The 576716-nt window shown below is 39.4% G+C and overlaps 6 protein-coding genes, 1 long non-coding RNA gene and 4 pseudogenes across 26 annotated transcripts; 4 read left to right on the forward strand and 7 right to left on the reverse strand.

The window, feature by feature from the left end:
• The first annotated feature begins 36672 nt into the window (after window positions 1–36672).
• On the forward strand, window positions 36673–37577 carry LOC101271080 (tetratricopeptide repeat protein 19, mitochondrial-like). The gene has a single exon (XM_033413395.2). It carries the CDS (start codon window positions 36688–36690, stop codon window positions 37453–37455), a length of 768 nt encoding a protein of 255 aa, XP_033269286.1. The 5' UTR covers window positions 36673–36687; the 3' UTR covers window positions 37456–37577.
• A 7424-nt stretch (window positions 37578–45001) lies between these two features.
• CPE (carboxypeptidase E) lies at window positions 45002–153392 on the reverse strand. The gene is made up of 9 exons (XM_049709112.1): window positions 152904–153392; window positions 74585–74781; window positions 72770–72937; window positions 63525–63646; window positions 61907–62085; window positions 55331–55470; window positions 50121–50220; window positions 47463–47581; window positions 45002–45861 (listed from the first exon to the last, which is right to left on the reverse strand). The coding sequence occupies exons 1-9, from the start codon at window positions 153205–153207 to the stop codon at window positions 45763–45765; spliced, it is 1428 nt and encodes a 475-aa protein (XP_049565069.1). The 5' UTR covers window positions 153208–153392; the 3' UTR covers window positions 45002–45762.
• Window positions 76172–76947, reverse strand: LOC101289122 (ubiquitin-conjugating enzyme E2 K-like; annotated as a pseudogene).
• An 18359-nt stretch (window positions 153393–171751) lies between the features above and the next one.
• LOC125964228 (uncharacterized) lies at window positions 171752–444752 on the reverse strand. The gene is made up of 3 exons (XR_007477007.1): window positions 444529–444752; window positions 443982–444240; window positions 171752–172273 (listed from the first exon to the last, which is right to left on the reverse strand). It is a non-coding gene; the product is annotated as an uncharacterized LOC125964228 (long non-coding RNA).
• Window positions 183505–206260, reverse strand: MSMO1 (methylsterol monooxygenase 1). Of its 2 annotated transcripts, none has more exons than XM_004283986.3 (6): window positions 206134–206260; window positions 200335–200620; window positions 194654–194802; window positions 193586–193712; window positions 191793–191947; window positions 183505–184454 (listed from the first exon to the last, which is right to left on the reverse strand). In XM_004283986.3, exons 2-6 carry the CDS (start codon window positions 200587–200589, stop codon window positions 184259–184261), a joined length of 882 nt encoding a protein of 293 aa, XP_004284034.1. In that variant the 5' UTR covers window positions 200590–200620; window positions 206134–206260; the 3' UTR covers window positions 183505–184258. The 2 variants fall into 2 exon arrangements, with proteins under 2 accessions (XP_004284034.1, XP_033269240.1); XM_033413349.2 differs by lacking the exon at window positions 206134–206260 and adding an exon at window positions 205752–206002.
• Window positions 210499–339877, reverse strand: KLHL2 (kelch like family member 2). 9 transcript variants are annotated; one of them, XM_033413377.2, is made up of 16 exons: window positions 339633–339872; window positions 338255–338327; window positions 327981–328106; window positions 313399–313505; window positions 296977–297098; window positions 268785–268947; window positions 236672–236781; window positions 232226–232342; window positions 230896–231045; window positions 225776–225893; window positions 218193–218390; window positions 217719–217820; window positions 216424–216552; window positions 215649–215789; window positions 213012–213155; window positions 210499–211611 (listed from the first exon to the last, which is right to left on the reverse strand). In XM_033413377.2, the coding sequence occupies exons 3-16, from the start codon at window positions 328016–328018 to the stop codon at window positions 211583–211585; spliced, it is 1668 nt and encodes a 555-aa protein (XP_033269268.1). In that variant the 5' UTR covers window positions 328019–328106; window positions 338255–338327; window positions 339633–339872; the 3' UTR covers window positions 210499–211582. The 9 variants fall into 9 exon arrangements, with proteins under 9 accessions (XP_033269268.1, XP_004284035.1, XP_033269270.1 ...); XM_004283987.4 differs by lacking the exon at window positions 338255–338327; XM_033413379.2 differs by lacking the exons at window positions 338255–338327; window positions 339633–339872 and adding an exon at window positions 339292–339545.
• Window positions 419963–449726, forward strand: TMEM192 (transmembrane protein 192). 11 transcript variants are annotated; one of them, XM_033413367.2, is made up of 7 exons: window positions 421207–421917; window positions 423123–423192; window positions 426872–427018; window positions 431743–432007; window positions 435093–435227; window positions 448213–448315; window positions 448638–449726. In XM_033413367.2, the coding sequence occupies exons 1-7, from the start codon at window positions 421679–421681 to the stop codon at window positions 448774–448776; spliced, it is 1098 nt and encodes a 365-aa protein (XP_033269258.1). In that variant the 5' UTR covers window positions 421207–421678; the 3' UTR covers window positions 448777–449726. The 11 variants fall into 11 exon arrangements, 10 of the variants coding, with proteins under 10 accessions (XP_012393758.1, XP_033269261.1, XP_033269258.1 ...); XM_012538304.3 differs by lacking the exons at window positions 421207–421917; window positions 423123–423192 and adding an exon at window positions 419963–420143; XM_033413370.2 differs by lacking the exons at window positions 421207–421917; window positions 423123–423192 and adding an exon at window positions 420202–420616.
• A 12137-nt stretch (window positions 449727–461863) lies between these two features.
• LOC101290179 (serine/threonine-protein kinase pim-1-like) lies at window positions 461864–462950 on the reverse strand (annotated as a pseudogene).
• A 29975-nt stretch (window positions 462951–492925) lies between these two features.
• TRIM75 (tripartite motif containing 75) lies at window positions 492926–494331 on the reverse strand. Its single transcript, XM_049709427.1, is given in 3 exon segments — window positions 492926–493217; window positions 493284–493495; window positions 493498–494331. Coding segments are annotated over 3 exon segments (1338 nt in total).
• A 1243-nt stretch (window positions 494332–495574) lies between these two features.
• LOC101272063 (tripartite motif-containing protein 60-like) lies at window positions 495575–506705 on the forward strand (annotated as a pseudogene).
• A 53795-nt stretch (window positions 506706–560500) lies between these two features.
• On the forward strand, window positions 560501–576577 carry LOC101272314 (tripartite motif-containing protein 60-like; annotated as a pseudogene).
• The last annotated feature ends 139 nt before the right edge of the window (window positions 576578–576716 follow it).

Here is a 576716-nt window from a genome sequence, read left to right on the forward strand (position 1 = left end):
CAATAAACACGGTGGTACATGTCTCTTTTAGAATTATGGTTTTCTCAGCATATATGCCCAGTAGTGGGATTGCTGGGTCATATGGTAGTTCTATTTGTAGTTTTTTAAGGAACCTCCATACTGTTCTCCATAGTGGTTGTATCAATTTACATTCCCACCAACAGTGCAGGAGGGTTCCCTTTTCATCACACCCTTTCCAGCATTTATTGCTTCTAGATTTTTTGATAATGGCCATTCTGACCTGTGTGCAGTGTGACAGTGCAGGAATAAAGATGTAGACATAGAGAGTGGACTTTAGGACACGGGAGGGGGAGGAGGAACCTGGGGCAAAGTGAAAGTAGTAGTGACATATATACACTACCAAATGTAAGATAGTTAGCTAGTGGGAAACAGCAGCATAACACAGAGAGATCATCTCGGTGCTTTGCGATGGCTTGAGGGGTGGGAGGGAGGCTCAAGAGGGAGGGGATATGGTGATATATGTATACATATGGCTGATTCACTTTGTTGTACAACAGAAACTAACACAGTATTGTGAAGCAATTATACTCCAATAAAGATCTATAAAAAAAATACACTGGGAAGAATCAAAAGTAGATTAGATGATAAGATAATCTCTATATTCAATGCAATCCCTATCAAAATTCCAAAGGCATTTATCACAGAGCTAGGACAAATAATGCTAAAATTTGTATGGAAACACAAAGACCCTGAATAACTAAAATAATATTGAGAAAGAAGAACAAAGGTAGTAGTATCATGTTCTCTGATTTCAAACTACAGTTTGAAATGTGCAAATCTATAGTAATCAAAACAGAATGGTACTAGAACAGAGACAGGTATATAGATCAATAGAACAGAATAGACAGCCCAGAAAGAAACATATATAGTCAATTAATCTGCAACAGTGGAGGAAAGAATATACAATGGGGAAAAGACAGCTTCTTCAATAAATGCTGTTGGGAAAACTAGACAGCTATGTGCAGTAGAATCCAACTGGACTACTTTCTCACACCATACAAAAAAAAACTCAAAATTGATTAAAGACTTAAATGTCAGATCTTAAAACCATAAAACTCCTAAATGGAAACATAGGTAGTACACTTTTGACATCTGTCTTAGCAATGTTTTTTTCAAACTGTCTCCTCATGCAAGTGCAACAAAAGCAAAAATAAACAAATGGGGCTACATCAAACTAAAAACTTTCCTCAGGATTGCCTTGGCAATTCTGGATGTTTTGTGGTTCTGTATAAATTTTAGAATTATTTGTTCTAGTTCTATGAAAAATGTCATGGGTATTTTGATAGATATTGCATTAAATCTGTAGATTGCTTTGGGTAGTATGGCCATTTTAACAATATTTATTCTTCCTAATCCAAGAGCATGGGATATCTTTCCATTTTTTGAATCATCTTCAGTTTCCTTTATCAATGTTTTATAGTTTTCAGCATATAGGTCTTTCACCTCCATGGTTAAGTTTATTCCTAGGTATTATTTGATATGATTTTAAATGGGACTTTTTTTTTACTTTCTATTTCTGATATTTCATTGTTAGTGTAAAGAAATGCAACAGATTTCTGTATGTTAATCTTGTATTCTGATAACTTGCTGAATTTATTTATTAGTTCTAATAGTTTTTATGTGGAGTCTTTAGGGTTCTCTATATAGAATATCATGTCATCTTCAAATAATGACAATTTTACCTATTCCTTTCCAATCTGTTTACATTTTATTTCTTTTCCTTGTCTAATTGCTGTGGCTAGGACTTCCAATACTATGTTGAATAAAAGTGGTGAGTGTGGGCATCCTTTTCTTCTTCCTGAATTTAGCCGAAAGGTTTTCATCTTTTCATTGTTGAGTATTATGTTGGCTGTGGGTTTGTCATAAATAGCTTTTATTATGTTGAGATCTGTTCCCTCTATACCCACTTTGGTGAGAGCTTTTATCATGAACAGGTGTTGATTTTTATCAAATGCTTTTTCTGTATCTATCAAGACGATCATATAGTTTTTGTCTTTTGTCAATGTGGTCGATCACATTGATTGATTTGCATATGTTGAACCATCTTTATGACAAATGAGGCAAGAATAGACAATGGAGAAAAAACAGTTTCTTCAGTAAGTTGCACTGGGAAAACTGAACACCTACATGTAATTCATGTTCTGAAAACAGAACACTCTCTCACACCTTATACAAAACAAATTCAAAAATTTTTAAAGACCTAAATATAAGACATGACACCTTAAAACTCCTAGAAGAGGACATAGGGAAAACATTCTCAGACATAAATCATAACAATATTTTCTTAGATCAGTCTCCCAAGGCAATTGAAATAAAAGCGAAAATAAACAAATGGGACCAAATCAAACTTAAAAGCTTTTGCACAGCAAAAAAAAAACATCAGCAAAATGAAATGACACTCTGTGGAATGGGAGAAAATATTTGCAAATATGCAAACAGCTCATACAACTCAATATCAAAAAAACAAACAACCCAATCAAAATATGAGCAGAAGACCTAAATAGACATTTCTTCAAAGAAAACATACAGATGACCAACAGGCACATGAAAAAAAAATGCTCAACATTGCTAATTATTAGAGAAATGCAAATCAAAACCACAATGAGGTATCAGCTCACACCAGTCAGAATGGCTATCATCAAAAAGTCTATGAATAATAAATTCTGGAGAGTGTGTGGAGAAAAAGGAACCCTCAGATACTGTTGGTGGGCATGTAAATTGGTGCAGCCACTATGGAAAACAATATGGAGGTGCCTTAAAAAACTAAAAGTAGAGCTACCATATGGTCCAGCCATTCCACTTCTGGGCATATATCCAGAAAAGATGAAACTCTAATTTGAAAAGATACATGCACCCCAGTGTTCATAGCATCACTATTTACAATAGCCAAGACATGGAAACAACCTAAGTGCCCATCGACAGACAATTGATTTAAGAAGACATTATATATATATATATATATATGTGTATATATATATACACACACATATATATATATATATACACACACACACATATATATATAATGGAATATTACTCAACCATAAAAAAGAATGAAATATTGCCATTTGCAGTAACATGGATGGACCTAGAGAATAAGTGAAGTAAGTCAGACAGGGAAAGACAAACATTATACGTTATCACTTATATGTGGAATCTAAAAAATAATACAAATGAATCTATATACAAAACAGAAACAGACTCACAGACATAGAGAAACTTGTGGTTACCAGCGAGGAAAGGGAGTGGGGGGAGAAATAAATTAGGAGTATGGGATAAACAGATACAAACTACTATACATAAAATAATAAGCCACAAGGATTAACTGTATAACACAGGGAACTATATTCAATATCTCGTAATAACCTACAACAGAAAATAATCTGAAATATATATATGTATATATATATGTATATATATATATATATAAATCACTTTGCTGTACACCTGAAACTAACACAATATTGTAAATTAACTGTACTTCAATTTTTTTTAAAAAAAAAAAGAACATTTTCTGTTTCTCCTTTGAATACTACAAAATAAATGAAGACAGGAACTCTGTAAATAAACTGAACACTTTTATTTCACTTTAGTAATGGCAATAGGCAAGGTGCAGAAATCAGAACTTACTAGGAGAAAGTAAATATTATTTGGGCAGAAGTTCAGGCCCTAGTTGGCATGAATTCCAGTGGGAAGTGGTAATTTGATATGTTCAGATTCTGATCATCTGGAACTATATGAAGCTTCTAAGTTTGATTTGTGTTGGAGCAATTTTGGTCAAAAAAGGAACATGTGCATGGTGATTTGGATATAGTCCAAAATGTGGCCTTTTTGGACCCCAAATCATGTAATTCTAGGAGAAAAATGTGAGCAATGTTCCCCTTTGCCCTAGAGCTGTTTCTTGGAAACCTGTCTGGATAATTCATAGAGTTAACCAATAAGTATCTACCTAGAATTTCTAATCTCACAGGCAATAAGCAATTTGATATTTTACATTAGAACCTTTACATTAGAAATGAGATTAGTGCTGTAAGTTCTGTAAGCTTTAAGCACTGGGAGTGCTTCCAAAACAAAGGAAAACAGCTAAATAGTATACAGACAACATTTCACTCCCATGCAGTAGTGATATCAGCAGAGCCTACTTTAAGCCAGGCCTAGGAGGGCTTAGAGATGTGGATTTTGGCTAGTTTCAGAAGGGAGTTAAAGGCATCTGTAGAAAATAATAACATACAAGTTCAATGGACCTATATAGACTGGATTACAAGCCAATATATCTGGAAACATAAAGACAGTGAAGGGGGTCAAATCGCTGCTGTTCAATGCTATTATGGTATTCAAACAACTGGACTGACTGTAAATGAAGAAGAAAAGGAAGAATCTGGCTCTTCAGCTCTTCCAGACATCGTTGGGCTAACCACGTCTTAGAGGTTTGGCTGTGTTTAGAAATGTTAGGTGGATATGAAAGAATTGCCCAGGTTTCAAAATCTTCACAGAAGCAAATTTTAAAACATAATTACCCTGCTTCCTGCCACAAAAGGGGAAAAAGTGCATTTGTCTATATTATCATTTGAAATAACGGGTATGTTCTCATGTGGTTTTCTGCTTCCTACTCCTCAAAGGTGAATTGCTATGTTAAAGCCTTCAGTTGTGAGCAGTATACTTCAAACATGATCTGATGAACAAAATCGTTTCTGTAGAAGGAAAAAGCTGGAATAGTGGTTTGAAGAACTTGAAAGATGACAACTTCTTTCAAATCATGGACCTGCCACTCACTAGGTTTGTACAATACCTTTAGTTAAGACTCCAAGTCTCAGTTTCCTGATCTATAAAATAGGATAAATTCTACCTACCATACAGGATTGTAAAGATAAAATAAGATAATGCATGTATAGTACTTGACTTGTAGTAAGTGCTCAACAAATGTCTGCCATTATTTTTCAGTCTTGCTATTTGAGTCTAAGTAAGACTCCATGATAGATGGTAAATAGGTATTTTATTATCCCATATAGTCTATTTTTCTCAACCAGAAATATGTCTGACTACTTCTGTATACTTCATCTTAAAAATGAATTCCATGGTGATTCACAGCAATAAAAAGTGTAATTACTTTACTACTACTGAATCCTTACTATCATCCAAGCACTTTGAGTAATTTATCAGATTCTTATCTGATCCTCATGGCAAAACCAGCTTTAGGTCTATTTTGCTAAGGAAGACACTAAAGCACAAAAAGCTTAAACAAGATGCTTAAAGTTACACAACATATAAGTGGCAGCCCTGGAACTCAGCCCCACGCAGTCTGACTTAAGGGCCCATTGTCTCAGAAACTATTGCTTCCCTGATTAGCTATGTTGATGAGCACACACGAAGTTCCCAGAATGCTTTTTTTCCCAGTGAGAGAGACAATGTGTGCTTCCACCACTTGGTAACAACTGCCCTCAGACCTCTACTGCTACCACATGTACATGTACAAAGTCATTTTCAGCGATAAAGATCACACCTCATTTTTATATGAGATTCTTTAGGAACTATCAGGAAATGTTCTAGGATTCCACCTACTTTCGTATTACATTGAAAGTACATAAATCTATTAAAGGAAAACTGCCTTCTCGCTCCAAGAATCTTGTCTGGTATCTAATAAAGAATGTCCATCATTAGACTGTTCCTCCATTTTTCATTGTGTCAGTGGATAAGTAGATTAGTGATGCAATTGAGGGGAGAGATTTCTTCCTACTATTCTCCACCCAGCTAACTTCTTCATCTTCCAGATCCCTCCTGGAATGTCACTTTTTCAGAGAAGACTTCCATTCCCCCTCATAGACCCTTAAGCCACTTGTTCATCCAGCTTGCCGCTTTTGATAACATGAAATGGTAATGATGTCAGTTCCTAAATTTATACCTCCAACACAGACCAAGTAAAATAAGGTATTGACCTCTGGATGACCAACAGACACTTCAATCTTGACGTGTTCTAAACTGAACTCCCGTTCCTTGCCCCAAAAACCTACTCCACCCTCAGTCTTGTTCATCTCAATTAGTGGCTCCTCTGCCCTGCAGCTGGTAAGACCAAATGTCTGTCAGTCATTCGTCTCCTCTCTTTACCTCCTCCTCTCTTTAAAAAAGTCCCATCCAATCCATCAGGAAATTCTGTTGGCTCTACCTTCAAAATCCAGCCTGAATTTTACTTCTCAATACTGCCAAGTCCACAATATTCCCCGGAATTTTTGGTCTCCTAGCTTCTCTCTCTGATCCTCTAAAACTTTTATCACAACAGACAGAGCGATGTCTCTACTCAGAATGCTCATGGCGTCCTGGCTCAAACCAAGTTGACATTTCAAGGGCCTACAAGCCCTACGTGGTCTGACATTCACTACCTCTGTAATGAGTCCCCTGAATTTCTCTATTCCCTCCAGCCACGCTGGCCTCCATGCAACTCCTGGAGCTCACCACACGTGTTCCTGCTCCAAGGCTTTGTACTTACTCCTCTCTGCCCACAGCTCTTTCCCTCATTTCTTTCAAGTTTTCAGGCACGTGTTGCCCTCTCAATAAGGCCCTCTGTGCTGCACCATTAAAAATCGCAAATTCCTCCTCAGTGCTGCTTCTCTCCCTTCATGACTTTATATTTCTTCATTACATTTACCTTCCAATATACTACCAAATTAGCTTATTTTGTTTGTCCCTAAACAAACACACTAAAAGAATTCCATATGAACATACTTCTTCAAAGGCTTTGCTTGCATCTGGGGGGTATCAAAAATTCTTCAGAGAATAAGAAAGGAGAATGTTACAGGATTATTTCAGTGTATTCCAAACAGAAAAACCAAGTTACAAGCCTGAATTGTCTGAAGGCTGAAAGAAGAGTGGTTAGACAATTTTTCACTCTTGAGAGTAAGCTGGGTTTGCACTTTTATTTTTTTTTAATTAGGTGTACTTTTGATTTTTTTTTTTTTTTTTTTTTTTTTACTTCCAGTACACAATTACCCCACTCAAGACAGTTTTCTTTAAACTGTCATAGCATACATTATAGTTGCTTTGGAGTTGGGAAAATGAATGCTCCTAGCTTTTTCGTTGGTGTTACATTGCCATCTAGTGACCACAAAAATGACTCACGCACAACTAAAAGGTGAGTAACAGCAGCCAGAGGCAAAATCTCCACACAGCTTTTTAAAAAAAATTTTATTGGAGTCTAGTTAATTTACAATGTTGTGTTAGTTTCACGTGTACAGCAAAGTGAATCAGTTATACATATACATATATCCACTCTTTATTTAGATTCTATTCCCATATAGGCCATTACAGAGAGTAAAGTTCCCTGTGCTATACAGTAGGTTCTTAGTTATCTATTAGTTATCTATTTTATATAAGGTAATGTGTATATGTCAATCCCAATCTCCCAATTTATCCCTCCCCCACCTTATCCCCTGGTAACCATACGTTTGTTTTCTACATCTGTGACTACTTCTAAGTTCATTTGTTCCCTTTTTTTTAGATTCCACATAGCTTTTTAAGGAACCTCCATACTGTTCTCCATAGTGGCTATACCAATTTACATTCCCACTAACACTGTAGGAGAGTTCCCTTTTCTTCACACTCTCTCCAACACTTATTGTTTGTAGACTTTTTGATGATGGCCATTCTGACCAGTGTGAGGTAATACCCCATTGTAGTTGTGACTTGCATTACTCTAATAATTAGTGATGTTGAGCATCTTTTCATGTGCTTTTTGGCCATCGGTATGTCTTCTTTGGAGAAATAGCTATTTAGATATTCCACCCATTTTTTAATTGGGTTGTATGTTTTTTTGATATTGAGCTGCATGAGCTGTTTGTATATTTTGGTGATTGATCCCTTAACAGTCTCTTCATTTGCAAATATTTTCTTCCATTCTGTGGGTTGTCTTTTCATTTTGTTTACAGTTTCCTTTGTTGTGCAAAAGCTTTTAAGTTTAATTAGGTCCCATTTGTTTATTTTTGTTTTAGAGCTACCATGTGATCCAGCAATCCCACTCTTGGGCATATATCTGGAGAAAACCGTAATTCAAAAAGGTACATGCACCCCAATGTTCATTGCAGCACTATTTACAATAGCCAGGACATAAAAGCAAGCTAAATGTCCATCAACAGAGGAATGGATAAAGAAGATGTGGTACATACATACAGTGGAATATTTCTCAGCCATAAAAAAAAAAGTACAAAATAATGCCATTTGCAGTGACATGGGTGGACCTAGAGATTGTCATACTGAGTGAAGGAAGTCAAACAGAGAAAGACAAATATATGACATCACTTACATGTGGAATCTGAAAAAATGGTACAAATGAACTTATTTACAAAACAGAAATAGAGTCACAGATGTAGAAAACAAACCTATGGTTACCAAGGGGGAATCGGGGGGGATAAATTGGGACTTTGGGGTTGACATATACACACTACTCTATATAAGATAGATAACTAATAAGAACCTACTGTATGGCACAGGGAACTCTACTCAATACTCTGTACTGACCTATATGGGAAAGGAACCTAAAAAAGAGTGGATAGATGTATATATATAACTGATTCATTTTGCTGTACAGAAGAAACTAATACAATATTGTAAATCAACTGTACTCCAATAAAAATTAATTTTTAAAAACTCCACATAGCTGATCCAGCTTGTCAGGCTTTGCCTTGGACATCCCTTCCAGACAATCTGCTGTGTTAGAGCCCCCTCCTGACTAATAGTTGCCCCTGACATATCCCAACATGAAAAATGATTTCTATATTTGATACCTTCCCTGTACCAAATAGGTAACTTTTACAAATTTTATAAATCACTTCCATTGCACTCATGAAGGAAACACCCTATTTGGAGGATGTAATTCATTAATGTCTCTTCTGGCTTCATGGCAATCAGGGGATGCTTCAGTCAGGGACTTGATACACTTTTCCATCTACTTCAAAACAGAGAAACTGTTGAGACCAGTGTAGTACAAGACAGGCAAATGGAAGCCTCTTTCCATTTAGATGTATGTGAACACAAACATTTCTGCATATTTTTTGGCATCAGCTATAATCACAAAATACTCATGTTATATAAATTTATTTATTTTCTAATAAATTTATACTATTGCACTCAACTGACAAGTCCCTGGAAATTACTAGCTTTTGTGAATAATTTAAAAAAAAAGTCTTCAAGATTACGGTATACTGTAGCATATCCAACAAGACCATAAAATTTATAGAGAGCTATTTTTCTGCCTAATAAGCCCAAGCTGCTAGCTTATTTGCCTTTCATCTCTCACCACACTTACTTTATATAATAAATACGAGCAATAATAATTTCTATAATAAATACTTTAATTGTCTTTATCTCTTTCTCAATAACTTCCACATTTCTAAAGATAACATATAAAGAAAAAATGTGATGCAGAAATTAGAATACATTCACTTATTTGCTCTCATATGAACAAAAAGGGACTGGTGTACACTTGTAAGTTCATCTTGTCTGGTTAACATCTGGTGTGGATATATCTAGGGAATAAGGAGGTCTCCAGGGAACTTCTCCAGAGGGATGGAAGCATGTTTACAAAATGAAGCAGAGATGGTGCTACAGGCCTTGTAATCTAGCAATCCATTGCCACTGGAAAAGCAAGGACATCCCTTATTTTTATTCAAGGGAATTAAATGTTCCTCATGGGAAAGATCATTACAGTTATGGATACTGTATGCTGTCTCAGTCCACTCAGGCTGCTATAACAAAATACCATAAACTGCGTGCTATATAAACAACAGATATTTATTTCTTACAGTTCTGGAGGCTGGAAGTCAAAGAGCAAGACACCAGCAGTTTCAGTGTCTGGACCCTCGCCCACTTTCTGGTTCATAGATAGCTATTTTCTTACTATGTCCTCACATGGCAGAAGGGGCAAAGGAGCTCTCTGTGGTCTCTTTTATAAGGGCACCAATCCATTCATGAGGGCTCCATCCTCACAACCTCATCACTCCCCAAAGGCCCCACCTCCAAATACCACTACGTTAGGCATTAGGATTTAACATATGAATTTGGAGGGGGGACACAAACATTCAATCTATAGGTCATGTGACCAATATATTTTTATAAGAAGGGACAGTGAGTAAGGTAAGGTGTTCATAGAAACTCCAAAAGCAGAGACTGAGTCTCCTCTACTTAAAGAAATAGCTCATTTGTGAATAATAAGTAATTAACTTATTTTATTTTGCCTTGTCTTGATAGCAAAAATTTTAAATAAAGCTTAGAAAAGTGTCTGATATACTGTAAGCATTTAATAAATAATAGTTGACTCACTAATCGAAGTTGAATTATATACTTGAGCTGTTGGAGACAAAGTTACAACCAGCAGCTATTGTATATAATAGAACAGACTTACAGGTAGGTACATACAGTGTAAAGAACCACTGGTCGTTTCAGCCCACACCTGGTACCACCAAACTACTGCTGCTCCTTCTACTACCTGTACTATACTATTACTAATTATTACCAATAATAACAATAGTGAAACTTTTAAGTACTTAATATATGCCAGGTATTATGCTAGGTACTTGACAAGTGTTAAATCATTTAATCCTCACAAGAACTCCATGAGGTAGTGAGCTAAGCTAAGTTGGTATTATTGAATCAGTTTCGCAGCCTCACAGAACTTACCCAAGGTCAAGCTTTACTAATAATTTCAAAGATACAAGCAATCAAGGGGCACAAGCAAAGCAGGGAGCAATCTGGATGTCCCAGATGTCCAGGTCTTTCCTTTTCATAGTGGCACACACTCTGTGGCCCAGAGTAATGGGTGAGCTCTCTAAGGAGATTTGTAGTTTACCTCACACACAGCAAGGAGCAGTTAAGCTATGAAACATGTGCATTTTAATCTGAAGTTTTGTGCAGCTTGTATGACATTCTTCAGGGAGCCATGCCTCATAAATACATAGATTGTAGGTCTTACAAGCAGCCTTAAACCAGAGACATCCTGCTGAAAACATACCAGAGATAAGGATTCTTCCTTTTAGTGAGCATCACTAATCTGTTGGCCTGGAGGCCTAGATGCCTTGTTTATAAAGAGACTGGACTCGTGGCCTGCCTTCTCTTGTTTCCCCTGGGTATTAATCAGGAGTATCAGGAGTAGAAATGGATCATATGCCAGTTGCTCTAACTCTGTCTCCACAGATAGCGAATTTGTATTTTATGTATCAGGTTTAGAAAAGTAAGAGCAGCTAGTGAATAAAGATCCAGAACTGATATTGGAGTCCCCAAGACCTGTGATTTCTAAATACTGCACTATTGCCTCCAATAAATAATACACTCCATGCACCTCAGTTAATCAAATATTTCTTGAGAAACTATTACGCTAGATTTTGTCAATAAAAAAATAGGGCATGTTCTCTGCCATCAAGCTTACACTGGGAATAAGAATATAAACAAAAATTCAATGATGTGTGATACATTCAATGAGAGAGTTACAAGGTTCTGAGAGCACAAAAATGTTGAGTAATTCAGGAAAAAGGAGGAGAGTAGGGCTGGCTGGCATCACAGAATGGCATGGCTGTGGACACTAACACATGTTAGCACACAGGGAGAACACATGTCCTCAGAAACACAAGTGTTTAAGAGAGAGAAAGAACAGCTAAATGCAAATGTGTTGTCTGCCTTTCAGAGACCTCTTGGTACCAACTTGCAAGGCCAGTTTGGACTGCAATTCTTTTAGAAGCCAAGGGGGCACCAGAGCAAAGCCCAAGGCAGTAAGACAAGTAACCATAACTTCATTGAAAGTGAACCTCAAAAGTTCTTAGAACACATTCATTTTACTTTTAAAAAGCATGCTCTCTCTTTTCTTTATCATTTATAGGACATTCTGTTAAGTGAAATAAGAAAAAGGTAAATACAGTGTAAAATATGGTGAAGATAATTACTTTGAAAATTTTGCCTATGAACTTACACCTTGTGCAGGACAAGGGACTCCCTTAAACAAAGTAGGCATGACACTTACAGAAGCCAGGATGATGAATTATGAAGATATCTCCACTTTATAAACAGGTGCAAGGGACTCACTATTATTTCTTCAGAATGAAATATCCTTATTTCTCACAGAAAAAAATAGTGTTATTTTTCTTATTACAAAATTTGTACATAATGAGATGTACTTGAAAAGATACACAAAGTTATTTAATTCTTTCAGAAGTCTATGACCTAAGAGTGTGATCCAAGTTGTAGAAACAGTACCTAAAAGGAAAGACAGAGCACATACCTGAACATCATTAATGCAAAAAAAAAAGTATATCCCACAGGAGAAAAAGGGCAGACCAGAAGTCAATCTTCTAAGAGATCAGTTCAAAAATCTTAAGTGATCTTAAAATCTTAACCTTGGATGCCCCAGAAACATGCAGTTGTGAATTTTTCTGCATCAAATGCAATTGACCATATGGTAAAAGCAGTTTCCGTATATCATCCTAGTCATGAAGAACTGCCACTGCCCTTCTAAGATGCACAGAAGAATTTTTTATCCTCATGCACCTTACTTCCTCAGAATAACTGAGCACTGTACTTAGAAAAACTCCCTTCTTCCCGACTTCATCCTAGCCCACAAATCTAACTTAAAAACAGAAAAACATGAAATCAATTATTTTTTTTATTTTAAAGTAACTTGAATGTTCACAATATATAACTTTCAGATATCTACAATGAAGAATAATGCAGTTAACTCTTTTAACCTTGAGTAATTTTCACCCTTTTAAATTGAAAAGTTGCTTAAGATTCCTTTTCTCATCTACAAAGCAGCAGGGGGTGAAATGAGGAACTACCTGCACTGTGAGAACTAAAGACAAATAAACTATAAGTAATCTACAAGGAGAATCTAGTGGTCAAGAAGAACGATGGGGATGATTTAGAAGAATTTGCTTTTCCAAAAGTTCAAAGTCAGCCCCCAAATCTTGGTATTTACTTTGGGGAACTCTTGAGGTAGTCCACACAAATTTCTGGAAAAAGGAACAATTTGAAACTACAAAGTACCCTTAATATGACCAGTAAAAGCTGTCAGCCAATGAAGGAAGAGCAGGAACTTACCTTCTGTTCCCAGATCCTTCACTGTCATTTTCTGCTGTTGAGGAAGGAATATAGGTAAGAAATCCACCATCCAAGACACTCCACTGGCATAAGGCAGTGCTCCCCTGCCTCTGTGGAGACACAGAAAACTTGCCTGTACTCCAGACTTTATACCAAGTCAGAGGAAGAGGGCATTTCCTGTTGGGGAGGATCAGGAATTTCTAAAAAATCCTATCCCTGAGATTCAAGCACATAGGCCTCCCTGAGACTGAGGCTGGAGCAGGAAAACCAAGAAACATTTTCTCCCCATGATAAGTCTTACAGCAAATACCAAAGAACAGTCATCTACCATCAGTAGATGGCACGGAAATACACCCCTCCATGGCACAGTCATGCAAAAGCAGCTGAAATCTGAGAGTGGAACAAAGATGCTGAGAGAAAGGTTCATGCTCCACATCTCATCCTAAGCACAGGGCAGTAACCCACTAAGGAATGTAAAGACTTTGATTCACTAAAGCACCAATAAAGCCCACACCCAGCTCCACTACAATCTAGACTGACTTGCCTTCTTCCCCCTACATCCAAGCTAATGGCTTTCTAGGAGAAAAGGCATAAAACTTTCTTTCCTAAAGCCCTCTGTCACAGTGCTCCCTTCACTCTGCATTCGGGATCTGCAGTGTGATTCCCACCGCTACAGCCCCAAAACAAATGGTCCTCACAGTGCACAGGACTTGCAACAGACTCCCAGCGAGTCTGCCTGTTGTGGGATCTCCCCACCTGCTCCCCTTTCTCAGCTTCTCTCACACCACCCTCGGTGCAAGAATCCTCAATAGCTCCCCGGGTCCTACATTCTGATATTCACAGCACTGCTGAAGACAGGCTGATCTATGAGCAGTGCTGTAGGCCTAGTAAGACAACTAGGAAGATGGGAAGTCATGCTCAAGGCCTCTAGAGTTTTAAGAAACAGGAAGGGATTATAAATTGAAGTATTGAATAAGAGAACTATATACATTAAGGTCCAGTCAGAAGGCAGAAACTACACTGGATGTTTGAATAGAGATAATTTAATATAAATAATAATTAGATATAAAGCTGTTAAATAGGTAACTAAAAGGATAAAAAGAGCAGAAACACTGAGGTTCCCGCCTGGAAAGAAGCACAGGGTCCCCAGGAGGAGGAAGAGGAGACTCGTTTGGGGGGACCCGAGAATGCACTGTCCTGCAGCCATTTCAGACACAGCTACAGCAGCGGGGGCATTCTTGAAAAGCTGACCAACCACGACCTGTGGAAACATCCAGGATTCCACGAGAGGCCTGAAAGTGACTTTGGGGACAGGCCTCTTCCGCTGCCTGCATCTTCCCATCCACGACCTCCGTGCAGTCGATCCCAGTCTGCAGCTTCCTAGAGCGCGGGTCCAGGGTACCCAGGCTGGGAGTGGGCTGAAGCCTTAGGGTCCTCTGGGTGCAGGAAAGACCTAGTCAACTGTGGACAGGCTTTAGTTCAGCCTGGTAGGCAGGCACCTCTCTCTCCTGCAAGAGGGCAGACTGGGACTTTTGCGTCTTTGGGTCACATTGGGGAGGGGTGCCGAGAAGCTTCCTCCACTCACATCTCAGGGTTGCCAAATGTACCTGCTGTGTCCTGCTCACAGTGATCTGGCAGAATTTTGTGGACTAAGGGAGAGGAAAACTGGTCTTTATTTAAACTGTCTGATCCTTAAGGGAAATGAGGGCCCAGGGTGAAATGGGTGAAGAGTACTGGTGCTAGAATCCTTTAAACCTAGGTTCAAAGTCCTGCTCTGAGGAGGAGGAGTGAAGGTGGCAGAATAGGAGGACAAGGAATTTGTCACTCCTCATAAGTACATCAAGAATCATCTACAAATGGAACAGTTCTCTCAGAGCACCTGCTGAACATTAGCAGAAGATTTCAGATGCCTAAAAGGACAAGAAAAATCCCCTTACAACCACGTAGGATAAAAGAAAGAAAAAAGGAAAGGAGGAATCAAAAAAGAGACCAGCAAATTTGGTGGGAAGCTGAAGGTGAGGGGAGGTCCCCACACTCAGAAAAACCCCCTCACAGTGAGGAAATCAGCTGGGACAGAAAGGGACCTTCGGGAGATCAAAGGTGAATGCAGCAGATGGTCTGTGGAAGGCAGGACAAAGTAAAAACTGCATGCATGGTCTGCACCGCAGCTCTGCGCACCCCAGCCTGAGGCATGAGTCTCCTGTTGCAGAGAGGGGGTTTGCTGCTGGAAAGTGGGGTTTGGAGCATGGACCCAGGCAGGAGACAGCTGTTGGCTGTGAAAAGACAACCTGAAGGGACAGGAGTAAGGTGCTCCACCATAGAAGCAAGGTATCATTGCTGAGTAGTGTGCAAGGGGTAGGGCTGCCATTACTACCCCTTTCCCCACCCACTGGCTCCTTCAGCCTCTGCAGGCACTGGGAGGGGCAACCATCTGAGCAGGCTTACCAACCCCTCAAGCCAAGGCCTCCACATGCATAGGCCCTGGGGGTCCTGAGCGCTGCCCATCCCAAAGTCCCCTCAGGAATCAGCCCTGGGCACCCCAGCCTGAGACAGGAATCCGGCAATGCTGGTGGGGACTGAGTGCTAAAGAGTGGGGTTAAAAGAGTGCATTGGGGGAGAGGACCACTGTTGGCTGCCCGGATACAACAGAGGGGATGGGAGTAAGAGGCTCTGTGGCCAGGAACTCCCCTAGAGGAAGTGTGGTCTGCCTAGGAAATGAGGCACCATTGTTGAGTGGTGTGCAAGGGGTGGGGCCACCACCACCCCCACATGCCAACCTCTGCCTCTGTGGACACTGGGAGGGACTCCCACCAGAGCGAGCGCACCCCAGTCTGTTGCAATTGCCTGCCGGTCCCCATCGCCATGGCAATTTGCGCACATCCCAATTGTGGCTGCCGTACCTCTCGCTGGCCTGAGGGAGTAAGTGTGCTCCAATCAGCTGCTGCTTTCACTCCCTCTCACCTGGGCAGAGAACAGATGCCTGTGGGTGGCGCATATGCAGAGGTGGGGCAAAACCAAAAGTTAGCCCCAGGGACGGTGTGACTAAGGAAGAGGAATGGAAATCTTTTATGCACCTGCATAAGCCACAGATTAAATCCCCATAATTGGTTTGGTAAATCCTGTGTCTGTGGAATATCTGAATAGACAATGAGTGTTCCCACAATGGAGACGGGTCTAGTCTTAGCAGCAGTGGCCTCTGGGGGCAAGTACACACAGGATGTGGGCCAGGTCAGAGTCTGAGCTGGCCCCACAGTGCCCACAGCAGGTCCAGAGACTGACCTAGAGGTATTGGAGGGCCTCCAGTGGAGGTGGGGATTGGCTCTGGCTCACTGAGGGAGCAAGGACACTGACAGAGGAGGCCCCAGGAAAATATACTTATTACTATTATTCTTTTTTTTTCTTTGTTTCATTTTGTTCAGTTGATGGTGGTGTTGTTTTTATTATTTCTTATCCTTTATTTTTATTTTTTATTTTTTTAATATATATTTTTCTATTTTACTTTACTTTTTTGTCTTTTTGTGCCTTTTTATTTTTGTTCTTTGTTTTTAACTTTATTTTATTTTATTTTATGTCTTTTTGCAGTATGCGGGCCTCTCACCGCCATGGCCTGTCCCGCTGCGGAGCACAGGCTCCAGATGCACAGGCCCAGCAGCCATGGCCCACAGGCCCAGCTGCTCCACAGCACGTGGGACCCTCCCGGACCAGGGCACGAACCCGCGTCCCCTGCATTGGCAGGCGGACTCTCAACCACTGCACCACAAGGGAAGCCCTTAATTTTATTTTAGTTTTTCTTTTTTTTGATTGTTTCTATATGTTTATTTTATATTCTCTTTGCTTTTTTTGTTTGCTTTCTGTTTTTATTTTATTTTTCATTTTTTGTTTTTATTACTTAACTCCTTATTGATTGTTCTCATTTTTTAAATTCTTTTTGATTGTTTATTCTCTTAGTTTTTTGCTTTTTGTCTTTTTCTTTTTCTTTTCTGTCTGCCTCTTTTATTCTGTTAGTTTGGTTTTGTTGTTATCATTTGTCTTGGATTTGGTGTTTCTGTTTGTGTGCATGTGTTGTGTTGTTGTTGCTGTTTGTTTGTTTTTGTTATTTGTCTTGAGTTTTGTTTGTTTTCTTTTCCTTTTATTTTTTTCTTTTCTTTCTTTTTCCTGTGGCAGCATGGCATGAAGGCTCTTAGTTTCCCAGCAAGGGGTCGGGCCTGGGCCTCCAGGGTGGAAGTGCCAAATCCCGTATGCTGGACCACCAGAAAATTCCCAGGCCCAGGTAATATTAATCAGCATGAGCTCTCCCAGAGGTATCCATCTCAACACCAAACCCAGCCCCACCGAACTGACTGCAGGCTCCAGTGCTAGACACCTCATGCCCAAAAAGCAGCAAGACAGGAACACAGCCCCACCCACCAGCAGACAGGCTGCCTAAAGTCGTACTAAGATCACAGACACCCCAAAACACACCACCTGATGAGGCCCTACCCATCAGAGGCAAAGACTCAGCTCTATCCACCAGAGTGTAGGTACCAGTCCCTCCCAACAAGAAGCCTACACAAGCCCCTGGACCAACCTCACCCACCAGGGGGCAGACAACAGAAGCAAGAGGAACTATGACCCTGCAGCCTGTGGAAAAGAGACCATAAACACAGTAAGTTAGACAAAATGAGGCAACAGAGAAATATGTTGCAGATGAAGAAGCAAGGTAAAAACCCACAAGACCAAAAAAATGAAGAGGAAATAGACAACCTACCTGAAAAACAGTTCAGAGTAATGATAGTTAAGATGATCCAAGATCTTAGAAACAGAATGGAGGCACACATCGAGAAGATACAAGAAATATTTAACAAGGACCTAGAAGAACTAAAGAACAAACAATCAGTGATGATCAACACAAAACTGAAATAAAAACACACTAGAAGGAATCAATAGCAGAATAACTGAGGCAAAGGATAAGTGAGCTGGAAGATAGAATGGTGGAAATGACTGCTGTGGAGCAGAATAAAGAAAACAGAATGAAAAGAAATGATGAGGACAGCCTCAGAGATCTATAGGAAAATATTAAATGCACCAACATTCAAATTATAGGGGTTCCAGAGGAAGAAGAGAAGGGGAAGGGGCCTGAGAAAATACTTGAACAAATTATGGTCAAAAACGTCCCTAACATGGTAAAGGAAATAGTCATTCAAGTCCAGGAAGTGCAGAGAGCCTCATACGGGATAAATTCAAGGAAAAACATGCCTAGACACATATTAATCAAACTAACAGAAATTAAATACAAAGGGAAAATATTAAAAGCTGCAAAGGAAAATCAACAAATAATATACAAGGAAATCCCCATAAGGTTATCAGCTGACTTTTCAGCAGAAAGCCTAAAGGCCAGAAAGGAGTAGTAGGACATATTTAAAGTGATGAAAGGGAAAAACCTACAACCAAGATTACTCTACCCACCAAGGATGAAGAAATCAAAAGCTTTACAGACAACCAAAAGCTAAGAGAGTTAAGCACCACCAAACCAGCTTTAAAACAAATGCTAAAAGAACTTCTCTAGGTGGGAAACACAAGAGGAGAAAAAGGCCTACAAAAACAAAAACAAAAACAATTAAGAAAATGGTAATAGGAACATACATATTGATAATTACCTTAAATGTAAATGGATTAAATGCTCCAACCAAAAGACATAGACTGGTTGAATGGATACAAAAACAAGACCCATATATATGCTGTCTACAGGAGACCCACTTCAGACCTAGGGACACATACAGACTGAAAGTGAGGGGATGGAAAAAGATATTCCATGCAAATGGAAATCAAAAGAAAGCTGGAGTAGCATTACGCATATCAGAGAAAATAGACTTTAAAATAAATACTGTTATAAGAGACAAGGAAAGACACTATATAATGATCAAGGGATCAATCCAAGAAGAAGATATAACAATTGTAAATATCTATGCACCCAACATAGGAGCAACTCAATACACAAGGCAAATGCTAACACCTATAAAAAGTGAAATCAACAGTAACGCAATATAGTGGGGGACTTCAACGCTCCACTTACACCAATGGATAGATCATCCAGAGAGAAAATCAACAAGGAAACACGAGCCTTAAATGACACAATAGACCAGATAGAATTAATTGATACTTATAGGACATTCCATCCGAAAACAGCAGAATACACTTTCTTCTCAAGTGCACACAGCACATTCTCCAGGATAGATCACATCTTGGGTCACAAATCAAGCCTCAGTAAATTTAAGAAAATTGAAATTGTACCAAGCTTCTTTTCTGAAAACAAAGCTATGAGATTAGAAATCAATTACTGGAAAAATAAAACTGTAAAAACTACAAACACATGGAGGCTAAACAGTATGTTACTAAATAACCAAGATATCACTGAAGAAATAAAAGAGAAAACCAAAATATACCTAGAAACAAATGACAATGAAAGCATGATGACCCAAAACCTATGGGATGCAGCAAAAACCATTCTAAGAGGGAAGTTTATAGCAATAAAATCCTACCTCAAGAAACAAGAAAACTCTCAAATAAACAACCTAACCTTAAACCTAAAGCAACTAGAGAAAGAAGAGCAAAAGAAAAAAAAAAGTTAGCAGAAGGAAAGAAATCATAAAGAACAGAGCAGAAATAAATGAATAGAAACAGAGAAAACAACAGCAAAGATCAATAAAACTAAAAGCTGGTTCTTTAAGAAGATAAACAAAATTGATAAACCACTAGCCAGACTCATCAAGAAAAAAAGTGAGAGGACTCAACTCAATAAAATTAGAAATGAAAAGGAAAAGTTACAATTGACACTGCAGAAATACAAAGAATCATAAAAGACTGCTACAAGCAACTACATGCCAATAAAATGGACAACCTGGAAGAAATGGACAAATTCTTAGAAACATACAACCTTCCAAAACTAAACCAGGAAGCAATAGAAAATACGAACAGACAAATCACAAGTAATGAAATTGAAACTGTGATTTAAAATCTTCCAACAAAAAAAAGCCCAGGACCAGATGGCTTCACAGGTGAATTCTATCAAACATTTAGAGAAGAGCTAACACATATTCTTCTCAAACTCTTCCAAAAAATTGCAGAGGGAGGATCACTCCCAAACTCATTCTACAAGGCCACCATCAGCCTGATATCAAAACCAAACAAAGATATAACACAAAAAAGAAAATTACAGACCAATATCACTGATGAACACAGATGCAAAAATCCTCAACAAAATACTAGCCAACCGAATCCAACAATACACTAAAGGATCATACACCATGATCAAATGGGATTTGTCTCAGGGATGCAAGGAATTTTCAGTATCCACAAATGAGTCAGTGTCATACACCACATTAACAAATTGAATAATAAAAACCATATGATCATCTCAATAGATACCAAAAAAAAAAAAGCTTTTGATAAAGTTCAGTATCCATTTATGGTAAAAACTCTCCAGAAAGTGGACATAGAGTGAATGAACATACCCCAACATAATAAAGGCCAAGTATGACAAACCCACAGCTAACATCATACTCAATGGTGAAAAGCTGAAAGCATTCGCTCTAAGATCAGGAACAAGACAAGGGTGTCCACTGTCACCACTCTTATTCAACATAGTTTTGGAAGTTGTAGCCACACAATCAGAGAAGAAAAAGAAATAAAAGGAATCCAAATTGGAAAAGAAGTAAAACTGTCACTGTTTGGAGATGACATGATATTACACATAGAAAATCCTAAAGATGTTGCCAGAAAACTACTAGAGCTAATCAGTGAACTTAGTAAAGTCGTGGGATACAAAATTAATACACCAAAACCTCTCGCACTCCTATACACTAACAACGAAAGATCAGAAAGAGAATTAAGGAGAAAATCTCATTTACCACTGCAACAAAAAGCATAAAATACCTAGGAATAAATCTACCTAAGGAGGCAAAGACCTGTACTCAGAAAACTATAAGATACCGATGAAAGAAATCAAAGACAACACGAACAGGTGGAGAGATATTCCATGTTCTTGGATTGGAAGAATCAATATTGTGAAAATGTCTATACTGCCCAAAGCAATCTATAGATTTAATACAATTCATATCAATTACCAATGGCATTTTTCACAGAACTAGAAAAAAACATTTTACAATTTGTATGGAAACACAAAAATCCCGAATAGCCAAAGCAATCTTGTGAAAAAATCGGAGCTGGAGGAATCAGGCTCCCTGACTTCAGACAATACTACAAAGCTACAGCAATCAAGAGAGTACAGTACTGGCACAAAAACAGAAATATAGATCAATGGAACAGGATAGGAAGCCCAGAGATAAACCCACACACCTATGGTCAATTAATCTACAACAAAGGAGGCAAGAATATGCAATGGAGAAAAGACAGCCTCTTCAGTAAGTGGTGCTGGGAAAACTGGACAGCTACATGTAAAAGTATGAAATTAGAGCACTCCCCAACACCATACACAAAAATAAATTCAAAATGGATTAAAGACCTAAATGTAAGGCTAGACACTCTTAGAAGAAAACATAGGCTGAACACTCTTTGTCATAAATCACAGCAAGATCTTTTTTGACTCACCTCCTAAAGTCATGAAAATAAAACCAAAAATAAACAAATGGGACCTAATGAAACTTAAAAGCTTTTGCACAGCAAAGGAAACCATAAACAAGGTGAAAAGTCAACCCTCAGAATGGGAGAAAATACTTGCAAATGAAGAAACTGACAAAAGATTAATCTCCAAAATATACAAACAGCTTGTGCAACTCAATATCAAAAAACCAAACAACTCAATCAAAAAATGGGTGGAAGACCTAAATAGATATTTCTCCAAAGAACACATACAGATGGCCAACAAACACATAAAAAGATTCTCAACATCACTAATTATTAGAGAAATGCAAATCAAAACTACAATGAAATGCAAATCAAAACTACACCTCACGCCAGTCAGAATAGCCATCATCAAAAAATCTACAGACAATAAATGCTGGAGAGGGTGTGGAGAAAAGGGAACCCTCTCTCACTGTTGGTAGAAATGTTAATTGATAGCGCCACTCTGGAAAACAGTATGGAGGTTCCTTAAAAAACTAAAAATAGAACTACCATATGACTCAACAATCCCACTGCTAGGTATATACTCTGAGAAAACCATAATTCAAAAACAGTCATGTACCACAATGTTCATTGCAGCGCTATTTACAGTAGCCAGGTCATGGAAGCAACCTAAATGTCCATCATGCAGAGGAATGGATAAAAGTTGTGGTACCTATATATAATGGAATATTACTCAGCCATAAAAAAGTGAAATTGGGTCATTTGTAGAGATGTGGTTGGACCTAAAGACTGTCATACAGAGTGAAGTAAATGAGAAAGAGAAAATCAAATTCATATATTAACGCATATATGTGGAATCTAGAAAAACTGTATACATGATTTTTTTTTTTTTTTTTTTTTGTGGTACGCGGGCCTCTCACTCTTGTGGCCTCTCCCATTGTGGAGCACGGGCTCCAGACGCACAGGCTCAGTGACCATGGCTCACGGGCCCAGCCGCTCCGCGGCATGTGGGATCTTCCTGGACCAGGCCACGAACCCGTGTCCCCTGCATCGGCAGGCGGACTCTCAACCACTGCACCACCAGGGAAGCACTACAGGATATTTTTTACACATCTTTATTGGAGTATAATTGCTTCACAATGCTGTGTTAGTTTCTGTTGTACAACAAAGTGAATCAGCCATATGCATATATATATCCCCATATAGATGATCTTACTTGCAAAGGAGAAATAGAGGCACAGACGTGGAGGACAAATGTATGAATACCAAGGGGGAAAGGGGGGGATGGGATGAATTGGGAGATTGGGATTGACATATATATACTATTGGTACTATGTATAAAATAGATAACTAATAAGAACCTACTGTATAGCACAGGGAACTCTACTCAATGCTCTGTGGTGACCTAAACAGGAAGGAAATCCAAAAAGAAGGGACGTATGGACATGTATAGCTGATTCACTTTGCTGTACAGTAGAAACTAACACAACATTGTAGCAACTATACTCCAGTAAAAAAAAACTTCTTTTAAAGGATAAAAAGAAGTATCATAAGTGTAGTCACTGCAGGAAGCAGAACTGAGGGAATAAAGGGAATAGGTTGAAATTATTAAAACTTAGAAACCTGGGAGGTTTGGGAGCCCTGTGGTTGATGTTTACAATTTCCTTCTTCCATTTCTAATTCCAAGATTTTACACCCTCAACTAGGACCTCAGTTAGTCAGGGTTCTTAACCAACGGGATGACCAAATCTTCATGCCAGAAGAGTCTGAATCCTCAGTCTCTGGCTTTTGTTGCTGTCATTTTCCACTAACTTTTACGAATGGATATGGAAATGCTAAGAGGTTCCCCAGAGGATCCTCTGAGTTCCAAAGAGCATCCTCACTGTCCATGTTGTATAACATCAACCAATTTCCCCTGCCTTTCCAGGTAAAATCCAGAATATCTCTCTTTTTGTGTTTTTTTTTTTGATGATGATGAACATTATGATGAACATAATGATGCTAAAACCTACATATATTAGACCAAATAGGAAATACGAAACTAATTATTAGTACAGTAAATTTTTTAAAAATAAGTAGAAAAAGTAGAAATGGAATTTGTCTCAGTAAATGAACACACATTTTATCATTTATGGAAACTGTTTACTAGTTGTGCTTAATTATTACACAGCTTAGTTATAATATATCATAAACATATTTTTATTACGAGTTATATTTGACTAGAATATAAAACCGAACAAGTATGTTCACACCTCATAGTCTGGGTTTATCCAATAAAACTATTCTCTTATAATGCTAGCAAAAAGCAGAGAAGCGTGTTGTCAACAGTAATGTAGTTTACAAATTCCAGGCTACACTTGAAATTCTGGTTTGTTTCACCCATGGCCATTTGATAGTCATGCCAAATTCCCCTTTTCCGAACACCTGTGTGGGTAATTCCCACCTGAGAAAAGTGGGTTATGTTGCTCAATTTCTTTTCCAATTTCTAATTTTTTTGGCAAGTCAAAACAGAGTGTTTCTTCAATTAAAACATTTACAAATAGATTTTATGATAAAGTTGATAACAATCTGCTAACAACATCCAAACTCAATAAAAGGATAATGAGATGTTCTAATACCATTTCAATAGCAGATACCTATTCTCTATTCTCAGATCTGTTCTTTTGATAACTTTAAAATTTTCCAAAAGCAGTGTTAAAGAGATTGTTTTATTTCTTCGTAAGATTATAAGAGAGCAGATACATAAAAAACAAATTGATAGTAATTTCTTAAATTGTTCTTTGAAATCTTACAGCTATGCAAAGATTTGTATTTGGCATCATAGGATCTGCATGTCAAACTACCTCTGGATATGTAATTCAGTAAAAAGTTAAAGCAGCAGAAATTGTTTTCATGCCAAATGCTATCATAACAAGAAAAGAGTTGTCTCCAAAGCAAACTGTATTCTAAGCAGCAGTGTCAGGCCTATCTGAACTGCTCTTTGACTTGAGAACAGCTGATATATAGCTAACAAGTAGAAAGGGTCTTAATGTGACCCACAAGAGATATATTTTTATACCCGTAAAAGGTTGTCTCCATTTTAGACTTACAGTGACATTGAAATCTATCTTTTGTATTTTCCTTGTTTGCCACTGCAAATTTCAAAACAAGATAGCACTAAGTTTCAGGGTTTTATATCAATAGTAATCACTGTGTTAAAACTATGTGTAGCAATGTAGAAAGTCAGCCAGAGTTTAGAGAATTTAACACTGGTCTTATAATGAAATTAGTTTGGGTTTGAGGTTTTACTCTCTCACTTGCTGGCTGTGTGAACTTGAGAAAGTATCTTTATCCCAGTGGTATCCACATGAAACATATAACGTACATATACAAAGGGAAAATTTTTTTAATTCTTGAGAATAGCCTTTAATTTTAGAGTTTACAATGTGATAGTTTAATTTTAAATATCCCTGTAAAACAGTTTTTTCTATAATTCATTATTTATGAGTTAAAAAATCCATCTCACAGGAGGGGAAAGGAGGAAAGAGTGGCTATATATCTCTTACCTGTCTTCCATCAATCAGAAGGATATTTAAATTAATACTTGTTTTTTTAAGCAAAGACTCCCTGTAAGTCCCTCACATCCTACTTTGACACATTATAATCTGCTAATCAAATTGCCACACACCCAGCTTAGACACTCAACAGTAGGAGTTTTGGTGGAGGTGTCCCACGAGAACAGAAGCTCCCCAAGGGCAGGATTCAGGTCTGTTAGGTTCAGTGTTTTTATCCTCAATGCCTGGCTCAGCTCCTGGGACACATAATAAATATTTGTGTGACTGAAGCCTCAATCACTAAAGGTAAGGACATCCTTTTATAGTCAAAGGATTGAATGAGGTACATTAAGAAATTATTAGGTGAATGAAAAGGTTCAAAAATAGAGCCTGAAGGGGGCACTCTATGTAAGGTGTAGCTGGTAGAATTACTCAGCGCCAAATCTACCATGCCTCCACAGGCTGCCTATTATTAATACATAACACAGACATCATAAGGCAGAAATCATTTCAAAGTGAAACACTGAGCATATTATAGTATGTATATATTCAAGAGATAGTGTCAACACAATTCTGGGTATAAACTATATAAGAAAGACAACATAAGTGAACTAACCTTTCATTGCTGTTCATAAATTGAAACCAATCTTTCCTATGAAAAGGAGAAAAAGTGGTTGGACAAATTAATGTTTAGTGAGTATGTGTTGAACTCATTTGAATTCTACACATTTGGACAATGACTGTTTGACTTGAGGGGGCAGGGAGATACACAGACACACAGACGCACACACACACACACACACACACACACACACACACATATCCTATGAATCAGAAAGAAAGTTTAGTTCATACCTCAGAATTCCTTACTTAGTCCCCTGGGATGAACCATAGTTATAACATTATGTGTGATGCTTTCAAATCATAACTCATTCCACTGGCTTAGCGTAGCCCACAAGCCTGTAGAAATGGGACTTAGAAAGCTGGAGTCTCTGATGACTGTATTTTGGCCCATCAGCTAGCTCTTGGATGAAATGCTAGAGAGGCTTAGCCACCTCTGCTTTTGATGGATGGAAGCACAGCTAAGTGCAGCTAAGAGTTTTCCTGAAGATCTACGAAGCGTAGGATATGTGAGTCATCACTGTACCTGCTGCCACATGCCAACTGAACCAATTCCAAGACCTCCCAACTACTCCCTTTCAAAGCCTCTGCTTCATGCCCTGGTGGACTGACTTCTCCATATTCCTCCCACATTCTAGATGCTCTGATTGCCATTGTTTTTACTGCAAGATGCTTTTGCAATTTCTGCACTATTTGGGATATTCCTGGTAGGGTACATTGTAGTAAAGGATTAGCAGCATTTTGGATTACATATGCAGCTTTATGTATTTGTGTTATAAGTGAGATCCACTTCTGGCTCTGGTGACTCTGGATAGGTCACTTACCTGGAGTCAGTCAAACTGCAAAGTTCAAGGGCATAGTCCTGCAGGCTGCCAAGTCTGCTCAAAACCTCTGACACCATCTGCAAAGTTAGAGGGGAAAGTCCACACAAGGCCACCCTTACTTTTGACACCAACTGCAAGTTTGGGGGATTCCCAAAACCACCCTCGAGTATGACAGTCATGAGAAGGACTCACAGAACCGAAAGCTGTTATATTTATGGTTATGGTTTATTAAAAGGCAAGGGTGCATATTAAAATCAGAAAGTGAATTGAGGCAAAGGGCAGAGTCTGGAAGGATTCCAAATGTGAAGTTTCTATGGTCCTCAGGACATTGCTACCCTCTCAGCATCCATGTGTGATCATGTACATAGAGTATTGCCAATCAGGGAGGCTCCTGCAAGTTTCCAGTTTAAGAGTTTTTATTGAGGCTCCATTACTTAGACAGGATTGAATGATTACCCTCATGGTTGAACTCAGCAACGAGGTCAAATAATACTTTGCCCCCACCCTAAATCACATGGTTGGTCTCTTTGGTATGGCCAGCTCCCACCTTAAGACTCTCAGGTGTGTTCAGCCCCCACCACAAACAAACGCATTCTACCGGGTGTGATATAGATTACCTCCCAGAAGTCAAGGGCAAAGGCCAGCACTCTCTTTGGACAAGTCCAAAATCTTTACTACACATTACTTAACAACTCTGAGACTCAGTTTTCTCATCCATAAAATGAGAATAATCATGTCAACCTTATGAATTTTAGGCCTTAATTCATAAAAGGTGAAACAATTTTCTAGATTTAAAAAATCCCACTTTAGAGCATCCTTTGAGATTTCTGCTAAACTAGAGTAGTTTCTGTGTCTGGCTCAAATATTGTAAATAACTCTTGCCTCCAAACCCCACATTCCAAAGAGTTCTTCGATAATTCTCATTGCACAATATCCTCAAGAGCAGACACTCTCTATTATCAGGAGAACTAGCCCATCACAGTGGAGAGTCCACTGGGTCAAGCACTGGTAGAAAAGTTGGTTCCAGCCCTCATCAGATCTCTGATCTAGGGCAAGCCATTTAACTTCTCTAAGCCTCAAGTCCCTCATCTAAACATGGAGATATCACACCTGCCAGGTCTGCCTCACAGGGTTGTAAAATAAAATGGATTTCATATATATGTGAAAATGCTTGTTAAGCAAAGTTTACCAAAGGTAATGGTGAAGTCAAGCCGTCAGGTGTTGGAACTTCTATCCCCAGGAGACTGGAGCCCTGGAAAGTGCTGAAGAAAGTGATCGATGTGCCACAGGAAGTGTCCTTTAGGTCACATCCAAATCAACAGAACAATTTGTACGTGGATCACTGAATTTCCTCCTCCAACTCCCCTCAGTACTTTTATGTGTTCTCCATTTCTTGATTAAGTAGCATTTGGGATATTTTACTCCTATACTCTCTCCTTAGCACTTATTCAATCATAAATACTTAATTGGAAGATAAGAGCTTCAAAAATTTGTTTAGAATATACAGTACTTTGACAGATAAGGGTGATATACTGTCCCATGTAAGTTTTTGTCCTTTCAGAAACTCTGAGACCTCTTTGTTTATGAAACCTGATGCTGGGCTGGGTCACCCTCTCTCACTCCCTGGAGTTCTGGGAGAAACGCCCCGCTCCAGTCAGTGGGCAGAGCCCTAAGCCCTCTTCTTTTCCTGCCCCAGTGAGCTGGCTGGATAACTAGGAAGGAAGGATTTCCCTTAAGTCTTAAAAGGCAGTTCCTGCTTCTTTTCCACCAGGCCCAGTTCAGTTCAGCACCTCATACCTCCACAGAGCCAAGTAGACATAAGAAGACAGGGACGGTGCACTCAAACCAAACACTCCGTAAGCCACCAGAGCTGCAAAAACTCCACAACCCCATCACTCTACCTTCTATTCTCCAGGACCTAGTCTTCTCTCTTCCTTCCAAAGTTCCCCTCCCCCATTCCTGCCCCAGACCCCCTCCCCGCTTCCTTTGAACTTAGGGAGAATGAAGAGAGAAGGAAGAAAGAAGGTGACTAGTTATCATGCACTGCCTTTTCCATCAGCAGGATTGGCGTCCTTTCATGATCACTAGTACTTCTCTTGCAAAGCTCAGTGAGTAGGGTCAGATGTAGCCCAGACCTGGTACCTGGGAGGTCTGTTCATTCACAGAGGGAGGGGGGAGGGAAGCAGGAAGGAAGGAGGGAGCCACAGAGCTCCAGCCTTGACACTCATTACCCCCCAAGGAGAGCTGCTTAATGGCACCTAACTTGGCTCTAGATGCTGTGGGCCAGCCCAGAAATGCAATTTCTTCCCATTTTGATGAATGATTGATAAGCTCTGAATGGTTCAGTGCTGAAGAGACCAATTTTCCTCACCTGTGCTCTGCTGCTGCTGAGGGCAGATGAGATTTCAGAAGCCAAAAAGCAACATGCATTGTTCCTGAAATGGAAGCCTGTTTCCTGCGAAGGCCGGTGCGACTTTACCACAATCCGTCCCAAAGACCAAACAGAAGGAGACTGCGTGTCTTCATCTGACGTGGTGCAGACCCAACCTGTCAGAAACTTTGTCTGCTCATGTAAGAGGTAGAAGAAATAGGAATTTCAAATGAGGTTTGGGACTGTAATTTAAAGAGGCAGGCACAGCCATCATTTCTAGAAAAACTATTGCTGTGTTCAGTGTTGCAGTGTCAGGGTCTGGCAGAGCTCGGAGGGCACACTCCTGCTGGCCCAGGGAGATAGGCTTGAGGGAAACAAACAGGGATGGTGCCTCACTAGGGCCAATGGCCAAGCGACTCACTACCACGCTGGGACCAGGGCGAGGCGAGAGGCCCTAAAGACAGCAGATGTTCCGAGAGGGCCTTCTGACAGTAGCTGTGGGCTTTGACAGAGCAGCACAGCCAGCCCACAGTGTCAGGGCAGGGAGGTAGCCCAGGGAATTAACGCATTCCTCCTGACCACCCATCGTTTGCTGAGGCCTTCCCCTGGCGTCACCCAGTCACAAGTCTGAAGACCAAGGAGCTGGCGGATGCAGCCCAGAACAGAGCATGAAAAATTGCAAGTGGGTCTGGAAGGAGAAACACAACTAGTCAATACGTGCTCTATACTATGTGGGAATACACCATGTGCTGTGGGTGGAATTTTGTCCCCAAAAAAGATCCATGCAAGCTCTAACTCCTGGTACCCATAAATGTGACCTTATTTGGAAATAGGGTCTTTGCAGATTGAGGTCATACTGGATAGGGTGGCCCTAATCCAATGACTGGTGTTCTTAGAAGGAAAAATTGGAACCAGACCAGGGATTATGCTATGTGGCTACAGAACAGACTGGAGAGATGCACCTACAAACCAAAACATGCCAAGGATGGCCAGCCGCCACCAGAAGGTGGAAGAGGCAAGACAAGGTCCTCCCCTAGAGGCTTTGAAGAGTCCAAGGCCCTGCTTCTCCCTTGATTTTGGACTTCCAGTCCCCAGAACTGTGAAACAATAAATTTATTTAAGCCACCCAAATTTGAGGTAATTTATCACAGCAGCCACAGAAAACTAATAGACCTCGTATACAATAGATGATATATAGATCCTGTATTAGTACCAAATGTTCCTGTGTTTCAGACAAAATATGACACATGAAAGATTATTCCAGCAGCAATGCTCCTGCAAAGGAAGACGAGTTGTGGTTTTAAAAGAAAAGGGCAGTGGGCTTACTAGTGTTCATGAATTCTGTAGTGCTGACCATTCTAGATAACCAGTTCCTGGGCAAGGCAACTTTTCCTATAACTAACCTATATATGACATTTGTGGGATTATGTTAGAAGCGTTTCTATATACTCTAAAGCAGTGGTCCTCAGCCAAGGGCTATTATCACCCGCCTCCCAACCACACACACACACACACACACACACACACACACACACACACACACGTTGAGCCATTTAGCAATGTCTGGGGACATTTTTGGTGGTCACAATTAGAGGCGTTGCTCATATCTAGTGCACAGAGGTGGTTAAGCGCCCCACAGCTGCCAGGCCAGCCCCCATCACAGAGAATTATCTGTTGCAAAGCGTCAACAGTGTTGAGGCTGTGAAGCCCTGAGCCACAGGAATATTGCCGGAATGTGAGGTGGGAAAATAATTTGTCAGTGCATTAACAGTGAACAAATCTGTTTTAACCCTATGAAGTTTATCAGAAGCCGTAATCTCAGAGATGCCAGATGACGCTTCTCACCAGGAGCTGCAAATGCAGGCTCCCCAGTCCCCCTCTCACTTGTTCACTGACAGCATTTCTAACCGTGCTTTGATTCTCCCATCTGTGAAATGGGGATCAAAAATAGTACCGAGTGTTGTTAGGGTGAGTAAAGGAGCAAAGGCAGGAAATGTGTTTGACCTGTTCCCTGTTGCACAGTAACTTCCCCTATAATGCCAACTACAACTATTATTATCATCATTATTATTATCAACATGAGTATTATTACAACTGCTATTACCTGAGTCTTGGGGACCATACACCCCACCAATATTTTGGTCCCGAATAACCCTCTCATCTCACTTCTGTGTTTTCACTGTTTTGACATTACCTGACTCCATGCGATCTCTGGAAAAATGAATTGCTGATTTCAGACAAAAATTCTAAAACTAACCCCAAATCCTCTCACCAAAACATATTAACCTGCAGCTAAATGCTAATGGAAGTCTTGCTTTCCTTGAACGATCGTTGCTAAGACAGCCTCAGTCTTCCTTTGCAATTTCCTTATTTCATACATAAAATGAAAAACATCCCTAGACTCTATTTGTTTTTTTCTTAATTTGGCCAGAATAATCTTGCATTTTTCACTGCTCAGTAGTGTGTCTAAGAAACATTTCTATTGTTTCTATGCAAATTAAGCTGGTTACATGGTTTGGTAACCTTATTTAAGTTTGTTTTAACTTATCATAGGTCTTTTAAAAAGGTGGAAGGCTGCTTTCTCTAAATCATGGAAAAAGATATGGCTCAGTCTCTATAAGCAGAGGTTTTGTATACTTTATCTCAAGTAATCCTCATAAAAACCAGGCAAAGGAGGTATTTTTATTTGGTTTTGGATTATGAAACTAAGTCCCTGAGAGATTAAATAACTTGCCAAACATCACACAGTTTCTAAGTGGCTGAGCCTGGACTGGAACCCAGAGCTGTCCTTCCCCAGAGCCAGTGCCCTTGCCCGGACTCACCGTGCTCTGGGCCTTCGCAGGGGTGGACACCTGAGGAGGTGATTGCAGTGAGTGTCCCCACTGGGCTGCAGAGTTTCTACCTAATTCATCTGCAGCAAAAACCTGATGAAGAGCAGTCACTTCTCTTACCAAAGACTCTCTCCAACAGCTTTTAAAACACCTGTGAAACATCACAGGTCTCATCCTGGTACCAAGTCCACCACTTTGCTGCCCCTTATTTCACATGTGATTTGCATCATCCACCCACCCTGCCATCCAGGCCCTGATGGTCTTTGAGCTCAGAGGGCAGGAATGCCTGGGGTTATCTCAAAGGGGATTCCAAAGAAACCCAACAGGATGGGGCAAGAGGACAGGGATGTTTGTCCTTTGCCCTCATTCCCTCATGCAACCTGAGTTCGTTCTCTCCCATCTTAATTTATTCTAGATCTTGGGCACCCAGCGGGGCTTGTTTTCCTGACAGACTGTGATGCTCTCTCTCTCTCTCACATCCTGTAATTCACCGTTCAAAGGGTGCAGAATAAACCAGAAGCAGACTTAACACGTAGCATTTGTTGAGCACTTACCCAGGCCCTGTGCCAAGAACTTTTCTCCAACCGTCAGCAGTATGGAATTGTATTGAGAAAAACGAAAAGAATGAGTGTGAGGAACCTCCTCTGACATTTGACTTCCAGCAAACACGAGGCACCGAATGCCGCAGAATAGCAGTGGGGGCTACTGTTGTTTAGGGTTATATCGCATCCTGCAACATTAGTCACTGGCTGACCCTCATCCTCTAGCCTCCTTCTTGTCTCCAAAATGATGGTCTTTAAAGGAAAGGGGAAAAAAAGAGTTGCAAGACCATGACAAAGTCTGACATTCAAAAAACATCACAAGTTCACATAAATGGCAATATTTTAAAACTAAAAATTTGCATGATCTGTCTGAACTCTACTAAGAGCATTTATACCATGAAGAATATTTGTGGCTGCAGATTACCAAAAGCAGCTGGAGCCAGAGTGTCTTTTTTATCACTTGGCTGCTGTTACGTACTTGCTTTTCTTTTAGCAAAACAACCTACTGCAAGAAAAAAATCAATAATATCCCTTTTAAAATTCAGAAATACTTTTTTCCCAAACAGTTATGCACAATTTCCACCCACAGCATCTTAACTGTTTCGCTCTTACTTGGCACACATGCATATGTGGAAATATACGTCATCAGGATCTCACATGTATCAATATAATAGCACAGTAGCTATAATCTCATTAATCTCATAATCTCATTTGTTCTTCAACACTATTCTGATAAGTAACAGGAAAACTATTTTAAAATGCACTCTAAGCTATGGTGAGAAGTTTAAAGACAGCTCATTTCAGCTCTGTCTAAGAATTGGGCATTCTTAATGCAAGATCCTAAATAATGAAAAACAGGTCTATTTAATAATAGAGAGTAGACAAAGATAGAAATGGCACCACCATCTGCCTACCTGTCCTCTTCTCTCACATCTCTGGTTCCAGGACAGGATCCTCTCAGGGCTCTGTGCTAACAGCTCCTGGGCATAGCTGACACAGTGATGGAGATGGAGATGGAGAGAGAGATACTTCCTGTGTCAGGAGCACGGAGCTGTACCCAGAGCACCATCTCCCAGTTTGACACCAGCTGCAGTACGCAGTCTGCCACCTCCCCGCCTTGCCCTTTGCCTTCATTATAGCACCAGTTTTCACCAATTCCTCTCCCCCTAAAGCTGCTACACCAGACTCTGGGCTTCTTTACATTCCTGAGATCCCCTCTGTGAGGGGTGTGTGGTGGAGGGAGTGTGTCTAAGGACTTGAGTGCTTGTCTTGCTCAGGAAGTCATGTTACTGACACTTAGGAGCCATAACTTTTTTATGGCCAGATTTTATTGGCCCTTACAAAGCTATGTCTGAGCCGTGGTACATTTTAACCAAAACATAATACCACAACCTAAAGATTTTAGTGTGCCTTCCATTTTTACCTTCCCTTACATTCTATAGAGAATTTCCTATTTGTAGGCTTATGGGATTATCAGGAAAAGAACTTTAATAAATATCTTAATAACAACTATACTGTCTTCTAGTTAATATGAGGAGACTGAGCTTCCGGAAGGTGTCAAGCCCACCCCACCTATCATTCAGTGAGGTCTCCTGAGCAGAGCCCAGGGCTTTCTCTTTCGAGCTCATTTTTCCCAGTGTTAAGTTAGTCAGGTTGCAGTCTCTCATTTGTCAATAGCGAAGGAAGCAACTTAATTCTCTACTAAATTTCTGTTTCACTCAGGGACCTGACTGCAGATAAGCCAGACACATTCCAGAATTAGGATCTGGGCTCCCAGGGTCAGGGCTGGGGTTACTGGGGTTAGAGGTTGTGAGAAGATCCATGGGGTCCTCTAGAGGGCGAGCTGCCAGATAAAGGCTGAGACTGAGGATGGCCCCTCCCAGAGGGAGGGCCTGTGGGAAGGAGGAGGAAGGAGACACCTAGGCTGCTTGACCTCAGCCCTATCTTGGCTAAATGCAGTCGTGACCCAGAGAGGACCAGAGGGGCAGAGGGGGAGAGTGCCGGGGGGTAAGGATAGAGGCGGCAGAAGAGACAGAAAGACACGGGCGAAGGGAAGTTATGGAGACTCATGACAGATAAAATGTGCCTGAGACACACGTGATCAGGAAAACAGAAAAGAAGAAATGCGAAAGAAATGGGTGCATGTTTTATGTTGCAAAAACTCAAAAATAATGATACCAGGTTTGAAAGTGACTTCTAAGTGGGGAAAAAATAACTTTCTGCTTTTCCATTTCTTTGTTTACGTATAATCCCAAAGAATCTGTCCAGGTAGGCCACATACAGTCTATGGAGGCTCACAGCTGCCCCAGATACGAAGCTAGAGTTTATGTTATCTCGTGCTGTGGTTGCCAGGGGGTCGCATTCTCATTTCTGTGTGGGTGAATAAAAGGAAGAAGAGATACCATGACCAGGTTTGTGCGGGCAGGAGCCTGCAGGACCATTCACTTGGCGAAGGACTCGGCCAAAACTCCAGCACCTAATCCCTTTTCCACATCTGCCTGTCAGCTCTGCCTGTCTGTCGGTGCCTCCTGCAGACTGAAAGAGCACATGTGGCCGGACCTTGAGGTGGACACACATAGTTGGCGCTTTCTTCCGTTAATCACACACACACTTGGCTTTGAAATACCTCTGTGTATTTAGTGCACAGGGAAGTATATTGAGGTTTAAAGTGAAGAATGCTGCGCCACCGCCGCTTTAATCTTCTCTGACCAGACTCCAAATCCCACAGCCATGTTTCACGTGACCAGACGAGCCAGGACTACAACAACTGCACAGAGCCCTGGTCAGGCTCAATATGTTTTCCTCACCATCTTGCTCTTCAAATTTAAGGTTTAAAATAAACACAAAGGAAAATCTGCAGGGAAGTTTCTGGAGGGTAGCAGTGGGCAAATGACTGTGGCCAGCTGCTTGTAGACTGTTTCATTGCAAGGGCAGGGATGGAAGTGGGCGTGGTGGTGTCAGGGCTGATTTTTCAGGAATTTCTAGAATAAATATTAGTGTAAAATGTGAGAAGAAACAGCAGTTTTAGCCAGAATGTTTGTTCACTGGAAAATCATAAGTCATCTAATCAAGACAAGGAGAATGCATTATTAGGATGTTCAAACTCATGAAATTTGACTAACTCATCCACTGATTAAGCTATTCAAAAAGTCATTGTATCATTGTTTACATATTTTGTACATGTGTTATGCTTTGTTTTATTGTAATCAATTAGTGATTTCTTAGAAATTCATTATTCACTAGTCAGTTTTTTTACATCCATGAATAGGTTTTCAGCCAGATCAACTTTAAGACACAGAGCCAGTTACAGTTTAATTCTGAAAAATCATATAGGAAAGAAATATGAGAAAAAGACTATTTCTTCCAGTTTTATAGCAATTGCAGTAGGTACATTTTAAGTGTTTATATAGTAAAAAGGGCAGGTTTATTTGTGTCTTTTTTTTTTTTTTTTTTTTTTGCGGTACGCAGGCCTCTCACTGTTGTGGTCTCTCCCACTGCGGAGCACAGGCTCCGGACGTGCAGGCTCAGTGGCCATGGCTCACAGGCCTCGCCGCTCCGTGGCATGTGGGATCTTCCCGGACCGGAGCACGAACCTGTGTCCCCTGCATCAGCAGGCAGACTCTCAACCACTGCGCCACCAGGGAAGCCCTGTGTCTATTATTTCATCAGTGTTTTCTTCCCCGTAAGTTTTCTAAATGTGTCAGATGGATTGCTTGCTGTTGATCAGGCTCTGATTGTATTTGTGGGTCGATGTTGGGACACCTTTGTTCAAGGGGAGGCTGCTCACCTGACACCATGCACCTTCCTCTCTCACATCATCATCCTTCCAACAGATACCTGAGGACAGACACCCATGCCCGGTAACCCCGTGTCCCACCATCTTCCACCACTGTACTCGCCACATGGATGTTTAGCTGATGACATTTCAGAAACACCAAGTTTTCACAGTGGAGGTTGGACACTAACCTCACAAATCTTGAAGTATAAATTCATTATGGTTTTATTGCTCTTTTTCATTGTATCATTCTGGCCTTAATGTTAAATCGTTGCTGATTAAACACAGAAATGAGTAGAAAAAATACGAATAATTATTTTAGATCATTTTAAGTTATTCAAATACTGCTATAGTTGACACTAAAAATATTACTAAAGAAGACCCTTTTGTTACCGGCTGCGGCGGGGCGGCAGGGCCGGGGCCAGCAGGAGGGCCGGGGCCAGCAGGAGGCCCGGCGCCCACGGTGTACGTGCTGCCATGCCGAGGGGCGCCGCGCGGCCGGGGTCCGGGCCTGCTGCCACTGCTGACAGTTGTGCATCATGAAAGATGAGCCAGCAGAGGCAGAGCTAATTTTGCGTGATGCTCTTCATCTTGCCTATAAGAGTGATAACAAGAAGGCCATCACTTACACTTACGATTGGGTGGGAAAACTTTTTAAACCAACAATGAGTTACCTGCTTGGAAGGGCCATGGAACAGGAAGACAATGCAATAATAGAAATCTCTCTAAAGCTGGCCACTATTTATGCTGCTCAGAATAGACAGGAATTGGCTCTTGTTGGTTATGAATTCTGCATTTCAACTCTAGAGGAACAAATTGAAAGAGAAAAGGAATTATCAAAAGACACTTTGTCAGTGGAAGAGAAAGCCAACACCCACCTCCTCTTGGGCACGTGCCTAGACACCCATGTCCACTACCTTCTGTTCTCCAAGCAGCCATCACAGGCACAAAGGATGAATGAAAAAGCTTTGCAGATTTCTGAAGAAATACTAGGAGAAAGACACCCACCAACCATCGTGCTGCAGAGTGACCTAGCCACCACCCTGGATGCACAGGGCCGCTCCGATGAGGCCTGTGTTCACGTGCAGAGGGCATCAGACCTGGCGAGACAGGTGGGGCACCCTGAGCTCCACGTGCTGCTCAGGAATCTAACTGCGATCCTGATGCACAGAGAACGATATGCACAAGCAGAAGAGATCTACCAGGAAGCACTGAAGCGAGCAAAGCTGAAAAGAGATGAGGTTTCCCTGCAGCACATCAGGGAAGAACTGGCTGAGATGTCAAGAAAAAGGAGACCTTTGTCGTAACCTTATCAAGCTCTAGACCTCTTTTTGTTGTAGGGAATTTATAGTAAAACCTCTTTTTCTAGTCCCAGTGGCACCCTGATCAATGGCTTAAATTCCTTATCCTTGATACTCAAGTCCCCTCAACTTAGCCTTGCTGGAGGATAAGCTGTATACACGGCCATGTTTGTTTTGCAAAGAAAACTTTCACCCCCACCTGATTTTGCTTCTAGGGATGGGTGTCAGTTAATGCTTTTCATTGTAGCAGATGGTTGGTTAGGTGCTGTCCATGCTGGTCCGAGAATAACTCTAGATTAAGAGGGGCCAGTTTCCCTCTGGGGTGGGGTCTGGCATTTCAGCCAGCCAGGCATCTCTCCCACAAGAGTTTTGTACACCAATTTGCTGTCTTCTCTTATCAATACCTGGCAGAACAGAGCTACCGGTCTCATGGCAAAGGGGGATGACGGTGAATTATTTTCTCTTATAGTCTACCTCCTGAAGCCCAGTGTGGGATTTAATGCATAAAAAAGTAGTATCTTGGCTTGCCACCAGCATCAAGCATGAAGTTTTTTTTTTTTTAGACTTTTATTTTATTTTTATTTTTTATTGAAATATAGTTGATTTTATTTACTTTTTTAACATCTTTATTGGGGTATAATTGCTTTACAATGGTGTGTTAGTTTCTGCTTTATAACAAAGTGAATCAGTTATACATATACATATGTTCCCATATCTCTTCCCTCTTGCGTCTCCCTCCCTCCCACCCTCCCTATCCCACCCCTCCAGGCGGTCACAAAGCACTGAGCCAATATCCCTGTGCCACAGCATGAAGTTTTAAAGTGGGAATTAGGCACTTGAAAGCATAGTGCCCATTTGATTATAAATAAAAGTGAACTGTATGTTTTTGTATGTATCTGGTTATATACAACTGTGAAAAAAGGAGGGCAAGGAATGATGACGCCCTGCATCCCTGCTCTCTGAGCATTCACTCCTCTGCACCTGGTCACAGTGTCTCCAAACCCTCTGACTCCGAGGGGCCCTGTAGGTGAAGTGTTGAAAGCTTCCCAGTCATTCTGATGTGTCTCGCTGGTGCTGTAGAAGAACCAGTGCCCTGGACCCTAGCTCTGGCTTTTGGAGTTTGGGTCTCAGTATCCTCGTGTGTAGTGAGAGTCTCTCTTAGCCCTGGAAGAAGGCATCTGGTGGATGACCTTACCTGGATAGGCCGCTGTGTTGAGAGCCTTATCACACTGCCTCAGAGTGTGTAAAGTACACAACACAGGGTACTTTAAAAACACTTTAAACATTTCATCTGTTTCACAGGTACTTTAAAACATCGATGATGTTTTCACCCCAGCAGTTCTGCGGTTCTTCTAGGTACCACGAAGGAACCCTGTTGCTGCTGGTATGCCGGTGGGGGTGGGGTGGGCAGGATAAACTTATAGTTGGGTTCCTGTGTACATACTGGGAGAACCCTTTCATAATAAACTAGACACTCTACAATAAAATAAAACAAAAGGAAGAAGACCCTTTTGCATGAGGCCCCCATCTTTTTCCCTTTTCTGCCCACTGGTACCACCGTCAGACTCAAGTCAACTTCAGCTGCCTGGACTGATCCTGATCTAACAGAGGGATATTTAAACAGCTCCAAGTGTCTTATCTCCATCTCGATATTACACCATTGCAGTTCTGATAACTAGGTTTTCACCTCATTTCCAAGCACTGGTCCCACCTGTGGGTCTTTTACCCGGGTTTCTTCCATGGTCCCAGTTTTTCAGCACCAAATCTCATAACCTACCTTGCAATAACAGCAGTAGTAATACAAATAACAACACATCTTTGAGTAATAATAACACATCGTTGAATAATAATAGCAATAATTACATTCTTGAGCAATTGCTACATGCCAGGCAGTTTTCAAAATGCATTACACACATTAATTCATTTAATATGTACATCGGAGGTGCCCCCTTTGCCAGCTTTCCTCCTAGAATTGTAAACCGACTGGGAACTTTGTCCACGAGCAGAAGCCTTTCTCTGCATGGAGAGCAGCCTTAACACTAAGGGTCTTGATCCCTTCATCCCATTATTGAAGTGTTGTCTACATCAATTTCTACTGGATTTTAGGGCCCTTAGCATTTCATTTTATACCCTCCCATCCACTCCTGCTGTAGCTTGTCCTGACTACAACCTCAAGACAGACAATTCTGCAACCAGAGCCTGCAGTTGGTCAGCTGCCCAGGAATCCCTGCCTCCTCAGAGGAAGGGGGCAATAGGGGGCAGTAGTGGTGCCAAGCTCTCCTTTCCTCACCGGCCCTGCTTTGCTGTCAGTTACTGACATGTCCTAGTAAATCCTGAAATGCATCTCTCTACGGCATTCATGTCAGGGCCAAACATCACCATGTCCACAGGGTACTTGATGGAACGAACTGATTCATACTAATTCCATGTAGCAAGAAACTATAAAACAGGACCTTATTGTATTTATTTGCAAAATGTTTTAAGATTATCTTTAAAGGGTTTCTTTCAGAGTAGGTAATAAATACTCCCCAGAAACCCTAAGCATAGCAATCAGCATATGTGAAGTAATCAAAAGAATAAAACAATATGTTTAATCAAGAATACAACTCTTTCTGGGTCATGCTAGAGAAATGAGGTAACAGGACAGGCTCAGCGTCAAGCAATTAGGAGTTTTAATGTTGGTCTGCCATTTACCAGCTGCATGAGGTAAGGAATTTAAGTTCTGCATCTGTTTCTTCATCTGTTAAATAGAAATGCTGTGACACTTCTATCTTTCAGTGCTGCAGTGGGGTTTCAAAAATGGCATTTCAAAGTGCCTGGCACAGAGTGTGGCACAAATACATGCTCAGTAGTGGTGAGGACGCTAGTGATGTAATGATGATGACCATGGCCATGGCCATGGACCATGGAGATATGCTATTTGGCTCTCTGGGAGAGACCACAGGATGAGCATTTGGTAACTGATGAATGAAACATCAAAAGAGAAGAATGGAAAAAGGAAAAGGAAGGGAAAGGGGAAAAAGAGCTAAGATAGTTTAAAAACTAGAAGAGGCAGAAAAAAGTAGAGCAATACAAAACCAGCCTTGTGGCCCCTGGCATCATAAACATTTCCTAGAAGCTTCATAAGTTGATTTTTCTTTTCTCAGCCATTGCAGAATATTTCAATATCTGCCTGGGTTGCACTGAGGACCCTTAACCCAACTAAGTTTTGCTTGTTTTTAAAAACACTGATTCTCAGGGAATTTGCAATGATTTAAATTAATCACATGAAACTAAAGGTATGTACTACACTATGCTACAAACTCAAGTTATAACTGAGTTGGTTGTCTAGTAGAAAGAAATAAAGAATCAGAACATTCATAAGTACCTAGAATGATATTTACCTAAGAACAGCAAAAGCAGGAAGTAGTGCAGACATAAAGTGAGACCTGAAAGTCAGCATTATTCTGTCAGACTTTCCTGAGGCAGATACCCCAAATGCCATCCAATCCCGCCACAGAAGACAATCCTCATGAGAATTTTGAAAAGACAAGTTGAGTCGTATGTTGGAACAAATGATGGGTTTTTACTCTCCCACAACACCAAATTGTTGAAAGATTTCAGAGGTTGTATAAATAAAATATGAATATCGAAGTTCATAGTTCCCCTTCCACAAGTTTATCTTTGTTTATGTGAAGAATTGAAAATCAAAATGTGAGTTGACATTAGCTATTCCTTCCATAGTAATGTCTGATTTTGTCAATGAGGGACAAAAAAGTTCAAATATGTTCATTATCTCATTAAAATCAACTGCCCAGTCTTCTCCCTTTCTGATTTTCGTTACCTAAAAAAATTTGGTCTTGTTCACAGTCCGATCTGCTTAACACTCAGCTCTCATATCCCCCATGTTCTTGTCTGCTCTAACCTGCAGTTTCAAACCAAATCAAAACCCTTAGTTCAGAGTTTACATTTATGCCAAATTTACGTGAGGCAACAATGCAACATAACCTCCAAAAAAGGTAAGTATCATCCTAAAGATAAGAGAAGTACAATATTCAGAATGCAAGAGGTGCTGGTCCCATTTCACTTTTGAAAAAAAAAAAAAAAAAAAAAGCACTACACCTAACATATTATTTATATCTCTTAAAGGTTTTAGGGATTCTTCCATTCCTGAGTTCAGAACCAGCCAAAAAATAAGACACAGGAGACCAACAGGTTAAACTGTCAGCTTTATTACTGATAAACTGATTGGAGAAAGTGACCTTAGATCTGTGGACAAAAGAGCGTATTAATACTGTACCCTACAAGCCCTTCCTGCATCCCAGCACCGCCCACACACACAAAGCCTCCCTCAGTGACTGGGGGAGAGTCTGGAGCTGCCTCTGCCTGGGGCAGGGAAGGCAGGGTAAGGGAAGATTACTGTCCTTTTATATTAATAGATTTGTTCCACCCAATTAGCTCACCAGTCATCACCTAACAAGTGAGTGGCTGGCTTCTCTGTAGGAAAGAGTGAATGAGGGATGGACTAGAGGCCAAGAGTCTCATTCCAGTAGGGGTCCTTCAACATAGAAACATTAACCAAATGAAAGGAGAGTCCTTCTCAACAACACTCAATTCTAGACTCCTCATCAGATAAAATCTGAGCATGTTGACACCATGACCAGGATAGTTCGGACCTTTGAAACCCTGTATCATAATCACAAATTGCTTAAGGGTAGAACTATGTGAAATTAACACCTTCCTTCCAACTGCTAAATGAGTGGTGGATTTGTCTGCATGGCCCTGTGGCAGAGGCCAAAATTCTACTTGCCCCCCAGTATTTCCTGCATCCTGTTCAGTTAGGCAAGGCCATGTGTCTAGTCCTGCCCAGTGAATTGTGAGCAGGGCTGACATGTCACCTGCAGCCTAAGGCAAGTCTGTTCTTGGTTCTTGGGTCTCTCTTACCCACTGCTGCAGTGACCTGGGGCCTCTGTCAACCTAGGTCTTGAGTGAATGAGAGAGACGTTCAAGAAGGCAAGGCCATGGCCACGGGGAACAATGAGGAAGGAAGTGCTTCCCAGAGCGTAGAATCAATTCTGAATCCAGGAACATTCTTCATCCCCTGAAGAGGAGGCCTATAAAATATCTGTTCAGCAAGATTTCAGAATTGCTGCAGATCAGTGAATGCTGGGCACCTCTTACTCCTTACCATTCTGAATGGAGTGTTGACTCTGTTCTGTCACTGTATGTTGGGTGTGAGGGATGCAAAGAACCTCTCTTTTTAGTTCACAAGTTTCTGGAGCAAGAGTGACCATATGCAGACCTCATACAGAGGCTATCATGGGACTCCTCAAAAATCCCAAACCTGAAGCTCAAAGCCTTGATTTGCTGTGACTTTAAGCTGCCTCCCCTGTGGAGGAGCTAGGTGAAATCTATATTTGGAGAAAGAAGAGCAAAGTTATGTTGGTGGCCAGAAGGAAAAACTAAGGTGGTGACAGTGTTGCTCACCAAATGCTCTGGTTCAACGAGGCTAAGCGCCGAGGTCTTGTCAATAAGCTGTGGATGGAAGTGACTCCAGGTATCTGTCCCTGCATCTAAGACAAGAGACTAAGGAAACTTTATGTTGAGACAGCAGAGCCACAGCAGAGCCTGAAACATTCCTGGTGCGTCACTACACGCTGCAGGATAACTTTCCTGGAAAGTTACAGGGACCTATAGGCATTTCATGAAATTACTAAGTTAAACCACTAAGATTTAGGGTTTTGCTTCTTACTGCAGCATAGCCTAGCTTATCCTGTCTGAGATGAAACACAGGGAGCAGAATTCTGAAGTTCCTCAGAGATCAGTCCGGATCCTATTTTCCTTCTAACTCTATGGGCTCTTCCTAGAGGATCTTATACATTCTCATGACTTTAAATACCATCTATAGGTAGGTAAGCCTACTCCCAAGTTGCCCCTGGCAGCTCTGAATTGTACTTGCCATCCTGGCAAAATTAGTTGTGCCCCTTTCATTCTCAAATATGCCCTAGTTCGGATAATTAAATAATATAGCACCTTATTTATATGTCAACTACTGTCAAATCTCTATTTCCAATCCCAGGCCTCTTTTAGAGCTTCACACATAGACTATGCAGCCATACAAGCAACACCTCCATTTGTATATATCACAAGCATAGGCATCTCAAGCTTAACATTTCCTATACTGAAATTTTTTCTTCTCACCTTTGCAATCTGCTGCTTCTCCAATATGCCACATGCCATGTACCCATTTGGTCAAGTTAGAAACATGATGTCATCTGTGACACCTGCCTCCTCATCGCCCACATCCAATGTCTCACCAAGGCCTGTCAATTCCACCTCTGAAATACATCACAAACCACGCACATCTTCTCATCTCTACTGCCACAACTTGATCCAAGTCGCCACTATTCTGGGTCCTGCAATAGCTTCCTGACTAGTCTCTACTCTTGCTTCTACTCTGGACACAGCAGCAAGAATGACCTTTAAAACTTAAATTAGATCATGTCCTTTCCTAGCTTCAGACCATTCAGTGATTCTAAAAACAGAATCCTCAATTCTGGTCCATAAGGTCCTGCATGATTTTGTACCTGTCAACTTTCCTGGCCTTTACTTCCCACCTCCCACATCTCTGCTCCAGTCATTCTGTCCTTTTTCTAGTCCTCCAGCAAGCCATGTTCTTTCCTACCCTAATGCATCTTCACCTACTCTTCCTTCTATCTGGCAGAGGCTGTTACATGCTCACCAAAGATCATATTCTCTTCACCTACCTAGGTGTGCTGCTAGACTATATTTCCCAGACTCCTTTGCAGTCATTATAGCCAGAGGATACAATTCTAGACAATATGATGTGATCATAAGTCACGTATACCTCTTCCAGGCCTGGCCCATACAGACATCCCCTACATGCTCCTCCGTGCTCTTTCCCCTTTCCCATTGGCTGCAATGGAGATGACCACCAGGCAACTCTCGCAGCCACATGTGGAAGATGGAAGATCATCTGTCAGAAAGAGACTCAGAATGACTGCGTGGAGAAAAGCTATCTCATCTTTCTGTCTTCTGCCCAGTACAGGTACCTGAGTAAGAAATACACTTCTATTGTGTTTAAGCCAGTCTATATTTGGGGGTCTATTATTACAATGGTTAGCACTATTTAATCAAAAACCTGTACCTGGAGCATTGCTCAACCATACCACCACCACTATGCACACACACACGCACCCCTACACTCAGTAACTCTGCATTGCTCACACCTACTCATAGCCTAGGTCTGGGCTTACACGCATTGGGAGGCCATCCCTGAATCCCCTCATCCACTCTAAATTAAGTTGTGCTGACATTCTCTTTCTCCACACACTAGTCCTTCCTGTCACTTTACTCATCACAATGCTTAATTACATATTCATTTGTGTGTATATTTATTTAAAGTCTATGTCCACAACTGGTCCATAAGATCCATGGAATCAGAACCTTCTGTCCACCAAAATAATATACACAGAGCTTGCACTGTGCTTGGCATACAACAGTCACTTAATAAATTTAAAAATATACAGGATGAACCAATGAGAGGCCACTCTCAAGGGAATACATATGTTTTTTATCACAAGACCACAACTCTAGACCAAAAATCATAGAGAATTAAAATATATATCATAGGGATTTTTTAATATTTAATCATTCAGAATGCAATTCTGGGACAATCGACAACCAAGAGAAACCCTACACTGTGAAGCAGTGTTAGCCAGCTGAATAATATAACAGTATTGCCCCGATATGTACAACCAAGAAGTCAATTTCCATTCCTTTCATAAAACCTCTTGCTAAACGTTTACATTTTCTTCCCATCGAGAATGCATTAACGAGATCATGCTTATATAGCTAGTCAGCACAAGAGACAATGACAATTTACACAGGTCTGGTTTAAGTCTTGCAGTAGAGTGCTCACAACTCAAGCTATAGCTGTTGACCTTTCCGATGGCATTCATTATGTGACATTGTCACCAATTACATTAAAAGGACTCACTAACTTTTAAAATCTAGAATTACTCAAAAAGTTCTGTATTGCAAATAATACATGGACTATTGCATCTACACCTAAAATGGCAAAATCACTTAAATCTCTTCTATGGTCCTCTGTGTCTTATATGTAGGAAAATGAACATTATAGACCAAGTTCTTATATTTTTACTTGAGTCTATTTTAAGTAATGCCTATTAATATTTAAATGATTAAAAAATAAATCAATGTTAAATATTAACTGCACAAAATCTAAAAGAAAATGGCCATATTACATCATACTACATTATATAGATTAAAAGCAGTTAATTAGAAGGCTTTTTAAAAATTTAAAGTTTCTGACATCATCTTCCACCATTCCATTAATTCTTCCTTCTCTTCTTCTTTCCTTTCAGAAAATGACTCCAGTTCAAAATCAACCTAAAGGAGAAAATAAGGGTATATTGTTATCAAACTGATTACGTACTTTTAAAAACTGAGAAAAGAACAGCAGGTTTAGAGTTTATTAAAATAAGCTCAATCCAGCCACCTGAATTAAAGTATATCCTAAAAAACCTCTCATGATAAGCAACAAGACACTTTTAGGGAAAAAAAATATCAAAAGCCATTATGTTTCAAATGTGCTTTGATCTAATAGCTTTCTAGAATTATTGGAAAGCAGATTATTTAGAGGCAGATTGTTTAAAGGCAGTTTTTCCCCCATAAAAAGTTGTAACTTATAATTAGTTTTCTGCCTTTGACTATTCAGTGAGCTTCTCCTGCCAACCTTGAATTTTCTCCTAAAAGCTGGGGAAATATGGAAGAATGCAGTTCAGTGTCCTGGTGTTCCAAACCACAAGGTTCTGCTTTCTAGAACCTTGAATCTGCTAAAAAAAAACTGATGGAAATACACACATCTCCAAACCACTACGAAGGCCAGTAGTCCAGGAACTCAACTCTCCTATGAACTGGGCATCCTCATCAGGTCTATGGAGAATTCATACACTTCTGCACAAAGGACTATTCAAAATACGCAGCTCCAAACCCCAGTCCTCCCCGGGCCCAGGAGATAGTCATGCCCCATTCCACATGGATCTAAGAGTTCTTTGATCTGGCCACTTGAGCCTGTGGTTATTTAAGAAAGTGACTACTCAATACCTCCTTGAACTCACACGGGCTAGAAAGGCTAAGGGTCAAAATAGTTGAACCTTTTACAACCTGGCTCTGGAGCTACTTTTGTCCAGGTTTTATTTGCCCAAATTTACCTCCTGATTTTAATACATATCCAGCCTAATATATACATACACACAATCGAAACCAAAGCAACAGTTAAAAACTCAGGATATTTAGTTTGCAAAACCAAGCATTTATACTCCAAACTTTGGGGACATAAACAAAAACACAATAAATTCTTTTCAAGATTTTTAATTGGAAACTCTGTAGGCCATTCCATAGTAAATGTAATACAAGGACAATAGTAAAATCCTCTAAAGGAGTTTTGGTCTTATCACCACCACCTTCCTAGTAAAATAAATGGTATTTACTTAAATAGGTATCATTCTTGATAGTTCTTAGCATAGAGGGCCTTGCTCATAGTGTGTGCTTAATAAATGTTTAGTTAATGCCTAAATTTACCTTGCAGGCCTAATTTATTTTTCCAAATACTTATTGAGTAAGGTATTATACTAGGTGCTAGGGATAAAAAGATAAATTGAACAGAATATTATTGAGATTGAAATCAAGGTCAGCAAATAAAAGCTTCATTTTTTTAAGGTTTTATTTGATTTTCTGGTGGATCTCTTCAAAAACTGAGAAATGGTAATAGAGCTTCACACTGAGTGGTGTTAAATCAATCACTGAGCCCTTGGGCAAGTCACTTAACTTTGCTAGGCCTCAGTTTTCTCATCTTTTAACAGATGGATAACAGGATAATAATGGCTTCTATCTCACAGAATTATTATGAGAGCTAAATATAATCACTTAAACATGCCTGACCCATGGTAAGTGCTTGATACATTTTAGCTATTATCACGATCACTTACCCTGACAGCGGGGCTATAAGGAACTGCCACTTTCTTTGTTATCGCCAGATAGCCTGGTGCCGAGGCTGTAACTTTATAGTTTCCAGGAACAAGCAATCTCCAGTAATCACCATCCTTTGCTGCAAGGCAACAAAATTTCAAGTCACAGGCACATATATGAAATGCATAGTTATGCCATCTAAGTTCAATTTTGATTCCCTGTTTTAAAAGTAGATGTTTACTGAATTTAATGAAATTCCATTGAAGAGAGCATGACACTCTCTAGAGGGCATCGTTACTTACAGCAATTTTACAGACATTAATGTTAAGTTATCTAATAAATCTTCTAATATGATGAATCATCATAATCATGTCAGGAGTAACACAGGTTAACATATATCAAGTCCCCAGGCAGTGGGATCCCACCATCTGGCACCATGTTTTGATTCTTGCCGAGTCTAGGTCAGTCTCAGAAAGTGTGGCTGAAGGCACCTCGTCAGAAATCCTCAGGGACTTGTTAGAAATTTAAATTTCTAAAGACTCAGAATAGTTGGTCTGGCTGCCTTCTAGGAACTGCATTTACAATCAGCCCTCCAGAGGACTTCTGTTCCCATTCCTCCCCTCACACCCCCCTCTTCTCCTTGAGCAGCTTAGGTTCCTGGGCACCCCAGTCAACGATACACATATCCTTCAACCTATGTGCTGTTCCCCACCTGCTTATAGGCCTGGCAAACCACCAGCGCTGAGTAACACCCACCTCCTCTACTGTCTGCCTGCCCCTGTGGCTGTGAGGGGCTGGGGAAAACACATACCCAAGCTGGGCTGTCTCCTGTCCACAAACACCAGCCTTCCACAGGCCCTGGTCCTGCCCTGTCTTCCTCCCAAGCCCTTTCACTCTCCCATTTCCTAGATTAGTGTGCATCAATCACCTGGGAAACAGTAAAGTACAAATTCTAATTCACTAGCTCTGGGATGAGACCTGAGCTTCTGCATTTCTGACCAGCTCCAGGTGATGCTGAATTCAGCTGCTGGTAGGGGTCATACTCTGAATACCAAGGATCTAGTGGACAGTCTCCCTTTTCCTAACACCTGTAAAGCATCCTCTTCATCCTCACTCTCTGTTGATGCTTCACATTGTATTTCATTGTGAATATGGAAACCATCAGAAAAAAATAAACCCCCATCACCATCTCTTCCATTCTACCTCTGGACTCTACATCTCCTTTCAGCTAGTGCCTCATTTATCTTCTTTGCTTTACAGCAAAATCTCTGGAAAGACTTGTCTACTCTTCATTTCAAATGTGTCTCCTCCTCTCTCCTTAGACCCTTCCCAATCGGGCTCCGCTGGTCCATTGAAATAGACTCATCAAGACTCTCCACTCTGCCTTATCCACAAGATTCTCCACTCTGCCTCATTCCTGACACTTTTCACACTCTCTCCCTCCTGAAACATTCCAGCCTTCCTGAACAAGGCACTGGGTTTTCTCTCCACCTTAGACCCCGTTGTTCATCCCTCCCTACTACCTCACCCTCCCCTAGAAAAGCTGCAGTGTCCCAGAGCCCACTCCTCAGATTTCATTCCTTTCTACCTATAATTATTCCCAACGTCCAGATTTTTCTAAATTTTTCACAGCTGAAATACAGAGAAAATAATGTTTGTATGTTACGCTAGAGTTAACAGAAGCAGTTACTTGTGGCCACAGGGGACATGGCCTGGGTCCTTCAGGAGCCCCTCCCTGGGGGCGAAGGGAGCAATAACTTGGCACAGGTTCTGGCATATTGGTCTGGAAGCTGGGCTGGCACTTCATGGGGTGTTGATAAGTATTGTTTAATGAATAAATAAATGGAGTTTTAGAGAACAAATATTCAGAATTTAAAAAATACACATTATAAATGTGGAGGTTAAGAAATAGGTAATGGTATAGGATGTTTGGGCACTAAAGGTTAATTAATGCTAAGGTCTACAAACATGTAGAGTTTATAGCTAAAAAGATATTGTTGTTGTTGAAAAGATCCCAACAAATGAGAGTTACACTAAAACGAGCTGGATAGATATTTATTAACAGGAGTAGGTAGGTTTGCCAGGAAAATACATCATTTTCCCCAAAGTAGGAAAATGGAAATGAGGCTTTAAACTTAGAAATAACTAACATCAACCTCAATCCTGTAACATCCTGTTTAGCCTTGAATACATCTGGATTTATGATACAGATTAAATGAAGAAATGGATGGGAAATCCTAGACACACAATACACTGGCAGTTACCGTCCTTCCTACTCTTCTGCTCCCTCCTGAGGTTTACCAATTAACAGCTCATTAGTACTTCTTCTTAGAAGAGATCAGTATTTTAATTCCAGCTGGTTCATCTTCCTTTGCCTCGACAACTGCAGAGACTCCCGCAGATGGCCCCACCTCACAGCTCTGGGGTGAGACAGCTGAGGAAAGGGCGCCACCTGCTGCACCCCAATTTCTAAGCACAGCAGCCATCCTAAGTAATTGCTTGACCTGCTCCCCAGAAAAAATTTAACTAGATCAAAGCTGGGGGGAGAGAGGGGGTAAAGAGACATGACGCATTTAATTGCTTTGCTTAGAACAGTGTAAGAAGTATAACTATGCTAAGAAGTAACCACGCTCTCGTGTGCAATACTAGAGCCTCCGATCACGGCAGAGAACACCCACCAGATGTGACATCATGGTCTATTCCTTCCACGGAGATGGTTGCATTGGCAATTGGGTTACCCTGAAGGTCTCGGACAAATCCTTTAACCCCTCGGTGTATCTGTGATGGTCAAGAACAACCAAAAAATCTGTATTAGAAACGACATAAAAACATGCTTCAATCAAACATCTTATTTTCTAGCAAAATACTGCAGATCCCCACTGTTTAAGAATCAAAACAAGCTAAAAAAAGCCACTGAATTTTCTGTGTACTCTTTACTCTGCTTTTCTGCAAGCAGACAAATGAGAAGTAATCCCCTGAAAACTGATATCTTGTTCTGAGTCAAAGAAGACTTTGAAGTACCTTCCAAACCACCAAAACAAAATCAAAACAAAAAGGTCTGTCAATGTGTAAAACAGTTCTGGTCTTAGCACATTTCATTGTTTTCTCTCTATTTTAAATTTGGTCACTTGCATATACTTTATATGGCAGCTGTCAGTTAAAAAGATAACCACATTACAGCCCTTCAATACTTTTTACTTCTAGATAAAAGGATATACACTGTGAATACTTTTGCATTAAACCAATTAATAATATCATTTTGGTTGATAATCAGTGCATGAAAGGTCAGTGAACTTACTAACTGAAAACTGGGTTTAGAAATAAAATGGAAGAGTTTTTATTGAGACAAGCCCGTGAATTAAGTTGCTGTCATCAACTAACTACTGCAATGCAAACTACAGAAACAGCTTTATTTTCTTTTTCTTTTTATTATTTTTTTTTGCGGTACGCGGGCCTCTCACTGCTGTGGCCTCTCCCATTGCGGAGCACAGGCTCCGGACACGCAGGCTCAGCAGCCATGGCTCACGGGCGCAGCTGCTCCGCAGCATGTGGGATCTTCCCGGACTGGGGCACGAACCCATGTCCCCTACATCAGCAGGTGGACTCCCAACCACTGCGCCACCAGGGAAGCCCCAGAAACAGCTTTATTTTTAAATGATAATTCAACTAAGTCAATATGTATTTGAAGTGACGGAGAGCCACTTAAGATCTCTGAGAGGGTACTGCTTCTGAAATATCAAATGATAATCTATTAAGCTTGATTACCTAACAAAACATCCCCCTCCCCCATGCTCCAGTTGCTCCTCACTCATCTGGCCCCAGAAAATGAATTTTCTTTTGCTACTGATAATATTTGAATATTTCCCTACAGAAAGTAGAATAAGTCTCATGTATCTCTTTGTCACTGGAGAAATTTGGCAGCGGTACAATGTTTTATCAAAGAGATAGCCCTGGATATCAGCAAATTCTTTTTTCATTTGCTTTTTTTTTTTTTTTTTTTGTGGTACGCGGGCCTCTCACTGTTGTGGCCTCTCCCGTTGCAGAGCACAGGCTCATGTGCAGGCTCAGCAGCCATGGCTCACGGGCCTAGCCGCTCTGCAGCATGTGGGATCTTCCCGGACCGGGGCACGAACCCGTGTCCCCTGCATCGGCAGGCGGACTCTCAACCACTGCACCACCAGGGAAGCCCCCATTTGCTATTTTTTAAAAAAGTAAAACCTCTGAAACTCTATAAAAGTAACACACAATTCTTTTCTCTAAAGGCAATTTACCAATGGTAAAAAGCTATACACGTTGTCAGTAATAATAAACAATATTTTAATGGCAACCAGTACAGTGAGAAGAGAGTAAACACTTTTTTAAAACAAAAAGACATTCTTAGACTTTTCCCCAAGACTTACCTATGGATTAGCTAACCAAAATTGTAAGAGGCTGAAATTTAGCCACTGGAAACAAGAAAAGTTAGCTTTCTGAATGAAATTCACATGGTAAAAGTCACTGGGATCAGAAAAATTGTGGAGATGAATTTATTCATCTTGAGGCACTATAATCCTGATATATTATAAACCTTAAAGAAATGAAAGTTTTAAACTTCCTCATCTTTGGAAAATAAATCAATCATTTCAAAAACATATAATGCACCTACATTAGGCACAAATATACCCAGTTAATATTCATAACTTTACTTTTTTCTGCCTCTGCAACCCAAGACTTAAATTACAGTATGTGATTAACAAATAGTTAAATAAGTAAATGTCTATCTCTGATATGCCAATTGTGAAGCACAATATTTCTGTTTGAAATTTTCCACTGTAGGAATAAATCTCAACTGAAGTGTTATAGGCTGTCACGACTCCACAGGAATGCAGACTAGAAAATACTGTCACTTTATGACTTTTGCAAAAGAAATCCCAGAAGTTCAAATTTCACTCATACCTGGGGAAGCTATTTTACTACACTTGTCCTTCCTATAATTCTCTCTCCCCAGATTACAGGACATTTCAATCAACCAAGGCTTTAAAAAAAAATCCAGAATATTCTTCATTGTTACTAGAACTGTTTATGTCAATAGCCCTTAAATCCTCGAATACTTAAATGCCCCCCAGAGAGCTTGCTGAAATGGAGACTCTGGGGTCCTGCCCTGCTAGGAGTGTGATTCAGTGTTGGGACAGGAAACTCGTTTTTAACAAGAATCTAGATGATTCTGATGCAGGTGCTCATGAACCATTCTTGAAAAATTCTTTGGAAATTTTGAGAACTAGGTGGTTCCAAAGCTATTGTGTGGGAGCTCTTCTTAGCAAACTATTTACCCTAATTAACTTTACAGTTCCAGTTCCTGCAAACATTCCTTTAAAACTCTGCAAGAGATTTCCTCTCAACCAATTACTGAATTGGATCCCCTAATCACCTACTTTCCACGAGTTGTAAAATTTGTCCACACTTAGATTTTAGGCCCAGGTGTTCAATCATTAATCACCACCATATTGTTCCATTGTCAAGAAAATTTCAACACAGAACTTCTGGCAGTCTTCACTGATCTTCCGCCAGCCTTTGATTCCCTAAACTAGAGTGTCCTCCGAGGCAAGCTGTGTGAGCTCACTGCAAATACCACTCTTACTGCTTCTATATAGTCTGCACCATAACACTGATGTCATGCCAGGGTGGGTCACAGGTATCTGTGGACAGATCAAATTCTCATTCCAAGTGGCATAAAACAGGACTGTATGACCTGGTCCCTCTTCTTTTCAGCTTATTCTTACATAAATTGTAACAGCTTTTAGATGAATTAATGCACCTGCCACCATAAATACGACAAGGATTCTCCTCTTTCCAATGGCACACATTTGGGTTTTGTTTTATATTGCATTTTTTTCTCAAGAACTAAGAGAGAACTTAAGTAGCAGCTGAATTAGTTTTTTAATTGTTGACAGGGTAATAATCTTATTGACATGGACTATAGGGAATCCTATAGCATAGCTCCAATAAGCCTTTTCTGAACTGGCAGAAAAGGCTTATTGTGTACTGTGTACTGCCACTGCTCTTTATTTTAGCATTTATCATCCTCTCTTGTAATTAGGTATTGATATCTGAACCTCACTAATACAAAGCCTTCTTGAGGGCACTCTCCCCAGTACCTCACAGGGTACCTAGGACATGAAAATAGCTTAATTTTTGTTGAAAAAATATGTACATAAAATGAAAAGCATTGTATTAAGGAGGCATTCTTTGATACCTAGGCAAAGAACACACCAAATTGGCCCATCTTACTTCCTCTGCCTAAAACTATATGTTTAAATTTTGCTCTTAAAAGGTCCATCCAGGGCTTCCCTGGTGGCGCAGTGTCCACCAGGAGAGGCCACAACAGTGAGAGGCCCGCATACTGCAAAATAAATAAATAAATAAAGGTCCATCCAAATATAGCTCTCCTCAAAGGACATTCTACAGGGGTACCCACTACGTTTGTTCCAGGGTCAACATGGCTAATTATCCTTAGTTTTGTTGTTGAAAAATGCCTTTTTATGTTAACATGCAGCAGGATCCCACTGATTAAAAAAATCCTGTGTAATGGGTGTTTTTTAATCACTGTGTGTCATCATTGGATCTATTCCATGATAATCCCTTTTGGTAAGGTATTATATGTATACGTGACATGTGTAAAAGAATTCTTAAGCTAATTTTACTTTCTTCTTTTTTTTTTTGCCGTACGTGGGTCTCTCACTGTTGTGGCCTCTCCTGTTGCAGAGCACAGGCTCCGGACGCGCAGGCTCAGCGGACATGGCTCACGGGCCCAGGCGCTCCGTGGCATGTGGTTTCTTCCCAGACTGGGGCACGAACCCGTGTCCCCTGCATCGGCAGGCGGACTCTCAACCACTGCGCCACCAGGGAAGCCCTGATTTTACATTTTTTAATGCACTGGGTTCATGTGTATATGCTTATATGTACCTATATATGCAAACAGCATTTGTTTATGTTAAATTAGCTTAAACATTAGTCTGGACTACCTGCCAGCATGTGAAACTAACATCACTCTCCCTGACTTTGGGTGTAAATGGCCGCATACAGAATGGAATGTGAAATTGTCAAGGCACTGCAGGCAAAGAAAAGAGTCCTTAGGTCTTTCCCACCAGCACTGCCCCTGGTGCCAGTGTCTACCTGGTACAGAGGGCTAGGGCTATCAGGGCACTGGCCTGGGTTAAGTCTGAGTAGGTAGGTATTTTATTCTGACACATTGTGAGATTCCCCCAAATTCTGTACAGTGACTCTCTGGTAAAGATCTAAGCTTATGTCATGAGAGGCAACATGGCATGGTGATTCTGGAACTAGACATTCTGGCTGTTTAACTTCTCTGTGCCTCTGATTCCTCATTTTTAATTCGGGGATGATGATGATGAGGGAGTAGAAGATGATAATGGATCCAGCTGAGTCTAGGGTGAGACAAGTTAGGCATGTGGGGCACAGAATTTAAGGAGATACTCACATCCTATACCTGCATGACCCTGAGAGTGAAAGGCTCCTTAAATTTGCATGCCAGGTGCCTCACTTACCTCATTCTAGTTCTGGTCCTGCCTCAGATGCCTGAGAGACAAGGTGATAAGGGTGGAGGAGGATCCTAGGATTGCCCTTGCTTAGTGCAATATGAAAGAAAGTAGGGTGTCACCTCACTTCTCCACAACTCTCCAGTTTAGTCAGTTCTCAGTGAATATTCATGAACCACAAAACCTATGACAAATGAAAGCCTATTTGAATCACTACTGACACATTTTCCAAACGCAGCATCCTCATTCTGGGTCAGATGGAGTCCTGTAGGCTGGGATCCTCTTAGGAAACTATTGTACTCCAGGTTTAAATGTTCTTAAATCTCCCATTTTATGCTAGAGACTGTGTTTACCTGCTGAATGTAGCTAATGAGGGAGTTTTTGTTATCTTCCCAGTAGCTCTTCAAAGTCTCTTCAGGTGGAAACTTTTCACAGCTAAGCTCCACGGTAATCTCAAAACAGTTGCTGCTGAGGTAATTGAAATCTTGCATTCCTGCCAAAAAAAAGAAATGAAAAGTCAAAATATGCATGTGGCGACTAAAACCCTACACAGACTGCTCTGCCGAGGGCCAAGTAAAATATGTACCAACCAGTGCATCTTGGGGAGACTGTGGGAAATTGCAAGTGAAATCACCTTCCATAAGCGATGGAACAACGTACTTGGGAAATAGTTACCACCTCACAAGCACAAACTCTCTCAGGTTCTTAAGCAGTCATTTAGTGTAACACATTGCTGTTTTACAGTGCTAAAGCAAGTATCAGCCACATTCCACAATGCTGGAATCAGCTTTGAAGACTGAGAGTGACGTCATTAAAATGGTGAAATAAGAGTTTTCTACTGTCTTCCCTCCCCAAAGAACACCAATTTTGACAATTACCCATGAATAGAGTGCCTTTGTGGAAGTTCAGGAATCTAATGGAAAAGTTAAAGCACAGCTTTAAAATCCAAGCTTGGACACATTGAAGGGAGTGTGCATCACCCCCTTCTCTAAGGTGGCACAGCTCAGTGCCAAAGAGACCTAATTTAGTGATACGCAAACATATAAAAATATACAACACACTGGTAAAGGTAAGTATATAGTCAGATTCAGAATATTCTGTTACTTTAATATGGTAGTGTATTAATCACTTAACTCTAGTATAAAGGTTTAAAAATATTAAAAATAACAATAGCTACAATAATTTGTTCATGGATACACAAAATGGTAGGATGTAAATTGGGACATCAAAACATAAAATGTGGGGGGAAGGAGGTAAAAGGGTAAAGTTTTTGTTTGCAATCAAAGTTAGGTTGTTGACAGCTTAAAATGGACTGTTATGCTATAAGATGTTTTATGTAAGCCTCATGGTAACCATAAAGCAAAATCCTATGGTAGATGCAAAAAGAACTAAACAGAAAGGAATCAAAGCCTACCATTGCAGAAAATCATCAGTTCACAAAGAAAGACAGCAAGAGGGGAAGAAAGGAACAAGGGAACTGCAAAACAGAAAACAATAAAATGGGAAGTCCTTATCAATATTTTAAATGTAAATAGATTAAATTCTCCAATCAAAAGGCATAGAGTGGGGCTTCCCTGGTGGCGCAGTGGTTGAGAGTCCGCCTGCCGATGCAGGGGACATGGGTTCGTGCCCCAGTCCTGGAAGATCCCACATGCCGTGGAGTGGCTGGGCCCGTGAGCCATGGCCGCTGAGCCTGCGTGTCCGGAGCCTGTGCTCCACAACAGGAGAGGCCACAGCAGTGAGAGGCCCAAGTACCACAAAAAAAAAAAAAAAAAAAAAAGGCATAGAGTAGCTGAATAAATAAAAAAATAAGACCCAACTATATGGCACCTACAAGAAACTCACTTCAGCTTTAAGAACACATGTAGGCTCAAACTGAAGGGATGACAAAAAATACTCCATGCTTATGGAAACCAAAAGAGAGGAGAGGTAGTGATACTTATCTCAGACAAAATACAGTTTAAGCCAAAAACTGAAACAAGAGACAAAGAAGGTCATTATATTTTGATAAAGTGGTCAATTCGTCAAAGGATATAACTATCAAAAATATATAAACACTCAACATTGGAGCATCTAAATATATTAGGCAAATACTAACAGGTCTGAAGGGAGAAATGACAATAGTACAATAATAGTAGGGGACTTCAGTACCCCACTTCCAATAATGGATAAATAGATCATCCAGACAGAGTATCAGTAAGGAAACACTGGCCTTGAACTATAGTTTATACCATATGAACCTAACAGACATACAGAACATACCATCCAACAGCTGCAGAATAAACATTCTTCTCAAGCATACATGAAACATTCTCCAGGGTAGATCATATGATAGGTCACAAAACAAATCTCAGCAGACTTAAGTAGACTGAAATCATACCAAGTATCTTTTCCAACCACAGTAGTACAAAACTAGAAATCATAACAAGAGTAAAACTGAAAAATTCACAAACATGTAGAAAAGTAAACAACACACTCTTGAACAAGCAGTGGGTCAAAGGGAAGCCAAAATATCTTGAACAAATGAAAACAGAAACACAACCTGCCAAAACTTATGAGATGCAGCAAAAGCAGTCCTAAGAAAGAAGTTTATTATGATAAATACCTACATTTAAAAGAAAAAAGAAATATGTAAAATAAACAATTTATTCCTACACTTCAAAAAACTAGAAAATGAACAAACCAAGGGCAAAATTGGCAGAAGGAAGGAAATAATAAGGATCAAAGCAGAAATAAATTAAATAGAGGCCAGGAAAACAATAGAAAAGATAAACAAATCTAAGCGCTGGTTTTTGAAAAGATAACCAAAATAGACAAACCTTTAGTTAGACTTAACAAGAAAAAAAAGAGAGGGGACTCAAAAAAATCCAAAAATAAAGAGGAGACATTTCAACTAATACCATAGAAATACAAAGGATCATAAAAGACTACTGTGAACAATTACAAGCCAACAACTGGATAACCTAGAAGAAATGGATAAATTCACAGAAACATACAACCTACCCAGACTGAACCATGAAGAAATAGAAAATCAAAACAGACCAATTATTGGTAAGGAGATTGGATCAGTAATCAAAAACTTCCTAAAAAGAAAAACCCAGGGTCAGACGGTTTCACTGGTGAATTCTACCAAACACTTAAAGAAGAATTAACACCAATCCTTATCAAACTCTTCCAAAAAACTGAGGAGGAGGGAACACTCCCAAACTCTTTTTTACAAGTCCAGCATTATGCTGATTCCAAAGCCAGATAAGGACACTATGGGAAAAGAAATTACAGGCTAATTATCATGATGAATACAGATGCAAAATTTCTCAACAAGACACTAGAAAACTGAATTCAACAGTACATAAAAAAAAAGTCATATACCATGATCAAATGAAATTTATCCCTAGGATGCAAGGATGGTTCAACATACACAAATCAACAAATGTAATATACTGCATTAATAGAATGAAAGATAAAAATGATATCATCTCAAAATATGCAGAAAAAGCATTTGAAAACATTCAGCATTTTTTCATGATAAAAACCCTCAACAGATTGGGTATAAAAAGAACATATCTTAACATAATAAAGTCCATATATGACAACACCACAGCTAACATCATACTCAATGGTGAAAGATTTAAAGCTTTTTCTCTAAGATCAAGAACAAGACAAGGATGCCTACTCTCACCATTCCTATTCAACATAGTGCTAGAAGTTCTAGCCAGAGAAATGAGGCAAGAAAAGTAAATAAAAGACATCCAAGTTGGAAAGGAAGAAGCAAAATTATCTCTGTCTGTAACGATATGACCTTATGTATAGAAAACCCTAGAGACTCCACAAACACACATACACAAAGAAAAAAAAAACTGTTGGGACTAATAAAATATTTCATAAAAGTTGCAGGATACCAAATCATCATACAAAGATAAGTTGCATTTCTATATGTTAATAACAAACTATCCAAAAAACATATAAAGAAATCAATCTCATTTACAATAGCATCAAAAACAATAAAATACTTAGGAATAAATTTAACCAAGGAGATGAAAGAGCTGTACACTGAAAACTATAAGACATTGATAAAAGAAATTGAAGAAGATACAAAGATAATGGAAAGACATCCAATGTTCATAAATTTAATATTGTTAAAACGTCCATACCACTCAAAGCTATCTATAGATTCAATACAATCCCTATCAAAATTCCAATGGAATTTTTCACAGAGATGGGGGAAAAAAACAATCCTAAGATTCATATAGAGCTACAAAAGACAATGACTAGCCAAAGCAATCTTGAAAAAGAAGAACAAAGCTGGAGGCATCACACTTCCTGATTTCAAACTATACTACAAAGCTAAAATAATGAAAACAGTAATGGTACTGGTATAAAAACAGATGCACAGACCACTGTAATAGAATCAAGAGCCCAGAAATAAACCCTGATATATACACTGAACTAATACTTGACAATAGAGCCAAGAATACTAAATGGGAATAAGACACAGTCTCTTTAAAAAAAAGTTTTGGGAAAACTGGATACACATGTGCAAAAGAATGAAATTGGACTTTTATCTTATGCTATACACCAATATTAATTCCAAATGGATTAAAGGCTTAAATGCAAGACCTGAACTGTAAAGCTCCTAGGAGAAAACAGAGACAAGGCTCCCAATACTGGTCTTAGTAAAGTTTTTTGGGTATGACACCAAAAGCACAAGCAACAAAAACAAAAATTAATAAGTGGGACTGCATCAAACTGAAAGCTTCTGCACAGCAAAGGATATGGTCAACAAAATTAAAAGGCAACTTAAGGAATGGGAGAAAGTATTTTTAAATCATATATTGCATAAGGAGTTAATATCCAAAATACATAAGGAACTTATACAACTCAACATCAAAAGAAACCAAACAACCTGATTAAATAATGGGCAGAAGACCTGAATAGACATTTTTCCAAAGAAGACACACAGGTGGCCTAAAGGCATGTGAAAAGATGCTCAACATCGTTAGTCATCAGAGAATTGCAAATCAAAACCAAACTGAGGGCTTCCCTGGTGGCACAGTGGTTGAGAGTCCGCCTGATGATGTGGGGGACATGGATTCGTGTCCCGGTCCGGGAAAATCCCACATGCTGCGGAGCGGCTGGGCCCGTGAGCCATGTCCGCTGGGCCTGCACGTCCGGAGCCTGTGCTCCGCAACGGGAGAGGCTACGGCAGTGACAGGGCCGCGTACCGCAAAAAAAAAAAAAAAAAAAAAAAAAACTGAGATATTACCTCACACCTGTCAGAATGGCTATCATCAAAAATAACACAAATAACAAATGTTGACAACGATGCAGAGAAAAAGGAACCCTCCAACACTGTTGTTGGGAATTTAAATTGGTGCAGCCAGTGTGAAAAACATTTTGAAGGTTTCTGAAAAAACCAAAAATAGAACTACCATACAGCCCAGCAATTCCACTCCTGAGTATATATTCGAAAAAAACAAAAACACTAATTCAAAAAGTTACATGCACCTCAATGTTCATAGCAGCATTATTTACAATTGACAAGATATGGAAGCAACCTAAGTGTTCATCAACAGATCAATGGATGAAGATGTGGTATATTTACACAATGGAATGCTACTTAGCCATAAAACAGAATGAAATTTTGCCATTGACAGCAACATGGATGGAGTTGGAGGGTATTATGCCCAGTGAAATAAGTCACACAGAGAAAGGTAAATACTGTATGATATCACTTATATGTGGAATCTAAAAAATAAAGCTGTGACTATAACAACAACAAAACAGACTCACAGACATAGAGAACAAACTAGTTGTTACCAGTGGGGAGAGGGAAGTGGGGGGCAAGATAGGGGTAGGTGATTAAGAGGTACAATTACTATATATAAAATAAGCTACAAGGATATATTGTATAGCACAGGGAATACAGCCAATACTTTATAATAACTATAAATAGAGTACAACCTTTAAAAATTGTGAATCACTATGTTGTACACCTGTAACTTATATAATATTGTACATCAGCTATACCTCAATTTTTTAAAAAAACAGAATAAACATATATCAGAAAGAAAAAATCTGGAAGAATATTTTTCTCTGGGAATAATTCAACCAAAAAAAAAACATATTAAACAAACCAAAATCCTATAATTAGCCACTGCTGCTACTGTCCTAAATTCTGTTTTCACTTCCAGGTAGGCCACAGAAAATTGTTCTTAGGCAGAGGAAAAAAAAAAACAGTATCTTTACATTTCACTCTTCATCCCTGGTAGAGGCAATATTACACAACTATGAGTGATCCAGCCCAAAAAATGAGAGCTCTTCAAAAAATGAGAGCTCTTCAAAGTCCATGCTAGATTGCCACATGAGCTGCCTTGGTGTCTAGAGATGCTTCCTCCAGCTGTGCTGAGGTGGGCTTTTCCCTTTTCAGTCCCAATAAAAGGTGAAGTGCTTCCTGATCTAATAATAGTGTTTACTGCAGCAGTGAATACAAAATAAACATTCCACATGAAGTGAAATTTTTTAAATAAAAACAAATGGTATGTGGACCAAGATATACTAAAGGCCAAAGCCAGCCCTCTAAAATATACATTTACCTACAATCGAAGCATGACTAACATATAACCGGGATGGTATCTTATTCCCTAAGGCCAGAATTTGAAAAGTAGGGTAATTAACAATATTCAATCTATATTTTCCCAGCGGATGTCTTCAGTTCGTTTACTACAGCTCTTCAATTAGCATCTTGATTCTTAAAAATCAACAAAAAACTATAATAAGCAATCATCCATGCATAAAGTAGACTAATTTTAATGGATGAACTATAGGTTCAGTCTATTTCTTAATGATTGAAGATTGAAGTTTCCCTAAATGTAAACGGTAATTATTTTTTAAAAGCCACTAATCACATAAAGAGCAAAAGGGAAACTCGCCTCCAGGCACGCTGTACCACGCTGCGCCGTTGGTCGTTCCTTCTACGAAGCTGCTGTCGTCATCATTCTTGCGACACGGGGGCCGATCCGGGTCCGACATGGGGGGGTTGAAGGACGAGTACGCCCGAGCCAAACTTTGGAAGATGTCATCATCTGGGCAGGAGCTGTATTCATGAGCACTACCTGGAAAATAAACGCACAAGACTAAAGAAACTGACACAGGCTGAGGAGCACTGCGTGTTTTCTGAAGAGTGATTTGGTGTTGATCTCTTGCTGACGTATTTTTTAGCTACATCACTATGGGAAAGGAGTGAAGGTTTACGTACTCAACAATTACACCTTAGTTTTTAGGTTGTATAACGTCCACTCCTAATACCACAAAGCAGAAACTGGGTAGAATGTACATTCTGCTTATGAATTGAAAGCTTCACAAGAAAAGGTGACAAGTTCATAGTAAATTGGACTTAGGAAGACAGCAAGGAGATTTCCATTGTTAACTCCACAGGCACTATGAACCACTCTCACACATATTTTTCAGTATCTACATTTACAGTTTTAAAAAAGTTCCTATGTGTATTACTGAAATAAATAAATATTTTAGTACACGGTATTCTTATTCTGTATTATCAACTATGCCAGTCCTTTAAATTTCCAGCTATTGACAAACCACAAAATCTCCAAATTTTAAGGATGTTTTACCAAAGACTCTTCAAAACTCAGTTTCCAATACCTACAGTTATCCTGTGTTTACAAAGACCTAACTTTTCAAAGGCTCCTAAGAATCCATTCAAAGCAGGAAATTTCCTGGAACAACAAAAATTAAGCTGATAATATCTATCTGGCTAAAGTTTGCTGTGCTTAACTAAAACTAGTTAAAGCTTAACTAAAACTAGTTAAAGGAAACCAAAGCATCACTTTCCCTCCCTGACACCACCAAGAAACAGTTCCAAATGCAGAAGTGGGGGCTTCCCTGGTGGTGCAGTGGTTGAGAGTCCGCCTGCCGATGCAGGGGACACGGGTTTGTGCCCCGGTCTGGGAAGATCCCACATGCCGTGGAGCGGCTGGGCCCGTGAGCCATGGCCGCTGAGCCTGCGCGACCAGAGCCTGTGCTCCGCAACGGGAGAGGCCACAACAGCGAGATGACCACGTACCGCAAAAAAAAAAAAAAAAAAAAAAAACAACAAATACATAAGTGTGAGTGCACAAAAAGACACATGCAGAGATGTATATGGGCCCTGATGGAGCAGCAAAAGGCTGCCTCCATTTTTAAGCTATCTTGTACATAAACCTACATAAATTCCATTACTCCTCCATTTTACCAGAGTCCAAGAGTGACCCAAGTTCATGACGTCTGTTTTCTCCCTCTCCCTTCTCTAAGTATTCAGTCAAGATCATGTTCCTCTTCACCTAAACTTTTTTTTTTAATTTATAGTCTTTTTCTGCCAGATATATATGCCAATACCACATGAAATAGGGGATATTCCAGTTCAGTAGATGTATTTCTACAGGCAAAATCACTGAACGACCAGTCCCTTAAAAGAATATTACAGAAATCATCCAATAAAGTCTTGTAAACGAATTGTAAACCTTGAACCAATTAGAGAAGCAGGAAGGACACCTACCGCTCCGTGTCTCGTCATATGGGTAATTAGCCACAAGGTCTCCTCCATGAAGATTGGCCGAAAGCACAAAAGGAATATCCATAATCCAATGAATGACAGCCTTGGTCTCAGGAGCAAGCTGTATTAAAGATTAGAGATTAAAAGGATTCTAAATGTGGCAGTCATTGGTGGGATCACTTGACAGAAAAGACATAGAAAAGGTAAAAACAACAACAAAAACCAAAAACAACAACTGAAAGCTGGTCATATTCCAAGAACTCTGTGATTGTTTTCGTAGAAAGAAAGGAGCAGCATTCCCCATCTCTATCTTTCTCAGACTTATAAAAAATATTTCGATTTCCTTGAAAGTTCTACTTAAAAGCTGCCAGCTTTTCTTTCTTTGTAACATGAAAAACAGCATACAAATCACTTACAAATTTGGGCACAACTCCATCTGATCTTTGTTAATAATAATTAAGGATAAGACAAGGAGAAAAGAAAATAGCTGAGCCGCAGAACAGGGTTCTTTCTCTGTGGTGGTGCAACTGAAGAAACATGGTTGATTTGCCTTCCAATTTTTGCTTACTATTTTTCCAATTCCCTTCAACTACTTTAAACATTTTTCCTAAGAAAAAAATTAAATTGGGTCTCTTCCAGATTTCACCATCAAATAGTTTACTTTGGGATGATCATCTTAAATTTTAAAACAAAGGCAAAAGTTTCAGGAATTCATGTTGTCTTTTGAATGATTCACAGCCCCTCATACCTTGGAAGCAAAACAAAGGAGGAACGAAATGTATACCAAAGAATTAAACTGAGCCAAAAGCTTGATACTTTATGTGATGAGTTTTTAATAGCACCTAGGAAGACTCTCAAACTACCAAGTACCTCTCTGATTTAAAAAAAAGAAAGCTTTTTACTGGAGATGTGATTCATATTGTTCTTTGGGACAGAATAACTAAAAGCATCAGTAGGTTTTGATGGTTATAATTAGATCTTGTATTTGTATGTCTCTGTTCAGTTTATGAATAGCTCTCACATACACTATTTTATTGAGCTTCACAACATCCCCATTTGATAGATATACATCCCCATTTTGCAGGGGAGAATCTGAGAGTTGGGAGTGTTAATGACGTGTCCAAGTTCAGACATTTAAGATTCAAATCCAGTATATAAACTATAAATCCCACATTATTTTCAGTATGTCAGCTTTAATGTATCAAAACTATCCTATTTTTCATGTAGGCTACTTCTAATTGTGGAAAAGTGTGATTGTGATTTAGAATAGGACATTGTCTTTATTATTTGTTTGGTTTATCTTATTCTCACTATAAAAAATATGCTCATTGTAAAAACTGTAGAGGAGATAAACACAAAGGAAATTAATATCATTTATATACCATTTTGTATGCCACCTATTTTGCTCAACAGATAACACTTTTTCATGTCACTGAATTATTATTTCAATGGCTGAGTAGTATCCAATGTATGGACATATTCTTAAACATGGAAAAAATAACAGCTAATACTTATTAAACACTTTCTGTGTGACACACTGAATTTTCACATCCACCCTATGAGATAGGGACTGCACATACCCCCATTTTACTGATGCGTAAAGTGAGACACAGAGAAGTCGGGGAATAGCGTGAGGCCACCTCATTGGGAGTAGTAGGACTGGACTCAAACCCAGCAGTATGGCTCAGAGCTACTACACGAGCACTAGGGACCTCCACTTGGTGGAAGAGGAGGAGAAAATAGGAAGATGTTGGTCAAAGGGTACAAACTTTCAGTTACAGAACGAATTAGCTCTGGGAATCTAATGTATCCCCAGATGACTTAATAATACTGTATTGTGTACCTGAAATTTTCTAAGAGAGTAGGTCACAAGCGTTCTCAACACAAAAGAAAAAAAAAGATAACTATGGGAGGTGATGGATGTGTTAATTAGCTTGATTGTGGTGACCATTTCACAGCATATACGTATATCAAATCATCACACTGTACATCTTAAATCTATACAATTTTTATGTGTCAATTATACTTCAATAAAGCTGTGGGGAGTGGATCGCCAATTGCTGGGTATTGACTTGTTTACTATGAAAAAAAAATGCTGTGAACACACACTGCACTCTTTGTGCAGATCCACATTTTTTTAAGGGAAATTTCCCTAGAAATGGAAAGAATTGACCAAAAACTAAGCACATTTAGAAAAAAATTTTTTAATGTATTCCAGACTGCACCCCTGAAAGATACAACAATATACCCAGCAACACTATAATAAACCTGTCATTTGTAATTACTCTTACCAACATGGGATATGTGTTTTTTAAGTCTGTCACTTTGATACATGACAAATAGAATTTTTTTAATTTTCATTCTTTGATTAATAAAACTAGAGCAGTTTTTTATACGTTTAGTGACCATTTAGGTTTATTCTTTGGTGACATGTTTATACATGGTTTAACTGATTTTTCTATTGAAATGCATATTTTCTTATTAATTTGTAAGAGTTGTTTATTTATTAAAAACATTAACCCTCTATCTACTACATATTATAGATATTTTCCAAGTTTCTTATTTGCCTTTCAAATTTAAGAATAATAATAATTAAAATATAAAACATTAAGATATTTATGTTGTCAAATCTACTGATCTTTTTTTATGGTCTTGTCCTTTGCTTTTATATTTCATTCCTTTATTCAAAAACTATTAAGCGGCCACCATATGCCAGTTTTCTATACTGGGATTTAGAAAGTTCTATCCCACTCCAAAAATGACAAATTTACCAAAGTTTTCTTTTACTAGGTTCATACTTTTTATATTTAAGTCATAATACATCTAGATTTTATTTTGATCTATGCTAATATTTGTGACATGGATTTGTCTCAATTCCATTTATTGAATAATCTATTCTTTCCATAATAATCTGAAACACTCCCTTTTCATAACCTAAATTCTTATATACACTTAAATTTGTTTCTAAAGTTTAAATTAATTTAAATCAAATCCAGTTTAAATTTTAATTTAAATCAACTTTAAAATAACTAATATAGGACAATTTAATCAAAAAATCTATAACGTTTATGCTTTTTTGCAACGAATTTATGGTTTATTAGGCTCGATTGCTCAAGAATGGCATTAATATTATATGATATGGGTTTGTCACACATCCTTCTATAATATTCTGTTCAGAAGTTTTTCTTTTACTGCTGAATTCCTTGTCAGTCCTCTTGTTTGTACATCTGCCCCATCTTTCCTATTTATTCAAAACCCAGTGATTGGCTCTGACAAATATTTCACTGAGTTCAGACGAGACAGAAATCTCTGTGGTTTGGAAAATCACTAAGGATTTCAGGAAGGAGGTAGAACTTCACAATGTCTCGGGGGAAAAATAAGGTAGATTTGGACAGAGAAGCAAGCAAATACTCCCTGGAACGAAGGATAGGTTTGAATGGGAGCTCAGACTGTACCATTCTGCGGCAGACTGTACTCTTGTATTTATTATTCACCTGAAAAGGTTCAAAATGGCATGTTTCCATATATTTATATGTTGATTCATGTGTAAGAAATAATTTTGAAGGACACATACCAAAATGTGAATGGTGGTCATTTAAGAATGCTGGGTAATGGGTTATTTTTCTGCTTATTTATATTTGCTTTATCTTTTTGTTTATAATAAAATATTAATTTTTTAATAAAAAAGTTTTTAAAGAAAATGGTTTTTGAAGCAAATTTAAAGATACAGTCCTGAAATATCACACGCCACAACATAAATGATCCTTGAAAACGTGCTCAGTGAAACAAGCCAGGCACAAAAGACCACATATTACATGATTCCACTCATATGAAGTGGCCAGAACAAGGAAGTCCACAGAAACAGAAAGCAGATTAGTGGTTTAAGGCTGGAGTGGGGGTGGAGGGATAGTGGGGTGATAGCTAAAGGGTATGGGGTTTCTTTCTGAGATGATAAAAATATTCCGAAACTGTGTGGTATTGGTTGCTCATTACCTGTGAATGTACTAAAAACCACTGAATTGTACACTTCACATGGGTGAGTTCTATGGTATGTAAATCATATCTCAACAAAGCTGTTTTTTTAAAAGAGAAAAAGAAAAAAAAAGATACAGTCCTGAATACACAAAGTCGTATGTGGCTATTAGGTTTAGCCTATTGTTAGTTCCTATACATACACTATTGCTAATATTCATGTTACTAGATGTTCAAAAGCAAGCAAGCAAACTCCACAATTTGATAAGTTGAACTCATTTCTCTTTGACTATTAATAGAGTCTTTTAGGCTGACTAAATGCTGAAATCTCCTGGGTATTGTAATCACATATTTAACTAATTCATAGAGAAGGCTTTGGAGCACCTCTTAGATGGAGCCCTTAACAGAATCCAGAGCCAATTATGACCTATCTTTAAAACTTCCATTTAAAGACTGTAAATATGGGCTTCCCTGGTGGCGCAGTGGTTGAGAGTCTGCCTGCCGATGCAGCGGACACGGGTTTGTGCCCCGGTCCAAGAAGATCCCACATGCCGTGGAGCGGCTGGGCCCGTGAACCATGGCCGCTGAGCCTGCGCGTCCGGAGCCTGTGCTCCGCAACGTGAGAAGCCACAACAGTGAGAGGCCCGCGTACAGCAAAAAAAAAAACTACATAAAGACTGTAAATATAACTCAAATGTTATGCTCTATAAGTAGATGGCTTTGGCTCTTAAAATATATCAAAGCTATATTTATTCCATTTTCTTCACCACTCTAGCCATTAAAGACAAGTATTTAATATAATTATTTGATTTAATCACTCTGTTTCCATGCAGTCCAAGCCAAGGCTCATGTACCGAGCCCAGATAATAGTGGAAGTGACCAGGCTGAAGAGCTTGAGAGCAGATGAGAAATGACTTAGCAGGAAGAACTCCGGGGAGCAGGAGAGACCTTGTATTCAGAGAGGTTCGGAAGAGCAAGGAGAGCCTCTGGAGGACTTGGTAAAATGTAAGTTCCTCTCTATCACTCATTCCCATAGCATATACACCCCAGGCTTCTTGATTCAGCAATCACAGGAATCTACAGTTTTTAAAATTGACGTATAGTTGATGTGCAATATTATATAAGTTTCAGTGTACAACATAGTGATTCACAATTTTTAAAGGTTATACTCCATTTGTAGCTATTATAAAATATTGGCTATATTGCCTGTGCTGTACAATATATCCTTGTAGTTTACTTATTTATACATAGTAGTTTACCTCTTAATCCACGACCCTTACCTTGCCCCTCCCCCTTCCCTGTAACCACCAGTTTGTTCTCTATATCTGTGAGTCTGCTTCTTTTTTGTTACATTCACTAGCCTGTTCTTTTTTTAGATTTCACCTATAAGTGATATCATACAGTATTTATCTTTCTCTTGTCTGACTTATTTCACTTAGCCTAATGCCCTCCAAGTCTATCCATGTTGTTGCAAATGGCAAAATTTCATTCTCTTTTATGGCTGAGTAATATTCCATTGTATATATGTACCACATCTTCTTTATTCATTCCTCCGTTGATGGACACTTAGGTTGCTTCCATATCTTGGCTGTTGTAAATAAGGAATCTGTATATTTAACCCCTGATTCCTACAACCATAGAGATGTTAAAACCACTCTAAGGAAACAGGGAACAGATTGGTGGGTGCCAGAGGCAGGAGGCTGGGGGTGGATGAAATACGTGAAGGGAGTCAAAAGTACAGACTTCCAGTTAAACAATAAATAAGTCCTAGGCATGCCATGTACAGCATAGAGTAGATAGTTAATAATACTGTACTGTATATTTGAAAGTTGCTAAGAGAGAAGATCTTACAAGTTCTCCCCGCAAGAAAAAAAAATGTGTAACTGTGTATGGTGATGGATGTTAACTAGACTTATTCTGGTGATCATTTCACAATATATAAAATATCAAATCATTATGTTGTACACCTCAAATTACATAATGCTATAAATTATATCTCAGTAAATACATAAACACACACACACACACACACACACACACACACACACACACACCCCTACAAACACACACACCACTACAAGGCCAAGAAGGCGAAGTGAGAAAGGGGTGATGTGTAATAACATTAATGAAATATCTACTGTGTATCTTGTACTGGGCTGGGTCCAAACACTATCTGTGTCTAATTGACAAAGATGGAAAAAGGGGATGAGCCAGACATGGGCAATATCATCCCGTGATTTAAGCAGGTTTACTGAAGATTTAGTAAAATGTAAACAAATCTTACTTCTGTTCCAGAAAAGAGACTAAAATTTAATTTTTATGCATTTTTTTAATTTTACCTTTACCCAGAAAAAGTATTGACATTGAGACTATTTAAAATAAAAGGTCTAATTTTTTTAAAGTGCCTTGAACAAACATCATTTTTAAAAAGTATTGCTTAAACTAGAAATATGAAAACATCTAATATAAATATTATACAAGTCCCATTGAGGAAGAGGAAGGCAGTGCTGGCTGAAAATGAAGGCACTTACATGAAGGCTGCTAATCTCATATCCTGTCAACGTGAGTTTATTTCACAATTCTTCTATGATAGGTGACAGGAATTCTTTCTCTCATTTCTTAGTTTTAACAGACAGCATGGGCAAGGGGGAAAGTTTGGGCTGATACCCACACTGGGCTTCCAGAACAGTTTTTCATTTCAGTCTTAGGCCTCACAGGTCATCACACAAGACTACCCTCTTTTCCCCTCTAATTACCCCTGCCCTTTGCTTTTCCAGCTCTCCCTTCTCCAGGGAAAGATGGTTTAGGGGCTGAGAAACTGCAAATCTGTGACTCAGAAACAGGAGTGTTGGGGCTTCCCTGATGGCACAGTGGTTGAGAATCTGCCTGCCAACGCAGGGGACACAGATTCGAGCCCTGGTCTGGGAAGATCCCACATGCCGTGGAGCAACTAGGCCCGTTAGCCACAACTACTGAGCCTGCGCGTCTGGAGCCTGTGCTCTGCAACAAGAGAGGCCATGACAGTGAGAGGCCCGCGCACTGTGATGAAGAGTGGCCCCCGCTCACCGCAACTAGAGAAAGCCCTCGCACAGAAACGAAGACCCAACACAGCCAAAAATAAATTAATTAATTAATTAATTTTAAAAAAAATAAGAAACAGGAGTGTTTAAGTGAGTCACTTATCAAGTTCTGCCAAAATCCTCAACCCCTGGCAGCCCTTTTCACAGACCAGTCCCCACTTATAGGCTCAGTCCAGGTTTCTGGGATGAACTTTAAATACAGGCAGAAGAATTTGAAGAATTTTAGACCAATAAGCTGAGACTCCCTCTCTCCTGGATCCTCTACACAGTGTCCCAGCCACGTGCTGAGTGCGTGTCTGGAACTCCAGCAGCTGGTGTTGCGATCTGCTTGCCAGGCTGGACTGCACTCATTCATAATAGGCTTCAAGCCTACTATGAGTCAGACTCAAATAGGAATTCTAATTCCTGTAATCAAGGGACTGAAATCTAGAATCACAAAGAAAAACAGCTGTGTAAACAAATAATAATATAACATCTATAAAGTTCTATACAACTATAAGCACCAGACTGGAAATATATATAAAGAACATAAAGGCAGGCTCAACAGGATCTGTCTGGAGGAGGAGAGGAAGGCTTCACAGAGGAGGTGACATGGAAGGAAAGGGAAGAGCACTGTGAACATAAAGTTAGTAGAAGACAGTATGCTTATGGAGTACATGGCATATCAAAGCCAGATTAAAGAGTGGCTGAGCTGGCAGCTGCCAGCAGCCAAGGGAAACTTGGATGGCCCTGGAACTGTAATAAAATGGAGACACCGTCTTTTCCAAGCTCTCACTTAGGAAAAATACTAGAAGAAGCTGATAAGCCAGAGTTGAATTGCCTGGAAAGACACAAGACGCAGTGGGGGCTGCCCCCAGCAGTCCTTGCCGTTCCTCTGTGATGGGCTCGCCTCCCCTCTGTGGAACTGAAAATAGTGTTCAAACCCAGTGTTTAGTGGGTGTGTGCATCCATCTGACCTTGTGGTCCGTAACAGAGCACTGAGCAATGACGCTGACACAGCAGTAACAATTCCAGGTCCTGGCCTCCAGCACTTCACATGTACTGGCTCATCCAATCCTCATAACCTCACTATGGGCTGGATGCTATTGTCACGTCCACACTTCGGATGAAGGAGAGGAAGCACACAGTGGTTACAGAACTTTGCAAAACTCACACAGCAAGGACAGAACCAGAATTTGAAGCAAAGTGGCTGCCTCCAGAGCCTCCACACTAAACCATCAAACTATTCTGACATTTTGAGTCTTTTCCTTTATCCTCTGGGCGGTGGAGACCCAGCAAGGTTAGGGTTTTTCAGCAATAGAGCAATAATTTGTGTATGAAGATCACTCTGGAGGAATTTGAGAAGACTGAATGGAGCTGGGAGAGGCTGAACCCCAAACAGGAATGGGGGCTCCCTTCCTCGTCAGAGCAAACCACAGGGCCTGAGTTGGCAGAGGAAGGAGAGGCTGAAAGGTGTCAGGAGGCCAAATCGCCAAGATCTGGTTACATGTGTGGTGAGTGGTGACAGAGACGGAAAAATCAAGGCTTTGACGATCAAGTAAATGAGAGAATAGTGTTTCCTTAGGGAATGATTTATTTCTGGTCATGCTGAGCTTGAGGCCCCAGGTGCCACCAGATAAAGGGACTCCGTGAGCAGGCAAAAGAGATCTGGGAGAATTTGTATAATGGACAACACTGAAGGTCCAGGAGAGGATGGAAACCCAAGGAGAGACAGGAGGGTAGCAGATGAGACCCTGAAGGCCAGCATTTAGGCCAAGGCAGAAGGAGCAGGGAAAGAAACTGAGGAGTGGTTTGAAAGGTACTAGAAGAGGTAGGAGGAAGTGCAGTTGTGCAAGGCAGAAGAGGAGAAAGTTCTGGAAAATAAGAAAAAGTTCAACAAGGTGGAATGCTGTAGGAGTTGCTAATCAGATGTGCTGATAAAGGGCCTCTAAAGAGGCCAAAAAGACTTTCTAGACAAGTGGGTTCTCCCTCCTACCCCTGTCCCTGCTTCCCACTCCCTAAACCCCTGACCACTTCTAGGGGCAGGACTAGTTTCCAGGCCCCAGGCATCCCAGCCTTGACTTTCACAGCCATAGTGAACTATCCCATACAAGCTTTCACAACACTCCTGTGTCCTTCATTGTGATGAAGATAATAGACATCTTTCCTTAGGCTGGAGGACAGAACCCAGGAAAACCATACATGTTCTTTACCTTTGTGTTTTGATCCACAATTTTCTTCAGATTTTTCAACAGATGATTATTTGGACCACCTTCTTTCTCATTAACATAAACTATTCTGTCCAGGTCAGGAAAGTTCCGGTTCAGATCTATTCCCTGGGCATTGCTTCGACCCACGAACCAGTCCTTCAGCTCACCAGGCTGAAAAAAAAAAATCAGAGGAAAATCATCAGTTATTTATTATTATTGTTACCATCTATTTAAAGTCTTCATTAATGGTTTTTAAAATAATTTATTAAGATTATTCATTTCAACAATATCCTCCTACAATGGCATTTTCACTATCTTACTGATATACACATGAAAGTATCAGGTTTAAAGTATATATTATGGATATTTTGAAAATATTCTCAACGAACAATATTTTACATGTCAATAATAATTTTATTTAAAAGATATTCAACATCAAACTGCAAAAAAAGTCCATGTGTGTTAGTAGTAGATGGCATGCCATCTCACAGCATGCCACTCTGTACTTGGTTTAAGTAAAATACTCACTGCCTCTGAAAACCACAGCAACTACTTCTAAATATTCAAAAGAATAAATTACTAAAGAAGGTTAGATGCTTAAAATGAGTTTAACATGAATTGTTTACATATTAATAATATACCTCTCTCTTACCGTCTTCATGAAAATATATGAGCTCTAGAACTTTTGTTTCAACTTTGTAAGTTGAAAATTTTTTGTTCAATTTGAAACCTTTCATTTCACTAATGATATAATCTGGAAATTTAATAAATTTCCAGAATATTCAGTTATATTCCATAATGTAGATTTTCTTGTTTTACTGTTAAATTTTACTAGATCTCTAATATAGAGATAATGCCCATATTCTTAAAGTCATGTAAACTCAGATACCTTAGACTGTGAGGAATCAAAACCTATAAGACAGAAAATAGCAATGACAGTTTTTTGTCTATCCTGTCTTACAGTTCTGAATATCACCTTAATAGTCAATAATTTAATTCTCTATGTTACTAGAATTTTTCTCTCATAACTTTAGAAATTATATCAATATTATACTTACAGAAATTCACTGTCTGGTCACTTGATCTTTTATTTTTAAGGTACAAAACAACTTCTTAACTATAGATTAACATATTAAATATATGCTTTAATATGTTCCCGTAAAATAAGAAAATTATTTCAAACTATAGAAAATAAAATATCCTCCATCCCTGTCTAAACAAAAAGGGAGCACACTTAACTGTGAAAACATAATTACTTCCCAGCTTCTCTAACAGTTAAAATGTATTAAATTTTGATTTGTAGATAGGAGGGTTTTGTTTTGATTTGTTTGTTTGTTTTTACTTTACACATCACATATAGATAAGGATTAAACATCAGTGAAACATTGGCCAAAAATCCTCATTCCTTGATTTCAGTAGAGGGCGCTATGATATCGCCTCATTCAGAGACAGCAATGGCCTCACTCTTCAATACATGCCAGTAGATAGTTTTCAAACTTCTAGATTTTTAGGAAGAAATTTACCTAGTCACACACATGAATGAATAAATATGATTCATTTAACAACGAAAACAAAACATTAATTTAATATTGACTAACAAAATCTCTCATTCACAATCTCTGCTGAAGAAACCCTCGCCCACCATCCCTTACCTTCTGCACTTTTTCCTTACCAGCAAATTAAACACCATATCACTTATACCCGCCCCTGCACTATCTGTAAGCTTTATGTGAGCGTATATTCCTTATATGTGAGCATATATGTACAAACCATAAAAAAAAAGCAAGCATGCCCTGTTGTGAGCTGGCCCACACCCACCTGAGATGCTGCCTTCTCAAAGCCATCAGGGTTGAGGGAGGGCATGATGTGGATCCGGGTGTTGTGGATCAGCTGGACGATTGTCTCATTCCCCTTTTGGTATTCGTTGCACAGGTACTGGGCCAGGAAAACCAGCAGTTCCCGCCCAACAGCCTCATTGCCATGCATATTCCCAATGTATTTAAATTCAGGCTCACCTAAAAGCGCAAAAATAGATAGTATGGAGACTTTTTCTATCGCACCAAAGAGAAGGCAAATGACATATAGTGTAAAAAGTATTGTATAGTTACCAATTTATTACACACAGCTGATAACTTCTTTGCCCTCCACAGCTGATGCCTAAGAAATCTGCGCCAAAAATAAAATACTCCAAATGCCCCTCTGTCCTTCTAGTTCTCTCTCCCCAGCTTCCCACTTGTTATGCAGTGAATTATGCCCCCCAAAATCATAGGTTGAAGCCCTAAGTACCAATGTGACTGTATTTGGAGATAAGACCTTTAAGGAGGTAATTAAGGTTAAATGAGGTCATAATCCAGAAGGATTGTTGTCCTTATAAGAAGAGGAAGAGACACCAAAGATTCTGTCTCTCTCTCCACATGCATGAATAAAAGGCCATATGAGGACGCCTCAGGCAGGCAGCTGCCTGCAAGTCAGGAAGAGAGGCCTCATCAGAAACTAACACTGCAGGTGCCTTGACCTTGGACTTCCATCTTCCAGAACTGTGAGAAAATAAGTGTCTGTTGTGGTATTTTGTTATGGCAGCCCGAGCAGACAAATATACACCCCCCCCAATAACTAATAATAGTACATCGTGTGCATCCTACCATTAAACAGTGAACTTTCATGTTTTCTTATTTAGTCCCCACCAAATAGCTAAAAATAGGTATTATTACCCATCTGTATTTTAAGGTGAGCAAACTAAAGTTCAGACTGCTTGAGAGGCTTGACTTCAGTTACACAGCCAATGAACCCAGGATTCAAATGCTGGTCTTCTCATTTAGTTAAAAATCTACTTTTTTTTCATTCTTTTTTAAACCATAGTGACTAAAAGCATTAACTTCTAGAGCCAGTCTGGGTAGTTTCAAATCCTGGCACCAATTCTTACTGGCTGGCCTCAAGTAGTTACTTCAGTTTTCTGTGGCTCTGTTTCCCCATTTATAAATGAGATCCTAGATTCTACCTCATAAGGTTATTATAAAGTTAAATAATGAGTGTCAGTGCTTAGAACAGTGCCTGGCAAAAAACAGTGCTATGTGTTTGCTATTTTTTTTAATATTATTATTATTACATCACATTGTCTTGTCATTGTAAGGTGCTTTACCATACATAATCTAGTTTTCTCTTTATAACAGCCCACTAAAATACAGGAGACAGATAGTTTTATTATCATTATTGTAGAAATGCAGCCAAAGAGGATAAATTTTGCTGAAGGCCCCAGAATTCAAACATAAATCATGCTGCCTATCCCAATGCATTTTAGGAGGAGTAATAAAATTGCAGAGCATGGCAGCAAAATAATAATTTTTTTTAATTTACAGAGATGTTTAATTAGCTTTATTTACAGAGCAGAGATTATTTTGTCTCCAATGGTGCCTAGATAACATCATTAGGCAAGAATGCCAGTTTAAAAGAAATCTATGCAGAATCCTAAAAATAGTAGACGTTGATGCTCCTCAAGAAGGGTCAAGCTTGACTATATCAGCAGCTCTATGTCTCAGTTACTCAGAAGCAATTCTGTTGCAGTCTCTACATCCCAAGATTTTGAAGACAAGGCCACTATTACTGCATTCCTATCAAAGCCCATAGCACATAGGTTTTCTATTTTTTTGGTGTATTCTGGACTAGAAACTGGTGCTCCAGCATACACATGTGCCCCAAGTCGAGCTGTCTGAACATTTCGGGATTTTGTTTGTACTGATTTGCTACTACTGCATCTTGTGGATCTTCAGGTTCTGCAGCTGCCAGTAGTGCTTCTAATGACAATAATACCGTGCGGAGAGTCATTGCTGCTGCCCATTGATCTTTCAGGATATCCAAACAAATAGCCCCTGTGATGGAACTAATATTAGGATGCCATATTTTAGTGATAAACCGGACCTTAGGGGGATTAAATAGATATGTTTCTGGTATTTTAATCTCTAGTTGATATCTTCCTCCTTCATATGGTGTGTCTGGAGGTCCTGCTATTTCTCCTCTTAATTCTGTAAAATTCTCATCTACAAGATCTACTTTAGTTTGATTTTTGCTCGTCTCCTCGCTCTTCAGCACCTCCTTGAACTCCGGCTTGATTCGCTGCACCGCGATGTTGGCCATGTCTCCGCCCGCAGCTGATTCGTGCCCGCCTCCTCCGCCACCACTACGACCGCCGCCACCTCTTCCTCCACCGCCTCCTCCCTCGGCGATTCACACCCGAGCACACAAACGCTGCCAACACCACCCCTGCCGCCGCGCTCTCCTGAGTGTGCAATCACCTCCGCACCCGGCCCCCAAAATCCAAAATAATCTTAATTAATCCTATTGTTCTGCTCCTTTCTGCTTCATCCATCCAAAAGACCCAATTTCTGCAGTGAACAAGATCCTCCCATTTACAAAATCACTAGGACTGCCCACCCCTGGTTAAAAAAAAGAAGTTGGAATTATCCTTCTCTTAGAAATATGTTACCTAAATATTCTTTGCATGAGATTTCTGGGTGTGTGATTTGAGTGACCGCCAGCTGCAGAAACCATGTCCTGTGTGACCTCTCAGCCTGAGCTGAAGCTAATCTTAATCTAAGGATCAGGTGGGAGCAGGGTCAGGGCTGTATTTATATGTCCCTCATTTTTCACTTAGAGGGAAAGAAAGCCTCACTTAAATCACCTCCAGAGACACGCGCCAAAGGTATGCATGTGGGAAGAGATGTTTTCTTTGCTTCTGATTTCAAGTCATAATAATCTTCCTCCTTTCTGTCAAACTCACCCCTTCAGTGTGTGTGTTAGTGGGATTGAGGCACAGGGGACACTGCACCAGTCCACTATGGAAGAAAGCAAGAGACCAGGAAGCCAGTGGGGTCTCAGAAGCCTGCCTCCCAAAGTTATTAGAGAAGATTGCAGTGGTGGAGGCTTTCTGGTCCTGCTGCTTTACCCCAACACAATTTTGGAGCTTTCGTCACTCAAAAGAGCTTGGCCCACAACTCATAATGAGTACGTGAGCACATTGAAATTTCCTATTATTCCTCTGGATTGAAAAACTAAAATTCTTTAATCACTTGAAGGAGGAATAGCAAACTCATAGTCACGCAGCTAAACTTAGCATCCCAGTGTTTTGTTTGGCTATCAGAGACTATCTTGTGTTTGAATTTGAATGCTTGGGATAGAGCGTGCTTTTTCCAGTCTGCCACAGGCCGTACCACTCCATATCACTGCTTTATTTATTTATGTTTCCAGAGTCAGAAAACTTCCAATGTGGTTTTGCTTCCTGCTCTGTAGGAAGTCTCAGGAACCAATCTCCCCAATATGTCTATTATATTTGTAAGGAGGTAGTAATGACACTAGCAATGCTTTAGGTTGACATAAAGATAGACTCTAAAGGTCATTTTATAGAAGATATTAACGTGTGGAAATAAAGTACAAGGCATATATGAGTTAGCAAAAGAAAAGGAAAGTGTATTTTTATATACTTCCTCTGTCTTAAGGAACAAATTAGATCGCTAGATAATACTGTCACCAGAATACAGAAGGGCTGTGATCTTTTAAGGTGACTGACACGTCTTGTGAGTTGGGGAAGAGCCACAGTTTAAATACAGCCTTTGTTGAATGTATGCAAAGCCCAGTGTCAGACACTACAGGGACCCCGAAAGCAAGTAAAGCAGCATTCCTGAACTCAGGGAACACAGGGTCTGGAGGAGGGTGCTGACATGCGAACAGTGTTTATGAGGGAGGCAACCATGCAGGAACTTTGGATCCACAACCAACCAGCTTCAAGGCTCCAAAATGAAATGTTACCACCACCTCTCTGGCCTCTCTCTGGCCCTTTATCCTCCCAAAGCCAGAGTTATCTTTTCAAAAGATAGTTCCCTCTACCTGAAAATCCATCAGCTAACTTCCCACTGGCCTTCACCATAAACACCAAAGTTCTCCATAGTGTTAGAGCAGGCAGGTAACTAGGTGTGAGCAGAGAAAGGGGGGCAGGGGCCAGGTGGCAGGAAACCACGCCTCTTGCAAACAGTGCGGGTTCACGGGCAGATAAAGAAAAGCAGGAACTTCCAGACTGAAAGGAAACCACACATTTTGGGGTTGTAAGTGTCCTGGAAACAGACAAAGAAAGGTGGGAAAAGGCAGGAATCTCCAGTGTCTGAATGTAACCTGTTGCTCATTATGCTCTCATTACAATAAAATTAGCCTTGCAGATAAGAAATTCCCATCACACACCAAAGCTATGACACTTCCAATCAAAGCTAAATAAGGACAGAAATCCCTCCTCCCCTTGGGAAGGTGGAGCTGGGATGAAAATCAGGGAAGACAACCCCCAAACCTCTCCTTCCCCAGTGAAATTCCACCCCTTCATTTGTATGGTCCTCATAACTGGCTTGCCAAAGAAACCCAGGGCAGCTCCTTACCTGTCTGCCCACTCTCCCTCTGAGAGCGTATTCTTGCTTATATAAATTCTCACTTTACTTTCCTAACCTCCCTGTCTCCTTTCTGAATTCTTTCTGTGAGGAGACAAGAACCTTACTTTCACAAGAACAATAGGATCTCTAACCCCCAAGGGGCCTGGCCTGAGGACCTCTCATCTCCTGAGGCACCATCTCCTCTCCAGTCTTCCAGCCACACCTCCTTCAGCACAGGGCTCTTCTGTGATGCTGTCTACTCCTCACATATATTTTGCCCTCTCATCCCTCTGATCACGGATAACTATGGTTTCCTTAGAGTATCTTTCATCCAAGTCCAGTTCCTCTGTTATTTTTAATACCTCAGTTGGAAAATGTACATTAATCAGTGTGATTATGTGCTTAATCCCCATCCCACACTGTATGTAGTGGGATGGTGTCTATGTCAACTCATGTGTGTATCACCTGTGCCTGGCATCTATGCAGTGAGAGCACAGATACATCAGTTAAATAAATTCATGACTAAATGAATAGAGGAATGGTCTTTTCCTAAATCCCATGCTCCCAGCAGCATAGCTGAGAGTAGAGCTTCCCCTTGAGATGTTCCTTTCTGGAACAGTGAAGGGAATAACTGAATAACTGAAGGGGGCCTGAGGCAGTGTCAGGGAGGCTGCGCACCCCGAGTCCTCAGTGCTTGTTGCCCCATCCCGCATTCTCAGACAGGAATGGAAATTCTTTGGGGAGGAAGGCAGCAGTGTTGTGGATAGCTGATTTCCCAAAAAGATTAATCTCCATGGTCACAGAGAACCATAAAGCTCTCCAGGCATGCACTTCCCTAAGGCTATTTTTGTTGTAAGGTCTAAACAAAGGGTTCTGAAAAGACTTTGCCTTCATAATGTTTAATCCAGAAATAGAGATAAAATGGAAGGTTTTGGAATAAGCCTCTCACTGTCAATTTACTTTCGATTTGGTTAACAAAGGGGTGACAGCTTTTCCTCAGCACTTAATTTTCTTTTCTGTGGCTATAAAGATGGAGTTTACAACAGGATGACATATGCATTCCTGTTTATAGTGTCTGCGTGGACCAGATGCCAGGTTTAACCAAGACATCATTCCTTGTGTTTATAACTGGTGACGCACATGTACCCAGGCACTGGCTCATCTCTCTCCTGGCAACGGGAGGAAAAGGCAGCAGGCACTCTTCATAGTACACTGGGGGACAGTTGTTTTTACCTTCATCTTACTTTCCTCACTATCTTTTTTACGAAGTAGTTACCCTGTTCCTGAGGAATCACACTTGCACAGCCTGCATCACATTGGCTCAGGAAGTACAGTTTCCCTGTTGCACCAATTTTTCCACAGTTTTGTGTAACTATCAGTTTTCCAGTCACTTCACATGGCACACAGTCATCAGTCAAGCTAGCATTAAAAGACAATCAACTCACAAACCACATTCAGCCTGGCTGGGCTGCGTTTCTATCTTCCTCATCTGTGCCGTACAACAATCAATGTACCTGAGTGGATCTGTATTTTCTTCATCAGAACAAGATAAGAATAACTTATAAGACTTTTTAAACATAAGATCCAAACTTTTATTGAAGTCAGAAATAATAAATCCCCACCTGGAGCAAGCAAATAATTTTAAATTCCATACTTGTTGTAACTCTTAATTTGCCCGTTGTGTATTGATGTAATTTGAAATAACTAAATCAGTAAGGAGGGAGATGGGGAGGGGAAGAAGGGAGGGAGGGAGGGAGGGAGGGAGGAAGGAAGGAAGGAAGGAAAGAAGGAAGGGAGGGAGGGAGGGAGGGAGGGAGGAATTAATTTCTATTGCTTTAAAAATAAAACATAAGTATTTTACACCCCAGAACCCCACACCCTTAGGCTCAGCATTTGAGGCAAGTCTGCAGCTGACAGCAGACTGGCAAAGCCCCCAAGTGGGAGAATTAATGGTCTCAAAGTGACCAGAGACGCTGAAGCAGAATCCATACTCAATAGGCTGATCCTGAAAAAAATGATCAAATAAAGGGGCAAAAGTAAAAAAATAATACTGTCTGCCTTTCCCACAAAAAGCAAAATTTACTTTCACCTCCTTATTTGACCCAATTAGTCTCTCTAATATTTTCTCCTCCTCGAAATAGCTAACAGACAGGCTGACTATTGGGTAGAGTAATTGATCAGATAAATTTAAGGTCCCTTTCACATCTCAGAGTCAATTATTCAATGACCTTATATGGGAAGAAAACTGCAGAGGGAAAATATCTAATGGAAAATGAGATAAATGTGAAAGTGGGTGGTAAACTGTGAAGTTCTATCTAAGAGGTATAGCATCATTATTTAGAAAATATAAATAGATTAAGGGTATTTTAAGAAAGAACTTGATCATAGTAACAGAACCCTTCATCTTTCATCCTGTAAATAGAGATGAAACTCACACTGAGATGAATCCTCCAACATCAAATTATTGCCAAAATGTAAGTTCACTAACTCATTCGAAGTGTATATACTTAACTCACTGATTACATAATTCTTAGAGCTAGGGACAATTTCAAAATATATGTTCCTGGCACATGTAATATACTAAACACATTGCTGAACAACTATAGCATCTAAAAACAAAACCCCATTTCTCAAAGATATCATGGTAAAATGCTCTCATAACCAATGATTTTGAGAAACTGATAAGCAGTTACGCAAGCAGCACAGTCACTGAACTGACTTGATTCACAAAACACTGGGCAAGCAAGTCAAACACACCTTTGGAACAGATGGACCTTTTAATCGATGACGTTCCTCCCTCAGTTGTGAAACTGGGGTCAAGACATTAGTGCTGGTAATGGTTTCCACTTGTTTGACATTCTAACATATTATAGCCTGTAAATCATTCTTGCAGAATGAACCCTGCAAGTTTCCTAGAACTCATGGACAAATACGTCATAAATTGGTTCCTGTTTTAGCACATCTTAGCAACCTAAAATGCTGAGCAAATTCCTAAAAGAAATGGAAATCTTCAGGGTCCAAAGAAACAATGGAAGAAATGGGTATGCTTATAAAAAATGATTCCTCTTCTACAGAAGAGATGAGGAGCAAATAAAGAAGGAAGGGAGAAAGAGAAACCAAGGAAAGGCAAAAGTATAAAAAACAGCTGCAGAAGAAATTACAGAATTAGAAGATTATATTATCTCCCCTCACTCCCTCCTTCAGAGTAATATTTTTAAATAATTAAATTAAATGACATCTTGAAAGGGAAAACTGATTTTTAATGGGCAGTCAATATAGAATACATTACAGAATTATTCTGTAGAGATGCATTACAGGATTGTTTTTGAAAATATTATGTATTAGCCATTACACATAATTTTAAAGTTTTCTTACATATGACATCCAGAATGTTTCTAGTAATATTCTACTTGAAGAGGGTAAACAAAAGACCAGAAGATATTTCTAGCCATACAAGTCCATAAAACAATACAAGAGTTCTAATATTAATGAATACGTTCAATTTTTTTTAATTAAAATGTTTGTTTTCACATGAGTATGTCAGATACAGTGAGAAGCTGGTAAATGTTTAACAACCAGCTCTGATCTGTAGCATATGCCAATTTCCATGGTGTAAATACTCCTACCATGGCCAATTTGAAGCTATCTATATGAGGTCAATTAGCTCACAAATTTACTGAATAGTAAAAATAGGTCTCCTAAGCCAGTACAAGCCTACTCTAGCACACCACTGGACAGCAATTATTTGGGATGTATGGCTCCCAGTTTCCTCATAAGTTCTCCAGAAGGGAAATCTGAAGTCTAGGATATTTGAAGACTTTTCAAACACATGATAAGAAATATAATCAGATTAGTCTCTACTCTACTGTCTTTCTTTATGTTTAATTTTATACAGGAAGAATTAAAAGAGGTTTGTTTGGGTTTTTTCTTGTATTGATACAGAGCTGTTTTCCTAAGCACTGCACCATCATCCATTCATTCTAGGAGGAAGGGAAGATAGAGAGAAGTGGGGAATTTTTTTGGTTGAGTTAATTATCCCAGAAGGGACTAATGCACTGGATTATATCACCCTTTGCTCTAAATCTGCCCATAATAAATCAATGAAAAAAATTTAACCTAGTCAATAGTTTTTCTAAAATATTTATCAGCAGTTTCACATTTTCAAAGTTCCTCTGTTCTTCCTACAGTCTTGACCTATAAGGCTATCTTTACAGTGGAAAAGGCAATATAATTTCTGTGCCCACTCACAGAAATCAGTTATTTAAAATTAGTAACATGGGGCTTCCCTCGTGGCACAGTTGTGGCAAATTCAGGGGACATGGGTTTGAGCCCTGGTCGGGGAAGATCCCACATGCCGCAGAGCAGCTAAGCTCATGTACCACAAACTACTGAGCCCACGAGCCACAACTGCTGAGCCCATGTGCCACAACTACTGCAGCCCACGCGCCTAGAGCCCATGCTCCACAACAAGACAAGCCACTGCAGTGAGAAGCCCGCGCACCACAACAAAGAGTAGCCCCCGCTCGCCGCAACTAGAGAAAGCCCGCGCACAGCAACGAAGACCCAATGCAGCCAAAAATAATAAATAAAATAAATTTAAAAAAAATTTTTTAATTAAAATTAGTAACATGAAACACTTTATAATTACTGAGGAGAGACTGCCTACAAAAGCCTTTAGATTCAGAAAAATCTTTAAGAGCATCTTGAAGTGAACACAGAGAACTTTTAATACAGAAATGAGATATGGCAGAGATTATTTTAATGATGTAGTTTCATGATAGATTATCTTTCTGTAATACTAATCACAGAATTACTTTAAAGCACTGCAACAGTTATGGATCTCCCCAAATGCTTGGCAGGATGCCTTTGTACACTCATTTACTAAAGGTGGCTTTTGGACCTTAAAGCATCCTTCAAAAATATTAATTTCTAGTTATTTTAGATAACTCTCTTAAAAGATTCTGCTGTCTTTCACCAGTATTCTTATCAAATAAAATAAAATGTAAAGTTAAATTTATCTAAGAGGCCAGGAACAGAATTAAATGAACTGGCACTAGAAGAGAGGAAACAGGAAAGGACCCAGTTTCAGACAAGTGATTATGATTCAGGTCTTTGCCAACTCTCTCACTAACGTATTTGGTTGTGACTGGTATGTTTATTCTGGAAAACAATGCTTATGAGGAACTCTTTTTGTAGCTTGAGAAATTTAGATGCAGCGTCAAGTTTCTGAAGGTTGAAGTTTAAGTTTCCTAAGGTTGTTATGTGGGGAAGGATTTGACTCTGTAAAAGTCCAAGGACAAAACTAGAATCGAAACTAGAAGGTTCAGAGAGAGAGCATTTTATACAGCTGAAGAACAAACCTTCTTTCGGCTAGAGCTCTCGGAAGACAGAATGGTTGCAATGAAGTCATTAATTCCCCTGGAAGGCACAAAGCTATCTCAGATACGGTATAGAGGTTGGACTGGATGGTCTCTTAAAACATCCTATGATTCCACTGAAACAGGACCTTTGACAAACTATTGGTACTCAAGCTTCTAAACTTGTCCTATACAAATCATAGCCCTCGATACATGATAGTTGACAATTATGATAGTTCTCTGAAACAGAGAAAATGGTGGATCATCATAGTGAACTAAGACATGATTATGAAATGTAATGGAAAAGCACGAGTCCATTTCTACCAATCATTTCTCTTTATGCCCATGAATAAAGAGCTCATCTTACTTCAAAGATGAATATTTGAGAGGATGAGTAAAGTGAAGTCATCAGAACCTGTACGGGTGGAATATGACAAGCATTTCTAGCAGACAAGGATGAATGAAGAAGAAAAACTTCAATTTGCTAATAAGCAGATAAAGTAGTAGCACAAGTAACTACCTAAAGCAAAATCAACAATGTAAAAGCTTAGCTGAACAATCTCTCCCCAGAAACTCCTTGGAACTTTCTTTTTAACTCTCTCAGGAATAACTGAAAAGTCAAATTTATTTGTCAAAACATCTTCAAGATGTTATTTTTTGCAATATCATAACTAAAGACTTGCAGTGCTAAATATATACCAGTCTCAGCAGAAGTGGGCAACATAGTAGAATCTTCAAAGATGAGTAAAGGGCCAAATGGAGTCTGGTCTGTGTGCTGCCTCAATACCTAGCTGGTGATGACTCACCTGTGGGAGGACTGAGTCTACTCCAGGTCTCCCTCCAGGAGATTACTCCATACCAGGGCATGCATGAAGTATCCTCTTTTTTCAAAGATTTTAAAGAAAAGTGTGCTGACTTAACAGCTCTGTAGGTCAGAATCACTTGTGGACTTCCTATACATACAGATTTCTGAGCTCCGTTACCAAAGATCATACTTCAAAAGGTCTGAGAAGGGGCCTGAACACATGTATTTTTTAAAGGATCTAGAGGTGATTCTGATGCCCTTCCAGGATTGAGAAGGAGTGGTTAAGGAGGTAGGTGCAGGGAAAGTCTAAAGGTAGAGAGGAGGTCGATAATGCCAGCAGACAGGTGGGAATTCCAACATCCAATTCCGTCAGGATACAGCCTGAGTAGGGTGATCGTTCTTAACAATTTGCGGGTCGTGGACTTTTTTTGAGAAGTTGATTTAAACAAAACTATGAATTCTCTTCCCTCACATTTGCAAGGAAAAAAAATCCACAAAATTATGCGAAGATCTTACAAACTTAAGGAATATTATACTAAACAGTTATGTGTCAAGAAAGAGGGGAAATCATAGCCACCATAAATATCAATCTCTTAACACAGGTTTCTTTTCTGTTCCAGACAAATAGGAGACTATTGCATGCACTTCCTTCCTGCACGTGGAACATGGCAGCACAGCAGCAACTTGGCACTGTTTTAAAACGTTGGGGAGGTGCAGAGCATGGACTTTGGTGAGACCAACTTGGGTTTGAATTTCAGCACTAACATATCTAAACTTCTGCAAGCAACCCCTTCCCTGAGCCCTAGTATTCTTTTCTATAAATTGGCTTACTAAAACCTCTTTTGTCGAGTTGTTGAGGATTAAATGAGAAAATATAGACAAGACATTCTGCACCATGCCCAACAAATAGTAGGTAACCAATAAATGGAAATAATATTGCCCATGACCCACGCTGTTATAATATGAACAATCTTCTCTACTCAAGGCATATAGAAGCTAGAAGCTTCCAACAGGAATATGAGGTGCGTTGGGATCTTTCAAAGAGCTATGGAATGTAAATGGGTTTGGAAAACTAACCAGTCATTCCAGGAGTATAGATAATAATTTCAGCCTAGTGTCAACCTATCCCATATGGCAGGCTCCTCGAGCTTGGACGTGCATGTGAATCACATGGAGATCCTGTTAAAATGCAGATTCCGATTCAGTAGGTCTGCAGTGGGACCTGAGAGGCTGAAGCTCTAATAATCTCCTGAGAGATACTGCTGCTGGTCTATGGACCACTCTTTCAGTGTAGAAAGACTATTTGAAACCTCTAAAATCAAGAGTAGTGGAGAGAAAGAGCAAGAGAGACTGACTTTTAAATAACAAAAAAACCCTTTAGAAACTTGAGTGCTTCTTCTTATTGTTGGGTTACTCCAACCAACCTGAGTCCCTACCTCCCCAAAGGGACACAGCATAATTCTGGAGGCCATGACATGGCCTTAGGTCTAAGATTCACAATAAATGCTAAACTGCATGACCAAAAAAGTATCTGCTGGTGTACACTGAACCCAATGTTAGATGTGGGAAGATGGTAGACTATTACAGGGCTTACTGAAATAACCCTATAATGCTCCGGAACTATTCAGATCATAGGAAAGTACACTGCTCTTCTTGATTTTAATATCAATGTTTACACTTTAAATATACATTAAATAATTATACACAGGGTTAAATTTTTATTATAGTTATGAATAAATTGAGTAATTAGAGTCATATAGGATTATGCACTATCATATTTTTATTTTGTTTATAGTTCTCTCACTAAAGTACTTTCAAGATTTTCACTGATTGAAACTATTCTAATTTTACCTCCCACTCCATCTCACCCATTTTCTGCTACCCTTTTTATTTCTTCGGAGACTAAGATAAACCCTATAGAGAATTTGTGGGGGTTTTTTTGCAATGAAGAGAAGAGGTAAAATAAGGGACAAAATCTCATACGAGGTCAAGTAGACAACTAAACAGATACACGTGGCCCCCAAAAGACTAGAGATTTCTGATCTTATAATATTTTATATTAGTTTGTATCGATATTAGTATTTTAACTTTTCCTTCCCTTAGGGATTCTTTTATGTTAATTTAAATAAATGTTCTACAAGCATTCAAAAGTAAAAATAATATTGAAATGTTCTGCTAAATAAAATATAAGCCACATGGCTTCAATGAAGAAATAAAGACAATGAAGAAATAATGTCCTAAATATTAACTAATCATCTTTAATTTCATGTGATCACAAATAAACCATATCTAGAATCCCAAAATGTCAACAAAAAGTTTTATATTGAACCTTATTATTGTTTTTGCTATCATTGTTTTTATTCACAATTCTTTTAAAGCTATTTAAGATTTTGTATTTGGATGGTTTGAGATATCTTGTCAAAAACAGTCTTACTGAAACATTTCTTGGTGAACAAAATAAAGTTATCTGCTTTCAAGTTTAATGATACAAATCATCATGTGTATCAAAATTTTCCATTTAAAAAGATTTTCTAATTGCTTAACAGCTCAGAAAAAGAAAAATAACTGTATCCCAAGCCCAACAAGAGAAAGAATTTCTTTTCTGGGAACATAATTAAATAACAACAACAAAAAAAAAAACAGAAAAATTGCACATTGAATTGCATGAAATCAAAACAAACAAAAATGTATACAGTTCTATCTACACAGATAGATAAGTATATTTCAATAGCTTCTCCCAAAAAGGTTATAGCAATTCACACGCCCATAAGCAATGTAAGACAGTATCTGTTTACCCATACCATGGCCAGCAATGGAGCTTATTGTCTGTTTTTAATTTTAATAATAATTTCAATTTCATTTTAACTTGTATTTCTTTTATTAAAGAAGTTGAACCTTTTTCCTATATTTCATTCATTTGTATTGGCCATCTGCATTCCATCATATGTATCTTGCTTAATTGCAAGCTTTGCCTATTTTCTATCACGTTTCTGTTTCTCTTATTTTTTATAGAAGCTCATAGTACATTAAGTACAAGTTTCTAGTTTATCATGCAGTCTTGTAAATATTTTCAGTCTATAATTTTAATTTTTTACTTTTTGTCATATATTTTCCCACATAAAAATTCCTAATTTTGCTAGTCAAAAACTATCCAACTCTTTTCTTAAATGGCATCTAGATTTTTCTTCTCTTTTAAGAAAAATTAAACAAATGTAATCCTAAATTTTCTTCTATTACTGTATCATTTTAATTTTTGCATTTAGATCTTTATTCCACTTCCATATATGAATATGATGTGAGGTAGTGTTTATCTTATTCCAGATGGAGGCCAATTACACCAACATCATTTTCCCCCTGAATTTAAATTATACATTTATCACAAATTAGATTTCCATATATACTTTAGTCTATTTCTGGATGTCTTTCTATACTACTAGTTATTTCTTTCTGGACTTTACACCATGCTGTTTTGATTAGATAATCTTAAAAGTATATTTTAACAGTTGGTAAGACAATATAATTTTCCTTTTCCAAGATTTTCTCTAGAATTCTGATACATTCATTCTTTTACGTAAAAGTGGAAATAATTTCCTTCATAAGGAACATAAGACTCTGGCTGGAATTTCATTAAAAATGCACATTCATTTTGGAAGAATTACTATATTCATGATTACTAGTTTCAGAATTACTATTTCATGATTTTAAGTATTTCTGTGAATTCAGTTTCCATTTATTCAACTCCTCTCAATAAAACTGTACATCCTTCTTCACATAGAAGTTGCGCCTTTCTTGTTAAATCTATTCATGGATATATAACTGTGAAAGGAATATTTTTCCAATACGATATGTAACTTATTATTGCTACTATTTTTAAAAAACTGTTAACTTTTTTGTTGTTTCTTTTATTTTTTCAAATGCAAAGAAAATGTCAAAATCAACAAAAGAAGGTAGGGAATTTTCAAAGCTACAAGCAAAAATTAACCACTAAGATAGGAAATATTAATAAAATATAAATTCTGTTGAGTCTGAAATGAAAAAAAAGATAAAAGAAATTTACATACTATTAGACAAAAGGAAAAAGAACTATAAATGTAGACAAAGTTAAAATAACTTTTATTAGTAGTAAAAAACCAAAGCAACAAAAGATAAATAAACAAGTGGGACTATATCTAACCTGTGACCTGTTTTCCCCACTTGGTCATCATCACCCCCAAAGCTCCACCTCAATCAACAGTTATTTCTCTTTCTAATACATTTCAAATCCAAATGGGTTGCCAGCTTAAGAAAATGCAGTACCTCTCCAAGGGGTTAAAAATGCAAGCTCTGGAGGCATACAGGCTAGATTTTTATCTGCATTCCATCATTTACCAGCTGGGAGACTTTGGGCAAGGTATTTATCCTCTGTACCTCAGTTTCCTCAACTCGGATGCAGGAATAACAATACTACTACTTCATAGGGCTACTGGGAGGATTAAATTAGAAAATCTATTAAAAGCACTTAGCATAATGGCTCGCATGTAATAAATGCCCAAAAGGTTAACTATTTGATAATGATGATGATGATGACGAAGAGGAGGGAGGATAGACGGGAGAAGAAGGAAGAGAGGAAAAAGGAGGAAGCACTCAGAAAACTGTCTGCTAAATTCTTTGTTCTGACTTCTACATGGAAGACACTTCCAATGACTCTTACCTGCTCCTTCTCATAATTCCTAGAGAACCTTCAAAATGATCCAAACCCCAAGAGATGCTCACATCTTTGTACTTAAGGACCCTTTAATTGGTCTTTGCTGAGTTCTTTCATTTATTCACTCACAGAAGTGTTTATTGAGTGTCTGCTATGAGCCAGGCCCTGGAATTACAATGGAAAACAAAGCAGACGTAGACCTTACGTTCATGAAATTTCAAGTCTCCTGGACCTTGGGTTCTGAGTTCTGGGACCACTTTTAGGTTTCATTGCTCTTCCTCAAACTAACACAAGGGCGTCTCCTAGAGCTCTGACTCACTGGCACAGACTCGGAACTGAAGACACACTGCAGGTTGATCAACTATATTTTCACCAGAGAATAAAAGGACTGTTTATACAAGCTCTGCCTATTCCTCTTTGTCATCGCCATCCAGGAGAACTTTCTGTACTGGTGGCAATCTTCTACATCTGTGCTGTCCAGTATAGTAACACGAGGGCACCCAAAATGTGGCTAGTGCAACTGAGAACTGGATTTTTAATTATACTTAATTTTTTTTTTTTTTTTTTTTTAGCGTGTGATTTTCAAGGAAAGTGGCATCATCAGCCACTTTTTGTTTTTTTGTTTGTTTGTTTTGCGGTACGCGGGCCTCTCACTGTTGTGGCCTCTCCCGTTGCGGAGCACAGGCTCCAGACGCGCTGGCTCAGCGGCCATGGCTCACGAGCCCAGCCGCTCCGCGGCACGTGGGATCCTCCCGGACCGGGGCACGAACCCGTGTCCCCTGCATCGGCAGGCGGCCTCTCAACCACTGCGCCACCAGGGAAGCCCCAATTATACTTAATTTTAATTTAAATAGATGTGGCTACCATACTGAAGAACACAAGACTAAACTCCTTACAGCTTTTTTGTTTGTTTGTTAAAATCTGGAAACCGAATTTGGCACTTTTGTATGAATTCCCTGTATGCTGAGTTTATTTACATTACAAAAAGAAAGGTTTGAGGAGTACTGGAAGGAAACTCAGAAGCACTACTGTGGACAAACAAGCAAAAGCTGCAGTTATATTTTGGAATAAAAAACTCATTGTTTTGCTGTAGAAAGAAACTGTCCTTAGTGGGGAAATTTTAAAAGGTTCTGCCAAACCAGAAATTCTATCTGAATAATAAGAATTTACTCCCTTTTTTTAGCAGCAGAGATGACCAATGATTAGAACCATTTACAAAAGTCACCTTGAACACATCTGCATCCACAACCTAGGGCAGCAGCAAGAGAATGGAAGCAATAGATGTCATTTTGGTGTGGTCAAAACATCCATAGGTCCTCAACCATAACCCACACCCTCCAGCTCGTGATGAAAGTCAAACCCAAGATTCTGAGTGAAGCCAAAGGAAAATAAAAAGGATCTGTAAAGAAAGCCCAAATATGATGTGTTAAATAATTGAGAGTAATTGAAACCAGGACCTTATGGAAAATGCCCACCCTGAAAGTTACTATTATTGGTTCTAGACTGCTACCTGGAAAACAGAGTTAGTGCGTGTGTGGAGCTGGCTTGCAAGTGAGTGCCCTGAAGACTCAAAGGACCACAGTGGCCTACTCCAGAGGCAGGCCTTGACAGGACATTCAAATGATGGCATCATTCTTTAGCAAAATGGAGCTGAGTTACTGTGATGTCCTCTGTCACAGGAAAGCTGAGATCCACCAAGTGCTGATCAGCCTTCTCTATGAGTTCAGGATATACACGAGCCACCTCTTCTCCAAGTTGCTTCAGTTCTCTGGATAAACAATACTTATGCATTTGAGCAATTAAAAACACTTCAACATTCAGCAGACAACCAACCAAACTGGGACTCCTGAGAGTACAAGAGTTCTCAATGACTAATTACTCCAGGGAAACAGTCATAAACCAGCCCATCCTGAGCAAACCAGGATAGGTGGTTATGCTAGCAATGCTGGGCATCTGGTGCAAAGGCCTCAGTTTGCGGTCAGGAGATGTTTCAGCACCTGTATCTCCCTCACTTTGTCGCCTTTGTACTGATGAAATTTTCCATCCAGTGACATCCTGCAGTTCCTTTAAGGTAACAGCATTTTACATTCTTCTTTTACTGATGAGATTAGATTGTAGGGGCTGGACTTCTAAGATTTACCTTATACTGACATTTGCTAATGCTGTCCATGCGATAAGGAGCATGGGAGTCTCACTGGGAACCAAGAAGCCCCTACCTCAGAGAGGGATGTCAGACATTCAGTAGCCAGTGCTTATCAAAAATTCACAGGTCCCTGAGGCAAGCCCCTCAAGGCAAGCATTTCCCCATTGGAAATACAGAGACACAGGTGGCCATACTTTCTTGCACACTCCTTGGAATTCCCCCAGCATTGATGCTTATATTTACTAAGGAATATAGGTCATAGTGACACTATAAAGGAGCTCAATTGGGAGGGTATGAAGAGGATATCCTGTAAAGTGGATAAGGCTTAAAGTATATAAATTATTATAAAAATTTACTCTTGTTCATTTGCATGGTATTTACATGAATCATAAAATCAGTGACATTTCCCAAAACCCTGAAAGTCATGCCACTGCTCCAGAAGCCACAGCTTGGGAAGGGGTATGGCAGTAGCTGGGGGAATTCTGAAACTTATGTTTTGTTCATTTCTGCTGCAAATGAATACCTTGGTAATACTTCCATTTGCCAACATGTATGTTATAAGAGGGGCTTAGCTGATCTGACTTCTGAATAATTAAAGAGACAAAGTTCTTTTCTGTGATGGTGAAGATTAACTCTAAAACCACCAATATTCCTGCTGCCCAGTGATTCAGCACTGACAAAAAAACTAGGAGCCTTTCTGGTTAAAGACATCACAGCATGAGAAGCATGTTGAAAACTTGGAGAGGATACACAGAAAATAAAAACAGAAAACACACATATACACACAGTGTTTTTAGTAGGAAAAACTAAACAAAGCAAGAAAGGCTGATGTGGAAGTCTTATGTGAAGCTACATAACAGCCTAATTATATTATGCAAATGATAGTCTTTGAGCTAAGGTATCTAAAAATTTCTAGAAAAAATATCTTAAAAAAATCTAAAAAATCTAAAAAAAATCTAAAAATTTCTAGAAAGCAGAGAAGTAAATCTTCAAACAAGCAAATTGCATTTTGTTCATTCATCGGGTTAATGAGCTGATCTTGGGAATGGTTTAGCTCACTCATAACTCCATCAGTTCCCCATCACCTCAACATTCTTTTACCTATTACACTGACATTCTCTCAATTTAAGAAATCTGCTCCCCTTTTCTAACCAGATGGCTGCCCCAATCTTCTGGAAAGTTCTAGCAGCAACTGCAGATTTATATTATTAGTAATAGTATCCTTTTATTGTTAGTCTCTCTGAATTTTTTATGAGTAGGAAATGCAGCATGAATTTTCTGTTACATGAGAAATAAGTTTAAAACTGAAGTAAATCTTCAAAGTCACATAAAAAATTGCTTCAGCAGACTTCTGTCACAATACTTTGTTTTTCCTATGTGGTAAATTAGCAATAGAGAACACAGATGAATAATTTACTTCTAACAATTTAACTACAAAATGAATTCCTCTTGCCTTATTTTTTCTGAATGCTTCACATATATGCTTTATTTAATCTCCATAACAACCCTTTGAAGTAGACATAGAGAGGTTAAGTGACTTGCTCAAGGAAACACAGCTAGTCAGAGCTGCACCAATGTTCAAACCTAAGCAATCTGGCTCCAAACTCTGCTCTTAACCACTCCTCTGGAGTGAGGGTTTCCAGCACAGGCTTTTTTTTTTTTCTAATTGAAGTATAATTGCTTTACAATGCTGTGTTACTTTCTGCTGTACAGTGAAGCAAATCAGCCATATGTATACATATATCCCCTCCCTCTTGGACTTCCCCCCACCCCATCCCATCCATCTAGGTCATCACAGAGCACTGAGCTGAACGCCCTGTGCTAAACAGCAGGTTCCCACTAGCTATCTATTTTACACATGGTAGTGTATTTATGTCAAACCTAATCTCCCAATTCATCCCACCCTCCCCTTCTCCCCGTGTCCACACATCCGTTCCCTACACCTGCCTTTCTATTCCTGCCCTGCAAATAGGTTCATGTGTATCATTTTTCTAGATTCCACATATATGCGTTAATACACGATATTTGTTTTTCTCTTTATGACTTACTTCACTCTGTATGACAGACTCTAGGTCCATCCACATCATTACAAATGACCCAATTTCATTTCTTTTTATGGCTGAGTAATATCCCATTATATATATGTACCACATCTTCTTTATCCATTCGTCTGTCGATGGACACTTAGGTTGTTTCCATGCAGTGCTGCAATAAATACTGGGGTACATGTATCTTTTTGAATTATGGTTTTCTCAGGGTATATGCAGTAGTGGAACTGCTGGGTCATATGGTAGTTCTATTTTTACTTTTTTAAGGAACCACCATACTATTCTCCGCAGTGGCTGTATCAACTTACATTCCCACCAACAGTGCAAGAAGGTTCCCTTTTCTCTGTACCCTCTCCAGCATTTATTGTTTGTAGATTTTTTGATGATGGCCATTCTGACTGGTGTGAGGTGAGAGCTCATTGTAGTTTTGATTTGCATTTATCTAATGATTAGTGATGTTGAGCATCTTTTCACGTACCTCTTGGCCAGCTGTATGTCTTCTTTGGAGAAACATCTATTTAGGTCTTCCACCACTTTTTGATTGGGTTGTTTGTTTTTTTGATATTGAGCTGCATGAGCTGTTTGTATATTTTTGAGATTAATCCTTTGTCCATTGCTTCATTTGCAAATATTTTCTCCCATTCTGGGGGTGCTCTTTTCATCTTGTTTATGGTTTCCTTTGCTGTGCAAAAGCTTTTAAGTTTAATTGGGTCCCATTCGCTTATTTTTGTTTTTATTTTCATTACTCTAGGAGGTGGGTCAGGATAGAAAGCCCCAGAGATAAACCCACGCATCTATGGTTACCTAATCTATGACAAGGGAGGCAAGAAGATACAATGGAGACAAGACAGCCTCTTCAATAAATGGTGCTGGGAAAACTGGACAACTACATGTAAAAGAATGAAATTAGAACACTACCTAACACCATACACAAAAATAAACTCAAAATGGATTAAAGACCTAAATGTAAGACCAGACACTATAAAACTCTTAAGAGGAAAACATAGGAAAAACACTCTTTGACATAAATCACAGCAAGATCCTTTATGACCCACCTCTTGACTTATAAATCAAAATGATAAACAGGGCTTCCCTGGTGGTGCAGTGGTTAAGAATCAGCCTACCAATGCAGGGGACACAGGTTCGAGCCCTGGTCTGGGAAGATCCCACATGCCGCAGAGCAACTAAGCCCATGCACCACAACTACTGAGCCTGTGCTCCAGAGCCTGTGAGCCACAACTACTGAGCCTGCGTGCCACAACTAATGAATCCCGCATGCCTTGAGTCTGTGCTCCGCAACAATGGAAGCCACCGCAATGAGAAGCCCGCGCACCGCAACGAAAAGTAGCCCCTGCTCGCCGCAACTAGAGAAAGCCCACGCGCAGCAACAAAGACCCAATGCAGCCAAAAACAAATAAATAAATTTTTAAAAAATAAATAAAATAAACAACAAAGTCACGGTCTACTGTCCTCCCTAACCCTAACCCTCCCCAGTTAATTCTATGTTTTTCCCCCTCTTCTACCTTATCTATTTCCCTTTTCAGATGATCTTTTTGTTGCCTTGCCAAATTTTAAAGTTGGCTTAACCCAAGGCCACTTTTGGCAATTACCAGACAACTGGTTTTTATGTTTTTGCTATTTGGGGGTGGGGTTGTTTGGTGGTGGTTGTTAACTGAGTTGGTTGGGTTGCTTTTTCTCAAACATGAAGCTGGACTATTTATCCAAAAACATCTTAAGTAAACCAGGCAAATGAAGGGTTTCTCATTATTCCTTTTTTTCTGTGTCAACTATACGAGCCAGATTCTCTGAAGGTTTAAGTCTCTTCCTGACTGCAAATCAGTCACCTCTGAAAAATACACTTACTCTTTAAAACACCAGGACACATATTAGACAGGAGTGTCTTATGCCAGATTGCTCAGTGTGAAAGGGGTCAGTCTTAGCACTGGAGTCAGTCCAAGCATCTCTGCCTCTTCCCAGTTTTCATGCTAAAATAGCAAGCTTACTATTTTTTCATTTCCCTATATAATTCAGGAGTAAGAGTTTTTAATGTTTTAACAAAAAAGTTTTAAAGATTGTAAGTTTTCCCATTGATCATGAAGACTGCTCTGCATGACCAGTCATTTTTATGATCCTATACTGCCACACAAAGTGAAAACTGCCTATATATTTACATATCATCAGCACAAAAGTGGCATCTAAAGCTATGAGACTGTGTGAGACCTACTCAGAAAAATGTTCTTTCCACTGCTAGTTGTGACTCATAAGTGGGTAGTGCAATCAATTTAGTGGATGTGAAGAGAATTTTTAATGAAATAGAAAAAAGAATAAATCAAAGTGCATTGTTTTGTGAGGACTTTGACTCAGTGTGTATGTGTGTGTGTGTGTGTGTACTCAGGAATGTCATAAAATGTATTTTTTTTAACTACCTAGGAATCAAAATAAGTTATAAAGTCACTGAACTAGGAAATGTATACAGACAGAGAAAAGGCTCAAGAACAAAGTCCCAGATACCCTACGTATTTGAGTCTGGGGAGTTGAAGGGAACTATAAAGCAGATAGAGAAGAATCAGCCAATGAGGAAAGAGGAGAACTAAGAAACCAAGTCCTGGAAGCCAAGTCAAAAAGTGTTTGTTTGGGCTTCCTGGTGACACAGTGGTTAAGAATCCGCCTGCCAGTGCAGGGGACATGGGTTCGAGCCCTGGCCCGGGAAGATCCCACATGCCACGGAACAACTAAGCCCGTGTGCCACAACTACTGAGCCTGTGCTCTAGAGCCCACGAGCCACAACTACTGAGCCCACATGCCACAACTACTGAAGCCCGCGAGCCTAGAGCCCATGCTCTTCAGCAACAGAAGTCACCGCAATGAGAAGCCCATGCACAATGAAGAGTAGCTCCTGCTCGCTGCAACCAGAGAAAGCCCGCATGTAGCAACGAAGACCCAATGCAGCCAAAAATTAATTAATTTTTTTAAAAAAGTGTTTGTTTGAAGAAGTAAGAAATGACCAGCAAGGTCAACTGCTAATTCAATTACTACCGTATCAGCAACGTGGGCAATGACAGTCTTGACAGTGATGGAGATGGTAACTTTCACTGGGGTTGAGGGAGCAAAAGCTTAACTGGAAGTTATTCAACAGGAAGGAAAGCCAAGATTCCAACACAAAGGTTTTGCAGTAAAATGGCACAGATTGATATTTAAAATGTGTGAGGGACATGACACCAATGAAGTGAGTAAATGTCAGTACACATGGTATCAATCATGGTATATAAAATATGTTCAAATGTATATGTCATATTATTTTTTGCTCCCTTTCTATACCTTTTATGAATCATAAAGCTAAGAGGGCACACAAGAGGTCATAGTCCTCATATTTCCAAAACTTTCAGGAATTGTTAATATTTCACATCATAGTTATAATTATTTCCTATAATTAAACAACCCATAACATATTCCACTAATGAGTTAACTATATATCTACTCTTTATAAAAACACAAACTCATCTCTGAATTATTTTTCAAGGTATGTTTTCTCCTATAGCCCAAAAAGCATTAGCATTTCAATTCTCCCAGAAAGTCATGACGTGCAAAATCATGGTCTCTTTTCATTTCATGGAGGCTGTATACAGTATTTGAGGCTATAACTTTTCCATCTTTTTTCGTATAGGTTTGACCAACTAGCTCCAAGGATCTTTTGTTATCACACATCAATCACCAGGTGTTGCTACAGCTCTTGTACCTGCTCACAGGCAGTTTCCCTCACTCTTACTTCCAGGATTTCATCTCCATCAATAGCTCATTAAACCCAGTGTTCAAGGCAATATGGTCCAGGTGGGCACTGTGATCCCTATGTTGGTGTTTGTTGGTTCCAATGAGTCCTTTAGGTGCTGGAAGTAAGAAGCTATAAGAAAGAGGGCACACAATATTTAGTATTAGATTGAGGCACATGAAATTGCCTTTTTTGTAGGTCAAGGATAGTCAAATGTAAGCAGTTTCATATGGTTCAGCCTCTGCAGAAAAAGTTTTTCTTGCAAAATCTGTATGAACTCCATAGCTGCTAGCCAAACACTACAAGAATCTCCATTTCACCTTGATAATAGAAACTAGAAACAGTTTCTCTAATATCAATTTTCACATTACAGATAGCAATTATAGATTTATTTACTTAGCAAATATTTGCTAAGTGCCTACTATAAAGGCACAGGATTTGATGTTGAGAATTCATAGGTGAAACTCCAGACATGTTTCCTGACCCTCAGGCTTTACTGTCTAGTAAGGGGCTAAATGTTAGACAAACAATGACACAATTGGGACTTCCTTGCAGTCCGATGGTTAAGACTCTGCTCTTCCCATGCAGGGGGTGCTGGTTCGATCCCTGGTCATGGAACTAAGATCCCACATACCACACAGTGCAACCAAAAAATAAAAACAATGACACAAGTATTTATTTAATTAAATTGAGTTTAAAACTATGAAAAAAAGGTATGGATATAGCAGAAAGAAACTAAATTAGTCTGGAAGGGGGTAGGGATGATTTCCCTGGGAAAGTGACATGTAAGCTGAGAGTTGAGTGAGAGTTAGGAAAGCGAAGGTTTCCAGGGAAAGGAAAACAACTTGTATAAAGACCCCAAGTCAGGAAGGAACTTGGAGCTTTCAAGGACCTCAGTGAAATAAGGCCAAAAGGACTGGCTCAAAATGATCTGAAGGAAGGGGGTCATAAGCAGAACAAAGACGCGGGCATTTCCAATTTACTCCCATGAGCTGCGAGAAGCAATTAAACATTAAACAGCGTTAAGCAGGGGCCTGACACCATTCACTCTGCATTTAAGAAGCATCACTAGCCACAGTGTAAAGCAGGATCCTCAGCAAACCATGGCTAGGACACCAAACCCTGTGGATGTGTTTTGTTCTGTGTTTCTATCTACCACATTCTTCTCTCTTGCCTTTGTTACCTATGTTCTCTATTAGCCTCTGCCATGGATGGGAATATCTACTTTATTCTGTGAAGCCCTAAATATATGCCCTTCCCTTCAGATCTTTTCTCATATATTTAACTGTTCTTATGACTCTGGGATCTTTATCATCCTTTACCATATTTTAATGCCTTCATGTTCAAACAGAAGCCTAATCAGCTTTCACAAGTCTCTACCCCAAATTCCAAGTTCTTCAAGTACTTAATTTCAGTTATCACCATTGTATGTTATACAGAAAAAGCAGAAACTTTCCATTTCAAATGTTCCAAACTTGTAAGGCAGCAGCATGTTGTGGTGGAAAAAGAATGATTTTTGTCAGAAAAATTCCTCCTATTATTAACTGTGTGTCCTGACGTAATGGGGCTATGAACACCGGCTTCATAGAGAGCTGAGGGAATTAAATACAGAGATTACATATGAAAAGTGCCCCCAAGTTATCTTCTTCCCCTTCTTCCCTTCCCCTCCTCTCTCTTATACAGAAAGACAATCAGTTCTGCTAGCCCTTTACCCTTTGTGTAAGGGTGATTTTGTAGCCTTAACATGCCTAAAGCACAGCCAGACAGGTAGGGAGCAGATGCAAAAACAATCGCTGATGCTAACCTGGGTGGCGTAATGTAGGCATGGACAGTGGGCAACAGAGGTGTCCCTTCAGGACGAGGGAGTCGTACCAGAGCAGGATCTGACAGGTATGGATGTCACTCAACACTACAGCTCCTGAGCTCAGAGGAAATATGGCTCATAGATCAATATAAGGAGATCTAAGGGAAAAAAGCCAGGAGGCTGGGAAAAGGCAGGGGACATGTGGGAAACTCACTAGGAAATGGGGCTGGGGCTCCATCTTTCCAGAGTGAGCAGGTGCAGCAGGGGGCTGAGGCCACGTGCTGAAGGGCTACCTTTGGAGGCAAGTTTACTGGAAAAGGCCAGAGCGCAGGGCTGGTCAGGAGCAACCACCAAAGCCAGAATTTCCTCTAGTAGGGAAGGTGCTGCATCAGTAACAGGATGCAGGTGCTGCATTGGACTTGCCCAGAGTCCCATTCAGTCCTTAGTTTCCTCTGGACTGTGTCAGCATCCTTCAACCTAAATCCAAATATTTAACTGAAATCATTTTCTGATTGTTCCTTTTGCTTTTTCTGAAATACAACTTCCTCACTCTAAATTTCATTCTCCCTTAGTAAGCCTGAAAAGTATATATCCTTAAATAACTTTCTGTTTACATTTCTTTTGTAAGGCATATATAGTAGATATAAATAAAAATCACTTTCGTACAGATCTATATTTTTTTCAAACTCCAACATGGAATGAAAACTATACATTTTACCAGCACACAGTTTCAACCATCAATCATACTGTGAATTTCAGACAGCTCTTATCATCTTCCTTTTGTGCTAGAAATGATGAAGCTTAATATTAATTGACAACAGTTCTAGTCTGTTCAAAATGTCACTGAAATGGGATCTTGCAGAATATATGTATAAACATCATTCAAAATGTCACTGAAATGGGATCTTGCAGAATATATCTATAAACATCATTCTGAAATCCCACACAAGCACTTAGGTTTGGAATCAGGCCCCCCAAAAATATTTTTGTTAATTTGTCACACGTTGTTTTGCACTGCTTTAAAAAAAAATTGTGCAAACTTCCCAAAGTGACATTTTCTTCAGGAACAAGAAGTCTTGTAGCAAGTATGACTAAGATTACTTCTTCCCAAAGTTGAGTCAGCACATGCAATCAACGTGGCCACATATGGTTACTTATATTAAATAAGTTAAATTTTTTAAATGAAAACTACCTCTAGGCTACGTGATTTCTATATCTATTAAAAACTGATACAAAGATAAAAAGACTAAAATCAATCCATTGTAAAGAGTACGGTAGCAATAATAACATTATTTCTATTTTTCTTTGATATTTACACTCAGCTTTATAATGAGTCCCAACACAATCCTGGCTGGACTCATGCCAGTCGAGGTTATGACTTCCCCAGGGATTAGAAGTTAAGCATAAAACCTTTTTAACCTAACCATTAGTCATATATACAGCATGAAAAATAATCCAGAACCACAAGCACAGCATAAACAAGAATTTGTAATCCCTTATGGTTTGTCGTGGTGGTTTATTGTTTTTACATTATATGTACGTATATTTAATCTTTCTTATAAATTTAAAGTGTTGGTAACATGACAGAAGCTTAATAATTTTTAAAGTGTGTGTAAAAGAACAAAGAATCTTCTGAATATACTTACTCTGGTAATGCTTTTGTACAAACTTGGATTTCCAAAAGTATTAAATATGGGAGATGCAGGGAATTGTTAGAAACTGTTAAATTAATGGCTCTCAAAGAATCACAACTGCCTGAGTCCACATCCTGTGCCATCCCCTCTGGCCTGCTGGTAACCCACAGCCTGCGCAGGCAGATATAAGTGCAGCCATGAACCCACCAGCTTCTATGCGAACTCAGGCAAACCCAGAAGAACTGCCCAGCTGAGCCCAGCCCAAACTGCTGACCTACAGATTTATGAAAAAAATCAAATGATTGTTTTTAAGTCACTGAGTTTTGAGGGTGGTTTGTTATGCAGCAATAGATAACGAACTAATACAGGAGAGAAGAATGACAACACCGGTTAAGAGAAACAGTAAAGACTGATGTTGTTAAAAGATAAACTGAAGCATATTAAAATTTTTTGGAGTTTATTTGAGCAAAAATCGATTCAAGTCAGGCAGCATCCAATCTAGCAGATAGAAAGGAGCTCCAAGAAGCTGTACAAAATGGAAAATTTTTACAGGCAGAAGGGAGCACAAATGAGGAAGTTATAATAGGCAAAAGAAGCAGGTTGCTTATTGCAAGGTTACTTTCCTTCAGTGGATGGCAGGGGTCTATCAGGCAGGTTACTAGTGCTACTAGTGCTGATCAGGTGATTCCTAATTCACTGGGTTAAGATTCCACTTCTGGGAGAGCTGAAACTGTAATTAAGTCTTGGTTTGGTGATGTGGGGCTCAGCAAAAGTGACTCCATATGTTATGAGGAGATTTCACATACAGAAGAGGAGAAAGCAGTGTGACTACAAAGGCAGAGACTGGAGTGAGGTGGCCACAAGCCAAGGAATGCTGGCAGCAACCACAACCTGGAACAGGAAAGGAAGGGGTTCTCCCCTAGAGCCCCTGGAGGGAGCAATGCCCCTGCCAACACCTTTACTTCAGCCCAGTGATGCTAATTTTGAAATTCTGGACTCCAAAACTGTAGAGAATAAATTTCTGTTGTTTTAAACCACCAAGTAATTTGTTACAGAACCCACAGGAAACTAATACAATGGGTAATGCATGTATATGGGAGACAGGCTGTCTTTATGTATGACGTCAAAGGAAAAATTATCTCCCATTACAGATAAATCTTTTTTCTTTGAGCAGCAGGTCATTCTTTGAGTGTTTTCACTTTGGAATTCTTAAAACTTGCCAAGGAGTAAGAAAGTACAGCATAAAGTACATAATCTTAAGGAAAGAGTCCACTTCACTAATAAGTAATAAAAACATTATTTTGGGGGCTTCCCTGGTGGTGCAGCAGTTAAGAATCCGCCTGCCAATGCAGGGGACATGGGCTCGAGCCCTGGTCCGGGAAGATCCCACATGCCACGGAGCAACTAAGCCCGTGCGCCACAACTACTGAGCCCGCGTGCCACAACTACTGAAGCCCGTGCGCCTAGAGCCCGTGCTCCGCAACAAGGGAAGCCACCTCAATGAGAAGCCCGCGCACCACAATGAAGAGTAGCCCTCGCTCGCCGCAACTAGAGAAAGGCCACGCACAGCAACAAAGACCCAACACTGCCAAAAATAAAAATAAACAAATTTTTTAAAACACATTATTTTTATGTTATAGAATGCAATACAAATTCATATGATATTTTTCAGGAAGAAAATTACACCTAAAATAAATATCAAATGTACAAGGTATGGGTGCTTAGGAATACACTCTGAGACCGTTGGAGATTCTAAATCACTATCCCCTATTGCTAGAGGAAATTCGATGAAAACTACTGAGATGAGTTATATCCACTTGTATTCATGTAACAAGGATAATGGATACTGCTGACAGAGTCTTAGAGATGTAAAGCATCAGCAGCAGGGAGTTCTGTCCATTCTGTAGAAGACAGGGTCTCCTTTAGAGGATCTAATATTCAGAAAGAATCAAAAAATTTTGTAGGTTCTTACCCAATGTCCATATAATTTTTTCTTTTTAATTCAGAAAGTATTCTCCACAAAACAAGTAAACTATGCTACATCCATAAAATGGAGTATTATGCAACCATTAATATGTCTTCCAAATCCCTGTAGGAAATTGTTGAGGAGATGTTTCTGATAAAATGCTTTAAAAAGGCAAGACAAAACTATAACACCTACATACACAAAACTATAATATCTACATACACATATGCATGGAAAGAGGACAAAAAAAGGAGTAATGCCAAAGCACTACTGTGGTTATTTATATTTTTAATTTTCCCAAATGTGTGTGCATGTCTTTCTTTTATAAACCAGAAATGGTCCACCTCAGATAGACACAGGAGATTTTTACTTCTTCCTACTTCTAAAAGAATTTGAGGCAGCTTACATAATTTAACATTACATAAACTAGACACTGAAATTGAAAAGTAAAACCAAGACCAACAAAAGGTGTCTCAAACTTTACTGTGCATAGGAATCACCTGGGACCTTGTTAACACGGAGACTTTGATCCAGTGAGTCTGTCTAAGGCCTGAGAGCCTGCACTTCTAAGGCAGGTGTTGTCAGTGCTGCTGGTAGAGGGGGCGGGGTGGGCACCACACTTTAGGCAGCAAGGAAAGAAACAGGGAGCAGGTGGCGTGGAGCACCTGAGATGACTTACTCGCTATAACTGGATGTGGGATTTAGCACTTTTCCTACCTGTTTAAACAGGTAGGAATGAATGAATCACCATACGTAACAAAGGCTAACCTTGGAAACTAACTCAGTAAAAAGAAATTTTCCAGTAACCTAGCCTTCAATTTTACTTTTTTAAAATACAGAAGTTTGGGCTTCCCTGGTGGCGCAGTGGTTGAGAGTCCGCCTGCCAATGCGGGGGACACAGGTTCGTACCCCGGTCCGGGAAGATCCCACATGCCGTGGAGTGGCTGCGCCCGTGAGCCATGGCTGCTGAGCCTGCGCGTCCGGAGCCTGTGCTCCGCAAGGGGAGAGGCCACAACAGTGAGAGGCCCGCGTACCGCAAAAAAATTAAAAAAATTTAAAAATACAGAAGTTTGCTTCACATCCTTCTTGAAGAAACAGTATTTATAGATTTACATAGGCTTTTGTTGAGCCACTAAAATAGAGCCTTAAATTTCTACTCTTGAAAGGCATTCTCCAAGAGAATTTTTTTCAGTGTGGTAAAATTACCAGTTATTTTGACTTGGCTGAAAACTCTAGATCATAGCCAGTAAGAGTCCTGAAATCCAAAATACAGAGAATACAGAAAAGTTTATTGCTGACGTCTTCATGCAATTCATTCAGGCATGGATAGGTATTTGGATATTTTCTTCTGTCTTAGAAAAGTTATACAATGCACATCAACATTATAAAAAAAAACAACATCTACTACCGTACATAACCACTTAATCTAAGGTATCACCTAAGCTAAAGGAGGTATAACTGCGGCATTATTGCCCTTTGGGATCAGATTATTCACTGTGGGGCTGTCCTATGCACTGTAGGATGTTTAGCAGCACCTAAGGTCTCGACCCAATAAATGCCAGTAACACCTCTCCATGAGCTGTAACAATGAAAAATGTCTCCAGACATTGTTAAATGTTCCCTGGGGAGCAAAATCTCCCCTTGAAAATCACTAATCTAAAACATCTACTTGAACTTACTGGTATTAAGTAGTTTTTAGAGGAATATTTTGCTTGTAAACATATCTGACTTTGAGCAATCTTTGTATGATTTTGAGTGCATTATCAATATCTTAGCAACTCTGACAGATTATCTTTCGTTTCTGGCTCATCTTTATCCAACTAAGAAACAGGCAGGTTGAATTTTCTATTTTCCTAAGCAAGAATCAGGAAAAGCTTTCACCCTATCTCCTATCTGTAGGCACATAAAGGGAATATTAATCCAAAATATTTCTTGAGCAGAGTTCTACAAATTCCTTATACTCAGGAGATTAATTCAAGAACCAGAAGATGCAGTAAAAAAAAGACCTGTAGCAGTTTTTTAACAAGATAAAAGTATAGAAGCTAAAAAATCAGAGTAAAAACTCCTAACAAATATACAGAACCAACCAATGTTGAAAGATTTATATTTTTATAAGAATAAAAAGATTATAAATCTATATTATCTTTATGGTAAGCAACAGTGAAATTAAAAAGAGGCTTCTACTTTTAAAATCATTATATAAGCTAAAAATAAAGATGATGGCCTTTGTTGTAAAATGCAAAATAGAAAGTAAATAGTAATGAAAAATAAAACCATAAGAATAATAAAATCAAACATAATAATTATGGCAATCAATATAAATCTTTTATATTTTACTTTTATAAATCTTTTATATTTTACTATCAAAATGATAAAGGCCTAAATCTAATTCTACAACTTCTGGTAAATATACCTAAAATAAAATAACATGGAAATTTTTTTTTTAAAAAGAATATGTATAATGCATATAAAGCAAACCCCAAAATAAAAAAGTGAACTAATTATGCAAAGTTGACTTTATCTTTTTCTAAGAAGTAATATTTTGAAGTTACAATATCTACTGAGTACATATAACTCTGAATAAGGCATCAAGAAAAGTATATACACAAAAACCTTTGGAGATATAAGTAGAAAATGGTCAAAGTACACTTACATAAGAGACCAACTGTCCTCCACCGGTTTTCAGTAGGTCAAGCAGACAAAAAGAAGGATGGGGAGATTTTAAAAAGAAAGATGAAAATTAATCAAAACATATCCAATTTGATAATCTAGAAATGGGAAATTCACCTTCTAACTTACAAATGAAACATAATGACTAATTACATAATTGGTCATAAAGATATTTTTGAGAAATTTCAAAAGGCAAAATTGTATAAATAAGACTATAGATCACATTCTCTAATAACCATACAATAAAACTGGAAATTAATAAAAGTTTGAAAAGAGGCATATAATTAGAAATTTTAAAACGTTTTCCTAAAAAATGAGATTAAAGAAAAAATAAAAATCAAATAGCAATAATGAGTTTGTTTTATCAAAACCTTTAGGATTGGTCAAAAGTATATGTACTCAGAGACACTGCCATTATTTTTTTCATATTTAAATATTAAAATAAATGGACAAAACTATTTTTAAATTATAAAAAGACAGAAAAATTCCTTTAAAATAATTAAAAGTAAAAAAAATTAGAGAGAAAAACTAGGACTTGAATAAACAAATTCCAAAACTCCTTACTTGAAGAAATAATGATGTTGATGAAATAGACTAACACTTGCCAAATTGGTGTTAAGGAAAAAGTCAATAACTGTGCCAAGAAAAAGTCTTCCTCTACACAAATAAGTTCTTTATTTTTAAGTTCTTTAAAACATTAAGTAGACTTCACAAGTTTTCCCTTTTACTTTGAAACTTCTCAGATCTTTTCTTATGTTAATATGTACTTTGAATCCTTAAGAAGGGTATTTACTACAATTTCCCAAGCTTATTTGCCCTCTTTTTTAGTATTCTGAGAATAGCTTGCAAAATGCTGAACTAGACAAACCCCTAGTAAAACTATTAATGAAAAAAGCAGAAATGATTAGATTAGAAACAATAAAATGGAAATAATATATAGAGAAAAATGTGTTAAAATGGGGTACTATGTACACACATTAATTAAAATGGGAGAACACACTAAGAAAGCATTGCCTTCTCATTTTAACTTTTGTTTTAAATCAGGACATGATATTAATTAGGATTATAAGATGGAAGAAAACGTGAGCACAAAATATTTAGCCTAAATCCAATTTTAAGTGAGCATTCTATAACTGCAGTTCAAATTGTCCTTTCCCAGGTGAAAAGATAGGCTATTTGAAGGGAGACAAAGAAGCTCAAGTGTTCCTCTTTTAAAAGCAAGGATAGGGGATTTGTTAGGCAAATGTTAGGGGTACTTCGGTCAAACTTGGAGAAGAAAAGGGAATTTGCCCATTGGGAATAAGGCCTACCTCAGACAGTGAGACACCGGGACGGGAGCTTTAAACTGCCAAGTTCAGGGAATGGAATAGGGGCAGAGGTTATTTGCTGACCAGCTACACAAGGGACATAAAAATTAAGATTCAATCCCTTCTCTGCCCACTGGAGGAAAAGGAGCCAGGCATGCACATCCTGAAAGTAAATCTTTCAATATATCTGTTGTTTTCTGCCCTGAAGAAACCATCAGCCTACAGAGCACAGCAATGAAAAGTCTCCAAATCCTACTACAGGGAGAGTAGTGATACTCTCTGTAGTAGATGATAAAATATTTTTTACTTTACTACTGCACTTAAATGTCTGCCTTAAGATCATGCTTAATTTGACCAGTCTTAGGCAATTAAAGCAGAGTATTAAGAACTGTAATACTTATGTAATTTTCCTGTATGATACAGACCTAAGTACATTTCCCATTACATTAATAAATATGTAGATCTCCATTAAATAATTTTCTGAAAATAAATTACAACTCTAATTCCAAATCTGACAAAAACTATATAAAATAGAAAAGTATAGGCTGTCAGCTGAAAAAAAAAAAAGCACAACCTTAAAGTTGAGAATTATGTTTTATTTGGCAGACAAAACTGAGGACTTAAGCTGGGGAAACAGGTCTCAGCAGCTCTGAAGATGGCTCTTGAAGGGGTCAGGGAGGAGCCAGGTTACACAGGAGTTTTTGCAACAAAGACCAGGCAGTCGGAACATCAAAAGATTACTGTTAATTAAAGACAACCAGACATCTCAAGTTAATGAGTTTAGCACTTTTCTTTGTATGGGAAGATTCAAGAGTCTGGGCTCATTGAAATCATTCCTTTGATACACATCTTAGCTATCTAGGGCCATATCCTGCTTTTCTCCATCCTGAATCCCCTCAGGTGCACAGGTGGGGGTTGGCTGCAGTGTCTGACTGCCAGATGGCAGGGCACCCTGTTTCTATCCTGAGTCCCCTCAGTGCACACTGTCAGGGTGGCTGTTATGTGATGGCTTGAAGGCTGCAACACCCTTTGTTTACTGATATGGCAGGCAACATTTTTTCATTGACAAGGCCAATCTCCTTTATGAAAATAGATATAAAAATCTAAATGAAATATCAGAAAACAGAATATATTAGAAGAACAATCTGCCCCAGAGTTTTTAATATCTTTTAAATAAAAACTCATTTCAAGTCAAAACAACATTTGATAAAACTAATTAATTATTGTAAAGGCTTAACATATTGAATCTGCAAGTACAGAAGTGTAGGCATGTGGACCATCATGCAGTGACACAGAAGAGCGATTCTCTCAAAAGCCAGAGGAAAGAGACACCTAATGGTATTATTATGTAACAATGCACTAGAAATTCTTAACTTTTAATATACACACGTGAAGAAATTAAGATATATAAACTTTGACAAATAAAATGCAAACATTGTATACACATTATATCATATATTCAGGAAAACTGAAAGGAATCAACTGGACTACTATTAGACTTGAGAGTTCAGCAAAATGGCCCAAAATAAGATACATATACAAAAAATCAATAATTCTTATACTCCAGCAATAACTTTAAAATATAATTGAAAGACAATTCATCCACAGTAGTAATACAAATAGTGTTTATATAGGAATGACTATAATGAAAAGTATATTAATAAACTGCTAGAATTTTCTGAGAAACAAAAGGTATAAAATATTTTCATTTTTTCCAGATTCGTTCTTTGATGCATTTTCAGTCAGTATAAAAGAGGATATTTTTGTTACATGATAAAATGATTCTGAAGTTCTCTTATAGAACAGAAATGGTGAGAATAACAAAACAAAGAAAATAATTAAAGAGATGAGATCTGAGAATGAGGGTGAGGAAAGCACTAATCCTGAAAGATATTATGAGATACCCACACATATAAGCCATAAAAGTGAAAAAAATATGGGCACAAGAGAGAAACAATTATGTGTATATGTACATATATCTCTCAGAAATAACCTAGTACATTTCTTAATACCTGATAAAAAGACATTCTAAATCTGTGGTTTAAAGATAGTATTCAATAAAGGAGGTTGGATCAATTGGCTAGCAACTTGTAGAAAATAAATGTTTAGGTCTGCACCTACCACCATACAATAAAGACTTAGTGGGTGGATGGGTGGGTTGGTCGGTTGGTTGGTTTGGAAACTTTGAACTTTAGCATTTCCCAACTGAAGGCTGGAATCAGAACCTCCTCTGAAACTTTTTCCATATACATATGCTTAGGCTCTACCCTGGACAAGTGTAAAGGACAGGCAGTCTAGGGGACAATGGGATTTATTTGCAAAACCCCTCCCCCTATTAAGATGCACTACCAATGGAAAGAGCTGGGAGACAAAACTGAATTCAAATCCTGACTCCATCGCTTATTAGGTGAAGACATTGACTTGGTTTTTATGATCCTTTGTTTCCTCAATTATAAAGTAGAGAAGATAATAACTGTTAAAATGTTATTTTGAGGATTAAATAACCTACGTAAAGTGTCTAGATATCATGATTCTGGTTCATTTAAAACTATACCAATACACAAGCTTGTTTCTCTGTCTGGAAAACCGTGTATTTAAAAAGTAAAATAAATTTTCATGATACAGTTGACCCTTGAACCATGCAGGGGTTAGGGGCACTAATCCTCCACACAGTGAAAAATACATGTACAACTTATAGTCGGCCCTCCGTATGCGAAGTTCCTCCATATTCATAGTTCCTCTTGTCTGCAGTTCTGTATCTGCAGATTCAACCAACTGAGGACCAAGAGGTATTGTAGTACTTACTGTTGAGAAAATGACTGCCTATCGGTGAATCCATGCAGTCCAAATCCATGTTGTTCAAGGGTCAACTTTATATATGCTTTTTTGCCTTCAGTTCTCAAGGTAAAAGGCAGAAGCACCACTATACAATCCACCCCCCAGCCTTTCACTGTAGCCATTTAAACTTAAAACACAGTATGGTTAAAAATCCAAGAGCAAATCAACAAAAATAGATAAGAATCCAATATATTAAATTATTAATAATTTCTTCTAAAGAAGGAGAGTGAAGCATCTAATATTTCTTACATATGAAATCAAAGACATGTTCAAGCACACAGCAGAAATGCTTAGGTGGTCTAGAAGAAGGTTATAAAAACTCAGACTTCTTTGATTCCTTAAATTGGATACTGCCCTAAAAAAAATGAAATAAGTAGGTCTGAATTAAAATTTAAGCATAGAAGGAGGCATGGCCAAGATGGCAGAGTAGGAAGACCTGGTCTCACTTCCTCCCGTGGACACAGCAAAATTTCAACTATTTACAGAGCAACTACCTATGAAATGACCTGAAGACTAGCAGAAAAGATTTTCCATAATTAGAGACATAAAGAAGGAACCTCAACAAGAAGGAAAAGAAGGGCAGAGACATGGTATACTCAAGACCTACACCCCTGGGTAGGTGACCCACAGACAGGAGGATAATCACAATTGCAGTTTCTCCCCAAGAAGTGAGGCATCTGAGCCCCACATAAGGCTCCCCATCCCAGAGGTCCTGCACCAGGAAGATGAGACACCAAGATGTCTGGCTTTGAAGGGCAGCAGGGCTTCCGTACAGGACAGCCAGAGGGCTGTAGGAAACAGAGACTCAGCTTTTCAAGTGCGTGTGCAAAATCTCACATGTGCTGAGACTCGGGGCAGAAGTAGCATTTTGAAAGGAGCCAGGGTCAGACCCACTTGCTGATCTTGGAGAACCTCTCAGAGAAGTGGGAGGCAACTGGGACTTTCCCTGGGGATACAGATGCTGGCAGCAGCCATTTTAAGGATCTCATTCTACCATGAGGACAATGGCACTGGCAAGTGCCATTTCAGAATATCCCTGTAGCCTATCAGCACTGGAGGCTTACCTACCCACAAGGAGGCAAGGATGGACCCCCAAGCCCATGCATCCAATCACTCCAAGACTGGGGCCCACCCACCAGTGAGCCAAAACCAGCATGGGACCCCCAGCCCTGGCAGGCAGCCACCCCAGGACCTGGCCCTGCCCACCACTCAGCACCCAGCCCCACAGCCAGCTGTCCCTGGACCCAGCAGCATCCACCGGTGGGCCAGCAGCCACTGCATGAACCAGATCCTGGCAGCTAAGTATGCCAGTGGCCAGCTCTGCTTACTAGCATGCCCATAGTAGTTAACCCTGCCACAACAGAAGGGTCCACTCAGCACACATAGGGGGCATGCCTAGATCATACAGCTCTGGTGACCAGAGGGGAGAGTGATGCTGGGCTCCAAAGGATGGCTCCTATATAAGGCCACAACTCCAAGAATCAGGAAACATAACCAACCTACCTAACACATAAAAATAAACACAGAGAATTAAAATGAGGAGACAGAGGAATATGTTTCAAATGAAGGAACAAGACAAAACCTCAGAAAAAAAAACCAAATCAAGTGGAGGTAAGCAATCTACCCAATAAAGATTTCAAAGTAATGATCATAAAGATGCTCAATAAACTCAGGAGAAGAAAGGAAGTGAGAATTTTAAAATGAGTTAGAAAATATAAAGAATAACCAAACAGCTGAAGAATATAATAACTGAAATAAAAAATAAACTAGAAGGAATCAACAGTAGATTAGATGATACACAGGAATGGATCAGTGAACTTGAAGATAAAGTAGTGGAAATCACCCAAGCTGAAAAGAAAAGAGAATTTTTAAAAATGAGGATAGCTTAAGAGACCTCTAGGACACTATCAGTGTACTAACATTTGCATTACAGGGGTACCAGAGGAGAAGAGAGAGAGAAAGGGGCAGAGAACTTGTTTGAATAATAATAGCAGAAAACTTCCCAAACCTGGGAAAGGAAACAGACATCCAGGTCCAGGAAGCACAGAGAGTCGCAAATGAGAGGACCTGAAAGAAGTCCACCACAAGACACATTATAATTAAAACAGCAAAAATTAAAGATAGAGAGAGAATCTTAAAAGTAGCAAGAGAAAACCTTATGAACTGCCATAAGGCTTTCAGATGACCTTTCAGCAGAAATTTTGTGGGCCAGAAGGAATGGCTTTATATATTCCAAATGATGAAAGGACAAAACCTACAACCAAGAACACTCTACCTGGCAAAGCTTTCATTTAGATTTCATTCAGATTTGATGGACAGATCAAAAGTTTTACAGACAAGCAAAAGCTAAAAGTGTGCAGCACCACCAAACCAGCTTTATAAGAAATGTTCAAGGGACTTCTCTAAGACCATAACTAGATACATGAAAATTACAAAATGAAAAATCTCATTGGTAAAGGCAAATATAATAAAGCTAGTAAATCAACCACATGTAAAGCTAGTAGGAAGGTTAAAAAGACAAAAGTAAATACAGTAAAAAGTAAATATAGTAAAATCATCTATATCTACATAAGTAGTCAAAGAATACAAAAAACACAAAGATGTAAAATATAACATCAAAAATATTAAATGAAAATGAGGGAGTAAAAATGCAGGGTTGTTAAAATGTGTTCAAACTTAAGAGAAGATAAATTTAAAATAATCTTATATATGTATGAACTTCATGGTAATCACAAAACAAAAACCCATAATAGACACACACACACACAAAAGAGAAAGGAAACCAAACATAACACTAAAGACACTCATCAAATCACATGTGAAGGGAACAAAAGAAGAAATAGAAACTACAACAACAACCAGAAAACAGTTAACAAAATGGCAATAAGTACATACCTTTAATAATTACTTTAAAGGTAACAGGACTCCAATAAAAGACAGAGTGGGTAAATGGATTAAAAAAACAAGACCCATTTTTATACTTCCTACAAGAGACACACTTCATATCTAAAGACAAGCACAGACTGAGTAAGAGGATGGAAAAAGGTATTCCATGCAAATGGAAATGAAAAGAAAGCTGGGGAAGCAACACTTAATGTCAGACAAAACAGACTTTAAAACAAGACTGTAATAAGAGACAAAGAAGGACATTATATAATGATAAAGGGATCCATCCAACAAGAAGATATAAAATTGTAAACTATATGCACCTAACATAGGAGCACCTAAATACATAAGGCAAATATTAACAAACATAAAGGGATACATTGATAGAAGTACCAGAACACTAGGAGACTTTAACACCCCACTTACATCAATAGACAGAAAATCAGTAAGGAAACACTGGCTTTAAATGACACATTAGGGCTTTCCTGGTGGCACAGTGGTTGAGAGTCCGCCTGCCAATGCAGGGGACACGGGTTCGTGCACCGATCCGGGAAGATCCCACATGCCACGGAGTGGCTGGGCCCATGAGCCATGGCCGCTGAGCCTGCGCATCCGGAGCCTGTGCTCCGCAACGGGAGAGGCCACAACAGTGAGAGGCCCGCGTATCACAAAAAAGTAAATAAATTTTAAAAAATGACACATTAGACCAGATAAACTTAATAAGTATATATATAACATTCCATCCAAAAGCAGCAGAATACACATTCTTCTCAAGTTTTCATGGAACATTCTCCAGGACAGATCACATGCTAGGACACAAAACAAGGCTCAACAAATTTAAGAAAACTGACATCATATCAAACATATTTTCTTACCAAAACAGAATGAGAATAGAAATTAACTACAAAAAAAATTCTAGAAACATGAACATGTGGATGCTAAATAATATGTTACTAAACAACCAATGGGTCACTGAAGAAATCAAAGAGGAAATAAAAAATGCCTGAAGACAAAGGAAAATGAAAGCATAATGATACAAAATCTATGGAATGCAGCAAAAGCAGTTCTAAGAGGAAATTTATAGCAATACAAGCTTACCTCACGAAACAATAAAAATCTCAAATAAGCATTCTAAGCTTACACCTAAAGGAACATACTTCAATATAATAAAGGCCATATCATAGTTGATGGAAAAAAGCTGAAAGCATCTCCTCTAAGATCACAAAACAAGATATGGATGCCCACTCTTGGCATTTCTATTTAGTATATTATTGGAAGTCCTAGCCACAGCAATCAGACAAGAAAAAGGAACAAAAGCAATCCAAATTGGAAAGAAGTAAAACTGTCACTGTTTGCACACAACTGATACTATATATAAGAAGTCCTAAAGATATCACCAAAAAACTTAGAACTCATCAATAAGTTCAGTAAAGTTGCAGGATACAAAATTAGTATACAGAAGTCTGTTTAATTTTTACACACTAACAACAAACTATCAGAAAGAGAAATCAAGAAAACAATTTCATTTACAATTACATCAAAAAGAATAAAATACCTAGGAATAAATCTAACCAAGGAGGTAAAAGACTTGTGCTCAGAAAACTATAAGATGATGAAAGAAACTGAAGACAACACAAACAAATTGAAAGATATACTGTGCTTGTAGATTAGAAGAATTAATACTATTAAAATGACCATACTAACCAATACAATCTACAGATTCAATGCAATCCCTACCTAAATACCAAAGTCATTTTTCACAGAACTAGAACAAATAATTCTAAAATTTGTATGGAAATACAAAAGACCCTGAATAGCCAAAGCAAACTTGAGAAATAAAAATACGTTGAAGGTATCAAACTTCTGATTTTAAATTCTACTACAATGGTACTTTAATCAAGCTAGTATGGTACTGGCACAAAAATAGACACATAGATCAATGGAACAGAATAGAGAGCCCAGAAATGAACCCATATGTATATGGTCAAGTAATCTACAACAAAGCAAGCAGGAATGTACAATGTGGAAAAGAAACCTTCTTCAATAAACAGCATTGGGAAAACTGGACAGCTAAGTGTAAAAGAATCAAACTGGACTACTTCCTCACACCATACACAAAATTAAACTCAATATAGATTAAAGACTTAAATGTAAGACCTGAAACCATAAATATCCTAGAAGAAAACATAGATAGTACACCCTTTGATGTCAGTCTTACCAATATTTTTTTGGATCTTTCTCCTCAGGCAAGGGAAACAAAAGCAAAAATAAACAAATGGGACTACAACAAACTAAAAAGTTTCTGCACAGCAAAGGAAACTACCACAAAATGAAAAGTCAGCCTAATGAATGGAAGAAGATACTTGCAAACTATATACCTGATAAAGGGTTAATATACAAAATACACAAAGAACTCACAACTCAACATCAAACAGACAACCAACCCGATTTTAAAATGGGCAGAGGATCTGAATAGACATTTTTTCAAGGAAAGATATACAGATGGCCAACAGGCACATGAAAAGATGCTCAACATCACTAACCAAAAACGAAATGCAAATCAAAACCACGGAATACCACCTCACACCTATCAGGATGTCACCTGACACCTATCAACAAAGAAAACAAATAACAAGTGCTAGTGAAGATGTGAAGAAAAGTGAACCCTGATACACTCTTCGTGGGAATGTAAACTGGTGCAGCCACTATGGAAAACAGTATTGAGGTTCCTCAAAGAATTAAAAATAGAACTACCACACAATCCAGCAGTTGCACTTCTAGGTATTTATATAAAGAAAAAAAATATATTAATTCAAAAAGATATATGCACCCCTATGTACACTGCAGTATTATTTACATTGGCGAAGATATGGAAGCAACCTAAGTGTCCATCAATTGATAAATAGATAAAGAAGATATGGTGTATATATACAATGGAATATTAATCGGTCATACAAAATGAAATCTTGCCATTTGTAACAACATGGATGGATCTAGAGAGTATTATGCTAAGGGAAATGAGTCAGACAGAGAAAAACAAATACTGCGTGATCTCACTTATATGTGAAATCTAAAAAGCAAAACAAACAAACAAAAAAAATGAAAACAGGTTCATAGATCCGGAGAACAAATGTGGTTGCCAAAAGTGAGGGCAGTGGGAATGGGTGGAGGAAACTGGTGAAGGGGATTAAGAGTATAAACCTCCAGTTATATAATAAATAAATCCTAAGATGTAAAATACACTATAATGAATATAGTCAATAATATTGTAATAATGTTGTATGGGGACAGATGGTAAATAGACTTATCATGGTGATCATTTCATAAGGTACTGAGATGTCAAATCATTATGTAGTATACCTGAAACTAACATAATACTGTATGTCAACAATATTTCAATTTAAAAAATGTAAGCATAGGGTGGAGTAGAAGGACGTGCATTCACTCCCTCTGGTGAGAGCACTGGAATCACAACTAACTGCCAAATAACCATTGAAAGAAAGACACTGGAACTCACCGAAAATGATACCCCACATCCAAAGACAAAAGAGAACCACAATGAGACAGTAGGAAGGGCACAATCACAATAAAATCAAATCCCATAACCACTGGGTGGGTGACTCACAAACTGGAGAAAAATTATACCACAGAAGTCCACCCACTGGATTGAAGGTTCTGAGCCCCATGTCAGGCTTTCCAATATGGCAGTCTGGCAACGGGAGGAGGAATTCCCGGACAATCAGACTTTGAAGACTAGTGGGATTTTACTGCAGGACTTCAACAGGACTGGGGAAAACAGAGACTCCACTCTTGGAGGGCACACGCAAAGTAGTGTGCTCATCATGAGGACCCCAGGGGAAGGAGCAGGGACCCTGTAAGAGACTGAACCAGACCTACCTGCTAGTGTTGGAGGGTCTCCTGCAGAGGTGGGGGGCAGCTGTGGCTCACCACTGGTACAAGGACACTGGCAACAGAAGTTCTGTGAAGTACTCCTTGGTGTGAGCCCTCCCAGAGTCCGCCATTAGCCCCACCAAAGAGCCTCTAGGCTCCAGTGCTGGGTTGCCTCAGGCCAAACAAACAACAGGGAGGGAACTCAGCCCCACTGAAGAGCAGACAAGTGAACTAAAGTTTTACTGAGCTCTGCCCACCAGAGCAACACCCAGCTCTACCAACCACAAGTCCCTCCCATCAGGAAGCTTGTACAAGCCTCTTAGATAGGTACCAGATGACAGACAGCAGAAGCAAGAAGAATTACTATCCTGCAGCCTGTAGAACAAAAACGACATTCACAGAAAGACAGACAAAATGAAAAGGCAGAGGACTATGTAACAGACGAAGGAACAAGAAAAAAACACAGAAAAACAACTAAATGAAGTACAGATAGGCAACCTTCTAGAAAAAGAATTCAGAATAACAATAGAGAAGATGATCCAAGACCTCGGAAAAAGAATGGAAGCAAAGATCGAGAAGAGGCAAGAAATGTTTAACAAACATGGAAAGAATTAAAGAACAAACACCTAGAAGAATTAAAGAACAAACAAATAGAGATGAACAATACAATAACTGAAATGAAAACTACACTAGAAGGAATCAATAGCAGAATAACTGAGGCAGAAGAACAGATAAGTGACCTCGAAGACAGAATGGTGGAATTCACTGCCACGGAACAGAATAAAGAAAAAAGAATGAAAAGAAAAGAAGACAGCCTAAGAGACCTCTGGGATAACATTAAACGCATCAACATTCGTATTAGAGGGGTCCCAGGAGGAGAAGAGAGAGAGAAAGGGCCCAAGAAAATATTTGAAGAGATTATAGTCGAAAACTTCCCTTACATGGGAAAGGAAATAACCACCCAAGTCCAGGAAGCACAGAGAGTCCCAAGCAGGATAAACCCAAGGAGAAACATGCCAAGACACACAGTAATCTAACTGACAAAAATTAAAGACAAAGAAAAATTATTAAAAGCAACAAGGGAAAAATGACAAATAACATACAAAGAAACTCCCATAAGGATAACAGCGGATTTTTCTGCAGAAACTCTACAAGCCAGAAGGGAGTGACACAATACAGTTAAAGTGATGAAGGGGAAGAAACTACATCCAAGATTACTCAACCTGGCAAGGATCTCATTCAGATTTGACAAAGAAATCAAAAGCTTTACAGACAAGCAAAAGCTAAATGAATTCAGCACTGCCAAACCAGCTCTATGGCGAATGCTAAAGTAACTTCTCTAGGTGGGAAACATAAGGGAAGAAAAGGACCTACAAAAACAAACACGAAAAAATTAAGAAAATGGTCATAGGAACATACATATGGATAATTACCTTAAACATGAATGGATTAAATGCTCCAACCAAAAGATACAAGCTCGCCGAATGGATACAAAAACAAGACCCGTATATATGCTGTCTACAAGAGACCCACTTCAGAGCTAGGGACACATACAGACTGAAAGTGAGGGGAGGGAAAAAGATATTCCATGCAAATGGAAATCAAAAGAAAGCTGGAGTAGCAATACTGATATCAGATAAAGTAGATTTTAAAATAATGTTATGAGAGGCAAGGAAGGACACTACATAATGATCAAGGTATCAATCCAAGAAGAAGATGTAACAATTATAAATACATATGCACCCAACGTAGGAACACCTCAATACATATGGCAAATGCTAACAGCTATAAAAGAGGAAATCAACAGTTAACACAGTAACAGTGGGGGACTTTAATACCTCACTTACACCAATGGACAGATCATCCAGAGAGAAAATTAATAAGGAAACAAAAGATTTAAATGACACAATAGACCAGATCAGATAGATTTAATTGATATTTATGACATTCCATCCGAAAACAGCAGATTACACTTTCTTCTCAAGTGCACATGAACATTCTCCAGGATAGATGACATCTTGGATCACAAATCAACCATCAGTAAATTTAAGAAAATTGAAATCATATCAAGCATGTTTTCCAACCACAACGTTATGAGATTAGAAATCAATTACAGGGAAAAAATTGAAGAAAAAACACAGACACATGGAGGCTAAACAGTACGTTGCTAAATAATCAAGAGAACACTGAAGGAATCAAAGAGGAAATCAAAAAATATCTAGAGACAATTTACAATGAAAACACAATGATCCAAAACCTAGGGGATGCAGCAAGAGCAGTTCTAAGAGGGAAGTTTATATCAATACAATCCTACATCAAGAAACAAGAAAAAATTCAAATAAACAATCTAACCTTACACCTAAAGGAACTAGAGAAAGAAGAACAAACAAAACCCAAAGTTAGTAGAAGGAAAGAAATCATAAAGATCAGAGCAGAAATAAATGAAATAGAAACAAAGAAAACAATAGCAAAGATCAATAAAACTAAAAGCTGGTTCTTTGAGAACATACACAAAATTGATAAACCTTTAGGCAGACTCATCAAGAAAAAGAGGAAGAGGACTCAAATCAATAAAATTAGAAATGAAAAAGGAGAAGTTACAATGGACACCGCAGAAATACAAAGCGTCATTAGAGACTACTACAAGCAACTCTATGCCAATAAAATGGACAACCTGCAAGAAATGGACAAATTCTTAGAAAGATATAATCTTCTAAGACTGAACCAGGAAGAAACAGAAAATACGAACAGGGCAATCACAGGTAATGAAACTGAAACTGAGATTAAAAATCTTCCAACAAACAAAAGTCCAGGACCAGACGGCTTCACAGGTGAATTCTGTCAAACATTTAGAGAAGGGCTAACACCAATCCTTCTCAAACTCTTCCAAAACATTTCAGAGGAAGGAACACTCCCAAACTCATTCTCTGAGGCCACCATCACCCTGACAGCAAAACCAGACAAAGATACCAAAAAAATAAAATTACAGACCAATATCACTGATGAATATAGATGCAAAAATCCTCAACAAAATACTAGCAAACAGAATCCAACAACACATTAAAAGGATCATACACCATGATCAAGTGGGATTTATCCCAGGGATGCAAGGATTCTTCAATATATGCAAATAAATCAATGTGATATATCATATTAACAAACTGAAGAATAAAAACCATATGATCATCTCAATAGATGCAGAAAAAGCTTTTGACAAAATTCAACATCCATTTATGATAAAAACTCTCCAGAGGGTGGGCACAGAGGGTAACTACCTCAACATAATAAAGGCCATATATGAAAAACTCACAGCAAACATCATTCTCAATGGTGAAAAACTGAAAGCATTTCCTCTAAGATCACGAACAAGACAAGGATGTCCACTCTTACCACTATTATTCAACATAGTTTTGGAAGTTCTAGCCACTGCAATCAGAGAAGGAAAAAAGAAATAAAAGGAATCCAAATTGGAAAAGAAAAAGTAAAACTATCACTGTTTGCAGATGACATGATACTATACATAGAGAATCCTAAAGGTGCTACCAGAAAACTACTAGAGCCAATCAGTGAATTTGGTAAAGTTGCAGGATACAAAATTAATACCCAGAAATCTCTTGCATTCCTATACACTAACAACAAAAGATCAGAAAGAGAAATTAAGGAAACAATCCCATTCACCGTTGCAACAAAAAGAATAAAATACCTAGGAATAAACCTACCTAAGGAGGTAAAAGGCCTGTACTCAGAAAACTATAAGACACTGAAGAAAGAAATCAAAGATGACACAAACAGATGGAGAGATATACCATATTCTTGGATTGGAAGAATCAATACTGTGAAAATGACTATACTACCCAAAGCAATCTACACATTCAATGAAATCCTTATCAAATTACCAATGGCATTTTTTATAGAACTAGAACAAAAGAATCTTACAATTTGTATGGACACACAAAAGACCCCGAATAGCCAAAGCAACCTAGAGGGAAAACAACAGAGGTGGAGGAACAAGACTCCCTGACTTCAGACTATACTACAAAGCTACAGTAATCAAGACAATATGGTACTGGCACATAAACAGAAATATAGATCAATGGAACAGGATCGAAAGACCAGAGATAAACCCACATACCTATGGTCAAATAATCTATGACAAAGGAGGCAAGGATATACAATGGAGAAAAGACAGCCCATTCAATAAGTGGTGTTGGCAAAACTGGACAGCTACATGTAAGAGAATGAAATTAAAACACTCACTAACACCATACACAAAAATAAACTCAAAATGGATTAAAAACCTAAATGTAAGACCGGACACTATAAAACTCTTAAAGGAAAACATACACAGAACACTCTTTGGCATAAATCATAGCAAGATCTTTTTGACCCATCTCCTAGAGTAATGGAAATAAAAACAAAACAAATGGGACCAAATGAAACTTAAAACCTTTTGCGCAACAAAGGAATCTATAAACATGATGAAAAAACAACCCTCAGAATGGGAGAAAATATTTGCAAACAAATCAACGGACAAAGGACTAGTCTCCAAAATATATAAACAGCTCAAGCAGCTCAATATTAAAAAAACAAACAACCCAATTAAAAAATGGGTAGAAGACCTAAATAGACATTTCTCCACAGAAGACATACAGATGGCCAACAGGCACATGAAAAGCTGCTCAACATCATTAATTATTAGAGAAATGTAAATCAAAACTACAATGAGGTATCACCTCACACCGGTCAGAATGGGCATCATCAGAAAATCTACAAACAACAAATGCTGGAGAGGGTGTGGAGAAAAGGAAATCCTCTTGCACTATTGGTGGGAATGTAAATTGATACAGCCTCTATGGAGAACAGTATGGAGGTTCCTTAAAAAACTAAAAACAGAATTACCATATGGCCCAGTAATCTCACTACTGGGCATTACCCTGAGAAAACCATAATTCAAAAAGACACATGCACCCCAGTGTTCACTGCAGCACTATTTACAATAGCCAGGTCATGGAAGCAACCTAAATGCCCATCGACAGATGAACTGATGAAGAAGATATGGCATACATACACAATGGAATATTACTCAGCCATAAAAATGAACGAAACTGGGTCCTTTGCAGAGATGTGGATGGACCTAGAGACTGTCGTACAGAATGAAGTAAGTCAGAAAGAGAAAAACAAATATTGTATATTAACGCATGTATGTGGAATCTAGAAAAATGGTACAGATGAACCAGTTTGCAAGACAGAAATAGAGACACAGATGTAGAGAACAAACGTATGGACACCAAGGGGGGAAAATGGAGTGGGGGAGGACGAATTGGGAGATTGGGATTGACATGTATACACTAATATGTAGAAAACAGATAAGTAATAAGAGCCTGCTGTATAAAATAAATAAAATTCAAAACAAAAAGAAGTCAAGAAAAGAGGGGGAAAGTCCACAGAAAAATCAAAAATAAGACAATATAAATAAATAAATAAATAATTGAAGCATAGAGAATTAGGTCCTAATTTACTTAAAAACAAATCCTAATTCTAAATGTTTTTTGACTGCATCTGCCTTAAAATATTGACAATGAATTTTTTTTCAAATTCTCCAAATAATGCGAAATGATCATTTCTCACTGTTATATTTTTTCCTCAACTTTCTAATTAAAATTCTGTACCTTAAGTCTTAACATTTTTATTTCTCCTTTTCTATATCCCACACCAAAGACCTTTCTACAGGAAAAAAAATCAAAAAATATTTTGTATATTCTTTCAGTTGGAAAATTATTATTGCCATCCTAGCAACTTATTACCATTCTTAGGAGAATTGTTTCTTACATCAAAAATGTGAAAGGGACAGATTTAATACAAATCAGTCCTCCCTTTTATGAAAAACAAAACTTTTAAAATAATTTTCGTCACAATCTCTAAGTAAACAAAATTTCTAATGGAATAATGCATCCTGACACAAATACACACTTAATATTCTGTTTCTGTACTATCGCCCTTTCTTGTAATAAATACCAGCCAAGAGTTTTAACTTTTCCCCAAAACTTCAAAATACCGATGGATAATTTTATAGTCTGTGATTTTTAGCACAATCACTGCTCACTGAATACTTCCTGTCACCCTCTGCCTCTTTTAAGGCCAAATAGAACATTTCTTGGCTTGCTTCCTTTTCTGCACAGTCTGTTGTCTGGCATTTTTCTCACCACCTCCTGGCCTTCTGTATTTTTGGAGAGCTGCTGCAGTCTGATCAAGTCTCAGCTCTTCGTACTCATGTGTTCCTGGTTTTTCCAGTGGGTTTTGAATGTCAATCAATGGGCTAAGCTCTCATTCACACAAAATGTGTTTGCCTTGCTGCCAGCTGATGATGCTTGCATTTTAAGCCAACACATTTATTAAATTCCTGTATCTATTATTCTGAACGACTGCTGCATTGGTATGCTGTCTTGTTATCTTTTTTATATTTATTTATTTATTTGGCTGAGTTGGGTCTTAGTTGAGGCATGCAGGATGTTTGTTGTCATGTGCAAGATCTTCATTGCGGCATGTGGGATCTTTAGTTGATCCATGCAGGGTCTTTTAGTTGCAGCATTCGGATGCTTAGTTGTGGCATGCAGGATTTTTAGTTGCAGCATGTGAACCCTTAGTTGCGGCATGTGGGATCCAGTTCCCTGACCAGGGATCGAACCTAGGTCCCCTGCATTGGGAGAATGGAGTCTTAGCCACTGGACCACCAGTGAAGTCCTGGAATCCTCCGTCTTAGAGTAAAGGTGTAGAGGACAAGAAACTCAGTTCTTCTCAGAATTTCATTCCAACAGTGAGTGTAACAGTAGCACGTGAATTTGATCCTTGAAGTCCTTCATAATTTACATTCAGTGAAATGCCCCTTACACAGAATCACGGGGGGGAAAAAGTCAGACTTTGCTAATACTGAACAGAAAATGATTTATGATTCTGACTTTTCTCGTCCTATTTATTAAATGCCCACTGTGCATTCTGGGTGCTGAGGATACAGTGCTGGAAAAGACAAAGTGCCCACCTCTCCAAATGCAAGGCCTAATGGGATGTGTGACTGCAAAAGAGAGTGATAAGCAGGCAGCTGTGGGTTTACTAGAGCTTATGGGGTCAGTCTAAGCCAGGCCTTGGGAATTGGGGGCATCTTACTGACTGTGAAATCTGAAGAATGAGAAGAAGCTAGTCAGACAATGGTGGGAAGAGTAGTCTAGGCAAAAGAAACAGCATGTGCAAAGCCTGGAATGGAACAGTGTTTTGGAGCAGTGGAAATGAAGCAAGTTACATGGAAGGGCTCAAATCGTCTATTGCATTTTCTCCCCTTTCTGGTTTCCCATCTGTTAACCCTACCTCCCCCATGTGTAAGTGCTTCACCCTGCTATGAGCTGTGCTACTGGAAATTTGAAACAGTATTTTGTGTCCCCACGTCGGGGAGAGCATTAGGAGAGCAGCCCCTCGGAACCAGCCCAGTGGTGACAGCATAACTGCTGAGAGCACAGAGGGGCCGGTGAGTGGAGGAGAGTGGGCAGAGTCAGGGCCAGGCTTGGTTACACCCTCCGTGGAAACATCTCCCTCCATCACCCAGCATGGAAGATCAGGCTGACTAAAGAGGCCAGTGTCTCCTGGCACTGAACCAGAAGGCACTGATTTGGTCTCAGTTAAAGTTATGGTTGAGTTGGCACAGGAGTGTGGATGGTGACTGAGCTGGCAGGGAGCACAAGTGGGAACGTGCCTCACCTGGACCAGCACCTAAGTCTCCAAAACAGCATAAGTGCCATGCCTAGAACTGGAGAACCCAAGCCAAGTTCGAATTCTCTATTTTACATTTACTGTTTAAATCTAGTGGATCTAGATCCTAAAAAAAAAAAACTAAACTAAACAAACAACCAAAAAGGCTGTCTCCTTTTGAGAGCTATATATAATAGGATAATGAAGTTTAGTCCAGTTCTCCCATATTACTTACAAAGCAGACAAAGGACTTATGCGTGACAAAGATATACTTGAATTAATTTTGATCTATACATTTCTACATAATCAAGATTATATACTTTCAAGTTATGAACTAATTAGGTGATGCTAGGGAAACAGAGACAGACACAGAATATAAATGATCACCAAAAAGGCTGTACTTGTGGTGAAAATTTAAGTATTAGTCATTGTTAATTATCCCAAAACATACCTTCAGGGAAAATAATACTGAGAAAGTATTAAAGTATTAAAGACTGTGGTGACAGCTACCCTAAATAATGACGCTTTCATTTTGCTGTATTTAATCCAAATGGTAAAATAATTTATTAAAATTACCCTCCAGGTAGTAGTAGCTTTAAAAGAAAATCCAAGTCTGTTCTTACACAATCGCTCCCTAGAGAACAACTGATTCTACAAGTGACATGGGAAGAAACACACTCCTGTGTGTTTAGAAGCAGATTAGCTCACTGCCACAGAAACCTGTAAAAACCTTTCTGTGAAGGTTTTCCCAACCAGAAGGTCAGTGATGCAGAGAAACTTTCAGGTTTGGCATTATTAACATTTTCACTAATTTTACCTGTTTAAGATTTGTGATCAGCAAGGCTAAGGATGAAATAAAGATTCTAGACCAATGTTTCTTTCAAACACACACACACACACACACACACACACACACATATATATATGTATATATACATATATGTCATCCAGGTTATTTTTGTCAAACATTTCTTTGGACAAATAGTATAAACCAGTTGATTTTTGTCAAACTACTATAACGATGGAGCCAGGCAGCCTTCAAGGGATCCCTGTTCAGCCTGTTAATACACACAATTTATGCAAGAAAAATATTCTTAGCTTCCTGACTGCATCACTTTTTATTTTTCTTACATAAAAACTATTCTTAGAAGCATAACAAATTTTGTTTTTCAATAAGAACATCTGGCTTTAAGTTGTATACAAATACACTCATTATTTAAATTCACCCTTCTTTAAAGCAGGTCATCCTATTCATTACAAGATTCTTTAAAATTTATAGCTTTGCTTGCATTTGTCATGAAATAGCTTCCTTTGGCATAAAATAAATTTTATCCAAAGAGGCAGAACTATTTTCAAAATATGTTCATCTGACCAATTTGATACATGAAGCCTCTTCAAGGAGTAATTCCTCAAGTTATTTTAGGAAAACTGATGAAAGAGTAAAAACTTAAAATGTGAATTACATAGCTTTAAAAATTCTAAATCCTTCATGGATTTTATTTTGCTATTCTATTCCAGGAAAAATAAACAAATCTTTTGAGAAAATAATAAAGCTAAGACTTTTTTTTTCCCAGTAAGCTATAAGAAAGCTCAGAAAATGTTTCAAACTGAACATTCTTCTTGTCCATATTAAAAACAGTAGTCTCCAAGTGCTATTAATAATTTAACCTAGAATAGAATCATAAATATGCATGAATGGAAGATCACTTGCTCTATCCCAATACTCAGAAAGACCCTGGACTACACTTTTCCAGAGAGATAAACAGCTGGCCAATGTTCAGTATCTCTGGGCACGTCTATGCCAGAAGCTCTAAGGAAGACGAAGACAAGCTTCAATGTCGGCTTCCCGGACCCCTGGGCTGCCCTAGCTGCCATCCTCTGTGTTCCCACAGCATTATCCCATAATATGCATCATGCGCCATAATTATGTTAAGTCAGTTTCCCACACAAAAGTTCCCAAGCCATTTTAGTCATCCCTTTTTTATTTGAGAAAACAAGCTCTGAAAGGTTAAGTAACTGGCTTAAAGTCTCAAAAGTAGTAAGTGATAAAGCCATAATTCAATTAAGAGCTATCTGATTACGAAGTCCCTCAGACTCTCCATTATAAGTTGTATGGCAATTAAATTTCAATTTAAAAAGAGAGAGAGAGAGAACATGCTAAGAAGTTTGAGTTCGACCTGAGTACAAGCGGATCATTGGAGGGTTTTGAGCAGAGAAGCAGTATAGATTTGTGTTTGGGGGAAACCACTCTGCTACAGAGGGGTGAATGGGGATGGAGGGATGTGCTGATTGAAGGCTGGGAAGCCAGTGAGCAGCCTGGGGCATTAACCAAGCTACAGATGGAGGAGCAGTCTCCAGAACTTCCCTGATGTACCTCTTCAAATAGGGCACTTTCTAAATTTTTTATTTTTTCATATTTTTTAAATGTGAAGAAAAATACTTGCCCTGCCTGCTTCATGGGCCATCATTAAGGCTAAGACACCACACAGTCGGGGTGCTGACTGCATTGGATGGGGCCATACGGTGCGTAGGAGCACAGACTCGGGAGTGAGAAAGTCTGGGTTCCAATCCTGTCTGCTCTGCCTTCTCTATGAAACTTTGGGCAAGTTATATCACCTTTCTGTGTCTCGGTTTCCTAATATGTGAAATAGAGATAGTACTGGTACCTAATAAATTGTGTTTGTTGACAGGATTTAATGGAATAATGCCTGTTTTATTTATTGCCTTATCTCCAGCAACTAGAATTGTGCCTGGTATGTAGTAAGTGCTTATTAATGTTAATATTAAGTTGAAAATTATAAAGGATTATGTAATTGTAAGGAGTCACCATAACTATAAAATGTATTTAACATCTCCAATTTTCCCCACCGACAAACTGTACTAAAAAAATCCACAATCTTTGTTAACAGCACATCTGTTCTTTTAAACATAAAATGTAAGTTTACATCCTTCTCCTTTGCTTCTTCCTTAACTTTTCCATAATGTGCTTTATTCTTTCAAACAAAACCCCTTCTGTTGAATGCATTTGTTAACCGTAAGTTTCAGGCTGGCTGGGGCCCAAATGCCCCCTAACATCACCTAAAACTGCTCTGCACATGGACAGATGCTGTTCCACTAGAAGAGCTGTTTCTTGGGTGATGGCAGCCACTTGCTGTGCCAAAAGTTATGAATGATTACAAAAAAGATGGTTCTGCTGTAGAAAGAAAGGGCTTTCATATCTGAAGAGAGGGATCATTCTCGTGGAGGAATTTAGAGATACTAAGACCCTACTGTTCCACATACCCCTCTCCCCACTCTTTCGGGTAAAGAAGGGTTTTCTCCTCGAATCATCAGCAACAGGTGTAGTGCTTCATCCAGCAGGGCCAGAATCCACTGAACAATTCACCATATACTGTAATAAGAGCAAACTCTTCACTTTGAATAAAATTGAATTAATCACTTGATCATAAACAAAATGTGTTTGCCATGTACCCCTACCCCCTGACAGGCAGCTACATGCCCATGAGAAAGCAGCTTCAATCACATCACAAGGTTTCCACCGTGTACCATAAAGAATTAGAATTCAAGCGGCCATACCTAAAAAAGAGGAAACCCTGGTTTCCCTCTTCATTCAATGGAGAATAAGGAGGGGAAGGTACATTCATTGATCAAGGCTGTTGTTGGCCATTTAGCAATTTCTATGGCACTGACTGACCAACTGTGTTCAATGTCAAGTGGATTCTACCAGATGGTTGACTGTGAGCCCCAGAATGAGAGAAACTCAATGAAACAAGGGATTATAGGAAGTTGAGGGGAAAGAGCAGGAAGGAGTTAGGAGGAGGGGAGAGAGGGAAAGGAGGAAAGGGAGGGAGAAAGAGGAAAAGGAAGAGAAAATGGGAAAGATGGAGGAAAAAAGTTGACAAGGGCCATCCTTAAATAAACAAGTACTGACGGCACCTCTCTTATGTGACTAAAAAAACTCCCTAATAATACTTCTTTGTTTTAATAATTTCTCTTCACAGAGGAGAAAAAGGGCAGAAATATTTCCTCCAGAGAAGAAAAAGGCCAACTCTCAGAAACAATGAGCTAGATTATTATCTTAAGTAACAGTGTGGTCAAGATCCCCTACGGTAATGCTGAAATAATCACTTCCCTATTTCCTTCAGGTCTGAAAGACAGTAATGCCCTCCATTCATACTCTCTCTGGTCCTGGATTCATCTCCCCATGTAGTCCGGCAATCACCTTTGACATCCCCCAAACCAGGCTTCCTGCTGAACTGTTGTCATTTAGCCTCAATCCGGTAGCATCCACAGAAAGGGAACCCCAACACACACACAGAAACCATGTACCTAAGGGGCAAAAGGTAGCACCATAAGCGAAAAGAAAAGAAATTTAGAGCAAGATTTTCTCATTATCTAAACTAATCCCAGGCTTTCAGTTAAGCCTTTAAAATATCTGTTAGTAAATTATTCCACCTTCCATTTGGGGAAAGGAACAAAAGTGAAGACAAATTTAGTCCACTCCCCTTAGTTATCTTTTTTTTTTTTTAATAGCGGCAAACTTATAAAAGCTCTGTCTCAACTCAAGTAGTACTGAGATTCTATTTCAGCACATTCTGGGATGACAAGAATCCATCCAAATGTATAATGAAAATAAATCTCCATTAATAGCTAGGTCTTTGGCAGCTGAGAGAGTTACTGGTCTCTTTCATTTACTCACCCAGCAAGGGTGTGAGTTCTACTTTGGGCACAGCTGTGAATAGGACCATTAATAGTCAGGCTGCATCAAAAAGGGATCAGTTCATAGCTCTGGGCGTCAATGATTATTTTTTGATCCTTATAAATTGAATTGTTCTTCTGAAATGGATTGCTCATACAGTTCAAGACTGATCCATTAAGATCTCTGATTTTTTTTAATTTATTAATTTAAAAGCCTTGTATGGTTGATAGAGGGGCAACCAGTCCAATCCTGAGATTCTGTAAATCCCATTAATACTGCTTCTGCAATGAATTTACAGAACTCAGCAATATGAAGGTTACTAGGTGAGCATAAAGTCTAAATAAACTATAGTGTAAAATAATAAAGACTGGCCCATTCATGTCTGCTGCAGGATGAGCGAGATCACCACAGTATTTCATAGCTTCTTAGAAAAGCATTGATACACTGCTATTTTTATATTTTCTTTATCGAGATTTCATTTGTACTTTGAAAGACTTAAAGCCAAAAAGAATCATCAAATTAAGTCCATTACTTATTTTTAGTCTCTCATACAAATGGCGTCAATTCACTGAACCCGACTGTGGGATAGAAGATTATAACCAGCCTCACTCACATTACTTTCCTGATTCAGATTCACAGTCCAGCTGCTCTCTCTGTACTTCTCCCATCAACCATTCCCCAACCACCACCCCCTCCACAATAAGCTTGCCCATGCACTCAACAGCTCAGCTGCTCTAGGCATATTTGTGACAAAACAAACATGATAGTTCTGCTCCGTGATTTCACCAGCTGGAGGCAAAGGCTTGAGGTGGTTTATTTTTTAACTTTTTAAATTTGTATTACAATATAGTTGATTGACAATGTTGTGTTAGTTTCAGGTGTAGAGTGATTCAGTTATACATATATATGTAAATACATGCATTCTTTTTTTTACATTCCCTTCCATTATAGGTTATTACAAGATATTTAGTATAGTTCCTTATGCTATACAGTAGGTCCTCGTTGGTTATCTAATTTATATATAGTAGTGTGTATATTTTAATCCCAAACTCCTAATTTATCCTGCCCCCCCCTTCCCTTTGGTAACCATAACTTTGTTTTCTATGTCTGTGAGTCTGTTTCTGTTTTATAAATAAGTTCATTTGTATCCTTTTTTTAGATTCCACATATAAGCGATATCACATGATATTTGTCTTTGTTTGGCTTACCTCACTTAGTATGATGAACTCTAGGTCCATCCATGTTGCTGCAAATGACATTATTTCATTCTTTTCTATGGCTGAGTAATATTCCATTGTACATATATACCACATCTTTTTATCTATTCATCTGTTGGTGGACATTTAGGTTGCTTCCATGCCTTGGCTATTGAAAACAGTGCTGCAATGAACATTGAGGTGCATGTATATTTTTCAAATTACGGTTGTCTCTGGATATATGCCTAGGAGTGGGATTGCAGGACCAAGGAGGCAAGAAAATACAATGGAAGAAAGACAGTCTTTTCAATAAGTGGTGCTGGGAAAACTGGACAGCTACATGTAAAAGAATGAAATTAGAACATTCTCTAACACCATACACAAAAATAAACTCAGAATGGATTAAAGACCTAAATGTAAGACTGGATACTCTAAAACTCCTAGAGGAAAACATAGGCAGAACACTCTTTGACGTAAATCGCAGCAATTATCTTTTTGGATCTGTCTCCTAGGGTAACGAAAATAAAAACAAAAATAAACAAATGGGACCTAATTAAACTTAAAAGCTTTTGCCCAGCAAAGGAAACCATAAACAAAACAAAAAGACAACCTATAGAATGGGAGAAAATATTTGCAAATGATACGACTGACAAGGGATTAATCTCCAAAATATACAAACAGCTCATATAGCTCCGTATCAAAAAAATAAAAATAACCCAACGAAAAAATGGGCAGAAGATCTAAAAAGACATTTCTCCAAAGAAGACATACAGATGGCCAAAAGACACATGAAAAGATGCTCAACACTAATTATTAGAGAAATGCAAATCAATACTATAGTGAGGTATCACCTCACTCTGGTCACAATGGCCATCATTGAAAAGTCTACAAATAATAAGTGCTGGAGAGGGTGTGAAGAAAAAGGAACTCTTCTACACTCTTGGTGGGAATGTAAACTGGTACAGCCACTATGGAGAACAGTATAGAGGTTCGTTAAAAAACTAAAAATAGAGCTACCATATGATCCTGTTCTTCCCACTCTTGAGTTTACCCATAAATTAATCCATTCCCATAATGCCTCCTACAGAAACTTTTTCCAACTGTCTAACCAGAATTAATGTTTCCCTCCTCTGTGCCCTCTAGGCCCCTTTTATCTATATTGACTTTATGTTATTTTCTCTCAAGTCTCCTTCCATCCCAACTGAAAGTTCTTTGAGTATCAGGAATCATACATAGCAGAAGCATGACAGTGTCTTACAATGGCTCGCAAAGTGTGGTCCCTGTACCAGCAGCATCAGCATCCCTGGATACTCGTTACAAATGCAAAATGTCATGTCCCAAATCAGACCTACTGAATCAGAAACTCTAGAGGTAGGGCCCAGCAACCTATGTTTCAACAAGTTCTCTAAGTGCTTCTGATGCAGGGTCAAGTTTGAGAACCTCTGGTATATTTGAACAAGTCTGGGTTTTGGAAGCAGACAATCTAATTCCTACTGTACCACTGATGACGACATTAAGCAAGTCATTTGACATCTCTGAGTTGCCTCTCCTCATCTGTGAAATGGAGAGAATATTAAACAATGCCTGGCATTTAATAAGACCTCAGTAAATACTACTGCCTTTATATTTTGTATCTTCAAAACTGGTGTCTAGTCAACACTGTGAAAATACTTTGCCCTCCATACTTACTTACTTAATTGAATGAAATGAACTGAATGGAATGAGAAGAATAGACACAACCCCTGGGAACCAAACGGTAGTGTACCTGCAAGCAACACCACTGAAAGATACAGGTAATGGATAAGGAGGAGAGTCACATAAAACACCAATGAGGTAATATGCCAGGTCAGTAATCTTGACTGCTTTGTCTCAAAATGACCCTCCTGTAATCTCAAATTCCTGCCATATCTTTGCCACAATAAGAATTCCATTCTCTGTTAGAGATAAATATCCCAACAATCTCCCAAATTCTGTAATACTCACTGGGAATAAGTTATGGTACCCACATAAACTTTATACTATAGCAGTTATTTGCTAAGTAACTCCTTTCAGTTGGAAATAGCTAACTTTCCTCCCATATTGTAGTCCGGGATTTAGAAAAGTTTGACCTCACAGAATTATCCCTGATATCTGGGGAAACCAATAAAACCCATTCGTGACAGCTGAAAATACTGTGGGGGAAGGTTATTTTAAGAGAATAATTTTCAGTAACTGGTGCTGAGATAACTGGATATCCACATGCAGAAGAAGGAAGCTGGACCCCTATCTTACACCATATATAAGTTACCTCAAAATGAATCAAAGACCTAAGTAAAAGAGTGAAAACTATAAAATTCTTAGAAGAAAACATAGGTGTAAATCTTTGTGACCTTGGATTAGGCAACAGTTTCTTAGATGTAACACCAAGAATACAAGGAACAAAAGATAAAATAGATAAACTGGACTACATCAAAATTAAAAACATTTGTGCTTCAAACACCATCAAGAACAGAGAATCCACAGGAGTAAAAGTTTCCAAATCACATGTCTGAGAACAGACTTGATTCCAAAATATATAAAGAACTCTTACTACTTAACACTAAAAAGACAAATAGCCTAATCAAAAATGGGCAAAAGATTTGAAAAGGTATTTCTCCAAAGAAGATATAACTATGGCCTATAAGTACATGAACAGATGCTCAACATCATTAGCCATTACAGAAATGCAAATCAAATAACAATGAGATACCACTTCACACCTAGTAGAATGGCCATATCAAAATGACAGAAAATAACAAGGTCAATAGGATGTGGAAAAATTGGAACCTTCATATATTGATGGTAAGAATGTAAAATGGTGCAGCCACTTTGGAAAACAGTCAGGCATTTCCTAAACATGTTAACCTAAATGTCACAATATGACCTAGCAATTTCACTGCTAGGAATATACTAAAAGAAATGAAAACGTATGTCCACACAAAAACTTGTACATGAATGTTCATAGTGGCATTGTTCATAATCATCAAGAAGTGGAAAACAATCCAAATGTCTATCAAGGTGAACGGATAAATTGTGGAATATTCATATAAAGAAATATTATTTGGCAATAAAAATGAATTAAGTACTGATACATGCTACAACATGGATGAATCTTGAAAACATTATGCTAAATTAAAGAAGCCAGTTAACAAAAGACCACATATTGTATGATTCCATGTATGTGAAATACCTAGAACAGGCAAATCTGTAGAGACAAAAAGTAGATTAGTAATTGCCGAGGGCTGGAAGAAATGGGGAAATGGAGAATGATTGCTAATGGATACAGGGTTCCTCGTTAGGGAGATGAAAATGCTCTCAAATTGACTGTGGTGATGTGCTGTGGTGCACAGCACTGTGAATACACTGAAACCAATGAATTTCATCCTTTAATGTGTGAATTGTTTGGTGTGTGATATCTATCTCAATAAATAAAATTTATTGTAATAAATATACTGTAATAAAATAATAATAAAACAGCAAGGCTTTTTGGCCATTAAAATAAAAGAAGCAAGGTTTAGGATACAGCTTGATAACAGTATGACTGAAATCTCAGGGAAAAAAACTGCGATGTCAGTTCAATTATATTCTTCTTGATTACAGTGTGTCAAAGGAAATTTTTTTAAAAGATGAAAATGAGATTAAAAATGTGAATTACAAGGGGCTAGTGACTTCATCTTTTTATGTCATTAGCAACCAGAAAATACATCTCCCAAGGCATATACTGTCATTTAAATCTTGTTCAAAAATTAAACCATTGTCACATTAATAGTAATGGCAAGATTTTGGAGCTGGGGCCCTAGTGATTGTCTATTTCAACTCCCAGTTTCTACAAAAATAAACTTCTCTACCATTTTTCATACCATTCCACATTCCTTCCCCTCTAGTATGCAAACATTAGTTTTTACTTAATGCAATTCTAATAAGTTGTCTTCTGGAACATGTGTTTTATGGTCTCAAGTATGCAGATTTATTTTTATCTTAATTTTCTCACACTGTCTTCTTTTCAAGCTTTGCTCATCTGAACCTTTGTTGTTTTGGTAGGTGGTGATGGTTTTCTTTGTGATATACATACATCATAACCATTCACCCTTCAGCTTTTTCCTTTTAATATCTTGTCTAGATAGTTATACAGAACTACAAAAGAATCAAGTAGCAACCTAAAAACTCTTCATAATCACCATTCATTTTTAGTTCTTTCCCAGTGCTGGACTTCTTAAATCTGAGCTCAAATTTGGTGTGTCTACACTTCAGTTCAAGACCATCTCCCAGTATTTGTTTCAAATCTTGAAAAGAGGAGGAAGTCTGGCAATTTACATTCCAGATTTCAAAGCAATAATTATTCCAAAGAAAAAGAAAAACTTTTACAAGTACTTTAAAGACATCGGTAGTTTTCTCCTTTCCATTTTTCAACTTGCCAAATTTATTAGATTTCCATATCGAATCGTTCCTCCTCTTCAGTAGAGATAAATCTTTCTGTGATATATTTGAAAGTCTATATCTTAACTCACATGGTAACATGTAACAGACCAGAATCACTTGAGGTACAAATATCCTCCAAAAGTGAATTATGTATCAGGAGAAGTCTCTGTAACTGTAAGAATAATAAAGACATCACAACTGGAAACAGTCATTTACAAAAGTCATGCAAGATATGAAGAGGCAAATTAACACCTAAGTAAACAGTGGGTGAATCCGGCTGAAGACATTTTCCGTCATTATTACACATTCTCCTTCTCTCTCACACATATAGTGGCTCAAAAAAATCATGATATCTTGATCTATAATGAAGTTTTACTAAATATTTAATAAATATATCAATGAAGTTATCGTCTTCTGAAAACTGATATGAAAAAAAAGTGATCTACAGATTTATCACCTTCCCCTACCTATCTTTTCCTCTTTATCCCACTGTCACCACCCTCTTCTAAGTCCTCATCAAATTATGCCACTATTATTTCAACAGCCTCCTGGCCCTCTTCCCTGTCCCAACTTTTAATACATCTGGCTTGATAATAAAATAACTAAGTTTAGTAAAACACCACTTTTCATAGAGCCACCCCTATACTTAAAAGCTTACAGATGCCCCTATTATCCACCATCGTCTCTAAGCTTCTTTGTCCAGCTTTCAGGGTCTCACATACTGCGGTAACACTCAGTCTTTTCAAAAATATTTTGTGTTCCCGCAACCATGGACCCTCCTCCACTCAGATAGGTAGGTGTTCTACATTTCATCAAGGTGGGATATATGGTAAGACAATAAGGTTTGGGGAATAATAACAGTCCCCATTATTTACTAAAGATTATCATGTGCCATGAACGACATAAAGCACATTACACGTGCTATCTCATTCTCTCCCTACATAAATGTGTGTGTGAGAGGTTTCCTGATTTTACAGAATGAACGTTGAGCCACATAGAGATTAAATATCTTCTTCAAGGTTTCTAAGCAACTAAATGGCACAGCTGGCAACCTATGTCTGTCTTACTCCAACACTCAAATTCTTGCCCACGTGTTGAATTTCACTTACAGCGAAACTGTCCACTGGGCAGATGAATATGCAAATCTGAAATTCAAGAAGAGAAACTAGAGTGATATTTTGCAGTTACTGTCTTACGGTTAGCTGTACCTATCTCTAAGAATGAGCTTGTCCACAGAGAGGGAGTATAATAAAAAGAGAAAAAACAGGAACAGAATTCTGAGCAAAAGGGGAGCTCGGAAGATACTGAGAAGATGTGAGGAGAACCAGGAGAGTTACCCAGCACAAGTCAGAGAAAGGAATTTCAAGTCACAGTTAAGGAGCACGATCAACCCACAAAGCAAAAAAAATTAAGTAAGGTCAAGTAAGGTAAAGATTGAAAACCGCTCACTGGAATTGCTGGTTAAGAGCTAGGGTGACTCAGAACTTATCATCCAAACCTGAACAGTTTTCAAAGTGAAAGAGGGCTCTATTAGCAAATATCCCAGGACCATGGAAAATTGTCCCGTGCAAACCAGGACACATGGACACCCTGTAAAGAGGTCACCTGTGCCCTTCATACAAACAGTTTCAATAGAGAGATGCAGTGCAAGCCACACTGCTGTGCGTTCAGAATGAATGTGCAATGAAGAGGTAGAGAGAGAGAGACTAGTCTTTCAAGAACTTTGGTTTGATCGATGGGTAACAAAAAGGTTACTGTTGGAGGGGAATCCGCCCCCCACTTCCTCCTTCTTCCTTTGTCTGGCTCCTTCCTCTCAACTCTACTGAAACTGCTTCCCCAAATGGCACCAGTGATTTCCAACCAGCTCAGGCAGAGAATAAGTGTCCTCTGCTTCAACCACTTCCACAGCATCTGCATTGTCCTACGCCGCTAGCCCTTGAAACTCTCTCTTGCCATGATTTTGAGGCACTGAATTTTATCAATTGTCCCTATCTCTCTGACTACTCTCTGCTCTCATCTACCTCTCCTAACCTTAAAATCATCAATATATCCTAAGTTTCTGCCCTGAGACACCTTCTCTCTTTTGTTTATTCTCTCTCCCTCGTGGTCTCATCCACTATCACCACTTTCACCTTCACCAGTCACACAAATGAGTCTGAAATCTTTTCCTCTGTCCTCAAAACTTTCTCCTAAAATGAAGATCCTCATTTCAAACGAAGGACCATACATCTCTCTCCAGTAGTTGGTCCACAACACATCACCAAACCTGTCAAAACTGCACATTACCTTCTTTGTAAACCAGCGATCTGTACGTTTTCTTTTCTACAAATTGCCACACAGATGACATCTAAACCCTCAGCCTGGTAGTCAAGGTATGGTTAGAGCCTACCTGTTAAGATTTTGCTTCTACTACACATGCAGTAAGCTCTAGACACAAAGTGTTCTGTCAGTATTCACTGCACATTATGTGGGAACCCACTCTTAGAGAGGTGGGGGTTATAACTTTAATGAATGCTACTGCTTCTTCTAGAATTCTCCCTTCATCTTACACTGGCTAAGATTCTGGCCAATCAGGCCCCACTTCTTCCACAGGGACTTCTTGGTATCCTTACTGAATGTCCCACGTCATTCTTTAATCTCAAACTCAACTTTGTATTTCTATGGCACTGCAAGTCCTTAAGACATATTCTGTCTTGATTATCATAACATGTACATAACATGTACATTATCCTCCCTACTATTTTGGAAGCTCCTTAAAATTAGGGTATGTCTCTTAATAGACACACAACAGCTATTTATTATTTAGAATGGATAGTTGTCATTTGTGTAACAGATGCACCTGACATCTTTTCATTCCTTACTTGAAAATCCATTATGTTTATCACCCTCAAATACAAAAGAAAAACTGACTATTCATGCTCTGACATATTAAGCATCCTTAGTAATCATTATTTTGAAAAATATATCTCTAACGATATAGTTTATGGACATGCAATGTGAGAGAACATTTTATTGAATGGGTCCATTTTTAGGTACATCAAAAATAATGTGACCACGTAAAGGTGTATATTTAAACAATTAAATTTGTATAACATAAGCAAGCTCAAAAGTAAAGCCCTTTAATTCCTAGTGTCATAGCCTAGAATTATGAATTACTAATTGGCTATAATAGGCAGTGATTTGAAGTAGAACTTCTTAGTCACTGACTAGTTAAAACAATGAACACCAGCAAAACCTATTTTTAACACCTCAGTGTGTGTCACCCGGTATTCTTTGTCCAACAGAACTGTACCTTTAAATACGGCTAATGCCAGATGGTCTCCTCAATAACAAAACAGCAGGAGGCAACATATTAATGCTACTCAACAAGCAAGTCTGCAGACACTCAACCAATGAAATTAGTCTTCAGTTGCTAAGCCTTTCTGTCACCATGGCAACACCTAGTTCAGAAAAAATATTGGATTTTCAAGATAAATGGGCCACCCATCTTAAAACTCCAGTATCCTCCAAGCTTATGATCAGATACTTCAGCTAAAAGAACTGCCTAGATCTTCTCACTCATCTCAAATCAGGTCTACCTATGAAAAGCCATTTGCCTTTCCATTTAAAAATATTTATGTACATTTAGTTTCTAACTTTATTGACTTCCTAGATAAACACACTCCATTTAAAGGGGTGTGTGTATGTGCATATACTTACAGGCTAACAGTTCTAAATATAATGACAAATGTTACTGTCTTAGAAATTTTTCACCGGTACATACTCTTATCAGTCTGTTATTATATCTGATTCAAGAGAATAATCAAAAAATTAAATAATGTGGAAAGACCAGAATGACATTCCTATTGTTACCTAAGATACCTAATATGAATGTTCAAAGTAACAATTAAATCTTACTTTTAATACAGCCTCATTTTTAAGTTGAAATGATAATTTTCCCCAAGGGAGATGACCTTGTTTTACCTCATGAAAATGCAGGGTATCTGAAATAATGTTTGGAAATATATTGTAGAATCAAGATATGATGGGGGGTGTGTGGAAAGGAGGCTTACTTTGGAAGCAAGGAGACAGGGTATCTTAGAACATGGCAGCAGCTTCCACTCAAATCACATGGTAAGAAGAATTCTCCAAAAAGGAAAGGGAGAAAGGCAAGAAGAAAGGAGACAGTTCAGAAGAAGGAAAGGGGATGAAGCAAATGGTATCTAATGCACTGATTTTTTGTATTTATTTAACAATGTAGCTATATATAAATATATTTTTCGTATCTTGGTTTTGCCACTTATAAGCCCATGATCTCTCAGGTAAGGGAACAAATCACTTATCTCTCTGTGCTTCAGCTTCCTAATTTATAGAATGGGGTTAATAATAGTATCAACTCCATAGGGGTTGAGGATTAGATGAGTTAAACCTTTAAACAGTACTTGACATATACTAAGCATTATTTAAGTATGAGGGAGAAAAAGTATACGCGTTTTATTTTCACAACATTTAAATACGCTTGTTTTTAGCCTTTCTATTTCATCGTTAAACTTTATTTTCTACCTTACTTATACTTTTGTGTGTGTGTGTGTGTGTGTGTGTATGTGTGTGTGTGTTGGGTCTTCGTCTCTGTACGAGGGCTTTCTCTAGTTGCGGCGAGTGGGGGCCCCTCTTCATCGCGGTGTGCGGGCCTCTCACTATCGCGGCCTCTCTTGTTGCAGAGCACAGGTTCCAGACGCGCAGGCTCAGTAGTTGTGGCTCACGGGCCTAGTAGCTCCGCAGCATGTGGGATCTTCCCAGACCAGGACTCGAATCCGTGTCCCCTGCATTGGCAGGCAGATTCTCAACCACTGAGCCACCAGGGAAGCCCCTGAACAATAATTTAAGGAGGCACTTTATTCCAGGTATAGTTCCTATACATATTTATTCTTTTAATATAGGCTGTTTGTTAGATATGTAATGTATCAATAATTCTTATACCATAGTAATGTTTTATAAAGGATTCACAAATATGGAAAGAAAGTTCTTTAAGAAACTGGATGCTGACCGTTGGTGTGGAAAAATTCGGAACAAATACGTAATCCTCTTTAGCACAAATAACTTTTTTAACATTAATATTTAATGCAGACACATGAACAGGTCAACATGAGCACTATTTTCCTGAAAGGAAACCTCACCCAATTTAAGTTATTTATACTCCATGCCCCTAATCTCCAACATATAATTCATTCTGCTTGGCGCACACGAACCTCGAATTGGCTTACAAACCATAACCTAAAGGCTCTCTCCCAGTGTTTACATTCTCCTGGGATCAGGATTCCAATTTGGAATACACAACTCAGGAATGTGGGATTTCACTGTAAATGGTCAGTGAGATGGGGGATGTCTGGCTGACATTCCAAAAAAATTGCCTTTATGTCTTCTAGAAAGCACTATAGTATAGTATATATCTGATCTTTATTAATAAGGTTAATAAGTTCTTGTTTTATAACTTCTGTGTAACTGTCCTTCCTTGGACAACCTCTGGTTTTGCCAATCTTGAAGCAAGATTAAGTACTTCATCCCATCTCCCAAAGCAATCTACCACACAAAGCATCACAGAGCATAGAAGATTCTGTGACGTCACCATTCAACATGTCTGTTATCCCCAAAGTTCTTGTAAGCCACCAGCCATTAAGTCTTTTTCTCCTTCTCTGACTCTCCACCCAGTCTCTGAAAATATGCCTCTTCTTTTTATTCAATATTTTTATGTATTTAAACTGAGTAAGTTTAGCCCATTCCTGAGCCCTGAAGGCCCAGACCTCAAAAGAGTTCATCAGAACAGCCTTTCAACAAAAGCTTGTTTCTTCCTTGAGAGAGGATTCTACTGCCAAGAAAAATAATATTTCCTGTATATATTTACAGTATACTAAAGTGATTTACTTCAATCCTTTCTGGATTTTTTTGCCACTCAACATAGTCTCCCGCCACCCAGGCCCGGTCCCTCCACCTGGAAACACCAATACCCATTACAGCACATAGGTCAGGAAACTGCTCTAAGAAATTGAAAACACACTGATAAGTTACATTCCTGTACACTCCCTCACAGACTTCAGTCCACGTAAATAATTCATGACCCTCAAGGGCCACAGAAGTTATGTTTATCCCCCATCTGTATACATTGCTGTGAGGAATATTCTGAAAGGAATATTCTGAAAAGAATGCCCAACTTCCTGTATCAGGGAATGGGTTCTAGCCTCCTCCGAGGCTACACAAGCTCAAGCAGGTTGTTTAAAATCTCTCTGAAACTCAATTTATTCATCTATAAAAGTGTTCCTTCCAGCTAGGAAAAAAAACTATAATTCAATGTTCACAGTTCTATGTAACATTAATGAAAACTGGGCTTAACACAAGGAGTGATTCAAAATAAATTTACCCTAATCAAAAATGTATAGTTGGAAATTTTAAATAATAAACATTTCTGCATAGTGAATTTTTCTCCCAAAAGCATCCAACAAACTACATGGTCATATATAAGTGTTAGACAAGAGCAGCTAGATGAATGCTCTGGAGTGGCTGCAGGGCATGGATGCAGCTATGGGCTGCATCCTCCTTCAATAACTCAGACTATAGCACTTTCTTACTGTGGTTCTTATTTTTGTTAAATACAGTTTTTGAAATGCATAATCAAAACAGAACATGAATTGAGCAGTATATAACTGCTGGAAATTGGCCTAATAAAATCAAAATTACTTGACATCTTTTTACTCCATGCCTTCAAGAGAGTGTTCAATAACAGCTACCTAGAGGGGAAAAGGAATTGTAATCAATTATTGCCTATTACAATATAATATACATTATATGCTTCATATCATTATATTTATATTATATATAGCCATATCATTATATATATATATATATATATATATATCATAATCTCCATCCCAAATAGTTTTACTCTCATGATGAGGGAAATCAACCCTAAAGGACAACACCCTAAAAACTATATTCTCTCTAACAAGGTGTAAATTTCACATGTTAATGGAATGTAATTATCTGTCACAATACTTACTGAATATTGGTATGTCACCGCTATGGGGGATAGTGGAGAAAAGGACTCAAGAAGCGTGAATGATCTTACACTGACATAGAATGAAGTCCTCTCTTCTACTTTCCAGATGTGGTTCATCCTTTAAGACCTGCTCAAGTCCCCGCCTCCTTCTGAAAGCCCTCCTTTGATGATCTCTCTCAACTTCCTGTGGAAATTGAATTAATATCTTCATCTTAAGTACTCTGTAAAATACTGTTGTTTGTTGCTCCTTTTGTAAGTATCTCTTCAATTTGCAAAATGTCACTAATATAGCAGGTACTTGGCAACTCTTGTGAAGTACATTCGAACTACAAATATAATAACACACACAGTAATGAAAGATGTACTTTGTTCTGACCTGCAGTACTCAAAAGAGTTTGATTTCTAAACGTGAACTGATTTAAAAGCATTTCTATCTGGTGTTTCCAAATGTCTAGTGAATGAATGACTTTAGTTTTCTTGGTGATTTGTCCAATTAGGGTGATTTATACCTGCAAGTTGTTAGTAGGGTCTAAAAATAATAAAGTGTTACTACCTTGGTCTGGGAACTGAGGACATCATGGAAAATGTGGTATGGGCTATAAAGGAGAGCCTTCTTGGCCTCTTGGAAATGCTGGTAGGTGTATGAATGTTTTGCTTATGCTACTGTCTTTACAGAGGCTATAAAACATTTTACCTTTATTCTATAAGTTTGGGGAAAATACCAGCCAGTCTCACCCTCTGTACGTTCATTTCAGAAACACATTCTCATTCATTCCCTCTCCCTGTGCACACAGGTCATAGAATTACCGCTGCCAGCGATTCAGCTTCAATGTAAAATAACAACAGCAACAATACAAGTTTTAAAACTATTCAGGAAAAATGCTTGATGTTCCTAAAAGTTACATGTCACTTTTTAAAATACAGTTTGTGCAAACTGAAGTAGAGTCCAAAGAGAAGGGGAAATGGTTTATTAGAATACCAGGTGCCCCCAACTCCCATCTATCCAGGAATTTGAATCAACTATGAAAAGCACACCAAAAAATCTAGAAATAATGGAAAAGAGGTCTCAAAAATATTAAAAACACTTATCACATAGTTCATGGCTTTTACCACTCGTGCAAGGTTTAGCATTGTCCTCAACATACAGCCCCCCATGTGGACACTGAAGTGAAATTAATATACTCTGTCAACGAAGTTTCTCCAGGCCAGTCCACAGGTACCAATGAAGAGCAAATGAGGCACTAATGTGGGTTTGAGAGATACAGTAAGATTGTGTATAACTCACATATATGAACCAATCCCCTGTAGATAATGAGGGATGACTACACAGACTTAACCAAAATGTGCATATTTTAAGACTCACAAGATTTTCCAAAACATAAATAACAGCATAATAACACCATAAATATCAGTACCATAAATTTATGTACCTTTTCAGAGGGAATTAAGATCATTGTGACAAGATCTTTAAAAAACAAGAAAATCCACATTTCTAATTTTTCTTTTAAATACTTTTCAACAATAGGCAGACTCTTCCTGCATCTTTAAGACCCCATAAAGGTAAATATTATCTAATTCCTCACCTGTGATAGGTATGAAAAAGCTGTTCATTTAGGACTAAACGAGGTTGTTTATGGGGAACCATCGAGTAAATGGCTGACAAATGAGCCAACACATGTCCCAGTGGGTTCATGACCCACATTTATCAGATGAAAGCCTCCCAGCTGACACCCAGACAATGACCCTTTCTTATTCTAATACCCACAGAAGAGGGGGAAGCAGAGGGGTATGGGGGAGAAGAACAGGCAGGGCCACATCCATCTGTTAGGGTCTCCAAACCCGCCTCAGTGGGTACCCAGTCAGAATCCTCGTGAAAGTAAAGGCAAATGTGGCCAAATATTTAAAATCCTGGTGGAATATCTGACCATACTTAAAGAAGGCAACAAGAGCCCAAGAAAACTTTCTGAAAGAAAAAAACTTTTGAGAAATGATTTTTTCCATATAAGCCACTTAGATAAAAGAGAAAATTCTTCAATTCCTGATAAAAGCTATAGAAAGAAGTAAAAACAATTAAATTGAAGGGTATTTTATAGATGCAAGTGAAATTTAAAATACTGTAAAATGACGGCTCCACTCATGATTATCCTGCTGTCATCAAGACCTAGACAAAACCTACATGTCTATACAGTATTTCAGTCCATGTGTCAATATAGCATTAGTCACTATACAGCTATAAAATATTCACATGAGAAATATCTACCTATATTTTGTATTGCTTTAACATCTTCCAAAAACTGAATTTGACTCCAGAAAATACATTTAACAAGCAATTTCTCTATATATATTTTGCTGTATAGGTTCTGCTGATTACGTAGAGTTAGTGCTGTTTCCAAAAGTACATTAACTTAATTCCCATGATGCTGATTATGTGCAGAATCTGGCCTGACATTTACTGAGTTCCCACAATGAATAACACTGGTTTTCTCCAATAAAATTTTTAAAAATTACGCTGAACAATGTCACGACTTAAGACAAATAGAACTATTTCAATAGATCTGTTGTACTTTAAAATCAGATGGCCGACACCACACCTAAAACACAAAAAGGGCAAAAAAACATTTTATTTTGCAAATGTCTAACATTCCCAGTAGTTTCACCTACAGATACTGTCTTTATATCTGCTACATCAAGAATAGTATAGGGAACTATTTGACCCTTGCATCTATATGCAGCATATATTTTGTAGAATCAAGGGATATGTCCACTGGTTATAAAACACGTCAGTTAAGCTCAACATGCGAAAGAGTGAATCCAAGACCAGTACCCAAATACACATTTCAATATGCAAAGGAACTGCTTAAAAGGGTGACCGGCAGATAGAGTAAAATAGCATATACAGAGTGGGCATTTGTTAACTATTCCCTAAATTAAATTGACAGTACTAGCTATATAGACAAAAGCCTACAGCTTCTTTTCCTCTTGGAAAGTCAATTTTAGCTTAGAATGATACACAGCAATTTTTATAAAGGTTATGAGAAAAGGTTGTTTTAAAAATTACCCCTTGGCTAGGAAAATAAAAATAACAGTACTGAGGACATTGGTCAGGGATGTGATGGTCCAACCTGTATATTCAAGTTTTCCTACCCTGAACTCATGGTCAAAGCTTATGATTTGTACAAGTTGCTGAACTGAGCTCTAGAAACAAGATATTTCTTGGGGAAAAATTACAGAATGGCAGTGAAGAAGATTTTCTGGTTTTGAATACTTTAGGCTATGCAGGAAGGGAAATTGTGTAGGCCCATTCTGGTGGCATCACTTTGGGATCTGAACATCTGAGTAGCTGCCTGCATGTGCAAATACATGAGATAATTGTTGCTTTTCCCAATTACCTTGACATGAATCACCACAGCAAGGGATTTTTTTAGAACCTGGATTTAAGTTAAAGGTCCCATTTAAAAAATAAGTAATCTGTATCCACTTTTTAAATAAACAGCTTCTGTTTGAACTCAAACAGCTTTAAAGTGAATGGCATTATTATTATTGAACTATGATGCTCAGAGTGATTTCATAGTAAACAGATTTCTATTAAAAAAACAAAATATTTACCAGTAGTAGAAAGTTGTTTCAGGGTTTATTATCATAATTAACTTATTTTTGTTTAAGAATCAACTTTGTAATTCTCTACACGAGCCACCCTAAAAGTTACTACGTAGGGACAGTTAAAGTTGTAGGTAAAGCATTGGAACATAGTAAGAGGTACTGGCAACACAGTCTCTTTTCTGAGGCCACATTGTATTAGAAAGAGCTGGCTGCTGGAAGGCCTACAAAACACCACATCCTGAATTTCAAAAGAAACATTTGCAGAGCAATGGACTGGCAGCAATTCCTGTAATTAATGAGATGGGAAGGAAAGAGCAAATTTAAACATGTCTCAAATTTGAGCTCATTTGACCCATCAGCTAACTTTCAGATAAATCTCCTCCTCTTCAGCATTTTCAAGTCCATGATTTGAATGCCATTTTCATGAGGGAAGGAAAGTTAAAACCTGGAGATGTATGGCTTCTATGTGTAAAACAGCCATACTAAGGAATCAGAATAGATATCTTAAAAGCCAAAAATTTTACTAAGTGAATTTTTACTAATTATCTTCAGAACTTTTATTTAACACTTAAAAAGCAGCTTAACTTTCTATCAATAAAATGTCTCAAGAGGAAAGAGGCCAAGAGGAAACGAGCCTCAAACTACTTCACTTACAATAAACACACTCGAAAAGACGTGCAGTAGATGGATTTCTCCATTATGCAAAACCGGATGCATCACAACAAAATACAAGTGTTCACATAAGGAAACTACCATTTCTATCCTTTCTTGATATCATGCTTCTGGCTTGCTAACATGTATTAACTCAACACCGAACTTCAACACAGCTTTGTTTTGTGATGCCCATTCTTGCCTGTTTGAGAAATTTCAATTATTCCACAAACATTCACTGAGTGGCTGCTATGTCCTAAGCATAGAACTAGACATTTGGGATAAAGAAATGTGCAAAATACAACTCCTGACCACAAGGATCTCACAGCTTACTGGGAGAACACGTATACCAACAACAGAAAATGCCATAATAGAGATAATAATAATTGTTGACATACTTACTTAAGAGCTTTACATTTACTACTTCATTTAATCATCACATTATTGTCATTTTGTAGGTGACGAATCTGGGGCTTTGAGAGAAGTTAAGTGACTTGCCCAAGAACATTTAGTTTAAAATAGGAAGCCCTGATCTAAACTCAGGTCCCCTGACATTGAAGCATATACTGTAAACCTTGATGCTACCTCACCTCTCTTCAAAGAACTGTGGAAACACAAAGAAAAGACCCCAGTAGGGGTAAGAAAATTAGGGAGGGGTGAGAAAGGAGGTTTCGAAGATCTTTCACTTACACTGAGTCAGTAAAAGAATAAAGTAGTCAGGACCTGAGCAGTTTTATTATAAATTCTTCAGAAAAATAAGTTAGTTTGCCAAAGTAAATGCTGGAATTGCCCTAGATTTGTTTAGCTACCTGAAGATATAGTTCATCAAATAACGATGAGCACTTACACTGTTTCCATTGAATGAAGCAAAATAAGATGTCAAGCTGAAGCAAAGCAGGAATGTCCTACATTTTAAAAATCGATAGAAGACAAACGTTTGTGAACAAGGAAACACTGACGATGAGAGGGTAGAAGTCCATCAGGGCTGCCTGCCAGGCTTGTGCAGATGGGCTTCCACTGGAACAGGGAAGCATCCAAGGTCTCCTGTGATGACACACCAAGGAGGCCCCCTCCCAATGATGAAAGCTGATGGAGCACACTCCAGACCAACTTCCAGTTGGGAAGAAACATTTCAACAAATTACCCCATGTTCTTAATAACCAGATGAAAGCAACTGCATTAAATTCTTTTCTATACTACTTTGGCCTCACAGCAGCCCTGTGAGGTTTGAGTTTTTAAAGTATTCCTATTTTATAGACAAGAAAAGGAGGTACACAGAAGTTAAAAGCATGAAGCTACGTAACAATAAAACAATGGTAATGCACTTGTCACTTTAATCTTTCCAATCGAAAGCATCTGTCCTATGCCTCGTTGCCTCAAAAATCATGTTCTCAATTCAATAAGCATAACTTAAGAGCTTACTCTACATAAATCAATAAGTCAGCTGTTTATGGGCAAAAAAATGGAAAACATATGCTCCCCACCCCTAAGGAACTCCCTATTTGAGTGTCTCTGCTACAGAATTACCAAATCAATCCTTCAAAATATGATAATGAATAATAATGAGCTAGTGCTGTGCTTCTCTAAGTAGTGCAATACCAGGTACAAAATAAGCTCCTTGGGGGATAAAAGGGAGTTCCATGCTGAAAAAGATTGGAAAATACTGTACAGCAAACATCTAAGTTGGAGGTTTGAAACATACATTAGTATATTAAAGGCTCTGATAAGTCTTACAATATATAAACCTGTTTATCTTTGTTTACTTAATCCTTCTCAAACCAAGCTGAACTAACGTTCCATCGAATACACTTTGGGGAAAGCTGGTTTATGTATCACCGCTTCTTACTGGAGCTGTTTTTGTATTTGTCAAAAATATCTTTCCCAAAGAACGGTAAAGGTGGGTATTGGAATATCCTCTGTGCTACACAATGAGGGAGATGCGGGCAGATGATTCCTTTGCCACCTCTCAAATCAGTTTCCATAGAAAGACACTTACTTTGTCTGAGTACAGGATATAATGTTAGGGGCCAGCTCAATTTCCTCTCTTCCTTCAGCCAATCACAAGTCAATCAAGTACATTATTTCTGGCAAGAGCTACATTGACTCACTTGGGTCTAAAAATAACTCTTGACCACATGTGGTATATCTAGATCCTTCTCCACAATCTAATGTCAATATTCACCAGTTATAAGGTGCTACTCAGCTGTATTGCCCACTAGTTCACACTAATCTGGTATTAAAAGAGGCCATACGAAATAACCAAAACCCCACTTTTTTTTTTTGAGTTGTATAGAAATTTTGCCAGCATTTAATGTTGCTCACGATATTTGGCAAATGCACACTGGCATTCATACACTTTAAATGTGAACATATTTGGGGAGGAACAAGTCCAAAATAATCATTCCAGCCTTTGAGAGAGGAAAATCTATGCCCTAAAGAATGTTTCTAAGATAACATTTTAGATATAACTCAGATTTTTTCCCCAAGAGCAATCTTAAACTACACGTGAAAGAATTAGTGTTTTAAACAAACTAATCTTAACTCACGTTTAACCCTAGGAGGATTGGTCTGGGAATACAGATTCCATTGCTTAGTCATAAATTAAGAAAGGCTTCTTTTATGAGTACTGCAATAATTGCTATGCATGCCTAGGAGCGCATATATTTGGGTTTGAGAACATGAGTCCCTATGTGTAGAAACATTTTAAATGTATAAAATATAAGCAAGCAGAAAGAAAAATGGGAAACATGACCAGGCTTGGCAGTTATCACACCTCATGGGAACATACCCAAGAGCAGAGACTCAATCTTAGCCAATGCTCCATCCCAGCCCCACGTCTGGCGTCCAGATTCATGATGTGTGAGGAGATGAGACTGGGGCCAAGACCACGCGCAGTTCTTCTGAGAATGGCTGAGACCCACCACCCTCCTACAGTAGATTTGTGCAGGCCTCCAAAGTGATCAAAATGAAAACTGAGACCCAACGTCCAGCTGGTCAGGAATCAAGCAGACGGAATAGGTATGGATATTCCTCCCTGACCAATTCCAAATAGAATTTTCTTTCCCTTTTGATGAATTCAAATGTGGAATATCTGAGAGAATTGATCACTTTCAGGAGATCAGTTCAAATTCTGCCCATGGCCTGGTACCAAACAAGTCCAATGATCACTTTTTCCCGCTCAGTAAGGGAGCTGGTGGGATCCAGGAACTCCCTCTGTCCATAATCTGCAAATCTAACCACATCAACTTCTACCACAGGGAAATACTTGATGTATATATGTTGTTTTGTTTTGGGAGAGTTTTTCTATTATGATAAATACTTAGACGTTAGCTCTATTTTTTTAAAGTTCAGAAAAAGAATTTAGACTAAGAGGACTAACAAACCTGACACTTCTCTCTTGTTGGAGGATAAAATGAATACGGGCAACGTGATCAAAGTTTTAGTCAAGTAAATGAATTTGTTAAGCTAAATATTATTTCTGAATAGCATCATCAGAAACATTATTTTAACCTTCCCCAAAATACTTATAATGTGAAAACAGTGAAGACAGTTGCCCTCTTTCAAAAACAGGGGCTCTGTTAAAACATACATCTGTATGAGCTACACTGGAACTGGTAAATTTCACTAATCTGTACATTTCCTGGCTTCTTGTCATCTATTCTTCAATAACCAAATGCCCTGACCTAACGTTCGCAGTCTCCTTTCTCTGGGCCCCCCACTCCCTTCTTGCAGCACTGACCACCTTTACACTGTCCTCCAACCTCCCAATTCTCAATCTCCGACAGGGCAAGGACCATCCTGTGTATCGCTGCACAGCCCATACAACTTGCCCCATCTACAGTGTGTGGATGGTTCAAAACACACTGATTGCATCCATTTCTATCTCAAAATAAGTATGGAAATTCCCTTCTCATTTCTTAAAATATTTTTTTTTTTGTTTTTGCGGTACGCGGGCCTCTCCAGTTGCGGAGCACAGGCTCCGGACGCGCAGGCTCAGCGGCCATGGCTCACGGGCCCAGCCGCTTCGCGGCATGTGGGATCCTCCCCAACCGGGGCACGAACCCGCGTCCCCTGCACCGGCAGGCGGACTCTCAACCACTGCGCCACCAGGGAAGCCCAAAATATTTTAATCTAAAAACGAATATGAAGGCCATTTAAGAATGGTGAATACTTTCCTTCATTCAAAACTTCCTAAAAAGTTAATCCCCACAAGTGCTATTAAACTCATATACTGATCAGATCTCTGCATTCACTAATGTTAAAAACAAGACAATAGGCCCCAAATGGAGTCGCTTATGCTAAGTCCCACATCACCAAACTGAAACTTAATTACAGTTTTGGTTCTCCCAGAAATGGAATCTTAAACCAGTCAATCAGGAACCCTGTGATCAGCACAAGTGGCCCCTGCCATCCCCTAAAAGAAAGTAACCTTGTAATAACCAACCCATCTTTTGCCTAGTGTAACCTCCTTGTTCCTGCTCCCTTCTGCCTATAAAAGTCTTTCATTTTGTACAGATCTTAGAACACCTTTCTATCTGCTAGACTGAATGACATTTAATTCATGAATCACTGAATAAAGTCAATAAGATCTTTAAAATTTACCCAGTTGAATTTTTTTTTAACACTAGTTCCCTGAAGATTTCCAACCTGCTCATCTCCTCTAAAAAGGTGGTGGAGGGGGAAATCACCCTGTGGTTTTTTAGTGTTTGCTCATAATAGTTTACTTCAACCTTTAAAAATACAATGGGTAGACATTTTGTATTCTATTTATTAAGTAATACCATGAACTTAGTTTCCCTCATTTAACATGTAAACGCTTCTTTGTCCACCTTCTTAAAATGAATTTAATTGGTGTATTTTGTGTTTAAAAGGAATAAAACATTGAAGGCATTGTGTTATTCAGCAAATGACTGATTCATTTTTTCCCTAATGTGACCTGAGTGTCTGCTATGTGCCAGACCCGGCCTGGGTGCTGGAGATACAGCCCTACCTCATGGAGCCTGTAGTCTGAGAGGGATCTGCAGATCTTGACAGACTATACATTCCGGATATTTAAGCAAAAAAATTATGGTTTTCATTTTCAAAAGCATATCGCATTCTAACAGTAATATCGCTTTACAATCTTGTTTCTAAACTTGAAGCAAGACAACAAAAAGTTAACATTCGCTTTCATATAATCTCTTTGAAGAAACAATTAACAAAATGTGAGGAACAATCTACAACAGAATAACCAAAGGTTCTAATTAAGTAGGCAGGAGAATCACAAATATTTAGATTATGTTTATCTAAGCCTAGGATGTCTTGACTTTGATTATCTGAAATAACTGAAAATGAGTTGTCACATTTAAAATTTTTCTTTATCTTTAGATACAAACACGAAACTAATTTTCCAAATTTCCAATTCTACATGCTGAATCCTGCTAGAGAGCATTACTGAAAATGTTTTCTAGGATCTGATTTTAGGCTTTTGACTGCAAAATCACACATTTTTGTATACATTATTTGAAGATAAGAGATATTTCCCATTTGAAGATTTATTATTTATCAACCCATACTATTTCCATTTCAAGATCAAAGTGTCTCCATCGATCACCTATTTTCATCCCTTCTCAGTTTATAAATATCATTATAAAACTATCCTGGCGCTACATTGAGAATTTTTACCTGTTTTCTTGCTTTCTTTGTCATTAAAAACAAAAAAACAAGCATCCCATGCTAATGTCATTAGCCCAGATAACTTCAACAGTACCTTTATGATCATAAGACGTAAGACCAGGCCTTAAGAGTTATATCATTTCCAAAAAGCAATGAAAAAGAAGCACCAAGAACATTTTTTAAAATACCTCTTTATTAATACCAAATGCATAACATTTAACATAAGTTAAAACGTGCCCTAACACACTCAGGAGGAAGATGCATAAGATGGCCATATGGAAACATCTGTTGGAATAAAATCCTGGTCACAAACTACTCATCTCCAAGGGCTAGAGCAGAGAAAATGGAATATTCCTTTTTCCTTAGAAAAACTGTGTGCAGTTTCAAGATCCGAATGCCTGCCAGAGGCCACTTTCTCACCCTCTACCACCCAGTGTTGCCAAGGTCCTTAACATTCCCTGAGTATCCCAGCAGCGCGTGCACCTAATGCGCACATACAGGTAGAGGCGGGTACGTAGAGTCATCAGCACCAATAAACTGGAAATTAGGAAACAAATGATAATTGACTTTTCCTCATTTTCTCCAAGCTCCTGCCTTCTGCACCTTATCGTTCTACTCCTGTCTGCAAGGAAGGGCGACCTCCTTGCAGAGGCCTCGAAGTTATTCCCTGCGGTCTTCGGTACAGCGAAGTGGGGGTGACAGCGGGTTTGCAGGCGCTCAGATTTGCTCGCTGCGCTCCTACCTCCATCCGCCGCAGCCCCTCGGGCCTGTGCTCACCCAAGGGGGGTCTCGAGGCTGGGGAGGGCGGCTGGCCGAGACTAGGTGACGGCAATCCCCATCGCCATCCCTCCCTCCACGTCCCATCTTCCACCCCGGGTGCCCCTCTCCCTCCTCCCCCACCGCCAGCCCACCCAGCGCGGCGCCCTTACCCGGCTCGTGGACGCCGGGGCTGTCGGACAGCTCGAGCACCAGCAGCTCGCGGCCCTCGAAGCTGCGCCCCACCGTGTAGATCCTGCTGACCGCGGCGCACTGCAGCCACACGGACACCAACGCCTCGCGCAGCTCGGGGTAGCGGTGGTACTCGAAGGGGATGCCGTCCTCCTGAGGCCGCCGGCGCCGCCTCGCGCCCGCCGGGGGCCCTCGGGGCCCCCGGGCCTCGGCGCCCAGCAGCCACGCACAGGCCGCCAGCGCCCCGCACAGCGCCAGCAGCGCGCGGCCCCCTCGCCCGGCCATCGCGCCACGCGTCTCCCGTGCGGCCTCCTGTATGCCCGGCGCCTCGGGGCGCACAGCCCGCGGGTCCCCTTGCCTCGCCTCCCGGCGGCCTGGAGCAGGCAGCGGAGGGAAGACCCAAGCAGCGAGCGCGGAGCCTGAGCGGAGCGCAGGACGCACCGCCGCCGAGCGCGGGACGAAGGGGAGGTGGCGCGGAGCCGGGCGGGGCGCGCGGGCGCGCGGGCGGGGCGGGGCGGGGCGGCGCCGCGGGCCGGATTTGCGGATAACCGGGGGCAGCTGCACGATTTGCGGGCTCGGAGCTACGTCAGAGCCAAATGGCGCCGGAACGACCCATGTGGGATGACAGCTAAGGTTGGGTCTGGATATGTTGCTGTCATTGAGAGACCCGTGATTACTGCCTGTGGAAAAAACACTGTGGGATTGTTAGTGCAGCCTTTTAATGTGCCATCAATCCCAAGCCGACCAGGTTTCTATCCTGATGCTCCAAAAACTAGAGAATATTGTAGAAAAAAAGAAGCACAAAAGAAGTATTGGCAGCCGCTTGCCTTCTCCCCGTGATGTGTGTTTAATAACTGTATTGATAGTCCAAACACAAACCCACGGGTTGGATGTTCATTGATTGCAAGGTCTGGCTGGAAAACAGAACACAATGCACTGTGATTCAGAGGTTTAAGAGACTAAAAATGCATTCTATCAATTTGTAGATACTGTCTTTAATTGTATTTATGCACATTCCTGGATTCTTGGTGGGGGGACGCACAAATGAGATAATGTCATCTGCCAGTGCCTATGCCAACCCCCTTCTCTAACTCCTGTGGGGAAAACAGAGTGCCACTGGGGAGTGCTGGACAAGGGATTTAGTTTGATATTAAGGTTAAATCTTTCCAGAACAGCTTATCTGGGTGGTTCAGGCTCAGGGTCTCCTACCTGGTTGAAACTAAGATGTTGGCCAGGAGTGCAGTCATCTAAAAGGCTTGAATGGGGCTGGAGAGTCTTCATCCAAGAAAAAAATAAAAGATCAAATCCTGTTATAGAAAGAAAACTCTGATGGTGAAAGATAAGATCTCCATTCCCATAATTGTTGCAAAAATATAAAATCATTTACAGCTTTAAATACCCAGCCTTTACACAGGATTTGTAGTCCTGGAACAACTCTGGAGCAGATGTTATTCTGAAGAGGTTGCCATTTGGATTAAAAAATAACACAAATCTAAATAAATAAATAATCCATTGGGTATTTCAACCAAACAGTAAAACTGGACATCATGTGGGTGATTTTTCATGTTAGCCATTTTTTTTCTTAACTTACTCTTTCTCCACCTGTCTAACAGTGCAGTGCACTGAATAAAAACTTTCTCCTGGAAAAGAATCCAGATATTTAAATGACTTTATTGGATCAAAAAAAAAATGCTGCTGGAGAGGTTGGTTTCAAAACCCTCTGACTGTCTACGTTTCCACAGCAGCATGGATCTTCTTTTTTGGATTTTTTTGGGAAAAGCTGCCACTATAAAGACATGCCACTCAGTTGAATTTGGACGCCACCATGATCCTTGTCAATGTAGGCAGAGCTAAGAACCATATATTTTTCTCTATGACCAGTCTGAGTTTGATTACATGGTCCAGAAGTTTGAAACCAGAGTTATACTTAGATTTCTAAAATCATGCCCAAAAGAGCAATCTTGGACATCTAGAAAAAGAAAACAGTGTAGCCAAAGCCAATAACTTCAGAAGTAGAAGGTTAGGATTTTCATGTTAGCAATTTAAGGTAACCACACTAATTTGAGGCAAGGTGGGCCATATACTGGTAATGACACACATAAACAACATATGATTCAGTGAAATCTTGTTGCCCTTAAGCTTCTCTTCGAACAAAGGGTGTTTTCTATTTTCTCCCAAATCTCAGTTTTATGGATTTCTTTTTAAACTTTTTTTGAAAATGGATGGAATCCCACCAGCTCTGTGGCCTCACTTGAGGGAGATTTTTGTGAATCTTAGAAGTTTGTTTTCTTTATCTATAAAATGAAAGATTTGGATTCATTTGTGTGCAGCCGGATCATCTAGAGAATTTGTAATGTATGCAGATTCCCAATCCCCCACCAATGCAGAAAGCCTGCGATGGGTTTCAGGTGTTAACAATGTTACAGGTTTTAACAAGAATACCAGGTATTTCTGATTTTGATGTTTGATTGACAAACATACTTCAACAAAGTGTTTGTTCTATGGGTTTTCTGAAGTCTTTTCAAATCTCAAATGCTGTGATCCTGGAAGTTTTCTTTTTGAGAAAAGTTCCTGCTCACCAAAGCTCTGGGACACACCACATACACCAAGGAATCAGTTCAAAGGAATTAAAACTTTGTCTTTAAATTTCTGGGCAATTTTAGGTGTAGGACAGCTTCACCGGAGCATAATTACTTTTGTGGTTTCATAAGCAATTATGTAAAAGGTTATATACCCATCCCGATTGCTACATAGAAAATCTTGCATGCTAACTGTCTAATGTGTTTGACCCTGTGTACCCATAGTTAAATCTAGTGTGCACCCACACTTTAAATCATGCACATGCATGCACATGCATGCAAGGAAGAAAGAGATCTGTTTTTTGTGTTATTTCTGAACATCTGTATGAGCATATTTAAGCTCCCCAAACCTTCACTTCCTGCATCACCTCCACTATTTTCAAACCCAGAAACTGTCTCTTCCTATATCCCAAACCCTGTATTCCCTCCTTCCAAAGCCATGTCTAAAACTCATCTAGTCCACAAAGGTTCTGTAAACACATAGCTTTATATCCTTTTAGTGGTGTGCTGGTAAATGTTTGACACTCAGCTCTCCATGCGTGGTAAAATCTGATTTAGAGTGTTTGCTGATTTCTGTAGTATTAATATTCCCACCGTGGCTGATTCCAAATTGCCGATGTGATATCACTGAGCACAGCGTTGAGGAGAGGCACACAGCACACTTTTATACAAATTCTTTACACTCCTTCCTTTCAAGAGGGGGAGCTTAATTCCCTTCTACTTGAGTTTAGGCAGGACTTAGTGACTCGCTCCTAATGAACATAATATGGCAGAACTGATGGGATATATCTACTAAAATTAGGTTATGACAAAACTCTCTCTCCCCCTCTTTCTCATATCACTTGTCCTGGGCGAGTTGTCTGCCATGTTGTGGAGATGCACACAGCAAGGACTGGGAAGGCCTCTGTGGAAGCCTGAGAGGGACCTATGTCTGCAGCCCAGCAGCTGTGAGTTACTGAGGGCTCTCAACAGCCACGGAGCAGATCCTTCAGCCCCAGTCAAGTCTGGGAGGGCTGCTTGACTGACAGCTTGACTCTAGCCTCCTTACAGACGCTGAGCCAGAACCACCAGCTAGGCAGCAAAAGGTTCCCAACCTACAGAAACTGTTAGAGAATAAATGTGTGTTGTTTCAAGCTCCATATGCTGAGGATAACTAATACATACAGCATCTCTCCTGTACAGATACAATAGATACAAAAAACCTCGAGAGCACAGAGGATAATAAAATATAGCAGCATAATGAACAAGTGGTGGGTTTTGAGTGTTTATTCCCTTTTTCTTCATATAATTTATTTAATTGCAAGTTTCTATAATTTATTTTTTATAAATAATGGCTGTGTTTAACAAGTGACTCATAAGATTCCTTTAATTTTAACAAGTGGCTCTTGCAAGTGTCAACCAAGAAACACACAAGGCTGCAAATAAGAAAAGTTTATTGGGCGGTCTTAGGAATTGCAATACCAGAGACACAGATTCAGATAAAACCGAGTGTTCCAAGGAAGAGCAAGAGTCAGGGGCTTATAAAGGCAAAAGCCACAAGGTTGTTAAAGTTGTCTGGCAAGAATCATGATTGACCCTAGTGTAAGCAGATATTTGGGGTAAGGGTCCAATAAGCGCCTCGAGTTTCTGGAACATTGGGCAGGTGTTCTGCATGCCCACGTTAAGAGAATAAGTGGTCAAAAGGTCAGATTTCATCCGGAATCACTTCCTCAGTGGCCTTGAGGCTTCATTTCAGAGCTCTCTTAGCAGTCCCGCCTGCATTTGATTTTCCTTCCACACAAGCTGGTATGACCGGCTCCAGCAAATCTCTCTTCTTCCCTCTCCAGGCCCCATTCCTCACTCAGCAGTATCCCTTTCCGGCTGGTCCTCCTCTCTGGCCCCCCGGAGAGGCCATGTCGCGTTGAACTTCAGGGTTCATGAACCTGCTGCATCAGAATCACCTGGTGAGCATGGCCACATGCCAGACCGGTTAAATCCAATTTTCAGCTGGGTGTGGGGCTTGGAAGTCTGCACTTGAATAAGTTCCCCCCACCCCCATCCCCTCAGGGTGACTCTGATGCACAGTAGGATTGGAGGGACACTGGTTCAGGAGACTGGTGTTGAGGTTTGACAGACAGCGTTCTAATCCCAGGTCTGCTTGTTTCTGGAAGCTGCTCAGTGACTTCACCCCAAAATGAGGGGCACGATGAGCATCCCATGAACTCGTGATAATGGAAGCAGAGTTAAAGAGAGAAGATGCTATGCTCCTGGCTTGGAAGATGGAGGAACGAGCCGCCAAGCCAAAGAAGGCCGGGGAAAGTAGATGGAAAACGAACTAAGGCCTTTTTTGTTTTTTTTTCCCCAGCTTACGTGCTGAATAAATAAGAATTTATCTACATACAAACGCACTTCATTTTCTGTAAAAGAGCTCAACGACCACACTGTTCTGTTTCTGACACAGAGGCCGCATGGACGCCCCGCAGGCGGGCTCGGGTCACGAGGGCGGCAGGTGGTCGTCCCCGCATTCCTGTACAGCTCGTTGGCTCCCAGCCCAGAGAGCGCCTCGAAGAAGGGGCTCTGGGCCAGCGGAGACTCAGTGAGCCCTGGTCCACAGGGCTGAGCTCGACGTCATACCCGTCCTCCTACGCCTGCAAGGCGGGCGCTCACAAGAGGAGTGCTGGCTAAACAAAGCCTTCTGAGCCCCTTCACTCCCTGCTGGGACAGACTTCAGTCGTGGTACGTCTCACTGGCACTGCAGCCCCATCCAGACATCCTGCTTCAGAATCCTTTCTCCCCCGTGAACTCCCAGCACCAGTGCCGGGCGTTCCTGGGAAGCCCTGAAGAAATTCTCTGACCAAACTCTGCTTGACCTTCTCCCGTCCACACCACGAAGCCACTGTCGGGAGCCTGTGTCCCCAACCTGACCGGGGCCGCAGCTGGTCTCACCGGTCTCTCGTTTCTCCCGTTTCCCATTTCCTTCATCACTGGGTTGTGTGCAAACCAAGCATCAGGCAGGTGTCACCAAAATGTTCATGCCACTTTTAAGTTAAAAAACTGGGTAAACTGACAAATACAAGAGTAGAAAAAAGTTGGATGCTTTGGAAACACTTGAATTTTTAAAATTTTTTTATAAATTTATTTTTTGCTGCGTTGGGCCTTCGTTGCTGTGCTCGGGCTTTCTCTAGTTGCGTCGAGCGGGGCCTGCTCTTCGTTGCGGTGCGTGGGCTTCTCATTGCGGTAGCTACTCTTGTTATGGAACATGGGCTCTAGGCACGTGGGCTTCAGTAGTTGTGGCACACAGGCTCAGTAGTTGTGGCTTGCAGGCTCTACAGCGCAGGCTCAGTAGTTGTGGCGCACAGGTTTAGTTGCTCTGCGGCTTGTGGGATCTTCCCGGACCAGGGCTCAAACCCGTATCCCCTGCATCGGCAGGCAGATTCTTAATCACTGCACCACCAGGAAAGTCCAGGAAACACTTGAATTTTAAAAATGGAATTAGGTATGAATGAAAAAACAGTGAAGGACTGAGGAAAAGTTAAAAATCTTTAAAGATTCTGCTCTTAGATTTGTTCAAAACCTGTCACTTTAAAGAAACCGTAACAGTAGAAAACACATTGTGGGGAGAAGACCACGTTACAACAACCAACAACCAACTGATGGATGAGTGGACACATGTTTTAAGTTTAAATAAACTAATTAAAGTGTGCTTTGTGCTTCTTTTTTTTATTTTTATTTTTGCGGTATGCGGGCCCCTCACTGTTGTGACCTCTCCCGTTGCGGAGCACAGGCTCCGGACGCGCAGGCTCAGCGGCGATGGCTCACGCGCCCAGCCGCTCCGCGGCATGTGGGATCTTCCCAAACCGGGGCACGAACCCGTGTCCCCTGCATTGGTAGGCGGACTCTCAACCGCTGTGCCACCAGGGAAGCCCTGTGCTTCTTTTTTTATGATTCTCTCCTTTAGTTGATTTTTTTTCCATTAACCACCCACTGCATATTCCAGTTCTATCAGCCGAGAGGGTGGATGTACCATAGCAGACAGGTAACAGCCAAAGGTACTCTGAACCCCCTGAATGAATCAGCAGGACAAAACTCCATGTATAGGTATCACAGCCTGAAACCTAATTACCAACTCAAATTAAATATGGTTTATCACTACAGCTCTGCCTTGTACCAATTCCTCCATATCCCAGTGGCCACCCCAGTATTACTGACCTCTCAGCAGCACTGCCCAACAAAAATATATTTTGAGCCATATATGTAATTTGGAACTTTCTAGTAGCCACGTTGTTAAAAAAAAAAAAAAGGAAGAGGGGAAATTAATTTTAATAGTAAAATTTTTAACCCAATATATTCCAACTATTATCATTTCAACTTGTAAACAATAGAAATATATTAATGAAATACTTTTTTCATACTAAGTCTTCAAAACCTGTTGTGTAATTCACATCACAGCACATCAGCACAATTCAGACTAGCCATATTTCCAGAGCTCACTGGCCACAAGTGGCTGGTGACAGCTGTATTGGACAGTTGAGATATATTGCTGTTCTTATATTCCTATCTTCTAAAATTATTCCTCCTGCTTTATCTTCCCAGTTAATGCCTTAGTCCAGGCTCTGGTTATTTCTTGCCTGGACTATGGCAACATCCTCCCCTGAAGATTATTCCTCTCATCACCAGTTAATCTCAGTTTCTAATCTTGCTGCCAAAACCACCTTCTCCATCATTCACCTTGATTATGCCATCCACCATCCTGTCCTGTCCATCACTCAGGGATCAAAGCCAAAGCCGTGGTCCTCTTCCTCGGAGAATTCCTTAGAGAGCCTTAGGAAAGCTCACTTCCTTCCTGAGCCCCCTCCTGCTTCTTTCACTACCACACTTTCTCTCTCAAATTCCTGCACCGTCATCCCCCAAGCCACAACGTAGTTACACCTACCCCATCCTTATGCTGTGCCGTCCTTCCCCCTCCCCAGGCCAGCCTTAATCCCCCACCCAACTCCTGCCCCACGTCCCCACTAGGCAGGCTTCCTCTCTCCTGAAACTGTACCTCTTTGCTCTCCTTGCACTTCCCTTTGGTCAACCCTCTTCTCTCCTCTGGAAAAAAAAAACCGAAATTCTCATTTGAGTTTCCTTTCCCCATTAGTTATCATCCAAACACCTCAACTTTCTCATAGCTCATTCCCCTCCCACTCGACTTCTACTCTGTGGGTTCTACCCACCCAACCAGACTTAACGTCCTCTGGCCTTGCCTGGGCTTCCTCAAGCCCACACTCAGCCTATTGTTCTGCTCTCTCTTCACGTGATCTGTCTGGGTGAACTTATCCGTGCTCATGGTGTCAAGTATCACCTCTCTGTTGCCCTGTTTGTAGCTCCTAAGATTGAGTCCTATATCCATTCCCTCCCACTGAGAGACAGAGACTGGCCTGCTTGTGTGTTTGCCTCCACAGCCCAGCACAGTGAGAGCCACGGCCACTGGGGCTCAGTATGCTTGCCATGAGTGGATGAACTACTACTGCCACCATCTACCTTCTACCTTTGGCACTCAGACCTATGCCTGTGTTTTTAATGCTTTGCTCACTCTGCAAACTCCTGGGCTCTTACATTCTCCTGCAGGATCCCTTCCTAGGTGTGACACAGCCAGTTCAGTTCCCTCTGCACTCATCAACCATATTTACCAAGTTGCTTGCATGTAACAAGTCGTTTGCTAATGTTCTCAGTTTATATAATGTAGTTCCTATTTCTGTCTTCATTATTATTGTCTATGTTGTCAGTTTATGTCTACCACGTCACAAATACACTCTTTAGCTATGATATTTATGTTGACCATCTTACAAATTTTTAAATATTATAAATTAACCAGTCTTGTAAATAAATAAGATCTTTATTTATGGTGTGAGTTAAGTTGCTCAGGAATCTACAGTGGTAACTCTAAACATTGCCCAGGTGTGCGTGGCACATCCCTCCCTCATCTCCTCTCCCCCATCACCTCTCCCCTCCCCCTCCCTCTCCCATCTCCTCTCTCCCATCTCCGCTCCTAGGTCTCCCAGGCACCCCTGTTACCACCTGTCAAGTCTTCAGGCTCATTTCCATCTTCACACTCATCACAAGGTAATGTTTCTTTACTTGTGTTGTCTCTTTTCCCTTGAGAAGGTGAGCAACTTAATGGTAGGCCCCTACCACCAGAGTCTAGCCCATAAAAAAGATAATAAATATTTGTTGAAAAATGAGACATGTCCTAACATGTTAATTTAAGTCCACAAGAACTTTGTGCCTTTTAAACTTTAAAGATTTCATGGAAATAACCAATTTACCTCTAAAAGAAGAGTATCATTTCTAATAGTCTCAATATCTAAAATCTTTGAACTAAGCACTGTACTAATTATTGGCTTTAATCCTCCAGCATCTTACCACATTTTACAGATAAGAAGACTAAGGTTTAGAGAGGTTAAATAATTAGTACAAGTTTATATGAATAGGAAGTGATGAGAGCAAGATGGTAGAGAAACATGGCTTTATTTCCATGGAGTACTGTAGGGCTTTAAATTCACCCGTTCATCCAACAAACTTTTATTTAGAACCAGGTACTTGGTAGTTACTTGGTGGAATGTGGTCAGTGAGGAATACAAAATTGATTAACACATAGCTCCTGCCAGAGAGGAGCTCAGAGCTCACTCTCCAGTGTGGAAACCCAAGATAGTCTTGTCCATGATGAGTGTGTTCACTGTGAATGGGAGAGTTTGTTTTAATTGGGGTTTAGCAGAATTAAAGTCTGGGAAAGACACATACTATTAAGAAGTGACTTGTTGAGTGTTTTAAACACCTGGAAAGCGATATACAATAAATATCCAATAACTAGATTGGTCAAGTAATTAATTCACAGATTCAGAATGCACTACACTCTAGCTGTTTGGGAACCCACTTGTGGCAGGAAGTGTCACCAAACACACTGAGTCATTAAGTCTTCCTAGTTGGGTAAAGAAATTAGGTTCAGCCACCACATTGCTCAAATTGTTTTATGAAAGATTCTTCCAAACTTCAGTGTCTTACTTCTGTCTGATTCCTGGCCTCAGGAAATTAACCTTTTGACTTCTTGACTTTGCTTATATTTTATTTTACACTTGCGAAACCCTGATAGCCCAACTACTGTCCCATCTTTAGTCTAGTTTCACCTCTTCCTAGGAGCTAGTTTTTATCTCCTTATCTTGTTCAGGCTGCCTACCAACCTCTGCTATTTCGTTAGCCATTTAACTCATCCACCCCTGGATGTCTATGAGTGACTCAGGCTCAGCAGGGCAGCTGACAGGGGCTGAGCAACAGCACCACAGAAATGGTGCCTTGAACTGATGGGATTACGTAGGAGAGGAAAGAGTGAGCCAGTGAGAGTCACGGGTGCTCTGATGGAAAATGAGCCACATGACCCTCGGACATTCTTCCATCCAGCTGGCCTCTAGTTGCCGGCCACAGGGCAGGGCAATCTCTCTTGTCTAAAGTGTCTCCCAAACAACTCCAAGCACAAGCACAGCTTCTCTCACCTTCACCCCTATTGCTTCCATCCTTCTTTCAGTGTATGGCAGTGTATTCCATACTCTCTCATCACCAGATCTTAGCATGAAGTCCCCTGATTTGGATGAATCATCCCCTTCTGCCCTCCCTCCCCCCCCCCACTTCCTGGGTAACTTGCTGTCATTCAGGTCTCAGATAAACATGACTTCCTATGTGAACCTTCTCTAACAGCCTCCATCAGGCAAGAAAGATCCTGCTGCTCTGTGACCCCAAAGTTCCTTGTGCCTCTCTCCCTTCTCAGAGTTCTTTCATAATTACTTGTTTAATCAACTTTTATCTCCCTTATACTTTACATTTTGTGAAGGCAGGAATCACCTCTCTCACGCCTACTAGTGTATCCCAGTGCCTAGCAGAGTTTGATACATAATTGAAACTAAGTAAATATTTGACTGAAAAGGGCTTCCCTGGTGGCACAGTGGTTGAGAGTCTGCCTGCCGATGCAGGGGACACCGGTTCGTGCCCTGGTCCGGGAAGATCCCACATGCCGCGGAGCAGCTGGGCCCGTGAGCCATGGCCACTGAGCCTGCATGTCCGGAGCCTGTACTCTGCAATGGGAGAGGCCACAACAGCGAGAGGCCCGCATACTGCAAAAAAAAAAAAAAAAAAAAATTTGACTGAAAGAATATATAAATTCTTAGACATCAAGCTCTGCTCTCAGTTGACATCTGATACACCACCAGTTACGCCTCAACAATTCAAAAATAACTTGGTTAAAATCTATGTTCACTAAGCTGCAACCACTTCCGTCACCACAGGAAGCAGCTCATAGTTATGGATGAATGCAGATCTGAGAGGAGTGGCATTCTGAGCTTGAGGAAGGACCCCCTCCTCACTGCCTACTTCAGCCAGTTTATGTGGAAATACACCTGGAGCCAGACAGAACCTGGAATATAGTCCAGTGACTGTGAGGTCCTGAGTAGGTGAACTGATCAGTACTCGCTTTGTTGCAACTAAAATAAACTGAATTCAAAACTGCATAAGTAAATAGGAAGGAAGAGAGGGACGGAGGGAGGAAGGAGGGAGAGAGGGAGGAAGGGAGGGAAGGGAAGGTAAAAATAAAGTGGAATAGAATGAACACAATTTAAGAAGACCATTAACTTTGGTCAGCTAAATTGTCAGGGGGAATAGCCACCTGGACCATCTAGTTCCAGAGTTATTTTATGCTTTCAGTCCAGGAGAGTCCTCCTCCCAGCAGGAAAATCACTTTCATTTTTGAAGTGTTATAAGAGATGCTGAAAAATAAAACATGATTTGTCTAGACTAAGAAAACCTGGTAAAATGGCTGATAAACATCATTCCAGCATAAACTTTCCAATCAAATTGAAGACAAATCAGGAATTCTCTGGTGGTCCAGTGGTTAGGAATCCATGCTTCCCCTGCAGGGGGCACGGGTTCAATCCCTGGTCAGGTAACTAAGATCCCACATGCCTCACAGCATGCCACCCTCCCCCCCAAAAAAGTCAAAAAAATTGAAGACAAATTTTTCAAGTTTTTATTTTTAATAAATATGCTAAGTTATAATATTGTGAACTAATAACTATTATAAGTTTAAATGTGCATTTGGTACTTATATCAATTTAATTTATTGAGTATATCTACCCACCACATTTTACAGAAAAATGTTTGTAAAGGCTGTATATTATCAATTAGCGTGCATATGGGAAAATAGGACTTTCCAATGAAAACGATCAGTATTGGTTCAAAATTTTTCATTTCCTTGACAGTGCATTTGAAAAACATTAGTCAATTAATTTAGAAAATCAAACCTTGGTTGCTTTGTTTAATTTTCAGCTTTTTGTTGCTATTGTTTCTATTTTGTGTTGGGCATTTTGCTATAAAAAAGTTTTTTATAGGTAACTGTGCAAGGCAAGCATTACTAGTCCCATTTTATAGACAAAGAAGCAGAGACTCAGTTAAGCAACCCACCCAGGTCACACAGACAGGCCGCACAATAAACTGACTCCAAACCAGGGTCCATTGTAGTTCCTGTGCCCTTTCCTCAGACCTCAGGGCTTCAAGCAAGATACTGTCACCTATCGGCAAGGGAGCTACTGCTGGATGGTGAATTGCTTGCCAGTGGTCCCGTTTCCAAGCCCGGTCTCATGTCTATCCATTATAGAAAGGAGATTCAAGTCTAGGTAGGTGATTAAATTAAATGACTTTTAAGGTCATTGAAGGATACAGAAACATTCTGAAATTTCATCACCAACTCTGGAAAAGCTCCACTTCCTCCAGGTAAGTATTCAAGCTAATAGGAGGTAGAAAAATATCTTCTCTCTGTATTACAGTCTTACAGTCTTAAAAAGAGAATGGGATGTGTTCTTTAGAAGGAAGCAAGATTCTAGCATCCTGGCCTTCTATTTAGAATCAAAGAAAATAATAATGTCCTTACTGTTGCTTATGAGTTGAAATGTGTTCCCCCAAAAGAATTTGGAGTTCTAACCCGCAGGACTCGTGAATGTGAACTTACTTGGAAATAGGGTCTTTGAAGAAGATCAGGTTAAGATGAGGTCATTAGGGTGAGGCCCTAATCCAATAGGGCTGGTATCCTTATAAAAAAAGGGAAAATTTGACACAGAGATACACACGCACAAAACACCATGTGAACGTGAAAGCATAGGTCTGGGGAATGCATCTATAAGCCGCAGAACACCAGAGATTGCCAGTAGTCCACCAGAAGCTAGGAGAGCGGCATGGAGCAGACTTTCCCTCAGACTGTTCCTCATGGAATAGACTGTGGAAGAAACCAACCTTGGCAAAACCTTGATCTCAACTTCTAGCCTCCAGAACTGTGAGACAAAAATTTCTCTACTTTAACCCCCACCCAATTTGTGGTACTTTTGTTATGACAAACTAACACATCGTTAACTAAGGTTCGTTTGTTTTTAACAGCTTTGTTGAGATATAATTCACATACCATACAATTCACCATTTTGAGAGTATACTATTCAATGTCTTTTAGTGTATTGACAGGGTTGTGCCACATCACCAGTCTAATTTTAGAGTATTTTCATTTCCCGTGGAAGAAACTACATACCCATTAACAGTCAATTCCCATTCTTCAGCTACTCCCATCCTTCACCCACCTCCAGACCTAAGCAACCAGTACTCTACTTCCTGTCTCTATAAACTGCCTCTTCTGGACATTTCATACAAATGGAATCATACAATATGTGATCTTTTGTGACAGGCTTCCTTTGCTCAGCACGTTTTCAAGGTTCAACAATTCATGTTGTAGTACGATTCAGTACTTCATTCATTTTTATGACAATGATTTCTGTGCTACAGATATTGCATATTTTATTTACCTATTTACTGGTTGATAAACATTTGGGTTGTTTCCACCTTTTGGCTATTGTGAACCATGCTTCTGTAAACATTCACTTACAAGTGTTTGTGCTCACATACATTTTCATTTCTCTTTGATATGCACCGAGGGGAATTGCTGGGTCATATGGTAACTATGTTCAGTATGTTGCAAACTCTTCTCTTTTTTTTTTTCTTGAATTTCTTACTGTTTATTGATGTGCCAAAAAGAGAAATAAAGAAAAAAAATCAGCAAACACAGGCTAAACTGCTTGGAGTTGGGGTGGGGGAGTATATCCATGCCCTGCAGTATTTGTTTCATTGGTTGTTTTTTTTTTTAGCATCTTTATTGGAGTATAATTGCTTTACAATGGTGTGTTAGTTTCTGCTTTATAACAAAATAAATCAGTTATACATATAAATATATTCCCATATCTCTTCCCTCTTGCATCTCCCTCTCTCCCACCCTCCCTATCCCACCCCTCTAGGTGGTCACAAAGCACTGAGCTGATCTCCCTGTGCTATGCGGCTGCTTCCAACTAGCTATCTATTTTACGTTTGCTAGTGTATATATGTCCATGCCACTGTCTCACTTTGTCACAGCTTCCCCGTCCCCTTCCCCATATCCTCAAGTCCATTCTCTAGTAGGTCTGTGTCTTTATTCCTGTCTTACCCCTAGGTTCCTCATGACATTTTTTTCCCTTAAATTCCATATATATGTGTTAGCATATGGTATTTGTCTTTCTCTTTCTGACTTACTTCACTCTGTATGACAGACTGTAGGTCCATCCACCTCATTACAAATAGCTCAATTTCGTTTCTTTTTATGGCTGAGTAATATTCCATTGTATATATGTGCCACATCTTCTTTATCCATTCATCTGATGATGGACACTTAGCTTGTTTCCATCTCCGGGCTATTGTAAATAGAGCTGCAATGAACATTTTGGTACATGACTCTTTTTGAATTATGGTTTTCTCAGGGTATATGCCCAGTAGTGGGATTGCTGGGTCATATGGTATTTGTATTTGTAGTTCTTTAAGGAACCTCCATACTGTTCTCCATAGTGGCTGTACCAATTCACATTCCCACTAGCAGTGCAAGAGTGTTCCTTTTCTCCACACCCTCTCCAGCATTTATTGTTTCTAGACTTTTTGATGATGGCCATTCTGACTGGTGTGAGATGATACCCCATTGTAGTTTTGATTTGCATTTCTCTAATGATTAATGATGTTGAGCATTCTTTCATGTGTTTGTTGGCAGTGTGTATATTTTCTTTGGAGAAATGTCTATTTAGGTCTTCTGCCCATTTTTGGATGGGTTTGTTTGTTTTTTTGTTATTGAGCTGCATGAGCTGCTTGTAAATTTTGGAGATTAATCCTTTGTCGGTTGCTTCATTTGCAAATATTTTCTCCCATTCTGAGGGTTGTCTTTTGGTCTTGTTTATGGTTTCCTTTGCTGTGCAAAAGCTTTGAAGTTCCATTAGGTCCCATTTATTTATTTTTGTTTTTATTTCCATTTCTCTAGGAAGTGGGTCAAAAAGGATCTTGCTGTGATTTATGTCATAGAGTGTTCTGCCTATGTTTTCCTCTAAGAGTTTGATAGTTTCTGGCCTTATGTTTAGGTCTTTAATCCATTTTGAGCTTATTTTTGTATGGTGTTAGGGAGTGATCTAATCTCATACTTTTACATGTACCTCTCCAGTTTTCCCAGCACCACTTATTGAAGAGGCTGTCCTTTCTCCACTGTACATTCCTGCCACCTTTATCAAAGATAAGGTGACCGTATGTGCATGGGTTTATCTCTGGGCTTTCTATCCTGTTCCATTGATCTATATTTCTGTTTTTGTGCCAGTACCATACTCTCTTGATTACTGTAGCTTTGTAGTATAGTCTGAAGTCAGGGAGCCTGATTCCTCCGGCTCCTTTTTTTGTTCTCAAGATTGCTTTGGCTATTCAGGGTCTTTTGTGTTTCCATACAAATTGTAAAAGTTTTTGCTCTAGTTCTGTGAAAAATGCCAGTGGTAGTTTGATAGGGATTGCATTGAATCTGTAGATTGCTTTGGGTAGTAGAATCATTTTCACAATGTTGATTCTTCCCATCCAAGAACATGGTATATCTCTCCATCTATTTGTATCATCTTTAATTTCTTTCATCAGTGTCTTATAATTTTCTGCATACAGGTCTTTTGTCTCCTTAGGTAGGTTTATTCCTAGATATTTTATTCTTTTTGCTGCAGTGGTAAATGGGAGTGTTTTCTTGATTTCACTTTCAGATGTTTCATCATTAGTGCATAGGAATGCCAGAGATTTCTGTGCATTAGTTTTGTATCCTGCTACTTTACCAAATTCATTGATTAGCTCTAGTAGTTTTCTGGTAGCATCTTTAGGATTCTCCATGTATACTATCATGTCATCTGCAAACAGTGACAGTGTAACTTCTTCTTTTCCAATTTGGATTCCTTTTATTTCCTTTTCTTCTCTGATTGCTGTGGCCTAAACTTCCAAAACTATGTTGAATAAGAGTGGTGAGAGTGGGCAACCTTGTCTTGTTCCTGATCTTAGTGGAAATGCTTTCAGTTTTTCACCATTGAGGACAATGTCGGCTGTGGGTTTGTCATATATGGCCTTTATTATTTTGAGGAAAGTTCCCTCTATGCCTACTTTCTGCAGGATTTTTATCATAAATGGGTGTTGAATTTTGTTGAAAGCTTTCTCTGCATCTATTGAGATGATCATATGATTTTCTCCTTCAGTTTTTTCATATGGTGTATCACGTTGATTGATTTGCGTATATTGAAGAATCCTTGCATTCCTGGAATAAACCCCACTTGATCATGGTGTATGATCCTTCTAATGTGCTGTTGGATTCTGTTTGCTAGTGTTTCGTTGAGGATTTTTGCATCTATGTTCATCAGTAATATTGGCCTGTAGTTTTCTTTCTTTGTGACATCCTTGTCTGGTTTTGGTATCAGGATGATGGTGGACTCGTAGAATGAGTTTGGGAGTGTTCCTCCCTCTGCTATATTTTAGAAGAGTTTGAGAAGAATAGGTGTTAGCTCTTCTCTAAATATTTGATAGAATTCGCCTGTGAAGCCCTTTGGTCCTGGGCTTTTGTTTGTTGGAAGATTTTTAATGACAGCTTCAATTTCAGTGCTTGTGATTGGTCTGTTTATATTTTCTATGTCTTCCTGATTCAGTTTTGGCAGTCTGTGCACTTCTAAGAATTTGTCCATTTCTTCCAGGTTGTCCATTTTTTTGGCATAGAGTTGCTTGTAGTAATCTCTCATGATCTTTTGTATTTCTGCAGTGTCAGTTGTTACTTCTCCTTTTTCGTTTCTAATTCTATTGATTTGAGTCTTCTCCATTTTTTTTCTTGATGAGTCTGGCTAATGGTTTATCAATTTTGTTTATCATCTCAAAGAACCAGTTTTTAGTTTTATTGATTTTTGCTATCATTTCCTTCATTTCTTTTTCATTTATTTCTGATCTCATCTTTATGATTTCTTTCCTTCTGCTAACTTTGGGGGTTTTTTTGTTCTTCTTACTCTAATTGCTTTAGGTGCAAGGACAGGTTGTTTATTCGAGATGTTTCCTGTTTCTTAAGATAGGATTGTATTGCTATAAACTTCCCTCTTAGAACTGTTTTTGCTGCATCTCATAGGTTTTGAGTCGTCATGTCGCCATTGTCATTTGTTTCTAGGTATTTTTTGATTTCCTCTTTGATTTCTTCAGTGATCACTTCGTTATTAAGTAGTGTATTGTTTAGCCTCCATGTGTTTGTATTTTTTACAGATTTTTTCCTGTAATTGATACCTAGTCTCATAGCATTGTGGTTGGAAAAGATACTTGATACAATTTCAATTTTCTTCAATTTACCAAGGCTTGATTTGTGAGCCAAGGTATGATCTATCCTGGAGAATGTTCCATGAGCTTTTGAGAAAAATGTGTATTCTGGTGTTTTTGGATGGAATGTCCTATAAATATCCATTAAGTCCATCTTGTTTAATGTATCATTTAAAGCTTGTATTTCCTTATTTATTTTCATTTTGGATGATCTGTTCATTGGTGAAACTGGGGTGTTAAAGTCCCCTACTATGAATGTGTTACTGTCAATTTCCCCTGTTATGGCTGTTAGTATTTGCCTTATGTATTGAGGTGCTCCTATGTTGGGTGCATAAATATTTACAATTGTTATATCTTCTTCTTGGATCAATCCCTTGATCATTATGTAATGTCCTTCTTTGTCTCTTGTAATAGTCTTTATTTTAAAATCTATTTTCTCTGATATGCATAATGCTACTCCAGCTTTCTTTTGATTTCCAATTGCATGGAATATCTTTTTCCATCCCCTTACCTTCACTCTGTATGTGTCTCTAGGTCTGAAGTGGGTCACTTGTAGACATCATATATATGGGTCTTGTTTTTGTATCCATTCAGCCAGTCTGTTTCTTTTGGTGGGAGCATTTAATCCATTTACATTTAAGGTAATTATCGATATGTATGTTCCTATTCCCATTTTCTTAATCGTTTGGGGTTTGTTATTGTAGGTCTTTCCCTTCTCTTGTGTTCCTTGCCTAGAGAAGTTCCTTTAGCATTTGTTGTAAAGGTGGTTTGGTGGTGCTGAACTCTCTCAGCTTTTGCTTGTCTGTAAAGCTTTTAATTTCTCCATCAAGTCTGAATGAGATCCTTGCTGGGTAGAATAATCTTGGTTGTAGGTTTTTCTCTTTCATCACTTTAAATATGTCCCGCCAGTCCCTTCTGGCTTGCAGAGTTTCTGCTGAAAGATCAGCTGTTAACCTTATGGAGATTCCCTTGTGTGTTCTTTGTTGTTTTTCCCTTGCTGCTTTTAATATGTTTTCTTTGTATTTAATTTTTGACAGTTTGATTAATATGTGTCTTGGCATGTTTCTCCTTGGATTTATCCTGTATGGGACTCTCTGTGCTTCCTGAAGTTGATTAACTATTTCCTTTCCCATATTAGGGAAGTTTTCAACTATAATCTCTTCAAATATTTTCTCAGTCCCTTTCTTTTTCTCTTCTTCTTCTGGAACCCCTGTAATTTGAATGTTGGTGCGTTTAATGTTGTCCCAGAGGTCTCTGAGACTGTCCTCAGTTCTTTTCATTCTTTTTTCTTTATTCTGCTCTGCAGTAGTTATTTCCACTATTTTATCTTCCAGGTCATTTATCCGTTCTTCTGCCTCAGTTATTCTGCTATTGATCCCATCTAGAGTATTTTTAATTTCATTTATTGTGTTGTTCATCATTGCTTGTTTCATCTTTAGTTCTTCTAGGTTCTTGTTAAATGTTTCTTGCATTTTGTTTATTCTATTTCCAAGATTCTGGATCATCTTTACTCTCATTATTATGAATTTTTTTTCAGGTAGACTGCCTATTTCCTCTTCATTTGTTAGGTCTGGTGGGTTTTTATCTTGCTCCTTCATCTGCTGTGTGTTTTTCTGTCTTCTCATTTTGCTTATCTTACTGTGTTTGGGGTCTCCTTTTTGCAGGCTGCAGGTTCGTAGTTCCTGTTGTTTTTGGTTTCTGTCCCCATTGGCTAAAGTTGGTTCATTGGGTTGTGTAGGCTTCCTGGTGGAGGGGACTAGTGCCTGTGTTCTGGTGGATGAGGCTGGATCTTGTCTTTCTGGTGGGCAGCTCCACGTCTGGTGGTGTGTTTTGGGGTGTCTGTGGACTTATTATGATTTTAGGCAGCCTCTATGCTAATGGGTGGGGCTGTGTTCCTGTTTTGCTAGTTGTTTGGCATAGGGTGTCCAGCACTGTAGCTTGCTGGTCGTTGAGTGAAGCTGGGTGCTGGTGTTGAGATGGAGATCTCTGGGAGATTTTCGCCATTTGATATTTTGTGGAGCTGGGAGGTCTCTTGTTGACCAGTGTCCTGAAGTTGGCTCTCCCACCTCAGAGGCACAGCACTGACTCCTGGCTGCAGCACGAAGATCCTTTCATCCACACGGCTCAGAATAAAAGGGAGTAAAAGTAGAAGGAAGGAAGGAAGGAAGCAAGGAAGGAAGAAAAGAAAGGATAAAATAAAATAATGTAAGATAAGATAAAATAACGTTATTAAAATAAAAAGTAATTATTAGGGAAAACCCTTTTTTTTAAGAGAAACAACAACAACAAAAAAAACGGACGGATAGAACCCTAGGACAATTGGTGAAAGCAAAGCTATACAGACAAAATCTCACACAGAAGCATACACATAAACACTCGCAAAAAGAGGAAAAGGGGAAAAAATAATAAATCTTGCTCTCAAAGTCCACCTCCTCAACTTGGGATGATTCATTGTCTATTCATGTATTCCATAGATGCGGGGTACATCAAGTTGATTGTGGAGCTTTAATCCGCTGCTTCTGAGGCTGCTGGGAGAGATTTCCCTTTCTCTTCTTTGTTCACACGGCTCCCGGGGCTCAGGTTTGGATTTGGCCCCGCTTCTGCGTGTAGGTCACCGGAGGGCGTCTGTTCTTCGCTCAGAGAGGACGGGGTTAAAGGAGCAGCTGCTTCGGGGACTCTGGCTCACTCAGGCCAGGCGGGGGGGAGGGAGGGGTGTGGATGCGGGGCGAGCCTGCGGCAACAGAGGCCGCGTGACGTTGCACCAGCCTGAGGCGCGCCGTGTGTTCTCCCGGGGAAGTTGTCCCTGGATCCCGGGACCCTGGCAGTGGCGGGCTGCACAGGCTCCCACTGAAGGGAGGTGTGGATAGTGACCTGTGCTCGCACACAGGCTTCTTGGTGGCAGCTGCAGCAGCCTTAGCGTCTCATGCCCGTCTCTGGGGTCCGCGCTGTTAGCTGTGGCTCGCGCCCGTCTCTGGAGCTCCTTTAAGCAGAGCTCTTAATCTACTCTCCTCGTGCACCGGGAAACAATGAGGGAAGAAAAAGTCTCTTGCCTCTTCGGCAAGTCCAGACTTTTCCCTGGACTCCCTCCCAGCCCGCCGTGGCGCACTAACCCCCTGCAGGCTGTGTTCACGCCGCCAACCCCAGTCCTCTCCATGCGCTTCGACCGAAGCCCAAGCCTCAGCTCCCAGCCCTGCCCGCCCCGGCGGGTGAGCAGACAAGCCTCTCAGGCTGGTGAGTGCCGGTCGGCACCGATCCTCTGGGCGGGAATCTTACCACTTTACCCTCCGCACCACTGTTGCTGTGATCTCCTCCTCGGCTCCGAAGCTTTCCCCCTCCGCCACCCGCAGTCTCCACCCGCAAAGGGGCTTCTAGTGTGTGGAAACCTTTTATCCTTCACAGCTCCCTCCCACTGGGGCAGGTCCCATCCCTATTCTTTTGTCTCCGTTTATTCTTTTTTCTTTTGCCCTACCCAGGTACGTGGGGAGTTTCTTGCCTTTTGGGAGGCCTGAGGTCTTCTGCCAGCGTTCAGTAGGTGTTCTGTAGGAGTTGTTCCACGTGTAGATGTATTTGTGATGTATTAAAGGCAGCCATCACCAGGGCCAGTGTGACAATAATCCAAACTCTTTTCAAAGCAGCTGCACCCACCAGCATTGTGTGAAGCTTCCAATTTCTCCACATTCTTGCCAACACTTGCTATTGTTTGTCTTTTTGATATAGCCATCTCCATGGGTGTGAAGTGATACCTCACTGCTGCTTAGGTTTACATTTTCCTAATGACCAATGATATTGAGCATCTTTTCCTGTGCTTATTAGACATTTATATATCTTCTGTGGAGAAGTGTCTATTCAAAACTTCTGCCCATTTTTTTTAACTCAATTTTATCTTAAGCAGTAATGTCCAGGAAATGATGTGTAGGATGTACTGGCTAGTTGTTTTCTAATATGTTAAGGTAAATATGTAATTATGAAAAACTACTTGTCCACACTTTGGAAAATTGCGTTTACTACCCCAGAGCTTCCCAATCAGTGTGCTGCAGCCTGTGTACTATTAATGAGGTACAGATGTCCCTGATGGCAAGCAGCCTCATCTGTTTAACTCAGTGTGCTAGATAAATATTGTCTGCTGCCCAGTTTAAATTGAGTTATTTATTATTATTAAATTTGAGTTCTTTATATATAGAAGATACAAGTCCTTTATAAGATATAGAATATACAAATGTTTTTTTTCCCATTCTTTGGATTGGATTTAGTTTCTTGGTAGTGTTGTGTGCCACACAAGCGTTTTTAACCTTGATACAGTCCAATTTATCTATTATTTTCTTTTGTTGCTTGTGTTTTAAGGTCATTTCTAAGGAACGATTGACCCAATTCCTATGTTTTCTTTTAAGAATTTTATATTTAAATCTTTTACGTTTAGTGCTAGAATCCATTTTGGGTTATTTTTTGTGTATGGACTGGGTAGGGATCTAACATCTTTCTTTTGCATGTGGATATCCAGCTGTTCTAGCACCATTTGTTAAAAAGACTATTTTATACCCATTTAATTGTCTTGGTACTGTTGTCAAAATCAATTGATTATCAATTAAAGATTTATTTTTGAATTTTCAATTCTGTTCCCTTTACTTATGTCTTTCCTAAGCCAGTGCCACATTGTCTTGATTATTGTAACTTCATAGTAAGTTGTGAAATTGGAAAATGCGAGTCCTTCAACTTTGTGCTTTTTCAAGATTATTTTGACTATTCTGGGTCTCTTGCATTTGCATATAAATTATAGGATCCTGCTTACCATCTTCTACAAAAACGACAGCTGGGATTTTGACAGGGATTGCACTGAATCTATAGATAAATTGGGGAAGTACCTTAACAATATCGTCTGGTGATCCCTGAAAATATAGGATGTCTTTACCTTTATTTTGATCTTTAATTTCTTTCAATAATGTTTTGTAGTTTTCAGTGTATGTCTTGTATTTCTTTTGTTAAATTTATACCCAAGTATTTTATTCTTTTTGATGCTATTGGAAATGTAATTTTTTTGTTATTTTTAGTTTTTAGAATGTTCATTCTTAGTGTTACTGGCCAGAACCAGAACTGAACTCAGGTTCGGCTGCTTGTCACTCAAAAGTCAATGTTTGAGAGACAAGGGTTGGTGGAAAAAGAAAGATGCTTTATTCAGGAAGCTGGCAACCTGGGAAGATGGTGGACTAGCATCCCCCAAACCAGCTCCAAGTTGCCAATCAGAGTGCAAGAGCTTTTAAAGTAAATCTTCAAGGACATGCAGGTGGGGGTTATGTGCAGAACAGCACAGTCAGTTCCGAGAATCATCTTAAAATTGGTCATGTAATGTTCTGGTCAAGGTCATCTTGATTGTTTTAAGCAGTTAATTTTCAGTTCCAGGTTGTTTTTTTTCCCATTCCCTTGAGGCCAGTTCCTGGAATTGTCCTAGCCATAGATTTAGTACTACTCAAGATGGAGTAGCTTATTTCATGGCTACAGTCTGGGCATCATGCAGTTAGCTTTTTCCCTCTGGTGGCAGTTTTAGTATCTGCAAAACAACTCAGGAATGTGCATCTGACAGTGTTATCTATGTCCTTCAGGGAGGAACTAAAGATTCTGTGACTGCTATATGGCCAATTTACTGTTTAAACTGTTACCAGTTCTCTTGGCCTAACAGCTATTTTTGTCATACAAGTCTATATCTTTTCAATCATTAATTCTTGAGCGATGCTTTTGTGACTCAGGGGATGCCCCTAGTGACTAAAGCCTTTTTCTGCAAACAAGAAACAGGGGACATGGAAGGGCTTTTGTTCCTGGGAGTTTCCCACAGTGTCCTGCTTGGTTTCATTAATGTATAGAAACACAATTTATTTTTGTATATTGGTCTTGTATTCTGCAACCTGGATAAACCCATTTAGTTATTTTAATTAGTTTTAGTAGATTCTTTAGGATTTTTTAATATAAAAGATTATGCCATCTGCAAATGGAGGTAATTTTACTTCTTCTTTTCCAATCTGGGTATGTTTTATTTCTTTTTCTTGCTCAATTAGCCTGCCTAGAACCTCCATTACTATGATAAATAGAAGTGGCAAGAACAGACATCCTTGTTCTGTTCCTAATCTTACAGGAAAAGCCATTAGTATTTCACCATTAAATATATTAGCTGTGGGTTTATGGTAGATGCCCTTTATCAGGTTGAGGTAGTTCCCTTCTAGTGCTAGTTTGTTGAGTGTTTTCATCACAATAGTGTTGGATTTTTGTTGAATGCTTTTTTCTCTTTTTTCATTGAGATGATCACATGGTTTTTATTCTACTAACATGATGTTTGTTGGTTTGGGGATGTTAAACTAACCTTACATTTCTGGGATAAATCTCACTGATGTTGGTATATAATCCTTTTTATATGTTACTGGATTTGGTTTGCTAGTATATTCTTGTGGATATTTGCATCTATAGTCATAAGGGATATTGGTCTGTAGTTTTCCTTTCTTGTGATATTATTGCCTGCTTTTGGTATCAGCATAATACTGGTCTCATAGAATGTGTGTTAACTGAATGATAAACAGTTACTATTTTTTTTTTCTCTCTCTCTCTCTCAAGTCACTGCCAAGTATTTTCACTTTCTTGAAAAGTGTGTGTACCTATAGGTATTCTGCTTTTTTTTTTTTTTTTGCGGTATGCGGGCCTCTCACTGCCATGGCCCCTCCCGGCGTGGAGCACAGGCCCTGGACTCGCAGGCTCAGCAGCCACGGCTCACGGGCCCAGCCGCTCCGTAGCATGTGGGATTCTCCCGGACTGGGGCACGAACCCGTGTCCCCTGCATCGGCAGGCGGACTCTCAACCACTGCGCCACCAGGGAAGCCCAGGTATTCTGATTTTGGTCAACAATTGATTGAATATTCATCCACTTAATATTTACACTGAAATAACTTTTAGGCATTTTTTTGTCAACTCATTCTGGTTTCAGTCCCAAATAGTCATGTTTTCATTTTATTTGGCTTTCCTAGTAACCCCAGACACTGTGTAGGAACTGGGGAGGCTACTATGAGTGAGATAACCACTACGACAGTCCTTGAGGATTTTCCAGTCTACTGGGGGACCCAGACAAGTAAAGTGGTCTTTGCAATGCAGTGTGCTGAGAGCCATGATAGGGGAAGAACACTGTTAAGAGAGTACATCAGAGAAGTGCCCACGTCAGACTTGGAGAGAAGAGATCAGAAAATGATCGCCAGAAATGTCTGATCTGAGACAGGAGAACATGTGGGAATTAATTAGTTAGGTGAAGAGGACAAAAGTTCTTAGAGAAGAAAGATTGTTCTAGGCATCAGGAAGAGAAAATAAAAATGCCAAGAGGAAGGAGAGAACAAGGCTGTGTGCAGGGCTGAGCAGCTCTGTGTGGACCCAGCTGGAGCGGTGCAAGTAGGATCCATTGGGACAAAACCTTGTAACCATATGAAAAATTGTTATAACAATAAAGTAAAATATCTCCACTAGAACAACGGACAGAGCTGGAGGTATCATTGGAAACAACTCGGTTCAAACTCTCCCTCATTTCAAGGATCTCTCTGTGACATACTGATTAAGGATCCTATAGCTGCTGCCTAAACCATCAAGGAAGGAGCAGGCAACAAGCTCTGACGGTTAGAAAGTTCTTTCAAAGTTTGAGTTATTAAAAAAATTTTCTATAACTTTATTTCCTAGTAAAGTTCTTCCATCTGGGGCAATAAAGAATGCCTCACCCTCTTTTACAGAAAACCATCTCAGATATTTGAAGACAACTTTGATATTTCTATTTAGTCCTATTGTCAGCAACCAGTGCTTTCCAAAAGACCTTCTGTAATGACGAAAATGTTCTATAATCTACTCTGTCAAGTGTGTCAGTAGCTACATGTAGCCAGTCACTCCCATACTCGATAGAGCTGCTCTAGACTAGGTCTCTACATTCACTTACACTATTTTTGTGTCATTATTGCTAGGCCTTAAGCCATTCCTAGTTACTGTTTTGAATCAAAATGCACCACAATAAACATGATATGCTTTTCCGTGTGCAGCCAACCAAGCAGTCAAATAAGATGATTGATTACCTTCTCTGCAGTTTGGGCTTGCCAATAATTCAGTTTAAGATTGTCTTAACATTGGGGTAAGTTAGTGCCTGTAGTCTACTAAAATTCTTAAGTTTTTTGGATATGTGTTGCTATTAATCCAAGTCTGTAACTCTCAACCTCCATTTGAACAGCTGATCCTTAAATGAAGGCAAAAATTTATTGGTTCTTGACTCTGTCATGTAGGACAGAGCGTTAGCTTTCTGTTTTTCCTTTGCCTTGATCATAAATTTGATAAGCTCACCTTCAATGGCATTATGCAAGGAAGATACATGTGTTTAACAGGATAAGGCCACAGCAAAGTCCCCTGTCACGACACTAGAAACTCTCATTAATCAAGATAATTTGTATTCAGTTGTTCAACCAGGTAAGAATATTATAACTATATTATATTATATTATATTATATTATAACTATAACTATAACTATATTCCTGGTCAAAAGTGATCAAGGAGGTAGTCAAGTTCTTGATCTGGATAGTGACTCATGGACGTGATCATTCATCAAGCTGTGGGCTTTTGTTTGTATGATGTACTTCAATTAAAACTTTCTAACAGAGTATTGAAAAATACTGACATCCAGCATTGCAATCTCTATTCAGAACTCTGTTCACAAAGGCTTTAGGTCACAGGCCTCTTCCCCAGCTCTGCATGGCCACCCCTCCTAGGGAGCAGGTTTATTCTCTGGAGAAGTTGAATAGAAATTGAACAAGAGAGGCTCAGGACTCTCTAGATACTGGGGAGGCCTCGTGTGAGGTGGGCATGAGGCTGAGAACAGAAGGATTTTGTGAAAGGGCACCTGCTAAACTTGGGGTCCTAGGTCCCCTTTCCATACCTGATCCCCAGAATGATGGCATCTGGGCATATTCTTCCCCAGACAAATTAGGAAATTCTTCTCTGGAGAAACTGAAACCAACCTACAGAAAAACACAAAGTCTGAAAAGATGGAGTGCTGCCTGATCGTCTAAAATGGTTTCAGAATCACATTTCAAATCCTTTCCCTCCTCAAAAATGTAACTCATTTGAAGCTGGAAACTTCAAAGTTAATTTAAATCTATTAGGTGCTTGATGAAATATCTCCTCCACTATATTGGGATTCAGTTCCCTCTCAACAGGGCTATTTTGCTTCCTTTTCCACCTTGAACATGGCTTTCCCTTGATAAAGGAGTGCAAGAATTGAGTTGTTCTGAAGCCCCCTAGCATGTTAATGGTGTGCCACCTACCCCTGAGGAGTGGCCCCTGCTTTATTCTCACGGCTTCCTTTTTACCTTCTTCTAGCACTAGCAGATGAATTATTTTCTAGCAAAAGAAATCTCAGAGACTCTTTTTTTTTTTAAATTTATTTTTGACTGTGTTGGGTCTTTGTTGCTGCATGCGGGCTTTTTCTAGTTGCAGTGAGTGGGGGCTACTCTTCGTTGCGGTGCTCGGGCTTCTCATTGCAGGCTTCTCTTGTTGCAGAGCACGGGCTCTAGGTGTGCAGGCTCAGTAGTTGTGGCTCGTGGGCTCTAGAGCGCAGGCTCAGTAGTTCTGGCGCACGGGCTTAGTTGCTCCGCGGCATGCGGGATCTTCCCGGACCAGGGATCGAACCCGTGTCCCCTGCCTTGGCAGGTGGATTCTTAACCACTGTGCCACAAGGGAAGCCCTCAGAGACTCTTCATGGAATACAAGAAGTCTGGCTCAAATCTTCCAAAAGACTAAACAAAGTTTTACATTTTCCTTATCAGGTAGATACAGTCTTTGTTCAAGTTAAATACACACACGCCCTCTAACCTGTAATTTGTTCCCTAAAAGAACACATCAAGCTGCATATCCCATGAGAATCTGCACTTATTAAGTCAAACCTTAGGATCCCGAAGTATCAGCATGCAGTCAGACTTCAGCTGGCCCCGGCAGCCCCACATCTGACTCTGGCTTTGGAGTGCACATCAAACACCCCTCTCTCTCTCTTCTGGCACCCCCACTATATGCTGTTATTATTTAAAACTTTCTGAATTGATTGTTTAAATGGCAATGTAATTGCCAAATCCTACATTAAGTTGCTGTTACAATATTCTCCCCTTTTAAAAATCAGTAAGGGGCTTCCCTGGTGGCGCAGTGGTTGAGAGTCCACCTGCTGATGCAGGGGACACGGGTTCGTGCCCCGGTCCGGGAGGATCCCACATGCCGCGGAGCGGCTGGGCCCGTGAGCCATGGCCGCTGGGCCTGCGTGTCCAGAGCCTGTGCTCCGCAATGGGAGGGGCCCCAACAGTGAGAGGCCCGCGTACCGCAAAAAAAAAAAAAAAAAAAAAAATCAGTAAGACATTTCTTGAACTCCTACCATGTACAAGGCATCGCGCCAGGTGAACAGAGGATACGGAAGGAAAGATGGAGAATAGCAAAGTCCTAGCTCTGCAGTCAGTGCAGCCACTCATGACCTGCATGACTTTGACCTTATTAATAACCCTCACTGAGCCTGTTTCAGGCTAAGAGATTAGCATGAGAAAAGGTACAGGAGAATGAAATTACATAGTGCAAAATAGAAATCTTTGGATTAAAAGAAGTAGCAATACAAGGCAGCACGTGCTGAGGTGTGATAGAGGTGAGTGATGCAGAACGAGGAGTGAGGGAGAGTGGCGAGAGGTTGCTGTCACCTGAAGCAGGGATAGGACCTCGGTAAGGAAGGTGGGGCTGGGGTGGGGAGGCTGGAGCTGGTTCATTAGAGAAGGGGAAGGAATTTATAACACAATAGCTAACGTTTATTGTGCACAGCAACACATACTTCACATGGAGCGTCTTACTAATCCTCACAAACTCCCTATGAAATGTTATCATCCTCATTTCACGGATGAGGAAATCAGTGTAGAGTAGCAGGAGGGGGAAGGGCTTTCTAGGAAGTGGACCAGTTACCTGGAGCCAAGGGGCAAGGCCTGCTGTCCCAGCAGCTGCAGCTCAGTTCCCTGTCCTGCCTGGTGATGGGTTCAGTCTCCTGTGAGCAGGTCTCCTGGGAAGGTACCTTGGGCTCCGAGCCTCCGAGTATGCAGTGAGCCTCCACCCATCCTGACTTTTGCTTATTTTCTCAATAGTTTGAAGGTAGTATTTCATATAGTGGGTTCTACCCTCTCACATCCTTCCTTTCAATGTTCGAAACACAACAGTACTCCTAAGTGTGTCGTAAAGACATTTTACCATGGTCCTCTGGTGATTTTATGGAAGAATGTCAACATTTGACAGCCACCATTTGACGAAGGGCACGTCACTCTTCTGAACATTAGCTGAAAGATTCTGATCTTTTCGAAGAATGGATTAGAAGCTAAATCCTCAGAGACAAACATACAGCCCTCTGTGCACTCATGCATGAAGATCTTGAACAGCGTCTTTCTCCAGCTAGGGGAATTTAATAGCCCTAGGCTTTATGCGAGAGTTTATGAATCGGAAGTTGGGATGAGAATTTAAGTATTGCAGACCCAAGCTTTTCCAAAGGTCTACATGTCTTTAGCTAGATTATATAGAAAAAAATAAAATTCTAGTTAATTATGACTTTGTAGATACTAACTCTAAGCATATCCTATCCATTTTAATTACAATATTAACTTTAAGCTTTCAAATTACATTAGCAAAATCCAAAATAGATAATCCAAGAAACAAAGAATCTCTTGTTTTCTAGAATAGACTCAGAGCTATGTATTGTTTTTGTACTCTAGTCTTCGTATTTATTTCTGTCTCACCGTCAAGTGCTAAAAGACAGAACGCTTAATTCAGGTAACTTTAAGTCTGGCCAGTGAATCATATCAAAATCCATTTGTACTAAAGTGCTTGTGAATGAGTCTTACTACTTTCTGGATGGCTACTGGCTTAGAACTTTCTTTCTTTTCAAGTGTCTTCTTAAAGGCTGTGCATAAGAATGAGGGGGTATTTGGGAAGTATCCCCTGAGATTTTCGCAGATGCAAGTCTGCAGTGCATGAATGGTCAATGTAGTGGCCACAACCATGGCTTCTGAAGTCAAGTCTGGTCCCGTGGGTCTGAGGTAACTTCACCTCTCAGACAATTCCCACAAATATAAATGGAAAAAAATGGCATCTACGTCAGATCGATAAGTGAGACCATGCACAATTCAGGGTGTACTGTCAGTGCTCAGTAAAACGTAACTAAGTATGAAAGAAAATTAGAATGTACCAAGTTGTTTAAAAATGTTTAGCACCATTTTTAACAGTAGGTGTCGCTCTCTCCCTAAGTGCTGGAAGGCATTGCCTTCTGTTAGTTCAGACACCTGTGTGTTCCATAAGTATTAGGGAATGAAAGCAGATGATAAAAGAATTCCCTTATATACCTTACAACTAAACAGCACAGTTTTAGGTACAGCCCGCAACTTGCTGTTTGAGATTTAAGAGATTGATTAAATAGACACACACACACACACACACACACACACACACACACACACACACACAAACACACACACACAGCAGTAAGGGTTGGAAAAGGAGAATGAAAAAGGCCATAGAACCAGGTACTAGTTAGAAAACATGGTCTAGCAAGAGTCTCAGCTGTAACTTTCTCAACTCTTATTTGAACCTCTTTACTGTATAAGTGTTAAAAAAAAAAAAAAAAGAGGGCTTCCCTGGTGGCGCAGTGGTTGAGAGTCCGCCTGCCGATGCAGGGGACACGGGTTTGTGCCCCGGTCCGGGAGGATCCCACATGCCGCAGAGCGGCTGGGCCCGTGGGCCATGGCCGCTGGGCCTGCGCGTCCAGAGCCTGTGTTCCGCAACGGGAGAGGCCACAACAGTGAGAGGCCCGCGTACAGCAAAAAAAAAAAAACAAAAACAAAAAAACAAAAAAAAAAAGAAAAAAGAAACTTACCAGAAGATGGCTCCATATTTTTTAAAAATTATAATTTGGTACTACCGTATACAAAGTTAGAATTATCACCTCTTGCTTTAAATCAGACTCTAGATACTTGAAATTAAACCAGCCCTAATAAGTTTAGCTCCATTCTTCTTTACATTTTCTAAGTGGAGAAAAGACCTGCTTCGATATCCTCCATTTTGTTAGGTCAATAGAATTTCCCACAATAGGTAGCCTGATAAATACATGTTGAGACTGCCAAAAGTTTAGCAAATGAAGCACTTAAAAAGATAAAAACTATTCCTTTTATGACAAAATTTAATAATTTAGTGATTTCTATACATTTCCTGATAAGAATAAAAGGTGACAAATGATGTTCAAAATTGGAAACCAAATAATCAAACAAAATCACATTTATTTCAATAGCTCCAAGTGCAAATACAGCAAGTCAGTACACAAAGTTTCAAGATACAGCTTTAAGTATAATGAAAACTTGATATACAAAAAAGAAAGGGTAAATAGCAGAAATAAAGCTCAATGTTTAAAAAATTCAAGTAACCTGAAAACCTTTAGACTAAAATAGTCTTTCAGAAATGCCTTAATTTATAGATAAGAGTAGTACATTACAGTCAAAAAGGACTTCTCAGAAAGAGAATCACCCCAAACTGGTCAGCTCCAGATACGAGCAGAAATTCCCGGTGCTGGCTATTTCAGAGTTAGCACTCACTCACACTATACAGATTGGTGTGGTTCAACCCATGGCATCTGATCTTTAAGCAAATTCCAAAATAGTATTTAAAGTTCAGTACTACTAAGAGTTCTTGAAATGGTCACTATATATTTAAAAGGTTTGAAGACCAATTTCAGCTTCAGGCCTATGGTACAACTTGGGAAAAAGACATACATTAATATTCCTTCCATTACTTAAATCCTTTTTGTAAAGTTAGCAACATGGCCTTTAAAGGTTCCTCAGGGAAACTGTACTTAAACATATAAAAGTTCCCACTAGGAAGATAATTAAAAGTTGTTAATGTTCTTTTTATCACTTAGCAACCAAGACACATGTTTATTTCCACTCCCCAGAAGCAATGTTAGCTACTAGCTTCAATTCAGGAAATGTGTATCTGCAGGAAGGTTTATGTGAGATGCTTATTCAGTCTTTTTCTCAACCTTCTTCGTTTTCTCAATGTAGGCAATAAATTGAGAGTCTGTTCCAAAAAGTCTATCCCACCATGTAAATGTCGAAGCATAGTTTCCAATGAAGTTCATGTGGTGGAAATCGTGATGCCGAGAACCAGCATAGAAAGGAATGAGATTTAAAGGGTTGAGAGGAATGTCATAACCACTGAAATAAAAATGATAAGGAGTATTAAGAAAGTAAATACACCTTAATCGACATTTTCATTGATAGTAATATGCTTGTTAACTATTCAAATAACATTCCACTTAACCTAAGTCACTTATTTCTGACATGTTTACAAAAGACAAAAACTCACAGCAAATGGTGCATATTCTAGAAACCACTTTAAGAAATTTAAAAACACCTTCAACAATTAATAGACATTAATATTACACATCAGGGGATGAAAGAGGGGTTATAGTAATGAATCTTTAGACATAGATTTTCATGACTTTTTTTTTTCTGTTTTAGAGGACTTTCTCACCATAGTTTGTAACACCCATAATACTACATATTTTTTTTAGTTAAAGTTATATAAAATTAGTACCAAGCATTACAAAGGTTAAACCTGAGGATTACTGTTTTGCAACTTCTTTTAGAGTACCCACCTTTATTTCTAACTACAAGTCTAAAATCTGATATCTACAATTATACCAGTCTGAATCACCCCAATCCTTCCCGTCCTTAAGGAGTATGAAGGGGGAAGGAAGGAGAAAAGAGCGATGGAAGGAAAGATTGAAGGAAACACCATCTACCACTTTTCTGCCTAAGACTAGAAGCATTAATTTTGCTACTTTAGTGACTCAGAAACAATTCCTAGAATTTCATATTCTGCTTTCACAGATGAAAATTCCCAAATAAAAATGCAATAAATATATAATCATTTTTAAATGATGAAAAATTAGGATATTAGGAATTTGAAAAGGCATTTAATAGAAATAATTTACCAAAAAATGCCTTCCAATCAACAGAAAGGAAGCATGTGAAATATGAACATATCACAAGCAGTTTTCATCAGTGCTGGGCAGTGGAGTACACAAATGTTTTATTCGGTGAATCCATTCGGTGGATATTTCAATATTTTTTTCAAGTAAGAGTTAGGTTTAGGTTCATTACAGAAGGATAAAGTAATTGCTGCTCCTGAATTACAGTATTTAACCAAATTTTTAAGAAAACAACAAGAATATTTTCATTTGAACAATGTTTCAGGAAGACTCTGCAAGGCATGAAATCCAAAACGCAAGAGGGAAGAGATATGGGAACATACGTATATGTATAACTGATTCACTTTGTTATAAAGCAGAAACTAACACACCATTGTAAAGCAATTATACTCCAATAAAGATGTAAAAAAAAAAAAACTGACAGATTTTACTACATAAAAATTTAAAACTTCACAACTGCAAAAGAACCATCAAGAGTTAAAATTCAAATGACAGATGGAGAGAAAATATTTACAACATAGGTAACAAACAAAGCTTACACATGAACCAATAGGTTATAAAACGTATAGCCTTAACAGAAAAACTGGCAAATGATATAAAATGGTAATTCAAAGAAAAAATTACTGTTGGTCAACAAGCACAAAGACAGGTTGAGCAGAAAGACATGCTCTCACTCCCTCTTGTGAGAGCACTGGAATCACAACTAACTGCTGAACAATCATCGACAGGAAGACACTGGAACTCACCAAACAAGATACCCCACATCCAAAGACAAAGGAGAAGCTGTAATGAGATGGTAGGAGGGGCACAATCACAATAAAATCAAAACCCATAACCGCTGGGTGGGTGACTCACAAACCAGAGAACACTTATACCACAGAAGTCCACCCACTGGAGTGAAGGTTCTGAGCCCCACATCAGGCTTCCCAACCTGGGGGTCCAGCAATGGGAGGAGGAAGTCCCAGATTCAGACTTTGAAGGCTAGCAAGATTTGACTGTGGGACTTCGATTGGACTGTGGGAAACAGAGACTCGACTCGTGGAAGACACACACAAAGTAGTGTGTGCATCAGGACCCAGGGGAAGGAGCACTGACCCCATAGGAGACTGAACTAGATGTACCTGCTAGTGTTAGAGGGTCTCCTGCAGAGGCGGAGGGTGGCTGTGGCTCATTGTGGGGACAATGACATTGGCAGCAGAAGTTCTGGGAAGCACTCCTTGGTGTGAGCCCTCCCAGAGTCTGCCATTAGCCCCACCAAAGAGCCTCTAGGCTCCAGTGCTGCCTCAGGCCAAACAACCAACAGGCAGGGAACTCGGCCCCACCCTTCAACAGACAAATGGATTAAAGTTTTAGTGAGCTCTGCCCACAGAGCAACACCCACCTCTACCCACCACCAGTCCCTCCCATCAGGAAGCTTGCACAAGCCTCTTAGACAGCCTCATCCACCAGAGGGCAGACAGCAGAAGCAAGAAGAACTACAATCCTGCAGCCTGTGGGATGAAAACCACATTCACAGAAAGACAGACAAAATGAAAAGGCAGAGGACTATGTACCAGATGAAGGGAACAAGATAAAACCCCAGAAAAACAACTAAATGAAGTGGAGATAGGCAACCTTCCAGAAAAAGAATTAAGAATAATGATAGTGAAGATGATCCAGGACCTCGGAAAAAGAATGGAGGCAAAGATCAAGAAGAGACAAGAAATGTTTAACAAAGACCTAGAAGAATAAAAGAACAAACAAACAGAGATGAATAATACAATAACTGAAATGAAAAATACACTAGAAGGAATAAACAGTAGAATAACTGAGGCAGAAGAATGGATAACTGATCTGGAAGGTAGAATGGTGGAATTCACTGCCACGAAACAGAATAAAGACCAGAAAGAAATGAAGACAGCCTAAGAGACCTCTGGGACAACCTTAAATGCACCAACATTTGAATTATAGGGGTCCCAGAAGGAGAAGAGAGAAAGGACCCAAGAAGATATCTGAAGAGATTACAGTCGAAAACTTCCCTAACATGGGAAAGGAAAGAGCCACCCAAGTCCAGGAAGCGCAGAGAGCCCCAGGCAGGATAAACCCAAGGAGAAACATGCCAAGACACATAGTAATCAAATTGACAAAAATTAAAGACAAAGAAAAATTATTAAAAGCAAGAAGGGGGCTTCCCTGGTGGCGCAGTGGTTGAGAGTCCGCCTGCCGATGCAGGGCACATGCGTTCGTGACCCAGTCCGGGAAGATCCCACATGCCGCGGAGTGGCTGGGCCCGTGAGCCATGGCCGCTGAGCCTGTGCGTCCGGAGCCTGTGCTCCACAACGGGAGAGGCCACAGCAGTGAGAGGCCCGTGTACCGAAAAAAAAAAAAAAAAAAAAAAGGCAACAAGGGAGGGCTTCCCTGGTGGCGCAGTGGTTGATTATCTGCCTGCTAATGCAGGGGGCATGGGTTCGAGCCCTGGTCTGGGAAGATCCCACATGCCGCGGAGCAACTAGGCCCATGAGCCACAACTACTGAGCCTGCGCTCCACAAGAGAGGCCACGACAGTGAGAGGCCCGTGCACTGCGATGAAGAGTGGCCCCCGCTTGCCATAACTAGAGAAAGCCCTCGCACCGAAACATAGACCCAACACAGCCAAAAATAAAAATAAATTAATTAAAAGAAGACTCAACATTAAAAAAAAAAAAAAAAAAAGCAACAAGGGAAAAACGACAAATAACATACAAGGTCACCCCATAAGGTTAACAGCTGATTTCTCTGCAGAAACTCTACAAGCCAGAAGGGAGTGGCATGATATAGTTAAAATGATGAAGGGGAAGAACCTACATCCAAGGTTACTCTACCTGGCAAGGATCTCGTTCAGATTCAACAGAGAAATCAAAAGCTTTACAGATAAGCAAAAGCTAAGAGAATTCAGCACCACCAAACCAGCTCTACAGGAAACACTAAAGGAACTTCTCTAAGTGGGAAACACAAGAGAAGAAAAGGACCTACAAAAACAATGCCCAAACAATTAAGAAAATGGTAATAGGAACATAAATATCAAGAATTACCTTAAATGTGAATGGATTAAAAGCTCCAACCAAAAGACACAGGCTCCCTGAATGGATACAAAAACAAAACCCGTATATATGCTGTCTACAAGACATCCACTTCAGACCTAGGGACACATACAGACTGAAAGTGAGGGGACAGAAAAAGATATTCCATGCAAATGGAAATCATAAGAAAGCTGGAGTAGCAATACTCATATCAGATAAAGTAGACTTTAAAATAAAGAATGTTATGAGAGACAAGGAAGGACACTACACAATATCAAGGGATCAATCCAAGAAGAAGATATAACAATTATAAATATATAAGCATCCCACATAGAAGCACCTCAATACATAAGGCAAATACTAACAGCTATAATAGAGGAAATCGACAGTAACGCAATAATAGTGGGGGACTTTAACACCTCATTTACACCAATGGACAGATCAAAGGATAAAATCCTTTTATCCTGGGCTAAAAGGATTTAGCCCAGGGATGCAAGGATTCTTCAATATACACAAATCAATCAATGTGATACACCATATTAACAAATTGAAGAATAAATACCATATGATCATCTCAAGAGATGCAGAAAAAGCTTTTGACAAAATTCAATACCCATTTATGATAAAAACTCTCAAGAAAGTGGGCACAGAGGGAACCTACCTCAACATAATAAAGGCCATATATGACAAACCCACAGCAAACACCATTCTCAATGGTGAAAAACTGAAAGCATTTCCTCTAAGATCAGGAACAACACAAGGATGTCCACTCTCACCACTATTATTCAACATAACTTTGGAAGTCCTAGCTATGGCAATCAGAGAAGAAAAAGAAATAAAAGGAATACAAATTGCAAAATAGAAGTAAAACTGTCACTGTTTGCAGATGACATGATACTATACACAGATAATCCTAAAGATGCCACCAGAAAACTACTAGAGCTAACAAATGAATTTGGTAAAGTCCCAGGATACAAAATTAATGCACAGAAATCTCTTACATTCCTATACACTAACAATGAAAGATCAGAAAGAGAAATTAAGGAAACAATCTCCCATTCACCATTGCACCAAAAAGGATAAAATACCTAGGAATAAACCTACCTAAGGAGGTAAAAGACCTGTACTCAGACAACTATAAGACACTGATGAAAGAAATCAATGATGACACAAACAGATGGAGAGATACACCATGTTCTTGGATTGGAAGAATCAATATTGTTAAAATGACTATACTACTCAAAGCAATCTACAGATTCAAAGCAATCCCTATCAAATTACCAATGGCATTTTTTAAGGAAGTAAAACAAAAAATCTTAAAATTTGTATGGAGACACAAAAGACCCCAAATAGCCAAAGCAGTCTTAAGGGAAATAAACGGAGCTGGAGGAATCAGACTCCCTGACTTCAGTCCATACTACAAAGCTACAGTAATCAAGACAGTATGGTACTGGCACAAAAACAGAGATATAGGTTAATGGAACAGGATAGAAAGCCCAGAGATAAACCTACACACCTATGTTCAACTAATCTATGACAAAGGAGGCAAGGATATACAATGGAGAAAAGACAGTCTCTTCAGTAAGTGGTGCTGGGAAAACTGGACAGCTACATGTAAAAGAATGAAATTAGAACACTCCCCAACAACAATACACAAAAATAAACTCAATATGGATTAAAGACCTAATGTTAAGACAGGACACTATAAAACTCTTAGAGGAAAACATAGGAAGAACACTCTTTGACATAAATCACAGCACAATCTTCTTTGATCCACCTCCTAGAGTAATGGAAAATTAAAAAAAATAAACAAATGGGGCCTAATGAAACTTAAAAGCTTTTTCACAGCCAAGGAAACTATAAACAAGATGAAAAGACAACCCTCAGAATGGGAGAAAATATTTGCAAACAAATCAACAGACAAAGGATTAATCTCCAAAATATATAAACAGCTCATGCAGCTCACTATTAAAAAAACAAACAACCCAATCCAAAAATGGGCAGAAGACCTAAATAGACATTTCTCCAAAGAAGACATACAGATGGCCAAGAAGCACATGAAAAGCTGCTCAACATCATTAATTATTAGAGAAATGCAAATCAAAACTACAATGAGGTATCACCTCACACCAGTTAGAATGGGCATCATCAGAAAATCTACAAACAACAAATGCTGGAGAGGGTGTGGAAAAAAGGTAACCCTCTTGCACTGTTGGTGGGAATGTAAACTGATATAGCCACTAAGGAGAACAGTATGGAGGTTCCTTAAGAAACTAAAAATAGAATTACCATATGACCCAGCAATCCCACTACTGGGCATATACCCAGAGAAAACCATAATCCAAAAAGACACATGCACCCCAATGTTCAGTGCAGCACTGTTTACAATAGCCAGGTCATGGAAACAACCTAAATGTTCATCGACAGAGGAATGGATAAAGAAGATGTGGTACATATATACAATGAAATATTACTCAGCCATAAAAAGGAATGAAATTGGATCCTTTGCAGATACGTGGATGGACTTAGAGACTGTCATACAGAGTGAAGTAAGTCAGAAAGAGAAAAACAAACATCGTATATTAACGCATGTATGTGGAATCTAGAAAAATGGTACAGATGAACCAGGTTTGCAAGGCAGAAATAGAGACACAGATGTAGAGAACAAACGTAGACACTAAGCCGGCGGGGTGAGGTGGTGGTGGTGGGATGAATCGGGAGACTGGGAATAAAAAAGAAAAAACCCAGAACAAAGACAGCCATGCAGCCTCACCAGCCCCTGGGGAATGCAGTGCATAACCCTGAAGGCTCTCTGCCCTCCTACTGACCAAGATTAACAAGACTGTAATGTTCAGTTTGCAAAGGGTGTTGGGTGCAGGGAAAGCATTCTTACAGGTTCCTGCTGGGCGTGTAGAGAGGGGCCCTTTTAGAGGGCAGTTCTGCAGCACTTATCAGAATTTTATTTCATTTTCTCAAATGATACATGAATATACTCTCACCATAAAAATGACAACAGCCATAGATAGGAATGTAAAAAAACCCAAAAATTATTATTTGAACTTTTATCCAATTATGTTCTCCTGTTTATTAAAAATAGTAACATTAACAAGGTTAACTTCTCCTATTACTCTACTTAGGAAAAAAGATAACCTATGACAATGATTACGGTGCATGAAATGGGTGAAGGTGGTCAAAAGGTATGAACTTCCAGTTATAAGATGAATAAGTCTTGGACATGTAATGTACAGCATGGAGGCTGAAATCAACAATCCTGTGAATCTGAAAGTTGCTAAGAGAGTAGATCTTAAGAGTTCTCGAATTTGTAACTCTGTGTAGAGATGAACAGTGTGGTGAGCATTTTGCAATATATACATATATCAAACCATTATGTTGCACACCTAAAACACAATGTTACATGTCAGTTACATTTCAATTAAAAAAAAAGAGAAATAAAGATAATCTATGACCATGAAAAAAGGATATTTTATGATACTTTTACCTGAATAGAAACCATAGCTTACCTATGGACATCAACAGTTTCTATCAAACGAATGGTTACCCAGGCCCAAAGAAGAATAACATGATCACATAAAAGCATGATTCCAATGAAAAATCCAGTTCCAAGAATTAAGGTTTCCAGAGGATGTGCATATTCAGCTTCCATTCCAAATGGAGCCTAAAATAAGTAAGAATTCAGTGATGGTTAATTTTATGTGTCAACTTATCTAGGCCACGGTGCCCAGCTGCTTGGTCAAACACCAGTCTAGATGCTGGTGTGAAGGTCTTTTTTAGATGTGATTAACAGTTAAGTCAGTAGACCATGAGTAAAGAAGAGGACCCTCCATAACCCAGGTGAGCTTCATCCAATCAGATGAAGGCCTTAAAAGCAAAGACTGATGCTTCCCAAGAAAGATGGAATTCTCAAGACTACAATACAGAAACCCTGCCTGGTTTCCAGCCTGCTGCCCTAAGGAATTGAGATCCAGGCCTGCAACATCAACTCTCACCTGCGTTTCCAACCTGTGAGCTGCCCTACAGATTTGATTCACCAGCCCCCACAAGTGCATGAACCAGTTCCTTAAAATAAATCTGTGTGTGTGTGTATGTGTGTGTGTGTGTCTCCTATTGATTTTGTTTCTTTGGAGAACCCTAATATATATATTCTAATTTATTTATGTATATCGTTTTATAAAATTATATCTCTTCTATATGTTATGATAGTACAGTCATCCCTAGGTATCCCAGGGGGATTGGTTCCAGGACCCCCATGGATACCAAACTCCAAGGATGCTCAAGTCCCTTATATAAAATGGAGCAGTATTTGCATATAACCTATGAACATCCTCCCATATACTTTAAATCATCTATAGATTATTTGTAATATCTAATACAATGTAAATGCTGTGTAATTGTTGTAAATACAATTTAAACGTTATGTAAATAGTTGTCCACTCGAGGCAAATTCAAGTTTTGCCTTTCGGAACTTTCTGGAATTTTTTTCCCAAATATTTTCAATCCTTGGTTGGTTGAATTCATGAATTCAGAACCCATGGATACTGAGGATCAACTATATATCTAGCCATACATATATAAACATTAACAGTAATTCTCAATAAAATTTTTTTTTGTTCTTACCAAACATTAAAAGGTCCAGGGATGTCCTTAAAACAATCTATTTTAATAGCTGCCTTTGATGGTGTGAGATAAAGGCATTAAACAATTGACTTGAATTCTAATTTTGGTTTATGCACCTGAATTTGTTCTGCCAAGAAAGGGATGTTTGGTTTATCATCTCATGTAATTAGGATCGATGCAGAACATACCAAAATAACAAATTCAACAAAGCTAACATCAAAGCAGTTCTGATAAAAATCACTGTTTTGCGGGAAGGAGTTAGCAATTACGTGGAAATGTGTTAAAACTAACTTGGAAATTGTTTTAGGAATTTAACGATTCAAGGTTTGTTGTTTTGGGTTCCCACTTAAATGACCTTAACAGCACTAGAGGCCTCTATCAAACTGCCAGGGACCCAACTGTGTGAGGATAGTGCTCTGGACCCAAAGACAAAAATGAACGATTTCACGTAACATTTTTCTTTCAGGTCTCAATTTACCATGAAATTAAGATATTAAAGAAAATCTGTAGAACTCCCTTTGTGTTTAGGTGTGTGTGTATTATATTCTTAACAATCATGCCAAAGGAAAAAGAAATAAAAACATCACTGACAATTTTTTTTAAAGTCCAGGAGACTTTTTTTTAAATGACATTTTTGCCTCTAATAGAAAAAAATGGATTAAATATAGTTCTAACATACCTGAAACTCATGATGAATTTTATGAATATGCTTATATATTCTTTTGTGGTGTAAGAGCCTATGCAGGAAATAGTGCCAGGTATCCTCAATCACTGCACAGCCAAGGCATCTTGCCAAAAGCATGTACCTTTAAGATGAAAATACTGTAATGAGGATTAAATAACTTTTACTTAAACAATCTAGACTTTTACCTGGGATCACTGCTGGAGACACTGCATAAAAGCAAATACCAGCTTGACCTAACTGGTTTTATTGATCAACAAATTCTCAAAACAATACATATAGATGCAAGCTACCTATATGATACCACCTGAAGAAGGGTTAAAGAAGCTGACCACCATACCAATTCTAATTCGCTTAAAAAAAAGTCACAGGTATAAAGTCAGAGTTAAGAAACAAAACTCAAAATTTCTAGGAAAAGAGTAACATTGATAAAGGACTTGAATTAAGATTAATAAGAGTAAAATCATCGTTTTTTTCCTGACAAAGAGAAGCATATAAGTGCAATGGGCAAAATATATTTTATATACATATGAACACATACACAGAAATTCTTTTATATGTTGAATATACAGTAATAGGAAAAGCACATATCTATATACTGTACATCTGTATTCAGGTTAAGTCAGAACAGACAGTTGAATACAAATAGTATTTGAACACAAATATTTATGCTCAGATAATATATGTTTCTGTCTGTATGGACATAATTTTTATAAACCTCACAAACTATTCTCTCATTTTTTCTTTCATTTTAGACTTAAAATGCAATATATTTTTTCTTGGCATAAGCGTGTGTATCTGTACACAATCATATAATGGATGCTATGGAAACTTCTGATGCAAGAAACTCACCTTCCAATAAAAATATTACACTAAAATATAGAAACATATAAAAATGGGGACATTTTAAGTTTCTGTTACGGTTTACTTTTCTACATTTTATTTATTTCCAAAGTTTAGAAGAAACAAACACTGACCCAATGAAGAAAGAAAATAACATTAAGGATATTTTAATTGAATGATAAACCATGACTGAGTATAAAAAGCAAATCTTCATCTACATACCATCTTGGCATTGTTTCCCAATCATAAGGAATATTGAAATACTCTGTAAAATAATAGGTTCCACAAATCAAAGGAAGCTGGATACAAAAGTGATTAAAGAGAAGTACTTTAAAACATTTCCATTGATTTTCCCACGTTTCTGGTTTATCCTATGGAGAAAAAAATCAAAATATTTAGTATTAGCCTCTGCTATCAGGAGTTTCACCTGAAAACTAGAAGTAAATTCCTAGCTTTTTCTCTAACGTTTATATGGGGACTTAAGTTTATGTTATTTAATTAATCCTATGTTATGTGAATTCTATATTATAATTGCTGTGTTACAGTAACTAAGGTCCAGGAACCACAACACACACACACACACACACACACACACACACACACGCACTTCTAAAACCTTGACAACTATCGATATTATCACTACTTTAAATAGGTGAAGAAATTGTCAATAGACAAACCCAGGCATAATGGTCCCAATGATCTCTACAAACCAAAGGAGCACTACAGAACGAATAACTCTTGTCTTTGCTGCTCACAGATCATTTACTTCTTTTATCAGGAATGCCAGAGGAAGAAATGTGTTACGCTAAGATCACAGTTGGGTTCTCCCAATTGCTGAGGCAGCTGCACACATAGCATTGGAAGCCTTATTACACAGGTACATCAACACTGCCAGCCATTCAGCGGTTTTCATTCCCAGAAATAAGTGCATTTTTGTTCTTATACATTGACAGAATTAGAAACTCTCTGAGCTGGAAGAACTTAGAAAACAAATGTGTCCAGTGGTTCCCAAAGAACGGAGAGCTACTGCCCACAGATGAAGTTCACAGATTAAAGTCAAAATGAGGAAGTGAGATTACTGTAGTGAAACGTTCACAAAACCTCATCAGGATTATCGACTTGCTTAACAAGCCATATATAAAAGTCTAAAATTTATTCAATTTAAAGGGGTGCAATTAGTTAAAAAGTGCTTTTGGTTTTACAAAAAGATGGTGATAATAAATAGTTACTGCTTTGTTTTAAATGTCCTTACCTAAAAATTCAGAAACTTACCAATGCAAGTGTTTTAACTGAACCGTAATATCCCAAGGATGAAACCACTGACCTCAGCAGAGGCCCAGAGGTCAACCTCCCTGCCCAGGATCACACACGCAGTTATTAGCGGAACTTGGACTAACTAAAGTCTAGGGTTGCAGTGTTGTTCTTGAAATTCTTTGGGAGAGTTACCTTCTCTGACAAAAAAGAAACAGCATTCAACTGGTAATCAGTCTGGAGAGCTGGCTCTAACCTCTGGGGCTCTGTGAAGCTCACATCTCAGTCTGCTCAACAATAAAATGAGGAAATTAGGCGAGATAATTTATAATTGTCTATTTCTACTCTGAGCATGATCTGACCCCGCTCCTCCAAACTTCCAGTCTGTGATTGGGGACAAAATAAACGGAAGATTCTGGCTTGGGCCGGCAAAGGCACTCTTTTTCCCCTAGAACTATGTTTAACTGACTTGTGATATCCTGGCTAGACTCTAATACTGATGTAGCTGCAGAAATTAACACAAAAATGAATCAACTGTAACTAAAAAATCACATGTTTTACTGTTTACCAGGCCCACAGACTTCAGACAGAATGTTTTTAGTGTATAAATCCTTGAGGAAAATCCCTAGAGAATTATCAAGACGTAAGACTTAAAAAAATCCTGCAAGGTCTACTTCATTACTCTCTCATTCCTGTGAATATTCTCCCCAGTAGCAAGCATGTGCATTAGCTGTCTATTCTGTTTCAAAGCAGAGTTTTCAGTGTTAGCTCCACCAGCAACTTTTTCCTTGTACCCTCACTGTTTCAGGGTATCTGCCTTTAAAAATGTGTAAACCTGTGTACACTGATTTTTTGGCTTGTTTTTAAACCCCCTTATATTGTGAAAACTTGTACTGATTATCTTCACAACTAATTTTAGTATCAAAAAATCTCAAAGCAGGGACCTTAATGGTTGTGAAAGTCAAGGAAGACATGCTAAGTACAGACTTGAAGGCTTTCGATCTCTGTTTATCAGTAACTAGTTGTAAACTAGATTACTTCGTCCTTTCTTTTGCCACATTTTATTCTAAAGTCTTCATAAAACCTTGAATGAAACAGGCCTTTCTCTCTCTGAAAAAGTTACCACCTCTGACCAGTGAGTCAACTGTAGAGGGCAGAAGACAGACAGGGATACTTTGGCCTGGACAGCCATACAACAAATCAGCCCCATAAATAAACCAATGGGTGACCCGTGGCAGCCAGAATTCCAAACATGCATGAGAACTTAGACATCCAAACTCAATTCTGCCTTTCAAAGTAGGCCTTTTTATAAGAAGTATTCTGGAAATGTTGTGCCCTTTATTTACGGTAACAGGATACTCTCCTTTAGGCCACAGCCCTTTTAATTCCTTCTCCCTTTACCCTTTGTTCTTCCCTCCTTTGGCTTGGAGTCCACAGGCAGCTGACCCTCTGCACTATCCCCAGAGAGAATCAATGTTAGTACTTGCTTAAAGTGAGACTCACTGGGAGAGGCTACAAAGAGAAGAGACTGGTCGGAGAGGATGTGTGCACTGACTGCCACCCGCCATGGACTCAATGAGTACAAACCAGTCTCCTTAGGTGAACACTCCCAAGATGCCTGCTTTCCACCAAGACTGTGTGCCCTTGAGTTTGAGTTTGGCATGACTTGTTGAAAAAAGTTAACAGTAAGCATTAGAAACTATCGTGGGTTTACCAAGTGTCAACAAATCATTTCTTTTTCTAACAAGGTGGTGCAGATTCCTTCCTGGGAACTGTGTCAAACTCATTAGTCTACACATTACTAGAGTTCACTATTTTCCCTATGTTTAAAACTGAGAAGAGGCACTGCGTATATCTCAACACTTTGTCATGCATAGCAAGCTCTCAAGAAACATTTAGTACACTGAAGTGAATACCTAGAAGCTAGGAACATCATCATTTTGGGGGGGATGACATGAATGCTGCAGAATTACCATGATATATTTAGGGTAAAAACAAAACCTTAACAGTCTTGATCAAAGTCTCAGCATATTAACATACATTTAAGAGTTGAGATATCAAGGGCTGGAGTGAAGTGCAAAATAATACTCATGAATCCCCATAACCTTCCCTTGCAGCTAATTTTAAAATTAAAATTTATGTATGATAAAACCTCTCCATAAAGTGGGTACAGAAGGAACATATCTCAACATAATACAGGCCACAGATGATAAGCCCACAGCTAACAACATACTCAATGGTGAAAAGCTGAAAACATTTCCTCTAAGATAGGAACAAGACAAGGATGACCACTTTTGCCACTTTATTCAACATAGTATTGGAAGTCCTAGCCACAGCAATCAGACAAGAAAAAGAAAGAAAAGGAATCCAAATTGGAAAGGACGAAGTAAAACTGCTACTGTTTGCAGATGACATGATACTACACTATACATAGAAAATCCTAAAGATGCCACCAGAAAACTACTGGAGCTCATCAATGAATTTGGTAAAGTTGCTGGATACAAAATTAATACAAAGAACAGAAAACTGTGAGACACGGATCAAAGACACTGAAAACGACATAAATAGATGTAAAGATATACTGTGTTCACGGACTGGAAGAATCAATATTGTTAAAATGACCACACTACCCAAGGCAATCTACAGATTCAATGCAATCCCTATCAAAACACCAGTGGCATTTTTCACAGAACTAGGACAAATAATTTTAAAATTTGTATGTAACCACCATAAACCTCCTAGAAGAAAACATAGGCAGAATACTCTGACATAAATCGTAACAATATTTGTTTGGATCTGCCTCCTAAAGCAAAGGAAACAAAAGCAAAAATAAACAAATGGGACCTCATTAAACTTAAAAGCTTTTCTGGACAGCAAAGGAAACCTTTGACAAAACAGACAATCTGCTGAATGGGAGAAAATATTTGCACATGATATGACTGATTAGGGGTTAATATCCAAAATATACAAACAGCTCATACAATTCAACATCAAAAAAAAAAACTGATTAAAAAATGGGCATAAGAACTGAACAGACATTTTTCCAAAGAAGACATACAGATGGCCAAAAGGCACATGAAAAGATGCTCAACACCACTAATCATCAAGGAAATGTAAATCAAAACCACAATGAGGGCTTCCCTGGTGGCGCAGTGGTTGAGAGTCTGCCTGCCGATGCAGGGGACACGGGTTCGTGCCCCAGTCCGGGAAGATCCCACATGCCGTGGAGCAGCTGGGCCCGTGAGCCATGGCCGCTGAGCCTGCGTGTCCGGAGCCTGTGCTCCGCAACGGGAGAGGCCACAACAGTGAGAGGCCTGCGTACCGCAAAAAAACAAAACAAACAAACAAAAAAACCCACAATGAGATTTCACCTCACACCTGTCAGAATGGCTATAATCAAAAAGACTACAAATAACAAATGCTGGTGAGGTTGTGAAGAAAAGGGAAACTTAGTACACAGTTGGTGAAATCTAAATTGGTACAGCCACTGTGGAAAACAGTATGGAGGTTCCTCAAAAAACTAAAAATAGAACTACCATATGATCCAGCAATTCCACTCCTGGGTATATATCTGAAAAAAATAAAAACACTAATCTGAAAACACCCACAACGTTCATAGCACCATTCTTTACAATGGCCAAGATATGGAAGCAACCTAAGTGTCCATTAACAGATGAATGGATGAAGAAGATGTGGCATATATACACAATGGAATACTACTCGGCCATAAAAAAGAATGAAATTTTGCCATATGCAACAACATGGATGGACCTGGAAGGTATTATGCAAAGTGAAATAAGTCAGAGAAAGACAAATATGTATGGTATCACTTACATGTGGGGAAAAAACCCCAAAATAAATGAACAAATATAACAGAACAGACTCACAGATATAGAGAACAAATTAGTGGTTACCAGCAGGGAGAGGAAAGGGGGAAGGAGTGAGAGGTAGGGGATTAAGAAGTACAAGCTACTATGTATACAATAGATAAGTAACAAGGATATATTGTATAGCATAGAGAATATAGTCAATATTTTATAATAACTTTAAATGGAGTATAATGTATAAAAATTTTGAATCACAATGTTGTACATCTGAAACTAATATACTGTATATCAACTATATCTCAGTAAAAAAAATTTTTTTAATTAAAACTTATAAACCCAAATTAGATAAACATCACATCTACTTAAGGTACAATTTAACAAATTATTCTTGAAACCTTAACAATAAATGCTCTAGGGTTGTGCTGTCCAATATGGTAGCAACTAGAAATGTGGCTATTGAACATTTTAAATACAGCTAGTCTTAACTGAGATGGGCTGAAATTAGTGTAAAATATACACTGGATTTCAAAGACTTATTATAAGAATAAGAATATAACATATCCCATTAAAACTTTTAAATTTTGATTACTTACTGAAATGCAACAGTTGAGATTTACTGGATTAAATAAAATATACTGCTAACATTATTTTCCCTATTTCTTTTTACTTTTTAATGCATTCTACTAGAAAATTACACATGTGGCTTCATTGTATGTCTATTGGACAGCGCTGATCTAGTCTATTTTGAGTTATAAGGTTATATTTACCTTAAAAATATTCAACAAGACTAATGACAATACTCCACTGCAAGTCCATCATACTCACCTTTTGAATTTTGTACTTTTTCATGTAAGGTATAAATTGAAACAAGAATCCAGGTAAACAGAACAAGAAATAAAGGACCTCATGAACTATGAGTGATCCCCATGTTGCAATCTGGAACTTTGTATAATTATTCAACATATAGTTCCAAGCATTTTTAAATGGTTCCTGCAGAGGATTCTCAGGTAAAAGTGAATCTACATATTCCACAGCCAAGGATGCTGAACTAAAGATGCTGATACTTTCATTTGTTGCCATTTTTCAAATCTCTGCAGACAGCCTTATAATTCTGCAAAAATAAGTAAATAAATAAATATATAAATAAGCAAGCTAAACAATGAAATTCTAAGAAAACAGTTTTTAAAATGCTTCTGATTAATTTTTAAATTACTATAGGAGTGCCAATCGCTCAGGTCCTAAACATGATTAAAAACCCCAGTCTACAGGATGTCATCATCACCTCCATTTGTGGTGTATGATTTCAAAGTCACCTGTTAACTTTCAAGAGCAGGATCTAAAGAACAATAGTGGATAAGAAATTTCAAGCCATCTTTAGAGACTTTTCAGTGTGGTCTCCAGGAAAAACTTGTAATTTCAATGAGCAATAGTTGGGTCACTTAAAACTAAAAGAATCTATAAAGAAAAAGTCTGCCAAACATGACTTCATAAAAATTAAATACTTATAATGGTGAATAAAAAGACAATCATAAATAAAGCCAAAGATCAAATGACAAACTGGGAAAAATATTTCCAAAAATTATGACAAAGGGCTACAATGGGTGCTTTAGAAAAAGCCTAAAAACCCAACAGAAAAATGACAAAGACCATTCACGGAAGGTTCACAGAAAAATAAATACAAATGCTTACTAAGCAAATAAGCAGTTCAATTTGACTCAAATAGGAAATGCATCCTAAAACAAAATCTTTAAGTTTCATAATGCCCAGTACCCAGTAACAATTTGGGGAAATAGGCACCATTGTACATTGTTGATGGGAGGATTAGTCTATAAAATTCACAGTATTTATTACAACTCAAAATGAATATACCTTTTGACCCAGCAATTTTCTCACTCAAGTGTACCAAGATGAGCACACTAAGACTGAAAGAAGCATTGCAAAAATAGCAAAATAATAATAGCAAAAAGAAAGAGAAAAAAGTAAAACAAAATGTTAAGTCCATCAACAAGAAATGAATTAAATAAATTCTATCAGGTCCTTCCAAAGACACACAGCCACATAAAAGGAGGAAGAGCTACACGTTCTACATAGAAAGATGTCTAAGATACAGTGTTGTGAAACAGCAAGTTGCAGAATGTATAGCAAGAACCCCACTTATATTTTTGTGAAAAGGTTATATACTTTATGCAGTTTCGTGCATATGTACATATGACAGACACACACACGAACATAGAAAATGTACAGAAAATGCATATGTATACACGGTTGGGGGGATTATGAAGAGGAGAAAGATTTTACTTTCCATTTTATACCTTCTTACGATTTTAATTTTTTTCATGAGCATGTTTTACTTATTTAATAAATAAGCTTAATAGGTCACCAAATCAAAAAACAGAAAAACTTATGAAGAATGTCACTTTCCTAAAAATGTTTACTGATGTCCCTAATTTATGAATTATGATGGGCCACTCTAAAAACAAATATATTAAGCCTCGGACACTCTTAATAGTATTTAATGCCCCCTTCCCCCATAGACCTCTTATCATAGAGGATCCTGGGAAGCTTAGCCAGCTTCCTCAGGACTCTGAATTCACTTTGCATTCCTATTCCTCTGTCCTACTCATTCTCAAGTGACTTACAGCATGGGGACTATTGTGCCACAGCCTGTGCTCACTCACCCTCTCCTCTAAGACTGTCTGGTCTTGTGTTCTTATCCTACCTCATCAAGAACTTGTCCATCACTTACTCTTTCTCATCTTTCCCTCTTCACTGAGTTCATCCCATCAAGTTTAAAAACATACTCAAGGACTTCCCTGGTGGCGCAGTGGTTGAGAGTCCGCCTGCCGATGCAGGGGACACGGGTTCGCGCCCTGGTCCGGGAGGATCCCACATGCAGCAGAGCAGCTGGGCCCGTGAGCCATGGCCGCTGAGCCTGCGCGTCCGGAGCCTGTGCTCCGCAATGGGAGAGGCCACAACAGTGAGAGGCCCGCGTACCACAAAAAAAAAACCCAAAATACCCAACATACTCAAGTCCTCCTTTCTTGAGAAAAGTTTTCCTAACCTCCATCACCTCTCCCCCAAGCCACTGTTCCCTTTCTCTTTTTCTTTGGACCAACCAACTTCTGTCTCAAGGGAGAGATCAACATACAGCCTCTGACTGGTTAATTCTCACACACACAACTCACTCAACTACAGCTGACCCTTCAATAACACAGGTTTGAACTGTGCAGGTCCCCTTAGACTCAGATTTTTTAAAATAAATATATTGGAAAAATTTGGGGAGACTTGCAACAATTTGAAAAAATTCACAGATAAACCACATAGCCTAGAAATATCAAAAAAAATAAGAAAAAGTTAGGTATGTCATGAATGCATAAAATATATGTAAATACTATTCTTACACAGGCATAAAGTGAGTGATATTTAATATAAAATTAATGTGTTACTGCAAACCAGCCTATTATCAGTGAAGTGTTTTTTTAAAAAAGTAACAATGTTTCCAATACTGTATTATGGATATGACTAATACTATGCTATAAAACTTTATAATGATTCATTTATTAGTGTATAGGCTGAGCTACTGTAAAGCAATAGTATCGACTACATGAGGTGACCACAAAGCAATCATATTGCTGCTTCTTCATTATCAATGCATGAATCCTGATACATGTGAATAAATATGAATTTCTTTTTCACATTATCTTTTCATTTTTGATGTCTGGTGTTAGTAATATTCATAACATCCACAGTGTTTTGTATCATATAAGACAATGTTGATGTAGGTACTGACAGACCATTCATCTTGTAAAAAGACATAAACTTACGGTATCAATAAATACAGCACAGTACTGTAAATGTATTTTCTCTTCCTAATTTTTTAACGTTTTCTTTTCTCAGCTGTTTATGTTATCGGTAAGGCTTCGGTCAACAGTAGGCTATCAGTAGTTCAGTTCTGGAGGAGCCAAAAGTTATGTGTGGATTTTCAATAGCCCAGGGGTTTGGCGCCCCAATCCCCGAGTTGTTCAAGGGCCCACTGTGCTTGCAGTCTAGGTCCCCATCCACACCAAAATGTCTTCAATATTCTAAATTACAAAATAAAAGTTGTTCCAATCCTCATTTTTCATGAGGTCGTTACCAAATCTAATGATGCTAAACCAACACCAGTTACTAGCTGTGTGACCTTGAGCAAGTTAAGTCACTTCTCTAAGCCTCAGTTTTATTATCTGCAGAATGTAAAGAATAACAACAGTAACTAGACGATGGGAATCTTTTCATGATATACATGTATATCAAATCACCACAACATACACTTGAAATATCTTACAGTTTTGTCAACTGTACCTCAAAAAAGCTGAAAAAATAGGGAATATAAATATAGTTCTTCTCATGAGTCCAAGAAATAATGCACGTGAAGTACTTAACATAGGACCTGACACATGGTAGCTACAAGAAGCTAACAATTATTAAGGACTTTCTATAGGCCACTAACTTCTAAGAGTGTTACATGCTTTCTCTATATTAAAGACTTTAATCCTTACCACACCTTCAAGGTAGGCACTTTTATTATCCCCATTTTACAAATGAAAAACTGAGGTTTAGAAAGATTAAGTAACTTCCCCAAATTACAAGAAAGCTACGTGGGGGAGCCTGTGCTCACATTCATTGTGCTATACTGTGATCCGAAATAATAAAGCACATAAATATTATAGTAAGAGAGGAATAATTCCCACAGTTTACCCAAGCCCCTTGAAAGAGCATTCCACATAGGCTGGAATATTTCACATATATGTGAAAATGATTTTCACATTTCCCATCCATTCTCTAGCAATTACAATCTGTTTCCTATTCTAATCAATGCACTGAATTTACTCTAAGTAAAATCACTAAGTCTCCAAGCTTCCAGATCCAACAAACATGTTTTTGAGTTTATTTTATCTGGCCAGTCTGGAAGATTTGATACTTCTCACTTTGAAATGCCCGCCTTTCTTGGGATTCATATGTATTCACTCTGATTTAATGGGTGGTACTATGTGTAGTCACTGTGCTCCCTGCTGCCCTCACCCCTGACTTCAAAACATAAAATCTAGTGAGGAATACAAAGAAGTAACCAAATTGTCACAGAATCTGTGACAAGAACAATAAAGGGTTGGAAATATAGAACAGAGAGGCCCAGGGAAAGAGGCATCCTAGAGAAAGAGGCATCTAAACTCAAGCCTGGAGCATGGAGGGGAGGTGACTAGATTAAAAGAGAGTAAAGTCGGGTGCGATGGGGTTGGGGGGGGATAGTTTTGAATAGAGGAAACATCAGTTCCAAAGACTCAACCAGGAGATGAGAAAGGATACAGCACTTTCTGATTTAGTTAAGTCTGTGGTACAGCTTTTGAGAAAGGAAGGCTCAAGAATTGAGGCTGAATAGTTTCCCAGAGATGCTTTCTTTACTCCTTCCAACTATTCTAGATTATTTGGAGTGAGCTAATCTGCTCCTGTTGCGAGAATATGCTGATATCCACAATCTCTCTCTCTCTCTCTCTAGGCCTCTCTCCTAAACCCCAGGTTCTGATTATCCAAAAATCTACTGGTCATCTCCAATTTAGACAGTTCAGAGGCACGTCACCGTCAACATGTCCAACGTGTTCCGCCACTGCCTCTTGCAACCCTACCCACACACTCCCTACCTCCTGTACCGCGCAGTGAACTGGTGCCACCACCTACTTAGCCATCTGGGACAGAATGTTCCAGACCTCTATCTCTGCTGCCCGGGTTAAGTCTTCACACACTTACCCTATTTAGAGATAACTGCTTTAATTAACATTCAGGAGTTTACTCTCCAGACTCAAGGGAGGGAAATGGACACACTGTTGACAACTGAAGCAAAAAATAGGAATTAAAGAGGAAAGGGGAAGGGAAATAAAGAGTGGATTTTCTTTTCCTTTTTTCACCCTTGCACAACTGGATTGACCGGAGGCCTGCTACAGGCTCAGACAAAAGAAATGTAGTCATTTGTGGATTCCCTTAGTAACCTTCAAGTTTAGCTGTCGGAGTGCTGTCAGCAGTGCCTGCCCTTCGCCGTGCCCGGATCGCGCCTCCAAGCGTGCCTTTCTTAAACCCTCCCTCCAGAACACGATGCCAGCATCCATCTAAACAGCAGACAGGCTTCACCAACCCTTCTCCAGACCCTTAGAGTTCCAGCGAGCGCCTCCCCACTGATAAAGACATAGGCCTCTGCTCTCCTCCTCTCTCACCTTCTCGCCCCCACCCTCGGTATTCCTACAAGAAGGCCTCTGACCGTCCTCCGCTTGGGCCTCTCTGCCCACGAAACAGCGTCCCTTGCCGGTACGTCCTCTGCCCAACTCCCATTCATCCTTCAGTACCCTCCTCGGACGCTCTTCCCAACCGCACGCCCCGCCGCGCACACAAACTGATCTTGCCCCCCTCCTTTTGTACAACTCTGGTCACACTGGCACCCTGGGCTGTGACCACTGTCCCGGACGGCTGAGGGCCGTGCCCGGTTCCGACATTGACTGAGGGATTTCACCCTTTTCCACCCGTACCCGCCGCCACGCCCTCCATCCCGGCCTCCATCCGCGGCCAGCGGCCGTACCCTCTTCCACCCCGGCCACTCACCTGCGCTCCGCTGTACCTGCTGCCGTCTCCTCCCGAGCTTCGCTAGGCTCAGCCGCTCAGGCGGTTCCTCCCGCCGTTATTGGCTTGCGAGGGCCCCCGCCCCGCCTTCCAGGTGCTGTGGTTGGTCTGCGCAGCTGCCGGCATCGTGTGACTCGCGCGAATGGAGCACTGGTGCCGCGGCCATTGGCTGAGCGGATGGAGTGAGGATCGTGAGAGCTGGGCGTCAGACCAGTAGCGGCGCCGCGGAGCCTGGGGGCGGGAGCGCACAGCCAGGTAGGTGGGGCGGAGGTGAGACAGTGAGGGGTCGCGTATCAACCTCGGACCCGCTCCCAGGCGCTTGAGCGGTCGAGGGGGCAGCGATTCTGCGGGCTGTGAAGTGTTTTCGCCGCGCTGGGTTCACAGGTCGCAGCTTTCGCTGGTGCACCCCGAGTTTAGACCACCTCTTTCTCTTCCCCAGCGCCACTTGATAACTCCCACGTTTACGTTTACGTTTACGTGGGAGATGGGGATCTTCAAATGCAGCGCCATTCCTGTTTGCGGACGGGAAGCCGAGGGTCCGGGAGGTTTAGGAGAGACTGGACGCGGCAGTTGGCCCTGCCCGCGGGGTGACCGCCGCCGCGGACCCGCACGGGGCTCACACTTGCAGCCAGGCTTGACCGCCTTCCGACCCTGCAGGGTGCAGGAGTGTGCACGGATGGGGGTCATCCACGAATTTAAGCTTTCGCTTAAGAGAGCCTTTTAAAACTTGCACAAGGGCAACACGCGGTCTAGTTGAAGTCACTTTCTATGCAGGACTTTGTACAAACGGGATAATGTCGCTTCTCATGGCTGTGATCGGACTGGCTGTCCTGCCTGAAATAAGGGGTCAGGTACCATCTGCTTTAGGAAGCCCCTTCTTGAGGGATGTGTCTCTTGTTAGGTCCAGTGACCTCTACCCATTCATCTAACTGTCCCATGTGTTTGACACCCACGTTCTTTGTAAAGTATCATGACAGAAAAATCACATCAAATGAAAAGAAACGGGATCTGTCCCTTGAGTGTTCAGAGCCCTGTCTTTAGGAGGTCTATGGTGTCCTGGGGTGGATGCTGTGCTGCACCACCTAGGTCCCCCCTTCAGGACTAAAGCAGGTCTTCAGCTACTGAATGTTGGCAAAAAGAGCCACTTTCCCATGGCATAAGTCCCTTTCCAGGGGGCAGCCTGAGTCCAGTGACTGGTTGATGCAGGAGTGCATCCCAGCCCCTCACCCCAATTTAGGATTCCTTTGATTGGCCGGCCTAGCTCTAGGCGCCCCCCTAGAGGTTGTGGGTGTGACTGCACCGCAGCCCAAGTTTCCCTTTGCCCAAACGTGCCGCCTTCTGTCAAGGAGTGTTAAGAGCATGCGCTATGGGGTCAGACCTACCAGGTTGTCACTCATTAGCAGTGTGCTCTTAGATAACTTATTCTCAAAATTTTATCTAGTACTTCTGTAAAATGGGTATTATAATAATGTTTGTTATGACAATAAATGTGATTATGTATGCAAAGCCCTTTGCACAGTATCTGAAATACAGGAAGTGCTCAGTAATACTATGTTTGTTATTATCTGACTTAAAATCCTACCACAGTAGCGATATATATTTTTTATATCGGAGCAGATGTATGTATGTGAAGGGGTCAAATTATTATTTTAAATCTTGGAGATTCAGAGCTGAAAGGAAATACAGAGATGGCTCCAAAATTACAGAAATAAGCTCAACTCACTTATTTCCTTACAATGAAGAAATGGGAGGTTCAGAGAACTGCAACAGTAGTGATAATTTATTGAGGGTCTTCTGTATGTCAAACCCACTAATATACACCATTTCTTTCAAACTCCACAATAACCTTGTAAGTGACATAGACACTACTGTTGCCATTTTAGAGAAGACAAAATGTCAGAGGTTAAGAAATGTGTTTAAAGTGGTGACAGCTAGCAACTGACAGAGGGGCATGCAAACTGACAGCCATCTGATTCCTATGCCCATGGGCTCTACAATACATCACACACTGCTTTTTTCCTTAGAGTCGTGAAGCCAGGGTTAAAATGCCAGAAACTTGATTCAAAGTGTGATTCAACTTTCCCATGTAGCCTCCTCTCCAAAATGAGACACGGCGGCCGTAAAAGCCAGTAGGACACAATTTGCTCAAGACCAAACTGAAACAAGAGGCAGGCTAATCCAGGGGTCCCCAACCCCCGGGCCAGTACTGGTCCGTGGCCTGTTAGGAACCGGGCTGCACAGCAGGAGGTGAGCAGCCCAGCAGCCAGCGTACAAATCTTCATCTGTATTTACAGCCACTCCCCATCGCTCACATTACCTCCTGAGCTCCTCCTCCTGTCAGATCAGCATCGGCATCAGATTGTCATAGAAGCACGAACCCTACTGTGAACTGTGCATGCAAGGGATCTAGGTTGTGTGCTCCCTACGAGAATCCAATGCCTGATGATCTGAGGTGGAGCTGAGGCAGTGATGCCAGCACTGGGGAGCAGCTGCAAATACAGATTATCATTAGCAGAGAGGTTTGACTGCACAGAGACCATAATAAATCAATTGCTTGCAGACTCACATCAAAACCTTATCAGTGAGTGGCAAGTGAAAACAAGCTCAGGGCTCCCACTGATTCTGCATTATTTTAAGTTGTATAATTATTTCATTATATATTTACAATGTAATAATAATAGAAATAAAGTACACAATAAATGTAATGAGCTTCAATCATCCTGAAACCATCCCCCTACCCCCACCACCATTCTGTGGAAAAATTTTCTTCCACGAAACCGGTCCCTGGTGCCAAAAAGGTTGGGGACCGCTGGGCTAACCCATTACATCACTATGTAATATTATGCTACCCTGTCTCATAACTCATCAACAGCTGACATTATAAATACATGGGTCCTCATGCTGTCTATAAGGGATGATAATAAAAACCAGGAATCATATGCCAGAGTCCATAAGGGATGGGAGGGGAGCTGAAAGTATACACACCATTCACCTCAACCCCAGTCATCACTGCTTTCAGTCAAGAAGGTGTAGAGCCAAGCAAAGCAAGCAGCAGAGTTGCTTTACAATGCATTTTCATGGATATAACCTTGAACTCTGCTCACACCTGGTGGTTCCCTTGGCAGGATTTCTAAGACTTCTGACCTCTCTTTTTTGTACAATAATCTGAACAAGCCAGGAACATTTTTATAAGCCTAAACAAAACAAAACAAGATGTTTCAAATTGGAGAGACAAAGGCTGCCGGGGGGGTGGGGGGAGTACATTCAAATTCTCTGAAATCATGGAGTTATGAATCTAGCTACTGACAAACCTTGGCAAACAGTTTTATGGTATAGCTATTAAAGCTTCAAAGAAAGAAAAGACAAAGAGGTATCTGACATGCTAAGTTTTTTAAGACTGTCACCCTAATAGATTATATTTTAAGAAAAGCTTTAAAGATTTTTAGATAAATCTTCAATTGACAGATTCATGGAGCGTTTCATGGAAAATTAGTGTTTGGAAGTGATCAGGAAACGTAATGACACACTTTTCTTGGTGCCACTGTCAGAAGCAGCTAGCATTGCTCCAAGTTCATTAGATCCTCAACATGTTTGTTGACAATGGATGTGCTTGGAGCCCCACTAATGCAGAAATTCATGTTTTCATAAGGTGAACACAGGCTTTTTCTTTTTCTGATTCAAGTCTTCATATTTCCACTTACAATGGAAAATTCAACTAAGTTGGTAATAAATGTGGTTCTATGTTTAAATGTGAATACTCTATATTAACTAAACAAATTTTATCACAGGTATAATTCTTTCCTCTTGATTATTGACTGTTCTCGCAAGAGCTCATGCCTACCTTTTAAATTTCTGAGAAACAGCCACTATACCCCATCGCCCCCTTCCATCTCCTCCTCCTCCTGTCCCAGCACCTCAGCTGTCCACCCCACTCCCCCATGCCCATTTCCTCAATTCCTTTTATTTGGTATCAAAACCACAATTTATTTCTCAGTTGTTTTAAAGTAGGTATTTTTTCTTTGACTTTCTTTTTGGTCCAGTGCTATTTGTTTTATCTTTATCTTGTGCCCTGCCCATATTAGGGACAGAAGAATATAAAACTTTAAATTTCAGCAATCCTTGTGAGACTTTTTCCTTGATTATTAAGGTAGCTTCTTCTTGGAGAACAGTTTTCCATGACTTCAGTTGTTGAACTTAACAGACTTGCCTTGTAGGTTTCTTTGGCAACAAATTTTAAATATTGATTTATGAAGTTAGAAAATGCAAATTTTATAAAAGAATACAAAAAGTGAACAGGCAACTTTCTTAGTAGCAAACTAAATAGATAAAAATCAAGGACAATGTGAATCAAATAATATACAAACTTTTATTCAAAGTTAATTCAAGAAAGACATATTTTGGTCATTTTTAAAGTAAGATTAATTGAAGATCTCAGAAAAATTCTATCTGATCAACACAGATGGCTACTCACAGAAAGTTGTCTTTTCTGTTAATAGCAGCTAAATTTATACACACAGAAAAAATTCTTAAGACCATGCAAATTCAGTTGAATTCCATACATTCATTATATTCATCAAAAACCTGCAGTAATGTTCATGCCAAACTGTTAAGAAAAAAATTTGAAATACACACCAAAACATGACCAAGATTAAACCAAAGAAAATAATAAATAAGCATAATTTATATTTTATTTTAAAAAGTTTGGCATCACACATGTATTCAAGTGTGTTACACCAGTTCATTCCTCAGAAGTGGCATTTTAAAGTGTTAAGCATTGTTAAATATCAAAAAATACAACTCTGTTTTACAATGTAGTACTGGCATAATTCAAAGTACTGTGCCAATTATAAATAGTATAATCAAGTTTCAAACATCTTTTCAAACATATTTAAAGGAAAGCAAATAGACACACATTTATATGCACACAATTTATTATACTCATGTAATCAAACATATTTTATAAAAGCAAACAGTTTTATCCCTCAACTAGTTTGTATACTTACACAGTTTAATACCTGTTCAAAGATTTTCAGTTCCTGTGTATACAGATTTTCAGGAGAAGGAATAAACATGAAACTTAATTTTACAAGAACACATATTTATCCCCCTTCACAAAATAATCCAGTCATTCAAGATTGGTAACTAGTCTTTGTGAAAGCAACTATTGTCCAAAGACTACAGAATAATACTGCAGTCCAAGTTTCTTATTAAAATTCAGTCAGCTGCTGCTCACTGCAGAAAAGCTTACACGGTGCATCTACCAAAAATAATCTTCAATATCTGAGGCCTATAAAGGCAGATGATCTTATCTTCTGCGGAGACTTAAAGTGCAGCTACAAGTGGAGAAGTGCTAGACTCTCAGTCACTTCAGAAGTACTTGTTGAAGTCTGCTTCTTCTCATGTGTAAATGTGCTAAAAATGTCCTTCAGGCTCATAATGGTTTATCAATTACTGTGACCCCTGAACAAAGAAACGAAGAAATAAAACAGAAGTCACAGGAAGCATTCTGTATCTCTGAGAAAATACTGAAGTTTTTATATTATTACTTAAGAGGGGCTGAACAGATCACGATGTTTCAAAATCTCTTTCTTAGAAACTTTAGTATTACTATCATTTTAATCTAAATGACAATGAAATCTTTGTTTAAAAATTAGGGACCAAAACTACATAAGACTATTTAATCCAGAGCTTGTCTTTTGCTCTTCACAGTTACAATTAAGGGAAAATAATTTTACTCAAGAAATACTAAGATCCACTCAAAGGGGCACAAACAGACTTTTAAGAGTGATGAATATTTTCATTACCTTGATTGTGGTGGTTTTGTGGTTATATACATATGTCAAAACTAATAAAACTGTACACTTTAAATATATGCTATTTATTCTATGTCAGATATATCTCAATAAAGCCGTTTTAAAAAATTTCACGTAATTTTGAGGAATGCTATCCTGGGATCCTACTCTATATATCAATAGTTCTATTAGGTGTTGTTTTAGATGACAAGTAACAGTGATGGTTAATTAGTATAAATTTCTTTTTTCCCCACTATTAAATCTATATTAGAATGTTACTGAAACATTCTAATATTTAAAGCAATATAAATATCATCAGAATAAACTACATGCAACATATACTTTTAAAGACTCAGCATTATATTTATTAAAGAGTATTACCATTTCTCTTACGAAGAGAATGGACCAAACTGATATTTTATAATTTAATCAGTGCTGTGCTTAAGTAAGAAAATTACTCTGTAGCCTCACTGTAATAGTATCACATGGAGCCCTGCCAGGGGAGATGTTATAGGGCTCATATCTTTTGGATATTTGAGTAATTAAAGCCTTGCTACATTGTGAATTCCATGACACTGCATACAGATGTAGCCATATTAAATTTTATGATGCCACACTGGAAAGATTTGTAATTTTGAATACAAGTGACTACAGAATGACAAAAGGATACTAGTGCTTTATTTCAGAATATACATATCTGATATTATTTTGAGAATAAGAAATAAGATATACTTTGAGAAAAGACTTCCTTCTTATATAGGAGAAAAACATTCTTTTTTTTTTTTTTGCGGTACGCGGGCCTCTCACTGTTGTGGCCTCTCCCGTTACAGAGCACAGGCTCCGGACGCGCAGGCTCAGCGGCCATGGCTCATGGGCCCAGCCGCTCCGCAGCATGTGGGATCTTCCCAGACCGGGGCACAAACCCGTGTCCCCTGCATCGGCAGGCGGACTCTCAACCACTGTGCCACCAGGGAAGCCCCGAGAAAAACATTCTTAATGTAAAAATGATAATGATGTAATCCTTTCGTATTATAATAGAAGACTATAAGAAAACTGAAGAATTATTACCTGCGTAACTTCTCCCTGTGCTCATACAAGATGACACAACTGTCCATTTATCAGTTGTTGGGTTATAATATTCTACTGATGCCAAGTTACAGGAACCATCATCCCCTCCAACTACATATAACAGACCGTTAACTGCACAAACTCCTTTAAAAAAATTACACAGAGAGAAAACAATTATTTTAAAAATTTGGATGAATATAAGTATCCCTGAACGTGTCTGGTGAGGTGATCCAGAGACACGTACTTCCTGGAAAGAGGCAAGGAGAGAAGATGGGGGAACCCGAAAAGAATTCCTTTATATCTGAGAATCTAATACTAACTGTAAGCTCCTACTCATATGTTACTTATGCAGTAGATGCTTATATATGCATTATTTCATTTAACCTTCACAATAACCTTACTTTACAGGTTAGAAACTATTTTAATCCCCATTTTATTAAAAACAATAGAAAATTAAAAGTCAAAGAACTCTCCCAAAGTCAGCTTCTAAGGAAATTCTAAGGAAAAATAAATATATATATTAGTAGAAAGTAAAAATGATTCTGAATTTTAATTATTATACTGACTGGTCAACTATTTTATCTCCTTTAAAAGGGAAAACAGTATTATTTATTTAATTATTATGAGAATAAAATATTTTTTGGATTTTTGCAAAATTCAAAACATCTAGAAAAGTATAAAGAAAAAAAGTCCACCACTAATCCTATACCGCTTAGAATCCTGATCATCGAAATTCTGGCTCTTTTCTACATGTATATACTCAGACACTCCTTTTTTTTTAACCCCAAAGTAGCTCATACTACACATGCTACTTTTTACTCACTCCCACCAAACAATATATACCTTGGACATTTCCCCAAGTTAATAAATACAGATCTACATAATTGTTAATGGCTGCATAGTATTCCATGTATGATAATACCATAATTTGTCTTTTACTGATGGATTTTAAGTTATTTTCAGCTTTTTTGCTCTTATCAATAATGTTACAATGAACAAGGATCTCTTGCACATTTTGCATACTTGTGCAATAATTTTCTTAATATAAATGTTTACAAAGAAAACTGCTGAGTGAAAAGATAAACACATTTTAAAAGCTCTTTATTTCAATTTATTTTTTAAAAGCATATTTAATAATTTTAAACACGACTCAGAGCTTTTATGAACTGGTACTACAGGGCATCAAAACATCCAGAAGGGTGCTGCCCGCACACTGGTCTCTTTACAGACAGTTTTGCTAACACAATTAATAGGTGCTTGTAGATTTTTAACGTAACAAAATAATGAGCCCAAATCTCTACACAGCATTTAAAAGCAATAGTATCTTCTGTGCAAATGGAGTGGATCCCCTTTACTCAAACTCTGTTGTGCTACTATGATAGTCTCTCGACAGGAAGCAAACTCATATCATTTTAAAGTAGTTCAAATACCTGAAAAGCAAGAGCAGGATGACAATAGCTCTACATACACAAAGTATCTCCTTATTCTTCTGGCTAGAAGAAATGAGCTAATTTTGATTTGAAAACAATAAAACAAGGGTAGAGAAAAAATAAGACTAGAATAATCTTTAGGAAAATAATAACAAAAGTTCAAATTGCAAATAAACTTCCTAATCCAGGAAGCACATGCACGTATGCTTTTCTAACTTCATATGTGCTGGGCCCCAGATCTGTGGGTCTTACTATTAATAGTTCTGGACTATCCATAGCTAAGAGAGTTTTAGTACTTCACCAAGTACCAGTTGTACCAGTTGGATGAGGTAAAAGGTCAAGTAAGTTAATTTTATATTTTGCTCTGTTGAGCAAGTTCTTGCAGTCCCATATACTTATCTCCCTTAGTGATCACATTTAAATTAAAGAGAAATTAAGAAGAACATTTCTGGGGGGATGGAGGGTGCATCTTGCAACATCATCCAGTGGTATACAGTGAGTTTGAGAATCATCAGGAACTTATTTTGGATTATGGAAACTGGCATGAAGACAATGGCATTTTTAAGAAAATGAGAATTTCCCAAAAAGACTACCCAGGTACCCTGAATCTATTTTCCATTTCTATTTCCCTTCTACAGATCTTCTTTTTAAGTAGGTAGTTCTGTACCTACTTAAAGAGATCTTGAAGACCTCAGCTTTCTTAAAATTATTGTTGTTGTTATTTTAGCTTTTCCATTTTCTAGAAACCCTGAACTGTATTAAAATGAGGTTGCTTCTTCAGGCTTCCCCTCCAGATTCAGATAAACAACTAGCTTTTTTATCTGGTATAAATATTTACTCAACTAGACTAAATTCCCTGAGAACTGGGCTTCAGAATGTGATACAGGTAGACACTCAAATATGTCTGTGGTAAGAATGAATGAATTCAAGTATCAAATAAAGAGGGTTCTTCCTCTAATTAAGTCTCTACATTCATCACCAAAAAGTAAACTTTGACAGATATTATAAGTTAACAGAAGGATCACATCAACCTGTTATGTCCAGACACTATACTAGGCATTCACTATATAGGATTATTACAAACGTTTCTGCCTTTAAAGAGCAAGTCTATTAGGGAACTCAGATCAGTAAAAGAACAATGGAAATACACAGTGATACTCTGAATACAATTCAGTATAGATTTCATAATCATAAACTAGATAGATACCTGCATTTCTTCTACACATGTTCATATCTGCAACCTGTCTCCATGTGTTGGTGGCGGGATCATACACTTCAACACTTTTTCGTACTAAAGGGCCATCATGACCCCCGACAGCATACAATAAGTTGTTTAGCACACCAACACCTGTAAAACACAAAGAACCAAACAATAGTAGAGTAAAAGGGACAAGAAATTTATAATATATTAGGGTTTCTTCAAATGACTTGTAAATAAAACTTCTGAAATGATTATTCATATTAAAAGTCAATATTAAAGCATACAGCCTAAGAAGTAGAAACAAATAGAATTACAAATGAGAATCTCAGAACTATTGTTCTAAAAAAGCATGTCAAATACAATAAAAATAATATGGAGGTGAAACACAGAGAGGGAAGTCCTTTACACGAATCTTTTGAAAACAACTTTCGTGATAAAAGCAAACCAATATTAGAGCATAAAATCTGTAAGCAATGGATATGGAGTTGATTATTAAGCAAGTTCTCCAATAAGCACTAGAAACAAAAACCTAAAAGTAATGCCAAACAATATAAATAATTAAACAAAACAGAAGCCTTTAATATAACACTTTAGAAATTTTACAAAGTGAAATTTAAGTGCAGCTACCTACCAACTCTACCTGCATAATGCAAAAGACATTTTAAGTGTCACTAGAATCAGCATATATTTTCTGATAATATAAAGATATGCCATCATTTCACTTGTTTAATTCTTTTCCATCATTTCCATGCTTCAATTACTAAATGAGGTTCTTATTCACCTGCTCCACTCCGTCTGGTACTCATTTCTGCTATATAGGTCCACTCGTTTGCTGTGGCGCTGTAGCATTCTACTGTGCTGAGACACTGACGTGAAGCTCCATCATAACCCCCGACAGCATAAAGCAGACCTAAACATGGAATCACAGAGAAAGCCAAATTCATAAAAAGCTATTTTTTCAAGTCAGGAAATAATATATTTTCCTCCTTGGTAGCAGAGTTTACCTTTAAAGTATTAGGAACTATTTAAAATCTTGCCTAATGGTGATAGGTGGACTTACCAAATCATATTATTAAGATCTGTAGAATATATATGATATTAATTTAACACTTTCATCAATAATCTGATAGAACAAGAAAGTACACTCAGTATACCTTTGGATAAACACTATTTGGTAAGTGAACATCCTGGAAAACCAAATTAAATATCAAAGTTATCTTAGTAAATTGAAAAAAAAGTTGAATCAAGAGTCAGTACCAGTATACAATGGAATATTATTTGGCAATAAAAAGAAGTACTGGTAAAATGCTATAGTATGAACAAACCTTGAACATTATGCCAAGTCAAAGAAGCCAGTCACAAAGGACCACATACTGCAATGTATGATTTCATTAATATGAAATGTCTGTAAGTGGAAAATCTATAGAGAGACAGAAAAGTAGATAGTGTTTGCTGAGGGCTGGGAGGATGGGGATGATAGCCAAGGGGAGTAGGACTGCTTTGTGGGGGTAATAAAAATGTTCTAAAATGAATTGTTATGACAGATGCACACTAGATTTTATACTTTAAATGCATGAATTGTATGGTATGTGAATTCTATCTCAGTAAAGCTGGTAAAAGAAAAGTTGGTGCAGAGGATTATACCCACCATGGGGAGGGGGTGGGAACCCACAGATTCACCCAACCAAGTAAAAAAAAAAAATCATACTAATTAAACTCTTTTGGGGGACAAAGTAGGATATAAATAAATAACTGTGGCAACCCATCCCTTAAATGTTAAACAGCCCTTCTCCAGATGTAAAATTTCATATTCATGCCATCTGGTTTGTTCCCCAGATGACTGTATTAAAGTCAGTTAGTAATATTACACAGGTGACACAGAGAGAGGGAGAAGGAGGGGGACAGAGAGAGAGGGAGGGGGACCAGAGGGCAGGCGTGCCTTATTTTAAAAAGGGATAACTAGCATTTTCCAATAGCCACTATTTCCCTTTTAAATGGCCCTTTGGTTGCCCATTTAGAAAACCAGAGTCCGGGTTACAGGAAGAACCACTCACAACCACCAGGAAGCCGACCCACCTCCAACTACGGCAACACCCACGCTGCTCCTCCTCGTGTTCATGGGGGCCACGTGGAACCACTCGTTAGACTTGATGTTGTAAGCCTCCACCGAGGACAGCCCTGTAATAAAGCACAATGCACTGCACCTCAGGTTCCTTATATGTATTAGTAGGGGAAATACTTCAGCTGCATTAAAGTGGGCCAAAATCCAATTATGTGACGAAGAGGAAGAGCGAGCTCCTACGCAAGCTACTGACATTTACTGGCTTTTTAAACTTGGGAAGATGACTGACACTGAAGCATGAGAAAGAAAATTTACATACTGAGCACTCTTAACATCATTTAAAGGAATTCTGGATGGAAATTTTAAACTTATCTTCACAATACCTGTTAAAACATTCAAATGCCTCCTAATTTTGCTAGGCCTTGTTCCATAAATGTGATCGCTATGTTAATTCTAACAGCAATGAAGGAAAGATAAAAGAAAATTGCCTGTACTCCCGTCAAAGCCTCCTACGGCATATAACAGTCCGTTCAACACAGCAGCCCCCAGGGTGCTTCTCCGGTCTCGCATGTTAGCAACACTGGTCCACTGATCTTTCACAGGGTCATAGGAATCCACAGTGCGGACCCTTAAGGAGCCATTAAAGCCACCGACAGCAAAAACGAGTCCAGCCATGTAGACCATCCCTGAAAAAGAAATACAGCAGTTAATGATGCATGTGCAACCCAACTGCTACCAACATCTAAAGACTGCATTCCAAACAGTCTACAGCTGTTGTCAGAACAGAAGTCCCCCTCAGGAGAAGCCTGGCTGAATAGGTCCTAAGAAACGCTATTCATTAGCGAGAATATAGAATGAATAGACTGTGCTCCTTACTACTACTGAAAAATGCAATGGCATGGGCTGAGGTACTATTTTGACTCTTGGCTTCTTCAAAGACTTACTTACAGACGTAAACAATGAGCCAATATTTTCCAACTACTTGAACCTGTACACATCTCCCATGGCTTTCAATTTTGGACCTTCTACTCAAAAATACCAGACCAAGTGCTCTTCAAAAGAATCAAGGGCATGAAAGATAAGGAAAGACTACGGAACTGTCACAGATCAGAAGAGACTAAGAAAACATGACAACTAAATGCAATATAACAAGGGAGGATCAAGATGGCAGAGTAGGAGGACATGGAGCTCACCTCACCCACAAACGCATCAAACATACATCTACATATGGAACAATTCTCACAGAAAACCAACTGGTAACTGGCAGAAGATCTCTTTTACAACCAAAGCTGCAAGAAAGATCTCCACGTAACCCAGCAGGATGGGGGGAAAAAGGCATTCAGAACAGGACTGGCACCCCTGGGAGGGATCTGTGAAGGAGGGAAGGTCCACACAGGCAGGACCTCGCCCTGGGGAGCCCCTCTGCCTGCTACGAAGTCTGCCAGGACAGACAGAGGGACTGGAGGTGTTACAGACCTGGGTTCTTGGACTCTTCAAGCAACAGAAATTGATAAGAGGCCAGATGAGGAATTCAGGCAAGGCTTTATTGGGACTTGTGCTTAGCACGAGGGAGCAAAAACAAGTAACAGGTTCCCTTTCTTGCTCCCTGAGGAGAGGGGAGCTGTTTCCTTAAATGGGGTGAGAGTGGGGGCATATAGGTGGCTCGGGCTGGAGGCGTGGTTTAGGTGGTCTGCCCACCCCTTGGTGGTGGTGTGTGAAGGGATCATGCCCAGTACCCTGCTTTTGCTCCTAGCACTTCAGAAGTGGCAGCTGGGTTTTGGCCTTATTATTCATAATTGCCCTGACTACACATGTGCACAGTTATTTTTAGTCCCTTAGAGTTTCTTTGTATTCTGTTGCTCAAGGAGATGTTTGTCCAGGTGCAAGCACTGCAGTAAAGGGTCCCAAGTCCCAGGTCCCAGCCTGTCTCAGAGGGGCCTGGTCTCTGCTCTCAAGGAGTGTGTGGGTGCTGGTTTACTAGCAATCAGAGCAGAGCTGATAGCTGTAACCTCACCACGCTTCCCAGTCTGAAATGCATGATGGGCAGGGATGCTAGTATGCACAGCGGCTAGATGCTGAGTCTTGGGCAGACGGGCCCAGGAAGAGGACTCTGTCTACCTGCATGGAGACAGCTTGGACGGCCTGGGGTATGGCCTTATCAAACCTCAGAGCCCACTGTCAGCATTCACACCATGGGGGAGGGTCCAGATCCAGTGGACATTGTTGGTGCACACACTGGGTCACACCACAGAAATGCATGTTTTGGGTGGGCAGCCCCTTGGGAGGAGTATACAGGGGTTCCTTTTCTGTCTGGAGCACTCTAGTTCTGCCCAGCCCACACTGAAGCTTGGAGCCAGATCTAGTGCAGATAGGTCCTGGGAGAGGCCTGCCACAGAGGCAGCCCAGGTCCCAGGTGGCAGCACAACCACCTTGACTCCTGCAGCCACAGCACCCCAGCCCCCAGCACCAGCCCACTCCACACCACACACCATAGCCTAGCACTAGATCTGGGACAAACACAGTGGAGAAAGGGACACGACCTTGGGCTGCTTCTGGGCAGAACTGCAGATGACTGCAGAGGCGGTGCATAGGTTCACTGTGACCACATGGGCCTCACTTGCTTCACTTCACCTCCTTTGCAACAGAGGCCTCACTTCACCTCCTTTGCAACAGAGCAAGGGCAATGGAACCATATCAAATCTGAGACTCAGGGTTTCTACTCAAACGAATGGGGAGCAGACCTTGCCCCTGACAAGGCTGTGACATCCACAGAGAAAAGAGGAGGCTGTGCCCAATATTCAGGGCAGGCTCTAGACACCACAACTCCAATCACGCCCCCTTATCAAGGGGATAATGGCCAGCACACTCTGAGGAAAGATATGGTTGGCATACAGCCCTTGCACCAAAAAATACTGGACTTACACAGTCTATACAGGGATGCTCCCACATAAAAACAGCCCTTTCAGACCACAATAGACAACTGTTTCTCCTAAATTCATAGAGACAGACGAAGTCAAGTAAAATAAGAAAGCAGGGGAACTACTCCCAATTAAAAGAACAAGAGAAATCCCCTGAAAGAACAAATAATGAAACAGACCTCTCCTATCTACCAGACTTATAGTTCAAAAAGGAGGTAATAAAGATGCTGAAGGGATTAAAGATTATTGATAGAAATGCAGATCACTATAACAAGGAACTAGAAACTATAAAATGAACCAGTCAAAACTAGACAACTCAATTGCAGAGATAAAAACAAATCCAGAGGCAATGAATTGTAGACTAAATAATGCAGAAGAACGAATAAGTGATCTGGAAGATAGAATGATGGAAATCATCCAATCAGAGCAGCAGACAGAAAGACAAATGAAAAAAACAAACAAACAAAAAAACCCCAAAGTAACATACAAGATCTATGGGATAATATAAAGCATACCTATGCAAAATAGGCGGGTTGCAGAAAGAGAAAAAGGGCTCAAAAATGTATTTGAAGAAATTATGTCTGAAAACCTCCCAAACTTAAGAAGGAAACAGATATCCAGGTAGAGGAAGCACAGAGGGTCCCAAACAAGATGAACCCAATCACACCCACACCAACACATTTCATAATTAAAATGGCAAAAGAGATACTAGGTCAAAAAACAAGCCTCAACAAATTTAAGAGGATAGAAATTATTTCAAGCATCCTTTCCTTCCACAACAGTATAAAACTAGAAATCAACCACAAAAAGAAAAATGGGAAAAAACTGAACACATGGAGACTAAACAACATGCTACTAAAAAACCAATGGTCACTGATGCAATCAAATAAGAAATCAGAAAATGCTTTGAGACAAATGACAATGAAAAACACAACCTTACAAAAACTATGGGATGCAGCAAAAGCAGTTCTAAGAGAGAAGGTCATAGCCACACAGGCCTTCCTCCAGAAAAAAACTCAAATAAACAACCTAACCTACCACCTAAAAGAATCAGAACAAGAACAAACAAAACCAAGGTCAGCAGAAGGAAAAATAATAAGGATAAAAGAGGAAATAAAGAAAATGAAGATCAAAAAAACAACAGGAAAGATCAATAAAACCAAGAGCTGGTTTTTAGAAAAGATAAACAAAATTGACAGACCTCTAGCTAGGCTCACCAAGAAGAAAAGAGAGCGGATCCAAATAAACAAAATAAGAAATGAAAGAGGAGAAATAACAACCACAGAAATACAAAAAATCAGAAGAGAATACTGTGAACAGTTATATAATGACAAATTGGACCTCCTAGAAGAAATGGAAAAGTTTCAAGAAACATATAACTGGCCAAAACTGAGTCAAGAAGGAACAGATAATTTGAACAGACTGATTATTAGAGTGAAATATAATCTGTAATGAAAACAACTCCCTGCAAACAAAAGGCCAGGACCATACAGCTTACCTATCCTTCTCAAACTATTCCAAAAAATTACAGAGTGAGGAACACTTCTAAAGTCATTGTATGAGGGCACCATCATCCTGATACCAAAACCAAACAAAGACACTACAGAAAAAGAAAATTACAGGCCAATATCTCTGAAGAATATAGATGCAAAATTCTTCAACAAAATATTAGCAAACCAAATCCAACAATACAGAGAAAGGATCATATCTCATGATCAAGCTGGATTCATTCCAGGGTAAAAAGGGTGGTTCAACATACGCAAATCAATCACTATAATACACCACCTTAACAAAAGAAAAAAACACATGATCATATCAATAGATACAGAATAAGCATTTGATAAAATTCAACATCCACTCATGACGAAAACTCTCACCAAAGTGGGTATAAAGGGAACATATCTCAACATAATAAAAGCCATTTATGACAAAGCCACAGCCAACATAATACTCAACGGCGAAAAGCTGAAAAACTTCCTGCTAAATTCAGGAACAGGACAAGGATGTCCACTATTACCACTTCTATTCAATATTTTATTGGAAGTCCTAGCCACAGAAATCAGACAAGAAAGAGAAATAAAATGTATCCAAATGGAAATGAAGAGGTAAAACTGTCACTATTTGCAGATGACGTGACACGCTATATAGAGAACCCTAAAGACTCCACACGAAAAGTATTAGAACTAATAAATTCAGCGTGGTGGCAGGATACAAGATTAATATACAGAAATCTGTTGCATTCCTTTACACAACAACAAAATATCAGAAAGAGAAAGTAAAAAAAAGGAAAAATCCCATTTAAAATCCCAACAACCTAAGAATAAACTCAACCAAGGAGATGAAAGAGCTATACACTGAAAACTATAAAACAATGATAAAGGAAGCTGAAGATAATTCAAAGAACTGGAAAGAAATCTCATGCTCTTGGAAAAATTAATATGGTTAAAATGACCATACGATTTACAGATTAAATGCAATCCTTATCAGAATATCCATGATATTTTTCAAAGAACTAGAACAAATAATACTAAAACTTATATGGAACCACAAAAGACCCAGAAATGCCAAAGAAATCCTGAGGAAAAAGAACAAAGCTGGAGGCATAACTCTTCCAGACTTAGACACTACTACAAAGCTACAGTAATCAAAGCAGCATGGTATTGGCACAAAAACAGACGTATAGATAAATAGAAGTGAACAGAGAGCCCAGAAATAAACCCACACACCTATGGTCAATTAATCCACGACAAAGGAGACAAAACTATATAATGGAGAAAAGACAGTCTCTTCAACAAATAATGTTGGGAAAGTTGGACAGCTGCATGTAAATCAATGAAATTAGAACATTCCCTCACACTATATATAAAAGTAAACATAAAATGGTTTAAAGACTTAAATGTAAGACATGATACCATAAAACTCCTAGGAGAGAACATAGGTGAAACATTCTTGGAAATAAATCATAGCATTATTTTCTTAGAGAAGTTTCCCAAGGCAAAAGAAATAAAGGCAAAAATAAACAATAGGACCTAATCAAACTTAAAAGCTTTTGCACAGCAAAGGAAACCATCAACAAAATAAAAGACAACCTACGGAATGGAGAAAATATTTGCAACCGATGTGACTGACAAAGGGTTAATAACCCAGATATACAAATAGCTCATACTATTCAAAAAAGAACCCCAAACAACCCAATCAGGAAATAGGCAGAAACCTAAATAGACATTTCTCCAAAGAAGATATATAGATGGCCAACAGGCACATGAAAAAGATGCTCAACATCTCTAATTATTAGAGAAATGCAAATCAAAACCACAATGAGGTCTCACCTCACAGTGGTCAGAATGGCTATCATCAAAAAGTCTACAAATAATAAATGCTGGAGAGGATGTGAAGAAAAGGGAACCCTGCTGTTGGTGGGAATGTAAATTGGTGCAGCCAGTATGGAAAATGGTATGGAGTTTCCTTAAAAAAAACTGAAAATATAACTATGATATGATCCAGCAATCCCACTCCTGGGCATATCTGGAAAGGATGAAAACTATAATTTGAAAAGATACATGCACCTCAGTGTTCAGAGTAGCACTATTTATTGGGTTGGCCAAAAAGTTCGTTTGGGTTTTTCTGTAACCTTATGGAAAAACCTGTACGAACTTTTTGGCCAGCCCAATACAATAGCCAAGACATGGAAACAACCCAACTGCCCGTCAACAGATGATTGGTTTAAGAAGATGTGTTATATATACAATGGAATATTACTCAGCCATAACAAAGAATGAAATACTGCCATTTGCAGCAACATGGGTGGACCCAGAGAATATCATACTAAGTAATAGTAATATGCCAATGCTAATTTCTTAGTTTTGATAACTGCATCACAGTTTTATAAGATATTAATAATAGGGAATTACACACACACAAATAATTTGTGAGTAACACTTTTCTACACAAGAAACAAATCTTTAAGTCCAAGGACAAAATTCTGATGTACAGGAATTCATAAAAAGTAACATTGTTAAATGGCCAAAATAACACAAAAATAATGCAAGTAAAGTCAGAAGATAAAAGATTAATACAAATAAACATTCACACCACAAATGACAGACAAAAAGGCTACTTCCCTTAACGTATTAAATCAATAAAATAGTATAATAAAAAAATGGCAAGAATCATGAACTGACCATTCAGAAAGATGTTTAACTTTCCTCATAATAAAAGTGCAAAGTAGATAATGAGATAGCATTTTTCACCTACCAGATTGCAAAACTCAATTTAATTATAAGGTGTTATAGGGTATGTAGGGAAATTTGTACCTTCATATTTTACTGTTAGTGGAAGTAATAATTGGTATATCTTCCTTGCATACTCTTTGAATCATTAATTCTAGTTCTAGAGTTTTATCCCACTAAAATATATTAGCATACATACATAATAATATATGTATAAGGAATTCATTGAAGTACTATTTATAACATAAGATTAAAAACAATTTTAATGTTCAATTAAAAACTAGTAAAAATTATACTACATCCAGATCCCTGTCCAACATACTAGACAGCTCGAAAGGAATGGGTTAACTTTATGCTGTTATGTAACAATTTCTAGGATATACTGTTAAAGGACTACCATGGTAGAAATGTTCTGTTACACTTAGAACTCATTTGCTATGGGAGCTATGATTTATGGATCCAGGTTTGAGTCACAGGAGGAATCCTTAGAATTTGCAACTGCCTCTTCTGATTACAGTTTTGGATAAATAAAGTCTATTTCAACAAATGTTTGTAAAATGAATGCTTGGAAGAAGGAAACTGTGGCTTATTAGCTAAGTCAGGAATCTCTTAGAACCAAGGGTCCCAACCTTAAGAATTCTCAACACTTCAGCAAAGGTAAGTAGGAAAATATCCAGCAAATTGCTAGCTACTCCACTTTATACTAGAGAATCTAATATAAAGAATATGTAAATTGAAGACAGAGCAGCTATCCCCATCGATGTCTTATGAGTTGCACGGGGCTCCTCAATCACTCTGTAATCACATGGTTATTTTAAACAAAGCTTTTCCAATAAAGATTCTTCTAGCTAATAAAATAAGACCTGAGAGAGAAGCTCCCAATGACCCAGCAATAGGGAAATGACCGCAATGCATGATGCTTACCTGCCCTACATCTCCTGGAAGGCAATTCTGCTACTTGGTGCCATCGTTCTTCTTTGAAGTCATAGCATTCCACACTGCGGATAGCCTTTGGTGCTTGGCCCCCAACCACCACCATTAACTGCAAGGGCAGAAGTAGAGGCACTTGAACCAACAACTACTGCATGTTCAGGGATTTAAAATGTCTTACAAAGACAATGACATGGAGAATATTAGGATGAAGATGGTAGGGGGAGCTGGGGGAAAACAACCACCTCATCAACATTTAATAAACATCAACAAAGGGGACACATGTATGTTAGAACTACAATTCTATTTTCTAGCACATTTAGTCAAAAATAAGGATATCAGAAACTAAGTTTCTGATCCTTCAAGCAAAAGCAGTATTTAAGCCAAAAACAGCAGGCAGTCAGCACTGGCAAGGCTGCAGTGTCATAGGGCTTGCTATAAACTAGATCCCAGCTTTGTAATGACCAGGGATTAGATCTCCACAATCTAGGAAAGCAGACAGAAGTGAAATTTATGTTAGTGGGTAGGTGAGATGAAAAGGACAATAAGGTATTAAAGAAAGATGGAAGAAGGAAAAAAAAAAACCTATTGAAAAAGGAGAACTAACTGAATTGGAGTTCACAAGAGAGACAGATTCCCAGATGTCAAGTAAAGAGACCTCCCTGGATGCTCCACAAATAAAACCACCAAGAGGACAGATAATGGAGATACTAGAAATCATAACGAATGAATGAAGAACAGTCCAGCACTGAGAATAAGTGAGGTCCATAAACTTCTTCAATTCAATTCAATCCAACAACTATTTATTAAGTGCCTATCTTCCATATTTGATCAGAACTGTGCTAAGATGTTCTACATAAGAAATGTAAGACAGGGTCTCTACCCCCAAGAGCTATTAGATATCACTAAGGAGACAAGACTCTAAAGTACTTCAAGAACTATATACAATTATATGTGACCAGAAAGCTATGATTAGTTATAGACATTAATTGCTATTCCTGATCAGAAAATGAAACATAGCCATAATTTAGTGAAAGCTTCCTGGAGGGAGTAGAACCTTGAGAGATAGATGGGATTTAGCAATCAATGTGTTTGTCTTTTAATGAGTATAAGTGGGCACACTGGGCACTCTTTGGAAACACTGAAAACACAGCTGTCAATTCAGAAGAACGTATAAGTTAATGATGTCACGTGTGTAACACTGTAAAGAATGGCAAGGACCTGTCAAGGGAAAAGTGAGATGACAGGAAAAACGGATGTTCAAAAGAAACAAAAAATGAAAACAAACAGAAGATGGAATGACTCATGCATACAAAAAGGGAAGGTTTGCAACCTTGACTGAGCAACGACCTACCTGTACTTGGAACTATAGAAAGATGGGTACACAGAAATCAGAATAAATCTTGTTTCCGAAAAGAAGCCTATTTTAGTAATTTATTTACTGGAAAGTATAAAGAATTTTAAAGGTCTTAAAAAGAAGACTGAATGTAGCACAGTTATATAATTTTTTTTCTGACCTGCCATTCCTCTAGTGTTGAATACAAATAAATAAAAGGAAGAATTAACAAAGAAAATCTGCAATACCCTTCCCTCCTAATCCCAAAGGGAAAAAAGGGAGGGGCAAGGTTATGAAATCACAGAGGTGAAACAGACAGTAAGATCAATCCTGTATCTAGAGGTCTATAGAAGACCTACCTGTGCTTAACTTTTAAACTCTGCCCGGCAGTTAGACAACAGTTGAAAGAGGTTTGGTTAACATCTCTGATGAAGATCAGTTTAAAAAAATCTCTAAAGGGAATACTTTTCAAATAATCCTTGAGAAACAATATGGTTTATTAGATTTCATGATTCTCAACTATGAATCTTGTGATTTCCACACAATAGTTCACTTCTTGTAGATCAAAATGAGGATGGAAGGGAATATGTGCTACTGAATATACAGAAAGGTAGTAATATCTGTTCTTTACTCACCCAAGAGAAATAAAATGGGGTGAGGATTTGGAACTCCAGGAATCAGAGATAATGGGGAAAGGAAGAATGTATCATGGGAAGACAAGAGCAGGAGAGCAGGGATATTTGTATGAGATCAAGAGACGGTGATAAAAACCACTGTGCTACTAGCATCAAAAGAGGTGTCATGACTCTGACACCCCAATTATTTGTGACGCCTGATCTGAGAAACATCATACTAGTTTATGCTAATGCAAAGGAATAGAAAACTGGGAAGACATTTGTATGGAAAAGTTAAATGTGACGTATTTAAGGAAGGCAAGGGGTCGGGAGTTATACAAATTCAAGTGACCATCCTGAAATGTAGATCAATTAAACTTTGTTCTTTCATTTTCTTCACCTATTAAATATTAGTTTTGCCTCCTGAAATACCAAGTTTCATAATTTTCCAACTGGAAATCTTAATAGATATCCTGGGTAAAAAAAAGAAAAATAAATATATAGAAATAATAAGATTGCATTTGTAAAAATACAGATTCCAAAGATAAAAAGAAGCTAACAACAAAGCACAGTAGCAAAACATATACAGTTTTTCATTATACTGTCCAAATCCAAGAGTGCCTTACACAATCCCAAGACGGTTTACTGACGATACAAAATATCGTCATATAAATAATATCTGAGATATAAAATAACATCTGAGATACAAAAAGATCTTTGATGCAAATTAGTATGCGTCCACAGAATCAGAGCCTAATTAGTTACTGTCATGGTAGAAACATTATCTATTATTCCAGCATTGCTACCACATTTTGTCTCATAGGTCTTACCATGATTATGATATGTCAGCAAGAGAAATTAATCTTTGCCTCATTCTTACCTACCTATTTAGAATTAATCTTGAGTACAACCACTCTAAAATGACAAACAGTGCTACTGAAAAACGTGTCCAACACAAGCACTTTTGCAAAAACATGTGCAGATAAATAAACTTTGAGGAGAGACTATGCAAATGCAAAATCAGGAGCTGAGTAGCTCCCTGCTACCTGTCAGGTCTGCAACCCTCCTCCCCAGCCACCCTGAGAGAACAGAAGAGAACCTTCATGGATCAGCATACCCACCACAAAATCAGAGCTAAAGAACTGAGAAACCGAAAGTTTAATACAGTTAGGAGGGTCACTCCAAAGCCACAACCAGAGAAGCCCAGAGAGTGTCAACTGAACAGATGATCACAACTCTACATAAGAGAAAATACTTGATAGGATTTTACCAAAGACTCTTTAGAATGTTTTCAAAAGCGACATGCTTATTACAGAAATTAGAAGAGAATTAGTTTTCACTCTAAAGGTTAAGGCATAGCTAAAGATAGCAAAGCTAAAGATGCCAGCAGAGGGAACATGCAAGTTAAGAAGAGATCTTTTATAAATATGAAATGTTTAAAAAGTATTAAAGATAAAACAAGCTATTTAGAAGGAAGTTAAAGAGACCAGCATAAAAGAAATAATAATTCGAATGGGCTAAGCCTATGAACAACTTTTATAAATCTATTTTTTTTGTAAGAACAAAAACTGACACCAAATAATATGGACAAATATGAAGTAATGAAGACTTATAGAGACGGCTACTTATAAAAGGAGGTAAAAGGGTATTTGGAAAATGTGAACACTTATAAAATCAGCAGACCCAGATGGCATGCATACTAAGGTGTTAAGGGAACTAGCTAATGTACTTACTGAGCCACTTACAATTATTTTTGAAAAATCTTGGAGAACTGAGGAGAGATCAGAAAATTTAAAAACGGCAAATACCAATTTTCAAAATAGGGTAGGAAGTGAGTGCCTTGTAAATACTTTTTAAGTGATAATAATTCTCAGTAAAAATTTAGAATATTTTGAGAAAAGCATTTGAACTTCCAGGAGCCTATGAAACGATGAGTAACACGCAGAGGGATGTTAAAAAAAAAAGCATGCCAAATTTGAATCTATATGATCCTGAATCTCAATAGATGTTATGTGCCAAATTATTTACTTTTTGGCTTAGATAATAAACATAATCATATAGACTGAAACTTCCTACAAACGGACTATGTTGGTAAGTGGGTATTTCTAATGAGGTATCACCAGGGAGAGTACTGAAGTCCATTTTAAATTAAAATATTTACTAATGATCTAGAAAAAAGGAGGGAGTAGCACATTGGCAAAATACAGTTGGTTCTAAATTGAGAACTCTTGTTAACACTGGGCAAAACAGAAAAACACTACTAATATGGATTTGAAGCAATTAAAATGTAGACTCCAAAAAAAAATAAAATTGAAAAAACACTAAATAAAAGCATTAAAGTGAAAGAATTTAAAAGATTTAATTTAATGAAAAGGTAAAGTAATAACTAAAGGTGATATAAGAAAACAGTGGATAACAGATTAATTCTTATTTCTTAATTCATCATTGCCCCAAACACACATGAGAGCTAAAAATCAATACATAAATAAAAGCATTATATTATGGGTCATTCTGATTAGACCATACACAAAATGGTGCTTAAAGTGCTGGTCTCCTAGTACTGTAAAGATGCAAACAGAGCAGAAGGAATTGCAAACAGAGAGACAGAAATGAGGGGTTATTTGTAAGGAAAATTAAATCAGTAAGACATGAATGGCTTCAACTAAAAAGATAAAGGTAGAATATGAACTTTCACAGAGGAATTACATGAACACTGGAGATCTGGGAAAACATATGGAAAATCTACACTGAAATGACTATGTATGATGTGTGAGTGAACCATCAAATAGTACACAACAGACAATAGGAAGGAACAAAAGGAACAAGCTAGCATCCTAAGTTCTTAGCAATTCTGTGAAACTAGTCGGTTTTCAGTTACTATCCAAACATGTAGCTTACAAAGAAACCTTTGTAAAGAGCTAAAAAAAACTCAGAAGGGACAAATACCAGTTGCCTCTGTTCCAGAAGAGTGAAATCATGTAGTTTATAAAGATTAAGTGAGTCAAACAATCCCCACCCTCCACAGACAAAATTAATAGAGAAGTTGAATTATACACACTTCAATGAATTCCTGGGCACATGGAAAATCAGATGAGTAAAATATTAACAGCCTCACTATGGGCCTTTCAGATGAGGTAGTAACAAGTATGAACAGCAGATCCTACTTTGGGAAGGTTCATGGGTGTCCTCAGTCGGGTCCGGACACTCTTCATTAATATACGCTGCTCTGTTGGTAGCAGATGATACTTCATAGCTTCAATGAGGTAATCTTTGCAAGCACTGCTGTTCTTCACCAGTGCTTCTTCCTCAACCCTCTGGAAGAAGAAATCAGACCCACCCCATGAGGGGATAGCTACTTCATGATAAGACTGACAAAGAAACAAAGTAGAGGAAAAAAGCAATAACTATCCTCCCTGGTTCAGTCTAAAAGTTACAGAGGAAAGTTTATAAATATCACTAAAAGAAAAGTAAATGATGCCCCCAAATGCTCAAGTATCTGGTCTGCAGAGCAAAATATTTATAAGTAATAAAGAAGAATTGCAATGAAAATTATATACTTCAATGTCAGCTACAGAATAATCTTTGGATAATATTATGTTCACCTATTTGTTATCTTTAAACATTAAGCCAAATAGTAAGAAAAATAAGAAAATTTAGATAATGAGTCCTTCAGGTGGGGGAGGAAATATTTATAAATTAAAGATGTCTTCTTAAAGCACAACTAAATACCCGGAAAAGGAATTCAAAATACTTTATAACAATGTGCCTACACCACAAATAAAACTTGTCCTTGCTATCCCTGACATCAAGTGCAGGACAGATTTTTTTCTGTTCATTTTCTTAAAGGCAGAGTACCAATGATTACACAAATTACAAAAAATAATGAGGCTTCAAGAAATTCTAAAATGATCAGATCTAATCTCCTAATAAAGAAATGTTTCATTACATGGTTTCAATTATAAATTAAAATGTTGAAATGTTCCTAGTAGAATATTAATAAAACAATAAATTTAAAATTGTTCAGAGACTACTAAAGATCCATTTACTGCTATTTATTTCAAATAACCTGGTTTTCCTCAGTTTAGAAGTAAAGACAGAAACCAAATGCAAGCCACTGAAACTGTGAAGGAAAATTAAAAAGTATTTGAGTTGAACATCAAAATTCCATTTCTACAGAGCAGTCAGAGCAGGCTATCAAAAGGAAAGCAAAGGAGATGCAGAGCAGTGACACAGAGCCACAAATGCATTTATTTACATGTACTTAAGTCACCACAAATACTGCCTCCATAAGTTCTAGTACTTGCTTACTCAAATCAGAAATAGGGAAGAAGCAAACCTGTAAGACTGGGAACTGCCCCAAGAGTTAGCAGCTGCCAAGGACAGCAGGTGCGTTTACTGCCCTCTGCCTAGTTACCACTGTGTAACAGGAATCTACATGCTGTCAGCCCAGTGACATGGAGTAGGTGTACTCATGTGTTTTGCAAATGCTTTTACCTGAACTAAATATTCCCGAGGAAGTAAAGGTAACCGTACATGTTCCATCAGCCGAGCCATAAATTCTTGCCTTACGTCCTTGTCATGATTCACCCAAGCTATTACTGCTTCAAATACCTTGCCGAAAATATGGGGGAAAGAAAAATAAGTAATGAGTTATGTACCAAAGCATCTGAATAAAATACAATATTACATTTTGTATACAACTCTTGCTAAGACATCCAAGTTTAATCCATGGCTCAAGTTTTTCAAATCCTGACTTATGATGCACTTGAAAAGTACATCCACTCCATTTCTTTCTTTGCTTTTTATTTTTTTCATTTGGTACTTAGTATGTACTTAATTTAAGAGGTACTCTCAGGAACTTTTAGATAATACAGTATTGTTAGTCACATTAGGTCTCTAGAACTTTTTCATCTTATAACTAGAAGTTTGTACCCTTTGACCAACATCTCCCAGATTCCCCTACTCCCAGCCCCTGGTAACCACCACTCAACTCTCTTTCTATGAGTTTGACTTTTGAGTCTGCATATAAGTGAGATGATACAGTATTTGTCTTTCTCTGACTTATTTCACTTAGCATAATGCCCTCAAGGTCCATCCATGTTGTCACAAAAGGCAGCATTTCCTTCTTTTTATGGCTGAGTAATAATCCATTGTGTGTATATAGCACCTCTCTATCCATTCATTCAGGTTGTTTCCACATCTTGGTTATTGTGAAAAATGCTGCAGCCAATACAGCAATACAGATATCTCTTCAAGATTCTGTTTTTATTTCCTTTGGATACATACTCAGAAGTGGGACTGCTGGATCATATGGTAGATCTACTTTTAATTTAGTAGGTACTTTAATAAGTACTTGAGTACTTTTATGTATTTAGTGAGTACTTTTTGCTGGGTATTTACTACATATTTCATCAAGTACATTATCTAATCTTCTTGAACTTGAGTGGTAGCGGTGATAATTTGATGATATATGATCTAATTCATTGTTGACAACCTTTCCAAATTGAATTTGGTTCTACTTACTTAGATTTAAATCTAAAGTCCCTTTTGAATAAAGCACCCAAAATAATAAAGCAAAGTGATATCTGGAATGAAAATCATGTACTCTTAGCAACAACTCATTTTTTGGCTTTTTCTTTGGGTTTACAAACAAATGCTGGACCATATACTTCTAAATCAAGGATCTGCAGAATAGATTAACTCTCTTTTGTCACAACAGTAGAATGTATTAAAATATAATATTTTATATTAAAAATAATCAAAATAATAAGGGCATTACAACATATATGTATGAGAAAGCTAATAAGCTATTATGAAGACAGTATTTGACTACATAATTTCCTTCCAGACTGATGAATATACAACCCAGTAATCTTTAACGGGTTGTAGAAAATGTCTGATGATATGTAAATGAATAACTAGGAAGCAAAAAATAGGTTATTTTGATCCAGGTATAGAGCAAGAAGCTAAAAATAATCTACATTATAATTAATGAGCCTCTTTAATTCATTCAGTCACCAAGTACCTCTATGTGCCAGATGCTAGAAGATAAAGAGGGTCCTGTCAATTCTATCTGCTATTTCTCAGCTCTGTCTTCTCTTCTCCACCCCTCTTTCTACCACCCTATGCCAGATCCTATTGCTCACTGGTAACTTCAACATCCTTCTATATGACCCTCACCCCACTTTTGGTCCATTCTGCACACCACCACTTTGGAGCTAGTCTCCAAAAATGGTCCCTAATAAACCACTTCTCTGGTATCCACACCTTATGTAGTAACCTCCCACAGGAATCTAAGCTGGCCCTGTGTAACCAACAGAAGGTTGTGGAGGCAGTGCTGTGGGGCTTCTGAAGCTGGGTCATAAGATGCCTCTGGTCTCTTGAAATGCTCATTTAGGGGAAGCCAGGTGTCATGTAAAAAGTCTGATTACTGGAGATGAGATGCTATGAGACCCAAGCCAGTCATAGAGAGGAAGGGGGGTGGGGAGGGTGAGCTACCAACCAATACCTGGCCCAGGAGCCAGACAAGCGAGTGAAGGAACCATCCTGGGTGTTCCAGAAACATAAGATGCCATGTGCAGAGGGACTGAAGCCTTGGGTATGTGGCTCCAGTAGAATAATGCCACCCGTCAAGCCAACCCAGCTGAAGCCCCAGGCACTGCAGAGCAGAGACAAGCTGTCCCTATGTGCCCTGCATGAATTCTGCCCACAGACTGTGAGCATAACGACATGGTTGTTTTATGTCACTGCATTTTGGGGTGGTTGTTATGCAGCAGTAGAAAACCAGAACAGCCTCCGTGACATTTCTACAGTGAAGGCATTATCATAGCACTCTTCTACTGATTAGAACCCTTCAGAGGCTCTTCATCACCAGGATAAAGTCAATTTTTAAAAAAAAAATTTTATTTATTTTTGACTGTGTTGGGCCCTCGTTGCTGTGCGCGGGCTTTCTCTAGCTGTGGTGAGTGGGGGCTACTCTTCATTGCAGTGCATAGGCTTCTTGTTGTGGCTTCTCTTGTTGTAGAGCATGGGCTCTAGGTGCGCGGGCTTCAGTAGTTGCGGCACACGGGCTCAGTAGTTGTGTCATGCGGGGTCTAGAAAGCAGGCTTAGTAGTCGTGGTGCACGGGCTTAGCTGCTCTGCTGCATGTGGGATCTTCCCAAACTAGGGCTTGAATCAGTGTCCCCTGCATTGGCAGGCAGATTCCTATTCACTGTGCCACCAGGGAAGTCCAAGTCAATTTTCTTTAACATGGCTGAGATGGTATTTTATGTCATCTTCCCACCTTATCTCCTACCACTGTGCCAAATATACTGTAAACTCTAATTGTAGTGAACTAAAAGAATGCAATCGTTCTTTCACACCTCTTTACACTTACATATTCTGTTCCCTCTACCTGGGCTGCCCTTCTCCTTCCCACCCATCCCTGTTTCCCTGGCAAATTCATACGCACTTTTAAAAATTTGGATCATACATCTGAGCCACACTTAACTCCAATCTGTATCCAAGGAATGATTAAAGGCTCCTTCTGGACCCTCTACAGCATTCCGTGATCATTTATTACCCCACTGGTTGTCCCTCTAGTCATGAGTAAAGGATTTTATTTTGCAATCTTCTTGTATGGAGGACTCCATGGCAGTGTCTGGTACACAGTACGCACTCAACACACATCTATTAAACATGAATAGTAGTGTCTTCCTCTCCTCTATATTTCTGGGGTGTTAAGATTATACATTTCACAACCACTTTCACATATTTTTTTATTTGGTAAATATTATAAGAAATGTGTCTTTTTGCCCCAAGCAGTATGAATATCCTTGAGGAAAAGAACAACAAAGTTTATACAACAAATCACACAAAGGAAAAACTCAAGTTTCACTTCCTCCAAACACTGCAGGTTCATAAACTTTTGCCCCCTGATTCCCACAAGCTACAAAACCTACCCAAAGAATAAAACCCACTGAGAAGCTTCTCCCTCCACCGATACAAAAGGTGCAGGTGGCTGAAAAAGGCAACCCCAAATTCGGAGAGACAGGCTACAACCAGACAAAGCAGCTGCACAGGGCTCTGGAAAGGGGGAAGGATACATGGAGAGGGTGGGGTGTAAGCTGCAGGGGCCAGTCTGAAGGAAGAGGTCAGTCTGGAACTAGCTAAACTTTGCCACCTGGGTGACTTCGTCCAACTCACATGATGGTGAAATTACTTTGGTTTGTGAATATTATGTTTATTTATTTATTTATTTTTGAAGTGGCTTCTTTTTATTAATTTATTTATTTTTGGCTGCATTGGGTCTTCCTTGTTGCATGCGGCCTTTCTCTAGTTGTGTTGAGCGTGAGCGGGGGCTACTCTTTGTTGCTGTGCGCAGGCTTCTCACTGCGGTGGCTTCTCTTGTTGAGGAGCATGGGCTCTAGGCATGCAGGATTCAGTAGTTGTGGCACACAGGCTCAGTAGTTTTGGCTCATGGGCTCTTGAGCACAGGCTCAGTAGTTGTGGCGCACGGGCTAGTTGCTCCACGGCATGTGGGATCTTCCCGGACCAGGGCATGAACCCATGTCCCCTGCATTGGCAGGTGGATTCTTAACCACTGTGCCACCAGGGAAGTCTGAGAATATTATGTTTAGATCACAATTTTCCCTGGTATCTAGCTGTGAGAAGAAACCCAGTTCCCCAAAGGCCCTTTGTTTCAGATAGTTCAATGTATGCAAGCTCTTGCTGTGGGGTCAAGCACAAAACTCTGGTGTCTAACCATTTAGGGACGCTCCTAAGGGTTGAGAACACAGTTATTTACCCAACCAACAAGTCAACTAGTGGAGTTTCTCAACTTCCAGATCAAAGATCACTGGCTGTCACTACACATACAGGATCACAAAGTTACACAACAAAGTGAAAGAAAGGAAAAATACTATATCACTGTACACTGGGAAAAGAAAAATACACTTACTTTCTCTTCTGAAGAAATGGTAAGTTTGTCACTCGAGATTAAGCTGCACACTTGTTCAATGCCGAGGTTGAGAAATTCTTCACTAAGTACGACATCTGCAAAATGTTGCTCTGTTTGGAGGTTACAAAGAAAACCCATTAACGCCACATTCTATTACCATAGTTTCAAACTGCTTAAAAAAGAAGAGGGTTTTTCCTAATCTAACCTATGAAGGAGAAAACCAAGTGTACTTCCTTAAGGCAAGAACTAACAAGACAAACCCAAACAAACTCTCCTGGGGAAGTGGTCTGTACTTGAGTGACAAAGTGGAAGCACAGGCAGGAAGGTAGCCTTACTGTACACTCGGCTGAATCACTTCTGTTTTTATAAGGGGGTGTTTTAGAGTTAAACATCTATCTATTCCTTATCTGGTAATAAGACTATCAGTGTTGAAATTTGTAAAACCTTTTGATTACATAAATCAGATAAAGTACATGGTGTTATTATTCACACACTTAAATGTATTATGTAAAACATTAGAGGGCTTTAGGACATAATGGGGTAAGGAGGGGAAGCTGCTTTAATTGAAAACTAAAGACTAAACAAGGAAATCTTAAATGCTGGTCAGTCTGAATAGATAACTCTGAATTCTATGTAAGCAATTTACTTGCGGATCAAGTTACACTATTTTATACCCTCAATTCCTTTCCAGAAACCAGTGAAATTAGTAATTCTTAAAACTGAAAAAGAAACCCTTTCTTTGATTTCACAAATATATCCACTCCTCCAAAGGGGGGGGAGGGGGTACTATTAGTATAATCAATGACTTAAAAACTTAAAAAAAAAAAGAAAACTAATCATTTACAAAGTATCCTTTCCTCCAAATCTAGCTCTCATTTTAAAGCGTAAGCTCACAAGGAAATATGGTGGTCAAATCCCAGCTCTGCCACATGCTAGTTTGTAAAACCCTGGGAAAGTTTTGTAATGTCTCTAACCCTTGGCTTCCTCATCTATAAAATGGGGATAATAAAAATACCTTACATAACAAGATTGCTGTGAGGATTAAATAAATTAATGGTTTGTAAGCATCTAGAACTGTGTGTGGTAAAGGGTAAAGACTCAATAATTTAGCTCTTATTGTATTGTGATCCCTATATTCTAAAGTAAAAATCTGCTAGGAATTCTAGGTATTTTCTAGGTCTTTACAATTAACTATATTCTAATAGTAATTTTTTTCAAAGCCTTTTTTTTCTAAGGTGAAATAAAAGATTCATTTCAAATGTATGTTTCAACATACCATAAAAAGGGTTAGTTGGCTTCCCTTGCAGAGAACACAGAGCAAAGCAATGCCCCCAAGACTGGAGACATCAACAGGAGAACACAGGGAGCTGCAGCTGATTGAAACAGAGACTCACAAGTGGAAACTGCATGCGAATCAGTGCGAGGGTAGGAAAATCTCAGCGTGGACAACTCTGAGAGTTAAAAACTCCAGGGGGACCCAGTCATAGGGGGATCCCCTAAATATTGTGAGATTTCCTCCAGGAGCTCGACCAGGTTTCCACAGTAAATATGAGAGAAGAATCCCCTCTGGATTCTGGTAGGGGGAGGAGAAATGAATTTCAACAATTTGAAATACCCAAAGCAGTCTGTTCTTAATAAGGCCTGCCCTCAGGAGAAACTAGTTAACCAGAGCCTAACTGACCCAAGGAAGGGAAACACCCAACTCCAGCCCACTCCAGCCATCCTGTCCCACCTAGGGAGGGAGAAAGAAACCTGAGAAACATTTGTCAAGTTCACAGTCCAGAGCCATAGGCTCACTAACAAACTGAGACCTAATCATAGGAATACAGAAGGCTTCCCTCCCCACATCTCACTGCCACATCTCTAAAGGCCTGTTTACAGCAGTTCCTTTCACTGGGTACATCATGTCTGGCTACCAAGAAAAAAATTACAAGGCATTCTAAAAGGCAAAAAACACAACTTGAAGAGACAGAGCAAGCATCCAAACCAGACATGGCAGGGATGCTGGATTTATCAAACTGGGAATTTAAAACAACTATGATAAATATGCTCAGAGCTCTAATGGATAAAGCAGACAGCATGCAGGAACAGATGGGCAATGTAAACAGAGAGATGGAAAATTCTAAGAAAAAAGTAAAAAGAAATGCTAGAGATCAAAAACACGATAAGAAAAATGAAGAATGTCTTTGATGGGCTGATTAGTAGACTGGACACGGCTGGGGAAGCAACCTCTGAGTTTGAGGAAAATGGTGGATACATGTCATTATACATTGTCAAAACCCACAGAATATACAACACAAGCAGTGAACCATATATACTATGGTCTTCAGTTAATAATAATGTATCAATATTGGCTCATAATCTGTAACAAATGTACCACACTAATGCAATATGTTAATAATAGCAGAAACTGTAGGAAGAACAGGAAGAACTCTCTGCACTGCCCACTCAATTTGTCTATAAAACTACAACTGCTCTAACAAATATTACTAGTTAAAAAAGAATGCACTGATAAAGAACAACATAATTGATTAATTTGTAATTGAATAATAGTTCCTGACCTCACAAGAAGTTTACACAAAAAGAACATTTCAGAAGTTTTTATACATAAAGAAATATTTTCACTTCCAAACATAGGCCTGTAATGATTTTGCACCAAGCTTCTTTTACAGTTTTAAAATCTGAATCAAAGAAAGAGATTACTGGCCTCCCTATACTTTTCATGGGGGAAAAAAATCTCTAGTGGTAACAAACACAACAGAGAGAACGTAACTTTTCTATATCATGACTGTATAAGTTACCCTAGACTCTTGCCTCATTAACCAGAAAAATGGACTTACTAAAAAGCAAACCTGGTAACGTTTTAAAAATAATCAATTACTTAAATTTATAAGTAAGGGCATTAGTAAACTTTATCCAAAGTCAAGTTTGGGCTCTAAACTCATTGTGTACTCTTTACTAGTGATCAAAGGAGGTTAAGAGGGCAGGAAAAGTAGTCAACTACTACAACTGTACTGTCGACCTTCCCATATCCAGGGCTGTGAAACTCAACTGTATTCATCCTACATCATTTTATACAGGGGACCGGAGTATAGACAGATGTTGGTATCAGCAGGTCACCTGGAACCAGTCCCCCAAGGATACACAGGGATGATGGCATTGCGAAAACTATAACATAGCTGTTATCCAAACAAATGAACCTGAGGACCCTCACCAATTACAAAAAAACTAGTCTAAATGAAAAGTGGAGAAAGATGAAATGGTCAAAGGAATTTTCATTGTAGAAAGTCATATACATATTTTTAAATAGTTCCAACCCTCACATATGTTCTACTTTCTACCTGAACAACCTCTCCTCCTCAGTAAAAGCTTTAGGTATTGGTATCTAATGTTTACCCCTTCACGTTAAGCTTTCTTGGAAAGGTTCTGGCAATTATGTAGAGCATCACTAAATATGGAGGGCAGTATCTGGCAACATCAGGAGTAAATTAGTTTACTGTAAGGCCTGCCTTTTCTCTATTTATATGAACAGTATGAATCTTCAAATGTTCTGCTGTATTAACTGACAGGCAATTTGGCAGGACTCTTGCTGGTTAATACACCCCAGGCACCCAGACACACCAGATGACTGGCTCAGTCACTGTAAGGCACTCTGGGGCACGAGTGATATTTTAAATGTCTTTGGTTACACAGGTTTGTCCTGTGAATAATATTCTTAATTTAATGTCACCTAACTTGAGCATTTACTGATCTTTCCCACTAAACTTGAAGATTCCACCTACCTACCTACCTACAACAATTCACATAATTTATATGGCCTGACTTCAACACACACACCAGCAGAACTCACGGTTATCCTAGGGCCACTATCCCTGGCCCAACCCTCTCTGTTTCCAGAACAGCTTACGCTTGACACCGCCAATTGTCTGTTATTTTATATGTTCTGAAGCCTTGGTCTCCAGATCCTATTGTTTCTTATCAGTCCATGCTTGCTCTGCATGATCCTACCAACCTTAAAACTTTAACCAATTCACTCAGTATCAAACTAAAAACATTAAAAGTAGCATCCATTCTTTTTGATGTGATGGTAAATAAGATTATTTCCTTAATCTCTCTTTCTGATACTCTGTTGTTAGTGTATAGAAATGCAACAGATTTCTGTATATTAATTTTGTATCCTGATACTTTACCAAATTCATTACTGAGCTCTAATAGTTCTCGGGTAGCCTTTAGGACTTTCTATGTACAGTATCATGTCATGTGCAGACAGTGACAGTTTTGGGACTTCCCTGGTGGCGCAGTGGTTAAGAATCTGCCTGCCAATGCAGGGGACACGGGTTCGATCCCTGGTCTGAGAAGATCCCACATGCCGTGGAGCAACTAATCTTGTGCACCACAACTACTGAGCCTGTGCTCTAGAACCTGCGAGTCACAACTACTGAGCCCGTGTGCCACAACTACTGAAGCCCATGTGCCTAGAGCCCATGCTCTGCAACAAGAGAAGCCACCGCAATGAGATGCCCATGCACTGCAACCAAGAGTAGCCCCCACTTGCTGTAACTAGAGAAAGCCTGAGCGCAGCAACGAAGACCCAACGCAGCCAAAAAACACCCCACAAACAAACAGTGACAGTTTTACTTCCAGTTTGGATTCCTTTTATTTCTTTTTCTTCTCTGAATGCTGTGGCTAAGACTTCCAAAACTATGTTGAATAAAAGTGGTGAGAAGGGGGCTTTCCTGGTGGCGCAGTGGTTGGGAGTCTGCCTGCCAATGCAGGGGACACGGGTTCGGGCCCTGGTCTGGGAGGATCCCGCGTGCCGCGGAGCGGCTGGGCCCGTGAGCCACAATTACTGAGCCTGCGCATCTGGAGCCTGTGCTCCGCAGAGAACAAGAGAGGCAGCGATGAAGAGTGGCCCCCGCTCGCCACAACTAGAGAAAGCCCTCGCACAGAAACGAAGACCCAACACAGCCATAAATAAATAAATAAATTTAAAAATAAAAAAAAATTAAAAAAAAAAAAAGTGGTGAGAAGGACATCCTTGTCTTGTTCCTGATCTCAGAGGGAATGCTTTCAGCTTTTCACCATTGAGTATGATGTTAGCTGTGGGTTTGTCATACTTGGGCTTTATTATGTTGAGGTATGTTCATTCACTCTATGTCCACTTTCTGGAGAGTTTTTACCATAAATGGATACTGAATTTTATCAAAATCGGTTTTGGCATCTACTGAGATGATCATATGGTTTTTATTCTTCAATTTGTTAATGTGGTGTATCACACTGACTGATTTGTGGATACTGAAAAATCCTTGCATCCCTGAGACAAATCCCTTTTGATCATGGTGTATGATCCTTTAATGTATTGTTGGATTCGACTGGCTAGTATTTTGTTGAGGATTTTTGTACCTGTGTTCATCAGTGATATTGGTCTGTAATTTTCTTTTTTTGTGATATCTTTGTCTGATTTTGGTTTCAGGGTGATGGTGCCCTCACAGGACGACTTTGGAAGTATTCCTTCCTCTGCAATTTTTGGAATAGTTTGAGAAGGATAGGTATTAACTCTTGTCTAAATGTTTCATAGAATTCACCTGTAAAGCCATCTGATTCTGGACTTCTGTTTTCTGGGAGTTTTTAAATTACTTATTCAATTGCATTACTTGGTCTGTTCATATCTTCTATTTCTTCCTGGTTCAGTCTTGGGAGCTTCTCTCCATTTCTCATTGAATTTTAACTTTTCCACCTTTGGAAGTGACAGGAAGAGACAATAGGTTTGGCTACTGTGCTGGTCCAGATTGCCAGCAGCAATACCATCTAGCAAATGCTTCCCCTTCAGCCCACTCCCATTTACATAGGGTATCATTCCATAGGTATAGAACTAGTGGTCTATCTCAACCACTAGGTAATACAGCTGTATTCACCAAGTTTGCCAGATGGGGTGAATGCACAGTCTATCACATTAGGCCTTTAGGAATCCTGACGTAAAAGTTTAGAAGTACAGTTAAGGTTTCTTGCTTAGGAATCACCCCTGCTTCTGGCCCCTGCAACTGCAGCCCTGGTCCTGGAACCACTGAATCAGGTAGGAATAAAAGGAAGTTGAGGTGTTGTGGGGGAAACTGTATAGTCATACCAGCATCTTCTCCCACCTCCTCTTCCCCAGATTCTTCTGAAAAGTGAAGGAATCTATCTGTTGAAGACTCTCCCTTGGTCACACCCACATGGGGTATCCTTACCCCATGTTGAGTGTGAGCACACGCTTGTGAAGACGTGTAAGCCAGCCCTTCATGCCTTTACCTCCCCCAGTTTTAGACAACAAAAGTTTCAGTTGCTTGTTCTAAGTCTCTATCAAAGTACTACTCCTAGGATATCTCTCCTAGGATACCTCTTTGCTCATTGTTAGACATTATGGATTACTACTGTGGACTGAATTGTGTTCCCCCAAAATTTACATTTTGAAGACAACCCTTAATGTGGTTGTATTTGGAGACAGATCCTTCAAGGAGGTAATTAAATTTAAATGAGGTCATAAGAGAGCCCTAATCCAATAGGACTGGTGTCCTTATAAAAAGACGCCAGTGGTGTGCATGCACAGAGAAAATGCCATGTGCGGACACAGTGAGAAGGTGGTCATCTATAAGCTGGGAAGAGAGGTCTCACCAGAAACCAACCTTACTGGCAGCTTGATCTTGGACTCCCAGTCTCCAGAACTATGAGGAGGTAAATTTCTGTTGTTTAAGTCACCCAGTCTGTGGTATTTTGTTACGGCAGGAAAACTTTTGGAAATTGCAAAGCACTACAGAATGTAAAGAATCTTTCATTCAATTAAAAAAAATGTTTTTAATATCTACAAAAAGAAGTAGCAACCAAACCTATTACATTATTTTCAAAAGCATATAACATTTCTCTTTTCTTCTTTGTAACCCTTGTGCTATAAGAAAAAAAAATATTTTAGTGAAAAACACTTTGGTGATTTAAGCTTCTGGCAAGTACTACTGGAAACTGAGAATAGAGGAGGAATTAATTATTACTCAGTTAATGAGATAGTTTTAATGAATGGCCAAGAGAACACATATAGCACATCTAAATAATATACTAATAAACTCTTCTCTAAGTGACATTAGAGTGTAGTTTAATCTGCTACCTTCACAATGGTCATTCTCAAACCTTATGCTGAAGATGACAGTTCCACTGTTGCCATCAAACCATCCTGCTTTTTGACTGTGGGCTAGAAATAGAACAACTGTGAGAAATACAGAGTAGTATTACCACATGGACAGGATCCACTATCAAGAGGAACCACTGCACATCTGTGCAGGTGAACAGACATGTGCATACTGAAATCGGTCTGTTAGCTACCACCTCCATTCAGTTTTATGCCTCAGAATGCTTTGGGGTAAGGAGAATGGGAAGTGGTTTGTTTTACAGTACCTATAACCAATTCTCTTGAACTAAAATAAAGCAAGTCTTGTCATTTGAATGGGAAAAAGTATAATTCTGTATCTGTTGGAGGAAAAAAACCCTGTTGTCAAAACTGTAAGGGCAAAAGGAGCTTTACAAAGTTGTTATGGGAACATATAAAATTCAAACCACATTTATAAAGGGAATCGCTAGGCCATCTCAGAAGGAAGAGCTTTGGGTGTGATGAGATCACAAATCTTAGTCAACTAATGCAAGACACGTACAATACGGCAAGGCATTTCCCCAATACATATTAAAAAAAAAAGCATGGACTCCTAACAATACCTTTAATGAATCGGTAAAATCTTGCATGTGTTTCTAAAACATTAAAATAACATGAACCTGTAATGACTGACAGTGGCAGTTCTCAATTTTACGATTCCTATATGTATATTCAAATTTCTAGGCACCAAAAGCAACTGAAAACATGTTTAGATAGAAATTTGTTCACAGGAACTCTGTAGGACGAAAGGCAAGAAGGTTAGTGCTACCTGTCATTTTATGTGTTCTTTATACAAATCATTATTTGCCTCTCTGCTGCTTAGTTCCTGTTGTTAAATGCTCTAATATTACCACTACTGCTAAAAAAATTATATATGAACATTTCTTCCCTGGCCTCAAGCTACAAAACCATGAAGATCAAAATTAAAACCAAACAAAAAACCCCAAAACATATCCCTACTATGAAACTGTGTACTATTTCATACTGCCGGTAGGAGTATAAATTAGTACAAGCTCTACAGACATCAATATTGAAATCTCATCCTACAAATACACTTGACCAGTTACAAAATAACACGTTCCAAGTTATTCACTGCGGCATTGTTTTTAATAACTGCAAAAGAGTTAATTCGTTGGCATTGATTAAAAATGGTACAATTACACAATATTCTGCATCTATAAAAAAGAATAAGAAAGTTCATGCTATGAAGAGAGTTTCAGGAAATGTTGCCAGTTTGAGGGGAGAAAAGGTACTACCGAAGGAGTACACAGAATATTAGCTACCTTTTGTGTAAAGAAAGGGGAAGGATAACACTATAGATTCATGTACACTGGAAAAGTATAAAAGGAACTAATAAAAACACTTCCCTATAGAGGAGGGCATACCTAAGGAGGAGAGAAGTAGGACAGATGTAGAAACAAATGTTTTCAGTGGATAGCTTGGTACATATTACTGTTATATGAACCATATGAATAGATTACCTAGCCTCCCTCACCCCCACAAAACAAAAAAAACCCAAAACTAATACTAGTAACTACGTTTGTCAGGAGACGGGGGGTAAGGGGGAATGAAGGACAAGGGTGAAAGGGAGACTTCTTCAATATACACCTTTCAACACCCTTGTGTATATAGTCAAATGATCTTTGATAAGGATGCCAAGACCACTGAAAGAGGAAAGAACAGTCTCTTCAAAAAACAGGGTTGGGGGCTTCCTGGTGGCGCAGTGGTTGAGAGTCCGCCTGCTGATGCAGGGGACACGGGTTCGTGCCCCGGTCTGGGAAGATCCCACATGCCGCGGAGTGGCTGGGTCCGTGAGCCATGGCCGCTGAGCCTACGCGTCTGGAGCCTGTGCTCCGCAACGGGAGAGGCCACAGCAGTGAGAGGCCCGCGTACCGCCAAAAAAAACCAAAAAAAAAAAAAAAAAAAAAAAAACAGGGTTGGGAAAACTGGATACCCACCTGCAAAAGAATGAGGGTGGGCTCTGATCTTATACCATATACAAAAATTAATTCAAAACAGATTAAAGACCTAAACCTAAAATCCCAAACTATAAAACTCTAAAAGAAAACACAGGGGAAAAACTTCATGATGTTTGATTTGGCAATTTTTTCTTAGATATGACACCAAAAGCACAGGCAACCAAAACAAAAATAGATAAATGGGACTACATCAAACTTAAAAACTTTGTGCATCAAAGGACACAATCAACAGAGTGCAAAAGCAACTTATGGGAACTGGAGAAAAATATTTACAGATCATATATCTGATTAGGTGTTACTATCAAGAATATAAAAATAACTCCTACACCTAATAAATAGCAAAAAAACAAACAATCCGATTAACAAATGGGCAGAGAATCTGCATAGACATTTTTCCAAAGACATACAAATGGCCAAAAAAGCATATGAAAAGATGCTCTGTAACATATGTAACAGATGCATATGAAAAGATGCATCTGTAACATCACTTATCATCAGAAAATGCAAATCAAAACCACAATGAGACATCACCTGACAACTATTAGAATGGCTCATCAAAAAGACAAGAGACAAGTATTGGTGAGGATGTGGAGAAAGGGAACCCTCCTGCACTGTTGGTGGAAATATAAACTGGTGCAGCCACTATGGAAAACAGTATGGAGGTTCCTCAAAAAAACTAAAAATAAAACTACTGTATGATCCAGAAATCCCACTGCTGGTATATATTTGAAGGAAATGAAATCACTATCTTGAAGAGATATCTGTATTATCATGTTCACTGCAGCATTATTCACAATAGCCAACATATGGAAACAACCTAAGTGTCCATTAACAAATGAATGAAAAATGATACACACACACACACTCAATAGAAAAAGAAGAAAATTGGGCCATTTGTAACAACATGGATGGACCTTGAGGGCCTTATGCTAAGTGAAGTAAGTCAGATAAAGACAAATATTATATGATATCACTAATATGTGAAATCTAAAACAGCCAAAGTCATAGAAACAGAGTAGACTGTGGCAGTTACCAAGGCTTGGAGGGGTTAGGTCAAAGGGGATAATCTGCCAGTAACAAGATGAATAAGTTCTGGGGATCTAACATACAGCATGGTGACTACCATCAACAATAATGCATTACACAGTTGAAAGTTTCTAGGAGAGTAAATCTTAAATGTTCTCACCACAAAAAAGTAATAGTAATTATGTTTTGTTATTCAATTGTGTGAGTTCATTATATATTTTAGATATCAAGCCCTTATCAGATATATGATTTGCAAATATTTTCTCCCACTTTGTAGGCTGCTTTTTCATTTTATTTATTGTTTCTTTTGCTGTGCAGAAGCTTTTTCTTAGCTTGATGAAGTCCTACTTATTAACTTTTGCTTTTGTTGCTTGTGCTTTTGGTGTCATATCTGAAAAATCATTACCAATGTCAAGGAGCTGTTTTCTTCTAGGAGTTTTATGGTTTCCAGTCTTATGTTTAAGTCTTTAATCTATTTGAGTTAATTTTAGTTAAGTGTTGTAAGATAGGGGTCCAATTTCATTCTTCTGTATGTGGTTATCCAGTTTTTCCAATACCACTTACTGAAGAGATTGTACTCCCCCCACTGAATATTCTCGACTTCCTTACCAAATACTAGTTGGTTGTCCACAAGGGGGTTCTTACCAGGCTCCCAATTCTGTTCCATTGGTCTATGTGTCTATTTTAATGCCAGTACCCACCCTGTTTTGATTATTGTACCTTTGTAATATAGTTTTAAATCAGGAAGTGTGATGCCTTCAGCTTTGTTCTTCTCTCGCAGGACTGCTTTGGCTATTTGGGTTCTTTTGTGGTTCCACTAAAATTTCAGGATCTTTTTTCTATTTCTGTGAAAAATACCACTGAAATTTTGATAGGGATTGCATTGGATCCATAGATGGCTTTGGGTAATATGGACATTTTAACAATATTAATTCTTCCAATCCATCAATGCAGGATATCTTTCTATTTATTTGCATCTTTTTCAATTTCTTTCATCTAAGTCTTGTAGTTTTCAATGTACAGATCTTTCTCCTCCTTGGTTAAATTTACTCCTAAGTATTTTATTGTTTTTGATGCTATTGTGTATGGGGCTGTTTTATTTCTTTTTCATATATTTCATTGTTACTATATATAAATTCAACTGATTTATGTGCTGATTTTGCATCAAGTAACTTTAATAAATTTGTTGATTAGTTTCAACAGGTTCTTTTTTTTTTGGTGGAGATCATATCATATAAGAGCCTATCTGCAAACAAACAATTTTACTCCTTCCTTTCTGACTGGGTACATTTTATTTCTTTCTCTTGCCTGACTGCTCTGGCTAGGACTTCCACTACTATGTTGAATAGGAGTGGTAATGTGGGCACCCCTGTCTAATATCTGATCTTAAAGGAAAAGCTTTCAACATTTTGCTTTTTGAGTATGACATTAGCTGTGGGCTTGCCGTATATGGCCTTTATTATGTTACGGTATGTTCCTTCTATACGCAATTTGCTGAGAGTTTTTCTCATGAAAGGATGCTATACTTTGTCAAATGGTTTTTCTGCATCTACTAAGATGATTGTATATTTTTATCTTTCATTCTATTAAGTGGTGTACCTTACTAACTGATTTGCATATGTTGAATCCTATGCATAAACTCCACTTGATCATGGTGTATGACCCATTTAATGTGCTGTTAATGTCAGTTTGCTAATATTTGTTGAAAATTTTTGCATCTGTATTCATCAAGGATACTGGCCTATAGTTATCTTTTCTTGTAATGTCTTTATCTGGCTTTGGTATCAGGGTAATGCTGGCCTTGTAAAATGAGTTTGAGAGTTTTGCTCCTCTTTGACGTTTTGTAAGAGCTTGAGAAGGATTAGTGTTAATTCTTCTTTAAACGTTTGATGGAATTCACCAGTGAAGCCAACTTGGTCCTTGACTTTGCTTTGCTGAGAAGTTTTTGATTTCTGATTCAATCTCCTTATTTGTTATTGGTCTGTTCAGATTTTCTGTTTCATGAATCAGTCTTCATAGATTGTATGTTTCTAGGAATTTATCCGTTTCTTCGAGGTTATATTGGCATATAAACATCCATTACAGTCTCTTACAATCCTTTGCATTTCTGTGGTATAAGGTGTAATGTCTCCTCTTTCATTATTAATTTTAATTCACTTTAACCTTCTTTTTTCCCTAGTCTAACTAAAGGTTTGTCTATTTGGTTTATCTTTTCAAAAAACCAGGCCTTAATTTCACTTACCTTTTTCTATTGTTTTTCTGGTCTCTATTTCATTTATTTCTACTCTGATCTTTGTTATTTCCTTCCTTCTGCTATCGTTGGGCTTAGTTTGTTCTTCTTTTTCTAGTTCCCTGAGATACAAAATTAGGTTGTTTGAGGTCTTTTTTCTTAATATAGGCATTTATCACTGTTAACTTCCCTCTTAGAACTGGTTTTGCAGCATCTCGTAGATTTTGGTATGGTGTGTTTTCATTTTTGTTTGTTCCAAGATATTTTTAAATTTCCTTTTTGATTTCTTTTCAGTTGTTTTCTTTTCTTTTTTTAAAATTTCTTTTTTTGACCCATTGGTTGTTCAGGACTGTGTTGTTTAATTTCCACACATTTGTGAATTTTTGAATTTCCTCCTGTTACTGATTTATAGTGTTATACCACTGTAGTCAAAAAATATACTTGGTATGATTTTAATTTTCTTAAATTTGTTAAGACTTATTGTGTGACCTACCATATGGTCTATCCTGGAGAAGTTCTGTGTGTGCTTGAGAATAATGTGTATTCTGCTATTTTCGGATAGAATGTTCTGAATATGTCTGTTAGGTCCACTGGGTCTAAAGTACGGCTCAAGTCCAATGTTTTCTTGTTGATATTCTGTCCGGATGATTATCCATTGTTGATTAAAGCTGGGGTATTGATGTTCCTGAAGATTATTTTATTATTGTCTATTTCTCCTTCCAGATCTTTTAGTATTTCTTAATACATTTAGGTGCTCCAATGTTGCGTGCATATATATCTATGATTGTTATATCTTCTTGATGAATTGAACCATTTATCATTATATAATGACCTTCTCTAGTTACCATTTTTGGCTTAACATCTATTTTGTCTGACATCAGTAGAGGTACCCCTGTACTCTTTTGGTTTCCACTTGCATGGAATATCTTTTCCATCTCTTCACTTTGAGCCCATGTGTGACCTCAAAACTGAAGTGAGACACTGGTAGGCACCATATATTATTTTTTTGTTTTTTAAAATCCATCCAACCAATCTATGCCTTTTGATTCTCCAATCAAATCCATTTACATTTAGCGTGATTACTGATAGGTAAGATATTACTAATTCCAACTTACAGTTTTCTGGCTATTTTTGCAGTTCCCTTGTTCTCTTCCTCTCTCACTGTCTTCCTTAGTAAACATGATTTTCTATAGTGGTGTGCTTTGAGTCCCTTCTTTTACCTTTTGTGTATCTACTTTAGGTTTTTGCTTTGTGGTTACCATGAGGCTTACATAAAATATCTTATAGATATAACAATGTATTTTATGCTGATAACAACTTAACTTTAATCATATATAAAAATTCTACCCCTTTACTCCCCCCCCCACCTTTTATGGGTTTTGATGTATAATGTACCTCTTTTTACATTGTAAATTCATGAACAAATTATTGTAGCTATAGTTTTTTTTAATACTCTTATCCTTCAACCTTATACCACTATTTTAGAGTATTAGAGTATTCTTAATTTGATTATACGCTTACCTTTACCAGTGTGTTGTATATTTTCATACGTTTTCATGTTATTAATAGCTGCCTTTTTATTTCAGCTTGAAGAACTCCTTTCAGCATTTCTTTTATGGCAGAACTAGTGGTGATGAACTCCCTCAGCCTTTGCATCTGGGAAAGTCTTTATCTCTCCTTCATTTCTGAATCACGGACTAAGAAAGGGCACTCCTGGCACTAAGCTGTGTTGCCATGTGGGAGGGGTGACACAGGTGAGGTCAAACTGCTCCTCTCACCCTCTCCAGCGTGTCCAAACTTGTGCTGGTATTGTTGTTTTTGCTCCAATGTAATGCTGTATCATCTCCTCTGGAAACCTGGACTTCCAAGAAGGCTCTCTCATCTGTGGGGGACAGTCTGGCTCAGTGTTCTCCGGGGGCTCCCAGACTGCAGTCAAGAGGGACTGGAAACAGTTCACAGATCACTTCAGGATCTACAGCCAGTACCAAGGTCTGCCTGCCTATTGCCTAATGTACAGTGGGCAAGGCTCCTTCTGGGTTCTTTAGGGTATGATGCTGGATCCCACAGCTCCCACAAAGGTACCTTCATTTGTGGATGGATACAGGATATTTGTTGTGCAGGGAGGGAAGGCAAGAATGAGGGATGTCTTATACCCATGACCAGAAAACGTTTATAACCATGTGAAAACATCAGTGATTGAAATTTTAAAAACACAAACAGTAACAAAATATCCCCAAACTAAGCCTAACTAGTTTTTGTCCCCAGTGAGAAAGAAAAGTGTTACTATAAACAGTCAATGCATTTTATTGTCTTGACTTCTGGGAACAATCATCTGCTGTCCTCTCCTACTTGGGCCACTGCTCTACCTTGCTGGCCTTTACTTGCTGGCCTCTAAAGTTCTTTAGAGCAGACCTTAATACTGAAGCCTCTACATACTGATGCACACACATCTTTATCTGTTGAAACACAGGCTCTGGCTCACTTTCCCCTCAAATTGTTCTTTGGAAGTTCTTTTCTTAAGATTAGTATTTCTTAACCCCTGTGCAGTGTTTCACCCTAAGAACACTCTCTTCTAGCTTGGATTCTATAACACTTTTTTCTACCTTTCTAACTACTCAGTGTGTCTCTATCAGCTCCCTAAAGCTAGGTATTGCCTACAGTCCTGCCTGCCCCAAGTCCCCTTTTCATTTTCTGCTTGTTCTCCTTTAACCATTTCATCCACATTTGTGTGTCCCTAGTTACTGTCAACAGTTGACAATTCCAGAGTCAACCTCTTTCCCAAACCCTAATAACTGAATTTCCAGCTATCTGTTAGTCTCCATATGCTCTGTCTAACCATCATAGCTATTTTAAACAAATAGATCCACCCCAACACCATTCACCTGCTACACATACAAGCAGTCCTCTAAAACTCACATTATTCATTGCCATAGGTCACTTACTTTGGCTTCTTTTGCGCTCTGTGGTCTGACTTTTTAATCATCATACATCTTTCCATTGATGGCTTTGCTTCATTTCTTGGCTTGATGCTCAGCAAAGATTCTCTGACTGAGTGTGCTGATTATCTCCTCAAAACAAATTAATGTCTTCTGCTGGCCAAGCTGTCTTTGGCTACTGCTAATAATCCTGCTGAGTCTGAGAACCTCTTAAGTGACACTGCACTTCACTGCTGGTTGTCCCTTGAGCAATCAAGACTAAGACCTACCTACACCTTCTTCCAGACACCTGCCTCCTGACCTCCCATGTTTCTTTTGGGTATTAATGGCTCTGTTATCCACACTGACTCCAAGGCTAAATAAAGTCTCAGTCACAATTGATTCCCCACTCCCTCTATCTCTTTTTACTGTGGTGAAGACATAAGGTAATTTACCACCTTAACCATTTTTAAGTATACATATAGTTCAGTAGTGTTAAATATGCTCACATTGGAAAATCTAAAACTCTATACCTGTTAAACAACTCTCCTTTTCCTCCTCCTCCATCCCTTCCTCTCTATAAACCCTAAAATAAATTGTTTCACAAATCCTGGGAACCTTTCTCTATAGTGCCACAAGAAATCATAAGATCTAGTGGTATAAGGGATCTGAAAGGTCACCTGACCACAACTTTCATATGTAAGAGGAACCTCTATAATGTTTACATTCAATGGATATCTAGCTACAGTTTGCACACATCAGCAGAGAACAAAGCAGTCACCCTTGAGCATTTACTATAAGCTTCTTTTTCTCCTTATTTTGTAACATTGATACTACTTATGCCCACCACAGAACAAGATTAAGTTCTTTCTCTCATGAAATTCCTTCGAACTTTTACAGAGAGCATTATATTCTCCTGAATTTTCCTTCTACGGTTTATAAATTCCTAAGTCTTTTGACAACTACTTCTACAACATGGTTTGGGGTCTTCATCATCATCCTGGCTGTGAATTCAGTGCTTCAGTTCATCAGTCTCTCTGAAAACAATAACTGAAAATGAATTTGGGACTTCCCTGGTGGTCCAGTGGTTAAGAATCTGCCTTCCAATGCAGGGGATGCGGGTTCAATCCCTGGTCGGGGAACCAAGATCCCACATGCCGCGGGGCAACTAAGCCCATGCGCTGTAACTACTGAGTCAGTGGGCTCTAGAGCCCACGAGCCACAACTAGAGAGAAGGCCGCGTGCCGCAACAAAGAACTAATGCAGCCAAATAAATAAATAAATAATTTAAAAAAAGAAATTAAATGAACTCAATTCCATAGATATGGTCTGACCTAGGCAGAACAGAATGAGATAATCACCTTATACCTTTCTAGACACAATTACATTACTGATTGCTATTGAATCCACTATCAACAAAAACCCTAGCAACTTTGGATTGGTTTGGCCAATACAAGACTAATACTTGTCACAAAGCTGAGATAAGAAATTCTTCCTTTTTGCTAAATAAATTCTTATTCAGATTACTGTGTCTCAGTAAGGTACAGTAAAAATTAGCAGCTACTGCACATTGGCAGCTACTGAACATTGGCAATAAATATACACACTTTGAAATATACACACTCTGAATTACCTAAAATGTAATGCTATAGGACAGAACATCTCAGAGTCTAGTCTGTTTCCTGTACTCTTATCCAGGGTTAGTTCCCAGATTCACAACCTCCTCTCTATCTTCACTACCCTAGTTCTCACTGTTACCAACCTCAACTACTCTTTCTAGTCCTCTCACCCACATGTTGACAGATTATTCTGTTTATAGCACACAGCTAGCATCGTGGTATTAGTGATTTGCCTCTACTAGTTTACCCTGGCACTGAGTTAAGCCAACCAGTAATTATACTGGCATTTGATAATCAGTTCCTTCTCTCTCAGCAAACCCCATAACTGCAACAGAGCATGATTCCCAGTCGTATGGACTATGCCGTGGATATGCAACATACATTGAACACATATTTGTACATATATAATGTACACAGGCATTCTTCCTTATATATAAGGAATCTCTTCACTCTGTAGAGCAGTTTAACTTTGCTGTTTGCTTCCCTCCTGCAAATAAAATAAGCATATCAAGAAATGAGAGATAGTCTCTAAGATCTGTCACACCAGGTCTAAAGGGCTCAGGTCCCTCATCCCAAATGAAGTGAACAATACAAATCCAAAGTTCTGCGTGTTCTGTTTTGTACCCTGTGATAAGGTACAAAGTAGTCTTTATATTTGATTTCTACACAACAAGTACCTTTTTGATCAAAATTAAATGCTGCAAGGGGCTCCTATAATTCCTCTATACTCCATCCAGTGCAGAATCTATCTGAGAAGTGACGTTAAGTGCATGGATACAACAACAGTATTTTAGACCCACAAACAGCTTACCCCTGAGAGACAAAGTGTCTGGGGGAAAATAAAGATATCTCTAGTCTTCATTTTCTTAATTAATAAAACGACAGTGTTAGACTAGATAACTGCTAAGGTTCCCAACTAGTGCTAATACTCCATGAGTCTTTCATTCTGAATACTATTAGTCTCTAAGGGAAAAAAAATTCATATATATATCTCTAGCAGTTCCATTAACACAGACAGTTTGGTGAAACCTGAAAAGAGCTAACTCACCTCAGCTAGAAAAACTGTCAACAAAGCAGAACAGAGAAACTGCATGTAGTTTGTTAGGACATAAATGAAGACCATAATAAGTTTAAGAATATAAAAATGATTAATTCTTTTAAGAAGTGTCATTTAAGTCAGCTTAAATTCAATCAAGAAGTAGCGTACATCAAATGCTTTCACAGTTCTGCAAAGGAAGAAATCTTCTGTATCAGTAAATTAACATTGAGACAGACCCTCGAATAAGCGGCATCTATTCTTTAGTATGCATATCACAAAGTCAAGACTGGTAATACCATTATTAGAACCACTCTTTCAAGTTTCCTTCAAGAGGGCAGATTTCAAAATCATGAGCTTATTTTGACAGATGTTTACCCCAAGCAGTGATTCCTAGCCTAAATTACAGAAGGGTGGGCAAATGACTGAAGTAAACTGACTGCAGAAGAAAATGTTATGGGACCAGCTCTCAGAGAGGATAAGGCATAATCTAGATATACCAAATTTGGGTGCGACTTGACTACTACTGGCCTATAAACTCCTTTGAATCAGGGGTTAAATCGTATTGAGGCTGTCGTCACCCACAGCAGTTTGGCACATAAAGAGTGTAGCTCTGAAAGGACTGACCACTGGGTCTAAGCTGAGCAGCCAAGAGATGACTGGGAGAACTGGAACCAGAGAACACATATTTATGAAGAAATACAAGAGCACGAGAAGGCAGGAATATGGTCAGCGCAAAGGTTGAAACCTTGGGAGTTCCAAATACCAACAAGGTTCAACATGCCCTAGAGTTGTGCTCTAAGGTGGCAAATGGGTTTATGGAAGGAAGACAGTAGTCTCAAGGAGGTAGGAAGAGGGAGGCTCAAGGGAGACAACAGTATAGATTTGAAGTTGCTGATGACAAGAGAAACAAAGTACAGAGGGAAAAGACAATACAGGTGTCAGACTTAGTATGATTGGAGGCCTGGAGTCCTAGAGAGCGTACTGCAGACTGACAGAAAGTGCAGAACCGAGGACAGTGACAGAACAACAGTCTGGAAGTCTACCCTCCTACCCACCTGGTGAGTCGGAGGGGAGTGCCCCTTAAAGAAGTTTGCCCCCAACATGCAGGTATGGGACAAAGCAAAGTTTCATTTAAGACAAAGGGAGAGGGTACACACAAGAAAACAGCTGGGCATATAAAAATGTTTGATCAGTGTCCAAGCATGGTGGGAAGGCTAAAGTAGGGCATTATGGGGTGCCTGGACAGGCCTAGGATATATAAACAGATAATAGGGTTAAGAGCAAGAAGAGAACAGGAAATAAACTGAAAGCATGTCAGTGACCTGAGGACTTCTTCACAGGTAGTCCTGTTACTGAGGAATGTCAGGTCCCTCAGAGTTTCAGCTAGAGCACTGGTTTGAATATGATACTAAAAATTTCCCCAAAGGTCAGTTAGAACCAATATTAAGCAGCTTCTCAAATTTTTAATGCGGGGAGTGGTGAGATGTAGGAATGACTAAGAATCGGGAACTTACTCTTTCCCTTAAATTTGTTAGAAATTCTCACAATTCAACCACTGGTAACTTTTGTTTATCAACAAGGAAGGTTGAATAAAATTCTTATTTCAAGTTAAAAATCTAACTTCCAAAAGAATTTTTTGCTGGGACTATAAAAATGCACCTGAAGTCATAAGTTCAGTTTTTATCTCCTCTATATTTTTAGTTCAGCAAAAATGCTCAAAACAAAGGTCTTAATGATTTGGGAAATGAGTAAAACATGAACACCAATCAAAACACAAGTCCATAAACCAGCATTCTCCAAACAAGTCCATACTCTTGGCATAGGTGTGAAATTTTGGGTTTTTAGGTATAGAGCAAAAATAATTTCACACAGCTTTTCTGCTAAGAAAACAATTACTCAAGAGCATAAGAAAGGCTGATTACAGTCCAGAACACCAGGTCTCAACATGCAGGTCATTTTGCCTGACTGGTCTGGTGGCCCTCGGTGGTCCATGGTTTGAGGCTGCTACGACTCTGGAAAAGCAGAGTGGGCCAGGGGGGAAGGGCTGTGACTGAAGCAATGGGAGGGGGTCACCAGGATGGGCAGTGCAGACTCTCCCCCAGTGCTGAGACCTCCGACCTTTCCCACTAGGTTTCCCATATTTTTACTTTTCCTAAAGATGCTGATATATGAAAAATGAACACGAGTTCATAGAAGAGATTCCCATGGACCATTTTAATTCTTTCATTACACCTGTACAATTTAATTCAATTATAATGAATAAGACACAGCTCATTTCCAATCTGCAAGAGAAAGGAATGAAGCAGATCTTCTGCCCAGAAGCTCTGGTGAGTTTTCAGAGGATAAGGAGTGCTCCAGTCTCTTAAGCGCAGTCACACTTAGGATCAGGATGTACCCTGAGGTTATGCAGCTTTCTTCCCTTTACCCTCTCTCTCCCTCAGCCCCTCTTTCTCCTCCCTGCTTCTTTCCATGTACATATGTACTTATGTATTTAATAACTCTTCTATTGCTCCTTATTTCTTCCTTTCCTTCTTTCTTGCCTGTATGTCACACAGCCCACTTATAAGCCCACTGCCTAGGACGGGGGAAAAAAGTTAAGATATTAAATTCTTCTATTAATATTGTTCTGGGAATACCTTCAGTCTCCTAGATTTATTTATATGCTCAAATTTGAACTTGAAAGTAATTTAGGAGTTTGGGTAGGGCTTCTGGACACAAAAAATGTTTGAATTGTAGAAATAAAGGAGGGAGGGACTGAAAAACAATGATTTATTATGGCATAAAAAGAGAACTCTAAGTATATTCCTGTGTTGACTCCCTACCTCCCCACCTCCTGTTTGCTTAAGATATAAACAACATCATATATTTTCACTATGAAAAACAACTATTTTACTTTAGTATTATACTGGATTATTTATTTTAGAAAGTTTGTGGCAACTGGTTAACAATACCCCAAAGTTATGGAAATAGCTTGATTATACGAAGTTGGTCACTGCAATTTTATTTCTTTAAAATTATAAGGATGAAATATGTATATGAAATAATATTACTGAATTGCTTCAAAATAATATTGGAGAGGGCGCTTTCAAGATGGCAGAGGAGTAAGACGTGGATATCACCTTGCTCCTCACAAATACAACAAAACTACATCTACATGTGGAACAACTCCTACAGAACATGTAGTGAATGCTGGCAGAAGCCCTCAGACTTGCCAAAAGGGTCTTGGTACTGTGGCCCGGTGTCAGGCCTGAGCCTCTGAGGTGGGAGAGTCGAGTTCAGGACATTGGTCCGCCAGAGACTCCCCGGCCCCACATAATATCAAATGACAAGAGCTCTCCCAGAGATCTCCATCTCAACGCTAAGACCCAGCTCCACTCAATGACCACCAAGTTACAGTGCTGGATTCCTTATGCCAAACAACTAGCAAGACAGGAACACAAGCACGCCCGTTAGCACAGAGGCTGCCTAAAATCATAATAAGGTCACAAACACCCCAAAACACACCACCGGACATGGTCCTGCCCACCAGAAAGAAAAGATCCACCAGAACACAGGCACCAGGCCCCTGCACCAGGAAGCCTACACAACCCACTGAAACAAACTTACCCACTGGACGCAGATAACAAAAACGACAGGAACTAGGACCCTGCAGCCAGCAAAAAGGAGAACCCAAACACAGTAAGTTAAGCAAAATGAGAAACACACAGCAGATGAAGGAGCAAGATAAAAACCCACCAGACCAAACAATGAAGAGGAAGTATGCAGTCTACCTGAAAAACAATTCAGAGTAATGATAGTAAAGATGATCCAAAATCTTGGAAATAAAATGGAGAAAATACAAGAAACGTTTAATAAGGACCTAGAAGAACTAAAGAGCAAACAAACAATGATGAACAACACAATAAATGAAATTAAAAATCCTCTAGAAGGAATCAATAGCAGAATAACTGAGGCAGAGGATGGGATAAGAGACCTGGAAGATAAAATAGTGAAAATAACTACTGCAGAACAGAATAAAGAAAAAAGAATGAAAAGAATTAAGGACAATCTCAGAGACCTCTGGGACAACATTAAACGCACCAACATTCGAATTACAGGGGTCCCAGAAGAAGAAGAGAAAAAAAAAAGGGACTGAGAAAATATCTGAAGAGATTACACTTGAAAACTTCCCTAATATGGGAAAGGAAATAGTCAATGAAGTCCAGGAAACACAGAGGGTCCCATACAGGATAAATCCAAGGAGAAACATGCCAAGACACATATTAATCAAACATTCAAATATTAAATACAAAGAAAAAATATTAAAAGCAGCAAGGGAAAAGCAACAATTAACATACAAGGGAATCCGCATAAGGATTCCCATAAGGTTAACAGCTAATCTTTCAGCAGAAACTCTGCAAACCAGAAGGGACTGGCAGGACATATTTAAAGTGATGACAGGGAAAAACGTACAACCAACATTACTCTACCCAGCAAGGATCTCATTCAGATTCGACGGAGAAATTAAAACCTTTACAGATAAGCAAAAGTTAAGAGAATTCAGCACCACCAAACCAGCTCTACAACAAATGCTAAAGGAACTTCTCTAGGCAGGAAACGTAAGAGAAGGAAAAGACCTACAATAACAAACCCAAAACAATAAAGAAAATGGTAATAGGAAAATACATATTGATGACTACCTTAAATGTAAATGGATTAAATGCTCCCACCAAAAGACACATATTGGCTGAATGGATACAAAAACAAGACCCATATATATGCTGTCTACAAGAGACCCTCTTCAGACCTAGGGACACATACAGACTGAAAGTGAGGGGATGGAAAAAGGTATTCCCGGCAAATGGAAATCAAAAGAAAGCTGGAGTAGCAATTCTCATATTAGATAAAATAGACTTTAAAATAGAGAATGTTACAAGAGACAAGGAAGGACACTACATAATGATCAAGGGATCAATCCAAGAAGAAGATATAACAATTATATATATATTATATAACCCAATATAGGAGCACCTCAATACATAAGGCAACTGCTAACAGCTATAAAGAGGAAATCAACAGTAACAGAATAATAGTGGGGGACTTTAACACCTCACTTATACCAATGAACAGATCATTGAAACAGAAAATTAATAAGGAAACAGAATATTTAAATGATACAATAGACCAGATAGATTTAATTGATATTTATAGGACATTCCATCCAAAAACAGCAGATTACACTTTCTTCTCAAGTGCGCATGGAACATCCTCCAGGAGAGATCACATCTTGGGTCACAAATCAAGCCTCAGTAAATTTAAGAAAATTGAAGAAAATTGAAATCATATCAAGCATCTTTTCTGACCACAATGCTATGAGATTAGAAATGAATTACAGAGGAAAAAACGTAAAAAACACAAACAAACAGAGGCTAAACAGTATGTTACTAACTAACCAAGAGATCACTGAAGAAATCAAAGAGGAAATCAAAATATACCTAAGGACAAATGACAATGAAAACACGACGATTCAAAACCTATGGGATGCAGCAAAAGCAATTCAAAGAGGGAAGTTTATAGCTATACAAGCCTACCTCAAGAAACAAGAAAAATCTGAAACAAACAATCTAACCTTACACCTAAAGGAACTAGAGAAAGAAGAACAAACAAAACCCAAAGTTAGCAGAAGGAAAGAAATAAATTTCAGAGCACAAATAAATGAAATAGAAACAAAGAAAACAATAGCAAAGATCAATAAAACTAAAAGCTGGTTCTTTGAGAACATAAACAAAATTGATAAACCTTTAGCCAGACTCATCAAGAAAAAAAGGGAGGGCTTCCCTGGTGGCACAGTGGTTGAGAGTCCACCTGCCGATGCAGGGGACACGGGTTCGTGCCCTGGTCAAGGAAGATCCCACATGCCGCAGAGTGGCTGGGTCCGTGAGCCTTGGCCGCTGAGCCTGTGCGTCCGGAGCCTGTGCTCTGCAACACGAGAGGCCACAACAGTGAGAGGCCCACGTACCGCAAAAAAAAAAAAAAAGGCAAAAAAGGGAGAAAACTCAAATCAATAGAATTAGAATTGAAAAAGGAGAAGTAACAACTGACACTACAGAAATACAAAGGATCATGAGAGATTACTACAAGCAACTATATGCCAATAAAATGGAAAACCTGGAAGAAATGGACACATTCTTAAAAAGCACAACCTTCTGAAACGGAACTAGGAAGAAATAGAAAATATAACCAGACCAATCACAAGCACTGAAATTGAAACTGTCATTAAAAATCTTCCAACAAACGAAAGCCCAGGACCAAATGGCTTCACAGGCGAATTCTATCAAATATTTAGAGAAGAGCTAACACCTATCCTTCCCAAACTCTTCCAAAATATAGCAGCAGGAGGAACACTCCCAAACTCATTCTAGGGGCCACCATCACCCTGATACAAAAACCAGAGAAAGATGCCACAAAGAAAGAAAACTACAGGCCAATATCACTGATGGACATAGATGCAAAAATCCTCAACAAAATACTAGCAAACAGAATCCAACAGCACATTAAAAGGATCGTACACCATGATCAAGTGGGGTTAATTCCAGTAATGCAAGGATTCTTCAACATACGCAAATCTATCAATGTGATAAACCATATTAACAAATTGAAGGAGAAAAACCATATGATCATCTCAATAGATGCAGAGAAAGGTTTTGACAAAATTCAACACCCATTTATGATAAAAACCCTGCAGAAAGTAGGCATAGAGGGAACTTTCCTCAACTTAATAAAGCCCATATATGACAAGCCCACAGCAAACATCATCCTCAATGCTGAAAAACTGAAAGCATTTCCACTAAGATCAGGAACAAGACAAGGTTGCCCACTCTCACCACTCTTATTCAACGTAGTTTTGGAAGTTTTAGCCACAGCAATCAGAGAAGAAAAGGAAATAAAAGGAATCCAAATCGGAAAAGAAGAAGTAAAGCTGTCACTGTTTGCAGATGACATGATCCTATACATAGAGAATCCTAAAGATGCTACCAGAAAACTACTAGAGCTAATCAATGAATTTGGTAAAGTAGCAGGATACAAAATTAATGCACAGAAATCTCTGGCATTCCTATATACTAATGATGAAAAATCTGAAAGTGAAATCAAGAAAACACTCCCATTTACCAATGCAACAAAAATAATAAAATATCTAGGAATAAACCTACCTATGGAGACAAAAGACCTGTATGCAGAAAAGTATAAGACACTGATGAAAGAAATTAAAGATGATACATATAGATGGAGAGATATACCATGTTCTTGGATTGGAAGAATCCACATTGTGAATATGACTCTACTACCCAAAGCAATCTATAGATTCAATGCAATCCCTATCAAACTACCACTGGCATTTTTCACAGAACTAGAACAAAAAATTTCACAATTTGTATGGAAACACAAAAGACCCCGAATAGCCAAAGAAATCTTGAGAACGAAAAAAGGAGCTGGAGGAATCAGGCTCCCTGACTTCAGACTATACTACAAAGCTACAGTAATCAAGACAGTATGGTACTGGCACAAAAACAGAAATATAGATCAATGGAACAGGATAGAAAGCCCAGAGATAAACCCACGCACATATGGACACCTTATCTTTGATAAAGGTGGCAGGAATGTACAGTGGAGAAAGGACAGCCTCTTCAATAAGTGGTGCTGGGAAAACTGGACAGGTACATGTAAAAGTATGAGATTAGATCACTCCCTAACACCATATACAAAAATAAGCTCAAAATGGATTAAAGACCTAAATGTAAGGCCAGAAACTATCAAACTCTTAGAGGAAAACATAGGCAGAACACTCTATGACATAAATCACAGCAAGATCCTTTCTGACCCACTTCCTAGAGAAATGGAAATAAAACCAAAAATAAACAAATGGGACCTAATGAAACTTCAAAGCTTTTTCACAGCAAAGGAAACCATAAACAAGACCAAAAGACAACGCTCAGAATGGGAGAAAATATTTGCAAATGAAGCAACCGACAAAGGATTAATCTCCAAAATTTACAAGCAGCTCATGCAGCTCAATAACAAAAAAACAAACAACCCAATCCAAAAATGGGCAGAAGACCTAAATAGACATTTCTCCAAAGAAGATATACAGACTGCCAACAAACACATGAAAGAATGCTCAACATCATTAATCATTAGAGAAATGCAAATCAAAACTACAATGAGATATCATCTCACACCAGTCAGAATGGCCATCATCAAAAAATCTAGAAACAATAAATGCTGGAGAGGGTGTGGAGAAAAGGGAACACTCTTGCACTGCTGGTGGGAATGTGAATTGGTTCAGCCACTATGGAGAACAGTATGGAGGTTCCTTAAAAAACTACAAATAGAACTACCATACGACCCAGCAATCCCACTACTGGGCATATACCCTGAGAAAACCAAAATTCAAAAAGAGGCATGTACCAAAATGTTCATTGCAGCTCTATTTACAATAGCCTGGAGATGGAAACAACCTAAGTGCCCATCATCGGATGAATGGATAAAGAAGATGTGGCACATATATACAATGGAATATTACTCAGCCATAAAAAGAAACGAAATTGAGCTATTTGTAATGAGGTGGATAGACCTAGAGCCTGTCATACAGAGTGAAGTAAGTCAGAAAGAAAAAGACAAATACCGTATGCTAACACATATATATGGAATTTAAGAAAAAAAAATGTCATGAAGAACCTAGGGGTAAGGCAGGAATAAAGACGCAGACCTACTAGAGAACGGACTTGAGGTTATGGGGAGGGGGAAGGGTGAGCTGTGACAGGGCGAGAGAGAGTCATGGACATATACACACTAACAAACGTAGTAAGGTAGATAGCTAGTGGGAAGCAGCCGCATGGCACAGGGATATTGGCTCGGTGCTTTGTGACAGCCTGGAGGGGTGGGATAGGGAGGGTGGGAGGGAGGGAGATGCAAGAGGGAAGACATATGGGAACATATGTATATGTATAACTGATTCACTTTGTTATAAAGCAGAAACTAACACACCATTGTAAAGCAATTAAACCCCAATAAAGATGTTAAAAAAATAAAATAAAATAAAATAAAATAAAATAAAATAAAATAAAATAAAATAAAAACATTATCCCAAGGGAAAAAAAAAAAATCTTCCAACAAACAAAAGCCCAGGACCAAATGGCTTCACAGGCGAATTCTATCAAATATTTAGAGAAGAGCTAACACCTATCCTTCTCAAACTCTTCCAAAATATAGCAGCAGGAGGAACACTCCCAAACTCATTCTAGGGGCCACCATCACCCTGATACAAAAACCAGAGAAAGATGCCACAAAGAAAGAAAACTACAGGCCAATATCACTGATGGACATAGATGCAAAAATCCTCAACAAAATACTAGCAAACAGAATCCAACAGCACATTAAAAGGATTATACACCATCATGAAGTGGGGTTTATCCCAGGAATGCAAGGTTTCTTCAATATACACAAATCAATCAATGTGATACACCACATTAACAAACTGAAGGAGAAAAACCATATGATCATGTCAAAAGATGCAGAAAAAGCTTTCGACAAATTTCAACACTCATTTATGATAAAAGCCCTCTGGAAAGTAGGCATAGAGGGAACTTACCTCAACATAATAAAGGCCATATATGACAAACCCACAGCCAACATCCTTCTCAATGGTGAAAAATTGAAAGCATTTCCACTAAGATCAGGAACAAGACAAGGTTGCCCATTCTCACCACTATTATTCAACATAGTTTTGGAAGTTTCATCCACAGCAATCAGAGAAGAAAAATAAATAAAAGGAATCCAAATTGGAAAAGAAGAAGTAAAACTGTCACTGTTTGCAGATGATATGATACTATACATAGAGAATCCTAAAGAAGCTACCAGAAAACTGCTAGAGCTAAACAATGAATTTGGTAGAGTAGCCAGATATAAAATTAATGCACCGAAATCTCTTGCATTCCTATACACTAATGATGAAAAATTAAAAGAGAAATTAAGGAAACACTCCCATTTACCATTGGAACAAAAAGAATAAAATACCTAGGAATACACCTACCTAAGGAGACAAAAGACCTTTATGCAGAAAACTATAAGACACTGATGAAAGAAATTAAAGATGATATAAACAGATGGAGAGATACACCATGTTCTTGGATTGGAAGAATCAACATTGTGGAAATGACTGTACTATCCAAAGCAATCTACGTATTCAATGCAATCCCTATCGAACTACCAAAGACATTTTTCACAGTACTAGAACAAAAAATTTTACAATTTGTATGGAAACACAAAAGACCCTGAAGAGACCAAGCCATCTTGAGAAGAAAAACAGACCTGGAGGAATCAGGCTCCTGGACTTCAGACTATACTACAAAGCTACAGTAATCAAGACAATATGGTACTGGCACAAAAACAGAAATATATATCAATGGAACAGGATAGAAAGCCCAGAGATAAACCGATGCACATATGGTCACCTTATCTTTGATAAAGGAGGCAAGAATATACAATGGAGAAAAGATAGTCTCTTCAGTAAGTGGTGCTGGGAAAACTGGAGAGGTACATGTAAAAGAATAAAATTAGAACACTCCCTAACACCATACACAAAAATAAATTCAAAATGGATTAAAGACCTAAATATAAGGCCAGACATTACAAAACTCTTAGAGGAAAACACAGGCAGAACACTCCATGACATATATCACAGCAAGATCCTTTATGACCCACCTCCTAGAGAAATGGAAATAAATACAAAAATAAACAAATGGGACCTAATGAAATTTAAAAGCTTTTGAACAGCAAAGGAAACCATAAACAAGACAAAAAGAGAACCCTCAGAATGGGAGGAAATATTTGCAAACGAAGCAACTGACAAAGGATTAATCTCCAAAATATACAAGCAGCTCATGAAGCTCAATATCAAAACAACAAACAACCCAATCAAAAAAGGGCAGAAGGGCTTCCCTGGTGGCGCAGTGGGTGAGAGTCCGCCTGCCGATGCAGGGGACACGGGTTTGTGCCCCGGTCTGGGAAGATCCCACATGCTGCGGAGCAGCTAGGCCCGTGGGCCATGGCCGCTGAGCCTTCACGTCTGGAGCCCGCGCTCTGCAACGGGAGAGGCCACAACAGTGAGAGGCCCACGTACCGCAAAAAAAAAAAAAAAAAAGGCAGAAGACCTAAATAGACATTTTCTCAAAGAAGATATACATATTGCCAACAAACACATGAAAGGATGCTCAACATCACTAATCATTAGAGAAATGCAAATCAAAACTACAATGAGGTATTACTTCACACCAGTCAGAATGGCCATCATCAAAAAACCTACAAACAATAAATGCTGGAGAGGGTGTGGAGAAAAGGAAACCCTCTTGCCCTGTTGGTGGGAATGTAAGTTGATACAGCCACTATGGAGAACGGTATGGAGGTTCCTCAAAAAAATAAAAATAGAACTACCATACGACCCAGCAATCCCACTACTGGGCATATACCCTGAGAAAACCATAATTCAAAAAGAGGCATGTACCACAATGTTCATTGCAGCTCTATTTACAACAGCCAGGACATGGAAACAACCTAAGTGTCCATCGACAGATGAATGGATAAAGAAGATGTGGCACATATATACAATAGAATATTACTCAGCTATAAAAAGAAATGAAATTGAGTTATTTGTAGTGAGGTGGATGGACCTAGAGACTGTCATACGGAGGAAGTAAGTCAAAGAGAAAAACGAATACCACATGCTAACCCATATATATGGAATCTAAAGAAAAAAAAAAGGTTCTGAAGAACCTAGGGGCAGGACAGGAATAAAGACGCAGACATAGAGAATGGACTTGAGGACACAGGAATGGGGAAGGGTAAGCAGGGACGAAGTGAGAGAGTGGCATGGACATATATACACTACCAAATGTAAAACAGATAGCTAGTGGGAAGCAGCCACCTAGCACAGGGAGATCAGCTCGGTGCTTTGTGTCCACCTAGAGGGGCAAGATAGGGAAGGTGTGAGGGAGATGCAAGAGGGAGAAGATATGGGGATTTATGTATATGTATAGCTGATTCACTTTGTTATAAGGCAGAAACTAACACACCATTGGAAAGCAATTATACTCCAATAAAGATGTTTAAAAAAAATAATAATAATATTGCACAAGAGGATACAAAAATTCATGAAGCTGTAGATGTATGATTTGCATACTTTTTTATATGTCCATTAGACTTTATTAAAAAGTTTACATATAAAAAATAATAACAGAGGAGGAGAAGTTTAGAAGGGTGTAGTTAAAACAAGATTATCCATGAATTGACAACTCATGGTGAGGTGGGTGGTGAGTACTATTCTATTTTTGTATGTGTTGCAACTTTTCATAATAAAAGATGCTATAAAATGTTACTTTAGAAACTTGAGCAACTGTAAGATTCAGATGCATGGTATAAAAGCAGTATATCTTTTAAATAAGACTTTGATTTAAGGTTTAGTGCATTAAAAATGAAAAATCAAATTTTCTTTGCAATTTTGTTGAAACTGACAATTTTTCCACAAAAAATTCTTGTCATAATTATGAAGGAAGACTCTATAAACTACGATGTATAGGTGTAGTAATTCTTGTGGAAAATTGTTCACATTCTGTCATATACTACAATAAATTTATGATTGTAAAGAAGCGAAAGAAATAATAAAATCTGTCTCCTAAAGACAGTCAATAAGTTGGTTCTGATATGAGTGAAACTAATAGTTCTAGTATATCATAACTATGTATGGACATGTTTTGCATTAATTATATTTTATTCATTCCCTCTTTATCTCTTAAGATTCAGTAATATTTATCAAGTACCGTGAGATAACCAGCAGCCCTAGAGAGATATATTAAATGCAGATTACATATTATATGCATTCCCCAACTTACAGAAGGGTTATGTTCTAAAAGTTTTTCTGTAAATAAGCATTTTGGGACTCATATCACATTTTCCCACTGAAACAATTTTATAAAAGGTAGTTAGGTCAATCAGGCCACCCCACAGAAATCTATAAAGTTCAAACTTACTGGACCTATTACATTTTACTGCAGCGCTGTGGGCTTTTTTTTTTTCCAACTAACCACCTTGTACGACTACTTCTTTGATAAATGCAATAGGGATTCTAGGAATACTTCTCTTGTCAGAGGCTCTGTGTACACATACACACACACCCCTTACCTGGGTCTATGTGCCAAAATGTTCCTTAGTTATCAGAGTATGCAGAGTGGAGCAGAGTTTAGATGAGGGGCTCTTGCATTTGAAGGCTGCAGGAAGTTGGAGTTCTAGAGCTTACTAAGGGGCAGTAGTCTTGGGAGGTTCTATGGTAACTGTTCCTACTGGGTGTCACAGATATAGGGCAGAGATGGGGGATTATAACTTTCACCAGGTTTATCTTCTAGAAAATCGTTTTTTAAAAAATTAGACACTTCCTAATAATCACTTTTAATATGAATTTTTAAATGTTTATAAACTCAGAGCAAAATAAATTGTAGGTTACTTTTATGTACTTTAGCTGCATCCTAAGCTATAACAATAATCTCTTCTCCCTGACTGGACAGACACAGGCCTCCCTCCACCCACCACAGGGAGAGGATGCCAGCAGGAGGTCCTGGAAATGAGTGTTTAATCTAAGGAGAGGGATGCCTTTATTTGGGATCAACTTTTCTACCCCACTCCAAGGCAACTAGGTTTCTTTGCTTTGAATATTTTTATGCCACAGAATGTTTCCTTGGATACAAGAAAAAGGTGTAAAAAGCCACAGAGATAAAATGACTTAATTTCATATGTAAACACTTTCTTATATGCCTATTAATTTGATAATTTGAAAGAAAAATACATAGAGATTCAATATTTACATAAAACTACTAGGCCTAATACCACATACAGTTTCTTCTTTTTTCTTTTAAATTCAGAACTCCATGAACATGCTTCAATTATGCAGTGCTACCATACCATTATAAGATTGTAAATGTATTTTTATAAAGTCCAGGTCCATAAATATGACACAACTTTCCAGATTCACTATAGAATCATATCAGAAATCAAGAGTTGCAGATTCTTCCCTGTCTCAATCTCAGCCGATGTTTATTCCACTTGCCTGCATAGGTGTTGGCCTTGTTCAGGAGGTCTGTGCATGCGTGCATATCAGCGAAAGCCCGGATTCCTAAGCAGTTGACAGGGTGAAGCTGAGATTCCAAAAATTCACAGCAAGTCTTCTTCACATCCTGTAACTGTAACAGACCAGCTGCTGGGAGAAGTACCTATAACACACAAGTAAGTATGGTTAGGCAACTGGCTAGGAAAAGTTTCACTGTTCACTGTGTCTATAGAGGGCTTAGGGGTCCAGCCACAGCTCAAGATCTGCATCCAGACCCCAGCATCCCAAAGAAGAGTAATGTAACAATTATTTGCAAAAAGGGTGATGCCTCCTTCCATTCCCCATAATTTCTATGGAATCTTTCAAAGATCTCTTCTTGTTCACAAGAATATAAGAGATATCAGATCATATTAGATTAATGATTCTTTTCATAAGCAGAAACAAAATGTTCCTTTGAATTTTAAAAACATAAATTATTAGGCTGTTAGGGGGTGCTATGGTTCAGTGAAAATGGTTTTCTTCCCTTAGTTCAAGCAGTCATGAGCTTCAGTGAATTTGTGGGGAAGGGGTGAGCACAGAGTAATATATGCCACAACAAAGCCTCATTCTGTTTTTCCACTGTCTCTGAGTAACACCACAAACTGCTTTCCTTAGGGGGATAGAACAATTTAAAACTCCACAGTCTAACTACAATCAAACAGTTTCTCTGAAATGTCATGTATGTGCTAAAACAACCCATAAAGAGTAATTGCCTAATAATAACTTTTTAATTTGTATTTTTATTTCAATAACTCCAAGAGATTTTGTATTAGTTAGGTTATTCTTTGGGATTTAACCAGTATCTTTACTAGAAATACTACATCCAACACTACAACTGCTTTTCAAATAGGTCAATGATGGAAAAATTCTTCCTTGTAAGTGAATTAGTATGATGCTATGTAAAGGACCATATTTGAAAATCAAATTGGAAAACTTCCTAAAAAAAACTTCATAAAACTTCATAAAAAAGAAGTTTGCAAGTCCTTCTATAAAAGCCAAAGGGAAAAAAAAACTATCAGAATAGTCAATTTAAGAAAAGGTCACATTGGCATATGAGAATAAAAAATAAATAAGATCTAAGTTCCTTCCAGAACTGACTTCCATATATGCCAAGCTGCAGCCCAAAGAGGAAAAGAGAAAAGAGATAGTAGTTTTGAATATCCTTTACAATTTCCCTAAATGTATGTAGTAAGTCCTAAATGTGGAAGAGAAAGAGTGCATTCGTATCTTTCTGTAACACAAACTACTCTATTTTCTTAAAGGAACCACAGCAGCTTTAACTCTCAGATCTAAAGGCTGTGGGCCCGCATGTACACAATCAAATGGTTATGAAGCAAGGACTAAGAGGACAACTCTTTGTGTTTTAGTCCAACTCCAACAACTAATATTAGTTTTTTCTGAAAACAAGGAAACAGTACCTGGTGATAATGTCTTTTCCTTCTAAATTTAACAAAAATAAAGTGTAAATAATTCTGTTTATAGCCGCATCTTTTGTATAATATATATAGTGTGTTTCATTATGTTATGGGAATGAATCTCCATGGAAGGCTTTAGTTGCTGACAATTTGCAAGTTGGAGTTTTTCTACACTGGTATAATTGTGCTCTGAAGTAACGTAAAGTACATTCCAAGATGCTTAACTGTGCAGCCATTTAATTCAGCAAATACATATAGTTAAGTGTTCTTCAGCATAAGATTCAATCTCTGTGAAATTTGCACAAATATCAGTAGTAATGATCACCCACCTAATCAGCATCTTCCCAGAGACAACAAAGTATAATACAGTAGTACTCAAATTGCTTCGTAATACGGAAAGACAGGGATCCTTGAGGGGGAAAGCAGCCAAGCAGAAGCAGGTTCACTCATGCATTGTTGGTGAGTGTGTACACTGGTTCAACCTCCATGAAGAGCAATTTGTCTACTTAATCAAAATTACAAATGCACATATCCTCCAACCCAGAAATTTAACCTACAGATACACTAACATATGCACAAAAGCTCACACACACAAGACATTCATTAGAGCATTATTGTGGGTAATAGCAGAAGTTAGAAAAAAGCCTAAATGTCCACCGTAAGGAGACTGGTTAAACACTGGTGATCATCCATTCGATGGAACACTGCAACCATTCAAAAGAATGAGGAAACTATATGAATGGGAAAATTTCTAAGATATATTCTTAAGGGAAAAAAATCAGCAATTGGTTCATACTATGCTGACATACACATACACACCCATATTTATATACATATCCATCTAAAAAAGCAGCTATATCAGACTTTTAAAAATTTATTTTGCTTCCTTGACTTCAACTTCATCACTACCAAGTCTAGACCTACCCTATCAGGAGACTGAAATTCATAAAACTGTAGAATCCCAGATCTGGAAAGGATATGGCAAGTCATGTAGGCCAGAGGTATAAAAGTTATTTTAATTGTAGGCCACATGGCTAGAGATTCACATATAATTTTTTATTGATGGCAATGATGGGTCAAGTGGTTCCATGCCTGGCAAACATATATTAAGTACACCTTAAATGTTAGTAACATGTGTAAAATGAATTTATTTATATTTTCCTTTTATCAGTAAATCCTTCAAAAATGCCTCAGCTTTATGATGTAATTTTACTAAGATTAAACTTCAATAGCTCATAATTATTAAATAATTATATATGCTTCAAAAACAATTAATAACTGGCCCAGGCTTACTAACATGATGAAAACAGGAAAGCAGCTGGGACCACACCAAATGCCCATATTACTCTATGTATCAGACAACCAGCTAAAAAACCAAACAAACAAAACATGCTCAAATTACAGATGAACCATATCCCACAATCAGAATCAAACAGCTGGCGGCCTATGAGCTAGATGCCTTGGGATCAAGTCAAATCAAACCTCCTGATTTGTCTGATGAAGAAACCAAATCCTAGAGAGGCCAAAAGATCTGAACAAGTTGCACAGAGATAGTGATATAAAATTCACCAACTCTTTGGTCTCTTACTCTTTCCACTACCTTGAGCCCCACCTGTAGATGCAGAATGGAAGTTCTTGTCTAATTTCTAAATCTGCAATGTTGCTCTTTTCAGAAGAGTAATAAAGATGAAAATCACTTCAACCAAATTCATGCAGTTTGCTTCCGTTTACTGACTAATTACTGTGTCGGGCACTGTCTTAAGCACTTGACAGGCAACAACACCTCATTACCCCCATTAGACACAATGAATACAGAGGCTGGGAGAAGCAAGTAAGTTGCCCAAGGTCACAAACCTGGATGGGATGCTAGGAGAGAGGTATTAACCAAAGTGGGTATAATGCTTTTAGATGGCACAGACGAACATTCTCATGTTAATAGTTGGGAATACATCTTTAAAGTTACTGTCTATTTATTTCAATAAAATAAATTCTTAAGGAAATTTAAGCAAAAACTGAGTCATGAAGATAAAAACATTACGTATTTAATAGTATGAGCACTACAGAATATAGCAAATCATGAAGGTGGCACACAAATTACTGATTTGGGAGATCAGATTTAGTATCCTAATCTTTCAATATCGGATATCATTCTGGCTTCTGTGGTTTTTACATATCGCTGAAAAGGAAGATGTGCTTTTTAATCTGGGGGGATCATAATCCCATGGTTTATTTTCTACAAAGTGGATTAACTGTATAGTTAGTAACAAATGTGGGAAACACCTATATTATGAAGAGGTGGTTTCTTAATGTGCTATTCAGGTCACAAAAATATCTTGGGCATTATAATTAAGAGATCTGAAGAATAAATTTATGTCTCTAAAACTAATTTTCCTGAGCTCTCTAAAGAAGTAATTGAATAGTGCTGCTTCATATATGAAATGGAAGTGTATATATATATATATTTTTTTTATTTATTTATTTTTTAAAGAATAGCTTTATTACTTTGCCAGGCAAAGGGGGACACAGCAGCCTCCTGCCTCAAAAAACTATGTGTTCCAACCCAGGAGGATTTGATAAGGCGTTTTATAACAGTACTTCCCAAGGGATGGGTTGCTGACAAGATTACAGTGTGTGCAGGGTCTCAGGTCCTTGGTCTCCTAATCTTTTTTTTTTAATTTTTAAATTTAATTTTTTTTTTATACAGCAGGTTCTTCTTAGTCATCAATTTTATTCACATCAGTGTATACATGTCAATCCCAATCACCCAATTCATCACACCACCACCGACACCCCATCACGGCTTTCCCCACTTGGTGTCCGTATGTTTGTTCTCTACATCTGTGTCTCAATTTCTGCCCTGCAAACTGGTTCATCTGTACCATTTTTCTAGGTTCCACATATACGCGTTAATATACGATATTTGTTTTTCCCTTTCTGACTTACTGCACTCTGTATGACTGTCTCCATATCCATCCACATCTCAACAAATGACCCAATTTTGTTCCGTTTTACGGCTGAGTAATATTCCGTTGTATATATGTACCACATCTTCTTTAACCATTCATCAGTCGATGGGCATTTAGGTTGCTTCCATAACCTGGCTATTGTAAATAGTGCTGCAATGAACATTGGGCTGCATGTGCCTTTTTGAATTATGGTTTTCTCTGGGTATATGCCCAGTAGCGGGATTGCTGGATCATATGGTAATTCTATTTTTAGTTTTTTGAGGAACCTGCATACTGTTCTCCATAGTGGCTGTATCAATTTACATTCCCACCATCAGTGCAACACGGTTCCCTTTTCTCCACACCCTCTCCAGCATTTGTTGTTTGTACATTTTCTGATGATGCCCATTCTAACTGGTCTGAGGTAATACCTCATTGTAGTTTTGATTTGCATTTCTCTAATAATTAGTGATGTTGAGCAGCTTTTCATGTGCTTCTTGGCCATCTGTATGTCTTCATTGGAGAAATGTCTATTTAGGTCTTCTGCCCATTTTTGGATTGGATTGTTGGTTTTTTTAATATTGAGCTACATGAGCTGTTTATATATTTTGGAGATTAATACTTTGCCCGTTGATTCATTTGAAAATATTTGCTCCCATTCTGAGGGTTATCCTTTTTTCTAATTTATGGTTTACTTTGCTGTGCAAATGCTCTGAAGTTACATTAGGTCCCATTTGTTTATTTTTGGGTTTTTTTTCCATTACTGTAGGAGGTGGATCAAAAAAGATCTTGCTGTGATTTATCTCAAAGAGTGTTCTTCCTATGTTTTCCTCTAAGAGTTTTATAGTGTCTGGTCTTACATTTAGGTCTCTAATCCATTTTGACTTTATTTTTGTGTATGGTGTTGGGGAGTGCTCTAATTTCATTCTTTTACATGTAGCTGTCCAGTTTTCCCAGCACCACTTATTGAAGAGACTGTCTTTTCTCCATTGTATATCCTTGCCTCCTTTGTCATAGATTAGTTGAACATAGGTGTGTGGGTTTATCTCTGGGCTTTCTATCCTGTTCCATTAACCTATATCTCTGTTTTTGTGCCAGTACCATATTGTCTTGATTACTGTAGCTTTGTAGTATGGACTGAAATCAGGGAGTCTGATTCCTCCAGCTCCGTTTATTTCCCTCAAGACTGCTTTGGCTATTTGGGGTCTTTTGTGTCTCCACACAAATTTTAAGATTTTTTTGTTCTACTTCCTTAAAAAATGCCATTGGTACTTTGATAGGGATTGCTTTGAATCTGTAGATTGCTTTGAGTAGTATAGTCATTTTAACAATATTGATTCTTCCAATCCAAGAACATGGTATATCTCTCCATCTGTTAGTATCATCTTTAATTTCTTTCATCAGTGTCTTACAGTTTTCTGCATACAGGTCTTTTGTCTCCCTAGGTAGGTTTATTCCTAGGTATTTTATTCTTTTTGTTGCAGTGGTAACTGGGAGTATTTCCTTAATTTCTCTTTCAGATTTTTCATCATTAGTGTGTAGGAATGCAAGAGATTTCTGTGCATTAATTTTGTATCCTGCTACTTCACCAAATTCATTGATTAGCTCTAGTAGTTTTCTGGTGGCATCTTTAGGATTCTCCATGTATAGTATCATGCTGTCTGCAAACAGTGACAGTTTCACTTATTCTTTTCCATTTTATATTCCTTTTATTTCTTCTTCTTCTCTGACTGCTGTGGCTAGGACTTCCAAAACTATGTTGAATAATAATGGTGAGAGTGGACATCCTTGTCTTGTTCATGATCTTAGAGGAAACTCTTTCAGTTTTTCACCATTGAGAATGTTTGCTGTGGGTCTGTCATATATGACCTTTATTATGTTGAGGTAGGTTCCCTCTATGCCCACTTTCTGGAGAGTTTTTGTCATAAATGGGTGTTGAATTTTGTCAAAAGCATTTACTGCATCTATTGAGATGATCATATGGTTTTTATTCTTCAGTTTCTTAATATGGTGTATCACATTGATTGATTTGCATATACTGAAGAATCCTTGCATCCCTGGGATAAATCCCACTTGATCATGGTGTATGATCCTTTAATGTGTTGTTGGATTCTGTTTGCTAGCATTTTGTTGAGGATTTTTGCATCTATATTCATCAGTGATATTGGTCTATAATTTTATTTTCTTCTAGTATCTTTGTCTGGTTTTGGTATCAGTGTGATGGTGGCCTCACAGAATGAGTTTGGGAGTGTTCCTTCCTCTGCAATTTTCTGGAAGAGTTTGAGAAGGATGGGTGTTAGCACTTCTTTAAATGTTTGATAGAATTCACCTGTGAAGCCATCTGGTCCTGGACTTTTGTTTGTTGGAAGATTTTTAATCACAGTTTCAATTTCATTACTTGTGATTGGTCTGTTTATATTTTCTATTTCTTCCTGGTTCAGTCTTGGAAGGTTATACCTTTCTAAGAATTTGTCCATTTCTTCCAGATTGTCCATTTTATTGGCAGAGATTTGCTTGTAGTAGTCTCTTAGGATGCTTTGTATTTCTGTGGTGTCTATTGTAACTTTTCCTTTTTAATTTCTAATTTTATTGATTTGAGTCTTCTCCCCCTTTTTCTTGATGAGTCTGGCTAATGGTTTATCAATTTTGTTTATCTTCTCAAAGAACCAGCTTTTAGTTTTATTGGTCTTTGTTATTGTTTTCTTTGTTTCTATTACATTTATTTCTGCTCTGATCTTTATGATTTCTTTCCTTCTGCTAACTTTGGGTTTTGTTTGTTCTTCTTTCTCTAGTTCCTTTAGGTGTAAGGTTAGATTGTTTGTTTCAGAATTTTCTTGTTTCTTGAGGTAGGCTTGTATAGCTATAAACTTCCCTCTTTGAACTGCTTTTACTCCATTCCATAGGTTTTGGATTGTCATGTTTTCATTGTCATTTGTCCCTAGGTATATTTTGATTTCCTCTTTGATTTCTTCAGTGATCTCTTGGTTATTTAGTAATGTACTGTTTAGCCTCCATGTGTTTGTGTTGTTTACGTTTTTTCCCCTGTAATTCATTTCTAATCTCAGAGCATTGTAGTCAGAAAAGATGCTTAATATGATTTCAATTTTCTTAAATTTACTGAGGCTAGATTTGTGACCCAAGATGTGATCTATCCTGGAGGATGTTCCATGTGCACTTGAGAAGAAAGTGTAATCTGCTGTTTTTGGATGGAATGTCCTGTAAATATCAATTAAATCCTGGTCTATTGTGTCATTTTTGTTTCCTTATTAATTTTCTGTTCAGATGATCTGTCCATTGGTGTAAGTGAGGTGTTAAAGTCCCCCACTATTATTCTGTTACTGTCGATTTCCTATTTTATAGCTGTTAGCAGTTGCCTTATGTATTGAGGTGCTCCTATATTGGGTTATATAATATATATATAATTGTTATATCTTCTTCTTGGATTGATCCCTTGATCATTATGTAGTGTCCTTCCTTGTCTCATGTAACATTCTTTATTTTAAAGTCTATTTTATCTGATATGATTATTGCTACTTTTGATTTCCATATGCATGGAATATCTTTTTCCATCCCTTCACTTTCAATCTGTCTGTGTCCCTAGGTCTGAAGTGGGTCTCCTGTAGACAGCATATATATGGGTCTTGTTTTTGTATCCATTCAGCAAGCCTATGTCTTTTGGTTGGAGCATTTAATCCATTCACGTTTAAGGTAATTTTTGATATGTATGTTCCTATGACTACTTTCTTATTTGTTTTGGGTTTGTAGGTTCTTTTCTTCTCTTGTGTTTCCCACTTAGAGAAGTTCCTTTAGCATCTGTTGTAGAGCTGGTTTGGTGGTGCTGAATTCTCTTAGGTTTTGCTTGTCTGTAAAGCTTTTGATTTCTCCATCGAATCTGAATGAGATCCTTGCTGGGTAGAGTAATCTTGGTTGTAGGTTCTTCCCTTTCATCACTTTAAGTATATCTTGCCACTCCCTTCTGGCTTGTAGAGTTTCTGCTGAGAAATCAGCTGTTAACCTTATGGGAATTCCTTTGTATGTTACTTGTTGTTTTTCCCTTGTTGCTTTCAATAATTTTTCTTTGTCTTTAATTTTTGCTAATTTGATTACTATGTGTCTCGGTGTGTTTCTCCTTGGGTTTATCCTGTATGGGACTCACTGCACTTCCTGGACTTAGGTGGCTATTTCCTTTCCCATGTTTGGCAAGTTTTCGACTATAATCTCTTCAAATACTTTCTCAGGTCCTTTCTCTCTCTCTTCTCCTTCTGGGACCCCTATAATGCGAATGTTGGTTCGTTTAATGTTGTCCAAGAGGTCTTTTAGGCTGTCTTCATTTCTTTTCATTCTTTTTTCTTTATTCTGTTCCGCAGCAGTGAATTCCACCATTCTGTTTTCCAGGTCACTTATCCATTCTTCTGCCTCAGTTATTCTGCTATTGACTCCTTCTAGTGTAGTTTTCATTTCAGTTATTGTATTGTTCATCTCTGTTTGTTTGTTCTTTAATTCTTCTAGGTCTTTGTTAAACATTTCTTGCATCTTCTCGATCTTTGCCTCCATTCTTTTTCTGAGGTCCTAGATCCCCTTCACTATCATTATTCTTAATTCTTTTTCTGGAAGGTTGCCTATCTCCACTTCATTTAGTTGTTATTCTGGGGTTTTATCTTGTTCCTTCATCTGGTATATAGCCCTCTGCCTTTTCATCTTGTCTGTCTTTCTGTGAATGTGGTTTTTGTTCCACAGGCTGCAGGATTGTAGTTCTTCTTGCTTCTGCCCTCTGCCCTCTGGTGGATGAAACTATCTAAGGGGCTTGTGCAAGTTTCCTGATGAGGTGGACTGGTGGTGGGTAGAGCTGACTGCTGCTCTGGTGGGCAGAGCTCAACTTTAATCCACTTGACTGCTGATGGGTGCGGCTGGGTTCCCTCCCTGTTGGTTATTTGGCCTGAGGCAACCCAGCACTGGAGCCTACCTGGGCTCTTTGTTGGGGCTAATGGCAGACTCTGGGAGGGCTCACACCAAGGAGTACTTCCCAGAATTTCTGCTGACAGTGTCCTTGTCCCCACAGTGAGCCACAGTCAACCCCCACCTCTGCAGGAGAGCCTCCAACACTAGCAGTTAGGTCTGGTTCAATCTCCCCTGGGTTCACTGCTCCTTTCCCTGGGTCCCGATGCGCACACTACTTTGTGTGTGCCCTCCAAGAGTGGAGTCTCTGTTTCCCCCAGTCCTGTTGAAGTCCTGCAATCAAATCCCACTAGCCTTCAAAGTCTGATTCTCTAGGAATTCCTCCTCCCGTTGCCAGACCCCCAGTTTGGGAAGCCTGACATGGGGCTCAGAACCTTCACTCCAGTGGGTGTACTTCTGTGGTATATGTTTTTTCCAGTCTGTAAGTCACCCACCCAACATTTATGGGATTTGATTTTACTATGATTGTGCCACTCCTACCATCTTATTGTCGCTTCTCCTTTGTCTTTGGATGTGGGGTATCTTTTTTGGTGAGTTCCAGTGTCTTCCTGTCGATGACTGTCCAGCAGCTGGTTGTGATTCTGGTGTTCTCACCAGAGGGAGTGAGAGCACGTCCTTCTACTCCATCATCTTGATTCAGGTCGAAATGGAAGTATATTGACACAATAAACCTCTATAGCCACAAAGCACTATGATCTAATGGAAAATTTTCATTTGTTTCCTTTTCAATATGCTTCACTAGTATTAACTCTGAGATTGATTTTTAAAATCCTAAGGCACTCTAAGATCCTGAAGTGTATTACAAAATGTCAAAGAAAAAGCAATTATATTGTTAATATAGTCTGAGTATTAATGATATATTCTAAGAATCTAAAAGTGATTAATTCCCATTTAGTGTATATATTGAGAGAGGACCACATTCCAAAAGCTAAAACATCTCTCTTGGGTATGCCAAGCCCTACGAAAAAATGTAAAGTAGGCAGTTTGTCTTGGGGCTGGCCCTCACCACTCCTTCCTACAGACTCCTCCTACATTTCCCGCTTAGTTCTATTCCATCAACCCTGATGCTCTCCACTCAGACCCTGGTGCTTTCACCAGGGTCTCAGCTCCTGCAGGTCACTACTACCAGCATCGCTCCATTTCATTTGCTTTGTAAAACTCAGCACTGTCAGAATCAATCTTTACGTATCTGTTCCCACATTGACTCTCTCTATCCCTGCAAAAGAACATATACTCTGAGACAGTAGTCATCTGTTCTACCCTCTGTTGTATCCTCAGGTAGCAGGAGAATATATAGGTGCTTAATAAATAAATCAACCTGAAAGTAAATTAATTTGTTACTCTGGTGGGTATTTGTATTTTAAGAGATACAATTTTGGATGTCTTTTGACCCAGAAATACTATTCTAAAATGTATATGGGACACTTGTGTCCTACTGCAAATCCTCTCAGTCCCACCTCTTGTTCAAGCTACCACTGCAACAACCAAGTGCAAGTAGGACTTGATCACCTTTGTGAAGATGTAACTTACCAGTGCCTCACCCCAGCCCCTACCGTACCTGTCTGTGGCTGCCTACTGGGGGTGCACTTAGGGACCCACACATGCACAACCTGGAAGCACAGGGGAAACAATGCTTGTGGGACCACCCTGGACCAGTGGAGAATGGTTCAAAGGAAGATGACAGATAAATGCTTCCCCATTTTCTTCCCCAAGCAGATAGCTCTGAGACACATTTCATAAGGCCCCTGAAAAGGTCCTGGTGAAAATAAACATGTCACATTTATATCTATACCACATTTTGAAATGGTTTTCCCTCCTTTTCAATTCAAATCCCCCATATACTCACTGTCACTCTCTTGGATCACTTTCTAACTAAACTAACTGCCCAAAAGCTTTGCTTTCGGGGGAACCCCAGTCTATTATACTACACATGGAACAAACTGTGGATTTGGATATATTTAGTTATAATATTAATTACAGTGCTGTTTATAATATCGAAAATTGAAAAGAACTTACATGTCCAATAACAATGGACAATATAGATTATGCAAATTCTATATTATCAATAAAATTGAATACTTTGTAAGCAAAGATGTCCCTCGGTTTCCACTGGGGACTGGTTTCAGGATCCTCCAAGGATACCAAAATCCACAGATGCTCAAGTCCCTTACATAAAATGGTGTAGTATTTGCATATAACCTACACATATCCTCCCATATACTTCAAATCATCTATAGATTAATTATAATACCTAATAAAAGGTAAATGTTATGTAAATAGTTGTAAATACATTTTAAATGCTATGTGAATAGTTACCAACACACAGCTTTTTGGAACTTCCTGGAATTTTTTTTAAAAATATTTTTAACCTCTGGTTTGTTGAATCCGCACATGTGGAACCTGAAGATATGGCGGGCCCACTGAATTAAAAGAGATATAGTAGATAAATAGTTAATGACTAGGAAGAATGTTCCTAATATATTTAGTATAAAAAGCTAATTTCTAAACAGTCCCCTTTTTTGTAAGTACACATACACATAAACACAGAGACAGTACTAGAGGAATATTCCACAATTGTTAATGGGGTGTTATCTCTGGTTAACAGTAGTATGGAGGCTTTCTATTTTCTTCTTTTTATTTTCTAAATTTTCAGTCATGAATATGCACCATTTAAATGGTCACATATTATTCTAAAGAAAGTCAAGGAGAAGCAAGTAAAGAAATGCCTTTCTGGACCTCTAGAATTCTAGCCAATACAGCAATGGTAAGTGAGCTGTTTATTTAGTGACTATCACCCACCACTCACCATAAACTGCCTCAGTTTGGCCTGTCCTCTGAGTACCATGAAGCTGAAAGGCCTTTAGTCATAAAGCTAGTGTTTTGTAGAACAGTAAGATGTTCTACACATTCCTCTTCTTGTTCATGTGAATAGCAATCTCTTTAAGTGCTCGGAGAAACATGAAGTAAAAGAACATGCCAGCTGATTAAATAAACTTAACTCCATATGCTATCATTTTGTTAAACAGAAAAAAAAATTCCCATCTAGATATGTTGATTTCCAACATATGGAGACACATAAAGCCTAAACATTTTATACTGTGGAGATGTTTTCTGCAATAAACAAAGAAGTGGGGGGAAAGCTACCGCTGACTCCTGAAGACAAGTAGAACACTTGGCACGGAAGACACCCAGGCCAAACAATGAGCACCCATATGACACTCTTACACCAGCTGCACATTTTAAAGTAAGAAGCTTTCATCCTACTTCACATTGTCTGACAAGCCAAATTACATATAAGATGTTTCACTTAGACAAGTACACTCCTTCTGCTTGGCTATTAGGATCTGTAGTTTATTTTCAGCTTGGGTACTTATTCCATAGGGGGAAATAATTTATGTAGTAAATCTTTTAAATCCTGAGCCATTAGCAGGGTGTTTATTAGAAGATACTACCATGGGGTCTGATTATTCCATAGATGTAAGATTTCCAGATGTCTAGGAAAACATGCAAACACGATGCTCACAGCTCAGTCCCTATTAACGTTAGTCAGTGTACTGCTAAAAAGCAAATTTTTATTAATTTCCCAGCCATCTTATAGTCATAACAGAAGCACCTGTTTATTTAAAGTGCCAGGGCCTTGTGTGCCAGGAATGACGTGAAAACATGTAAACAGCTGTCCGAAGGGCAAGAGCAGAGGGTAGAAATTATCCCCAAAGTTAAAGAAGCTATATGTTGTTAGACTAAAAAAGCCTCATTATGAAATATAACCTATAACTTTCATTAGCATATGTCTTCTAAAATCTGCATTTAGTCCCCAATTTATAAATAAGTCATGTTCCACAAGTTTATTTTTTCAACTGGCTACATGACACTCATTGCACATTTACTCATAGAAACAGTATTAAAAATAGTTATAAACCACAATAGCAATGAACATAATATTACTACTTGACTGCTATGACCTCAGGGGGCAGTGGGTACAGAGAAGGAAGAAGAAAGTTTCCTTCCTCTTTCTGGGATGTAGGCCTGGCCAGGGACAGAGTTTTGAAATAGGAAGTGTTTGTCATTGGCATCCTGCCACCTCATTCGCACTTCTACATCTCAAAGCTCTAAAGCTGGGCCACAGGCAGCCAGTTCTCTGTGCTGTGTACCCAGCTATGATCCTCCACCCAGATCTGCCTTTCCTGCTAAGTGTTTCATCCTCTAAATACACCTACCTCGCCTCCCCCTCCGAACACCCTCCCCCCCAACCCAAGCTCCATTCCTTGGGATAGCTACTGCCAGCAGGGTCAAAAGGAAAGCCATCTTATTATTAATTCATATTAAGAGTTAATAACACATCACCTTCCAGGACAAATTCCTTCCAGAGGTATTTAAAGTTTTAAAAGAGGCTGACTCTTAAGCAGAACACATCTGTAATTGATGTGATTTCCAATGATATAATAAATGAAGGAGAAAGGCAAAGGTAGCACTGAAAGAAGAAATATGGGGGCAATATGGTTTTCAGGCAGGATGAAAGCCCCCTCTCCTATACTACCCTTTTTACAGCTGTTTCTTCCATTATTTTTAACCCAAGTTTTCTCTAAAGTCTCCAACTTAGTCAACAGTGACTCAAATGTACAATGAAGACAGCACCTACCTTGCAGAGTTGTTGAAAAAATTTAAAAAGTTGGTCAACCATTCAACACAGTGCCTGGCACATGACCAGAGTAGCACATTAGCGCTAATTCAAGGCTTTTGTTCTTAGTTTGAACATTCAATCCCATTACAATGAAATGCCACGATTTCCTTTCTCCCTCACAAGATGACGTTCTATGCCAGATCATTCACAATAAGCATAAGGTTGCTTTCTTTTTGCATCAAATATTCTAAAAGTAAAAGATATAATCAGGGACAATTTGGAAAAGAACAAACACAACATACAAAAATAGAAAATATATTTGATACCTGACTAATTATCAAATAAATATAAATTAAAATAAGAGCATTTTATGACTACTGATTAAAAAAATTAACATCAAACATTCAGGTCAAGGTATAGTAGACCTTGGCCCCTAGCACATTTTTGCTGTCTCTGTAAACTAGTCAGCTCTCTTAGAAAGGAAACAGGCAACATTCATAAAGAGCTACCAAAAAATATAAAAGTTTAAAGCCTTTGACCCTGAAAGTATGTTCTGGGAATGTACCTTGAGAAAATAGTTCAAAAAATGAAACAGGCTACATCCATGAATTCTACTTTAGCATTACTTACAAGAGTAGGGAAAAAAACAGAAACAACTAAAGATTGAACAGTATGACAATTAACTAAATTATGTTACACTCACATAATGAAATATTATAATCAATGACAATGAAAACTAATAATGGTTGAAAAACTAATATTTCTAAAATATTTGCAATAAGATACAATCATATTATAAAATTAAGTGAATACACAGCTTTAACCTATAATCATACTAGAAAAAGTTTAATGGACATCAATCACGTTCCTTTGATCTCAAGGAACTTGATTAGTAAGACAATGTTGAACAAACAAAACACCTGAACATTCCCACAGGATTCATTTTTCCTAACACATTGTGGACATAAGTAAAGAAAGTGGTCCATGGGTCCTTCAATGACAGCTCGCCTCCCTGCCCTTGCATCCATCAGTTCCATAGCTGGAAGCTTTAGATCTGAATCTAATCTTATCTCTAAGCAGAGAGAACATTAGGGCTCTAATTAAGCAGCTCAACCCAGTGGGCACTAATTTATCCCCACACTGATGTGGCCCTGGGCACTGTGATGCTCTGCTCCCCAGACCCAGTTCCAGTCCACATGCTCCCCTAATTAGGTCCCTTCTCCCAGTGGACCCTACTGTACTGTGTACTGACCACTTCTCTGAGAAACCAAAATCATGACCCTGAGTCCCTGCCCAGAAAGTACAAATGTCTGTTCCCAGGTCCCCTTCCTCCTGTCCTGCCAGGACCTCTTGCCTGGCTCAGCCTTGATTCATCAAACAGGGCCAACCTATCCTATGGGCATTCCCTCATTATTCATTTGAAAAACGTTTATTGAGCTTCTAATTAATACCAACCACTAGTCTAGGTTCTGGGGATTTGGGAGTGAACAAAATGAACAAATATACCAGTCATCCTAGAGCCTGGATTCTAAAAGGCAGTGCTTACATTTGGTAGGGGCATGTGGAGTTTCCATCATCCGAGTGCTCCTGCCCTTCACAGTGGTCTCTGGATCACAAAGTCTAAAGTTCACAGGCATGAGAGTACTCAGGAGCTGTAGATATTAATCCCCAATCTGTCACTGAGTTCCTGTAAAGCCTCAGGGGCAGAATGGAGTTAGTGTGTAAAGAATGGAGAATGGAAACTCTACCACAAGCTCTAGAGTTAGAGAGCTCTGGCCTTGAAGGCTGGATAAGCTCCATACTCACTGTATCACCATAGTCACTTAGCCCCTCAGAGCTGGAATTCTCTGATTTGTAAAAAAAATAAACATCCTCTGTCCAGGATGTTACAAAGACTAAGTGAGGTCAGCATTTAGCAAAGTAACTGAAACACAGAAGGCAGGTAGTCCCTTCTTCCAAGAAGAATATTTTATTCTATTTCTCCTATCATTAATCAGAATTAATCCATTTTAATCTCCTCTCCTTTAGTCTCTCCTCTCTATAATTACTACAAATCAAAACACATGACTGCTGGTCTCTCGACAAACTGAACATACATTTTACTTCTATAGGTCAAAATTCTCTTCTGTATCTCCATCAGATCCTCTAAGATTCTTCCTTTTCACAATCTCAGAATTTCACAAACAACTACCTTCATAACCAGAATTTAAGCCGGTTAGATCAGGGTTGTGAGGTTAAGGCGTCGACCTACTGTCTAAAGAAGAAAATAGACACTGACAAGTGCTATCAGTGGGCCTCAAAAATATATATATTTTTAATTAAAATAAAAACAGGCAAGTTTAAAGGGCCAAGATTATCAGTTAACTCAAAGAACAGAAGTAAGATATACATCTCTTAATACAGGGGACTAAGGACACCTCTGACTTTTCAAAGGTGTTGCATGGATATATTTACAACTATGGAGGATAATCACCAAATTAAATGCCAAATATAATTGTCAAAATAGTTCATATTCATTATCTCCCTTTTGTGTCAGTCATCTGGTCTAAGCACAAATAGGATTGGATTAAACTTTCATTCAAACATGTCTGAAAACCAGAAATTTTTTAAATGAAGGAAAAAAGAAAATTCCTAATATGATCTATTTAAGAGATCCTTTACCAAGGGTTCATTATTCTTCCATCAACAAATATTTCTTCCTTGTTCCAAAATCTGTAATGTTGATAAAAATGGGAGAGTCTTTATCTAACCATCAGTGTTCAGTAGGTATCATAGAATAGTTAATGAGGAACAACTTTACATGTGTAATAAAATGAGTAAGGCCTTAAGCAAGATCTCTATTTTAAAGAAAAAAATTGGGTCATGTGAGGGCACAGTATGACTCAGGTACATCCTACATCCTCCTCTTCCTCTCTTTCTCGTTCTGTCCTCTCCTTCCTCTCGCCCTTTTTGTCCATGCCTATTCCTTTTCCATCTTCTTTCTAAATTGCTTTATATTATTCAGAGGACCCCCATAGATTACCAAATTTACTTCAATGGGATTTTTTCAAGGCTGAAGAGACTGCTAGTAATTTTTAAAGTTTTTTTTGTTTTTTTGTAAATATAATGCTAAATCAAAACAGACATATATGCATGTGCATATGTGCACACACACTCTCTCTCTCATACACACAAACACACACACACGTCATACACGCTTACTCCTTAGACAAATAGCTCTTTTCAGGTACATGTTATTTTTCATCAGAAATTATTCTGTGTTCTCTCCTCTCAATCTTGTCTGCAATCAATATTCATACATCATCTCTCAACTTTGTTTCTCAAAGCCTAGACTTAACATAAAAAAGAGATTGTAAGATAAAATCAAATTATTTCTGGAGAATGAAAAGTGAGAAAATACATGATAAGAAAACACATGTTAAGCAAAACAAAGAAAAAGAAAAAAAATAAAATCATATATAATAGGCAATTAAATAAGTTCATCCATCTTAATAACAGCCTCTACCTGACCCCAACTAGAGCTTAATTATAGTGTGTTATTGTTAATGTCCCTTATCAAAGTGCTTTAACTTTTCTTCATAACAGCCAAAAACTTTAAACACATGTTCCTCAACATGGTAAATTGCAGTAAATCCACACAAAGGAGTACTCAGCATATTTATAAGGGAGAACAAACTACTGGAACATGTGGTAATATACGTGACTCTCACAAATGTTACGTTGTGCCAAAAAAGTCAGCCTCAGAAGAATACATTCTATGTGGTTCTATTTATATGAAGTTCAAGAGGCAAAATTAATATATTATAATAGAGATCATATCACCCTTGAGTTAGGGTGAGGGATTTACAGGGAAGGGGCCTGAAGTTATAAATGTTCAATATCTTGATTTGGGTGGGGTTAACAGGTGTATGCATTTGTTAACACTTAGCAAACTGAACAGCAAATTGAACAGTTAAAATCTATGGAATGTAATCTACAGCCCACCAGGTGGGGGGAAACGATCGCTTTAAGCCACCACTGAGATTAACCAGAGGTCAGTGGAAGGACTTTATAAATTATGAAACAAAATTTTTAATGGAAAATAATAATCCTATCTGATAGAATCCTAAATAAGAAACTAACCCCCCCCAAAAAATCAAATGTACTTACATGACCAAATTTCTACACTAGTCATCATAAAGCTTCTGAATACATGTTAGTGGTACAGCTATACTTTCACAAAGTAAAGTTATCATAAATTATATGTCCTCAGGAAAGGCACAAGTACACTTAAACCAGATGATCAGGGCTTCCCTGGTGGCGCAGTGGTTAAGAACCCGCCTGCACTGGCAGGGGAAACGGGTTTGATCCCTGGTCCGGGAAGATCCCACATGCCGTGGAGCAACTAAGCCCGTGCGCCACAACTACTGAGCCTGGGCTCTATAGCCCGCAAGCCACAACTACTGAGCCCGCGCACCTAGAGCTCGTGCTCCGCAACAAGAGAAGCCACTGCAATGAGAAGCCTGCTCACTGCAAGGAAGAGTAGTCCCCGCTTGCTGCAACTAGAGAAAGCCCTCGTGCAGCCACAAAGACCCAACGCAGCCAAAAATAAATAAATAAATATTTTAAAAAAAACAGATGATCAGAAGTGCATTAATTTTACTAACCTGACAATGGGATTAATACATCAAGGTTCAAAAGGTAATAATTTTTAAAAATTGTATGTCAATAATGCTAGGGCTTATAAAACCTTTGGCTTATCTCAAACCACATATGCCAGAATCACAGATAAATTAACAGCTCTAGACTCTAACCACCTAAACTGGTTTGGACAGACAGACCCTTAACACTGGCCACATGCCAGATGCAAACGTCCTTTCTCCCACACAGGCTCCATACCTAAACATGAGGCAAAGATCAAAGATCAAGAAAAAATAATCCACCTGATAAGGATTTATTTCGAATTTTTCTCATCCTTGCACAAATTATTCAATGTTGCTTATAAGATGCTAAGTCATAATCAGGATAGAGTCATTTTTTGTTCATCAAGATAAATACCTTTTATATACCACATGCAGCGCCTTAAAACATGAACTCCAAAATGACTCAACCGTCTGGACATCTTCAAAGATTATGTATTTTAATGATATGAAGTTACAGCAAATAACATAATTACTAATGCTTCTGGAGTAACTAGCTTTTCTCCAAACAAGAACTTAAAAAACCACTTCAAGTGTGATGTCCATCTAGTTCTATAGGATATTTTTATAATAAAGCTACTAGATTATCTCAAACTAGCTGACCTCAATGGCTTCTTCCATATTAAATTTTAAATAAGTTCTTCATCTGTTCTATACTCTTAACTTATATAGAGTAAAACATAATTTAACTGGCATGATTAAAAATGGATGTTCTCATTGGTCAAATATTTTGGTTAAAATTATGAGGCTTACCGAGTTCTAACTTAAAACATAATAAAATACAGTTAAGATCAAAACTCAATTGTAAATAATTTAAAATTTTATAGTAATTATTAATGTAAAAGAAAGTCATCATTTTTGCCTCTGGATAATAAAAATAAACTAAAATTATCACTATTCTGGTAAAGTGATAAAATACTAAGTTAACAGATCTCTAGGTATTAGAATGTCAGATAAATTCACTCCCATGATAGGATTTTCATTGCTATACCATAAACCACCACTAATTCTAAAGGTTTGATTCAAGGCATTTTTTTTTTTTAAGTTTTAACAAGTGTTTTCCAAGCACATCCTCTGCCAAAACCCTTTTAGACACAAAGGACTTAATGCTCTACCTCATAAGAGAAACAGAGTTCAAGTGGAAAAACAGTAAGCTTTCTGTAGACTCTGCTACGAGAAATATCTGCAGCCACCACAGTCAAACCAATGGAAAAGGCTGTTATAAATCGAAGGTATGAAACAGTACTGCCATCACTCCAGAGTGCTGTCTCCACACTAATCCAAATACACAAGACTTGTTGGGTGGAGAGAAATCAATAGCAAATTAAGAATCTTTTTTTTTTTGGTCACAAATAATACATCCTGGTTATAAAGACTGAGAATATAGAGTAAGGGAAAGATTACATGAGCACTTTTTATCCAGCGATCCCAAACAATCTCAAATGAGTTCTTCTTCCTCACAGCCTCAAGTCTTTTTATTGCTGTTCCATTTTCTGGCTAACGTTCATAGAGCACTTTAATATTTTTAGAAGCTTTAACTAGTATATTTTACAACATTTCTACGAGGTGTCAAAGCATCATTAGCCTCATTTAATAGCTGTAAAACAGACAGAAAGGCTAATGTCTTACTCAAGGCCATTAGTGAAGTCAATAGTAAGTTCAAGATTTGAGGTTTGAATTCTAATAGGACAACTAGCCAGAGTCCACCGGCCCATGAAGTTTCTAGCAGACGGCCAATCTAAGGGCTCCTTATTATGTTGAGTTGTTCAACAATAATTTAAATATGCAGTATTATATACTCACTTAAATAATTTTATGCTAAGATGCCACTGTAAAAATTTGTAAAACTGTTCAGTAGATGTTTTGTTCACCTTGAAGATGAGCCTTCCTTCTACTGAACTCCTTTGGTACTTGGGCAACTTCTAAATGCGTGGCTGAGAATGGAGAATGGTCATTCAATCAGGATAACTAAAGGGCAGATCTAGAACATGACTGTAACCAAGCTTAAACCATAACCAAGTGTACAGTTATAGTCTCTGTCAGAAAAAATTATTTTTAACATAAGGTGCAAAATGGTCCATGTTATTCAATTTCCATATGGAGACAGATGGATAGTTCAAAAATACTACAGCCCTCTACCCTCTGGTTGGAATTCTGGCCTCAACAAGCACTGTGGCTGGTACAGTTTGTCACATGCTCAAGTGATTGAGGGTAGAAAAGACAACTACTGAATATCAAATGTTCAGAAATGGGTTATCTGAAGAGCAGTTATTTGTCAGAGTTTTTCTGGATACCACACAGTGTGGAGAGACACTGGATTTGATGGCACTCAATCAATATTCTAGTCACTAGAAATGTGTGTTTGATAGTTCATTAGAGCCCTCTCTTATCCATTTGAAGCAAACCCCCTTCTCTGTGACTCCACACTAACCACACAATCCTCTGATTACTAATTATATCACTTAGATACCTAGATCCTAAGAATGATGCACACTGGCTAATGTACACATATATACAGTCACTAGAAACACCCAATTACATGTAAAGTAAGAGGCTTTACATTTCTCAGGACAGAAGCCTTGCCTGTCTTGTTTGATATTGCATCACCAACAGCTGGAACATTGTCTGGCACAAAATGGATGCTCCATAAATTTTTAATGAACTATTATTGAAAATTGGAATTTACCAGGACCAATACTGGCAGTGGAAAAACAGGCAAGCTCAATAGCTTAGAAGTATGAAAGGGAAAGAGCAAGCCATGTATAAAAAGCAGTAAAATCGTTATTAATTTTTATGTGAACTAGCCTGGTCTAGCTGCAGACCTTAAAAGCCTTAAATCTTCAAGTTCAGTCCAATTCAGTCCTAAACTGATCCTGACCAAGACTGCAAAGTTTATTAGGAGCCTAATCAATGATTATGGCCCGTCATTAATCCTGATGTGCTAAATGTGGTGTGCTCCCCCAAAGCACCCCCATGCTTACCAAGCCACAATGTGAACCCTAAAGCCCCACAGAACTGAGCATGACCCCAGATTCTGGGTTTGCTGTCCGTTCCCTAACAGACATCACAATCCCAAACTTACTTAGCTCTGGTCATTACAACTGCCTAGCCCTTACCAAGTCTCTTTCCAGACAAGCCAGAACACAGGAGCTGTATGCTCGGATCACTGTTCACTCAGGGGAGCTCTTCCTGAATCAAAGACATTGTCATCAGCCTAACAGTAGGCACCACCACAAGACCCTGCTGCCATGCATCCTGAAGCACCTCATTCATATCTGAATTTGTCACTCATCCTTGAACATTTTAATTTGGAATGCATGCCACCCTCAATTTAAAAAATATTTATTGAGTGCTTGCCACCCGCCCTGCCCCAAATTATGCCCTTATTCTTAGCCCCATTTATTTCTGGCTCAAGCCTCAATCCCAACCGGGCTCACCTCTATATAACCAGTTATCTAATCACAGTGTTCCACAAGGTCTTATATAAGAAAGAACAGAATCATCCCTCTTTTTCAGACAAGAAAATCAGGCTCAGAGAGGTTAAGGAATATGGACAAGGTCACATGGCATTTAAATAGCAAAGCCAAGATTCAAATTCAGTTTAAGTCTATACTCTATCCATTACGTTTTGTTCCTTGTTCATTTTTTGTAGCATCAGGACAATCATCAGCATAGGCCTGACTACTGAGCAAATATTCTGTCAATGTCTGTTTAACTCATAGGGTGTCTTCAATGTCCATTTTTAAAATAAATATCCATGAACAGGAATCTCATTTCAATGTTTATTTACACAATGCAGAAATACAGCAAAAGCACCCTTTACCAACCTTCCCTTTTAACCTACTGGCCTGACTAACCAACTCTCCCACGCCCTCTGTACACTCTAACAGGCTTGCACAATTCTACTGCTCCTCTCCACCTGAGATGCAACTTACCAACTCATGCATGTTAGGTTTGCTCCCAATTTGTTTGGAACACTTGCACTTGTTACTGAAATTATATAACTTGAATAAGTATATGTAATCCAATGACATGTGCATGTAAAAAGAGAGCTTTTCTAAGAATGATTTGATCAATGTGTTACCACAAAAAAATTTCTCAATCAAATTAGACGTGTGAGAAATGTCAGAGAAAGTGTATAGTCCGAAGATGACTTTGCACTGAGATTTCTTTTCAAGTGTCTGAGCTCTCGCTGCACTTTAAAAGCACTGGGTAGTTAGAGCTGATGTATCAGTGTGGTGTGGTATGTGCAAGAACAAGCGTGTGGCTCTCCAAGCAGTGGGCCATACTTAGTTTTACAACAAAAGACTAGCATACAACTGTACAGTTACATGTTTGGGGTTAAAATAAAATATTTAGGGTATACAAGTACTCTTTTTTAACCGTTCCTCCCCTTCAGCCTTTTTTTGATTAAGTGGTCAACCATATCAACAGGACTCCTATCATGGAAGCCCCTCCTACGAGGCCCTCCTTTCAGGAGCCCTCAGCGGTAGAAGGCTCCACAATGACACACTGCTGTCACTTCTGGTCCCATATCAAACAACAAACACCCTGCCCTACACCACCAAGGAAATGGACACACGACCTTCGATTTTCTACTGTACTGAGGTTGTGTTAAACACTCTAGTGTGTTTATTACCAATAATTAATTTTAACTATCTCTTGAAAAACTCTTGTTTAAATTCTGTTCCTTTTTCGAACGAAAGTGAGTTATCTGTAATGAGGTGGATGGAGCCAGAATCTGTCATACAGAGTGAAGTAAGTCAGAAAGAGAAAAACAAATGCCATATGCTAATGCACATATATGGAATCTAAAAGACAGTACTGATGAACCTAGTGGCAGGGTAGGAATAAAGAGGCAGACGTAGAGAACGGACTTGAGGACACAGGGCAGGTAGGGGAAGCTGGGATGAAGTGAGAGAGTAGCACTGACATATATACACTACCAATTGTAAAACAGATAGCTAGTGGGAAGCTGCTGCATAGCACAGGGAGATCAGCTCAATGCTTTGTGCCCACCTAGAGGGGTGGGACAGAAAAGATAGGAGGGAGGCTCAAGAGGGAGGGGATATGGGGATATATGTACATGTATAGCTGATTCACTTTGTTGTACAGCAGAAACTAACTCTACATTGTAAAGCAATTATACTCCAACAAAGATATTAAAAAATAAATAAATTCTGCTCTTTTTTTAAAGAGATGAGACTTTCTATCTCAAATAATTCCAGTTTATGCAACATAAAAGTTTAAACAGTTCATGAACTGTTTAAAACACATCCATTCAAAATTATCAGATGCTTCTTCAATTCTGAGATGATAAAAGTTCTAATGTAGACAGAACCTATAGATGAACACTTATAATATTAATTTGGGAATAAGATCATTTACTTACATTGGTACTATTAATAGCCTTACCTTAGTTTTTCACACTTACATCAGGTGAAAAACTCTTATCTACTTTTAGCAAGCCAAAACAAATGCCCAAAAGCTGAGAAGTAAAAACATATGTAACAAAACCACAAATTTAGCAATAAAGTAAATGTTTTAAAAAACTCAAGATCCTTTAGGATTCTCCAAAATGTTCATCAACACATCAAATGAAGAATAATAAACCTTCAATAATTTTGGTGATATTGAAAAAATGTTTTTCAGTTATAAATGTACTTTTATTTTTGAATATACAAACTCTCTTTTTCAATAACACTAGTAGTTAATGACAACTTAATAGTTGCTGTGTGATGCTGAACTAATTACTTAACCTTTCTGAGCTTCCTCATTTGCAAAATAGAGTAATACCTATCTAATATACCGGTGAATATCAACTAAGACATATGTAAAATGCCTAGCACACAGTTGAAGATAAACCCATGTGAAAACCCTTCAAATACACACACACAAACATACACAAAAAGTCAAGTATTCTTAATGGGGAAGGTGGGAGGAGACAAAGTACATGCATTCTCTGAACATGTATGTCAAACTTCATGCATATATACTTTAGTGCCCTTTACTTGGGAAAGAGTTCAGTTTTTCATTAGCTTCTCAAAGGAGTCCATGACCCCAAAAAAGTTTACCTCCTTTTATAGTAGGCTTTGGCTTTATTTTCTCTGGTCCCATATATATAAAGTTTATAAAATTTGATTGGATACTTTAAACACAAGTAATTTAAATTATTCAACAGCAACAACAGCAAAAATATTCAATTAAAAGTGTGGTCATGGTAAAATATGTATTCTCCTTTTATTTCTCTTTAAAAAAAAAAAACAAATTCATTTGGCTCAAATTATTCCCCAACATTACCATAATTAAAAGCAACCATCGAAACTCAAAATCAAAGTTTGAAAACCAAAACAAAAAAACAACAGCAATAACAAAAGAAAAAATAATCAGGAAACCCTAAACAGACAGAATTAAAATCCTATTACTTATATAATAAATGACAATATTCCCTTCTTTAGAGTTAATCTTTCAAACTATTTCATTCCTTCATTTTGACTCAAAGTTAACAACATTCACTTCAAACAGTTATTATATATATTTTAAATCTGTGTAATAAGGAGACTGCATAGTATCGCAGAAGGGACCCTTAACTAGGAATCAGGGAAACCAGGGTTATGGTCCTGTTCTGTCACCAACTGACTCTAAGACAGCTGGACCTCAGCATTCTATGGCACTTTGCTTCTACATAAAAACATGCAGTCCCAAAGTAGAAGACTAAGATACCTGCTATCCTAAGACTACTTTATTACTAAAACAGAAATGTACAAAAGGGAGGTTACCTGACAAGAGATTTGATTCTAGGTCTAATGAGAAAATATACCAACAACAATAAACCTTTGAATTACAGAAAGTTCCATCCCCACTGTCAACACTCTCAGAGCAGATATACTCAGAGCAGAGCTTCTAGTTGGGGCCATTTAAAACTTTAGCTTCACATTAATAAGAATAACAGATACCTCCCCAGAACTGCTCCTTTCCTTAAGGTGAACAGCACTTAGAAGAAAGATTTAACAAAGTACAGACAGACAAAAATATACAAAATAGAGGAAACAGCAGTTTAGTGTGTCTTGATAGGTAAGTCCTTACTCTGTATTTCAATAAAAAATACTTGTTATGGGGCTTCCCTGGTTGCACAGTGGTTAAGAATCCACCTACCAATGCAGAGGACACGGGTTCAAGCCCTGGTCCGGGAAGATCCCCCATGCCGCAAAGCAACTAAGCCCATGTGCCACAACTACTGAGCCTGTGCTCTAGAACCCACTGGCCACAACTACTGAGCCCATGTGCCACAACTACTGAAGCTCGTGTGCCTAAAAAGCCCATGCTCCACAACAAGACAAGCCACTGCAATGAGAAGCCCGCACAACACAACGAAGAGTAGCCCCTGCTTGCCGCAACTAGAGAAAGCCCACGTGCAGCAATGAAAACCCAATGCAGCCAAAAATAAATTAATAAAATAAATAAATTTTAAAAATAAGAATAATAGAAAGAATTTTAAAAAATACTTGTTATGGAAAAGGTAGCTTATTTTAGTCAATTTTATTTCCAAACTGACTTTTGCAAAACAAGTATTTTTCAATGGAGTATAAAATAAGGCTTTATATACCAAGATACCCCTACAGTGAAGAAACATCCCTCTTCCAAAAAAGAACAAAAACAATGTGAATGTTAAGCATTTAATGAGTCTGCCAAGTACAACTCTTTCAATGTATTCCTGTAAGAGCTAGCAATATACACAAAGGCAAATTGGCAGGGCAAGAGGTTTTCTGAGAGGTGTGATGACTAACACTTCAGGACTGGAATATGACAGTTATTAAAAGAAACATGAGAAGCGTTCTCCCAGTTCCTCACAGGCCAATGTCTCTACCACAAGAGCTACTACAAACAGCATTCAGAGCTGAATTCACACACTCCAGTCTTGTAGGCCTAAACCACCTTTTGCAATTTTCCCCCATGTGACACATTATGTGAATCAAAGAAACCAATCAGTAATTCATTTACTGAAGGTCAGATATAGGGTACAGTGAGACTCAGGCACTCAAATGAATAAAAACAAGGAGCAAACGAAACCCAAGGTAAGGGTCGTGTTGAAACCAATGCCCCAGAATCCAGCAAATAGCACACCTGTACAGAAAAGACCAGAATGAGATGACACGTACCAAACATTTTCCTCCATGTTAAAAAAAGGTTCACATAGCATCTGATTCACACCTTTGTACATGACTTCAGGATCAACCAAGGCTTTTCAAATGCTTTACCTCATGAATGGGACTTCCAAGCAGAGGTTAACTGAGGCCATCTAAGGATCACCAGGAGGCCTTATCACTGCCAGTATTTAAGATTTAATAACAGCATGCTCTAACAAGTTAAAGTGAAAAGATTTCAGTCTCCAAATTCAAATATTTTGCAGCATATTTCAACTAGCTACAAGGGACAAAAGATTTCCTATTTGTACAAGTAGAATTTAGAGATTATTTCTTAAGAAGTTAGTCCTAGTTCTTTTTGCTGTCCTCAAAATACAGTCTACCTATTGGAAGGAGTATAAATAAATACAAACTTTTAGATGGCAATTTGGCATACCTATCAGAAATTAAAACATGAATGTACCTTTTGATCCAGCTATTACATGTTGAGGAATCTATCCCATGAAATTTTTGGATGCAAATATAAAAATGTTCATTCACTGCAACATTTTTGTAAAGGTGAAAAATCATATATGCTGATTAACATACAGGACACCACACAAAAGAATGAGCTGGACTCATATGTATTGACATGTAAAGAACTCCAAGACACTTTGTTCAGTGAAAAAAGCAAAGTTACAGAACAACAGGTATAGTAAAAGTATACTTATGTCAAGAAAATTGTGTGTGTGTGTGTGTGTGTGTGTGTGTGTGGGTGGGTGTAACTGCATAGAAAATGTTCTTAAAGATTAACACCAAACAGATAACAGAGGCTACCCTATGGGGAAAGAGAGTAAATCACAGAGTGTGGGATTGGTGAGTGCGAAGAGAAGTACAGTTTTAAAGAGGGACTTTTACTTTCTACTCCACATCTACCTCTATTAGTTAAACATTTACATCATATATATAAAACATTTGTTCTTTATAGAAAGTAAGAGAAGTGCGATGCCAACTTTTAGCTAAAATCTAGAATCACTAATAGAGGATGCTGAAATAGTCAAAGAAGTAAAGGCTGTTGGCTGCCAAAAACACCCTTTACAGACTTAACCTTCTAGGGAATAAAGGAAAATATGGGTAGCACTGTAGTTATAAATGAACATGACCGTGTCTTCATAAAATAACAAGCATCATTCAGAGAACTAAAGGATTTGTATCTTAGAACTTTGAGAATATAAAAGATACTGAAATCAGGAACATTATTAAAAAGCTATAATCATTATAATGTCTCTTAGAAATACAGTTTTAACAACAAATCCTATTACTTTGGTACAAAGTGTCTATGTATAGGTATGCCCTGTTGCATTAGAACACTGACATGTGTAAAGGACCAAGTGATATGAGGCGTCACCCTTACCTGTACATTCTCTTCTGTCACCTGAATCTCCGCCGTATAAACATAGTCAATCAGCATCCTCAGGGTCCAGCCGTCCACCTCCTTGATTCGAACTCTCTTTGCTCGGCTCTCACTCATCTCACCTGAAACACAAGGAGCAAGGCTGACGCTGCAGCAGACACCCAGCAGGAAGACCAAAACCCAGTCAGACGGGCACTCACTGTATTCAGGAGGCAACATGGTCAGCCACTTCAGCAGGCCTACAACATTCCCCTACCTCCCCTAAAAGCTTACCTGAGGAAACCATACAAGGTACTTCTGTTACCCACTTGTACCTGGAAATCACATCATGGCGATGAATATGCCACATGTCCAACTGCATGAACTCTTAATACCTGTAGAATTATAGGTTCAGGACCCAATGCGGTCCATGCCTTTTTTTGGTCCAATGTGTGGACAAAGAATGTCACCTGCCATAGCAGTAAACAAAGGATGTTGCAGCCATCAGCCATTGCAGGCCACCCCAGACTGTGCACATGAGGGGATTCAGAATGGGAAAAAAAAATAGGATACTGGCCCTAGATAGTTAAGGTGTGTATCAAAGGAATGATTTCAATGAGCCTAGATGCTTGTTATCTTCCCATACGTAGAAAAGTGCTAAATTTATTAACTTGTCCGGTTTTCTTTAATTGACAATAATCTTTTGATGTTCCGACTACCTGGTTCTTTTGCAAAAACTCCTACATATTCTGGCTCCTCCCTGACCTCTTTGGAGCAGTCCCTCAGAGAGATCTGAGAGGCTGCCTCCTGGGGTGAAGTCCTCCGAAAGTCCGCTGAATAAAGCATAATTCGCAGCTTCTAGGTTGTTCATTTTTTTAGTTGACAATGCTTTAGAGCAGTTTCTTTTCCTTTTGACTTTCTATTCAAGACTAGAACACAGCGTTACCCCGTGAGGCTAACTTCCAAGTTCCTGGTACTCACTCACAAGCACGCCAGTGCCTGCCCCTGCCCTCTGGGAAGACACACCTCTCAGATAGGAAACAATCAGAACACAAATTACAGAAGACGCCCAGGAAATGAAAGACAAAAGAGGGGTGTTAAAGAGGTGAGTCAATGGCCAAGGCAGATGGCAATGGGCCTTCTAGCCCAAGTTCCGTTCCTATTTGTCATCTGCAGCAACTTCATCTTGAAGTCATTTCCATACCAGTATTTATTACTAAAGCCAGATGGCCTTCTACATCACTGCCTGCTAAATAAGTGGTACAAGACCTCCCTCTTACTATCCACTGAACTAGTTAAGCATTCAGGGATCATAAATAAGATCCTCTCTTGTATAAAGAAACGGGGAAGCAGAAAAGAGAAGGGATGGCCCCTAAACCCAGGGGACTCATGGAGAGTTAGAAGCAGGTTTGGGCACGTATGTGCGCACATAAAATGGCCCAAGAATAGGGAAACATGAGCAATTGAATGGGGAAAGAAAACTCAATTAAAAACAAGACAGTCTAAAAATAATGTTGAGTGTTAGGGGACACCTTAGCAAAAAGGTTTAGTTCTACATTCATCAGGTTTCAGAGATAAAGGAAATATGAAAAACAATGCCACCATCCCTCACCTGTTAGAAAAACAACACAATGGCCTCAAGATTTCTTGAAAGTTCATTTCTTTTTCAGGTACAGTATACTGTCAGTGACCATAAATTATCAGAAAAGGCTATAGGAATCCATAATTATACAAAATTCCTTTGCAAACATAAACACTGGGAAGAGAGAAATAATATTAGTGAAGTATTAGTAACTACCTGCTTCCCTGGAGATTGTCTCTGACAAAAGCTCAAAAAAAGCTGTTCTCCTAAGAGCTAAAATATCTGAAAAACTATTATGCTACTTCCCAGGGGGGAAAACATCCACTGGTATTACAAGGGAAGAGAGAAAATTGATGATATGCTCCTGTTATATGTCTATATAGCAGGAAGACAAGGGATTGGGCTATGTATCTGCTGCCTCAGCACGTTTTGGGGTTCTTTTTTTTTTTCCTTTCATGAAAAAGGGGAAAGCATGTTTTTTTCCCCCTTAAAGAAAAGGGTAAAAAAAGCAAGGTCGAGGAATATGGAAACATAATTCTTCATGTACATATAAGGCACCTTCCTCTGTCCTAGTCTCTCTGGATCTTGTAGCTAGATGGGATTTGTGTCATCTGAAAGCTCTTTTGTGGTAAAGTGAGGACACTTTGGTAATTCCCACTTGGACTTTAGCGAGAGGCCACTCTAATTCATCTCTAGGGCCCCGGCGATGTGCAAAGCCCCACAGGGCCCGGGGCCACACAAGCATAAAGCCATGTACTTAGTTCTCAAGGAATTCACTCCTCAGGACTTAGGCATGATTTAGACAAAAACAAGTTTGACTTTAATTTACATGTATGACTGAAAAATTATAAGTTCTCTGCCAAGGAGTTTTTAATATTATAGTTTTTAAGGTATTGCTATAAGATGCACTGTGCTGATTCACATTCCTTAAGTGTCATTTTTAATATTAATTCTTTCTCTCCCAAGAAAACTGTATCTACTTCCAACAAATTCTATCTCTATCACACACTGCTTTAGAAATGCTTTAATCTTGGGGCTTCCCTGGTGGCGCAGTGGTTGAGAGTCCGCCTGCCAATGCAGGGGACACGGGTTCGTGCCCCGGTCCGGGAAGATCCCACATGCCGTGGAGCGGCTGGGCCTGTGAGCCGTGGCCACTGGGCCTGTGCGTCCGAGCCTGTGCTCCGCAACGGGACAGGCCACAACAGTGAGAGGCCCACGTACCGCAAAAAAAAAAAAAAAAAAAAAAAGGAAATGCTTTAATCTTTATTTTTCATATTAATTTACAAAAACAAATAGCTTGCCGCAGACTGTGTTAATAGTTTAAAAATTCCAATAACTATGAAAAACCAAAACACGTACCAAAGAGAGCTGTAAAAGCTACTTAGAGCTAATTCTAGTTGTTAAATATTATCTTACTTCTGTCCTTTGCTGTGTTTATAGAGATTTATTTTTGATAATGAGTTTTGTTTTTCTTTCTTTCTTTTTTTGGCCGTGCCATGTGGCTTGTGGGATCTTGGTTCTCCTACTAGGGACTGAACCCAGGCCCACAGCAGTGAAAACGCCAAGTCATAACCACTGGACCGCCAAGGAATTCCTGATAATGAATTTTTAAAAGATACCCAGTGATACTGTAAAGAGTGTAATCTCATAACATTTTTTTAACTTCCTGTCTTAGTGTTCTTCTCCTGTGTTTGATCATGTATTATAGAACTGAAGCTATACTATGATATCCACACAGATATCGCCACCCTCACCTCCTCTCCATCCCTACTGCCACTGTGCCACCTCTTCCTTCTTCCTCACCTCCAGGATGGACTCCACACATCTGACCATGGCACTCAAAAGCCTTCAGCTACTCCCAGTCCAGGCATGCAGGCCTGTCCATGTCCCACCCCTGCCTCACTATCCAGCCTCCACACTCTCTCTCCCACTTCTAGTCTTAATTTATATAAGAAAGGAACTTTGTGTAGTTTCCCATACACACCCAGCAATTTCCTACCTCGATGCCTCGGTCGAGCTTCCTCATCTCTGTCTCCTCATGCCCTCATTCCCCAGGCTAACCCCCACATATTCTTCGAGATTCAGCTGGAACCTCTCCAAGCAGCCTTGCCTGCTGATGACCCAAGGCTGGGTTAGGTTCTCACCCTAGGTTACCTCCTGCAAATCCACTCTGTCATAATAATATCTGGTTCTCCCCACCTGGATTCTTGAGCTTCCTGAGAGCAGGGATGACGTCTTTCTTACCTCTGTATCCCACAGTGCCTGACATATGGTAGATACCCAATAAATAATGGCTGTTTGAATGAATGACTAGAAAAGCGAAAAGTAAAACAAGTGCCAATTTTAAATGTAGCACCTTTACTTAACACAATTACTAACACTTAAGTTAGTCTTGAATATGGGTATTCTAGCTCTGAAGGATTTCAGTCAACAAACATTTATTGAACATCCACTATACAGGCCGAGCTAAGCACTTTCACTAATGAACACTGCACCATCTCTACTGTTTTTGAGAAAAGAAATGAAGTCCTCCAAATCGTAAAAGCTTACGGACACATGTATGGATAGAAACAACTCCATCTCAAGGAACTTAATCAGGACTCCTAAAGCCCAGAACAAACTGGTGACTGTATTTACCCATTCTGAAGTTCTAAAAAGTGAATAGGTTTAAGAGAGCAAACCCTAGGATCAATTAAAAACTCATGTGACTCTAATTTCAGTTATTGCTCAGCACATAAATTGAAAAAATAATAGAAATATAATACAGTACACTTTATACTATGTTGAAACCCTAAGAATTGAATGACAAGTTTACAGCCACATTTAATAAATAAATTTTATTCCATTACTCTTCAAGTTATACTTGTCACCTACTCCAATCATTGTTGCCCTTTTGCTCATTATTAGTCTCAGGTTACAAAGAAGCTACTGACACAATGGTATCTTCATTCTGGCAAGATGACCCGAATGCCCCTGTCAGGCACTGGCTATGGTGGCATGGTACATAATTCCCCAATTCTACAACTAATCTAAGGCAAACATGGTAACTACATTACCCCGCCAGTTTGGCTCTAGTTTGAGTATTCTAGAACAGGTCTCCCAGTTCCTAAAAGAAAAATTGGAAAGAGACAACCCCTCTCCTTCCTCGAGATGTTGGGTCCACTCTCGTAGACATCTTGCATTAATGGGGGAAGCAACCATAGGATAAAATTTTTAGTGAGGACAGCCGGGTGGCGAGACAGAAGGAAGAGGATCCCTGATGATCCGATCATACCTGGTGCCCAGCCTATTTTCCAGTTATGAGAGAATATATTTCCTTGCTACTTAAACCAGCTTAAGGGGAGTTTTCTGTTATATGCAGACTAAAGTTATATGCACTTTATGTGCAATGCCCTATTTAATGTTCTTCACAGCAGTCAGCGATATAAGAAATTACCTTTTCTTTATGTTTCCTCTCTAACCATTCCTCCTCTCCCCAAAGCCTAGGATAACACCTAGCACACAGAAGATGCTCAATGAGTACTCCTTCATGAAGGAAAGCACAAATCTTAGACAAATACAACATGCACACAACTTTTAAAATATCTCATATCTTAATCATTCAAATGATAATCTATCTTTTCCTATTCTACCTTACTAAATCATGTTCAATGTGACAAAAGAAATGATCAAAAAGCACCCCCAAAAAAGAAGAGTGAAAATAAAAATACAGTATTTCTCACTAGATTTCAGATATTTTATAGCCTGTGGCACCACAGAAGTCTCAAATATATTTGTTAAGAAAAATGGCATTTTAAATGCCACATTTGTACACAAACAAGTAATTTAAAAACACAAGAACTCAGGACTTCCCGGGAGGTCCATGGTTAAGGGACCATGCTTCCTTCGCAGGGGGCATGGGTTCGATCCCTGGTAGGGTAACTAAGATCCCGCATGCCGCGTGGCATGACCAAAAAAAACCAAAACAAACCAAACCAAACAAGGATGATAAAATAAATAAATAAAAACACAAGAACGCAATTTGATTTATTCTTTCTCAAGTAACAGTTAAACAACCTGGCCTTGATCTAAATTGGCCCGTATTTCACAAGAGAAAAACCTGTGACTACATCACAGAATTACTTTTCACCTCCCTTCTTCTACCCAAATACTTGGAACTACAATGAGTAACAGAATTCTTTTTTAGGTGATATAGTTTGAATGAAAAATTCACCTACAGTTTAGGGGAGATGAAAAACAAGGGCCAAAAAGAATATCTGTAGAGTCCCCATTTCCTAATAGGCGAGTCACAGGGAATAACAGGAGTACAAGGCAGCCCTGTGCCACTGCAGACACTTCTGCTTACTGCTGATCATTGAGCCAGAGTACACAAACATCACGGTGTGTGATGGGGTGGAAGCATGCCAAGGTCTACTTGTGGGCCTCGCCATATTTTTTATGACAGATAATATAAACATAATAGGACTTCAGACCAGGAAAACAGATAAACAATGGGCTCACAGTCGTCTAGCAAATCTTAAATGAATATATGTACACTAAACCACCTAGACCAGATTTTCATGTCTTCTTTAGGTAAAAAATCTAATCAAATCTCTGCCAAACTGCTGACTATTTAGTGGATTCAAAAGAAGAAAATGAACAAAGATTGCCAGAAAGGTAAATAGCATCCATTGTTGAAGAATCATAAAAGTCTAGCTTACTAATAAGCAAATGAAAAGATGCTCAACATCATTAGTCATTAGGGAAGTGCAAATTAAAACTATAAGAGATGCCATTTCACACCCATTAGAATGACCACAATTGGAAAAAAAAAAGATAGCAACAAGCGTTGGCAAGGATGTAGAGAAAGGGGAACAGTCATACATAACATAGGAATATAAAATGATGCAGCCAATTGGGGAAATAGCATAGCAATTTTTTAAAAGTTAAATATAAATTTACCATATGACCCAGGAATTCCACACATAGGTATCTACCACCATGAGACATCTGTCCACACAAAGAACTGCACATGAATTCATAGCAGCATTATTCTTTATTTTAATTTTTATTTCAATTTTGGCTGCATTGGGTCTTCATTGCTGCACGTGAGCTTTCTCTAGTTGTGGCAAGCAGGGGCTACTCTTCGTTGCAGTGCACGGGCTTCTCACTACAGTGGCTTCTCTTGTAGTGGAGCACGGGCTCCAGGCACGCAGGCTTCAGTAGCTGTGGTGCGCAGGCTCAGTAGTTGTGGCTTGCAGGCACTAGAGCACAGGCTCAGTAGTTGTGGCTCACAGGCTTAGCTGCTCCGCGGCATGTGGGATCTTCCCGGACCAGGGATCAAACACATGTCCCTTCATTGGCAGGTGGATTCTTAACCACTGCGCCACCAAGGAAGTCCCCAGCATTATTCTTAATAGCCAAAAATTGGAAACAACATAAATGTCCATCAGCTGGTAAATGAATAGTCAAAATGTGCCATTTTCATACAATGGAATCTACTTAGCAATAAAAAGGAACAGACTGATGATACATACTATGACATGGATGAACCTCAAAATTATTATGTGGGAACAAAAATGTTCTAAAGTTGATTTATGGTGATGGAAGTACTACTCAGTAAATTTACTAAAACTCACTGAACACTACAACATAAAATATGCCTCAATAAAGTTGTAAAAAAAAATCACAATTGAGGTACTCACTTCACATTTTATATGTGTCAGAAATTAACACAGAATCCCTATTTTGTATCTACTTTAGCACCTAGCAATCTAAGATTTGACCAAGTATTCTCAGGCAGAAACAGGCTGAACTGCAAGGACCCACCCACCAGTTAACTGAGATACATACTTAGGAATACTTATAGAATCAAGACATCGTCAGGGCCTCATTCCCATCATTAAGCAAAACTCACTTATTCAGAAATTGCATGTTCACTGAAACATGAAGAGGTGAGAACCATTAGGCAAAAAAAAAAAAGAAAAAGAGAGAAAAGAAAGAAAAGAGGGAAGCTGAAATATAGTTCAGATTCTTAAGTAAACAGAGAAGAAAAATAGAGACATAATGAGATCTCCCATCTCCAGCATCCACGTCTCTGGATGTCGAAGGCTCAGGGAGTCTGCAGACTCTAAGTATCATCTTTTGAAGGGAAAGGAAACTAACCCTGATCTTGTAATTGTAAGTTAATCACTACATTTTGTAACTGGAAAATAAAACATTTATCAAAAAGAGTCTGTGTGTAAGACGTTTTCAATCTTATATTCTTACAATATAAAGACATTTAGGAATTGAGGGTAAAAAATAATAATGATAATCATGATAATTACTGCCAACATTAATTGAACATTTCCTATGTGCCAAATAAAGGGCTAACATACATGATCTCACTTAATCTTTATAAGAATCCTAGGAAGTAAATATTATCATCCCCATTTTTCAGAAGAGGAAACTGAAGCCCAGATTGATGAAGTGATTAATGATCCCAAAGATCCAGTAACTCTGACAAGGAAGTGGCAATAACAGTGTCACCTGAAGGAAGGTCACTTACAGGGGCAGCACTTTACTAGTGAATTCCTAAATTAGGCCAATGCAGATCAAATACTCCTTTTGCAAACTAGAGATTCTGTTTAGAAAAGACTCCAGGAGTAATAAATAAGATGTAAACCGAAAGACTGAAGTGAATCCACGACATAAAAATTTGACTAATCCCATTTCAACTTTTCGAATCAGCCTCAGCTGAAGGCACCCTCCCCAAATCACTTGCCCAACTTGGCTCATGGCCCCTCTACTATCTTTCCTAAATCCTTGATTATTTAATTCAGTTCAGAACAGCCAGTATGTAATAGGCTGAAGAGTGAGGTGCCTCCAGACTGCTCTCTACTCCCAAACACTAAGCCCATTCTCTCCACATTGCTTTTTGCACTTTTCTTCATCTGTGAAAACCTTTACATTCATTATGTTTCAAGAAATGTCAGATCCCCTTCTCTCAATGCTGCCCATCACAGTCCTCACCATCTGTATTACTCCTTTGCACACACAGATCTTCCATAAACTATTACGTATTTAAAGTGTGCACATCTCATTTCCCCAGTGATATAATAAACTAGTGGGGCAGGAAGTATGCTATTTTTTTTTTTTTTTTTTTTTTTGGCGGTACACGGGCCTCTCACTGCTGTGGCCTCTCCCGCTGCAGAGCACAGGCTCCAGAGGCGCAGGCCCAGCGGCCATGGCCCACAGGCCCAGCTGCTCCATGGCATGTGGGACCCTCCCGGACTGGGTCACGCTAATATTGTTTTGTATTCCTTGAATTATCTAGCAAAATGTTAGGCCCAGGATATATTTAAGTTTCTAAAGTATGAATAGATTTGTATTTGTGCTTTTTTTCTATAACTGTATATGTATTTACAAGTATTTATTTGTCCTACCAATAAACTAAGATTATAAGCTCATTGTTGGAACAGATAATAACTTCATATCCTTGTACAGTACTGTATGCTTAAATTTTGTTTTTTTAAGAATGAGGTTAAGGGAGGGTGTGGCCAGGTGGCAGAGTAGGAAGACCTGGAGCTCACCAGCTCCTACAGGCACACCAAATTACAACAACTCACAGAGCAACTATAAATGAGAATGACCTGAAGACTAGCCGAGATTTCCCACAACTAAAGACATAGAAAAGGAACCACAATGAGAAGGATAGAAGGGGCAATGACATGACCTAGTCAAGACCCACTCACCCAGGTCAGCAACCCACAAACAAGATGATAATCACAATTACAGAGATTCTCCCCAAAGAGCAAGGGTTCTGAGCCCCACATTGGGCTCCCCAGTCCAGGAATCCTATACCGAGAAGACAAGCTCCCAGAACATCCGGCTTTGAAGGCCAGAAGGGCTTGGCTACATGAGAGCAAGAGGGCTGTAGGAAACAGAGACTCACCTGTTAAGGGTGTGTGCAAAACCTCATATACTCTGAGACCCAGAACAGAGGCAGTAGTTTGAAAGGAGCCTGGGTCAGACCTATCTTCTGATCTCAGAGAGCCTCCCAGAGAGGCAAGAGCTCACCCTGGGGTCACTGATGCTGGTGGCAGCCATTGTGGGGAGCTCGTTCTACCACAAGGACACTGGTGCTAGCAAGTGCCATTTTGGGGTCCACCCTATAGACTATCAGTGCCAGGGGCTTACCTGCCCACCAGTGGGCTGGCAGCAGCTGTATGCCCCAACCAGACCATGCAGACAGCCACATGGGAAGCCTACCCCACCCTGCCTGACCACAGCCACTGTGCAAGGCACAGTCTGGCAGCCAACCAGGCCAGGGGCCAGCCCTGCCTACCAGACCACCCACAGTACTCTTCCCACCACAACAGAAGGGGTCACACAGCCCACACAGGGGGTACCCCTAGAGCATACAGCTCTGAACAGGAGGGGAGTGAGCTGCTGGGCCCCACAGGATGTCAACTGCATAAGGCCACCTCTCCAAGATCCAGAAACTTAACCAACCTACCTGATACATAGAAATAAATACAGAAAATTGGGCAAAATGATGAGAGAGCAAAATATGTTCTAAACAAAGGAACAAGAGAAAACCTCAGAAAAAGAACTAAATGAAATGGAGAAAAGCAATCTACTTGATAAAGAATTCTAGGTAATGAACATTAAGATGCTCCACAAACTTGGCAGAAGAATTGGATGAACACAGTGAGAATTTTAACTGATAAGTAGTTAGAAAATACAAAGACACCCCAAACAGACCCGAAGATAAAATAACCAGAAAAAAAAAAAAAAAACCCTAGAATTAATGAACAGTATATTAGATGATACAGAGAAGTGGAATAGCAATCTGGAAGACAGACTAGTGGAAATCACCCAAGATGAACAGGAAAAAAAAGAATTTGAAAAAATGAGGGTAGTTTAAGAGACCTCTGGGACAACATCAAGTGTACTAACATTCACATTATAGGGGTACCAGAAGAAGAGAGAAAAGGGCAGAGAACTTAACTTGAAGAAATAGCAGGTGAAAACTTCCTTAACCTAGGGAAGGAAACAGACATCCAGGTAGAGGAAGTACAGAGTCCCAAACAAGAAGAATTGAAAGAGGTCCACACAACACATTATAATTAAAATGGCAAAAATTAAGGATAAAGAGAAAATCTTAAAAGCAGCAAGAGAATGCCCACAGACTGTCAACTGACTTTTCAGCAGAAACTTAACAGGCCAGGAGGACGGCCATGATATATTTCAAGTGATGAAAGGATAAAATGTACACCACAAATGCTCTATCTGCAAGACTCTCATTCAGATTTGAAGGACAGAGAAAGAGCTTTGCAGACGAGCAAAAGCTTAAAAAGTTCAGCACCACTAAACCAGCTTTACAAGTAACGTTCAAGGAATCTAAGTGAAAAAGAAAAGACCACAACTAGAAACATGAAAATTAGGAAAGGAAAATTCTCACTGGTAAAGGCAAACATATAGTAAAAGTCGTAGATCAACAACTTATAAAGATAGAAGGAAGGTTAAAAGTCAAAAGTAGTAAAATCATCTATATCCACAATAAATAATTAAGGAATACACAAAACGAAAAGATGTAAAACATGACATCAAAAACATTAAATATGGGGAGGTGGAAGTAAAAATACAGGGTTGTTACAATGCATTAGAACTGAAGAGATCCTCAACTTAAAGTAATCACGTATATAGATACACATAGTTGTTATATATGAACCTTATGGTAATAAACCAAAAACCTTTAATAGATGTATACACACACACAAAGAAAAAGGAGAAAAAGAAAGGAGTCCAAACATAACACTAAAGAGAGTCATCAAGTCACAAGAGAGTAGAGCAAAAGAAAAAATGAACAAAAGAGAACCAAAAACATGACCAGAAAACAATTAACAAAATGGCAATAAGTACGTACTTGTCAATAATTACTTTAAATGTAAATGAACAAACTGCTCTGATCAAAAGACAGAGTGGCTGAATGGATTAAAAAACAAGACCCATCTATATGCTACCTATAGGAGACTCACTTCCGATCTAAAGACACACACAGACTAAAAATGAAGGAATGGAAAAAATATTCCACATAAATGCAAATGAAAAAGAAAGCTGGGGTAGCAAATGCACATCAGACAAGACAGACTTTATTTTTTTTAAATTTTATTTCAGTTTACTTTTTTATACAGCTGGTTCTTATTAGTTATCTATTTTATACATATTAGTGTATATATGTCAATCCCAATCTCCCAATTCATCCCACCACCACCCCCACCCCCGCTTTCCCCCCTTGGTGTCCATATGTTGTTCTCTACATCTGTGTCTCTATAGACAAGACAGACTTTAAAACAAAGATGTTATTGAGAGACAAAGAAGGACATTACCATTTAATGATCAAGGAATCAATCCAAGAAGCAGATACAACAACTGTATATGTATATGCACCCAACATAGGAGCACCTAAATACATTAAGCAAATACTGGTAAACATAAAGGGAGAAACTGACAGTAATACAATAATAGTAGGGGACTTTAACACCCCATTTACATCTATGGACAAATCATCCAGAAAAAAAAATCAATATGGAAACATGGCATTAAATGACACATTAGACTAGACAGATTTCATAAATATTGATATATATAGAACATTTCAACCTAAAGCAGCAGAATACACATACTTTTCAAGTGCATATGGAACACTCTTCAGGACAGATCACATGCCACAAACTAAATCTGAATAAATTTAAGATAACTGAAATCATATCAATGGTATGAGCAGAGAAATCAACTACAAGAAAAAAAATGAAAAAACACAAACACATGAAGTCTAAACAATATGCTACTGAACAACCAATGGGTCACTGAAGAAATTAAAAGGAAATAAAAAAAAAATCTGGAGACAAATGAAAAAGAAACACAATCCAAACACAACAACACAACAATCCAAAATCTATGGAACACAGCAAAAGCTGTTCTAAGAGGAAAGTTTACAGCCATACAAGCATACCTCAGGAAATAAGAAAAATCTCAAAACAATCTAAACTTATACCTGAAGGAACCAGAAAAAGAAGAATAAACAAAACTTAAAGTTAGTAGAAGGAAAGAAATAATAAACATCAGTGCAGAAATAAATGAAATAAAGACTAAAAAAACAGAAAAGATTGATGAAAGAGCTGGTTCTTTGAAAAGATACACAAAATTAATAAACCTTTAGCCAGACTCATAAGAAAAAGAGAAGGCCCAATAAATAATCCAGAAATGAAAGAGAAATTACAAATTAAACCACAGAAATACACAGGATCATTAGAGATTACTTCGAACAATTATACGTCAACAAAATGAACAATTTACAATAGATACATTCCTAGGAACATACGATCTCCCAAGGCTGAATCAGGAAGAAACAGAAAATATGAACAGACCGGTTACCAGTAATGAAATTGAATCAGTAATTTAGAAAACTACCAACAAACAAAAGTCCAGGACCAGTAGGTGAATTCTACCAAACATTTAAAGAGTTAACACCTATTCTTCTCAAACTATTCCAAAAAATTGAAGATGAAGGAACACTCTGGAACACATTCTATAAGGCCAGCATCACCCTAGCAAAAAACAGGCAAAAACTTTTTCACAAAAAAGTAGAATTACAGGCCAATATCATTGATGAGCACAGATGCAAACATTCTCAAAATATTAGCAAACTGAATTCAACAATACATCAAAAGAATTATATACCATATCAAGTGGAATTTATCCTAGGGATGCAAGGATGGTTCAATATCCACAAATCAATCAATGCGATACACCACATTAACAAACTGAAGAATAAAAATGATATGATCATATCAATAGATGCAGAAAAAGCCACTGATAAAATTCAACATCCATTTATAATAAAAACTCTCTAGAAAGCAGGCATAGAGGGGACCTACCTCAATATAATAAAGGCCATATATGACAAGCCCACAGTTAACATCATATTCAATGATGAAAAGCTGAGAGCATTTCCTCTAAGATCAGGAACAAAACAAGGATGTCCACTCTCACCACTTTTATTCAACATAGTTTTGGAAGTCCTGGCCACAGCAATCAGAGAAGAAACATAAATAAAAGGAATCCAAATTGGAAAGGAAGAAGTAAAACTGTCACTGTCTACAGAGGACATGATACCATATATAGAAAATCCTAATGACGCTACCAAAACTATCAGAATTAATAAATGAATTCAGTAAAGATCCAGGATAAAAATGTAATACAGAAATCTGTTGTGTTTCTATACACTAATAACAAACTATCAGAAAGAGAAATTAAACAATCTCATTAACAATTTCATCAAAGAGAATAAAATACCTAGGAATAAATATAACCAAAGAGGCAAAAAACTTGTACTTTGAAAGCTATAAGACACTGATGAAAGAAATTGAAGACGACACAAACAAATGGAAAGATATACTGTGCTCATGGGTTGGAAGAATTAATATTGTTAAAATGACCATAAACCCTAAGGTAATCTACAGATTCAGTGCAATCCCTATCAAAATACCCATGACATTTTTCACAGAACTAGAACAAATAATTCTAAAATTTGTATGTAAACACAAAAGACCCCAAATAGCCAAAGCAATCTTGGGATAGGAGAACAAAGCTAGAGGTATCATGCTCCCTGATTTCAAATTATACTACAAAGCTACAGTAATCAAAACAGGCTGGTACTGGCACACACAAAAAAGATACATAGATCAATGTAACAGAATAGAGAGTAGAGAAATAAATCCAAACTTATATGGTCAATTAATCTCCAACAAAGGAGGCAATGGGGAACAGACAGTCTCTTCGATAAACAATGCTGGGAAAAGTGGACAGCTACATGCAAAAGAATCAAACTGGACTACTTTCTAGCACCATGCACAAAAATAAACTCAAAATGGATTAAAAACTTAAATGTAAGACCTAAAACCATAAAAGTCCTAGAAGAAAACATAGGCAGCATGGTCTTAGCAATATTTTTTGAATCTTTCTCCTCAGGCAAGGGCAAAAAAGCAAAAATGAACAAATGGTACTACATAAACTAAAAAGGTTTGGGGGCTTCCCTGGTAGCGCAGCGGTTGAGAGTCCACCTGCCGATGCAGGGGACACGGGTTCGTGCCCCGGTCCGGGAAGATCCCACATGCCGCGGAGCGGCTGGGCCCGTGAGCCATGGTCGCTGCGTCTGTGCGTCCGGAGCCTGTGCTCCACAACGGGAGAGGCCACAACAGTGAGAGGCCCGCGTACCACAAAAAAAAAAGTTTTTGCACAGCAAAGGAAACTATCAACAAAGGCAGCCTACCAAATGGAAGGAGGTATTTGCAAATGAACTACCCAATAAGGAGTTTCTATCCAAAATATACAAAGAACTCATAGAACTCAACAACAACAAAAAAATTGAAAAATGGGAGGAGTACTTGTATACACATTTTTCCAAAGAAGACATACAGATGGCCAACAGACATGTGAAAAGGTAGTCAGCATCACTAATCACCAGAGAAATGCAAATCAAAACCAGAATGAGATACTACCTCATACCTGTCAGAATGGCTATTTTCAAGAAGATAATAAATAACAAATATTGGTGAGGATGTAAAGAAAAGGAAGCCCTTGTGTACTGTTTGTGGGATTTTAAACTGGTACAACCACTATGGAAAACAGTATGGAGGTTCCTCAAAAAATTAAAAATAGAACTACCATATGATCCAGAAATTCCACTTCTGAAGAAAACATAAACAGTAATTGGAAAGATATGTGCACCCCTATGTTCATCACAGCATTATTTACAATAGCCAACAAATGCAAGCAACCTGTGTCCATTGACAGATAAATGGATAAAGAAGATGTGGTATATATATATATACAATGGATAGGCTTAAAAAAGAATGAAATCTTGCCATTTGCAACAACATGGATGGACCTAGAGGGTATCATGCTAAGTGAAATAAGTGAGACAGAGAATACAAATATCAAATGATTTCATATGTGAAATAAAAACATAAATAAATAAAATAAAATGAAAACAGACTCAACAGATACAGAGAACAAACGGTTCACAGAGGGGAGTATGGTGGGGGTGAGGTCGGGTGGGAGAATTAGGTGAATAGTTAAGTGATACAAACCTCCAGTTATAACGTAAATAAGCCATGGGGATGTAATATACAACAGCATAAGGACAATAATATTATAGTAACTTTGTATGGTGACAGATGGTTAAAGGACTTATCGTGGTGATCATTTCATAAAGCACGCAAATGTCAAACCATTATATAGTGTTCCTGAAACATAATATTGTACATCAACTATATTTTTAAAGGCTTCCAGTGTGGCAGGCACAAATTGCTTTTTTGCCAGAAATATTAAAATCATTTTATGTATTTTTACAGTTGCCTAAGTATCCACTCTATTTTCTTATATTTCTGAATCAAAAGGCATTAAATAAACATCTCTTTGTTCACTATAAACACTGGATGAGGCAAATGTGAAAATCATTTGAAGAAATGTGAAACAGTAAAAGCAATTTACTTTTGTCAAAATAAGAAAGTGCCAAAGGCTGTTATAAATGGCAAGAAGGCAAACTTAGCCAATATATGCAAATATAAATGTAAAGGGGGGAAACTGAGCATAAAATTGTATTTGTATGTAACATATACATGTATGTAATGGACACATGTATGTACACAACACCATTACAAGAATGAAAAACAAAGATGAGGAGTTATTTAAAACAAAGCAAGAGCATTTTCTTCTATTACAATGCTTAACTTCATAACAATAAAATGTTAATAAGGAAAGAAAATATGGAAAGAAAAGCCCAGATCTGTATACATTTTATAAACATCCATAACTAAAACATTTCATACCTGTAAACATGGCATGAAAGTAAGGACTACAGGCGGCCAGCACCACTCTGTGAGCAGAGATTTCCATGTCTTCAGCCACAATCGTGACATCACACAGCAAATTCTGACTGTTAACAAAACAGGGAGAGAATAATTTTAATAACAAGAGTAAGTGTATTGAACACCCTATGCAAAAATTTTATAGTAAAAGTCCAATTTTCTGAAGTTAAAACTAACTAAAAATTTCCATCCTTAAAAACAGGATACCCAAACATGAAGAACATAGAAAACAGTCATGACATAGGCCAACATGCCTTGGCCCTCACTCAGAATCTTGCCTTTGTTTAATAGAGAAATCTTTCCAAACTTGATTACTGATTTCTCAACCTAATATAAATTACTGGCAGCAAACCATTAATGGGGTGTAAAATGGGAGGCTGTTTGCATTAAGAACTGCATCAGCAGAAGTGGCAGATGGTGGTATGACACAAAGATAAAGACAAAATAAAACACATGGAGAAAACTAAATTGGGTCAAAGTATCAAAACTATACAGACACAGAAAATGTCCTGGGTCATCAAGCAAAGGTAAAATTACATTCAACTACACCTGCTGCTTGAAAGGTGTTTGAGCATTTGAAGTCTAACTTAATCAGAACATTTTCCCAATGCAAAATATCTCATTCTTCAAGGTCAGAAAATATTATCACACATAAAATTAAATGTAATTTTAATGCTGTGCCCTGTAAGTTGAAGCACAGGTCACGATGCCATATGAGACATCAGGCAGGTCACGTGTTAGACTCAAGAGGTGGCCATCACTCAGCTGTAGTTCCTCCAGATCAGTGTGGAAAACTGACAAAGTCTACAGTCTGCTCTGCGCAGATAAAATCATTCTGCAATTCTATGAATTCCATGGGTTCACAAGTTAAGCAGGGGGAAGTCAGTGGTGTCTTCAGGAAGGTGTTATACAGGAGCTCCACCCGCATGTATTACTTCACTTAGACCCTACCAAAACCTTATGGGATCCATGTTATTGTGATTTTTACCCTTAAAATGTATAGCTGGGGAAACCAAGGAAAAGATGAATAAGAAGCCTGAAGTCACCACTAGTGGCAATGCCCGGATTCAAATCTATGGAGTCTGGCTCACAAAACCATCTAAAGCTATGTGGTTTTAAGACTTGTTAAAGCTTGAATAAAACAGGGAATATAAAGAAAGAAACAACACCCAATTATTATTTGACATACTGTATACTAGAAGCTATTTTTTAAAGTTCTATATATAGTGTATAAAAGAGCCGGTTTTAGTGGGTTTTTAGCACTACCACTACAAGAATAGTTAGAAAAAATCAAATTCAACAAAGTCCTGCAAGATTATCTCTGCCATTAAGGAGACTAGCAGAAAGGACTGACAATGCAAGGATTACAGGACAAAGTGGAAAGCGCCAGAGTGAAGATGCTAGGGGAACAGGGGAGCATCTAAATCAGACTAGGGGTCAGAAAAGGTGTCCTGCAGCTACTGCCCTTAGCCGAGTTCTAAACACAAGTAAGTGTTAGCTGGATGGAGAAGGACAAGAGAACCCCACACAGAGAGAACAGCAGATGCTGCTGGACAGAGACATGAAGCAGCAAAGCACAACGGGGTGTGTGGCACAAGAAGCATGGGCAAGAAGGAGAAGAGGGATGCTGGGGTCAGCAGGGCCATCCAGGTTTCCTACGGTGACCAGGTCATCTGGACACAGCTCAAATGTGAGTCAAGTGCATCTTTATGTCTATTTTCCTTTTGTCAATAATCCTTCCTAGTGCTCTGGTTTCAAGATGGAACATAAGTGGAATTACACTTGAATGCCTCCAAATCACATAATTGATTACATTCAACTTCAATTATAATTACTCATTGATCCAAACCTTCTAGCATAACACCCGCTGGCTATCACATAATTATCTTGGCCTTCCTGATTAGCTGATGTTAGTTAACTAATAGAGTAAAAACACTGCCAAACCAGTATGCAGCCACACCCTGGGTTAGGTCACGTGGAGCCTAATGCCACATTATAGATCAAGGACATGCTTAGTTTTAGTGTTCAATTTTTTATCTTTCTGTCTCTAGCAATAACATGTTTTTAAAACAGCACTCACATACTAGAGAGATTTGACCAACCTTCTTATCATTCAGCCAGTGTGTGTGTCTGTTGACTCTGGCCCTTACCTCTTCATTCCAAGTGTGCATGCTCACAAGAAGTTGAGTGACTTTAGGTGAGGAGGGCTACAAATAAAATCCGGCAATAAAAGTAACAGAAACTTGTTTTAGCAGCCCATACCCAAAGTCTACATGGTGAGTTTATATTCCTATTATGTGAAATCTAATGAGGGAATGGACTATAGAAGGAAAAGTCTTTCAGAATAATGGTATAAAGTTGCTACTTAGCAAAATCTGAATTTATTCACTCATTCATCAAATATCTAAAGTGCGTACTGGGCACCAAGGACTATATCAGTTTACCACAGTAAACAAGACAATGTCCGTGATAGCAAGGAGTTAACAGTGGAGCTGGGGAAAGAGACAAGGTGACAGGTACTTACAAAATGAATTGATAGCTATTAGGGCAAGTGTGGGGTGTCTGAGTACACAGGAGACAGGTCAAGCCCAAACATACTGGAAAGCTTTGGAAAGAAAACTGCTTCTAAGCTCAAGTCTGGAGAATAACAGGAGTTACACAGGCCTTATGTAAAACTCAAATGACACAGAAAAAAAGATAGGCACTCATCTCCCAAGTGAAACATCATGAAAATCGGTCCTTCTCAAGAAAAAAATTGCTTTGAAAATGAACCATACTCAAATACATCTAGACACGCTTTGGTTTTCTGATATCAAAGGAATGGATTCCTAAGACTAGAAAACCCTATCACTGCTGTATATACAGAAGCCTCCCTTAATCATGGTGGATACATTCCAAGACCTCCAGTGGATCCCTAAAACCACAGACAGTACCGAAACCTATATGTACCATGTTATTTCCTACACATACATACCCATGATAAAGTTCAATTTATAAATTAGGCACAGTAAGAGATTAACAGTAACTAGTAATAAAATATAACAATGATAACTATACTGTAATAAAAGTTATGTGAATGTAACCTCTCTCTCGAAATATCTTACTGAACAAATTCAATGCCTTCTCTATCTTAACTAAGCAATTATCATGCCCTGTGGCTGTAACTTTCATAGTTTGAGGTGCAAAAGCAAAACTAGCATAAATTTCTTTTTCCTTTTTCACTATTTCACAGATAGAAGATTCCTTCTTACCACAGATCTTTAGCAACCTCAGCATATGATTTTTTTTCTTTTCTTACTAAGTCAAGAACATTCACTCCTTTCACTTAAAGGAAGTACTTTACAGCATATCTTTGGCACATCTGAATTGCCAGCATCACTTCTCCTGTGCTTTGGGGCCATTATGAGTTAAAATAATGGTCACTTGAACACAAGCACTGTGATACTGCAACAGTCAACCTGATAACCAAGAGGCCTAACGGCCGGGACACACTGGACAGAGGGATGATTCATGTCCCAAGCAGAATGGAGCAGGACAGTGAGATTTCATCACACTACTCAGAACAGTACTCAATTTAAAACTTATGAATTGTTTATTTCTGGAATTTTCCATTTAATATTTTCAGAGTGTGGTTGACTACAGTAACTAAAACCTTGGATAAGGGGGGACTAATGTGTATCTTCTTAAAGTAAAATGTGCCATTAGGCTCTGAGATATCTAAAATAATTGGTAGTTTCACGATACAAGAATTTACTTTCTACTGGAAGTGGGGGTGGTGGAGAGATTACATCGATAGCATCTGTCCACCTTTCTTCCTCAGGTGCCAGGCTGTGTGAGATCTGGAGGCACCTCCTGCCACATGGAGCAGAATCAGAATAACCGCCGAGGTGCTACGCTGCTGAGATGAGCTTTAGCCAGACTCCACAGAGCAAACACAAGCCACAGCCTCGGAATGTGCCCAAAGGCATCTTTGGAGCAGCATCAGTGTTAGGATAAAGAAACAAGAGCAAGACAGAAAAAGAAGTTAGGCAAGAGGTCAGAAGCCAAGAAAGTTAAAAGCTAGTGAGGAAGCACAGGATGAGCCAGATGCGGAGCTGCTGATCAGCTACTTCATCAGGTTCTGGCTGCTCAGAAAGTAGGGAGGTGTGGAATGAAAGCAAGCTGTTTTAAAGGTGAAAGGCTTCCTGATCACTGACTTAAATCAGTTATATTTAACCAAACCTCCAAAAATTGATAGTGTCATTTACAGACAAGAGAGATGCACTAGCTAAAAATGTCAATAATCTTGAAGAGCAACACAACTCCATAACAAGTGTCACCACCATCACCTTCTTCATCTTAAAACAATGATGGTTTGAATTTGAATTTCTGTGGCAGTGAAGCACAGGGAAAACCTAGCTGTTGGGCTTACTAAGGTTCACCACCACAATTAGAGCCCTGAAAAACAGCACAGCCCCTTCAACAGATTTGCACCTGCTGAGATTTTCTAACAGGAAGCAGGAAAGGATGACAGTCAACTTGGAAACTCGTAAGAAAACCTACTACAGTCAGTGATTTAGAAACTGCCTTAAACTAGAAAAGGATCTCAGAATAGAGAATCTCACATAGAATCAAGAGAACAGAATGACAGGGAAAAGTGACAAAACCAAGCCACAGGAAGATGTGGGGGGGAAGCACATTACTGAGTATTTGTCGAGAAGGGAAGGTAACAACTCCAGATTTGAGGACTTTTAAGAATACTTGGTCACAGTTGAGAGGAGGCGAAAAGAATAATTAGAAATAAAGTGAAAGAAGATATGAGTGACAGGGAAAAGATGATGGGGAGGAGGCAAAATGGAGAGATGAGGATTTCAGAGAGGGGAAACAGAAATGGCAGGAGTGACTTTCTGAACATGTGTGATAAAAGCTCGACTACATGTAGAAAATGGAGAATATGTACAAAGAAAACTTCCTTATTAAAAGTTACTTTTTAAAAAAACTTGGTGAAACAAAACATGAGCTAGATGCTCTTAGCTATAATAATTTAAAAGAAAAACAGCCAAGGTAGCATCTTCCGATTTTCTGACTTAGGAGGGGATGCTGAAGGCAAACCCTGAGGCAGCACAGTACCCCACACCAGGAAAGAGAAGACAAAACAGAAGCAAATTCATTCACTACCATCCATTCTTCACATCTTTGAAATGTTTAATGGTTTTATCCATGCTCAACAAACACCACCTAATAAGAAATCTATCACAAGTACTTAAGATACACTGTAGAAGATTACCAGTTAAATTGAGAACATTAGCTTCAAAATGTCTCTTAAACTTTCTTAAATAAACAAGTTTGCTTGATTTAGGGACCCTTCCCAACTTCTCTGTCCTTCAAGGAATGTTTTATATTCTATTTTAGTACAATATAAAAACAAAAGAAACTGACAACGTTTTACTACAGAAATATATATACATAGTGATAAAAAAAATTCACACCCTGTGTAATTTCCTAAATCTCTTTCAAAAACAGTAATATAAAGCTATGAAAAGGTAGTCTCACTTCGGTTTGTTGTTTAATTCACTTGCTACCTAAGCAACAAAGTACAAACAACCAAAGAAGAGCCACAAACTCAAAGTTTGCATAGATGCACAACAGATGTAATCCTAGTAATGATCTGGGTCCACAATGGCTAAAAGTCCTGGGGGAAAAATACAATAAGCATTCCCTTAAGAGAGGGATCCAGGATCTTCTGTTTAAATTATCTTCTGGAATGTAAGAAATGCTATTGTAACTGAACAACTAAATGTTTATGGCTTCTGTGTGATATATAGGCAAACATTCAAACTGCTTCATAAGACTTATCCTTGCTAAAAAGTTTCAACTCCTAAATGCAACTTAAGGATCAATATTAGCTTTCTTCTAAACAAATAATAGGTTGGCCCCCCAGTAATGCTCATTGGAACTTTTAAAACTCAAGTCCAGTCTTATCCCATATCCTAGAAAACAGACTTTTTTTTTAAATTTATTTTAAACAAAAAACATTAAATCTGACAGCTCCTTTTTGGGTCATCTCAAAAAGCTCACGGTGTAATGTCCTCAAGCAAATGTGTGTCCGGGGTACAGCCTGCTTCTCTGTCTGCTCCACAGGCCCAATACAGTGTGTTGCATAGAGTAAGCACTTTGTAAAGGTCTATTGCTTTGATTTTGAAAATGTCAGTGTGTTAGTGCTTTGAAAAACTCCTCCTCCTGCCAAGCCATACCTAGGAAATGTACAGAGCTGAATTCCCCACCAGAGATGTGTTGCTGTACAAGATTCGCCTTTCACTATGCTGCCAGGCTGTTTCTCGACATCATTAGTCTTATGATGCTACACCCTTTCTCAAAAACCTTCACTGATTCCCACTGTCCTTGGAATTAAATCCCAAAGAATCACATTGTTTAAGCCTGCCATAATTCTGACTTTTTCCACAGACTCCCCAGCATGAACTCTTCTTGATTCACTTTACCAAACAGGTTACATTTAGCCCATCCCTAACTTGTGCAATTATCCAGATCAGGAACTGCCTTTCCTCTCCAGTCCTTTTTATGAATCCTACTGCATCCCTATCAGGCCCAACCGAAACCACCTCTATGACTTTCTCTTGTGAGAATCCTTTTCAGGACCCACATTTTGCACACGATATTCCACCACCTCATCCTCTTCTCTACATCTCCTGCACAATCAGGTCACTTGAAAGGCAGGGGCCACGTCAGACACTGGCTCTGGCTCCCACACAGCCTCTGGGCATGCTAGCTGACTTCAAAGGAGAATCAGGTACTTACAAATACTTGCTGACTACACTGTTTAGAAGTGACCACAGGGCTTTTAAAACCAATAATTGCAAGTTATTCAAACTCGTATTGGACTGGGTCATAGAGCTATATCTGGGCCTCCTGTCTGAAAGAAATGAAAAACTAGTTTAAAGAAAATGTAACATTCCATTTTTATAAATTTAAATTATAATTCTTAAGTTAAACTTAAGTTATAATTCTATAACTTGGGGCTTCCCTGGCAGCACAGTGGTTAAGAATCTGCCTGCCAATGCAGGGGAAATGGGTTTGAGCCCTGGTCTGGGAAGATCCCACAAGCTGAGGAACAACTAAGCCCGTGCGCCACAACTACTGAGCCTGCACTCTAAAGCCCGCAAGCCACAACTACTGAAGCCCACGGGCCACAACATTGAAGCCTGCACGCCTAGAGCCCGTGCTCTGTAACAAGAGAAGCCACCGCAATGAGAAGCCCGCTCACTGCAACGAAGAGTAGCCCCCGCTCGCCACAACTAGAGAAAGCCCGTGCGCAGCAACAAAGACCCAACGCAGCCAAAAATAAATAAATAAATAAATAAAATTTATATTAAAAAAAATTCTATAACTTAAACTTTACAAAACTCCTGCCCTCCTATTACCATAACCATACCTTACACCAAGTATAATTGAAAGAAAAGTGACTTTTACTTCTAAAATTTCTCTTTCATTAGCCAAAGGTTAATAACAACACTCTCTAGGGTACAGCTGATATTCTACCTATTAGAGGTGACAGCCCAAGAGCAGAATGGAGAGAACAAGGAAGTTCTCCCTTCCCAGAAGTCAGGAAGCCACTCTCAGCTACCTATTTCTGGCAGCAGGAAGTTGACACAATGACAGGAAATAACAAAAGATTTTCAGCTGTACAAGGAGTAGGTTTCTTCAGAGATTTTGTTTGTTTGTTTGTTTGTTTGTTTTAAGAATTACTGGGACTTGTCTGGTGGTGCAGTGGTTAGGAATCTGCCTGCCAATGCAGGAGACACGGGTTCAATCCCTGGTCCGGGAAGATTCCACATGCCACGGAGCAACTGAGCCCATGTGCCAAAACTACCGAGCTTGCGCTCTAGAACCCGCAAGCCACAACTACGGAGCCCTCACTCCTAGAGCCCGTGCTCCGCAACAAGAGAAGCCACTGCAATGAGAAGCCCACGCACTGCAACAAAGAGTAGCCCCCACTAATCGCAATGAGAGAAAAGCCTGCGCACAACAACGAAGACCCAACACAGCCAAAAATAAATAAATAAATTTATTTTTAAAAAAACAGAATTACAGGGCTTCCCTGGTGGCGCAGTGGTTGAGAGTCCGCCTGCCGATGCAGGGGACACGGGTTCGTGCCCCAGTCCGGGAAGATCCCACATGCTGCGGAGCGGCTGGGCCCGTGAGCCATGGACGCTGAGCCTGCGCATCCGGAGCCTGTGCTCCACAACGGGAGAGGCCACAACAGTGAGAGGCCCACGTACCGCAAAAAAAAAAAAAAAACAGAATTACATAAAATTGGCAATAAAGGGTAAGAGAAAAGGGAATGACATTAAAAAACAAAAGTGCTGATGAGCCTCAAAGAGAGTTCATTTTTTAAAACACTAGCAGTCGTTGACTTCATTAAAACAATCCTTGTTGTGGATGTGGCAGCCAAGACTCAGCTATTCAAAGGTCATTCTTCATTCTGAAAATCAACATCAACTATTAGCCTGGTTACATGCTAGCTACTGAAATGGTGCAACACAAAGATCAAAAACATACTGTTCCACAGCCATACAGTTCACCCCCAAAATGGTACAAACAGCTGAATGACGGCTACAGCTAAGTAATCCCAGGATGAGACAAGGTGCACCACATGCAGGGAAGCAGGAAAAAACCTCACAGGCCAAAAGAACGTCAGAGCAGCAATGAACCTTAGACTGCATTCCATCCACTCCCCTCATTTTATAGCTAAGTCTCAAAAAAGTAAAACAACTGGCCCAAGGCCAAAGAGTTTGTCCAAAAACTAGGGTCATTCACCTCAGGAAGGAGAGCTAGGTGTGGCCCTCCCTGTAGTTTACTGACTGAGACCTTCATCAACAGGGGCCCACTCACACATCAGTGGAAGGTCTGGCTACCAGCCCCATGGGAGTGGGGGGAAAAGTAACATGAATAGACCTATTAAAAGTCAGTCTTTCTAGATTTTTCAAAGAAAAAGAAAATGTCTCAAAATAACCAGACTATTTTTCTTACTTTTCCTTCAGTATCACTTAATAACGACTGCATTTTACATTCTAATAACTACTTTTGCAACGAGATTAACTGAAACAGCATGGGCAGACCTGCTGGATTATCCCAGCTATATTTTCTCCCCAAAACTAAATGAAAACCTACTTACTGAAACTGATGTCAGAGCAGTACTAGGAAACAAATCTAATATCCATTATTTAGTTTAATTTTCTCTTATCTCTCTCTCTCCAATCCACTCTCCACCCAGCAGCCATTGTGTTCTTTTCAAAATACAAATCTGATCTGATCATGTCACATCCCTGCTTAAAACTCTCCAATGGCTTCTCCCACGGCAACTCCTGATAAAGACCAAAATGCAGAAGGCTCTAAGAATGCTGGCCCTCACCTACTCACTCAGCCTCCTCTCTTGCCATGGCCCCCAGCCATCTGCACTCCAGCTACCCCTCAGCTCCTCCAGGAGGCTAGCTCACTCCCACCACAAGACTTGGACACTGCCATTCCCTATGCCTGACTTCATTTCCTTACTTCTCTTTTCCTTTCGATCTCAGCACAATTATTCTTATCTTCTCAGGGAAGCTTTCCCTGACCACTGTTATCTAACTTCATAGCCCTCCCTGTAGCAGTTACTGCCATTAAAATTTACAGTAAATTATTTGTGTGATTCTTTGATTAATGCCTGCTTCCTGCAGTCAATCATAAGCCCCATGAGGGTAGCAGCCATGTCTGTTTTGCTTACCATTGTATCTCCAGCACCCAGCAGATGAATATTTACTGAATCTTTAATTAAAGAAGAAATAAACAAATGATGGAACAAAAAAAAGGATGAGCTTTCAGGAAGATATAGCATAGAGAGATTAAAGGAAAGTTTAAGTCACTCCCTTCTTAGCCCTAGCTTTTAAATATATGTACTTTCACAAAGGGAATGATGGGAAAATATATGTCTTTCACAAAATGCTAAGAAAATAAAACCAAGCCTGTTAATACATACATTAGTCTTTTAATTAAAAAAAAGCTACTCGTTTTTCAATCAACTTTTAAAGTCACTCTTTCACTGCAGTGACTCTTAACATATTTGAGAATTACTTAGCAATGGGCAGGTCACTACTCCCCCAAATTACTAACACTACCACCACCACCACCAAAGAGAGATTTACATTTTTCTCTGTCTAAAAGTTTTCTTATATTTCATGCAAATGGAAATGAAAAGAAAGCAGGAGTAGAAATACTCATATCAGACAAAGCAGACTTTAAAACAAAGTCTATAACAAAAGACAAAGAAGGACATTATACATAAAGAGATCAATACAAGAAGAGGATGTAACACTCATTAACATATATGCACCTAATACAGGAGCACCTAGATATATAAAGCAAATATTAACAGACATAAAGGGAGATGTTGACAATAATACAATAATAGGAGGGGACATTAACACCCCACTGACATCAATGGACAGATCATCCAGACAAAAATCAATAAGGAAACAGTGTCTTAAATACCACATTGGACCAGTTGGACTTAAAAGATATCTACAAGACAAGACATTCCATCCAAAACAGCAGAATGTACTTTCTTTTCAAGTACACATGGAATGTTCTCCAGGATAGATCACATGCTAAGCCACAGACAAGTCTCAACAAATTTAAGAGGACACAAATTATATCAAGCATTTTTTCCAACCACAACAGTGTGAAACAAGAAATCAAATACAAAAAGAAGAATGCGAAAAGCACAAACACATGGAGACTAAACATGCTACTAAAAAAACCAATGGGTCAATAAAGAAATCAAAGAGAAAATCAGAAAATACCTCAAGACAAATGAAAATGAAAACACAACTTTCCAAAATCTATGGAATGCAGCAAAAGCAGTTTTAAGAGGGAAGTGTATAGTGATACAGGCCTTCCTCAAGAAAAAAGAAAAATCTGAAACAACCTAATCTACATCTAAAGGAATTTAAAAAAAAAAGAACAAAGCCCAAAGTCATCAGAAGGGAGGAAATAATAAAGATCAAAGGGAAAATAAGTAAAACAGAGACTAAACAAACCAAAAAAAAAGCAAACAAAAAACAATGAAACCAAGAGCTTTTTTAAAAGATAAACAAAATTGATAAAACTTTCAGCCAGGCTCACCAGCAAGAAGAGAGGACTCAAATAAAATAAAAACTGAAAGAGGAGAAATAACAACCTATACCACAGAGATTCAAAAAAATCATAAGAGAATACTACAAACAGTTATATGCTAACAAATTAGACAACCTAGTAGAAACGGACAAATTTCCAGAAACATACAAACTGTCAAGACTGAATCAAGAAAAATCAGACAATTTGAGCAGACCAATCACTAGTAATGAAATTAAATCTGTAATAAAAAAAACCTCTCAGCAAACAAAAGTCCAGGACAGGATGGCTTCACAGGGTAGTTCTACCAAACATATAAAGAAGAGCTAATACCTATCTTTCTCAAACTATTCCAAAAAATTAAAGAGGATTGAACACTCCCAAATTCATTCTACAAGGCCACCATTAATTACCCTGATACCAAAATCAGAAAAAGATATTACAAAAAAAGAAAATTACAGGCCAATATATCTGATGAATACAGATGCAAAAATCCTCAACAAAATATTACCAAGCCGAATTCAACAATATATAAATAGGATCACATACCACGATCAAGTGGAATTTATTTCAGGGATTCAAGGATGGTCCAACACCCATAAGTCAATGTGATATACCACATTAACAAAAGGAAGGATAAAAATCACATTATCACCTCAAAAAAAGTATTCAACAAAATTCAACATCCATTCATGATAAAAACTCTCACCAAAGTGGGTACAGAGGAAACATATCTCAACATAATTAAGGCCATTTATGATAAACCGTTAGCAAACATAATACTTAACGATTAATGCTGAAAGCTTTTCTTCTAAAATCGGGAACAAGACAAGGATGCTCACTCTTGCCACTTCTATTTAACATAGTATTGGAAGTCCTAGCCACAGCAATCAGAAAAGAAAGAGAAATAAAAGGAATCTAAATTGGAAGGGAAGAAGTAAAACTGTTACTACTTGCAGATGACATGATACTATATATAGAAAACCCTAACAGTCTCCACCAATAAAATATTAAACAAATGAATTTAGTAAATTTGCAGGAGACAAAATTAATATATGGAAGTCTGTTGCTTTTTTATATACTAATAATGAACTATCAGAGAAAGTAAGAAAACAATCCCATTCAAAATCCACCAAAAAAAAATAAAATACCTAAGAATAAACTTAACCAAGGAGGTGAAAGACCTACACTCTGAAAATATAAAATATTGATGAAGGAAAAGAAGATGATATAAAGAAATGAAAAGACAGCCCATGTACATAGATTAGAAGAATTAATATTGTTAAAATGTCCACACTACCCAAAGCAATCTATAAATTTAATGCAATCCCTATCAAAATACTCATGACATTTTTCACAGAACTAGAACAAATACTCCTAAAATTTATATGGAACCACAAAAGACACTGCACAGCCAAAGCAGTCTTGAGAAAAAAAGAACAAAGCTGGAGGTATCACACTCCCTGACTAAAAAGTACCATAATCAAGGCAGCATGGTATTGGCACAAAAACAGAAACATAGATCAGTGGAACAGAATAAAGAATTGCCCATCTATGGTCAATTAATGTACAACAAAGGAGGCAGGAATATACAATGGAGAAAAGACAGTCTCTTCAACAAGTGGTGCTGGGAAAACTGAACAGCTACATGTTAAGAATGAAAGTAGAACATTTTCTCAAACCATATACAACAATAAACTCAAAATGGATTAAAGACCTAAATAGAAACCTGAAACCATAAAGCACCTAGAAAAAAAACATAGGCAGAACACTCTTTGACACAAATCATAGCAATATTTTTTTTGTCTGTCTCCTAAGGCAAAACAAACAAAAGCAAAAATAAACAAATGGGATCTAATTATACTTAAAAGCTTTTGCATAGCAAAGGAAATCATTGACAAAATGATAAGACAACCTACTAAATGGGAGAAAATATTTGCAAATGATACGCCTGATAAGCTGTTAATATCCAAAATACACAAACAGGTCATACAATTCAATATCAAAAACACAATCTGATTAAAAAATGGGCAGAAGACCTGAATAGACATTTTCCAAAGAAGACATACAAATGGCCAGACACATGAAAAGATGCTCAACATCTGTAATTTTCATAGAAAAGCAAATCAAAACCACAATGAGATATCACCTCACACCTGTCAGAATGGCTATCATCAGAAAACCTACAAATAACAAATGTTGACAAAGATGTGGAGAAAAGGAAACACTCTTACACTGTTGGTGGGAATATAACTTGGTACAGCCACTACAGAAAACATTATGGAGGTTTCTCAAAAAACTGAAAATAGAACTACCAGCAATTCTAATCCTGGGTATACATCTGAAGAAAATGAAAACACTAATTTGAAAAGATACACGCATCTGAATGTACAGAGCAGCATTATTTACAATAGCCAAGATGCAGAAGCAACCTAAGTGTCCATCAACAGTTGAATGAATAAAGAAGATGTGGTATATACACACAATGGAATACTACTCAGCCATAAAAAAGAATGAGATTCTGCCATTGGCAACAACATGGATGGGTCTAGAGGGTATTATGCTAAATGAAGTAAGTCAGAGAAAGAAAAATATTCTATGTTATAACTCATATGTGGAATCTAAAAAAGAAAACAAACTAGTGAATATAGCAAAACAGAAACAGACTCACAGGTGGTTACCAGTGGGGAGAAGAATGGGAGAGGCAGGATGGGGGTAGTGGATTTGACTGAGAGGTACAAACTACCATGTATAAAATGGATAGGCCACAAGGATATATACACATTATTTTGTGGTGACTTTAAGTGGAGTATAATCTATAAAAATGTTGAGTCTCTATGTTGTACACCTGGAACTAATATGATGTTATAAATTAACTATTCAATAAAAAAAATTTTAATAAAAGTTTTCATATGCTTTGCAAGGATAAGTTAGAAACCCTAGACCAGCCAGTCCAATAGAAATATAATGTAAGTCAGAATTTCTAGTAATCCCATTTAAAAATAAAAACAAGTGAAATTAATTTAATAGAATTAAGTAAAATTCTATTTAACCCAAAATATCCAACATTAGAATTGATATCATTTCAAAATGCATTATTTTTAAAACTTATTAATAAATATTTTACTTTTTTTTTGGTTGTTAGTCTTGAAAATCCATTATTTTCCACTTACAGAGCACCTCAATTCAGACTAGCCACATGTGGCTAGTGGCTACCATATTGGACAGTGCAGCCTTATACCATTCACACTTCTGATAAATTTTTTGCTTTCTTCCTTCCTTTAAAAAACTTGCAGAAAAAGCTTTAAATGTTCTCTGTATCAAACAAAGCAAAAATGAGGGGTGGGGAATATATTCACTTTATAGTGAAAAATAAAGGTATGTTAATGTAATAATACCTTCTTAATTCATTCATGACTTTAAAAGCTTTCTTCATATGCCAAGGATTCACTGTCACCGGGCAGTGTTTTTCGGTATTATCATCTTTTGAATCGAGAGGCTTCTGATGACCCTGCTTTGTGCATCTGTACATAAAAGAAAATAATAAAACACAGAAACAGATCTTATTAAAGATAGCTTAGTTCAGACTTATCAGGCTACAAGAGATACAATGAATGCCCTTCTCCCCCACTCATTTAGAGGAAGTCTCACAGCATTTTTCAACCCAAGACTAAAACACAGTTCAGAACACTTTCTGATGGTCACTGTGGTTTTAACAAAAAAGTAGATAATTACCTCCCTGGTTTCAAAGCTCTCTCAAAGATGGGCACAGAAAATTCAGTAAACATGGTTTAGCAGATACCTTCAGAAGAAATGCTGAGAAATGATTTTCTCTGTTGGAAATTAACCTGCTTTTACATTCTGCAGTGGGCCTATTTACAAACCAAGACAGGAACGGGGTCGTATTTTACACACACTTCAGAAGCTTAGAATCTGATTTGAATTTTGTTTTCTACCTGCAAGGTTATTCACCCCATATACTTTGGACCTACTTTAACTGTTTACTGAGTATTAACTTTAAGGCAGACACTGTACTAAATTTTCTTTCATTGTTTAATCCTCACAACAACTCTGTGAGCTAATTACTATTATTATCCCCATATAAAGATAAAGAGATTGAGGCAGAAAACAATCTGGGTAAATGGTAGAGCTGATAAGAGTGCAGCGAGTCTGACCCTCAAGGCCATTCTTTTCACTAATGTTCAATACCATTTCCTACATTAAGCAATGGATAGTTAATATCATATTTAAATGTGTAATTTTTAAGAGTACAAAGCTATGTTAGTATTGCTGTATAAATTATTCTTTCGAAATCTGGGAGCAAAAAAATTAACAAATGAAATCAGGGTGCCATTGTGGGGAGGGTTAACTGCATATGGACAGACAAAAGGAACTTTTTGAGGAGATGGTTGCACAACTCTAGAAATTTACTACGATCACAATTATAATGGGTGAATTTTATGGTATGTAAATTATATCTTAATAAAGCTATTAAAGTTTAATAAATTAGGAAACCAAATAAAGCCTAAAAAAATCATACTTGTATATACATCACACAAAGAACAAAAGGCAAACATCATTATTTATTGCACCATTTCTTTTCACACCTCTTCCTTTCCTGACCCATTTCTGAAAGAATAATTCATTCTTTAAATATTATTTTATTAATTCAGCAAATAATTTTTGAGTGCCAACTATGTACCAAGCACTATTCTAGGCACAAGGAACATATCAATAAACAAAATAAAAATCCCTGTCCTCAGGGAGCTTGGAGTCAGGGGGCGGGCGGGGGTGGGGGGCATCGACAGTACACACAACAGACCAGTAGAGTAAGTGGCACGTTAGAAGTTAAGAACTACAGAACAAAGAAAGAGGGCCGGGTAAAGAGAGTGAGGAGTATGGGGGTGATGGTGATGGACTGATGGAACTTGCAGTATTAAACAGGGTGATCAGGGCAGGCCAAATTGAGAACTGAGATTAGAATGAGGACCAGGAGGGGGGGAGAAGGCCCAGACAGAAGGAATAACTAGAGCAAAGGCCAGTATGCACCTCGTGTGTTCCAGGACATGAGAGCAGGGCCGGAGGGGGGAGTACAGATCATGTAGGACACTAGCTTTTACCCTGAGTGAGCTAATTACTATTATCCCCATATAACAGATAAAGAGATTGAGGCAGAAAACAATTTGGGTACACTAGCTTTTACCCTGAAATGGCAAGGTACTGCAGAACAGTGACACAACCCAACTTATGTTTTCAAAGGATCATTTTGGCTGCTGGTTGAGAATAGTCTCTATGGGTCAACGATGAAAAGAGGGAAGCTACTGAGAAGGGTAATGCAGGAGGAGATGACACTGGCTCAGAACAGCGTAGCAGCAGTGGAGGCAGGAGCAGTGATGAGAAGTGTCTGAGTTCTGGATATATTTTAAAGGAGTGCTAATAAGATCTGTTGACAGAAGGCACGTGCCATGTCAGTGAAGTCTGAATAACTCCAAGTTTTTTAGCCTGAGTAGCTAGAAGCATTGACTTTCCATTAACTGAATGGAGGAGGCTGCAGATAGAATCAGTCTGGAAGTTGGAAGATCAAGGGCTCAGTTTTTACACATGTTGGTTTTAAGATATCAGACTTCCAAGTGAAGATGTTCTCAAATTGGCAGATGATTACAGGAGTCTAGAATTTGAGAGAAAAAAATCTAGCTGGAGACAGAAATGTAGTACATGAAGCCATGAAACTCGGGTACTTGAACATTAAGATAAGCCAGCATTAACCACAGAAGTTATCCTTGCTCGTTCCCCCTCCCCCAGAATCAACACTTATTGAGGGATACCTGATCCTTTGAGGGCTCACCCACTAGAAGTGGACATCAGAGCTGCTACCCCACCAACTGAGTTTCTAAAGGGACCTTACAAACGAATTAGTGCCATTGCTGCCTCCAGTGGGTGAGTCCACGGCTGGAGTGGGAGAATGGGACAGTGCACTCTACTCCTTGTGGCCGCGTGCGCACGTGCACGTGCACATGCATAGAGGGATGTTACACCCGGCCTAAGAAAAAGAGCTAGAAGCCAAGAAAGAAAGAACATCCAGATCTGGCAGAGGGAAGTGGGGACACACTTTTTAGTATAAGACATGCCATTTCCACCGCCTTTTCATTAAGAAAACAGTAGGAAAAGGGGAAATTATGTAGATATATGCAACCTACACAAACTTTCTGACCACGTAACACCGAATATCCACATATGTAGCAAGTTAATGATATTTATATCTGCTTCAAATTTAATTACTTAACTTTACAACAGAGGGAAAATATAGTATCGAGGACTGGCAAAACTATCATAGAAGGCCTTTCAATGCTCAGAATGGAAACGAAAGCAACTCTGCCCTACAAAGAATATCATTAAGAGTCAAGAGTGTACATATTTGCTTAAGAAATTGGGAATTAAAACTTCCTGCATTAAAGAATTAACTTTAAGACAGATACCATACAACAACCAATGTTTATATTGCTGCTTTCTTTCTTAAAGCTAAATATTTTTAGCTCCCACTTCTCTAATACTCCAGAAACTCTGCAAAGAAAAGATTCCATTCGAAGGCTTAAAGAAATAAATAAGAAATAACACCGCATTCTTTTAAGTGTTCTCTGTACTGAGAGCCCCTTACAAATGCAGCACCCTGCCACAGACTTCATTTTCAACACTGAAGTCCTTTCCACAATTTTCTAATTCCTATATGGTTTTGTGTCAGATGGTCTCTCCTTCAGAAGCAGAACTGAGTAACAGAAAATGATACATCATGTCCAAAATTACAGATGTGGAAGATGAACATCCACTAGAAAGCAACCAAGTGGGAGGGAAAGGTTTACCTTTTAAGTTACACCATAAGTACAGTTACACCTCCCTGCTTCCCTTGTGAAGCGAAGGGCTAGCCTTTTCCAGAAAAGCTCCTCACTATGAGAACCGTCTTCTTTAAACTATCTGGAGGAGATACTTTTTCAAGGTTCTTTCACTTTTAAGTCTTTCCCCCAACTCTACATCCCATAACCAGTGTTAAAACTACCCAACAGCCTGTTGTTACAACACATATTCTACAATAATTGAGGGTTCAAGGGTTTGGATCCCAGAACACTGCTAACAGATAATCCAAAAGCCTTCCTTCCACGACTGACTCTTCTACAAATTCCCAGCTGTAGGTAAGGATGGCTTCTCAGACCGGGTAACTTTCTAACTCTGCCTAAGAACACACTACTGCCAATAACTGAATTCTCAAGAGAGGAGGCAAAGACTCTAATAAGGGCTGTCTCCTTCCAACAGTCAAGATTCCATAACCAACCAAAGGTTTAAACCTCCTGCAAAAATTTTGAGAACATCTTAGAAATAACATACAGTTTCTTTAGATGCATATTATTTGCTCTGGAATAGTGATTTCCAATGGAGGGGACAGAAGGACCACATGACCCAAGCAATTTTTCTAAACTACCCATAACCATCCCTCTTCATGTGAAGATTCCGGCAAGCCCTTTTTACAGGTCTAGGCATACCAGAATGACAGCATCTCGACGAGTAGGGGGAAAAGACAGCTATGTATGATTTTTTAAAAAAGAAGGTGATGTAATATGCCCCACCACCCACTTACCTCCCACCACAGGACAATCATCTCAGATAAAGAACGAACACTTTAGGAAATAGAGGTTGTTTATGTTTTCAAGGTTTTCTGGTGGAAATAATGCTGTAAGTCATGTGAATGATGCAGCTGAAAAATTTAACAGGGGACCAGACATTTTCACATTCACGACAAATACTCAGCCTCTGGGTGGCCACCATCTCTACTCTCCCCTTTGCCTGTACACCTCAAAAGCTGCAAGACTCCCCTGCTTGCAATGAGTCACCCACCATTACTTATAAATTTCTGCCAAGTTCACGTCAGCAGCTGATGTTTTCAAAGTCACCATCCATGTTATACTGCTATGAAGTTCTCCATTACTTTATATCTCTATTTTCTCTGCTGTCTTCCGAGCTAAACTGGCATTTGGAAGCTGATTATCATAAGAACATTGCTCCCATAACAAGTCCAGGATATAAGAAGTAGAGATTCAACCATAACTCATACTTTAATACTTGTTGTGCCACTCTACAGTTTCCTAACAAAATACACTCACATCCTTCACCTCACCCAAATAACCACCTTATTACTTAGAGGTTGTAAAAGTGGGAGGCCTTTTCCACTGGAAACATTTTGGTTTGTGGTAGAGTTGTGCTTTCAGTCTTTGCAATTAGCTACATGCAAAAAGACCTGCTCTGCAAATTTTTTTCAGCTGCTTGGAATTTACACTTTTATCAGGTACAGACCCAGCAGACTAACTGTAATCAATGAACATATGGTCATATTACCAAATAATGTTAATGTCTGCCCTACAGACATGTAAGAACTTGAATTAGACCTTCAGTACACAGACCTTTAGAACTGAGTATGAAGCATCTTGTGAGATAAAAAAACTCCTATCCAGTCACGGAACACGATACAGACAACATCATAACAATGCCACTGAATACATTAGTATAGTACATGTATTGCTAAAAGTTATGTTTCCAATTTCCCAGAGTTGGAAAGGAAAAGTCTAGAAAAGCTGGCCATGCTCAATTTTACTAAAACAGCTTAGCACTTAAAGCGGAGTGATGAACCTTCCGGAGGATGGAGGGGGGCCTTCGCCCTGTCCTCCCCCAGGACCAGGATGTGGCCTTCGAGAGAAACACCGGCAGGAGGAGGTAGCTGGGACTCTGAGGTGCAGAGGTGACGAAGTTCTCTGATGCTAGAACAACAGAGCTGTAAAATGCTCTGCTTCAGTTCAACCCCACTCCCTCTAACCTACGTGACAAACAGAGGACAACCTGGCACTTTTTGTCCCTGATAGTGACTACTACCAGGAAAGCAACCAGGGTAAAAGCATGTCTTATGCAAGATCAGTCTTATTTTAAAGCATATGTTATAAACAATTAACACAGCATTATCAGAGTGGGATATCTGTGAGGTGCTAAAATAGGGAGGAGAAGGTTGATGATCCATTTCAAACATTTCCATGTCTTTTATCACTCTCATTTCTGAACTTTCTTTTGTCACTTTTCCTATTACCATCACTTGGCTGGTAAGGGGGCAGCACTATGACTTGGCATATTCAGTTGACTGGGCTACATTTCCCAGCATTTAATGAAAAGGCACTGGAAGAGGAGCAAAATCAGCTGGAAGAAATGAACTGCAGTCCTAGCCTGCAGATACTAACCAAGTGACCTTGGATTAGTCCCTTAGCCTCTCTGGGCTTCAGACTGTGTACTTATAAAATAAGGTTTTTGTTATTCCACAGATCTGTCTAATAGGAAATGTAATATGAAAGTCAAAGATAGTGACACCTCACCTACTTGCCTCAGGAGCTGTATAAGCACTAAATACTATGTGAATGTAAACACAGTTAAGAAGAAAAATGGAGTTAGGAGCTAAACTGAACATGGAGATACATTTTTATGGATTTTCTTGGCCTTCTTCATTTTTAATTGCAACACTAAATTAAAAGTTATTGGCAATACTCCAGACCACCACCACTGTTAATAAACCAAGTAGGTAAGCACTGCCTAGCCCATTGCTGCCCTATACTAAGCAGGGTGAGTGATTAGGATGCTGAACACAGAAACCTTCTCCAGTTACCAGCCAACTAAGGAGGCACTTCAGAAACCACCAGGGAATGGCAAGAAGTTCGTACACAAGTGCAAGATTATGTGCTACCAATTATAAATAGTATAGGAATTGCAAAGAGGAGCTAGAATGAGTTGATGTATACAAGGAAGACTTTGTGAAGGGGATGGGGCTCCAACTGGGCCTTGGAGGAATTCTAAGTTGTTTTAGCTGAGGACAGGATAGGAAAAGGCTGGAGACTCCTGGCTTGTGAGAAGGTATAGTTTACCTTGGGAGGTTAAGGCACATAATGATTTTGAACATATAAGATAAGGCCAAAATGATGGAGGGCTGAGACTTCCTGGCTGAGATATATGGTTTTGTTAAGTGTTTGACTTGACTCGATGTTGCAGGGGTGAGGGGTGAGGGGTAAAAACAATAGGTGGACTGGAAGGTGATGAGAGAACACCTAAGAGTTCAACAGGAGAAATAATCCAGGTATCAAGGGATGAAACCTTGAGTATCATCAGAGTATCAGCAATCAGAATGGACACTTGAAACCAACACTGTACAGTTCCTGGGAGCTGATAAAATGTGGAAGATGACGAAAGAAAGAGAAATCAAAGAACATTACAAGGCTTTGTATATCCAGGACCAGAAGAATGATTATTCCACTAAGTGGAGATGTTATAAAGGGAAGTCAGTTTGAGAACAAATATTATGAAAACTCAGTTTTAGACATGTTGAATCTGATGTATGAGCTAAGGGTAGATGTTCTGTAAGAAGCTCAAAATTCAAAACTGAGGCACAGATCTAGAGCCCAGGCTTAAGATACAGATGAAGCCACAACTTAGTGATTAATAGTCGACTGAAAAGAAGAATTGGCCAAGGCCTGCAGCTGGGAGAAACAGCTACTGCCAACGAACAGAAGCCATGTAAGCCAAAAAAGCAATCAACAGAGAGAGATTAGAGTCCCAGTTTCTCCTCTACTTGATAAGCTTGGGAATGTAACTTAACCTCTGAAAACTAATAATAATAAGAGAACTACACTTCATAAGGTAGGTTGTTGACAAGATTAAATGAGATAAAGTAATAAAATAAATAAAGTAAATCACCTTTAACAACCTAAAAACTAGAGCAGGAAACCAAGAAAAAGTAGTGTCATGGCAAGCAAGGGCCTGTTTTTCAAGGCAGGATCAGTGAAAAGAACTGGTCAAAAAATACTTTAGCAAATGCCCATAGCCTGAAATTCGAGACAGAAAAGCACACAACACAAAGTACACAGACCCACCCACTACAGTAACTGTATCATGTATTTGTTTACCGTCACTTTCAACCATGAGGAAAAGGGACTTCGTTTTGTTTTCTGAGATATTCCCAAAGCCTGGTCACCGAAGGCACCCAATAAATATGAATAAAAAACCTGAACTCTCTCATTGTAAACAGTAAATACATCTGGAATTTGGTAAAATTCTATAGAAAAGCATCTGAAAGGCAATTTCCATTCTCTGTATCACCTTGAAAGAACTTTCCACCTGATGTTAAGAAAGAATTTCACTTGCTTTCATAAACACTCTTTGTGCAGTTCCGTAACAACCACAGCTGAGTAGATGTACAATCACCCTCACAAAAGCACACTTACTAATATTTACTGATGCCTACTATGTGCATAAGAAAATGTAAATTAGAAACAAGAGGTTTAGGACTGTTTGGTGGGAGGGGGAGGAGTGATTTCCCAGAATCAGAGACTACTACATAAATGCTACCTATTTTCAGAATCCACTTCTCAAGTTCCCAAATGCACCTCAAAATTTTCCTTATATATGACACTTCAACACATGTTGACGCACACATCTTCTTTCAACATCACCATGTGGGCCATTATCGTTCCCGAATATTTTAAACGTCTTTGTCTATCATTAAGGAGATTCACCTATGATCAGAGAGGTGCCCAATTTATACTTAGGACTAGTTAAACAAAAACAAGAATACATTCCAAAGGGTTATAAAAGGCAAACAAGTGAATACTGGGGTAACCCATGCCAAGGTTCCAAATTCATAGTAATTAAATCTTAGAATTAGAATGAACATTAAAGGTCATCTGGTCCAGTGGATCACAAACATCAGGTTTCAATGAACTTTTTATTGATCTGTGACAAAATGAGGACAATGTGTAAGTTTTCATAAAACTAAATGTACTCAATTTAAGAACTATCCTTTGGCCTGAGATTATGTACTTCCCTGTATTGGGGGAGGGGCACTAAAATGTCCTTTCTTTTACAAAAAGATGATGATAGATGATAATTTTATCCTTTTTTTTAACTTGGCTAAACAAAAAACTTAGCAATTCTATGTTGGACTTCATTTTTTTTTTTAATTTTACAGTCAGTGAAATCCAAAAATATGAGAATCTGTGCTATAATCCAACTAATTTTCTGCTGCCTAAATCCCTCAGAATACAGTCAACAAGATGTTTGTCTGCCTATGCTGAACATCTCTAACACTCAAGAGCTTCCAGTGATGTGGAATTCACTGAAAAAAGACATGGCTGTATATCTGAGGCATGTTTGGAAAAGCAAGAAAGCAAGGCCTACAGGGAGAAAGCCAACTTGTGAAAGAGGGCCAGTAGGAAAATGAAGGCCAAGAAAACTTTTCAGTGAGGTCAAAGGGATGCACTCTGTCCTATACTCACAGTCTTCCTTCAACTTAGTAATTATGAAAATCCTTTACAAAAATAACTATAAAAGCTAGAACGTATAAAACATTCCTGAGGTCAGGGCTGATCAGTTTACAATTCCTTTCACACATCTCAGTTTATTGCCTGAGACAACTCCTTTGCTAACCTACATATAATTTTAGTTGAACACTTTTCAGGTTCAGTCAGGCAAATGTCCCATGGTCTTAATATCACCCAGATCCAAAAATGCAGGAGAATCTAAAAGCCACATACACTCAAGGATGCAAAAAATAAGAGAGATATAAAGCCCATGACAATCAACATGAGAATCAAAAAGGATGAGAAGAACGTGAAGGCAAGAAGTAGAAAGAGCAGAAGAAATTTTAAAAACCTAATCTCAACAAGCCCATCTGAAGGAACTAGGGAGCCTGGACTAATAGTCACCTGCATCCCTCCAAGACAATGTCTAACAGGCTGAAAGGGAGCAAGGTGGGATTTGAAAAGGATGCAAAACTGGCTGTTAAAAGAGAAGGGCAAACAAAAGTATCACACTCAGTGCCAGGGAGAAACTAGCATGCAAACATTTGCAGAAGAAATGAATTAATAAACAGACATTTATGCAAAGAGGATCTGAGTCCCTGCTTCCACCACATCATCCAAGGCACTTTAAGCCCACCTCAAACAACTTTCTTTGCCTTTAAGCTCAAGCTAAAAATCTAACCTTATGAAAAGCTGAGCCCGCCCAATAACTTGCACTGGCCTCTGACCTAGCTAAGCTTTAGCACAGTGAGGCCTGACAAAGCTCCTTCCCCAAGAACTGCCATTTCTCAAATCCAGCACCCCTGATTCAGTGTGGAAGGAAAAAAATTATTGGGAGTAGAAGCAAATAGGTCAAGGGGTGGGAAGAAAAACTATTCTGATGCACAGAAAGGTAAAAAAACACTATAGTTCTGGAATTAGCGCTACTCCTAGATAGACCAAATGAAAACAAAACCTATTTGTATTTACCATTAAATGAACAAAAACAAAAGTCTCACCAACTTCAGCCACCCATGGCTGAACAGAGTTTTTTGGGTTTGGGTTTTAACTATTCTTTCATCCCTGTTGGCATTCAGGCTTTCTATTACATCTCAGCCTCTCATTGTTCCAGCACTACTGATGAAGTCTCAATAGCAAAGAACTGTGCTGAACACCAAAATTCTGATTAGTTGATGTCTTAGATTCAGTTTACCAATATTTGCATGCACACATTTATTTCATTTTAATTATCTCTATTTAAATGATTTTTAATATCTCTCCTCCCTCCCTCCAGAGCCTGCTTTTCCACACCCTTTTCTCACCTGCATTCTAAGGTCCCCCTTTTCTTTCCTTTAGGTCCCTCTGCTCCAGAAGCAAAACAGGGACTGCAGGGAACTGATATAAAGGGGGCAGGTTTACGACAAATATCATCCTATGTGGGATACCCTCTATACTATGTGTTGTCTATAGACAAGTAGCATTTCCTGCCTTGCGTGCCTCTGAGCCTGGGCAGAACTCATGTGCTGATGCTGTGCTCACACATGATGCTAACAATCCACCATCACGTTTCCTAGAGGTTCAGGAGCCTTCCCGAACCTGCTGAAGAACATGACCAGATGACAAAGTCTTCAAAGCGACAGCCATCACCAAGCAACTGAGCTCTTATTCCTACCAGCCCAGCAGGGTCAATTCAACAGTCGTAGGTACTCCTTAAATTTCCATGACCTGTTCCACTCAAGCTAAAATTTCTGTAAGGCACTTTTTAAAAGTGCCAGAATCCTATGAGCGCTCCTAAAAAGACTCAACATCAAAAAAATTTTCAGCCCAAGCCAAATATTTATATTTTGGCTGGTATTCTGCCAAATAGCCACAAGAGGCTGGTGTGATACAACTGCCCTGGAGTGAAGCTGGCCAAATCTAAGTGAAAAACAATAAAGCTCCAAGAATGAGCTGTCATGAAAAGGTACACGGTTCTTAGAATGAGATTTTTTGGCGGTTTGAAAAGTCAGATTCAAAGGGCTCTTGTTACTTCATAAAGGTTAAACTAAAGAAAGCAAATCAAAATTGAAATGTTCAAAATTCCTGGGGATTTATAGTCCACTTTTAACAAAATGCTAAAAAAAAAAAATCTTGTATTGAATAATGCAATATCTTCAATGTCTCCCACATAATTGTTCAGCTTATTTCTGGAAACAATTTTGTCGCAGGTGGTCTTGACTGTACTTAGGTACTAAGGAAAAAGACACCTGTGCCTGATAGGTCGTACACTAACTAATTCGCCCAGGGTGCCAAAGAAACAGAAGATGCTGTGATTTCTGGATATGATTTTCTGCAGTGCCAGGTAAAAGAGGTCACATGCCCTGTTCAGCCGCGGCTCGGCTCGTTCCGAGTGATGTGCAAGCTCCTCGGACAGAATTTTGCTAGGAATTCGGAGAAGCAGGCAAGCTGAGTGGAATTCCTCTCGGCACCGGCGTCTGTACTTTGCAGCTTCCTTTTCCGACGGCCTCGCGCGCATCCTGTGTCTCCATCCCGCGGATGCTCGGCCCTCCCGAGACTCCCGCTCACCGGCGGAGGACCCTCCCCGCACACCGCGCGGTGACGCCCCGCCCGCCAGCCAGGCTGGGTTCCGCCCGCCGCCCGGCCCGCCGCCGGCCCTGCCCGGCCGCAGCGGCCCCGCCCGCCGCCCGTCAGCTCACTCACGCGGGAGGCCGCGGCGGCATCTCCATGGCGGCTCCTCTCAGGCTTCAGCTCGCGGGCACCCGCCGCCGCCAGCACCATTCCAGCTGCGGACGCCTGCCCAGCCCGCCCGCCGCGCCGCGCCGCGTCCCATCCGCCCGGGCGCCCGCCCGCCGCCCCGCACCCGCGCTGCACCCGCGCCGCACCCGCACCCGCCCCCGAGGTAGCCCAGCTCCGCCAGCCCCGCTCGGCTGGCTCGCTCAGCCTGCCGGCGCTGCTGGGGGCGGGGCTGCAGGCGGGCACTTCCGGGTGTGACGGGCCCTCGAGACCCCGCCCCGCACCGCCCCTTCCTGCAACCGCGAAGTACGGGGTGGGTCCGCCGGCCCAGACGCTGGAGCTGGAGACGTAAGGGTGCGGTCTCGCCGGAAAGCACGGCGTCCCTCCGCTCCGCGTTCCCTGACTGTCCCGCTCCACAGGCGCGCTCGCTCTGTCCTTTCCCAGCCTGCGGCCACGGAGGCGGGAGGGGTGGGCGTAGCCGATCCTTCCTCTACGGATGGTGAAACTGAGGCAAGAAGGAATGACTCGCCTGTCCAGGGTCCCAAGCAGGAACTGGAGCCTCCCCGCTCAGGCTGTGATCCGCTCGTTGCACCTGCTGGGCGAGGTCTCGGCGCTGGGATGGAATGCAGAGCAAAACCAGGTCTCCGTGCCCGCGCACCTGTCCATCAGGACGTGACAAGGGAAACAGAAAAACGACGATGCCTGCCTGCCGTGAAAATGCCAAATAATCAAGGCGAGGAGACAGGATGCTAAATGGTAGTCAAGGAAGGCCTCTCAAAACATGTCATTTAAAAGAGATGGAAGAAAGCGAATCTTGAGTAAATCAGAGTTCTCAGGGCAGAGGGGAGAGCAGTGCAGAGACTCCTGGCCATCGAAGAGCGGGAAGAGTACAGTGTGGCTGATGGTTCCCCAAGTATGCCGCTGGGCTGCGGTAGCATCTGGGAACTTGTTAGAAATGCAAATTCTCGAGGCCCACTTCAGATCTCAATCAGAAGTTCTAGGGGTGAGGCCCAGCAGCCTGTGCTGTGACAAGACGTCCAGAGGATGCTGGTGCCCTCTAAGGGTTAAGAACCTCTGCGGTAACTGAAGCAGAGTCAGGACAGGGGACAGTTGGAGGAGTTGGTGTCGGGGAATAGTAACAGATCACACAGGTGTGGTAAGCCATCAAAAAGGTTTTGGCTTTTACTGAGAAGAGGAACAATGAAAAGTTGTGAGCAACGTGCTCTGATCATTAAAAGGATGACTTTGCTGGGATTTGTTTTAAAATCCTCCTCAAAAAAAGGGAGGGTAGGGAATAGAAGAAAGAAGATGGGCAAAATGTTAATTTTTGATGCTGAGTGATGAGTGCATTCGGGGTAGTCATTTATGTATATTTATGTGTATGTTTTAAAAGGTTCATAATAAAAACTGATTTTTATGTTGCTATATGAGCCATAGATGTAGGGAAGCAAGAAAGCAAACAAGGAGTTACCTGGCTGAGATGATCAGAGTGATGGAGAGAAGATATAGCAGACGAGAGTTGCTGATAGATTAGATATAAGAGAAAGACTAGAGTGAAAGATGATCCCAAGGGTTTTGGTCTGTGCTCTTGGGAGAGTGGAGTTGACATTTACTGAGATTGAGGAAATAGAGAAGAAACAGATTTGGTGGGGTAAGAAGCATATTTGCCAGTTCTGATTTAGACGTGGTTACGTCTGAGGTGTCTGATAAACATCCATGTGAAGATAGGTGTAGACAATTAGGTATCTGGGGTGGACATAAATGTGTGGGTTGGCAGCATACAGGTGGTATTTAAGGACTGGTTGAGATCAACTAGATAATGTAACTAGAGTAAAGAAGAGACCAAGAAGTGAGCCCTGGGGCACTCCAGCACTAAAACAGTAAGATAAGGAGGATTCAGCAAAGGAGACAGAAAAGGGAGCAGTAGTGAAGTAGGAGAAATGTCTTGGTAGCCTACTGACGTGTTCCAGGAAAGGACTGTATCTAGTAAGGCTTAGCATGAACTCACCCTTCCATAACCTCCTGACATTATTGACCCACCATGAGGAGGGCATACATGATTGAGTTATTTCTCAAATGTTAGTGGTGATTTTGTTCAGATCCATAATAAAACTTCTTACTTTATAAGGTCATTGTAAGAATTAAATAAAATATTCTATTTAAAACATAGCGGACTTCCCTGGTGATGCAGTGGTTAAGAATCTGCCTGCCGATGCAGGGGACATGGGTTCGATCCCTAGGAAGATCTCACATGCCACGGAGCAGCTAAACCCGTGCGCCACAACTACTGAGCCTGCACTCCAGAGCCTGCGAGCCACAACTACTGAGCCCACATGCCACAACTACTGAAGCCCTTGCGCCCTAGAGCTCATGCTCCACAACAAGAGAAGCCACCACTATGAGAAGCCCGTGTACCACAGCGAAGAGTAGTCCCCCCCCCGCCCCTCGCTCGCCTCAACTAGAAAAAGCCCACGGGCAGCAACAAAGACCCAATGCAGCCAAAAATAAATAAAATTTAAAAATTAAAAATTAGGGCTTCCCTGGTGGCGCAGTGGTTGAGGGTCCGCCTAACGATGTAGGGGATGTGGGTTCGTGCCCCGGTCCAGGAGGATCCCACATGCCGCGGAGCGGCTGGGCCTGTGAGCCATGGCCACTGGGGCTGCACATCCAGAGCCTGTGCTCCGCGGTGGGGAAGGCCACGGCAGTGAGAGGCCTGCATACCGCAAAAAAAAAATTAAATTAAATTAAAAATTAAAAAAAGTAAAGCATATAGCACTAAGTGTATAAGGGAAACACTTAATAAATGTTCATTGCTTTCGTTATTTCTGCATATTTCCATGACCATCAGTTATACTTGACTCAGCTAGGAATTGAGGTTAAGTGCTAAACCCAAGAGATACACACTAACTTAAGTTTGATCAATCCTTTGGCCTGACCTCCTTCTTCTGCATGCAAGCAGAGTGAGCAGGACTGCTCGATCAGCCATTTCAGGAGATCTTTCAGGACAAAACAAAACAAAAACATAAAATTCTTCTAATGCTTTTGTGTTTTCCCACCCCAAATAGTGTTATAGGTGCAAGTGAATACTGAAAAGTGAGGCTATGTCAATCTGACCAATAGGCACACAACTCCAAACCATAGCCCCTTTCACATCCTCCCCTGGATTAGTTTTGTCTGGTACAATTCTCTGCTTCTTAAGGAATCCAGTTCAGCTAGCATGCTAAATGTCTACTCAAACTTTTTCTTTTCCACACACATCCCTAAATTTGTAGGCCTGGGAAAGGGTACTTTTTTACCCTCAACCTTGCTAGGAGTTAAATATCAGCCCCACAAGCTCTGGTATCCTAGTGTGGTGGCCACCAGGTAGATTTGAAGACGTTCATGTTCCTAATTCAATTCTCTGCCCTGACCCCACTCCATGCAGAGAAGAGGAAGAACTAGGTCCACAGCTCAACATCTCATCTGTGAATCTTGAAGCAATTTGAAAATGTTAATTTACACTGAACCTTTGTTGTTTTCTGAAAAGACGGTGATGGGACCTTTAGCTTTCAGACATAGGCAGACCTGCTTAAGAGCAGTAGCAATTTATGAGGCGAGAGTTTCCATTTTCATCTTTGTGTGGGCCAAGTAACTTCACAAAACTGGTCCTTGGCCAGATATAGCCTCAACAGTTAACCCTGTCTCATCAAACACAAGAAAAATAAACAAAAAACCTTGATAGGATGAACACAAATCCATCTGTGAGGAAAAAACTTTTAATATGCCTTCCTTTGTATGTCAGTTTCACCATATTCTGAAGTAAAAGATTAGGAGTAGCTACCCAAGGCCACCAAGGACTTCCTGTCTCCATTCCTATTGGCCTAAGAACTAACTAGCCATGCTGAGGTGTTTGACCACTCCCTGTTCAGGTTATTAGCTCTGACCACCTACAAATTCTTCTTTAGATGAGCTCTTCCCTCTTAGCTCCCCCGAAGAGGGATGAGATATTACAGAAGTCCATTCATTTGTTATACTGTTGAAATAGAACAATTCCTTGGCTGTATTAGTAACCATAACCTAAAGCTAAGGTAAGTAGCTGGAATACATCACTGGTAAAGAAGATGCAACCATGCAGAGGAACAAGTCTGTGACAGTAGCTGGTAGAAAAAATTACTTAGATTGAGTCAAAATCAGATGGTGCAGTAGAACTAATGACATGACATGGCAAGCACAAACATATCACATGGCAAGAATCTGGGAACTGAGAATTGCTCCTGTAAAGAAAAGACAATTTCACCAAAGAATATATAAAATGGTAAAGAGTCTGTTTTGTGATTCCATCCAGTGTAAAGGTAGCAAGGATGAAAAGCATCACTCATTCAAAAATGGGATATTAGGGAATTCCCTGGGTGTCCAGTGATTAGTACCAGCTTCAATCCCTGGTCAGGGAACTAAGATCCCTCAAGCTGCGTGGCAAAAAAGAAAAAAACAAAATCATATTAAAGAAGGTGGAGACCTTCTAAAACGCCTTGGTTTCTATCCTAAAGAGTTAGTCTAAAATGCATTACTTGAGTTGCTTTTCTAACTTTAAATCAGGGTTTTTGCTTTTATTCTTTTGATTTGGAAGCAGCTTAGTGTATGTAATATATTATGAAGCATTTCAGATTATTCTTGTGAGACTGCTATTTAGCAAAAGGACTTGTTAATACACGAAGGTATTTATTACAGGCTTTGTGGTGTTAAATGCGGTGATGTGAGTCTTCTGCTTCAGACCAGTAGAAAATCTTTAATTGAAGGAATCCTTCATTTCTATGAGTCCAGTTTACTCTACAAAAGTTGCTTCCTTGTTTCTGTAAACTTTAAGATACAAACCTTACATCCAGCACAACACAGCTGCCCATTATCTTGTATCGGAGGTTCCTGGAAAGATGAAAGCAAATTGTTTAGTGCAAATTTCAATTGGAAATCTGTTGGAAGTATCCCCAAATAGACTTCAGTATATCAGGTAAGCAATTTCTCTGTGCTTTTTTAACAAAAGGAAATTTACTTAATCTATTTTTACTTGTATATAGTTATATGGTATCTATTTATGTAGTCTGGTGATGTAATACTTCATTATAGAATTATCTAGGACTAAACATCTATCTACACAGTCAGCAATGTCAGGAGAAGAAAAAGCAAGTAAAAGTTCTTGATAAATTGTGCAAAGCATTATGAGCTTGGTGTCATTCATCCCAGGTTACGCACACACACACACACACACACACTTCTACCCACAGTTTCTGTTTGTTCATCACTGATGACTGTTAGTAGCATGGACCCTAAGCTAAATTGTGAAATAAGGGGTTTTTTGCCATTCTCCTTTCCCCCAGTGTTCACTTTTTCCCTTATGGTGTTGATATATCTATCACCTCTGACCCTCACCATCCGCAGGACTCCACTGTCCTCTCTTCATCCCTAATCAAACTTAGAAATTATCTAATATCAGTTAGAATGATTAGTGGATTACACTATAATACAATGGGCAATACTGGTATTATTTCGTGCTATTATTTTAGCCAAATAATACCTTCATACCCTATCCCCTATTCTCCTTCCTCCTAAAGTGCATTCCAATGCCTTCTATATTATTTCAATCACAACATTTTTGACAACTAAGTGTGATGTTGAAATGTGTCTTTTTCATTAATAGAAGTATTTCTGTATAACACTGTCAAAGGAATGCTTTAATAAAGGACCAGGCTGAGAAAGATGAAAAATATTCTTCTTAAAGTCTAGACCTTTTGAGACCAAACCTCTAGGAGTTTGTATTATTTGTTCAAATTGATCACATGCTAATGTGAAAAGATAAGTCTTGAGTTTCCACATAAATCCTAAAATTTGAGCTCAGCCCAAGTCTTGGAATTATTTTTGCAAGTAAAGATACTTTGCCAAGAAATCCTTTCTCATTCCTAATCTGGTACCAGAAATCAGCTTCTGGATGCACAGGAGCACGTTTAATGCAGGATATAAGTGGTTAGTCAATTCTTGAGGCATCCATATTTCTTCGTTTTTCTTGTTAAGATCTTGGTAATAATCCAATCCAAGAAAAGGATTGAATCTAGGCTGCATATGTATGAGAACTATTCTTCATTGAACTAAAAATGAACCTAAGCTGCCATTTTGAAGTCCTTGTTAAAAGCCAACTAAAAGTAAATCATGAGAAGAATATTCCTAGTCATATTTTCTGAGGCAAACTGATTCAAGCCAATCTTAATTGTACTGTATTATACTTAGGTATTATATCAACCTTTTTCTATGCCAGATAGGGGAAATACTGGCAGCCCTATTTCAAGTTGCAGCTACCTCTGCACCCCCAGCACTCCCTAAACTCCTTTCCTGATTTATGTTTCCCCAAAGCTCTTATCACAACTTGACAAACTATGTGCTCTACTTATTTTTTCATTTATTGTCTGTCTTCTCCCTTGGAATGTAAACTCTATGAAAGCATGGATTTTGTCTGATTAGTCACTGCCGTACCCTCAGGGCCTAGAAAGTACTGCAAATAGTATGCCCACAGCAATACTGTTGGATGAACAAACTGGCATGATTTATTGTGTACACCAACCAAAAAGTTAACCTCCAGAAGCATACGTTTTAACTCAAGTTCATGCAATGTGCCTTTTAACAGATATAAACTACATCTATATGTTAGTTTTCATTTCTTTTTACTTTTGGAAGCATAAAATCAATGCTCCCCGGAAATAAGGAAGACACAGAGAAACTTTCTTTGATTTCAGTCAGTCAATCGGCCAACATTTGCTGAATGATTTCTTTGATGAATACACTGTGATAGGTGGGTAGTAGGGGGTGATATAAATAAGAAAAAGCTTAAGGCAAGGATTCTACCTTTAAGAAATTTGTAACTAACTTGAGATACAAGAAGTAAGTTCAATGTTTAAACCAAATTAATTAAACAAAAATACCAGACAAGAAAGTCTTCACAAATAAGATGAATGCTGACTTAAGCACGTAAGAAAGAGAAAGGCACATAGTAGGAAAAGAGAGCATGTTCAGTGGACAGTAAAGGAGATTTTAGGCAAACGATTCCAAGGGTGGGGTAATAAGAAAAAGCCAAGATGTTAATGTTAATGTCAGATCCTGGGGATCCTTGAATGGATGTTAGGCTTTATGTGGAGTAATAGTCAAGTATTGGAGGAGTATGTCTGTGTGTGAGTGTGTGTGTGTGTGTGTGTGTGTGTGTGTGCAGGCAGAATAAACAAACTCTACTGTTAAGACTTTTAATCTGGCATGGGTGTGCAAAATTAATGACAGGTAGGAGAGATTAGTTGGGAAACTACTGCAAGATTTCATGCACGAGAAGATAAAACTTGAAGTAGAATAGCGTGCTGTAAATGAAAAAGAATGGCCAAGGGCTTCCCTGGTGGCGCAGTGGTTGGGAGTCTGCCTGCCGATGCAGGGGACACGGGTTCGTGCCCCGGTCTAGGAAGATCCCGCATGCCACGGAGCGGCTGGGCCTGTGAGCCATGGCCGCTGAGCCTGCGCGTCTGGAGCCTGTGCTCCGCAACGGGGGAGGCCACAGCAGTGGGAGGCCCGCGTACCGAAAAAAAAAAAAAAAGAAAGAATGGCCAAATGGCAAAGACGTAATAAGAATGATAACTAATTTGAAATCGGGGCAAAGAAGGTAAGGTAGTCAAATATCCTAAGGTTTTCAACCTGAGACTATGGAGACAGAATTGATAAAAAGAAGAAAGTCACATGAGGTACATGAGGATGTGTGTGGTTTTAGACCTGCCAAGTTGTCAGTAATGGCAAGATATCCAAGCATAATGTCCAGCAAGAAATTGTAGATAAACCAGGACAAGGATACTTGGTACAAAGATAGAATCACTCATAAAATTATTGACCCTTAAAGAAACTGATAGGGCAACTTTCTGTGGGGAGCTTCTTTGTTACAAGATGTAACCTCAAAAAAAAAAAGATGTAAACTCTCCTGTATGGGGACTTCCCTGGTGGCACAGTGGTTAGGAAGCCACCTGCCAAGGCAGGGGACACGGGTTCGAGCCCTGGTCCAGGAAGATCCCACATGCCGTGGAACAACTAAGCCTGTGCACCACAACTACTGAGCCTGCGTGCCACAACTACTGAAGCCCGCGCACCTACAGCGCATGCTCCACAACAAGAGAAGCCACCACAATGAGAAGCCTGCACACAGCACAGAAGAGTAGCCCCTGCTCACTGCAACTAGAGGAAGCCCATGGGCAGCAATGCAGACCCAACGCAGCCAAATTAATTAATTAATTAAAAAAAAAACCTCTCCTGTACGTTCTTCACATTTCTCTCTACATAGGTTGGCATGCCAGTGTTGCTTTCTTAATTTTAAGTTCTAAAGTTGTGCAAAAATACATGCTTACTTTCTTATAGTAAAAATTCAAACCGTAGAATGAAAGTATCCATCAGCCTCTCCTCCAATCCCCTCTGTTAAACAGAGATTACACATGTTAATGGTTTTATGTGTGTCTCTTCAAATATTGTTCTACACAATTACAAACATGTGAGGTACATATATAAATACAAGGGTTTGTATTTGTTTGCTTTACCTAAGAGGAATCATGCTGTGTGGTACCATTAGCCTGTTAGTAACTGCTAAGGAAGCCTTACTGCCAATTTGCTGTAGCTGCAGGACCCAGGCAGGGGGAGCTGAGCTGCCAGCTGCCAATGCATCCAGGATTTTAACTGATGCTAATTTCAGGGAAGATTCTGAACATCAGAAGTTTGGCTGATGCATTACATTAAACAGTACCCTGCCAAATAGATACTCCATTGCATCTTAGTACCACAGACAATTTTTCCCTCTCCTCTCACCAAAACAGACATACTCTTTTGTAAATCTTATTTTTACTCTAATCCTGAGGGAGCAAGATTCAAAGTCACTGCTTCCCCAGTATAAATTAGTTTTTTAAAATTGAACTTACATTTCCAGAAATCCTTAGTATTTCTAGATTCTCTATTTCTGTTTTTTTCATATCTTTTGTTTCAATCTGTACTTTTTCTCTCCATAATTTTTTATTCCAATTACCTCGTCTAAGAAGAAGGCTTTCTATTTGAAACTCAGGGTATGAGGAAGGTCTTGAAGAATATCTGTGCATTTTATGTTGGTCAAAAGCTGCTGAAATTTTATTCTTTAATGTTTTAGTTCCTGATTAAACCTTCCTAAAACTGTAGTAATTACATGCCTATTTATAATGATTTACTTTAAAGCATGTATAAATATTTCAGTAACATGCATTTTATTTAGCACCATCCACTTTTAAAGTTCTAACTGTGAGAAGCTATATATGTTCATAATTACAGTTTATTTGAATGTGTAGTATTTTGGGAACAGTGAAGTACCACACTTTTGGAGGAGTGGAATGAAAATAATTTACGTATTTTTAAATGAACTAAAGTTTTTTTAATGTTCAGTGTCTAGGATAATTTTAAAATTAATTGTTTCTATTTTATATTATAATCTGTGAATAAAAACATCTTTACACATCGGAATCACACTAATGTGGTTTTCAAAATCTGTGTCATATGACCACCACTAACTACTTTGTAATTGTGGTGATTAAATCATTTTTGAGAGATTTTTTTTTCTCATATACTGAATTTCATGCCAAATAATTTTTGCAAGTAAGCAGAAGTGTCTTTCAGATGACTAGCTAAAAATTATTTATATTGCATCAAAAACTTTTATAGTCATGTTATTAGAAAAGGATGGCTGAAGCCACTCTGAAAACTCATCCAGTTTATTCACCCAATTTCATATGGAGTATGACCAATTCTAAAGGCGTTTGGGGAAGATTTCAGAACTTTCTCCAGCAACTCAAATCCACACTTTTACAGTCCTTTTTAAGATTCAGCACCTAGCTCTGTGTTTGCTTTGGAGACAGATTCAAAAATTAACCTGCCTGGGAAGAGCTTGCCCACCCTGAGGAAATGAGATATACATACCTAAAATTATAGGGGAATAAGATTCATGAGTGAAAAGATAATTTTGGGGTGGGATTATCCCAGAAACCCTTTCTGGAAGAGGTACAATTTGATCTGGGCTTTGGGAGACTTATAGGATCTACATTAGTGGAGAAGAAAGGGAGCAGTTTCCTCATACAGGGAAGGAAAAAACAAATAGTTCACCTGAGAGAAATTATAGATCGCCTTAACTGGAGTTGAAAAGTAATAAGTGAGGTTGGACAGGTAGGCAAGGTGTTTTGCCAGGAGAACCCCAAAGCCTGAGTGAGTGGTGGTTTGAAACTGATCTAATAAGCTAGAAGACACTGAGGCTCTTTAACAAGGGAGTAAAATACGCAAGTGTGACTTTGGTGAGATTTATCTGGCTGAAGTGGACAGGCTTGTTGGGAGATTTTAGAAGGAAGGGCATTGATAGAGGAGACATTACATATGCATCAAAAATTTTAAAAGCTAGATGTGTCCTGTGACAGGACATATCTTCTAGGAATTCCATTTCTAGGAATTTATCCTAAAGAAGTAATCATAGATGCATATAATAAGTCAGCTGCCAGAATATTAAATCAGTATATTCATACAATAAGAAATTGGAAATTTAAATTGACCAAAAGGCAACTGGAGAAATGTTATTATAATACCACCATATTATATTAAAATTGTTACATGATAAGACTACTTAACGTCACAAAAAGATGATACCATTGGAAGGAAAAAGGGAGTAACAAAATATTCTGTATGGTATGATCTAGTCATGTACAAGGAGAAAAGTAAGTGTGTGTGTGTGTGTGTGTGTGTGCGTGCATCTCTGTGTATAACGGGTAAGTTAAACAAATATGACACAATTTAAATGTATAGAAAATGCAATTTTTGTCCTTTTAAATATGTATTCATTGGTGTTACCTTTTCCTGCCCTAAGGTGAAGTGTCAGGCCCATAACTCTTAGATAATAAAAAGCCCTTCAGCCAATTATAGTCCTAACAAGCCACAACTCAGTCTTAAGTAATAGTCAAAATTCCAAACTTAACTTTGTGTTAATTTTTCTTTCCCTCCCCAATCTTTGACTACTTCAGTCTGAAGTCTTGTAGGGAAGGAAGTTGAGGAAGGGGTGAGATCCCTTTTCAATACCCCTCAGACTTAGGATGACTCACCAGGAAATTTGATTTCTAGAATCACCTCTACAGTAGAGACTAGTAAATTAACCTCTCCAAAGTTTCATTACCTCTTGTGAAAAATGGAACTAATACTTGGCCTAAGTCTGACATTTACTATGAATATCAAATTATATCATAGAAGCAGAATTATTTTGCAGAGTTAAATACTGTTTTAGTAGTGTATTATCAAATGCAACTCACTAGTCTAGAGATCTAAAATAACCCAGATGCCCACAGGCAGCCAGGAAGGTAACCTAAATGACCAGATCAGGCCAGGTGTAAGATGACAGACAGCAACTGGCATCTGCTCGTGATGTTGAGAAAGCACTGGTAGGGAAGATGGGGAACTAGAGATGGAGCAGTCGTGCTCCATGAGCAGCTCCTCCTTGGATCTGAGCAGCTAGCACCAATGATGCTAGATCCTCTCATATTTCAAGGGAAGCCCGAAAGTCTGATTTTTATGTGAAATCTTCTAATTTTCCAATGTTAATAACTAATTAAAATATCAAATACCACATAGACCAACAATGTGTGAGTTGAACTGTTGATAATAATGAATAAGGGCTAGATTCAATCCCCAGGACATCACTTCATCATTCTGCACTAGACTATAAACAACTTGAAGGCAGAGACCTTGACTTTTCTCTCTGTGGTCTCAATGTTTTATACAATGTCTGACATATTTGGTGCTTAGGAAATGCTGGTAAAACTATGGATGCATGCTGCTAAATTGAAAGACTATTTCTGCAGGTGAAGATGTCTAACAACTTGCCACTGCCTTTGGCCTTGTGCATAAGGGTTCTTTATATATGTACATTTAACTGTAACAATCCTTCCTTGTATTTGTCCCAACCCGTCAAAGTAGAGTAGGAGAAGGAATCAGAAGAAAGCTAAAGGAATAGATGCAAAATAAGAGACTAATGTGAGCAAAGAGAAAAGTTAAACAAATAAAATATAAGATATTTAGTTATTTCTGGTGCTCTATCCTGTAAGGTTAAATTGGACTGATTGAAGTGGGTGGATTTAACTAACCTTAGGTAAATGAGAAGAAGAGCAACACCTAATTTAGCAGATGTGGGTGTCTCTTGGGGGAACAGTGGGTAGTCAGAGAAGACTTCTTGAGGGTGTGATGTTATTTCGTCCAATGAGTACCTGTTGAATGTTTACTGTGGAATACATCGGCAAGCAAAACAAAGGCCTCCAACCTTCATGGGACTTATTTTTAGTAGAGGAGACAGACAATTGATGTAAAAATTAGAAAATTATACAGGATGTTAGAAGGTATGATGGTCAATTTTATGTGCCTATTGGCTAGGGTATAGTCCTTAGTTATCCAATCAAACACTAATTAAAGTGTTCTTGTGAAGGGTATCCTAGATAATCTGGGAAGACCTGATTCAATCAGCTGAAAGACCTGAAGAGTAGAACTAAGGCTTTCTTAAGAACAAGAAATTCCCCCTGTGGATTGCAGCTTTGGCTCTTGTGGACAAGTGCTAGCCTGCCCCTTCCTGACAGCCTGCCCTGTGGGTTTTGGACTCGCCTAGCCAGACCCCACAGCTGCAGAAGCCAGCTTCTTAGATATAGATCTCCTTCTAGTTCTGTTTCTCTAGTGGATCCCTGACTGATACAAAAGATGATAGGGTACGGGGGTGAGTGGGAGTGTAACGTGGCAGGAGAGAACAGGTTGCAGTATTAAATAAGAGAGTCAGCTTAGGCTTCATTGAGAAAGTGAGATCTGAGCAGACTTGGTGCAGGGACACAAGTCTTCCTTTGGGACAGTCTTTCCAGGCAGAAAGAACTGCTAGAAAAAGGTCCCTAAGGTAGGAAGCTTTGAAGAAGGGGGCCAGCGTGGCTGTTGCAGAGTGTAAGCGGGGCGAGCAGATGAGAGGAGGTGGGAGAGGTAAGGGGCGGGAACAGAGGGCTCAGACCATTTTAAGGACCTTAGATTTTACTTGGAGTGAATCCGAGAACCACTGCACAGTTTTGAGAGAGGGTACATAATCTGACTTATGTTTTTAACTGATCATTTACATTTTAAAAGCTAATTATGTTGAGAACAAACTATGGGATGGGGAATGTGAGAGCAGAAGCAAGGAAATCATATGAGGTGCTCTAATAATCCAGGCAGCAGGATGCTTGAACTGAGACTCAAAGACAGACTTGACATTCAGGTCGTTCACATTTGATTGCTTGCTGCCCATGCCATCCCAGTTCTTAAATATTTTTAATAACCCCCTGCTCAAGGGACAAGGAGGAGGTAGGCAGTCAATGAATGCAGACATGAAAGTTTTAGTCATGTGCAAAGGTACAGGAATATAAGAAGGCTTAGCGTATTCACAAGTCTCCAAGATCACCATTATGTCTGGAACCACTGATAATAATGAACAACTACCGACACAAGCACATACCTTGTGCCAGATACTTTTCTAAATACCTTTCATGTACCATAGAAAAACTCATTTGTCTTGTATCAGCTATCTATTGCCACATAACAAACCACTCCAAAAATTAATGACTCAGTCACCACTTAATTGCTGAAGATTCTGTGGGTTAGCAATTTGGATTTAGTTGGTAAAATTCATCTCTGCTCCATTTAGTGTCAGCTGGAATCATTCATGTTTTTGCAATCACGTGGCAAGTTAGCCAGGCTGATTAGTCCCAAGTGGCCTCATTCACATGTCTAGTAGTTGACCAAGGGGAGGTGGGGTGGGGTGGGGTCCGCTGAACAGGTGTCTCTCATCATCCAGGAGGTCTACCCAGGCTTCTTTTGGTGGTGGCTGGGTTCAAATCAGCAGCAAGGCAGAGAGTGTAAAAACTCAATGGGCAGGCACTGATCAAGCCTCTGCTTCTGCCACTGGCCAAAGAGACCACATGGTCAAACAAAAAATCAATGTGGGAGGGGATCCCCCAAGGGCATGTGTTCAGGGAGGTATGACTCACTGGGTTTGCCAGTATTTCAGCAATCTACCACAGTCTTCATAAAAACCCCGAGAGGTAGGCCCTATAAATATCCCCATTTTTCAGATGAGGAAACTGAAGCCAACACGTGTTGAGTAGCCCATACCCAGCAGGAGGCAAAGCCAAGGTCTGGACCCAGTCCCTCTCCACAGACTGAGGAGGAACCAGGCAGCGAGTCCAGAGGGTGAGAAGGGACAGAGGGTGACAGGCCCGGAACGCTATGCAGGTCAGTGTAGACTGTGACAGCAGGTCTGGGCAGCAGCAGGTAGAGGACTTGTTGGGTGGGATTCCTGGGAAAAGGAGAGAATAAAGCTTTAGCCAAGAAATGGAGTCAGAGCTACAGGCTGGGAGAAAAATAAACCCTGAACTAAACTGTAGAGGCAGGTGGAGGCATAAATGGAAGCCGGCACTGAGAGAGGTGGAGGCAACAGAGTGAGAGCAGAGTGTGCTCTATGTGGCTGCAGACAAATGAGGTACACTTAAAAGCGATATCTGGTTTCGTAGCAATTTATCTGGAGTCATGGTCATCATAGCAGAAATAAAGTTCTGCTTTTCTCCTTTTTGTGAGGGTGCGGATGTATGTAAAAACCAGGAAGAGTGAATGTGCTGAAATACCAGTGAGAGGCTCTGAGCAGCTCTGAGTGTATTTATAGATGTCAAGCACACGAAGCACGCCCACACCACACACCCGCTCCCAGGGATCCAGGAGTGGGGAGAGGAGTACAAGGTGTACATGGGTGGGATGCACCCCACACGGGCGTGCCGGGCATCATCAGTTAAAGATCCTCTAGAGTACCTGATCAGGGTTTAACAGAGCTGTAAGATGAATGATTGGAAGCCTTGTAGACAGAATGATTTTGTTTTTTGGTTTTTGTTTTGCGGTACGCGGGCCTCTCACTGCTGTGGCCTCTCCCGCTGCGGAGCACAGGCTCCAGACGCACTGACTCAGCGGCCATGGCTCACAGGCTTAGCCGCTCCGCGGCACGTGGGATCTTCCCGGACCGGGGCACGAACCCGTGTCCCCTGCATCGACAGGCAGACTCTCAACCACTGCACCACCAGGGAAGCCCGACAGAATGATTTTGAATGCAAGGTTTTTCTTCCTTCAAACACGGGCCTTGACATAATCTGTCTGAATCTTTCAAGACATTTCTATTGTGACCTCAGGTGAATGGATTGATGACAGAATGGCAAAGGGTTGGAACTCTTTCTTTTTACTCCATACAGTTCTCTACCATCACTTTTAACAGTAAAATATATTGATTTTCTGAACATGAATACTTTATTTTTTTTAAAGTAATAGGCTCTCTAGACAGAGCTATCTGGCTCTGCTGGTGTGAAAGGCAGAGAAGTCCACAGCAGCAACAGGAGGGATGAGTACTTAGTACAGGGGGTGCTCCCCTGACACCCGGTCCCCCAGGGTTTGGGAATGAAACCCTTAAACTCAAGGACCACATTCCAATCAATAATAGTGTCTAGGCATGAAAAATAGGGGCCCTGCTGGCCTTTTGATTTGTCATTTTTAGTGGCAATGGAGACATACATCGTTTACTAGAAAAGTCATCAATTTTCACTCAGTAGAAAGAAAGGGAAATAAATTATTGTGAGACCTAGGCTTGGAACAGATAGTACAAAAGATGGAGGGCATCTGCTTTCCTGTTACCAATTTAGTGAAGTGCACAGAACAGAAAAGATTGGCTCGCTCCTGGAGAGAACACAGGCATGTGCTGACCTTTCCTAGACCAAGTGTGCCTAAAAGTTTTTAATGCACCAGACATCTACTGAGCTCCTCCTCTGTGCTGCTGAGTGAACAGGGAATTCACTGGTGAACAAAACACAGCTTCTTCCCCAAGGAGGTGACAATTTGACTATCTGCTTTGCTTTCCAGGACTTTGCAGCAACTAAAGCACACTGTCCCTATTTCTTGGAATTGGATCTGCTTATTTGTTTTATTTTGTTTTGGTCTATCACTGTTCTGCCACTAGTTTCTTCAGATATGTGATGGGTGGTGGACTTTAGTTTTTATTTCAAGTCTCTTGTATCTGATTTCTCTGGAGAAGAAGAGACAGATTAACAATGTTACCCATTGGGACTTTTGAGTGACTCACTCATCAGGATTTCTAAATTCACAAAAGCTCACTGACAAGACATGACATCTCTTTTTCTCGAGCTGTTAATTCCTCCTTTAGGTATAAACCGTCTTCCCTTCAAACATGATACATAATGAGCTCTCTTTTAGCATAATAATAATAGCAGAAGTTATAGATGCTTCTTTCTTACTTTTAAATTCCCTGTCAGTCACTACACATGACCACTGTGGCCCTGTGACCCCAGCAATGTCATGCCATGTCTGTTACTACCTGTCATGCAAAGTGGAAACAGAGAAAAGCTGAAGTCATCTGGCTTCTGGTCTCCCACAGGTGCTGGGATTTCTGTTTTGTGTTTTTTTTTTTTTTTTTGGATCATAGCATAGAGCTAATAGAATGCTCTGAGGGGAAACCTTAAATAAGCTAGCGCCTGGGTTCATAGGAATAGGAAGACATAAAACAGAATTTATGAAGGTAATTTACTGAAAAGAAGGGATGACGGGATGGGGCCAGGCACATTTCCTTATTTTTCTGTTCTTCCCTCCAGCAAGACAGCCCTCTATGTAAAACAGCCTTCCCGCCTGCACACACATGAGTAGTGTCCTGAAGTAGATGTAAGCCTCTCTCCTCCAGCACCAGCAGGCCTCAGCTGAGAAGCAGCCCAGGACAAGAAAAGAAAGGACAGCACACCAGGACAATCAACACAGAGCAACACAAAACTGTTGCTCTTTTAAATCAGAGAGTTCGGGAATCTGTAGAAATTCAGAGGCGAAAGAGACAATTTTAGTTAAGAGAAATGAGGAAGGGGTGGCTTTTGAATTGAGCCTTGAAGGATGGGTAGGGTTTCCACCCAGCAATAATGGATGGGGAAAGATAAAAGACCTGCTTCTGTCATGGTGTGAGCTTGTGACTCCGTTTCCCCGAGATCCAGTATTTTCCTCTCTAAAAGCAAGGACTGGAGGCTGTAGAAGTTTTCCCCCAGCTCAGCTCTTGTTCCCGTGTGTTGTTCAGATTCCAGCTGAACTCTGGATCTTGACCAAGATTTTTCCCACTCGCCTTCCCTTTTATGCCACTTTTTGTCTTCCTCCATTTGCTCCCATTTATCCTCTTTAAGTTAATAATGAAATGATCACAGCTTATGTAAGTGTATTTGTCAACACTGCTGTGAGGATGCTGCATAGAAACTAGCCACAGTTCAGTGCCTCATGACATTAATTCTCAACTCCACAAGCTTCTGGGGGAGCTGCTCCAGCCTGGCTTTGCTGGGTGGTTCTGCTTCCCCCTCCAATGTAGGTTCTACTTTGTTCTCATTATCACTTTCAAAGAATGTTTTGGATGTTTACCTTTGTCTATACCATCTCCCAACACATTGCTCATGTGGAAAAAGATTCAGATAAATATTTATTAGCTAAATAAACCCACAGAATTTTCCCAAATCTTGTTTAATGTTGAAATGAATATTCTAGAAATAGCTAATCAAACTATAGGGAATGGCCATCTGGACTGTTTTCCACAGGTTGATACACATGACACAATTACCATTCTTGTGTGATAAAGGTAATAAGGAGGATACCAGAAATTTCTCATTAAAGAAACTTAGTGTTTAAGAAGATGGGATAGTTCTACAATGGTAAGATCACCACCTTTGTATTTTTTCGGAAGAAAGTGTTTGCTAAGTAAATTATTAATGAAAAAAAATCCAGAGGGGACTATTAGCCTTCCTCAAGAAGACCATTCCAGCACCCTTGAAATTCTGTGGCAGCATTTATTTGCATGTAAATGAAAACAAATTAAAAATGATTTTTATCTGTCTATTATAAAGGTCCCAAAGACACTCTCCTTGGAAGTTTTGTGGGAATTAGCCCATATTCCAGGGGACCTTTAAAACACAAACTTGTAGATCTCAAAAAGAACTTTATAAATCAGACTTTGATTCACTTGAGTCTTCCAGACAATAATTCTGAATAATTGTGGTAAGTAACTCTACCCACCTACGGATAACTTTTAACGGACCATATTTTAACCCAGATAAGTCGACCCTGACAGGCATCACTGCACAGTGACCCAGTTGTACCACATGGCCTGCAAAGAAAGGTCATGAGAAACCCCAAAGATACAAGCATTGTCCTTCCAGAAGTGACTCTTAAAATGTCTTCTTCCATGGGATATAGGTGGAGTGTCCCTATTTGTTCTCCAGGGACACTCTGTATTTCTCTAGCAGTTTAGAGTAATTACTGTGCAGCAAATGGTTGGAGTATGAAAACGTGTGTGTGCCAGCTACGCTACTTACTTGCCTCCAAATAATACATGCTTTTGAACACTACTTGTAATTCTAGCTTTTGGCAGCAGTAGACTTGTTACCTTAAAATGCTAAATCCCTGTGCATTGTAGTGAACAGCATTTTTTATTGATTACTATACACTTAATTGTATGATGACCTATCGTTAGAGATTCTGTGTTTCTTCATAAATTTAAAATTCAAGAAAACATTTTCTTAGTTTTCTCTCTCCCTCTCTTCTAGAGCTTGCTTGGGCTCTCTCCCACAGGGTTCTCCCCACCCTCACCCAGTCTCTTTCTGATTCTCTTTGTCTCTCTCTCTGTCTCTCTGTCCCCCTCCCTCCCTCTCCTTACTTTGTTATCTTTACTTTCCCAGTCACCTTTAGGCCCAATCAAAACCCTTAACCTTTTGTAATTGCCACTTGGCAAGGGTTATGTTTCTCTGTTTCAGTTCTGAAATGCAGTGCCCATGATTTCAACCGAACTTGGCCTTTAATGAAGCTAATCAAGTTGCAGCTCTGTCTTCCAAATTCACAGCTTGCTGTGAGCAGACAGGCGTGGGAAGGGAGGAAATTGGAACACTGGGTGCTGGAGATCTCCCCGTCCCTCTGTCACCCATTTTACTAAGAAAATTTTCTTCAGATCCCATCTAAATGACCAGCTCTTTTTAACCCTCCTTCTTTTACAATAATGTTCAGTATTTATTAATGCTTCTCAAGCTTTTTAACCTGTACACCTATTTTTTCCCAGAGTTTTACCCTCTCTCATCAGTACAAAAGTAAGAGTATTTCCCCCAAAATGTAAACTTATAATTGAATTTTTTTTCTCACTTACATACACCTAGAGATTCTCAGCTACCCTGAGTGAGGAAGGTGGGGATTGACTGTCTACCCTCCCACATGGCCTCCCTTGAGAATCACTGGTGCAACTGTACTGCTCCCTGGAGCTTGGTTAGTAAATCTGCCAAAATTGAAAAAGAAATTCTAAAGGGAAAGTTGTTGTAGGTATCCGAAACTGCATTAAACCGAGAGCTTTGCTTATAAAATAGGAACTTAATTGGTCCCTGGGGAAAATGTTCAGCTTTCTTAGAGGTTCTACAGCTGGTTCTAGAACCCTGCAGTAATGACTTTCAATTTTCTAACTAATAATAACTAGCAGCCCACGATAATCCTTGTGTTTCCCATCGTGCAAAACAGAATTTAAAGAACTTTTTGATTAGTCTAAACAAGTTTTCTATTTTCAATCCCATTTTCCAAAATATGTAGTTCTGCATTTCAGTTTTTATACCAAACTGGATTATGCACATTCCTGAAACAATGAGAGCCAGAAGTCAGTGACTAAGGGATAAGGCTGAGCAACAGTGGAACAATGTGGAAAGTTTGCCTTCTTAGCATTTATATGACCTTGGGAACTTTGGTGTTTCTAAAGCTGAGGGTTTTTTGTTTTTTAACCTTCTCGGCAAAGCGTAGAGACTGAATTTATCTATGAATTTGAAACATTGAAGGTATTAAAGTTTACACATGCTTTTTATTTGTGGGACTATATTTTTCCTTTTAGTTATCAATATGCAATAAACATATGCATAGCATTTTCTCCCTTTTTCCTAAAAATGGTTATCAATAGTATTTCATTAACCTTTACTGACACCCTGTGAAATAAGGAGATGCTCTTGCTCTCTTTTTTTTCAAATTGTGCAGACCAAATCTTAGAAATAAGAGTTTGTCCAAACGCAACAGCAAAATAGTGCTGCAACTGGAAATAGAATTCAAGACAGCAGAATCTAGAACTTCTCAAGGTTGCAGTAGAATATGAAATTTGACTCAATCTACAGTGTCAAGGAAGTTTATTAAAGATAGCATTTTCTTTAGAGGTTGCCTGTTGGCATAATTACATGAAAAAAATAAATCCTAAATAAGTATTTGTGAAACATAAAACACACGTTTATTGATTCCAATAGTATGGAGATCTTGCGTAATAGTTGCTGGTGCTCAGAAATGCTTCAGGTCAGGGAAGGGAAGACCAAATCTACTTCTAAATCTATTCCATTTCCCCTGGAACATAATATCCTCTGGAAATATATTTGATAGTTCCATTACCAACCCTTGTTTCTGGCAATGATGTGCTATGTATTTGGCCTTGCCCAATACTATTGCCTGATACTATTTTTTTGTCCTTTGATACGTTTGTCCTCTGACTGCAAATGTAAGCTTCCTTCGTGAGAGTCAGTGATGGTTTTCCTGACCTTGTTTTCAGATATTTCACCACAGGAATATGTACCAATTCAAGAGATTTAATTTGAACAGTGAATGTCACTTTTGAGTATATATGTGGTATATCTGAGTATAAATTTTGCTGGCAGACTGTTTTAATGGGATACACAGATGCTATGTGAACTCTTTGAGGCAAAACTGTTGGGTACAGATTTATCTGACTCCGTACAAATCACCCTGTATTAAATTCCTCCCAATATCTCTTCTACACTCTGAGCTTTTTTATACTTTTCTTTAGACTGAGGGTGTTTTAAAGGAGAAATGTCCTTGACATGATCACTGCTCCCATATCTGTGCCACATTGCTAACACATTCATTGCCACGCTGAAAGGAGCTGCCTTTACGGTCAATATATGAAAACTAGCTTATTGTTTTAAAAATATGATACATGCTCATTATGAACAAAATTCTAACATGACAGAAAGGTACAAAGAAGAAAATTAAAATATACCAAAATTCCCAGAGGAAGCATCTGACAGTATGGTGACACCCTCCAATGTTTCTCTATGCATATCTACACATTTGCAGACAAATACTATCTTACCTAAAGGAAATCACACTGTACTGGCTATTCTGAAACACACTTCTTTTCAGTCAGCCATTTGTCCCAGACATTCTTCCATACCCAACAATACAGAGCTACTTTCTCGTCTGACAGGCTGCAGTATATTCCTTTGAATCCATGTACCATAATTTACTTAATTATCTAGGCTGTTTCTGAATTTCTACTACTATAAACAAAGCCACAATGAGTATCCTTTGGTGACACCTGTTCTCACTTATTCATTTATTTCTTTTGAATAGATTCCTATATGTGAGGGGTTTTGGTCATTTTTATGCATATTGACAAACTATCCTCTAGCAACATTGTATCAACTTACATTCCCACCAATAGGACATGAAAGTATCCATTTCCTGAAACCATCTCCAACTCTGAATATCATTAACCTTTTAATATTTGTCAGTTGGGCCAAAAAGTTATATTTCATTGATATTTTATTGGCTAGTTTTGATCCTACCTAGTAAGGTTAAACATCTCATATGCTTTATTGGTCATTTGGATTTCTTCTTTTTGTAAATTTCCTGTTCTTTTCTCATCTTTCTTTTGTCTTTTTTCCTCCTACATATGTGTAATTTATATATTTTTATTTTTAGCCCTCTGTTTTGCATCATGTTGCAAAACATTTTCCCAATTTGTCATCTTTCTCCCTTCTCTATAGCATAAGTAGTGAGTTCGTTTTTTGTTTGGTTGTTTGCAACACAACTTTAAAAAGTCAAAGTTATCAATTTTAGCCTTTTTTTGGTTCCTGATTTTTCAGGATATAGTTTTGCCATATTCCAAAGGGGGAAATAGTTATTCACGTTTTCTTCTAGTGCTTCCGACATTCCATCTGTCACACTTACATCTGTGATCCATCTGGAAGGTATTAGCATGTGAAGATTTGAAATCTTGGTCTGTTTTGTTTTTTTCCAGAAGATTGACCTGCTGTCCCAACCCTTACTGAATGGTCTACTTATTTGAAATGCTAACTTTATCATGTAAGTTAATATGTATGGGGACTTCCCTGTGTGGTCCAGTGGTTGGGACTCCGTGCTCCCAATGCAGGGGGCCTGGGTTCCATCCCTGGTCAGGGAACTAGATCCCACCTGTCACAACTAAAGATCCCGCATGCCGCAACGAAGATTCTGCATGAGGCAATGAAGATCCCACATGCCGCATCTTAGCCCCTGTGCAGCCAAAGAAAAAAAGAAATGTATGAATATATCTAGAATAGTGATTAAAGCATTGTATTTGGAGTCAAACATACCTCAATAAAGTCTGATCATTTTCTTCATATAGTACTTCTTGTTAAAGTTTTTTTTAATGTATTTTACATTCTTGTTGCTATCGAAATTGGTGTTGTCTGTCAATATATTTTCTGACTAGATATTTTTAAAATATAAGCCAACTACTAATTTTATATATATAATTTTAAATCACCTACAATAATGATAGCTTTGCTGCTTCCATTCCAGCTCTTATTTGATTCCTTGATATATAAACAGCACCTCTATTTTATTCCTGATTTTAATGAGTTAAGAAAATATTCATCTAATTCTACTTACTAAGTATTTTCATTGAAAATGGATGTTTATTTTCATAAATCCTTTGATTTATTAATATACATATGGTGAATTATATTAATAGTTTTATAAAAAGCTATAAGCCACATTTGCATTTCTGGAATATATCCCACTTCGTCATGAAGTATCAGTCTTTTAATATATTTTCTGGATTCTGTTCAAGATATGCAAGATTATCTTTGCATTTACAATTTGATTGTAAGCAATGTATCTTAACAGTCCCATCATTTTTTTTTTTTGGTCCTAAATTCAAAGTCAATTCATTTAAAATAATGTATGTGTTATAAAATGGAACTACTCTCACATGTGAATTCAGTCCTAGAGAGTAAAATTGTCTATATGAATTTTCTTAAACAACATTTTAATTACATTAAAATTTTGAAGTCACAGGTACATACCCAAGAGAATGTAAGCATATGGCCACACAAAAACATGTACACAAATGTTCATAGCATTATTCATAACAGCCCCAAACAAGAAACAACTCAAGTGTCTACCAGTTGATGACTGGATAAACAAAATGTGGTATATTCATACAATGGAATATTATTCAGCAAGAAAAAGGAATAAAGTACTGATACATGCTACAACATGGATGAAAATCAAAAAATATTATGATAAGTGAAAGAAGCCAGTCACAAAAGGCCACATATTGTATGATTCCATTCATATGAAATTCCAGAATTGGCAAATCCTTAGAGGCAGAAGGTAGATTAGTGGTTGACAGGGACTGGTGGGAATGGGGAATGGGGGGTGACTACTAATGGGTACAAGGTTTCTTTTTAGGATGATGAAAATGTTCTGACATTAAATAGTGGTGATGGTTGCACAACTCTGAATATACTAAATATCACTGATTGTACACTTTAAAAGACTGAATTTCATTATATGTGAATTCCGTCTCAATAAAGTTGTTATTTAAGAAAAGAATTATATGACTGAAAGGTATTGAAGTGAAACCACAGATAGGAAGCAATTATTTACTCCATTTTTCCACTCTTTCCAAAGGCTAGCCTAGGAATTTTGAAGACCCCTGTTAAAAACTGAAGCTCTGGGGCAAGAGGAACAAAGAACACTCTAAAAGTCTTGATTAACTCAGACTGAGACATGTATGAGCTTCCCAACTCCCAACCATAGATCTACACTGCTGAACAATAGTTTAATTTTCCTGATCTATGAAATTTTGATAACAAAGGGCTTTATATTTTAGAAGATATAAACTTAAAACACATTTGCACAAATTCAGCTGATCTTCTGTGTCTTACTGCTATTATGACAAAGGTAAGGACAAATCTGTTGGGAGTGGGTTGGCAGGTGGAGGTGTGGGAAGGATTTGCAGCAGGTAAAAGGAAGAGGAGAGGTGGGAGAACCAGATATGTTTGTCAGAGAATGGTGCTCTAATCCATGAACATTTTCTCCAGGCTGTGTCCCTTCTTGGGAAGGCTAAGTTCCCTGTCGTCAGACCTCGGAACCATCCTGAGGCACCTGGTCCTCCCCACCATCCCTGGAAGATCACATCAACTCATGAGAGTCACCAGTCAAGACCCAAGTTATCCTTCCACTGTTGTTGTCTAAAGGGTCCTGTTGTTTTACATATTCAGTCAGAGTCTGGTCTAGGGAACTTGTGGGTAAATGTATTCAAGTCTGTATTTAATACTTAACTCTGAATTTAGGAGGGTATGTTAATGAACACTGACTAATTTAGAAATTATAGTTCTATAGGGTGCAGTTGCACTGATTTCAATTCTCACACAGGAAAAATTATACCTCTGTGTTTGCCCTCACCTGCAATCAATGTAGATTTAGCTACATTGCCTTCGAGAAACTTGGATTTAGTTTTTGAAATACCATTTTAAAGGGTTATATTACCTAATAGTTGTTAGGGCGGGGTACCTGCCTTACAGATTTGTTTGGAGAAACAAAAAACACGTGGAAAGTGCTTGTTTTTTATAAATAGTAAGTACTATACTACTAACACTTCTACCGCTACTAGTAGTAGTGGTTTAATATAATTATGTAGGGCTCGACATGTCCTAGTCCAATATACCTGGAATCTATTATTTATTTAAACAAAAAAGAGAGATGGAGTTACTGGTAATCAATTTAATAAGGGGTAGTTGGAACATTTATTATGATAACAAGTCTCCCAGAGGGGAAAATTGTTATAAAATATGTCTTCAAGGATGAAGATGTCTGTACTGACCTATTACCACTTTCTTGCCAAGATTTTCTCATAAAAGCAATATTTGTGTGACAGATGTGACAGCCAAAATATCATTTCTCATTAGGCAGAAGTGGGTCCCATGGACAACCTACCTGGAGGAGGCTGGCTGGGAAGATCAGGGCTGTGGTTCAGGTTGGGTCAGCCAAACAGCGTCAGCTCCATCATCCCTCTCCTCACTCCTTCCTAACCCCACTGAACTCAGTGAAGCTCAGTGATGGGGAGAAGCACAGAGATGTTTGGAGGCTCGTAGAAAGGGAAGAGTGCCTGTTTCACAAATTACCTAATAATCAGTTTTTACTCATGAAAGCTTAATGGTTTGAAGAACAAAGTTAAGGATTTGCACTAAGTGATTTTAAGACTTATTATAATGCTATAGTAATCAAGAGAATAGGGTATTGAAATAAGGTGAGACATAGATAGAGATTAGTGGAACAGAATAGAAACTCTAGAAGTCTAGAAATAGACCCACACAAATATGATCAAGTGATTGTCAATAAAGATGTCGAGGCCAATTAATTAAGAAAGAATTGTCTTTTCAACAAACATTACTGGAACAATTGGACTTCCATATGGCAAAAAAAATGAACTTTATACACATAAACAAATATTAACTTGAATTAATGTAAAAGCTAAAACTTCTGGAAGAAAGCAGGAGAGAATCTTTGTGATCTTGAGTTAGGCAAGGTCAAAGCACAAACCATAAAAGAAGAAATTGATAAACTGGACTTCATAATTTTTTAAATTATTTTTTTATTTTTTAATAAATAGTTTTTTTCTATATTTTTTATACAGCAGGTTCTTATTAGTCATCAGTTTTATACACATCAGTGTATACATGTCAATCCCTATCACCCAATTCATCACACTACCATCCCCACTCCCCTGCGGCTTTCCCCCCTTGGTGTCCATATATTTGTTCTCTACATCTGTGTCTCAATTTCTGCCCTGAAAACCGCTTCATCTGTACCACTTTTCTAGGTTCCACATATATGCGTTAATATACGATATTTGTTTTTCTCTTTCTGACTTACTTCACTCTGTATGACAGTCTCTAGATCCATCCATGTCTCAACAGGTGACTCAATTTCGTTCCTTTTTATGGCTGAGTAATATTCCATTGTATATATGTGCCACATCTTCTTTATCCATTCGTCTGTTGATGGGCATTTAGGTTGCTTCCATGACCTGGCTATTGTAAATAGTGCTGCAATGAACATTGGGGTGCATGTGTCTTTTTGAATTGTGGTTTTCTCTGGGTATATACCCAGTAGTGGGATGGCTGGATCATATGGTAATTCTATTTTTAGTTTTTTGAGGAACCCGCATACTGCTCTCCATAGTGGCTTTATCAGTTTACATTCCCACTAACAGTGCAACAGGGTTCCCTTTTCTCTGCACCCTCTCCAGCATTTGTTGTTTGTAGATTTTCTGATGAAGCCCATTCTAACTGGTGTGAGGTGATACCTCATTGTAGTTTTGATTTGCATTTCTCTAATGATTAGTGATGTTGAGCAGCTTTTCATGTGCTTCTTGGCCATCTGTATGTGTTCTTTGGAGAAATGTCTATTTAGGTCTTCTGCCCATTTTTGGATTGGGTTGTTTGTTCTTTTAATACTGGTGTGAGGTGATACCTCATTGTAGTTTTGATTTGCATTTCTCTAATGATTAGTGATGTTGAGCAGCTTTTCATGTGCTTCTTGGTCATCTGTATGTCTTCTTTGGAGAAATATCTATTTAGGTCTTCTGCCCATTTTTGGATTGGGTTGTTTGTTCTTTTAATATTGAGCTGCTTGAGCTGTTTATATATTTTGGAGATTAAACCTTTGTCCATTGACTCGTTTGCAAATATTTTCTCCCATTCTGAGGGTTGTCTTTTCGTCTTGTTTATGGTTTCCTTTGCTGTGCAAAAGCTTTTAAATTTCATTAGGTCCCATTTTTTTTAAAATTTCCATTACTCTAGGAGGGGGATCAAAAGAGATCTTGCTGTAATTTATGTCAAAGAGTATTCTTCCTAAGTTTTCCTCTAAGAGTTTTATAGTGTCCGGTCTTACATTTAGGTCTATAATCCATTTTAAGTTTATTTTTGTGTATGGTGTAGGGAGTGTTCTAATTTCATTCTTTTACAAGTATCTGTCCAGTTTTCCCAGCACCACTTATTGAAGAGACTGTTTTTTCTCCATTGTATATCCTTGTCTCCTTTGACATAGATTAGTTGACCATAGCTGCGTGGGTTTAACTCTGGGCTTTCTATCTTGTTCCATTGACCTATGTTTCTGTTTTTATGCCAGTACCATATTGTCTTGATTACTTAGCTTTGTAGTATAGTCAGAAGTCAGGGAGTCTGATCCCTTCAGCTCCGTTTTTTTCCCTCAAGACTGCTTTGGCTATTCGGGGTCTTTTGTGTCTCCATACAAATTTTAAGATTTTTTGTTCTAGTTCCATAAAAAATGCCATTGGTAATTTGATAGGGATTGCATTGAATCTGTAGATTGCTTTGGGTAGTATAGTCATTTTCACAATATTGATTCTTCCAATCCAAGAACATGGTATATCTCTCCATCTGTTGGTATCATCTTTAACTTCTTTCATCAGTGTCTTATAGTTTTCTGCATACAACTCTTTTGTCTCCCTAGGTAGGTTTATTCCTAGGTGTTTTATTCTTTTTGTTGCAATGGTAAATGGGAGTGTTTCCTTAATTTCTCTTTCAGATTTTTCATCATTAGTGTATGGGAATGCAAGAGATTTCTGTGCATTAATTTTGTATCCTGCAACTTTACCAAATTCATTGATTAGCTTTAGTAATTTTCTGGTGGCATCTTTAGGATTCTCTATGTATAGTATCATGTCATCTGCAAACAGTGACAGTTTTACTTCTTCTTTCGAAATTTGTATTCCTTTTATTTCTTTTCCTTCTCTGATTGCTGAGGCTAGGACTTGCAAAACTATGTTGAGTAATAGTGGTGAGAGTTAACATCCTTGTCTCGTTCTTGACCTTAGAGGAAATGCTTTCAGTTTTTCACCATTGAGAATGATGTTTGCTGTGGCTTTATCGTATGTGACATTTATTATGTTGAGGTAGGTTCGCTCTATGTCCAATTTCTGGAGAGTTTTTATCATAAATGGGTGTTGAATTTTGTCAAAATCTTTTTCTGCTTCTCTTGGGATGATCATATGGTATTTATTCTTCAATTTGTTAATATGATGTATCACATTGACTGATTTGTGTATATTGAAGAATCCTTGCATCCCTGAGATAAATCCCATTGGATCATGGTGTATGATCCCTTTAAAGTGTTGTTGGATTCTGTTTGCTAGTATTTTGTTGAGGATTTTTGCATCTATATTCATCAGTGATATTGGTCTATAATTTTCTTTTTCTGTAGTATCTTTGTCTGGTTGTGGTATCGGGGTGATGGTGGCCTCATAAAATGAGTTTGGGAGTGTTCCTTCCAATGCAATTTTTTGGAAGAGTTTGAGAAGGATGGGTGTTAGCTCTTCTCTAAATATTTGATAGAATTCACCTATGAAGCCATCTGGTCCTGGACTTTTGTTTGTTGGAAGATTTTTAATCACAGTTTCAATTTCATTACTTGTGATTGGTCTGTTCATATTTTCTATTTCTTCCTGGTTCAGTGTTGGAAGGTTATACCTTTCTAAGAATTTGTCCATTTCTTCCAGGCTGTCCATTTTATAGGCACAGAGTTTCTTGTAGTAGTCTCTTAGGATGTTTTGTATTTCTGCGTTGTCTGTTCTTACTTCTCCTTTTTCATTTCTAATTTTATTGATTTGAGTCCTCTCCCTCTTTTTCTTGATGAGTCTGGCTAATGGTTTATCAATTTTGTTTATCTTCTCAAAGAACCAGCTTTTAGTTTTATTGATCTTCACTATTTCCTTTATTTCTATTTCATTTATTTCTGTTCTGATCTTTGTGATTTCTTTCCTTCTGCTAACTTTGGGTTTTGTTTGTTCTTCCTCTAGTTCCTTTAGGTGTAAGGTTAGATTACTTATTTGAGATTTTTCCTGTTTCTTGAGGTAGGTTTCTGTAGCTATAAACTTCCTCTTTAGAACTGCTTTTGCTGCATCCCATAGGTTTTGGATTGTCGTGTTTTCATTGTCACTTGTCTCTAGGTAGTTTTTGATTTCCTCTTTGATTTCTTCAATGATCTCTTGGTTATTTAGTAATGTAGTGTTTAGCCTCCACATGTTTGTGTTTTTTGTATTTTTTCCCCTATAATTCATTTCTAATCTCATAGCGTTGTGGTCAGAAAAGATGCTTCATATGATTTCAATTTTCTTAAATTTACTGAGGCTTGATTTGTGACCCAAGATCTGATGTATCCTGGAGAATGTTCCATGCACACTTGAGAAGAAAGTGTAATCTGCTGGTTTTGGATGGAATGTCCTATAAATATCAATTAAATCTATCTGGTCTGTTGTGTCATTTAAAGCTTCTGTTTCCTTATTAATTTTCTGTTTGGATGATCTGTCCATTGGTGTAAGTGAGGTGTTAAAGTCCCCCACTATTATTGTGTTACTGTCAATTTCCTCTTTTATAGCTGTTAGCAGTTGCCTTATGTATTGAGGTGTTCCTATATTGGGTGTATATATATTTATAATTGTTATATCTTCTCCTTGGATTGATCCCTTGATCATTATGTAGTGTCCTTCCTTGTCTCTTGTAACATTCTTTATTTTAAAGTCTATTTTATCTGATATGAGTATTGCTACTCCAGCTTTCTTTTGACTTCCATTTGCATGGAATATCTTTTTCCATCCCCTCACTTTCAGTCTGTATGTGTCCCTAGGTCTGAAGTGGGTCTCTTGTAGACAGCATATATATGGTCTTGTTTTTGTATCCATTCAGCAAGCCTGTGTCTTTTGGTGGGAGCATTTAATCCATTCACGTTTAAGGTAATTATCAATATATATGTTCCTATGACCATTTTCTGAATCGTTTTGGGTTTGTTTTTGTAGGTCCTTTTCTTCTCTTGTGTTTCCCACTTAGAGAAGTTCCTTTAGCATTTGTTGTAGAGCTGGTTTGGTGGTGCTGAATCCTCCTAGCTTTTGCTTGTCTGTAAAGCTTTTGATTTCTGCATCAAATCTGAATGAGATCCTTGCCAGGTAGAGTAATCTTGGTTGTAGGTTCTTCCCTTTCATCACTTTAAGTATGTCATGCCACTCCCTTCTGGCTTGTAGAGTTTCTGCTGAGAAATCAGCTGTTAACCTTATGGGAGTTCCCTTTTATGTTATTTGTCATTTTTCCCTTCCTGCTTTCAATAATTTTTGCTTGTCTTTAATTTTTGCCAATTTGATTACTCTGTGTCTCAGCATGTTTCTCCTTGGGTTTGTCCTGTATAGGACTCTCTGCATTTCCTGGACTTGGGTGGCTTTTTCCTTTCCCATGTTAGGGAAGTTTTCGACTATACTCTCTTCAAATATTTTCTCGGGTCCTTTCTCTCTCTATTCTCCTTCTAGGACCCCTGTAATGCAAATGTTGTTGTATTTAATATTTTCCCAGAGGTCTCTTAAGCTGTCTTCATTTCTCTTCATTCTTTTTTCTTTATTCTGTTCTGCAGCAGTGAATTCCACCATTCTGTCTTCCAGGTCACTTATCCATTCTTCCGCCTCAGTTATTCTGCTATTGATTCCTTCTAGTGTAGTTTTCATTTCAGTTATTGTATTGTTCATCTTTGTTTTTTTGTTCTTTAATTCTTCTAGGTCTTTGTTAAACATTTCTTGCATCCTTTCAATATTTGCCTCCATTCTTTATCTGAGGTCCTGGATCATCTTCACTATCATTATTCTGAATTCTTTTTCTGGAAGGTTGCCTATCTCCACTTCATTTAGTTGTTTTTCTGAGGTTTTATCTTGTTCCTTCATCTGGTACATAGCCCTCTGCCTTTTCATCTTGTCTATCTTTCAGTGAATGTGGTTTTTGTTCCACAGGCTGCAGGATTGTAGTTCTTCTTGCTTCTGCTCTTCATCATTATTTAAAACTTTTGATCATTAAAAAACATGGTTAAGAAAATTTAAAAAGCAAGGCACAGAAATTCTGAGTTTCCTTTCTTCCTAGTGATCTGGGAATGGTGATCTGAAGAAGTTGTAGGATAAAAAGGCACTCACTCATGCACTGTGGATGGGATGTAAATCAATCTTCAGAATTGTGCCTGGGGTGCTTAGTTAACTTAAGTACACTAATAATTGGTGGCCCAACAGTCTCCCTCCTGGATATATACCCCCCCACAGACATTCTCACACATTCTCTGAGGGGGCGTGTATAACTGTTCTCATTGCAGTAGCGATGGTGGCGGAGGTGGTTGGAAGCCATCTGAGTATCTGTCACTGGAGGAAGAGATCAGCAAACTAAGGTGGATACATAGCTTGAAGTATAGCATTTAGAAGGAAAGGACCAGAGAACAAGTAGCAGTGGGGATTATCCCAACAACCAGTGCTGACTACAAACAGCAGGAAACAGAATGAGATATATCACACTTACTGTTATGTGAATTAAAAAATACATACATGAAAAACACATAATCTCATACAAATAGAAGGATATACCTTAAACACAGTAGAAAAGTTGTAGGGATATGGGAGGAGGGTAGAGAATAGGTGTAGAAAATGATAAAGGGGAATACACAGAACAAGGAAGGGTCAAATGAAATGAAATAGCACATATAAAAACAGACAGTGAATACTGTAGGGGAGGAAAAATAACTTTCCCTCTACCCTTCTAGACCCCTCTGTAGTAAAAAGGCAGATTAACAGAAAAAAAAGCAAATTTAATTTCATGTGTATTTACAGGGGCCCCACAAAGATATGAGACTCAAAGAAGTGACCAAAGCAGGAAGCTTTTATACCATTTAGATAAAGAAACAATAAATTTGTGAAGAATTGACAAGAAAAAGGGGTTTGGCCTAGGAGCAGCATAATGGTGAAGAAGTAACAGGTTTGTTTACACAGACTTCTTGGCCCTAAATTCCCTCTCTGGTGATAAGGATGCCTTCCACCTTCCTGGTACAGGGAGGGTACATTTCACAGGGGAGATTTATCTTCTGCTTTCAGGACAGAAGGTGAGGGGTTGTTCAGAGTGACCTTCCTGCTCCTACCATTTTCTCAAGCTCCTTGAGCTTAAGATATTTAATATACCAAAGTGCCATATTTTGGGGTAGTGTGTCCTGAACCCCAATAACACTTACTTAGCACACAGAGTAGGCAACTCAATAAATGTTAGTTTTCCTTCTTTCCTACATCCTTTTGTATACACTGAGGCACAAAAGAAAGAATTGGGGATGGGAGAAAATTTGAAAATCCCAAACATTGGTATGGGTGCAAATAAGTACAACCAGCACATTGGAGAATAATTTGCCAAATTCTTAGTAAAGTTGAAAATGTGCATAATCTGGATGACCCTTCAGTTTCCTCTCTAGAATGTCCTAAAGAAATTCTTGCACACATGCATCAGAAGATGTGTTCAACGATATTTATTACAACGTTGCTTGTAATGGTAAAAAACTGGAAATCTCCCAAATGTTCACTAGCACTAAATGGATCAGTTTTCAGGTTGTGGTATAAGAGCTATTAGGTCTTTTGTCCCTGGTTCCTGGCACACAGCCCCTAAAACCCTTGGGATTTCCTGAGTGATGGGAGTGTCTTTAGGTATTCACGAGGAGTCCTTTCAGAGCACACATGAGTTCATGTTAATGAAGTGACTTAGAATGGGGATCCTAGGTAGCCTTAAGATGAGGCTGGTCACCAGAAGGACCAAGTGATTAGAGGGCTGGAGCTCTTGGGCCCACCCACAGACCTAGGGGAGGGAAGGAGGAGGCATTCGAGATTGAGCTCTATAAAATTATTGAACAAAGAGTTCAGAGAGCTTCTGGGTTGGTGGATATATCACAGAGCTAAAAGGGTAATATGCTTTGAGAGGGTATGGAAGCAAATTATTTATATATATATAATTATATATATATCACCAATTACAATCTTCAAATCTGAAAACAACTCACCCTAGTAGATCCTATTTTCTTTATTTTACAAAAAAGAAAACTACTTTGCACCCATTAGGATGGGGATTATTTTTTTAAAAAGGGGAGGGGGGAAATAAGTGTTGGTAAGGATGTGGAGAAAATGGAAACCTTGCACACTGCTGGTGAGATTGTAAAATGTTGCAGCTGCTGTGGCAAACAGTTTGGCAGTTCCTCAAGAAGTTAAACATAGAAGTATGGTATGACCCAGTAATTCCACTCCTAGGTGTGTAGGAAAACAGGTACTCAAACATATACTTGTATGTGAGTGTTCATGGTAGTGTTATTCACAATACACAGAAGGTGGAAACAGCTCAAATGCCCATGTGAATGGATAAACAAAATGTGGTACATATGTACAATGGAATATTATTTGTCTGTAAGGAGGAATGAGATTCTGATACATACATACATATGTATTCTCATACATACAATGTGGATGAAATCTGAAAATATTATGCTAAGAGAAATAAACCAGACAAAAAAGGACAACTGTTTTTATAATTTTACTTGTATAAGTTTGCTAGAATAGGCAAATTTATAGAGATAGAAAGTAGAATAGAAGTTACCGGGGCTGGGGGCAGAAGGAGATGGATGTTATTATTTAATGGATACAGAGCTTCTGTTTAGGGTGATGAAAGAGGTCTGGAAATGGATGGCAATCATGATCATAGAACACTGTGAATGTACTTAATACCAGAGAATTGTATACTTTAAAATGGTTAAAATGTGTTATATCTATTTCTTCACAATAAAAAAAATAAATTGAGAGACACACACACAAACACAGAGAGACAGAAACAGAGAGAGAGAACCAAAGGTTCAGAAGGCTTAGGTGACTTGCCCAAGGCTGCGTCACTAACAGATGTCAGAGTACGGATTCAAGCCCCCTCCAGCTGGCCCCAGCACGGCAGCCTTTTGTGCGACCCTGCCCTACTGCCTGCACCCTGTGGTCCTCTCACCATAGGAGCTGGAACAAGGCGGGGAGCACCTGCTTCCACCTCGGCTGGGAATGTGTGCCATTCAGATTTTTCAAGGTTCTGCACAAGTCTGTAAATGACCTCAAAGGGCCACAAGTATGGATTTGGGAGTTACAAATGAATTTTAGCAAGTAGGGGAATTCACGGATGTGGAATCTGCAAATAATGAGGATCAACTATATTTACAAAATTATATTTTTAAGCTTGCGAGACTTTGGAAGTGACCTCCCAAGGAGAGGTACCCGTATGGGTGAGGTGCACAGTCCCCTGCTGGCTTTACTTGGATGGACTCTTCTTCAACACGCGTGAAAATAGATGGAGTTGTTCACACTCTTTCATGCCCATGAGAATCACCTGGGGAGCTTGTGAAATGCAGATCCTGGGCTTCAGCTGAGGCTCAGGTGATGTAGGATTGAGCCCAAGAATCTTCATTTTTAAGAAACAGGCTCAAATGATTTTGACACATTTTGAAAATGAAATATTTAGAAATTTAAAATCTGAGCCTGCTTCTTGTTCATGCACTGCCGCCAAAAACCACCAGTAATACACCTGCAGTCAAACGAATTGGGGTTTATTGGCTGGGCTCATTGCAACCATGGAGACTGTGGGGAACTATGGGGTCTCTCATTAAGAAAGAGTTAGAAGGGATTTCTATGGGAATTTGGCTTCTGTGACACTTTTTTGGGGAAGGCTCAAAAAGCAGGCATTTGCCACGGATTGGGTGTTGTCTGGAAGTAAGAGCAATTCTATGATAGGGTATCATAATCATTTTTGTCTAGGAGGCAGGAGAAAGGAGGAGGGGCTAAAGTTGCAACTGGTAAAGAACCAGTAATTAACTCTGCTGGGACAGAGGGCATTTGACCAGTTTTATGATTGCACAGTGACCTTGTTTGTTGTTGAGCTCAGAAGCGATTACTGAGTGGTCTTGCGCCTTTTTCCCTGCATCACGGATGCTGATCCACCTCACCCAGTGTTGGTGCTCCGGCAGCCTGCATGGGCTCAACAGAGCAGCAGGGACAGCGGTGAGCGCTGTCAACCCCAAGGCCAACTGGTAGGATCAGGCCTGCTGTCAGCTGTGAAGGGTTGCTTTTTCCTTTCTCACTCGTGGACGTCAGTTTTTTGCCCTTTTCCGTCCTCCTTCCATGGCCCTTTCACCTTCCCATTGTCCCGTTTCTGCCAGTGTCTTACCAGAGTCAAGTCCAGCACTGCAGACTGGGAGCAACAGCCCTTGCTCACCAGCCCTTTCACAATTAGCTTGTCGAGTATACTCATAAAATTTTCCATGCTTGGACAGAGACCATAATACATAAATCCTTGTTAGAGAAAAATGCTCCCCAAACACCCACAGTAAGATGAAAGTAATGTGGTTCTTTAAGTTGCTATCCCAAGGGAAGATATTTTGTCTTTTATATAGCTCTTGGCATATCATAAATATTAAGCGAGTCCGAAAGGCGGTGTGGTGGTGATCTTGGGCTGAAAAAAGACGGAAGCAGCCGCGTTAAATGGAGTCAGACGTGTTTAATCTTATTTTAAACCCTTAGAAAAACTATAACCACCTCTAACAAACAGCTCTAAATGTGTTGCAGTAAAGAGATGTGGATGGAGTGATCATAAGGGCATTAAGAAAACCAAAACATGTAGTTCAGATTTTTTAGAAATACAGAATCCACTACTTTTTAAGAACCTTGGAAAGGTCAAATTTGATTTTCCATTGGTTCTGGGTCTGCCTTGGATAGGAGGGCTAGAGCTGATGGGTATGCGTGGTGATGCAAATGGTTGGTAAAACCTAGATCTTTATAAGTGGAGTGACAGTTACTATAAATATGCTAATTATCACTAACTATAAATGCTTAAATTCACGCATTCTCAATATGCTTTTACTTGCTCAGAGTCTGGGGAGTAGAAATGTCAGGTTAAATGTTTGCATCATAAAAATACATGTAATTTGTTCAATGAAAATATTTGCCTTTATCACATATTTGTGCAACATTCCCCACACCCCAACAAAAAATCTTAATGAAAACTTTTGCATTATTATTCCTATAAACCAAGTCTCTGATAGTTCAAAATAACAAAATGAGTGTTCTATGCCTGAAGAAGAAAATCTACTTTTACCAAAAAGAAAAAGTAAAGAATTGGGATGAAAATAGCCCAGGGGAAAAAGAGAAATCGCATCAGCTTGGCGAATATAATAGTTCTGGATAATCTATTCATAGCAGCTCTTCAGATTCCAGGTGATCTTAGTTCTTCCCTGAAACAATACACTGTTTCAAAACTCTATCTTAAAAGAAAAAAGTCATTTTTCTAAATATAGAATACCTCATTATCCCCTTACTATCCTTACTTCTTAATTTCTCTATGTGTTGTCTCCAGACAACATCTACTTCCAAACAGAAAATATCTGGAAAGAGAAATATAAACATACAGAGAATCCTCTATTATTTTTGAGGCTAGATTTATTCCAACCTTGATAATCAATTAAAGCACATAGTTACCCTACAAAGGATTAAAGTAAAATATGTGCTTTAAGATCTTTACTGATGTGTTGACAAAATATACCAGTTCAGTAAAACAGTTGTATAAACGGAAACCCATATGAAGTAGACCAGTAGTGGGCAGAGGTAAGCGTATTTTGGTTTGTTTGAAAAACTAAAATCTTGGTTGGATAAGAAAAAACAACAACAACTAAAATTATAGACTTACTTGTCTACAACATTTAAAAGTGAAGTGTACGCCATATAATATTTTTGCCAGTCTTCTGCGTAAGAGGTGGGAGAGGGGACATATATTCCTTTAGTCCATTTTATTTCTGAAAAATAAATTTCAGAATCTAGATGCGTGTAAAGCACTGAGGCTGGGCATGTTGGGAAACTCAGTCTTGTCTAGGCTCTGCCCAGGTTTCCAATTGTACTTGCACTGGGTCTCTGTCCTTCTGAGCCTTCAAGGTCCCAAGCCTCTTAACTTTCATACAACTTAGTTGTTAAAATATACATGATCATATGACTGGTCTACAACCCTGATTTCCCTGGCTTTTAAAGCTAGGTAAATTGTTTATGTAATAAATAAAAATGGTAAAATCTTGATAAAGAAGATGTGATATATATATACAATAGGATATCACTTAGTCATAAAAAGATGAAATCCTTCCATTTGTGACAACATGTATGGACCTTGAGGATATATGCAAAATGAAATAAGTCAGAGAAAGACCAATACTGTATGATCTCACTTATATGTGGAATCTAAAAAGCTAATAAACAAACAAAAACAAAATAAATGAACAAATCAAACAAAACAAAAATAAACGTGTAGATACAGAGAACAGAGCAGTAATTACCAGAGGGAAAGGGGTTGGCAGGAGGGCGAAATGGGTGAAGGGGATTAACTATATAGTGATGCATGGAAACTGAATTTCTGGTGTGAGCATGCTGTAGGGTATACAGAAGTAGATATATAATGTTGTACATGTGACAGTCACATAATGTTATAAATCAATGTTATCTCAGTTAAACAAATAGCAAAATCTCTGTTGAGTTTACTCAGTAATCATCAACCAAGAATAAGACAAAAGGAATAAGTACCCTAATTAGAAGGAGAAGAATGAAAAGATGCCTCAATTTTGTGACTGTATTCTTGAAATTTATATATACATAGATAGCTTATGTATGTTTATGAAATTAAACCAGTTTTTCTGCAAGACACATATCTGCAATACCTTTTGAGAGCAGACGTGTTATGAAATAGCACAATCACGAGAATGGCATTTAGGTGTATTCTCTTTCAGGGTTAACACACTACAATTTTACTCAGTCTGTTCATGTGTTTAATTGCCTTCTGTTATTATTTTTTATGCAAGAAATCCAGCCAGAGATCAGTAAATTGGAGCAGTGATATTTGGTTTGTACTCGTTCAAATGAGGACAGGGCGTACTAATTGCTATGAAGTTTACCTTCACCTGCGCTTTCAGTAGTCTGCCTCAGACCACCTACACAGGCAGAGTGGAGGCTTAGAGCATTGTTCAGGTAAACCAAACCCTCCAAAATAACTCGGAGAAAAAAGTACTTTCTAAAATACAATATGGTGACTAATTTACACAAATTTATTTTATTTTATTTATTTTTTTATGTTAAGGCAGATTTTATTCAGTACCATTGTGATAGGAATGGGTACCACTACAATGGGATTTTACAGTGGGGGAGAGAGGTTGAACTCAACTCCAAATACAGCATGGACAAGTGGGACTTTATTGTCAAGGAGGAGGGTGGGAGTCATACACAGATTGATTTTAAATATGCATTTTATCAACCAATTGTTTATAAAAATTACTTCTCTTAGGTATTTAATATTCATGTGATAATATGTGTGTTATACTAGTTATAAAAATGAAAAGAATGGTTAGAATTACATGGAAAAGACAGAATTAAATTGAACTGAGTCTTAACATTTGGAGAATCATTGTAACGGACCACTGCCTCGGTGTGATGCTAAATGGAGTGGAGGTGTCGACACTCTGCAGCCAGACTTCAGAACAAACATTTTTATGTTTCTGATTTTTATCACGTTCACATGTTCAAGACTAGATTTTCTCTTTTCTTTCTTTCTTCGGCTTTTAGCTCCAGCAGTTATGAAGAACTGCTGGCTTCCCTCCCGCCTCTCCACACCGGGTCCCCTGTGGTTGGCCCACAGGGCTGCGGTGACCAGCTCACAGAGGCTCCAGGAATGTGGTTCTAGGCAGGCTTAGGAAGCTCACAGTGCCTTCTCTGCAGTAAGCCTTGTATTTCTCTTTTCTCACTGTTTTTCCTCAGTAGTTAAATACACTTATTTCTAAAATACTATATTTGTACTCAAATGTTTTATTTGAGTTTTACAGTTTTTACAGTACAGTTTTATTCCTATCACTTAGCTTGTTCTACCACTAATTCCTAAATTTATTTATTTGACATAATTACTAAATTTTCTCTCTTTGTGCAAAAGGATCTCTTTTGGATTTACATTATATTTAACTTTTTCTCCTTATCTTTTATTTAGATTTACTTTTCCATTCTCTAATATATTTTTCTCAGTTTAATGGTGTCTTCGTTTTCTGATCAAGAGCTACCTTGAGTTTGGTTTTACCAGAGTTAGAGTCAATCTTTGGCTTATCGATAAATATACATAGTGTCTTAGCTAGTTTTCTGTTCAGTTCTATACATTTAGCATTGTCCCTCTTTCTATAGTATATTCTCTCTTTTTACACTTATCTTTACACATTTTTATCCCCTTAAGGAAAGAAGCTCACATTTGTAGGTTTAACCTGGAGGTTAAAAAAAATCACATAATTTGGATTGTTCAGTCCTCAGCCTTTTTTGTAGATGATATTGGAAATACGACTACATTGCAATGATCTTGTAGCATTCTGTGTGTTACCTTGGTCTTTTTGACTATCAACAGAGTCAAGGTTCTTCTACTAAACTTAGCTTATGGAATTGGAACTCAGCCCTAAAACTGCCTTAAAATAGATGAATAAACAAACAGTAGCATGTATATAAAGAAAAATCAGTTCAAAAGCAGAAGGTTACAGAAGGATTGTTTAAGAGAAATAACTTAGGGAACCAATAATTTGCTTATCTGATGCTACTATCTTTAATTACGTGTCTATTGATTCCACTCATCATACTGTCTGCCTATGTTAGATTTGTGGGTTTTTTCCTGAGGAAGGCTCTTCTGGACCTGCATATGTTGGAAGCAATTCCAGAATGCCTGGGCTGAAGATCAAAAAATTAAATAATTGTAAGAATTCAAAATCTTAGGGAACAACAAGGTAATTAGGATGTATGATAACTGATGGTGCTTGTTGCTTCCCTCTCTTCCAGCTGGCCTCCTTACCCAATGAACTGCAGGTGCCTCTGAAAATGTCTTTGCTTTCTGGAAAAAGAAATTTGCAGGCTCAACTTGGCTTTTCCTGCTGCAAGACACAGGATCAGATATTTTGAAAACTCATGGTTCCTTTTAAAAGAGAACGATAGGAGGAACCGGGGGGAAGATGGTGGAAGAGTAAGACGCGGAGATCACCTTCCTCCCCACAGATACATCAGAAATACATCTACACGTGGAACAACTCCTACAGAACACCTACTGAATGCTGGCAGAAGACCTCAGACCTCCCAAAAGGCAAGAAACTCCCCACGTACCTGGGTAGGGCAAAAGAAAAAAGAATAAACAGAGACAAAAGAGTAGGGATGGCACCTGCACCAGTGGGAGAGAGCTGTGAAGGAGGAAAGGTTTCCACACACTAGGAAGCCCCTTTGCAGGCGGAGACTACGGGTGGCGGAGGGGGAAAGCTTCAGAGCCGCAGAGGAGAGCACAGCAACAGGGGTGCGGAGGGCAAAGCGGAGAGACTCCCGCCCAGAGGATCGGTGCCGACCGGCACTCACCAGCCCGACAGGCTTGTCTGCTCACCCGCCGGGGCAGACGGGGCTGGGAGCTGAGGCTTGGGCTTCGGTCGGAGCGCAGGGAGAGGACTGGGGTTGGCGGCGTGAACACAGCCTGCAGGGGGTTAGTGCACCACGGCTAGCCGGGAGGGAGTCCAGGGAAAAGTCTGGACTTGCCGAAGAGGCAAGAGACCTTTTTCTTCCCTATTTGTTTCCTGGTGCGTGAGGAGAGGGGATTAAGAGAGCTGCTTAAAGGAGCTCCAGAGATGGACATGAGCCGCGGCTAACAACGTGGACCCCAGAGGCGGGCATGAGACGGTAAGGCTGCTGCTGCCATCACCAAGAAGCCTGTGTGCGAGCACAGGTCACTGTCTGCACCTCCCTTCCAGGGAGCCTGTGCAGCCTGCCACTGCCAGGGTCCCGGGATCCAGGGACAACTTCCCCGGGAGAATGCACGGTGCGCCTCAGGCTGGTGCAACATCATGCCAGCCTATGCTGTCGCAGGCTCGCCCCGCATTCCATGCCCCTCCTCGCCGCGGCCTGAGTGAGCCAGAGCCCCTGAATCAGCGGCTCCTTTAACCCCGTCCTGTCTAAGCGAAAAACAGACGTCCTCTGGCGACATACACGCAGAGGCAGGGCCAAATCCAAAGCTGAACCCCGGGAGCTGTGCAAACAAAGAAGAGAAAGGGAAATCTCTCCCTGCAGCCTCAGGAGCAGCAGATTAAAGCTCCACAATCAAGTTGATGTACCCTGCATCTGTGGAATAACTGAATAGACAACAAATCATCCCAAATTGAGGAGGTGGACTTTGAGAGCAAGATTTATTATTTTTTCCCCTTTTCCTCTTTTTGCGAGTGTGTATGTGTATGCTTCTGTGGGAGATTTTGTCTGTATAGCTTTGTTTTCACCATTTGTCCTAGGGCTCTATCTGTGTTTTTTTTTTTTTTTTTCACTTAAAAAAATTGTTTTTTCATATTAATTATTTTTTCTTTAATTATTTTATTTTACCTTTACTTTATTTTATTTTATCCTCTATCTTTCTTTCTTTCTATCTACTGTTTCTCCCTTTTATTCTGAGCCGTGTGGATGAAAGGATCTTGGTGCTGCAGCCAGGAATCAGTGCTGTGCCTCTGAGGTGGGAGAGCCAACTTCAGGACACTGGTCCACAAGAGACCTCCCAGCTCCACATAATATCAAACGGCGAAAATCTCCCAGAGATCTCCATCTCAACACCAGCACCCAGCTTCACTCAACAACCAGCAAACTATAGTGCTGGACACCCTATGCCAAACAACTAGCAAGACAGGAACACAACCCCACCCATTAGCAGAGAGGCTGCCTAAATTCATAATAAGTCCACAGACACCCCAAAACACACCACCAGACGTGGACCTGCCCACTAGAGAGACAAGATCCAGCCTCACCCACCAGAACACAGGCACTAGTCCGCTCCACCAGGAAGCCTACACAACCCACTGAACCAACCTTAGCCACTGGAGACAGACATCAAAAACAACGGGAACTAGGAACCTGCAGCTTGAAAAAAGGAGACCCCAAACACAGTAAGATAAGCAAAATGAGAAGACAGAAAAACACACAGCAGATGAAGGAGCAAGATAGAAACCCACCAGACCTAACAAATGAAGAGGAAATAGGCAGCCTACCTGAAAAAGAATTCAGAATAATGAGAGTAAAGATGATCCAAATCTTGGAAATAGAATAGACAAAATGCAAGAAACATTTAACAAGGACCTACAAGAGCTAAAGATGAAACAAGCAATGATGAACAACACAATAAATGAAATTAAAAATACTCTAGAAGGGATCAATGGCAGAATAACTGAGGCAGAAGAACGGATAAGTGACCTGGAAGATAAAATAGTGGAAATAACTACTGCAGAGCAGAATAAAGAAAAAAGAATGAAAAGAACTGAGGATAGTCTCAGAGACCTCTGGGACAACACTAAACACATGAACATTCGAATTATAGGGGTTCCAGAAGAAGAAGAGAAAAAGAAAGGGACTGAGAAAATATTTGAAGAGATTATAGTTGAAAACTTCCCCAATATGGGAAAGGAAATAGTTAATCAACTTCAGGAAGCACAGAGAGTCCCATACAGGATAAATCCAAGGAGAACCACGCCAAGACACATATTAATCAAACTGTCAAAAATTAAATACAAAGAAAACATATTAAAAGCAGCAAGGAGAAAACAACAAATAACACACAAGGGAATCCCTATATGGTTAACAGCTGATCTTTCGGCAGAAACTCTGCAAGCCAGAAGGGAGTGGCAGGACATATTTAAAGTGATGAAAGGGAAAAACCTACAACCAAGATTGCTCTACCCAGCAAGGATATCATTCAAGTTCGACAGGGAAATGAAAACCTTTACAGACAAGCACAACCTGAGAGAGTTCAGCACCACCAAACCAGCTTTACAACAAATGCTAAAGGATCTTCTCTACGCAAGAAACACAAGAGAAGGAAAAGACCTATAATAACAAACCCAAATCAATTAAGAAAATGGGAATAGGAACATACATATCGATAATTACCTTAAATGTAAATGGACTAAATGCTCCCCAAAAAAGACACAGACTGGCTGAATGGACACAAAAACAAGACCCATATATATGCTGTCTACAAGAGACCCACTTCAGACCTAGGGACACATACCGACTGAAAGTGAGGGGATGGAAAAAGATATTCCATGCAAATGGAAACCAAAAGAAAGCTGGAGTAGCAATTCTCATATCTGACAAAATAGACTTTAAAATAAAGACTATTAGAAGAGACAAAGAAGGATGTTACATAATGATCAAGGGATCGATCCAAGAAGAAGATATAACAATTGTAAATATTTATGCACCCAACATAGGAGCACCTAAATACATAAGGCAAATACTAACAGCCATAAAAGGGGAAATTGACAGTAACACATTCATAGTAGGGGACTTTAACAGCCCACTTTCACCAATGGACAGATCATGCAAAATGAAAATAAATAAGGAAACACAAGCTTTAAATGATACATTAAACAAGATGGACTTAATTGATATTTATAGGACATTCCATCCAAAACCAACAGAATACACATTTTTCTCAAGTGCTCATGGAACATTCTCCAGGATTGATCATATCTTGGGTCACAAATCAAGCCTTGGTAAATTTTAGAAAATTGAAATTGTATCAAGTATCTTTTCTGACCACAACGCCATGAGACTAGATATCAATTACAGGAAAAGATCTGTAAAAAATACAAACACATGGAGTCTAAACAATACACTACTTAATATTGAAGTGATCACTGAAGAAATCAAAGAAGAAATCAAAAAATACCTAGAAACAAATGACAATGGAGACACGATGACCCAAAACCTATGGGATGCAGCAAAAGCAGTTGTAAGAGGGAAGATTATACCAATACAATCCTACCTTAAGAAACAGGAAACATCTCGAATAAACAATCTAACCTTGCACCTAAAGCAATTAGAGAAAGAAAACAAAAAAAATGTTAGCAGAAGGAGAGAAATCATAAAGATCAGATCAGAAATAAATGAAAAGGAAATGAAGGAAACAATAGCAAAGATCAATAAAGCTAAAAGCTGGTTCTTTGAGAAGATAAACAAAATAGATAAACCATTAGCCAGACTCATCAAGAAAAAAAGGTGGAAGACTCAAATCAATATACTCATAAATGGAAAAGAAGTAACATCTGACACTTCAGAAATACAAAAGATCATGAGAGATTACTACAAGTAACTCTATGCCAATAAAATGGACAACCTGGAAGAAATGGACAAATTCTTAGAAATGCACAACCTGCCAAGACTGAATCAGGAAGAAATAGAAAATATGAACAGACCAATCACAAGCACTGAAATTGAAACTGTGATTAAAAATCTTCCAACAAACAAAAGCCCAGGACCAGATGGCCTCACAGGCGAATTCTATCAAACATTTAGAGAAGAGCTAACACCTATCCTTCTCAACCTCTTCCAAAATATAGAAGAGGGAGGAACACTACCAAACTCTTTCTATGAAGCCACCATCACCCTGATACCAAAACCAGACAAGGATGTAACAAAGAAAGAAAACTACAGTCCAATATCACTAATGAACATAGATGCAAAAATCCTCAACAAAATACTAGCAAACGGAATCCAACAGCACATTAAAAGGATCATACACCATGATCAAGTGGGATTTATTCCAGGAATGCAAGGATTCTTCAATATATGCAAATCAATCAGTGTGATACACCATATTAACAAATTGAAGGAGAAAAACCATATGGTCATCTCAATAGATGCAGAGAAAGCTTTTTACAAAATTCAACACCCATTTATGATGAAAACCCTGCAGAAAGTAGGCATAGAGGGAACTTACCTCAACATAATAAAGGCCATATATGACAAATCCACAGCCAACATCACCGTCAGTGGTGAAAAACTGAAAACATTTCCACTAAGATCAGGAACAAGACAAGGTTGTCCACTCTCACCACTCTTATTCAACATAGTTTTGGAAGTTTTAGCCACAACAATCAGAGAAGAAAAGGAAATAAAAGGAATCCAAGTCGGAAAAGAAGAAGTAAAGCTGGCGCTGTTTGCAGATGACATGATAGTATACATAGAGAATCCTAAAGATGCTACCAGACAACAACTAGAGCTAATCAATGAATTTGGTAAAGTAGCAGGATACAAAATTAATGCACAGAAATCTCTGGCATTCCTATGCACTAATGATGAAAAATCTGAAAGTGAAACCAAGAAAACACTCCCATTTACCATTGCAACAAAAAGAATAAAATATCTAGGAATAAACCTACCTAAGGAGACAAAAGACCTGTATGCAAAAAAGTATAAGACACTGATGAAAGAAATTAAAGATGATACAAATAGATGGAGAGATATACCATGTTCTTGGATTGGAAGAATCAACATTGTGAAAATGACTCTAGCACCCAAAGCAATCTACAGATTCAACGCAATCCCTATCAAACTACCACTGGCATTTTTCACAGAACTAGGACAAAAAATTTCGCAATTTGTATGGAAACACAAAAGACCCCGAATAGCCAAAACAATCTTGAGAATGAAAAACGGAGATAGAGGGATCAGGCTCCCTGACTTCAGACTATACTACAAAGCTAAAGTAATCAAGACAGTATGGTACTGGCACAAAAACAAAAATATAGATCAATGGAATAGGATAGAAAGCCCAGAGAAAAACCCACACATATACGGTCACCTTATCTTTGATAAAGGTGGCAGGAATGTACAGTGGAGAAAGGACAGCCTCTTCAATAAATGGTGCTGGGAAAACTGGACAGGTACATGTAAAAGTATGAGATTAGATCACTCCCTAACACCATACACAAAATTAAGCTCAAAATGGATTAAAGACCTAAATGTAAGCCCAGAAACTATCAAACTTTTAGAGGAAAACATAGGCAGAACACTCTATGACATAAATCACAGCAAGATCCTTTTTGACCCACCTCCTACAGAAATGGAAATAAAAACAAAACTAAACAAATGGGACCTAATGAAACTTCAAAGCTTTTGCACAGCAAAGGAAACCATAAACAAGAACAAAAGACAACCCTCAGAATGGGGGAACATATTTGCAAACGAAGCAACTGACAAAGGATTAATCTCCAAAATTTACAAGCAGCTCATGCAGCTCAATAACAAAAAAACAAACAACCCAATCCAAAAATGGGCAGAAGACCTAAATAGACCTTCCTACAAAGAAGATATACAGACTGCCAACAAACACATGAAAGAATGTTCAACATCATTAATCATTAGAGAAATGCAAATCAAAACTACAATGAGATATCATCTCACACCAGTCAGAATGGCCATCATCAAAAAATCTAGAAACAATAAATGCTGGAGAGGGTGTGGAGAAAAGGGAACACTCTTGCACTGCTGGTGGGAATGTGAATTGGTTCAGCCACTATGGAGAACAGTATGGAGGTTCCTTAAAAAACTACAAATAGAACTACCATATGACCCAGCAGTCCCACTACTGGGCATATATCCTGAGAAAACCATAATTCAAAAAGAGTCATGTACCAAAATGTTCCTTGCAGCTCTATTTACAATAGCCAGGAGATGGAAACAACCTAAGTGTCCATCATCAGATGAATGGATAAAGAAGATGTGGCACATATATACAATGGAATATTACTCGGCCATAAAAAGAAATGAAATTGAGCTATTTGTAATGAGGTGGATGGACCTAGAGCCTGTCATACAGAGTGAAGTAAGTCAGAAAGAGAAAGACAAATACCGTATGCTAATACAGATATATGGAATTTAAGAAAAAAAAATGTCATGAAGAACCTAGAGGTAAGACAGGAATAAAGACACAGACCTACTAGAGAATGGACTTGAGGATATGGGGAAGGGGAAGGGGAAGCTGTGACAAATTAAGATAGTGGCATGGACATATATACACTAGCAAATGTAAAATAGATAGCTAGTGGGAAGCAGCCACATAGCACAGGGAGATCAGCTCAGTGCTTTGTGACCACCTAGAGGGGTGGGATAGGGAGGGTGGGAGATAGGGAGACGCAAGAGGGAAGAGATATGGGAACATATGTATATGTATAACTGATCCACTTTGTTATACAGCAGAAACTAACACATCATTGTAATGCAATTATACTCCAATAAAGATGTAAAAAAAGTATTCATGAAAAAAAAGAGAACGATAGTGGAGAAGAAAGAAAAAACAAATTAGGGCACTGGAACGTATTTTACATACTGTTTACATGACTGCTGGAAGGCGGTTGAATGACATCAGGGAACACAGTTCTCTAATTACTGTGCTAACAGCAATAATCTGCTAAGGAGAACTGATGATGAGTTCATGTTAATGGTTTTAATTTATCTCTGCTTAAATTAAGTCCCTTTTGTCTTGTTCTGTTAAGGGGTCTTATTTTTCTACTTTAGATAATAGAGTTCTTCTATTTTATGTTAACTTTAACATGCCATTCTATATACTTGCATATGAAACCATGTGTCTTAATTGTTGTGTTGTCCCCTAAAATGTCAAACTCTTAGAATTCTTCTAATTTTGGGAGGGGGAAATCATCCACCCAGGTATACTGGAATTGGCTCCAATGTATGCAAGTTCAGAGAGCTTTCTCTACCATCAGCAGCAGGATCAGAACTCTATGTTAAAGTGCAGAACCACCCCCCAACCTCAGGAACACGACCACAAATCCAACCCAGCCTGATGAGTAGAATGGACACTTAATTGAAGGTAACAATACCTGATGGGCAAATCATTGGTTCTCTAAGTTTGTTTATTAGCAATGCATCTCTAGCCTTCTCCTTTTGAGCTGATTTTTCCTTTACTTTTTTTCCTCATGAATGTGCCATTGTTCATTTGTTTGTATATTTATTTTAAGGCTGTCTTAGGGCTGAACTCCAGTTTTAGAAGTCCTTGGATACTATTATCTCAGTGTTGCACAACTCCCATGATCAAAACAAGGCCAAAAAAAATCTGATAACCTGAAAATAAAACGAAATTATAGCTAGAATCATTGGAAACCCATATTAAATGGAATAGTTAAAAGAAGTGTCTTCTTAGGAAGTTTATTTTGAACAACTTCTGCTGACTCTGCTACATTCCACAAGAACCTTTTCTTAAAAGACAAAAGCTCAACTGAATTATATTGTTTCCATATTTAAAGAACTTCTAGATATTCCCCTAATAACATTGCATGTAATACCCAGACACCTTGGCTCTTCTGCAGAAACTTGCAGTCCAAGAATTTTTTAACTCAGCATATTATAGCTACAGAAAGTTTTAATGCAAGTAATCCAGATTCTTGATGGATTAGAATATTCCATGCCTATACCCCAATACTGCAGTCTATGATAATTACCCAGTCACCACAGAAATAAATAACCCAAATAATCCAATTCTACTAAAAATTTATTTAAATAGAAAGAAAGAAAAGAAAAAAAAGATGGTTTCCTTTTTCAATTAGAAACATATATAGAGAAATCTCACACAACTAAGAAATATTAACTTCTTCAGTTTTATTGTACCATACATGTCAATCCTGTTTTTTTAAAATGACATGAGGAGAGAGGTTTACCCTGTTGTAATCAGATGGAAGAAAGAAAAAATTGAGAGTCCAAATAGCCAGATTTGTGGTTTTGGTGTCAGGAGGATGAGGAAGTTGAAGTCTGATGGTTTCTGTCTTCTCAGGCAAAGTATTTTCACAATGAAGTATGAAGTGAGTGCATCACCTTGAGAGTGGGTGTGCAGGAGCGGGTGCAAAAGTTTGAGGAGAGAGTACAAGATAGAAAATAATCATCTCAAGGAGTGGGAAAACCGGGCAGTAGGAAACAGTGGGATTCCAAAACCAAAGATCTATGTGAAGTCTATCACCATGAATTTAAAGTGAAGGTATTGAGCTGGGTTGTGTGGTCCCCAAATGTCCAACTGCTTAGGTGGCAAAAGAAAGCTTTCAACCAGAGTGGTTCCCTGGTTGTGCCTTGCCTCAACCCAGGTGAATACCAAGTGTGGGGAAGGGGGAAGGGAGGTAAGACCATGGAATACAGACCAGCAAGGAGGGAGGTAAGATGAGAGGAACCTGAAATTATGGTATAGTCCAGGAACTGGATAGCTCCATGATGTGGAAGAGGGAGGCTTACTCCGGCAACTGAGCTCAAAGGAAGGAAGTGGTGAAGTGAGTATTTGAAAACAAAATTTCAGAAGTGGAGACATTTTTTGAGATTGATATCTTGACTGTGACCATGGGAAGTGGTGCCAAGGATCAAGTAGAAGAAAAAGTCATTAGAGATGTCTTGGATCCTTTTCAGCCTTACATTTTTAGTTGCTTATCACTGGTGTATAGAACAATGTTGATTTTTGTATTTGTTCTTGTATCTGATGGCCTTACTAAACAATCTAATTAGTTCTGATTATTTTAAAGTTGATTCTCTTGCATTGTCTAGGGAGGTAATTACATTACTGGCCAATAGTGACAAATTTCCAATAATCTTACTTACCTCATTTTTCCTGTCTTATTGAATTTGCTAGAATATCCAGTAAAATGTTGAATAGTACTAGTGATTATCAGAGTCCACTTTGGTTCCTAACTTTAACATGAATACTTCTACTATTTCATCACTAAATGTGGTGTTGGCTATGACTTTCTTATATATGCTCTTTATCAAACTAAGAAGTTACCTTTTATTCCCAGTGTTTAAGGTTTTTGTTTTACTTCTTGCTATGAAATTGGGAGTGTGCATTACATTTTATCAAATGTTTTTTTCATCATTTATGATGTTAAACATGTTTTTCTCCCTTAATTTCTTATTATAATGGGTCTTATTATATTAAAATGCAGATACTATTTCAATTCAATTTAATAAATATTTTTGCGTTGTTGCTTTATTCCACATCCCATATATTTAAATCTCTGCCCTCACCAAGTGTATACTCTAATGGATCCATATAACTTAGTACTCCTTCATCTAGGGATTTATTCTACAGATATATACTTAAATGTACATAGGTTCAAGAGTATTTTACTGGAACTATTTTCTATGTTGAAAAATATTCAACAACAGGTGAGTGATAAAGGAATGATGTCATATTCATGAATGAACACTGTGCAACTATTAAAAGAATGAGGTAGACACATGTGTACTGACATGAAATCTTCTTTAAGATTATTAAATTTAAAAAGAAGTGCATCATCAAAAAACAGACATCAATGGAACAGAATAGAGAGCCCAGAAATAAATCCACATACTTATGGTCAATTAATCTATGACAAAGGAGGCAAGAATATACAATGGAGAAAAGACGATCTCTTCAATAAGTGGTGCTGGGAAAACTGGACAGCTATATGTAAAACAGTGAATTTAGAATATTTTCCCACACTATATACAAAAATATATACAAAAAAACCCTCAAAATGGATTAAAGACCTAAACATAAAACATGACACCATAAAACTCCTAGGAAAGTACATAGGCAGAACACTCTTTGATATAAATCACAGCAATATTTTTTGGATCTGTCTCCTAAAGCAAAGAAAACAAAAGCAAAAATAAACAAATGGGACCTGATTAAACCTAGAAGCTTTAGCACAACAAAGGAAACCATAGACAAAACAAAATGACAACCTACTGAATGGGAGAAAACATTTGCAAATGATATGACAGATAAGTGGTTAATATAAGAAACATATAAAGAGCTCATACAACTCAATATTCAAAAAACAAACGACCTAATTAAAAAATAAGCAAAAGACCTGAATAGACTTTTTTCCAAAGAAGACATACAGATGGCCAACGGGAACATGAAAAGATGCTCAACATAATTAATCATCAGAGAAATGCAAATTACAACCACTGTGATATATCACCTCACACCCGTCAGAATGGCTATCATCAAAAAGTCAACAAATAATAAATGCTGGTGAGGATGTGGAGAAAATGGAACCCTTGTACACTGTTGGTGGGAATGTAAATTGGTGAAACCAATGTGGAAAACAGTATGGAAGTTTCTCAAAAAAACTGAAAATAGAAGTGCTGTATGATTCAGCAATTCCACTCCTGGGTATATATCTGAATAAACAAAAACACTAATTTGAAAAGATACATGTACCCCAATGTTCATAAGAACATTATTTACAATTGCCAAGATATGGAAGCAACCTAAGTGTCCATCAACAGATGAAGGGTTAAAGAAGATGTGATATGGATATACAATGGAATACTACTTAGCCATAAAAAAGAATGAAATTTTGCCATTTGCAGCAACGTGGATGGACTTGGAGAGCATTATGCTAAGTGAAATAAGTCAGACAGAGAAAGAAAAATACTGTATGACATCACTTATATGTTGAATCTAAAAAATACAACAAACTAGTGAATATAACAAAAAGAAACAGAGTCACAAATATAGAGAACAAACCAGGGGTTACCAGTGGGGAGAGAGAAGGAAGGAAGGGCAAGATAAGGGTAGGGGATTAAGAAGTGCAAACTACTATCTATAAAATAAGCTACAAGAATATATTGTACAATACAGGGAATATAGACAATATTTTATAGTAATTATAAAGGGAGTATAACCTTTTAAATTGTGAATCACTATGTTGTATACCTGAAGCTTATATAATATTGTACGTTATCTATACCTCAATTTTTTAAAAAAATTAAAAAAAAGAAGTGCATCATAGATCCATTGTGTAAAAGATGTGTATGTCCATGATATACATGTATAGAAAGAGAAGTGAAGGAAATTGTGATGGTTAATTTTATGTGTCAGCTTGACTGGGCTAAGGGATGACCAGATGTCTGGTAAAACATTAACTCCAGGTGTGCCTGTGAAGGTGTCTCTGGAAGAGATTAACATTTGAATCAGTAGACAGAGTAAAGAAGATGCAAATGGACATCATCCAACTCATTGAGGGTCTGAATAGAACAAAAAGTTGGAGGAAGGGTGAATTCAGTACCTCTCTTTGAGCTGAAACATCCATCTTCTCCTGTCCTCACACATCAGTGCTCCCTGTTCTTGGGCTGTTGGACTCAGACTGGGACTTACACCATCATCCCCTGATCCCCCATTCTCAGGCCTTCAGACTTGGATCTAATGACACCACCAGCTTTCCTGGTTCTCCAGCTTGCAAATGGCAGATTGTGGGACATCTTGGCCTCCGTAACCATGTGAGCCAATTCCTATAATAAATCTCTTCTATGTGTATCTATAGCTATAGCTATAGCAATAGCCATATATATGTGTATATATATGTGTGTGTATATATATATATATATATATATATATATATATATCCTAGTGGTTCTGTTTCTCTGGAGACCCCTGACTAATAGAGATACCCATCAAAATGTAACAGTGGTGGTTACCTCTACGGAGGGAATTAGAAATGAGAGTAGGGTGAATAGGAAACCAAAATGTTACTCCACAAACTTCTGTATTGTTTGAACGATTTACAATAAGAATTTATTTGTGTATTATTTGCTCACTTTTATAAAGAAAGAGGGAAAAATCAAAAGCATGCAACTGCTGTGAAACTAGCAAAATTTTGACAGATGGTCTGTCAGAACTGCTAGGAAAAAAATGCAAGCACTGGGGAAATAACAGAGAAAAAATATCAGGGAAATATCCTCGGTTAATTAACACTAAGAAAGAAAAGGAAGAGAGATAGAAAAATAATCTAAATAATTGGAATCTAAAACCAAAGCAGGAGATCTGAGAGATCTTGAATAGCTGTTAACTTGACCACAGCCCATTACATCTGTGACTTATGAAGATCATTTTGTCAAAATGAGAGCGTCACGAGTCTTTCTTACAGCTCTATTTCAGAAAGGCTGGAAAGCATCATTTCATTTTAACACCCAAGAGGAAACGATCATGAGCCAAGAAAGATTTAAATATCCTCAGAAACAAGACTTTTGCTTGCCAACTTTTAAGGAGCGAAGATTTACTTGTCATGATGAACCAAGATACTGAGCAGAAAACAGATTCTCAAGTAAAAGGCAGGGACCAAGCAGAGTGACATATGCAAGTCAGATGTTTTTATTAAGGAGTTTGGTTTTTTTAAGACTTTTAAATTAAAAAATTATTTAATACATGCTTCTCCAGTCAAAATCAAATCATATCAAAGGAGAGATAGCAGCAGCTTCCTGGAAATTTAGCTGTCCACATCATTGGGCCCCTTGTTCTTGCACATTGTCTGGTGGTTTATAAAACACTTTCTCATGCATTCTCTCAGGGAGTTCTCACAAGTGTAGGGCTGGTCCTTTTGATCTTACAAGTGGGAAACAGCTCAAGGGAGTTTCTTCAGCAAGGTCACATGAGTGAATAGCATAGCTGGGAGGCAAGTCTATGACTGATGACTGCAGTGTTCCACACAATGATCTCTCAGACAGAGATAATTAATGTAGTTGACCTTTGCCTGAACAATATTTGTGTATTAGTACAAAAGAAAGAAAGATAGTTTTGGATGGAGCAGAAGAATTGGGACAAAAAATAATAGAAAATAAGCTTGGGGGAGCATGTAAGGATGAGTGACTGAGCAGTGTTGATTTTGCTGGAGCGTTTTTATATGTTATGATTAGGCGTTCCAAATGCCACTACATAACTTTGAAAAGGGAAACACCATGATGAAAACTGTGTTTAAGTGAAATTATCTGAAGAATTCAGCTTAAGAGAAAATGGAAAAATGGTGTATTTGAATAAAGGAGAGTGGGGCAATACAGTAAAAAATGATGAGAATCAGAAATATCAAGCACAGGAAGTTTCTCAAGACCCTGGAAAGAAGAGCCATTGAGACCGTGAATGAAAAGTGAAGAATGAGTCAAAACATATAGCCCAAGGTTTGATACTAAGTATGCCAGACTGGTAGTGTTGCTAGGAACCAGTGGGAACGTTGACAAGGTGGGTAAAGATGATCCAGCCAATTACAGGTACGTGAAGTTTCAGGTCTCAACAATCAAGTGAAATGCTCTTATGTAAAGTTGGTAGTGGGACTTCCCTGGTGGCACAGTGGTTAAGAATCTGCCTGCCAATGTAAGGGACACGGGTTCGATCCCTTGTCCAGGAAGATCCCACATGCCGCGGAGCAACTAAGCCCGTGTGCCACAAATACTGAGCCTGCCTTCCAGAGCCCGTGTGCCACAGCTACCGAAGCCCATGCGCCTAGAGCCCGTGCTCCGCAACAGGAAGCCACCGCAAAGAGACGCCCGTGCACCACAACGAAGAGTAGCCCCCGCTCGCCATAACTAGAGAAAGCCCATCTGCAGCAACGAAGACCCAATGCAGCCAAAAAATAAAAATTAAAAAATTAAAAAAAATAAAACAAGTTGGTAGCATAAATCTGGAGAAAAGTGAGAAATGAGTGCTAGTCCTTTATATATGAAAGCTGTTTATTTAGTTAGGTGATTGTAACAACTAGGAGAATAGAGAATTGCACAGGCATAAGAAACACTGGAGAGGTCCACCCAGTAGTAGCCAGAGAGGGAACTCCAGCCAGGCAGAAGGGATGGAGCAGATAGTGAAGGTTTCAGCAAGCAGAGCATTAGCCAAAGTAGAATGAAGTAATAGGAGTCACTTATCTACCCAACAAGATCTGCAAGTCTGTGAATACAGCCTCATGGAACATGCCTGGTAAACTCTGGATTCGTAGCAGACCTCCTTCTTGCCTTTGCTAACTTCTTATTGAATGGAAGCAAATCCTAGGCTTAAAAGCACTCATTACGGCCATGAAGAGGCTACTGAAGGAAGGGCAGGTTGTTGGAATTACTTCATTCTAAAGGTGACTACTGTATAAAAGGGAGAAAAGCCAAAGCCAAAGATCAAGTTTAAGAGATAGCCCACAATTAAAGAACAGGAGAAAGGTTAGTGAAGGAGAGAGAGATGGGGAGAGAACAGGAGAAGGAAAGAAGAGAACAACAGTAGCCCATATCTCAGGCTAAGGTAAAGCAGAGATAGTGCTGTTAATCCAATTTGAAAAGATATGCACCCCAATGTTCATTGCAGCACTTTTTACAATAGCCAAGGCATGGAAGCAACCTAAATGTCCATTGACAGATGAAAGAATAAAGAAGATGTGGTATATATACACAATGGAATATTACTCAACCATAAAAAAGAATGAAATAATGCCATTTGCAGCAACATGGATGGACCTAGAGATTATCATACTAAGTGAAGTAAGCCAGAGAAAGACAAACATTATATGATATCACTTATATGTGGAATCTAAAAAAAAAATACAAATTTACAAAACAGAAGTAGACCCACAGACATAGAAAAAAAACTTATGTTTACTGAAGGGGAAAGGGAGTGGGGGAGGGATAAATTAGGAATTTGGGATTAACATATACACACTACTATATATAAAATAAACAATAAGTACCTACTGTATAGCACAGGGAACTATATTCAATATCTTGTAATAACCTATAATGGAAAAGAACCTGAAAAATAATACATATATATGTATAACTTAATCACTTTTCTGTATGCCTGAAACATTGTAAATCAACTGTACTTCAATAAAAATATTTTTAACGCAAAAAAAAGAAGTGTTGTTAAATGAACTAGAAGATCAAAAAGGATGAGAACACGCCAAAAAAGATTTCAATTATTTTATAATCAGGAAATCACCAGTGATGAGAGAGGGTAATTTTAGTGAAGATGAATGCCAAATTGCTAGGAAGAAAGATGGTTAGAAAAGCCATAGGAAAGGAATAACCTTGCAAGACAGTAAAATAATGTAATGATAGTTGTTAGAAAAGGAAGATTGAATTTAACTGAAGAAACATTTAAGGAACATTTATTAAATGCATAGCATCATGTTATGTGCAAAAAAATGTTTTAAAAAGAAACAGACAAAGGAAAGTAAGGGAGGGGTAGTAAACATGGCACGAGCAAGGTGGTCCCCAAAAGGCTGACAGGAAGAAAGCAGAAGGAGTGACAATCTGTCAGCTAGCTGCTCAGATACAGAGGCCACGTGGAGGGCAGCTGGGGCAGAGAAAAACTCAGGGTAGAAGTATGGCTTTAAAGAGGGGTTGGTCATGACTAATCATCTACAAGATCGGCAACTCCAGTCAAATTGCAGTACAGGTAAATGTAAGGCTGCTGTTGAGGGCAAGGTGAGGGAGAAGGGGTCTTATGAGAGGTCTGCGTAATGAAAGTGAAGAATGTTTGGGGCAGACCAGGTCATTTCCAGTGGCACGTTGCCTTTGTAGTCAAAACAGACCTGGTTTTGAAAGCCGGTCCTGTCACTCTCTAGCTGTGTGACCTTAGGGAAATTGCTTAACTTTCTGGAGCTCTAATTCCCCCCTATAGTAGTTATCTCATAGTGTTATTGTAAGTATTATATGAGCTAATGCCTGTAAAAGCCAGTGCCTGACATTTGGTAACTACTTAAGAAATAGCCACTATTATTAATATGAAGTTCATGGGGACAGAAGCATGGGGCTGGGGGTATGGGGCTGGATTGCATCTGAGCCACTAAGGCGCCATGGTTCTGAGGGAATGGGGTAAGGAAAGCAGGAATGAACTCAACAGTCAGGCAGAGAGGGCTGGGAAGATAGACAGCCTTTGATACTTTCTAGAAGGTACCATCGATAGTGCTATCAAAGAGGACCCCTAGAGAGCAGCTGACTAGCATTTCAATTTTAATATATTTATTACAAAACTAATACATATGATCTATATAAAAAACTAGAAAATCCAGAAAATATGAATAATGAACTCTAAAAAAATTCCATATGTGGGAGATAGTCACTATTAAAACTGTAATTCCTTAGTTTTGTTTTCTATATTCATGTGCGTATGGGGGTAACAAATTGAATCCTACTTTTTTTGCTTAACATTTATATCATAGCTTTTGTCCAGACTCTAACTTATGGACATACTGTACTTCATTTATCAAATAGCTACTTTTATCAAAGAGTGATATTAGTATCTGTGCATCATTTAAAGCACTTGCATAGTGTTCTATTGTGTTGCTAAACCTTAATTTACTTAGCCATTTAATCCTCTCATACTAGATATTTTAATTTTTTCTTTCTCTTTGATCTTTGTTATTGAAACAATGTCATAATGAACATACGTGTGTGTGTTGGGGATAAATTCCTTTTTAAAAAAATCTTTAAAAACTCACTTGATACAGACAGCCAAATTTACCTCTAGAAAGTTTGTGCCAATTTTCACCCCATCATCAGAGCCTGATAGTGTCTATTTTAACACATCCCTAATAATAATGAACAATGATCATTTTCTTAAATTCATTGCCAAATTGCTGACCAAACCAATGGTTTTTGCTTTATTTTTTATTTATTTTATTATTAGTGAGGTTGCACACATAAATTTTTTATTGGCCATTTGTTTTTAATATAATGCTTTTTGAACCCTCTTTAAGGCAAAACGTTTGATAGCGATGGAAGCCTCCTTTCAAGTATTATTACCAGAATCCCAGAAATAATGCTTTCTGCAATACCTTAAGAGAACTTTGTTTCCTTTCAAGCTATAGCTGGGTAACAGAAACATTTGGCTTCACTCCCAACAGCTCTTCATTATTTATATGCTGGAATGGAAAACTCTAGTGGATATCTGAGAGTATGTCAGTAACAGAGTCTTATCTTCTGAATGCTATTTTCTAGTCAGTCTTCACTGGAGTTCACTGAAAGGTTAGGTTGAATAGACTCTACACTTTTCTACCATGTATGATTAAGTGCCCCTCCTTTTTCAAGTTGGAAAATAGACATTGGATATTGGAAGTGTTGACTGTAATTAATTTTTTTAATATAAATTTATTTATTTATTTTTGGCTGCATTGGGTCTTTGTTGCTGCGCACGGGCTTTCTCTAGTCGTGGAGAGCAGGGGCTACTCTTCCTTGCGGTGCGCCGGCTTCTTATTGCAGTGACTTCTCTTGTTGTGGAGCACGGGCTCTAGCCCTGTGAGCTTCAGTAGTTGTGGCTCGCGGGCTCACTAGTTGTTTGTGGCTTGCGGGCTCTAGAACGGAGGCTCAGTAGTTGTGGCACACAGGCTTAGTTGCTCCATGGCATATGGGATCTTCCAGGACCAGTGATGGAAACTGTGTCCCCTGCATTGGCAGGTGGATTCTTAACCACTGCGCCACCAGGGAAATCCCTGTAATTAATTTTCAAACAAGGTAGTGGGTATATTTCTTTTCTTGTGGCTAGTGGCAGTAAGGGTAGGGAACTGTAGAAATTTCAAACAGAAACAATCTTATTTAGATGGATGAGACCACAAAGATCACTATAGTGAAAACCTATTTGATTGCCCAAATTTCTCTTCTTTTGTGACCTCTTTCCTGCTCTTCTTACCCCTGAAGTCTATATGAATTATCACTGACAGATTGGTTTTACTGTGGACAATTGTCCAAAACTGGGTCAATCCTAATCTTCGGGAATCAGAAAATTCTTTCACCAGGTGGGTGGACCTGTAGGCTAATAAAAATTAGACTTCTTACCCCTGAAGTCTATATAAATTATCACTGACAGATTGGTTTTACTGTGGACAACTGTCCAAAACTGGGCCAATACTAATCTTCAGGAATCAGAAAATTCTTTCACCAGGTGGCTGGACCTGTAGGCTAATAAAAATTGAGGATGTTTTGGCAGCCAGGTTTTCTGCCATGTGGCTTGGGAAACAGAGAAAGTTGGTCAGCGAGTAGAGAAAAATGGGGCAAGTATTTCCTTGGTTCATTAGGATGCTGTAGGCGTCCTACTTCCAGTCTACTGCCATGGGTCCCTGCCTCTTTATAATAAATTCTCTCAAGTTTTCCCTCTCTCGCCCCACAACTCTCTCCCTCTCTCTCTCTCTCACTCTCCCCATCTCCATCTCCATCTCCATCTCTTCTTAGTGCTGGCTAGGGTTGGTTTCTCCTATTTGCAGACAAGACAATTCTAAAGGATACAACCACCCACCTCCCTTTTTTGTTTTTTTACTACCCTACCTGAGAATAAAGAGCATGCTAATTACTTTTAACTGGTGAGGAAAGGATATATTTTCTCCTATACTGCCCTTATTCCATCTACTCTCTCTTTTTTTAGCAAAACAATTGCAAACCATTTATTATCACAGTGTTCTTGTAAATGTAATCAATTTAACTGTGATCAATTCAATTAGCAAGTGTAATAAATTTAATTGTAGGGAGATGTTATTGTATGATTGCCTTGGATATTCCTCTTACTCAAAAGAATTCTAAATCTTCTAAAGGGCATTCCAATTAATTATTTTTCTAGCCACAATCTTGTAAAGTAGGCATGTTTTGAGACATACTGTTGAAAGATTTTCTTGTTCAAAAATATTTCCCCATTTGGGGTGATGAAAACATTTTGGAATTAGATAGCAGTAAACATATTTTTAAAAATCATTGAATTATCCACTTTAAATGGCAATTTTATGATATGTGAGTTAAATATCAATAAAAATTAATAAAAACAACAACAACAACAAACTTAGCCACAGTGGGTAATACATGTTTAAATTAGAACGTGATATAATAAAATTAAATTTGTTGATGATATAATTCAGAAAAAAAATCCCTCCGCAGCTACCATGCCAAGATGCCTCTAATTCTATTAGTGGAGAAATTGGTTCTTTAGTTAAGGCATTGCCACTTCTGGAAACCCCTATTTATAAGCAATATATTTTGCAGAGTTACATTTAAAAAAACCAGTATCGGCTGTTCACTCCTTTAGTTAACCTCTCAGGTAAGCAGCTATTGTTTATTGGGACCTTGAGGAGAGAAAATATGAGGGAAAAGTGTAAGTTCTTTTCAATGTGGTCAGTTGATAGGGGAAGGCATAGTGGTGAGAAGGTGGGCAATGGTCAAAGAACGAACTATGTCCTGCTAGGTCCTGAGCACCAGAAGGTAGCACTAATGTTTGGGGCCTATGAGAGGGGTAGTGGGGGATCAGGTTGTGGAGTAGAGAGAAGAAAGAGGAAAGAGGAGTGTAAAAAAGGGCAGAAGTTGTTGGTGGGTAGGAAAGTACTTAAGCCACACTTTACCCCTCCTATAACTACCCCAGAGTGGATCCAGCCTGTTATCCTTCCTAGAATCCTGGCTTTCCATGGAAATTGATGTCAAAGACAAATCTTAGAACAAAACTAAATTATTAAGGGTACCTGAAACAAAATGGACTTTTTATCTCTCTGACCAGATGCTTGTTCTCCTTTGCTTGTTAACTGTTGATCACACAGCTTACATTTCCCTTTGTTCTCCGAGAGGCACAAACACTTTTTGAATTCTTGCCATGTGACAGAATGACAGGATGGGGTTTCTATATGAGTTATGATGGTAAGTCAGTTACACAGGCAGCCATGCACTAAACTTTTCACTAAGTCAGACCCCATTCCAAAGAAAGACTCTTAAGAAAAAAATAAAAAATAAATTCTTTAGAAATAGTATTTACTGGGACTTCCCTGGTGGCGCAGTGGCTAAGAATCTGCCTGCCAATGCAGGGGACACGGGTTCGAGCCCTGGTCTGGGAAGATCCCACATGCCACAGAGCAACTAAGCCCGTGCGCCACAACTACTGAGGCTGCGCTCTAGAGCCTGTGAGCCACAACTACTGAAACCCACACAACAAGAGAAGCCACCGCAATGAGAAGCCCGTGCACCGCAACAAAGAGTAGCCCCCGCTCGCTGCAACTAGAGAAAGCCCACGTGCAGCAACAAAGACCCAATGCAGCCAGAAATATATAAATAAATAAATAAATTTATTTTTTTAAAAAAGAAATAGTATTTACTAATCTTCAAAAAAAATAATTAAAATGGTACCAATATTCCCAACCAAAATTAAAGTGAATTTACAGGAAGAGGATTAAGTGATGTCTTTGTAATTCAGTATGTGCGTAGAGAGTTTAGATTACATGTTACTTTCTCATCAAAATGTTTTGGGAGAAATTTGCCCTGAACATTGTCTTTACCCATGTGAATAACTGCCTATGAGCCATGATACGTAAGGGAGTTAGCTACTACTCAAGAGAGACCAATTATGTTACATGAATACAACGGTTATGGTTAGGTACTAAGATAGAATTGTTCTAATAATAACAGCTAAACTTTACTAAGGACTTACTGTGTACGAGGGTTTGTTCTAAGCATGTTACCCATGTAACTCAAAGTTTTACCACAATCCTATGAGATAGGTACTGTTAGTAGCTCCACTTACAAAATGAGGAAACTAAGGTACCAGCCTGGTAGTGGCAGCATAAAATCATGAATTACAGAAAGATCCCAAATTTAATGTAAAACTCAAGAAGGCAGGTGGGTTTGGTTAGTTACTCCTCTCTCTCTGGATATTCCTCTTCCAATGTTAAAACCTGGAGGTTCTGGGTTTTGTCTCATTATGTCAGTTCTGAAGCATGGTACCCTGAATGCCTTGTCCAAATCCCCTAGGACCTTCATGATTCTGTATGAATTCTGTGTGTATAGATCTAGAATCTCCCAGACTAAAATAAAGTGAGTTTTGATGCTTTGCTCTCCTTACCTAAAAGCCATGGTAAGGACTTCTGACTTTATTCAGAGTGAGATGGCAAGTCATCTGAGCATTTTGAGCAGAGAACTATCATGATTTAATTTTTGCTTTTCACAGATTACTCTGGCTGATATGTAGAAAATAAATTGGGATGAGGGTAAGGATTGAAACAGAAACTATTTGAAAGCCAGTGAAATAGTCCAAGTGAGAAGTAATGATGGTTAGATTATAAGGTGGTATAGGAGGTAACAGGAGATAGATTTTTAAAATATATTCTACAGGGCTTCCCTGGTGGCGCAGTGGTTGAGAGTCCGCCTGCCGATGCAGGGGACACGGGTTTGTGCCCCGGTCCGGGAAGATCCCACATGCCGCGGAGCGGCTGGGCCCGTGAGCCATGGCCGCTGAGCCTGCGCGTCCGGAGCCATTGCTCCGCAATGGGAGAGGCCACAACAGTGAGAGGCCCGCGTACCGCAAAAAAAAAATATATATATATATATATATTCTACAACTAAAGCAAATAGGATTTGTTGATGGCTTGATTGTGGGCTATCTCTAAGTTTCTTGGCATTAGAAGCTGGTTGAATGGTAGTATTTCTATTCAATAATATGGAGAAGTTCATGAAGGAGAAGGGAAGAAAATCAAGCGTTTTTTGCTGTTGGGGGGAGATATTTCAAGTTTGAGATGCCCTTTAGACATTCAAGTGGCAATATGAAGTTGGCATTTAATATACGAGACTGTAACTTAGAGGATAGGTACCTTCATATTTTCCCTCCTTCCCCTGTGTTCTCAGGCAAAGACTTAATTCATATCAAACTACAAATTTTGATGGAAATTTTACACATTCTCCTTTTAGAGATAGTTTAATTTCAATAAGAGACAAAGCATTATGCCATTTTCTGGTGGCAAAATTTCAGACATTCATATTGCTCCAATTTGGGGTGAATAAAAAAGGCACCTAAGTGCTACTTGAGCTGTACCCCATAAGTAGGTATTTACAATACTTTTTAGTCAGTCCTTACGATAATCTCAATGATCAAGAAGCAGGCATCCTTTTAGAAATGTCAATGAGTATCGTGACATTTCACCACTTTGCAAAGGAAATTTCTTGGAGTAAATATGTTCTTAGATTAAACAGATAGCTGGTAAAACTGTGCTTAAAATAAACTATTTTGCTCAATAAATGACACTGGTGTTTTAAAATGGCCTAAGAGAGAGAGAGAGAGAGGTAAATATCTTTCCAGGCTGAAACTTTATCAGGAAACAGAGACACAAAAATCACAGCACCATATCAGAATGTGTAAGAAAAATACAACATATTAAAAATGTTTTAAAGTCAGTCTTCTTTAGATGCAAATAAGCACAAGTTTTCTTTGTGAAGTACACTTAAACTTAACTGTATTTCTCAGTAGCTAAATTAAATTTCTGTATTTGGATTTATAGCTGGAAAAAAGGGAACTTTCCCCAAAATGGTTCAACAGAAAACAATGCCAAAACCACTATTTTATTTTTATGTTATTGTTTCTTATTCCCAAGTGTTCTTCAAAATAAAAACCTTTATCTTATTATGTCTTGCATTAAGAGTGTTGTGTTTAACATGTCTAAGTTATAGTACTTTACAAAATATACTTACACATGTGTTATATTTATCTAGCTGATCTCTACAACCTTTTGGAGCAAGTGTTATTAATATCCCCATTTTGCAAGTGAGGAAATTTGAGGCTCAAAAGGGTTAAATGATATGCCTAAGATAATATAAATTGATGGCTATCCTCTAGTTCTTCAGATTCCATATTGTGCTACTTCTTTGCATTTTCCTCCTTCCCACCCACAATACTGACTCAACTTTGACTCATATTTCTGTACCTTGAAACAGTAACTTTTCTATCAATAGAGGCTTTTTCAAGAAAATACACACCGCCTTGCCAAGATACTTACCCTTGCCAAGGGTGAAAGGACAATCAAATGCTTTCTATGAGTCTGACAGAGAAAGGGGAAGAACTTGTCTGTATATGTCATTTGTCCCTCTTTCTCTCCAATTTCCCTCTTCCATCTACAAATCCTATTCCAGATCTCTATTCTGAGCATATTTCCATTTATCTGATTGAACATAACAGCTGCTTTAAAGTCCTTTAAATTCTACCATGTGGGTCATCTCATAGTTGACCTCTGTTGATTTTCCTTCCCTTGAGAATAGCTCAGATTTTCCTAGTTCTTTTTAAGTCAAATAATTTTGGATTATATCCTAGACATTGTAGATGTTATGTTGTAGAGACTCTGGATTCTATTTCTCTGAAGAATGTTGACAGTTTTGTTTTAGCACATAGTCAATTTGGTTAGACTCAATGGAAACCTTATGTCACCTGTGGTGGGTGGCAACTCAAATCTCAGTTCTGTTCTTTTACCTTTAGCTTCACTGCTTGCAGTCTGACACCATGAATAATTCAGGAGTCAGCCAGCATTTGGCACAAAGTTTACACACAAAATTTTTGGCTCCCTTCTCTAGCTCTTTCCTTTCTGGGATTCCTCTCTCATGTTCTGGCTACCCTTATTTGCCCCAAACTTATTGTTCAAATCAGAAAGATAGCTAACTTTCCATTGGAGTTTTTGTTGCTCTGTGCCCTCCTCTGACTTTGGTCTGCACTCAGGGAAAAGCTGCAAATAAACGGGAAACTCACCCTGTAATAGTCTCTTCTTCCAAGATTCAACTCTTCTCCAAAACTTACTGCTTTGACCAGACTTCATAGCCCTTGAGTAGTTGCTTCTTATATTTTTTCCGGAGTTTATAATTGTTATCTGCAGGCAGTTTGAGCTGATAGCTTCTTCTACGGTACCAGAAGCATAACTCTCCATATAGACCTCTATTTCAATTATCTGTTGCTATTATAACTAAACACCCCAATCCTGGTGGATTAAAATAACAACTATTTAATGCTCACAATTCTGAAATTTGGGCTGGATTTAACTGGGTGGTTCTTCCCCATGTAGTGTTGGATGCAGTCGTCTGGAAGCTTGAAGGGGGCTGAAAATCTAGAATAGCGTCACTGGTAAGCCTGACACCATTCCTCTCATTGCTCCTCCTGCTTCCCACACCTCTCCTTCTAACCCATCCTTCTTGATCATATTTATCCCACTCCCCACCTTCCACTAGTACCTTATTTTTATACCTTTCCCTTTTTTTCTCTTTGACTGAGTTCAATTCAACTACCATTTGTTGCATGTTCAGTTATGGGCTGTCTGAAGTTGAGCTGAGTGGGTTAGGGCATAACCATGAAGCTCCTGAAACAAAAGAGAACATTTACAATACCTATATTCCAGTCAACTTTGCTTCTGATTGATTTAATCACCGTTATTTAGTTCATGGGAGTACGTACTTGATATGGTCACCAAAATTGTTAAGGATGTCTGTAACAGGCTTCAGATAGACACAACTCCTTCAGGTGCCCAGATGTAGCATGAAAATTGTGAGGGAGAAAAAATATTCTATAATCAGTCATATTCTCTTGCTAGGAAACAACTTTCATTCCCTCCTTAACCTTCTTTTAAAAGGCTGAAGACAACCTGAAACAGAGAACCAAATGTATCTTTATTATGCTGCCATGTTAGCACGTAAAAGTCATGTAATCTCTGCCTAGAGCAAAAAAGGAACCTCCCTAATACACACAGAGTTCATTTGAATATAATACCTGCTGAAGAGTATGCAATGAAATAGTTTTATGTTGCTTTGCATTTAGTTTAAAATCATCAGTCATCTAAGATTTCTATAAAGTCAATCAATATTGAAGAAATTGTCTTAAAAAGAGAATGAATGCTCAACATTGATTTCTAGAAAACACAGCAACCTTATTCAAGTTTCCTAATCTTGAAATTTTAAAATAATTTCAGAAACCTAAAAATACTCTCTCCCATCAGAGACATCTGCCTTGGGACTTCCCTGCTGGCGCAGGGGTTAAAAATCCTCCTGCCAATGCAGGGGACACAGGTTTGAGCCCTGGTCCGGGAAGATCCCCCATGCCGCAGAGCAACTAAGCCCGGATGCCACAACTACTGAGCCCGCGTGCCACAATTACTGAAGCCCATGCACCAAGAGCCCAAGCTCTGAAACAAGAGAAGCCACTGCAATGAAAATCTTGTGCACCGCAATGTAGAGTAGCCCCTGCTCGCCGCAACTAGAGTAGGCCTGCATGCAGCAACAAAGACTCAACAAAGAAAGAAACATCTGCCTTCCATTTGTTGTTGTAGTGTGTATGTTTAGGGTGAAAAACCATCACTTTGCTGTCACATATATTTGAGTTTACACATTGGTGTAACTGTGTGACTTTGGCCAAATCATCTGGCTTACCGAGCCTTGGTTTTCTTTTCTTTAAATTGAGCATACTATCACTTACCTCATAAGGTTATGAAGTTTAATGAGGTAATTTTATAAAATAAGCACATAATACCTACTGTATAGTGGTCACTTAATAAATATTAATCTCCTTTCCCTGCTCTCCTTCTCGAGAAAAAAAATAAAGACACCCAGAATGCCTCTTCCCAAACTCACAGGTAAAGAATTTTGGTTCTGTTATCTGGCTTCATGTTCCTGCCACCTGCACAAAGACAAGAGTATCCAGGTACATGGCAACAGCTTAATACAGAACTAAAGACTCCGGCCTTAGTGATGATGAAAATGATGATGATTCTTATCAGAGTTGAGGCACATTATTAAGGTCTCATGTTTTAAGACTCTTAGATATTCTGGTATGTCAACCTCTTAGCACAATACCTGATGCACACTAAGTGCTATACAGATAACAGCTCGCTTTAATTATTTAGTGTCCACTAAAGAGCCTCTTCATACACATCATGAAAAGGAAACAAATATCTATCTTTAAACACTTAGCCAGAAATACTATTTATCCATTTGATGAGAAAGATTACACTTCTAAGGGTCCACTGTCCATTACTAGTGGAGGAGCAGCACCGCTCAGAGGGCTGGATGAGAACGGTGTCTCTACGTGCAGGGGTGGGCAGGGAACTTAGAACGAAATTGCTCTGCTTTTGCAAAGCAAGTCAGTTCAGGAAAGCTGCTGGATAGCTTGCAGTCCTTAAGGCAGTGAGATGAACGTGTTCCATCCTGCCCAAACTTCATTGCTTGCTCCTAGGGGGCAGCCACCAGAGCAGTGTAGGGGAGGGGTGGGAGTTAAAGAGTAGGAGGAGGGGTGATGAGGTAGAGAAGACTCCACACCACAGAATTTCTCCTAGGGAGAGCCCCGAAGCTCTGTTTGGAAGCTGCTAGTGGAGGAGGGCAGGCATCAAGAGCCTGATCGGCAACAAAAACATGTAAGCAACAATATGCACGGAGGGCTTCCCTGGTGGCGCAGTGCTTGAGAGTCCGCCTGCCGATGCAGGGGACACGGGTTCGTGCCCCGGTCCGGGAAGATCCCACATGCCGCGGAGCGGCAAGGCCCGTGAGCTGTGGCCACTGAGTCTGCGTGTCTGGAGCCTGTGCTCCGCAACAGGAGAGGCCACAGCAGTGAGAGGCCTACGTACTGGGGAAAAAAAAAAAAAAAGAGTATGCACGGAGCAAACAGCGGGGAAATGGGCTGAGCCAGTAGGATGGCAGAAAGCCCCACGCTTCCTCAAATCCTCAGAAAATTCTACAATCCACAAACACCTGGTGTAAATTGGTTTCTTGCAGAAATCAGTGAAGGGAGAAGGGCCAGGAGACCCCAGCTAACATCTGGGTTCCTACTGAAAGCCTTATCTCACCCTCTCTTCCTGACCTTTGAAGGGGTGATGACCGTGAACAAGCAACAAAGCACTTCATCAGTCTCTCTGACCAGCCTCCAGCTTAACCTCTTTGCTTCCATCTTAGATAACTATGTGATCTAAGGGCAGGACACTCAAATTCTAGACGCCTGACTGCCCAGTGCCATAGAGGCAAAGCTGTGAGACAGGTGTGAAAAGTATCATTCCATCTTGGGGAGAAATGAAGTGCATTATGTGATTTGCCAAAACAACACTCTGAATTTAGCATTGGTGCCATCTGAAATTCTGCCAAGGAAAAACATCTAATCAGGGTGATTGAGCAAAGTGCTTTTCGCCTGCTAGGATGCTGCTGAGCTTAATCAAAAAGCATTTGTGAAGTACTTAATTACGGGTGTTGCTGTGCTGGATACCCACAGAGAGAACTAGGTGCCCCAGGCCCCCCTCCTGCAGTTTACAGTATAGAGAAGAGGAGGAGGGAGGGAGGGCAGAGGGAGAGACAGGAAGGAAGCTAACACATCATGAGTTCCTCATTTGTGCCCAGTCCCATCAACATGTGAGTTAATCCTTATGGAACCTTATAAGACAAGTATCATTTTGTCCATTTTATATATGAGGAAAGGGAGGCTCAGAGGGGAAATTGTAGAGCTGGAATTTTCTAAGTGCCAGGCTCTCTCCTGGACACCACAGTGCCTCTGACAGGACAGGCTGACGTGGAAAGTGTGCTCAGAGCAAAATGGCCCCTTAAAACAATAAGACAGCTTCCCAGCATTTGGGGATGGAAGGCAGAGATGATAAATGAAATGTAATTTGGGATCAAAGAAAGTATGTCCTGTAGACATCCTGAAAAGGACTTCTTTATTCAGTCCTGAAAGCTTGAGGCAAAAACACTTTGCTTATTCTCTCAGGCTTGGGGTGCTGCAGAGTGCAGGGGACTGAGAAGCGCCTGCCCCTCCCACGCCCCTCCAGGCTGTTATGAGATCCCGAGATTGCCCTTCCTATTTAACGCCTCTGGACAGTGAGTCTGCCGCAGATGCAGGACCATTCGGAGAGTAAGGCTGCAAAGCTACGGCGGGGTCCACAGAAACGCCCAAGCGCAGAGCCCGCTGCTGCTGATGGCCGGGCCGGGACCCTGTCACCACGCAGACGTTTGCTCGCTGCCTGGCATCCGTCTGCCACTCACTGTCAGCACGGAGTGTCTGTGTGTTTGGTGCCTCTGCTGCCCTACGCCAGGCACCTACACGGTTTATCTCCCTGTGCCCCTACCAGCCCTTGGTGTTTCACGTAGATCTTGTTCTCCAGGTCTTGAACTAATTGAGAAGGGGCGCGGTGAGTCCCCAGGTCAGTGCCCCTCAGGCCTCGCCCCACTGCTTTTCTGTACCTCTGCACAACTGCCGCAAGCGTTCTTATCTGTTCCTCCACCATCCCTCTCTCTCCTCCTCCCTCCCACATCTCTCCTAACCCATCCTTCTTGATCGTATTTATCCCACTTCCCACCTTCCAGTAGCACCTTATTTTTATCCCTTTTCCCTCATTTCTCTTTAAGTTCAATTCAACCTCCATTTGTTGCTTGTTCAGTTCTGGGCTGTGTGTGTGGATCACACTTTAAAGTGTCTGATTTGGGGGGGGGGGCGCGCATAACCATGAAACTCGGCGATTACAGGAAATCATTATTGGAAGTCAGACAGAAACACGGTGTGGACTGGGATCTAAAGAGACGAGAGGGCTTCCCTGGTGGCGCAGTGGTTGAGAGTCTGCCTGCCGATGCAGGGGACACGGGTTCGTGCCCCGGTCCGGGAAGATCCCACATGCCGCGGAGCGGCTGGGCCCGTGAGCCATGGCCGCTGAGCCTGCGCGTCCGGAGTCTGTGCTCCGCGGCGGGAGAGGGCTTTGGTCTTTTTTTAACCTTCTAAACTCTAAATATCTGGTTTAAACTTTGCTAATTTCTCAGTCACTAAAGGATAAAAGTCAACTTAAAATGTATGTTAAAAAGTATGAGAAAAGGATACCTTGAAAGAAAGAAATTCAGTTTTGTTACTTTTAAGCGGCTGGAGAAAATCTGCTGTTAGGGAAGGAAGAGGAGCCACCGGTCCAGACAGGAGCGTCAAGGAGCCAAGGGCATCAGTGCATCTTTCTCTCGAGTCCGGCCTGATCCTGGCTGAGGAAACCTTTACTCTCTGACTCCCCTTGTCCAGGACTCCTCCTCACATTCCTGTTGATGTTTGTTTTCCTTATAGTATTTTTCTTAATTTCTTCGGTTATAGTTTCCCATCTTTGATTCAATATATTTAATTCAAACCATGTTTTAGGCATGTTGACTATGACGTAGGTTTTTAAGTCATTTTCCCCCCATTTTATTTCTCTTGGCTGCTTTCCAATGACACATAGAGAGACACCCTCTGCCTTTAAATATATATTCTATTTATATGGTTGGATACTTATGTCTGAACTTTCCAAATTTATGTCTAGTAGCCTTCCAAAGCATGATTCTTTGTCAAACTTTTTTTTTTAATGAAAGCTTCTTTATTTAATTTTTGGCTGTGTTGGGTCTTCGTTTCTGTGCGAGGGCTTTCTCTAGTTGCAGCGAGCGGGGGCCACTTTTCATCACGGTGCGCGGGCCTCTCACTGTCGTGGCCTCTCTTGTTGCGGAGCACAAGCTCCAGACGCGCAGGCTCAATAGTTGTGGCTCACGGGCCTAGTTGCTCCGAGGTATGTGGGATCCTCCCAGACCAGGGCTCGAACCCGTGTCCCCTGAATTGGCAGGCAGATTCTCAACCACTGCGCCACCAGGGAAGCCCTGTCAAACTATTTTTAATTGTAAAAATAACATACCTGTTCCAGAAAATGCATCAAGAAGCACAAGTGTACTTAAAGAAGGAAGTAGGAAAATGTTCATTTATTGCGTTATTTGAAATATCAAATAAAATAAGCTAAATATCCATTATTTGACGATATTATTTGAGAATATATATTATTTGAGTTTATATAATATGTGAGGATATATATTGAGGTTAAATAAACTATGATATTCATAATTAGAATACTATTCAGCAATTTTTTTAAAATGAAGTGGATCTATATACATTATCCAAAAACACTCAGTTCTACAGTGTAGAAAAAATAGTTATGATATCATTTTATTCATTAAAAAATGTATACATAATAGAAAAACCAAATGCAAATGTGTGCTGTATAAGTATACAGAAAATAGTCTGCAAGAAAATACATGCCAAACTGCTCATGGTGTAGTCATGAATTACCTGTTTAATGAAACATTTAAAATTTAAATGTTAAACGTTACATATAGTAAACACTTTAAAGTGTGGAAATTTTTAACCTGGAAAGAAAGCATTCTTCAATACCCTTAACTCCTTCTCAGTAGAGGTAACTACAATGGAAACATATACAATATACATATAATTGCAAATTGGAAATTTTTTACTTGCTATGGCATTGAGATCTACCCCTATGCTTTTTAATGGTAAGTTTCTTTGGTGCAATATTTTATTTAACTAGTCCCCTACTGATGGATATTCAGATTATTACTGTTTTTAATAAAGAAGAGAGTTTAGAAACAATATTCCAACAAATGTCCACAAACAAATATCTTTCTTATCTTTTCTAGTATAACATCAGGAAAAACTCCTAGAGTCAAAGGATAAATATTTAAAACTTGGATTTTATTTGATGGATTAGACAGATTTGGCCAAATTTTTCTCAGAATGGTGTGGGAATGTTTCCCACACTGTCACCCAGACTTTCCACCTTTGTCAATCTGATAAGTAAAATAGCATCTTCTGTTGTTTTAATTTGCCTTTAAAAAAAATATGGGTGAAATTGAACATACTTTTCCTATGCTACTTGTATTTCTGTTTCTGTGAACCACTTATTATCATTTGCCCCCTCCCCTTTTTTTACATTTTTGTTTAACAGTGATTTGAAGCACTCTTTGTATAATAAGGAAATTAACTCTTTATCATGTGAGTTAAAGTTAGAATCATTCAATGATTCATAATTACACAGTAAGCAGTTTTGTGTGTGTATTCCTATTCCAGACTTTTTATTAACTATATTTTTATTGTGGTAAAATATTTATAACATATCATTTGCCATGTTTCCGATTTTTAAGTTTACAATTCAGTGGCATTAATTACATTCACAATATTATGCAACCATCACCACTATTTATTTCCAAAATTTTTCATTTCCCCAAACAGAAATCTTTACCCATTAAACAATAATTCCCTACTTCCTCCTTTCTCCAGACCCCTGGTAACTTCTGATCTAGTTTCTGTCTCTATGAACTTGTCTATTCTACATATTTCATATAAGTGGAAACATAATAGTACTTGTCTTTCATATCTGGCTTCTTTCACTTAGCATAATATTTTCAAGGTTCATCCATATTGTAGCATGTATCGAACTTCATTCCTTTCGATGGCTGGATAATATTCCATTGCATGTATAGACCGAACTTATTTATCCAGTCATCTGTTGATGGACGCTTGAGCTCTGAGTGAGGGGAGGTGCTGGAAGGGAGAGGCCTGGCCTCCACACCCTAACCCCTGCAGAGAGAGGCTCATGTCCCCAAGATGCCCAAAGAGTTCAGGCCAGGTGCTGGGGCCTGACTGGCACAGGAATTGCTAAAAAAGGAGTTGTAAACAGGGGACTTGGTGGGTGATTATGTGCACGGTGTGACTGTCTTGTGTGTCTCTCCATGCACCTGTGAGGAACAGCTCAGCTCTGAAGCTCTTCATTCCATCTGTTTACATTTGTGATGTTTCCAGAGCCTCATCTGTCAATCTTCTTAATTTCAGTGGCAGGAAATCATAACTCTAGCTGAAAATTACAGGGATTTAAGTCCCCTGACTCCTTTCATATGTAAATATGTAAAATCTATCCTATGTGTACATATACAGTATATATATATATATATATATATAGACACATACACATTACCATTATTGCCTTTAACAAGACTGCTATTATTTCTACTCATACTATTTAATGATGTTTATATTTCCTATCTGTAATTCTAAAATAAACATGGAGAACTGCAAAACAACAACAACAAAACAGAAAAAAAAGAAAAAGGAGTGTTCCACCTTTTGACTATTGTTAATAATGCTGCAGTGGACACTATCAGACAAGTACCTCTCTGAGTGCCTGCTTTCAATCCTCTTGGGTATACACCTAGGAGTGGAATTGCTGGGTCTTATGGTAATTCTGTTTAGCTTTTTTGAGGAACTGTCAAACTGTTTTCAGCTACATCATTTTACATTTCTACCAGCAATGTTTGGGGATTTCAGTTTCCCCACATTGTTGCCAACATTTGCTGTTTTCCATTTTTCTGAGTATAGTAGGTATGATGTGCTATTTCATTGGGGTTTTGATTTGCATTTCTCTGATGACTAATGATGTTGAATACTTTTTCATGTGCATATTGGTTATTTGTATGTCTTCTCTGGAGAAGTGTCTGTTGAAGTCCTTTGCCTAATTTTTAATTGGGATGTTGTTGAGTTGTAGGAGTTCTTTATATATTTTGGATATTAAACCTGTATCAGATATATGTCAAATATTTCTCATTCTGTGGGTTGTTTTCTCACTTTCTTGATAGCATCTTTGGATGCACAAAAGATTTTCATTTTAGTGAAGTCCAATTTATCTTTTTATTCTTCTGTTGCCTGTGATTTTCATATCATATTTTTTAAAAATTGCCAAATTCAAGGTCATGCAGATTTGACTCTATATTTTCTTCTAATAGTTTTACAGTTTTAGCTCTTAAATTTAGTTTTTAATCCATTTTGAGTAGTTTTTGAATATGGTGTGGATATCCAGTTTTCCCAGCATAACATGTTGAAGAGATCATTCTTTCTTTCATTGAATGATCTTGGCACCTTTGTTGAAAATCAATTGATTATAGATGTGTGGGTTTATTTCTGGGGTATCAGTTCTATTCTACTTGTGTAAATGTCTAACCTTATGTTAGTATCACACTGTTTTGATTACCACAGATTTGTAACAAGTTTTGAAATCAGGAAAAGGATGAGTCTTCCAAATTTGTTCTTCCTTTTCAAGATTATTTTGGCTATTCTGGGTCACCTGAAATTCTGTATGATTTTTAGCATGAGTTTTTCCATTTCTGAAAAAATACTGTTAGGATTTTCCCAGTGATTTCATTGAAACTGTTTATCACTTTGGATAGTATTGTCATCTTAACAATGTTAAGTCTTGCAATCAAGGAATGTGGATGTCTTTCCATTTATTTAGGTCTTTAATTTTTTTCAGCAATGTTCTTCAGTTTTCAGTGTACAAATCTTGCACCTCCTTGGTTAAATTTATTCCTAAGTATTTTATTCTTTTTGATGCTATTTTAAGTGGAGTTCTTTTATTCTGGAATGTTTGCTGCTAATGTTTAGAAATGCAAATCATTTCATGAGTTGATTGTTCATCCTGAAACTTTGCTGAATTTGCTTCTTAGCTCTAATGGTGTTTTTGCGGATTCCCTAAGGTTTTCCAGATGTAATATCATGTCTTCTGTGAATAGGGATAGTTTTACTTCTTTCTTTTTTATTTGAATGCTTTTTATTTTCTTTCTCTTGCCTAATTTCTTTAGCTCTGTATGCTTTTATAGCATATATTTGAATATCAAAATATTTGATTTTTGCATTATGTGTGTACTCTCTTTTTCATGAAAAAATTTTGCAACCTGCTTTTATGACACACGAAATTATACAGCTGCATTTTCTTTGGCAACATATATAGATCTATATCATTTAAAAAATTGTTGGATAGTATTCTAATTATACCATACCACAGTTTATTTAACCATTCCACAGATAATGGATATTTAGGTTATTTTCAATTATTTGGAATTTATATTTTAACTTTATGCTGTCTTTTTTTCTTATGCAAAAGTTTCAAATCTTTTACGTAGTTAAATCCACTACACTTTTTTCCTTTAGTGCCTCTGGGTTTGGGGTTATGCATGGAAAGTCTTTCTTTACTATAAGACTATGTTAAAAATGTTCTTTTTTCTAGCACACTTGTTGATTTATCTTTTATGTTTAAATCTTTATACTTTTAGGAACTTATTTTGGCTTAAGGAATGTGGGAGGGATCCAGTTTCATTTTCTTCTAAATGGCTGTCTGGTTTTCCCAACATCATTCATCAAATAATCCATCAACTACGAGGTACTTATAAAAGAAATATAAAGTTCAAGTTGAAAAAGGACTAGGACATTTTTATTCCTAGGAGGGTTATGCAGACAAAGACTCATGCTCTGGAGCATGAGTCTCCTGAAAGAAGATGAAACCTACTTATCATTCAGAACTGAATTGGAGCCAGATTAAGAACAATTGCTCAGCCCAGTGTGTGAGACTATGGCTTCTAATTTGGGTTCTTTGCTCATTCCCTTTAATCCAAATATCCCTCCCTTTCTACTTTTCTCTGTGAAATCCAACTCAGTTACCACCTCAACCACAATGAAATATTTATTTGCTCTCCAAAAGTTTCTGGTTTTTCTCCTGCTTTACTTCAAACACACATATCAGGACATCCAGGAATCCTTTTTAACTGTCAGCTGAGAATAGAAACCTGAAAATGGGAAAGGGTTGACAGGAGATACCAGAGAATTGGGCTAATGCTGGAGACCAGAACATCGTATGGTATGAGGGTATAATTGGGAGAATTACGGGCATTTGTGAGTATAGGGTACTCAGTCCATGTAGAAATTAAGCCTAAAGACAAGAGTCTAAGGGCAAATCTGAAAGCAGCATTTACAAAGACTAGCCAGGAGACAAAGAATAAAAACAAGGAAACATAGGACTTACTAATTTTTTAGTTTCCCACAATGCCTATCAGTTTCCCATGTTGGAGGACTTTAGCAAATATTTATTAATGAATGAATAAATGAATGAGTGAGGCAGTGCTGAACATGAAGTCAAACTCCAGTGTCCCTGTGATTAACAGATGATCTTGGGAAAGTCATTTAAACACTCTTACCAATTTTCTGAACTATAAAATGAAAGTAATAATATTGTGCAACCCCACCTCTGAGGATTGTCATCAGGACCAAAATAGAAATGTTGTTTAAAAATGTGTAAAGGCTTTGTCAATTGTCATCCCTCCATAAATGCTGTACCTAGGATCCTTCTTAGAGAGAGGCAGGATATACACATGTCTGTGTACAAATTTACATATTATTTCTTTTTGTTTTCTGTTTTTTCTCCTTTTAACACTCTAGTAACTTAGTTTTCACTTATTTTAAAGAACAAATTCATCGCTAGCTTATATTAACAAAGATGCTGTAAACAGCAAATCATCACACATCCTGCTTTATGTCACCTCTGCCCACACAACTTCAGAGACTGAAGATACAAGTGTTTCTAAATACTGGAAAATCAAAATAATTACTTTATAAGTTATTGGAGGACATTTCAAATGTCACAATTCAGCACACAGAATTGTGAATTGTATTTTAAAAGAAAAATTTTACTTCTTAATTTTACTTGATTAAATGAGACATCACTGCAGAAAGCTGAAAGCCTCATCTTCTGGTTCTTTCTGGTATAAGGAAATCCTCCATGAAAATGTTAAGAACTAACCTGGCTGGATTGCAGAGCCTGGAATTTAGCAATAGAGTAGAATAAGGCAAGAGCAGAAATCAGATGAGACCAGCTCTAGAAGTACTAAGTAGTAGCCTTGATTTCCATGAAAGTTACAAAATTCATTTCTTCCTGAGTTATGATAAAAGTTTTTTTCTAAACTTTCAGGGAAATTTTGGTTCTGGTCTAAAACTTCACATATTTGGTGTCTATCCAAGGACAAACTATTTTTGGAAGTTTTAGCAAATTTGTTCTCCCACTCCCGAATTAGTCAGTGAAACCAAAATAAAATTTTTCTGTCTTCAAAAACAAGTGTGTTTTTAAAAGTCAGGCACAAGAACTCCTGGAGAACATAAACCAATAACGTGGGAGGAAGTACTGGATAATGTCTGAAATTTCATTGGTTCTGAGGACCTCTAATAGACCATTTTCACCCAAATTTGAAATGTGTGGTTGCAGTTTGTTTCTATTTGTGGTACACAGTGCTCTGAAAGACACGAACACTTATGGAACAAATAAATGGGAACTGTGGAATATTTCCAATTACTCACAATATCCTTACATTTCTTTCGGTAAAATGTTTTCTAGAAAAAGTACATAAGCCAAAAATAATTTGACACATTAAAATAACTGTTGACTTACTTTTTCTGACTGTTCATTGAAAGGGAAAATTTCAGTGACACATCTCTGGGGAGCTAAGAGAAACTTAACTACAAAGCATTATCCAAAGCCAGAATTTAGAATATGTGTATTCATGAGGTACAGGGAAACTTAAGAGAATCGTGAAAATGTCACAATTGTGAAAGAGAGTAAAGAGATCTCACTTTAAAATCAATGATAAATATTAATTAGGTACCTATCGTTTGCATAATACATGATACTAGATATATTAAGCTGAAAAATGTGTGAAATAAAATTTGTATTTTATGGCAAGACAAGAAAAATTTAAGCATAAAAAATTTTCTCTGCCTTTTGGCCTCCTATCTCCCCTCACTGTGCATTGTGTGTCTGCATTGTTCATCAAACAAACCTCTCCATTGGCAGAAATACCTGCTCAACCATAAAGAGCAACATTCTCCTAGCACCAACAAGACAACTCCTTAAAAGATAACGTTCCTTCTTAATGTTGTAAGGGGCCACAGTGACCCATGACCCACTACTCACTTTGTATGTATACACCTGGATTGTGTAAACTGTCAGTAATATGTATGTCATTTGATGGACAACTCTCTGTCTCAAAACATTATGTAACTATGCTTTGACTTTTAATGCGTAGAATAGTTTTTGGAGCTTTCTGAGAGGCTGTTCCTGGCTTATAATCCTCACTTTGTTTCGAGTAAAATTTTCCATTTCTTTGTTAGATCAACATTAATTTTTCGTTGACAAATGGAAGTTACAGTGAATTAAGGACATATTGTGTTTTGACGCTGGAAAAAATGAGATATTATTAACACTGTAGTATCTGTGATAGGGGCTAAGCACTGTGCTTGGAACTGTATAAATGGTGACAACAGTCATAGGAAAGATGGCACTTCAGACCTGAATCTTTACCAGGTGAACTGTTTAGCCGAAAGACAGGTTCTCTGCTCTCCTCTTACTCCTCATAGGTAAACAAGTACAAGAATCTTCACCAAAAATATTTTAATCATGCAAATACGAAGTGTCAGACACTTTTATAAATATAATTTCTTCATAGGGCTATGTTTATTTAACTTGTTTTGTCTATCACTAGAGCATTATGTAGACATAAGATTTTAATCATCTTTCCTGATGATGACTAAGTTTTAATTCCCCATACCTATCATATATGCGTTTGGTTCTATAAAAACACAATTTGGAGGCTGCCTTTCGGACAGAATTCCACAGAACCATATTCCTGTACCTAACCCATTGTTTCTGCTTATATTCCCTTAGTATGGGTATTGATGACTTTTAGTGGTAATTATATATTTCTCCTTATTTCTAACTTTTGACCCAGACACAGTAAACGTGACATAGCACCTACTCCTGCATGTCTAGGCCTACACAAATTGGTGAGGCAAAGATAAGCTTGTTCTACTTCTTCCTTCTAAATATTCACTCTTACCTTTCCATAGAGCACCCTTTTCCCCCACTCACTGTTATTCCTGGAAGTCAAGGTCTCCTACGGAAGCACACCTCTTAACCTGACAACCTCACTCCCCACCAACCCACTCCAATATAACCTCATGAAGCTCAGAATTCTATTTCTTAAGACCATTGCTCCCCCTGGTTTATACTGGGTAATCATAGATTATTTCTACCCTAAAGTGTAAGCAAGTCCTTTAACCTATCAAGTACACCATCATCTTTGTCCCCTTGTAATAGGCAAGAACCTTTGTATTCTAAGTTAATCACTAAAGGGATGTTGCCTATAAGCTTAAATTATACATAATGACCCATCTCTGGGAACCCTGCCTCCCAGGTAATGAGCATTAAGCTAAAATACCTTTGTTTAGCTCACAGGAAACATCCTGACCAGGCCTACCTGTGAATGACTGCAGGGAGGAAGAAATTAACACATTCCCCTCCAGAGGCTGATGGGAACCAGGAAGTGTTTGATTTTACTCCCTCCTCTTTTAATATAAAAGAAGCCTGAATTCTAACTCAGGCAAGATGGTTCTTTGGGACACTAGTCCACCATCTTCTTGTTTGGCTGGCTTTCCGAATAAAGTTGGTGTTCCTTGCCCCAACAACTCGTCTCTCGATTTATTGGCCTGCTGTGCAGCAAGCAGTACAATCTTGGACTTGGTAACACCTCCAACTTTTTTTATTTTGAAAAATGTTAACCTTTGGAAAAAAGACTTGCTGAACGATTTGAATAACAGTATTTTAATGTGTTATTAAAACAGTGACTATGTATGTTAATAATACTTCAACAAACTTGTATTAGACAAAAATGTGACTAATATTTGCTGGGTGCTTTGTAGAGACCACCCTGTACAAGAGCATTACATGCATATTTCATTTAGTCAAATAGCTCCCTGAAATTAGAAATAGTAATAGTTCCATTTTTACAAATGAGGAAACTGAGCCCTAGAGAACTTAAAGATCACTCCCTTAGTAAGATGCAGAATTCAAACCTCCATGACTAATTCCAGAACCCTGGCTTACAGTTTACTATACCTGTTAAAATACATGTCAACATAATAACTAAATGTAGTGTGTGAACCTTGATTGGATCCTAGATGATGGAAATAAAAGCAGCAAAAAAGACATTTGGGGGACAATTTTGAAATTTTTTGCAAATATGGAATTACCATTAGTTTTCTTAAGTGTAATAATATAATTGTAGTTAGGTAGGAAAATGTCCTTATTTTTAGCAATGAAGTATTTAGGAATGAAGTTTCATTATGTCCTCAACCTACTTTCAAATGCTTCAGTTAAAAAATGTGTGACACACACACAAGCATGCACCCTCACACAGAGCAACTAACTGTTGGCATAATGTTAACCACTGTTGAATCAATGTGAAGGGTACCTGGATGTTCACTGTACTAGTCTTTCAACATTTCCCTAGGTTTGAATTTTTTTAAATAAAATGTTGGGGGAAATGCACATTTAGACAAGCCTCTTAAGAAATAATTCATAGAATCTCAAGAAATTTTAAAGATTTAAAATTTTCATGAGATTTTAAAGATCAAGTGGAGTCTTACACCATCTTTTTCTTTGCTGCTACTTAAATGATTTTATTTCACCAACGGTATAAACAAGATCACACCATACACAATGTACAAATAAGCATTAAAAACTATGAAAGTGTATGTATTGTAGTATCAGCATAGGGACTGGTATTAACAGAAAATTTTACTTTCCTTACAGTTTTACAACGATCGTGTATTTTCAGAAAAATGTCATAAAATTTTCTTTTTCAATTCCACTTAAAAAAAAGAAAGAGAGAGAGAGAAAGCCCTAAAAATTCCTTATTGCCTCCTGTCCCTCTGGTGAAAACTGTATGTCCTGGAAATCAGTCTTTATTCTGTTCGTGTCCCTCTGCAGGTGGAATTTTGAGCTATAAATAGGAAACTGGGATTCCACCGCTGGTTCTGTGCACGGAGCTGTGCTGCAAACAATAATTAAGCACGACCGAGAAAAGTTAATGTTTTACAAAGAAGCAAGTGGCGGCCGAAAACAGTTCGATTCTTGGATTTGGAATGCATCCTTTGGTGCCCAAATCTCCGGCCAACCTAGAACGCGAGCGCAGGTTACGGGATCCCCAGGCACAGCAGCATTCCCAGAGGCAGCGGCGGCCGGAGGCTGGCCTTCAGGGAGTATAACCTCCCCCTCCTCCTCGGCCATTCCGGATCTAGGTGTCGGGGCATCTGCCAATAGTAAGCGAGAGGCGAGGCCAGTCCATCCTGCCCCCTCTGCCAATCGGGAGCGAGGGGGCGGGACCGGGAAGGCCGCCGCTGGCCGTGGAGCCCTGGAGCGAGGAAGAGGGGTCCGCCCTCTGCGCCTCGGCTAATTGAAAGCGAGGGGCGGGTCCCGGGGCGGGTCCCGGAAGGCGGTGCCAGGCGCAGGTGCGAAGGCTGGGCGGTAGGGCTGCGGCCTCCGCCGGCGGGCAGTATGGAGGACGTGAGTTCGCGGATGCTGGTGGCGAGCGACAGGCCCGGAGCCCACTCTTCCGGTGCTGGGCGCGCTGGGCGGAGACGGGGGTGGGGGCAGCCCTGGCCGGAGGGGCGCCTCCTGCGCGGGGCTGCCCGGGCGCGGGGTTATGGGAGGAGGCACCGGGGTGGCGTCGGGGTCCGGGGCAGCGTCGGGGTCCACGCCGGCCCCGGGCTTATTTTCCTGGCGGAAGGCCGGGCGGGCGCCAGCCCCGTGCGGGCGCGTGTCGAGTCCCGGAACTGGGGCGGCCCGAGGTGCGCGCGGGGCCCCGGGCGCGGGGTCGCTCGGACGCCCTGGCGCAGGGGCGAGTCCCCGTCCTCTTAGGTCCCGGCCTTGGCCCTGAGGGCTGTGACTTGGAGCGGCTGCGGCAGACCTGTCGTTATTATCACCCGAAAACCCACATTGGAGAAAAACAATGTCGTGATGTTTTGAATCGAGGCATGGTAGGAGTGAAGGGATTTTTAAATCTCTTTACTTAGATGGATCCAAACCAGATTATTAAAAAACCAGTGCACTAGTTACAGTGTATATAGTGTACAGAGTGAAGAGTAATTGCAAAAATCTTTTCTTAAATGTATTAAAACATTTTTAGGAAAAGCATGTATTTGTGCCCAAAATTAACTGGGTTACCCATTGGCACAAAATTCTTGCTCTTGAAAAATGCAAAGTTGATAGTTATATTAAAGCACTGATTTGAGTTAATAGATTAATAGGAATATTACTGTGATCCTACCACTGAATGAGGTGCATCAGGCAAGACACATGAAACACAGTTCCAGCCCTACACAAGACCTTAGATTCTTGTACAAATAGTGACTATAGTTCAATTATCTTGACTAAATAAAGACCGAACAATTTCTAATGATAAGACTAAAAAATTCTATTTTTTTTTTCAGTTGAGAACATGGAAAGCTAACTGTAACACCTGGAAGTAGATTTGAGACTCATATATATTTAAAGAAAAACTGATTGTTTCTAAATCTTTTAAGAGTGAGATTCATGAACTGACAATGTGTGGAGAAAATGAGTAAGAGGAAAATTAGAGACTCATCAAAATGTGTGCAGTAAATGCTTCTTGGTTGGTGCTAAGCTGCCCCAGTGTTCTTGGGTCTGTAGCTTTTAGCGTTAGGATTAGTACAACCTTAGAAATTTGTTTCACCAAACAGTTGGAGAGTAATGTTTCACCAATAGCTACATAGCTTTAGATCTGAGCAAGTCGCCTGCTTTTGGTATTTTGTGGGTATGGTTTCTACCACTCAGCAGTAAGCTAAAAACTGTGTGCCATGTCTTAGGCCCAGACACCTAAATGAGTTAAAAGAGGCAAAGGCTTTTTAGTTAACGATTCTTTGTTTGCAAGTGGGTGAACCAATTGTGGCTACTTTAAGGAAGAAAGGGATTTATTTGAAAGGATATAGGGTAGATGAACACCTAGGCCTCTGAAAGGATCCAAACAAGGGCAGCTCAAAGGATCCAGAGACAGGGGTCCTTTCAGAATCTGTCCTGGGATGGATCGCCTCAACCATGGACTCCGTTTGCTTTGCTGCTCTGAGAGAGAGTTGGATTGGCCCAGCCCTTTTTGGTTCCATGACCACCCCAGGACAGAGGGTGAAGAGCATCAAAGGATGTTCCCCTTGAGACTTAATGCAGAGGTAGACATTGGGTCCCCAAAGAAAGTAGCTATTGTCACAAAAGAAGAGGGAGGAGATGGTGTGGAAAAAACAACAGCTATCTTCACTTGCAGATGGTGAGTTCCAGAGGGTGCTTGTTTGTATGGTTTTCCTACATTTCTTGTAGGCTCCAAAGGGCAGTGTATTTGATGTAGTCACCAAATACATTGTATTTCATGAACATTGAGTAAGTGACATAGAAACCATATTGTCCCCAGCCCCTTCAGTGTAGTCAGGGAAAACAAAAGGCATACACATAAAGGAAACAATACAAGGCAGCATAAGAAATATTCCAAATTAATATTATGGGCAGTAATTTTTTAGGAGTTTTAAAGTAGAAAGAAAACACTTGGCAGGACAAGTTTTATAGAGAATGTAAGTTTTGGTTGGACTTTGAAAGATGAGTTGGATTCTGAAAAAGATAAGAAAGGGTATTTGTGGGGCATTCCAGAAAGCTCATGCTGGCTAGAGGAGAAGGTGCGTGAAAGGGAACGAGTGGGAGATAAAGTAGACTATTGTCTTATAGTCAGGGTTTCAATGCTACCTTTTAAAAAGTTCCCAGATCCCAACTGTTCAAGAAGTTGGGCCGTCTTTCATTCACTCAACACACATATTGAGTACCTGCTGTGTATCAGGTACTAAAGGTACAAAGAACATAGTATAATGTAGAGTCCTGCCCTTGTGAAGCACACCTTATTCGAACCACTTTGATACTTGTCCTTCCTTCTGCCTGAAAGAACCAAAAACCTGTATATAATATATGAAAAAACAGGCGCAGCCGCCACCGGAAGTGGACTTCGCCTGCCAAGATCGGTTTCACGGGGAGGGTTATCAGGAAGGCTATGAAGAAGGAAGTAGTTTGGGTATGATTGAAGGAAGACAGTATGGCACATTGCATGGAGCTAGAATCGGATCTGAGATCGGGTGCTACCAGGGTTTTGCTTTTGCTTGGAGATGTCTCCTGCACGGCTACGCCACTGAGAAAGACAGCAAAAAGATGAAGGTCTTAGAATCGTTGATTGGAATGATTCAGAAATTCTCTTATGATGACCCTACTTATGATAAACTTCATGAAGACTTAGAATTAGAGGGAAATTTAAGCAGCTTTGTTCATGACTAAACGTCCAGCCTGACTTTAAAACTAGTGCAGAAGGTTCCGGACTTTTATTTTGAGGATGACATATGCACAAAGACAAAACATCAGGGAACAGATGTTCGCTTGTCAAGTGTTTTAAAATGTGATTAAAGGCAAAACAATGATGGGGGATTCATTGTTTTGCAGGGAGGGTTCCAGCTTGGCTGGTGAAAGGGCTTCCTTCTCCCGAGGGCTTCCTTCCCCCGAGATCTGCCGGGTAGCCTCGGTGCCCCCCACGGGGCCCCTCCACACAGGCCCACCCTTTGTTGGGCCCTGTCTGCTCTGCAGCGTGAACGCGGCCCTGGCAGAGCCCTCACCAGTCTGCTTTTCTCTGGTCCAGGGTCCAGGCCCCTGGCTCATGGGTTCTTGTCACCTGGCAGGCCTGGGGGGATCTAGACTCAGGTTGGCCCTGGATAGGATAAACCTCCCCTTTACCCCCCCGGGCTTTGGTCAGCTCTCAGAGGGACAGTTTTTTTTTCAATGAGAGCCACAGGATTGACACGAAGCAGGTTAATGGGAAGGAGTGATGCGTACTGTGACATTTATTGACCCTTGAGATGTGCCAGTGCTGTGACCTGCTTCTCATGTTTTATTTAGTCCCTTCAAGAGCCCATGAGGTAGGCGTTATTCCCATTTTATAGACAAGGAAACTGAGACCAGCCCAAGAAACTGCCTGGTCCAAGGGCAGTGGGCGGCAGAGCTGGGACTCCAGCCCTGTCTCCTGCTGCCTGCTCTGGAATGCATAGTCACACCCACAGTCTCGGGGTCCCTGCTTGCAAGTCCCCGCTATGCCCCGTGGAGCCCTGGGGCATCTCATGTGGCCACGGACGTGGGCGTCTGGCTGAGAGGAGGAGAGGCCAGCCCTGTCCCCAGGGAGCCAGGACTTGCTCTTCCTCTGTCCCCGGGTGGGTGGGGCTCTGCAGCATCAAAAATGGTCAAGGGGAGGAGACTTTAAGGTCACTGTTCTATGTGCAGAAACTTTGGAGCCTTGCTGCAGCCTTCCTTCTAGTGTGAGTTGTTCTGTCTTCTGCCCGGACTTAAAAGGCATCATCTAGATGTACATGGTGCGTGGCCTCAGGTGCACCTTTGTCACAGACACCAGCAGTCTCTGGCTGGTGGGATGGAGGGGCTTTTGTTGTCGTTTTCCTGGGTGATTTTTTGTGCTTCGTAAGCTATCTGTTTGGATGATGTATTATTTTTATAATTGGAAAAAAAAATAAAGAGTATATTTTAAAGCAAAAAAAAAAAACCCCAAAAATGAAACAAAACAAAAAAATATATGAAAAAGTACTTGTTGAGATCACAGACATCAGGCGATGAAGGACAGTGATCTTGAAGAGATGGGAAGCAAATGACGTGAGCTATATGATTGCCCCAGCTCACTGCCTTGAGAGAGTTTTCGGGGTGGGCAGAGGAAGGGGGACCAAGTGGGGCTTCAGTAGACCCCGAGTTGAGGAGATGGAGCTGAATCTGGGGATACCGAAGCAGCTGGAGTTCACAAGACAGAGAACCCAGAAAGGAGAGCGCTGCGCAGAGGGAGAGCTCGGAAGAGGTGCAGAGTCCCCTCAGGTATTCAGCTGAGTCCTGTTCTTCGTGCCTCTGTGGAAACTCCCTGAGGACTGGGGAAAAAAACACTCAGAAAGACCAGAGGGAGCAGTACTGTCATGCAGGGCCAGGAGTAGTGCCTGTTCTTCCAGCCAGACTGGAAACCTCATAATCACAGGGTATTAGGTTTTCAGAAAGGTCTTGCATCACTTGTGGGGAATAATTAGCACTAGACCAAACATGGTATGGTCCCACCTAAGAAAGCACCTTAAAAGAAAGACCAAAAAGATCAAACTGTTTCAAGTGACTTAACTGAATCCCAGAACAAAGCTCAGTAATATAGGAATACAAAAATGTCCAGCACCCAAAGAGGTAAATTTTGCAATGTCTGGCATCCAGTCCAGAATTACCAGGCACTGCTAATTATGTGATTTAGTGGAGGTGTTAGGTAATGCTATGGTGGTAATCATTTTGCAATATATAAGTGTATCAAATCAACTCATGGTATGCAAACTTACACAATGTGACATGTTAATTATATCTCAATAAAGTGGAAAAAATGATCAGGCATGCAAAGAGGCAGGGAAATATGACATAATGAGTCAATTAAAACTGATTCAAAAATGGCATGCTAGAAATAGCAAACAAGGACATTTAAAAAAATTATTATAACTGTTTTCTATATGTTCCAAAGGTTAAAAAGACACATGGGAGATATAAAACAAACCCACTCAAACTTGCAGAAATAAAAACTACAATGTCAGATGAAAAAGGAACAGCATTGAGGCATCAGAGAAGGCAGCATTTTTGCTAAGACAGACACTTGACAGGTGGGGAGGGATGAAGAGGCACAGAGACTGGAAGGATGGCCTGGAGAGGTTCATGGACATTAGTTAAGGGAAGAGCCGTAGAGGTGGGACAGCCTCTAACTGAGAAAGCTAGAAGCAGAGGAGTCTTGAAGAGAATAGAAATCATCAGAATTGCTCCATGAGTTATGGCAAACTGAACAGGAAGCTATCTAGGCATTGAATAAAAAAAATTGCAGCAGCATTGAAAGCCTGGGAGTGGAAATTGAGAAGCCCATTCCAGATCTGATCATTTCCCAGATTGCTGTGTTATCTTTTTAATCCTGGTGCACAGCAGCCTGCCCTTACACCATTGGTCCCCCTCTCTACCCCTTCCAAAGTGAAGAATCCTCTGTCTCCAAATCCAATTCTCAGGCTTCCCCTTTTCCCACTAAATTTTCATTTCCCTCTTGTTCTAGTGCAATTATCTAACCTAAATTTTTTGCATCATTTGTGCTATTCATTTGCTAATTTATTATGTACTGCCCCGTAATATGCCACACACTATATTCTATTTTGCATTCTTATATTGTTCAGTCCTGCATGCCTTTATCCTAACCTCCCCGATGAAAATGTCATCTCCTTTTGAATAGGGACTGTGTCTTACATTCTTTTATCTCAGGAACAGTGACTTATATGTAACAGTTTTCAGTAAGGCTCTGAGACTGAGAGATTGTTTTATGCACCAGATACCTAAGATGCTGTTCCTGTCAAGTCCTTAACTTTAAACATGGCTAACAAGATTTTGAGGTTGCAGCTTAGCCTTTGCTGGCTACTTCAGTGACATTGCAACTAGTTGTTTTCATTGAGAATCTGGTATCTACAAACTGAAATCTCGAGGGTCTATCAGGGTGATCTGTTTCTATTAACACTCTAACATATTTCTCTCATGATTGAAAGTTTGTTTAAGACCTCTTAGTAATGCCTCAACCAGCTTTCCAAAATTTTGTGGAACACCGAGATATAGTTTAAGAATTGCAATCATATGTAATTTTTATCAATAATATAAATAATGTTGGGGACTACCCTGGTGGTCCAGTTGTTAAAACTGCGCTTCCCACTGCAGAGGTCACGGGTTTGATCCCTGGTAAGGGAACTAAGACCCCACATGCTGCACGGCACAGCCAGAAATGTAAATGTGTGTGTGTGTGTGTGTAATGTTAAATAAATCAATATCTAAGTTTTGAGGGCTTGAAGAAAATTATTTGAGATTAATGAGATTAATAATTGATAATGAGATTATTTATACATAATCTCATTTTGACTTACCTCATTTTGAGATAAAGAATTAAGATTTCTTCTACTTGTTTTAATAATTGTTTTTACCAGTTTACACTAGTCATCAAGAAGTTTATGGTATTTTTTCAAAATTACCTTTAGGTAGGGAGTGTGTTTTCTTGCCTATAATTTGTGTAATGAATTTTAAAGCTTTATAGTTTAGTAGATTTGTCTTGGAAACATAATCCAGAGAGTGGTGATTATAGCTTGCTTTTTTCTGCACCTCAGGGTTCCTTGGATCTCATCCAAAGTATTGAAGATGACCCCCTTCTGGACACCCAGCATCTCCCACATCACTCATTACACGCTCATTTTAGGCCCAGATTCCAGGCTCTTCCTACAGTCATCATTGCAAATCTTCTCTTGTTGATACATGTAAGTTGACTGGGAGAAAGTGATCCATCCAAAGGGGATGTTTTTCAAAAATTTATAACCTCTTCAGAGGGCAGTTTGGCTATATCTATTAACATTTAAAGTGTGCATACATTTTTACTCATATCTCTACTTCAAATAATTTATTGTAGACATATTTGCACACATGTAAGGATATCGTTTATGATACCAATGTTGTCTGTAATATGAGGAAACTACAATCTGCCACCATCCAGAAGATGCTTTATATGTCCTGTCCATATGAAGGAATGCTTATACAATATTAAGAGAAACTTAGAAGAGAAACTTGGGGTGGATGTGTACCCTTCACGGTTCATTGTTGAATGGAAAAAAATGAGGTTTACAGTGGTGTGTACAGAATGTTCCAGTTTGTACATTTTAAAAGGGTGTTGAGAGAAGTGTGTATATGGGTGATGTTGTGACTTATAAGAAATATATTTGGTCATTCAGATGATCAAAATATAGTTCTCATATGTCTTTGGTCTTCATCCATGGTTTCTGGCTCATAACTCCCAAAACCCTTGGAATTTCCTGAGTGATAAGAGCAATGGGAGCATCTTTTGTTATAATTTTTGGTCTTTTGTCCTCAGTCCCTAAAATCGCTTCAAAGTCATAAAGGTGAAATGGGTGTCTTGATATTCATAACAACCCCTTTCCACCACTGCTGTATTTATGTTGGTGAGGTGACTCTGGAAAGCACCTAAGGATGGGGGCTGTTGCCAGGGGAACCAAGCAGGAACAAAGGGTTGGAACTTTCAGTCCCACGCCCTGGCCTCTGGGGATGGGAAAGGGGCTGGAGGTTAAATCATCTACCAATGGCCAATGATTTAATCAACCAGGCCTATGTAATGAAGCCTCCATAAAGACCCAAAAGGAGGGGGTTCAGAGAGCTTCCAGGTTGGTGAGCTAGAACACTTGTTATGAACCGCTGCCAGGCCCCCAGACTCCACCAGGACAGAAGCTCCTTTGTTTGGGAACTGGCAGGAAGTATGTCTTCATCGGGCTATTGATTTGTATCTTTTAATATCCTTTGTAATAAATTGGTAATGTGGTGAGTAAACAGGTTTCCTGAGTTCTGTGAGCCAGTCTGGCAAACTAATTGAACCCAAGAAGGAGTTGATGGGAACCTCTGATTTATAGCCTGTCAGTCAGAAGTGCAGGTAACAACCTGGATTTGCAAGTGTATCTAAAGTCCAAGGAGGGGGTTGTGGGAACCTCTGGTTTGTAGCCAGTGGGTAAGAAGCACTGGTGGCAACTTGGACGTGCAGTTAGCATCTGAAGTGAGGGCAGTCTTGTGGGACTGAGCCTTCAACCCCTGGGATCTGATGCTCTCTCCAGGTAGTGTCAGAATTGAGTTGAGCTGTCTTCATCAAGACACCCATTTCACCAGTTGAGCTCCCAGTTGGTGTCAGAGATTTGCCGCCCCCCTCCGCCGTCCCCTCCCCCCCACAAACACATTGGAATTGGTACTGGAAACTTTTAACGTTTATTCCTGTATTCTGTAATAGAATATTTCCAGAAGCATTCACAGACCCTTTTTTAAATTTATTTTTTATTTTTATTTATTTATTTATTTTTTGCGGTACGCGGGCCTCTCACTGCTGCGGCCTCTCCCGTTGCGGAGCACAGGCTCCGGACGCGCAGGCTCAGCAGCCATGGCGCAGCCGTTCCGCGGCATGTAGGATCCCCCCGGACCGGGGCACGAACCCGTGTGCCCTGCATCGGCAGGCGGACTCCCAACCACTGCGCCACCAGGGAAGCCCCACAAGACCATTTTAATGCTAGTTGCACTGAGCGCCTCAATGGAAGGGACACCTAATATATTTTAATGTTTACTTTTTGTACTATTTGAATTTTTTTTATCATATGCATGTATTACTTTTTAAGTTATAAAAACAAAAAAGATACAAATAAATCTACATATGTTGACATGGAAATTTATGTATTTATTTACACCTAGGAAATAGTGTTAAGCAGAGAAATCAGTGTACTGTTGCCCCATGTTTTATATGATAAAATTACAAATGTCTGGGGATTTTTTAAAATGTGTGTTGTAACCACTAGATAAATAAATCCTGGAGATCTAATGCATAGCATAGTGATTATAGTCAACACTAATATTATAAATTTCAAAGTTGCTAGGAGACTAGATATCTTAATTGCTCTCACCACAAAAAAGAAATGGTAATTATGTGACATGATACAAGTGTTGGCTAAAGCTATGGTGGCCATCATTTTGCAATATACAAATGTTTCAAATCAACACATTGCACACCTTAAACTTATACAGTGTTATGTCAATTATATCCCTCAATAAAAGTAAATAAAGTTCAACGTCATAAAAACAAAACAAGACACATGTATGAATGGTCTTGTAGGCTTACTGGGGGCTCTGCTCCAAGTCTGTTAATTATTTCCTCATTTTGGTTACTGCAGTCTCAAACACTAGGGGCTGTAGTTGTTCTTTGCGGCAATGTGAAAGATCAAAAGAAGGCAGATTCTCACCACTCCTTGGGTGTTCATGAGGGGGTGGATGTGGTTGAGGACTGGCCCAGCTGCTGCTCCAGTGAGGTGCACCGTGGAAGACTTGTGCTCAGAACTGAGTGCATTGAGGACAGAGGTGCACCTGTTTTCCTCATGTAGATCTAGTAAGTGGCCTGATTCTGCCATGGCTTCCTGATCCCCAAATAGCAGCTGAAGCGCTTCTTTCCTTGTGCCTCTTTGTATTGATATAATTTATAAATTATATAATTATAAATTATAAAAGAGTATAACATACTCTTTATGTATGTACAGTACACACACACACCACTTAAAAAAAACTTTTTATGTTAAATTGCCTGCCTTCGATACTGTGGGATTGATTGCCCTAATTTTAGGACTAAGAAAATCTTATGTTAAAGAAGAAGAAAACCTAATGTCTTTATATACTACTTTGTATAAAATGGATCAGTTGGGTTCAATGTACAGTATGTTACAGTAGAGGGAATATGTTGACTTTTCCACTTTTACTTTATGAGGATGTGCATCTTGAGCTGCTATAGCAAATATTACTGCTCTTGACAAACCACATAAATTTTAAATAGATTTATTTAGATTGGCTGCTATTGGATGCTTGGTGATGGATGTTAATGACAGCATTTAAAATTTTCTTTGATTTTTTTAAAAATTATAGAATAATACTGCCTTATGGTTAACAAGTAAAACATTACCAGAGTAAACAAAGATATAATCTTCCCTTTTCTCTGCTTCACCCCTTCTCCCTGAGTTAATAAATGGGGTCAGTTCACTGTATCTCTTTCAGTGTCTTTTGTTAAGTTCATACAAATGTATACAAAAAGATTACCACGTTATAAAAGGATGTCCCCCATTTCCAGAAAAGAAAAGATTGGATAATACGGTATTTATTACTCAACAGCAGTGTTCCTCAAACTTGAGCATGCACCAGATACCCTGGCAGGCTTATTACACTACAGGCTGCTCGCCACATGCCCAGAGATTTTGATTTGGGGCCTGAAAATTTACATTTCTAACTGGTCTGGAGATCACACTTTGAACTACTACTTTACACCTTACTTTCTTTAATCTTAACATATCATAGGTATCCACCCAAACTAATACATAGAGCTTTAGTTAATTCTTTTTTTTTTTTTTTTTTTTTTTTGTCTGTGTTGGGTCTTTGTTGCTGCACTTGGGCTTTCTCTAGTTGTGACGAGAGCGGGGGCTACTCTTCATTGTGGTGCATGGGCTTCTCTGCAGTGGCTTCTTTTGTTGTTGAGCACGGGCTCTAGGCATGTGGGTTTCAGTAGTTGTGACACCAGGGCTCAGTAGTTGTGGCTCGTGGGCTCTAGAGCACAGGCTCAGTAGTTGTGGCACCCAGGCTTAGTTGCTCCATAGCATGTGGGATCTTCCCAGACCAGGGATTGAAACCATGTCCCCTGCATTGGCAGGAGGATTCTTAACCACTGTGCCACCAGGGAAGTTGCCTAGTTAATTCTTTTATAGCTGAATAACATTCTATTATGTGAGTGGGTATACCTTAATTTATTCAAATATTCTGCTATGGATGCATACATATACTTGGGCAATTTACAGTTTTTTTCAAATACAGAGAACACTGCAGTAAATATATGTGTCCATATATCCTAGGTACTGTGCTTTTACTTCTGAGTGATAGGGTCCTAAGGTAGGATTTCTGGGTTAAGATATTTCCAAATTATTTTTCAGCAGCACTTCCCAGACCAGTCGGCATTTTATGAGACTGTCTGTTTGCCCATATGTTGACATCAATCTTTTAAATTTTTGTCAATCTAATTGGATAGTTATTCTTGTTCTCTTAAAACTGAAGCTAGAAATAAACTTTTTTAATTCATGATTTTTATTATTTAGTTTTGAGGTGCTAAATTAACTGTTTTTACTCTTTTTAATAAAAGAGAAGTGGGCAGGAAATTGAATTTAACATTAAGTACTCATCTTTATTAGATGGGATTTGGGGTGATTTTATCTGCTTCCCAAATTTTCTGCAAATTTTTCTCCAGATTATCTGTTTAAAAAGTTTGTAAAAATGGCAAAAAAGAAAGTATTTTTAAACTCATAAAAGTAGGATACTGAAAGTCATAGGTATAAGAATATGTGCTGGGGATGGTCATTATTGTTTCTTAAATCCAAATATTGAATATTAATTCTACTGTTTTCCTTTCCACCAGATTGTGTTTGTTATTTTAGCATTTTTAACAGGTGTGCTTTGTTCTTACCCCAATCCAATTGAGGACAAGTGCCCAGGAAACTATACCAACCCATTGAAAGTTCAGACAGTCATAATCCTCGGAAAAGTTATTTTGTGGATTCTGCATTTCCTCCTTGAACGATACATCCAGTATCACCACAGCAAAGTAAGAAACCGAGGCTATAACAAGATCTACCGGTCAACAAGGCATCTTAAAAGCCTTGCGCTGATGATACACTCCACTGGTAAGCCCAGTTGTCTCACTCAGCTATTCGGCGGCTTGCTTGAGTGTAATAAATGACAGCAGAAAGAAAATGTTAAGTTTGATTTTATAATCAAATACATGCTCTCATTTTTGTGAGAGTGACGTGGCCACTAAAATTAGGATCACCTTAATGTCTTGAAGCTTTTCTTATATTTCCCTTGGAAATCTGTATTTGTTATGTAAGGGAGGAAAAATATTCCCTCTGCCCTTCTAGGTTCTTGCCTGAGATTCCACCAATAAAGGACAGATTAACAGGAGAAAAACGAATAGAAGTTTAATAACATTATACCTCCTGTATACATGGGAGAGACCCAGGAAAGCAGAGTAACTCCACAATGGCCTAAGCCACCCTCTCAAATAATATCTCCAGCTAAAGACCAAAGAAGATGGGGAGGGTTGTGGGAGGGGCGATGGTTCTGGGAGGTGACCAGGAAAAGCACAGTAAACAAGGGTAAGTTTGTTATGCTTGCCTTCTGCATTGATTAGAGTTGCTAGAGATTTAGAGTCATCCTGGTACAGAGAGGGATATAACCTTACAAATGGAGATTTCCCTTATAATTGTAAATGTCTCTTATAAAAGGTAATTCCTACTTGGTTTTCAGAGCTTCATCTGTGTCTGCCGTTTCTTAAAAATAATCAGCTTAAAATAATCCTTAAGACAAAGGAGGCATATTTTGGGGTAGCATTTTCTGTCCCCTTCATTATGAGCAAGTTACCCCTGTGTGAAATGTGGACTTTTTCCGCCTTTTGATACTAGCAGACTTACTCATCGCAAGGAGATATACAGCTGACGCTAGTTGATACTTGTAGGATGAGGGGATTGTTTTATTTTAAATGAAGCTCAGTGCTTTTCCCACAGTAAGAGAAAGACTGTTATATAATAAGATGTATTACTAAAGCAGAAAACCTGGAAAACAATTTATGAAGGCAAGGTCAGAAAGTCCATCCAGGATGCAGACAATTTAAAGGCTTAATGGAATTAAATTGAACTTCTTTAGGTATTTTTGCCTAATGTCAAGGTTTCTACCTTTTCTAAAAAGCCCTCTTTTTCAATTTGAGTCCAGAATAAATGTTTGAACATTTTGAAACCAAATTAGAAATTAATTTTTCCCCAGAAAAACAGCTCTACAGAATTTAATGTTTTTCCTGTGTTCTGGTAGTGCATTTTCTTAAAGGGCAGGCTCTGAGTTCATCTGCTCAGCGAGGCTGTCAATGGGAGCGGGAGGGCCCAGCGGTTGCAGAGAAAGAAGCGTTGTATTGGAGTGGCTGGTCTTGAAGCACCTCCAAGGGGCGGCCTTTACTGCCCCCTGAGGAAGAGTGCGGTTTCTACTTCTACTGCTGATTGCAGTACTTGTTTTTGGCCAGGAGATGTCCCTATAATCTTTGCGCCTCTGACAAAGAGAAAAGCAGAAACCTGTTTGTATACTGACCAAAATAATGTTCAGTTTCTCCACTGATGGTCTGGAAATAGTATTTTTGAGGCCCACCAAGAGATTGTCTAATCTTTGCCTTTCCTCTGACTTTCAAATTATTGCTACACATGTGACCCTTAATCACAGTCTTGTTTCTAAACAATTGGACCCTCAGTTTAATCCCTCAGGCGGCATCACTTTTAAGTTACTCATATAAGGACCCAGAAAATCCAGGAGAATTGGGGCAGGTGTTTACTTTGTTTCTATTTTCTTTAAATATTTTTTTTTCTTATTTGAAGAAAAAGAAGGTAAATCTATGAGGGTATAGAACTTCCAGCTAATCCGAAGGGTGTAACCATTCTTTTTTTTTTGCCTGTGATAGTATTACTGGGTATTGTCTGGCTTCATCCTGATGCTTGTTGTTCTCTGCAGAGAGAAAAATAAATTGATTTTACTTTAGTTTGTGGAGATGGGAGAAGGGCTTTTCTTTCCTTCCAAATAAGTTGAAAATATTTATCTGATTTATCTGTTCTCCTTCCTTAGATCGAAATACATCCTGAACTCTATCAAATGTTATTAGCTGCATAGCAAGTTGCATATTTGTTCTTTTCATTGAAGCGAAAACTTGACCCTTGGAGACATGGTGCTGGGCAGGGTGTTCTCATGATGTCCACAGTACTTATCATTCAGGGGAATGTCTTACTTCTGCAGTCTCTGCTGCCAGCCTGCAAGTTCACCCTGTGACCTGCCACACTGCTGACACAGGCCTTGCTCAGGGCATCAGAAATCCTCTGGAAACTGTGTGTTCACTTTCCCTGCAGAGGTTTTTCCCTAGTTTTTTCCTCTCCCTAAAGCTGTAAAGTTATATTTGTCTTGTACACAAAACTAATTCATAAATTGAGCTATTGGTCAACATGCTAAGACACTATGACATTTGTGAGTGTAAGGGGAGGGCGTAGGGATTTGTGCTGGACCACTGCTTTGTGTAGAGGGACTTCTGATAGGTTATTTAAACAGGGTTCTTTGGCTCACAGTCATCCCTTTGTACCAAGAAGCAGAAGGTAAATCAAATGAGCATCTCCCCAGCCTTGATCAGACTTGGATAAATATGTTAGTTTTAGGAAATTCTAAGGTAAAACATTACAGGAATGACTTCTGCCCCTAAACTTTTCTTTGACAGTCTTCAGACTGTAAGTGCAGAATGAGGTTAAAATGGTCTTCAAAAATAAATAATGGATATGCTGAGCAGGGGGGAAACAGCTCATATTTATTGTCACCCCATTTTTCAGACGAGGAGTGGAGGTGTTAGGTCATCTGTCCAAGGTCAGCAGCGTGTCCCCGGTTTTTTTCTGGATACTCGCTGCGTCCTTTACTGTGCTGCATGACCAGAAGGGGCCACCGGGTCCTCGTAGAAACTCACTCCTTGAGTTTTAAAAAAGTCCAGATTCTTACGTATTTGTGTCATGGGGCATCATTTGCTCTTAGCCGTGTTACATTTGATTTCCATCCTCTACCTTCCTTCGTCGCCGCGTAGCTGGGTGGGTGCCCGCGCCCTCGCGGTACTCCTGCGGGGGCTGCGCCGGGGGCAGCGGCGCGGGCTCCGGGACTCCGTCCAGCCCACGCACGCACGCACGCTGCGTCTCCTCCCCGCAGGCAACACGGCGCTACTCTTCCTGCTCTGCCTGCAGCACTCCTTCCCCGAGCCCAGCGCGCTGTACCTGCACCTCATTCTGGCCACCCTGGCCGTGGAGCTGGTCTGTTCCCTGACGTGCCTGCTCGTGTACACAGGTGAGAATGACAAGGAGCCTGTTCTTATAGAAAGGCCTTTCATTGCTGGTCGCATCCCCACCTGAAGCCCAGCCCATTACCTTCCTGGCGGGAAACCTTTTCTACGTGGCCGTTACCCTATTGAGCACCCATACCTCATTGCTGACCACATCCAGACTTCTGTAATTTCAAACCACCAGGAACATACCGGTGAGTCGCATTTCTAAAGTTGTGTCATCAATAAATTCTTATCAACTAGAATGAAGGCTTTCCATTAAAAAAAAAGAAAATGAAAAAATAAGATCTACAAACTTTTGCATCCTCAAAAGCAACTGAGATGTAACTCTGGCTTTAAATTAAAATATAGCTAAATATAGGACTTCCCTGGCTGTCCAGTGGTTAAGACTCTGTGCTTCCACTAAAGGGGGCATGGGTTCAGTCCGTGGTAGGGGTAAGATCCCACATGCTGTGCGGCAAAATAAAAGTAAAATAAAATAAGTAAATAAGTTAATACATGCAAAACTGCATTTAGCCCAAACTTGATTTTGATAAACCATTTAAGAACCCACTTCTTTCTAAATTTAGAACTGTCTGAGGATTGTTCTGTCTGGCTGTCTCTCAAAACTCTCAGTGGTAAAATTAAATAAGCTTCAAACATGTTAACATGAAAAATAGATGGAAGGATACCTGAAGAGAAAAAACTCCATGCCCGGAAGAAACAAGATTTCATTCCTGCTGCAGTACTGACATGCACTAAAACCTGTAATAGCAGCTAATTTGGTGGCATTGAGCAACAGTTGTTTTGTGACAATAAAATACCTTATCTGTCCATTTTGAAAGAGATAATTTCTTCAGTTATGAAGGAAAAGTCACATGGGCCAAAGCTTGTGTTTCATTTTACTGTTTTGTACCTCTTCTTAAGCCTTCTAGGGCAAATGTTGACTTTGTTCAGTGTATCGCAAAAAATTTAAGGTTGATTCCCTGATACATGCATTTTTCTCGCTTCTCTATATTAAAAAGATTTAAAAGATTCCTAGTTTTGGTAATGCTGATAGGAACTCTTCATGATATGATTCTTTGATATACTAATTCTAATCTAAATTTGACTAATTTGTCTGCAGTAAAGTAGTTAATCTCTAAAAGTCAAGATAGACTCTTCTCATTGGGCACCTGACTGCCCCTGTAGGAAAAAACTAGGGAAATAAAACTTAAAAGCTTTGTGGTGATTTGATTAGCTTTCCATTTGTTTAAAAATAAGCAACGGGGCTTCCCTGGTGACGCAGTGGTTGAGAGTCCATCTGCCGATGCAGGGGACATGGGTTCGTGCCCCAGTCCGGGAAGATCCCACATGCCGTGGAGCGCCTGGGCCCGTGAGCCATGGCCGCTGAGCCTGCGCGTCCGGAGCCTGTGCTCCACAACAGGAGAGGCCACAACAAGTGAGAGGCCCGCGTACCGCAAAAAAATAAAATAAATAAATAAGCAAGGATTCAAAAAATGCCACTCAGTTACCAGCCTTCCAGTAGCCCTGATGTTTGGGCTTCAGCTCAGGAGGAAAGGACTGTAAGGGGCAGCAGGCCCATGTCCAATGTCCTGCGGTTTAGTGAGAGCTCTTCTTGGCTTATTGTGGTGGAAAGGAAGAGTGGAAGATTCTCATTTCATGTAGATTGCACTGGTGTTATTGCCTGGCCTGTGATCTGATATATGCTGACTGCATGGAATTTAATTTATTTTAAAATTAACCACAAACACCAGAAACTATCACAACATTGTAAATCAACTGTACTTCAATTAAAAAAGAAAAAAGGAACACCTTCAGGAAAAAAAAACCCACAAAGATGAGTCTGAAAGATGGACATTTTTCTGTTGTTGAGCTATTGTCTTTTATTTCTGCCTCTTAACTTTTACTTTAATATCCTGTAACTGTTATTTCTTTTTGCCCAGTTCAAGAAACTTAAACTTGTTCCAAGTTTCTTCATTTATCTTGGAGTTATTATATGGAAGACATCATTATAAGGAAATGCCATATGAACGTAACTCCAATTTATAGGCAAGCCTCATGAGACAGTCGAGTCTCAGCCTTCATCTCCTGAGTGGCACTGGACACAGTGGCTCGCTCCCTCCTTGAGATGCGTTCTTTACTTGTCCTGGGAAGCTGGTTTCCTGGCATCCCGCCTGGCCCCCTGATGGCCCCATCTTCTCTTTTGTTGAGCTCTCCCGGCCTGCGTGGTGGAGCCCAGCACTCAGTCCCTGTCTGCCCTTGGGTGGGCGCGCTGTTCTCGTGCTATCGGAAGCCAAGGGGCTATTCATATCTTTTTTTTTTGAAGTATAGTTGATTTACAGTGTTGTACTAGTTTCAGGTGTACAGAAAAATGATTCAGATGTATATATTCTTTTTTAGATTCTTGTCCACTATAAGTTATTACAAGATATTGAATATAGTTCCCTGTGCTATACAGTAGGTCCTTGTTGTTTGTCTATTTTATATACGGTAGTGTATATCTGTTAATCCCAAACTCCTAATTTATCCCTCCCTGCACACCCCGTTTCCCCTTTGGAAACCATAGTTTGTTTTCTGTGTCTGTGAGTTTATTTCTGTTTTGTAAGTAAGTTCATTTGTATCATATTTTAGATTCCACATATAAGTGATAATCATATGCTATTTGTCTTGCTCTGTCTTATTTCATGTAGTATGATAATCTCTGGGTCCATCCATGTTGCTATAAATGGCATTATTTCATTCTTTTTCATGGCTGAGTAATATTCCATTATATATATATGTGTCACGTCTTCTATATCCATTCATCTGTCAGTGGACATTTAGGTTGCTTCCATGTCTTGGCTATTGTAAAAAGTGCTGCAATGAACCTTGAGGTGCATGTATCCTTTTTTTCTTTAAACAGCTTTATTTATTTTTGGCTGCATTGGGTTTTCATTGCTGCGTGCGGGCTTTCTCTAGTTGTGGCGAGCGGGGGCTGTTTTTCATTGCATTGCGAGGACTTCTCATTGTGGTGACTTATTCTGTTGTTGTGGAGCACAGGCTCTACATGCACAGGCTTCAGTAGTTGTGGCACGTGGGCTCAGTAGTTGTGGCTCGGGGGCTCTAGAGCACAGGCTCAGTAGTTGTGACGCATGGGCTTAGTTGCTCCGCTGCATGTGGGATCTTCCCAGACAAGGGCGGGAACCCGTGTCCCCTGCATTGGCAGGCAGATTCTTTTTTTTTTTTTATCATCTTTATTGGGGTATAATTGCTTTACAATGGTGTGTTAGTTTCTGCTTTATAACAAAGTGAATCAGTTATACATATACATATGTTCCCATATCTCTTCCCTTTGCATCTCCCTCCCTCCCACCCTCCCTATCCCACCCCTCCAGGTGGTCACAAAGCACCAAGCCGATATCCCTGAGCCATGCAGCTGCTTCCCACTAGCTATCTACCTTACGTTTGGTAGTGTATATATGTCCATGCATCTCTCTCGCCCTGTCACAGCTCACCCTTCCCCATCCCCATATCCTCAAGTCCGTTCTCCAGTAGGTCTGTGTCTTTATTTCTGTCTTACCCCTAGGTTCTTCATGACATTTTTTTCCCTTAAATTCCATATATATGTGTTAGCATACGGTATTTGTCTTTCTCTTTCTGACTTACTTCACTCTGTTTGACAGACTCTAGGTCCATCCCCCTCATTACAAATAGCTCAATTTCGTTTCTTTTTATGGCTGAGTAATATTCCGTTGTGTATATGTGCCACGTCTTCTTTATCCATTCATCCGATGATGGGCACTTAGGTTGTTTCCATTTCCTGGCTATTGTAAATAGAGCTGCAATGAACATTTTGGTACATGACTCTTTTTGAATTTTGGTTTTCTCAGGGTATATGCCCAGTAGTGGGATTGCTGGGTCATATGGTAGTTCTATTTGTAGTTTTTTAAGGAACCTCCATACTGTTCTCCATAGTGGCTATACCAATTCACATTCCCACGAGCAGTGCAAGAGTGTTCCCTTTTCTCCACACCCTCTCCAGCATTTATTGTTTCTAGATTTTTTGATGATGGCCATACTGACTGGTGTGAGATGATATCTCATTGTAGTTTTGATTTGCATTTCTCTAATGATTAATGATGTTGAGCATTCTTTCATGTGTTTGTTGGCAGTCTGTATATCTTCTTTGGATAAATGTCTATTTAGGTCTTCTGCCCATTTTTGGATTGGGTTGTTTGTTTTTTTGTTATTGAGCTGCATGAGCTGCTTGTAAATTTTGGAAATTAATCCTTTGTCAGTTGCTTCATTTGCAAATATTTTCTCCCATTCTGAGGGTTGTCTTTTGGTTTTGTTTATGGTTTCCTTTGCTGTGCAAAAGTTTGAAGTTTCATTAGGTCCCATTTGTTTATTTTTGGTTTTATTTCCATTTCTGTAGGAGGTGGGTCAAAAAGGATCTTGCTGTGATTTATGTCATAGAGTGTTTTGCCTATGTTTTTCTCTAAGAGTTTGATAGTTTCTGGCCTTACATTTAGGTCTTTAATCCATTTTTAGCTTATTTTTCTGTATGGTGTTAGGGAGTGATCTAATCTCATACTTTTACATGTACCTGTCCAGTTTTCCCAGCACCACTTATTGAAGAGGCTGTCCTTTCTCCACTGTACATTCCTGCCACCTTTATCCAAGATAAGGTGTCCATATGTGCGTGGGTTTATCTCTGGGCTTTCTATCCTGTTCCATTGATCTATCTTTCTGTTTTTGTGCCAGTACCATACTGTCTTGATTACTGTGGCTTTGTAGTATAGTCTGAAGTCAGGGAGCCTGATTCCTCCAGCTCCGTTTTTTGTTCTCAAGATTGCTTTGGCTATTCGGGGTCTTTTGTGTTTCCATACAAATTGTGAAATTTTTTGTTCTAGTTCTGTGAAAAATGCCAGTGGTAGTTTGATAGGGATTGCATTGAATCTGTAGATTGCTTTGGGTAGTAGAGTCATTTTCACAATGTTGATTCTTCCAATCCAAGAACATGGTATATCTCTCCATCTATTTGTATCATCTTTAATTTCTTTCATCAGTGTCTTATAATTTTCTGCATACAGGTCGTTTGTCTCTTTAGGTAGGTTTATTCTTAGATATTTTATTCTTTTATTCTTTGCAATGGTAAATGGGAGTGTTTTCGTGATTTCACTTTCAGATTTTTCATCATTAGTATATAGGAATGCCAGAGATTGCTGTGCATTAATTTTGTATCCTGCTACTTTACCAAATTCATTGATTAGCTCTAGTAGTTTTCTGGTAGCATCTTTAGGATTCTCTATGTATAGTATCATGTCATCTGCAAACAGTGACAGCTTTACTTCTTCTTTTCCTTTTGGATTCCTTTTATTTCCTTTTCTTCTCTGATTGCTGTGGCTAAAACTTCCAGAACTATGTTGAATAAGAGTGGTGAGAGTGGGCAACCTTGTCTTGTTCCTGATCTTAGTGGAAATGCTTTCAGTTTTTCACCATTGAGGATGATGTTCGCTGTGGGCTTGTCATATATGGCCTTTATTATGTTGAGGAAAGTTCCCTCTATGCCTACTTTCTGCAGGGTTTTTATCATAAATGAGTGTTGAATTTTGTCAAAAGCTTTCTCTGCATCTATTGAGATGATCATACGGTTTTTCTCCTTCAATTTGTTAATATGGTTTATCACATTGATAGATTTGCATATGTTGAAGAATCCTTGCATTCCTGGAATAAACCCCACTGGATCATGGTGTATGATCCTTTTAATGTGCTGTTGGATTCTGTTTGCTAGTATTTTGTTGAGGATTTTTGCGTCTATGTTCATCAGTGATATTGACCTGTAGTTTTCTTTCTTTGTGACATCCTTGTCTGGTTTTGGTATCAAGGTGATGGTGGCCTCGTAGAAGGAATTTGGGAGTGTTCCTCCCTCTGCTATATTTTGGAAGAGTTTGAGAAGGATAGGTGTTAGCTCTTCTCTAAATGTTTGATAGAATTCGCCTGTGAAGCCATCTGGTCCTGGGCTTTTGTTTGTTTGGAAGATTTTTAATCACAGTTTCAATTTCAGTGCTTGTGATTGGTCTGTTCATATTTTCTATTTCTTCCTGATTCAGTCTTGACAGGTTGTGCATTTCTAAGAATTTGTGCATTTCTTCCAGATTGTCCGTTTTATTGGCATAGAGTTGCTTGTAGTAATCTCTCATGATCTTTTTTATTTCTGCAGTGTCAGTTGTTACTTCTCCTTTTTCATTTCTAATTCTATTGATTGAGTCTTCTCCCTTTTTTTCTTGATGAGTCTGGCTAGTGGTTTATCTATTTTGTTTATCTTCTCAAAGAACCAGCTTTTAGTTTTATTGATCTTTGCTATTGTTTCCTTCTGCTAACTTTGGGGGTTTTTTTGTTCTTCTTTCTCTAATTGCTTGAGGTGCAAGGTTAGGTTGTTTATTCTAGATGTTTCCTGTTTCTTAAGATAGGATTGTATTGCTATAAACTTCCCCCTTAGAACTGGTTTTGCTGCATCCCACAAGTTTTGGGTCGTTGTGTCTCCATTGTCATTTGTTTCTAGGTATTTTTTGATTTCCTCTTTGATTTCTTCAGTGATCACTCATTATTAAGTAGTGTATCGTTTAGCCTCCATGTGTTTGTATTTTTTACAGATCTTTTCCTGTAATTGATATCTCGTCTCATGGCATTGTGGTCAGAAAAGATACTTGATACAATTTCAATTTTCTTAAATTTACCAAGGCTTGATTTGTGACCTAAGATATGATCAATCCTGGAGAATGTTCCACGAGCACCTGAGAAAAATGTGTATTCTGTTGTTTTTGGATGGAGTGTCCTATAAATATCCTTTAAGTCCATCTTGTTTAATGTATCATTTAAAGCTTGTGTTTCCTTATTTATTTTCATTTTGGATGATCTGTCCATTGGTGAAAGTGGGGTGTTAAAGTCCCCTACTATGAATGTGTTACTGTCGATTTCCCCTTTTATGGCTGTTAGTATTTGCCTTATGTATTGAGGTGCTCCTATGTTGGGTGCATAAATATTTACAATTGTTATATCTTCTTCTTGGATCGATACCTTGATCATTATGTAGTGTCCTTCTTTGTCTCTTCTAATAGTCTTTATTTTAAAGTCTATTTTGTCTGATACGAGAATTGCTACTCCAGCTTTCCTTTGGTTTCCATTTGCATGGAATACCTTTTTCCATCCCCTTACTTTCAGTCTGTATGTGTCTCTAGGTCTGAAGTGGGTCTCTTGTAGACAGCAAATATATGCATCTTGTTTTTGTATCCATTCAGTTTTTTGGTGGGAGCATTTAGTCCATTTACATTTAAGGTAATTATCGATATGTATGTTCCTATTCCCATTTTCTAAATTGTTTTGGGTTCGTTAATATAGGTCTTTTCCTTCTCTTGTGTTTCTTGTCTAGAGAAGTTCCTTTAGCATTTGTTGTAAAGCTGGTTTGGTGGTGCTGAACTCTCTCAGCTTTTGCTTGTCTGTAAAGGTTTTAATTTCTCCATCAAATCTGAATGAGATCCTTGCTGGGTAGAGTAGTCTTGGTTGCAGGTTTTTCTCCTTCATCACCTTCAGTATGTCCTGCCACTCCCTTCTGGCTTGCAGAGTTTCTGCTGAGAGATCAGCTGTTAACCTTATGGGGATTCCCTTGTGTGTTATTTGTTGTTTTTCCCTTGCTGCTTTTAATATGCTTTCTTTGTATTTAATTTTTGACAGTTTGATTAATATGTGTCTTGGCGTATTTCTCCTTGGATTTATCCTGTATGGGACTCTCTGTGCTTCCTGGACTTGATTAACTATTTCATTTCCCATATTAGGGAAGTTTTCAACTATAATCTCTTCAAATATTTTCTCAGTCCCTTTCTTTTTCTCTTCTTCTTCTGGAACCCCTATAATTCGAATGTTGGTGGGTTTAATGTTGTCCCAGAGGTCTCTGAGACTGTCCTCAGTTCTTTTCATTCTTTTTTCTTTATTCTGCTCTGCAGTAGTTATTTCCACTATTTTATCTTCCAGGTCACTTATCCGTTCTTCTGCCTCAGTTTTTCTGCCATTGATCCCATCTAGAGTATTTTTAATTTCATTTATTGTGTTGTTCATCGTTGCTTGTTTCATCTTTATTTCTTCTAGGTCCTTGTTAAATGTTTCTTGCATTTTGTCCATTCTATTTCCAAGATTTTTGATCATCTTTACTATCATTATTCTGAATTCTTTTTCAGGTAGACTGCCTATTTCCTCTTCATTTGTTAGGTCTGGTGCATTTTTATCTTGCTCCTTTATCTGCTGTGTGTTTTTCTGTCTTCTCATTTTGCTTATCTTACTGTGTTTGGGGTCTCCTTTTTGCAGGCTGCAGGTTCGTAGTTCCCGTTGTTTTTGATGTCTGTCTCCAGTGGCTAAGGTTGGTTCAGTGGGTTGTGTAGGCTTCCTGGTGGAGGGGACTAGTGCCTGTGTTGTGGTGGATGAGGCTGGATCTTGTCTCTCTAGTGGGCAGGTCCACGTCTGGTGGTGTGTTTTGGGGTGTCTGTGGCCTTATTATGATTTTAGGCAGCCTCTCTGCTAATGGGTGGGGTTGTGTTCCTGTTTTGCTAGTTGTTTGGCATAGGTTGTCCAGCACTGTAGCTTGCTGGTCGTTGAGTGAAGCTGGGTGCTGGTGTTAAGATGGAGGTCTCTGGGAGATTTTCGCCGTTTGATATTATGTGGAGCTGGGAGGTCTCTTGTTGACCAGTGTCCTGAAGTTGGCTCTCCCACCTCAGAGGCAGAGCCCTGACTCCTGGCTGGAGCACCAGGAGCCTTTCATCCACACGGCTCTGAATAAAAGGGAGAAAAAGTAGAGAGAATTAGTAGAAGTAGGAAGAAAGAAAGGAGAGAAGGAAGGAAGGAAGAAAGAAAGAAAGAAGAAGGCAAGAAGGAAAGAAAGGAGGGAGGGAGGGAGGAGGGAAGGAAGGAAAAAAGAAAGAAGATACAGTAAAATAAAATAAAGTAAAATATAATAAAGTTATTGAATTAAAAAATAATTATTTAGAAAAAAAGGATGGATAAAACCTTAGGACAAATGGTGGAAGCAAAGCTATACAGACAAAATCTCACACAGAAGCATACACATACACCCTCACAAAAAGAGGTAAGGGGGAAAAAACCATAAATCTTGCTCTCAAAGTCCACCTCCTCAATTTGGGATGATTTGTTGTCTAAGGGAGGGAGAGAGGGAGGGAGGGAGGGAGGAAGGAAGGAAGGAAGGAAGGAAGGAAGGAAAAGTATAATAAAGTTATTAAAATTAAAATTAATTATTAAGAAAAAAATTTTTAAAAAAAAACAATGGACGGATAGAACCCTAGGACAAATGGTGGAAGCAAAGCTGTACAGACAAGATCTCACACAGAAGCATACACATACACATTCACAAAAAGAGGAAAAGGGGAAAAAATCATAGATCTTGCTCTCAAAGTCCACCTCCTCAATTTGGGATGATTCGTTGTCTATTCATGTATTCCACAGACGCAGGGTACATCAAGTTGATTGTGGAGCTTTAATCCGCTGCTTCTGAGGCTGCTGGGGGAGATTTCCCTTTCTCTTCTTTGTTCTCACAGCTTACAGGGGCTCAGCTTTGGATTTGGCCCTGCCTCTGCGTGTAGGTCGCTGGAGGGCGTCTGTTTTTTGCTCAGACAGGACGGGGTTAAAGGAGCCGCTGATTCGGGGGCTCTGGCACACTCAGGCCGGGGGGAAGCGAGGGGCACTGCGTGCGGGGCGGGCCTGCGGCCGGCAGAGCCCAGCGTGACGTTGCACCAGCCTGAGGCGCGCCGTGCGTTCTCCCGGGGAAGTTGTCCCTGGTTCCCGGGACCCTGGCAGTGGCGGGCTGCATAGGCTCCCTGGCAGAGGGGTGTGGATAGTGACCTGTGCTCGCACACAGGCCCCTTGGTGCTGGCAGCAGCAGCCTTAGCGTCTCCCGCCCGTCTCTGGGATCCGCGCTTTTAGCTGCGGCTCGCGCCCATCCTTGGGGTCCACGCTTTTAGCCGCGGCTCGCGGGCAGGCAGATACTTAACCACTGTGCCACCAGGGAAGTCCCCTGCATGTAACCTTTTGAACCATGTTTTTCCTCTGGATATATGCCCAGGAGTGGGATTGCTGGATCATATGGTAAATCTGCTTTTAGTTTTTTAACAAACCTCCATACTGTTCTCCATAGTGGCTGTACCAATTTACATTCCCATCAACAGTGCAGGAGGGTTCCCTTTTCTCCCCACCCCCTCCAGCATTTATTATTTGTAGACTTTTTATTTTATTTTATTTGTAGACTTTTTTTTTTGTAGACCTTTTTTTTTTTTTTTTTTTTTTTTTTGCGGTACGCAGGCCTCTCACTGTTGTGGCCTCTCGCATTGCAGAGCACAGGCTCCAGACGTGCAGGCTCAGTGGCCATGGCTCACGGGCCTAGCCGCTCTGCGGCATGTGGGATCTTCCCAGACCGGGGCACAAACCCATGTCCCCTGCATCGGCAGGCGAACTCTCAACCACTGCGCCACCAGGGAAGCCCTTTTTTGTAGACTTTTGATGATGGCCATTCTGACTGGTGTGAGGTGATACCTCATTGTAGTTTTGATTTGCATTTCTCTGATTAGCCCTGTTGTGCATCTTTTCATGTGTCTGTTGATCATCTTGATGTCTTCTTGGAGAAATGTCTGTGTAGGAGTTTTGCCGAATTTTTGATTGTGTTGTTTGTTTGTTTTTTTGATATTGAGCTATATGAGCTGTTTGTATATTTTGGAAATTAATCCCTTGTTGGTCTTGTGGTTTGGAAATATTTTCTCCCATTCTGTAGGTTTTGTTTTTGTGTTGTTTATGGTTTCCTTTGCTGTGCAAAAGCTTTTAAGTTTCATTAGGTCCCATTTGTTTATTTTTGCTTATATTTCCATTACTGTAGGATATGGATCCAAAAAAAATTGTTGCAATTTGTGTCAGAGTGTTCTGCCTATGTTTTCCTCTAGCAGTTTTATAGTCTCCAGCCTTACATTTAGGTGTTTAATCCATTTTGAGTTTATTTTTGTATATGGTGTTGGAGAATGTTCTAATTTCAGTTTTTACATGTAGCTGTCCAGTTTTCCCAGCAATGCTTATTGAAGAGATTCTTTTCTCCATTGTATATTCTTGCTTCCCTTGTCATGGATTAATTGACCATAAGTGTGTGGGTTTATTTCTGTGTCCTCTGTTCTGTTTCTGTGTGTTGATCTGTGTGTGTCTGTTTTTGTGTGAGGGGCTTCTCATTTCTAACTCTCTTGGCCACCACCTAAAAATCAAGGGCTTCTTGTTACATTCCCTCACTGGTTCTTTCGGCATCTCACTGCCCGCTTCCTTCTGGTCCTTTCTGATTGAACCCTCTGCATGTCTCCTAACCTTCTCACATTTCTCTTTAACCTCTTTGTTTAATCTTCTCCAGCCTTATTCTCATCTGAGAGTCACATCAGAATCATCTGTGGGTCCTGGGAGTTCCATGACACGTTGAACATATGACTCAGCACATGCACTTCTGGGTCCATGTGTACTTTTACACAGATGTTCCAAATGGCATTATTTATAGCAGCCAGAAGTGGAAACAACCTAAATGGTGTTAGGATAAAGTGAGGACTAGACCAACAGAAGGTGTTCTACCCATACAGAGGATAGTGTTCAGCCACAAAAAGGAAGGAATAGTGGAATGAAGCACTGACACTTACAGTATGGATGAACCTTGAAAGCATTATGCTGAGAGAAAAAAAAGCCAGACGTAAATATTGTATGATTCTGTGTACTTGGAATGCCCAGAGCAGGCACATCTATAGAGAAGGAGAACACATTAGTGGTTGCCTAGTCCTGGAGGTGGGGGTACCTAGAGAGTGACTGCTCATGGATCCCAGGCTTCTTTTTGGGGTGACAAGATGTTCTAAAATTGATTGTGGAGACGGTTGCACAACTGTTTGAATGTACCGAACCATTGAATTGTACACTTTGAAGGAATTGCATTGTATGTGAATTATATCTCAAGGGTTGTCACAAGAAAGGAAAGAGTCATATGTGGAGTCTTTAAAAATTGTGCTGGGACCTAACCCACCTCCCCTTCCCCTTCCCACATGTTGAATACTTGACCCATTTGGAGCTGCACGAACAATTCTCAAGGCCAGTCTCATTGGACAGTCACTGCCATCACTGAGGCCTGGCTCAGCCCTTTCTCTTGGCCCCTTGTCACCATCTGTGGTGGGAGTGCTCATTCCAGCCGTGTCCCAGGGTTATTACGCAGGTGGGTCAGGGCCCCCGGACAGTGGCTCTTACTCAGACATGCAGATTGTTCAGCTCAGTCTGTAGCCAAACCTGCGAGGTTGGGAACAACAGCCTTGTTGTGTCTGATTATTCAACTCTCTGCAGCAGACTTCTATCCACGTGCATTAGGCTGCTGGGGCTGCCAGAGCACATACCCAGCCTGGGTGACTAAGACACACAAACTTATTTTCTCTCAGTTGTGGAGGCTGGACCTCTGAGATCAGGGTTTCGCAGACCTGGCTTCTCCAGAGGCTTCTTCCTTGGTGTGTAGGTGGCCGCCTCTCGCTGTGTCCTCACGTGGCCTTTGCTCTGTGCAGGTGCATTCCTGGTGTCCCTTCATCTCTCAGATCAGCACCGCCCCCATTACTTTGTTCTTACTTTGATTACCTCACCAGAGGTCACGTCTCCAGGGACACTCATGTTGGGGTTAAGGCTTCAGGTTCGTCAGTGGCCTCCAGGTCGCCGAATTCCCTGGCTCTTCCACGTGTCTTCACTTCCGGGCAATGAGCACTGATGGCTCTTTCCTGACTCTTCTCCTGCTTCTGCATCATCATTTCCATTCCCTTTTAGCACATTTTCCCTATTTGTTTATTCACTTCATGAACCGTTTTTTTTTTTTTTTGCATATTACTTGAAAAGAATAGCCAATTACTAATGAAATTTGAATAAATGGAATTAGAAAATTTTTCGTGATTGGATAACCTGACAATAATGACTTTATTATTTTAGTGAAAATTCGAAAATTTAATAAAGCCAAGCCACAGCCTGATGTACTTGAAGAAGAAAAAATCTATGCTTACCCCAGCAATATTACCTCGGAGACTGGATTCAGGTAAGTGTGGAGTAAAAGATTAGTGAAAGAGATTTAAAAGTTTATTCCATCTGGAAATCTAGAGACCATTCTGATGCTTGGAGTTTAAGGACTCTGCATATGTTAAAATATGTTTACAACTATGTTTGATTTGTTTACTTCCTCTCAGCTGTGGTGAAACCAAGTCTAAAGAAAGAATCTCATTTGGGGATATTGCCTTGGCTTATAAAATGTAAGAAAAAGTAACGGATATAATGTGCTGTACTGGAAACTAGTAGAGATCCATTTGCAAAGAGACTTTTGGTGAACATGTGTAACTCATGAATACCTTGGTTCTGTGCAGGACTCTCTCAAGCCTGGAAGAGATTGTGGAGAAGCAAGGAGACATCATAGTGTACCTGAAGCGGCACAATGCCCTGCTGAGCCAGCGTCTGCTGGCCTTCACGTCCTCTGACCTCAGCTCTCAGCCAAGTGGGATTTGACAGCAATTCCAGAGGAGCCAGAGTGATTTAGACTGACCGGCTACCTGACAAGCTGTCTTAGGGAAATGTAGCTTTGCCAAGTAACATTCTACAATTTCTGTTGGAAACCTGAATTTGGTTCTCACCTGTGTGGCTGTTTAATAAGTTGGACTCACGGATCATTTGAAAGACACTTTGTAGCGCCTCGCAAACTCAAGGGGAATGTCTGTTTTGCACATTTTGAAATTATTTAACTGCCTGGTTTATCCTAGGATCAAAGGTATAGATTAAACATCTCCTTGACCAGCACTTCTTCCATACTTATTGGGACCTGGTAATAATTTGGCTTTTTATAGAGGAAGTCTAAAATGACAACCTATTTACAACTGGGCTTGAGTTTTTCCCACTTTTATACTGGTGAGAGAAGTCATCATTTCTCATGGTTAGTGTTTTTTCCCATGGAGCCTTATGTATTTTATATGCTTGTGTGGTATTGGATAGCCTTGGCCCTTATGGCTTTTATAAGAATTTCGTCACTGTAGGACCAAGGTCTCACTGGATGATTTACTTTGCAGCCCCTACAGGTTTCCATTCTCCAGAAATAAGATTTGAAGATTACTTGGACCAGCATTAGACCGACCAGTGCTGCCTGTGAAAGCAGGAGCGCCTGCCATTGGCAGCAGCTGAAATAATTAGAGAAGACTTCGGGCTTTCTCTTTATTTTGGCCCTTCTTTGAGAGGTAGCCATGTATTTCAGTATTGACTGTCTTTGGATTAATAAGTTCAGTGACAGGAAAGGGGTCTTCTGTAGCTTTAAGTTTGAAAGAAAAAAAGAATATGTTTTTTAGTCTTGGATTATACTTAAAAATTATGATGAAAAAAATGTCATATCAACATATATAGATATTAAACATATCTAATTCTCCAGATAAAATGAAGCATATTTATGAATAAATGGCATTGTTTCTCCAGTTTTCCTAGCATGGCCTTTTCATGTATCAGTTTGCTTTTGGCACCTTTACATGCTGCCTCAGAAAGCCTTCTGTGTGAAAGCTTAACATGAGGGAAGGGGATATGTGTGATTATGTATGCTGCTGAATTTCTTTTTTATTTAGCTGAATAATCAATATTTGATTTAAAAATCCTTGAGCTATACATAACTATTTGGCAAGGGATGTGTTCATTGAGTCATACCATACATCTGAAGGGCAAACATCTGTTTCCTTTAGATACAGCCATTGCAGAGCATTCTCAAGGTTTTCTGCTGAGGTCAAGGTGATTGTGTGTCACCTGTAGTCAAAACCATTGAGTCCCAAATTGAAAACATTCACAAACTAAAGCCAAAATTGTATTTTTAAAGTTAAGATTGTTTCCAAGTTTCCTGACTTTTCCTTCCTCTCTTTTTTTCTTTTTTCCTTCCTTTTTAATATGTCTCAAAGCCATTGCCTTCTGTGGAAACCTGTCTCTATGTTCTGGAAGAGCTTTTGCCTTTAGCTGTTTTCCTTAGGGAAAATACATGTGGTAGATGGTTAATTCTCATTTACTTTTAAATTCAGTTTGGATCTACAGTCAGTTTCTAAGGTTTATGTGATGAACATTGGTTTACAGAGAAAGGTCTAGTTAAAAAGTTAGAATACTCAAGTTCCGATGGGCTGTCTGTATAATCACCAACACTCTTTTCTAAACTCAGTACTGAACATTTCAAACAATAAAAGAAAATGAAAGAAAGGAATGAACAAAACAATTTAAATGTTAATCATTCTGCGCACCAAGTAGATACTGTGCTAGCACCGTGGATACAAAAATTAATAAGACAGTCCTAGCTTGTAGCTTACATTCTAAGGAGAGGACTGGGATTTCCGGGCTCTGTGCTAAGTGAAATGATGACACTAAGCCCAGAGTGCCATAGGGGCTCTGGCTCAGAGAGTTTCCTGGGGGGAAAGGCTTTAGGTATTCCAGGGAAATTTATGAGTAAACAAGAAGGTCGAACAGCTACAGATGATCATCTGCACTGTGTATAGCTTGAGCCCAAAGGGTGGTGCTGGACATGGGAGGAGGAACGACCAGTGGCAGATTCTGGGGACCCTAACGCTCTCTAGGCCAAGGGGCCTCCAGTGGAATGGGGCCCACTGAAGTGTTCTAGGCAAGGAAGTGGCAGTCGGTTTTAGTTTCAGAAGGATCAGACTGCCAGTGTGGTGTAGGAAAGTGGGTGGCAGAGTATGTGGAGCTGAACTAGGGCAGGTAAAGTAACATTTTATCATGGGTATATATGTATATGTCTGTATTGTATTTCTATGTTGTTAATTTGGGGATTTTATTTCAAATGACAATAGCATCATGACTTACTGAATTTCTTTGAATACTAATGAATTAGAGCTTTTTTCCTCCGTATTCTTTGGCCTTTTACAAATCTTTTGTGATGTACATGTGTAAGTCTTTTGTTTATTATTCTCCTGGGATATTCTTTTTCTAACAAACATCTTCTTTTATATATAAGGATAGTCTTCAGTTTATATTTGTTGGAAATATTTGCTAGTTTGTTTTGGGTTCTTTTGCCACGTACTCTTCAAACACTACAGCCTGGATTCTTTCCCTGTAGCACCAGTGGAAAGTTCACACAAATGAATTCCTAAAGCCACATCGGGTGAGAGCCAGCAGTGTTTGAGGGAATTTTAATATACCCATGCTTGGGACTTCCCTGGCTGTCCAGTGGTTAGGACTCCGTGCTTTCCCTGCTGAGGGCCCAGGTTCGATTCCTGGTCAGGGAACTAAGATCCCACAAGCTTCACAGTGCAGCCAAACACATTTCTCTAAGGCAGGGTTCTCTAACCTTGGCACTATGGACATTTTGGGTGGTATAATCTTTGTTATGGTGACTGTCCTGTGTGTTGTAGGATATTTAGCAGTATTTCTGACTGCTGGGATGCCTGTAGCAACCTCCAGTTGTGACAACTAAAAATGTCTCCATACACAGGCATTTCATTTCATTTAATACTTAACGTTTAGTTGAGAGCCGGTGTGCACCAGAGAACAGGGGTCAGTCAGACAGAGGTGGTTTCTGTTCTCATGGAACCTACATTCTCGTGGCGGGGTTGGGGCATGACGGGGGGAGGAAGTGAACACAGCAGACAGACAAGCCAGTATCGGGATTGAAGAATGCAATTCTCCTTCTGTAAGTTAGGCCTCATGGAGATTCTGATGTTAATATGACTTGCGGAAAGAATTTAGCTTCCATGTTCTGCAACCATTCAGAAAACAGAATGGCAAACAAAATGAACTTTACGTTCTCTCCCCATCCTTTTTACAGAAGACACTGTTATTTGGTAATCTCGCAAACTGATCAGAGATGCTCTTGTGAGCCTTGAATACAAAACTCCCATTTGTTAGCCTCTTGAATTCTTCAGGAAACAAACCTTGAATATATGCCAATCACAAATCACAAAAATTTCAAAACGTTTCCTAGGTTTCCTAAGGAAGGTTGTTTATTTGTAAACCACGTAAGCCTGTCTCTAATTCTTCCCCTCGCAGCCTCTCTTGTCTGGCCCAGCTTTTCATCCTGCTGTTCCACTGGAACTTCTTATCCAGGCCAAGGGTAGGATACCTCTTACCAGGGCTGAGTGCCCTCCTCAGCCTGCCTGCACCTTTCCTCTCAGTTGCCCACTCCCTCCTTGATTGATTTTCTTTACTCCGGCTTCCAGGACACTGCAGCCTCCTGGCTTTCTTCCAGCCACACTGGCCTCCTGTCCTGTCTCCTTTGCAGGCTCCTTTTCTTGGTGTTAGTGTCTCCTGGGCCTCTTCTCTCTCCATAGGCACTCGCTCTTGCTGACCTCATGGCTATAGCGCAGTGTACAAGCTGGCCACTTCCAGATGTGTCCTCCCTGACCTCCAGACGTGTATACGCTGCTTCTCTTCTAGATCTCCGCTGCAACGACTGAAAGGCATTTCGCAAAGGTGAGCTCTCCTCCACAGCCTTCTCTATCTCCACGGGGGTCGCTGGCTTTTCCTTTACAATAGAGTCAGACTCCATCACCTTCACATGGATTGTTGCAGTAGTCTCTTAAGTGGTCTTTCAGATTCTAACCACCACTCTCCCCCCGCCCCTACCCCCCACCACCACAAGCATCAGTGTTTAGTGTAGCTGCCAAAGACATCTTTCTGAAACACATTTGACATAGCGTGTTACTCTGAGGTTTCCCTAATCAGTAAAATCGCAAGTCCCTGGCAGTGACCTCCAGGGCTGTAGAAGATCAGCTCCCACCCACCTCACCTCTTTCTGCTCCTTCACTTTCTCTGTTTCAGTCACATTGTTGTTTCTGGACTCTGAGACACGTCCCCACCTCAGGACCTTGCACCCCTGTTCCCTCAGCCTGGAATGATCAATTCCTAGGTAACTTTACCTCCTTCAAGTCTTTATTCATGTCTCTTTCTCAGTGAGGCCTCCTCCCCACTCAGCCCCTTCTATCTCCCTTACCTTAGGGGTTCAGAATATGTCATCTCAAAATATGTCACTTTGGCATATTGGTTATTTTGAACTACTGTTACTTGAGAAACATCCACTACAAGAAGTAAACTCTTGGAACTTCCCTGACAGTCTAGTGGTTAAGACTGCGCTTCCACTGCAGGGGGCATGGGTTCGAACCCTGGTCGGGGAACTAAGATCCCACATACCCTGCAGCATGGCCAAAGCAAAACAAAAACAAAAAATCCCAAACAACAACAACAACAAAACCCTACCACTCATAAAAGTCACTTAAGAAACAAAAAAACAGAAGTAAACTCTTACCCTCCTTTTTCCCTGAGAAAGCAAGAGATAAATCTGCCACGTGAAAGGCACCCTCCCCAGTGAAACTGAGCAGGACCCGGCAGGGCTCTCCTGGGTACAAAAGCCCCTCTATGTCTCTGTTTCTTGTTTGTTTGTAGAAAAGGGCTTTAATCTCCTAGGCCTTCTCTGAGTTCCAAAGAGCAGGCACAAGCAGTTACTAATTAGAGGAGTGAGGGAATGCAGACACAAAGGAAAAGCAGTCAAGAAACAATTACTGCAGAGATAAAGAGTCCTGCTTCCTCCTCAAGTGCTATACATAGCAATCTGCTGCATATCTTTGAGTTGTTCAGCAGGAACTAAGACCCCACTCAGGTGGAGGATGTTGACTACAAGCTGACCACAAGCACAGACTGGTTGGAACCAGAAGGTTGATGATTAAGTTTCCTGGAGCCCCACCTGGTTATCTCACCACCAAACAATCAGAAGAAAGTCATGTACCCTGCAACCCTCACCCCAATTGTTGCCTTTAAAAGCCTTTCCCTGAAAACCATCTGGGAGTTTTGGGTCTTTTGAGCATGAGCTGCCCATTCCTCTTACTTGGGCCCTGAAATAAATGCTGTACTTTCTTCACCACAGCCTGGTGTCAGTAGACTGGCTTTGCAGCATGGTGGGTGAGTGGACCCAGGTTTGGTCTGGTAACACCAGGAGGGTAGAAGACATCCTTATCACCAGACAGGGAATTTAGGGCCAAGAAGGCTGTATAAACAAACCTTGTGTAGGGGAGGAAAAATAATATTCCTCTATCCTTTTAGGTTCTTGGTTGACACCCGTCTGTAATAAAAGATAGTAAACAGGAGACAAATAGAAGTTTAATAACATGTATACCTTGTGCATACATGGGAGATACCCAGGAATACTGAGTAACTCCCCCAAGTGGCCCAAGCCACCACCTTAAATACCATCCAGCTAAGGACAAAAGATGTTTGGGAGTGGGAGAGCTGGTTATGGGAGGCTACAGGCAAAGCACAGTTGACAAGAGTATGGTTGTTACACAGATTTAGGTCTTTGCCTTCTGCATTGGTAACACTTTATCAAGATGTAGAGTCATCCGCCTCTTTTTGGCACAGAGAGGGAGATACCCTTACAAATAGAGATTTCATTTATAAATGTAAATGTTTCTTACAAAAGGGTAGCTTCCTGCTTGATCACTTCTTCACAAGTCATCTTTTTATGGGGCTCCCATGCATACAAAATTAAATTTGTTTTTCTCCTGTTAATCTGTCTTATATCCATTTTATTATTAAACCAGCCAAAGAAACTAGGAGGGAAGAAGGGAAGATTTTTCTGCCTCTACACCCTGTTTGTGTTTTTCCCATTGCACTTCCCACCTTCCATATTATATAGTTTACTTATTTACGTTGTTTATCTCTTCCCTGACTGGAATGTAACATCCCAATTTCAGATGTAGCAAAGATTTAAAAGTAAAAAATTACAGCCATTATCCTGCATGATACACAAGTGCACAAAGACATGTAAAATCATGGCAGTAATGTTTATAATAGTGAAAAATGTGAGAGGGAAATATCTCAATATGATAAAGGGATTTCATAATACACTGAAATGGTTTCAGGTGATTAAATATATATATACAAATACACATATACTGATATAGAAGTTGGCTGGTACCATATATAAAATTAAGAATAAACCTACCAGTATGGGAAACATATTTACCATGCAAGAGTCAAATATTCCTATTTAAGATTTTCATTTTGAAAAGAAATAATGCAACAGAAAACAGACAAAGTTAGTAGGAAACGTCAGATATGTTCCCATTTACTTCAGAATTAAGACAAAAATGTCCACACATTATTCTGGAGGTTCCAACAAAATATTCAGATAAGAAAAAGAATATGGGTCTTTATAGATTGAAAAGGTAATGAAAATTACCTTTACTTGCAGATAATATGATTGAATACCCAGAAAACTCCAAAGATCCTGCTAGAAAAGCTTTTATTAAAAAATACAGAAATAAAAGCATTCAGTAAGGTGTCTGGGTGAAAACTTAATATGTAAATATCCGTTGCTTCATACAAGCAACTACCAGTTAGAAGATACAGTTCAAGAAAAAGCCCCATCTATAATAACAACAAAAAAGATTAAATCTTTTTGAAGACAACTTAAGAACACTACTGAAAGTTACAATAGAAGACTTGAAAGGCGTGGCATGTCCTCAGGTAGAGACTTGACACCAGAAACATGGTGATTCCTCCTCAGTTCATCTATGAGAGGACTAATGCTATAGGATATTGGGCCCATTATTATAATAACAGTAACAAACAGTGAGATACTGTCCATGAATAGTCAGATCAAAGAAACGACATAGGAAATAAAGACATAGACCAAAGCATATATGGGAATTTAGTACTTAAAGGTGACACTTAAAATCACAGAGAAGTGAGCTCAATAAGTAGATGGTATTAAGACAACTGGGTAAAGCACCAAGGAAAAAACTTAGGTTATTAGCTCTACCTTACAGTTTGTAACTTCTGAATCAGCTGATTCAAAGATTTCATAGTTTAAAATGAAACTATTAAAGTATTAGAAATAAACAATGGGGTATGTTTTCAAAATCATCTCAGAGAGGGGAGCTCTAAGAGTTTTTAGGATTGGCATAGAAGCCATAAGTGGAAAGCCTGATATATTTAACTACATAAAAATTAAAGTTTCCCCTTGGGAAAAACTGTTGTAAGATGAACATGACAAAAGTTATAGGACAAATAAACTGGGTAAAAAATATTTACACTTCAAGTCACAGGCTGAGAGTGTGATTTATAATAAGAAATATATATTTGACACAGAGCTCCTAAAACCCTTGAAATTTCCTACGTTTAACAGCAATGGGAGCATCTTTTCTTATAATATTTGGTCTGTTGTCATCATTTCTTGAATAGCTCCAAAGCCAACCGCAGCTGAACTGAGTTTCATGAGGTGACTTTTGGAAAGGCCCTAAGGATTGGGGTTTGCTGCCTGGGAAACCAACCGAGTGATCAGAGGGCTGGAACTTACAGTCCCCTCTCTACCAGCCTCCAGAAAGGGGAGGGGAGAGAGGCTGGAGGTTGACTCAGTCACCAGTGGCCAATGATTTACTCATTTGTGCCTTTGTAAGGATGCCTCCCTAAAAACCCCAAAAGATGGGGCCCAGGTGTTCTTGATGAGCACTTGGAGATGGGAAGAGGGTGCTGTGCTCAGGGGGGCGGTGGGGGGCAGTGGGGGGCAGGTCCATGCCCCTTCCCACACACCTCGCCTTATGCATCCTTTCCATCTGGCTGTTCCTGAGTTATTAGAAGAAACCGGCAATGTAGTCAGTGGAATGTTTTCCTGAGTTCTGTGAGCTGCTCTAGGAAATTAAAGGAAACCAAGGAAGGGCTGTGGGAAGCACAGGCGACGACGCGGGCTCGTGACGGCTCCCCAGGCATGTGGGGTGGGTGGGACCGGCAGTTTTGTGGGACTGAACCCCTAAGCCTGTGGGAGCTGATGCTGTCTACAGGTGAGTGGTTGCAGAATCACAAATTGTGGGATCCCCAGCTGACCTGGCAGGACTGTTTGATGTGTGAGAGGAGAGCAGACACACAGGCTGGGGGGTGCTCCTTACACAGACTAAGGGCAGAATTCTCTAATATAAAAAGAGCAACTGCCACCGAAAGGGCCAAGCACAGGAACAGAGTTCACAGAAAAGAAAACACAAATGCTTCATAAGCCTTTGAAAAGATGATAAGTCTCAGTCATAAAAAAAATTAGAACTCACCTGCAATGAGATAGCAAACCAGACGTGAGAACGTGTTAACTGCTCCGTGAGCGAGGGTGTGGGAAGCAAGCACACTGGTGTCCCACTGGGACCTGTAAACTGTGGAAGGCAAATTTAGAAATATCTGTCAAAATCACAACTTCATATGTCCTTTGACCCAGCAACACTGCTTCCAGGAACTTATCCTGGGGATATACTCCCACCAATTCGAAAGCATTAATTGCATGATTATTTGTTTTAACCAAAATCAGAATACAAATTAAATGTCCATCAGGAGAGGATTGGTTAAATAGCACCATCAAAAAGAATGAGGCAACCTTCTATTTACTGAGAAAAAATAATCTCCATATATGTTTTCGAGTAAAAACAGCGTACAGACTAGCTAGTATGCTACTGTTTGTGTAAAAAGAAGATAAGTGTACATTTTCCTTATACATGCAGTTCCTTATATATCCATTGACTCTCTCTAAAACTGTAAAAACTAGTATCCTTTGTTGCCTCTGAGAAGGGGAATTAGGTGGAAGTGAGACTTCATTGTATATCCCTTTCTACCTTTGAATTTTGAATCTTGATTTTTATACCTATCCAAATATTAAATTTCAGATTTAAAAAAGCAAAGCAAAGAAAAATAAGCAAAAGATAAATACATGCAGCTTGTAGATGATACATAGTGGTCAAAACTATAGGCACACCTCAGAGATGTTGCAGGTTCCGTTCCAGACACCACAGTCAAGTGAATATCACAATAAAGCGAGTCAGATGAATGTTTTGGTTTCCCAGTGCAAATAAAAGTTATGTTTACACTATAGTCTATCAAATGTGCAATAGCACTGTATCTAACAAAACAATGTATATACCTTAATTAAACAATACCTTATTACTAGAAAGTGCTAACCATCATCTGAGCCTTCAACAAGCTGTAACCTTTTTGAAATCGTAACATTGTGAGAACTACCCAAATGTGACACAGAGACAAGAAGTGAGAAAATACTGTTGGAAAAATGATGATGAGTTACTCAAGGCAGGGTTGCCACAAACCTTCAATTTGTACCAAACACAGTATATTTGAAGAATAATAAACCAGTAGCTCTCACTAGAAAGAGGTGACTCTGGAGTGGGAGACTGAAAGGTGGGGGCTGAACAAGGGATTTGGGGCTCTTTATTCTATTTCTGTATTAGTTAATATTTTTACAGTGACTAGGTATTATTTTCTAATTAATAAAGAAATGTTCAACATATATTAAATTTTAAAATGTAAGTTACAACCCAGCCCAGTTAATAAACCACCTTTTAAGTAATAACATGTGCCATATATACAAAGAAAATCTGGTGTTTGCAAGAAAGGAGGGTGGGTGGATTGAACATACAGACTTACTACTCTCCTCCTTAGACCCCTAGAATGATAATAAAGAAAAAGTTAAGGCATAAACTCACAATGACCAAATAAAAGGAGAGGAAATGCCTTTTAGAAACGTGGAGATTGTAAAACAGGTGGAAGAACACTTCCAGAGTGTGGCCAGCCTGCCCGGAGGACAGTCTCTGAGATTAAGGCCCTGAGCAAGCCATGATGTAAATCAACATCTGTCAGCAAGTGTGAAGATGAGCTGACGTTTTCACAGCAAGACTTCTCAGCAGAGGACGTGGTGTGTTGGTTTGCATTCCCCTGCAAGCTCCTTATCTCCTGGGGGGCCAATAACAAATAGTTGAAGGATGGCCACTGGGGTAACTCAAGGCTGTGTTAACTGTCTCTTCTCTGATTCTCTCTTGACCTCACATTTCTAGCTCACTTGGCTTCCACTGCTCCACAGAGACTGCTGTTGTCAAGGAGGCCTCCGTGTCTCTGAGATGGTTCTTACCTTTATTTTCCTAGATGTCAGCAGCTTCGGAGTTTATCATGCCCTCCTTGATGTACTTTCTTTACTTGGCTTCCAGGTCAAAAATCTTTTTTTTCTTTTTCAATGTTTCAAATTTGATATATTTATTTCATTGATTACATCAAAAATTCCATAGAAGTCCATACTGTGGGCCGTTTCATAAAAATTTCTTGGAGAACCATCTTATTTGGACAGACTGTTTATTGACATTTGATAAATTATGGGTAATCTATCATTGAAGGGATTTCTTTTAAACATTCATTGATCTGCAGGTCACCACAATCTTGGGGTTTCTTTCCACCTTACTGGTGGAATTCTCAGTCTCCTTTGCTCTTTCCTCTTTTCCTACCCCCACTTTTAACATTTAAATACAGTAAAATTAACTGTTGGTATGCAGCTTTATGACTTGAAAATGTACATGTAAAGTTGTATAACCAATACCACAATAGTAGTAGGTTGGGACTTTGGGGAGGTTGAGATGAGGTGAATGTCTTTTGGGTGGGGGCCAGATGTGACTCTTTGGGAGCCAGAGGATGGGTTGTGGTGGACAAGATAATGCCCCCCCGCCAAGCTTTTCATGTCTTTATCCCAAGAACCCATGAACTTATTCCCTCACATGGCAAAAGGGACTTTGCAGGTGTGATTAAATTAAGCGTCATGAAAGATGGAGGTGCCCGTGGGCCCAACGTAATCACAAGTGTCCTTATAAGGAAAAGAGGAAAGCAGGAGAGTCAGTGAAGGTATGACAAGGGAAGTTGACAGATTAGAAGATGCTATACTGATGGCCTTGAAGACTGAGGAAGGGGCCTTGAGCCAAGGAATGTGGGCTGCCTCTGGAAGCTGCTGAAGGCAAGAAGGAAGTAATCCATTTCTTTCCTGGAGCCCCCGGAAGGAATGCAGCCCTGCCAACACCTTGATTTTAGGACTGTTTACCATCTTTACTGTAAGATGGTAAATTTGTGTTGTCTTAAGCCACAAATGTTTTGTAATTTGTTATAGCAGCTTATCGGAAACTCTTACAACAATGAAGAGAAAGAACAGTGTCAGCAGCCCTTTTCCCCAAAATACCCTAGTTCTACATTCCCTTTATACTCAGACCTTACCCCCACTCTTAACTGTGGGCAAGGATACATCTGTTCCATACCTCCATAGTTTTATCTTTTCCAAAATGTCATATAAATGGAATCCTACAGTATGTAGCCTTTTGAGTCTGTCTTCTTTTGCTTAGCGTAATACACTTGATATCCATCCATGTCCTGAGTGCCAATAGTTCATTCTGTTTCATTAATGAATAGTATTCCAGGAATGTACCACAGTTTGCTTATGCATCTCCCAGTTGAGTGACTTTTGGGTTGCTTCCCAAAAGGAGGTGATTGGGGTGATTATGAATAAACCTGCTGTAAACATTTGTGTAAAGATTTTTGTGTGAACTTCCCTGAAGTGAAACTTGCATTTCATTTGGGTAAATACCTAGGAGTGGGATTGCTGAGTCATATGGTCTAACTTTATTTATTTTAAGACAAAAGGTTTTTATTCAAAAAACACCAAGTATAAAAAAAAAAAAAGATCTCTTTTATCCCCTGTACAGTATTTCACGCAGATAAAACCAGAAGACCACATGCTGCTCAAAACACAGCCCCAGAGAGGATGCGGAACGTACACCATCCAGAACTGCTTTTCACATATCCACCCTATGTACAGAAGTCAGATACGCCCCTCCCCCATCACACACGAACCCCATACCCACTTGGGAAACCAGGCCAGGGGGCCCGCAGCAGTCAGGGAGCTGCAGCAGCTGTCCCACCTGAGTCCTGTCACCCTATGAAGGAGCAGAGCAAGCGCTGAAGCCCTCCCCAAAAGGTCCCCAAGTCAGAGGAGGAAAGAAGAAAAGAAAACTATGGTGGCAGCCATGAAAGCTTGAAGCAGGAAGGGAACCAATTAAATAAATACATAAATACATAACATTGACCTCCAGGTTAAAATGCGCATCTTTCCAAAAAAGCCAAAACAAAACAAAACAAACCAGGTAAAATAACTTAAAGGCAAAATTAAAAAAGAATTAGATCAACTACAATGCTTTTGTACACTACCATGCCAACTGTACACACATTTACAGTTTTGTTGTTGTTGTTGTTTTGGATGTGTGTTGCTTGTGCATTTTGTGTGTGTGTGAGGTCTTGTCTTAGAAACAGTTAAGTAAAAACCAAAAAGGGAAGACCCGTTCACTTGGCAGTTTTACTAAAGGAGGTGGAAAAAGAGCAGGTGGCTCAGCGTTTGGCCCTGTAGCCTCTTCCATGGCACCTTTCATATGAAGGACGGGGGTGAAGGGGTGGGGAAGAAAGAGAGGGAACCAAACCCAGGCAGATTTTTGGAGAAGCAACAGGTAAAAGACGCAAGTTCAAGTATTTTTCCCAGCATAGCCATAGTCCCCATAGAAGGCACTCAGAAGAGTCAGAAGAGGTGACAGGGACTTAAAATGGTGCTAGTCCTATCCCACCCCACCCCGATTTCCCCCTACCTGACACATCGCACATTCAGCAGAACTCTTGATGAAGGGAACAGTTCCATGGCAGGATTCTGACACACGCCCAGCCCCCCGCCCCCAGGGATTTTGCAGAGTCCAGCGATGCTGGACTCCATGAGAAGGAGAGCATCTGTGGGAGGAGTCGCGGCCTAAGGCGGCTGGAGTGGAGTCTCTTCCTGCCTTTGGGAGGCAGCCTCCAGGGCCTGGGGTCTGGAATGAGTTGTAAATGTTGTTCCTGTATCAAGCACTGTCCTGCTTGGAGAGAAGTGTCACTGGTACTTGGGATGCTGGGAACAGATACTTCCCCTCCCGTGAGCATCTGACAGAGAGGGGAAAACCTTCCGGAAAAGCTATTTGCTGGGCCCTGGTGACAGGCTGTGGAGATGGATCTCAGCAGTTTCCTGGGGCAGGAGGACATCTTGCATCCACGGATGGTTCTGGATTTCTTCGAAGGATGGCTGATCTAATGGTCTCAGGGCCAAGCAGAATCTAATGAGATGCTGTCACCCTGAAGAGAGCCTCTGCCTGCAGAAAACCTGTGATCTCTTCATTATGCTCAAAAGGAATATCTCCATAGGCCATATCCTACAGCAGGATCCCCAGAGACCAGATGGCCGCCGACCTGCCATGGTAGCCATGGCGGCAGATCCACTCTGGAGGACTGTACACTCGGGTCCCATCGAAGTCCGTGTAGACGGCGTCCTTGACCCGAAGTCGATGAGCTTGAGCTCGCAGTGATTGAGGCGGATAATGATGTTCTGGTCCTTGATGTCACGGTGCCTCCAGGACCTGCTAGAAGAAGCTGCGGGCCAGCTCCTCCTGCAGGGCCCCACTTTCCGTGATCAAGTCGAAGAGGTCTTGCGCCAACTCGGGCCTCTCTCCAGGGTCAGAACGAAACTGTCGGGCCTCTTGAGCCATTCCAGGAGCCTAATGACGCCGGGGAAGCCCGAGCTCACCTTCTTCAGCAGAACCACTTCCACAGACACTCGGGTGCCATTAGGCAGCTCTCCGCAGTCGGAGATCCGGTCCTTCTCCACGTGCTTGTTGGTCACCGGCAAGTTGTCGGCGACACAGATGCCTGAGTGGTGGGCCCACCTGGTACTGCGACTCCAGGGGCTCCTTCTCCTTGCTGGGTGCCAGCTTGGTGCCGTGAAGGTCGTGGCAGGGCGCGACGCGCAGGTGGGCAAGCAAGTTGATTTTGGAGAAGAGCATCCCAACCTCCAGGGTGTCGGCGCAGGGACTGTGTCTGGAGGAGCTGCAGCAGGACCTGGGGCTGGGGTTGTGCCGGTGGCTGTGCCTACAGCTGGGGCTGAGGCTGCAGGTGGCGCAAAAGGCCGAAGGCAAGTCGGAGGACTCCTGGGGGCGCTGCCGGGCTGGGGGCTGACAGACAAGCTGGCGGGGTCAGGCAGCTCCAAGGGCAGCGGGGCGGGCGGCTCCTGGGGTGCGTGCAGCAACGCCCCGGCGCAGGGAGCTTGTAGCTGCTGCTACCGCAGCCGGTGCCGCTTCCTCCGCCACAGCGGCCCTGGTCTAACTTTGAAAGAAGCTGACAAACTATTTTCCAAAGTAACTGTGCCATTTTGCACTCCTACCAGCAACTTGAGTTCCAGCCTCGGCCTACTGGCCAGAGCTTGACATTGTCACTCTTTAAAAGTTTTATCTGTTGTAATAGGTGTGTAGTAGTATCTTTGTTTTAAATTTGCATTTCACTGATGGCTAGGATTTTGAGCATCTTTCGTGCACTTATTTGCCATCTCTTTATCTTCTTTGATGAAATGTCCGTTCTAGTCATTTGTCCATTTTAAAAACTGGGTTGTTTGCTTTCTTGTTGATTTTTAAGAGGCTTTTAATATATTTGGATGTGCCCCAGGCATGAGCCACTCAGGAGCTGTCTGGGACTTCCTGTGGGTTTACATTGCAGCTCATTTCTCAAAGCAGCTAGAGGTGGGCCTGGAGCTATGCACAGAGTTAGGGAATTCCCTTCTCCAGGTCCCACCTGCTTCCCCCACACTCACTGACTTTCTTTTCCTATTACATGTGGACAAAATGATGGCGTTTTCCTGCAAACTTAGCCTCCCATGCTATTGCGCAGTTCTGAGCAATCGGGCCTTCCCTGAGGACAAAGTGGCAAAAGAGAAAAAATAACAGGAGAATCCATCCCCCCAACACACACACACTCTTTGTAAGAAGTGGTCTCTTTCCCCCGTTTCTGTAGCCCGGGAGTGCAGTTTCCCTGCTGGGTCGTGAACTGGTCTCAGGCAGAGCAAGGCGAGAACTCACACTCTCCATGTGCCCTTTCCCTGTCCTCTCACTAGAAGGGTCTTTCTCCAAGGGTTTGCCATCTTCGATTCACCATCCCACTCTTGGGTCAAAGCTGAGAGTAAACGAGGGAAACCCCAGGAAACTCACTGCCACCTTACAGCTTGCTCTACAAGTTTTACCTTCCCTCCCCAGTCCGCCTGCCCTTAATTACTTTTCAGACTCCTCAGGTAACTGCTTTTTGTATTTTGTCCAGGTTTCAGTTGAAATTGATGCAGGAGATAGATGGGCTCCAGGCTAGGCATTTACAGCTGGCCTCCTGTTTACATTTCTTGGGGTGAGAAAAAGATGGGCTTCAGGCCAGACACTTACAACTAGCCTCCTGTTTGCATTTCCTGAGACAGGAGATAGGTGGGCTCCAGGTTAGGTATTTACAACCTGCCTCCTGTTTGCTCTTGGAAAGAGAAGTAACTACAGAAACAGGGTAAATATCCAGGCTTTGTCTCTGGAGGACAGAGGGGCTAAACCCTGCTGGAGTAAAGATCAGGAGGCCACATATTTCCCATCCTTGGGGCAAGGGAGACACTGCACGTGGGCAGAAAGGCCCCTTGCGGGTCAAAAAGGAGGGGGCACCACCCTAGAAGAGGTGATGCCAAGGCTCCCCCTAGGCCTCTGGGCTGGACTCCATCTTGGAAAAAAGTTGGGCACTAGTGTTGGGGAGGGCCCTAGGGCAGGTCAGGTGTGGAAAAGGAAACCAGATAATTGGCTAAGGGTAAACAAAGACCGGGAAGAACTGCCCTATATAAATGATTTAACAGCCTCTTTACTGCACTCCTCCTCATTAGGGGGGAGGCCCACACCCTTTCTCTCTGGGTGTGTATCTCTACCTTGCCTCTATCTTAAATAAACAGACCGTTTCCCTGTGTGCTCTCCCACTTGTTGTGCTGTGTCTCTAATAATATACCTTGGACCTGTTTTTATAGTTTTTACCTCCTGAGAAATGCAGTTTTCACCGGGGGCAAGAGCCAGGGAAATCTGCTTTTAGCCTCTAGATGTTGCTGGTCAAGAATTCCTGGTTTTCATCCAGGCTCCCCAGGTCTGATTCCTGGGCAGAGAACTAGGACCTCGCTTCAAGCCACTGCCCACTGCTGCCTCTCCAAGATCAAAATCGGTGCGAGAGATAGACTATAGCAGGCTTATTACATTTTGTTTGGCATCCGAAGTTTCTCTCCCTGGATTTTCAAGGTTGGAATGACCAAGGGCTCAGTCCTGGGCCCTCTTGTCATCTCTGTCTACTCACACCCTGTGACTTCATCTACTTTCATTGCCCAGAAATGTTTAACCTAGGCACCCCATAGCCAGTCAAGTTGACAAGTAAAATTAACCCTCACATATATATAAGAAAATATTGGAGACCATGTTTACAATCTGGGTATAGGAAGTGACTTTCTAAACATGACTTGAAACCAGAACCCTTTAAACATTGTTTACAGTAACTTATACCAAGAAAGAAACTAAGTGAATAGATATGTAGATAAAATATATAGGCTATCAGATAGGAAACCCCTCATCTTCCTGTAATAAGTTTGTAAGACCTGAATCAGATGGGAATCCATGCTCTTTACCTTCTTTTTAAGACAAGGAGTCACCTCTCCAGGTTCAAGGGCAAACTTTTCTCTTGTGATCCATCTTCATCCTATTTTTCTTCCTTTTAGAACTTTAAAGCAGTGGTTCTCACTTTTTTATCTCAAGACCCATTTACACTGAAGGGTAGCAGAATAAGCCTCTTTGGCATAAAGAGTATTTTGAGCTGACTATTTTGTAAAACTTTAGACACAGAAGCTCTGAAAACAGAGTAGAAGTTACTCTTTGGTAAGGAGGGTTTCATTAGAAAGGGGGCCTGAATAGTTAGTAGAATAGCTACTAGCAGAAATAACCTCTCTTGCAAGGGTAACAACCTTTGTTTACCAGCTCCTCTTCTCACCTTCCCAGGAACTGCTCTCCCTTGGCAATCCCAGGCTCCTATCCCTTTCCATAGCTCAGGATGGTATATAAATCTTAATCCTCTGCCCACCTTTGTATTTCCATGTCTTTGTGCTGCTGCCAGATGTAGATGGCATACGTAGTTAACTTTATTTTTTCTCCTGTTAATCTGTTTTTTTACTACAGGGGGTTTTTAGCCAAGAACCTAGAAGGGTAGAGGCAAAGTTAGTTTTCCTCCCCTATACCCTTAAATATTAATCAGGACCCAAAAAGAAGTTTTGTTTATGTTGGTAATGTCAATTGATAGCTGCTATTATGAATAAAACAGAAAAATTGAAGTCACTTAAAAATAATAGTCATCACATATTAATATGAAAAATATATTTCTAAAACACAAATACAAATAGTGAGAAGAGTGACATTGTTTTACATTTTTGCCAACATCTTTAATTTCTGGCTTAATAGAAGACATCTGGCTTACCATATTTTCTTCTGCCTTCAATCTGCTGTGGTATTATATGTTATGTTGTTATCAGAAAAGTGGGTTTGCTTCTCGGTGGGTGTCAAAAGACAGAACCACACCAAAGTTCAGGAGAAGGAAGGATTTATTACTTGCAGCAAGTAAGGAGAACAGCAGGGTCTTCCCAAAGCAGTGTATCCCAGAACAGCAAAATCTGAGAGGTTTTAAGCTAAGAGTACATGCATATTCATGAAGGGGCTCAAGCAGAGGAGAATTTGGTATAGAATTGGGGTAAAGGTCAACAGACTCCAAACTTTAGTTGACTGAAGTCAAGAGTGTCAACATCCTCATTCCATCCTCCACCTGGGTGGGGGGCCTTAGTTCCTGCAGAATGCAAAAGTGTATTATTACATATATCCTTTGAGGAGGAACTAGGACTCTGCTTTATCACTGCACTATCGTTTGACTACCTTTTCTCTGTTCCTGCATTCATTTGTTCCCTTACGATCATTGACTACTGAGACTTGTTCAAGCGCAAGCATTGAGGCCAGGCTTAGATCACAAAATGGCTTAGGTCAAAACAGTCTCTCTTATGTCAAGAAAGCCATGCCTGATCATCTTTTGCCAAGGACACCCTAACCTATCTGCTTATATTACTTCAAGTCACAAAAAAAAGATATCTCAAGTGAATGAAGTTAGTGCTTTTCTATGTGTAGGAAGATGCAAGAATCTGGGATCATTGAAAATTCTTTCTGAGGTATGCATCTAACTATCTAGGGGCTCATTTATCCAAAGCACAGAGTGCCTCATCCTGGTTTTCACCCTGAATTACTAACAGGGTCCACTGTTGGGGGAGGTGACTGCTGTGGGTGGCCTCTTAACCTTTGTAGAGCCAGGGGGTGAGCAATGTTCTTTTTTTCCTGTTTTTACTCAAGCTCTAGTTCATAGATGCAGACTGACTTCATAAGGAAATTCTTGAGAAATAATCTAAGTCCATTCTATTTATATATATAGAACATAATTCTAAAGTGATTCTTAAGTTGTAGAAAGGATAATCCCTCTGGGTGATGACTGCATGGAGGTTTATTATCCTATTCGCTCTACTTTGTATATAAGCTTTTAATTTTTCATAACAGGATTAAAAAAAGATTTAGCTGACTATACAAAATAAATATCTGAACCAAAAAAAAAAAAAAAAAGATTTAGCTGAAGAGAAAGTTAAAAAAGATGTTGTAGCTGATGTAGGGGAGAGAAACTTGCCACCTCAAAATATGTTTCTGGCATATCAATTATTTTAAGCTGTTTATTTTCCAAGAAACTGCAGACATTCAGGAAAACTGTGAATGCCAAGCAGGAGTTACCCTTAAGAAACATGTACATTTATAAGGGAAATGTCCCTTTGTAAGGGTGTCTCCCTTTCTGTACCAGAAAGAGGAGGATGACCAAATCTCTAGAAACTCTTATCAATGAAAGAAACAAGGACTTAAATCTGCATAAACAACCTGACCCTTGTTTACTGTGCTTTTCCTGGTCAACTCCCATTACTGGCCCTCCGGTCCTCAACATCCTCTTTTGTCTTTAGCTGAAGATGTATTTGAGGTGAAGCTTTGGCTATTTTGGTGAGTTACTCAGTTTTCCTGGGCCTCTCCCATGTACCCATGTTATTGAACTTCATTTGATTATCTTCTGTCAATCTGTTTCATGTCAATTTATTTTTAAATTAATTTTTATTGGCGTATAGTTGCTTTACAATGTTGTGTTAGTTTCTACTGTACAACAAAACGAATCAGCTATACATAGACAAATATCCCCTCTTTTTTGGATTTCCTTCCCATTTAGGTCACCACAGTGCATTAAGTAGAGTTCCCTGTGCTATACAGTATGTTCTCATTAGTTGTCTATTTTATACATAGTATCAATAGTGTATATGTGTCAATCCCAATCTCCCAATTCCTCCCACCCTCTGCTTTCCCCCTTGGTATCCATACATTTGTTCTCTACATCTGTGTCTCTACTTCTGCTTTGCAAATAAGATCATCTGTACTATTTTTCTAGATTCCACATATATGCGTTAATATACAATATGTCTCATGTCAATTTAGTTGTTACATTGAGTTGTTTCAATGACTGAAACAACCCTCCTTGGCCAGGCCCAGTAGTAACCACTTACATGAGTTCTCTTACAACAGGAGGTCCTGGTAAGGATTGCAGATCTAACAAGCTATCATCAACCCGAAGAGTTCGGGGAAGTTCAATAGGAGAGAAGAGGCTCCAGTTAATATGTCCTACCAAGCTTCCAGAATCCTTCTTGCTGGAATCCATCTTGGCTGAGTGACCAGCGTACCACCAGGAAGGACCCAGAATCAGAGTGACTGGCCAGAGACAACCCGGAAACTAACCCAATTACCATAAACCCAAGACTGTGAGCCACGTGACAGTGCAGTCCTCCTGGGTTCCCTTATCCTCCTGCTCTCCACTCGGGAGCCTTCCCAATAAAGTCTTTTGCTTTGTCAGCACGTGTGTCTTCTCAGACAATTCATTTCCAAGAGTTAGACAAGAGCCCACTCTCAGGCCCTGGAAGGGGTCCACGTTCCTGTGACAGTTAGACCAGCCAGAACAACCTAGAAGGGTAGAGGAAAATTTCTTTTTCCCCAACACTAAAAACATAGTTTTGTGTTCATGTGAATTCAGTATAACGTGTAATGGAATCCTTTTGGAAACAATACTGGAGAAGTGTGGTATTCTTCCACTAACCTGATAAAATATAAATCATTAAAATGAAATATATTATTACTAGTGAATACTGGTAGACTGCAGGCAAAGAAAACACAATTTCTGAAAAATAAAGTATTACTGTCATTCACATGGTACTGTAAAAGCAAATACCAATACTGCTTTTAAGTAAATACCAGTAACTATAAAGCAAAGCCCAACATAATAAATTAATTCCTATACAGTATATACATAAAAATGAACATATCAGTAAATTAACACTTATACACACAAAGCAGTACTTCATATTTAGAAGAAAAATCCATTCTTAAAGACAAATGAGATTCAGGTGCCCAGTGGGGGAAGTGAATGGGAGTGGAGATCAAGAATAAGGGGGGCATATTTTAAGTAAGGGCTGCATGAAATTTTGACATGGCCTCACTGAAGAGCAAGGTTAAATCAGGTCTCTCAGGAGACTTGTAGCAACACTACCTGCACCCAAAATTATATTCCCTCATAAGTCTTATTGATAAAATTGAAGCATGTTGTTTTAAAAAATCAAGTCTATTTTGTCCTACAATGCTGCAGTTATTTTAAGTGTAAAAAGAAAATCTGTATCTATTAACATTTCTAATGATAGTATATGATTTCCTTCACAATCCTTGCCAATTGGTTGTGAAGGATCAATTTAACTTTTGTTAATCTGATGGGAAAAATGTTGCAGGAAAAGGGACCCCTTCCAGGGCCTGAGAGTGGGCTCTTGTCTAACACTCAGAAAATAAATTGTCTGAGGAGACACACATACCGACAAAGCAAAAGACTTTATTGGGAAGGGGCACCCGGGCAGAGAGCAGCAGGGTAAGGGAACTTAGGAGAACTGCTCTGTCAGTTGGCTCGCAGTCTCAGGTTTTACGGTAATGGGGTTAGTTTCCAGGTTGTCTCTGGCCAATCATCTTCCTTGGCCCATGTTTGGTCTGACTCAGAATCCTTCCTGGTGGTGCACACATCTTTCAGCCAAGGTGGATTCTACTGTGAGGGTTTATGGGAAGTTGGCAGGACGTATTGTCTTCTCCCCCCTTCTTTTGGCCCTCCAAATTCTCCCAGTGGGGTTTTTTGTTTGTTTTGTGTTTTTTTTTGTGTGGTACTAGGGCCTCTCACTGCTGTGGCCTCTCCCGTGGCGGAGCACAGGCTCTGGACGCGCGAGCTCAGCGGCCATGGCTCACGGGGCCAGCCGCTTCGCGGCATGTGGGATCTTCCCGGACCGGGGCACAAACCCGCGTCCCCTGCATCGGCAGGCGGACTCTCAACCACTGCGCCACCAGGGAAGCCCTTCCAGTTGGTTTTTCATAGCAGCACTGCATCCTTTATCCAGACTTTCTGTTGTGAGACAACTCAGGCAAGTGGTTATCATTGTGTCTGGCCAAGGAAGGTGGTTTCGGTCAGCAGTTCCCTACCAACTGCCCACTGACAGACTTCATACTTAAGATACTTCTTGGGAATTGGGGTGGAGGTCTCTTTCTTCTGTAACTACTTCCTGCTGGGAGTGGGTGCCATCCTGTCCAGTAGAGTAGAAGTCTCTCTCTCTCTCTGATCTAAATCGAGGTATTCCATGTCTGAAACCAGCTTCTACCCTTGTGGTAACAAAACTTTAGTCTGAAACTGTTGAGCCATGTTGGACCATGGAGATAAACCTTGTACACAGTTAAAACAGACAGGGGCCATACAGGAGGCTTAACAGGGTGATCGACGCTGGGCCCAGAAAAGGAAGGCAAAATTTGGGATGAAGCCTATATCCTACAGAAACAGAGGGCACAGAAAGGATTTGTACCTGGGAGACCCACAGAGTGCTGCTTGTTTTCAATCTCCCTTTTTCGTTGATAGTCCTCAATATTTCAAAGGCAATGGCTGAGGGTGATGACAGCTCTGGCCACTTCCAGCAGAAATGGGGCATAGTCCTGCTTCAATTTGGGGAATAGACACCAAATTGGAAATATTTCTGAGTTCCAAGTCCTGGATCTGAGTCTTGTATGATTAAGATCTCAATCCCTTTGTCCAACATTTTGGTGTAACAGACCCAATTAGAAGTATTTGGAGGAGTGACAACTTGAATTTTAGTGGACAAAATAAATCTCATTCCCTGAGGAATTCAGGAGAATAAGCCTGAAACCCAGTTTGGACCTCACACCTTAGGGAGATTTGTACCCAAGTAACTAATTGTCTACTTTTATCTAAGTAGGTTTTAACTTCCGATATGGTATTAACATATACATAACAGGAACTATTGGCCACTACTTATGTCTTCTTTTTCTGTTAACATCTAATCTAAAGCAATTTTATTATCTAAAAATTAATAGTTGCAAGGGGAGACCTCAAGGTCATAAGGTTGCAGCTACTGATGTCTGCCAGCAGACACTGCTTTGAGAATGGCTGGTGTCATGCCAAGTCTGACACAGCTCAGAAAACTCAAGTTCTCAGAAATACAAGGACTTGTCTGAAATCACATCCGTAATGCCCCCTAGTATTACATTGGATGTCTGAACCACAGCTACTCCATTTTGACTTGCAATTGCATTTCTCTCCATAACGGCCAAAACAGATGCCACTGTTAGTGATTTCAGTGCTTTACTAGATATGAGAAGATGCAAGAATTTGGGCTCATAAAATCTTCTCCTGAAAGTATCTAACTATCTGAAGGTCTTTTCTGCCAGTTTTTCCCAGAGCATGGAGTTCCTCATTCCTGATCTTCACCCTGAATTCCTTTCAGTGTCTGTTGAAGGTCAGTGGCTGCAGTGGTCATTGATTTAATCCTTGCAGATGTAGAAGGCAAGTGCCAATTTTCTGTTGGCAGGTCCCCTTCAGAGTCATGAATTGGACCATGGTTTGGGGGGCATTTCATGGTCATTTCACCCCACGGTGCTGGGAATACTCATTCCCAGGTCTGGCGAAGATTTCACTGATAGGCCACTCAGTGTGCTATTACTGGCCTAGGCACAGTTGCCAAAAGTCTCTGGACCACCTGTCTTAATAGTCTCTTATGGTCCAGGAAAATATTCCCTCTTCTTTCTTCTTCCCATATCTGGAGTTACATTATTACAATCTTTGGTCTCATATGGAGCTATATATCAACATTTTATCAGAGGCTCAGTCACACATTTGGTAGTGCAAGAAACAATTTTGTAAAACAGGCAATATTAAAAAAAGTAACATAGATAGTTGTATTAGTAAGGTCATAAGTAAGAATTTAAGTCAAGAACTTCCATCAGGTCCTGCCCAGTACATTTCCAAGTCGTCTGACTTAAGTCTGTTCTGTACCAATCCTTATCTTTAAGAGAAATTATATATTGGCATTGGCCATAAGACATCTAGTGAAATTTCCTAGTGTTACTAGGCCAGTTATCCCTAGTGTGGTTTAATTGTCCCCAATATATGGGAGCCTTTAATTTTAAATGACCATAGCCTGGTGCTAATCTCCTGGTTGCAGATCATGGAGCATCTGATCTTCATCCAGAGATAGATTACTGAGTTAAATTTCAGAAACAAATTTAGAGTGTCCTTTTAATAATTCTAAACTTTGCAACAGTATAACATAACAGCAAGGAGCTATCTGGGAAGTGAATCTTAGTGAAAACAGACCTCAATAACACAATAAGATTTTGATGTCCATTGAAACATCTCTTTTCCTCTAAAATAACCCTCATTTTTATCAAAGATAGTTAAATCAAAATTAATTGGTTCACAAATTAAGTCTCATGAAATCATAAAATTCCTCCCAGGGCCAGGAAAGCCATGCCAAGGGCTTGCCACAGATTTCACCTTACAAATTTAGGAGAATTCCTCCCTTTCTGATGTTCAAAAAATACCTTCAGATTTCTGCACCTGTTAGGAGGTGGCCTTCCTAATTTATCTGATAAAGCTGCTGGGAACCTAAGAGTGTCCAGTCTCTGGAGGGATCATGTAGAGAGAAAAGAGAAATGTTTCCATTCTGCTTACAAGGGTATAATTTACCAAATTGCTATAAGTCATAATTAGCTTGAAGGGAAGTGTTTCTTTATATCTGGAAAACACAGATTAAAATCTTATAATGTTTCAGACGGAAACCATAAAAATTATAACCACATTCATCAGTTTACTCAATCCTATGTAACTAATCCTTTTTGTTAACAGTTTCCATTAGATTTTTAAAATTCCTTACCTAGTTTAGTAGTGTGATTTAAAAGTTATCAGAAAAGTGTACTTGTCAAAAGTCAAGTGATTCTTCTGGAAGATGAAGCAATTTTGCAAAGCATCATTTTAACTATCTATGAATGACAAAGATACTTAAAAAGGCAAGGCTAAGGATCTGATTACAATGTTTTTGGCAAAGAAGATTAACCAAGTTGCTGTAATTTAAAACATTTTAAGACAACAACTAAAACTATATATTTTAAAATATTTATTTATTTATTTATCTATCTTTGGCTGCGCTGGTTCTTAGTTGTGGCATGTGGGATCTTTCATTGCGGTGTGTGGGCTCTTCATTGCGGCGTGCAGGCTCTCTATATAATTTTTAGAATATTTATATTAATAACATTTATCCATACAGTACTGTGTATTCTAAGTAGGTTTATCACTCATGTAACAATGTTCTTTGTGTAATTTAACATACCGAATAGTACTAGTTAAATATTTCTCTGTGAGATGTCTCAGGGACCCTCTAAAGTGTCCTAAATTTAGCTGGAGGTAAAAAGAAAGTTAATTAAAAGTTGATATTTGGGAAGTTTGTCTAAAGGTTTCAAAACATTGGGTCAAATAAGATCCTAGCTTACTCTGAGATAATACTTATTCCTTAACCAAAGTGACAAGAGATCTCAAAAGCAAATACAGATCACTTAAAGGAACAGAAACTCACAAAATCTGTTATCATAAGCAGCATTCCAAGGAAACTTTGTTCTCTGAACAGAGAGAGAAAACCAAATCCAGTCTTTTACCAGCTTGCCTGTTTTTTTTTTCCTGTTTGGTTTTTAAATATTTTTTAATTTTTTTTAAATTTTATTTTATTTTACTATTTTTTATACAGCAGGTTCTTATTAGTTATCTATTTTATACATACTGGTGTATATATGTCAATCCCAATCACCCAGTTCATCCCCCTCCCATTGTCCTCCCTTGGCATCCATACATTTATTCTCTACATCTGTGTCTCTATTTCTGCCTTGCAAACTGGTTCATGTGAACCATTTTTCTAGGTTCCACATATATGCATTACTATATGATATTTGTTTTTCTCTTTCTGACTTACTTCATTCTGTATGACAGTCTCTAGATCCATCCACGTCTTAACAAATGACCCAATTTCGTTCCTTTTTATGGTTGAGTAATATTCCATTGTATATATGTACCACATCTTCTTTATCCATTCATCTGTCGATGGGCATTTAGGTTGCTTCCATGACCTGGCTATTGTAAATAGTGCTGCAATGAACATTGGGGTGCATGTGTCTTTTTGGATTATGGTTTTCTCTGGGTATATGCCCAGTAAGTGGGATTGCTGGGTCATATGGTAATTCTATTATTAGTTATTTAAAGAACTTCCATACTGTTCTCCATAGTGGCTGTATCAATTTACATTCCCATCAACAGTGCAAGAGTGTTCCCTTTTCTCCACACCCTCTCCAGCATTTGTTGTTTGTAGATTTTCAGATGATGCCCATTCTAACTGGTGTGAGGTGATACCTCATTGTAGTTTTGATTTGCATTTCTCTAATAATTAGTGATGTTGAGCAGCTTTTCATGTGCTTCTTGGCCATCTGTATGTCTTCTTTAGAGAAATGTCTATTTAGGTCTTCTGCCCATTTTTGATTGGGTTTTTTGTTTTTTTAATATTGAGCTGCATGAGCTTTTATATATTTTGGAGATTAATCCTTTGTTCATTGATTCATTTGCAAATATTTTCTCCCATTCTAAGGGTGCTCTTTTCACCTTGTTTATAGTTTCCTTTGCTGTTCAAAAGCTTTTAACTTTCATTAGGTCCCATTTGTTTATTTTTGTTTTTATTTCCATTACTCTAGGAGGTGGGTCAAAAAGATCTTGCTGTGATTTATGTCAAAGAGTGTTCTTCTTATGTTTTGCTCTAAGAGTTTTATAGTGTTCAGTCTTACATTTAAGTCTTCAATCCATTTTGAGTTTATTTTTGTGTATGGAATTAGGGAGCATTCTAAGTTCATTCTTTTACATGTAGCTGTCCAGTTTTACCAGCAGCACTTATTGAAGAGACTGTCTTTTCTCCATTGTATATCCTTGCCTCCTTTGTCATAGATTAGTTGACCACAGGTACGGAGGTATATCTCTGGGTTTTCTATCCTGTTCCATTGATCTATATTTCTGTTTTTGTGCCAGTACCATATTGTCTTGATTACTGTAGCTTTGTAGTATAGTCTGAAGTCAGGGAGTCTGATTCCTCCAGCTGTGTTTTTTTCCCCTCAAGATTGCTTTGACTATTTGGGGTCTCTTGTGTCTCCATACAAATTTTGAGATTTTTTGTTCTAGTTCTATAAAAAATGCCATTGATAATTTGATAGGGATTTCATTGAATCTGTAGATTGCTTTGTGTAGTATACTCATTTTCACAATATTGATTCTTCCAATCCAAGAACATGGTATATCTCTCCATCTGTTTATGTCATCTTTGATTTCTTTCGTCAGTGTCTTATAGTTTTCTGAGTACAGGTCTTTTACCTCCTTAGGTAGGTTTATTCCTAGGTATTTTTTTCTTTTTGTTGCAATGGTGAATGGGATTGTTTCCTTAATTTCTCTTTCTGATTTTTCATAGTTAGCGTATAGGAATGCAAGATATTTCTGGGTATTAATTTTGTATCCTGCCACTTTATCAAATTCACTGATTAGCTCTAGTAATATTCTGGTGGCATCTTTAGGATTTTCTATGTATAGTATCATATCATCTGTAAACAGTGACAGTTTTATTTCTTCTTTTAAAATTTGGATTCCTTTTATTTCTTTTTATCTCTGATTGCCGTGACTAGAATTCCAAAGCTATGTTGAATAATAGTGGTAAGAGTGGACATCCTTATCTTGTTCCTGATCTTAGAGGAAATGCTTTCAGTTTTTCACCATTGAGAATGATGTTTGCTGTGGGCTTGTCATATATGGCCTTTATCATGTTGAGGTAGCTTCCCTCTATGCCCACTTTCTGGAAAGTTTTTATCATAAATGGGTGTTGAATTTTGTCAAAAGCTTTTTCTGCAACTATTGAGCTGATCCTATGTGTTTTATTCTTCAATTTGTTAATACGGTGTATCACACTGATTGATTTGCATGTATTGAAGAATTCATGCACCCCTGGGATAAATCCCACTTTATCATGGTGTATGATCCTTTTAATGTGTTGTTGGATTCTGTTTGCTAGTATTTTGTTGAGGATTTTTGCATCTATATTCATCAGTGATATTGCTCTGTAATTTTCTTTTTTGTAGTACCTTTGTCTGGTTTTGGTATCAGGGTGATGGTGGCCTCATACAAGGAGTTTGGGGGTGTTCCTTCCTCTGTAATTTTTTGGAAGAGCTTGAGAAGGATGGGTTTTAGCTCTTCTCTAAATGTTTGATAGAATTCACCTGTGAAGTCATCTGGCCCTGGACTTTTTTTTGTTGGAAGATTTTTAATCAAAGTGTCAATTTCATTACTTGTGACTGTTCATATTTTCTATTTCTTCCTGGCTCAGCCTTGGAAGTTTATACCTGTCTAAGAATTTGTCCATTTCTTGCAGGTTGTCTAATTTATTGGCATAGAGTTGCTTGCGGTAGTCTCTTAGGATGCTTTGTATTTCTGCAATGCCCGTTGTAACTTCTCCTTTTTCATTTCTAATTTTATTGATTTGAGTCTTCTCCCCCTTTTTCTTGATGAGTCTGGCTAATGGTTTATCAATTTTGTTTATCTTCTCAAAGAACCAGCTTTTAGTTTTATTTTAGTTATTTAAAGAACCTCCATACTGTTCTCCATAGTGGCTGTATCACTTTGCTATTGTTTTCTTTGCTATTGTTTTCTTTGTTTCTATTTCATTTATTTCTGCTCTGATCTTTATGGTTTCTTTCCTTCTGCTAACTTTGGGTTTTGTTTGTTCTTCTTTCTCTAGTTCCTTTAGGTGTAAGGTTAGATTGTTTATTTGAGATTTTTTTCTTGTTTCTTGAGGTAGGCTTGTATTGCTATAAACTTCCCTCTTAGAACTGCTCTTGCTGCATCCCATAGGCTTTGGATCACCATGTTTTCACTGTCATTTGTCTCTAGGTATTTTTTGATTTCCTCTTCGATTTCTTCAGTGATATCTTGGTTATTTAGTAATGAATTGTTTAACCTCCATGTTTTTGTGTTTTTTACGTTTTTATTCCTGTAATTGATTTCTAATCTCATAGCATTGTAGTCAGAAAAGATGCTTGATGTGATTTCACTTTTCTTAAATTTACTGAGGCTTGATTTTTGACCCAAGATGTGATCTATCCTGGAGAATGTTCCATGTGCACTTGAGAAGAACGTGTAATCTGCTGTTTTCAAATGGAATGTGTTATAAATATCAATTAAAACCATCTGGTCTATTGTGTCATGTAAAGCTTGTGTTTCCTTATTAATATTCTGTCTGGATGATCTGTCCATTGTTGTAAATGAGGTATTAAAGTCCCCCACTATTATTGTGTTAATGTCAATTTACTCTTTTATAGCTGTTAGCAGTTGCCTTATGTAGTGCTCCTATGTTGGGTGAGTATATATTTATAATTGTTATATCTTCTTCTTGAATTGACCCCTTGATCCTTATGTAGTGTCCTTCCTTGTCTCTTGTAACATTCTTTACTTTAAAGTGTATTTTATATGATATGAGTATTGCTACTCCAGCTTTCTTTTGATTTCCATTTGCATGGAATATCTTTTTCCATCCCCTCACTTTCAGTCTGTCTGTGTCCCTAGGTCTGAAGTGGGTCTCCTGTAGACAAGCATATATATGGGTCTTGTTTTTGTATCCATTCAGCAAGCCTGTGTCTTTTGGTTGGAGCATTTAATTCATTCACATTTAAGGTAATTATGTATGTTCCTATTACCATTTTCTTAATTGTTTTGGGTTTGTTTCTGTAAGTCCTTTTTTCCTCTTGTGTTTCCCACTTAGAGAAGTCCCTTTAGCATTTGTTGTAGAGCTGGTTTAGTGGTGCTGCATTCTCTTAGCTTTTGCTTGTCTGTAAAGCTTTCGATTTCTCCATCGAATCTGAATGAGATCCTTGCCGGGTAGAGTAATCTTAGTTGTAGTTTCTTCCCTTTCATCACTTTAAATATATTGTGCCACTCCCTTCTGGCTTGTAGAGTTTCCTCTGAGAAAGCAGCTGTTAACCTTATGGGAGTTCCCTTCTATGTTCTTTGTTGTTTTTCCCTTGTTGCTTTTAATAAATTTTCTTTGTCTTTAATTCTTGTCAGTTTGATTACTATATGTCTCAGCATGTTTATCCTGCCTGGGACTCTCTGTGCTTCCTGGACTTGAGTGGCTATTTGTTTTCCCATTTAGGGAAGTTTTTGACTATAATCTCTTTAAATATTTTCTCAGGTCCTTTCTCTCTCTCTTCTCCTTCTGGACCCCTGTAATGTGAATGTTGTTGCGTTTAATGTTGTCCCAGAGGTCTCTTAGGCCTCTCCATTGGTGTAAGTGAGGTATTAAAGTCCCCCACTATTTTTGTGTTACTATCAATTTCCTCTTTCTTTTCATTCTTTTTTCTTTTCATTCTTTTTTCTTTATTCTGTTCTGCAGCAGTGAATTCCACCATTCTGTCTTCCAGGTCACTTATCAATTCTTCTGCCTCAGGTATTCTGCTATTGATTCCTTCTAGTGTAGTTTTCATTTCAGTTATTGTATTGTTCATCTCTGTTTGTTTGTTCTTTAATTCTTCTAGGTCTTTGTTAAACATTTCTTGCATCTTCTTGATCTTTGCCTCCTTTGTTTTTCTGAGGTCCTGGATCATCTTCACTATCATTATTCTGAATTCTTTTTCTGGAAATTTGCCTATCTCCTCCTCATTTAGTTGTTTTTCTGCAGTTTTATCTTGTTCCTTCATCTGATATGTAGTTCTCTGCCTTTTCACTTTGTCTTTCTTTCTGTGAATGTGGTTTTTGTTCCACAGGCTGCAGGATTGTAGCTCTTCTTGCTTGTGCTGTCTGCTCTCTGGTTGATGAGGCTATCTAAGAGGCTTGTGCAAGCTTCCAGATGGAAAGGACTGGTGATGGGTAGAACTGGGTGCTGCTCTGGTGGGCAGAGCTCAGTAAAACTTTAATCTGCCTCTCTGCTAATGAGTGGGGCTGAGTTCCTTCTCTTTTGGATATTTGGCCTGAGGTGACTGAGCACTGCAAGCTACAGGCTCTTTGGTGTGGCTAATGATGGACTCCAGGAGGGCTCATGCCAAGGAGTACTTCCCAGAACTTCTGCTGTCAATGTCCTTGTCCCCCTGGTGAGCCACAGCCACCACCTGCCTCTGCAGAAGACCCTCCAACACTAGCAGATAGGTCTGGTTCTGTCTCCTATGGGGTCACTGCTCCTTCTCCCTGGGTCCTGATGCACACACTAATTTGTGTGTGTCCTCCAAGAGTGGAGTCTCTATTTCCCCCAGTCCTGTTGAAGTCTTGCAATCAAATCTCACTAGCTTTCAAAGTCTGATTCTCTGGGAATTCCTCCTCCCATTGCCAGACTCTCAGGTTGGGAAGCCTGACATGAGGCTCAGAACCTTCACTCCAGTGGGTGGACTTCTGTGGTATAATTGTTCTCCAGTTTATGAGTCACCCACCCAGTGTTTATGCAATTTAATTTTATCGTGATTGCGCCCTTCCTACCGTCTCATTGCAGCTTCTCCTTTGTCTTTGTGTGCAGGGTGTCTTTTTTGGTGAGTTCCAGTGTCCTCCTGTTAATGATTGTTCAACAGTTAGCTGTGAGTCTGGTGCTCTTGCAAGAGAGAGTCTGTACCAGCTTGCTTTTAACAACAAAATTCACTTATTTAATTAACTTCAGTCTACCCCTAGCCAATCCTGACAATCCCCAAACCCTCTATCACTTTCTGTATTCATATTAGTTTTGTCCCTTATTTTTTTCATCCAGAAACAACCAGCTCTAAGACAGACTTACTTTCCCTTCCTGTAATAAAATGCAATTCCATTCCTCATACCCCCTTTACTGAAAACACACATCCTGCTTTTCTACTGTATACTGAAATGTTTCCTTTATTTCTTTTATTAGCTTTAATTACATGTTTAAACTAGAGTCCTCAACTCTTAAAAACCTTAATTTCTAGTGACAACCAAGAAGTAGGCCATTATGAGTTGTCTTTTACATTAGCATTCTGTAGATTTGTGAAAATACCAATGATAATTCCTAAAAACATTTACTTTCTTATAGAGAACATCTCAAGGTGGCACCAAACACATTCACTGATAGCTCTAAATACCTTTAGTTTCTTTGTTTAGTAATTGATGTCTCAGTATCTTATTTTATTTGGGAATGATCCAGCTATTCAACAAACTTTCATCATATAAATTAATTTAGCACAACTCTAAATTTCAACTTGCTGGATCTCTGGAGGGATTATTCTTAAGTAGACATTCCTAAAATATAATTATTCCTATAGATTTACATAAAAGCACTTATTTCATTTACATTTACTGTCCTTCAAAAACAATTTTTTATATTGAGTTATTTTCCTTGTTGACGATTTGTAACAGATATAATAAGTTTTTATTTGACTTCTATTAAACCTAGGTACAGTAAGTGTATTATATCAGTACTTAATGTTGATGACTGTTAAGACATGTCTACATTAATTAAATTAACAAGCTTAAACTAAGTTTAATACTACATATTAATTTAATACTGAATATTTCCCAGTCCATGGGAACCTGAAATTAATTCTGGCCAGTTACCTTCTGTATTTTTGAGAATTTATATAAGCACTCAATTTCCTTTAAGCCAATTAGGTAGAGCTCATTGTCAAATTAATTTTGATAATACCATCCAAAGTTAAGGACATATATACATTGCACACAGACATATAGAGAAACACAACCAGAGATCTCATAGCTTCATTTCCTAAACTTAGTCATGAATCAGGTATTACAATATAAAACTCACTAGTTTTTAAACAGTTGAAATAAGTTAAATTTAGAAAGACTTCTTCCCCACCCCTTTTTTTTCCTCAGTCACAAAAATTAGAGAAGATCTAGATAAGACAAGTGGTTTTGAGAGCCCTGGTCTCAAGGCACAGCGAGAGATAAGCAAGTTCTCCTAGTAGGACTTCTTCCCTAAGTGTCAGAATTCTGGAAACATGTTTTATCAAGCTTTATTTCTCTAAGTGCATATGCAAATACGTATATCCTTGAATAAAAGCTCTCAAATATTTATCTTCTTTATTCCCAACTCCAGTCCAGTTGTTTATGGAGGAGCAGGCTGAGGCTTTGGGAGGGGAAGGAGCTTTCCTGGTCACCCACCAGGGGAGGAGGAGAGCCAGGAATCTATCCCAGGCTTTGTTCATTAGCAAATACTTTGTGAGGGCCTGTGGTGTGCCAAGAAATAACCCACAGCCTGGAACTGCAATAGTTTCTTTCCCAAACTTTTCATTTTGAAAATTTTAAAGCATGATGAAAACTTGAAAGAATGATATGATAAACACCCTTCCATCTAGATTTAACAATTCAACTATTAACTGCCTCATTTACTTATTTCTCTGTGTGTCTGTACATATACATATCTTTCTTCTTGTTTTTTTTTTCTTTTTAGTTAGACTTTATTTTTAGAGCAGGTTTAGGTTCACATGAAAATGGAGGAAGGTACGGAGATTCCCATGTACCCCTTCCCCCACACAATATAGCCTCCCTGTTATCAACATCCCCTTCCACAGTAGTACATTTGTTACAATCGATGACTTATAATCGCCCCAAGCCCTTGGTTTACATGAGGGTTTACTCTTGGTTTTGTACATACTGTGGGTTTGGGCATATATATAATGATACATATCCATCATTATAATATCATACACAGTATTTTTACTGCCTTAAAAATCCTTTCTGAGTATTCTTCCCTCTCCCACCCCAGCCCCTGGTACTTTTTATTGTCTCCATAATTTTGCCTTTTTCAGAATGTCACATAGTTGGAATCAGAATATGGAGTCATCTAGTGAGCTTGTGCCTCTGGACTGTGAACTTCACATGTGCTTCTCAGTCCTCCCTTCTTACTTAGGTGGGACAGGATGGCTAGAGTGAGGTAGAGTTGAGTATTTCCCTTTCCCCACATGGAAGGTTAGAGCTGACTAGTGTTGGGTATTTCCTTTTACCCAGTTCAGGTAAGCTCTGATAATTCCCCAGCAGGTTAGGCTCTGCTTAACTAGCTTCTCCTAAGGGCAAGCCTCGTTAAGAGGAATAGAGTGCTCTGACATATTTCAGAATGATTCCTTTTCCTTCCCCCTAATAGAGGCACAAGTGGATTTTCCTCTGATATTTACTGTGAGAATTTGGTCAAGATCCTGGAGGTAAATTTCACAGTATTGCAGGAGGTCTCCCTAATACTGGGTCCTCTGAGAATTCTAGCTCCCAGAGTTGTCCAATGAGCCTCCAGCAATTCATTAATTACAGTTCAGGTTTTCCCACACCAGCACACATTCTCAAAGGGTTTCCAGTTGTAAGTTGTGACTCATTGTATTCATCAGTCCTGGAAAGTGTTGAGAGAGTGATTTCCAGTCTTGGGACAGTGATTTTCCTGTGAGTTCTCTCCTCTTTTACAAATTCAAGGAAAGGTGTTGATTATTCAAATCTGTTCAGCTTTTACTTGTTGTTAGGACAGAGTTAGAACTTCAAAGATTCTTATCTGTGAAACTGAATCGTACTTTTCTTGTTTGTTTGTTTTTCTGAAACATTTGAAGTTAAATCACATATATCATATTTCATTCCTGAATGCTTAAGCAGAAATCTCATAATGAGAACATGCTCTTACTTATAATGGCATACCATTATCATAGATAAGAAAATTAAAGCCCATTATTATTATATTATTAATTATTATATCTTCTTTTTCAAGTTTCTCTAATAGTTTCCCAAATAGCTTTTATAGTCCAATAGTCACCCCAAACAGATATTTATTACACCACCACTCCCATCCTTGATCTAATTAAGGTTAAAACATTGCATTGGGTTGTTATATCTCTGTAGTTTTTTGAATCTAGAGCAATTCTCCTGCCCCTTTTTTCTTTGCAAGAGACATTCAATTTTGGAAAATCCCAGCCCAATTGCGGTGCAGAATATTCTACATTCTACATTTGACTGATTCGTTCCTTATTCTGTCCTTTAACTTGTTTCTGTATCCCCTGTATTTCCTGTCGTCTTAGTTCAGACTGCTTTCAGGTAATACCATAAACAGCAGACATTTATTGCTCACATTTCTGGAAATAAGCTGGGAAGTCTAATTTCAGGGTGCTAGCCAGCTTGGTTCCTGGGGAAAGCCCTGGCTTGCAAATGGCCACCTTCTTGCTTGTCCTCACATGGTGGAGAGAGATCATATCTTTCTTGTCTCTTCTTCTCAGGGCATGAATCTCTTTTCTGAGGGTTCTAATCTCAAGAACTAATGACCTCCCAAAGGCTCCACCTTCAAATATCACCACATTGAGGAGTATGGCCTCAATACAAGACTTCTGGGGGGGATACAAACATTCAGTCCATAGCAACTGTAAAATGAAAACCACTTCTAGAGGCTTGATTCAGGGTTAAGCATATTTGCAAAGAATACATAGCAAATGAAACTACAAACTTGTCGAAGGGTTATCTGTATACCTTTTGTACATATCTATGAATTATGTTGCTGTCTTTGCACACATTTTTATTGGGGTTTGATTTTTTTTAATCAATGTAGTCTGAGGCTAGTCTATATTCTGCTACCAAACAAGGGACTTAAATTGATCTCTGAAGTCATTGCTAATAAGACAAGAGATGGACAAAAACGCAACTCGTAATCCCTGTGGAGAGATGTTTTTTCTGGCCCAAATGTTTATCAGTGGGTGAATGAATAACCCAATAGTGTTATATCTAAGCAATGGAATACTACTCAGCAATAAAAAGAATGAACTATTGATTCATACAATATTATTCTGAACAAAAGAAGCCAGGCAAAAGACAGCATATACAGTATGATTTTATTTATATAAAATTCTAAAAAGTGCAAACTAATCTATAGTGACAGGAAGCAGATCAATGGTTGCCTGGTGATAAAATGAGAAGAGGAGTGAGGCAGAAGGAAGAGATTACAAAAAGCCATGAGGAAGGATTGGGGGATGCTGAAGATGTTTGCTATCTTGATTATGGTGATGGGCAAAGCTTATCAAGCTCTACACTTTAAGTATATGCAAGTAAATGTAACTGAATATTATTGGGCATTTCTTGGTGTTCAGTTGATGGCTGTCAATGTTTGGGTGAATAATAAAATAAATTCATATATAATTCACTAATTATTTTATGTTTTGTACACATTTTTTCTTGCCTTTATTTCAGGAAAAAATATGTTTTTATCGACATTCACAAAATGTGCCTTCTACTGACAGTAATGCCATTTGAACAAGTTTTCTTGAGTGTTTTTTCTCAAAGCTGTTTTACTTTAAATTTTAAATTTTAGAAACTGCACTCTGCGAATGCAGTGATACCTGGAATTTCAAAAAAATGCTTCAATCAATATTTAGATTTGGAAATAAACCATGATTTTTGTATATCACATCAAACACTGCAATGGGATTGCAGATCATAAATTAATTTTATCAAAGAAATTATAAAATATTTTAATTTAATGACATAAACCACTCTTACATGTCATGATTGTCAGCATCTCTTTAAGCAATCCCTAGATCCATATACGATTTAAGTTCTATTTCTTTAAAAAAATGTTCTTCTCTCTAAAATAATTGAAATAAACTATTTATATTACAAAAATACAAATTATCTATATTAGCAATATTTTAAATAAATTAATTAAACCTGGAAATTTTAATTTTTTGAAAATTTAGTTAATTTTATTAAATGTTCAAATCGGAGTCCTCTTTTTTTTTAATCGAGGCATAATTGATATGAAAGTTTATATTAGTTTCAGATGTATAATCTAATGATTCGATATTTGTATATATTGTGAAATGATCACTGCAGTAAGTCTAGTTATCATCATAGTTACATCACAATACAGAGTTATAAAAATTTTTTTTCTTATGATGAGGACTTTTATGATTTATTTTTTCTTATGATGAAGAGTTTTAAGATTTATTTGTATAGTAGGGGATCTATATTCAATATCTTGTAATAGCTTATAATAAAAAATAATCTAGGGCTTCCCTGGTGGCGCAGTGGTTGAGAGTCCGCCTGCCGATGCAGGGGACGCGGGTTCGTGCCCCGGTCCGGGAGGGTCCCGCATGCCGCGGAGCGGCTGGGCCCGTGAGCCATGGCCGCTGGGCCTGCGCGTCCGGAGCCTGTGCTCCGCAACGGGAGAGGCCGCAGCAGTGAGAGGCCCGCGTACCGCCAAAAAAAAAAAAAAAAAATCTAAAAATATGTATATATATGCATTTATATATATAAGTGAATCACTGTGCTGTACAACTGAAATTAACACAATAGTGTAAATCAAGTATACTTCAATAAAAAAATTTAAAATTAGCAACTTTCAGATATGTAATACAGTATTATTAAGTATAGTCACCACACTGCGTATTAAATCTCCATGACTTCTTTATTTTATGACTGGAAGTTGGTACTCTTTGACCACTTTCACCCATTTCACCCACCATTCACCCCCACACTTTTGGCAGCCACCAATGTTCCAATCGGTTCTCTGAATCTATGAGCTTGTTGTTCTTGTTTTTTCTTTTTAAATTCCACATGTAGGTGAAATCATACACTACTTGTCTTTCTCTGTCTGACTTATTTCAATTAAAATAATACACTCTTAGTCCATCCATGTTGTCACAAATGGCAATATTATATTCTTCTTTATGGCTGAAGAATATCCCATTGTATATATACCACATCTTCTTTATCCATTTATCCATCAGTGAACACTTAGGTTGTTCCCATGTCTTGCTGATTGTAAATACTGCTGCAAAAAACATGGGAGTACATACACATTTACAAGTTAATGTTTTTATTCTCTTAAGATAACACCCTGAAGTGGAATTGCTGGATCATATGGTAGTTCTATTTTTAATTTTTGGGGGAACCTCCATACTCTTTTCCATAGAGGCTGCACCAATTTACATTCCAACCAAAAGTGCACGAGTGTTCCCTTTTGTCCACATCCTCACCAACACTTGTTATTTCTTGTCTTTTTGATAATAACCATTTTGATGGGTGTGACGTGATATCTAACAGTGGCTTTGATTTGCATTTCCCTGATGTTTACTGATGCTCATCATTTTTTCAGGTGTCTGTTGGCCATCTGTATGTCTTCTTTGAAAAAAAATGTCTATTAAGATCTTCTGCTCATGTTTAATTGGATTCTTTGTTTTGTTGTTGTTTTGTGGGGTTTTTGTTTTCTGTTTTTGCTACTGAATTGTATGAGCTCTCTTTATATTTTGGATATTAACACCTTATCAGCTGTATGATTTGCAAATATTTTCTCACATTTAGGGTTGCCTTTTTATTTTATTGATGGCTTCCTTTGCTGTGCAGAAGCTTTTTAGTTTGACGTAGTCCCACTTGTTTATTTTTGCTTTTGTTGCCTTTGCTTTTGGTGTCAGATTGAAAATATCATTGCCAGAACCAATATCAAGGAGCTTAACATCTATGTTTTCTTCTAGGATTTTTATGGTTTCACATCTTATATCAAGTCTTTAATCCATTTTGAGTTTTTTTGTGTATAGTATAAGGTAGTGCATAGTATAAGATTCATTCTTTTGCATGTAGCTGTCCAATTTTCCCGATACCATTTATTGAAGAAATTGTCCTTTCTTTATTTCATATTCTTGGCTCCTTTGTCATAAATTAATTATGTATGCCTGGGTTTATTTCTGGCCTCTCTCCTCTGTTCCATTGTTCTATGTGTCTGTTTTTATTCCAATACTTTACTGTTTTGATTACTGAATCCTTGTAATAGAGTTTGAAATTAGGAAGCATGATGCTTCCAGCTTTCTTCTTTCTTAAAATTTCTTTGGTTATTGGGGATCTTGGGTGGTGCTATTCAAATTTTAGGATTGTTTGTTCTATTTCTGTGAAAAATGCCATTGGCAATCAGAGAAGAAAAAGAAATAAAAGGAATCCAAATTTGAAAAGAAGTTAAACTGCCACTGTTTGCAGATGACCTGATACTATAAATAGAAAATCCTAAAGAAGATACCAGAAAACTACTAGAGCTCATCAATGAATTTGGTAAAGTTGCAGGATACAAAATTAATACAGAGAAATCTGTTACATTTTTAGACACTAGCAACGAAAGATCAGAAAAAGAAATTCAAGAAAAAAATCCTTTTTTCTATTGCACAAAAAAGGATAAAATGCCTAGGAATAAACCTACCTAACGAGGCAAAAGACCTATGCTCCAAAAACTATAAGATGCTGATGAAAGAAATCAAAGATGACACAAACAGATGGAAAGATATACCATGTTCTTCGACTGGAAGTATCAGTGCTGTCAAAATGACTATACAACACAAGACAATCTACAGATTCAATACAATCCATATCAAATTACTAATGGCTCATCAAAATTACCATTTAATAATAATGATAATAATAATAAAAAAATAAAGAGGGAGGGAGGAAACTTTGGGAAGTGATGGATATGTTGATGGCATAAATTGTGGTGATGTTTCCATGGATGTATATGTATATGCAAACTCATCAAGTTGTATATATTAAATATGTACAGCTTTTTGTATATCAATCATACCTCAAAAGAGCAGTTTTAAAAATTACCATTTAATGTAACAAGGACTTAATCTCCAAAATATACAAACAGCTGATACAACTCAACAACAAAATACCAAACAACCCAATCAAAAAATGGGCAAAAGATCTAAATAGACATTTCTCCAGAGAAGACATACAGATGGCCAAGAAGCACATGAAAAGCTGCTCAACATCACTAATTATTAGAGAAATGCAAATCAAAACTACAATGAGGTATCACCTCACACCAGTCAGAATGGCTATCATCAAAATGTCTACAAATAATAAATGCTGCAGAGGGTGTGGAGAGAAGGGAACCCTCCTTCACTGTTGGTGGGAATGTAAATTGGTATAGCCACTGTGGAGAACAGTATGGAGGTTCCTAAAAAACTAAAAATAGAACTACCATATGACCCTGCAATCCCACTCTTGGGCATATATCCAGAGAAAAATATGATCTGAAAGGATACATGTACCCCAATATTCACTGAAGCACTGTTTACAATAGCCAAGACCTGGAAGCAACCTAAATGTCCATTGACAGAGGAATGGATAAAGAAGTTATGGTACATGTACACAATGGAATATTACTCAGCTATTAAAAAGAATGAAATAATGTCATTTGCAACAACATTAATGGACCTAGAGACTGTCATACCGAGTGAAGTAAGTCACACAGAGAAAGAAAAATATTATATGATATCACTTATATGTGGAATTTAAAAATGATACAAATGAACTTATTTACAAAACAGAAATAAACTCACAGACTCAGAGAACAAACTTTTGGTTACCAGGGTGAGGTGGGGCAGAGGGATAGTTAGGGAGTTTGGGATTGACAGAAAAAAAATTGTATATCACTATATTGTACACCTTTAACTTATATAATATGTACATCAACTATACATCAACTAAAAAGTTAAAAAAAAGAAAAATGTCATTGGTATTTTGATAGAGATTGTGTTGAATCTGTAGATTGCTTTGGGTAGTATAGACATTTTTAAAATATTAACTCTTCTAATCCATGAACATAGAATATCTTTCTATTTATTAATATCTTCAATTTCTTTCATCACTGTACATGTCTTTCCCTTCCTTGGTTCAATTTGTTTGTGTTTTTAAATGGGATTTTTTTCTTAATTTATCTTTCGAATAGTTTGTTGTTAGTATATGGAAACATGAAATTTTTGGCTATTGATTCTGTATCTTGCAACTTCACTGAATTTGCTTATTCTCACAGGTTTTGGGTGGAGTGTTTAGAGGTTTCTAAGCCCCCTCTTGACAACATTATAACTCACAATTTCCCAGGACTTCTTTTGTTTAGAGGGTGGAAGTTTAGCTATTTAGAGAAGCATTTGTTTTAAACCTGATTGGTATTAGTCGCATGTGGATATTTCACGTTATAGGTGCTTAGCACTGAGCACCGCATTCTGAGAGGAAACCATGAGTGTATTAGTGTGTTTGTGTGTGTGTGTGTTGTAATCTGCAGTTCCCTTTGAAGCATGAAGACTCTGGCAAGGCATCTTGCTCGGGTATAAATGTGTAATAATGTTTGTAGCCCTTTGTCAGTTGTATAAATTGGAAATATCTTTTCTCAAATTTCCCCACACTCTCTTTATACTGCCCTCTAATTAAAAGGAACTCTAAAATTTCATATGGTCAAACTTACATTTTCCTTCATGGCAGGTGCATTTTTGTAGATATTAACTAAAAACAAATTTTAATTGAGAGATCATGAAGATATTCCTCTATTTTAGCTCCCAAATGCCCTATAGTATGTCCATTCATATGTGGCTGGAGTTGACTTATATACACAGAATCAGTTCAATATTCTGGATCCCTTCTCATTAAAAGACTGAAATTTAATTGGGTGGGGGGAATGACATCATTATAACATTCAATCTTCTTAATATTTTATGTGGTAATTCTTGTCATCTATTTTTGTCCTTTTAAAGATTTTCTCTGTAATGAGAAATATGCATATTTTTGTGAGATTTCTTCCTAGATATTTGCTGTTTTTTGGTTCTATTACAAATGACAAGTTTCATTTTCTGATTGATACTCTTATACAGAAATGCACTTGAATTTTGCATATTGATCTTGTATGTAGCAACCTTGCAAAATTTACATATGTATTAAATTCATTTGTAAATCATTTTGGGTTTTCTATGTAAAAAATCATATCATTTAATAATAGGAAAATTTCTATTTTTTTCTTTCCAATTATTATACTTGTTCCCTCCTTGCCTGTTTGTGCTGCTTATGAATGCCAAAGCATTGTTGAATAGGTGTCGCATTTCCATTCTAAGAGAAAACTATCAGAATTTTATCAGTGTTGTAGGGTTTTGGTAGATATCCTTCAACAGATTAAGGAAGTTCGCTTCACTGTCTAATTTTCTAAATTTTTTTTTTTCTTCTCATGACTCCATGTATTAACCTGGGAAAGCTGACTTACAAAACACCACAGACTGACTGGTTTAAACAAAACAAATTTATTTTCTTGCAGTTCTGGAGGTCCAAGATCAAGGTGTCTGCAGGTTTGTTTTCTACTGAGGCCTCCTTGGCTTGCAGATAACCTCTCTCCGTGCCCTCTCATGGCCTTTTCTCTATGCATGCACATCCCTGGTATCTTTCTCCTTTTGAGGACAGTCATTGAAGTAGGGCCCAACACCGTGTTAAACAGGTGATAGCAAGAATCCTTTTTTGGGGCTTCGCTGTCCCTAGTGGCACAGTGGTTGAGAGTCCACCTGCCGATGCAGGGGACACGGGTTCGTGCCCCGGTCTGGCAGGATCCCACATGCCGCGGAGCAGCTGGGCCCGTGAGCCATGGCCGCTGAGCCTGCGCGTCTGGAGCCTGTGCTCCGCAACGGGAAAGACCACAGCAGTGAGAGGCCCGCATACCGCAAAAAAAAAAAAAAAAATATATATATATATATATATATATATATATATAGAATCCTTGTTTGAGGTCCATTGTCAGAACACTAACAGAATTTCATCACTGTGGTGGGTTTTGGTAGATATCAACTAACACATTAAGGCAATGACCTTTTCCTAATTTGCTAAATTTTCCTTTTTTTAAATCACTGACTGGTCATATTAGATTTGTCACCATTTTCATTTAACCTTGATTACCTACTTAAGTGCCCCACCTCTGAATACAGTTTGTGGTGGGACACATTCAGTTCATAACTATGGATGATGAATTTTATCAAATGATTTTTCTATTGAGATAATCATGAGACTTGTTTTCATTTAGTCTATTATGTAGTAAAATAAATTGAGTATTCAGTGACGTTTCTTATTGGTCTCTGGCTTTTTAGAATATAACTTTATTGGTTGTAAAGATATGCGTGTGTGGTAAACCTTTCAAGAAAAACAAAGGAATTATTATTATTATTATTTTATTTTTTTGCGGTACGTGGGTCTCTCACCGTTATGGCCTCTCCCGTTGCGGAGCACAGGCTCCGGACGCGCAGGCTCAGCGGCCATGGCTCACGGGCCCAGCCGCTCTGCGGCATGTGGGATCTTCCCGGACCGGGGCACGAACCCGTGTCCCCTGCATCGGCAGGCGGACTCTCAACCACTGCGCCACCAGGGAAGCCCCAAAGGAATTATTAATATCAAGATACTGGATGCTTCAAACTGAGGAAAATGGGGGTGACATAGTGTGTTAGAATCCACGGGGCCTCTGAGCTACCGTGTAATGTTTGATTTCTTCACCTAGGTGTTTTATACACGGGTACTAATTTTACTATTCTCCTTTAAATTGTATCTACATGTTTACTACACAATCTTATATGCCTGCTTTTCATAACAAAACAAAAATAGATGAGTCACACTCAAAGATGAAATAAGCTACTGTGAAAATTAGAAATAGAATAGAAACATGCTTAAATGTTGGAACCAGGAAGAGAAAAGTAGCAGCCAGTTTAACCCTGTTGAGACATGGAAACAAATCTCCCCAAGCACAGGAAGGAGCAGGGACAATCTGCAAGTATTTAGGGGAACTTCCCTGGCGGTCCAGTGGTTAAGACTCGGAGCTTTCACTGCATTGGGCGCAGGTTCTGTCCCTGGCTGGGGAACTATGATCACACATGTCACAGAGGGGGAGGGGTGTTATTAGGCCCCCAAAATAAAAAACCAAGGAAAAGTATAAGACTGATCTTTTTCTATGTCAAATATCTCCCAGGAAGATGTATAAATCATCTCACATAATGTCATAGTTACTGGACAATCTCAAATTTCAAGTAAGAGAGTAATTTAGATGTACTACTGGTAATGAGCAAAACCCAACCCCTGTATAAAGGGCAATAAATCTGCCTGACCTTTGCCCTCGAGGGAGACTGGACAGTATACAAACCTGCCTGTGCTCTGATGGAGATGCCACCTCTATCTTTCAAGGCTGTTTCCCATAAAAACGTCCTGGGAAACATAGTCCTGAGTGGTCGGTCCCTTGCTCCCGACATGTGCAAGACGCCCCCTGCGAACTGTCTCCACACAGGTGTGTTTCCTCTCCCACATGGAACGTGTAAGGTGCTTATGGAACAGGTAAATGTATAGGTATAGGAAATATGCAAGTGTTCACACATTTACTGAAGCTGTGAAATTACAATTTTATACGCCCCAACGTTAGAATTCCAGAAACACTTTACAGTTAAACTCCACGTCCCTGTTAGTTCCCACAACATCTCTACTGCTATGGAAACACCACCACCAACAACAACAAAATAGAAAACAAAATGAGAAAAACTTTCTTCATGACTTTAAGTCAAATAAACATTTAAAAAAAAAATCTCGGTGCCAGATGTAAGGACAGTTGTAAACATTCTACCTACTGTCCATAAATTTCAGGAAGAAAAAGAAGCAAAGTCAAAGATCATCCTTAGTAATCTCTTACTGCGCAGATTGTAAGAGGTTGAGTATAGCATCCGATAGAGAAATAGGGCTTTAAGATCTCAGAAAATTTGTCGGTGAAAGAGTGGATGTGGGACCTGTCCTTCCAACTGTAGAAGGAAATCGCACGCAACTCATAGTCCAGATACACATCGATCCCGCCAGGCTCCTCCTTCAGCTCCAGGGGAAGGGCGCCCCCCGGCCCGCGGGCCTCACAATCCCCTCCGCGCAGCCCCAGAGTCCAGAGGCGTTTCTGTCCCTCCAGGTGCCCAGCGCCGCTCCTGGAGGCGGAGTCTGCGCAGACGCCCACAGCCCACGAGGCCCCGCCCACCCACCCCTCCCACTACCGCCCGCCGCTGGCAAAGCCCACAGAGTCCAGCACCGCAGGCTCCGTGCAGAATCTGTGCGCGCTTGGGGGAAAAAGCTGCCTGCTCCTCGCAAACGTCACCGACTTTCTATCCTCGGACACGAGCAGGTTGGGATGCGCTGTCTCGGGGTCCAGGGTCACGTCCTCCCGGAACTTCTGAATGATTTTCTGCAGAGCTGAGTGCTGCGGGGGGGCAGGCTGCAGCCTTCCCGCCTCAGCTGGAAGGAGTAGACGTCGGGGCACCTCAGACGCTCGCACCTGCCCAGGACGCCCCCGATGCCACTCAGCAGCCTGGCTCCAGGCAGCACGCTTCTCTCTGTCACCTCGTGCAGGAGGCCCCGCAGCTCGCAGATGTGGTCTGAGGAGGCGGTGATGTTGGCGCCCAGCTGCTCCCGGATGTCCTGCTCCTCCTGGACCAGCCTCGCCAGGACGGCCTCCTGCTCGCCGTCCACAGCCCGGCTCAGCTGCCGGAACTCCGAGGCCAGCTCCAGCCGCTGGCGCTGCACCAGCTCCCGCAGCTCCAGCAGCTTTCTGTCCTGCGCGGCCACCAGGCTGTGGGCATCTGCCACCCGCCTCTTCAAAGGCTCCACGTAAGCGCTGAGCCTCTGCCGGTGGTCAGCCGCGGCCTCGCCCACCGGCCTCAAGTGGCCCTGGTGCTCAGGGGTCCGTGCGCACAGGGGACACAGCACTTCCACGTGTTCCTCGCAGAAGAGGCTCAGGACCTGGCGGTGCAGCTCGCACGGGCGCGGCTCCTCGCAGCTCCTCCTGTTGCTCCGGCTGCTCTGGAGCAGCCTGGCCACACGGATCATCCTGCCCAGCTGGGTGTTTCTCCTCACCTGCCGCTCCTGGCACGAGCGGTGGCACACGGGGCAGGGGAACCTGTCCTCCAGGTGAGCCCAGGACCGCTGGATGCAGAAGCGGCAGGAGTTGTGCCCACACTCAGTGGTGACGGGGTCTCTCAGGCCCTCCAGACAGATGGAACAATTGGCTTCTGCCTGGAGTCCAGCCAGGGCCGCTGCCACAGTCATCGGGGCTGCACTGAGGTGGGTTTCTTAGGAGGCCGGGCTACTGGGTCTCTGCGCTGAGTAGCAGGTGCACCCTCGGGTCTCCCTCCTTCCTGTCCTGGATGTTGCAGGACTCTGGGGTGCAGGCAGGTGTTCAGAGAGGCTTCCTCCACTCCTGCGGCCTATCATAGAGCAGCTGGGCGACTCACTGCCCTCAGCAGCTCCAGGGTGTGAAGGCAAGCTCAGCAACTCTCTGGGTCAGAAAGCAGACACAGCTCCAAAGTGCCTTTTCCTTCCTGGGGATGAGAAAATAATCCTTCCTGTGCAAAGGCTGCCCTGTGTCTTGAGGGACCCTCACTGCCACAGTGAGGCATCCTCTGATCCTCCCCTCCACCATGACCCACCTACACCCACATGGACCACAGGTTGATGGCACCAGGTCCTGGGACTGTGGAAAGTGTGTGGGCTTGAGGACAAGAGCCCAGGGCCTGGATGGGACTCCCCCTCAGTCACCTCCTATCTGGGAACCTGGGGAAAGTTACATAACATCCCATTTCAAAGAGAATCTCGTTAAAGGATAAAAAACCCAGCTTCAATAATTTCAATCTTGTCAAAAATCTAATTTAAAAAACTGGTACTTTTTGGCTTAAACCACAGATCCTTCTAACAGCACTGAATTCATAATACATCAAAATTTACTTTTCACTTAAGCTTCTCAACTACAGAATATATGAAATTTTTTGCATAAGTGGATGGGATTTGGACTAGATGAAATTTGCTCTGGGCACCCTCCCAAAACTGACTTTTCACTTCAAGCTCAGAACGAGATTGAGATCAGTACGTCAATTTGAGTTGAAGCTGAGAAACACACACACATACAAACGTACTCCCTGATGACAGTGGTGAGCTACCAACTAGTGAGGATTTGTGGAGTCAAGATCCTAAGAAGAAGGTGTGGAGCTTTCCCTTTGAAGCATCTGCTGATTCTCAAAGAGGCTGAGAGGCCACCAACTCTCAGGGCTGAGAACTCTTGAGTTCAGGGCACCCACACAGGAAGAGTCCTGTTAGACGCTCCAAACTTTCCACTGGGATCAGCAAAGTGATCCCCAAAGCTGAAAGTGAGCATCCATGGAGGGTATGGGGGGAGGTGGGAGGGGGTGGGGGTGTATTGATTTAATCATCTCCAGCCCGGATAGGTTAAAGACAATCTCTGAGTCCAGAGACCCCAGAATGAATTTCAAGCGCTAAGATATAACGTCTTGGAGATATGTGGTGTCACTGGATCATTCATACACAGCTGGTGAGAGGTAAGTGGGCACAACCACTTTTGAAAACTATTTTGCATTATTAACTATCGTAGAACATACACTCAGTTATTTTACTCAGGCTGTGTAACCATCCAGACTATGAACCAGGGCTACAAACTCTGTGCACAAAAGTACATACACGAAGGTTCAATACAACGCTTTTCACAAGTCCAAACTGGAAATAACCGCAAAGTTCCACGGCATTAGAATGGCTAGATGAATGTGGTCTGTTCAAACAATGGGACATTAATCAGCAATGTGTGGACACTAAATACTCTTCACCCCAAAACTGGGGTGAATCTCAAAGATGTAACGTGGTGTGACAAAAAGCCAGGCACAAAAGAATACACACCGTGTGTGCAGGAGAAACGACTTCATGGTGTTAGACCTCAGCATCAGTGCTCATACTGGGGGAGGAGGGATGGGCTAGTGATTGGGAGGAAGGTGAGAAGGGCTCTAGGGGTGCTGGTAACAATCTGTTTCTTCATCTGGGTGGTGGTGTAGGGTTACAGGCTTATGCAGTTTTCACTGTGCATGTCTAATAAAAGCAAAAGTGACCATAAAACCATAGACTATAGAAATAAATTATAGAGAAATATGTTCCATCTGTTTGGCCGAGGAAGCAAATTTTTGAAAATCAGAAAACTACATGATTACTTCAAGCATATATTTAGCTTATATCAAGCAATTCAAGCAAACATAATGAAAAATCTGGACATAAAAATGGGTAAAGAAGATAAAAAGATGCCAATAATGAAATCAAAGCAGATCATTTTTAATAATCCAGAGATATCAGAGTGAAAAACAAGAGAGATTGTTCTTTGTGCCTTGTCTGATTGGCAAAGATTTATAAAATACTGCAAACAGGGTAGTGGAGCCAGAAAGAGAGGAAGCCTGGTAGGGTGGAGCGAGCAGAGATTCTGAGCCAAGCTGCCTGGGCTGCAATCCTGGCTCTTCCATCTATGGCCCTGTGACCTTTGACAGGTCAGAAGGGATTTATGGAGGAGGGGGAAAATGTGCCTAGCAGCAGGCCTGGCACATGGAAGGTGCTCTATGGTACTCAACTAACAAAACCCCAGACTTTCCATGCTCAGGATGCTGTGATCAAAGAATATGTCTTTCACTGTCACCACTAACACCCTTGCCAAAGTCCCTACATGTTCCTCTGGGTGCCTGCACCAGCCTCTGACCACCCAGCCCACTACCACCCACTGGGCCCCTCCAGTCTCCTCCCACCCACACCAGGATCTAATCACACCCTCTCCTGCAGGACTGCTGTTCCTGGCACGAGAACCACGTCCTTCCCTCAGCTCCAGCTTCTCCCAGCACCAAGCTCTCTGCAGCACTCAACCTCCTGCCCTCTTCCTGCAGGTTCAGCCCACTCTGGTCCCAGCACCTTTGTACAAGCAGAGCCCTCACTTGTCTCCTCACTCTCCCAGCTCAGAGCTCACTTGTCCCTTCCTCCTGATCCCGGCTTCCCGACTCCATGAGGGGTCACCTCCCCCAACAAAATGTGCCAGAGCTGTAAGGACAGGATCAGGAACTCTTTCCACTCTGGCTGTTGTAAATTTACCCAGGTTTTGGAAATCTGCATCCCACACGTGACTGTCAACTCCGTGTTATCCCGCCATGATGGCATCTCCAAATATCACCTCAGTCCCGGACTAAGCTGTTAAATGACTAAAATCCTGGCCAGGTTTCCAGTCTCCCTTAGGAACTGAGTGACTTTGGGCAACTTAACTTGTACTCTCTGTGTGTGCAAGCAGGCAGTGGTGAAGTTGAGGAAGACCGAGTTCATTCAGGGCCCCATAGCTCTAATCCCTCCACTCTCCACCTACACACTGATGATGGATTTAAAAATCAAAGAGGAGCCCGGTGGCCACCTTTGATGTGGTTTCAGACATGACCGTGCATCACTGAGAATTTGATTTTCTGAACTGCTTGCGGCTCAAGGACACCATCAGCCATTTTCACAACAGCATCTGCTGACAGCTCTGGGGCAACTTTGCAGTTTCAACATCCCCGCCGCCGCACCTGCAGCTGTGTAATCATTTGCAGCCCCAGCCAATGCTTCTTTGCTTAGCACCCTTATTTATGTAAACTTGCAGGTTCTTTGCCTTGATAAGCCTCCCCCAGCTTGGACTCAGGGAACACAAGTCAAGTGCTTCATGAATCCGGGTCTCTGGGGCTGCCGTCCTAACAACCCCCAAATAAAGGCCTCTATTTCAATCAGGTCTTGGTTTCTGAAGTTTTGGTTAACACCACAAAGTGCCCCTGACTGAGCCATCTTGGAGGGGGATCCCACAGGGGCTTCAAACCAGCCTCTGGGGGCTTTCTCACACACAGATACAAGTCTTTCCATCCTTGGGCCCTGGACAGGGTGGGAACTGGGCATCTGTGCTCTCAGCAAACATTTAGGTGAGTTAGGACAAGGCCCGCTGTGGGACTGGGAACCCTAATAAAGGACAGGTTTTTACATATGCCAAACCCCAGACTGGATTCCCTTGGAGGTGGATCCCTAGGCTGGGCCTGGAGCAGCGGCTCAGGAAGCCCCATGGTCTTGCCTCATCCTTGATCCCCGCTTACCTGAGGGGGCAGTTCTCTCTGGGTTCCTGGGCCAGGTCCTCAGGCTGCTCTCCCAACACATGGCGGGGTCTGGGATGTGACGGGTATATATACACCCCCAGGAGGGTGGAGCTGTTGGGGTCCAGCCCTAAAGGCTGTGGCTCCTCCATAGATGGGAGGGTGGGCCCTGGTCATGGAGGGGTGTGTGGGGCATGTTCAGAGGTGCTGCTTAGAGAAGAGAGAGGAGGGCCAGGCCCTGCCTAGATTAGGTCAGGTGATAAACAGGATCTCCATTGCACCTTTGTGATCCTCCCTTGATCCTCTCAATGCCACTTAATTTCATCTTTGCTGATGATGAACTGAAATCTGAAAAGCTTTGTAAGGTTGTCCATTTACTCCCCGAGGAGGGGAGATGTGATTCAGGGCCCTCTGGCTCCCCCGCCCTTCCCGGTTAGGTAGCAAATTGTCAGGGAGGCTGCAAAATTACACGTCCCTGAGCAAAATTTGCAGAAGGTAGTGGGGAGGCTGGGGAATATTAGGTAAAAGGAAAGTTACTGATGAGGGCACAACGAAGTACTGCACACTAGGCTTTTCATTGGTTGGCAGAGAATATTTATTATGATTACATCATATGCAGAGTATAAGACTCCCATCAGGCTCAGCTGCACTACATCCCTGAGAAGAGGGCAGGTTATCCTGCCTCCCTTGAAAGCTGTTTCCCCATTTGTAGGTTGGGGACAGAAACAATACTTTACACTTAGAGTATCTCTAGCCTAATAACCAGAAATTCAGTAAATATTTCAAATGAGAATGCATGGAAAGTACATACTACCCATGAAGTACTTCAGTTTTGATTGGCATTATTTTCACTATTTTGATTAATATTTTCTTGTATTATTTTATTTTATGCCAGGAAAATAGATATTTAAAAACACATAAGAGGGCTTCCCTGGTGGCGCAGTGGTTGAGAGTTCGCCTGCCGATGCAGGGGACACGGGTTCATGCCCCGGTCCGGGAAGATTCCACATGCCCTGGAGCGGCTGGGCCCGTGAGCCATGGCCGCTGAGCCTGCGCGTCCCGGAGCCTGTGCTCCGCAACGGGAGAGGCCACAACAGTGAGAGGCCCGCGTACTGCAAAAAAAAAAACAACAACAGCAATAACACATAAGAACACTAATGAGGGGATAATCAGCCATCATCCTACCACTTAGATAAATCAAGATTCATGCTCTCAACTGTGTGCTTTCAGAAGTTTGTATATATCCACATCTTTATTTTTTTATATGACAGGTGATAAATGGCAGTATATTTTACATACAGTTTCATAATCTGCTTCCCTCTACTTAACATTATATAAAATGGTGTCCTTCACAATCATAAAATTGTTTCTCTAATAGGAAATACAATTTTTTAAAAAGGGAGTGTATATTGTTTAAAATATGTAGAGGATAAAAAAGGAAGTCCACCAATGCCCCCAAATAATCTCTGTTAATGCATTAATTTAAACCTTTTTTTTTTTTTTGCTGCATATACTGTACACTCACAACATAAATACTAGTGTATTTACACATTGTCACGTGAGCATCGAGTAGCACCTAAGTGTTCTTAGTGTTGGGGAAACTGAAGTAAACAAAACCAAGTCCTTGCTCGCCTAGAGCAGCACAGATGAAAAACAAAAACATAAATCTCCTGCATATATGCATGGGACAAAACTGTTTTAACATATTTTTTTAATATCTTACCCAATAAAGTGTCAGGTGATGACAGCTGATAAAAAGAAAAATCAGAATGAAAATTGGTCCAACCACCTTGAAAACCAGTTTGGTTCTTTCTACTTAAGCTGAGTATGCACCTACACAACCCTTCAGCTCAGCAATTCCACTCCTGTTATTTATGTTTAGAAATGTGTCCATTTGTGCAAGGAAGCACATAGCAACACAATTCCCAATAGGGGAAATCTGGAAACAACCCAAGGGCTTTCAGCAACAGAATGAACTAATGAACAGCAGTACAGGCATGCAATGGACTACTATTCACCAAGAAAAGGGATCTGAAAAACAGAAAAATAAGGATGAATTCCCCACCTGTCATATTGAGCTGAAGAGTCCAGAAATACAATAACATACTGTGTATGGCTCCCCTCATATGAAGATCAAAACCAGGCCAAACCAGTGCATGGTTTACCAGCAGGTGGCGGTTATCTTTGGGGAGGAGAGTGGAGGCAGTGATGGAGAGTGGCCAGGAGGGGAAAGGGAGCAGGTACTGTTTAAATGGTAGGCTTTGTAGGTGGTTACAGGGCTGTGTTTGCTTTGTAATCATTCTCAGGTGATGCAAAACAATGGATGTGTGTGTCTTTATGTATGTACGGTCTACACCCATAAATGTTTACTTAAAAATAGAAACTGTTTCTATTCTGTCTCCATAGGTGAGCCAGGGAATCTGCATTTGCAGCAAGCATTTTGGTGACCCCCAGCCAAGGGAAATGGTGATAACAGGGATGTGCAGTAAGAGGAAACTGAGTTCAGACCCTGGTCACTCACTGGCTGTGTGACCACAGACGTGCATCATGGTGGGGTCCCAAGTAGCCTTCCTTCCAGCCCCACCTCCAAACTGCACAATGTCCCCTGTCCTCTGCCCTGTCCCAGTGACCCTAGGTGTGGCCAGTGTGGAGTGGACTCTGGAACAAGACTCTGGGTTTGAGTTTGGGCTCTGCCAGTTATCAGCTGTAAGCTTGGGAGCACGGGTGAGCTCACCCCGCTGTGCCTCGATTTCATGCTCTGTGAAGTGAGTTGGTGGTAGAACCTACCTCCTCGGGTACTTGAGACTCAAACAAGAAGTGAGAAGACAGAAAGTGCTGTGTCAGTGACTCTTGTCATGAGGACGATTATAATTGCACCTGAAGCAGGTAAATGTCAGTCTATGCTCTGAATCTCAGATGTGAAGAGCGTGGTTCCTGTGAGAGTGGATCTGACACTGGCTCTGCCACTTACCAGCTGTGCTCCTACAGTGCACCAGGCCCATGTTCACACAGTTGTGCTCAGGCCAGGAGTGTGAACACCAGTTTGCCTTACTGGTGGCTGTAATGGTTTCCAACTCTGGTGAGAGAAAGAGCTCTCTCATGATTGAGGGGCTCAGGACACTCCTTGTCATCCCCTCTGTAGTCAGGATGGAGGGGTGACTGGATCTGATCCTGGCTTGTGCATATTTAAATAAATTTGTCTATGGAAGTCTCACATACATCAAAAAAGTGTAGAATTCATTAGCGTACAGCTTGATGTATTGTCACAAAGAGAATGCAGTTCTGAAATAAGAAGCCAGGTATTAAAAAACAGGCATTGCCAACAATCTCCCCTCACAAGCCCCCAGTGTGGGGTCAGGATACTTATCCTAATAACAGTAAAGGAGATGAGTTTTTAAAGCAGAGGTGTAATGAGATCAATTTTTTTTTTGAAAAGTGCATTCCAGAGAACAGAATGATGACAGGGACTGAAGAGGACCCAGCAAATGGGCCATTTAGGATAATAGAGAAGTGGCCCTGGTGAGAGCTGCTGCCACCCTGATTTGGGAGAGAGAAATGGAGTTGAGGAAAAGTGGTGTGGGCCATTGGGTGTGGAGATATTATTCACTGAAATAGGTAATCCCGTGATTACCTACCTCCTAAGAGGCTAGGAGGGGTAATTAATTCAATGTAAGACAGAATGAAGTGTTGGCAATTGGGGAAGAGGCATCTAGAAATGGCCAAATGACATTTGGACACAAGACTTTCAGGTAGATCCACCTGAACTACACCTAGAGATTGAGGAACCTTTAGGACACAGCTGGTAACTGTGGCCTCCCCAGTGAGGGGGAGCACATAGAAAGTGTTTGTAAATCAGTTTTAAATTTCAGCATGTGTCAGAATCACTCAGAGATCTTACTGACACATGCATAACTCAGAAAATGTGGGTTTGGTCCCAGACTACTCCAAGAACAGGACTATCACAAAACAGTGAGTCATGTAAGTGTTTTGGTTTCCCAATGTGTATCAAAAGTATGTTTACACTGTACTGTAGTCTATCATGTGTGCAATAGCATTTTGTCTAAAAAACAATGTAATGCCTTAATTAAAAAAATTTTTATTGCCATGCTAACAACCATCATATGAACCTTCAGTGGGTGATAGTAGTAACTTCAAAGATCACTCATCACAGATGACCATTCAAATATAATAATGATGAAAAACTGACATATTGTGAGAATTACCAAAATGTGGCACAGAGGCATGAAGTGAGCAAACGCTGCTGGAAAGATGGCACCAACAGCCCTGCTCGATGCAGGGTACCACCATCCCTCCATTTGTAAATAAGTCACAGGGTGATGAAAGGAGGAAGGCCTGTACACAGACTGCTGAGCCACCCCTGCATGTTCTGACACAGTAGATCCCAGGTGGGACCCAGGAAGCTGCATTTTTAACCATCTCCCAGGTGATGCTGATGATGTTGGTCTGGGAACCACACATTCAAAACAACTAGAGGGCGCTGCGAAGGGACCACATACAGCCTTCTGGATTCTCTAGGTACCTCGTTTGCCACTTCTTCCAGTTACTAGATTTTTACCAAAGAAATGAATCAATAGCACATGTTTTTCAAAAATAAACAAAAGAGACCTAATGGAACTTAAAAGCTTTTGCAAAACAAAGGGAACTACAAACAAGATGAAAAGACAACCCTCAGAATGGGAAAAAAATATTTGCAAATGAATCAACAGACAAAAGATTAATCTCCAAAATATATAAACAGCTCATGCAGCTCAATAGTAAAAAACAAACAACTCAATCAAAAAATGGGCAGAAGACCTAAATAGACATTTCTCCGAAGAAGACATACAGATGGCCAAGAAGCACATGAAAATCTGCTCAACATCACTAATCATTAGAGAAATGCAAATCAAAACTACAATGAGGTATCACCTCACACCAGTTAGAATGGGCATCATCAGAAAATCAACAAACAACAAATGCTGGAGAGGGTGTGGAGAAAAGGGAACCCTCTTGCACTGTTGGTGGGAATGTAAATTGATACAGCCACTATGGGGAACAGTATGAAGATTCCCTAAAAAACTAAAAATCGAATTACCATATGACCCAGCAATCCCACTACTGGGCATATACCCAGAGAAAACCATAATTCAAAAAGACCCATACACCCAAGTGCTCACTGGAGCACTATTTACAGTAGCCAGGTCATGGAAGCAACCTAAATGCCCATCGACAGATGGATGGATAAAGAAGATGTGATACATATATACAATGGAATATTACTCAGCCATAAAAAGGAACGAAATTGGGTCATTTGTAGAGACGTGGATGAATCTAGTGACTGTCATACAGAGTGAAGTAAGTCAGAAAGAGAAAAACAAATATCATATATTAAGGCATATATGTGGAATCTAGAAAAATGGTACAGGTGAAGCAGTCTGCAGGGCAGAAATTGAGACACAGATGTAGAGAACAAACGTATGGACAACAAGGGGGGAAGCAGCGGGGGGTGGGGGTGGGGGTGGGGGTGTGATGAATTGGGAGATTGGGACTGACATGTATACACTGATGCGTATAAAATGTATGACTAATAAGAACCTGCTGTATAAAAAAATAAATTAAATAAAATTCAAAAAAATTCAAAAAAAAGAAAAGCAAGATGTGGAAAAGTGTGAATAATACAACCCTGTTTCTATAAAACTAACAACAATAAAAATATTTCATATACATGTAAAAAAAAAAATCCATTGGATTTGGCAATTAGTGGATTAACAACGTCATTCTGAAAGTGGTCTTGATAGAGCCAGATGAAGGTGACGTGTCCATGAAGGAGAGTGGCTATTAATCAATGTGATATTGACTATAGATATCAACATTATGATTTTTTTTTAAAGTATAAAAAATAGTACATGTTTTTGACAAAATTCAATTAACAATCAAGTTAAGAATAAAAACGGGAATTTCATTTGAGCCAAACTGAGGATTATAACCTGGGTTCTAAACTTTAATATTTTGAAATAATGATAGATTCAAGGAACTTTTAAAGATAGTACAGAGGGGTCCCATGGACCCACTGTCTACGTTCCCATGTTTCTTAACAATATTATATGAAAACCAAGAATTTGATATTGGTCAAATGAGTACATACAGTTCTGTGACACTTATGACATGCAGATTCATGTAGCCACCACCAAATAGAGAACTATTCCATCCCTATGAAGTCTTATAGTCACAGCCATCACACTCCCACATCATACCAAAACCATGACACCTGCTTTTGGTAAAGTAGTATTTCAGAGTAACATTAAAAGTTCATGACCCCTCATCTATAAGTATTTCATTATGTATTTCCTAAGAACAGAATACTTTCTTATGTAGCTAAAGTGTAATTTTAGAATTCAAGATGGTTAACTATGATATTACTCTTGTCCAATAAATAGTGCGTATTCAAAATTTCCCTTTTGTCCCATACTATCCACTTTACAGCAGTTTTCCTGCCTATCTAGAATCAAAGCTTAAGATCATGAATTTCTCTTAGTTGTTTCTTTAGTCTCTTTTAATGTAGAACACTCCCCCATAATTTCTTTTTCAGTGTCATTCTTGTTTATGCAGTGTTTAAGACCATTGAATGTTCCATGGTTTCAATTTTGGTGATTATTTCCCTGTGATTAGATTTGGGTAATGGTGTGGGGGGCAGAACTGTTCCATATGTGCTGTTTTTCTTCCCATCGCAGGCCATCAATTTATCCATTCATTGGTCAGGAGGTGTTCTCTAGTCTCTACATTGTAAAGCACTTATTTTGTCTCTCTATACATGAACTATAATTCTCAGAGTGATATTTTGAGATTGTGTGAATATATTATTTCCCATGAAATTTTACCTTACAGTATTTGCAGTCATTGATGATTCTTGCCTGAAATAATTATTATATTGTGATTGCCAGTCTAGGAAATTTTGAAATTAAAAGCTTTTCTCCCCAGTGGAGAGATTACTTGCTTGAACCTGTGGTTAGTTACTTGTAGAAGAAAGTCATTAATGTTAAATCTGGGTGGGCTAATTTGTGATAGAGCTACAAGCAGTGAATCTCCCTTGCCCTTGAAGTTGAGGTAGGTACAGGGGACTGAACATGACTTCGGTGGCTGTCATCAGTATGGCGGTCCAGTGAAACATAAAACTGTTCAATCTGCTATCGCTGGGGGAGGATATCCACTTCTCACTGGGTCTTGAGCTTGAGCAGGCCTTGCCAGAGGGAGCATTCTTATCCACCACTTCTGTTCTCAACTCAGTGGAGTTCGTGACAGCCTTGGTACAGCCACAAGAGGTGTCTAGCTACCCCCATCTGTGTGGATAACTGGAAAGATCCAGTAACCATCAACTGTGGGCACAACTTCTGTCACTCATGCATCAACATGGCTTGGAAGGACCTAGGTGATACCTTCCCCAGCTCAGTCATTTGACTGAAATTGCTAATTTACTCCAGATCAGAAGGAGCACGTGGAAGGGGCAGAAAGAGAGTTCTGTGTGTGAGAAGCACAATCAGTTTCTGACCCTTTTTATGGAAGGATCTAGAGGTTTTATGTACACAGTGCAGTTTCTTCATTCAACAATGGAAACACTACATTTGCCCCATTAAGAAAGCTGCCTCTCATCACAAGAAAATTCTACAGTGTACCGTTGAGCCCTTGAAGAGTGATATGGAACAAGTTGAAAAAGTGATAACTCTGCAAGCCAGCCAATCAGTTGAACAGAGGAAGCAGGTTAAATATAGGAGAGAAGAAATAAATTCTGAATGTGAGCAAATTTAGACTGTTTCTACAGAATCAGCAAGAGGATATTCCCAAGCAGATGGAAGATGAAGAGATGGACATTTTAACAAAACTCTATGAAAATTTTGTAACATTTACAGATCATGCTTCCACATTGAAACATCTGCTGAGGGAGGTAGTGGGTAAGTGTGTGCAGTCAGAACTGGAATTACTGAGACAGGTTAAGAGTATCCAGTGCAAGTATCAAATCCTGAAATGCTCTGAGCATTTTCATTCCAATTAAACAAGTATGGATTTAACCTTCCTCTACAATATTCTGGCATTGATAGAATTACCAAGCCATTTCTAGTAGATGTGATTTTAGACCTTGAAACAGCATATCCTCAACTTATTGTCTCCGAGGATGGAAAAATTGTGCAATATGGAAAGAGAAAGCCAAACTTTTTATTACCCAAGTAGATTTTATCTCTGTCCTGCTGTCCCATGTTGTAATAGATTTCATTCTGGCAGACATTACTGCGAGATAGAAGCGGGAAACAAGACTGTGCCGAGATTATTTTCCTAGGAACTGGCGAAATCACCCAGTAGTTGAGGGTCCCATCTAGGCAGATGGGTGGTATGTTTAGAGAACTTATGTTGTGTCAAGTCCTAAGAGAAACCATCCTGTCCATGGTAGAACCCAGTAAGATTGGTATTTTTCTGAACTATGTGTTGGGTGAGGTTTCCTTCTACAATTAGAATGATAGATTTTTTCCCTATACTTTTTTTTTTAATCTTTATTGGAGTATAATTGCTTTCCAATGTTGTGTTAGTTTCTGCTGTATAACAAAGTGAATCAGCTATATGTATACATATATCCCCATATCTCCTCCCTCTTGCATCTCCCTCCCACCCTCCCTATCCCACCCCTCTAGGTGGCCACAAAGCACCAAGCTGATCTCCCTGTGCGATGCAGCTGCTTCCCACTAGCTATCTATTTTACATTTGGCAGTGTGTATATGTCCATGCCACTCTCTCACTTCATCCCAGCTTACCCTTCCCCCTCCCTGTGTCCTCAAGTCCATTCTCTATGTCTGCATCTTTATTCCTGTCCTGCCCCTAGGTTGTTCAGAACAGTTTTTCCCCTTTTTTTTAGATTCCATATATATGTGTTAGCATATGCTATTTCTTTTTCTCTTTCTGACGTACTTCACTCTGTATGACAGACTCTAGGTCCATCCACCTCACTACAAATAACTCAATTTCGTTTCTTTTTATGGCTGAGTAATATTCCGCTATATATATGGGCCACATCTTCTTTATCCATTCATCTGTCAATGAACATTTAGGGTGCTTCCATTTCGTGGCTATTGTAAATAGTGCTGCAATGAACATTGTGGTACATGACTCTTTTTGAATTATGGTTGAAAAAGTACTTTAAATATCAATGGACTAAAAGGTCTGATCAAAAGACATACAGTGGCAGATTGGAAAATAAAACAAGAATCTACAACATGCTGTCTACAAGAGACCTACTTTAGGGCAAAAGACACACATATTTTGGAAGTGAGGGGATGGAAAAAATATTTCATCCAAATGGAAATTACAAGAAAGTAGTGGTATCAATACACATGCCAGACAAAATAGACTTTAAAACAAAAGCCAGAAATATAGATGAAGTAGGACTCTATATAATGGTAAAAGAGTCAATACCTTAAGAGGCTATCAAACTCTTTAACATATATGCACCCTGTATAGGAGCACCTAAATACATAAAACAAACACTAACAGACAGAGAAGGAGAAACTGACAGGAATATGGTAAGAGTCAGAGACTTTAACAGTCCAATGACACCAATGGACACATCTTCCAGGCAGAAAATCAATATGGCAACAGAAATCCTAAATGACACAATAAGACAGCTAGACTTAATTGATACATACAGGATGCCACATCCAAAGAAAACCCAGAATACACATTATTTCAAATGCATATGGAATATTCTCTAGGATAGACCACAGTCTAGGACACGAAACAAAGCCTTAACAAATTTAAGAGGGTAGAAATTATTTCAAGCATCTTTTCTGACCTCAGTGGCATGAAATTAGAAATCAACCACAGAAAGAGAAATGAGAAAAAAATGAATACATGGGGACTAAACAACAGGCAACTAAAAAACTATTGGGTCAACTATGAAATCAAATAGAAAATTAAAAAATACCTTGAGCCAAACAGCAATGGAAACATAACCATATAAATGCTATGGGAAGCAGCAAAATCAGTTCTAAGCAGGAAGTCTATAGCCATACAGAACTTCCTCAGAAAACAAGAAGCACTCCACATGAACAACCTAACCTACCACCTGTAAGAATTAGAGAAAGGACAAACAAAACTGAAAGTCAGAAAAAGGAAGGAAATAATAAAGATGAGAGATGAAATAAATAAAATAGAGATTAATAAAAACAATATAGAAAATTAATAAAACCAAGAGCTGCTTTTTTGGAAGGATAAACACAATTGACAAACCTCTGGCTAGGTTCACCAAGAAGAAAAGAGACAGGATCCATTAAACAAAATAAGCAACGAAAGAGAAGAAATAATAACGGATATTGCAGAAATAAAAAATACCATAAGAAAATATTATGAACAGTTATATGTCAATAAAATGGACAACCTAGAAGAAATCAACCAGTTTTTAGAAAATACAGCATGGCAAAATGAATCAAGAAGAAACAGATAATTTGAACAGACAGATCACTAGAAATAAAATAAAATTTATAGGAAAAAGAAACTCCCTGCAAACAAAAGTCCAGGACCAGATGGCTTCACTGGGGAAATGTATCAAGTCTACAAAGAATAATTTATACCGATCCTTCACAAACTCTGCAAAAATACTGAAAAGGAGGCAACACTCTCAAAGACATTTTATGAAGCCACCAGCACCCTGATACCAAAAGGAGACAAAGATACCCCCAAAAAATACAATTATAGGTGAATATCTTAGATGAATACAGATGCCAGAATTCTCAACAAAATATTAGCAAACCAAATCCAAGAGCACATAAAAAAGATTATACCAGCAAGCCCACCCCTGGGCATATATTAGGAGAAAACCATAATTTGAAAAGATACATGCACCCCAATGTTCATTACAGCACTGTTTACAATAACCAGGACATGGAAGCAACCTAAATGTCCATCAACAGAGGAATGGATAAAGAGGATGTGGTACATATATATAATGGAATATTACTCAGCCATAAAAAAGAACAAAATAAAGCCATTTGCAGCAACATGGATTGACCTAAAGATTGACATGATGAGAGAAAGACAAATATCATATGATATTTTTTTTTGCTTTTTGTGCATATTCCACTTATATGTGGAATCTAAAAAAAGTGTACAAATGAACTTATCTACAAGACAGAAGTAGAGATACAGATATAGAAAACAAACTTATGGTTTCCAGGGGCTAAGGGGGGAGGGATAAATTGGGAGAATGGGATTGACATATACATGCTACCGTATATAAAATAGATAACTAATAAAGACCTACTGTATAGCGCAGGGAACTCTACTCAATGCTTTGTAATGGCCTATATGGGAAAAGAATCTAGGAAATAGTGGGTGTGTGTGTATGTATAACTGATTCACTTTGCTGTATACCTGAATCTAATACAGCACTGTAAATCAACTATAATCCAATAAAAATTTTAAAAAAGAAAGATCATTCAAGATGACCAAGTAGAATTCATCCTAAGTTCACAAGGATGGTTTAACATACACAAATCAATCAATGTGATAAACCACATCAACAAAAGATAAAAACCACCTGACCATCTCAATAGATGCCAAAAAAACATTTAATAAATTTAACATCCCTGCATGACAAAAACTCTCACCAAAGTGGGTATAGAGGGGATATATATCAACATAATTTAAACCATTTATGACCAACGACCAACATAATACTCAACAGTGAAAAGCTGAAAGATTGCCTGCTAAATTCTGGAAAAAGACAAGGATGCTCAATCTCATCACCTCTATTCAACAGAGTATTGGACCTCCTAGTCATAGCATTCAGACAAGAAAAATAAATAAAATGTATGCAAATTGGAAGGAAAGAGGTAATATTGTCAGTATATGCCATTATCATGATACTCTATATAGAAAATCCTAAAGACTCCATGCAAAAACTATTAGAACTGTTAAATGAATTGAGCAAGGTAGCAAGATACAAGATTAACATACAGAAATTTGTTGAATTTCTTTACATTAACAGTGAAATATCAAAAAGAGAAAGTTAAAAAAAAATCACATTGAGGGCTTCCCTGGTGGCACAGTGGTTAAGAGTCCGCCTGCCGATGCAGGGGACACGAGCTCTTGCCCCGGTCCGGGAAGATCCCACCTGCCGCGGAGCGGCTAGGCCCGTGAGCCACGGCCGCTGAGCCTGTGCGTCCAGAGCCTGTGCTCTGCAACGGGAGAGGCCACAACAGTGAGAGGCCTGCGTACCAAAAAAAAAAAAAAAATCACATTGAAAAAAAAAAGAAACCCCTCAGAATAAACCTAAGCAAGGAGGTGAAATACTTACATGCTGAGAAGTATAAAACACTGATAAAGGAAATTGAAGATGATTCAAGGAAATAGAAAGATATCCCATGCTCTTGGAAGAATTAATATAGTTAAAATGGTCATACTTCCCAAAGCAATCTACAGATTTAATGTGATCCTTATCAAATGACCCATGACATTTTTCACAGAGCAAGAACAAAGAATCCTAAAATTTATATGGGACCTCAAAAGGCCCAGAATTGCCAAAGCAAGTCTTAAAAAAAAAGAAGAAAAGTACCCTACAAATTTCAGAGGACTACTACAAAGCTCTAGGAATCAAAACAGCATAGTATTGACACAAAAACAGACATATGGATCAATGGAACAGAATACAGGGCCCAGAAATAAACCCACACACCTACAGTCCATTAATTTTAAAAAGTAGGCAAGAATATACAATGGAGAAAAGACTGTCCCTTCAGCAAGTGATGTTGGGAAAGGTGGACCACTGTATGTAAATCAATAAAGTTTGAACACTCCCTCACACCATACACAAAAATAAAATTTCTTAAAGACATAGATATAAGACATGACAGCAGAAAACTCCTAGAACAGGGCAAAACATCCTCTGACAGAAATCACTGCAATGTTTTCTTAGATCAGTCTCCCAAGGCAAAAAAAAAAAAGCAAAAATAAACAAATGGGACCTAATCAAACTTACATGTTTCTGCACAGAAAAGAAAACCATAAATAAAATGAAAAGACAACCTATGGACTGGGAGAAAATATTTGCAAATGATGCAACCAACAAGGGCTTAATTTCCAAAATATACAGAGTTCAAACAACTCAACATGGACAAAATAAACAACCCAATCAAAAAATGTGCAGAGGACTTAAATAGACATTTTTCCAAAGAAGACATCCAGATGGCCAACGAGCACATGAAAAGATGCCCAATGTGGCTAATTATTGGAGAAAAGCAATCAAAACATCAATGAGGTATCACCTCCCACTGGTCAGAATGGCCATCATCAAAAAGTCTACAAATAATAGATGCTGGAGAGGGTGTGGAGAAAAGGGAACCCTTCTACACTGTTCATGGGAACGTAAATTGGTTCAGCCACAATGGAAAACAGTATGGAGGTTCCTTAGAAAGTATAGCATTACAATATGAACCAGCAATCCCAATCCTGGGCATATATCTGGAAAAGAGGAAAACTCTAATTCGAACAGATATGTGCACCACAATGTTCATAGCAGCACTACTTACAATAGCAAAGACATGGAAGCAACCTAAATGTCCATCAACAGAAGAATGGATAAAGAAGATGTGGTACATATATACAATGGAATATTACTCCATAGAAAAGAATAAAATAGAAAGAATATTATAGAATTAAATAGCCATAGAAAAGAATAAAATAATGCCATCTGCAGCAACATGGATGGGCCTAGAGATTGTCATGCTGAGTGAAGTAAGTAAGATGGAGAAAGGCAAATATCATATGACATCACTTACATGTGAAATCTAAAATATAGTAAAAATGAACTTATATACAAAAGAGAAACCGACTCACAGAAATAGAAAACTCATGGTTACCAAACAGGAGAGGAGGGAGGGATAAATTAGGAGTGTGGGAGTAACAGTTACATCCCACCCTACATAAAATAAATAAACAAAAGGATTTACTCTATAGTACAGTATATATACATACATACACTACTGAATCAGTTCGCTTTACATCTGAAACTAATACAATACTGTGAATCAACTATACTTCAAAAAAGACAAATTAGATATTTTGTGATAGAATTTTCTGGAAGAACCAATAGTGTGAAGTGGTTTTTTTCCTTTGTTTTGTTTTTGGTAAATATTACATTTTCAAGGAATCTGTAATAGATTTCCAAACTTTTCACAGGAGAAATGGGGAATTGCAAGTTCAGTACTATAATTTTAGAAAACATAGGCTGAAACATCCTGCATTATGATAGTTGAAAAATAAAAATGAATATACCCTGCCTGTGGGGAATCAGAATATCTGAAAAATAAACTTGGATTATACAGTATTCTAAGGACGATTATGGTCAACCCAGTGAGGCAAAACTCAAGCCACACAAAATTTGATTCTGCTGTCAAAACTGCTAATGCCACAAACACACCAAGAGGGTGTAAAATGGTTTATTTGCACTCACTGAAGCTTCATGTGGAGTCAGGGAAGCCACCGGTCCAAAAATGGCTTGAGAGAAAGGAAAAAAGCCACTAGCTTGGAGGTTTTTGCTGGTTTGGAAGAGCTCCTCTGCAGGCAGGGCCTTCCTGGGTTAGAACCACCCTAAGCCTAGTCAAGGTCGGGCTGCCCTGACCATTTGCCCAGATATGGGGCAGAGGTGAAGCCAGAGGGGGGGATTAAAAAGACATCAGCAGTCAGACATCAAAGATGGACTCAGACTCTTTATTGCAAGGACTTTCCCTGAACACAGGAAGAAAGTAGAACACACAGAATGTCTTCCAAAGGGGCTCAGCACTCATCTTCAACTAGACTTATTTTAAGGGATTTGGAAGAAGGTCCAATAGAGAAATAGGGCATAAGTCTTTCTGTAAATATGTCACTGAATGTATATAAATGAGATCTATCATTCAAATTGTAAAAAGAAACTTCCCCCAACTCATAGTCCAGAAAAACGCCAATCCAACAGGTGTATCCTGAATTCCGTATGCCATGAGTAGTACCCCAGAGCTGAATTCGCCAGCAGCCATTGCTTGGGGATGGTGATGATGGAGCATTTCTGGGGAAAGTTTCTTTACACATACCTAAGGACCATTCACCCAGGCCTTTTTCTTTTACCTGCCAAAAATGCCTGCCAGCGTCAAATCCCTCAGAACTCAGGACTTCTAGGTGGGAAGTAAATGCCTCGGGATTAAGAACACAGTTTGGTTCCATCCCTCAAAATGTTGCCGTTTTCCTGTCCTGTGAGATGATGAGACTGTGGTGAGCAGTTTCAGGATTAAATGTCAAGTCTACGTGAAATGTGCCGATCATTTTGTGGAGGCCAAAATATTGTTGGGGAAGAGTGAAAACCTCCTCCTTTAAATCATAAGAAAAGCCTGCTGGACTCTCTAAGTTTTCATATGTGCTGTGGATCCTTTCAATGTCTATCAGTAAATCCAGGTCAGGCTGCAAACACTTCTCAGTTATTTCATCAAGCAGACTTTGCAACGTGGGTCCGTGGTTTGATATTTGGTTTTTTTCTTCAATTATTTAATCTTGAACACGCTTCTCTTCATTTAGTAACCTAACATGAACTAGGTCGTGCTCCATTCCCAAGAAATGCTTAATGTGTACAACTTCAGAGTACAATTAATTCCTTTGATTCTCCACCTCCCACATCAAGTCAGATGATTTGGAGATTTGCATCTCTAATGCCTTTTCAGCATCTTCAAGCTGCTTTGTCAGGGGCTCAATGTGGGCTTTGATCCTCCTCCTGGGAGAGGGTGCAGCCTGCTCCATGGGTGCCAGGGGGTGACCACGGTGGTCAGAGGAGACCCTGCATGGGGGACACAGCAGCTCCAGGTCCTTCTCACACAACAGGCTCAGAACATGCCTGTGCTTCTCACACGGGGGTTTCTCTTTCTGCCATTTCCTCATGTCCTCCGTGTTGGGAAGGTTCCTCACACAATCAATCATGAGACATAACTGGCTGTTCCTCCTGATGCCCTTGTCAGGGCAGGGCTGGAGGCAGACAGGACAGGGGAAGATGTCGTGGAGACCCTTCCAGCACTGCTGGATGCAGGGGTAACAAGGAGTTGTGCCCAGTCAGTGGTCACTGCATCTCTCAGGTAATCCAGGCAGATGGGGCAGCTGGCCTCTGCTTGGAGCTGTGCCAGGGAAGATGCCAGGGCCATTGTGCAGGGAGGGTTTCTGTCTGAGGAGACTCCCTTCAGAGAAACCTGGCTCTCCAGGGATGGGGACAAATGAGAACCACCTGGCCCTTCAGCCTTCTCTCTGCTCCTTCACGGCTGCCAGTAGGTTTGCCAGGATCTGCAGGGAGCTGTGGCCACTCAGGCCTGTTTCTACCTCTTCCCTTCAACACTACAGCAGCTGCCAGGAGGACTGAGAGCCCCAGTCAGTCTCTGCTTCCTTTGGCACTTCTGTCCCTTTTACTTAATGGGCTGAAAGCGAGCTTGCTAGGTGGTCCTCTTCACAGAGAGCCACTGCTCCCAGTAGTGACGAAAATCAACAGCACAGGGACACAATCGGCAAAATCCAGGTGTGGGCAACTCTATGGCACAACTCATCAGCTCCTTCAAGAAAATAGTAACAAGAGGGAAAAGAATGTATATTACAGAAATAAAGAGCATGTATATAACCAACAATATTTGACAAGGCTTTTCTTCTTAATTGAAATACATACATCCAAACAAAAAGACAATTGTAGTCAGTTGGGACTGTGGACATGTGATAATTTTTTAAAGGTTATTAATGAAAAGACATCCTATACTTGAAAGACACAGAGTACACTATTTACATTGAAAACTCTATGATATGCAGGATTTGCTTCCCAGTGATGAGGACCAGGGTTGGCTGGGGGCATCACTCACTGGATGTGTACGTGGGATGTTGTGGGCTGAACTGTGTGCCCCCCACGGTCCATAAGTTGAAGCTTAACTCCCAGTACATCAGAATGGGACCCTATATGGTAATAAAGTCTGTAATGTGCTGATTAAGGTAAAATGAGGCTGCTGGGGAGAGGCCCTTATGTAACATTGACAGATGTCCTTAGAAGGGGAAGAGACATCAGGGATGGGCACCCACAGAGGAAAGGCCATGTGAGGTCACAGCCAGGAGGAGGCCACCTGGGAGAGAGGCCTCAGGAGAAAGTGAACCTGCCAGGATTTTGATATTCAACTTCCAGCCTCCAGAACTGGGAAAATGAGTTTCTGTTGTTGAAGTCACTCCAACAGTGTGTGGTGTTTTGTTTTGTCAACACTTGGAAAGGATACATTGGGTTTGTTCTACTATTTTCCCATTAAATTACAAGCATAACTTGTTCTATGTAAAAACTCTTTTCACAAGGCTGACCAGTGTTCTCAGTGTGCTCCTGCCCCAGCCAGACCAGCCAGCTTTTCTCTTCTTTCTTTGAGCCACAACTCTCCCTCTTCCTCCATCCTAAAATGTCCACACCCCTTCAGTCTCTGTATCCAAGGGGAAAGTTAGAGATTACAGCAGACTCAGAAGACATACCAACCTGGGAATGTAATTTGGTGTAGCCAATATGCAAAACAGGATGGAGGTTCCTCAAAAAAACTAAAAATAGGGCTTCCCTGGTGGCGCAGTGGCTGAGAGTCTGCCTGCCAATGCAGGGGACACAGGTTCGTGCCCCGGTCCGGGAAGATCCCACATGCCGCAGAGCAGCTGGACCCGAGAGTCATGGCCGCTGAGCCTGCGCGTCCGGAGCCTGTGCTCCACAACAGGAGAGGCCACAACAGTGAGAGGCCCGCGTACTGCAAAAAAAAAAACAAACTAAAAACTAAAAATAGAATTACCATATGACCTAGCAATCTCACTTCTGGGCATATAGCCGGACAAAAGTATAATCCAAAGCGACACATGCACCCTTATGTTCATTGCAGCACTATTCACAATAGACAAGACATGGAAACAACTTAAATGTCCATCAACAGAGGAACGGATTAAGAAGATATGGTATATATATACAATGGAATTCTACTCAGCCATTAAAAAGAATGAAATAATGCCATTTGCAGTAACATGGATGGAACTAGAGATTATCATACTAAGTCAGAAAGAGAAAGACTAATGCCATAAGATACCATTTATATGTATAACAGAAGACATGGTACAAATTAACCTATCTATGAAACAGAAACAGACTCACAGACATAGAGAACAGACTTGTGGTTAGAAAAGGGAAGGGGAGGGAGATGGACAGAATGGGAGTTTGGGGTTAGCAGATGCAAACTATTATACATAGAATGGATAAACAACAAGGTCCTACTGTATAACACAAGGAACTGATATAAACCATAATGGAAAAAAAATGTATATGTATATATAATATGAATCACTTTGCTATACAGCAGAAATTAACAAAACATTGTAAATCAACTGTACTTCAATAAAAAAAAAATGATGTACCACCATTACAAGTAATTGACCTGAGCTAGCTGCAAGTTCAAATACATGAAAATAATACTACCATTCTAAGACAGGAAGACACAGACATTTTGGAAAAGGACCTGGGAACAGCCTTGGGCACAACAGGCATTGCAGGTTAAAGAACAAAGTCCCTGGGGCCTGAGTCCCAAAAGAAGAAAAAAAAAAAGAAAAAGAAACAGGGCTTAAAAGGTTAACCTTATCTCTGTTACACTAAAACAGATTTCACACAGTTGATTACAATATCAAAGGAAACTGTGTGTATATGTCCTTATGATAGCCAGCAATTATTTATCTTCCATAAAGTAACAACACAGGCACATACATAAAACCTTAACTAGGGAGCCCATATGTTGAGAAGAAAACGGAACAGCTGAGAGCAGGGTGCTTGACACACAGCAGGTCCCAAACCCACACCTGCCCCCCACCCCACAGCCACAGGAGCCCCTGGGACTTGCCCACACCTCCCGCAGGTGAGAGGCAGATGTCAGGTCACATCCACACCCACAGCTGAAGCTTCCCTCCTCCCTATTCTCCTCTGAACCCACAGAATTTTCCACTCTGCCAGCCAGAGAGTCTGTTCCAAATGAATGGAATGAGAACCTCCTGCCCTCTAGGACCTCCCAGACCACCCCAACTTGGCCCTTCTCCACCAGGGCGGGGTCACACAGTGTCCCCTGAGTAGCTTGTTTGTCCCTGCTCAGGCCCACCTGAGACTCTGTCCCCAAGTCCATGCTCGCCTGCTCACGCTTCTCAGTCTTGGCTCTGTGCTGGGGGAGCTGCTCTGTATCCTCAAGGCCTTTGCGGGTATCCTGGCTCCACCCACTGGGACTCTTGGCTTCTTCCCCACAGAGCAGAAGGTCTTCCTCAATCCAGGTCTGGATCCAAGTCTGAAAGCATGAAACAGCCCACCTTCTCTGTTCATTGCTGGGGTCAGAATCTGGCCCCTTGGGCCTTTATAAGCCTGTAGTGAGGTTCCTTCCCTTCATCCCAATGGACAGATTGCAGATGCAATTCGCCTGGGGAGATTACAGGCTGCTGATGACACCTCCCATCTTCCTCTCTGATTGCATCTTCTGTCCAGGGCATGGAAGACACTCTTACCTTAATCCCCTCTCTCTAATCCCATCAATGATCTAGTTTCTGGATCTATGGAAAGTCCTCACTTTTGTTTTTCTCAGGTGAAATTGTTGAACATTCTTGGCCTGTCCCTTCACAGGTTGCTTCAATTCTGTCTACCCCTTAAAGGAGGTGTTTCCAGACTTTGTCCTCTTTCTGTTTTCTAGATTTCCAAAGCCTTTCTCAACCTCTCAGGCCCTAAAGGCAGCAGACAAGCTCTCAGGACCCTGCACAGTCTAAATGGGTTTCTTTACCACACATGACCCTCACAACAATAATGGCTCCCAACTGAGAGATGAGAAAATTCAGGGCCAGAGAGGTCATAGAAGGAGAGTGAGATCGCAGCCCAGGTGAGTTCTACTCAGAATCCCAAAGCCTAGACGCCTACTATCCTGCCCTACACAAGGGCAGTGAAGAGCCCTGACACTTCTCTCCCCTGGGCCTGAGCCTAAAGGTGCAGCCTGCCCCTGCCCCTGCCCCTGCCTCTGGAAACCTGGGACCATTCTGAATCCCACAGGACCTGCCCCCTCACTACCTCCACAAGCATCCTACACTTTATGCTTTCAGTAGTGAGACAGCTCACAGTTGAGGATGACATTTTCTGGAAAAGTTTAGGGCAGCTTCTTATCCTCTCACCTGAATTCTCCATCATGTGTGGGCTGAGACAAATGTTGTGTGGCTTCCAGTCTGTCCTCCTAGGAGACTCTACCTCCACAAAGAAGGGACTGTTGAATTATATTCTGAGTTGATATCAAAGGAAACATTCAAATACTTCCTGTAACTAATGTAACCCCTCTTTTGATTCATGACTTTTGATATAGAAGGGTGATTTTGTTTTAAATTTATGCTAATTTTTAGTGAAATTTATTTTCTTCACAATATATATTTGATGATTTTTGAATGATAAATTCATGGATCAGTGTGGTTGTATGTTTTCCTATAGAACATTGAACTATAGTGAATATAATTTAATATTTCAGTGATTTAGAAGTGCCCTGAAGATATTTGAATTGCAAGAGCTCTGCATTTTGAAATTTTCTCTGTGAGAAACTTTTCAAAGCATACCAATAGTTGTGGTAGTAAACCTATTCTGCTATTCTGGTATGAGAACTGCTATCAATAAAAATGTATTAATATGGTTTTTAAAAAAAGAAGGGACTGTGTCTCTCATGTCAGCATTCCATGCATTCAACAAGGCTAGTGTGGGAATTTAATAGAAAGTGATTTTAAATGGTTTGTCAGGAAATATATAGTTTTCCTCACATAAACACTGCACTGTGTATACTGGAAATCAGCTGGAATTCATTATTCATTCAGTACAGTATTTTGCTACTAAACCAGGAAAAATAAAATCAAACACCTAAAATGAAACATAGTGATATTGGTAAATATCTGCCTATCGTAGACAACCAAACGCAAGTGACTTCTGGATACTGAAGTCCAATATATGTGTGGTCCTGTAAAAACAAATATCAGTCCTGTATTTCAGTAATTTAAAACAATACCCTACTCCAAATGCACTTGAATGATTCATGTATGATACACATAGATACACAAGCATAGCAGTAAAAGTAGCCATCTAGCAGTCATAGCAACAAAAAGCAACACTTCATATTTTGCCAGGATGCATAAATATATAAAAAATTTTGTCAAGTGCAGTAGTGTGTGTGCCTGGGTGAGGGAGATTAGGAGTAGGAGGTGAAGATAAAGGGAAAAAGTAAAAATGAAGAGATTACTCTTGCGTAAAGTAATAATGACAGTATACAATGAACTGCAGAAACCCCCAAAACACCTACAAAACAAAAATAAAACAAGCAAGTACATTCAATGAGGATGAATAAATTCCCTGAGTTGCGAAAGCCATGGGAATAATACATTATCCATAGTGAGTGGTAAATTACTTTGTTAACCTAATATCTTTAGAAAATTTTTATTAATTAACCAAATATTGAAGTTTACATATTTTTAAAAACTCAAATGGTGCAGAAATATATGGGATCAATTTTTCCTCTACCCTCCACATCCTCCACTCCACTAACCCATCTCTTAAAACACAATTTCATCACTCTCTTCAGTGTCAGCTTCTGTTGCCTTTTCATGTATGTTTCTGCCTCATTATTTTTTTGTTTTTATATATTTAGAGACGTATGTAACACTTTTCAAGAAATATTCATGTAAAATCTGGAAAAAGACAAGGATGCCTACTCTCACCACGTGCATTCAACGTAGTATCAGAAGTCCTAGCCACAGCAGTCAGACAAGGGAAAGAAATAAAATGTATCCAAATTGGAAGGGTAAGGTAAAATTGTCATCATATACAGATGACATGATCTCTATATAGAAAACCCGAAAGACTCCATGTAAAAAATACTAGAACTGACAGTCAACTTCAGCAAGGTAGAAGGGCACAAAGTTAATACACAGAAATTAGTTGCATTTCTTTACATGGAATATCAGAAAGGGCAAGTTTAAAAATCCCTTTTAAAATTGCACCAAAAAGAATAAAATACTTAGGAATAAACCTGACCAAGGAGGTGAAAGTCTTATATGCTGAGAACTATAAAGCATTGATAAAGAAAATTGAAGATGATTTGAGGAAATGGAAAAGTGTCCCATGCTCTTGGATTGGAAGAATTTAATATTGTTAAGATGGCCATACTACCCAAAGCAATCTACGGATTTAATGTAATTTCTATCAAAAATGTCGACCCAGGACATTTTTTTTTTTTTTTTTTTTGTGGTACGCAGACCTCTCATTGTTGTGGCCTCTCCCTTTGCAGAGCACAGGCTCTGGATGTGCAGGCTCAGCGGCCATGGCTCACGGGCCCAGCTGCTCTGCAGCATGTGGGATCCTCCCGGACCGGGGCACGAACCCGTGTCCCCTGCATCGGCAGGCGGACTCTCAACCACTGCACCACCAGGGAAGCCCCAACCCAGGACATTTTTCACAGAACTAGAACAAATAATCCAAAAATGTACATACAACCATGAAAGACCCAGAATTGCCAAAGGAATATTGAGGAAAAAGAACAAAGCTGGAGTCATAACCCTTCCAGATTTCAAAGGGATACTACAAAGCTACAGTAATCAAAACAGGGTAGTATTGGAACAAAAAAAACGTGCATCGATGGAACAGAATAGAGAGCCCAGAAATAAACCCACACCTGAAGTCAATTAATCAAAGGAGGCAAGAGCATATATACAATGAAGAAAAATATGTCTTTTCAGCCAGTGGTGTTGGAAATGCTGGACAGCAGCATGTAAATCAATGAAGTTAGAACACTCCCTCACACCATGCACAAACATAAACTCAAAATGCCTTAAAGGCTTAAATATAAGACATGACCCCATAAAACTCCTAGAAGAGAGCACAGGCAAAACATTCTCTGACATAAATTGTAGCAATGTTTTCTTAGGTCAGTCTCCCAAGGCAGTAGAAATAAAAGCAAAACAAAACAAATGGGACTGAATCAAACTCATATACTTTTGCACAGCAAAGAAACCATTTTAAAAAAAGACAACTTATATAAATATTGAGAGGAAATACTTGCAAACAATGAGACCCACAAGTGCTTAATTCCCAAAATATTCAAACAGCTCATACAACTTAAAAACAAAAACCAAACAACCCAATCAAAAAATGTGTAGAAGACCTAAATAGACTTTTCTCCAAAGAAGATATACAGATTGCCCGCAAACACATGAAAGAATGCTCAACATCATTAATCATTAGAGAAATGCAAATCAAAACTACAATGAGATATCATCTCACACAAGTCAGAACGGCCATCATGAAAAAAATCTAGAAACAATAAATGCTGGAGAGGGTGTGGAGAAAAGGGAACACTCTTGCACTGCTCGTGGGAATGTGAATTGGTATAGCCACTATGGAGAACAGTATGGAGGTTCCTTAGAAAACTACAAATAGAACTATCATATGACCCAGCCATCCCACTATTTGGCATATACCCTGAGAAAACCATAATTCAAAAAGAATCATGTACCAAAATATTCATTGCAGCTCTATTTACAATAGCCCAGAGATGGAAACAACCTAAGTGTCCATCATCGGATGAATGGATAAAGAAGATGTAGCATATATATACAATGGAATATTAGCCATAAAAAGAAATGAAATTGAGCTATTTGTAATGAGGTGGGTAGACCTAGAGTCTGTCATACAGAGTGAAGTAAGTCAGAAAGAGAAAGACAAATACCGTATGCTAACACATATATATGGAATTTAAGAAAAAAAGATGTCATGAAGAACCTAGGGGTAAGACAGGAATAGAGACACAGACCTACTAGAGAACCTACTTGAGGATATGGGGAGGGGGAAGTGTAAGCTGTGACAAAGCGAGAGAGAGGCATGGACATATATACACTACCAAACATAAAGTAGATAGCTAGTGGGAAGCAGCCGCATAGCACAGGGAGATCAGCTTGGTGCTCTGTGACCACCTGGAGGGGTGGCATAGGGTGGGTGGGAGGGAGGGAGACACAAGAGGGAAGAGATATGAGAACATACGTATATGTATAACTGATTCACTTTGTTATAAAGCAGAAACTAACACACAATTGTAAAGCAATTATACTCCAATAAAGATTTAAAAAAATAAAAAACCTACATAAATAAATCCAAAACAATTTAACAAAATGGCAATAAGAACATAAATATCAATAATTACCTTGAATGTAAACAGATTAAATGCTCCAATCAGAAGACACAGACAAACTGAATGGATACAAAAGTAAGATAGATATAGATATAGATATAGATAGATAGATAGATAGATAGATAGATATAGATAGATATAGATAGATACATTTGTTGTCTACAAGAGACCCAATTCAGATCTAGAGACACATACAGACTGAAAGTGAGGGTATGGAAAAAGGTATTCCATGCAAATGGAAATCAAAAGAAAGTTGGAGTAGCAATACTCATATCAGACAAAATATACTTTAAAATAAAGACTGTTACCAGAGACAAAGAAGGATGCTACATAATGATCAAGGGATCAATCAAAGAAGAAGATATAACAATTTTAAATACATATGTAGCCAACATAGAAGCACCTCAATATACAAGGCAGATATTAACAGACATAAAAGGAAAACTTGACAGTAACACGATAATAGTGGGATATTTTAGCACCCCACTTTCATCAATGGATATGTCATCCAGACAGAAAATCCATAAGGAAACACAGGCCTTAAATGCCGCATTAGATCAGATGCAATTAATTGATATTTATAGAGCTTTCCATCTGAAAGCAGCAAAATATTCATTCCATTCAATTGCACATGGAACATTCTCCAGGATAGATCACATGCTGGGCCTCAAAGCAAAGCTCAGTAATATATATATTTTTAAATGAAATCATACCAATTATTTTTTCCAACCACTATGAGATTAGAAATCAACTATAAGAAAAAAAACCCTGCAAAACACATTGAGGCTAAAAAATATGCTACTAAACAACTGATGACTCCCTGAAGAAGTCAAAGATGAAATAAAAAAATACTTAGAGAGCCTGAAGCAAGATGGTGGAGTAGAAGGATGTGCTCTCACTCCCTCTTGTGAGAACACCAGAATCACAACTAGCTGCTGGACAATCATCGACAGGAAGACACTGGAACTCACCAACAAAGATATCCCACATCCAAAGACAAAGGAGAAACCACAATGAGACACTAGCAGGGGCACAATCACAGCAAAATCAAATCCCATAACTACTGGGTGGGTGACTCATAGACTGGAGAACACTTATACCACAGAAGTCCACCCACTGGAGTGAAGGTTGAGCCCCACGTCAGGCTTCCCAACCTCTGGGTCTGGCAACAGGAGGAGGAATTCCTAGATAATCAGATTTTGAAGGCTAGTGGGATTTGATTGCAGGATTTCGACATGACTTGGGAAAACAGAGACTCCACTCTTGGAGGGCACACACAAAGTAGTGTGTGCATTGGGACCCAGGGGAAGGAGCAGTGAACCCAGGGGAGACTGAACCAGATCTACCTTCTAGTATTGGAGGGTCTGCTGCAGAGGCGGGGGATGGCTGTGGCTCACCGTGGAGACAAGAACACTGGCAGCAGAAGTTCTGGGAAGTACTCCTTGGCGTGAACCCTCCCAGAGTCTGCCATTAACCCTACCAAAGAGCCCAGGTAGGCTCCAGTGTTGGGTTGCCTCAGGGCAAACAACCAACAGGGAGGGAACCCAGCCCCACCCATCAGCAGTCAAGCAGAGTAAAGTTTTACTGAGCTCTGCCTACCAGAGCAACACCCAGCTCTAGCCACCACCAGTCCCTCCCATCAGGAAACCTGCACAACCTCTTAGATAGCCTCATCCACCAAGGGCCGAGTGCAGAAACAAGAAGAACTACAATCCTGTAGCCTGTGGAACAAAAAACACATTCACAGAAAGATAGACAAGATGAAAAGGCAAAGGGCTATGTACCAGATGAAGGAACAAGATAAAACCCAAGAAAAACAACTAAATGAAGTGGAGATAGGCAACCTTCCAGAAAAAAAATTCAGAATAATGATAGTGAAAATGATCCAGGACCTCGGAAAAAGAATGGAGGCAAAGATCGAGAAGATGCAAGAAATGTTTAACAAAGACCTAGAAGAATTAAAGAACAAACAAACAGAGATGAACAATACAATAACTGAAATGAAAACTACACTAGAAGGAATCAATAGCAGAATAACTGAGGCAGAAGAATGGATAAGTGACCTGGAAGACAGAATGGTGGAATTCACTGCTGCAGAACAGAATAAAGAAAAAAGAATGAAGAGAAATGAAGACAGCCTAAGAAACCTCTGGGACAACATTAAACGCAACAACATTCACATTACAAGGGTCCCAGAAGGAGAAGAGAGAGAGAAAGGACCCGAGAAAATATTTGAAGAGATTATAGTCAAAAACTTCCCTAACATGGGAAAGGAAATAGCTACCCAAGCCCAGGAAATGCAGAGAGTCCCATACAGGATAAACCCAAGGAGAAAAACACTGAGACACATAGTAATCAAATTGGCAAAAATTAAAGACAAAGAAAAATTATTGAAAGCAGGAAGGGAAAAATGACAACATACACGGAAACTCCCATAAGGTTAACAGCTGATTTCTCAGCAGAAACTCGACAAGCAAGAAGGGAGTGGCATGATATATTTAAAGTGATGAAAGGGAAGAACCTACAACCAAGATTACTCTACCCTCCAAGGATCTCATTCAGATTCGATGGAGAAATCAAAAGCTTTATAGACAAGCAAAAGCTAAGAGAATTCAGCACCACCAAACCAGCTCTACAACAAATGCTAAAGGAACTTCTCTAAGTGGGAAACACAAGAGAAGACAAGAACCTACAAAAACAAACCCAAAACAATTAAGAAAATGGTCATAGGAACATACATATTGATAATTACCTTAAACGTGAAAGGATTAAATGCTCCAACCAAAAGACACAAGCTTGCTGAATGGATACAAAAACAAGACCCATATATATGCTGTCTACAAGAGACCCACTTCAGACCTAGGGACACAGACAGACTGAAAGTGAGGGGATGGAAAAAGATATTCCATGCAAATGGAAATCAGATGAAAGGTGGAGTAGCAATACTCATATCAGATAAAATAGATTTTAAAATAAAGAACGTTACAAGACACAAGGAAGGACACTACATAATGATCAAGGGATCAATCCAAGAAGAAGATATAACAATTATAAAGATATATACACCCAACTTAGGAGCACCTCAATATATAAGGCAACTGCTAACAGCTATGAAAGAGGAAATCGACAGTAACACAATAATAGTGGGGGACTTTAACACCTCACTTACACCAGTGGACAGATCACCCAAAATGAAAATAAATAAGAAAACAGAAGCTTTTAATGACACAATAGACCAGACAGATTTAATTGATATTTATAGGACATTCCATCCAAAAACAGCAGATTACACTTTCTTCTCAAGTGCGCACAGAACATTCTCCAGGATAGATCACATCTTGGGTCTATCAATCAAGCCTCAGTAAATTTAAGAAAATTGAAATCATATCAAGCATCTTTTCTGACCACAACACTATGATATTAGAAATGAAACACAGGGGAAAAAACTTAAAAACACAAACACATGGTGGCTAACACTACATTACTAAATAACCAAGAGATCACTGAAGAAATCACAGAGGAAATCAAAAAATACCTAGAGACAAATGACAATGAAAACACGACAATCCAAAATCTATGGGATGAAGCAACAGCAGTTCTAAGAGGGAAGTTCATACCTATACAAGCCTACCTCAAGAAACAAGAAAAATCTCCAATAAATAATCTAACCTTACACCTAAAGGAACTAGAGGAAGAAGCACAAACAAAACCAAAAGTTAGCTGAAGGAAAGAAATCATAAAAATCAGAGCAGAAATAAATGAAATAGAAAGAAAGAAAACAATAGCAAAGGTCAATAAAACTAGAAGCTGGTTCTTTGAGAAGATAAACAAAATTGATAAACCATTAGCCAGACTCATCAAGAAAAAGAGGGAGAGGACTTAAATCAATAAAATTACAAATGAAAAAGGAGAAGTTACAACAGACACCACAGAAATACAAAGCATCCTAAGAGACTACTACAAGCAACTCTATGGCAATAAAATGGACAACCTGGAAGAAATGGATGAATTCTTAGAGAGGTATAACCTTCCAAGACTGAACCAGGAAGAAATAGAAAATATGAACAGACCAATCACAAGCACTGAAATTGAAACTGTGATTAAAAATCTTCCAACAAACAAACGTCCAGGACAAGATGGCTTCACAGGTAAATTCTATCAAACATTTAGAGAAGAGCTAAAACCCATCCTTCTCAAACTTTTCCAAAAAATTGTAGAGGAAGAAACACTCCCAAACTCATTTTATAAAGCCACCATCACCATGATACCAAAACCAGACAAAGATACTACAAAAAAAGAAAATTACAGAGCAATATCACTGATGAATATAGATGCAAAAGTCCTCAACAAAATACTAGCAAACAGAATCCAAGAACACATTAAAAGGATCATACACCATGATCAAGTGGGATTTATCCCAGGGATGCAAGGATTCTTCAATATACACAAATCAGTCAATGTGATACACCATATTAACAAATTGAAGAATAAAAACCATATGATCATCTCAATAGATGCAGAAAAAGCTTTTGACAAAATTCAACACCCATTTATGATAAAAACTCTCCAGAAAGTGGACATAGAGGGAACCTACCTCAACATAATAAAGACCATATATGACAAACACACAGCAAACATCATTCTCAATGGTGAAAAACCTGAAAGCATTTCCTCTGAGATCAGGAACAAGACAAGGATGTCCACTCTCACCGCTATTATTCAACATAGTTTTGGAAGTCCTAGCCTTGGCAATCAGAGAAGAAAAAGAAATAAAAGGAATACAAATTGGAAAAGAAGAAATAAAACTGTCACTGTTTGCAGATGACATGATACTATACATAAAGAATCCTAAAGATGCCACCAGACAACTACTAGAGCTAATCAATGAATTTGGTAAAGTAGCAGGATACAAAATTAATGCACAGAAATCTCTTGCATTCCTATACACTAATGATGAAAAATCTGAAAGAGAAATTAAGGAAACACTCCCATTTACCATTGCAACAAAAAGAATAAAATACCTAGGAATAAACCTACCTAGGGAGACAAAAGACTTGTATGCAGAAAACTATAAGACACTGATGAAAGAAATTAAAGATAATACCAACAGATGGGGAGATATACCATGTTCTTGGATTGGAAGAATCAATATTGTGAAAATGACTATATTACCCAAAGCAATCTACAGATTCAATGCAATCCCTATCAAATTACCAATGGCATTTTTTATGGAACTAGAACAAAAAATCTTAAAATTTGTATGGAGATACAAAATACCCCAAATAGCCAAAGCAGTCTTGAGGGGAAAAAAAGGAGCTGGAGGAATCAGGCTCCCTGACTTCAGACTATACTACAAGCTACAGTAATCAAGACAATATGGTACTGGCACAAAAACAGAAACAGATCAATGGAACAAGATAGAAAGCCCAGAGGTAAACCCATGCACCTATGGTCAACTAATCTCTGACAAAGGAGGCAAGGATATACAATGGAGAAAAGACAGTCTCTTCAATAAGTGGTACTGGGAAAACTGGACAGCTACATGTAAAAGAATGAAATTAGAACACTCCCTAACACCATACACAAAAATAAACTCAAAATGGATTGGAGACCTAAATGTAAGACTGGACACTATAAAACTCTTAGAGGAAAACATAGGAAGAACATAAATCACAGCAAGATCTTTTTTGACCCACCTCCTAGAGAAATGGAAATAAAAACAAAAATAAACAAATGAGACCTAATGAAACGTAAAAGCTTTTGCACAGCAAAGGAAACCATAAATAAGATGAAAAGACAGCCCTCAGAATGGGAGAAAATATTTCCAAATGAATCAACGGACAAAGGATTAATCTCCAAAATATATAAGCAACTCATGCAGCTCAATATTAAAAAAACAAACAACCCAATACAAAAATGGGTAGAAGGCCTAAATAGACATTTCTCCAAAGAAGACATACAGATGGCCAAGAAGCACATGAAAAGCTGCTCAACACCACTAATTATTAGAGAAATGCAAATCGAAACTACAGTGAGATATCACCTCACACCAGTTAGAATGGGATTCATCAGAAAATCTAGAAACAAGAAATGCTGGAGAGGGTGTGGAGAAAAGGGAACCCTCTTGCACTGTTGGTGGGAATGTAAACTCATACAGCCACTATGGAGAACAGTACGGAGGTTCCTTAAAAAACTAAAAATCGAATGACCATGTGATCCAGCAATCCCACTACTATGCATATACCCAGGGAAAACCACAATTCAAAAAGACACATGCACCCCAATGTTCATTGCAGCACTATTTACAGTAGTCAGGTCATGGAATCAACCTAAATGCCCATTGACAGATGAATGAATAAAGAAGATGTAGCACATATATACAATGGAATATTACTCAACCATAAAAAGGAACGAAATTGGGTCATTTGTTAAGACATGGATGGATCTAGAGACTGTCATACAGAGTGAAGTAAGTCAGAAAGAGGAAAACAAATATCATATACTAATGCATATATGTGGAACCTAGAAAAATGGAACAGATGAACCGGTTTTCAGGGCAGAAATTGAGACACAGATGTAGAGAACAAATGTATGGACACCAAGGGGGGAGCCATGGGGGCGTGGGGATTGTGGTGTGATAAATTGGGCGATTGGGATTGACATGTATACCCTGATGTGTATAAAATTGATGAGTAATAAGAACCTGCTGTATTAAAAAAATAGAAAGAAACTATTTATCAGGTTTATAGACACGTGTGCAATTAAAAAAAAACACTACTGTTACCTTGAAAAAAGAAGAAAGAAACCTAGAGACCAAAAAAAACCCCAAAAACATGACAATCCAAAACTTATGGGATTCAGTAAAAGCAGTTTTATGAGGGACATTTTAATCAATACAAGCTTACCTCAAGCAACAAGAAAAATCTCAACTAAACAACCTAACCTTAAAACTAAAGCAACAAGAAAAACAACATCAAACGAAACACAAAGTTAGTAGAAGGAAAGAAATCACAAAGATCAGTGCAGAACTAAATGAAATAGAGATGAAGAAAACAATAGAAAAGAGCAGTGAAACTAAAGCTGGTTCTTTCAAAAAATGAACAAATTGGAAAAAATTAAGCCAGACTCACCAGGACAAAAAGGGCAAATCAATAAAGTGAGAAATAAAAAAGGAGAAGTTACAAACAACACCACAGAAATTCAAAGGACCACAAGAGACTACCACAAGCAAATATAAGCCAATGAAATAGACAATCTAGAAGAAATGGACAATTACTTAGAAATAAGCAGTCACTCAAGACTGAACCAGGAAGAAATAGCTAATATGAACAGGCCAATTACAAGTACTGAAATTGAAACTGTGATTTTAAAACTCCCACCAGTGTTCCTGGTTTTAGGCTTTCTCCTGTTTCTCAGAGGATTTATCAATTATGCAAAAGTCCGGAAGATGCCAGAAACTTTCTCAAATCTCCCCAGGACCAGAGTTCTCTTTATTTATTAAAGATGTTTTCTGGCAGAGGCCTTCCTGCATTTATGAATTCTCTCCCAAGAAGCAAGAGAACACCTGCAGGAAGTGAATCAAGAGGCGGAACACAGAGGAATAATCACCTGCTTTAAAAAAATAAAGTACTAGGACACAGACCTCCTAGAGAACGGACTTGAGGTTATGGGGAGGGGGAAGGGTGAGCTGTGACAGGGCGAGAGAGAGTCATGGGCATATACACACTAACAAACGTAGTAAGGTAGATAGCTAGTGGGAAGCAGCCGCATGGCACAGGGATATTGGCTCGGTGCTTTGTGACAGCCTGGAGGGGTGGGATAGGGAGGGTGGGAGGGAGGGAGACGCAACAGGGAAGACATATGGGAACATGTGTTTATGTATGACTGATTCACTTTGTTATAAAGCAGAAACTAACACACCATTGTAAAGCAATTATACTCCAATAAAGATGTTAAAAAATAAAAATAAAAAAAAAATAAAGTACTGTTGACAAAGATCATTTCTCTCTATTTGTTCCTAGATGTAAAATTTTAATAGTTAATGCAAAATTCTGTAATCATTGAATCATTAGTGGTTAATGTTTGAAAAAGCTCTCGCAATCAAGTCTGTGATGTACTAATAATGCCTTATCTATTTGTAGTCATTTTAAATAGCATGAGCCTTGTCCCTGTAGTCAGTAGGGGGCGATCTTGCTTTATTCATCCTCCATCTCAAAATGAATTTGGAATTAAATATTTTAGTGTAAGATATGTACAATGCTGGCCATTTAAAAAAGGGGTTTTCTCAAAAGTATAACTTTTGTTATGACTGCATTTCTGCACATAATCCATTTTGCTGTTAAAATTAATCTAGAAATTTATTTAATTGTACTGTGAACACCTAGAAACAAAATCATAGTGCAAAATACATTTAAGGTGTGGTCAAGAATATGTTCTTAATTGGTAAATGATAAGCATTAATTTTTTATAGTCTGTATTCTAATTTTGCTGTACCTTATTCTGTTGTGTACCTAAGGGATTGTAAAGGTGTTATCACTGTATAAAATAGAAAGGACAAGGACAAATGCAGCATAATTACTAATAAAATGCAATTGGTGATACTTTCTGTGAAAAAAATAAAAAATTAAAAAAAAAAATAAAACTCCCACCAAACAAAAATGCAAGACCAAATGGCTTCACAGGTGAATTCTATCAAACATCTAAAGAAGAGTTAACACTTATCCTTCTGAAACCATTCCAAAATATTGCAGAGGAAGGAAAAATTCTGAATTCATTCTATTAGGCTATTGTCACTCTTTTACCAAAACCAAAGATACCACACACAAAAAAAGAAAATCACAGGCTAATATCACTGATCATCATAGATGCAGGAATCCTCAACAAAATGTTACCAAACCAAATCCAACAATGCATTTAAAGGATCATACAGCATGATGAATGGGGTATATTGTATGGATGCAACAGCTTTTCAATACCTGCAAATCAATCAGTGAGTTATACCACATTAACAAATTGAAGAATAAAAACCATATGATCACCTCAAAAGATGTAGAAAAAGCTTTTGATAAAATTCAACATCTATTTATGATTAAAAATTCTCCAGAGGGGCTTCCCTGGTGGCGCAGTGGTTGAAAGTCCGCCTGCCGATGCAGGGGCCGTGGGTTCATGCCCTGGTCCGGGAAGATCCCACATGTCGCGGAGCGGCTGGGCCCGTGAGCCATGGCCACTGAGCCTGCACGTCTGGAGCCTGTGCTCCGCAACGGGACAGGCCACGGCAATGAGAGGCCCACGTACCACCAAAAAAAAAAAAAAAAAAAAAAAATTCTCCAGAAAGTGGGAATAGAGAGAACACAACTCAACATAATAAAGGCTATAATATGACAAACCTACATCATACTCAGTGGTGAAAAGCTGAAAGCATTTCCTCTAAGATCAGGAACAAGGCAAGGATGTCCATTCTTGCAACTTTTATTCAACATAGTTTTGAAATTCCTAGCCACAGCAATCAGAGAAGAAATAAAAAGGGGAGGGGGGTATCCAAACTGGAAAAGAAGAAGTAAAACTGTCACTGTTTGCAGATGACATGATACTATACATAGACAATCCTAAAGATGCTACCAGAAAACTACTACAGCTTGTCAATGAATTTGGTAGAGTTGCAGTATAGAAAACTAATAAACAGAAATCTGCTGCAATCCTATACACTAACACAAAATAGCAGAAAGAGAAATTAAGGAAACAATCCCATTTAGCATCGCATCAAAAAGAATAAAATACCTAGGAGTAAACCTACCTAAGGAGGCAAAAAAACTGTACTCTGAAAACTATAAGACACTGATGAAAGAAATTGATGATGGCACAACAGATGGAAAGATATACCATGTCTTGGGTTGGAAGTATCATTATTGTCAAAATGACTATACTACCCAAAGCAGTCTACAGATTCAATACAATCCCTATCAAATTACCAATGGCATTTTTCACAGAACTGAAACAAAAAATCTTAAATTTTTATGGAGATACATAAGACATAGAATAGCCAAAGCAATCTTGAGAAAGAAAAATGGAGCTGGAAGAATCAGGCTTCCTAACTTCAGACTATACTACCAAGCTATAGTCATCAAAACAGTATGGTATGGGCACAAAAATAGAAATATAGATCAATAGAACAGGATAGAAAGCCCGTAGATAAACCCACTTACCTATGGTCAACTAATCTATGACAAAGGAGGCAAGACTATACAATGGAGAAAATACAGGATCTTCAATAAATGGTGCTTGGAAAACTGGACAGTTACATGTGAAAAATGAAATTAGAACATTCTTTAACCTCATACATGAAAATAAACTCAAAATGGATTAAAGACCTAAAAGACCAGATCCCAATGTAAATTGGTACAGCCACTATGGAGAACAGTATGGAGGTTCCTTATAAAAGTAAAAACAGAGCTACCATATGATCCAGCAATCCAACTCCTGGGCATATATCTGGAAAATATCATAGTTCAAAAGGATACAAGCACCCTAATGTTCATAGCAGCATTGTTTACAATTGCCAAGACTTGGAATCAACCTAAATGTCCATCGACAGATGAAAGGATAAAGTTGTGGTACATATATAAGTGGAATATTACTTAGCCATTAACAAGAATGAAATAATGCCATTTGCAGCAACATGGATGGACTTGGAGATTATCATACTTAGTGAAGTAAGTCAGACAGAGAAAGACAAATATCATATGATATTGCTTACATGCAGAATCTAATAAAAAATGATACAATTGAACTTATTTACAAAATAGAAAGAGACTCACAGACTTAGAGAATGAAATTATGGTTACTAGGGGGGAAAGGTATGGAGGAGGGATAGATTGGAAGTTTGGGACTGACACGCACCCACAGCTGTATTTAAAATACATAACCAACAAGTACCTACTGTATAGCACACAGAACTCTGCTCAATAACCTGTAATAACCTAAATGAAAAAAGAATTTGTAAAAGAATAGATACTGGTATATGTACAACTGAATCACTTTGCTGTATACCTGAAACTAACACAATATTGTAAAAAATAAAATAACATAAAATAAACAACAAGGTCCTGCTGCATAGCACAGGGAACTATATTCAATATCCTGGATTAAACCATAATGCAAAAGTATATGGAAAAGAATATATATATACATATATATATATGTGTATGTGTGTGTGTGTGTGTGTATATACACACATATACGTATGTGTCTGTGTGTGTATATATATATATGTTTTTGATGTACACCAGAAACTAAAAAAACCTTATCAATCAACTATACTTCAATAAACAATACAAAATAAAAAACAAAGCAATGCAGTTTTTGTCCTGTTTCAGTGTGGATGACTGAGAGAGGGTAAGGCTGTTCTTTTCATCTGGACCACAAATTCCTGTTCTGCAGAATTGTGCACGGAGTGGTGTGTAGCACCATCTGCTGGAAAGCTTTTGTACAACCAAAATACATGAATAGATGTTAAATAACGCAGGGTGTTCAGTGCTTCAGTGGCCACTGCAGCTTGTGTCCAGGATCACGGAGCTGAATGTTTCTAGCTCTAGATCTATCCAGGAGCAGTCTCTGCACATATAGGCTAATGTCAGTTCCATCTTTTAAACCACAATTGAGAGCACAAGTGCTCTCCAATCTAACACATCACCCTTTTTGTTCACAAAACTTAGGGTCTTAGAAATTGTCCCCTACTCACAAAAGCATTTCATTTTGGGGGGTCAACTGTGAGCAACAGCCTAAAAGGAAAGTGCTGCATTCATGATGGGAAAAGAAAGTTTTTAGTGAAAGGGTATCCTTTCTGGTACATCAGCACAGTTTAGACCTTGTACACTTATGTGTACCAAACATCCATAAAAACATTACCAGAATTCTCTATTGTAGGAAGAATTGTCTCCCATTAAAAAATGTGGAAAGGGAGGCTTAGAGTGGTGACTTATTCGGGGCCACCGGGAGGGAATATCACTTCTCTGGGCTGTGACAACAGCCTGTCTCTTTCAAAATACTTAGAGATCTGTACTTTTTACTCCTCCTTGACCTGCTCATTCCTGATTTGAGAATACTCTCCCAGAAAACTGTCCAAAAATAATAAAATCATGATTCATAAGGTTTCCATGCAAGGAGAATTTATCAAATGGAAAGATTAGTGATGTCACATGCAGGGGAAGCAGAATGAGCTTGAGCTTTGGGGTGATCTCTGCTCTCTGCCAAATAAATATAAAACAAAAGGCACATTGATGTTGTTAATAGTAAGTGTAGATGTATATTCTCCTAGTAACAGGCACAAAACAGTTACTCTATATATGATATTAGCATTAGATCAATGCTTCCCACAAAAAGGAAATGCATAAGCATTAGTAGATTACAAAAACTCACAGTACAAGGAGACCTTGGTAATTCTGGGCCCCAAAATCTTACTTCTAGTTTTTTGTTTTAGGTATGTCATCCTCTATAGACTCATGGAAGTGCCTAGATATTTTACTCGATCTGTGCACATCATATGGTGAAAGTTTTTCCCAACGTTCCATTTTGAGGAGGGAGAGTGGGAGCAAAGATGGGAAGGAGATTGTTCTGCATAATTTAATCACATATCTTTATGAGTTTATCATACAAAATAACTTATACATTATGGATGAGTATAATTTTTTTAATGACTGTATCTGAGTCTGTTCCAACTCTCCATTTCACTTAATTCCATGAGTTGATCTCTCAAGGATCATACACTCCTATTTTCCCACACGCTTTTTAAAAAATAATTTCAACCCTACAGAAAAATGAAAAGAATAGTAAACTTAATACCTATATACCTATCCCTCCCATTGTCCAATGAACATGCTGTCCACATTGTATTATTTCTCTCCACATATCCCTTTTGTTTAATTGTTAAATAGCTCTGCTAAAGCATTTGGAAGTAAGTTTCAGACACCTACTAAATACTGAAGTTTTAACATCCTAAAAATGAGAATGTCTTCTATAGAATCACAATATCATTATTGTAATGAAGGAATATGATTTTAATTCGAACAAAATATTCATTTCTCTATTTGTTCAAAGCCATCTTTAAATTAATTTTCCAATTCATCTCATTAATGTTCATACACTGTCATTTTGCTTCAGGCTTCTTATAATCTAGATAAATTCTGCTGACTCTTTTTACAAATACGTTTATTGAGGTATAATTGACAAACAATAATGTGCACATTAAGGTGCACAATTTCACGGGGGCTGACATATATATAATGAATGAAATTCCCGGCATCATCAAGGCAATGAAAACACCCATCCACCCCCGACAATATCTTCAATGTGGAACACTGCTCCTGTCCCTCCCCCTCTTTGTCTTTCATGACATTGACTTTTGTGAAAGCTTCAAGCCAGTTGTCCAGTGCAGTGTCCTCATTCTAGATTTGCCTGTTTCCTCATGGTTTGATTCTGATTGAACATTTTTGTCCAGGACATCACACGGGCAATGTAGAGTCCTCCCACTGCATCCCATTAGGGGATATAGAACGTCACTTTGGGCACTTGGTTCAAATGGTGTCCTCGGATGCCTCCATGATAAAGGTCCCTTTCCTCTTCATCATCTCAAGTGGTCTGTGGCCTGATACCATATTTCCTAACAACAAACCCAAAGGCATTGACTGGAAGTGATGATTGTTGCTGGCTCAGTGGTGGCATCGTGAGTAGCAGATGGTGGTTCTCTAATTCTGCACGCCTACACTTCACTGCTGGCATCTTCTCTAAGGAAGACCTTTCCTTCCCTGACTCCCCCTCTGGCCTTTTTAAAGGTACCCCTTGGACTCATGAATTCTTTTTTCTCCGTCCGATGTGTATAACCCATTATCTTTCTTGTTGAGGTCCCGACTGCTCTGTGTTGGGTCTGTCGAGCTCTTTGCCCTGCTTCTGCCTCCTTCTGCTTGGTCCTCCCTAGTCTTCCAGAACATCCCTGCTGTCAGACACAAGAGCCTTCAGGGTCATCTTCTTCTTTCCTGAGACCAGACCTAGAACCAACCATTTCTCTACAACATCTTGCTTGCATTTATTGGTGAGTGACATTGGAAAATCAAGATCTAGGGGAGTAAACCTTTTTGAATGTCTGATGTAAAATACTTGAGGGTGTACATGTTAAGAACTATGAAGGACTATTATCTATTACCTGAGACTTACCTTATTTTTGAGCTAAAAAGTTAGCCTGCTCCTATCTCCTGGATGCTGGCCGAAGATGAGACACAAAACACTTTCTTATTCAAGGCACGGCAACCAGCATGTTCTCCATGTTAGCATCAGTTCCTCACGTCCCTCCATCCGTGGAGTGGACCCAGATGGATGCTGTGCACACACCAAATTTGCAGCACAGCCAAGGAACCTCCAGCCCAGTTCATCCTGAGCTTCTGTACTGGGCTGCAGGCAAACCTGCACAGTCTGTCCCTCAAAGGGGGGCATCATTTTTATCATGTTGTACAGCATTCACTCTTCCTCTGCCCAGGAGGGCGATTCTATGTTGATTTTCTGAAGTAGTTCCTCATGTAAGCATCCATGAAAAGACAGTCCAGAACCAAAAAGCAGTCCATGCCTCTGCTCACAGGATGTGCAGAAACCCAAAAGACTCATAGAGAAAATTGTCCTAATATTAAACAGCCAAGAAGAAGGGTTACAATAGGAACTAAGACTATTCTTTGACCTTGGAAACCTGGGTCTTTGATGAGGTTATTATGAATAATTTTGGGAAGTGGGAGGTGGAGGTGTGGAGAAGGTACAGGGAGGACCCCTCTTCAAGCAGGGTCTGCACAGGGTCTTCAAGTATGCTCTCCAGACCAGCAACATCAGGACCATGCAGACATTTATTAAAAATCCGGATCCTTGAGCCCCACCTCCAGCCTACTGAATCAGAAAATCATCGGGTTGGGTGGGGAGTCCAGAAATCAATCTACGTTACAAAAGCTGACCAGGTGATCTTGGTGCACCCTAACATCTGAGAACCATTCATCTGGAAGTTGCATTTGAAGGAAACTAGGATATGTCCCCCTAAAAGTTGTGATTTTGACATAAAAATTATTTTGAGCCAAAGGCAACTAAGAAGCAGCAAACTCAGAAAAACTCCCTTTTTCTGCCTAGAGGTGGGATATAAGTTCTTCTTTTAGTGGAGGCAGATGCTTATCAGCCCGGAGAGGGCACCAGAGGAACTTGCGAACAAACCTCACCATTAATTCTCTTTCGTGGATTTAACTTCCCGCATTTGGCCACCCTTGAAAGCCTAAATCTGCTTCCCAAGCCCTCTTTCTTGCCTACAAATGCACTACCTTTGTTGAAGCTGCTTTATAAACTGGGATTCTAAGCCACCATTTGGGGTTCCTTTTCCTTTAGGTTCGTTCAGCTAGAGGGGTGTTGCTGACTTAATTCACTGTTTTCCTCATGCTAATTTTTCTGTCTGAGACTCTCAGCTAAAATTAAAGTTGGGTAGAGGATGTATTTTGCCTGGCCCACACATTCAAAGCAAACAATTCTTCCTCACCCTACTGGATAATTCCATCCCCATAAGATGATGAGGGGAATTTGTCACATACAGCACAGGAGAATCCTGGGTTAAAAGAGGAAGTTTTCTGGGTTTTGGTGACAGGATCAGCACTGAAAGTGTAAATTCTCTGCCTGAAAATTGAATATTTGAAAACGGAGTTGTTTTTTAGAGTTAAAAGCAGGAAATGACGGCACATCAGAGAACTCATTGACTGTCAGGTGTCAGCCACTCTGAAGACTTCAACTACATGATCTTTTTTAAAGGGTCTCAAATCAGTGTTTATAGCTTAAACCTCTTCCCTAAATATCAAACCAGTAAAATCAAGTGCAAACTAGATATTTCTATTTCTTCATGGACCAAACACACATTGTGTTCAATCTGAACTCGCTTCCCGTTCAATCCTGCCCTGGCCCAGTGCTTGCTATTTCAGAGGCTGAAGCTCTGGCCTTCCTCTCCATATCCCATCGTTTACTAATCTTGTGGGTCCACTTCTCACCTCATTCCACCACGTGGCTTCGGGACACCACAGTTTCTAGCAAGAGCCCCCTAAGGATCCAACCTGGCAGCTGCATCTTTCCCACCTCATCCACCCAAGTCTAAGAAGCAGCCAGGGAGATCTTTTCAAAAGCATCTGCTGCTCCTGGGGTCCCTCTGCTTGAAATCTGCCAGCAGGTTCCACTGTTCTCAGGGTCAAAACCCAAAATTCCTAACAGGGCTCCAGGCCAGCTGTCCCTTGCCTCACTCACTGGCTTCAGGAAGTCATTCTCTGTGCCCTCATTTCAGGAAGAAATGCCACCATAACTTCTCAGTTTGCTAAAGCCCATGGACCTGTGAGAGGAAACATCAGACCTCTGAATTTGCTTCTAACCACACTCTAGGCCCCACAGAAAGAGTCCCCAGGGTCCCCCAAGTAGCCGGATCTCTTAGCAAAGCTCCCTACCTGGTGCTCCTGTTTTGTTCTAATGGTGGGTTCCCTGCATGATTTACCTTCTGTGTCTTTTTTCTGCCTCCTGTGTCTCTGCTGGTAAGTTGCAGTGGATGCTCTTCACTCCTTCTCCCAACAGCCCTGAGTGCTGGCAGCTTCTTCACCCATAGTGAGAACTCTCCTGGGTGCAGGTGCCTCTCGTGCTGGTCTAAGAGAGACCATAGAGAGTCTGGGCAGTGTACATCCAAGCTGCACTTGACAAAGTTCCCAAGGAGGTTCCAATTGAAAACAGGTGTGAGGATCCCTGGCTGTAGCCTCAGTAAAGATTGGTTTTATGTGATTGGAATGTGGGTAGCAGGGAAGCAGAAGGATAAGAATAATGATTGTGGGCATCTGAGTGACAACATCTGTAAAGTATTTTAATTCTAAAATAAATCCAGTGTTTTACGTGAATATACTCACAATATTTAGAGAACAATTTCCAAATGACAACCAAAACCTTTTTTTAAAAAGGTGAACGTCTTTGACAAATAGTTATTGAGCATAATTTCTCAGCTAGTTGGTGTACTAGACTTTTAAGACACCGTGACCAAGGGAAAAGCAGTCACAGAATGTCCAGTCTCATAGGTGGGAAAGGGGTGAAACAACCACCAGATTCATGAGTCAGCGTGAGGTGCTGGCAGGGAGTATACCCTGGCATCCTAAAGACACTACCTTTGCCAGGAAGTCGAGGAAAGACTCCCTGGAGAATTGATGCATGGTAGGAGGAGGGTAACAGGACAGATTTCTGGTTGAGATCTAACCAGAGTTATCACTCTGACTGCAGAGGGGGATCAATGGAGAGGTCCCAGTGGAGTCTGGGGAGGAGCCATGGTTGGGTAGCCAAGTGTGAGGGAGGCTGCAAAGTTACACCTCCCTGAGCAAAAGTTGCAGAAGGTGGTGGGGATCCCGGGGAATATTAAGTAAAACAAAAGTTACTGATGAGGGAACAGCAAAGAAGTGCTGAGCACTGGGTTGAGGTTTATTGGTTGGCAGAGAACATTTATTATGATCATTCATATGCAGATTACATGACTCCCATCAGGCTTAGCTGCATTACATCTCTGAGAAGAGGGCAGGTTATCCTGTATCCCTTGAAAGCCATTTCCCCATTTGTAAGCTGGGGACAGAAACAGTACTTTACACTTAGAGTAACTCTAGCCTAATAACCAGAAATTCAGTAAATATTTTAAATGAGAATACATGTAAGGTACATACTATCCATGAAGTACTTCATTTTTGATTGGCATGATTTTCAATCTTTTGAGTAATATTTTTTCTAGTATCATTTTATGTAATGTCAGGAGAAGAACTATGCTAAAACACATAAAAAACACTAACAGGGGGAATAATCAGGCATCATCCTCCCCTTAGATAAATCAGGATTTATATTCTCAACTGTGTGTTTCCAGAAACTTTTATATATCCACATATTTATATTTTTATGTGGCGGATGATTTAGCATAAATGGTAGTATATTTTACAAATAGTTCCTTAAATCTGTCCATTTAACATTAGAAATGTGTCCTTCACTGTCATAAAATTACTTCTCTAGTAAGAAATACAATTTTTTAAAAAAGAGTAATATATATTGTTTATAAAATGTAAAAGGCAGAAAAGGAAGTCCACCCATGCCCCCAAATAATCTCTGTTAATCGTTTAGAACTTTTTGTACTATATATACTGTACACTCACCACATCATTACTAGTGTATTTAAACATCCTAACATGAGCACCAAATAGCAGCTAAGTGTTCCTAGCATTGGTAAAACTTCAGTGAACAAAACCAAGTCTCTGCTCTCCTAGAGTATCAAAGATGGAAAACAAAAACATAAATCTCCTGCATATATGCACATGAGAAAAACGTTTTAACATATTTCTAACATCTGGCTCAATACAAACATAATGTGTCAGGTGATGACAGCTATATAAAGGAAAATCAGCATGGAAATAGTCCAGACCCCTTTGGAAACCTGTTCGGCTCTTGATACTAAAGCTGAGTATGCATATATGCTCCCCTATGGCTCAGAAATTCCACTCTTGTTATCTATCTTTCAGAATGTGGTCATGTATGCAAGGATGCTCATAGGAGCACAATTCCCAAGGGGAAATCTGGAAACAACCCAAGAGATTTCAACAACAGAATGGACTAATGAACAGTAGTACAGGCATACGATGGAATACTATTCACCAAGAAAAAGGAATGAAAAACAGAAAAATAAGGATGAATTCTCGATCCATCATATTGACATGAAGAACCCAGAATTAAAATAGAATAGTGTATGCCTCCCCTTATATGAAGATCAAAACCAGGCCAAACCAGCGAATCTTTTAGCAGCAGGTGGCGGTTATCTTTGGGGAGGAGCGTGGAGGCAGTGATGGAGAGTGGCCAGGAGGGGAAAGGGAGCAGGTACTGTTCTATTTGTGGGCTTGGTGGCTTACGGGACTATGTTCACTTTGCAATCATTCTCAGGATATGTAAAATGATGGGTGCATGTCTTTATGTATGTATGGTCTACATCCATAAATGTTTACTTAAAAAAAGAAACTGCTTCTGTTCTGTCTCCATAGGTGAGCCAGGGAATCTGCATTTGCAACAAGCATTTTGGTGACCCCCGCCAAGGGAAACGGTGATAACAGAGATATGCAGTAAGAGGAAACTGAGTTCAGACCCCTGGTCACTCACTGACTAGTTGTGTGACCACAGACGTGCGTCATGGTGGGGTCTCAAGTAGCCTTCCTTCCAGCCCCACCTCCAAGCTGCACAATGTCCCCTGCCCTCTGCCATGTCCCAGTGACCCTAGGTGTGGTCAGTGTGGAGTGGACTCTGGAACAAGACTCTGCGTTTGAGTCCGGGCTCTGCCATTTATCAGCTGTAAGCTTGGGAGCACGGGTTAGCTCACACCCCTGTGCCTCAATTTCATTCTCTGTGAAGTGAGTTGGTGGCAGAACCTACCTCCTCGGGTACTTGAGACTCAAGCAAGCAGTGAGAAGACAGAAAGTGCTATGTCAGTGACTCTTGTAGTGAGGACGATTATAATTGCACCTGAAGCACATACCCATTAGCCTCTACTGTGAGTCTCAGATCTGAAGAGTGTGGTTCCTGTGAGAGTGGATCTGACACTGGCTCAGCCACTTACCAGCTGTGCCCCTACTGTGTGCCAGCCCCATGTTCACACAGCTGTGCTCAGGCCAGGAGTCTGAACACCTGTTTGCCTTACTGTAGTAACTGCAGTGGTTTCCGGCTCTGGTGAGAGAAAGGGCTCCCTCATGATCTAGGGGTTCAGGAAAATACAAACTCCTTGTCATCGGGATGGAGGGGTGACTGGGTCTGATGCTGGCATGTGCTTTTTAAATGAATTTGTCAATAGAAGTCTCACACATATCAGGAAATTTGCAAAATTCTTTAGTGTCTTATCACAAAGGGAATGCAGGTCTGAAACAAGATCTCATCTGTAAAAACAAAAGGCATTGCCAGCAATCTCCCCCCACAAACCCTAATCTAGGGACAGGATCATACCCTAATAACAGTAAAAGAGATGAGTTTTTTAAGCAGAGGTGTAATGAGATCAATTTTTTTTGGAAAAGTGAATGCCAGAGAACAGAATGATGACAGGGATGGCAGATGACCCAGTGAATGGGCCACTTAGGAGAATAGAGCAGTGGCCCAGGTGAGAGCTGCTGCTGCCCTGGTTTGGGAGAGAGAAATGGAGTTGAGGAAAAGTGGTGTGGGCCATTGGGTGTGGAGATATTATTTACTGAAATAGGCATTCCTGTGAGTAACAGGCTGAGTGCAGGGGATGGATTCAATGTAAGAGAGTGAAGTGTTGGCAGTCTGGGAAGAGGCATCTAGAAGTGGCCAAATGGCATCTGGACACAAGGCTTTCAGGTAGATCCACCTGAGCTAAAGCTAGAGATTGAAGAGCCTTCAGGACACAGTGGTAACTGTGGCCTCCCCAGTGAGGGGGAGCACATAGAAAGTGTTTCTAGATCAGTTTTAAATTTCAACATGTGTCAGAATCACTGGGAGAGTTTACTGACACAGGCATAGATCAGAGATATTGTGGGCCTGGTTACAGGCTACCTCAAGAAAAAAAAAAAGAAAACAACTATGACAAAATAGTGAGTCATGTGAGTGTTTTGGTTTCCAAGTGTGTATCAAAGGTATGTTTACACTATACTGTCATCTATTATGTGTGCAATAGCATTTTGTCTAAAAAACAATGTAATGCCTTAATTAAAAGACTTTATTGCTAAAAAAAATGCTAACCCTCATCTGCGCCTTCAGCAGGTTGTAGTAGTAACTTCAAAGATCACTGATCACAGTTCAAATTTAATAGTGATGAAAAACTCTGACATATTGTGACAGTTACCAAAATGTGGCACAGATACAGGAAGTGAGCAAATGCTGCTGGAAAAATGGCACCAATAGCCTTGCTCCATGCAGGGTTGCCACCACCCCTCCGTTTGTAAATAGGTCATAGCGTGATGAAAGGAGAAAGGCCTGTACACAGACTGCTGAGCCACCCCTGCAGGTTCTGACTCAGTAGATCCCAGGTGGGAACCTGGAAGCTGCATTTCTAACCAGCTCCCAGGTGACGCACATGATGTTGGTCTGGGAACCACACATTCAGACCCACTAGAGGGTGCTGCAAAGGGGCCACATATAGGTTTCTGGATTCTCTAGGTACCTCATCTGTCACTTCTTCCAGTTACTAGATTTTTACCAAAGAAACAAATCAATAGTACGTGTTGTCCACAAAAATTCAATTAACAATGACATTAAGAAGGGAATTTCAGGGGCTTCCCTGGTGGCGCAGTGGTTGAGAGTCTGCCTGCCAATGCAGGGGACACGGGTTCGTGCCCCGGTCTGGGAAGATCCCACATGCCACGGAGCGGCTGGGCCCAGAGCCTGTGCTCCGCAATGGGAAAGGCCGCAGCAGTGAGAGGCCCGCGTACCGCCAAAAAAAAAAAAAAGAAGGGAATTTCATTCAAGCCAAACTGAGGAATATAACCTAAGTTCCACCTGTTAGAAGTTGAAGGCATAGTCATGTACGTGTTTGAGACACAGGATCGTCCATCAAAATAACATATGGATATGTTACATAAAGTTCACCAAGGTAAGCACGTACAAAGTGAGCAGCAAGGTCCATGACTCCCTACGGAGCTGGGAAAGAAGGCTATTCTTTTAATAAATCACATTGCTAGCATCAAAGAAAGGGAAAAAGATTGATATTTATGTTCAAGCAGGTTCTCCCATCTTTTAGGAGCTGTGGGTTATGTGTGATGCAGAGGCACCCTGCACATTAGGGAGAGAGGGAGAAGGCCCAAAGGGACAGAGAGAGTGAATTTTAGGTTTAAATTTTCTTTTCCTGCCTTAAAATATAAATTTTATTCTATCGATATTGAACATAGTAGGTGAGTCATTGCTTACCAGTGTTCACATAATTATAAATACATTTCTTCTTCATTCTTCAGGATAAGTTCCCTCACTTAGTTTGGCTCTAAAGCCCTCCCAGCAGTTCATTCCCTTGGACATTTTGGGGGCACAATCGATATTTCCACACTAGTGAGGGGCAGACCTTAGTTGGAGCTCCCCAGCCTGAAAGAACTGATGTAAACAGTCAAGTGTTCAACTTTGATGGCCTCATCTGGAATAAATGCCTGAGTTACAGTCATTAAATCCAACTCCCTACATTCAAACTTTCACTCGCTCCTCAAGGTTTCAGTCCTGCCTTTCTACTCAGACGGTTCCTCATGGTGATTCTGTTTCCAACACCATTGATACTTTCATGACCTGAGGGCTCAGGAACTGGACTTTGTCAACCAGTCGCAGGTGCTCTTTCAATAGCTGTATCTGCTTTGTTTTCCTCTTCCTGGCTGCTCTGTGGCTGTGGTCCCTGGGGTTCTGCCCTTGACTCCCTCTCACTTTCCACCAGCGTCTCTCCACCTGTGTTCTGGTCCCACAGACTGCTATGCAACAGAGCACATTCATTTCTCATCCCTGCCCAGTGAACCTCAGAACTGGGGAGCCTGGAGAGAGAAATGCCCACCCCTGCCCCCCATGAATGGGAGCTGGCCTGGCACCCTCACCTAGGTCTTGCTGTTCTCCTGATGAGCGTAAACAACTTCACAGAACAGCAACATCATCCGACAGGGCCACTCTGTGACTTTGATCAACAAGACAAACACAAGACTACTCTTGAAGCAGGTCTGGACACAGACAAAACATGAACATTGTTCAAACCACAAAAAAGACCCAACATCCAGGACAGGACCCACCTCTCTTCGCTAATAGGAGTGACGGCTATTTGCCCATCACATCTTCAGCCTCAGTCTAGTCTTCCCTCCTTCTGCATGAGGTTTATGAAGATACCCTGTCACAGAATGAATCCCCTACTGGCAATATCCTATCAGAGCAATGTCCTTCTTCCTTAGCCTTTTCCTAAACCCCATAACACAACACCACCAAAATAACACCCCCTCCCTGAAATGCTAGAGGGTTCCCCATGGTGTGTCCTCCCTTGCTGAGAGTAGTGAGCCCAGGTGCTAAATAAGAGTGGTTCCCGTCCCTTTGGCTTGAGAGTGTTGACAGGGACAGAGGAGAGATAGATCTTGTGGGGAGAGAAGGAAGAGCCAGGTTCCCTCTGTGTAGGGGGTGCACTGGGGGAGGTGGGCTCATAGTTATGAAAAACAAGATTCTCATGTGTCCAGAATCGCTGCTCTCAAGCCACGACTCCAGCTCAGCTCCATGTGCTGAGTGGCAGGACTGGGTCTACGGGGAGGAAAACATGGGACTCATCTCAGATGCACAATTTAAGGGGTGCCAAAACACACAGGGATCAAGACCAATACTACTTTAAGTATTTTTAAAAGTTAAAACTAGGGCTTCCCTGGTGGCGCAGTGGTTGAGAGTCCGCCTGCCGATACAGGCGACACAGGTTTGTGCCCCGGTCCGGGAGGATCCCATATGCCGTGGAGCGGCTGGTCCCGTGAGCCATGGCCGCTGGGCCTGCGCGTCCGGAGCCTGTGCTCCGCAACGGGAGAGGCCACAACAGTGAGAGGCCCGCGTACAGCAAAAAAAAAAAAAAAATTCAAAATTAATGCAAGAAATCCATGATGAACAAAATGTCAAAATCTTAAAGATAGGATATGTATTACTGATTTTTCCTTCATAAACAATTTCTTGCCAAATTCATGCATAACTAATTCATGTATTACTAATGCCTGCTATATTTTGTCATATTTGATTCAATATTTTATATTAAGAAAAAAATTAGTGTTACAGATAATTTTGAGGTACCCCAGAATCATTCTTCATTTTCATTCTTCATGTGGCTCAAGTTAGTTTGTACCTTTCAGTATACTTCAAAATTAATTATTATGAAAACTTTCAAAGATACAGAGAAGCAGACACAATTGCATTAAAAAATATTACCATCAACCCACATTCAACATTTATCAAAATTTTGTTGATTCATCTTTTTTCTTCCCTTTATGGTTGCTTTCATACTTGTATACATCATACCTCACTAAAAATGTGGACATTTTTTACTAAAACCTTTATAATACCTAGAAAACAAGCCACAACTCCGTGATATCATTTAATACTTTATAGTCAAAATTCCCCAACTGCCTCATAAATGTCTTTTGTTATGTTGGTTTATTCAAATGTGGATCCAAAGAAGTTTCATGTTTCACATTTAGGATTTTTTTTTTCATTTTCAACACTATTCTTTTTTTTTTTTTTAATGCCAGCATTGACTCATTGACCTGTACAATTTCCCACATTCAAGTGTTGTTTCTTTTAAGGTCATTAACATATTCCTCCTCTACTCCCTACATTTACCATAAAGTGAAAGGATGCTACAAATGCTCATCCAATTCAGATTCAATGTTTTGTGGTTAGATGATTTATAGGTGATGCAGAGTAGCTCAAAAAAACATCAAATAATTGTACACATAATGTGTAGTTGCTCCCGTTTAGTGATGCTATGATTGATCAGTAGGTTAAGGTGCCAAAGCCTTGGTGCTCAAGTGTAAAGTCCCCAACAGAGGGTCTACCAGCTCAGTAAGGAGATGCTGAAAAAGTCTTAAACACTGAAAGAAAGAAAACTGTCATTATTTGCAAAAGATAAAACTGTCTGTTACGAAACTCGAAGAACCTGAAGAGAAATTATATAGCCTTAAGGGGATTTTAGCAAGATTATTGTATAAAGTATTAATACATATTTTAAGTATATCCACATGTGAGAAACAAAAACATAGTGTTTAAAGTGAATCTTTTACAATTGCATCAACATGTAAAATACGTTTGAATGAATCTAAACATGAAATGCAAAAGTTGTATGAACAAAATCATAAACATTTAATGAAAGAGATTAAGGAAGACCTTTATAAATGTAAGATATACCACACCTCCATGGATTGGATGACTCAAACTAAAAGTTTCATGTCTCTCCAATTTAGATTGCTGCCTCAATGAAATCCCAAATAAAATTCACAAAAACACTATTTTAATAATCAAATATGATTTTACATTTTATTTTGTTTATCTATGTTCAGGGACCAAACTAGAGAGGCAAATCATCACTGGAAACATTATTTTTGAGGAGTGGATAGCTTGTAGGTGCTTCATAAAAGTGCTTATTTAAACTATTTCCTGAGTTGTCCTTGACAACACATTTTAAAACAATGAAGTACATGTGCTGATATAGGACAAAAATAAGTGGAAAATAAGCAGTTAAAATGAGATAGATTGCCCTCATTGCAAATATACCCAGGGGAATGTTCTATACACATAAAGTATACATCATATAAACATTGGGGTTTATATGTAGGCTACTTGGGAAGGTTCATCAAAAAGCCATTAAGCAGGATTCCTCTAGAAAGGGAAACAGAGGAAAGGAGGCCCCCATGTGACCATTCTACCCGGGAAGGCTTTTCTGTAATGCACATCCCATCATTTTACCCTTCAACATTTTAAGGAAGATGTTTCTGGAGTGCAGGCATATGTGCTCCTGTTTAAGAAAATCTTTATGCTGTCCTGGGAGTAGATGGCTGTCCTCAGGGAGAGAAGAGGAGCACCTTCATCTGAGACTCATCTCCCTCTGTGGGCACCATAAGTGCCTGCCTGTGGGGAGTGTGCTGGGGTCCTAGTGTCCCAGGCTGCTAATCAGCATCCAGGGACAGGGAGTACTTAGGACAGGTTTGATGGATTAACATAGGAATGATTGAGCCATCAATGAATGGGACATCATGCAGGCATTCATTATATATTAATACAAAGATCCTTAGTCCTCTATGAATATAAAGATGTGAGAAAGATCAAATCTGGAAGTGGAGATTCAGGATTACTTCGGAACTTACAAAACATAAGGAGCTCCAGGGAAATGTATTTAAAGTACATTCAAGGCCTCCTCAAGGCAAACTTCTATTTCATTCCATCCAGGGAAGCCTGTCCCTAAACCTGTCCTGGTGCTGCCCCATGACAGCCCCTCGCCCACCTGCTACAACACTCCCACAAAGCCCCCACCTCCTGAAGGAGAGGTGCAGCTGCACCTCAAGGAGAGAGCTTGTCTGCTGCCTGAGAGGTTGAGAACTGCAGAAGCGCTTTGGAAATCCAGAAACGGAGATTAGGATACATTTGGGAAACACCTCCTTTAAGGGGCAGACAGAATTCAAATAACCTCTGAAGGGACAGGCCAAGAATATTCAGCAATTTCACTTTAGGAAAAAAAAATGAGGACTTTCCAATGTATTCCAAGGAACCGCTATATTTAAAATGGGTAACCAACAAGGACCTACTGTATAGCACAGGGAACTCCGTTCAATGTTATGTGGAAGCCTGGATGGGAGGGGAGTTTGGGCGAGTATGGATATATATATATGTATGGCTGAGTCGCTTTGCTTTGCACATGAAAGTATCACACTGTTAATTGACTATACTCCAATATAAAATAAAAAGTTAAAACATTAAAAAAATTTAAAAATAATTCAACAATCAAAATAAATAAAAATAAAATAGACATGAAAATCACCTGTACCTTGAAATATATTTATAATTATTAATCATTATTTTAGAAAATGGTGTGATTTCACATAAGTGAAACGAATACTTAGAAATCTGTGATTTCACATAAGTGAAATGGATAAAACTTAGAATTCATTTGTCATATTACTAGAATTCATTTGCACTGTGTTTTATTTTAATGCATTTGGAAAGACCCATGCTGTAACAGTGAAATTTTCCCAAAAGCAACTGTACTAAAAACCTCAAATAATACAGCACAATCCTGACAGGAAGAAAAGGGAAAGTAATATAATTAGTCAATAGGTTTTTAGTACCTGCTTTATGCCCAGCTGAACCCTGTTCAACAAGTGAAAAATGTATAGGACATGGTCCCTGTCTTAAGAAAACTTATAGCTCATTAAAAAGATGCAACAAATTCCTTATTTTAAAAAATTCAGAACAGTTAGGTATGAAATTTTGTGCTTTGATTTTAAGAACAGTAGATATTCAGAGAAAAAGGGAAAGGGGAAGAAAAGGCTGAATGACAGTCATAAAAGGCTTTTTGAAGGAGAGAGAATTCAGGAAGGTCCAGGAAGGATGGGTACGGTCTGGTTAGAAGAAAAGGAGAGATGTTATTTCAGAAGATTAAAATTGATTGAATAAAGACAATAAGCCCATTAATTTACATTTGATGGGGGAAATGAAAGGCACGAGGAGGAGAGGAATGAGAACATCTGATGGACAGAAGCAACAGAGTGAAGGGCAATAAAGTGAAGATGGGACGGGAACTATAAACCTGTCTCCACTCTGCCAGGCACGTGAACTAAACACCCTGAGTCCATCCAATCTCCAGACGAGGCTCCCCGGACTCCCTTAGAGGAATTCATCATCAATTCAGAATATCAGGTATCAGGCTTGGTATGGAGTGACCATGAGCTGATGGCTTGGATCTTGTGCTTAACACAAGGCTTCATGTTGAGACACTCCTCCAAAGGGTTATTTTGTTTTAAATTCGGCTCCTCTGGGATTCTATTCTATTCCTCAACTCTCCTAGTGCTTCCTTGGGCCATAATTCACGGATCTCAGGCTCATTAACTAGAACAACCCTCTGGCTCTATCTTTGTTGTGGAAATTGAAGCTAACCTTTCTCATAGTTATATTCTACAAAAGTCAGATAATTTATAATTTGAAACTCTATGAATAGATAATGTGATACATAAATGCTGTGTCTTTTTCAACTAGTTGTAGGAAGTTTGGTATTCAAGGCTTACGCAAATTTACTGAGTTAAAACTGTAATTTATGAGAGGAAACTTCAATCTTTTCTGCTTGGGAGTTTGAAAAGAATGAAGGGGAAATCATTGGAATGAATATGGATTTGTTTTGAACAAAGGAAATTCATATGTGGAAATGATCTACAGGGCATTCACTTTAGCTTCAAGACAATGCTGAATTTCTTCCTACCATAAAAGCTCAGAGGTTAAGTTCAGACTATTTTAAACTATGATTCAGCTGCTACCAAATGTCAAGGAGAGCTTGTATGAGTCCTGGGCAATATAGTTTAATATAAAGTGGTGGCCTGACTATAGTCAACACTATTGTGGTTTTTTTTTTTTTTTAATTGTCTTTCACTGCCTCTAGATTCTTTTTTTTTTTTTGAGCATAGTTGCTTTACAATGTTATGTTAGTTTCTGCTGTACAGTAAAGTGAATCAGCTATATGTATACATATATCTCCTCTTTTTTGGATTTTCTTCCCATTTAGGTCACCACAGAGCACTGAGTAGAGTTCCCTGTGCTATACAGCAGGTTCTCATTAGTTATCTATTTTATACATAGTAGTGTATATGTGTCAGTCCCAATCTCCCAATTCATCCCACCCACCCACTCCCTGCCTTGGTTTCCATACATTTGTTCTCTATATCTGTGTCTGTATTTCTGCTTTGCAAATAAGTTCATCTGTGCCATTTTTAGATTCCAATTATATACAATAATATGTCATATTTGTTTTTCTCTTTCTGACTTACTTCACTCTGTATGACAACCTCTATGTCCATCCACATCTCTGCAAATAGCACAATTTTGTTCCTTTTTATGGCTAAGTAGTATTCCATTGTATATATATGCCACATCTTTATCCATTCATCCATCAACAGAAATTTAGGTTGCTTCCATGTCCTGGCTATTTTAAATAGTGCTGCAGTGAACACTGGGCATGTGTCTTTTAGAAATATGGTTTTCTCAGGGTATATGCCCAGTAGTGGGATTACTGGGTCATATAGTAGTGATATTTTTAGTTATTTAAGGAACCTCCATACTATTCTCCATAGAGACTGTATCAATTTACATTCCCACCAACAGTGTAATAGGGTTCCTTTTTCTTCACACCCATTTATTGTTTATAGATTTATTGATATTTTTCATGATGGCCATTCTGACTGGTGTGAGGTGATACCTCATTGCAGCTTTGATTTACATTTCTCTAATAATTAGTGATGTTGAGCATCTTTTCATGTGTTTGTTGGCCATCTGTATATCTTCTTTGGAGAAATATCTATTTAGGTCTTCCACCCATTTTTTGATTGAGTCGTTTGTTTTTCTGACACTGAGCTGCATGAGCTGTTTGTATATTTTGGAGATTAATCCCTTGTCAGTTGCTTCCTTTGCAAATATTTTCTCCCATTCTGAAGGTTGTATTTTTGTGTTGTTTATGGTTTTCTTTGCTGTACAAACCTTTTAATTTTAATGAGGTCCCATTTGTTTATTTTTGTTTTTATTTTCATTACTCTAGGATATGAGTCAAAAAAGATCTTGCTGGGATTTATGTCAAAGAATGTTCTGCCTATGTTTTCCTGTAAGAGTTTTATAGTGCCCAGGCTTACATTTAGGTCATTAATCCATTTTGAGTTTATTTTTTGTGTATGGGGTTAGGGGGTGTTCTAATTTCATTCTTTTACATGTAGCTGTCCAGTTTTCCCAGCACTACATATTGAAGAGACTGTCTTTTCTCCATTGTGTCAATATATTATTGTCTCCTTTGTCATAGATTAGGTGACCATAGATGCGTGGGTTTATATCTGGGCTTTCTATCCTGTTCCATTGATCTATATTTCTGTTTTTGCGCCAGTACCATGCTGTCTTGATTACTGTAGCTTTGTAGTATAGTCTGAAGTCAGGAATCCTGATTCCTCCAGCTCCGTTTTTCTTTCTCAAGATTGCTTTGGCTATTTGAGGTCTTTTGTATCTCCATACAAATTTTAAGGTATTTTGTTCTAGTTCTGTGAAAAATGCCACAGTAATTTGATAGGGACTGCACTGAATTCAACTGCATAAATGCAGTTGAATCTGCTTTGGGTAGTATAGTCATTTTCACAATATTCATTCTTCCAATCCAAGAACATGGTATATCTTTCCAACTGTTTGTATCATCTTTGATTTCTTTCATCTGTAACTTATAGTATTCTGAGTACAGGAATTTTGCTCCTTTATGTAGGTTAATCCCTAGGTATTCTTTTTGTGGTAATAGTAAATGTGATTGTTTCCTTAATTTCTCTTTCTGATATTTTGTTGTTAGTGTATAGGAATGCAAGAGATTTCTGTGCATTAATTTTGTATCCTGCAACTTTATCAAATTCATTGATGAGCTCTAGTAGTTTTCTGGTGGCATCTTTAGGATTTTCTATGTATAGTATCATGTCACTGGCAAGCAGTGACAGTTTTACTTCATCTTTTCCAATTTGGATTCCTTTTGTTTTTTTTCTTTTCTGACTGCCATAGAGGGGACTTCCAAAACTATGTTGAAAAATAGTGGTGAGAGTTAACATCCTTGTCTTGTTCCTGATCTTAGAGGAAATGCTTTCAGTTTTTCACCATTGAGAATGATGTTTGCTGTGTGTTTGTCATATATGGCCTTTATTATGTTGAGGTAGGTTCCCCCTATGCCCACTTTCTAGAGAGTTTTTATCATAAATGGGTGTTGAATTTTGTCCAAACATTTTTCTGCATCTGTTGAGATGACCATATAGTTTTTATTCTTCAGTTTGTTAATATGGTGTATCACATTGAGTGATTTGCATATATTGAAGAATCATTGCATCCTTGGGATAAATCTCACTTGATCATGTTGCATGATCCTTTTAATGTGTTGTTAGATTCTGTTTGCTTGTATTTTGTTGAGAATTTTTGTATCTATATTCATCAGTGATATTGGTCTGTAATTTTCTTTTTTTGTAATATCTTTGTCTGGTTTTGGTATCAGGTGGATGGTGGCCTGGTAGAATGAGCTTGGGAGTTTTTCCAAGCTTTCTCTGTAACTTTTTGGAAGAGTTTGAGAAGGAAGGGTGTTAGCTCTTTACATGTTTAATAGAATTCGCCTGTGAATCCATCTGGTCCTGGACTTTTGTTTGTTGGAAGATTTTTAATCACAATTTCAATCTCATTACTTGTGATTCATCAGTTATGTTTTCTGTTTCATCCTGGCTCAGTCTCGGAAGGTTGTACCTTACTAAGAATTTGTCCATTTCTTCCAGGTTGTCTATTTTTTTGGCATAGTGTTGCTTGTAGTAGTCTCTTATGATCCTTTGTAGTTCTGCAATGTCCATTGTAATTTTTCTTTTTCATTTCTAATTCATGGATTTGAATCCTCTCCCCTTTTTTTCTTGATGAGTCTGGCTAAAGGTTTATCCATTTTTTTTCTCTTCGCAAAGAACCAGGTTTTAGTTTTATTGATCTTTGCTATTGTTTTCTTCATTTCTATATAATTTATTTCTGCTCTGATTTTTACAGTTTCCTTCATTCTATTTTTGGGTTTCGTTTATTCTTTCTCTAGTTGCTTTAGGTGTAATGTTACATTGTTTATTGGGGACTTTTCTTGTTTCTTGAGGTAGGATTGTATTGATATAAGCTTCCCTCTTAGAACTGCTTTTGCTGCACCCCACAGGTTTTGGGTCATGGTGATTTTGTTGTCATTTGTTTCTATGTATTTTTTAATTTCCTCTTTGATTTCTTCAGTGATCTCCTGGTTATTTAGTTGCATATTGTTTAACCTCTACGTGTTTGTGGTTTTTTTTTTTTTTTTTTTCTGTAGTTGATTTCTAATCTCATAGCATTGTGGTCAGAAAAGATGGTTGATATGATTTCAATTTTCTTAAATTTACTGAGGCTTGATTTGTGACCCAAGATGTGATCTATCCTGGAGAATGTTCCATGTGCACTTGAGAAAAAAGTGTATTATGGTGCTTTCAGATGGAATGTCCTGTAAATATCAATTAAATCTGTCGGGTCTATTGTGTCATTTAAGGCTTGTGTTTCCTTACAGAGTTTCTGTCTGGATGACATATCCATTGATGTAAGCATGGTGCTAAAGTCCCCCACTATTATTGTGTTACAGTCAAGTTTTCCTTTCGTGTCTGTTAATATTTGCCTTATATATTGAGGTGCTTCTATGCTGGCTGCATATGTATTTACAATTGTTATATCTTCTTCTTTGTTGATCCCTTGATCAGTATGTAGCGTCCTTCTTTGTCTCTTGTAACAGTCTTTATTTTAAAGTCTATTTTGTCTGATATTAGTATTGCTGCTCCAGCTTTCTTTTGATTTCCATTTGCATGGAATATCTTTTTCCATCTCCTCACTTTCAGTCTGTATGTGTCCCTAGGCCTGAAGTGGGTCTCTTGTAGACAACATATATACAGGTCTTCTTTTTGTATCTATTCAGCCAGAATGTATCCATACTGTGTCTTTTGGTTAGAGCATTTAATCCATTTATATTTAAGGTAATTATCAATATGTGTGTTCCTATTACCTTTTTGTTAATTGTTTTGGGTTTGTTTTTATAGGTCTTTTTCTCCTCTTGTGTTTCCCTTTTAGAGAAGTTCCTCTAGCATTTGCTGTAGATCTGGTTTGGTGGTGCTGAATTCTCTTAGTTTTTGCTCGACTGTAAAGCTTTTGATTTCTCATCGAATCTGAATGAGATCCTTGCTGGGTAGAGTAATCTTGGTTGTAATTTTTTCCCTTTTACCACTTTAAATATATCCTGCCACTCCCTCCTGGCCTGCAGAGTTTCTGCTGAAAAATCATTTGATAACCTTATGGGATTCCCTTATATGTTCTTTTTTGCTTTTCCCTTGCTGCTTTTAATATTTTTTTCTTTGTATTTAGTTTTTGTTAGTTTGATTAATATGTGTCTTGGCATGTTTCTCCTTGGGTTTATCCTGTATGGGACTCTCTGTTCTTCCTGGACTTGATTTCATTTCTCATGTTAGGGAAGTTTTTGACTGTAATCTCTTCAAATATTTTCTCAGACCCTTTATCTTTTTCTTCTTCTGGGATCCCTATAATTTGAAAGTTGGTATGTTTAATGTTGTCCCAGAAGTCTCTGAGACTGTCATTTCTTTTCATTCTTTTTTCTTTATTCTGCTCCTTGGCAGTAATTTCCACCATTCTATCTTCCAGCTCACTTAATCATTATGCTGCCTCAGTTAATCTGCTATTGATTCCTTTTAGTGTATTTTTCATTTCAACTATTGTGTTTTTCATCACTGTTTGTTCTTTAGTTCTTTGTCTTTGTTAAACATTTATTTTATTTTCTCAATCCATGATTCCATTCCATTTCTGAGATTTTGGATCATCTTTAATGTCATTATTCTGAATTCTTTTTCAGGTAAGTTGCCTATTTCCTCTTCATTTATTTGGACTTGTAGGTGTTTACCTTGCTATTTCATCTGTACCATATTTTCCTATAGTCTCTTCTTTTTTTCTGATGGGTGGGGCTGTGTTCCTGTCTTGCTGGTTGTTTGGACTGAGGCATCCAGCACTGGAGTTTGCAGGCAGTTAGGTGGAGCCAGGTCTTAGTACTGAGATGAGGACCTCTGGGAAATCTGACACCAATTACTATTCCTTGGGGCCTGAAGTTCTATATTAGCCCAGCAGCTTGGACTCAGCGTTCCCACCACAGGAGCTCAGGCCTGACCCCTGGCCTTGGAACAAAGACCCTGGTCATGTCGGGATTTGTCCCATCCTCTTTGGTGCCTTATGTCCCCTACCGGCACCCATTACATGCTCTGCAAGAATTGCTCTGATGTATTTTTATTGTACTTGTGGGGAAACGCAAACTTCACATCATCTTACTCCACCATCTTAACTCCGCCTGCCTCCAGATTCTTAACTTCTCGTGGGCAGGAACCTCATCCCAAACAGCCAGGGATTCCAGCAACCAGCACACACCTGGTGTGGCAGGCGCTCAGAACTGCTCACTGAATGAAGATGCACTGTCTGTCCGTCATATTCACATGGAGACTTTCAGCTTTCACGGGACATCATTTTATTGGTACTTTGATTCAGACACTGAATCTTCCAGCTCCTTGGTGTCAGATTTCCTAGCCTCCAGAACTACCAATCCATGAAATCCCGTATGGAACTTGGCACCCAAGCAGGACAGCCAGTGGGAAGGGAACTGCAGATCAGTGCCCTCAAGCCAGCCGGGTCCAGCGCCCCTGCCCAGGGAAGGCAGCCTATGGGCCTGTATTGTATATTTGAAAGTTGCTAAAAGAGTAGATCTTAAAAGTTCTTATCACAAGTAAAAATAAAAATTCTAACTATGTGAGGTGATAAATGTTAACTAAACTTATTGTGGTGATCATTTCACAATATATATGTATATCAAATTCTTATGTTGTATACCTTAAAGTTATATGATACTATATGTCAAATATATCTCAATAAAACTAGAAAAAATAAATAAACTTATGGCCTTCTTCTGGGGAAAAAAAAAAAAAGTATTCCAAGGAGCCAGAAACTAGATCACTGATAGAGAGAGGGGATTAAGATGGAGTGTCTGCCACACCCTGGACAGAAGATTCAATCAGAGAGGAAGATGAGAGGTATCATCAGCAGTCTGTAATCTCCCAGGCTGATTGCATCTGCAGTCTGTCTAATGGGATAAAGGAAAGGAGTCTCCCTACAGGCTTTTAAGGCCCAAGGGGCCCGATTCTGACCCCAGCAGTGAACAGAGAAGGTGGGCTGTGTCGTGCCTTCAGACCTGGATCAAGACCTGGATCGAGGAAGACCTTCTGCTCTGTGAGGAAGAAGCCCAGAGCCCCAGTGGGTGGAGCCAGGATGCCCCCAAGACCTTGAGGACACAGACCAGCTCCCGCAGCACAGAGCCAAGACTGAGAAGCATGGGCAGGTGAGTATGGACTTGGGGCCAGAGTCTCAGGTGGGCCTGAGCAGGGACAACATAGCTGCCCAGGGGACACTGGGTGACCACAGTCTGATGGAGAAGGGCCAAGTCAGGATGGTCTGGGAGGTGTTAGAGGCAGGAGGTTCTCATTGGATTCATTTGGAACAGACTCTCTGGCCAGCAGAATGGAAAATTCCATGGGTTCAGAGGAAGATGCAGTAGGAGCCCCAGTTGTGGGTGTGGGTGTGACCTGGAATCTGCCTGTCACCTGGACCATACCTGTGGGAGGTGTGGGCAAGTCCTAGGGGCTCCTGTGGGATGGACCTGCTGTGTGTCAGGCACCCTGCTCACTGCTGTTCCGTTTTCTTCTCAATATATGGGCTCCTTAGTTAAGGTTTTATGTATGTACTTGTGTGGTTACTTTATGGAAGATAAATATTTGCTGGCTATCATAAGGACATATATACACACAGTTTCTTTTTATACTGTATTCACTTGTGACATTTGTTTTAGCATAATAGAGATAAGGTCAATCTTTTAAGCCCTGTTTCTTCTTTTTTTTTTTCCTCCTTTTGGGAATCAGACCCCAGGGAGTTTGTTCTTTAGCCTGCAGTGCCTGTTTTGCCCAAGGCCATTCCTAGGTCTTTTTCTAGAATGGCTGTGCTCTTGTCTTCCTGTCTCAAAATAATAGTATTATTTTCATGTGTTTGAACTTGCAGCCAACTCACATCAATTACTTGTAATGGTGGTACGTCATATTTTTTTAATTGAAGTAGAGCTGATTTACAATATTTTGTTAATTTCAGCTGTATAGCAGAGTAATTCACATTATATATATATATATTCTTTTTCATATTCTTTTCCATTATGGTTTATAACAGGATATTGAATATATTTCCTTGTGCTGTACAGTAGGACCTTGTTGTTTATCCATTCCATATCTAATAGTTTGCATCTGCTAACCCCAAACTCCCACTCTGTCCCTCTGCCACCCCCTCCCTCCCCCTTTAGAACCACAAGTCTGTTCTGTATGTCTGTGAGTCTGTTTCTGTTTCAGAGGTAGGTAGGTTAATTTGTGTCATATTTTAGATTATACATGTAAGTGATATTATATGGCATTTGTCTTTCTCTTTCTGACCTACTTAGTATGATAATCTCAAGTTCCATCCATGTTGCTGCAAAAGGCATTATTTTATTCTTTTTAATGGATGAGTAGCGTTCCACTGTATACATGTGCTACATCTTCTTTATCCATTCCTCTGTTGATGGACATTTCAGTTTCTTCCATGTTTTGGAGATTGTGAATAGCGCTGTTATGAAAATAGGGATACATGTGTCACTTTGAATTATAGTTTTGTACAATATGTGCCTAGGAGAGACATTGCTGGATCATATGGCACTTCCAGTTTTAGTTTTTCTGAGGAAACTCCATGCTGTTTTGCATATTGGCTACTCCAACTTACATTCCCAGGTTGGTACGCCTTTTGAGTCTGCTGTAATCTCTAAACTTCCCCTGGAGATAGAGACTGAAGGGATGTGGACACTTTAGGATGGAGGGAGAGGGAGAGTTGTGGCTCAAAGAAGGAAGAGAGAAGCTGGCGTGGCCTGGCTGGGGCAGAAGCACACTGAGAACATTGGTCAGCCTTGTGAAAAGAGTTTTTACATAGAACATGTTAAGCTTGTAAATTAATAGAAAAATAGTAGAACAAACATAATGTATCAGTTGCCAAGGGCTGCCACAACAAAACACCACACATCAGGGTGACTTCAGCAACAGAAACTCTGTCCCAGGTCTGGAGACTGGAAGTTGAATATCAAAGGGTCAGCAGGTTCACTTTCTCCTGAGGCCTCTCTCCCAGGTGGCCTCCTCCTGGCTGTGACCTCACATGGCCTTTCCTCTGTGGGTGCCCATCCCTGATGTCTCTTCCCCTTCTAAGGACATCTGTCAATGTTGCATAAGGGCCTCTCCCCAGCAGCCTCATTTTACCTTAATCAGCACATTACAGACTTTATTACCATATAGGGTCCCATTCTGATGTACTGGGAGTTAAGCTTCAACTTATGAACCGTGGGGGCACACAGTTCAGCCCACAACATCCCACGTACACATCCAGCGAGTGATGCCCCCAGCCATCCCTGCTCCTCATCACAGGGAAGCAAACCTAGATATCATAGGGTTTATATGTAAATGGATCTCTTTTCATTAATAAAATCACATTAAGTAACCTATAAAAACATCATCAGAGCTTTCCGAGGACAGCGACCGCGTCTGTGGAGCCGCCCCAGGAGCCGGAGCTGTCGCATCCCCTCCTCTTCCACTTCCCGTTGCAAACAATAAAAGCCGTTCGTACCGTTAAAAAAAAAAAAAAAAAAAAATCATCAGAGACCCACAATCCCAACTGATTACAATTAGATTTTGTTTGGAAATTTATGTATTAGAATCCAAAAAAAAGCTTGGTCAAATATTGTTGATTATATACATGCTCTTTATTTCTGTAATATACATTCTTTTCCCTCTTGTTATCAGTTTCTTGAAGGAGCTGGTGAGTTGTGCCATAGAGTTGCCCACACCTGGATTTTGCCGATTTTGTCCCTGTGCTGTTGATTTTCGTCACTACTGGGAGCAGTGGCTCTCTGTGAAGAAGAGGACCACCTAGAAAGCTCGCTTTCAGCCCATTAAGTAAAAGGGACAGAAGTGCCAAAGGAAGCAGAGACTGACTGGGGCTCTCAGTCCTCCTGGCGGCTGCTGTAGGGTTGAAGGGAAGGGGTAGAAATAGGCCTGAGTGGCCACAGCTCCCTGCAGATCCTGGCAAACCTACTGGCAGCCGTGAAGGAGCAGAGAGAAGGCTGAAGGGTCAGATGGTTCTCACTTGTCCCCACCCCTGGAGAGCCAGGTTTCTCTGAAGGGAGTCTCCTCAGACAGAAACCCTCCCTGCACAATGGCCCTGGCATCTTCCCTGGCACAGCTCCAAGCAGAGGCCAGCTGCCCCATCTGCCTGGATTACTTGAGAGACACAGTGACCACTGACTGGGCACAACTCCTGTCACCCCTGCATTTAACAGTGCTGGGAGGGTCTCCACGACATCTTCCCCTGTCATGTCTGTCTCCAGCCCTGCCCTGACAAGGGCTTTGGAAGGAACACTCAGTTATGTCTCATGATTGATTTTGTGAAGCAGCTTCCCAGCACAGAGGAAAAGAGGAAATGGCAGAAAGAGAAACCCCCGTGCGAGAAGCACAGGCAGGTTCTGAGCCTGTTGTGTGAGAAGGACCTGGAGCTGCTGTGTGTTCAGTGCAGGGTCTCTCCTCTGACCACCGCGATCACCCCCTGGCACCCATGGAGCAGGCTGCAGCCTGTCACAGGAGGAGGCACAAAGTCCACATTGAGCCCCTGAAAAAGCAGCTTGAAGATGCTGAAAAGTCATTAGAAATGCAAGCCTCAAAATCGTTTGAGTTGGTGCGGAAGGTGAACAATCAAAGGAGGGAATTGCACTCCGAAGTTGAATGCATTAAGCATTTCTTGGGAACAGAGCATGTTGAAACTCACGTTAGGTTACTAAGTGAAGAGAAGGATGTTCAAGATAAAATAATTGAAAAAAAACACCAAATATCGGGCCACAGATCCACGTTGAAAAATCTACTTGGTGAAATAAATAAGTGTTGCAACCTGACCTGGATTTACTGACAGGCATTGAAAGGATCCACAGCACATATGGAAACCTAAAGAGCCCGGCAGCCTTTTCCTACAAATTAAAGAAGGAGGTTTTCACTCTCCCCCCACAATATTTTGGCCTCCACAAAATGATCTGCACATTTCAGGTACATCTCACACTAGATGCTGAAACTGCTCACCACAGTCTCAAAGTTTCACAAGACAGGAAAACTGCAACATTTCGAAGGATGGAACCAAACTGTGTTCTTAATCCCGAGGCATTTACTTCTCACCTAGAAGTCCTGAGTTCTGAGGGATTTGATGCTGGCAGGCATTTTTGGCAGGTAGAAGAGGCCTAGGTGACTGCTCCTTAGGTATGTGTAAAGAATCTTTCCCCAGAAATGCTCCTATATCACCATCCCCAAGCAATGGCTCCTGGCAAATGCAGCTCTGGGGTAGTGCACCTAACACAGGGGATTCAGGAAACCCATGTCGGATTGGCGTTTTTCTGGACTATGAGTTGGGAGAAATTTCTTTTTGTAATTTGAAAAAGAGATCTCCTTTATATTTATTCAGTGACATTTTTACAGAAAAACTTAAGCCCGATTTCTCTATTGGACCTCTTTCAAAATCACTTACAATAAGTCTAGTTGAAGATGAGTACTGAACCCCCTTAGAAGACAATGTGTATGTTCTATTTTCTCCCTGTGTTCAGGGAACATCCTTGTAATAAACAGTAATAAACAAAAACAAAAAAACAAAAAAAAGTTACTTCCTCGGGGAGGCCAGGCGTAATCTTCACCCACCCAGAAGCAACTGATCCAAAGAGGTGACTGATTGTTCTTAGGTTTCAGAAACAAAACTACCCCTCGCCCACTGCACCCTGTGACGCCAGCCCACCTGAAGCCTTTGGAGCTGTGCTCTTCACTCCTCTACTGTGCAGGGAAGGAAGAAGACGCGGTGGTGAAGCTTTTCAAACCAACCTCAAAGCACTAATAACGTGAAAATGTTGCTCCGGAATTAGAGGATCAGCAGAAGCCAATGACTGCCCGGTCACCTGGGAAACGACCCCTCCCCACCATCTTGCTCAGGCTCTTCCGGGTCCCCACCCTTAGACATTGAGCATGCGCAGGCCCATCCGCGCCCACTTCCAGTGCACCCACCCATCACCGTGGCCCAGAGAGTGTTTCCAGGGACTGGTCTCTTAGGGGCCAGAGGTGTGAGCCTTGCCCTGGAGCCTCCAGACTCCTCAGAGCCTCGGGCCTGAGAGGGCTGAGCCACCTGATCCAGGTGAGCCGGGAGGGCCCTGAGGAAGGGCGGAGGGAGCTTAGCTGAGCAGGGGGCTTTCTGGGCATCTCCTGGCGCCAGACTTAGTGGTCTCTTAAGAAAAGTCACAGGTCGAATCTTGAGAGCTGGCAATCCGCCACAGGTTTAATTTCTTAGCCTGATGTTTATTGAGCGCACGCTAGCCGAGCTTTTCAACAGCCATAAGAATGGAGTAGATAATCAGTTTTGAGGAAAAATAGCAAAGAATTCAGACCATGAACCATACACTCTAGTGTCATTAACCAATGGCTGACAAAAAATAAATGTAAAATCTTAAGTGGGTTTGTGGCGTGACAGATGTGTGGTGGCAGGGCGAGCAGAGGGGCCGGAGGGCCTCATCCTCAGGATCTCACTGTTTTAACGGTAATGAACATTGGAGAGTAAGAGGATTACATTTGAGTGTAGAGTGCTGTAGAGTTATGGAATTGATGGTCGGCATGGAGTAGAAGACGGTAGTCAGAATAGTCGGCCTGTGTATGTAGCCTGGACTGGAAAAGTGTCCCCCAAAACTTCTTTTCACTCCAAGGCCTGAGTCTGGAAGGTGGGTTTGGGGAGATAAGTATGGGGGAGGGGAGAACCCATTAGGAATATGTGTGGGAACGCCAGGGCACCTGCTTAATTTAAATGAAATACTCTCTATGAAACAATAGAATGTTTCTTTCTGGTTCCAGAAATTTCAGTCTTTTTTTTTTTTTTGGCTGTGCTACACAGCTTGTGGGATTTTAGTTCCCTGACCAGGGATTGAACCTGGGCCCCAGGCAGTTAGAGTGTAGAGTCCTAAACCCTAGACTACCAGGGAATTCCCTTTTTTCTTATTTTTAGTCTTTTTTTAATTGGAGTATAATTGCCACAATGTTGTGTTAGTTTCTGCTGTAACAATGAAGTGAATCAGCTACATGTATCCATATATCCCCTCCTTCTTGGACCTCCCTCCCACCCCAACCCCCATCCCACCCATCTAGGTCATCACAGAGCACTGAGGTGAGCTTCCTGTGCTTTATAGCATGTTCCCACTAGCTGTCTATTTTATGCATGGTAGTGTATATATATCAATCCCAATCTCTTAATTGGTCTCACCCTCCCCATCCCCCACTGTGTCCACATGTCCATTCTTTATGTCTGCATCTCTGTTCCTGCCCGAAAATAGGTTCATCTGTACCCTTTTTCTAGATTCCACATATATGCATTAATATATGATATTTGTTTTTTTTTTTTCTTTCTGGCTTACTTCATTCTGTATGACAGACTCTAGGTCTATCCACATCTCTACAAGTGACCCAATTTCTTTCCTTTTTATGGCTGAGTAATATTCCATTGTATACATGTGCCACATCTTCTTTATCCATTCATCTGTTGTTGGACATTTAGGTTGTTTCCATGTCCTGGCTATTGGAAATAGTGCTGCAATGCATATTGGGTACATGTGTCCCTTTGAGTTATGGTAGTCAGGGTATATGCCTGGTAGTTGGGTTGCTGGGTCATATAGTAGTTCTAATTTTAGTTTTTTAAGGAACATCCATACTGTTCTCCATAGTGGCTGTACCAGTTTACCTTCCCACCAACAGTAGAGGAGGGTTCTGTTTTCTCCACATCCTCTCCAGCATTTATTGTTTGTAGATATTTTGATGATGACCATTCTGACTGGTGTGATACCTCATTGTAGTTTTGACTTCTATTTCTTTAATAATTAGTGGTGTTGAGCATCCTTTCATGTGCCCCTTGGCCCTCTGTGTGTCCTCCTTGGTAAGATGTCTATTTAGGTCTTCCACCCATTTTTTGATTGGGTTGTTTGTTTTTTTGATATTGAGGTCCATGAGCTGTTTGTATATTTTGAAGATTAATCTGTTTTCTGTTGCTTCATTTGCAAATATTTTCTCCCATTCTGTTGGTTGTCTTTTCATCTTGTTTATGGTTTCCTTTGCTGTGCAAAAGCTTTTAAGTTTAGTTATGTCCCATTTGTTTATTTTTGGTTTTATTTTCATTACTCTAGGAGGTGAGTCAAAAAAGATCTTGCTGTGGTTTATGTCAAAGAGTGTTTTTCTTATGTTTTCCTCTAAGAGTTTTATAATGTCCACCCTTAAATTTAAATCTTTAATCCATTTTGAGTTTATTTTTGTGTATCATGTTAGGTAGTGTTCTAATTTCATCCTTTAACATGTAGCTGTCCAGTTTTCGTAGCACCACTTATTGAAGAGTCTGTCTTTGCTCCATTGTATGTTCTTGCCTCCTTTGTCATAAATTAGGTGACCATATGTGCTAGGGTGTGACAGATGTGGTACCCTGTACCATTGATCTATATGTCTCTTTTTGTGCCAGTACCATACCGTCTTGATTACTGTAGCTTTGTAGTATAGTTTGAAGTTGGGGAGTCTGATTCCTCCAGCTCAGTTTTTCTTTCGCAAGGTTGCTTTGGCTATTCAGGGTCTTTTGTGTTTCCATACAAATTGTAAGATTTTTTGTTCTAATTCTGTGAAGAATGCCATTGGTAATTTGATAGGGATTGCATTGAATCTGTAGATTGCTTTGGGTTATATATTCATTTTCACAACATTTATTATTCCAATCCAAGAACATGGTATATTTCTCCATCTGTTTATGTCATCTATGATTTCTTTCATCAGTGTTTTATAGTTTTCTGAGTACAGGTCTTTTGCCTCCGTAGTTTGGTTTATTCCTAGGTATTTTATTCTTTTTGTTGCAATGGTAAATGGGAGATTTTTGTGCATTAATTTTGTATCCTGCAACCTTACCAAATTCATTGATTAGTTCTAATATTTTTCTGGTGGCATCTTTAGGATTTTCTATGTATAGTATCATGTCATCTGCAAACAGTGACAGTTTTACCTCTTCTTTGCCAATTTGGATTCCTTTTATTTCTTTTTCTTCTCTGCTTGTTGTGGCTAGGACTTCCAAAACTGAATGACAGTGGTGAGGGTGGACATCTTGTTCCTGATCTTAGTGGAAATGCTTTCTATTTTTCACCATTGAGAATAATATTTGCTGTGGGTTAGACATATGTAGTCTTTATTATGTTGAGGCAGGCTCCATCTTTGCCCATTTTCTGGAGAGTTTTTATCATAAATGGTTGTTGAATTTTGTCAAAAGCTTACTCTGCACCTATTGAGATGATCATGTGGATTTATTCTTTAATTTGTTGACATGGTATATCACATTGATTGATTTGCATATTTTGAAGAATCCTTGTATTCCTGGGACAAATACCACTTGATCATGGTGTATGATCCTTTTGATGTGTTGTTGGAGTCTGTTTGCTAATATTTTGTTGAGAATTTTGCATCTATGTTCATCAATGATATTGGTCTGTAATTTTCTTTTTTTGTGATATCTTTGTCTCATTTTCATATCAGGGTCATGATGGCCTCATAGAACGAATTTGTGAGTGTTCCTTCCTCTGCAATTTTTTGCAAGAGTTTTAGAAGGATAGGTTTTAGCTCTTCTCTAAAAGTTTGATAGAATTTGCCTGTGAAGGCATCTGGTCCTGGAATTTTGTTTTTTGGAAGAATTTTAATTACAGTTTCAATTTCATTACTTGTGATAGGTCTGTTTACATTTTCTAATTCTTCCTGGTTCACTCTTGAAAAATTGTACCTTTCCAAGAATTTGTCCATTTCTTACAGGTTGTCCATTTTATCAGCATATAGTTGCTTATAGTAGACTCGTATAAGTCTTTGCATTTCTTCAGTGTCAGTTGTCATTTCTCTTTTTTCATTTCTAATTTTATTGATTTGCTTCCTCTCTGTTTTTTTCTTGATGAGTCTAGCTAAGGGTTTATCAATTTTGTTTATCTTCTCAAAGAACCAACTTTTAGGTTTATTGATCTTTATTGTTTTTCATTTCTATTTCATTTATTTCTGCTCTGATCTTTATGATTTCTTTCCTTCTACTGACTTTGGGTTTTCTTTATTCTCTTTCTCTAGTTGCTTTAGGTGTAGGATTAGATTGTTTATTTGAGATTTTTCTTGTCTCTTGAAGTGAGATTGAATTGCTGTAAACTTCACTCTTAGAACTGCTTTTGCTGCATCCCATAGAATTTGGGTTGCCATGTTTTCATTGTCATTTGTTTCTATGTATTTTTTTTATTTCCTCTTAGATTTCTTCAGTAATATCTTGATTATTTAGTAGCACACTGTTTAGCCTCCATGTATTTGTGTTTTTTATAGTTTTTTTTTCCTGTAATTGATTTCTAATTTCATAGCATTGTGGTCAGAAAAGATCCTTGATATGATTTCAATTTTCTTACATTTTCTGAGGCTTGATTTGTGACCCAAGGTGTGATCTATCCTGGAGAATGTTCTGTGTGCACTTGAGAAGAAAATGTATTCTGCTACTTTTGGGTAGAATGTCCTATAAATATCAATTAAATCTATCTGGTCTATTTTGTCATTTAAAGCTTGTATTTTCTTATTTATTTTCTGTTTGGATGATCTGTCCATTGGTGTAAGTGGGGTGTTAGTGCCCCCTACAATTACTGTGTTACTGTTGATTTCCCCTTACATGGTTGTTAGCATTTGTGTTATGTGTTGAGGTGCTCCTATGTTAGGGGCATAAATATTTATAATTGTTATATCTTTTTCTTGAACTGACCCCTTGATCATTATGTAGTGTCCTTCCTTGTCTCTTGTAACATTCTTTATTTTAAAGTCTACTTTATCTGATATGAGAATTGCTACTCCAGCTTTCTTTTGATTTCCATTTGCATGGAATATCTTTGTCCATTCCCCCACTTTCAGTCTGTATGTGTCCCTAGGTCTGAAGTGGGTCTCTTGTAGACAGCATATATATGGGTCTTGTTTTTGAATCCATTCAGCCAGTCTGTGTCTTTCGTTTGGGACATTTTGTCCATTTACACTTAAGGTAATTATGGATATGTATGTTCCTATTACCATTTTCTAAATTATTTTAGGTTTGTTTTTGTAGGTCCTTTTCTTCTCTTGTGTTTCCTGCCTAGAGAAATTCCTTTAGCATCTGTTGTAGAGCTGGTTTGGTGGTGCTGAATTCTCTTAGCTGTTACTTATCTGTAAAGCTTTTGATTTCTCTGACGAATCTGAATGAGATCTTTGTTGGGTAAAGTAATCTTGGTTGTAGGTTTTTCTCTTTCATCACTTTAAGTATATCCTGCCACTCCCTTCTGGCCTGCAGAGTTTCTGCTGAAAAATCAGCTGATAACCTTATGGGGATTCCCTTGTATGTTATTTTTTGCTTTTCCCTTGCTGTTTTTAATATTTTTTCTTTGAATTTAATTTTTGTTAGTTTGAGTAATATGTGTCTTGGTGTTTTTCTCCTAGGGTTTATCCTGTACGGACTCTCTGGGCTTCCTGGACTTGGGGGGCTATTTCATTTCCCATGTTAGGGAAGTTTTCGACTATAATCTCTTCTAATATTTTCTCAGACCCTTTTTTTTTCTCTTCTTCTTCGGGATCCCTATAATTTGAATGTTGGTGCCTTTAGTGCTGTCCCCAAGGTCTCTGAGATTGCCTTCAATTCTTTTTATTCTTTTTTCCTTGTTCTGCTCCTCAGCATTTTTTCCCACCATTCTGTCTTCTAGCTCACTTATTCATTCTTCTGCCTCAGTTATTCTCTTATTGATTCCTTCTAGTGTATTTTTCATTTCAGTTATTGTGTTGTTTATCTCTGTTTGTTTGTTCCTTAGTTCTTCTTTTTTAAACATTTTTGTATTTTCTCGATCTGTGCTTCCATGCTATTTCCGAGATTTTGGATTGTCTTTACTATCATTACTCTGAATTCTTTTTCAGGTAGCTTGTGTATTTCCTCTTCATTTATTTGGTCTTGTAGGTTTTTACCTTGCTCCTTCATCTGTGACATATTTTTTTGTTGTCTCTTTTTTTTTTTTTTTTGATGGGTGGACTGTGTTCTTGTCTTACTGGTTGTTTGGCCTGAGGCTTCCAGCATGGAGTTTGTAGGCTGTTGGGTACAGCCGGGTCTTGGTGCCAAGATGAGGATCTCCAGGAGACCTCACTCTAATTAATATTCCTTGGGATCTGAGGTTATCTGTTTGTCCATTGGTTCAGACTCGGAGCTCACCACAGGAGCTCAGGCTTTATGCCCTGCCTGTGAACCAAGATCCTACAACCCATGTGGGGCAGCAAAAAAAAAAAAAGAAAAAAGAAAAAAAAAGGAGCAGAACAATAACAAACAGTAAAAATTAAAATAAAATTAGAAAACTAACAAATATGTTAGAAAAAATAAAAATATAGATGAAATATGACCAGAAGGTAAAACAGAACCACAAGAGCAAAAATGAGGGAAAAAAAAAAGCTGCAAAAGGACTTGGCCATGGGGGATGGGGCTTATGTGGGGGGCAGGGCTTTGGCACAGGCGGGGTGTAGGTGGTGGCCTATGCTTAGGACCTAGCCAGAAAAGACCCTGAGGGGTGGGGGGGCAGGGCTTAGGGTCATCTGGAGGGGCCCTTAAGTGCCTCAGGCCTTGGAATGTGGATGATCAGGCCCAGGAACCCAGCAGGCTCCAGTGGGTGGGGAAAACGCCATCCATGCCTTCCCTCCCCACCATCCTCAGATCCCAGAAGGTCCCTCCCCATCTGCCCCTCCTCCGTTTTTCCCCCCTCTCTCCCTTCTATGCCCCTAGTATCTCTGCAGCCAGAGGGGGCCTCAGAGGGTTGAGGACACCCCCAGTACCCCAGCAGGCTTCCCCAAACCTGATTGGGCAGGGGAAATGCCAGCTGCATTCCCCCCGATCGTCTAAACCCCCGAGGGTCCCTCCAGGTGTGGGAAGCCCTCCCTCTCCCAGCCACCCCTCAACGGCGCCAGTTCCATCTGGCCTCCACCCCTCCTTCTTGCTTACTACCCACCATGTCCTACCCGGTCACTCGGGAGTTCCTCCTATATCCCCTTGGGTGTCGAGGTCCCCCCCAGCATCTGGTTGGTGCCCTAGTTGTGGGGAGACACAAACTCTGCATCCTTCTGCTCTGCCATCTTCTTTAGTCATACTTGTAATGTACTACCTGTATAGCCTTGGGCAATATTCTTAAAACCTTATATATTTAATCAGCCAAAATACATTTGTAAAATATGGAATTTTAAACAAGGATTAGGAATCCATGACATGACAGTGTTATTTATGAACATTAGATTGGAAGGTCAGAAGACACATTTTCATTACTTTATACATTTCTTTTTATACCGTAGAGGAGGAAAAATATTTTTCCCTCTACTCTGCTAGGTTCTTGGTTGAGACACCCATCTGCCCTTCCATAATTAAGATTAACAGGAGAAAAAACAAAACAACTTTAAATACATATGGTCATGTAGGAGCTCCATAAAGGAATGAGACTCAAAAGGCAGCCTGGCAACTGAGGCTTATATACCAGACTGCAAAGAGCAAAGGGATAGGGGCCTGGGTTTCAAATGGGAGGAAGGCAATTCACTGGAAGGTGAGTAGAGAAAATTGTTGGTAAAGTTTGCTCTGCCATGCAAATAAGTCAGGCAGATGAGTGATCTCTGGAAATAGAGCACTGCCAGGTACAGTCTCCCTTTCTAATATAAATTTCCCTAAATTCTACTCTGTTTTCTGAGCTTCTGTGTCTACAGTTTCTCAAAATAGTCTGCTCAAAATCATCCTTATGCCAAATGGGCATATTTTGGGGTGGCATATTCTGTTATCCTTTAATTACAATATAACAAAAAAGAATTTTAATGCACTAATACCTTACAGCTCCTTCAAAACTAGATGCATGCAAACTTTCTTTGCCAAACTACTGCCATGAGCAGTTAACACCTTTTCTTCTCACTGAAGATTTAGCAGTACCAAAATTTATAGTAGCTTTTAGACTGAAATAGTGCTATCATATATACTTTAATACAATGTTACATGATATAATAAAAATCTAGGCAGTTGAGATAGATTTCTAAGAGCTTTTTTCACTTTGAAAATGTATAAGATCTTGTGTCTAGGAGTCCCCGAGACCTAGGTACAGCTATTACTAGGAGGACTCAGAAATCTCAGGGTAAAGGATATTCAGACCTGTGATTGATTATAGTGAATGGATACAGCAAAATCAACAAAGGGAAAAGATGCATGAGATGAAGTCTCAGGAAACCAAGGCAAACTTCCAAGAATCCTCTCCCAGGAGAGTCACACAGACCCACTTAACACCTCCAGCAACAAGTTGTGACAACATGTGTGAAATGTTGTTACCAGGGAAGCTCTTTAGAGGCTTGTTGCCCCCAAATCTGGGGGGAACAGGTCATGTAGCCAGCCTCTGCCTAGAATGTATCAGATCTCCAGATTCCCAGAAGGAATACTGGTGGTTAGCATAAACCACATCATTTGTACCTACACTTTAGCACAGTGAGCCATTATCAGGGAATGGTGGTAACCCTTACAAAATCCAGGTTCCCAGACAGGACCCAAGGGCCAGACTTTTAAGCAGGCCTTTCTAAGGACAGCAGTCTTAAGCCTGCTCTTTTAACTCTTTTTTGTACAGTGCCACTTATTGAGCATCTGTTTTGGCTTAGGTACTGCATGTCATCCCCAAAACACCATGGTATATTCATCAGAACCCAGAAGTTCTCTGAACCCTAACATTCAGGGGGGTTTTCTTGGTTTTATTTTTTTAATGGAGGTTTCACTATGTTGACATGGTTTATTAAGTCATTGGTCATTGGTGATTACCTCAATCTCCAGTGCCTCTCCCCAGGAAGTCACAGGTTAGGACTGAAAGTTCCAACACTCTAATCGTACCTTGATCTTTCTGGTGACTTGCCTCCATTCTGGTGCTGTCTATGGGTCCTTGGCCATCACTCATCTCATTAGCATACAAAAGACCCTCTTAACACTAGGGAGATTTCAAGGTTGTTAAGAGTCCTGTGTCAGGAACCTGGGATAAAAACTAAATATATATTTATTAGGTACAGAAGTAACAAGAAGTACAGTGTGCTTAATGGTTTAGAGTTTTATGCTACTGGGAAGTTAATAAGTTAGCCTGTTAATGTTTCATAGTTGGTGCCAGATGACACAAACTCCTAGGGTCAGAGACAGAGGACTCTTACTATTGGCACAGCCAGAAGCATGAGCATCATGATGTGTCAGTTCCCCATACCTCCCAAGTCCCACAGAGGTGATGTGGAGGGGCCACGTGGATGCTGTACACACTGTGGGTTTGCAACACATTCAGAGATCCCTGAGTTTGGGGGATCCCCTTTCATAGCAAGCCTGTTTCTGGTCCCACAGGGAGACTTTACCTCCCCTTTCAAGGATGCTTTCTGCAAACACAACCCTGAGAAATGGCCCCAATGGTATAGGTATATTAGCGTAAACTGGGTACAATAAAGTTTTGTAATAAAAAAGGAGACTGTCCATATTCTCAAGAAATATTAGTTTAAGTATTTAAGGGAAAACTGACGTGATGTCTGTAATTTAAACTGTTCGAAATAATATATTCTACACACGTATATATTCATACACACTCTTGCCCTCACATGTAGTGAGAAATACTGGTCAGCCCAAATCTTAAAAACTGGACACTCTAAGCAAGGGAATAAGGGGGTTGACTACATTATTGTTTCAATATTGCTGTAGTTTTGAAGACTTTCAAAAGGAAAAGTTAGAGAAACCTCTGGCTGGTTTATTCTGTCCTGGCATGCCTAATTTCCAGGCAGAGTTATTCTCTCAAATAGTGGCTACTCAACCATCAGTACACTATTCCTTTTCCTTCTCCCCCACATTATCAGGCACCATTTTTTAACTTTTTCTGCTGTTCACATTTCACATAAAATGATGCTTGAACATAGTAAAATTGTCATGATTTCACATTTAATGCTGGATTTGTGCTTATAACCAAGGGGAAATTACCCCATTCTGACTCATCACTTCTACACTATCTTATTTCAGAATTATTAAAATGTGAAAAAAATATGCATCTTAGAATTAATAAAATATGGTTGTATATACTTGTCATGCATTTTATCGTCCCTCCTTGCCCATTATAATCCAGCTCACTTTAGGAGAACATTGGGCGTAGGGTCCTGAAGGAGCTTAAGCCAATTGGACTGTGTATGGCCTGCCTTCCTGAATATACATGCAGGTAATCCTCTTCCACAGGTAAATCACACTCCTCACCCCACCCCAGCTAACACTTACCCTGAGTAGGAATTACTTGCCAGATATTCTGGCCACTGTTATCCGCATGTGTGTGTTTGGACAGCAGCGTTTGTATGGTGTGTGTGAATGGTAGGAATGGGCTGGTAGAAGGTGGGTTTTCAAACACAGACTGACTCACAGCTCCTGTCTCCTTTACCTCTGATCTAGCAGGGCTCAGTATTTCTGAAACCCTTCTATGTTAGTGTCTCATCTGTATAAATATTATTCCCTTTGACTAGGTGACCCTTTCCTTACATTTCCCTGGGTTGAGTTGAGACTTTGTGGAAGGAGCTTGAGTCCCCTTCTCTGGTAAGGTTTGCTGTGCGTCAGGCACTGTGGTAAGTGGCTTCCACACAGTCACTGATTCTCAGTTAAACCCTCACACCAACTATGAAATTAGTGCTGGGAGAGGAATTTCAACATAGGCCTTTGAAGTCTATTATGTATGCCAAGAATGCAGGGCCCTGACTGCCCTTCAACCAGGCCATCTAATACCAGTTCATGTATAAATATTCTCAGTTGCACCTACAATGTCCTTTATAACTTTTTCTCTCTATTCCCAGAGAAATTCAGATTAGATTTGGTTGTCTCTTCTCTTTAATTTTTTGTAATTGAACAGTCTCCCCACTTCTGTCTTTTATATAACATTGACATTTTTAATATTAATGTTTTTTAGGGTTTATTCATTTTGTATTCATTATTATTATTTATTTTTTAATAAAAAACCCTTCTTGAATATCTACTACAGGCCAATGAGCAAGGTAGACTAAGAACCTACTTATCTTACTATTGATGGACAAAAGAGAAAATAACCAACAAACACACACATGAAGTAGACAATTTTAGATTATGATTGCATTCTATGAAAGAAAACAGGGGATAGCAAGAGAGTGCAGGGAGAGGAAGACAGTCAAACTATGTGAGTAGAAACTGTTTCCTCGAGGAGATAGCATTTGAGAGAGGAGACCTGAAAGAAAACACAGAGGTGTACAAAGATTCCTGCGGAGAATGCTTAACTCCATAGCAATGACCTCAGCATCGATGAAATAAAATTTATATTTTAAGGCAGGACAAGAATATGTAAACATAAAATCCTCTTTCTGTGTTTGTTTGGGCCACCTCTCTCCCTCCCCAATGTGCAGGGTGCTTCTGCATTACACATAAACCAGAGCTCCTCAAAGATGGGACTGCCTGCTCAACCTTAAAGATCAATTGTTTTCCCGTTCATCTGACCCTAGCAACTTAACTTCTTAAAAGAATAACATTCTTTCCCAACTCTGTAGGAGTCATAGTGACTTGCTGCTCACTTTGGACATGCTTACCTGGACTATGTATCCTTCATGAACTTTATGTAAAATATCAGTATGTCATTTTGATATAAGATCCTTTGTCTTGAAAATGTATACGACTTTGCTTTCCAACTTCTAACAGGTGGAACAATTCTTTCTGTGAGTCTGTCTCCCAGGTTATAATCCTCAGTTTGGCTCGAATAAAATTTCCCCTTTTTTCTTCTTAACTTGATTGTTAATTAAATTTTGTAATCACCGTATTCAACCAAAAACAGTTAATTTTTGCTGCAGTGTACCAAGGAAGAAAGAAAGATAGGACTCAACCTCAAAGTGACTAGTCAGGATCAGTACTTAAGATTTTGTATATCATGTTGAGGAGTTGAGCTTTTAAAGTGCATTCAGACACTGGAAAAATTTAATCACTGGGAAGAGAGGATATAAGTTGTCTATTCAATGGAAAATTTTGATTACTGAGTGGGAATGGATGCAAGGGAGCAAGAGTGGAAGCAGGCTGACCAGGTAGAAGGGTGGTACCATAACCAAGTGGAGAGCTGTTGGTGGCTTGGTCTAGGTTAGGCTTCTGTACTGCACTCATATATCTCACAAGGTAGGGGACTGCCCCCAAAATGTACAGAACAGTGAATGAGTAGAAAAAGCAAGGGATATAGTGATTTATATCCCAGTGTACTACAAAATGAGTGAGACCACTTCCATTTAAGTTAACCATTTGGATGAGCCTGCAGGTGATTTTTCTAAAACTAATATTTTGAAATAATGATAGATTCAAGGAACTTTTAAAGATAGTACAGAGGGGTCCCATGGACCCACTGTCTACGTTCCCATGTTTCTTAACAATATTATATGAAAACCAAGAATTTGATATTGGTCAAATGAGTACGTATAGTTCTGTGACACTTATGACATGCAGATTCATGTAGCCACCACCAAATAGAGAACTATTCCATCTCTATGAAGTCTTATAGTCATAGCCATCACACTCCCACATCATACCAAAACCATGACACCCGCTTTTTGTAAAGTAGTATTTCAGAATAACATTCAAAGTTCATGACCCCTCATCTATAAGTATTTCATCATGCCTTTCCTAAGAATAGAATACTTTCTTATGTAGCTAAAGTGTAATTTTAGAATTCAAGAAGGCTAACTATGATACCCTTATCTAATAAATAGTGCATATTCCGGGCTTCCCTGGTGGCGCAGTGGTTGAGAGTCCGCCTGCCAATGTAGGGGACACGGGTTCGTGCCCCGGTTTGGGAGGATCCCACATGCCGCGGAGCGGCTGGGCCTATGAGCCATGGCCGCTGAGCCTGCGCGTCCGGAGCCTGTTCTCCGCAGCGGGAGAGGCCACAATAGTGAGAGGCCCGCGTACAGCAAAAAAAAAAATAGTGCATATTCCGATTTTCCCCGTTGTCCCATAATATCCACTTTATAGCAGTTTTTCTCCCTATCTAGAATCAAAGCTTAAGATCATGAATTTCTCTTAGTTGTTTCTTTAGTCTCTTTTAATGTAGAACACTCCCCCATATTTTTTTCAGTGTCATTCTTGTTTATGCAGTGTTTAAGACCATTGAATGTTCCATGGTTTCAATTTTAGTGATTATTTCCCTGTGATTAGATTTGGGTAATGGTGGGGGGGGGCAGAACTCTTCCATATGTGCTGTTTTTCTTCCCATCGCAGGCCATCAATTTATCCATTCATTGGTCAGGAGGTGTTCTCTATTCTCTACATCATAAAGGCACTTATTTTGTCTCTCTACACATGAACTATAATTCTTAGAATAATATTTTGAGATTTTGTGAATATATTATTTCCCATGAAATTTTACCTTACAGTAGTTGCAGTCATTGATGATTCCTGCCTGAATTAATTATTATATTGTGATTGCCAGTCTAGGAAATTTTGAAATTAAAAGCTTTTCTCCCCCATAGGAATGATTGCTTTCTTGAACCTGTGGCTACTTACTTGTAGAAGAAACTCATTAATGTTAAATTTCGGTGGGCTAATTTGCAATAGAGGTACAAGCAGTGAATCTCCCTTGCCCTTGAAGTTGAGGTAGGTACAGGGGACTGAACATGACTTCAGTGGCTGTCATCAGTATGGCGGTCCAGTGAAACATAAAACTGTTCAATCTGCTATCACTGGGGGAGGATATCCACTTCTCACTGGGTCTTGAGCTTGAGGCAGGCCTTGCCACAGGGAGCATTCTTATCCACCACTTTTGTTCTCAACTCAGTGGAGTTCGTGAGAGCCCTGGTACAGGCACAAGAGGTGTCTAGCTACCCCATCTGTGTGGATAACTTGAAAGATCCAGTAACCATCAACTGTGGGCACAGCTTCTGTTGCTCATGCATCAACATGACTTGGAAGGACCCAGGTGATACCTTCCCCTGTTCTGTCTGCCATTTTTGGTTTGAAGACAAGAACATCAGAAGCAAACCCAGCTCAGTCACTTGACTGAAGTTGCTAATTTACTCCAGATCAGAAGGAGCACATGGAAGGGGCAGGAAGAGAATTCTGTGTGTGAGAAGCACACTCAGTTTCTAACCCTTTTTTGTGGGAAGGACCTAGAGGTTTTATGTACACAGTGCTGTTTCTCCAGTCAACACCAGAAACACTACAATTGCCCCATCATGAAAGCTGCCTCTCATCACAGGAAAGTTCTAGAATGTACCATTGAGCCCTTGAAGAGTGATATGGAACAAGTTGAAAAAGTGATAACTCTGCAAGCCAGCCAGTCAGTTGAACGTGAGAAACCAGGTTAAATGTAGGAGAGAAGAAATAAATTCTGAATGTGAGCAATTTAGACTGTTTCTACGGAATCAGCAAGAGGATATTCTTAGGCAGATGGAAGATGAAGAGATGGACATTTTAACAAAACTCTGTGAAAACTTTGTAACATTTACAGATCATGCTTCCACACTGAAACATCTGCTGAGGGAGGTAGGGGAATCTTGCCATGACATAAGAACAACCACTCTGCAGATGTGATTAGACTATCCTTGCAAACTTGTTTGTTCTTTTTGTTCACCTATAAACTCTGGCTAATGTATTTTGTCAACTCAGCCAATTTATAAGCATGAAAGTTACCAGTATGGGAAGACATGGCAAAACTGAGTCCTGATCATTA

The sequence above is a fragment of the Orcinus orca genome, chromosome 4, assembly GCF_937001465.1.
Source record: "Orcinus orca chromosome 4, mOrcOrc1.1, whole genome shotgun sequence".
NCBI classification, from domain to species: domain Eukaryota; kingdom Metazoa; phylum Chordata; class Mammalia; order Artiodactyla; family Delphinidae; genus Orcinus; species Orcinus orca.

Excerpts from the sequence above, each read along its gene's own strand:
- LOC101271080 (XM_033413395.2), top strand. The coding sequence starts at position 36,688 with ATGAAAGATGAGCCAGCAGAGGCAGAGCTAATTTTGCGTGATGCTCTT.
- MSMO1 (XM_004283986.3), bottom strand. The coding sequence starts at position 200,589 with ATGGCAACAAATGAAAGTATCAGCATCTTTAGTTCAGCATCCTTGGCT. Across the intron at positions 194,803-200,334 it reads AAAAGTACAAAATTCAAAAG|GATAAACCAGAAACGTGGGA; the intron begins GTGAGTATGATG and ends TTTTCTCCATAG. Across the intron at positions 191,948-193,585 it reads AAATTCATCATGAGTTTCAG|GCTCCATTTGGAATGGAAGC; the intron begins GTATGTTAGAAC and ends TACTTATTTTAG.
- KLHL2 (XM_004283987.4), bottom strand. The coding sequence starts at position 339,658 with ATGGAGATGCCGCCGCGGCCTCCCGC. Across the intron at positions 328,107-339,632 it reads ATGCCGCCGCGGCCTCCCGC|ATGCACAAAGCAGGGTCATC; the intron begins GTGAGTGAGCTG and ends TTTTATGTACAG. Across the intron at positions 211,612-213,011 it reads CACAGGGAGAAGTTACGCAG|GGGTCACAGTAATTGATAAA; the intron begins GTAATAATTCTT and ends TTCTTTGTTCAG.
- CPE (XM_049709112.1), bottom strand. The coding sequence starts at position 153,207 with ATGGCCGGGCGAGGGGGCCGCGCGCTGCTGGCGCTGTGCGGGGCGCTG. Across the intron at positions 74,782-152,903 it reads CCCCGGCGTCCACGAGCCGG|GTGAGCCTGAATTTAAATAC; the intron begins GTAAGGGCGCCG and ends TTGCGCTTTTAG. Across the intron at positions 50,221-55,330 it reads TCATTAGCTACATTCAGCAG|ATACACCGAGGGGTTAAAGG; the intron begins GTAAACACAGTC and ends TGACCATCACAG.
- TMEM192 (XM_033413367.2), top strand. The coding sequence starts at position 421,679 with ATGGATCGCCTCAACCATGGACTCCGTTTGCTTTGCTGCTCTGAGAGA. Across the intron at positions 423,193-426,871 it reads CTTCCCCCGAGATCTGCCGG|GGTTCCTTGGATCTCATCCA; the intron begins GTAGCCTCGGTG and ends TCTGCACCTCAG. Across the intron at positions 435,228-448,212 it reads GTGCCTGCTCGTGTACACAG|TGAAAATTCGAAAATTTAAT; the intron begins GTGAGAATGACA and ends TTATTATTTTAG.